Genomic DNA, 576,716 nt, shown 5'->3' with positions numbered 1-576,716 from the left:
GACTCCCAGGGTGTCGCCCCAGCTGCCCCCTCCCCCTTCATCTAGCAGATCATTCATTGGCAGCTGCCACCAACAATCCTGTCAGCTTCCTTCTGATTGACAGCCCAGGGCACTGCTTCTGATCCAGTAATTAATTTCCATTTCAGCCAGAATAGATGATGTGCCTAAGGAGAAAAATGATTCATTGTGTGTTTTGACATGTTTCAGATCTAGCGAGACATTGTATTCTTTAGGCTCATGGGACCAGGCACACATAGCTCTCCACCACCGAACTGGTGTGGACCTGAAATACTGAGTGGCAATCACTTTTTTTGTACATTGGATTTGATTTTTGTAAACATACATTTTGAATGTTAGATTTTGATTGACTTGACCACACCTTTGCTTTTCTTCCTTGCCTTTTTCTTCAGTAGAAGTGGTGTGATTTCATGGCTAGGGCCAAGACCCTGCATACACCCTGACTGTGTGATCTTGGGTAAGTCACTGCTCAAGGTTACTCTCTAAAATAAGTTTCAGAGAGTGGCATTTTGAATTGATGGAAAGAGTTTCCTCACCTGGGAGTTTCTCATGTCAGTGAAGTCCCAGGTCATGTTACTTATTCCTATTTCCTTTCCTCTTCAAAGGATCATAGGATTGAGAACTAGAAAAGATCTTTGAGATCCAGACCTTTTGATGCCTTTTGAATATGGCATCACCTCAGTTTTCTTATATGAATCATATTTGCTTTACCTCACAGAGTTGTTTTGAAGAAAGTAAGGTGTACAGAAATGTACTTTAGTTAGACTATCCTCTCGTCTAGCTGTCTTCATTTTAGAGATGATAAAACTGAGACCCAGAGGAGAGAAGTTACTTGTTCCAGTATTCCTTCAGATAATAGACAACAGATACAAAATTTAAACTGAAATTTTGAACTGAGGACCAAATGAGGGATGTGATATTTGTCTGGGATCATGCAGGTAATGAGCAATAGATATAAAATTTGAACCCTGGTCTGACGATACCAGATCTAGTCCTGGACATCACCTCTCAAGTTCCTTCCTTGTGATAATTCTCTAAACAGCCACTTTGTCCCAGCTGCAAGTATCCCCTAGTCACCAGTCCTTACTCACTCCCCTATCCAGCAGATAAAAATCTGCAAGGAAACACATTTCAATGTTCTATTCTATAAGGGAATACTTTAAGCAATATTTCAAATGAATTTTAAATCTGTCCTTCCAAGATTTCTTTTTTCTCTTATGTTTTGTGTTCTAAGGTCTCTTACAACTCCTTGATTCTATGCTCTAAGGTCACTAACAGTTCTGATTCTGGGATTTTAATAATAGTTGATGCTATAGTGTTTTAAGATTTATAACATGATCCACATATAATCTTGATCTTTACAACTCTGTAAAATAGATGTAATCTTTGGGGGGGGTTTTGTTCCCAACCTGTGATTTCATCAGGGTAGGGAATTTCCAGTGTGGAACTCCCTCCAATGATGCCAAATCACCAACTGTCAATAACTGAAATAGTCTCAGAGAGTTACTTAACACACACACCAGTATATTAGGAGGTCTTAAGCCTCGGTATTCCTGACTATCAGGATGACTCTATATTTACTCTGCCATGCTGTCTCCCCATTTTACAGATGAGGAAGCTGAGGTACAAAGAGGCTAAATGACTGGCGGGTAGTAAGCAGCATCGCAGAATATTGAATATAAGTTCAGTACAACTACTTCAATGTCTCATTCCCTCGAGCATTTATTAAAGGGTAATGACGAAGCTGATAATGGTTTTTAAAGCTTTGAGTCAGATACAAGGCTAGGGATTAGTAATGCTAACCACTATGGTATGATTCTTTTCTCACAACAAGTCTTTTCATAAGGAAAAAAAAATATCAGCACAACTTGTGATATCAGAAGGATGGTCTGTGATTTATTTTTAAATTGTCTTAAAAAGGAGATTCATTTTTTCAGCTAAGGTTTTTAAATATGGCTAAAGTTAAAAGGCAAAATGTATTACAACTACTACAATAGATAAAGTTTTCTTGTTGTCCCCAGAAAGGTAGTACCCAATAAGAAATTCCTATCCTTCCTTTGGGAAGAAGTTTGAAACCCTGGATAAACATGAGTATTTTGGAGCTGAACAAGGTCAATGGCAATAACTTTCCTGTTATCTTAAACATACCCTATTGAGTCTTATCCAAATAAACTAAGAAAATGCAGTAGCTCTCTCACACAACATGGCTCATTTTACACAGAAATAGAAGACTACAAGTTGAATCATGTCTCCTGGAACAGAGGGACTCTATAATAGAAACAGCCTAATACAACACTTTTAGCATATAAAAGAGGATGTTAGCTTTGTCTTTCTGCCACCACCATCTGCCTAGAATGTCCTCCCCATTCAAGGAATCAGAATGTTAGAGCTGGAAGAAACCTTTGAAATCATCTCTCTTCCAGTCTCATCATTTTACAGATGAGGAAATTGAGTCTCAAAGAACAAAAATTTCTAACTTTTTTCTACCTTTCTTTCCTTCTTGTATATGACTCCCTATCAAACACTGGTCTACTAGACTCATTCATAGTTCCTTTTATATCTCCGTGGCTTTGTACCAGCTGTCCCCCTTGCCTGTAAGGCTCTGCATCTTCATCTCTCTCTCTCTGAACTCACCTTAATTCCCAACATCTGCAGGAGGCCTTTCCTGGTCCTCCCAAGTACTGGTGCTATTCCTTTTCATCTTCTCTTTCATCTACCTAGTTATTTATGTGTTATCTTGCACTGACCTTGTTTTTTATGTATTATCTCTCCTAGTAGAACATAAGCCCCTTGACAGAAGTACCTGGGTTCCAACCTCAGCTGTTCTTATTAGTGTTTGGCTTTGGGCAAAACCTTTCCACTCTCTGGGCTGTATTTTCCTTATCTGTAAAATAAGGAATTAGATTAAATGATCACTCAATCAGACACCATACTTTTTTTGTTTGTTTTGTTTGTTTTTTAGGTTTTTGCAAGGCAATGGGGCCCAAGGCCACACAGCTAGGTAATTATCAAGTCTCTGAGGCCGGATTTGAACTCAGGTACTCCTGACTCCAGGGCTACCTAGCCGCCCCACATCATACTTTGGGGGGGGGGGCGGGGAATAGCCATACATTTTCTTTTTTTAAAAAAAAATATTTATTTATTTATTTTGGATTTTATAAATTTCCCCCTAATATTGCTTTCCCCCCCCACCCCCACAGAAGGCAGTCTGTTAGTCTTTATATTGTTTCCATGGTATACATGGATCTAAGTTGAACGTGATGAGAGAGAAATCATATCCTTAAGGAAAAAAATAAAGTATAAGAGATAGCAAAATTATATAATAACAGTTTTTTTAATTAAAGGTAGTAGTCTTTGGTCTTTTTTTAAACTCCATAATTCTTTCTCTGGATATAGATAGTATTCTCCATCACAGATAGCCCAAAATTGCAGACAACATAATTTTTAAGTATGTTTTTAAGTAAATTCTTTTGTATGCAGGAATGTCTAGGGATTAGGGACTATCAAAAAATCATAACAACAAAAGTTTTTAGCTCCATTGAAAAAAGAGCATAATCTCCTTGAGGACAAGGGTTGTCTTTTCCTTTTTTTGTATCCTCAGTGCTTAGTTTAATGCCTGGCACATAGTAGGCACTAAATAAATACTATTTGATTGACTAACTTGCCAAAGGTCACCCAGTGAGTTAATAATGATAACTGAAATATATCAATATCTAACACTTATTTAAGTTTGGCAGTGTTTGGCAGAATAGCAGAACTGAGTCTAGAGCTCATCTCCCCTCTTTTTTTCCTATCAAGACAATTCAACTCAATTGTATTAAATGTTAAGCTGCATTCAATGTTCTGTGACAGGAAATAGAAAGAGGAAAAGTAGCCCAAGCACCACTCTCAAGAGATTTAGAATCCAATAGTCTGATTACAAGCATTATACCATGGTTTTTCTCTGTACCAACATGGTACTCTGTACACAGTAGATATTTATAAACTATGAACATGTCAAGGGCTTATAGTCTACATCTTTAGGAATGATGTGCATGAAAAAGTTTTCCCAGCATTTCTGGAATTGGAGCCCATTTGTGTGAGAACCTAACATAGCCTAAAGGAGAGTGACAAGCCTCACCTCCTCCCTGAGGACTTGCTTACACTCTGCCTCCTTCATGTGTTTGCCACAGCAGTTGTGCTTTTCTATTTGGAAATCTCAGCGATCCTAATTGCTTTTCCTCTGAAGGAATAGGGATGACACATTCCCATGCCATCCTGAGAAGGTTTGATTCAGTAGGTAAACATTTATTAAGAGCCAACTTTGTGCAAGCCTGATACCCCGGGGCTGAGTGCCAGGGACTCAAAGATTAAAAACAATTCTGTGTCTTCCAAGAATTGCATAGGTTACAAGTCTCCCATCTTTGAAAGTATTCAAGTCGAGAGAGTACCAGTTGGTGCTGCCACAAGGGGAATTGATGCCTATCCCATCCTAGTGGTACTAGATGCTCTCTGAGGTCCCTCCTAGCCCTGAGATTCTATGAATGAGTTGTAACTTCATAAGCAAGTATCTTCCAATTAAATTTCTGTAAACTGTCAGAGCTTGGAGTATTATAAGCACTGTCCTGAGATGTTTGCAAAAAGACTGTTTTCCATATGGAAGATGGGGAGCTAGCACAGAATGGAAGAAAGGGAGTGGGGAAAGCAGATGACATAGACAAAGTATCCATTTCTTTCCTGTTTACCCTTAGGCAAATTTCTTCCCTTCTCTGAACCACAGCTCTTAAATTTAACACGAAGAGATTTATATCAAAGTTTTCTTCTCCCTCCAAGAGTCAGAAACTTCATGAATATAAAGGATGGGGAATCTTGAATATTTTCACATCTGGGAATTAGAATAAAGAGAGCATCTAAGGTAACCAAGTATCCATTCAAAAGAGACAGCAGTTTGCTTGAATAGTTACTAAGTCAGGAGACCTGGGATGGATTCTCAGCTCTGCCATTTTTATTATGTATATCATCTAGGGAAAGTCTTTCTAGATGTTAGCCTCCTTGTGTACCATCTACTTCCCAGAGTAATTCTAAGAAAAGTGCTTTGTAATCAGTAAAATTCTATATAAATGCAAGCTGTTATGATTTTGAAAGGATAGGGCAAAGCACAAAATACTTTCCTTTTGGACTCAGTCTCTCAATATCACCCAGGATAGAATTACAGCAGCCACTCACAGGCCTGACATCCCTACTGATCCATAATTTCCACCTGTTCTGTTTCCTACCCTTTTTGCAGTTTGGTGGTCACCCTACTCTCAGGGTCCACAGGATTGACACCAGATTTAACGTGGGCAACCAATCAGTTTGATATCTACTGTGGTTCAGGATTCGTTAAGTCAAGTGATCCACCAGCATAAATCACTGCCAGTAACCAGGATTGCAGAAATGTGCCACTATGCCCCACCACCCTTGGAAAAAACCTTTTTTTATTGCTGTATTTTGTTTATGCATCATCTTCATTCCTAAATATATCTTTCTTCTTCCCCTATTCAGCAAGTTATCTATTTTAACAAAGAAAGGGGACTTGAGGGGAGTCATTCAGCAAAACTAATCCACAAATCAATTGATTCTGATTATGTATGTAATACACATACACACACACAAACACACACACAGGTCCTCTTTGGAGCAAATGAATCAGGTCACTTCAATTGCATAGCAACAACCTGTTGTTATTATTACCTTCATTGTATTATAGACAGACATTTTAAGAAGACTACACAGTAGATCAGTTTCTCAGGAAATTTTTTTCTTCAGTCTAACAACAAGGCATTTCAGTACTGGGCCTGGAGTTAGGAAGGTCTGAATTCAAACCAGAGTCAAACACATCCTAGATGTGTGACCCTAGGCAAGTTATTTAACCTCTGTTTACCTTGATCCACTGAAGAAGGAAATTTCAAGTCACATCAGTACTTTTGCCAAGAAAATCCTGACATTCAATGGTACACAAATACAAAGAATCAATCAGAACTGAACAAAACAACAAAACTGTCTTGATTTTTCTATGCTTACCAAGGATGACAAACAGCTGGTCACCATTTCTTACCTGTCTGATAAACTGGAATAGTCCTGAAGATTATTATTATGTTATTTCCCAGCCTCTTCTTCTCCAAGCAAACTAACGCAAATCCTTTAACCTTGCTTCTTAGGTATTATTATCCAACCCTTTAATCAGCATTGTAGTTCTCCGCTGAGCTCAGGACAGCTAAGAAATTAGAAACATATTGAAATACCTCATGGTCCCTAGATATTAAAAATCAACTTCACTTGTTTATCCAAGCCAACCTGAGTTCAGGGTCATACTATGTATTTTCTTGAAATTGCTGTGGGTGTAACAAACCCTCAGAAATCCTGAAAGATTTCCTGAGTAGTTCTGTACTGGGAAGTTCTTTTCTATGACTGGGGTTGAAAAATAACCACCCATTTTAGAAACTAACAATGCACTATAAGGTGTTGCTCTCTGGGGCAGCTGTGTGTTAGAAGACACAATTAAATCTGTGAAATAGATTTGAATCCATTGTAAATGAACAAGTAGACAGGCATTTTATTAAGTATTTCCTATGTATCAAGTCCTGTACAAAGCAGTGGAGGTACAAGAAAGGCAAAAGATAACCCCTGCTCTCAAGGAGCTCATCCTGGGGAGACATCACATAAACAATTATATAGGAAAGGTATATACAGGATAAATTGGAGATAATCCTTAGAGGGATAGCACTGGCATTAAGTAGAATCAATAAAGGTTTTGCAAGAAGATGGGTTTTTAACTGAGATTTTAAAGGAAGCTGGAAGATGGAAAGGAGAATGCTAGACATGGGGGAACAGCCAGTGAAGATGCGCAAAGGTAAGGAACAAAAAGGAGGTCAGTCTTCACGAATCCAGAATATGTGGAGGGAAGTGAGGTATAAGAAAACTGGAAAGGTAGGATGGGGCAAGGAGCAATTTTATATTTAATGCTGTGGATAATAGGGAGCCAATGAAGTTCATTGATTGGAGGGTGACATGGTCAGACTTCAAGAAGATTATTTTGATATCTAAGTAGAAAATGAATTAGAGTTAGGAGAGGCAAGGTGTCAGACATGTCTCCATTTGCCTGGTGACAATATCAGAGGAAAGAAAGGGTATAGAGAAGCGAACTTATGAAGGTAGAATCAAGAGGTCTTGGCAACAGACTGGATATTAAGGGCAAGGGGAGGAGAGGTAGGAGAGAGTGAAGAGTTGAGGATGACACCTAGATCTAAGTCTGAGTAACAAGGAAGATGATACCTTGTACAGTATTAGAGACATTGCTATTCAATCATTTTGTTCATGCCTGACTCTGTGACCCCATTTGGGGTTTTCTAGGCAAAGATACTGTCATGGTTTGCCACTTCCTTCTTCACCTACTTTTACAGATGAGGAAACTGAGGCAAACAAGATTAAGTAAATTGTCCAGGGTCACACATTTAGTAAATGTCTGAGACTCATTTACACTTGGGAAGAGGAATCTGACTTCAGGAACTAGCTGGTACCCACAGTACCATCTAGCTGCCCTAACTGGGAAGTAGGAAAGAGGGAAAGGTAGTATCAAGGTATGTTTAGCAAGGCTACATAGAAACCAACATAAAAAAACCAGAAAGGGTGTGGTCCTTAGAATCAGAAGACCTTGGTTCAAGTCCTGATTCAAATTTAGGCAACTCACTTTATTCCATTCAATACAACAGATGTTTATTAAACACCCTTTAGTAGTGAAGTCGAGCAAAATACTCTGAAATATCTAAGAGAGGATCACCTATTTGAAGAAAGAAGTTAAAAACTTATGGAGGAGCTAGTGCCCAGACCGAAGAAGAAAGAGAAGACTTTCAGTAGGCTGAGATGAGGTATTCCTATCTAAACATGATTCAAGTGGGAGAGAATAAATCAAAATCTAAGGATTGTGAATGGTTCATTTTGCCTGAAACATGGCGCACCTGAAGGGGAATAGTGTGGCATAAGTGGGAAGGGTAAATTGATTCCAAGCTAAGCAGTTGGTATTAAATCTGGTCAGCAATGGGGAGCCACTGAAGGCTTTTGAACAAGAGAGTGATGTGATTTAATGCCTCTGAGATTTCATTTTCTAAACTGTCAAGTAAGCATGGTAATACTTTATAGACTACTTGTGAAGAAAGCTCTCTATCAAGCATATAACATTTTGTAGAAATAAATAGTATGTACAGTGGAAAGGGAGCTAGATTTGAAGTCAGAGACCCTGGACTCAAATCTCAGCTTACCTAGTTAGATAAGTCATTTAACCCCTCTGACTTCTCACTTTTCAAAGGGGAGATTGGGTCAGCTGACCATTTGGTTTCCATTCAGCTTTAAATCTTATGTTTCATAAATGTGAATCATTGATATTTTATTTTTCTTATTGTTATATCTGGCACTATAGCCACAGTTGTTCCTCAGCAACTTAATTACTGTGACTTCAGAACTCCTGAGGGGGAGAGGAGGAAACCAAAAGAGGCATCAACAGACACTCTGTAGATGTGGTTTTTGAGTAAGTTTATGATATGATTTGTGATCTGAGATCATTTGTTTTGATTTATACTTTTCAAACATGCCTTTCAAATCACTTTGTTTAAAAATACTACAGAGGATAGGGATCCACATAAATTGTTCCCAATAAAATAGAGTGTTCCTTCAAATACATCTCTTCCATCACTGGCAGACACCTCAGCTTAATGGTATGGAGTAGTGTGTGTTAGTGTGTAAGCTGGCTGGTTATAAATGTCCAGGCCTCTGAAGAGAATTTATGTTTCTGAAGATATTGGTTGGAGCAATATCAACATTTCACCATTCAGAAAAATTATGAAATTAGTCCCTGTCTTCTTTAAATTAAATTAAAACATTGCTTTCTTACACAACTCTCTATTTTCAGTAAAAAAAAAAGGTGAGTGTCTGCAAATACAGAATGGTGTATATCACATAATAATTTTTCTTTTTTATCTTGGGGGTGTTCATTTTGGTACAGCAATAGAAGTGAGGGGTGGTTTTTATCTAGTAATGAAACAGAAGGAACCAATAAAATGTATTTTCATTTCAAAAAAGATATTGTAGGATTGATTCTGATAGAGTACTTAATAAGTCAGAAACTCTGGAGGATACATGCTGTTCATTGAATTGAAGAGTATAGATTTAGACTGAGAAGAGACCTTAGCATTTCTTTATCCAATTTTCCATTTTATAATTAAGGAAACTGAGGATCAGAATAAGGAAGTGATTTGCCCAATCTATCCAAATCTAATAGTCAAATTTGAGTCCTCTGAACCTAAATTCAGTACAACAAATGACCTCTCTGCACAGAGGTAGAAAACAAAAAATCACATCTAGCTTATTAGGAAGAAGAAACAAGAAGGAGGAGGAGGAGAAGGAGGAGGACGAGGAAGAAGAAGGAGGAGGAGGAGAAGGAGAAGGAGAAAGAGAAGGAGGAGGAGAAGGAGGAGGAGAAGGAGAAGGAGAAGAAGGAGAAGAAGAAGAAGAAGAAGAAGGAGAGAAGGAGGAGGAGGAGGAGGAGGAGGAGGAGAAAGAGAATAAGGAGGAGGAGAAGAAGAAAGAGAATAAGAAGAAGGAGGAGAAGAAGAAAGAGAATAAGAAGAAGGAGAAGAAGAAGAAGAAAGAGAATAAGAAGAAGGAGGAGAAGAAGAAGAAGAAAGAGAATAAGAAGAAAGAGGAGAAGGAGAAGAAGAAGAAGAAGAGAGAAGGAGAGAAGAAGGAGGAGGAGGAGGAGAAGAAGAAAGAGAACAAGAAGAAGAAAGAGAATAAGAAGAAGGAGGAGAAGAAGAAAGAGAAAAAGAAGAAGGAGGAGAAGAAGAAGAAAGAGAATAAGAAGAAGGAGGAGAAGGAGGAGAAGGAGAAGAAGAAGGAGAAGGAGAAAGAAGGAGAAGAAGGAGGAGGAGGAGGAGAAGAAGAAGAAAGAGAACAAGAAGAAAGAGGAGAAGAAGGAGAATAAGAAGGAGAAAGAGAAGAAGAAGGAGAAGGAGGAGAAGAAGGAGAAGGAGAAGAAGAGAAAAAAGAAGGAAGGAGGAGGAGAAGAAGGAAGAAGAAAGGAAAAACAAGAAAGAAGAAGAAAAAAGAAGGAAGAAGGAGTAGGAGGAGGAGGAGAAGAAGGAAGAAGAAAGGAAAAACAAGAAAGAACAAGAAAAGAAGATCTCTGAAGCATTTCTTGTTTTAAAAAAGTATCCTCTCTCAAAGGGAATGTCTCATTTTTTTTTTCTATTGAGCCCATTCAAGTAAACAGATGTATAAAAGAGGGCTGTTTTTTTAATTGAGGTTTCTCTGCATCCATTTGATATTAGAGACAGTCTATATCTTTCATTTTATTAGGTTTAAAATTATCTTTAATGGGCCTCCCCCTCCCCCCAGATCATAATCTTGGAAATTCAGATGGGGTTTTCTCTCTGTTTACTATCAAGATCACATATATCTGATTGGGTGTGAGTCAAAGCAGAGGTTTAAATAAAGCCTGTTCCTCTGTGAGACTTCTGAGACAAAAGGGACTGATATCAGGATAGAGTTAGATTTAATTACCTCAATGGCAGCTTTAGAATTCTGATGCCCCAGAGCCTTCAGCTCTTAGCTTCAATGTATCTTGAATGGGCCCGACTCAGTGCTTAATGAAAATTTCAGTTTTCACCTGTATAGAACTGAGAGGAATTTTAGTCTGAAAATTTGTCATGTTAAATACAGTAAATGAAGAAGAGAACTCAAAAAGGAAGTTTGCTTTGTAAATGACATCCCATGGACAACATGAGGTGGTAGAGAGAGCCTTGGTTTTTGTAACCAAAGGGCATGGATTTAGATCCTGGTTCTGCTAGGCAACTGTCACAAACTTGTGACCTTAGACATGTCATCGCTCTCCTTAGTTTCTTCTTTCATCAAGTTGAGGTAATTGGATTTATAATTCCAAATCTGAGCATAGTTCTTTCGACAAGAAATAGGAAACTTTAGTCATTTTTTTTTACTTAGGAAATGTTTCTATTTTAAGATTTTTTTATTTTGCCATTTTACTTTTGAAGAGAGGTTTATGCAATAGACAACTGATAGGAAGAATTAGGAATAGCCCTAAAGTGTTCCAAAGTGCCAGCAAATTAGTTAGTTAGCCTAGTGGAAAATAGGACAGTATCTGGCATAAGATGACAATTTGTTGTTTTTTGCTGGTTTTTTGTTTTTATTAATATGGATATATTTTTACAAATAAATGTTATGAAATATTTTCAACAGTCACCAATATGCTTATGTATATTTTTAAGTTACAAGATTTCCTTCCATTCTCCCTTTCCACCCCACCTCCTCGGTGGCAAACAGTCAGTTTAACATTATACATACATATCTGTGATAAGCATGTTTACAGATTAGTAATTTTCAATATGAGGAAGTAGGATTAAGGGAAAGAGATACACAAAAAATTTTTTATAAAGTGTTCATCAGATTCTGAAGGGTTTTTTATTTTTATTTTTTGGTTTAGTTTAGTTTAGTTTTTCTTCCTTTGGATGGGGATAGAATTGCTCATAGCCAGTCTAAGATGGTTGTCCTAGCTCTCTGAACTTCTGAGAGATAAGATAACAATTTGAATAATTTATACAAATAAAATTTACAAGGTGCAATTTCACATCTTAGTTGCAGTCAACCTTACTTGTGTTAATAATGCATTGATTTCCAGAAAACTTCAAAAAATCCATTGACAGCAATTTGAGTAAAATAAGGCTCTGGTGGCTCCGAAGCCCTTTGGGAATTTTCACAACTCCCTGACCTAAGAGTATAAAAGAAAGCACATTTGCCTCAGTTTGGCAGAATATTGCCCTGTCACTAAAATGATCAGTTTTTGTTTTTACATCATTTATCAAGCACCTGTGATGTGCTAGACACTGAGAAAATAAACACAAAGAATGAAACAATTCCTACTTACAAGAAGCTTATATTCTAATGGGGGAAGGTTATATGTATGTATGAAAATAGCTAAAACATAAAATACACAATTAATAAATTATTAGATTAGTAACTTTTTGTAATAATATCTTAGAATGTTAGAGCTGGAAGGAAGAACAGAGTATGCAAAGGCTAAAAAAGATTTTAGCACTTAGAGTGTCAGAGCAGAAAGGGGACCTTAGAGCAGAGATCAGAGAAGAAAATAAGATTTATTAAGCATCTATATAATCCACAACCTGCTGAGAACTTTACAAGTATTATTTTATTTGAGCCTCACAGCAACCCTCAGAGATAGGTGCTATGATTCCTCCCATTTTACAGTTGAGGAAACTGAGGCAGACATAAGTTAAATGACTTGCTTAGAGTCACATAGATAGTATTTTAAACCAGATTTGAATTAGAGCCTTCTTGACTCTAACTTGTTGCTGCTTATTGATATAGGAATAAGAACCCTGGATTTGGGTTCATAATCTAACAATATTTATGTGGGGGAAGGGAGCAAGTAAGCTTCCCTGTGCCTCAGTTTCCTTCTGTGTAAAAGGAGAGATTGAGTCTAGATGATAGAAACTCAGACCCAAAGGGAGAAAATGGTTCACTCAAAGTTCCATAGCTGTGCAGCAGCAGAGTGGCATTAGACCAGATGTTCCCCTGTTCCCCTGGATTCCAGTGGTCTTTTCATGATACCATTTTAGCTGTCTTTAAATGCACCTTTACAGTCTTCAGTGCTCCTGATTTCTCACCCCATTATATATTATAGCTAGGATAGATATGAGCTCTCTCCCCACTTCATTCCACAATCCTAACTTGCACATACACACACACACACACACACACACACACACACACACAGAGAGAGAGAGAGAGAGAGAGAGAGAGAGAGAGAGAGAGAGCTACTCAGTAAACCAAATGTGTACCTGTAATGTGGCATGACTTTTACTTAAAGTTAATTGAAAAATCCACATCATGAAAGAGCAAAGATATTTAGGGTTCTCTACCACTATTGCCTCTTTTTTAACTTCACTGACCATTAATCTTTTAAAAATTTCTCTATAATGCCATTTGTAAATCTTCCTTCTCTGGAGAGGAAATGCTTATGAATAGGCTGGCCCTGAGATGTAGAGGATGTGTGAAAGTGAGATAGAGATGCCTCTTAGAAACATTCCATCTACTGCCCAAGTAAAGGGTACAGTGTTGGGTCCAGGCTGGGGCAGGTGACCAAGGCTTATGGCTGGCTTCTTTCAATAATCAACAGCTCTGGATAGTGCAAAATAATAGAAAGTGCATACAAAGTAGGCAGAAGGTCACTGAGCCTGGATTCAACTCTTAGCTCTCTGCCCTCTTGGTCCATGACCTTGAGCAAATCATTTCCCCTCTTGGGTCCTCTGTTTCTCAGATGTCAAGTGAGTGAATTGCCTAAGATGACCTCTGAGCTCCCTCACCGGCTCTGGTCTGGTGAAGGGAAGGGCCCCTGGAAAGCTCTATTAAATTCTTCCATGGTAAAAATAAAATACTTCCCAATGGAATGGGACTTTAAACACTCAATTCAGTTCAAGTCAATATGCTTTTCTTAATGCAATCAGAACAGCTTAGTTACTAAGAAAAGCTCTCATTCCTCACAATACCCTTATGAGGGAGGTACTATAGAAATTATTATCTCTAGTTTACAGATGAGGAAACTGCCCCCAAAAAGGTGTAAAATCCTTACCTGGGAAACACATTATTTAAAATATCATGGGTGGAATTGGAAGCTACTTCCTCCCTCCCAAAGCCAGCATTCTATCCACTGTGCCACATTGACTCTCAAAACGTAAAGTGATATGCCCATAGTCACACAGCTAGTATTGGAATAGGGATGTGAATCTAAGCCCTCTGACTTGATGAGGATTCTGACCACTGGACCAGATAGCTTTGGGGGAGAAAGTGAGGCTAGAGACAGCAGAGCACCCCTCACCCAACTCCAATTCATGTGCTTGTCATGACATCACCTCCTTAAGGTCATGGTCTTCTTCAAGAATGAAGGACAAAACATCATCATCAAACTAAGTCTCTCTATAGAGAGAATTTCCTTAGAATTAGGTAATAGGAGACTCAGATTCAGCGAGGTAAAAGGTATCACTAGAAAGGCTGCCCTGGGTTTCTCTTTCTATGGAACAGCCCAAAAAAGAGCTCCAAAACCACTTGGGTCTCCTTCTCCAGTTTTGAGTGTTGTCCAATAATGGTCCCTTTGTAGACCTCCTCATGTAACAGCTCATTCATTTGGGCAGACAGGGCTACCCTAATGAAACATAAGATGCAGCTTTCTAGAATGGTGTCCAAGGTCATCTCTTTGGATGGTTATCATATTTTAGGTTTGGCTCAAGTTCAGGCAGGCTCATACCTGTAAATCCATGGAGATCTCAGCTTCCTTAGATTCTCTTTCCCTTGTAAAGAAGTTAATCACAGATCATTAGAACTGGAAGGGACCTTAGATTGCAGCTAGTTCAACTCCATTAATTCTTTTTTCAGATGGTCTCCTGATCTGGCAGTCAAATAATGAATGCATAGAATGTGGGTCACAGTCTCTGCAGGGTCATCCTCAAAGAATTATTGAATACACAGAGTTCAGAGCTGAAATATCAACATATACAAGTCAGTATTTTTCAGAGAAACAAAGTCCAGTGAGAAAAAGTCATATTATTACCTAAAGAGGCAATGTGCTACATTGGAAAGGGTGGTTGACTCAGAAGTAAATAAATGGTTGACTGACTGATAGACACACTTAAAAAGATATATATAGATACAGTGGTATATAATGCAAATAAAGTATCCCCAGAAGTGGTTGCATTATTTGAATACATATTACATATTTCTATTGAACTGGAATCAACGACCATATTTTCCATTTTTAACTTGAAATAGTTTTAATTTTAATGCCTATGACCTCCACAGAGGATTTATTATTCATACCAATCAGAACCTGTCTGAACAAATTTTATTGTTGTTTCAGTCATGTCTAACTCTTCATGACCCAATTTGGATTTTCTTGGCAAAGATACTGGGATTGTTTGATTTTCCTTCTCCAGCTCATTTTATAGATGAGAAAACTGAGGCAAATAGAGTTAAGTGACTTGCCTAAGCTCACACATCTCATAATTGTTTGAGGCTAAATTTGAACTCAGATCTTCCTGACTCCAGGTCAGCACTCCAGTCTCTAAAGCATCCAGCTGTCCTGTCTAAATTTAAGTATTCCATGGAATATACTCTCCTCAAAGTCAGGGACTATTCCATTTTTTTCTTTGAATGTCCTAGTGTCTGGCACAATATCTTATCCTTTAATATGTTAGCTGAATTTAAGTGAATTTCCACTGCCTACCACATTTGTGAAAGATCGGATGAAATCATGCACATGAAAATAATGTTAACTGTAAAACCTTATGCACATGTGGATTATTATCATGTCAGTTATTTGCCAGATGCCGATGGCCACATGATATGTTGAGAACTCTTCCTGAAAAAAAAATCTCAGAAGAAATTCATTCAAACAATCCTTTCTGTTAACAAATCAGGAATAGTCTGTAACCAAATCTTAAGACTAAAGGAGATTTTAAGAGTGTCTCAAGTTCCTTCTTCCAGGATTCAAAAAAGGCCACATTTAAATTCTTTCAGTCAAAGGGGAATCCATCTTAATTCTGAAGACCTCCTGAGAAAAGCATTTCAGTTTCCCTCAGCAGTTCAATGATTCCAATGATGAATGAATTCAGTCCCAGGGAAACATGATTGTTGTCTTCAAATACATAAAGGTTTGTATGGAAGAGGGATTTAAGCTTTCTCTACTTGGCCCTGGAGGGCAAAACAGGGACCAATGGGGGGGAAGCTACAGGGAGGCAGATTATGGCTCCATATAAAGAAATATTGAAACATTGAAAATTAGCTAACCATGGAATGGATTGTTTGGGGAAAAGAGTGAGCTTCCTGGCTATCATGGGAAGCTTTTGTTGAAAAGACTGGTTGGTCTCTGATAAGTTATCTTATATTGAGCATTCATGGCTCAGATATGGGGCAGTGAGCTTGAAATCAGGAACTCATCTTCATAAGTTCAAATCTGACCTCAGAAACTTATTAGCTGTGTGACCTTGGGCAAGTTACTTAGCCAAATCTTTAGGTGGTGAATCAGATTAGATAGACCTCTAAAAGCCCTTCTTACTCTCAGTTGTTCTAAAATCATTCCAGAGAATCTTATCATGGGATTATGACTAACATAGCATAATGAATAGAGTGCTAGAACTATAACCAGAAGACCTACATACAAATCCTACTTCTAACATTAGTAGCTTTGTGACTATGAGCTAGTTACCTAAATTTCTCTGCCAATTTCTTCATCTACAAATTGGGGATAATGATACCCATAGTAACCTATCTCACAGTAAAGTTCAAAGGATATTATATGTATAAAACTATCTAGAAATTTTAGAGTGTCATCTATATGTTAGTTGTTATTGTTGTTATAATTGTTTTCATCTCCATCGTCAGAATGATTTGCAGCTTTTGCCATCATCAGGAATATGGGGCAATTAAAATGCCATGAAATGGGAAAATAATGAGCTTTTGTCAGTCACCTTAATAAATCACCAGCCTTGGGGCAGTTAGGTGGTGCAGTGTATAGAGCATGGGCCCTGGATTTGGAAGGATCTGAGTTTAAATCCAGCCTCAGATATTTAATAATTACTTAGCTGTGTGACCTTGGGCAAGTCCCTTAATCCCATTGCCTTACAAAAAGTCAAAAAAAGAAAAGAAATCACTAGCCTCTTTTTCTCTCTAAATCTCTCTCTCAAAGTGACCTAGAAAAACTGAGCTTCCCTTGGTCAGACTTGGCCTGGGTTTTTAGACTTGTCCAACAGTGGAGTTAACTGAGCTTTTAGGAGAGAAAGCAGGAAAACCAAGTAAGACCTCCAAGTGGTGGAATAGTGTGACATGGGAGATTGTGGTTGCCCCAATGGCTTTCCCTATGTATCTTCATTCTCCTAGGTTAAGTATAACTCAGGCAAGAGCCAGTAAGCCATACTACTAGAGGCCTTGTAACACAACCTTCCCAAATGGCTCAGACACTAATGACATTGTGTCACAAGACCAGTGAAGGTTATATGCACCATCTGAGTCCTACCTTTTTCTCTTGCCAGATGTCACAGGACCTTTAGGGTCACAGGATCCTAACAGCAACCATCTGTTGACCTTCTGGAAAAGGAAAAAGTCATTCTGGAGGACAAGACTCTCCACTCTACCACTCCCAATACACATACAATCTCCATTTCATTTTTTGTCAATGTTGTTTATTTTGACTCTAAAGTATTTTTTATAGAAAGGGAACAAAAGATACAGAAGTCAATATATGTGACTGCTAGAAGATCATTTTGACTGTACTAAATGATTGATTTATTTTATACATTCTAGCAGGAAATCGGGTATCTGAGATTGAACAGCTTTGCTGGGATGCCAGGCTCTAGGCAGTCAGCAGCTCTACATGTCAAAATGGTGGCTGATTGCTCTGCATGATGTGAGAGAGAGAGAGAGAGAGAGAGAGAGAGAGAGAGAGAGAGAGAGAGAGAGAGAGAGAGCTGCTCCAGCATCCAGAGGATGGGTAGACTTAGGAATGGAATGACTGGTCTATCAACTAATTAACAAACATTTATTGAGTTCATACTATTTGCTCAATTCTTAATTCCTATGGCAATGGGGATACAGAATCAATCCCTTGCCATTTGGCAGTTCAACCATGTTCTACCATGCTCATGAATAGTTTCCTTCAAGTCCCAGATAAAATTCTACCTTCTTAAAGAAACTTTCCCTGTTTCCCTTAAGGCTAATGCCTTCCCTCTGAGATTATCTCCAAATTATCCATTATATATCTTGTTTGAATATTGTTGCTTGTATGTTGTCTCCCATATTAGACTATGAACTCTTTGAGGGCAGGGGTTACTTTTTCTTTCTTTGTATCCCCAGCACTGGCACTTTAAGTTCTTTATAAATCTTTGCTGAGTTGACTTCACCTACATGCATTCAAGATAAACTGCCAGTCAGAAGGTGAGTTGACTATTGATCTCTGAGGCAGATGGGTCCAGTAATATGGGGTCTAAGACCCCAAATATCTAAAAATCAGTGTAGTACTGGTAGACAGGACAGGAAGGTATATAAAGAAAGCTAAACAAGGCAATCTGCCACTCCAGCTATAGTCATCTTTATCCCCAATCTGGCCCAGTAGGAACCAATCCCTAAGTAAGATCCACCAGGGCAGTTTTCAAGGGTAACCAAGAAGAAACAGCTTTCTCAAGTAATGGGCAAGGAATAGCTACTGGCCTGTGTTGGCAAGAAGCCCATGAATAAAGCCAAGAAAGTGAGGGAGAGGACTAGTGAAGTATTCTAAGTCAGCAGATTGTTGAGTAACTGGTCTGAGAGTTCATAAACACAGTCAAGAGTTCCCTAACTATGACCTCCCAGATCTCCTCTGGGAGCTGAGTAGGAGTATATCAGGATGAGGGAGGGCTTCAGGACACACCAAAGCTATCCAAAGCCTAAAAGGAGATTTCCATGGGGATCTCTTCCCTTTGGCTCTGTTCTAAGTGATTGCCAGGAATCATTTCTAAGGCAATGAGGACCCAAGTTCAAATATTGCCTTTACCTCATCTGACCTCTGTGTTTTGGGGCAAGTAATCTCACTTTTCCCAGCCTCAGTTTCATCATTTGTAAAAGGGAGTTGACCTTGATGGTCTCTAAGGTCTCTTTCCATGCTAGCTTTATGATAATCCTGGGAACATTCTGAGAGATACCCATAGGTTCCATCCTTGACTAAAGGATATGACTGAAAATAAAACAAGTTTCCAGTACAATTTTTTTGTATTCTCAAGAGCAAACTCAAGTGTGAGGAGTCTACAAGGAGTCATGAAGCGTTAGAGCTGAAAGTCACCTTCAGCAGAATCACAATTTTTTTTTACTTGAAAGGAACCTCAGAGGTCAGTTAGTCTACTCCATTACTTTCCCTCCAAGAATCTCTACCACAACTGACAAACAGTAAGTGGTCCTTTGTTTGAGGAACCGAGAAGAGGGGAAATCCACCTCCTCTAAAGCTGCCTTTTCTATTTTGACATAATTGGTAAGAAGTTTTCCCCAACCTCAAGTCTAAATTTGTCTCTTCCACTTCTAGGACTTTGCTTCTGCTTATGCCCTCTCAAGCCAAACTGAGCAAATCTAGTCCCTTCTTCTACAGGATATCCTTTCAGGTCCTTGAAGCCATCTTTTATGTATTCCTTCTTCCTCAAGACTTTCAGCCAAAAGAAAACTCTTCTTGAGTCCTTAAGTCTACAGGCTAAACATAACTAGGATCCTTTAAGTGAATCTCATATGACATGGACTTAAGATCCTTTTCCTTTATCGTTGTCCCCTGCTCTGGACATTCCAGTGTTTATCAATAACCTTCCTAATACTTGGGACCCAGAACTCCAGATACAGTTTGAGCAGGACAGAGCATAATGGGATATCCACCTTCTTATCCCTACAAGCTATTATTTTGACTGTCATTTCACACAGTTAAATAAAATTCAGTTTGTTGTCCACTAAACTATTTGTAATACTTATTGCTAATCTTATACTTATTGCTAAATATAAGATTTTCCATCTTATTGTGTTATTTTATTAGAATCAGCCTAATGTTTTAACTTGGAAAGATCTTCTGGATTCTTAGTTGATCATATAGTGTATTAGCTATCTCCCCTTGTTTTCATCACTTGTAAGTTAAAATATTCTTTTCAATTTACATCACAATGCATTTCACTTGATACCAAAACACTTAGTAATATTCTATTTCCTACCTATATCCATATATTCTTCAGGGATGTTGGGAATTTTGACTCTTCTAAGACTGCTCTTATTATAACTATTATAGCTAGTGGTATTCCCTGATCTCCAACCATATAGCATCAAAGAGATAATAATGATATTATAAGGATGACTTTGGCAGCAGTGAGCAATTAGAAATAGTTGCCCTATACAATTTCTCAAATGTAATCTTGCATTGATCTCCTCTTCCCATTCAGGAGAATGTAGAACAGAGAATAAGAGAGTCCAAAGGAAGTGTTCTGAACCTGTCTGTGAACTTGTTTTTTTTAATGTTTTGATAATAATACTTTGGTATAATTTGTTTCCTTTATTTATTATATATTTTACTTTGTATAGTTTTACAAATTGTATTTTTTTTTAGGTTTTTGCAAGGCATGTGGTTAAGTGGCTTGCCCAAGGCCACACGGCTAGGTAATTATTAAGTGTCTGAGACCGGATTTGAACTCAGGTACTCCTGACTCCAGGGCCAGTGCTTTATCCACTGAGCCACCTAGCTGCCCCAAATTGTATTCTTAAAAGGAATTCATGTGCTTCAGCTGGCTGCCCATGAAATCTAAGACACAAAAAAGTTAAGGCTTCCTGAAGGGACCTTAGAATGTAGACCACAAAATGCTAGAACTGGAAATGTTCTTAGAAACTAGAATTGAGAATAGCAGAGCTGGAAGGGACCTTAGAGATGTCAAGTTGCAACTTCACATTTAGATAAAGAATCCAATTCCCCAAAAAGAAAACTGACTTGCCTAACACTTGCATAAAGATACAACTAGCAATTGGTAGAGATAAAACTAGGAGCTGGCAATTCCAAATCCTAATCTAGTTTCGTTTCCAGTGTATCACGGTGTCTCCCAAGAATTAACTGCACAAGAGGACCATTCATTTGCATCTTCCTCTCTCGTTAGTGGCCATTCTGGCTACCTGAATGGAAGTAGAGAATTTTGGGATCTGCAACATCTTTGGTTTTTTAGTTATTTCAGTCATGTCCAATTCTTAATGATCTCAGTTGAGGCTTTCTTGGTCTCAAGATACTAGAGGAGTTTACCATTTCCTTCCTACAGATGAAAACACTGAGCCATAGAGAAGTTAAATGACAGGGTCACACAGCTTGGAAGTGTCTGAGATCAGATTCAGTCAGGTCCTCCTGACTTCTGGCCTTCCATCCCCTGCTCAGCTAATTGCCCTCAGCATCTATCTGGGGCTGAAATTCTGAATGCCACCATCATTATTATAATCTATGCAGTAATAATAATACTATGCAGTATTTTTTTAATTTGCACAGAGATTACATATCTATAATCTCAATGACCTTGAGAGTCATGATTATAACCCTTCTGCATATAAGGAAACTAAAACTCAGAGAAGAAAATTCATCTGCTCAAACAGCGAGTTAGATCTGCAGATGAGGAAATTGAGACCTAGAAAGGAAAATTGTCCAATATCACACAGTGAGACAAATAGATGGCACCATGAATATTGCAGGGGACTTTAAGTCAGAAAGATTTGAGTTCAAAGATGACTTCAGATGCTTAATAGCTGTAGGGCCTTGGGGAAATCACTTATACCCTGTTTCCCTCAATTTCCCCATCTATAAAATGAACTAGAGAAGGTAATGACAAACCACTCCAGGATTTTTGCCAAAAAAAAAAAAAGCAAATGAAATCACAAAGAGTCAGACATGACTGAAACAACTGAACAACAACAGAACTTCCAGCTCCTGATCTACACCAGGCTAGTCTGCAATGTTGAGGCCAGACTCCCTAAAAATCTCCTGTTATTCTCAAAACCCCAAGGACTAAGATTTTCAAGCACAAGTATACTATCAGCCCAACCCCAGTTCTCTCTTCACACATCTTCCTTCAGCACATCCAGGTCCTTTTCCAGTCACTCAGGGACCAACATCAAGCCTGAGACTAATTACTGACAGCCTATGGGAGAGGACCCAGGGAATGTCTGAGAGCTGCACACTCTGTTATCCTGAGTATAACTGTATTCGACCTTTCCTGCTAACTTCTGACAGCACTGCAAACAACCTTAGAACATGAAATGTTAAAATCTGGGAATTTCTTTAGAATAAAAAATGTCAGCCGGAAGTGTCCTTAGAACATTGAATATCAGAACTTGGATACACTTTAGAAGATAGAATGCCAGAGTTAGGAAAGACTTTAGAACAAAAATTGCCCAAATTAGGAGAGACTTTAGAACTTAGAGTGTCAGAGTTAAAAGTGTCCTTAGAACATAGAATTTCAAATCTAATGAGACTTTAGAGCACAGAATGTCAGAGCTGGGAGAGACTTTAGAACAAACAATGTCAGAACTGGGAGAGATTTTAGAACCTAAAATGTCAGAGCTGGAAGCATCCTTAGATCATAGAATGTCAGATCTAGGTGAAACTTCAAAACATAGAAGGTGAGAATGGGGAGAGACTTTAGAACTTGGAATGTTGGAACTGGGAAAGACTTTAGAACATAGAATGTCAGAGCAGAAGTGTCCCTAGAACACAAAATGTCAGAGTTGGAAAGGACTATTTCTTATGTTTTACAGAGGAGGAAAGTGAGGCCCAGAAATGTGATTCACCTAAAGCCATCAAAACTAGGGAGAAACTGAGTCAAGTTTATAAAGACTAGTTTTCCTGAGTGACAGACCTTTCTATTAACAAGGATCATAGATCTCAATGTGGAAGCAATCTCAGAGGTCATCTAGTCTCATCTTATTTTACAAATGAGGAGTTATTGTAAAAATTGCTCTATGAATTACTTACTTTGTGTCTTAACATTAAATTGAATGTTTATCAGCTTTCTTTCAATGTAAGCATTCAACTTATAGGGGTAATTTGCTATCACTTATAGCTGTTTCCTTAAAGCATTACCATTGTGAAATTAGTCTGAAATCCCCAATGGTATCTTTTCTTCAGGGAGAGATTGATTCTCCCAGGGGCCTCATATGACAGGGATATGGGCTACAGGATCTCTGTTTTAAAACTTCTGTGACTTGCCAATTGTTCATACCTGTACCAAGATTAAGCATGGTGCAGTCAGAGTGGCAAATGGTGAATTAGATGGGAATCACGCTGTTAGGGGCTACTTGTGTTGACTTGAGTCCCTTGTGAATTAAATCATTTAATACTCTGGATGGAAAAAGTCCTTCTAATCTTCCTTTTGAATGAGCCGTGAAATAGGATCTGTGAACTGCCTGAAATGTGAAGAGGTTACTGTGGCTTGGGTCCAAGATTTTCTGATGAGATATTAAAAGATGCTGTCCATAGAAGTGAGATGGGGAGGAGGAGTGGGGGAGAGATGGACTGAATTGCCAGGAAAATGCAGCCTGAATTTGCAGATTCCTCCACTCTTCTCTTTTCTTTCCTTTTTCTTTTTTTTCCCCAGAGAACAAATGGTAGCAAGAATAACAAGCAGCCCAGAACAGACCTAGAGCTTATAAAGCTGTAATCCTCTTGATTGCACAGACACTAGAGGGTCTTTCCTGCTCAATCCTGTGGGCAACTCTATCATTAATTTCAACTAATGTGTTGAAGGCTCTGGTTCAGAATAGTCAATTGGATGTGGTCATTCTTGGGTATACTTGAAGCCTGGTCCTTTTCAAAGTGAAACCTGAGAGAATCTTGTGTGCCCATTTGGAAACTCCCTGCCAAGCTATCAAGGACCCTATGTTACCCTAGAACAAGTATTAAGCTTTGAATCATTTGACAACAGGTCGCTATGTGTCTATGGTCAAATCATCTCCACTTTTTTAAAACTCAGTTTTCCTAAATGTAAATAGAAATAATGATTCTTGCATTTAAAACCCTAATATAACCTGACCCTGACCTAGCTTTCAAGTTTCAGTGGATGTAATTCACCCCCCCCCCCCATATTCTTCCATTCAATCTAACTGGCCTTCCCTCTGTTCTTCACACACAGCCCTTCATCTCCCATCTCCAGGTCTTTGAACTAGCCCAGAATTTGCTTCCTCCTTGCCTCCTCTTCACAGAGCCCCTCTTTCTTTAAGATTCATCTCAGATTGGAGCAGCTAGGTGGCACAGTGGATAGAGCACCGGCCCTGGAGTCAGGAGTACCTGGGTTCAAATCCAGCCTCAGACACTTAATAATTGCCTAGCTGTGTGGCCTTGGGTAAGCCACTTAACCCCATTGCCTTGCAAAAAACAAACAAAAAAAAAACAACAAAAAACATAAACACACACACACACACGCACAAAAAAATTCATCTCAGATTATAAGAGAACAAATTGAAGTGTAAAATGAAAAATTTTGATTATTTTAAATTAAAATTTTCTTGTATAAATAAATAGAACCAATGTAGGCAAAAATAGAAGGAATGTAGAAAAATTAGGAGAAACTTTTATAGACAATCTCTCAATATGTGAGTGGGCTGGCATGTTGCTGTCATGTAGTAAATAAGCTGGATGCTTTAGAAAAACATGGAAAGACTTGAACTTATGGAAGAAAATGCTATCCACCTTCAGAGAAATGAGGACAGGTGAAAATAAACATAGCATGGTCTTACATATTTGTGTATGAGTAAACATGTGTATATATATATATGTATGTTTATAGATATCTTTTGTGTGTATATTTATGTATATAAATATATATCTTCACACTTAATTGTAGCCTTCTTTAGAGAAGGGAAGGAGGGAAAAAATTAGGTGAAAAATGCATAGCAGAGAATAAAAAAAATCAACAAGGAAGCAAAGGAAATCTGGACAGCTTTAAAAACAATAGTAGTATTTATAATAAAGGCTTTCTTGAAATGGAAATTTGTTTTAAATTGAATTCTCTCATATTCTTCTGCATACATGGTATTTTTTTCTTTTCTCATTTTCTACTTATGTTTAAATAGAATAAATAAAAATTTAAAAAAAATTTTAGAAAAGATTCATCTTAGACATCACATTCCACATGAAACCTTTCACAATTGCCCATCCATAATGTCCTCTCTCCTAAATTATCTTGTATTTAACTCTTTCATTTAGTTTCTTGTTAGTCTCCTCCATTAGAATGGAAGCTCCTCTGTGGGGACTGTTTTATTCTTTCTACATGTATCCTCAGTATATAGTAATAATGATGTTTGTCCTTCATTCTTGAAGAAGATCATGCTATCAGGGAAGTGATGCCATGATCTGCATGTGAATTGGATTTGAGTGGATTGGATTCTTTATCTATAAAATGGGGAAGTTGGGCCTTTAATGCCTCTTACAGCTCTGAATCTTTTGATATTTGACTCATGGTAAAGAAAGTTGTTTTTTTTTTTAATCATCTGAAAGGTATATAATACAGTGTGTTGCAGAAGACTTAATCTAGTTTTTAGCTGTCTTAAAACTGCTTAGTCTTAACACTAAATCTCTTGGTATATCTTTTGTTTTTAAGTGTTTATCCCTTAACACCTTAATGAAGATTATTTGATTGATGGCTATCTAAGAACACTATTCTTCAGAGAAGAACTCAGAATAGTTGGGGTGGGGCAGGAGGGTGGGGCAAGGAAAGAAAGATAAAGATGGCAGCACCGAAGTAGAGAAGAAAGACCCAGAAAGGCAAAGGTTCCAAAGACTAATTGTGCAATTGTGTGCAGTGTAGTATATTATAGGGTCACTGTTTTCCAGTCAGAAGACCTTACTGGGAGTTCTGACCCTAGCTACATACCTAGGTGATCTCCCAGGTCCCTTCCCACATGTGTCATTCCAATTTCTGTATATGTTCCAATATTCCATGTTCAATATTCTTCAGCCCCTTCAAGCCCTAACATTCTCTGATTCTGACTCCTGAAGATGGAAAAACCTTAAGTGAATCTTTAATGGAAGAAAATCTGATAGTGGAAGGGGATGAGGCTGTAGGACAGGAAGGGAAGGGGGTTGGGGAGAAATAGACTTATCTGAGCAGAGCATTTCAGATGACATCATATTGATTGCCTTCTACTTTATTGGTTTGCAAAGGATGTCCCTAGTATAATGGAAAGTCAGAAAATCTGGATTCAAAACACACCTCTGATTGTATATAACCTCTCTGACTTAGGGCAAATCATTTACCTTCCCTGGACCACAGTTTCTTCATCTGTAAAATGGTGAGGCTGAGCCAGGTAACCTCTGAGGTCCTTTAGCATTCCAGATCTATGATAAAATAGCCATTCAACCAGCATTTACTAAGTGTGTCAGACACTGTACTAATGATTCCATATTCCTTTCTGCTATTTGAGCTCAGACAAAGCCAGCTGACTCTCAGAGAGAGCAAGGAGAGGATAAAACCCTGTAGAAGATGTTTTGTGTAGAGAGAAGGGTGAAGATGTGCGACCTCCCTGGAAGGTGTGCAGCCTCTCTGGAACACCCTATTTCTTTGTGTGAGAACTGGGATTTCTGGAGGCAAATCAATGTTTGGAGAGGGCATAATAGCTTTGACTATTGTGTCCACATTAATCCAGATCCTCTTGTGCCTCAGAATCCCTATTCAATGTCATCTGAAAAATCCCACCTCGATGACTCCGTGTATCTTCAGAAAACAAGGTGACAGACTCTTCAACTGGGCTGTGAATTAGTCATTTTCAGCTTCCTTGCCAAGAAATAAATATGGCTTTAGAGGTCATTTTAGCATCACAGACTGCTGGAGTCAGAAGGGATGTAAGAGAATATAAGCTCAAAGTCCTCAGTTTACAGAGAAAGAAAATGAAGTTCAAAAGGGAAGTGACTTGACCAAGGTCATACAATGAATTAGTTAGCCAGTCAAGTGCTGTAGCCTAGACTCCCAGACTTTCTACTCAGAGATCATTGTTCCACATCATACAGCCTAAATTGTAAAAGCCCCAGCTCCATCTCAAAAGAATATGCAGAAAATCAGAGATTCATCAAAGAATGTTTTTCTGCATCAATCAGGATTAAGTAATCTGTCCTTTATCTTCTTTATTGTCTAATTGACCAGGGACCATATTTCACCTGGGGGATTTAAGGGTTAATCACTCAGGGCAGTCATTTTTTCCCCCTTCTGGGGATTGTGTCATGCAATCTTAATATCCTTTTAATGAAACAGGCTTCTGAGGTCATTCCCAAGTTGCCAGGGAAGAAGAAATGCTAAATTCACCCATTGCTAAGTGGGACCTATGATAATTGGACATCTCATGGGAACATCTGAGGCATCTCTTTATAATTAGCAGACCACTTGTGAAGCAAGAGACATTAACAGTTTAATGGAAAGACAGCCTGCTATAATGGAAAGACTGAGGCTTTGAGTCGAAAGACTGGAGTTCAGATCTCATTTACTTAATGATCCTAGGCTTAACCAGCCTCAATTTCCTCATCTGTAAAACAGGCAACTGAACATAGACTACTTGCCTTGAAGTCATATTGGGAAGACAGTACTTCATAAATCTTAAGGAAATATGAGCTGTTACCATTGCTAAGTGCAATGGGGGACACAAAGAAGCAGGAGATGCTTTACCTTCCTGTTTTTCATTCAATATGATGAAGAGAGAAGCCTTTTATCCACTCTCTGTCTTATAGGTGTGACATAAAGAGTTAACTGTGAAACTGTCCAGGACAAGTGCCTCCTGAGCTGGGTCAAAGTCAAGGGCTTTTAGAATTCAGAAAAGATCTGTGTGAGACAGTGCAATCAGAAAAGTCTCCAATGAGCAGGGAAGAATGAGAACTTGGAGTCATGGGGGCTGAGCTTAAACCTTTGTTCAGCCATTTCCTGCTTGTAGATAGGATATTTAACTTCCCTGGGTCTCATTTCCTCATTTTAGAAAATGAGAAAATAGTAATAGTAGTAGTAGTAGTAGTAGTAGTAGCAGCAGCAGCAGCAGCAGCAGCAGCAGCAACAGCAACAGTAATAGTAGAAAAACATAATAATAGTTAGCATTTGTAGAGTAAAAACCACAAGGTTCACAAAGCACTTAATAAATATTATTTCATTTTATCCTCCAAATAACCCTGGAAAGTAAGTGCTATTATTATCCACATTTCTACAAATGAAGAAACTGAGGCACAAAATGAGATGGCTAGTCCAGAGTCATAGAGTCTGAGGCATCATTTGAACTCAGGTCTTCTTGACTCAGGTCCAGTGTTCTCTCCACTGTGCTCTCTCTAAGCTCAGAATGACAGGCTCTAAGATTTTATCTTCTACTAGTTCTGTGTGGATCTTCTGTATTGGCCCCAGAAAAATAGAATTCATTTAATTCATGAACATAATTTACTGAGCATGTACAACATTCAGAACCATGTATTAGGTATTAGAGGGAAGGCAGTATGAGAGTAATAATAGAGATAGGAATTGGGCTTGTTATTTCTTTGTATAGAGAACTCCAAGGTGAAGAAATAGCCTTTATCAAATCAGATTGATGCTTCCAAACATCCGCTCTCAGAGCATAGCCTAAAAAACACTTAAGGATTATGTGACTTGCCCAGGATCACATAGAGCTGGCAACAGATCTTCCTGACTTCAAAGATACCTCTCTGTTTATCACGTCACTGCTGCTTTTCTGAAGGTGATATCATAATGCTTATTATCATTACTGTTGTAACTGAGTCCCTGAAGGAATCTGTCCAGCTTTGGGTTCAACTATTCATGAAAATGCTCATAACTAAATCTTCTTCCTTTAGACCAGTTAAGATCCATCAAATAGTCTCCTAATGTAGTGAAACAATAACAACTGAAAGGAGAAAGGACTATGTATGTTACAGAGTTACCATCTTTCTCCTATTCCCAATTCCTAGCATGAAGGTAGATGGGATCTGACTTCCATTCTCCACCAAAGGCTTCCTGAGCCAGCTCTACCATGTTACTCAACCACATCAGTCTAGTGTTGGTCAAAACAGGAGGGACTCACTGCCATGTTATGCAGTGACTACATCATTTCTTGTCTATTCTCAGAGGAATAGAGAAACATCTCTTAACTACAACGCCCAGAAAGAATGCAACTGCTAAACTCTCCGCTCTTCTTACTTCTTGCTTTCTGTTCTAATCCTGCTGCCTCTCAAGCTCATGTCTCCTAGGGCAATTCCCTAGCAGCCAGATAGCCACTAAAGCTCTGTGGGAAGTACCTAGTAATATCACCTGGTAGAGTGGGGAGGGGAGATGGGACGAGGCAGAAGGAGAGAAATGCAGTTCAGAGAAACACAGGGTTTTGTTTCTTTGTACATTCTGCTTAAATTCACTTTGTTGTACCTTTGACCCAGAATTGAAGCAAATGAAGTTAAATCTGAGGGATTTTCCACAAAACATTCTCATTGGATCACTCCCTCATCCAAGTATTTCCTTTGGAAACATTAGAATGTAGTTTATGGATAGATCTCCACAGAAAAGGCAAAGGTAAGTGACCTTCACCTTCCACATAAATACTGAGGCTTACAATATACGCAGAATGTATAACCAGCTATATTTTTGTGGTTGTTCATTTATTTCAATTGTGTCCAATTCTTTGTGATCCCATTTCAGACCTTCTTGGCAAAAATATTGTAGTGGTTTGCCATTTTCTTCTCCAGCTTATTTTACAGTTGAAGAAACTAAGGCAAATAAGAGTTAAGTAACTTATTCAGGGTCACACAGCTAGGAATTATGATCAGATTTAAACCCAGGTCTTTCTCGCTACAAGTTTGACTCTCTATTGCGTCACATAGCTGCCTCAGTTTTATTTTATCTGAAAGAAGACGCAAGGGACTCTTACCTGAGTTATACTCAAGATAAGTCTCCTTCCTTCCTCAGGACTTAGTATCATAGATCTAAGCTAATAGAGATTTGAAGATAAAACTGTCTTGTCTCTCCCCTAAGTCTTCTCTTCTCTAAGTTTAATGACCAGTTTCTTTAACTGATCCTCACATGACATGATCTTGGGACACCTTGCCATTCTGGTCTTTCTCTTCTAGATAATCTCCAACTAATCCTGCCTAAAATGTAGCATCCCAAGGCAAATTCAACATTCTAGAATCCAGTTGTTGTCTAACTAAAGTAAAATAGTATTATCACTTCTCTCACCAGGGACTTTCTGCCCCTCTGAAAGTATTCTTAAATAGGATTGGGTTAGTTCAGTGAAATCCAAAAGTCCCTCACTGTCTCATTATATTATCCCCATTTTAGATTTGTCTAGGTGATTTTTTTAAATTGAAGTGTAAAACTTTATATTTATCCTTATTATATTTCATTTTCTTCAATATGACCCAGGATTTTAGCCTATCATTATCTTTTGAGATTTCTCTCTCTCTGTCATCCAATGTCTAAGCTATCTCTCTTAACATTATTTTAGCTGAAAATATAATAATCATGCCATCAATTCCTCTTTCCAAGTCATTGACAAAAGTATTGAGTAGCACAGGGCTAAGATCCCTAGGACTATCTGCTTGAAACCTCCTTCCAAGCTGACATTGGACCATACACTTTCAAATTCATTCAATTATGCTATTGTCTATACAAGTGGTCTACTATACATAATAAGGACCATCACTATGACCCCAAAGGATAGGTGATGGACCAATTGAAAGATAGGAAGTTGTTTCACAATGTGCTTTCTCCTAATAACAATCATAGAGCTTGTCTCAAATACAGTCTTATTCACCAATATTCCTGCCTTCTCCCACACCCTATACTCTGCAAGTTTCTACCCTTTTAAACCAGGCATTGACTGTCTCGTGCAATTATAATCTAATCACTCCTTTGGTACCCATAGCAGGAGCTGAGGAGGTTCCTTGTAGAAAATCCCATACCTCCTGGACAAAACAATTCTGATCACCTCTATTGTTTCATCAGGTATCCTGCTGGAAGGTAGCCTCAGGAATACAGGGCAGAATCTAGTTAAGTAAAACTACAGTTTGCTTTCTTTACATTTTGGGTGGGACAGAGTAAATCACACAAGGCAGACAGGCAACAGATCACAGTTTTCATGATGTTATCTTCCCCCCACCCCACCCCAAAACTGTCCTCTCCCAAACTTCCCTATTATTGTAAAGGTGCTACCATCCCTCCATTCAAGGAAGGTCACAACCTCAGTGTCATCCTCATTCTCCCTTACCCTTCCTATTCAATCTGTTGCCAAACATTATCATTTCTCTATATCATTTCTGCTTCTCTTTACTGATGCATCATGTCATTCATCACCACTCACCTGGACTATTGCAATAGATTCCTTATCTCTCCTCTAGTAAATCCTCCACATAGTTTTCCCAAGTTCATATCTGACCACACCATTCCCCTCTTTAGTAAATTCTTAGTGACTTCTGTTAACTCTAGGATCAAATATTATTTCATCCTTAATTGCTGCTTTTCAATAGAAATTTATTTTCTTTTGGAATCTTCTAAATCTATTTCTTCTTCTAGATGTATATAAGTATTAGAACAGTGTTTCATTTATATAGTTTATAAATAAATGAATATGCATATCTGGGGTGCTCAGAATTTTTTGACTCACTGTTGAGTCATTAAAAATAATTTGGCAACTTCTGGTGTAGACCACATCTGTCCTTCATTTTTAGAAGAATATCACAAGACACCTTGTCAAATGTTTTGCCAGAATCTAAGTAAAGTATATCTACAACAGTCCCTTGATCTACCAGTTTAGTAACTGTCAAAAAAGGAAATGAGGTTAGTCTGAAACAACCTATTCTTTTTTTAAGTATCTTCCATTTCCTTTTGTTTTTACACCAAAGTCAGTTCCCTTCAAATCATTACCATTGTGCCTTCCCTAGCAACAAAGGCAAACATTCAACATTTATTGTATTTAAAAATGTATAAACCATTCTTAACTTGCAGGCTATACAAAAACAGATTGCAGGATGGATTGGGTCTTCCGGCATTAGTTTGTGGACCCCTTGTTTAAGCTGAACCAGCTGACATAGCGGCTGAAAGCATATACCACACATGCCCTGTCCTTGACTATGCCATGCTTGCTTTATGTGATCACCTATTCCATTTCCAGATGTTCACTAATCATTCCTTTAATAATACATTCTAGACTGTTCCCAGGAATCAAAGTTGAATTCACCAGCCTGTAATATGTACAATATGTTTTGTTCCCTTTTTCTGGAAACTAGAACAGATGCTTTCCTTGGGTGTCTCTCCTGTTCTTTGTCCTGCAAATATTGGTGAGTGTGCTTCATCAGCGCTTTCTCTTCCTAAGGATATAGTTCATTGATGGCTGGTGACTTGAACTCATCAAGGACAACCAGGTACTCTCTAGCTCCTTTCTTACTTATCTTGGGTAGATATCCACTCCCTCTTAGCCTTTTTTATACTGTATCTCCTATCCAAAGGTCACCCTTCTCAGCAAAGAAGACAGAAGTAAAATCATAGTTCTTGCCTTCCCTCTATCACTGGTTATGACCATCCTGTCCACTTTAACAGCAGTCATAACCTTTTTTAATCTTCCACTGTAACCCCCCCCACAAACACATACCTCACTGTAGCTAAAAGTATTTTTTGTTCCTAGTTCTGCTTCCCAGTCCCAGTTCTTTCTAAATATTAGAACTCTGAACCATTCTTGCAGAGCAGTATCAAATTTTTGTATTTATCCTCTGTTGCATACCCATGATTCCAATTCTTTAATCATCTTACTCACATAGTCTACTTACATAGTCTTTTTCTCCCCTCAAAATTCATGGATGAGTTCAAGTATTTGCTAACTCCCTCCAGGTGCCAGACTCTGAGTTAAGTGCTAAGAATAAAATGACAATAGCAAGAATACTTGCCTACAGGGGCATCTAGATAGCACAGTGGTTAGAGCATGGGCCCTGGAGTTAGGAGGACATGAATTCAAATTTGACCTCAAATACTTAATAATTGCCTAAATGTGTGGCCTTAGGTAAGTCACTTAACGCTCTTGCCTTGCAAAAAAACAAAACAAAAAAAAAAGAATATTTGCTTTCAAAGAGTTTATATTCTATATTCAAAGAGTTTCTACAACATGTACATATAAAGTGTCCCATAAGACTTAGTGCAGTTTTTTTTAGGTTTGTGCAAGGCAAATGGGGTTAAGTGGCTTGCCCAAGGCCACACAGCTAGGTAATTATTAAGTGTCTGAGACCGCATTTGAACCCAGGTCCTCCTGACTCCAGGGCCAGTGCTCTATCCACTGCACCACCTAGCTGCCCCAACTTAGTGCAGTTTTAAGCCTTAATAGCTTAAAGATTTAATTAAATCCTTAATAGCATAAAACTTTACTAGGATTTGTGGAACATCCTATGTAGAAGTACATACAGAATATAATAATAATAAAAACAATAGCTAATAATAGCTAACATGTTAAGGTTTGTAAAGCCTTAGCCATATATTACCTCATTTTAATCTACTTAGAGAGCTCTCCCTATTCCTCTACATCAGAATTCTCTCTCTCTCTCTCTCTCTCTCTCTCTCTATCTCTCTCTCTCTCTTCATTATTTCATTCTTAAGAGCTTCCTGTCCTTCCTAGATTGATTTCCCCTGTAGAATTTTAAGACATGGGTTTATGCCTATCCTTTCTCTATTCTTTAGCTTTCCTCCTTCCAAAATTGAGGCTGTGTGCCAGCCTCTTCCTGACTTACACCAAAAGAGAAATAGAGAAGCATCAATTCCCTGAAAGGATTCCCATCGTTTCCTCCCCAGTGATCAGTTCCTCCTTCTAACCCTCCTCTGATGAGAATCAGATCTAGTATAGAAGTTCCTCTGTTGATTCATTCACCTTTTGAAGGATGGAAGTTTCAGGAAGGCAATGTCAAGGAATGATGAGCTGTTCTGCTTTGGGTGGAGAGAGATTGAACAGATGTTCCCCATCTCCACTTTATTATGCTTCAATGCCAGGCATATGATCATTTCCCAAACTTCTCATCTACTTCATCTTTCAGGAAGCCTTTTATGAGCTGCCTACAGAGTACACAATAATCTGTCCTATGTTCCTGAGGCACCTAGAACCTCTAGTGTTCAATGGTGATTTTTTTTATCCTGAGTCATCTTCTGTAGTAATATGTAAGTCTTATATGTAAGAAACTTGTGTTTCTAATGAAAATGTGAGGTATCTGAGGGCAAAGACCACATCATAGACCTTAGTATCCCTACAACATTGGGCACACAATGTAGACCCCAAAAATTCTTGAGTGAATGAAGTGCAATATTTCTGTGAATTGAAAGAATAAATGTTCAGAAGGCCTTTCCTTCACAAATCACGTAGAATCCTAGTTGTCACTTTCTAGGAGAGATAATGATTTACTGTGGCTCTAACAGGAATGCTCTCTACTTGTGTTCTGAGTCATTGACTTCCAGGAGAATGACTGTTGATACTGGGAGTACTGGAGCCCTCCTTAAACTCAGGATGTCCCTACTGTTTCTGACCCTTAATTGGCACCAGCATGTTGACACACAAAGGGTCTACTCAGTGGAAGTCAAAGCTTATTTACCAGTGAACTAGTCAGCAGCAGGGAAGACCAACTTCAAGGTTCATAACTTTTTTTTGTGAAAATTTGGTAACAAGTGCAGGCAGCAGATATATGCCCTTTCCACAGATAAATCAAAGTTTAGGATACCAAGTAAGTTCTGGGTCCAACCTTCAAGCTATAGGTTAGCAAGTTCTTGCCACCCCCTCTTCTACCTGGTACAGACCTGTGAACTGTTACCCTCATTAATAAAATATTAATTAATATTTGAATTGATTTTGAAGTCTCTATAACAATATTAATGATATTCTTTTCTTTTTTAATAAAGATTTTTTTTTTTTGAGTTTTACAATTTTTCCCCTGAGCTTACTTCCCTCCTCCCACCCCACCCCCACAGAAGGGAATCTGTCAGTCTTTACATTATTTCCATGGTATATATTGATCTAAATTGAGTATGATGAGGGAGAAATTATATCCTTAAGGAAGAAACATAAAGTATAAGAGATAGCAAGATCAGACAATAAGATAGTTTTTTTTTTCCTGAATTAAAAGTAATAGTCCTTGGTCTTTGTTCAAACTCCACAGTTCTTTCTCTGGATATAGATGGTATTCTCCATTGCAGAGAGCCCCAAATTGTCCCTGATTGTTGCACTGATGGAATAAGCAAGTCCATCAAGGTTGATCATCACCTCCATGTTGCTGTTAGGGTGCACAGTGTTTTTCTGGTTCTGCTCATCTCACTCCATATCAGTTCATGCAAATCCCTTCAGGCTTCCCTGAAATCCCATCCCTCCTGGTTTCTAATAGAACAATAGTGTTCTATGACATACATATACCACAGTTTGCCAAGTCATTTCCCAATTGAAGGACATTTACTTGATTTCCAATTCTTTGACACCACAAACAGGGCTGCTATGAATATTTTTGTACAAGTGACGTTTTTACCCTTTTTAATCAATTGATATTATTTTCAAGATCATCACCATCAAAGAGTAGAAAGAGGAATGAATTTGGAATCAGAGGAACTGGGTTCAAATCTTGACTTGGACACTAATTGAATGACTTTGAGCAAGTTACAATACTTCATCTGCCAAGCCTATTCCTTACTTTTTTAGCTAGCCTTTCCTTCAAGAATCCAAGTAATCTCCCCAAAAAGGAGTCCATAGATAATTTTGTAAGACATTCTATGCCTTCCTCATATCAGTCCTGTGCAAGAAGTAGTAATCCTAGGATCATAAAAACAGTGTTGTTATTTCTCTTTTGTTCTTGATCAGGACCACGACATCAGGGAGGTAATGCCATGAACTGGATTGAAGTGAGGAAGGGTTATGCAAAGTCCCTGGTTTCACTTTCTCCTCCAAAGCCATTTGGAGGAGATGGCCCTGTAGATGGCCCTGGATGTAGTGGAAGATCTTGGCCTTTTCAAGCTACAGCTTTATCTCAGGTAGACTGAGGAAACACCCATTCTTTGATTAAGGCAGTTTAGAAAGAAATGAAGCAAAGAATGTCTTCTTATACATAATCAAAAAAGCAATCAATATAGATTTAAAGCCAAAAATTATATTAGAAGATATACTAAGTTCTACACCCACCATTATTTTTATAGATCAGGAAATTGAGGCTCATTGAAGCAAAGTGGGCTTCTAACCAGTTACAAGGCTATCTGGGATTTGAACTCAAGGAGTCAGACTCTGAATACAGTGTCTTTTCTGTGATACTGTTCTTCCTCTTCCACTACAGAAACCAGTCAGAATGCTTCAGAGCACTTGGTATAGGAGACAACTGAGACAGACTTACCACATGGACTTCATTTGAGTTTCTGTCTCACTCTGTTCCTTCTCAGCATTTGGTGACAGCAAAGAGAAATTTGTGGGAAGCTAGTGAGAGTGTAAGACACATCAGAACAATCAGGATGTTTTTACATGGTTCCTTATGGCACAAATCTCTTTCCCCACCAACCTCTTCAACCTCTCCCCACTCCCATGACAACAAATGTGAGATAATAAAAAAAGCTTTGCTATTTGAACAGCAACACCAAATAAGGGAATAGTTCATATTTAATTAATATGATTCCAACTAAAAACATGCCCAGTCCCAAGAGTTGTGAGGGGGTTCACAAAATGGGCATCCTGAAATGTAACAGAATGTGGTAAAGGGAGCAAAGAACAAGCCCACATGTCTTCCCCCTCTACTGTTCATCTCTTGGTTTTATTCACCAGAAAAGCCAGGATTGCTTTCATTTGACACTGCTGCCTGAGAAATAATTGGAAACAGGGCCCAAATGGAAAATGTTGATAAATAGAAAACAATGTCTATTTTAAAACCTTCAATCATTTTAGGCATAGTGAAAAGTTCACCAGATAGAGGAACCTAGTCCCAATTCTGCTACTGACTGACTATGTGACATAGGATGAGTCCCTTCTCTACCACTCTGGGTCTCAGATTTCTCTATTATAAAAGAAGTATATTGAGTTAGATGATCATTAAGGTACCTCTGATCTGACAGTTGATGAGTCGAAGTAGTTTTCAAGGTATTTTATTTTATGATCCAAGGTCTCTTTCAGTTCTGATATCCTACAATGTAAGGTTGGAGTTTTGTTTTGTTTTGGTTTATTTTTTGAGCTCTCACATTCTGTCTTCTGAGGTCCCTTCTAATTTAGTATGGTACAGTGGAGAGAGTGATAGACCCTAGAGTAAGGAAGACCTAGTGGTCTGATACTTGCTAGATATGTGACCTTGGGCAAATTACTTCATCTAAGCTTCAGTTTCTTCATGGGTAACAGGAGGGACTTAGGGCAGATAGTCTTTTTGAGATTCCTTCTAAATCTAGGACCTCTGTTTTATATTATAAGTACTCTTTCAGAGTCCTTCCTGAACTAATATTTGATAATGGAGTAGAAATCCCTCTTTTTCTTCAAATTAATAAGTGACTCAAAAACATTTGAACCCTCTCTATTCTTTCCATATAGTAAATAGCCTTCATAGCCTGACATGTAAGGCTTTCCAAGCTCTGACTCTTATACCTTTTTAATCTTATTTCATTTCACTTCCCTAAGATTCAGCTAAACCACATTAATAGTTTTTCTGTGAATTTGATATTTGATCTCCATCTGCTTGCTTTCACACAGGCTCAAATCTGTGCCTTAAATACCTTCCTTCTATTGTCTCCATCATCTTCCATCATTTTCCATCAACTCCCATCATTTTCCATCATCTCCAGCAACTTTCATTATTTCCACATCTCAGAATACTTCACTTCCTTCAAATTCAACACAGCTCAGGTACTACCTCCTTCAGGAAACCTTCCTCCATCCTTCCAGTTTTCAGTACTCTCTTCCTCCTCAGTTTTCCTTATCTGTGCAGAAGAGAAGTGACCCATTTACTAACCTTAATTATGACACCCTCAACTTCTCTATTAAATTAAGCAATCAAACAGAGGTACAAACTAGGAATGAACAAGGCCTAGAAATATCTATTGAAACAAAGGTATAAACTAGGTTCACTGGGTGATTTTTTCACTAGGTGTGAACAATCAAAGGAAGATTGACATTCTTTGGAACCATTGGATAAAAACAAATGGTACCCGGGAAAGTGTCTTGTGATTGGTTGAGTAGAATCAGTCATTCTCTGTGGGGCTTAGTTCATAAAGTAAATCACTCTTTAGAGAGGAGATAATTTCTGTCCCCTTCTCCCCAACCCTTGAAAATCTAGGAAACCTCAAAAGTTCTGGGAGTGACATTTAGCAAGTCATTCAACCCCATTGCTTTAAATAAATAAAAAATCTAATTTAAAAAAAACCCTTTCTGGGAGTTCATTACCACAATGGTAAGAGTGTTGGTGGAACAGGGGTAACTAAAAGCATTATCTGTGTCAGGAGCTAAAAACAAACTAGACACAAGGTAGCTTCAGGGAAACTTCATGGGACCCTCAAAAAAGGAGAAAACTTACTCTTTAGCCATTTGTACTACTAAGGTTAAATCTACTTCCTTCTGGACTTCATTGATACTTGTGAGAAAGTGTGTCCCAAACTTTTAGGAGAGATGTTTTACAACTAACTGTTCTTAATATCTTAATAAACACTTCTAAATAAATGCCAATTCTGGCTAGCTAATTGCAATCAACTGGATAATGAATAGAGAGCTTAGAGGCTTATAAGTGATAATATTAAGAAAACACCTTGAACCCCTTGAGATTGCCCATAGAATCCGGAGGGGAAAACTAGACAGCCCCTGGAGCTCTGCACTGCCAATAAAAGTGGAATTTGGGTGGGTTAGCCTAAAGCCTGCAATATACATTTAAAAACACGCGCATATTTTTGTTTCTTCCCAGAAGCTTGTACAGTCCTCCCAGGATTATTTCATTTTTCTTTTGTATCCCAAGTGACTAGCATAGTGCTTTACACCTACTTGTTGTTTAATAAATGTTTATTGAATTCCCTGAATGGAAGGGACTAGACCCCTACCAAGGCAAGGTCAAACTACTTTTTCCATATGATGCTTTTTGGGGTCTACAGGGAAGACTTGGGTTCAAAAGAAATACAATCTTCTGCCACAAGGTGACTCAATTACCTAAAGTGGTTGCAGTTGTCCCTGCTCTAAAAGAGAAGGATTTGATATGGATGAGATTTTAGCTCTGGATGAATTTTTCATTGAAAATGTTACTTAATGCTGCCCTAATGGATTTTAAATGCTGTGGATGCATTGCTAAGTAGGTTTAAGTCTTCAGAATTCACATGAGCTACTTTGAGAAACTTCTGATTCATAAAGCTGGAACTACAGTACTTTCCTTAAGGTCTTTTAAAAAGGTTTGTTGATGACTTTTGTTTTTACATCGCAGTTATTTCCAGATATATCCTATTCCTACTACCCCCAAGATATCATCCCTTGTAGGAAAGTAAAAACAAGTGATATCTCATGGACACTGTATCTAACAGCACATATGACTTTCTATACCCATAGTCCACCACCTCGCCAAAGAAAGTAGGATGCTGCATTAACTCATTTTTTTTTCTCTTGGGCCAGATAACCATTAGTAATTCCATAGTGTTCAATGTTTTAAAATTATTTTAATTCATATTATTGTTGTCATTGTATGTAACATATAGTTTTGTATTTTTATTTTTAAGTGTATAATTTAAAATATATTGTTTGTTTTATACCTATATAGTTATAAATCATTTTACTGTTTACTTTCCTAAGATTTTAAAGAATTATTACTCATCTTTTGGACCAGAGTATCACAGATTTAGAGCTTAAAGAATCTTTGGAAGTTGTCTTGACAATTCCTTCATTTTACAGATGAAAAAAACTGAGACCCAGAGAGGATAGGTGACTTATCCCAAGTCACACAGATAATAAATAGTAAATTCATCATTTGAACCTTAATTGTGAGATGCAGGTATAGGTTTTAAAAAATGGTAGGTGGGGGGGAGGGAAGTAAGATTGGGGGGAAATTGTAAATTTTTGTAAAATTCAAAATAAAATCTTTCACAAAAAAAATGGTAGGGTTGGGGACAGCTAGGTAACATGGTGGATGGAACACTGGCCCTGGAGTCAGGAGGACCTGAGTACAAATCCAACTTCAGACATTTAGTGGTTACTTATTTATGTGACCTTGGGCAAGTCATTTAACCCCATTACCTTGCCAAAAAAAAAAAAGATGGGTGGGTCAGTGCAGAAGAAGCATAAGTCACAAAGGAAACTTTTTGTTAGACTCTGAGGTAGTTATCCCTTGGATCACATCTTCTTCTGTTCAGAAATAAAATTTCCTTATTCTTCAACTACCTGAGTTATTCTGCTTTGTTCTTTTTTTTTAGGCTTTTGCAAGGCAAATGGGGTTAAGTGACTTGCCCAAGGCCACACAGCTACGTAATTATTAAGTGTCTGAGACCGGATTTGAACCCAGGTACTCCTGATTTCAGGGCCGGTGCTTTGTCCACTTCACCACCTAGCTACCCCTTACCTGAGTTATTCTAGAAAGAACCCAGGACTCCAAATGAAGAAAACTGAATTCTTGGCCCACTGTTGGCACATTCTCTACTCTTTGACCTTTGGTGGATCACTTCTCTCCAGGTTTTAAATTCCTCATCTGTAACACGAAGAAAGCAGATTCTATATTCTCCAACTCTAAAGTATAGGATTCAAGGTTCAGCCAACTTGCAACATGTGAGATCTGGAACAATTTGCTTTTTCCATTAAATGAAAACTAGTTAAGGTGGGGGACTATTTTATGTTTGTCTTCCCCCCAAAACCTGGTAGAGTGTTGGTGAAATGTTAGATTAATAAATGTGTATTGATTGAATAAAATGAGATAAATAGCATCTGTCTTCACTATCTCATGGGCTATGTTATGAAAATCCAAAGGCATGTTAGATATAAAGTACTTTTTAAACCATAAACCATCATATAAATGCAGGCTATTGTTGTTTCAACAGAAAATGTACCAAATAATAGGAGCTATTTTGGAGTTACATGCTTTGATCTGGAAGTGAGGTTGATTCAAATTTTTTAAAGTCTCTTGCTTTGAAAAAGTAGTAGTGTACCCCTTTAATAATGGAGAGGTTTAGGGGTGGCTAGGTGGCGCAGTGGACAGAGCACCAGTCCTGGAGTCAGGAGTATTTGAGTTCAAATCTGGCCTCAGACACTTAATAATTACCTAGCTGTGTGGCCTTGGACAACAAGCCACTTAACCCCATTTGCCTTGCAAAAAAAAACCCTAAAAAAAAAAAAAGAATGCAGAGGTTCCAAAAATCATCACAGATGCTGTTATGTTGGTTCTTTAAAAAATGTCAAAAAAAAAAAGGAAAAACAACACCCACCACTGTCTATTTTTTTAGTTTAATTTTTAGTTTAATTGATGCATTATTTTTTTGTATCACAGTCATTTTCAGATATATTCTGAACCCCAACCCCACCTCAACTCCACCCCCCCCACACACACACACAAAACACAGGAGGAAAAACCCGTCCCTATCAAATAAAGTAGGCAATATTCTGTATCTGCTTCCTCTCTGAGGAAAGGAAGCAGAGAACTCACCAGTGTGTTTTTTCAAGGACACTTAAAATCTACATGCATGGATCTAATAGGATGCAGAGCCCTAAACTGGAAACCCAGAACATCTAACATACCACTAGGATACTGTTTGGCTTGGGAAATCTATGGAATCTCTTTATATCTCTATTTGTTCATCTGTTAAGTGGAAATAAATATTCATACATGGCATAGAAGAGTTGTAAAATGACCATCTAGTTTTGCACAACTGGCTGAAAACAGTTTGGTATTCAACAGCTCACATTGCTTTGATGTCCCTTTGTATATTTTACATTTTATCATCTGGAGTTGTTGTTCAGTCATTTCCAATTCTTTGTTGACCCTATTTAGAGTTGCCTTGGAAGAAATATGGAGTAGTCTGTCTTTTCCTTCTCCAGTTCAATTTACAGATGAGAAACTGAAGCACGCGGGATTAAATGACTTGTCTCTAGGAAATGTCTGAGGTCAGATTTGAACTCAGGAAGATGAGTCTTCCTGACTTTAGACCTGGCTCTCTGTCTTTCTGTGTTACCTAGCTGCTCTTGTCATCTAGAGATGACAGCTTAATTGAGAAATGATAGACTGTGCTAAAAACTCCCCACTCTGAAAAAGGGACATATAATGACCTCATTATATGTGGTGGAGGAACAAATAGAGTCTAATATTTAGTTTCTCCAAACACTTGGAGGAAGAATAAGGTCAGTGGAGGCTTTCTTTATTTTCCTCATCTGTAAAATAAGACAGTTATACAGGATGATACTTGAGATCCCTTCCCATTACAACAATCTGTTCTAAAGTCCCTGTTCAGCTCATCATTCTTCTTACTCTAACTAGAAAGGACTAATCACTTTCCAGGATTCTCCCTGAAAGTCCCAACCACTGACTCACAGCTCTGGGGCCCTTTGCCAGAGATGGGGAAAACTCTGGGACCCTTTGCCAGAGTTGGGGAAAACTCTGGATGTGGACCAAGAAGAATCAGGTTCTAAGTCAAAGATCAATACAACTAAGCTGTGTGACCTTTGGGAAGTCATTGTCCTTTCAGTTTCAGTACCTCATCTGTATAATGGAGATAACAAAACTCAAACTCCCTCCCTCCAAGAATTATTGTTAGACAAATGCATTTTAAATATTCAGAACCTAGATAAATGGTATTATTCTTCTCCATTGTACCTAATAACGTTTATACACTGACTTTTATGTAGAAAACAGAGGCCTTAAGGAGTGGTGAATGACTCAGCAATGAAAAAGAGGAGGCTTGAAAGACTAAGTCTCAATATACCTGGCTTATGGTACTTAGCAAGAACCTCTCTGAACCATAGATTTCTATAATTATCTATAACTAAGGAAGTTGAATGAAAAGAAGTCATTTATCACTCAAATATTCTATATTTAAAGAGAGACATATATCCATGTGCATGTTTACATATATGCACATATATGATATAGACATGCATGTGCAAATATCTTTATATATACTTACATATATACCTAGATGCATGCACATTGTGTGTATATAATATATTGTATGTGATATGATAATATATGTCTATATATCTATCTTTTATTGTAGTTAGCATTTACATTAAGTTTACAAAGTCCTTTACAACTCTCTTCCAGTCCTCTCATTCCTTCTCCTTTGTTTCCTTTGTTCTGAGGGCCTTTTGAACTCTGACAGTCTGAGAATCCAAAGTCCCTTCCTGTCCAGACATTTTAGGATGTTATAATAACAATGATGGCTAGCATTTAGCTTCACTGTTTGCAAAGCACTTTGCAAATGTTCTCTCACTGAATCCTTACAACAACTCTGATATTATTATCCCTATCATACAGATGGGGAAACTGAGTCTAAAAGAGTCTAAGCATCTTGTTCTAGATCAAATAGCTAGTAAGTTCTGAAAAGAATTGCTAACAGGTTAATGGAAACCATTAGCAGATATCAGGGTCTTGAGGGGAAACGTTTTCTGCAAATGAGCAACTGGTTATTGACCTAACAATTCCTGATATGGAATTTCCTCTCATTGCCTCCCCACTGACCTTACTTTTCCTTGAAGTTGGAGAAACTAAATATTAGATTCTCCTTGTTCCTCTGTCATATATAATGAGACTGAGGCTCGTTGCCTCTTTTTCAGAAGAAAAGCACTTTCGCATAGCTCTTCACTTTTCATTTAAGCTGTCATCTCTGGGTTTTGTCATGATGGACTTTGGGTCAGAGGACCTGAGTTCAAATCCTGATCTTGTCACTAATGTAAATGTCACCTAGAATAAGTCATTAAACTTCTCTAGACCTCCATTCTCCCATTTGTAAAAATGAGGAAAATTAAGCTGAAGGCCTCCGAGGTCCTTCCTTGCTCTAAGTCTATGATCTTAAAACTAAAAGCAGGTTCTGGCTCTACTCAGTTTGGCACTCAACAACTCACATTGGTCTGATATCCCTTTTGCATGTTTCTACTGCTTATAAACTATGTGATCATTCTCATTAGTTTCCTCATCTGTAAAATAAGACAATTAGGGATATTTGAGATTCCTTTCCATTCTAGCAGTCTGAGTTCTAAGGTCCCCATTCAGCTCTAGTTTTTTGCCCATTGTTCTAAGATGTAATCCTGGGTTCTAAGATCTGTGATTTGCAGATTTTCAAGGTGCCATTTAAAGCTATGGTTCTGTTATAAGCACACAGTCACACAGAGGAAGATGATAAAAGATACCCAATCACAAGCCTCAAGTTCCCATCCTGGTGTTAAGCTATACTTGGATATATGGAGATGCTTCAACTAAGAGATTATAAAATAGATAAGAGTTGAGAGAAATTTTCTCACATTAAAGAGGCACACAGGAAGAACTTTGACAGTGGAGGGGGAAAATGAAGGGGTGGACAATGTTTGAACCCCACTCTCATCAGAATCTATTCAAAGAGGGAAGAATGAACACATACATACTTATTTGTGTTTAGAAATGTAATTTACTCAATAGGAAAATAAGAGTGGAAGGGGATGATTAAGGAGAGAATAGATGAAAGGAGGCAATGATTAAAAGCAAAATAGACTTTTGAGGAGGAGAAGAAAAAAGAGAGAGAATAGATAGAAGAAAAAGAGAAAACACAATTAGTAATCATAACTGTGAATGGGAATGGGATAAGCACACCCTTAAAATGAAAGCAGATAGCAGGCTAGATTAGAAACTAGCATTCAACAATATGTTGTTTACAAAAGACACACTTGTAACAGAAAGAAACCAATAGAGTAAAGGTAAAGGACTGGAACAGAATCTATTAAGCTTTAACTGAAGTAAAAATTTTTAAAAAAAGGATAGGTAGTGATCTCAGACAAAGCAAAAGCAAAAATAGACTTAATTAAAAGGGATAAACCACATTTTGCTAAAAAGTACCATATATAATGAATTAATATCAAAAAAATTGGAGCAAGTTTCTCTAATTAAGGACTCACTTCTCAAATATATAATGAGCATAGAGCTGAGTCAAATTTATAAAAATAAAAGCCATTCCCCAATTGATATATGGTCAAAGCACATAAGCAGACAGTTTTCAGAAAAAGAAAAAAAGCTTTCTTCAGTCACATGAAAAAAAATTATCTAAATCACTATTGATTAGAGAAAGGCAAATTAAAACAACTCTAAGTTACCACCTCACACCTATCAGAAGTGACAAATACCAGAGGGTCTAAGAAGGAAAAAGTACACTAATGAAGTCTTGGCGGTGTAGATAACTGCTTCAACCATTCAGGATCACAATTTGGAACTATGCCCAAAGGGTTATTAAACTGTGCATACATTTTGATCTAGTGATGATCTGAATCCCAAAGAGATGAGAGGATAAGGAAAAGGATCCAAATTTAAAATATATATCATACATAGACACACACACACACACACACACACACATACATATAGCAGCCCTTTCTTGTTGGCAAATAATTGGAAATTTAGGAGGTGTTCATCAGTTGGGGAATGGCTGAAGAACTTGTGGTTTATGATTGTGATGGTATATTATTGTTCTGTAAGAAGTGATGAGGGTTGTGGTTTCAGGAAAACATGACAAAACCTATATACATTGATGCAAAGTAAAGTGAGAAGAACTAAATCATTGTGCACAGTAACAGCAATGTGGTAATATTGATTAACTATGAAAGACTTGGCTACTCTGATCAATAATGATCCAAGACAATTCCAAAAGTCTCATGATGAAAAAATGTCATCCACCTCCAGAGAGAGAACCAATGAATTCTAAGTGCAAGCTGAAATATAATTTCCTCATTTTATTTTTCTTGGGTTTTAGGGAATTTGACTAATATGGAAATATGTTTTATATGATTTCACATGTGTAATTGATATATTTCTTGCCTTCTCAATTGCTGTGAGATGATATAGGGAGGGATGAAAAGAATTTGGAACTCAAAGTTAAAATAGAAAATAATGTTAAAAATAAATAAATATTTTTTTTTTGAAAGAGAGCTCAAAATAGAGATAGGAACTGGGAACTTCCAAATGAGGAAATTCTCTCAACTAGTACAGTCTGAGAGAGTTGCCTGAGACATCAAGAGGTTGAGTAACCTTGGTCTAAGGTCATATTACCAGGTATGAGTCTAAAGTAAAATATAAACCCAGTTCTTCCTGCTTCTCAGGACAGTTCTCTGTCTACTATATCACATTTCATTTAGAACTGGGAGACTAGGAGAGAACATATAACCCTATTTCTTCCCCCCTCCCCATTTCTTATTCAAATAAGGAAACAATATATAACTTGCCTAAGATATTATATATATATATATATATATATATATATATATATATATATGTCAGAATCAAGAGTCATACATGGAACCTATGATTCCAATTAGTGCTTTTTCTACCATAATAGACTGAGAAGATAGTTTAGTTACAGACTAAATAAAAAATAAAAAGTTTAATTAATGCTCTTTTTATTAAAGGTCTAATCACTTCCTAGGTATTACTTAACTGCCCCCTGCAACATCCCAGAACCCTCCTTTGTAGTGTAGTTAAATAAAATAAATTGATATAATGACCAAGCAAAACTGTGAATTCTAATTCCAACCCTGCTAATCAATCAATCATCACATGACTGGGCATCTACTCTATAACAGAATATGTGCCCGGCAGGTGCTAGGGAAAGTCAATATCTCAAAACTGGGTTCCTGCCTTCAAGGAGCTCACAGTCTACTTGGGAAGATGAGGCATTATCCTTGAATAACAAAACTACCAACATTCTGGGCCATTTGATTTCATGAGAGTCAGGTAGCAAATTCTGTAATAAAATTCTTAGGAAAGAAAAATCCCTGTGGACTTTCTTAGTCAGAGAAGGCTCCCTGGAGGAAATGGGATTATACATATAATAATTGAACCTTCCAAATATTGAGACTCGGAGGCTCATCTCAGAAAGGATTCCCTAGACGGGTACAAAATACATGGGCAGCTAGGTGATGCAGACAATAGAGCACCTGGAGTAAGGAAGACCTGAGTTCAAATGTGACATCAGATACTTGACACTTACTAGCTGTGTTGAGGTGTAGGGTGTGTTCAAGAAAGACTAGGACCTCTGGTGTGAGGGCTGCTGAGCCTTTTGCAGGACTTCTTTCCACTTTTGATGTCCACCTGAGCCACTTGTGGCTCCAAGAAGCTGAAGCATGCACAGAGATCACACCTTGGTAAATTGTTTTGGCAGGCAGGCTAAACCAGATAGAAGGTAATTGAGAGGTCTAAAACCCTTTGGGGAGTCAGGGGAGTGCCTGCCCCAATTATGTGAAGTCTTCCACTGGTGGAATATGTAAATAAGATCAATTCACATACAGGGCTAACTCCAGTCATCCTGATCCATATCTGATGACTGGACCCAGATGGCCCTGGAGGAGAAACTGAGGCTGATTTCTTAGCATGGTACTCCTTCACTCAAATCCAATTCATGTGCAAGTCATGACATCACCTCCCTAATATCATGGTCTTCTTCAAGAATAAGGACAAACATCATCATCATCATCATCATCATCATCATCATCATCATCATCATCATCACAAGATATATAGGAAGACCAGTCAGAACTGTTACCAACTTCAGGAACACCACAGGATATGCAAACACATTTGGGGTGAGGGGTGGAGGGAACTGGAAGAGAGAGACAGAGAAATAAGAGACAAAGAGATAGAGGGAGAGGGAGAAAGGGAAAGGAGGAAAGAAACTATCAAAGAAACAAAGAAATTTAGGCACTCTCTTCTGCAAATTGTAAACAATTCACTTGGAAATCATTTATCAAAAAAGAACTGAGTTCCGCAAAATGTTCAGTGAGCAAGAGTTGTAATAAAAATATCTCTTCTGAGTGCAAATAGCATTCAGGGCCATATAATCAACTACAGTCCTTTCCTGCTTCCTGGCTCTATTGTTTCATACAATCACCACCATCAAAGACAAGTTTCTTAGGAAAATTCTAGCTGAACCTGGTGAGAAGGAATATAACATGAGAAAGAAGGATTTAAAATTGGAATGAATCTAACCTAATACCCTTATTTCTAAATGTTTTTCTAAGTTTTATTGCGTCCTTTTAACACCACAGTCATTTCTCTTAAATGCCTTTCTCCCTACCCCTCCAGTCCCAATGATCCTTTCCTTGTAACAAAGGCAAACTTTTAAGCAAAGTCAACTAACACAGCAACTGCATCCTAACTGATACATGGCATTGTCCCCCACTAAGCAAGGGCCCTCTCCATATACATTTTCCCTCAGGTATTTCCTCTCCCACAAAAGAAATATTTAAAACACCAGAGATGTAAGTCAATTAGTACTTATAATATGAGTCTGTAATTCATAGCCCCTATTATACTCACCTCCAGACTATCCGAGAAAACAGAGATCATTTGCCCTGAGCTTCCTTTTCTTCCAGTTGTTATTGTATTGTATGTTGTATATCTCCAAAAGTTAACCATCATCTCTCCAAAAGTTATGCACATAATTCTCTCTCTCTCTCTCTCTCTCTCTCTCTCTCTCTCTCTCTCTCTCTCTCTATCTCTATCTCTCTCTCTCTCTCCCCTTCTCAAAATACTCTCCCATGTCCCTCCTCCCTTTGAAAAGCTGTCTAAATTTCCTGCATTAACTTTCTTTCTATTTACTTCCCAAACTCTTGCTATCTGACTTCTGACCTCATTACTTACACTACTCTTTTCAAAATTATCAGAGACTTAATTCCCCTACCCAAAGATCTTTTCTCAGGATTCATCCTTCTTAACCTCTGCAGAATTTAATAATTTTAACCATCCTCTCTCCTCCTAAATACCCTTTCCTCTCCTGGTTTTCAAGACATTGCTTTCTCTTGTCTAGCCACTCCTCAGTGTCCTCTGCTTAATAATCATCTATATCCCACCCCCTTATTTGTTGATGCACCTGTAGCTTCTGACCCAGATTCTCTTTTCTTTATTTACTTTCTCACTTGACCTCATTAGCTCCATTGGTTTAATAATCATATTTATTCTTGTAATTCCCAGTTCTATATCTTTAGCTCTAGTTTCTCTCTTGAGCTGCAAACTTGCATTACCAACTCCCTATAAAACATTTCTTGCTAGACATGTAATAGGTATCTTAAACTTAGCACATCCAAAAAAGACAAATCTTTTGCCCCAAACCCCTCTTCTTAACTTCTTCATTTCTACTATGGGCACAACTATTTTTCTAGTGACTCAGCTAAACCACATCAGAATCATTCTCTACTTTTCCTACTTCCTTATACTATTGCTACCTTCCCCAACCAGTCAGGCACCAAATCTGATGACTTCTACTTCTCTAGCATCCCTTGTATTTTATTCCATCTGTCCACTCTCTCAGCCACCACTCACCACTCTTCTGGGCTATCACAATGTCTTCTTAATCAGTCTCCATGACTCCAGTCTTGCCCTTTTCCAGTCCATCCTTCACACAGATGCCAAAGTGATACTGCTAAAGCAGAGAATTGGCCTTGTCATTGTACTGCTCTAAAAGCTCCAGTGGGCACTTATTGTCCTAAGGATAAATTACAAAGCCTGCCTTTGTTTAATATTAAAGACCTCTACAATCTGATCACAACCTACCTACCTCACTTCCTTTCACACACACTCTGTTCCAGTCAAATTGGTCTACTTACTCTTCCTTGTATACAGCATTCTCTCCCTGGTCTCTAGTCTTTTTCATTAGCTGTCCAGCATGCCTGGGATGTACTTTCTCATTTTCTTAGAACCCCTAGACACTTCTGAAGCTCAGCTCAAGGGTCATCTCCATGAGGCCTTTCTGGATCATTAGCATCTCTACAAATATTTTGTATACTTGGTGTTCATATTTGTATTTACTTTTAGTTGAAAGTATTGTTTCCCCTGATACAATGTTAGGTCTTAGAGATAGATACTGTTTCATTCTTGTCATTTTTGTCCCCATTTCCCCTCAGAGTGCTTGGTATGTAGTTGATGCTTAATAAAAACTTGCTGGATGACTGATTCCAAACTTCTTGTCCTGATCTCTTTATGGAGAGGATAAATGTGTTTTGTAATCAGTTTCACAGGATCTTTAGGATTTTTAACATGTGTTTTGGGAAGATATTGTTTCTATTTCACCCTTTCTGTTTCAATGGAGAGAATAGCAAAGTAAAAGCATCAGAGGGTATAAGGAATGATACATTTTTAAAACCTAAAGTTACAGTACTCTAAATGAGAGATGACCTGGGAGTTGCCACTTGATGATCAGACTTGAGTTGATGTACTTTTGGAGAAATTGATATGTGTCCATCTTACTGTTTCTCACAATAATCAAAACAATAAGAAAGAATGAAGTTGGAATTAAACAGAAGACTAGTTCATCAGTTCTTTTTGGACAAAGCAATAAAGGAGTTGGCAGAATTGGTTTCATTGTGTACCTAAGGGCATTTTTGTTTCCTGGAATATATTGCTGTGCTCCTAAATATTTGCAAAGAGATCAGAATGAAAATAACTGCAGCTTATGTATCAGTATTTTATTCAGAGGATGATGAGGTAATGAATTCAATAAGACCCCTCCACCAAAAAATTAAACCAGCATTCCTTGATGTTCAGAGACTTAAATAAAAAAGTAGAAACTGGTAAGGACAGCAAGAAATATATTAGAAAATTAGCAAGAAATACTTTGAGAAATATAGATCAGGAATAAAGAAAAGAGGGTGCAAAAACTTGTCAGCTCCACAGAAGTTTCCTCCTACATATCATGAATGATTTATTTAAGAAAAGAATCAGACTTCTGGGGTGGAACCAAGATGACAATGCAAAGCTAGCATGCTCCCAGAGCTTTTCCCCACACAGCACTAAATGAAACCTCATACAGACGTGAAAGCTACAGATGACCCCTAAAAAAGAAAATCTTGAAACAAGTTTTCAACTATAGATGTCATGGAGTATCTTCAGTGAAGGTCTGTCTCTCATCTGGGAAAAAGGGGAAGTAAAGTTCAACTAGAGTAGAGAATAGGAAAGCCAGCTAGAGGCTTTTAGCCACAGTGCAGTACAGGTTCTGAAGGCTAAACAGTAGCACAAGTCCTGGAAGCTAGATAGCAAACCAGCAGGGAAGGTCCCAACCCAAGACAAAATCTGAACTCTGGGAATACTGGGGCAAAAGATAGGACTGAGTTCAGAACAAACCACTGCATAGGCAGGATCTGGACATAAAGGAGAAAACAAAAATCTGCATGAATACATTGGTCAGTGGTAAGCCAGGGATCAGACCCCAACCCAGTACAAAAAGCTTGAGTCTATGAGCAAAAAGACTAAAACAGCACTAATCATAGAAACCTACTAGACAGATAGAGATGGTAAAAATGCTACCTCAGAAGAAAAAAACAGATTCAAATTACCTACATGGGAAGTCTTAAAGGAGTCTATGAATTAGACTCAAATCTAAAACATCATAGAAGAGCTTTAAAAAGAATTTTAAAATCAAAGAAGAGAGGAAGAAGAAAAATGAAGAAAAGAAATGAGATCCATGCAAGAATATTATGAAAAATTGACCAAAGAAATCAACTCTTTTAAAAGTAAAAATAACCAACTGGAAAAAATGTAACTCTATAAAAGTAAAATCAATAAACTTGAACAGGAATGCAACTCAGCAAAAAAAGTAAAATTAACCAACTGGAAAAGCTAAGAAAGTAAAAATTAGATTTGGACAAATAGAAACTAATGAATCTATGAGACATCAACATTTCATCAAACAAAGTCCATTTGAAGAAAACTTAAAGTAACTTTTAGGAAAAACAAATGGCCTGCAAAATAGATCCAGGAGAGAGATAATTTATAAATTATTGGTCTACTAGAAAGCTTAGATCAAAAAAATAGAACCTGGAAAATATATTTTAGGAAATTATCAGGGAAAACTATCCAATTATACTAAACCAAAAAGACAAAATAACCCTTAAAAGAATATACAGGACACCTTCAAAAGAAACCACAGGATAAAAACTTCAAGGCCTATCATAGCCAAATTCCAGAATCCTCAAATAAAGGAGAAAATACTGCAAGCAGCCAAAAAGAAGCAATTTAAATACAAAGGAAGGACAATCAGAATTATACAGGACTTATCAGCTTCAACATTAAAGGATGGAAGGGCCTGGAATATAATATTTTGGAGGGCAAAGGACCTTGGATTAAAACTAGGAATTTACTACCCTGAAAAACTCAGCATATTCTATCAGGGGAAAAGATGGATGTTCAATGAAATAGAGGACTTCCAATATTTCCTGATAAAAAGACCAGAACTGAACAAAGAATTCAATACTCAAAAACAAGACTCAAGAGATACATAAAAAGGTAAATGGAAAGGGGGGTAAATGTTAGAAACAATAAATTATATACAGCCTTACAAGGAAAGTTGACACGTGTAACTCTTGAGAACTATATTTTTCATAGGATACTTGAAGGGTTGAAAATAATTGAAGAGATTATATTTAAAGGATATGAGTATGTTTGATCTTGTCCTTCATTATCAAAGAAGATCAAAATTACATTATTATGTTTGAGACAAATTACAGTGCATCCAACTGTGACTGATCAGACCAATATGATCTCACAATGATCTACCACAGGTTGGGCACAAGTAGTTCAGGTGAATTTATATAATTTCATGTTTCCTTTGAGTTATGTTAATTCTGCCTTGTTCATAGAGTTCAGCATATTCTCTGATGAAAGCACCCTATGCCCGGTGGTCCTGTGCCAGGGTCTCCCATGCCTTACAATCAGTGCTAAAGTTCTTAAGTTTTTCAGGGTGTCCCAGTACTTAGAGTACTTGAAGACTCTATACATAATTAAATCAGAAGTAACTTTACTAGATACTTAGAGTTTATAGTACAATAGGGGCAGAAGGTAGGAATTTACTTAGAAGAGTTGGACCTAATAAGATTAAGAAGTGATTTTATGTTGATCCATACTTTAGTTAAAGAGGGTTTTAGTACCATGGCTGGGGTAAAAAAGGGACAGTAGGAGAGAATGTACGGATACTTTGGTTGGGGAGGGCTGTAGAGTTATGGTTGGAGTACTATAGAGATGGAGAGATAGAGTATATTTAGAAGGACTGGAAATGTAAACATCATGAAGAGATTTTATTTGCTTGAAGCTTTGGCTACAATTGGAGGAAGCATGCTTGCTGGGGGAGAGGGGCATTGGTTAAAATGCTTCATGAAGTGATTTGGTTTTGCATGATGCTTTGACTCATGAGGATTGTGTGTCCATGGAGTGTACTTGAAAAGAGTGTAAGGTTTAAAGTGATTAGAATGTGATTTATGACTCTGGAGAAGTATATTACTAAAGAAACAAGGGAGAAAATACTTAGTGACTATGAAGCAATATTGCTTATCAATCAATCAATCAACCTTTGATTGATTGGACTCTGATAGTACAGAGCTTATCAAGCAAGCAAGCAATTTTTATCTGAATGCACTTTGATAGTACTTCTATCAGGTTGGATAAAAGGAGTATATTTTGACAAAGAGGATAAGTACAAGAAAGAATTAAAATAATAAAAACATAAAAAATGACTATACTAGGGGAAGACTAGGCATTAGTAGATAAATAACAGCAGGTGAAGAGGCACAAAGATCTATTATAGTAAAAGGAAAGAAAGGAGAGTATGAATACTGAGTAATCCTACTTAACAGATTTGGCCCAGAGAGGGAATCACATACATTCTCAATTGGGTTTAAAAATCTAGGGGCGGCTAGGTGGCACAGTGGATAAAGCACTGGCCCTGGAGTCAGGAATACCTGGGTTCAAATTTGGTCTCAGACACTTAATAATTACCTAGCTGTGTGGCCTTGGGCAAACCACTTAACCCCATTTGCCTTGCAAAAACCTAAAAAAAAATCTATTATACCAGGGCAGCTAGGTGGTGCCATGGATAGAGCACTGGCCCTGGAGTCAGGAGGACCTGAATTCAAATTCGACCTCATACATTTGACCCCATTACCTTAAATAAATTTTAAAAATCTATTGTACCAGGGCAGCTAGGTGGCACCATGGATAGAGCACCAGCCCTGGAGTCAGGAGGACCTGAGTTCAAATCCAGCCTCAGACAATAATTGCTTAGCTGTGTGACTGGGCAAGTCATTTAACCCCACTGCCTTAAAATAAAAAAAAATTTAGTATATTGTATCAGGGCAGCTAGATTGCACAGTGGTTAGAACACCTGTCCTAGAGTCAGGATGACCTGAGTCCAAATCCAGCCTCAGACATTTAATAGTTACCTAGCTGTTTGACCTTAGATAAGTCACTTAATCCCATTGCCTTGCAAAAATCTAATAATAATAATAATAGGAAAATAAATAATTTTTTAAAAATCTATTGTACCCTATAGGAAAGTTGGGGGGAAGGGAAGAAGGGACTGATAAAAGGGAAGATAAAGGTATAAGTGAAACTAAACTTGAAATTAAAATTTAAAACAAAAGTTAAAGAGAAAAGGGAGCAAAACATTGGTGGGGAGGGATGAGAGGAAAGGAAAAGGTACAAATGAAGAAAGATAACAAGGAGGTAAATAAAAATTTAGTGATCTAAACTGTAAATGTGAATGGAATGAACTCTCCCATAAAAGGGAAGTTGATAGCAGAATCGAATAAAAACCATAATCCTACAAAATGCTATTTATAAGAAACACATTGAAGCAGAGAGATACACACAGGTTAAAGATATGGAGTACTAATGTTCTATAAGAAACCATGAAAGGATGAACTCCAAAGAATCCTAGAATTATAGGAACTGATGCTAAGTGAAGGGAGCAGAACCAAGAGAACATTGTACACATTAACAATATTGTGAGTTGATCAACTTTGATGGATGCAGCCCCTGTCAGAGAGCTAGGACAACCCTGGGAGACCTGTTTGGGACAATGCTATTCAGATAAAGAAAACAAAACAAAATGAAACAAAAAAACCTATAGAATCTGAATGAACATTATGTTCACTTTTATAATTTTTTACTTATATTTTTCCTTTGTGTCCCATGGTTTTCTTTCTTTTCCCTTAGTCCTAATTCCTCATATAGAAAAAGACTAATATATAAACATGCTAGGCACAAATGGACCTGTAAAATGTTCACTAGACTGTTTGCTATTTTATCCTTTGCTCCGAAAGCTCCAGTGAGGGCTTATTGTCCTAAGGATAAATTACAAAGCCTTTGTTTAATATTTAAAGACCTCTACAATCTGATCACAACCTACCTACCTCACTTCCTTTCACACACACACACACACACACACACACACACACACACACACACACACACACACACACAGACTTTGTTCCAAATTGGTCTACTTACTCTTCCTTGTATACAGCATTCTCTCTCTGGTCTCTAGTCTTTTTCATTAGCTGTCCACCATGCCTGGGATGTACAGAGGGGAGGAGGGTGAAAGGGAGAGTGTAATTTATAAATATGCATGTGAATGAATGTTGGAAAGTTTTCATAACATGTAATTGGAAAAATAAAATAAAATATCAATTAGAAAAAAAAGAAAAGAAAAGAATAAGAAGATGTTGGTCCTTGTGAGCATAAATAACATCACAGAAATGAAATTGATTATATATTCATAGGAAGTGGCTCATTACTGCTGTAGAGGCATCCCTCAGTCAGCTATATATTAGTATATTCATATTATTATTATTATTATCAATTATCAATATTAGTACAATCAAACTAATATTTTATTATTACAAAGATCAAAATTAGCACAAAGCTATAAGGAAATAAAAGTGAGAAAAAGATAATGATGGGCAATTAAATCAACTTCAGCTTGACCTATTTAAATGAGTTATCAGGGTTAAAAGTAGGAAATAGATGAAAGAAAGGACATAGTTATCAACCAAATTAACTTCATAAAAAAATTTAACCAATGTAAATCAACTGCTATAATCAGATGCAAAAAAACTAAGAAGCCCCTTAGTAAGCAATCATTTACCTTTCTTAGCCAAGTGGAAAGATAAGGCCTCTGAGATCAATGTCATTTAACAATATGAACTCATTTATGAAATCTTATGAAGAAAGATTCTAGAAAAGTAGGGCAAATCCAATTTAAAGAAAGCTTGGTAAGAAATCCAACTAAGTAAAGTCACCCCGAAGGCACTTTAAAAATGAAAATGGATGCAAGGCAACCAAAATAGAAGAAACTGGAAAACAGTTTTAAACAAACTCTCTTTACCATCAAAGACAGCAGAGAAATTGTACTTCAACTCTAACATTACAATCCCAGAAATATTCATAGAAAAGCTAATCGTAGTGCTAAAAGAGAATAAAAAAATAGGAATAGTAGCAGAATTAGACAAAGAATAAATAAAAGAGACCCATGCAGTAGGCAGCACAATTGTGAAGACATTAAGGAAGTAATTCACAAGGAAGAAATGATACTAAAGATATGGAAAATTTCTCAAATCTTACTAATAAAAAAATCTAAACCTATCAGCCTATTTGACTATCTATCTATCTATATATCTATATATTTATATAACTACTTATGCATTTACATGTTTGTATATATATATACATGCACATATATACATACATATAATTTTATGAGTATAATCAATAGAGACAGAAAGGACATGTTCATAGAGGGTATAAGGAATAGGCAGGTTTTCACATGTGATATTCTATCCTAGCCCTTTCTTTATCATTACACAATTGCCTGAAAGATATATAGAATACAAGATCCCCACAGTTCTTTATGTTTGATTACAATAACAAATTTGATTCAACAGAGCAAACCACCACCTAAAAGTTATCTTCCAATAAGATAACACTATATACATCAGATATGCAAGAGACCTTGAAAAATATTTAGCAATAGATATATATTTGATGACCCTCTGCTCATTAATAACAGTTTCAGGAAAGGCATAAAAGATAGATGACTACTTATCAAAGTTATTCACTATTGTCACAGATGAGATCCAGTATAAATTTCTGACTGAAAAGGGATTTACTATGAAAAGTGTGATCCTCCAAGTACTCCTATTTGTGGGTGGAACCATGGTTATCTGCAACAGCAACAAAAAAAAAAAAACTAGGAAGAGATCCAAAAATATTCAAAATAATTGGGTCTTTTGTTAATTATTTGTTTCAGTCTTATCCAATAATTGGTGACCCCATTTGGAGTTTTCTTAGCAAATATACTGGAGTCTTTTATTATTTCCTTCTGCAATTCATTTTATAGATGAGGTAACTGAGGCAAACAGGATTAAGTGATTTATCCAGGGTTAGTAATTAGTAAATGTCTCAGGTCAGATTTGAACATGGGTCTGCATCTAACTGACCTGAGTTAGGTAGGTATAATCATCCACAAGGGAAAAATCAAATGGATGAAGAATGCCTATTGTCCAGATTATGATCAGAGATGAACTAAGGGGAGGATTTAGACTAGAAGAGATCTGAGAAGTCATCAAGTCCAACCCTCGTACTTTACAGATGAAGATCCTGAGGCTTAGAGAACTTAAATGGGCTAAGACCTTATAAGCTAAAAAATTTGAAATCAGGTCTTGCTGGCTCCAAATCCTATACTCTATCACTACACACCATGATGTGTTTAAAAGGCATATTTAAAGTTCAGGGATATCATTCAGATTTTACTTGTGATAAGAAAAAATTCTAAATCTGAACTGCTAGGAATAGAAATAGATGACTGAATGGCTAGACTGATGGAGGGATAGATAGATAAACAGATGGATGGAAGGATGGATGGATGGATGGATGGATGGATGGATGGATGGATGGATGGATGGATGGATAGGTGGGTGACTGGATGGATAGATAGATAGATGAATGGGTGGGTGAAGATGGATGGATGGGTGGACAGATAGGTAATTGTGTGCCAGGTACTGGGGAAAGTACTGAAGATAGATAGATAGATAGATAGATAGATAGATAGATAGATAGATAGATAGATATAGATAGATGATAGATAAAATTCAAGCAAGATATGAAGAATTCAAAGAGTTTATTATTCTAATATCTAATATGTTCTATTATTCTAAGATATCACATAAAAGGGAATTAGAATGGGGAATCAAGATGGTATGATTGTGGCTGTGGCTGAGAAGTGTCATAGAGGCCTGGTTCCATGCATACAAAAAAGAAGTTCACCTATCAGGGCCCAGTGTCCCAGAGGTAGAATCCAAGATTCCATTGGGAAGGGGACAGAGTGAGGGAGAGATGGGATGATGATCAAAGTGGAAGAAGCATGATTCAAAAATAATTAGGAAGTAGTCAAGAAAAAGTCAAAATGACTAGACTTACTTTTTCTCCCCTGAGTAACTTCTTATAAAGACTAGTTGTAAACAGAAATGAAAGTCAGACAATCTTATTTCCTTTTATCATCCTTCATTTTTAATGACAGTGCTGAGTTACTCAACACCCCTTACTAGCTCCCCATTGCCTAGTGAATAGTAGTTCAGATCTATCAACCTTCCATTTGAATCTCTTAACAATCTGGTGCCTTCATTACCTCATCTGCCACTGTTCCTATTCATCCATTGTGACTGAGTCAAACTGGATGACTCATTGTCTATGTCTTCTTGCTCTTCCCCAATTCCCAATCTTAGCCTATATATTTTTCTTCTGTTCCCTTGCCAGGAATACCCTGTTATTTGTTTCTACCTTTTGAGAGGCTACTTATCTCATTCAAGTACCATCTCCATCAGGAAGGCTTTCTTGATGTCAATAATCAATAAATAACACCCCTCCTCTAACTTTGACATATCTCTTGAATTTTACCTTTCTTTTGTATTGCCCAAAATTTCAGAGCTAGAAAGAACCTGTGAGATCATATAGTCCAACCTCATCATTTCACAGATGAGAAATCTGGGGCCTACAGAGGTAAAGGATTTTGTCCAAAGTAACTTGGTAGTAAGTAACAGAGATAAGATTTGAACCCAAGTCTTCTGACTACAAATCTGATGTTTTTCAAATTCACTTCACTATGCTTAAAGACTGGGAAATTTTAGTTGAATACTGATAGGTCCATTAGAGGGTCTAAAACAAAATACTATTCATTCAACAATCATTTCTTAAGGACCTACTGGGTATAATTCTCTATAATTTATGCAAAGTTCAGAGAGAACTGGTCCTTGCCCTCATGAAGTTCACAGTCTAGTATAAGGATAAGGCCCAAACATAAATAAGCTTAATATATAAAATTATATGAAAATGAATTGGAAAATGCATACAAAATTAGGATATGAGATCCAAAGAAAAAAGTCATTACTAACTAAGGGAATTGGGGAAGAATTCAATCAAAATGCCCCTTATTATATAAAGAGAGCTTTATTCATCCTCTCAGTTAACAGGTCTTAGAACTTTAATCTCTGAAGTCATCCATGCATCACTTTTTACCAACCCTGAAATTCAATGGGGGGAAAAAGACCTTGAAAAAACTTTCTTAAATTATTGAACATTAGCCAGATGTCCCACTTATGAAAACTCTTGATCAAAGTTGCATGACATTTGCCTGCTGGAAGAGAAGTCTTATTATTGGTTTGCAGGGGAAAATGCTTTTGATATTGCCACAGTTGCTATTCTTCCCACGAAGGCAAAATTAATGACCTATGACGGATATGACAAATCAGTTCTTATCTCAAAGAAAAACAGATACTCACCATGAGAATCAGAGCCCCTCTTGTCTCCCGGAGAACATGCCAAAGAATTCCATGTTCTTTTTTAATATTTTTTAGATTCCATAAGGACAGAAGGTTAGTCCATTCACTGTTGAGAACAGCCAGGTTTAAAAATGGTCATGACATTCCAGCTGTAGCCTGGTACAGTGAAGAGAGAGAGATGGATTTGGGATCAGAGGATCAGGGTTTGGGTATTCACTAACACTCGCTGATTTTAGACAAGTCTCTGAACCTCCTCTGTAAAAGAGATAATAATCCTTGCCCTCATTACCTTAGAGGGCGGTTTTAAAGAAAGTGCTTGATAAACAAACTTTAACATGACATAAAAGCTTGATTTACCATTATGATTTGTTCTTCTATAGCTCAAACCCCCAAAGGCCTAATAAAGATGCTGCAGAACTTAACATTAAAATAAAAAGTAAATATGGTGTGGTAGTCTATGGGGGTGTCCTGGGGCATTTCAGGTAATATATAATATTTAATATTATATGATTGACTTTGATCCCAGTCCTTTTCCTTGTGGCATAGGAAGGAGGGAAGAAAATACCCATTTGTTGAGAACCTAAAGCCAGGACCTATGCTAAATACTTTATAAATATTATCTTATTTGATCCTCACAACAACCTTGGGAAGAAAGTACTTATTATCCCCATTTTACAGTTGAGAAACTGAAGTAGACAACAGTTAAGTTCAAGATCTCTAACTAATAAGTGTGTAAGGCTGATTTTTGAACTCAGGCCTTTCTAACTCTAGGCTCATAATTCTATCTACTTTGCCGCCTACTAAACCTGTAAGATCAAGGAAAATGAGTATTTTCCTATAGAAAATCAAGAGTTACAGTTCATAAATCAGTTCGTTCACATCACAGAAATAGGCAGAATAACTGGATTTCAATATCTTGATCATGTAACATGGGTATACCATCCTACATAAGATGATCTAATGCAACCCATATATAATACACACATACACATACACACACACACACACACACACACACACACACATCTAATTTAAGTCCCTCAGTTTATTTTTGGGTAAAGTAAGGCACCAAGATATGTAGTATCTTCAAGGACTTTATAAATGATAAGCAGCAGAGCCAAGATTTGAACTCGCATTCCTTCATTTCAAACACAATGATCTTCAAGTCCACAGCAGCCTGCTAAACAGTCTAGAAAAATGTTCACAAAATCCTTGGAATCCTCAGAACTGGAAAGGATTTCAGTTGGCATTAATATTAATAATAACTGCCAAAGAAATGTTTCTAAAGTTTAGATCTGACTCCCAATTCCTCCCCAACTCAATAAACTCTACAGGCTCCCTATTACTTCCAAAGTAAAATATAAAATCCTCTGGCATTTAAAGACTTCAACCTTTCCAGTTCTTTTAACCCTTCACTCCCTTCTGCCTCCTCCATGATCTAGTTACATTGTCTGACTTGCTGTTTTATGTTCAAAATGCCCCAACTCTGTCTTCCTGCCTTCCTGCATGGAAATGCTCTACCTCCTCACATCTACCTCTTGGTTTCCCTGTGGTCCAAGACTCATTCAAATTCCACTTTCTGCAAGAGACTTTTCCTATTCCTCATACACATATACATACCTGCCCCCTGGGTGCTAGGACCTTCCTCTCTAAGTTTACCTGGATCTGTAAATCTGTAAGATGTGTGTGTATGTGTGTGTGTGTGTGTGTGTGTATACATATAGGTATGTATAAATATATGTATATATATATGTATATACATATGTGTGTGCATCTTGAATGTACTTTGTTATTTGCATGAGAATTTTAATTAGAGTTTAAACTCTGAATCTGGGGGTGGAGCCACTGTGACAGCACAAAGCTAGTTGTTTTTCCAAAATAACCTTAAATAAAGACCTTACACAAACCTTAAAGGGACAGAAAAAAAGCAGAGTGAAACAAGATCTCAAATCAATATACTGTGGAGTAGCTTCAGTAAAGGTCTGTAACACATAGGTAAAAGGGGAGTATAGTCCAGCATGCGGGAGAACTAGAAAGCCAGAAGGAAGTTCTTGATCAGAGAGCAGCTCAGGTCCAGGCTTGGCTGGCCAAGACCCAGTAAGGATCCCAATTCCAGCTCAGAGGACAAAGTTTAAGCCCCAGGAAAGCTGGCACAAAAGATAGGACTGGGTTGCGCTTCTGTAACCTAGGGAACAAACTACTAGCCCCTGAAACTCCACAAACAATTTCATAGGTAAGCAGTAAGCCAGGGATCAGACCCCCTGCTCCAGAATAAAAAGTTTAGGATTGTGCCATCTGTGCCCCAGGAGCAGAACTCAATTACCAAAATGAGCAAAAGAAAAGAAAAAAAACATGTACCACAAAAAGCTACTTTTCAGAAAAGGATAATTAAAAATGCCACTTCAGAAGAGGAAAACAGTGACAAAATGCCTTCATATGAAGCCCCAAAGGGGTTTTTAGAATGGGCCCCAAGAAGAAAAATGGAGAAAAGAAATGGGCATAATGCAAGAGACCTATGAAAAATTGAAGAAAATAATACCTTTAAAAGTAAAATTGGTCAATTGGAAAAAAAAATAAACTCCTTAAAAAGTAAAAATAGCCAGCTTGAAAAGTAATTAACTCATCAAAAAGTAAAATTAACCAACTGGAAAAGGAAAATAACTCATCAAAAAGTAAAAATTAATCAACTGGAAAAGGAAACATAAAAGCTAACTGAAGAAAATAAAGCCCTAAAAATTATAAATGGACAAGTAAAAACTAATAACTCTATGAGATGCAAAGATTCTATCAAACAAAACCAAAAGGCTGAAAAAAATCAAGAAAATATAAAGTACTCTTAGGAAAAACAAATGACTTGGAAAATAGATCCAGGAGAGAAAAATTTACAAATTTTTGGTCCACCTGAATGCCATGATCAGAGAAAGAGCCTGGACAATATCATGCAGGAAATTATCATGGAAAACTGCCCTAATATTCTAGAACAAGAAAATAAAACAATCCTTGAAAGAATCCATTGATCAGCCCAGAAAAAAATCCGGAAATAACATCTTCATGGAATATATTGTAGCCATATTCCAGAATTCTCAGCAAAAGGAGAAAATACAGCAAGCTGTTACAAATAAGCAATTTTAAATATCAGGGAGCTACAGTCAGGCTTACATAGAACTTGTCAGCTTTAACATTAAAGGATCAGAGTATGGAATATGATATTATGAGGTCAGAGGAGCTTGAATTACAACCAAGAATCAACTAGCCTACAATATTCAGCATATTCTTTCAGGGGAAAAGATGGATTTTCAAGAATTTAAACTCCTTGAAGACAGGAAATATCTTGGCCTTCTTGGTACCTCAGTTAGTTGATACAATGTCTGACATATAGTAATCACTTAATAAATACTTTTTTACTTATTATAATCTACATACACAGATAATATTATTTAGTGTTATAAATTATATGTGTTAAATAGTATATATATATATTACATATACTATATATATGTATATACTGATTTAAGGTTTATAAATTGCTTTATTACATTATTTCATCTGACCCTTGTAACAACCCTGTGAGGTATATAGGTATGATTATCTCAATCTTACAAATCAGGAAACTGAGGATTAGAGAAGTTAAATAATTTGCTTGACCCTTAGCCAATAAAAATCAGAAGTAGTATTTAAATTCAGTTCTTTCTGACTACAAGTCCAGAATTCTATCTCCTGCACATGCTATTTCTATTAATAATAATAATTCCTATCTATGTAACACTTTTATTTTTACTTTCTTCAAACCTAGATGATAAGGTAACCTCAGAGAGGTTAAATAACTTGCCTAGAATCACATAAAAAATAAGAGTCAGAGGTGGATTTTGAACCTATATCACCCAACTATGTTAAACATTGTATTTTCTCTCTCTAATAATCATAATTATAATTATTTGTATATATATATTACTTATAATTTTACAAAATATCTTCTTCACAATGATTTTGTGAAGAATACTGCAAGTAATATTCTCCCCATTTTACAGATAAGGAATCAGATTCATAGAGAATAAGTAACTTGTCCAAGATCACCAAGTTAGTGTCAGATTGGACTCAAGTCTTGGCACATTTCAAATCCATTACTCTTTTCCATTACCTTGCACTTCTTTATCTTCAGTATCAAGTGACAGTGATATTTCCCAAGCAAGTGAAACTTCTAGCCCTACCCTGGAGTAATATTTCCTAAAATCCTACTTTCAAACAACCAAACAATTGATTCACACATTTGTTAAAAAAGCATTGATCTTTTTTTAAAAAAAATATTATAGACTTTGTTTAAATACAAAAGATACTTCCCAACAAATAATCAAACAAAACCCCTTGCAAAGCACATTCCCCTCCAAAACAATTTTTAAAAGAAAGGGAGAATAGAACCATTAATTGATGATATTTGTCCTTCATTATCTAAGAAGACCATGACATCAAGGGAAGTGATACTATAACAAGCATGTGAATTTGATTTCAGTGAAGGGGTGCTGTGCTAAGTCACCAGCTCACTTTCTCCTCCAGATCCATCTGGGTCCAGTGACCATATGAATCAGGATGTCTGAAGATGGCCCTGGATGTGAGGCAATCAGGATTAAGTGACTTACCCAAGTTCACACAGCTAGTAAAGGGCAAGTGTCTGAGACTGGATTCGAACTCCCATCTCTTAAATCCAAAGCCAGTGCTCTATCCACTGAACCACCTAGGTGCCCTAGATCCATTAATTAGCCAGCATGGCACTAACATTGACTGCCATATTTGACCACAGTTTTTAAACAAGCATTTATTAAGTGTCTTCTACATACAAAGTACTGGGAGAAATAGTATACATAACACAACAACAGAGATAATATCACATGCTGAATATATTAGGTATAAAGAACAAAAACCTAAGAAAGATCCAGGAGGAACACTATTATCAGTTAAGTCAAATGGAAACTGAATCTTTCAGGAGTCTTGGAGAGGGCTTCCCCCTTACCATGCCAATCTATCCTAGGCTGGTTCTAAGCTGCATAAACTCTGCCTCCTTTCTGCCCCAGGGACTGAACAGACAGTTTGGAGATACATGGCCTTTCTGTTCTACACTCGGAAATTTATGAAGCATTTGAGCTTGGGTCTAGAGGGTAGCTGTGCAGGATATAGTTCACTAGAGACTAGTTATAGATGGGGACTATGTTAAAGCTTCATTAGGAGGCATTTGGAAATTGAATGATGATGGATGCCCTGTAAACCACAAGGAATATTGTTTTTCCTTCCTCTTTGCTTGTTTATTCTGCCCTATATCACCAAGAAGCAATGGCATCTTAAAGGAAAGCAGTCCACTAATTATATAGCTTAGAAGTACATTAAGCAAAAGGTGGTCAAGGTTGTCATTTCTTAGACTTGAACTGTATCCCTGTTCAAAAATAGGGAAATAAATTTTAAATGTGAAAATTGTTTTAGTCTTTGGAACCCTGCTTTAGGAGCAGAAAATCTGAGTTCTGGCCTAAGTTCTGCTGTTCTGAGTCTGAGAATTTTAAGACTGGAAAGATATCTTCTCATTTTATCTAGGAGAAAATTGAGACCCTCAGAAAAGTGACTTGCTCAAAGTCAACTAATTAATCAATCAGTAAACATTTTTAAAGAACCTACTATGTGCCAGACTCTATGGTAGGAGCCAGGTATACAAAGATAGTGTCTGACCTTAAGAAATTTGATTCTATTGGAAAGGACAATATAAACATATAAAAGTACATGCAATATATATATATATGTGTGTGTGTGTGTGTGTGTGTATGTGTGTACATATATATATATATAATATACATATACAATATTAATAAATACAAGGCAATTTGTGGTGAAGGCACTAGCCACCAGAAAGAGAAGCAAGGGCCTCATGTAGGAGATCTCACAATAGATAATAGCTGTGTTTTGATAGGTGAATTATTTTCCCTTCTCTGAGCTTCTAGAAAAGGGAGGTCATATTTGTTTCACCTCCCTCAAGCTATTTGCATATTAGTTTTGCATCCTTGCTCCTTATTGCCCTAGCAACATTGGACTAGTCACTTAACCTTCCAGTTCTACATCTGCAGTAGATCATCAGCTCCCTGAAGGCAGAGATTGTTTTTTCTTTGAGTCCCCAGTGGCTAGAGCCTGGGGGCAGACAATTACTATATGCTTGTTGAATTGAGAAGCTTTCTCTCTTGAAATAACTTATTTTTTTACCTTATATATGGCTTATAACCTGTCTATTTATATTTATTTTGTCTCCTCCATTAAAATGTAAGTTCCTTGAGGGCAGAGACTGTTTTTGCCTATCTGTATATATTTAGTTCTTAAAGAAATGCCTGGTGCATAGTGAATATTTAATACAATAGCTTTCAAACACTTTTGGGCTCATGGCCACTTTATATTCTTAAATATTATTGAAGATCTTTTGTTTATATAGATTATATCTATTTGCATTTACCATATTCAAAATTGAAAAAGATTTTTAAAATATTTTTGTGATTCATTTAAAAATAACAACTATAAATCTATTACTTATGAATATAAATAACACAAAATTATGATTTTCCAAAATAAAAAAAAATCAGTGAGAATAGTGACATCATTTTACATACTTTTCCAAATCTCCTTAGTGTACAACTAAGAAAAAACAGCTGGATTCTCATATCTACTTTTGCTTTCAATGTTATGATATGGTGATGTGGTTGAAACCAGTCAACCAGCAATTATTAAAAGTCTATTCTGTGACAGGAACTGGGATCAGCACTGAAGAATACAAAGAAAGGCAAAAAATTCCCTGCTCTCAAAAAATGCATATATAATCTATCTGGCCTCACACAGAAAAGTAGGTGGTAATGGTCAATTTGAGAAAGCAAATAACCTTTTCATATTACTCTGAAAATAATTTTGATTGAAAATAATTTTGCAGATCCCCTGAGAGGTTTTGGGGGACACCAAGGGGTCCACAGACTAAACTTTGAGAACCACTGGTTTAATAAATGTTTATTGATTGAAAGATTGAATTATTATACAAATATAAGCTGTAATTATTTTATTACTAGCAATAAGGATGTTGCTGTGCTACTTGTTACATGTATCATTAAAAACTAGATAAAATAAGACCCTCTTAAACAAGTGTCTCATTTCCTGTTTCAATAGAACTGCAGTTAGATAGACTTTAAAATATCCCTCCAAGTCATTTCCTACTATACTTCTCTCAATGACCACAAAGTCAATGGGAGGTGGGCCCATAATCTTTGAAAGGACATGTATTTATTCATAATTTTTTTCAAACAGATCCTTTATCTACTGTTCAGCAGGCCTCAAAAAAGCATTGGATTCAGGGGCAGAGCAAGAGTCAATAAACATTTATCAAGCGCCTACTACATGCCAAAAATACAAAGAAAACTATCAGAATGACCCTGCCTGTAGGATCTTCACAGTCTAATGGGGTAGGCAGCATATAAAAAGCTGAAAAGTGTTAAGGTTGGGGAGTTACCCTCTTGCAGCTGGGGTGAGAAATAATCTGAGAGATTGATGAATTTCTGAACATGACAAAATCCAGGAAAGTAGCTAGATTAAGGAATAAGAGATATTCTCTCCAATCAGAGAAAAGAAAAGTCTCCAGGGACAGGGAATTCTGAGGAGGTTTGAGTTTCAGAGTTTCTTTCATCTTACCAAATTACATGTTTATGGAGAAAATGAAGTCTTGTACTTTGAATAACTTAACAACTCTAAGTCACTGCCCATTTCAACTTGGCAAAGAAGTGGGAAAAATTCACCAGCTTTGGGGGATAGCTTGATTCCAGAGCTGACCAGTTCTCTTTCTTGATGGTCAGATATGTATTTAATTCAGTTTGTAGATCATAGGATGTGACAATTGGAGGGGTCTTTAGAACATACCATTTGCCTGGATTACTGTAATTGCCTCCTTACAATTTTCCCCTACTTTCCTACTTTCCCTAATCCAATACCTTGTCCTTCACATGCTGTCAGGCTAAAGTTCATTCTGCATCAGTTAGCTCATGTCTCTCCTGTTAAGGGTTTTTAATGGTTTCCCTATTACAAAATTTTGAAGTTGGAAGGGAACTGAGGCTATCTAATCCTTACCTGAGTAGGAGTCCCTTCTAAAAATTCCCATTAAAGTCAACATCCAGCTGCCACTTGAACACTTCTAATGAGGAAGAACTCACCACCTCATATAATACTTTAGGATAACTCTTGTTTGGAAGGTTTTCCTTTCATCAAGTCAAAATCTTACTCTACAGTTTCCACCTATTGCTACTTTTCCCCCTTGGGGTCAAAGCAAAATACATCTACTGTTTCTTCTATATAAGTGGTTTCAAAGACTTGAAGGCAAGTATAATGTCACCCTATGTCTGTTCTTCTTTAAGATGATTATCTCTTATTCCTTTAACTGCTTTCTTATAACCTAGTCTTCAGTCCTTGTGCCATTCTAGTTATTTTCCTTTGGACATATCCTTACTAAAAATATGACTTTCAAAAATGAATACAGTTTACTAGTTGTAGTCTTAAGTAGGACAGAATATAAGTGGAAATGTGTCCTTCCTTGAACTAAACACTATATATTTGATAACACATATCATAATAACTTTTTAACTTTTGCCCCATTTTGAATGTGAGGTTGATTTTTTGAATCCATGTGACTTTACATTTATCCCTGATATTTCAGATGTTAGATTTCTCAATGATCTATCTACCTATTCAAATTGTTTTTATATCCTATGTTTTATAGTTTCAGCTACTTCCCCACCACCACCCCCATCTTTATAAACATCATCTGAAAATTTGAAAAAGTGCGCCATCAAGGCCTTCATTGAAGTAACTGATAGAATAATTAAATAGTTTATAGCCAAAGACAGACTTTGGGGTGCTACAGAAGAAACTTCTCTCCAAATTAATATTGATCTGTTAAGGACTACTCCTTCAGACTGATAATTTAACTGGTTTCAAATTCACCTGACTCTAATGTTGCTTAGTCCACATGTCTTTTACCTTGTCCACATGATAGCATGAGAAATATTTTATATGCTTTTCTAAAATCCAAGAATGCTATGTCAACATCATTCCCCAGTCTACTTTTGGGTTTGGTTTGAGTTTTTTTGGTTTTGGTTTTGGTTTTAGTTTTTGGACAGGGGTAGTAATCCTTTCAGAAATGGAAACGAGGTTAGACTGGTATGATCTGTTCTTGACTAAACCATCATGACTTTTCTCCCTTTCTCTTTATAAGTCCCCAATAACCATTCTTTTAATCTGTCCCTATCTCAACATGGAGAGAGAGAGAGAGAGAGAGAGAGAGAGAGAGAGAGAGAGAGAGAGAGAGAGTGTTCAGGTCAGTCTTCTCTTTAGAAGGTAAAGAAACTAAGAGGAGAAATCATTTTCCAAAAGACTATACAAATTTGAAATGTCGCAGCTAGGAAGGAAAACCAATGCCTTTATCTGAATAGAATTCCCCTCTATATCCCTTCAACAGTTCACATTTATAGAACTCTTTAAACTTGCAAAGAATCTCACTCAATATTCATAGAAATCCTGTGGAGTAGACATTACTACTCTCCCCATTTTATTGTTAAGGAAATCGCAGCTAGTGAGTTTCATAGATGGAACTAAAGCCAATACTTCTTGATTACAAGTTCAGATCTCTACCTATGCCACTCTTCCATCTAATTTATCTTGGATTAGGAACCCAACTTTATAACTTGTTACCTGAATTACCTTAGACATGTCCCTCCCCCTTCTCCAAGCTTCAGTTTTCCCATCAACAAATTGGATATAATAATCTTTTTCCTCTCAACAGCCTTATGGGGTTGTTGAACCCATAAGAAATCAAAATAAGATAAATCAAAAGGAGAGAACCTTTATGAAAGTGTTATATTAAACTGTTCAGTACTATATAATTAATAATATTTTGCACATAAGATAATTGATGCCAAAAGAAGTTAAGTTAAAAATAAAAGCTAAGTAACTTATGCAGGGTCATATAGCTACTAAGTCTGAGGACAGATTTGAACTCAGATCTTCCTGAGTCCAAGTCCAGGGTTCTAATTACCTAGCTGCCTTAAAATTAAAGGTAAGAGATTATCATCAGCAGCAGCATCATTAGGTGTCCACTTGCCATTTTAGGTAATATGGGAAAGCTTCTTAGACCTTCCTGGATGGTAGATAACATTTATTTGGCTCTGGCTCCTTGTTGCTTGGGTCCCTTATCCTATTATTGCTAAATCATAGAGCAATCTGGGGCACCATAGCTCTCATACTTGTCTGGAAGAGCTATAGAGCAACTCATCACTAGATATGAGTTGCCCCCAAACTCCTTGGGCCATCAGAAAAATGCAGAGGTGAGAACAGTACCTTATTAAATAGTTTATGTCTCCAGGTACCTGCAGAAAACTGCTAAGAAAGCATACTGATTCTGTCTTCTCAAATGGAGACAAATGCTTTCTTCTAACATAGATGAGAAAACACAGGATATTTCCACCACTTTTGTAACCAGAAACTTGCTGCCCTCAGAACATGAAGAAAATACACAAACACCATGCCCTATTTTTCAAAGATGTATGTTAGTTTTTGGAAATCATTGGAAAAACCAAGTCTTCAGAATGAACTCTCCATGCTTTGACAGCTCTCCACTTCTTGATCTATTCTTTTCTAACCTTATAGCTTTGATCCTTCCCTCCTTGAGGCACAGACTTTCTGCCACAGGCCCCCTCTGAAGAACATATAACATTTTGTCCTTCATCACTAGCTGACTTGGGAGTCATGGTCATGTATGGCTAGGGTGACAGACATGTGAGAACCACATTGGCAGAGGGGGACAATAGCCTTCAGCAAAATGATCCACTTATTTCAGAAAAAAAAATATCCAGGAAAACACTTGAATTCACTAGATAATCCATTCAGATTTCTACTTCTGGAAGGGATGACAAAGTATAAAATGTCAGTGCTGGAAGGATCTTTAGAATGTAGAATGGCAGAACTGGGAGGGACCTTTGAAAATGGAACACAGACACCAGGAAAAGGTCTTAAACATAAGTTGGGGAACATGGAATATAAGAGATGAAATAACACAGTTCTTAGGGCATGGAACAGAATATCAAATTTGGGGAGAAGCTTAGAACATTTTCAGAGCAGGAAAAGACCTTAGAATATAGTATAGAAAGGGGGATATTCATGGAACACAGGATATCAAAACTGAAAGGGATCTTAGAATTCAACAAGTATGATTTCCCTATGTCTTCATTTCACAGATGAGGATACTGAAACTCAGAAAAGCAAATGACTTGCCCAAGGTCATATACTAATCAATGATAGAGCCCCTGTAAGAATTCAGGCCTCCTCATTCCTGGTACAATGCATATTCCATCACATCTCTGTGACCTTCTAATCAACAAAGTACCTTCCTATTCTATGAATCTCCAATCTAGGTTCCTTTACTAAGTCTTCAAGCATCTGATCAAAGGCATTGTTCCTTTTTTTTTAACAAGAGCATACTTGATATCAAATCAGTAGGAATGAGGCTGCCTGTATCCTCATGTAGAGTTGTAGGCACTCTCTTATTAATATGGATTAGAAAGTATGGATCTCAGTGACAAAGTCATAAATAATCTGCCACTTACCTATAGGACCATTGCTTGTTTGCTTGATGGGTAATTGATGTCGATAGTAGAGGATGTCCATGAGCTTGCAATTGTGTTGTTTACCTGCCAGGGACCTTGAATGTGCAATTCTCTAACTTAGTCACAGAGGTATAGATTACATGCACAGTATGAGTATTGTCAAGGGACATAAATTACAGCAATTAGAATTAGCTAGAGGAGAGAGAGTGATGCATTATTAATTGGTTTGGTCATTAAAGGACTACAGAGAACCTGAAAGAGATATAGTGTCAATACCAAAGGGCCACAAGTGACAAGCAGACTGTGAGCAAAGAGCAGTGATGGCATTCAAAGCTGGGGATCATTAACACGGACGATTATGCAGAGTTTAACAATGCCGTAGGTAGAGTGAAATTCACTCCAACATGGTAACAATATGCTAAAATGGAAATTTTATTATTTTTCGGAAGCAGTAATTTTCAGATGACTACTTCAGGGAAGAGAAGAGTATAAATGATTACCTTTGCAAGAACTTGTAGCATTTCCTTGGAAAGATGGAGGGGGGAAAAGCAACAACCCAGCAACCTGGTTAATTTGAATGGAAAATGAGTGTTTTATAGAGTAAACATTACAAAGATTATAATAATCGGGGCTGATGTAAAGATGAATAAATCTTACCATATTGACGAATAACATTTAATTAAGAGAATCTTTACGCTATGAAAACAAAGTGTTGCTGGTCTCATGCAGAGAAATATGGCTCTGTGAATAATAAGAGGCTCATTGTAATGCAGCTGTATATCAACCACTTAATTATTCATAAACTTGCCAGTGACTGGGCTTCACCTATTTTGAGCTAATTCTCTTTTCCTTTTTTTTAAACTCCAAATGCTACTTGTCTTATTTAATGAAACAGTTAATTCATTGTACTGTAAGTATAGATTAAAAAAAACAGAGAGAGGCATGTTTGTCCTCTCAAGGAATTTTAATAATTGATTTGCCCAGAATGTAAACGGTAAGTACTGAAGTTATTTGCACAGAGATGTGTGTGCATGTGTAGTTCAGCTTTTAACAAAAGTATTCCTCTATATAATGGCACACAGAGTGAATGTGAAATTACCAAATAGCTTCTCCACTAGAGCCCTGCACTCTGTAACTCAGGTCCTCAACTCCCAAATCACTTTTGCCCTTATCCCAAGGAGTTCTGGCTTTCTTAACATCTTCTGCATTTCTTTTTAGGTATTTCTGTGCTTTGGGTTTGGGGGCTTGGCCAATCTAACTTTGAAGATAGAAAAACAAGGTGAATACCGCCACAAACTTGGTTACTCATACCACAGAGTTCCTTGCTTAACATCCATTATCAATTGAAACAAATTAAAACTTCCTTCCCAGATTGTCCGAAAACAGGTCTTTGAGATGACCTCTGACCGCTAATCATCCCCTGAGTTCTGTATCACCAATTATCTCTTGGACATCCAAAAGCAAACTCGTTCTCTTTCTCCTTAAAACTTTGTCCTTCCTACCCATTTTTGTCAAAATGAATTTTCCAAAACATTATCTATCATATAACTCTTCTCAGTCAACTTCACTGACTTCTTGTTACCTCTAGATTAGAATAAAAATTCTTAAGTTAATTTTAAAAATCCTTTGCAACTTGGTCATTCATCTGTGGATGTTACTTTCTGTCCTGCACTGCAAATCAGTCAACTTTCCTTTCCTTCATTCCTCACACCGTCTTACATTTCTCATTTCTCATGCCTTTGCATTGATCCTCACATGTTGCTGGAATGCACTCCCCTCTCATCTCTACCCCATAGTATCCCTCTCTTTCTTTAAGACTCAAATAAAGTATCAACTTCTGCATAGACCTTTCCCTGATCCAACTAACTGCTAATACCCACCTTCTAAATTACTTTGAATTTTTGCACACATTTTTATATGTTTACTTCATGTGTTTTTAATAGTCTTTTGTCTCTTCCATTAGAAAGTGTTCCATAGGCAGAAAGATTGCATCATTCTTAGTATCTTTCCTATATGCTAACATATTGTCTGGTGTAGAGTAGGTACTTAATAAATGATTACTTGATTGTTCCAACCTTTGTTTGAAGTTGTCCTGTCAAAGGGAACGTCTTGCCTACCACAGTACTCCATTCTGCTTTTAAATATTTCTAATCATTAGCAAATTTCTCAGGCCATCAACTTTAAATCTGCTTCTCTTTAACTTGGACCTATTGTTTCTAGTTCTATCTTCTGGGTCCCCTGCTATTCATAGTCAGGCTGCAGCCTACCTTGATCATTTGATCTCACAATTCTCACTTTTCACTGTCCCTATAAATATACCTCTCTCCCACCTCCATCCATTTTCTTTCTCCATTCCTGAAACCTTGACTACTCTCCCTACTTCACCCATCTCTGCCTGTTAAAATTATTCTCATTTTTGAAAGCCCTGCCTCCACTGCAATGAGTTCCTTAATTATTCTTCCCTTGGACTTTGCATTGTCCTTAGTTTGCACCTATTTAATTCTCTTGCATTTTGATTTTTACTTAATTATATAATTATTGAGTCCCCTACTTGACTTGATGAAGGCAGGGGGCATGTTTTACTTAATCATTTTTTTCTCTCCTAAGGTGTAGCACAGGTGGTCTATAAACAGAAAGCATTTAAGAAATATTTTTATTGAATTTAAGTATTATCTTTAAAATAATCCCTCTTTTTCTCCTAAGAAAGGGACACCCTGGGGCAGTTAGGTGGTTCAGTGGATAAAGCAATGGTCCTTAAGTCAGGAGGACTTGGGTTCAAATCTGTTCTCAGACTCTTACTAGCTGTGTGACCCAGGCAAGTTCCTTAATCCCAATTGCAGGGCAGGGCAGGGCAGGGCAGGGCAGGGCAGGGCAGGGCAGGGCAGGGCAGGGCAGGGAAGGGAAGGGAAGGGAAGGGAAGGGAAGGGAAGGGAAGGGAAGGGAAGGGAAGGGAAGGGAAGGGAAGGAGAGGAGTCAAATAATAAAAAGAACTCTCAAGAAGGAGTCAGGAAACCCAGATTGAGCCCCTCACCAGCTGAGTGATTTGAGCAACTAATCTTTCAAAGACCTCAGTTTCCAAGCAAGAAAATCATGCAGTTGAACTAAATTCAATTCAACTAACTTTTATTACACACCTACTGTGAGCAGCTAGATGGCACAGTGGATATAAACTGGGTTTGGAGTCATGAGGACCTGAGTCAAGTCTGACCTCAGACACTTACTAGTTGTGTGACCCCTGGGCAAGTTACCCTGCTTGCCTCAGTTGTCTGTAAAATGAGCTGGAGAAGAAAATGGCAAATCACTGCAGTATCTTTGCTTTTCAAGACAACACCAAAACAAAGAATCTAACACAACTGAAAAATAGATTAAACAACATGAATGAGGCACAGTGCTTAGGTACTGTACAGACAAAAATGAAACCTCTGTTCCCTCATGGAACTTCTTTGCTACTGGGTGGTGGGGAGAGTGGTCTTCAAGGTCCCTTCTAGATCCCACACTAAACAGTCACACTACCAACCACTAAAGTATCTGATCTAATTAAGAGCTCATGTGTTTCTGAGCTGGTGCATCTTGTGGGTGGGAAATGAAAGTGATTTTTATTGATACTACAATTCACTGAAATCCCTGAGTTTAAGTGCAAAACTGCTGGTAATTTTGCTCAATCTATCTCATACAGTAACTGAGGGATAAGAATCATATGGGATATTGGTTCAAATTAAGCACACAAATTTGCATAGATATATATTATATATTTCTTACAGATTCTTGATATATTGCCTTTTATAGTCTCTTTGACCATGTGGGAAGTAAGAAGCAAACTGTCTGCATTAGGAATAGAGACAGCAGAGCTGCCTAAATTGGCAAATCTGTTCGTGGTGTTTAAAAAAACAGCATCATGAATACTTAGCCATTGGCATAAGTGAAGATTAATTACCACCCCACTGAATCATAGGATCATGGGAAGGACCTTGAAGATGATCTGGTCTAATGTCTTATTTACAGAAAAGGAAACTGAGGCACAAAGAGGAAATAGTTTGCTCAAGGTCACACAGGAAGTTCCTGCAAAGATAGAATTACAACCCAGGTCACTGTAACATTTTTACCTGCTTCCAGTTTAGAGATTCTCTTGTCCAATTCCTTCCCTATCTGAAAATGAGAGGGATCAAGCAATAATAATAATCTGCATTTAAATGTACCTCACACTTTAAGACATACTTTGTCTACCAAAGCCATGTAAGTTGGGTAGTATGAGTATTATTTTATCCATTTTATTGGTGAGGGAATTGAGATCCAAGGAGAGGTAACTCCTTGGATTGCACAGGTCATGCAATCAAGATTCAAACCCAAGACTCCTGATATGAGGTCCAAAGTCTTTATCATGCTCTATGATGCTTCAAATGACTTAGTCTAGGCCACTTAACCTCCCAAACTCCCATCTGTTCTAGAAAGAGGGTCTGTCTATTGTAGGCCACACTAATCTCATCATTCTCTGAAGTCCTAGGGCACATCAAGTCAGCATCCACATAAATTAATACTTTACTGTTTCCTAAGTATTCCTAATTCTGTCTTTCAAAGAATCTATTTCTTGTGGGTTTCTATCAATTACCCACTTCTCTCATCTCCCTAAGTTTCTATGACATTGCTCTCTGCTGGTCCTACTTTTCCCTGTCTGATCTTGCCTTCTCAGTCTCCTTTGCTGGATCCTCATCCAGGTCATGTTCACTCATTAACCATATCCCAGGCTCTATCCTAGGTCCTCTTCTCTTCTCCCTCTATACTATATTATTAGTTATCTCATCATTCCCATGGATTCAATTATCACTTTCATGCTAATGATTCTCAGATCCATTGGTCTAACCTTAACCTCTCTCTTGAGTCTACTAGACATCTTGAACAGGATGAACCATAGACATTTTTTTTAGGATTTTTTTTGGCAAGGCAAATGGGGTTAAGTGACCTGCCCAAGGCCACACAGCTAGGTAATTATTAAGTGTCTGAGACCGGATTTGAACCCAGGTACTCCTGACTCCAGGGCCGGTGCTTTATCCACTGCACCACCTAGCCACCGCCAACCATAGACATCTTAAAACCAACACATCCAAGAGTGACCTCATTATCTTTAAGCCCTAACTTTCTTCATAACTTCCAGTCACCCAGGCCCACAACCTACCTGTCATCATAGACTCCTCACTCTCACCCCTCATATCCAATATGTTGTCAAATCTTCCTGTTTCCATCTTCACATGACTCATATGTGTCCCCTACTCTTCTTTGGCCCTGCCACCAGAGGTCTTCATCACCTCACACCTGGTGTCCTGTCTTAAGTCTTTCCCCACTCCAATTCATCCTCCACTCATCTGTCAAACTGATCTTGTTTTTTTTTTTTTTAGGTTTTTGTAAGGCAAATGGGGCCAAGTAGCTATCCCAAGGCCACACATCAAACTGATCTTCTTTAAGCACAGGATTGATCATATTAGTCCTTTCCCCATTCAAGAATTCCAGTTCTCCCTATTGCCATCTGGATCAAGTAGAAAATCCAATGATTGGCTTTTAAAGCCCTTTATAACCTAGCCCCTTTCAGCCTTTCCCAGTCTTCTTATACTCCCTTCTCATAGTCTGCAATTCAGTGACACTGGTTTCCTTATTGCTCCTTACACAAGACACTCCATCTCCAACTCTGGACATTTTACTGGCTGTACCCCAAGCCTGGAATTCTTTACTCCTACTCTCTAGCTTCTGGTTTCTGTGACTTCCTTCAAATCTCAGATAAAAGTCCCACCTTCTGCCAGAAGTCTTTCTCAGGACAAAACCCACACCAAAAGACAGAGTGAAACAAGCTTTCAACTCAAGATATCATGGAGGAATTTCAATAAAGGTCTGTCTCTTGTGGATGAAAGTGTAGGAGGGAGAGCATTGCAATGGTATAGCAGCAGTGAGGAACACTGGTTCAACAGACAGGATTGTGTTGGCTACTCTAACACAGGGAACAAACCACCAGCACCCAAAATGCCATAGGCAAGTGATAAACCAGGGACCAGATCCCTGACCCCTGCACAAAACTTTGGGACTGTTTCCCCTTTGCCCAGGAGCAGAGCTCATCTAGCAAAAAGAGAAGGGGGGAAAAAAACCCCTAACCATAAAAAGTTCCTATTCTAATAGGGATACTAAAAATGCTATCTCAGAAGAGGAAAGCAGTATCCTTCATGGCAAACCTTTTAGGGGTTTATGAGTTGGTCTCAAATCCAAAAAGACCTCAAAAAGTATTTTAAAAATCAAATAAAAGAGGAAGAAGAAAAATGGAAAAAAGAAATGAGAATCAGGCAGAAGAATGATGAAAAATTTACTGAAGAAAACAATAATTTTAAAAGTAAAATTGGCCAAATGGAAAAAGAAATTAACTCCTGTGAAAATAAAATGAACCAACTGGAAAAAAATCAAAAAAGCTAACTGAAGAAAATAAAACCCTAAAAATTATAATTGGACAAATGAAAATTAATGATTCTATCAGATTCCAAGATTCCCTCAAACAAAACCAAAAGGCTGAAAAAAATAGAAGAAAATATAAAGTATCTCTTAGGAAAAGACCTTGAAAATAAGCCCTGAAGAGATAATTTACAAATTCTTAATCTACCTGAAAGTCATGGTCAGAAAAAAGCCTGGAGGCAGCTAGGTAGTGCAGTGGATAAATCAACAACTCTGGAGTCAGGAGGCTCTGAGTACAAATTTGAACTCAGATACTTAATAATTACCTAGCTTGTGACCTTGGGCAAGTCACTTAATCCCAATGTCTTGCAAAAATTAATTTTTAAAAAAGAACCTAGATGATATTATGCAGGAAATTATCATGGAAAATTGCTCTAATATCCTAGAACAAGAAAACAGTCCTTGAAAGAATTCACCAGTCATCCTCAGAAAGAGATCCCAAAATAAAAACTCTAAGGAATATTATAGACAAATTTTAGAATTCTCAGCTAAAAGAGATAATACTGCAAACTGCCAAAAAGAAGCAATTTAAATACCAGGGAGTCACAGTCAGTATTATACAGGATTTATCAGTTTCATCATTAAAAGATTGCAAGGTCTGAAATATGATATTCGGGAGGGCAAAGAAATCTGGATTACATCCAAGAATCAACTATTCTGCATAATTAAGCATACTTTTCAGGGGGAAAGATGAACTTTCCACAAAATTTTCAAACTTACCTGATAAAAAGATCAGAATTGAATAGAAAAATTTGATGTTCAAATACAACATTCAAGAGATACTTAAAAAGGTAACCAGAAAGAAAAAAATATTAGTTGATAAGCCTAAGAGAAAAAAAAAGTTAGTCAATAAGACTAAATGGGAACATGATACCTGAAACTCTTGAGAACTGTAATTATGAAAGAAATATACTTAGACAGAGTGTATAGGTATAAATTGATCTTGATGTGATGATTTACTTTAGCCCATAAGGATTCATTTCCTTTGGGACAATAGAAGGAAAGGTACTCAGACAAAGGATGTAAGTATAAATTGATCATGAAATGATGGTACTTTAAAAGCTCATGAGGGTTTTATTTCTATTGGGCAAGTTGAAGGGAATATACTTAAGCAGAGAGCATGGGTGCAAGTTGTTGATCATGATGGTGAAAATACCAATGACTTGAAAATTGTGCTTCTATTAAGATCGTTGAAAGGAGTATACTTTGACAGAGGATGAGAGTACAAGACAGGTCTAACTCAAATAAGACATGAAAAAAGGGCTTATATTTGGGGAAGAAGGTAGAGGCATTAAAGGATAATTAATACCACATGAAGAGGTACAAAGGACGTATTTTAATAGAGGGGGGATAGGGACAGTGTAAACACTGAATAAATCTTACTCTCAGAAGATTTGGCTCAAAGAGGGAATGATATACATTCCTAATTGAGTTTAAAAATTCATCCTGGGGCGGCTAGGTGGCGCAGTGGATAGAGCACAGGCCCTGGAGTCAGGAGTACCTGAGTTCAAATCCGGTCTCAAACACCTAGCTGTGTGGCCTTGGGCAAGCCACTTAACCCCATTTGCCTTGCAAAAACCTTAAAAAAAATTATCCTACTCTACAAGAAAGTAGGAGGGAAAAGGGAAAAGGACAGTGTGAGAGAGGCAGCAATCAGAAGAAAACAATGGTGAAAAGGGATGAGGGGAAAGGAAAAAAAGCACAAATAGGGGAAAGATAATATGGCAGGAAATAAAAAAGTTTTGATATTATTCACTCTCATGATGGTTTTCCCCCCTTCGTTCTAATTCTCCTTTCACAATATACCCAATTTGGAAATATGTTAAACACAATTGTACATGTACAAATTGTATCAGATGGTTCATTGTGATGGGGGAGGGACAGAAGGTAGGGTGGTTGAAAAATGTGCAACTCAAAAGCTTGCGAAAGAATGAATATTGAAAACTATCTTTGCATGTAATTAGAAAAAAGAAAACATGTGGAAAGACTAAACATGAACTGATGTAAAGTGAAATGAGTAGAACTAGAAGCACATTGTACATAGAAACATCGGTACTATAAGATGATCTCTTATGAATAACTATTCTCAGCAATACGATGATCAAAGAAAATTCTGAAGGATTTATGATGAAATGTACTACCCATCTCCAGAGAAAGAACTGATGGAGTCTGAATGCAGATGCTTTTATTTTCTTGGGATTTTTTTGGTCTGTGTTTTTTCACAGTATGACTTACATGAAAATGTGTTTTTTCACAACAACACATGTATAACCTCAAATTGTTTGCTTTCTCAACATGGGGAGGGGAGGAAGAGAGAATTTGGAACTCAAAATTTGAAAAAAAGATGTTAAAATTGTTTTTACATGTAATTTAGAAAAAATATTAAACTCTTTAAAAAGTAAGTCTTTTTCAGTCCTCCTGAATGTTGGTGGCTCCCCCTCTGCACTCAGATTGAAGATGAGAACTAGTTTTTTTTTTTCCTATTCCCATAGTTTACCACAGTGCTCAGCCTGTAGTAGCAAAGTCTTACTGACTGACTGGTCGATTAAGCTCTGTGAGAAAAAGGGCATTTCTCTCTCATTTTCTACACAACACTTAGCACAGGTCTGAGTCCTGAAGGTACCTAGTAAGCTCAATGGCCATAACTACTTGGTTGTTGGATAACCAGCTCTCTTCTGAAACTAACCTTTTGCCTTCAATAAGAGAGTTTATATTGGTTCCATTCTTTCAAAACATTAAAATAGTTGGGATAAAGAAGGCTTTCTTTAAAGGACAGCAAGGTTCCCTGAGAGAATCAAGAGTCCTTTGGTTTCCATTAAAAGCTAGATGACTCAATGTATCAAGTGCCAAGCCTGGAGTTAGAAAGATTGATGTTACTGAGTTCAAATCTGGCCTCAGACACTTATTAGTTGTGTGACTGGACAAGTCACTTAACTCTACTTGTTTCTCTTATCTGTAAAATGAGCTAGAGAAGGAAATGGTGAACCAAACCAGTATCTATGCCAAGAAAACCAAAATTGGAGTCCTGAAGAGTCAGAGATGACTGAAAGGACTGAATAACAACAAATTTATGATACAGAGAGGCATTTTATGATTGGGGCATGTTTCCTTCTTAAGAAACCAGAGAGAAATTCTGAGTCCCCCTCACTGAAGGGATTACAGGGAAATAGGACATATGGGTTCTGATCCAGGTTGCATCACAAACTCACTACGACTATAAGCAAGACATTTCACAGAATCTCAGAGGTAGAAGAGACCTTCAGACCCTCCAGGATCACCTGTACCTAAACAGCAATCATTTCTTCAAGATCCTTTGACAAATCGCCATCCACCCTAGGTTTGAAGACCTCCAGCAAGAAGGAGCCAAATGCTTTCCAAGGCAGCCCATTCTGCTTTTGGACAGGTCGAATCGTTAGGAAATTTTCCCTGACATCAATCTTTCTCTCTGCAACTTCCACCCATTATTTCTCGTTCTGCCTGCTGGGGCCAAGCAGCACAAATGTAATCCCTCTTCCACATGAAGGATTAGGTTCACTTCATTCTGTAGAACCAGCATCTATAAAATGAGCCTCTCTGGAGCTCAGTTTCTTCATGGAAAAAATAGAGGTGGGGGATGAAAAGAGGAGAGAGATCTAGGCAAAAATAATAGTAGCTGATATCTCTATAGTACTTTAAGATTTTTAAAGCATTTATATTAATAATTGTCTTACTTTAAAATGTATGTATCTTCTTGAATATAAATGAACATCACATGTGTATTAAAAATAAAACTACAGTCCTGTAAAATAGATATTCCAAATAATTTTACTCCTCTTTCACAGATGAGCAAACTGAGACCCTCCTCACATTAAGAATTTCAGTTCTTACCTCCTGTTCAGATAACAGCTCTTCCAACTCTTCCAGTGATTAAAAAACAAAGTTGTCTGGTTTAACAAGCAAGACAAAAGGGTTTTTGTTGCTTTCCACTCAGGAAAGAGTAGAGTAAGCAGGTTGCTCAGATTCTGTTGTGGGGAACATGGAACCACTGAGTGATTTCGTGCACTTAGTTGACTTATTAAATGTAATGGCAGGAGTAATTGCATGCTATTATTATCAGAGGCTGGAGCTTGCAATCCATGATTGCAACAAAAATCTAAGCTGCCTTATAATGGGAATGGATTTTTATCAAAGGGATTGGAGACCTGCTTCAGCTTAGCCTTTTCAAAGGCTGTGTTCACCACAAGTGGCAGCCGTCATCAAAGCCGGTCTGGGCTCTGAATGAGATTGGGAGGCATGTAATGACAGCCAAGCCATTTCTTTGTAGAAGTATTTAAATCTCCAGAAGTTGAGTGTGTGGCCCTATCAGAACTGCTAGACCCAAGAGGGTCATTTTGAACAGGATCCCCAGCTGTCTCCATTTGCATCTGCTGACAACCATCGATGAGGCCAACCTGTTTGGAAAGAAGGATCCATGCTATACAAGGGGAAGTGAGAAATTATTATTGCTAACAATAATAAGGCACTGTGGTAGGCACTGGGAATTCAAGTGAGACAGAAGCTTTCTTCAAGAAATATATGTACCCACAGTTATATGTATATACATATTCACATACATGTGTATCTATATGTGTGTGTCATATTATGTATATGAATGTATTCTATATATGATAAGTTAACATTTAAGTGTATTTAAATTTATATTTATATGAATTTTATGTCTAAATAAAATGTGCTTATGAGTATATGTGCATATATATAATATATACATACTCATAGATACATACACATGTATATTTTATCAAAAGAGACAATATATGGGGAATACAAGAATCTATAGAAAATGGCACCCAGAAGTTTACAATGAGCATTTCTCAGAGAGACCTTGTCAGATAGTCCCATTTTATGGATGAAGAAACTAAGGCTCCACTTGGTAGAAAGTAACATGGCCTTGATGACATAATTTGTTATAATGTTAAGGGTATTATCCATAGAATCAGGATTGCAGGGCAAGAAGCCCTGACTTTGTGATCTTCTCTGAGCGTTTATTTCATCCCTGTAAAATGGGAATAATAATCTTTATGCTATTGACCCCCAACAGGGGTATCCTATGGAATGTTCCACAGGACACTGTTTAAGAAATAGTTATCGAGGGCAGTTAGTGCAGTGGATCAAGTATTTTGCTCCAGAGTCAGAAAGATCTAAGTTCACATTCTCCTCAGACACTTGACACAAAGCTGTGTGACCTTGATTACCTCACCAAAAAAAAAAGAAAAAAGAAAAAAATAGCTATTGAGTGAAAGCCAGGATTCAGATCCCAATTCCTGACTCCCCTTCTAGTGTTCTCTCTAGTCCTCCACCTCCTTCTCATTTTCTTAGCCTTTACTCTGGTCTCAAACCCAGCAAATACTACATGAAGTTTTTAGACAAACTGACTAAATACATCCTATGGAAATGAGTAGGATAACCATGTTATCAGGAGGCACTGTCCATACTTTTAATAATCTTTCTTCAGATCTCAAATTATTAATGGCCATTTTCTTATGACACTTGGAAGGAAAGAAGTTAGAGATTCAGAGGGCAGGACTGAGACCTTTCTCTCCTAGGATAGTGTATAATCTTAATCCTCCTTAACCATTGCCCAAGTTTCAATCAGCTCCCACAGATGGTGGGTGGGGTGGATGTGGGTAGATTTGTATGTGTGTGTCTGTTGTGTGTGAACTTTGTGCCTCTGTCTTTGTGTATATGTTCGTGTATATTATGTCTATATGTGTGTGTGTCTAGTGTTTTGAATATAAGAAAGGATTGAAGCTGGAGCCAAGTTATTGTTTCTATCTCCTTTTGGTGAGCCAAAAAGCAAACCAAAAGGATTTGGAAACATAAATAAAACAAAACAAAACAAAACAAAAAACAGAAATCCTTCCAAACTGTAGGAAGGGAAACAGTCCACCAGGCCTGCTTTTCTAGTCCAGGGCAGTGGCAATAGTAAGTCCTCAACAGAATACTCTTCCACGAAGTAGAAGATTCTGTAGAATTAAATTTTCATTTACCTGGAAAATTAACTCCAAAATCTTTTAAAGGAAATCATAGGACTTAGAGCTTGAAAGGAATTTGGAGATCATCTAGGGACAAGTCCAACAGACAGCAAGAATTATGGAAATATAGCATATAAAAATAGAGAGCCCAAGAGCTGTGGGCTATAAATCCAGTGCTCTTGGACTCCAAGATTCATCAACACTCTGATCTATCTACTTTGTAGCTCTCCCTCCTCTTCCTGGGTCCTAATAGATTGTAAACTCCTTAAGGGCAAAACCTCTTGTTTTTACTTCTGTTTTCTCAGTTTTTAGTACAATACCTTATATAGAAGGAAGACTCAATAAATATTTGTTGAATCAGTGAATGAACCATGAAATTCTCTGAATGGCTTGTAAGTGGGTACAGTTCTGATAACTCTGACCATGAAAGTGAATGAAAAATCATATGGGTATTTAATAAGACCAATAGGGTTTTAACTAGTCCAATATGCACTAGTGAAGTAGAGGGCGATAGAATTTGGCATTAATGGAAGCCTTAGCATTCATCTAGTCGCTCTCTTTTTTTTTTTGGACAGATAGGCAAACTGAGGCCCAGAGAGGTTTAGTGATTTGTACAACTGTTTACAGAATCAGAATTTGAAACCAGGTCTGCTGACTTCAAACTCAGTGGGCAATTGATTCCATTGCATTTCTGGCTAAATTGTATTAGAAATCATATGGTAGTAAGCAGCTCTCCCTCTACTCTGTCTGGTTATTGGACCCGAAGCCTGACTATGGATTGTCAAACAAACTAAAAAATGGAAGCAATTGTTGCGGTTAAATAAACCAAAGAAAAGTCACAACCACCGAGAAGGTGAAGAGAGGTTTCTAGTCCACTTTATTGAGAATGTTGGTCTACACAGTAACTGAATGACATTTAAGGCCTTTACTTGACAGAGGCTGTAGAGACACACAAGCTAATAAAATTTTTAAATATGTTTGTAGGCCAAAAAAAAAGTCAAGCATTTATTCATTCCTTGCCCTTCTTCTATTTGGACCCAAAACCAAACCAAAAATTGTGGTTTACAAGGTTTACAATCTTTGCTTTACAAAGATGTTGGTTTCACATAAAACAGCCCCATTTAGCAAAATAAAACAATACAGACTACCTTAATTACCATGGCGGCAGAGAAAATGTTGCCATCGAAATACTGGCATGACAGACAAAACCTTTCATTGGAGAAGAAAATTAATTGTCCACGAACAAGCACACAGTTCATCTTGAATTCTATTGTTTGACATTCCCTTGGCACAAGATTCTTTGAAGTTTCCTCTTCCTTCTTTTCCAGTCTCTACCTCTGAAAGTCCTCTCTTTTTACACTGCCCCATTCCTCTCTCCAGAAGATTTTTGTTCATTAGATCAGTGGTAGTATTTGAGGTCATACCAAGGTTTGCAATTTAATGTCTAGCTTGTAGTCTAGCATTCAAGGTCTGTCACAGTCTGTCTCCAATTTGACCAAGTGTCAGAGTCCTATGACTCCTGGTAGGCACACATAAGTTAGCCATTGCTAACCTCTCTTTATGACCCAGACCTGTGGTGGATTCTTTGCCCAAGACCTCAAGAAGTTTATAGAACAAACCAATACATGAACCTTTCCCCAGAGACATACAAAACCTAGGGGACCATAAGCACACACATATGGAAAACCATCTATGGAAAACCATGCAGGGAAACCTATAGTTAATCTATTCTGTCATCTAGAGATTTTATCTGTCCTCCTTGCCTTTTCCATTAAAGTCAGAGTCTAAAGGCTGGTTTAAAGAATACCATGTCAAAAGCCTGAGCCGACTTTACTTTTATTAGCTCTCTTTCTATACTGATTACCTAATTGCCCTACCTCCCCAATTTTTGTAACATGGGTACATAGAGGTCCTAAGTTCTAATCCTATGTAACTTTAAGAAAGCTATGTCCCACCCCCATGTCTTTGCATGCAAAGACCCCTTTACCAAAGGCGTTTACCAAAGCATCTAGGCAGAAGTAGTTTCAGGATCATTTTGAGGGGGAAGTTGGTATGGGGGGGGTAGTTTCAGTTATTGAAGTATGAGTTCCTTGCCTGCTATCTCCACTTAAAATGTCTATGGGAACAGCCAAACTTGATTCATTTCCAGCTCTTCCCTGGGCACAAGTTTCTAATTAGCATTTAAGTATAGAATATTTATCCAGGACAATGATTAACAGAGAAGGGGCTAGTATCTTAGCTTCTTAAAAAGAAAGGAGTTCATATAGCTCCCCTCAAAGTAATTGTCATTTTTGATCCCATCCCTGTCCCCTAGAATAGCTCAATCTCAATCCTTCCCAATCTCTTAATGCCAGATGAAAGATCTAGGGAAAATCTTAGGAGTCTGAAAGCATTGAGGTTGCTGGTCCTGTGAATGTTCTGTCAATTTTGTCTCTTCCTACTCCTCTCCTTCTTCTACTCTAAGGCATTGTCCTCAGCAAGGTCTTTTTGCCTGTCAAATTAGTGATATATTATAGACTCCTTCCTTCTTCCTTCTTCCAAGCTACTGAGATTTTCCCAACAATCTTGGCATGCCCTTTCCCACTATCTTTGTCCTATCACATTCTAGGGCCACATCTCCTACAATACTTCCATGCATTCTTCAACCTCACAAAAGGAGAAAGGAGAAAAGGAGGCATATCTCAGAAGTGTGACAACTTTCATTCATACTTGCTACATGTAAAATGAGGAGAGTGAGCAAAATGATGAATTAGTTCCTTTCCAGCACTGATATTTTTCTTTATTCGAGTTTCTAAGACTCCTTTTAGTCTTATCTCTTTTAAGCTCAATTTGTATTGTTCCCCTTCAAATTTTCGATAGTTCTATCAGGATGACTTGCCATACTTTATTTCCCACCTCTATGACTTTGATCATACAGTCCCCTTTACCTGGAATGCCCTCACCCTCATTTTCACCTATAAATCCAACCCTAGCTTTCAAGACATAATTTAGACCTTACCTTTTTTCACAAATCTTTCTTCTATATCCTCAGCTATAATTGCTCTCTCTGCCCTCAGATCATAGGATCAGAGAGGCAAAATTAGATAGTGTCTTACAGATTATCTAGTCCAACCCTCTCATTTTAACAGAGGAAACTGAGACCCAGATCAATTAATAAGTATTTATTAAGTACCTACCATGTACTAGTCACAGGGCTAAGCATTAGGGATACAAAAAGAGACAAAAAACAATCCCTGCCTTCAAGGAGCTTACTATCTAATGTTCATAACTTACAGCTAGAAGACATCTCAGAGGCCATCTAGTCTAATTCTCTCATTAAACAGATATGAACATTGAGACCCAGAGAGGCTAAGTAACTTACCTGAGGTTACACAGGTTATATATAACAGAAACAGGATTTGAACCCATGCTCCCCAGTTGTATAGAGCTGCGTCCTCTAAAGTCAAAAGCCTTAGAATCAGATGCTACTGCTGTCACTTGTCAATTTGATGTGTGACCTTGAACCAATAACTTTCCTTCTCTCTGAACTTCAGATCTATTCAATAAAGGAGCTAGAATAAAAGGCTTTGAAGTCTCAGCTCTAAGCATCAAACTCATTACTCCAAATTCAGCATGCTGTTCCTAATAGTTTGGTTAGAAGTTCTTCCATGCATGGAGAATATTTTGTTTTGTGACATGAAAAAAAAAGAAAGAAATGAAAAGAAAAGAAAAAGGAAAGAAAGATTGAGCATGGTGATGGAGGTCTGTTGTCCCAGCTACCAAGGAGGTTGTCTGGTGGATCTCTTGAGCTAAATAGTTCTGAACTTTAGTAGGATAAGAAAATCAGATGGCTGTCCTAATTTCATTGCTGGGGCAGCTAGGTGGTGAAGTGAATAGAGCATCTGCCCTGGAGTCAGGAGGAACCAAGTTCAAAGCTGGCCTCTGACACTTAATAATTATCTAGCCGTATGGCCTTGGGCAAGTCACTTAACCCCACCACCTTAAATTTAAAAAAAAACCTAATTTCATTGCTATGGAGAGACTCCAGGAGCTGGGGACAGGAGAGGGAGGGGAGGGATATTACCAGATTTCCCTAGGAGAGTCAAACTCTAGATCAGAAATGGTGCAGATCAATGCTTTCATGCTAATCAGAGTGGGCCTAGACCTATGAGTGGCCTTCACTTCCAGTCTGAGGGAGCTAAGAATCTTTTTAAAAAATCATTGTAGTAGGTTTTGACTATGCCCCATTTGCCAAAAATGAAGAACTATGGCATCCCCTACAATGTGGGTGAGGTAATCTTTGATTGACCACCTGCATCTCCAAAACTGGTAAGATTGGTCCTTTTCTATTATCTTTTTAGGTTTCCCCATCTGCTGAGCTCAACAGAGACCAATATGAGAGAAGGGAAAAGTCTTCTCTTGTTCTCACTCTGACTCTGGGGATGTTTGATTCTGGGCTGCCTTATTTGCCCTCACTTCTAGGTACCAGAGGTTATTCCCATGAACCTAGGAGTTCAGGCCATGATGACCTTGGAGCCAGGATTGCTGGCAAGGTGATAAAGTCAACCAGGATAGTTTAGAAGTCCTTAGAAGTTGGGGAGTCTGGGACTCCAGCCCCAGAGGGATCTGGAATGTGGAACTAAGAATGTACTTTGCAGTAACTGAGCTTAATTATGAACCTAATGATTCCCTTTTCCTCCAAAGAGACTGATGTTATAGGGGTTATTGTTCATTCTTCATTCTCAAAGAAAACCATGACATCAAGAAGCTAAGAGAAAGGGAAGAATATGTCTCTCAAGTGTGGAGGGAATAAGTTTGTATATTTGTAATTATACCTTTTAAAGTAAATATTTCCTTTGGAAAAGTTCCATTGATAAACATGGAAGGAAGGGTAAAGGAATAAGCATTTATTAAGCACCTATTATTTGCCAATCACTGCTAAGGGCTTACAAATAGTACCTTGAGGTTTCCTTCTTAGTCAGTGGAGGAGATACTAGAGGAAGGGAGAGAATTTGGAGTTCAGAGGTTTTTATGCTTAAAAAATTAATTTTAGGACCTTTTTAAAAATAAAGAAGAAAAGAAGGAGGGGAAAAGAAGGAGGGAGGGAGGGGACAAAGCAAAGGAAACAGAGGAAGAAACAATTGTCAAATAATTACTATGGTTCAGGCTTTGTGTACATCTTATCCACCCTACTAGATTGTGAGCTTTATAAGGGAAGCAATTCTATCTACCGTAACCTTCTTCGCATAAAGTACAGGATACTGCAAAAAGTAGAGGATCCTGAATAAATAAGCATTTAATAAGTGTTTGTTTAATTGACTTGGGATAAATTGTATGCTTTCAGTTATATCATCAGCCCTCCACATTGTTTCAGTATAATATGACAGACTATTTAGCCTTCATCTCTCAAGCTCCATGCTCCTCCTTTCTGTATCAGCCACATCACTAGTGATGAAGCTCTCACAAAACCCTCTGCCCAGCCTTTAAAGGGTAAAAGTCAAAAATCAATAATGAGCTTCTTCTCTCCTACTGCTGCAGCCGTCAGAGGTAAATGAATGATTAAGCATGATGAATACCAGTGTAATGGAAGACGCAAAGTAGGGGAAAGTGCTCACTTTAGCCTAAACTCTGAGATTTATTGCTGAGAACCACAAATCATGGGCTCATCAATCTCCCAAGGACTCAGAAAGGCACCCACTGCAGTGAGTTTTAAAAGGCAGTGAATGAAATTCTACCTCCTTATCCTGGCTCTTTGTGGTCCAGTTACTTCAGAATCTCACGCTCCCTATCACATCGCTATTCAGCCTCTGGCAACTGTCTGCAAGATGGTTCCTGGACACCCTGACCCTGGTCAAACCATAGGTATCTAGTTCTTCCTTAAGATGCGGCTCATTGGCTGCTTTCTACACTCTCAAAGAACAGCTCAGCTGGGTGTCTGCCCTCTCAGCTGCTTTATTTGTAAGATATGTTCTTTCCATTATTCATTTTTTTTGCATGAGAGCATCTCTATAATGCTATCCTTAGCATTCATACTGTAAGATGGCCTTATGATGAAGTGCTTGGCATTTTGGTAACCTAATCACTGGCTCCCCCATTCTTGTTCTCAGAATTTCTCACTATCACAGTGGCCCTTTCAAGAGCTCACCTTATAGTTTCCAAATTTTAGCTGCATAGAAAACTACTCTGCCTAAACAATTAGTAGTCAAGAGTCCTGGTTCTAGATCCAACCGAACTAGACATGGACAAGTCACTTTCTCCATTTAGCTTCGGTTCCCTCATCTGTAAAATGAAAAAGGCTTGAACTAGATTAGAGAGTTTTAATAATGTTTTAAATGAATAAAATAAAACACACCAGATTACAAAGGAAACTAATTATAATGAAATACAGTTATCAGAAGATTTTTGAGAGTCCACAGACACCCAAAACAATAATCCCTGAACAAAGTAGAATACAGTTTATGCTCTAACATCTCTCCTAGCCGTATCTTTCTGTGTTCTGTGTTATAATGTATCTTCCAGCTCTAATATGTTCTCTCTTTCAGTTCTGACTTTCCTTTATTCTATATTCTAAGATTTCTTTAAGTTCTAACATTCTATGTTCTAAGTACAGCTCTAATATTTTGACTCCTATTTTCTAAGATCAATCAATCACAAGCATTTATTAGGTTCCTGCTAAGTCTCTGCAATGTGCTCGGTGCTGAGGATTTTTGTTTGTTGTCAAGTAGTGTCTTTGTAACCCTATCTGAGTTGGGATTTTTTAGCAAAGAAACTGGAGTGATTTACCATTTCTTTCTCCAGTTCAATTTATAGATGAGGAAACTGAGACAAATGGGGCTATATGTAAAGTCTTTTTCTTGTATTCTTACTGGTTAGGTTTTTGTTAACATAGTAGGAATATGTGTGTGTGTGTGTGTGTGTGTTGTGTTTATCACATGGGGGAACAAAGGGTCAGAAATAAGGGTCATACAACTAGGAAGTATCCGAGGCTGGATTTGAACTCAGATTTTTCCAGAATCCAGGTCCAGTGTTCTTTCTACTGTGCCACCTAGCTACAAAGCCAAAAATGAAAAACACTCTCCCTCAAGAAACTTATATTCTATCAGAATATAGAGTTGATAACATTAGCATATATGAGAGTATATTGTGTATTTGTTATGCAAAATAAATGCAACATAAGTCAACACAGAAATTAGGATTCAGACCTAACATTCTGTATGCTGATCTTTTATCTCTAATAATCTATGTCCAAACCTTACTTTAAGCTCTAGTCTTGCATGTTCTAAGATTCATTCTAGCCCTAAGGTCTTTTTCTTGTATTCTTGCTGGTTAGGTTTTTGTTAACCATTTACAGTATGGCCATATTTGTGTGTATGTGTTTGTGTGCATCAGCTTGTCATGGGGGAACAAAGGGTCAGAAATAAATATATTAGAAGAATTTACTGAATCTTCCAGAATGAAAAATTCTTGTGTGGCAACTGCAGTATCTTAATATAGAATTCCTTCTAACTTGATATGAAAAGATTTAATCTCCTTCCTTCATGTGTATTTACTAAACCACTGAGGAGACATGTATGTGATTCCCACCAGAGTCAGATGTAATTGTGTGTCCATATCAAAGAGATAAAAGTCTTTTTCTTGTGTGACTAAGCAATATATTAAGTGGTCTCCTATCCATTACCCAGCTGCATGGGTTTGGCAAGCCCTACTACCAGAAATATACACACACACACACATATATTTTTTTTTAAATGAAAAAGCATCAGGGAATAGCTTCCGATAAAGGGATGATGTTTAGCAAAATATTTCAGTTCATAATTGTGTGCTTGGGTAAGGTTTTTAGCCAGAGTATCAGACATGGCACCATCAGAGAACAAGGCAGAGCAAACAGTACTGGGAGATAAGAAAAGGGTTATTGGTGAGATAGAAAACAGCAGGTAGAGAAGAGGCAGGGGACATTGGGTGGGATAAAGTTTGGAGTGTGTAGTAACGATAAGAAAAGCTACAGCAGCGAATAAAATTAAGATTGCGTAAGCCGTAAGACACATGAGACATTTTTCAAGGATATAAGAAGCAAAAGATCATTAAAATAAGTTACTAGGGCTTCTAAGAGATAGTGGGAGTAATTTAATGATAGAAGCACCAGACATTGCCGAAAATCCAAATTAATTCTTTGCTTGACTGTTCATGGGGGAGAAGGAGGATGCTAGCAAGCAGAATCCATTTTTCTAAAAGAGACAAAAAGAGATGCAGGAATGGATGGGGAGAGGCAGAATGCACCCTGGTGATAAAGAAAGGTAGGTTCTTTTCCCCAGTGTTTACAGTGGAAGGAAGCAATGCCAACCTAGATAGATTTGAAAAATGCCACCTTCCCAGAACAAACCTTTCTGTGAGAAGTGGATTCCAGCCTAGAGTTCCCCAGTCTGATGATGCAGGCAGCAAGCTACTTACTATAGAAAGTTCCCATATGCCCTTCAGAAATATCAAACTCCCAAGTAGTTCTTTATCCTCTTGATGCCTATGAAGCTTTCCACTAGATAATTGTCCCATGAAGATGGAGGTTGTCAACCTCAATCAGATAAATCACAGACTCTGATATTTTTCATTTAGATACTTACTTTTTTTCAGTTCTCTGATATTACTTCTAGATTAGGGCTAAAAGTTGCAAGAATGGTACAGTGACTGCTTTGTTTTCTTCAAAATATAAGTGCAGGTTTCATTTCAAGAAAAATCTGCTGAATAATAACAGCTAACATTTATGTAGTCCTTATGATGGACCAGACATTGTGCTAGGAACTTTATAAGTATTATCACGTTTGATCCTCACAACAGTCTCTTGAAATAGGCACTGCTGTTATCCACATTTTATAGATGAAGAAACTGAGGGAAATAGGGTGAAGTGACTTGACTAGGGTCACACAGCAAGTAAGTGTCTGAGTTCAGATTGGAAGTCAGGTCTTCCTGACTGCAGGTCCAGGTTCTATACATGGTTATCACCTAGAATATTCAGATTGGAAGGGACATTCCAGATTCTCTAGTACAACCTTTCCATTTTGCTGAGGAGTAGAAAACTGAAGCTCAGAGATTGGAAGTGATTTCAATTCAATTCAGCTCCCATGCATGTGTGCCAAGCACTTTATTGGATGCTAGGGTTAAAGACATAGATGTCATGGAGTTTATGTTTTTCTGAGATTTGCTCAACCTTAAAATCTCTCAAGGAATGGAGAGTCATAACTTCTTTCAGTCACAAATGCTAGACAGTAGGAGAACCAAAGTTTCCTTGGCACAGGCAGTATGGGATATAGCAGAAAGGATTCTAGTGTTAGAGATGAAGGACCTGAATTCTTCCACTTAATTCCCATGTGACCTTTGACAAATCTCAGCCTCTGGGCCTCAAATTACTCATGTGTAAAATGAGAGCATTTAACTAGATGACTTCTAAGGTCTCTTCTCACTCTAAATCTATGATCCCAATTTCCAGATGAATGTTCTTTCTACTATTCTTTTCAAATTAATTTGATAATCATTTATTTGGTCTCCCCTATGCATAGAGTTCCATGTTATCCGTTCTTTATCCCATTTCTTCTCTGGTTATATGCTACAGCATATTTATATGTTTTTATCCTTTGGGTGACCTGTGATTTTAGAGAATGGAGAATGTTGTCTTTCCATGTTTTATAATCATGTATTATCACTACAAGATTGTTAGTTTCTAAAAATATCAGCCTTTGTTTAATGAAGAAGACTAGTATGATTAAAAGTAGTATTCTACTTCCCAAAATTAACTCAGCACACTTTCTTCCTTCTATTCAATTGTGGATCCAGTTTCTTATCTATCTTCACTATGAGCTCAAAGACCCTTCCTGGGTCACTTCCCTAACCCATACTTAGACTCACTTATTGAGGAGCCCAAGATTATTTGACTACTAGTCTCAGATGAGTTTCTGACACTGTTCCATTATCAATCAGTAATCTCACTTAACTTTAGTAAAGGTATTGAGTAAAAGTAGTTGGTAGAAATAAACCAGAAGTACCACTTTCTCCTTTATACACAAGACCCCTGGATAGAGTAGGCTCAAACTTAAAATACAAAAGTAGTGAGGCACCTGTGTAAAGAATGCATATAACAAAAGGAAAACTCAGAACTCCAGATTACTAGACATCCTTATCTGCCTTCACAGAGTTCTCTGGAACCCCTTACATATAACTCTCTGAACATTAGTGCCTCCATAGTAGTAATTCTTTTCTAGAATAAGATGTCACTCTCCTGAAAGTCAATTTCTTCCTTGGGTGGCCATACCTAGTCTATACTTGGGTTCAACAATTGACTTCACACATTTAAATTGATGGAAACATGGCCAAAGTTTAGGAATTCTTTTGAAAATGGTCTGGGGATTTTCATGGACTATAGACTTAATATGTGTCAAGGGTGCAATAAAAACTCTTTCTAAAAGTACAATCTTAACTTTCAAGCACTTAATAGATAGCTAATGGATTGCCTAAGGATTGAAGGTAGTGTGACTTTCCCAGAATCAATAGCTAATAAGTTTCAGAGGTGATATGCAACCCCAGGTCTTCTGAACTCTAAGCCCAATACTCTATTTACTGGGACAAACTGTCTCTCAAGACCCTTTTTGACTTTTATGATGCTGTAAGCTTGAGAGCATCCAGAAGAGGTCAGCCAGGATGGCAAAGGACTGAGGTGATGCCATAGGAGGATCAGTTTAAGGATTTACGAATTAGAAATGTTGACTTAATGGGTAATTGTCTCCCAAGTACTTAAAGATTGACAATCCTTGAAAGAGACAGTAGATTTGTTGGTGGAATGGACAGAAGTTTCAAAGAGCAAAAATGTCAATCCTAAGGCTTAGAATTATACGATAGTGAAAAAAGATGTTTCAGGAGACAGGGAACTCTACCTCACTGGATGTCTTCCTGTAAAGTCTGCAAGACTACTTGTTGAAGAAGATTCTTCTTCAAGTACAGGCTGGACTAGGTGCCCTTAGAGGTCCTTTCCAGTTCTGAGATTCCATGATTCTATATAAGAGATGATTTGCAAAGAATTCTTTGGTTTTGTTTTCTTTTTGATTTGCAGGAACTATTATTATATAAACTTTTTGTCTTCACCAATCTCAGTAGAATGCTCTGACTATAATTTGGGTAGCTAATAAATATCTGTTCAAGACTAGAGGAGTGTTAGTTGCTAAGATGCCTAGGGATGATTGGACAATATAGTATGTCCCAAAAGTCTTAGAGCAGTTTTAATCTTAAACTGCATCCAATACTATAATTCCAAATGAACTTGAAGGTAAGATCTGGAGAATCAAGACAGAGGAATCTTAAGCACTTAATGCCCAGTGAAACAGGGAATAAGAATTAGGAGGAGGTAGAGAGTGGGACAGAAACAAGTGTGAAATCCTTCTATCTCCCTTAGTACAGAAGTGGGGACTATAATTTTAGAAAGTCTTATAAATTGTCAGATATCCATAGTTTGTCAGATATCCATAGTTTGTAGATAGATTTAATTTAGTTCTATAATAAGAGGAAGGATCTAGAGAAATTATTGTGGTATTAAAAAAATCTTTAGCACTATATAATACACACATACATATGTGTGTAAATTTGTATATGTGTGTTTGGGTATAGAAAAAGGAAAAAAGGAATAATAAAAAACCCTTCCTCATCAATAAATTGAGAAAAGGAAGACTAGGTTTCTTAGGAAGCCAGGCAAGAGAAGGAACCCAACTCCAGCTTCTGAAATCTCCCTACTTTCTCATAGTTAGTTTCCTTACTCTAACACTCTGATTGACTATAAAATCTTTCTGTTATCCTTTTTGTTCTTCCAACTATGTGTGTTAGTGCATAATATTAAGAACATGGTTTAAGTAAGAAGGACTTCTTTAGAAATTTGACTCTAATTGAATGGCAGCCATGGCAACTGCATCACTCTCCTCATGTTGATACCAGCAGATGGAAAGAATCTGGTCATATGTTAAAAGAGGAAGGCAGAGATGGAGTGATACTATCAGAAATGGAGAAACACAAAGCAATAGGTAAAACTTGAGGTCAGAATCTAAAACTGGATATTGGAGTAAGCAGACAAGACATTCAAACTGAAGCCTTCTCTGATCGCTTTAATCAGGAATGGCCATAAGGATGTTGATTTGTAGTCAGAGAGATTAGGCTCAAATTCTGATTTCAATGCTTGCCATTTACCCACTGTGATATTGGGGAAGTCTCTTTAGTTTTGAAGACCTCAGATTCCTCATCTGTAGATATAAGAGGGCTACATAAGATAATAGTTGAAGTCCCTTCCAAACCCAAATCTATGATCCTTCTATGTTAAATAGGTTTTTTTTATTTTGTATTCTCTAATATACTTGCTATATGATCATGTGTTTAGCTTCCCCCTCCATTCTTTGTAGAGGTAGGAAACCATGTAAATAGAGTGTTTCATGTGTTGTCAGATCAGTAAACATGTTGATTAGTATAGATGAACTATTTTCTTTTTTATTAAAAAATTATTTGTTATAATGAATGACTCTCTGGGTATGGTTGGGGAAAATATATATATTTGGAATTGTTGTTCAGTCATTCTAGTCATGTCCAACTATTCATGACCCCATTTGAGATTTTCCAGCAAAGATACTGACATGATTTGCCATTTCCTTCTCCTGCTCCTTTTTCAGATGAAGAAACTGAGGCAAATATTGTTAAGTGACTTGCCCAGGTAGCAGAGCTATTAAGTGTCTAAGGTTGAATTTGGATTCACAAAGACTCACAAAAATCTTACTGACTCCAGATCTGGCACTCTATTCTCTCTGCCATCTAGCTGCCCCATTTGGAGGTAAGGATGATATAAAAATAAAAGATAGTAATAAAAAACTTAATTGATTAAAAAATCTATTTTTGAAAAAGATACAATCCAACATATTTTTTATGTTTGTGAATTATCTTCCTACTAAACTAGAACTCCTTGAAGGCAGGAACTATGTCCTAAGTTTTTTGTTTTCCCCAACACTCAGTACAATGTTCTGCTGCAGCTTAGGTATTTAATAACTATCTATTGAATTAATGGCAGCAAAATGAGAAACTTAGAGAGGCAGTCTAGATCCAATCCATGGGAATTAGAGTCCAGAGTAAAGCAGCTGGAAATGAGAAGAAAGTGTCAAGATTATTTGAATGGGTAAAGGAAGTCAATCTGACCAAAATCTGAATGCTTTCATAGATGATAGTTTGCTATGCTCAGCACATGCTCTGGTAAAACATCTTCCAAGCATATTTCTATATCTATAAAATAAGAAATATGGACACTTCAAGTTTTCATTCTTACCATCTTTTACCCTTTTACAGGGTCCTGAGAGTTAATAGTGCCAAATCTCAAGCCAAAAAGTGACATCTTTGTGAGTTCAAATCCAACTTCAGACATTTTCTAGCTGTGAGATTCTGTTTGCCTCAGTTTACTCAAAATAAAATGAGCTAGAGAAGAAAATAGCAAACCACTCTAGTATCTCTGACAAGAAAACTGCAAATGGAGTCATAAGAAGTTGACACAACTGCAAACAACTGAACAACAGTGAGATTGCCAAGTACATTCCCTTCTATTTCCTTTTTAAATTTTTGTTATTTCATTTTTTTCAGTGAACAAAAACTGTTTTCTCTCCTTCCAACTACTTACCCAATTTTTAAGAAAATAAAAAACAAAAACAAGAACTCTTGTCACAAATATACTGTCATGCAAAACAAATATCCACATTGACCATGTCTAAAATATAAATGGCTCACAATTCACCCTGAAACCATCCCCTCTCTGTTAGAAAGTATTTCCCTTCTATTTTTTTAAGGAGGTAATTCTGTCAGGCACCATGGTCTAAGACTTCTATAACAAGAATCTGCTAAATAAAACTATCTCCCTACACAGCTTCTACCTGGACAATTTCCTGGGGAGTAAGCACAGTGCTAGTGGGACCTTGTGGGCAAGAAGAACCTAGCACTTTCATTTCACAGAGTACCCTTCAACATGAGCCCCATTTATGTGAAGGTATTCCAAAATGTACTTTGGAGAATTTAAATAAATAAATAAATAAAAGAGATCATTTTTAATATAGACCTATAGACTCTCCTGCTGCTACCTAGTGACTTGAAATAAATAAATCATTAAAACCATCTTATCCTTCATGTTCAAGAGAAGGTACTGATGGATTGAGTACTAGTCAATTCACTTAAGGCAGTAGTGAACTGAGAAAGATCCATCAGCCTAGGGTACAAATACAAGTCCATATTAGTGATTCCTGCGAAGTAAAATCCAAATTCTTTTCAAAGGGCATGCAATAGATGCTCTCCAAGCTGTGGCAGTGGGAGAGGAGAAACTGACTCACTGGATCTGCTAGAGAGTAAAAACCACAATCTGGGGCTTATCCATACTCCTCTTTCTGATGGAAGCCTTATTGTTCTTCTGATGGAAGCCAAATATTTCTCTCTTCACAACATCTCTTTCACCCATCCTCTGCTCTCTACTCACACAGCCCCCACCCTAGTAAGACTCTCTTCATATCTCCTCAATATTGTTGCAGTACCCTCCTAATCAATCTTCCTGCCTTAAATATACCCCTGCTCTCCATCCTGCAGCTGACAAAATGATTCTCCCAAACTATAGCTATGACCCATGTCATTTCCCTCTTCAATAAACTCTATTGTTTCCTTATTGCTTCTAAGGTCAAACGCACATATTTCTCTGTTTACTATTTACTATTTACTAGTTTCAATCTTCCCTTCATACTCTTAGCCAAGATGGTCTTCTTACTGTACCTTACATGAAATATTCTATTTCCTATCTCTGTGTCTTTATATATTGTCTCTCTCCATGTCTGAAAGATACTTCCTTCCTCTTCATTTCCATCTCTTAGAATTCCCTAGTTTACTTCAAGACTCAGTCCAAGCACTAGGCTTGGGCAGGAAATCTTTCCTGATTTCAGTCTTCATTCCTCAGATGCTACAACCTCTTTCCCCTTCAAATTGACTTTCCGTTATTTTGTATTCATATATGTAATCTTGTTAAGTCTTTAATTATTTTTATTTATTTTTTAAAACATTTTTCAATTACATTTTTTTTAAAATGTATTTATTTTGCCTAAAGTCACACAGCTAGGTAATTATTAAGTGTCTAAGTTCAGATTTGAACTCAGGTTCTCCTGACTTGATGGCCAGTGCTCTACCCACTGCTCCACCTAACTGCTCCTTCCAATTACATTTTAATCTACCCTCTGGGGTGTTGAGAATAGTTCAGAGGCTGTATATTTGACTTGTTTGCTCTGATATGCTCCTCCATGGTCCTAGGGAGGCCAGTTCAATTTGTCTCCAAAGTTCCTTCCTACCTAGAATTATTCTATTTGATATTGCCAACTTCCCCAGGTCATTTTAGGCTGGGCTAGAAGCATAGTGCAAGCTCTTCATTTTATTGCACTTTGTTGCACTTTGCAGACATTGCACTTTTTTAAAGGATTGAACCCTACAACAAGCAAGTCTGTTGATGCCATTTTTCCACTGCAGGTGTTCACATCATGTTTCTGGGTCACATTTTGTTGATTCTCACAATATTTCAGACTATTTCATTATTATTATTATTATTATTATTATTATTATTATTATCTGTTATGGAAATCTATGATCAGTGATCATTGATGTTACTATTGTAACTATTGTTACTATGTTACTATAATAGTAATTATGTTACTACTGTTACTATTGTGGGGCACCACAAACCTTGTCCATGTAAGACATCAAACTTAATCCATGAATGTTGTGTGTGTTCTGACTTCTCCACCTACCAGCCATTCCCACATATCTCCCCCTCCCCAGGCCTCTCTGTTCCCCGACACACAATATTGAAGAATATCACATAAATGTAGTTGATAAAGCAGCAGCAGGTTTTGAGAAGACTGACTCCAATTCTATCATGGGTAGTAAAATGCAAATAAACATCATCACAGACTACAGAGAAATATTTTGTGAAATGAAGACTGACAAACCTCACTGTTGTCTAACTTTAAGAAACTGTCACAGCCACCCCAACCTTCAGCAACCACCACTCTGATCAGTCAACAGCCATCAACATAGAGGTAAGACCTCCCACCACCACCAGCAAAAAGTTTATAACTTGCTAAAAGCTCAAATGAGAATCAGCATTTTTAGCAATAAAGGATTTTTTAATTAAAGTATGGATAGTATTTGTTTGTAGACATAATATTATCACATACTTAATAGATATAGTGCAAGCATAACTTTCCTGTGCACTGAGAAACCAAAAAGTTCATATGACTTACTTTACTATGATAATCTGGAACAAAGCCTACAATATTTCTGAGGTATTGCTATACACTGAATGTCAGAGTAGGAAATGACCTCAGGATATCAAATGTTAGATCTGGAAGAAACTTTAGAACATAGAATCAAGAAAGGATCTTAGAGATCACATTATCCAGTTTAACTATTGGAACAAAGCAGGCTTCATGAGTAGACTTGTTCAGGATCACATATGAGGACTAAGTTGAGGCCATATAGAAATGGTAGGACTTGATCCTTAAAAACTAGTAAGTTCTTAATAAGTAATATGGAAGGGAGGAGACCACCTTTGAAAAGGAGAATAGCCCAAACAAAAACAGTCAGAAATGAACTGATCCTTTCAATCCCATTCAGAAATTTAGCCTAATTAGCCTCTTTACCAATCCCATACTAGTTACACAGCTCAGAACAGAGCTGCCAGGCCCAGAATGCTATGATCCTTTCAGTTCATGGCTAAATCTGACCATGACTTTCCTTTTAGCCCAACCACCCCAGCCATCATCTCCACAATCCATCCAGGGATAGTAGAGAAGGAGTCCACCATCCCCACCAGCTACCACTCAATTTGCTTGCTGGAAGGGTCTAACTGAAGTAGCAGAGCACCCTAAGGGGAGACAAGAGATGGCAGGTTCCAGGTTTCAAGTCACTTCCTTTCAGAACCTGATAGAGACAACACAGGATCCTGAGCCTAAAAGCCCAAGAAAAGTAGTGCCATCACCACCCCCTTCCCTGCCCAAAACATTGACCCTGCTTACAACTCAAACCTCTACCCACTAACCCTACATCATCCAGGAAATCAATCTTTCAACCACAGCTATGGAAGATCTGGAAAATCAAGTTCTGAACTTCTAAGTCATTGATTAGACAAATGGCTCAACTTCAGAAATAGATATGGCTTCATCATTGGAAAGAACATTGAATACATAGCAGGGAAACAACATAAAAGATTATCAGATTGCCTTCTGTGGGGTGGGGGTGGGGGGCAAGGAAGGGAGGATAGGGGAAAAAAGTGTAAAATTCTAAACCTTACCAAAAAAAGATATATAGAAATTACTATTGTATATAATTGGAAAACAAAATATTTATATGATTAAAAAAAGGAAATAACACAAGACAAACTGTTGTGTTTCTGTTACCCTAATGATCATGGGTTCTTTCCAAATGATTTACACCTGTAGCATCCTATGTGTTGTATTCTCCTATTAGAATATGAGCTCGCCACAGCAAGGGTCTTATTATTCCATTTTTGTATCCCCAGCTTTTAGCCCAGATCTTTCTTTATATACATTGGAAGCTTTTAAATGCTTTTTTTTATTCATTCATTCTTTCATTCATAACATTCCACTAGTTGAACCCTAAGGGCTGAGATTCCAAGTCAGTTGCCTTCACCAGAATACAAATGGTGCCATATGTATGAGTTTCTTAAGACTTATACTGTATCAAAGAGCATTAGGATGGCTTCTTGCCAGCCTCACTCTGACCTTAGAGGCACGTGGAACTGGGACCTGCATCCATCACAGTTGTTTACCATGATTTCATCTGCAAATTACACTCACACAAAGAGGAATACATATGGAGGTCTAGAATGGAAGGCACTTTATATGGTTATTAACTTGGCTTTATTGACCTCCTCCTTGTCCAACCCCCATCATCCATTGAAAGGTATAGCCCACTTTTCTTGCAGTAGTAAGAGTAGAAGGTAAACTTTCCCAGTGGCCTTATGGGATGAAGGGGCACAGGAAGGCTTGCCAGAGCTACATCTGAACTCCTCAGGGTATAGAACCTGAGCATGGGAAGAGAATTTGTTTCTCCCTTTAGGGGTCCAGGTCAGACCTGGTAAAGATGAAAGAAAAGGATTTGTGGGAGGACATTCTATGAGGTTTGAAAAGAGTAAAGAACAGTGTCTGCCCTTGGCAAAATTCTGAGGTGGGTGGCATATTATATTCATTATTCTTCTGCTTCCCTTTATAGGATCCTCTAGTCCTCCTTGCACCTTCCCTCACTGTCTGCTCAGTGTCCCGATACCTACTCCCCATGTACTTTCAGGACACTCCCTCCACTCCCACCCACTTCCTATCCAAATCTGTTTTTTATAGACTTTGAATTAGAAAGGATCTGATCAGCACCTGTTCCTATCCTTTCTTCTGGGTGGTTCCCCATACCTGGAATACACTCTTTCCTTACTCACCATCATTATCATCATCATCACCATCACCATCCTTATCTTCATTTTAATAGCACTGACTATATGCCAGGCACTGTGACGCTAAGCACTTTGAAGTTAGTATTTCACTTGATCCTCACAACAACCATAGGATAGAGGTGCTGTTATTAGCCCTATTTTACAAATGAAGAAACTGAGGCAAAGGAAAATTAAAATGACTGACCCAGGGTCACACAACTAGTAAATTTCTGAGGTTGGGTTTGAACAAAGTATCCTCATGCCTATGATCAATCAATCAAAAATTAAACATGTATTAAATTCCTATTTAACACTGTGCTAAACTCCAGGGATACAAAAAGAGGCAAAAGACAATCCCTGCCCTCAAGGTACTTACAATCTAATGGAAGAGATAACATATAAACAAATACACACGAAGCAAATTATATACAGGAAAAATAAGAAATTAACAAAGGGGAGGCACTGGAAATAAGAGGGGTTGGAAAATGCTTCCTGTAGATGGTGGAATTTTATTTGGGACTTTAAAAAGCCAGGGAAGTCAGTAGGTGGGATGGAGGAGAAAGACCATTGTGGACATGAGGAACAATAAAATAATAATCATTTCAGGGAGAACAAACAAATAGTCACAGCTCTTAGGCAGATGCTAAATAATGAAATCATAAATAGTAAGAGGATGAAAGAACAAATCATAGAAAAATTATGTGAAAGACAATGGTAATATGGGCCAAAATAATAGAATTTCTGAGATGCAGCTAAAGCATTCCTCAAAGGAAAAATTATATACTTCAAAACTTATATGACCAAGGTAGAAAAATAATATTAATAAATTGAATATCCATTTTAAAAAATCAGAAATTCAACAAATAAACAAATAGAATAAGCACAAAAAAGGAAATCTTGAAAATGTAAAGAGAGATAAATCTGGAACTAAGGAAGCTATAGAGCTGACAGAAATAAAAACTGGTTCTTTGAAAAGACAACAAAATTTATTTTTAAAAACCTTTAGCAAAAATTATTAAAAGGAAAGCAGAAATCAAATAAACAAAATAAAATCAGCAAATTTTATCACAACAAAACCATAAGAAATAAAAATAATTATCAAAGCCTATAATATACAGTTTTATTTGCCAGTAAAACTGAGAACACTAGAAAAAAATAAATATCTCAATAGAAGAAAAATCTTTTGTCAAAGCACCATTTTCATTTATGCTAAACTCTACAAAGTATATGCATAGAGGAAGAGTTTTAATATAATAAAAATTAAATAAAAGTAATATGCAAAGGAGATATATTAAAAACTTCTCCAGTAAATATAGGAGTAAAACAGGATATCAATTCTCCTGGTATTATTAGATATAGTTCTAGGATTGCTAGCAATTGCAATAACACAAGAGAAAGAAATCAACTATGTAAAACATCGAGAGGAGATAAAATTATCTGATTCACTAATGACTTGGTGGTTTATTTAGGAAATCACAGGGAATTTACAAATAAATTAAATGAGACAATATCTTTAATAACATTTCAAACTATAAAATAAACCCACAAAAATCAGTAGTGTTTTTTATGTACAATAACAAAATCCAAGAGGCAATATAGACAATTCTATTCAAATTACTAAAAAATGCATAAAATATTTGGAATTCATTCTACAAAAGCTTGTTCAATATTTGGATATTGCATAATGCTCCTTAAATATGAAGAACAGTTTAATAACCATAAAAATATTCAGTACACATGACTGGGCCATGTTAATATGATGAAAATTACAATACCAAAATTAAATTATAAATTCAATGCTGTCCCATATGCTTGGAATGCTCTTTTCCTTCCTTCTGCCTCTTAGAATCCCCAGTTTTCTTCAAAACTCAACTCCAGTGCCTCCTTTTTGCATGAAGTCTTTCCTGGCTTCCACAGTTCCTAGTGACTCTCTCTAAATTTGCATATATATATATATATATATATATATATATGTGTGTGTGTGTGTATATGTATATATATATATATATACATATACACACACACACATATATATATATACCTCCTTAAATCAAATGGTATAAGTTCTTATTTCTTTTTCTATCTCCAGTGCTTAGCATAGTGTCTGGAATGTAATAAGCAATTGATGAATGCTTAATTGCCTGAAGGACTGAATCACATCAATTACAATGATGGTCTCACAATAAATAAAACCAGAAGACAAAAGAAGTTGCAGTTAAAAGGCTCAATAGTTTCCTTAGAGAGGCAAATCAAGTCATTCAGAAAATGGGCTTCATCATGTACTCAAAGGCAATGAGAAATATCATTTCATGTGGTAGTTGATCTTGCAGAGCTCATGATGAGTATAATTAAAAAGACCACCATGAAGCTAATCATAGATTTTATTCTAACATCTGTTGCAGAGGATGGAGAGGTTAAAAAAAAATTCTACCAAGAACTTAACAAAATCCTTCCAACTTAGACAATGTATACTTTGATTCTTGATAACCTAGTGCAAATGTGGGAATGAACTGTGATGGTGAAAATTGTTAAAATATATACTCCAGAATTGATAAATAAATAAAGCCAAAGATTTGTAGAATATTCAGAAATCTTACATCTTTCTATCATGAAAGGAATGGAAAAGCATTGTTTAAGTATCATTATGAATAGAAACAAACAGAAAATTAAAACAGTCCCTGCTCTCAAGACGTTTATATTTTAATTGGAAGAGACAACAAATAAAAGAATTTTCATATTTATGTTCCATTCAGGTAAGATGGAAAGGACAGCAAATACTAACAGAGAAAGAGGTGCTGGTCAAATGGCAAATCCTCAAAGAAAAAAAGACAGTTGGAAGGAATTAAATACAATAAGCAACAAATGACATCCTATAAAATGAAATTAACTATATTTTGCTAGACAGGAAGTAACTGATTACTGATATAGGAATCATATAGCAACAGTTTTCAATTTGATCATCAGCTAGTTAAAGCAGAGGTCAAAATTAGCATTCTATCAGAATAAATTAATAACCAAAGCAGCCAGATCATACAATGGATACAGTGTTGGGCCTGTTATCAGGAAAACCTGAGTTCAAATATGATCTCTGATACTTAACAATGGGCTAGTCACTTAAACTCTGACTGCCTCAGTTTCCTCATCTGCAAATGTTGTAAGGCTCAAATAATAGAAGAATTGAAAAAAAAGTATCTGTACATGTATCTGGCACATGGTACTAAACAAATGTTAGCTTATTATCATTAACTGTGGGATTCCAGACAATTAACTTAACCTGTCTGCCTCAATTTCTTCAACAATAAAGCGTATATAATAATAGCACCTTCCTCTAAGAGTTGTTCTAAGGATAAAATAAGGCAGTATTTCTAAAACACTGCAAATCTTGAATCACTACCTGTATGCTAGTTATCATTATTGTTATTATCATTAATAATTATCAAAGGATAAAGATAAGAAGATATAAGAAGCAATTCATCAGCTTCAAACAACCTATTCAGATGACACAAAAATTGCAAAATGAACAAAGGTAAAGATTAAACTCAATTATCACAATTTTCTGGGGTAGAAATATAATTGATAAGAAAAATATATAGTGACATAGTCACTAGAATAAGGAATACAAAAAAGTCTAGAAAATACTAAAGCCAGCAGTACTTGATTTTATAAAACAGCAAAGTATGGTGATCAAGGGCAACAATGACTTGTGACTCATTGTAAAATATCAATAGATGATGGAATATTATAAACAGCTTCTGCTTATAAAACAGTGAAGAACAGTGGAAGTAAAGACAAATCTATCAAAACCAACAATATTGTGATATTTCATTTGGAAGATATTCATAGATGAACCTGGAAAATAGGCAACAAATATAGAATGGTTCACATTTCTATCATATATGACATTTGGATTTGGACTCTTAACACCTCAACCCCCAATATGCTATGCAAGAAATTTCAAATAACACTTAAAATGAAATCGGGAAGAACAGCTGGATCAGACCATATAAGCACTAAAGAAAATCTATGCTATAGACAACAATTCTGAAGGTGTTGAGGGATCATTTTACAAGATATCTTATGAAGAGAAAAGATATCAAAAAAATAAGGGATGGAAACAGAGACAAATGATCACCTCCTCAAAAACATCACATTCAACTCATATCTACTTTTTCATCATTGCACTATCTATAAGAATTATCTAAGTTGTCCAAAAAGGAAAATGAATAGTGTTAGACATAGTAGAAGAAAAGAGACACATTAATGCACTGTTGGTGGAACTATTAATTAGTTACTATAAAAAGCAGCACCAAAAAATTACTTAATTATGTATAACCTTTGATCTAAGACACTAATACTAGCCTGTACAGATCAAAGATCAAAGAAAGAGAAAAATGATCGATATGTACAAAAATATTTACAACAGCTCTTTTTTATGGTATCAAAAACTAGAAACTAAGGGAATGCTTATCACTTAGGAAGTAGTATGTAAATATAATGAAATCCTATTGTAAGATTTGAATGAAAGAATGGTCTTGGAGAAACTTAGAAAGACTTGTGTGAACTGATTCAGAATGAAGTAAGAAGAACCAGAAATGAAGAAAACCATAAAAACAAGCAACTTTAAAAGATTCAAGAACTTTGATCAACTCAATGACAAACCACAATTACAGAGGACTCATGATGAAACATATTGTCCACCTCCTGAGAGAGCTAATGGACTCAGTTTATAAAATAAGATATATTTGGGGTCATGTTCAATGGGGGAATTGTTTTTGTTTAACTATGCATATTTATTACAAGTGTTCTGAGGGGTTTTTCCCCTTCATTTTTTTTTCTTTTTTATGTAGGAGAGGTTGGAGGGGGAGAGAAAACAGATTTTTTGAAAAAATGAAAAAATTTTTTAAATGATCTACATATGTCCCCAGAGTATCCTTGATTAAAACATGAGAAATAAACAGTCTGTACTAAATACATTTTTCTCTTTTTCTCTTATTTTTTTTGTTAAGATTTGTAATTTCTCAAGATAGGCAACCATGGAGTGAAACTGTTCTACAAATGAAGAAAGACCTTTGTAGTACAACTTGGCACATTGTCTTGAGCATTGACACAATAAGAGACTTACTCAGGGTCATTCACCCTGTATGTGACAGAAGTGACTCTAATCTATTCACTATACCGTACTGCCTTTCAGGGGACATAAAATAAAAAAAAAAACAGCAAAACCACTACCTGCAGGGAAATTATTGCCTATATCTCCCTTAGGTTTCTAAACACAGCTGTCCTCACATGGTCCTTGGTTGACTGATTGAATGCTTGATCAAAGATTTGTGTTACTCCAGCTGACCTCAAACTACCCCAGTTATCTTGAAGACGCTCCTGTTTTTTGAAAAAGCAAGAGTTGTAGATGGAAGCTACCAACCAGAAGGCTAGCTCATAAAAGAGGAAAGACTTGGGAAGTAATCTGGGTTTCCACTGTTATATGAAGAAGGAAAGGAGAGAGAATTTTGTGGCTCTTCAGGACTAGGAGGTTGAATGACAAGCCTTCCCAAATGTTGGGTTTCTTTGGCTTCAGTTTCACTTCATATCCTAAATGTCCCTTTTGACTCAAAAATCATAAAGCTAGAAAATATGAGATAAATCTATTTGACATAGTAGAAAATTAAAGCCAAAGCAATATCCAAATAACACAGATAGTAAGTAACTGGCCAAATCCCAGGTCTTTTGACTATAAAATTTGTTTTAAACTTTTTTTATTACAAATTGAATAATAAGCAATAAAGACAAATCCTACAATGAAAATGCAAAGTATAGAATAAATAGGGTATACATAAATATAAAATACAGGGTAAGGAAGAAAAAAAAGGAAAAAAAGAAATTTATATGATAATTTTATTGTATATTTGAAAGGATTAGCAAGTTATACAAAGTAAATTTACACTTTCATGTTCAATCATCTTTTTTTATTGTACTACATTATGGAAATACTTGTTTTATTCCCTAAATTAAAAATAAAACAAGTTTTTTTTAAATGTTCTTTTTAAAAAATCAAATCAAATCTTCACAGCATGTCTATTATGGAAATTTTTTACATGACTTCACATGTATATCATATTTGAAATTGTTTGCCTTCTCAATGAGGAGTTGAGAAAGGAAAGGAAAGAATTTGAAACTCAAAGTTTTAAAAAAATTTTTACATGTAATTATGTAAAAATAAAATACCAAATAAACTATAAAAGGGGAAAATCTACATAAAGGCAGTCACATGTCACAAAATAGAAGCAGAAAAATTAACAAGGAAACAAACAAATTCATTGGCAGACCTGTACTCTTTTCCAAGTTCATTGAGTTCTACTATCTTGGATTTTGTTTTCTCTTTTTATATATGATCATCAATGCACAGGTTCTTTGATTGCTGCTAATCTTGCCTTATTAAGCCATTTTCTATGTTTTTCCTTTTTATTCATATTCTTTAGTCCCATAATATCTTATTACATTTTTTTTGTAATTTATTCAGCTGTTCTTCAATCCTTGGATGTATGGATTGCTTGTAGTTTTTTTTACTATTATATATATATAAATATAGGAAATGAATATTTTTGTATAACTATAGATGTATTTAACTCATATGAATATATAGGTCATTATTTTCTCCTTAAAACATTTCTTAAAATTTTTTTGAATAAAATCCCAGTCGTGAAAAAGCAGTGAGCAGTATGGCAGTGTAAGCCTCTGCCTCAGTAAAAGACCTGTACTCAAATTCTGCTTCAGACATATATTGATTGTGTGATCCTGGGCAAGCCCCTTACCCTGTGGTGCTCCCTTGCCATTTTCTAATTAGCAATGTTCAGAACAGGTACCTATTATATTGAGAGAGGGGAGTTTCCTCACTCAGTTTCCACATGAATGAAAACCAGGGAGCAAAACAAACAAACAAAAAAAACCTTTTAAATGTAATTGTCAATTCCTTGTGTAGTGTGATCCTTATTGTATTTTGTCATATTGTTCGCCAAAAATGTTTGCTCCCACCTTCACTCCCACCAAAAGATTCAAAATCAAGTATCCTTTCCTCTCTACCAAGCTTCATTAATGGAATTTTGTCCAAGTAAATTCTTCTTCTTTTAAGAAAAACGCTGAGGAAGGACCTAAATGACCTCCAATCTCTGTCACTTGGGTAACAGTATTATGACATTCATTCTGTCAACTGGGTAATAGTATTCTGACATCCATTCATTCATTCCTGCAGAGCCAGCACAGGGGCAATTGCTCACCTGTGGGACTCTTGAACCACGCTCCCTGTTTCATGGTAACCAAAGGCAAGGGAAATTCCAACTGTTTTTCTGTCTCTTTCCCTCTTTCCATCCTTCACAGTTCTCTGGTAGCAACTAGGCAAGATTAGAACAGAAACTAGAAGTGGTCACACCGTCTAATAACTCTTTGATATCATAGAGGTTAATAAATCACAAGTCTGGATTGATGATCACAGGCTTGGATTGAAGCCCAGGAACCTATCCTTTATTTCTTTGGTTCAAGGATCATAGAATTTAAAGCTAGAAGGAACCTCAAAGGCCATATAATCTAATTACATCATTTTATAGCTAGAAAAACTTGAGACCCAGAGAGGGAAAGTGATTTGCCCAAGTACATCCAGATAATAAGTAGAGACAACTAGATAGTATAGTATATACAAGTTGTGCTTGTAGTCAGGAATCTTAGTTCAAATCCTGCCTCAGACACAAAGTACAAGTCACTCAACCTATATGGGCCTCAATTTCCTAATCTGTAAAATAGGGACAATAATAGTACCTTACCTCCTATGCTTGTGAGCATCAAATGAGATAACTTTTATAAAGTACTTGGGAAATCTAAAAGTACTATTTAAATGTTGTTGTTGTCATTTTTCAATCATGTCCAACTCGGCAAGACCCCATTTGGGGTCTTGACAAAGATACTAGAGTGGTTTGCCATTTCCTTCTCCAGCTCATTTTATAGATGAAGAAACTGAAGTAGATAAAGTCAAGTGACTAACCCAAGGTCACATAGCTGGTTAGTCTCTGAGATCAGATTTGATCTCAGGAAGATGAGTCTTCCTGACTCCAGGTTTGACACTCTATCTACTATGCAATCTAGCTACTGACTCGTGAGAATGCTTAATAATTATAATAATAATTATTATTATTATTATTAAGCAAGACAGGTTTCAAATCCAGATCTTCTAAGCTTCAAATCCAATGTTCTTGCCACTATGGCAGGCTACCTAATTAGCTGTCAGTTTGGTAACCACCCCAAGATCTACTATAGCGGAAAGGGTACAGCCCCTTATCTTTGCTGCCACCTTTAGATGCCTTGTATTCTGTTCCTAGTCTCCTCCCTTCTTTGGATTTCAGCCAGAATCTAGTTCAAATGAGATAACATAGGCAAAGTGCTTTACGAACTTTGAGAAACAGTCTGGCATAATATCTAGAGTGCAAGATTTCAAGTCATAATGATTTTGATTCCAACCTCATCCCTGAGATTTTCAAGCTGACAGATGAGTCATTTCTCTGAACCTCAGTGTCTTCATCTGGAAATGGGGCTAAGTGATGATTACAGTACTCTCTTCACATGGTTTTTGTAAAGTTTAAATGAGTTCATGGCTGTAAAGATCTTTCCAGCGTTATATCTATGTCAGTTATTTAGGAAGGGTTTGATTGCCATGAAAGTCGTGTTAACCAGTTCTACAGGAGGTCCAATAAAATCATAGTGTTACAAAGGAATCTGACTATTGACAAAATCAGCTCTAAATATTCTCATTCCAAGCTGGTACTCACCTCCTTGAATCTCCCAAAGTAATACAAGCCTTGGATCCTGAGCAACAGTACAAAGCACAGCAGCCATCTGGCCAAGGAAAGTTCCAATGAGATCCAAACTTCCCACCAGGCTCTGTCTTAATCTCTCTGAACCCCAGTTTCCTTTTCCATTAAACAGAGGGAATAATTACATTTCCTATTCCATGGGATTCTTGTGGGAAAAGTACTTTGTAAACCTTAAAGAGCTGTAGAAATGTGAATTCTGGTAGGGGTGGAAGCAGAGCTATGATTATGTCAGGGTGGGAAGAGAATAATTATTTCTCTTCCTCTGCTTTATGTTAGAATAGGGTTAAGAGGGAAACTGACTTATTACTAATCTTTTTTTCAGTCAAGTACTTCCTGTGTGCTTAGTGCAACTGGTCCAGGGGCTAGAACACCAGTCAAGAGTCAGGAAGACCTGTGTTCAAATGCAGCCTCAATTACACATTGTGTACTGATTGTATGACTCTGGGCAAGTCACTTAACCCTGTTTGCCTCAGTTTCCTCATCTGTCAAATGAGCTGGAGAAGGGAAATGGCAAACCACTCAAGTATATCTTCCAAGAAAACCCCAAATGGGGACACAAAGAGTCAGACATGACTGAAATGCCTGAACACCAACAGAATCAGACACTGTGCTAAGTGTTGACAATGCAAAGAAAGGTATAAAGCAGTCCCTGCCCTCAAGGAACTTAAGTCTAAGGGAAGGGACAATGCAAGTGACCATGTACAAACACGATTATTTGCACAATCAACCAAGTCGGGGTAATTAACAGAGGGAAGGTACTAGACTGAAGAAGGATTTAGAAAAGCTGCTTGTAGAAGGTAGGATTTGGGGCCCTGGAAGCTGAGGCAGAGCTAAAGAAAGGAATTCCAGATTTGGGGGATTTTTGTTGAGCTACTTGCGCACATGAATAAAATTATCTTTATTTGTTATTATTATTAAGTATAGGGAGTAGACTTTTGATTTCATCCATAGAAAGAGTTCTTAGACAAGGAAATAGTAATAAATATATATCACTTTAAGGGTTGCAAAGCATTTTACCAATCTTATCTAATTTGTTCTTCACAACAACCCTGGGAGGTACATGGTATTATTACAGATGGGGAACTTGAGACAGAGATTAAGAGATTTGCCCAGTTAGTGTATGCCAGAGACCATATATAAAGTTGAATCCTTCTGACTTCAAGTCTAGATCTTTGTTTTTTGTACTCCCTAGTTGTCCCTACTCCCTCTACCAAAGCAGAGCAATGCCTTGGAGTCTTAGACAGGTCCCTAAGCCCTGTGTGTTACACAGAGCACCTTGTACCTAAGTCTTATAAGTTTCTAGGTTGTATCTCTGTTACACCATGCTGATTCTGTCATCTATTTGGGCTGCTTTGTTTATTCCTTGTATTTCCAAATTCTCACTTTATATGGTCTACCGGCTCCCTGCATAAGGTTTGAAAATATGATAGACATCCCTGGTCCAGCTGTTAAGGATCTGAGCTTTCACATCAAGTCCTTCTTCAATGTCTGTAATGAAAAAAAAACCCTCCCAAGGTTCTGATAAAGAGGGTGAACTTGGGGCAGCTGCAGGGGGAGGACCAGGAGGAAGAAAAGGACAATTATCTCTCAGTTTATAAAATTCAGCCTGTATAAGCAAGCAGCTACCCTCTATCTCCTTCCCACTACCTTGACTATCAGAGCTCACATTAAGACAGGGCTTGGTCAACTGATTTCTTCACTGCCCATCTGAGTGGCAGGGAAGTCATTCCCTAAGGCTACTTACTGTCTTTCCTCTCCAAGACACTTCCTCCTATTCCTCTGTCCAACAAAAAGGTCTGTACAGGTGGCTTGGTCACTATATTGAAGAGACTGTGAGTGTCGCTTAGTTTCACTTATGCTAGGGAGTTTTGTTCATTGACATGTGACTTTGTTCACAGCAGCTCCAGATAGGTAAATGTGGATGACTCAACATTATCCATCCCACCCCTGCTCCATTATTGCAAAAAACTGTTCAAAGTCCAGATCCCAGGATGTAATCTAATGAGAGAAAGTGTCAAACCCAAAGCCAAGTACCAGCCCAAGTTCCACTGCTGACCTGCCATGGACTAGTTCCAGGACTTTTGGCAAATCATTTCATTTTTTCCTGGCCTTTGTTTCCTACTCTATCAAATGATAATACTTCCTTTGCCTATCTCAAAGGGTTGTTGTGAAAATTAAATGAGATAATTTGTGTGAGGGCACTTTGAAAAGTTAAGAACATACCATGGATGTTAGAAATTATGTATGATTACTGTTGCCTAGCAAATGTCATCTTTTATGTGTGAAAAAATCAGAAATTGTAGGAATAGAGTGGTGCAGAAGACTCCATGTACATGAAGATAATATAATGTTGGATCTGAAATCAGGGAACTCACATTTAGATCCTGGCTCTATTTGTCTAGGTAACCTTTGGCAAGTCATTTACTTTCCCCTGGTTTCAGCTTTCTCATCTGTAAAAAGAGGAAGTCAGACCAAGACCCCTGGCTCTCTTTCAACTCTATGTCTATTCCTCATCCATAATATCTCTGACTGTAAGCCTTTAATACTTTCATTGACAGAGAACTCAACTCTCTTTTGAAGCTGCTCATTCCAACTGGGTCGGTTTCTTCCATCTGTCTTTCTAAAATTTCCATCCTTCTAACTTCCTTGCCTAGGTCCTTTTGGGCCAAGAAGAACAAATCTAACCTATTTTCCTAATGATCTTTTCCCCCTTAAACCTGACAGAACCCAAAAGAATGTAAACTTCTTGAAGGCAGGAACTATTTCCATTTTGTCTCTTTAATCCTAGCACAATGTCATTTAGTAGGCACTTAATAAATGCTTTTTCTATTGATTTTTCCATCTTTCTGTATGTATGTATATATATAATGAGTTACAATTGTCAGTATCTTATTCTTTTATTAAACTATTTACAAGGGTAGGGACTACATCTTATTTAGATTTTATATCTTCCCCCAATCCGGAGTCTAAAAAAATTCTACATAGAGTAGACATTTGTTGTTATATTTATAATCCCAGTGATGGATTCAACTATTTAATAAATTTTCATGGAACTAAATGTCCTTCAGACAGCTAAATTTGGCAGATCACGACCCATTCTTCACTATCACAATCAGAACAACCTGTTGATTCTATGAGGGCTATAAAGCATCTTCCAAATTGAAAGGACCCAGAAAAGACTAGTAGCAAATGAAAAATCATCAAGACCCTTACTGAAGGCCTGTGAGTCCTAGGAAAACACATGTGCTTTCTCCTGCACACCTGTCTTCTCCCTGTCCCAGGCGCCAGAAACAGATGCCACAGTGTGGGGTTGCTGTCGGCAGTCATTCTTTACATTTGAATCAAAATTTGAGTCACTGGAATGAGATGCTAATTATAGCCTTAGTGCATGCAATCTGTTACATCCTAAAAATATGTTGTCTTTCACTTGTACTGCCACAGGTGCAGCTGAGTTTGGAAAAAGGAATGCTTTTTTAGTCACCGTGCAAATAGGATAGGGCGGGATCCTGAATGCCCATGAGTAATGTTATCTGTTAGTGCCAAGGGTTGGTATTTCCAAGATGATCCAAAGCAGGAAATTGGCCAATAGGAAGCGGTTTTTTATGTCATCAACAACAACAACAAGACTGTCAGGAAAAAAAAAGACATTTTGTTCATTTTTGCCTAAAAAGGGTTGCCTCATGTGTGAAAATAGCCATCAGCCTAACACCCCAGAGCTTATGACTTAAAACTGTAGCTTGAAAGACTTTGAAATGAGGCAGCATTCAGCAAGAGTGATGGGAGTAACTCTATAGTTTTTAAGGTTTACAAAGGAATTTACCCACATTAAGCCTGTGAAGTAAAGAATTCTCACAGATGGAGACTACTGAGATTCAGTCAGAGGAATTAGTGACTTACCCAGAGACACACAGATAAGTAAATTTCAGAACTTGAACTCAAATCGAGGTCATCCAATTCCAAGATCAGAATTCATTCCATTGCACTCCACTCCTTACATTATTGCCAAGAGCAATGGAAAGAAGCCCAAATTTAACACCAGAAAATAGTCAAGTTATGGCTCTGCAACTTCAACTTACTAACTCTAAGACTCAATAAGTAAATGAAGTTTTCTGAATCTTGGTTGTCTCTTCTGTAAAATGGGATAATATTATTCACTTCTACCTCATGGAATCCCTAGCTTTCTTCAAAGTTCAACTCAAACACCACTTACTATATAAGACTTTCCCTGATTCTCCCAGCTACTTCTTGAGGGGAAGAACTGTTTCATTTTTTACTTTTTATTGTCATTTTATTCTGTCTTTTGTTATTGTCCATTTATTTTTATACCTAGCACATTGCCTGGAACAGTAGGCATTTAAGAAATGATTGGTGATTGATTTATTGCTTTTTAATTCATTATTTTAATCAAAGATTTTCATAATCAAGATGTAAGCTATTATTGAAATTCACTCAATATTAACTGTCATTTAAGTTCAAAGTACTGTGCAAGTTATCAAAGGGGAAGCAAAGAAAAATGAAACATTGTCCTTACCCTCAGGAAGCTGCCAATCTCAAAGGGAGAGATAGGGCGCGTTGGCAGATAACAATAATGCAAGATAAAATGTGAAAAAGCAGGCAGACGGGAAAAGACAATGTGATGGGAGAGTTCAGGGGAAAGAAGGAATCCCCTGTGGAGTCAGTCCTTTATCTTTTGCATTTGTGAAGTTGAATGTTTAACCCAAGTATAAGACTTTCCATTTATCTCTATAAAATTATAGCTTATTAAATACAATTTCAGGGTTCTAAGTTGCCAAGATCTTTTTTGAATCCTATCATCCAGTACATTAGCTATTCTTCCTAATTTTGTATCATCTATGAATTCAACTTTTTAAAAAACTGTCTTTATCTAAGTAATGAAAAGGTTAAACAACACAGGTCCCAAAATAGATACCTATCCTAGTACAACTACCGTGATAGATTAGGAAACCAGGCGCCACAATGAACTAGAGTCAGGAAGACCTGAGTTCAAATTCAACCTCAGCTCCTTACTAGCTATGTGATATTGGGCAAGTCATTTGCCCTCTTCTTGTCTTGATTTCCTCAACTGTAAAATCGGGATAAAAATAGTAACTACTTTCCAGTATTGTTGTCAATAAAATGAGATAATAATGGCAAAGTACTTAGCACTTTATATAAATGTTTCCTCCATTCCCTTTCCCTTGTAGTGTTTTATAGAATCACTGATTGTATGTTCAGAGATATCGAAAAAGTATTAGATTTGAAGTCAGAAGTCTTGAGTCCTGATCTCAGCTCTTCCCCTTACTGGGAAATTACTTAACCTCTCTGAGCCTCAGTTTCTTCATCTGTAAAATGAAATGGCTGTATTAGATGAGTTTAGGGCTCCTCCCAGATCTAATTCCATGATCAATGAGCCTTCAGGAAGAAGTTGAGTTTGGCAAGTATGAAGAGTCTCCCCCGTGCCAGACTCTGAGTCTTAAAAGGAAAAAATGCTAAGTCAGAATTTGAAGCTAAAACAGGCCTTGGAGATCAACTGGAGCAACACAAGTCCAAGCATAAGGTCCTAGGATTTAGAGTTATCAAGAACCTGAGAGATGATCTAATGAACCCTCTTGCTAAGTTTTTAGAGGAGGAGACCAAAGAGGAAGAGTAACTGTGACAAAGTCATACAGCTAGCACATAGCAGGGTCAGGATTTAGAACAATTTCTTCTGACTCCAAACCATTATTTTCCCCCCATTTTGTTACACTGAATTCAACATACATTAACTAAGCACCTGCTGCAAGCAGAACAATATGCTTGGCCCTGAGGGAGATACAAAGTTCAAAAGAAGATGGCCTCTGATCTCAAGCAAATTATCTTCTAGTAAGTGGATAAGGTATGGACACAAATTAACCCATAATGTTAAATGTCAAATACATCTTAAAAAGATAAACCAGGGCTCTTTAAGGTCTCATGGGAAAAGTAGAGCTATAAGATCATAGATGTGGTTTTTCAATCACTTTTCAGTCATATTTGATTCTTTGTAAGCCCTTTGGTAGATTTTCTTGACAGAGATACTAGAATGGTTTGCTATTTCCTTCTCCTGATCATTTTACAGATAAGGAAACTGAGGCAAAGGAGGTTAAGTGACTTGTCCAGGATTACACAATTACTAACTGTTTGAGATCAGAGATGAACTTAGGACTTCCTGACAGAGGGCCTGGCACTTTATCTTGCTTCATAGAAGAGATAGATATCCCTTAAATAGAGATTTAAAGCATAGGGAGAAATTCATCAATGGAAAAAGAAAGACCTCCCAGCTATATGAGCTGAAGTAGGAATTCTTTGCCCAGAATAGCTGCATAAAAGCCTGTGAAATTAATTTGTATAGTGGAATACATATATATATATGTATATATATACATATATATATATATATATATGGAAGTAAGAGAGTATAGTTTGGCTAAAGCAATTCTCAAACTTTTTCATCGCAAGACTCCTTTAAAATTTTAAAAAGATGATTGAAGACTCCAAAGAGCTTGGCTCATAAGGGTTTTCAATACTTATATTGGAAATTAATACTATGATAAAAATAATTGTGGAGCCCCTGAAAGAGTCCCAGGGGTCCCTAGAGTCCCTACACAACACTTTGAGAACCACTGGAAGAATGTGGAAGGAAGAAATAGAAGACAATGATAAGAAGGGAGAGTTAATGGAGGGGAGCAACCAAAAGAGTTTTTTGGGTCAGAGGTTTTGTTCTTGTCATTGTTGAGTTGTTAAGTCATTTCAATCATGTCTTACTCTTTGGGACCCCCATTTGGGGTTTTCTTGGTGAAAATGTGAGAGTAGTTTGCCATTTCCTTCTCCAACTTATTTTACAGATAAAGAAACTGAGACAAACAAGATTAAGTGACCTGCCTAGGGTCATAAAACTAGCAACCAGAGGAGCTGGATTCAAATTCTGATTCTGTCACTTGATCTCAGGTATATCACTTCATCTGTCTGACCCTCAGTAAAATGATAGGGTTGTATTCCTTGCTAAGTTTAAAATGGAGGAATCTATGATCCATTACTAAAAAAAGGCTAAAAATGCAGGATGTGGAGAGGGTGGGGAGGAAGGTATATGAAAAATCTAGAAAAGCTGCCTTTTAATAAAGACACCCCCTCCCAACTACTGACCCCAAACCTTCCATGCCCACCCTCTGAGGGAGGAGTTCCCTACACAAAATGCACTCCATAATCCACCTGACCTTTGCATGCATATTGATAAAATGTTTCCCATATGGATAATTATGACGAAGTCAATAACTGAACGTACTAATAAACTGAACAGATAGGAAAGGTGTCAGCACAGCACTTATAGCCCTTTGACAGTGCCTGCCTCTGGATTTATGAAACCATAAAAGAAAACCTAGCATGCGCTGAAGCTATAAATTCCTTACAAAGTTCAAGGAGGGGCCCAGATTTCCCCAGAGGTCAAGATTTCCAGGACTCCGATCCTGGGCCCTGCTCCCATCAGGAGAGGCTTGTCCAAGGATTCACATTTGTCATCCCCCTCCCCCCTCCAGGTGAGACTGGAACCTTAGGGGGAGGGGATGAGAAGGAAGTAGAACATAAAAGTTCACCTGACATGAATATTTCATTACACTCAGGGGATTCCAAGTAGAGCCTGTAATTTGTAAATTGTGTTTCCATCTTTATTACCTAGAAATTGAACCACCACTGTGATCTTCCTTTCACCTGGCATTTATTTTTAGTGCTGGGGGTCAGGAAGAGGACTTTAATTGCCTGCTCCAACCCAGTGAGGGGAATTATCTATTTCCATAGCCCAGAACATCCATCTCATATGCAGCTAATATTTGGAGCCCAGGAATGGAGATTGGACTGTCATCTCCAGGCTTTATGAGGCTGGACCAGAACGGGCAGCATCCTTCAGTGTCAACCTTATAGGCCGAATCACCTTTTTATCCACCCAGATGGAGTGTGATATGTAACTGGGCTATTGAGCCCAATTCATTTAGAGCCATAAAATTCCTAGTCCTGGTTATTTTCATTTGGAATTGTCCTGCCAGGCACCACCACCTGCTGATTCACAAAGCTAGCCTCCTGGGCAATTAGGAATATATTTTCATTTTCCTGTTGTTTGGCAGTGGTGAGGCTCAATGAAAGGTCACGGAGAAGGAAGGAAGGAGATTTGAGAAGAGGAAACACCTGGTTGGGTTCTTATGATTTTATATGGAAAGAAAGCTAATCTTGTAATGCGAAAACATGTTCTCATGAAAGGTAGGGGCCAGTCCCACGGTAGCAAAACCTTTAATGACATACTCTCTATTTATATGGGTTGAAAAGACAAAGATCTGAGTTCCAGTTCTAGCCTGGAATTAATCCTTGTATGTTTATGAAAATTCTTTCCAGTGTCTGGGCCCCATTTTCTTCTAATAAAATGAAGACACTGAACCACAAGATCCCTAAAGGTCCTCCCAGCTCTGGCACTCTGTGTTCAGTATTCTAAGATCTTTTTCAATATTATGAAGTCTGTGGTTTGCTGAGGGCCTACTTAGTTGCAGATGTCATTGAACCTCTGAAAATGAAGGACCAACAACAATAACTTATTTGCAGAGCCAACAGAAATTGGTTTACAATTACATTTATCAAGTCATTTATTAAGCCATTGTTTCTACTCCATCCATTTTGACAAATATTTCCTTAGTGCTGATCGTTGTTTCGGAAAAAGAAAGAATACAACAGGCTCTTAATTGGAATGTGAGGCAGGAGGGTTTAGAGTGGGAGGCAGATCTTTTCTGGCCTTAAGAAGCACATGGGTACTTCCTCACATATGGTTCTGCTTGACTCATTCATACTGATAGAAAAGCTATGACCTATTATACCATTCATTTCCTATGAACTTTAATTAGACTCAAACTAGTTTTTAAGAGAATTTCCAGCTAACTTCAACATAGGTACCATTGCCTATGTAATGCTTTGCCTCATGATGCCCTCCCTACTTGTGAGAGTTTTCTCTCTTGAAATTATCTTGCATTTTTTGAGTTAAAGACATACCACAAAAGAATTTAAGATCTTTGAGAGCAAACTGTTTTGTTTTTAGAGCTAAAAAGGACTCTTGTAGCCTAATGGCTAACAGGGCCTAACACATAATGGGACATCAATATTTGTTGATTTGAATTGAGATACAGTGATAAAAGAATTAGATTGCATTTGCATCCTAACTCCATGACCTTAGACAATTCACTTTCCCCAGTCTTTCTTTGTTCATCAATAAAATAGAGATAATAATCCTTGTACTTCCTATCTTTCTAGGAATGAAATCAGGTAAATGAACATAATTTTAAAGCGCTATGGACATATCAGCTATCATTATTTACAATGAGAAAAAACTCAAAAGCTTGAGGATTACCACTTTCTCATACATCATAGGATTTTGACTGCCCAGGGACCACCGAGATCATTTAGTCAGACCCTTTCCTTTTGTAGATTCATGAGATTGCAGGAGAGTTTTAGGGTGAGATTAGGGAGCAGACGATCAGTCTGGCAAGGGTATGGAGGGCTAGGGAATGATTTGTCTGAGGTCCCCTGGGTAAGAAGTTGCTAAATTGGTATTCAAAGTTCTTTTAGAGTTTCAGAACAGTGTTCTTTCTCTTGTACCACCTAGACTCTGGATAGATAGACACTGATCAGTAGCTAGAGGGGGTCTCTCTTTTCAAAAAGCTCATGGAAATCTCCAGCAGTTTGAATCCCTTTGGGTTTTCTGAGAGCTAGTTAGAAAGGCTATTTGAAAAGTCAAACTTTCAAGTATATATATTAGGTCTCAACAAGTATGTGGAATAGGACTCAAGAATTTCTCCTCAATACAGAGTCCCCAAAATACTGAGCATGAACCTCCAACTTCAATACTTACTGCCTCTTGGAATTGATGGTTTCTGGTATTGTCACTGCAGGGTTCTGGAGAAGTTTGTTCATTGATTAGTGTAACAAGAGCTTCTCTTAAGGCATAGACTTCACCCCAACTGTTAATCTTTTTTGTTTGTTTTGTGATTTGACCAAGGTCACAATGCTAGTTAAGTGTCTAAGGTCGGATTTAAACTCAGGTCCTCTTGACTCCAGGACCAGTGCTCTATCCACTATACTGTATAGCTGCCCCCCCATTGTTAATTTTTTCAGAGAAAAGATCTGTTCTATTATAAGAAGAGCCACAAAGGGGAATCCCTGATGGAGCCCAGAACTCTGATCTTTCTTTTTCTGAGATAATTGGGATTAAGGATTTACCCAGAGTCACACAGTTAGTAAGTATCTGAGACTAGGTTTGAACTCAGGCTCTCCTAACTTCAGGGCTTGTGCCACCTAGCTACCTCTGGTCCCCCCCCCTTTTTTAAGCTGTGGAATGAAACAAATATTTCCCTGATCCCTTTTTAAGGAGCTTTTGAAAACTGAGGAACAGAAATTAATGAAATCTTGGTGGGGGGAATTTTGAGTGGTTGCACATTTAAGGGAAGAAAGAAAAGAAAATGAGGACTTGTGTGACAGATCATTGAATAAGAATTTGGAAGGTTTGGTACTAGGCTAACATGATGGGACAAAATAAAGAATTGGATTTGAGATCAGACAGTCTGTTTTCATACCTAAGTCCTCCTGATGACTATCTCTGTGATCTCCTGCAAAGCACTTAACTATTGCAGGTCTCACTTTTTTTCATTTCTTATTGTAGAAAGAGGGATTTATACTAAATAAACTTCTAAAGTCTCTTCCAGAAGCAGTTAGTAAGGGGCAGCTAGGTGGCGCAGTGGATAGAGCACTAGACCTGAAGTCAGGAGTACCTGAGTTCAAATTTGACCTCAGATACTTAATAATTACCTAGCTGTGTGGCCTTGGGCAAGCCACTTAACCCCATTTGCCTTGCAAAAACCTAAAACAAACAAAAACAGTAAATCCAGAAGCAGTTGGTGACAAAGTGATTAGAGAGTCAGAGGCTGGAGTCAGGAGATCTGAAGGACTCAAACACTTCCTAACTGTGTGACCCTGGGTAAGTCACTGAACCTTTGTTGGCCTCAGATTCCTCAACTGTAAAGTGAGGATGATGACAGCACCCAACTCAAAAGGATGCGCTGAGGACTAATTGAAATATTATTTGAAAACAAAAACAAAAAAATCAAAAGCACAGAATATTCCTAAATAATGATTATTTTTTTTCTCTTTCTCCCTTCCATCCCTAAATCCCTTGAAAGTCCTGTCTCATTCATAAATTCATTCTATAATTTTTGGGCAATCCAGCACCTTTTCTTTACCTCAGATTCCTCTACTGACAAATGAGGATATTGGACTAGAAAATCTGTAACTTTTCTCTTCAAGTTAAAAAATGCTACAATGATTACATGACTCTCCTTTCTGTTGTGACTTGTTGGAAGGAAAGTAACCTGGTAAGTTATTCTTTTACCACAACTAGAGAATTTCCTGGCATGAGGTAAATTGAACATGCCAGCAAAGGTACGTGGGACCAGCTAACTATTAATTGTACTGACTTGCAAGTAAACCCCATGCTGGAGAGATTGGTGCTTTCAATAGGACTATTATAATGCTGAAAAAAATAATAAGAGCTACATCTATATTGCACTTTAAGGTTTCAAAAGTACTTTGCAAATATCAATTCATTTCTCTTCACAACCATTTTACAGTTGAGGAAACTGAGGCAGGCAGCAGTTCAATGATTTGTTTAGGGTCATATAGATAACTAATGCCTAAGCAGAATTTGAATTCAAATATTTCTGACTCTAAGATCAATACTCTATCCATGCAGGGCGGCTAGGTGGCACAGTGGATAGAGCACCGGCCTTGGAGTCAGGAGTACTTGAGTTCAAATCCAGCCTCAGACACTTAATAATTATCTAGCCATGTGGCCTTGGGCAAGCTACTTAACCCCATTGCCTTGAAAAATCTAAAAAAAAAAATACTCTATCCATGGGATTCCTTTAATTCCTTTCCAGACATCAAACTGAACCACTTCATTCATTCATTCATTCATGAAGCCTTAGGAACCTACTATTTGCAAAGTACTGTGCTTCACACCAAGCGGGATAATAAAGTAACATATTTCTGTAGCACTCTGAGGTTTACATAGCTTTTCCCTCCTAATAAATTCTTGCTTTTTTAAACTTTTTATTTGCATTTTATTATGAACCAAATTCTTAACAAACACAAATATTTCAATATGGAAAGAACAATAAAAAAGAATCTTACATCTGAAACTGTGAACTTCTACTAAAGTTAGTTTTTAATAAGTACATATTAAATATAACACAATCATAACATGCTATCCTTTTTTGTCCCCTTCAGAATTTTTTCATTTGTGATTTTAATGTTTTATTGATATTATTTTCCTAGGGCCTTTTTGTTTCTATATACAGAATCAGAGGTAATTATTATATTATTAACCTCATTTCACAGATGTGGAAATTGAGACCCATGGAACACTGTTGAAAGAACATTGAATTCAGATCTGGTAAATTTGGGTTCAAATCCCTGCTGTGATGTATATATAATCCATTTAAATTTCTCTGGGTCTCAGTTTATTCATCTTTAGTATAAGGAAGGAGTAAGAGGAGGGTGAGTTTGGGGGGGGGGGGTCCTGTTCTAAAATTCTGTGATTCTAGGTGACTTACCCAAGATCATATAAGTAAGAAGTACATGAGTTAAGATTCAAATCCAGGTGTCTTGCCACTAAATATACTATCTGTTTATATTATAATAATAATAGTTTATATTCTTTAGTGCTTTATAATCTATAGTCTTATATTTCTGTATTTTACATGTATTCTGACAATCATATTTATCTCCTCCATACTCTGGATTTTGCCACTGGGACCACCTTAGACTCTGGAACTTGTCCTTTTCTATCTCACCTAGTCCAGACCCAAGTTTCCAGCTTATTTCCTGGCCATACCTGATTACCCCACATGCTCCAACTCCCCTTTATGAGCTAATTCATTCTATTGGAGTGTAAGCTTCTTGAGGACATAGAGTGTCTTGCTTTGTAATATTTCTGTCCTGGGACCTCTGATACATAGTAAGTGCTCTGTCTATCCCTATCTTCTCACTCAGTCTTCACAACCACCCTATAAGGTGGGTAGTATAAATATTATCCTCATTTCATAGATAAGCATCTTACAGATGCTCAGAAGTCACTTATTCAATGTCACATCAGTACTAATGTCAGTGCTAGGATTTGAGTCCAGATTATCTAAATTCAAGTCCAGTGTTTTTTCCATTAGTGCAGGGTGTAGGAAAAAAATTATATATATATATATAATATATATATATATATGTATATATAATCCATCTGTTTTGTGATATATCTCTTTTTAATAATCAAAAAAATGGCTACTAATAGCTGTGAGCCATGCCCTCAGTCAGAACTGAAATTCTCTGATGTACTGCCAATAAAGATGAGTTTTCAGATATGTTTTACTTTATTGTGACGAGCGATTAGTGTCCATAAAAACCCCATTCCTCTTTTTCCACAGTTGATGGCATTTGGCAATTCAGTAATTTCCTTCCTGCAAATGACATCCTCTTTAAAATTCAAATGCCCTTCAATGGATGTGACTCTTTCAGGCAAATCCACGTGGGCAAGGGCCACCCAGGGCAATTTACTAGAAGACTGTTCAGAGTACAGTGTGCCGTTTACATGTTTTCTAGCCATCCTCTTCTCATTAACATTGAACATTGAAGATTGAATGTCCTCAGGAAGTGATATGGTATAGGTTGGGGAAACCTGGGCTTAGATAGCAGTCCTACTTCTTACAACATGATAAACCCCAGAAAGACCATTTCCCATTTAGGCTCTTTGAAAAAAGAGATTGTCTTTTGCTTTTCTTTGTATATTTACCACTTAGTCCCTGACCCATAGTAGGTGCTTAGTAAATTCTGAGTAAAACTGATCAAACAGGGTTTGGTTCCCTTCAATTTGATGATTTCTAAGGTGTTTTTCATATCTGGTATTCTGTCTTCATATCCTGGACAAAAACTAAAATAGAAGAAAATTAAATGTGAGACAGGGTCAGAAGTGATGTTTATTTTTTAATGTTTCATTTTCTTTCAATTACATGTTTAAACAATGTTTAGTATTTTTTACATTTTGAATTCCAAATCCTATCTATCCCTCTTTCCCTCACTTCTCTCCTCCCTGATATGGTAAAAAAAATCTGATATAGATTATACATATGGTATCATGTGAAATATTTCCTTATTAATCATTTTGTAAGAGAAGATTTGAATGAAAAAATAATGAAAGAAAGAAAAAAGTAAAAACTAATGTGCTTCAAACTGTATTCAGATAATATCAGTTCTTTCTCTAGAGGCAGATTGTATGCTTTATCATTCGTCCTTTGGGATTGTCTTAGTTCACTGTATTGTCGAGAATAACAAAGATGTTCACAATTCTTTATCAAATAAAATTACAGTTACTATGTATAACATTCTCCTGGTTCAGTTGCTCTTCACTTTGCATCAGTTCATGCAAATTTTTCCATTTTTTGAAGCCCCTTATAACACAATATTTCATCACAATCATATACCTCAATTTATTTAGTTGTTCCCCAACTGATGGACATCAGAGGGATGTCTAAATAATGAACTAGAGCTATCTTTTCTACTTCAACCATATTTGCTGGATGCCAACCAATTCGGGATCCTAGAGAAATTAGATGAGAATATGAAAGAATTTGTAAAGAATTGTTTGTTTTAATATAGATGTTAATTTAATGGGCACCATCTGCCTTGTCACCAAAAGTAGAAATCTTGGGGTCATCTGGGACTCCTGTACTTTCAATCTTTTATGTCTTTACTTTGGTTCCCACATATTCAGCGGCTCCCTGTTGACTTTAGAATGAGTTCAGGCTACTCGGCTTGTTCTTTTTTTTTTAATTTATTTTTATTAAAGATATTATTTGAGTTTTACAATTTTCCCCCCAATCTTGCTTCCCTCCCCCCACCCCCCCACCCCCATGGAAAGCACTCTGTTAGTCTTTACTTTGTTTCCATGTTGTACCTTGATCCAAATTGGGTGTGATGAGAGAGAAATCATATCCTTAAAGAAGAGAAGTCTAAGAGGTAACAAGATCAGACAATAAGATATCTGTTTTTTTTCTAAATTAAAGGGAATAGTCCTTGTACTTTGTTTAAACTCCACAGCTCCTTATCTGGATACAGATGGCACTCTCCTTTGCAGACAGCCCAAAATTGTTCCCGGTTGTTGCACTGATGGAATGAGCAAGTCCTTCAAGCTTGAACATCACTCCCATGTTGCTGTTAGGGTGTACAGTGGTTTTTCTGGATCTGCTCATCTCACTCAGCATCAGTTCATGCAAATCCCTCCAGGCTTCCCTGAAATCCCATCCCTCCCGGTTTCTAATAGAACAATAGTGTTCCATGACATACATATACCACAGTTTGCTAAGCCATTCCCCAATTGAAGGACATTTACTTGATTTCCAATTCTTTGCCACCACAAACAGGGCTGCTATAAATATTTTTGTACAAGTAATGTTTTTACCTCTTTTCCTCATCTTTTCAGGGTATAGACCCAGTAGTGGTATTGCTGGGTCAAAGGGTATGCACATTTTTGTTGCCCTTTGGGCATAGTTCCAAATAGCTCTCTAGAAGGGTTGGATGAGTTCACAGCTCCACCAACAGTGTAATAGTGTCCCAGATTTCCCACAACCTTTCCAACAATGATCATTATCCTTCCTGGTCATATTGGACAGTCTGAGAGGTGTGAGGTGGTACCTCAGAGAAGCTTTAATTTGCATTTCTCTAATAATGATTTAGAGCATTTTTTCATATGGCTATGGATTACTTTGATCTCCTCATCTGTAAATTGCCTTTGCATATCCTTTGACCATTTGTCAATTGGGGAATGGCTTTTTGTTTTAAAAATATGACTCAGTTCTCTGTATATTTTAGAAATGAGTCCTTTTTCAAAATCATTAGTTGTAAAGATTGTTTCCCAATTTACTACATTTCTTTTGATCTTGGTTACATTGGTTTTATCTGTGCAAAAGCTTTTTAATTTAATGTAATCGAAATCATCTAATTGGTTTTTGGTGATGTTCTCCAACTCTTCCTTAGTCATAAACTGCTCCCCTTTCCATAGATCTGACAGGTAGACTAGTCCTTGATCTTCTAATTTGCTTATAGTATTGTTTTTTATGTCTATGTCCTGTAACCATCTGGATCTTATCTTGGTAATGGGTGTGAGGTGTTGGTCTAATCTAAGTTTCTTACATACTAATTTCCAATTATCCCAGCAATTTTTATCAAAGAGGGAGTTTTTATCCCAATGGCCAGACTCTTAGGGTTTATCAAACAGCAGATTACTATAATTATCTCCTGCTTTTACACCTAGTCTATTCCACTGGTCCACCACTCTATTTCTTAGCCAATACCAAACTACTCTGCTTGTTCTTTAAGACATTCCCCAATCTGAACTCACCCTATGTCCCCACCTTATCCTCTATTACTCCATGAAGTAGTTAGTTATCCATATGTAAAGAATCTCCTTGGTGGGCAAGGTTCTCTCCTATCTTTAGGTGATTGACCCATTACTGTTCCTTGTAGAAGTAATTCTTGAGACTCTAAAGGTCACTGCATTCCCTTCAGATTCAGCTCTAGGAAAGACCATCATCTAAACAAATTGGACAATTCAGAATCACAGAATTCCAGCATTACAAGGAACCTGAATAATCATTCAGACCACCCCATCCTAGAAAAGAAATTCCTAGGAAAATATCCCCAAGTGGTCATCTAGTCTTTGCTTGAAGATCTCCAGTGAGGGTCAGCCTCTTCCCATGACAAGGAAGTGCATCTCATTTGTGAATGACTCTAATTGTTGGGAAATGCTTCCCTACATCACACCTATTGTTCCTTAATCTTATCCTCTGGGATCAAGAACTACTATCCCCTTTCCACAAGTTGAAGACAGTTACAATTTGATCAATTTATTTAGCACTTATATAATGCACCATGAACTTTCCTAAGCTCTGAAGAGTCAAAGAAAGGCAAAAATCCATTCCTGCTCTTAAGGGGCTTCCAATATAGTGAATGAGACAATGTGCAAACAAAATATGTTCAAACAAAATAGAGCCAGGATAATTGGGGTCAGGGGGCAGTTTCCAGGAAACCTAATTTCTGAGAAAAATCATTAAGACTGAGGAGTCCTTGGAGAGGTTTCTTGGGGAAGGTAGGTCTTGAAGAAAACTAGGAGAAGAAAATGAGGAAAGAAAGAATTTTAAGCATTAGGAAAAGCCAGAGGAAAAACAGACTTGGAAAGGGGAAAGACAGTGAGTGTCATTAGATAAAAGAGTCTGTGGAAAGGATTAATGTGGAAGAAGACTGGAAAAATAGGAAGGTCTCAGTTTATGTGGGGCTTTGAATGCCAGAGAATTTCATATTTGATTCTAGAGGTCATAGGGAGCCACTGGATTTTCTTATATAGGAAAGTGAAGTGGTCAATTCTGCTCCTTAAGAATATCAGTGGGGTGGCTAGGTTGCACAGTGGATAGAGCACCAGCCTTGGAGTCAGGAGTACCTGGGTTCAAATTTGACCTCAGACACTTAATAATTACCTAGCCATGTGGTCTTGGGCAAGCCACTTAACCCCATTGCCTTGAAAAAAATCTTAAAAAAAAAAAGAATATCGATACAACAGCTGGATGGAGGACAAATTAGATTGAGAAGAAACCTGAGACAAGGAAACCAATTAACAGTCTTTGAGAGACATATGCAGGGTCCAGAGAAGGGAAATGTATCTGAGAGATATTAGGATACAACAGGACTTCATCAATGATTGGATATGGGAGGGCATGAGGAGGGAGGCATCGAGGATTGATAACCAACTTTCAAGACTGGTTGACTGTCGTTTCCAGTTCAAGTCACTCTCCCTGACAAAGAAAGCAGAAACAAAATAATAAATAATTAAGTAATTCTGCTTTACCTCTGCTGTCAGTTTTCATATTGGTCATCTACAGGGTCCTTGATAATAACTAGACATTAAGAAAATAGAAATTTAGGGGACAGGAGAGCACAATGAGTTCGGTTTCTGATGCACGGAATTTAAGATGTCTGTGGCACATCAGTTCAAGATGTCTAAAAGGCAATCCACACCTATGAGCCTATGAGCCTACCATGAGCCCTCTCCATGAAGTAGTTAGTTATCCATAAGTAAAGAATCTCCTTGGTGGGCAAGGTTCTCTCCTTTCTTTAGGTGATTGGCCCATTACTATTCCTTGTAGAATAGAGCTCTACCTATGAGCCCTCTCTTCCTCAAACATCACCCTTTATTTGACTAGTTATTATATGGTATTAATTCAAGGACTTCCACCATTCTGTTTGCTCTCCTCAGTATGTGCTCTGTTATTGTTGTTTGTCCTTCATTCTCAAATGTCTTTGGTGATATTATTGGTCCATTGGATATGCTCTAGATAGAATAGTAATGAAGAACTTTAATGATTCAGACATTTGCTAGAACTCTCTTACTACCAAATAGCTGATTTCTTAACTTGCTTTAAAAATGACTTCATATTTCAAAAGGTAAAGAAATTCTATTCTAGATCTGATTCTTTCCAATAGCAATAGCATATAACAGTGGAAAGATCGTTGGTTCTATAGTCAAAAGACTTGGGTTTGAATCTCACCACCAATACTCATTACCTGTGTGACTTTAGGCAATTCACTTGACTTCCCTGGACCTTATCTATAAAATGAGGGGGTTAGGCTAGGTGGTCTCATGAGGTCCTTTTCAGCTCTATATTAATGTTCTTATAAACTAGTTACTGAGATATTGAAAGGATAGGGAATTTTGAGGGAATCACCATTCCAAGAGAAAGAAAGGAAAGTTGGGCACAGTCTAGCATGTCCCTTAGATCTTAGGGGAGAAGATCATATAAGGTTTCAGAGGAAGGACAGGTAGTATTAAAATCTTTCAACAATGACACTGGAAACACAAAGACAACCAATTTGGAGGAAAAAAGAAAAACAGGAAGTACTGACACACAGAAAACTCACACAAGATATATATACAGAAAATGAAATCAAGGGAAGACAATTTAGGATGAATACAAAAACACAGCACAATACTGTTGAAAATAGAATCAGGAAGGCTAATGCTCAGCTTGAGGGAGATCAGGAAAATTAAGAGGGGAGGAGAGTAAGGCTTAGCTTGATCAAGGAAGAGGAAGATAAAAGAAGGGATAACAAGGCATGGATGACACAATATGATTACTGACAGCCAAGGGAATACAGAGTTATTTAATAATTGTTTTGTTTATCAGGGAAAATGACTTTTGAACTGGAAAAATAGCTGGTAGGGAACTTTGGTGATGTCATTGGTCCATTGGACATGCTCTAGATAAAATAGTAATGAAGAACATAAGTCAAAAGATAATGAGAGAACCCCTTGTTGCCACTGATATACCCATCATTATGTATTCTGCATATTCTTTGCTCCCTAGTCACTCCCTATGCCTTCCTGCCTTTGTGTCTTTGATCACAACATACTCCATGACTGATGTGTTCTCCCTTCCCAACTCTGCCTGATGAATTCTTCTCCATCTTTTGAAACTCAACATGAAGGCTCTTCCATGAACTCACCCCAGATGGTAAAAGCCTTTCTCTTCAGATCTCACACAGCACTATATTTGTACTCCTCTGATGCACCACTCATACAAAATTGAGATTTATATTTGTCTTTATATATCAGACTCCAGTCTAAAGCAGTATGAAAACTCCATGAGAACCAGGGCCATATGTTATCTCAACTTGGCAAGGGCTAGAACTGATTCCAAGGTGCTGATTGAACCCTCCCTGGTTCAGGAAGCCAGGAAGGAAGTGAGCAAGAAGATCGAGTGGACCTGAAAGTTGAGAACACAGTGCAGACCAGATAAGGTCAAGGACCAGCCAGAGAAGCTGAGGAGTTGAAGGACCAGGGCCAGGTGTCAGGGTCTTATGTAGCAGCAGGGGCAAAGCCAAGAGCCAAACTAAGGGAAGTGAGGGCTGGAGTCCAGGCAACAATGTTCTTTGCCAGCAAGAAGCTGGAGAAAAAATTACCTGTTGGTGGCATTTGCTTTCCTCCAATACATGTGAATTTTTGACCCTGCTGGCTAACCTCTTGCATTTTTACTGTTAACCCACTTTCATTTCTATGGAATACTCAGTGTCCACATCTGACATCTATCATCGAGACTATTATAAGAGTCCCCTAACAAATCTCCTTGTCTTGTGTCTCATCAACCAAAGTAGCCTGAATCCACTACCATGTTAATCTTCCAAACAAACAACTTGGATCACATCTCTCCCCTGCTCAGCATTTTTTCAGTAGCTCCCCTTGGCCTACTAAACAGAGTCAAAATTGTTAAGGACCTAGAGTTCAAAGCCCTTCAAAAAATAATTGAGACCTACTTTCCCAAAAGGCCTCAACAGGATGAGATTTAAATTTTAGTAAATGCAAGGTCTATTACTTGGGTTCAAAAAATCAACTCAAATGTATAAAATATGGGAGGTATGATTCATTGACTGCTTATCTGAAATGGATTGGGGGAATGGAAGTTAATGAACTTTGTACTAAATAGAGACAGACAGAGGACTAGGTCTGGAGTCAGGATAACTCATCTTCCTGAGTTCAAATCTGACCCCAAACACTTACTAGTTAGCTGTGTGACCCTGGGCAAGTCACTTAATCCTGTTTGCCTCAGTTTCCTCCTTTGTAAAATGATCTGGAGAAGGAAATGACAAACTTCTACAATATCTTTGCCAAGAGAATGTCAAACAGAGCCATGAAGGGTCAACAGAACTGAAACAACTGAACAATAACAGGACTCCATATGAGTCATCAATATGAAATGATCATCAAAAAAGCTAATGTGGGTACAGTTAGCATAGTACAGTGGATAGAGCACCGACCCTGGAATCAGGAGGACTTCAGTTCAAATCCAGCTTCAGATACTTAATAATTACCTAGCTGTGTGACCTTGGGCAAATCACTTAACCCCATTGTCTTACAAAAACCAAAAAAATTAATTTTTTTAAAAAAAGCTAATGTGATTGGGGCAGCTAGGTGGCTCAGTGGATAGAGCACCTGCCCTGGAATCAGGAGGACTTCAGTTCAAATCCTGACTCAGGAACTTAATAATTACCTAGCTGTGTGACCTTGGGCAAGTCACTTAACCCTATTTGCCTTGCAAAAAAAAAAAAAGCTAATGCGACTTTGTGCTATGTTAATATAGTTACAATGCACACAATTCTTCTGTGATTTGACCTGATGAGAATATATGTGGAGTATGTTGTGTTCATTTCTGAACATCACCTTTTGAGAACAATGATAAACTGTGTAATGTCCATAAAAAGCCATCCAAGACAACAAGAGAGAATACCTCACTCCCACCAATGTGTCAGTCAATTAGGTAATCAAAGAGTATTTTTAAGTACCTATACTGTGCCACCCACAAAGAAAACAAAAAATAAAAGATGGTCCCTGACCTGAAGAACTCCAAATCTAGGGGCAGCTAGGTGATGTAGTGGATAAAGCACTGGCCCTGGAGTCAGGAGTACCTGGGTTCAAATCCCGTCTCAGACACTTAATAATTACCTAGCTGTGTGGCCTTGGGCAAGCCACTTAACCCCATTTGCCTTGCAAAAACCTAAAAAAAAAGAAAGAAAAAAGAACTCCCAATCTAATGGGAGTTAAATCATTGTTCAATAAGCCAACAAATATGTACAAACTCTAAATAGGCTAAAAAGGAAATAACATATAGAAGTAAGATGCTAGAATTAAGGGTGCTTAGGAAAGACAGACCAACCAGAAGGCTATTGCAGTAATTCAAGCATGAGGTGATGCATCCCTGCTCTAGGGTGGTGGTAAGAGGAGAGAAGGAGACAATTTGAGGAATGTTGCATAGATCATCCACAGATCTTGGCTATAGATTGGATATGGGGATGAGTGATAATGAGGAGTTAAGAATGACTCCTAGGTGTTGAGTCCCTTTCTGGACCCCATTAACCTTCCCCAGGTGAGCCTTGAAGGGGCGGGAGATGAGGACAAAAAGATGACAAGATCTCCCTGTACACCAAGATTTCCAAGATCTCCAAGATCTCCATTTATTTATCAAAATACAGTTAGTGTGGACTTCACGGCTTTCTGTGCCAGAGCAAGAATCCTGGCATGCTTTATTGTAGGCTGGAGAGTGAAATTCGTTGTCAGCATCAGGGTCTGCATCAGGGTCTGCATCAGGGTCTGCATCAGCGATGACAAGTCTCTGAAGTTGACCATAAATTTAAGGGTTTGGATCGCTTAATGCACATAGCACAATGAGCAGCAGCCAAAAGAATGACAAGCAGGTCCCCCACATCCTGTTCATGGCATTGGTACCAACTGCTGCTGAGGAAGTAGCTCCATCCCCTGAGGCACTGCCTTGGAGACTCCACTTCCCACTGACTCCTCAATACTGAAAACTATTTGTCTTCTCACTTTCGCTTTACACCTCCTTGTTCCAACTTAAAATCAGCCCCCTGGTAACAAATCAACCTGTTACTTTCTCCATAGTCCTCTGCTCCAGGATGTCCTCTGGTTCCTCTTGCTTGTGTCTTCTGGTCATTATCCCAGACTTCACCCAGATAACTCTGCCTTCGTGTCCCTGTATGGGTGTCATATGTTGAGTCTCTTTCCAGACTCCCTTAACCTTCCCCAGGTGAGCGTTGAAGGGTAGGAAGATGAGGAGATAAGGATGACAAGATTTCCCTGTACACCAAGATCTCCAAGATCTCTATTTGTCAAAATACAATATCCTCCCCAGTCCCCAGTCCACTCCCACTCCCGTGGCACTTAGTAAAATAATATTCTGGTGCTCAAGGACACCAGATGATGAAGGTTTTACAGTACTCCCACACCCAACAGTCCCTAACACCTAGTTGTGAACCTGAGAGACTGAGAAAATGGTGGAGCCTTGGATAGTAATGGAGAAGTTTGGAAGGATTGAACATATGGGGGAAAGGTATAGAGGGAAAGATAATTGGTTCTGTTTTGGACATGTTGCGTTTAAGATGTCTACCATACCTCCAGTTTGAAATGCCAGAAGAGCAGTTGGAGATGCAAGATTAGAGGTCAGTAGAGAGGCTAGGACTGGATAAATATATTTGATAACCATCATGATAGAGATGAAAATTTATCCACAGAAGCTCACTAAGTGGAATAATATAGAGGGGAAAAGAAGAGGGGATACTCATGGGGGGATATTCTCTTCAGTAAATGGAGATTGTTGAACTAGATCCATCTCTAAAGTCTTGGAGAGTTCTGATATCTCTGTTCTAAAGTTCCCTTCCATGTCTGGCATTCCATGATCTAATTGCTTTCCTAGATCTGACATATCCTAAATTCTGATATCTCCTAAGGTACCTTTCAGCTGAGTTTCCATGTTTTAAAATGTCTAACATTCTGTCTTCTAAGGTACTCTCCAGTCCTTATATCATATGTCCTAAATGTTCCTTCCAGCTCTTAAAAATATCCTATGATTCTGTGATTCCTATCCTCTGGGTGAACCTTATGTCCTCCCCGTTTCTCGCTTAATTTGCATGCAAGTCGGGCTTCTGAGAGGCCCAGTTCTGACTCTAAGCCAGCATTGCAAAACCCACATTTGGGATCAATTCAGTGCATTAGAACTTAGGGAGTGAAGGGTGAAGCTCCAGGAGCACAGTTCCTCCCCCAGTCTTTGCAAGATTGAGGGTTCATCTGTAGGCTGAGATTTGTTTTGGCTCATTCTATTGCTGAGGAAGCCAGAAGGTGGTGCAGCCTCTCCTACAGCATCTCTTTGCCACTTTCTCTCTACTCCCTTCACTTCAATATCATTCTTTATTCAGGATCTCCCACTCAAGTCTTATACTTATTGTGCTCGCTCAAACAAAATCAGACAACCTTCTATGTCCAAGACCTTGGATTGACTTGCATGTGCATCAGGAATTGTCATCAGGAAAGAATTTGACCTCCATCTGGAATTTCAAGGCTAACAGGGACCTCAGAGGAATCTACTCTTTCCTACTGCTCCCCTGCTTGTAGTGCCATTCACTCTAAGGATACCTTCTATCTATTCCATAGTTATCTTCTATGTTCTGATTTGTATATATGATCCCTATCTTTAGAATGTAAGTAAGCTCTTAGAGGGCAGAAATTGTCTTTGCTTTCCTTGGGACCTTCAGTGCTTCAAATAATACCTGGAACATAAGTACTTAATTAATACTTCTTGATTGTTATAGTTCAACACATGTAAATCCACTACAGGACTTACAAGTTGTCATCTAGATTCTGATTGAACACCTCCAGCAATAGGGGCTGAATTGTGAGAAAATTCTTCCTTATGTTGCTCTGAAATCTTAGTGAGTTGGACAGAAAGCAGCTACAGAGGTTCAGACTTTCAGCTTCTAGTGATTTGGGGTGAGGAAGGTTAGGTGGGGGGGTTACACAGGTCAGATGATAATTTTAAAAGCAAATCCTTCAAGAAAGAGAGAACAAGACCCAACAACATGGGGCCTGGAAAATGTGTTTTGGCAGGAGAATAAAACCAGTCAATCCATAATTAACTATTCATATCGGCAAAGAGCTCCCAGCACACCCAGAGTCATCAGGGGATCAGGGCACCTTATTCATTAAAAATTGACATTCCCAAGTGAAAAACTTGAGGCTTTTCAAATTCTTAAGCCCAGCTATCACTTCTGTCTTGACACTGAAATGTGACATGTGCAACCTGGTAGTAATAATAATAATAATAGTAATGACGATAATAGCTCACTTTTCTGGTGTCCTTTGTGGTCTTACTGACAGCACACTTGTGAAGTAGCTGTTACAAGTTCATTCTTATTGGGCATGGTTATAGCTTTCCACTCAGTCTCAAATTCTTTTTCATCTTAGTGATTCTTATTAAGATGGTTATTGCAAAAGTATAGAAAAACCACTAGAGTTGTAGTTAAAACATCTGAATTCACATTCTGGCTCTGACACTTAATCTAGTAGTCAGTCAATAAGCATTTATTATACTCCTACTGTACATCTAGTGCAATTGCCAAACTCTTAATTGTTGTTGGTACAGTGGATAAATCACTAGGCCTGGAATCAGGAAGATCTGAGATCAAATCTGGCCTCAGATATTTACTAGTTGTGTGACCCTGGGCAAGTCACTCAAGCTTGTTTGCCTAAGTTCCTCATCTGTAAAATGAATTGGAGAAGGAAATGGCAAACCATTCCAGTATCTTTGCCAGGAAAACCCCAAATGAGGTAAAAAATAGTCAGATATGAATGAAACAATTGAACAAGAAGAGTTCCTTCCCTCATTTCCCATTTCCCATTTCCTTCCTTTTCTTATTCTCCCTCTTTGCTTTGTTCTTTCCATGAATAACAACAAAAATCTGATAGAAAAGATTAGTTCACTTATATATGTAGAAGGATTTACCTTGGTTGGGAGAAGGATCACCTCTTCATACATAACAAGGGAAAAGGAGATAGTACTTACCTTGCTCCTAATGCAACCCAAGTTTAGGGTTTTTTAGCTGCCATGAATTCATCCTGGGCTTTCAGTCCACTAATATCCATAGCTGGAACTATATGGATGACAGTGGTTTAGCTTAATGGCTAGAATTGAGGTTGTTGAGATAGGGATGTCTGAGTAATCAAATTCACCATAACTGGAACATGGAGAAAAGGGAGGACTTTGGAATTGACTAGACACAGGAACATAATATTTGAAGAAATCCTTCTGTTTGGTGGCTCATATCATAGCCAAAAATGAATTTTCCCATGGCATTGATTGTTTGAGTATAAAATTGTAGTGGTGCTGAAATAGCTCCCAAGATGAATATGTGAGCCATGGTGCACTTAAGATTGAGGTCCATGAGAATAATTACAGAATTCCAGTCACTGCACAGGGAGGTACATACCAGAAATGTATGAATTCCCAATGTTCATGATGTGCCAAATGCTAATGATGCCCAGAAAAGACCCTTTGAAATTTGGCCAAGTCTGTGAACTAGTAGTTGGGTAGACAGCCATCAAAGATCTGGAAAATTCATACAATTCAATGAGAAAGGGTTTGGCTTTATTACTTCCAATGGCAATGCTCTGTGGGATGCAGATGTTCACCAATAAGTTGTTATCTGTTTTGTCTGAGGAAGAAAAATCTGGTAATATAAGAATTCCTGTTCCAGCTCATAGTAATCATATCTTTTCTGGGGAATCAGACAGACCCACGGGAGAGTGTTTCTTGTTTAAAAAACAAAACCTTTTCCCTAGATACCCTTTCTATTCTGACATACCATATTCCATGCTCTAAGTCCCTTTCAGCTCTTAAACTCAACATTCTACAGTCCCTAAGGTCCCTTTCAAAGCTTTAACTATGATATTATGTGATTCTATTGCTTAAGCAAAATTAAACTGTTTTTGACAGTCATTTCCCTAATTGGATCATTGTGGCTAGCTAACCCAGATAATTTGGATTTAGACAAGGTTTTGCCTGGAGTAGGGTTGAGGGGGCAAATTACATGATTTGACTTCTCCCATCATGGTAAATAAGTAATTGAAAATTCTTTGGTTTGTGCTTTAGAGATGAAAAACATTTCACTAACAGATGAATGAATAAAAAATAATGTATTAAGCACTTTTGAGTACTATGTTTACCACTGGAGATACAAATAAAAAGGCAAAGATCTTCCCAGTCCTCAAAGAGTTTATACTCTAAGGAAATGTGTATACATATATGTGTGTGTACACATGTGTGTGTAGTATTATAAGATATGTGTTTGTGTGTATAGGTGTGTGTATGTCTAGTGGTCAAAAAAGGAACTTTTTTCCCTAAGAATTAAGGAAATAATGAGATCAAACTCCTTTGGAATAGGTCATTCCCAATGAAGAATAATAACTCTGATTTAATTATACCTTTAAATGGTCCAAGACTGGAGAAGGAAAAGAAGGAAAGATAAGGTAGTATGATGGTAAGAATGTTACAAGAGCAGGAATTCTCAAACTTTATGGTTTCAACATCCTTTTATACTCTAATAAATTGTTGAGGATTCCCCCCAAAGAGCTTTTGTTTATGTGTTTACATTTATATTTATCTCTTGATATTTTGTTGTTTATTCAGTTGATTCAGTCATGTCTGACTTCTTCATGAGCCCATTTGGGGTTCTCATGGCAAAGATTCAGTAGTGGTTTTCCATTTCCTCCTCCAGTTCATTTTACAGATGAGGAATTGCTTTTAACAGGGTTAATTGATTTGCCCAGGGTCACACAGTGAGTAAATGTCTGAGACCAGATCTGTACTCGGATTGTCCTGACTCCAGGCCTGGCCCTCTAGCTATTGTGACACTAGCTGCCCTCTGTTGATATTTGCCATATTATAAATTAAAACCTCAGTATAGTTTTGATTTAACAGATCTTGTGAAAGATTCTTGGGATTTCCAGAGGTCCTGGAGAAAACGTTGAGACCCACTATTGTAAAGACAGAGGCGGAAGAGAAGGGAAATAAAATGGAATATGGCTGGGGTTTTCCCAAGTCTCTTTGTAGAGATCATCACCAATAAAAAGAATGAGAGCCCAAAGCAAAAATTCTGATGCAAATGAAATGTCTGATGTAAATAAAAATGAAATCCAAGTAGTGAGTAATGGCATATTGGTGCAAACATAATAACTATAACTTTCTTATAGGTTGGGAAAATATTTTTAGTTCTGTCTTTTTATTTCACTCAACTGAAAAATCTACACAGCAGGATCACTTTTCCAGGCTCATCATGACCAACTCCTGAAGAACACCTGGCAGTTCTCTTTGATATTAGCACATCATAGATTCTTGCACTATTCAATTCATTTCATAAAAAGTCAGAGTTAGAAGGGAACCTAAACCTTCACTTTATAGAAAAAGAAACTGAGGCCTAGAGATAAAGAGATTGCCAAAGATCACAGAGCAAGAAAGGAGTGGAATCAATTCAAACCCAGATTTACTGACTCCAAGGTCACAGCACTTTTTATCCCACTACTCTGGAATTCAGCCCAGTTTAGTTCAGTTCAGAAGAGTACAATTCCTAATAAATATTTTTATAATTATTTTGTTTTTACCTCGATTCTATAAAAAGAATTTGGCTAGAAATGAGCAAAAGGATTATGATTTAAAGACCTAATGGAGAGTCTCAATTTTCTCATCTATAAAATGAGGGGATTAGATGAAATAACCCTTCCTATCCCTTCCATCTCTAAATCTGTGATCCTAAGAGTAGAGCTTCATATGAATAGGGGCAGATTAATATATGAAATATACCCTCTGGTGTATCTCGTCAACTCATTATTCACAAGTTGTCAGGTTGGATCCCCAATGATACTACTATTATCAAGTTTCAAGATGCTCTTTGAGCCCCAACCAGTGGACTTAGCTTCAATAATCAAACAGTAGATAAAATTGGTTCAAAGGAAAGGTATTCACTGAAATGGAATACTGAGAACTACAAAAGAGTCACCCCCCCCCCCTTTAAATCTGGTGCACAACTTTACACAAGTACTCACAGCATCAGTAGGAAAAATTAGCACAAATATAAACTCTAATGATGATGAGGGATACATGTGGGAAAGGGTAGTTCATGCCAGTTCACTAAAGTGTCCAGAGGTTCTTTATCCCCTTTTTAGAATGCTCATGCTTGTTAAAGGCTAAAGCCACACAAGCTATATATACCTTCTTGTATTTAGCTCAATACCCTCTTATCTGCTTCTTATTGTGTGACTGTGTGACTGCCTCCTCAATTAGGGGTTAATCAAGGACCAATTCCTCTGTCCCCCATATACTGTAGTATACTATACTCTTGACAAATAGCACAAAAAGGATTTGCTTGGGCAAGAGAGTGTAAAGATGATAGATTATGGTCTCTAGTCTAAAAGAGGATGGGAGGGTAGTTTTGAGGATAGGTTGTTATATCTCAGAAGTTCAACAAAGAAGAACATGTAGCTCACAGTTCACTTTACATAGATTATCTCACTGATCCTAATAACACTGTGAGGTTGATGGTAGGAATATTATCATCCTCATTTTACTGAGGAGGAAACTGAGGCTTAGAGAGGCTGTAACTTGAATGATGTCACAAAATTCAGCCATTGATTTGTCCAGATTTTTTCTACTACACCAAGTTGTCTACTATGAAATAACATTTAGCTATGAATAAATTTGGTTTAATGCAGGAAAAGTACATCCACTTGAAAGTTCCTTAAGTCTAAATTCCTTGGTCTAAGAAACTTCCAATCAGGGAACCCCCCCAACCAGTATACTTTGGTACCTGCTCTATGGTTTACAGTCTTAGTTTCTGGGGAACTGAAAGATTTAAATTCTAGACCAAGGGTTATGCAACTAATATTGATAAGAAAACACTAAATCTATTAAATGGTGTTAGATCAACTCTAGGATGTGATGGAAAAAGTAATTTATTGAATATTCTAGCTTCCCTGATTTCCTTCAATTCTCAGGTAAAGTCCTGCCTTCTACAAGAAGCCATTTCCAGTATTGCTTAACCTTATTGCCTTCCCTCTGAGCATATCGCCAACTTATCTTATCATTTTCTTATTTGTATATAGCTGTTTGCAGGTTATCTCCACCATTAGACTATAAGCTCCTTGAAAACAGGTATTACTGATGCCTTTATGTCCACAGCACCAAACACAGAACCTTACATACAGTTGGTGCTTGTTGACTTGATAGCAATAAGAAAACCTGAATTTGGGTCCTGGTCCTATCATGAATTCATTGGGCAACTCCATTTCTTTCATTCTGTTTCCTTACTTATATAAACAAGAGCTCGACTAAGTGACCATAGTAGCTCACATTTCCTTAGAGTTTTCAAGTTTGCTTAACACTTTCTTCACAAGACCAGTTAACTGCCTGTACAGAAATAGGCAATAGGCTGTATTTGGCCCTCAGCCATAATTTCCTGGCCCTTAATGTAGATAGAATAAAATAATTGATTTCTCCCATTTTACAGATAAAGATACTGAGATTCAAAGCTATGTGACTCAACCAGGCTACACACAGTCTCAGTATCAGGATCAATCCCCAAACCTAAGTATCTGACTCCAAGTCCAGTATTTTCTCTTTTCTATTTGCCTTTCAGTTCTTAAATTCTATGTTCTTAAATTTAGGTAGTATGTATATTGGGTAGACCACCAGACTAAGAATCAAGTTCAGTGAAGGGATTGAACCTGATCCCTCAAAAAATAACTTTGAGTTCTAATATTCAGTGATTCTCAGATCCTAGAAAGAACCTGTGATTCTGTGGAGTAATAGTGCTTTAAGATTCAGAAGCGTTTTACAAATTTTATCTCATTTGATGATCACAAAAATCCTGATTGTTGTTATTATTCTTATCCCTATTTTACAAATAAGGAAGCCAAGGCAGATACAGGCTAAGTGAACTGCTCATTGTTACACAAGTAGTAACTCAAGTAAAATTTGAAAATTTGAAGCCCATGACCAGGGCTTCATCCACTGTGATTATTTTTCCTTTTTTTTAAAATGATATTTTATTTTTCCTGATTATATGTGAAGACAGATTTTAACATTCTTTCTCTGTAGGTGGATAGAATTTTTTATCTTTAGTCCTTTGAATTGTCAGTTCATGGTATTGCTGAGATTAGCTAAGTCATTCACAGTCAATCATTACACAATGTTGCTGTTATTGTGTACAATGTTCTACTTAATTCATTTTGCATCAGTTCATGTAAGTTTTTCCAGGTTTTTTTTTTTAAATCATCCTTATAGCACAATAGTATTCATTAACAATCTTATACCACAAAATGTTCAGGCATTCCTCAATTGAATATCCCTTCAATTTCCAATTCTTTACTACCACAAAAAAAGAGCTGATATAAATCTTTTTATACATATAAGTCCTTTTTTCCTTTTCAAAAATCTCTTTGGGATACAGTCCTAGTAGTAGTATTGCTATAACAAAGGGTTTGCACAATCTTATAGTCCTTTGTGCATAGTTCCTCTCTAGAAAGGTTGGATCAGTTCACAACTCCACCAATGGCCCACTAAAGTTCAAGTTTTCCCACATCTGCAATACTTAGAATTTTTCTTTTCTGTCTCATTAGCCAATCTAATAGGTATGAGGTAGTACCTCAGAGTTGTTTTAATATGCATTTCTCTAATCATAGTAACTTAAAGTATTTTTTCAAATAACTTTAGATAGCTTTGATTTTTTTCATCTGAAAACTACCTTTTCAGATCCTTTGACCATTTATCAATTAGGGAATGACTTGTATCCTTATAAACTTGATTCAGTTCTCTCTGTATTTGAGAAGTGATACATTTATTATAGACACTTACTATAATTGTTTCCTAGCTTTTTGTTTTCCTTTTAATATTGTTTGCAATTGGTTTTGTTTGTGCAAATATTCTTTAATTTGACAAAATTAAAATTATGCATTTTATGTTTTACAGTGCTCCCTATCTCGAGTTTAGTCCTATATTCTTCTCTTACCTATAGATATGAAGGTAAACTATTCCATGCTTTCTGGATTTATGGTACCATTTTTTTTATGTCTAAATCATGTACCTATTTTGATCTGGGATATACAGTATGAAATCTAGATCTATTCACACTTTCTGTCATATTGTTTTCTAGTTTTCCCAGTTTTTGTCAAATAATGAGTTCTTATCCTAAAAGCCTGAGTCTTTGGGTTTTTCAAACACTAGATTGTTATGGTCATTTACTACTGTGTATCATACACCTAATCTATCCACTGATCCATCATTCTATTTCTTAGTCAGTACCAGATTATTTTGATGATTATTGCTTTATATTATAGTTTGAGGTCTAGTATGGCTAAGGGCAGCTAGGTGGTGCAATGGATAGAGTACCTGAAGTCAGGAGGACTTGAGTTCAAATTTGAACTCAGCCACTTGATACTTACTAGCTACATGACCTTGGGCAAGTCACTTAACCCTAATTGCTTCTCATCTAGGACCATCTCCAGTTAGCCTAATTCATATCTGACTACTGGACTCAGATGACTCCAGAGGAGAAAGTAAGGCTGATAACTCTACATAGCATCTGCCTCACTCAGATCCAATTCATATGCAAGTCATAGTCTTCTTCCAGAACAAGGACAAACAACAACAAGAAATAGTATGGCTAAAGTACCTTCATTTTTTCCCATTAATTCCCTTGATATTTTTGACCTTTTGTTCTTTCACATGAATTTTATTTTTACAGTTTTATAAAAATAATTGTTAGTAGTTTGGCATGGCATTGAATAAGTAAATTAATTTAGATAGAATTGTCACTTATATTCTATTAGTTCTGTCTACCTGTGAACAACTGATATCTTTGCACTTGTGTAGATTTGACTTTATTTGTGTGAAAAGTGTTTTGTAGGGGAAGCTAGATGGGGCAATGAATAGAGCACTGGTCCTGGAGTCAGGAAGACCTGAGTTCAAATCGGGCCTCAAACACTTAACAAATTCCTAGCTATGTGACCTTGGGCAAGTCACTTAACCCCATTGCCTTAAATAAATAAAATAAAAAATAAATTAATTAAAAAGAAGTGTTTTGTAATCGTGTTCATATACTTCCTAGGTTTCTCTTGTCAAATAGACTTCCAAGTATTTTGCTTTGTCTACAGTTATTTTAAATGGAATTTCTCTTTCTCTTGCTGCTGGACTTTACCACTAATAAATAGAAATGCTGTTGATTTATGTGAGTTTATTTTATATCCTGCTATTTTGCTAATGTCATTTCTTCTAGGTTTGTTTTTTGATTCTCTAGGATTTTTTAAATATGACATCATATCATCAGTGAAGCAGAATAGTTTTGTTTCTTCATTGCCTATTCTAATGAATTCAGTTTTTTCTTTTATTACCATAGCTAATGTGTCCCTTACTTCACCCCTGATCTTAGTGGAAAGGTTTCTAGCTTATCTCTGTTAGAGATAATGCTTGCTGGTAGTTTTAGATAGATATTACTTATCATTTTAAGAAAAGCTTCATTTATTCTTATATTCTCTAGTATTTTTAATAGGAGTGGGTATGATATTTTGTCAAAAAAATTTTCTGTATCTATTGAGATAATCATATTATTTCAATTAGTTTTGTTAATGACTTGGTCAATTATGCTGATACTTTTTCTAATATTGAACCAACCCTAAATTCCTATTATAAATCCAAACTAGTCATAGTGTGTGAGCCTTATGATATATTGCTATAATAACCTTGCTTTTTATTTACAAATTATATCAATATTTATTAGGGAAAGTAGTCTATAGTTTTCTTTGTTTTTTGATCTTCCTGATTTATATATCAGTATCATATTTGTAAGAATTCACTTGTGAATCCATCTGGCTCTGTTTTTTTTTACCCTTAGGGATTTCATGGATGGCTTATTCAATTTCTTTTTCTAAGATAGGGTTATTTAAGTATTCTATTTTCTCTTCTGTTAATCTGGGAAATTTTTTATTTTTATAGATATTCATCCATTTCACTTCAGTTATCTAATTTATTGACATATAATTGGGCAAAATAGCTCCTAATAATTGCTTTTCATTTAGTGGTGAATACATCCTTTTCAGTTGCAATACTGGTAATTTGGTTTTCTTCTTCCTGTTTTTTTTTAAATTAAATTAACCAATGATTTATCTATTTTATTGGTTTTTCTTTTTTCTTTTTTCTTTTTTTGTCAAGGCAATGGGGTTAAAGTGACTTGCCCAAGGTCACATAGGTAAGTATCTAAGGTCTGTTTTGAACCCAGGACCTCTTGACTCCAGGGCCAGTGCTCTACCACCCAGCTGCCCCTTTTGTTGGTTTTTTCATAAAATCAGTTCTTAGTTTTATCTATTAGTTCAATGACTTTTTTACTTTTAAATTTAATAATTTTTACCTTTGATTTTCAAGATTTCCAATCTGGTGTTTGGGGGTTTTTAATGTGTTCTTTTCTAGGTATTTTTTAGTTGAATGCATTTAATTTTTCTGCTTTTCTACCTTTTGTTTTAACGTTTTTATGCCCTAATACGTGGTTAACTTTTATGTAGATGCCAAGTTGCATTGAAAAAAAGCTGTTCCTTTCTGTTCCTATTCAGTTATTTCCAAAATACTATCAGATATAACTTTTTCTAAAATTCTATTCACCTCTTTAACTTAATTCTTGTGTACTTTTGTACTTCTTGTGTACTAGATTTATCTAGTTTTGAGAGGGGAAAGTTCAGGTCAAATAGAGTTTTATTGTCTATTTCCTACTGTAACTCATTTAGCGTCTTTGAAAATTTGGATGCCATGCCATTTGGTACATATATGTTTACTGTTAATGTTAATTCATTGTCTGTGGTATCTTTTAGCATTATGGAATTTCCTTCCTTATCACTCAGCTTGATCAAATTTTGTTTTTGCTTTATCTGAGATCATGATTGGAACCCTGTTTTGTTTTGTTTTGTTTTACTTCTGAAGCATAATAGGTTCTGCTCCAGGCACTTACTTTTACACTGTGTGTCTTTCTGGTTCAAATGTGTTTCTTGTAAACAATCTATTATAGAATTCTTGTTTTTAATATATTTTGTAATTTGCTTCCATTTTATGGATAAGTTCATCCCAATCACATTCAAAAAATGGTTACTAACTGTATTTCCCTCCATCCTATTTTCCTTACTCTCTTCTCCCTTTCACCCTGTCTCCCCTCACAAGTGTTTTGCTTCTGACTACTTATCTAACCTCCTTTCTATTGCTCCCCCCATTCCTTCACTTCCATTTCCCTATAGATCAAAATAGATTTCTATACCCAACTAATCTTGTGTGTTATTATTTCTTTGAGCTAATTCTAATGAGAAGATGGTTCAAGCATTGTCCATCAACCCACCCCTCCATCTTTGCCTACATTCTAATAGCTCTTTCACACCCCTTCAGGTAACATAATTTATACCATTTTGCCACTACCTTCCATCTTCTTTTAATTCAATATTTTTCTCACCTCTAAATTTTTTAATATATTCCATCATAGTTAACTTATGCTTTCACCCTCTCTCTCTCCCTCTCTCTCTCTCTCTCTCTCTCTCTATATATATATATATATATATATATATATATATATATATTCATTCTAACTGCCTTAATAATGTTGAAGTTCTTAAGAATTACAGGTATCATCATCCTATGTAGGAATGTAAATAGCTTAATCTTACAGAATCCTTTATGTTTTCTCTTTCCTTTTTAGCTTTTTATATTTTTCATGAGTCTTTTATTTGAAAATCAAATGATCTGTTCAGCTCTGATTTTTTTCATCAGAAATGTTTGAAAGTCCTCTATTTCATTGAAGATTCATTTTTTCCCCTGAAGGATTATACTCAATTTCATTGGGTAGGTGATTCCTGGTTATAATCCTAGTTTCTTTGCCTTTCAGAATATTATATTCCAAGTCCTCTGACTCTCATTTAAAAACTCCTAAATCCTTACAGCAGGAAGAGCTAGAAAGAGAAATCCCATTCAAAGTAACCTCAGACAATATAAAATACCTGGGAGTCTATTTGCCAAGAGAGACTCAGAAACTTTTTGAAAACAATTACAAAACACTTCTCACACAAATTAAATCAGATTTAAATAACTGGGCAAACATCAACTGCTCATGGATAGGTAGCACGAATATAATAAAAATGACAATTCTACCAAAACTAAACTACCTGTTTAGTGCCATACCAATCAAAATTCCAAAAAAATACTTTAATGAGTTAGAAAAAAGTTGTAAGGGGCAGCTAGGTGGCGCAGTGGATAGAGCACTGGAGTCAGGAGTACCCGAGTTCAAATCCGACCTCAAACACTTAATAATTACCTAGCTGTGCAGCCTTGGGCAAGCCATTTAACCCTTAACACTTAGCCTTGCAAAAACAAACAAAAAAAAGTTGTAAGTAAATTCATATGAAGAAATAAAAAGTCAAGAATTTCCATGGATTCAATGAAAAAAGTACAAAAGAAGGGGGCTTAGCCCTACCTCATCTAAAATTATATTATAAAGTATCAGTCATCAAAACTGTCTGGTATTGGCTAAGAAATAGAGTGGTGGACCAGTGGAATAGACTAGGTGCAATAACAGGAAACAATTATAGTAATCTACTGTTTGATAAACCCAAAAAGTCCAGCTATTGGTATAAAAACTCTCTTTTTGATAAAAACTTCTGGGAAAATTGGAAGTTAGTATGGAAGAAACTTAGATTAGACCAACACCTCAAACCCTATACCAAGATAAGATCAAAATAGATATAGATTTTAGACAAAAAAAACTATACTATAACCAAACTAGAAGATCAAGGACTAGTTTACCTGTCAGATCTATGGAAAGGGAAGCAGTTTATGACTAAGGAAGAGATGGAGAACATCACTAAAAACACACTAGATGATTTCGATTACATTAAATTAAAAAAGCTTTTGCACAGACAAAACCACTGTAACCAAGATCAAAGGAAATGTAGTAAAACTGGGAAACAATCTTTACAGCTAATGTTTCTGACAAAGGACTCATTTCTAAAATATATAGAGAACTGAATCCTATTTTTTAAAAATAAAAAGCCATTCCCCAATTGACAAATGGTCAAAGGATATGCAAAGGCAATTTAAAGATGAGGAGATCAAAGCAATCCATAGTCATATAAAAAATTGTTCTAAATCATTACTTATTAGAGAAATGCAAATTAAAGCTTTTCTGAAGTACCACTTCACGCATCTCAGACTGGTCAATATGACCAGAAAGGGTAATGATCATTATTGGAAGGGTTGTGGGACATCTGGGGCACTATTACATTATTGGTGGAGTTGTGAACTCATCCAACCTTTCTGGAGAGAAATTTGGAACTACGCCCAAAGGGCAACAAAAATGTGCATATACCCTGAAGAGATGATGAAAAAGGGTAAAAACATCACTTGTACAAAAATATTCATAGCAGCCCTGTTTCTGGTGGCAAAGAATTGAAAATCAAGTAAGTGTCCTTCAATTGGGGAATGGCTTAGCAAACTGTGGTGTGTGTGTGTGTGTGTGTCATGGAACACTATTGTTCTATTAGAAACCAGGAGGGATGGGAATTCAGGGATTTGCATGAACTGATGCTGAGTGAGATGAGCAGAACCAGAAAAACACTGTATACCCTAAAAGGAACAAGGGGGTGATGATCAACCCTTAAGGACTGGCTCATTCCATCAGTGCAACAATCAGGGACAATTTGAGAATACCATCTATCCAGAGAAACAACTATGGAGTTTGAGCAAAGACCAAGGACTATTTCCTTAAATTTAGGGAAAAACTGCTATCTTATTGTATGATCTTGCTATCTCTTATACTTTATATTTCTTCCTTAAGGATATGATTTCCCGCTCATCACACTCAATTTGGATCAATATATACCATGGAAACAATGTAAAGACTGACAAATTGCCTTCTTTGGGGGGGAAGTAAGATTGGGGGAAAAATTGAAAACTCAAAATACATAAAATCTTTAATTTAAAAAAAACCCTGCTAAATCTTGTGTAATCCAGACGGTGACTCCATGATATTTGAATTGTTTCTTTTTAGGTGCAAAGAGTATTTTCTTCTTGACCTGGGATTTGGGGCATAATATTCTTGGGATTTTTCATTTTAGGCTCTCTTTCAGATTGGTTGATTCTTTAAATTTTTATTTTACCCTCTGATTCTAGAATATCAGGGCAGTTTTCCTTGATAATTTTTTGAAATATGATGTCCAGATTCTTTTACTGATTGTGTCTTTTAGGTAGTCCATTAATTCTTAAGTTGTCTTTCTTGAATTCATTTTCTAGGTGGGTTGTTTTTCCAATTTAATATTTCACATTTTCTTCCCTTTTTCTACTCTTGATTAAGTTTCTATTGTTTCTTAATATTTCATGGAGTCATCAGCTTCTACTTATTCAATTCTAATTTTTGAAGATTTTTTCCCCTCATTGAGCTTTTGTACCTCCTTTTTCATTAGACCAATTGTACTTTTTATCAGTGAATTTTCAGACATCTTTTCCCATTTTCTGAGCTTCCTTTACCAAACCTTTGACTCTTTTTTCAGTATTCTCTTATATCACTTTTGTTTTTCCCAAGTTTTCTTCTACTTCTCTTATTTTACTTAATAAAATTCTTTTTGAGCTACTCCAGATCGTTTGAGGCCTTCACATTATTCTTTGAAGCTTCACATATAGCTGTGATGACATTGTTGTCCTCTTCTGAGTTTGTATGTTAATCTTCCTTATCACTACAGTAACTCTCTATGGTCAGGTTCTTTTATTTTATTTTGCACATTTTCCATCATGATATTTATGTTAAAATTAGGCTCTACTCCTGTGTGGAACAGGGCACTGTTCCAAACTTCTTGTGTAGAAGCTGCAGTGCCTTGCCAGTGGTCTTACCAGGACTTATGTACTGGCTGCTGGTTTGTCCAGATGCTGCCTGTGTTGGGCAGTACTCCCGTTTTACTTTAGTAAGACAGCCTTAATTGACAATCCTCTAAGTTGTATTGGACAGGAAAAAAATTTTAACCCCATTTTGTTCATTTTTCACTTCAGAATTCATTTTGAGACATTATTTTATATCTGTTTAGAGGTTCCTTCCTTACTCCACCTTCTTGGTTCCCCTACCAGAAGCATTCTACTGAGATTTTTTTAAAGGTGAGAAAATGGAAGTTAAAGGAGGTAAATGGAATTATTATAGGTCTAGCTGCTTATTAGTGGCAAAGCAGAAAACCACCTTGTGGTTTTGCTGATTTAAACCAGTCAGGACCTAGTTAAGGGGATACTTTCTGTGGGTTAGCCAGGTGGATGGCTTTGCTCGATTAATCAATCAATGTGCCACATAGTGTGTTAAGCCCTAGGAATACAAAGGGGGGAAAAATCTGTCCTTGCCTTCAAAGAGCTTACATTCTAATAAAGGAATCAGCAGTCACTTAATTCAGTATTTAGATTTATTAAAGGTAGAAGGAAGGGAAGCTTGGAGAGAGGAAGACATTACTAGCTAGGGCTAGTGGTCATGGTATTGTGTGCAAAAAATCAGGGACAGTGGGGTGAATGTGGTGAGGGAGGAGTAGGTGAGACAGAGCGTCTTACCTCTGATTAGGAAGAGTTGAGTGCATTCATCTGGAGCCTACGCTACTACACTAAGGACCTGCCAGGTGTATGCACTCAGTCCTTCATAATCAGAAGTCAAGCATTTCCAGTAGGCCCTCTTACTTGAGGAAGCTGAGGCTGGTGGATCCTTTGAATTCTAGACTTTTCAGCGGAGGTAGGTCTTAAACTGATCTGATGTCCACATGTAGGCTAGACATGAGGAGTCCCCAGGAGGAGGAGTCTAGGGTAGGACACCAGGCTGCCTAAAGAGTGATGAAGTAGCCCAAAACAGAGATGCAGCAGGCTAAAGTTGCCCTGCTGATCAGCACGATTGGGTCTATAGGTGAAATAACTGTTACACTTCTAGCAGAGTTGAGAGGAGACTCAGCCTCAAAAGAAAAAAAATCTGGAGGATAGGGGGAATGGGATGGGAAAGAAGAAAGGTTCCCTGCCTTTCAGCAGTGGGTATGTTCATGACCTGCCCTCTGAGATGAAGGAGGTAGGGAGGGAGGGGTCTGACACTCAACCGAGAGGCCCTGGACAGGGCTTCTGTAGGGGGTTCCAGGAATAAGAGCCAGAAGCAGTCAGACACACAGGAGGCAACCCCAGTGAGTCACAATTACAGAATGAAGAAATGAAGGATGTCACTGCAAACAAGGATGCCAGAAGGAGAAGAATTCCCACCAAGTCACACTATGGGCACCTCATCCTGATTGACACAAAGCAACCTTGCAAGGCACATCCAGTCCTATCAGAGTGAGAGGGATGAGAACAAAAAGTTTCGACACTTCCATCCTAACAACATCTAGCCAGTCCTGGAGCCTGTGATGGACAGACTCCATCCATCTGGTCTTTTTTTCAGGATGCTTCTCCCTAGAGCAGAGGCAATTATATAATAATTTGGATTTGGGAGGGATTAGGGGAACTTGCATTCCAGAATAGTTGCCACCCCCACCCCTCCATCTATACCTTCTATACTGAAGGACTCTGGAGGAACTAGAAGAAAAGGCTCTAGATTATAAGGCAGTCTTAGGTTTCAATCCTGGAACTACCATTTTTCAATCTATGACTCAAAACAACTTTCTGCTACCTCTTTGGGTCCAGGAGGACAAAGAGCTTTGAGGCTTTGCATCTGCTATACCCAACCCAATGTTCCCACTGGCTCCTAGTCTCCACCCCACCACTTCAAATGAAACAAGTCTATGAGGGGTTGATGGCAAGGAAGGTGAAGGTAAGCAGGGAGACAGGGTGTTCTTTATTTCATTTATCAGTTTGATAAATAGATCATGGCTACATTGCAATAGCCACCCCCTTCTCTTTCTCTTATTGTTCACAACCTTTGTAGAACCAAGACTTGAAATTCCTAAGTTTTCTTGAGTCTCTGACCATTTTCCAATCCAAGTCATTTCCACATCATCTGTTTGACCTCCCTTTGCCTTCCCTTCTACCTTACAACCATCTGAAAAGGAGATTTAAATTTTAAAAAGATTTAGAAGAGGGCTGATTTCAGTTCAACATGAGAGGGAACTTTCTGATAATCAAAGTTTTCTAAAAGTAGAGTTTTATGCCTCAAAAAGGAATGAACTTGATGAGATATGGTTTGTAAATTTTTTCAAAGCATTAAGCACCTCATAAAGACTGCTATCAATGCTGTTACCATCACTAGAAGCATCTAAGCAGAGGATGCTAAGAGAGGATTCTTGGGTTACCTGGGACACTGGGTAACTAATGTTACCCAGAAAAGGATCTCTAGTTCTAGACTCACAAGAACTGGTTTCAGTCTTGGGTGAGTCTAACCCCAAAGAGAAGGGATCATTCGTTGGTGTTTTCCACACTCTGGCTCACTATCCTCCAGCCAAGAGTTCCAAGGGAGAAATCTCTTCAATACAGTTAATTATGACTCTAGGATGTCTCTGAAAAAAGGAGTAAGAGGGTCAGTGCCTTCCCCAAAAAAGCTATCTAATATAGAAAGTAGGGACTAGAGGTAAAGCATCTATGTATTTTCTCCACCACAAAAACAAACTTAAAACATAAAACCTATAAGCATGCATTAACACATATTTAAAATATAAAAATGCATCTTACCATTTATACACTCTGAAAGGAGAAATAATTCAGAATAATTCTGAGCAGATACTTCATTTTCATCTCAGACCTTCTAGTCTGAACAATTCTAAACATCCAGATCTTCTAACCAGTCAAGGACTTGCTTAGGCTTTCTTTTTCTTTCAGCTGCTGCATTTTCCTTACAGTGTTCATCTTCCCTTGTAAGAACTGGCAAAGTCACAGTAAATGCCCCCTGCTAAGCAACCAGCATTGACAGAGGAACCTAGGAATTCTTAAATATAGCATCTGCCAAAGATGTAAATGTCTATCTTTTAAGATCACTGTTCAACTACCTATGCTTAAAAAAAAAAAAAGAAACACAAACCAGAAAAAGGAACCAGGCTTTAGAGGTCCAGTCTCAGACTTGCCTGGAGAAGGGCATATTCTTACTGCTGCATGTTTAGGTTGTATCCACACTATAATTTGATGGTAAGGAGAGGTAGAATATCCACATTATAATTGTCTTTTCTGGAAATTCAAGTAAAAACTTGCAGAGTTTCAAGCAAGACAGAAACACATACACAGAAACAGAGAGATAGGTAAGCAGACAGAAACAGAGAGAAGGAGGAGAAGGAAGAGGAAGAAGAGAAGGAAGAACTGAAGAAGGAAGAGAAGCTAGAAAAGGAAATGAAGGAGAAGGAAAGAAGAGCTTTTTTCCCTCCACAAAGAAGGCTGATAGAATGGTGAGCTACAGCATAAGGCCTGGATTTAATAAGGACTGAACTCAAATTTGGCATCAGATGCTTACTAGATGTATGACCCTGAGCAATTCTCTAAAGCTAAGTTTCCTCATATGCAAAATTAGGAGAAAAAGAGCACCTACCTCTCAGGGGTTTTGAAGAATGAAATGAGATAATATTTATAAGAAGTAATTAGCTCAGCAAAAAGTAGCCACTACTTAAGTGTTTATTTCCTTTCCCAGTTACTCTTAAGGTCTACCAAACTGGCAGCTCCTCTTGGCTCACTAGAGAGTCCTTTGTGAGACACTCCAATCACAGAGAATATTGTACCAGTCAGAGTTGCTGATCACACACTTGTCCAATTCTCCAAGGAACCATTCTACACATCTAGTGTAGAGTCATGGTACTTGGATCATCCTGGCTATACTTGTATTGGGTCAAGATTGAATTAGATGATTTCTCAAGTCCCATCCAACTCTGGAAGTTCATATTCCCCTCTTGGGTTGAATTTTTAAAGAAGAAGTATGGTAAATGGAAAGTACTTTGGATGTGGAGTCAGAGAATCTCTCTTTGAATTTCACCTCTAGCTTTTTAGCTAGGTCAGGTGAGCAGTATGATGGCAGATTAGACATTTTCTCTGATCCCCATGTCCTCTCAAACCTTCCCAAAATAGAAAATTATGCACCAAAGAAAAACAATTTCAGCTGTTTCCATGGTTTAGGACACCCAGAATCCAAAAGGATGTTAAAAAAAAAAAACTTTAAAACCCATGAATTGATGTTTACTCAGTAAATTCCACTTTTTGATTCTATTGGCACTAGCAGACTCAAAGATCCAATACATGGATTCAAAACAAAATCTAGCACCACAACCTGATCTCCCCTCCCTTTTTTCAGAGCCATGAAGAAACCATCTAAAGGCAAGAAAGTTTTCCCAGGCCATGATAGATAACCAGTACAGCAGATGGTAGACAACAACCAGAAGGCAGAAGGCAGATACCAGCAGCTCTTCAGCAGCAAAAACTTGCTAGAAGTCACAACCCTGCAGCACCAGAGCTGCAAAGCTCTGCCAGAGCAGAAAGCTCTGTGGCATCAGCATGCCTGCTGGTGCCATACCAAAAAACTAGGAGAAGGAGCAAAACAAGGCACTAAAAGGGGGTGACAGTATGAGAAAAAAAATCAAAAAATCCCAAAAGCCTCTTGGAACAGCAATGTAGAACCATAGATTTCCCTGAATGGTAACAGACTGAAACACTCTGAGATCTAGCATGAGAGGACAGAGTCAGAAAGGGAATAAGGGAAAAATCAAAAGGAATAAAAAGAATGAAATTAACAAAATAGAAAAAGAAAAGTCAGGGGGTGGCTAGGTGGTACAGTGGATAGAGCACCCGTCCTGTTGTCAGGAGGACCTAAGTTCAAATCCTACCTCAGACATTTAATAATTACCTAGCTGTGTAGCCTTGGGCAAGCCACTTAACCCCATTTGCCTTGCAAAAACCTAAAACAAGGGCGGCTAGGTGGTGTAGTGGATAAAGCACTGGCCTTGGAGTCAGGAGTACCTGAGTTCAAATCCAGTCTCAGACACTTAATAATTACCTAGCTGTGTGGCCTTGGGCAAGCCACTTAACCCCATTTGCCTTGCAAAAACTTAAAAAAAAAACCTAAAACAAAAAAAAAAAAAGGAAACTCAAAGTCTTGAATACAAGGAGATAAATCAACCAGGAAAAACATTAACAGAAGGAATCATGACCTCTAAATTTAGTGAATGAGTTCAGACATGCATGAATGAATACTGCAAAACAAAGGGAAGTTATTAACATTAGATGAAACAGAAAGCCCTGTAGAATGTGAAGACAACACAAAACCACCATATACTGACCCTAAGTGATTCAAAAAAGAAATGAGAATTATGAGAGCATAGAATTTATAGAAATTATACAGAAAAATTATAGGATGGAATTGAAAAACTTGAATCCATGATGGCAAGTTAAAAGAGAGACAGACAGTCAGAGACAGAGAGAGCACAATAGTTATCCAGAAGAAGAAAAGTAAAAACCAATAATATTAAAAGAAAATATGCTTAGTATTCAAGCAAAAATCTCAAAAGATGCAATGCACAGGAACAACCTAAATATCATACTTCTCCACAAAAAACTTTAACACCTTAAAGCACAATGGAATAGAAGAGAACTGTCCAGATTTTTTTAATAGAAAAAAACGAAATACCAATTGAAAGAATCCACATATCACCTCCAGAAAAAAACCTAAGTACAAACTCCAAGGAACACAGTGGTTAAGTTTAACAATTCATTTAAGAAACAACAAGTTCTATAAATCAGAAGATCTTCAAATACAAAGTAAAGAAAATTTGAATAATGTAAGACGATTCTATACCCATCAAAAAACATAGGATAGACTAGAATAGTATGTTCTGAAGAGCAATAGAGCTCAGGATGCAACCCAAATGACCAATACTACAAATCTAAGTTTAGCCATATATGGGGGAAAAAAAGATGGTCCTTCAATAACAGACTTTTGAAACATTTTCTAGAAAGAAAAATAGAACTCAAACATGCCAAACAACAAAATACAGGGGAAGTGAGTAAATGCAGCAGTCAAAAATAACAATAGCGACAGAGCAACAGCAAAGAAACCAGTAAGAGCCTGATTTCCAAAATATACACAAAAAGGAAGAGATGAAGCCTGATGGAAGTAACAGTTAAGAGGAGGCCTTTGGGCATTATGAATGGAACATGCATTGTTTTGGGAGTGAAACACAATGAAAAAGGAAAAGTCATGGAACAAACTACCAGGGGAATGAATAAAAAGGGAATAGAGAATTATAGAAGTCATGAATCAGAGAATGAAGACTTGGAATAGACAGGATGAATGAGAGTGAAAAAAATCATTTTTGGAAAAGTACAAAAAAATATAATTAAAAAAACTAATGAACAGGACTAATTGAAGGAGAGGAAAGAAAGGTAAAATCTACTCAACTAACTGAAAAGAGAAAAGGGGAAAGAAGTATACATATATAGATATAATTATATATATATATATATATACATATGAATGTATAGTATATGTATATATATGCACTATAAAAACAGGAGAGCAAAAAGAACTAAAAAGCAAAAAAGCAAATCTGAAAAAGAAAAGGGTAACAAAAAAGAGGGGATCAGGGATAAGGGGTAGAAATCTTTGGATTTGGGGGTGGCGAGGTGATGTAGTGGATAAAGCACCGGCCCTGGAGTCAGGAGTACCTGGGTTCAAATCCGGTCTCAGACACTTAATAATTACCTAGCTGTGTGGCCTTGGGCAAGTCACTTAACCCCATTTGCCTTACCAAAAAAAAAAACCTAAAAAAAAAAGAAATCTTTGGATTTAAAAGATTAAGGTAAAGTAACTGAAAGGGCATTTTATTTACAGAAGAAGAGAAAAAAAGTATAGCTTAAAAAAAACTGATATTAGAGACAGGTAGAGATAAATATAGACCTAACTCTTGTAACTTAAGTGTAAATGGATTAAACAACCCTTAAAACAAAAAGTTGGATAAAAAAAAAACCTGCAATCTGTTGCTTACAAGAAACACGTTTTAAAAACAAAGATATATACACAAAATAAAACAGAGGAGATGAAAAAAATTTACTATGTACATTTAAATCCAAAAAGGATTGCTATCATGCTATATAACAAAACAAAATTAAAATTAAAAAATTAAAAAGGATAAACAAGGAAACTAAGTTATGCTGAAATGAACCATAGGCTACAAATCATTTTCAATAATCAATTTATATAATCCAAATACCTTGGCATCTAAATTCATAAAAGAAAATATCTGAGCTTTAAAAAATCATAGACAGTTGCACAACAGTGACAAAAGAATCCATTGTCCTTTTGACAGTTTTGGATAAGTCTAACAGAAAGTTAAGATAAAATATGAAACTTAAATTACTGAAGAAATCAGTGTTAAAATACTTATAACATCTTATAAATGGGGTGGCAAAAGAATATGTATATTTTTTTCAGTACCAAATAGAAATTTTACAAAAGGTGAACATGTCCTAAGGCACAGAGATATTTTAAACAAATGTAAAAAAAAAGGCATTAATCATAGCTCTACCTACATACATGATCTTGGGCAAGTCATTTAACCTCTCTTGGTCTCAGTTTCTTCATCTGTAAAATAGGGAGTTGAACAAGGTAAACTCTAGAACTTTTTAAATTTGTGATCCTCATTGTGTAGAAATAGATATTATTCAGTCCCCCAAGAAGTAACTTTCTTCAATTGCTTCTCTTCACAGTCAGTTGACTAGGTAGTATGTGAGGAAGCAGGGTGAGAAGGAGGCAGATGAGAAAAAAACTTGCTTAGATAGGGAGTGAGGTAGTCCAGTGGCCTGGGTATTTGAGGAAATTCTAGTCATGAAGAACAGTTCTCTGCTGCCTCATTGAGTAATTTCAAGCAAATATGATCATTAGTATCCAAACACACTTGGAAGTGTTTTCAGTTTCCTGAATTAAATAATTATTTATCACTTTTTTAGCTGAAAATATAGCAAGACCTCGCCTAAGAAAATATTTTCCATACTCAAGGACATTATAGAATACTATAATGTCACAAATGGGAAGGATCTTAGAATATGGTTTGTTCAAGTTGGGAGAGGCTCTAGAACATAGAATGTCAAGGCTAGGAGGGATCATCTGGTCCAGTTCTCTCGTGTTACAAATGAGTTCCTCAAATTTCACAGAGAATTGATTTACCCAAGGTAGCTCAATGACACAGTGGATGGAGCACTGGACCTGGAGTCATATGACCCTGTTCAAGTCATTTATCTTCCTCAGTTTTGTCATCTGTAAAGAGGGATAATTATAACCCCTTTCCTCCTAGGGTTGTTATAAGGATCAAATGAATTAATACTTATAAACATTAAGCACAATGTCTTGCAAATAGGAAGCTCTTACTAAATGCTTGCTCCTTTCCCTCCCTCCTGCCCCCAAGGTCACCAAGCTAGTTAGCAGCGAAGCTGGAATGAGAACCTTGGTCTCTTGACTTATAAGATTTCTTTCACATCATGCTGCTTCTCCATAAATAAATTAAAATGCATAACCCATTCCACTCCACAGTAGGGAGCTGGCTAAGATGCACATGCCAGTGGGTTCATTCCATCCAGAGGGCAACATCTTCCCTTCTAGCCTTTGCTCCTCTGAGCTCCCCTCCCACAGCCCCAGGTCAGGTTCTGCTAGAGCTCCATACTGTATGTAGCGTGTGCTGTATTAGCCAGATTTGGCAGCTGCAGTGAGACTTCTTTTAGGACATTCTCCAGGTGGCATCTGGTTTTGAAATGGCCTCCCTGGGAAACTGTTCTGCAGGGCAGCTATTACTTTAACTTTCAGCCTTTTGGCAAGAATACTTTATGATCAATTTTATTGAGAGAGGATGCATCCAAAAAGGTGAATTCAGTTAAAGTTTGGGGTATAATTGGGTGACCTTTCTAAAGGACAAATTCCTTCCACCTCTTCCCTTGCCTCTCTAACTCATTTATCTGCTCTTCCACACATTCTAACAGTTGACCAGGTGGAGATAACCTGCCTCATGCCGAGGAAGCTACAAAGTGCCAAAGGAAGAACATTGGATGAAGGGTCTGGTGACTTGAGTCTGAATCTGATTGAATTTGTATCAAGGTAAAACAAGGCATCTCCATTCCCAGGACCTTCCTTTCTTCCCATAGAAAATGAGGAAGTTAGATCGTGTGTGGATTTGAAAGAAAAAGTGACATAATAGAAACAGCCCAGAAAAGACAATCACAGAAAAAACCCTCAGTGTTTTGATTCAGAGAACCTGGGTTTGAATCCAGCCTCTCCTACATTTACTATTACTATCATCATAAATTATTATTACTAATACTACTATTACTTGCAATATAATAAGTGGAAAATCTCTTAAGCTTTCTGAGCTTTGACTTTCTTCCCTGTAAAATGAAGGGGATTCTTATAACCTTTTTTGTGTGTATCCTGGACTGCTCTGGCAGTCTCATGAAACCTATGGACCCCTTCTCAGGGTAATGTCTTTAAATGCATAAAATAAAATACATAGGTTACAAAGGAAACTAATCACATTGAAATTCAGTCATCAAAATATTTTTCTAAAAAATTCCTTGCCCCCAGGTTAAAAATCTCTGAGAGATGATGATAGAATAATAACAATATCTAACAGAGTCTTACAAATATTATCTTATCCTCACAACAACCCTGAGAGGCAAGTAGTATTATCCCCATTTTACAGTTGAGGAAACTGAGACAGACAGGTCACACAGCTAGGTCACATTTGAACTTCTATCTTCCTCCCTCCAGGTTCAGAGTTCCTTCCATTGCTCCACTTAGCTGCCTGCTCAAGTGTCTTCCGATTCAAAATCCCCTGAGTTGGCTAATTCTCCTGCTCTACTACCATATCAGTTTCAAGTACAGAAAAGGGAGGGGGAAAATGAGGAGGGTGGCAAGTCAAACATTTATCCAAGTCATCATCTTGCTTTTCCTAAATTATTACTAATATTAATAAGATGTAAGTGGTTTCCAGGAAGGTGTCCCTTTCTTCCCCCTACCTCCCACACACACACAAAAATTATATAGTCATGGAGAAAGACATATCAAATTATACTTCTTGTCCAACCAATCATGTTGTCCCCCTTAGAAAGCTATGGGACCACCCCATGTTCATTAAGCCTACTTTCTCTGTATGGATCTGCAGCTGTGCCTTCCTGAGACACATTAATCATTTTAATACTCAATTATACATGTATTAATCTTGCTTGTATGCCTCTGTTTCATCACAGCAATAAAATTCCACGTGTTTAATCTTCCCTGGCTAGGTCTCCAAAGGAGAACTATTGGTGGTTCGTTAAATGAGACAAATCACCATTTTTATCTGTGTTCTCCAACCAGTGTTTAGAAATGGAGATGTCCTTAAACCATAAAATTAGAGATCACAGGACCATAGATTTAAGAGCTGGTAAGGACCTTTGATTTCATTTGATCCAGCCCCCTTATTTTGAAGAGGAGGAAATGAGCCCAAAAAGGTTAAGGGAGTGCCCAGATAAACAAAGTTAACACGTAATAGAACAAGAATTTGAACTCAAGTCATCTGATTTTAAACCCCATTCTCTTTCCGTCATATTCTAGTTGGCAGATAGAAACAGCACTGAATTTGGAGCCAGAAGATATCAGATCCTAGAATCTTGGGGTGAGAGGCGACCTCAAAGATCATTTAATCTACTTGTTATCTAAAGCATGAGCTCCCTGTGTTTGAAGGCCTCAGTGAAAAGAACTCATCACTTATAGAGATAGCCTTTTCCATCTGAGGTCACTCTAACATGTTAGTAAGTTCTTTCTTTAATGGAGCCAAAATCCACTGTTGTATAATTTTTCCCAGTTGGTCCTATTTCTGTTCTCTGGGGCCAAGCAGAGTGAATTATGGGATCACAGGATTCAGACCCAGAAGAGACCTTTTACAGATAGATCATCAGCTAGTCCTAGTTGAACAAGCTAAAGTCAAGTTAAGAGCTTTCCTCAAAGTCACATAGGCATCCTTGGTCCCTCTAAATCTCAATTTTACCATCTGCAAAATGGGGATAATGAGACTTGAACTATTTACCTCTCATAATTGTTTTTTTTTAGGAAAGTGCTTTGTAAATTGTAACGCTCTATAGAAATGTCAGCATTTAATATTATTAATAATAATTCACTGCTCATTGAGGTCACCCATGCTGCAAGTTACCACAATTACACTGATTTGCTGTACCTTCCCCTTTCCAACAAGTCCTTTATTCATGAATATGCACTTTTGGGCGTCAGGCATTAGTGTAAATTGTACTATACAATTATTTGTAATTAAGAAAAAAAATATGTGTGCTGTGCTGAAGTGATTAGCCTTGTTCTGGAAAAGTTATTCCATCTCAGTGTCAGCTTGTTCCCTTAGTGAGAGGGCATGAAACACAATTAACTTTCTTCTGGGTTAGGGTGGTTAGGCTGCTGTTTTTCATTATCATAATATCTCAAGATATATAAACAGTTTTTCCTCTGACATAATTTCATTTCAACAGGCAGGGCAGCTTCAGTCTGAACAAAAACATGGGTGGGATGGACCACAAGACTCTCTTCTGTGAATGATGGCAGACTCCACAATGCAAAACACATGCAGGCTGGCCTCGCCCAGGAGTAGAGCGCTGCAGTCCTGTTTGGGTGACTCGCGCCTCCTGTAAATGTGTGTTTGTGCCAAGCCTTGGCATGCGATTAAAGCCACCTGCGCTCTAACAATCTACCCAAATGTTAGTCTTTCTCAAATGTTTAGAGGTCCCCAGGCTCACCAGATTTAGAACTGGAAGGGACCTTAGAGAGCTACTAATCTAAGCTCCTCATTTTACAGAAAAGGAAATTGAGTCCTGGAAAGGGGGAAACAGGGTTAAACTGACATACCCAAGGTAACAAGTACAAGATATTTTTTATGACCTCATGCTGTTCAGTTATTTCCATTTAGTGTAACACAAAGAATGCAAATTAGGAAGTCAGAAAACCTCAGAAAACCTGCTCTGTTCTGTGCTTATATAGGTAACCTTGGGAAAATCACTAGTATCATAGGATACAGAAATGAAGAGTCTTGGAGATTCTCTTGTCTAACCCTCCTTTCACAAAGGGGGAAACTGAGGCTCAGAGAAAGGTAAATGATTTTTCCCAAGGTCACCAGTGGTAAGGATTTAAACCCCAAATCTAGTTCTTATTCCTTTATATCACATTGCCTCTCAACCTTTCTGGGCCTCAGTTTCCTTATCCGTAAAAATGAATGGGTTAGATTAAATGATCTCTGAATACTCTTCCAACTCTGACATCCTATGATCTATGATGATTAAGACCTAGAGACATTCTTCATAATTGACTCATATTCCTTTGTCTGAAATATGTTAAAAAGCTAAACTTTTATGATGCTCATAAAATCTCATTCTGTTCAGATCCAAACTCAGCACAGACAGTGCATTGGCAAAAAAATAAAAATAAAAAGTGCTCAAATTGCATTTAAAGTCTGGATGAAGATAAAGAAACACCCATGGATATGAGATTTGTTGTATAGGACAGGAAAATGAAATCACAATCCTAGATTTGTACAGTTTGAAAAAGAAAACCCAGAAAGGAATTCTCCATAAAAGACCGATGATATGGGGAAGAGGCAGGAGCAGAAAATCAGACTTCTGGGGGTGAAGAGAAAGATTCTTGGGGGGGGGGAGTCAAAAAGGACTTGCAATGTTTACAGAAAGTCCAGTTGTGATATGATGAAATGGATAAGGTTATGGCTATCTGGCAAGGTATTACAGCACAAGAGACATGATGGAGATGTTTAGAATGATAAACAAAGAGAAAACCAATCAGTTCCCCTATCCCCTAGCATTTCAGATGAGATTTAGACACATTGGTATTAAAGGGTGTGGACGGTGAGTGAAAGCCAGGGTCTCCAATGGAATACTTATCACCAGAGTTCAGTCAACAAATGTCAGAGCTGCATGTGACCTTAGCGTATAGGATGGCAGCTCTGTTATGATTCTAGTCTACCATCCTCATTTTAGAGAAAACTGGGGTCCAGAGATGGCAAGTGAGTTGCCCAATGCAACATCACAAGCCAGAGCTACCACTAAAATTAAACCCCATATGTAGGGAGCACTTTTCTACCATGGCAAAATTTAAACAACTACCCCCTTCTTCCCATAGGAGGAGAAATTTTGAGTGTGACCTGGAAAGTAGATGATTATGATTCCCTTGTTTATTGAAAGCATCATGGTATGTTAGAAAAAAACAAAATCATAGGACCTCATTTTGAATCTTGGTTCTACTACATGACCTTAAGCAAATTATCAAACTTCTCTGGGTCTCAGTTTCTTCATCTAAAAATAAGGAATTGAACTGGATGACTTCTAATGTCCTTCCATGCTCTAAATCTATGATCCTATGAATAGGGGCTTAGGGGTAGAGAGGACAGAATTGAAGGCTTTGGGGGCTTGGCCAAATTTGAGTCATGAGAATATTAGTGATTCTAAAAACTCAAGAGCTGTTTTTAGGAGACAAGATAGAAGAGCTGTCATTCTTTTTTATTTTGAGAGGAGGTAGGATGGGGAAGTGAATCTGACATTCTTTTTCAAGAAGAGGCTAATGAAATCAGTGACATTAAATGGAAAAAGAAATCACCCAGAAACCTGATTTTGAATAATGTAAAGGGATGTGGGGATGTGAGACAACAAGCACCAAGTCATGAATAAGTAGCTTTCTCCTAAACTGGAATGAAGCCCAAGCTCTGTGGGAGACCAGGCCCAAGAATTTCAACAATTACTTCAACTCCTATATAAATTATATACATAATAATAGTGTGGTAAAAATATAAACAAATCCCAGATACATCTGGGCAATGTCCTGCATTACTGTGATAAGTGTCACAAGATGGTGACTGGTCTTGTGACTGGGAGACCATGTAGTAAAACTGGGGCCATTTGTAAAAACAGGAATCATTTGTAAAAAAGTAACTAAGGTACTACAGGGTCTCCTGGGTCCTCTCTCATTCTGTAATGGATAGCTAGATCTCTGAACCTGGAATCAGGAACCCTGGGTTTAAACCTTAGTGCTGAGATTCAATAACTGTTGTGATCATGGGCAAGACAGAGAATGTTAGAGTTGGAATGAACCTCAGAGATCATCCATCCCAACCCTCTTTTCTTTGCAGATGTGGAAAATGAAGACAAAGAGCAAAATGCTTTGCTCAAGGCTACACTGCTGGTAATTGGCAAAATATAGACATGATCCAAGGTCTTCTGGCATCAAGGACAGTAAGATTTCCACTACAGTGGTGATTCTCAAATTTTTTGGTCATGGGATCCCTGTACAATCTTTAAGAATCATTGAGGAGCCCAAAGAGCTTATGTCTATCTATAGTTACCTTTTTAGAAATTAAAATGCCTATTGTGATTATGAAAATAATAGTCTTATTATTTTCCCTGAAGGAGACCCCTGGACCAAACTTTGAGAATCACTGCATTATACTGTATTCCTCCTCATTTAATTTCCCTGTGCCTTAGCCTCCTGTTGTAGAATGGGGATGGTTATGTTTGCCCTATCTCATAGAACTGTTGTGAAGAAATTGCTCTGTAAACCATATAGTATTATAAAAATAAGTTATTATTATTAGAAACTGAGGTAACTATAGAGATAACCTCTAGTTTAAATGTTTATAACTGTTTATTAAGAAAACACTTGATAAATCTTAAAATTGAATATTCATTCATAGGATCACAGATTTAGACCTAGAAGGGACCTTAAGATGAAGTAAATGAGGCTGATTAAGGCTAAATTATTCACCTAGAGTCACACAACTATTAAGTATGAGCTGGAATTTGAATTCAGGTCTTCTTGATTGAAAACCTACTAGACCACCGAGCTCCTAACTAAATACCACTGCTATCGTATTCAGATAGCACTGTGATGGGGAATAAACAAGGTTTAAACCAGACAGTTCCTGCTTTAGGTATTTTACAGGTGAAGGAAAGAGGACGCACTTCATTATGCCATCATTCCTGTGCATCTTTAGAAAGAGTTGCTCGTCTAGCTTCCCTGGGCTCTCTACCATAACTAGGTCTGGATCTTATCATCCTATCATCCTTGCTGATGAAGAAGCAAAGGTCAGATGGGCAGAGCTGAAAAGGGCTTTGCGAATCATCTAGTCTAACTCTTGTTTCGTAGAGGCCCGGACCTAGGTCTGGAATCCGAATCTCCTGACTCCTCGGTCCAGGGATGCTCTTCTGGTCCATGCATTTCCAACGTCAATGACATTGTGTCTCCTCCGGTGGAAAATGGTTTTGTCTTTTCTTCCTTCTAACCCACTGGATGTCATTACAGGGTAAAGACTGAGATTTCTTCTTGGACCAGAGTTAGTTTCCAGGAGCATGTGTTGGTGACCTTGTGATCTCCCCGAAAAGCAGCTCTGGATAGTGTCTCTAATAGCAAATGACGCGTCCTTAGAGACCTACACTCCGCAAGGAAGGAGTTTCTTGCAGTAAAGGAAGAAATGTTTGCAGATGGTGAAGGGAGAAATAAATCTGCTTGGATAATGGTCGGATTTGGGAATCTTCTTGGGGTTTCTAGAAATTACTCCTCAATACTTTTCTTCCTGGAACTATCTTTTTAAAAAAATGCTTTTTTTTATTCTGCACAGAACTTTTCACGCCAGAGTGAACCTCATCAATAGGTTTCTTGTTTTAGCCCGTCTGATTGGTTGTAAATGGTTCGTTCGCCCAGGACAGCCAGGAGCCCCTCTCCAACATCTGTTCTCTTTCCTAGTCCGCCGGGTCTCCTGTCCTGCGGCCCGCGCCTCGGCCCGCGCCTCAGCCCCCGCCCCCGGCCTCCCCGGCGCCCCCCGCCCCGTTGGCTCTCCCGCGTCTCCAGCTCGGCTCCTGCCATTCCGATGAAGTCCACATCTGTTTCAACTCAGAGCAGGCTGTGCGGAGAGGGCCGAGGGGGTGTGAGCGAGTGCGAGTGTGGAGTGTGCGCGCGCCACGGAGAAGGAGCGGGCTGCGGGGCTGTGGGAGCGGCGACCCGAGCGCGGGCCACAGGCGGCCCCCCGCGCGGCGCTCTCGGCCGGCCCCTGAGCCCCGACTCCCGGCGCTGCGGCGCGGGCGCCGGACTTTGAACAAGAGCCGGGAGCCCGCGGCCGCCGTGCCCGCGCCCCCGCCCGCGGGGGTCCCCGAGGTAAACAAACTTATCGGGGGGCGGGGCGGGAGTGGGGGAGGGGACGCGGCTCGCCGCTTTCTCCAGGTTTTTGTTCTGAAACGCGAGCCGATGCCCCCCGCAGGGGACAGTCATAGCCTCCCGGCTCTCCTCCCTCTCTGCCCGCTCTCCTCCCTCTCTGCCCGCTCTCCTCCCTCTACTCCCACTCTGCCCGCTCTCCTCCCTCTCTCCTCCCTCTCTGCCGGCTCTCCTCCCTCTCTGCCCGCTCTCCTCCCACTCTGCCCGCTCTCCTCCCTCTACTCCCACTCTGCCCGCTCTCCTCCCTCTCTCCCGGCTCTCCTCCCTCTCTGCCCGCTCTCCTCCCTCTCTGCCCGCTCTCCTCCCCCTACTCCCACTCTGCCCGCTCTCCTCCCTCTCTGCCGGCTCTCCTCCCTCTCTGCCGGCTCTCCTCCCTCTCTGCCCGCTCTCCTCCCTCTCTGCCCGCTCTCCTCCCTCTCTGCTCGCTCTCCTCCCTCTCTGCCCGCTCTCCTCCCTCTGCCCGCTCTCCTTCCTCTCTGCCGGCTCTCCTCCCTCTCTGCCCGCTCTCCTCCCTCTCTGCCCGCTCTCCTCCCTCTCTGCCCGCTCTCCTCCCTCTCTGCCCGCTCTCCTCCCTCTCTCCCGCTCTCCTCCCTCTCTCCTCCCTCTCTGCCCGCTCTCCTCCCTCTCTGCCCGCTCTCCTCCCGCTCTCCTCCCTCTCTGCCCGCTCTCCTCCCTCTCCGCCGGCTCACCTCCCTCTCTGCCCGCTCTCCTCCCTCTCTGCCCGCTCTCCTCCCTCTCTGCCCGCTCTCCTCCCTCTCTCCTCCCTCTCTGCCCGCTCTCCTCCCTCTCTGCCCGCTCTCCTCCCTCTCTGCCCGCTCTCCTCCCTCTCTGCCCGCTCTCCTCCCTCTCTGCCGGCTCTCCTCCCTCTCTGCCGGCTCTCCTCCCTCTCTCCTCACTCTCTGCCCGCTCTCCTCCCTCTCCTCACTCTCTGCCCGCTCTCCTCCCTCTCCTCACTCTCTGCCCGCTCTCCTCCCTCTCTGCCGGCTCTCCTCCCTCTCTGCCCGCTCTCCTCCCTCTCTGCCCGCTCTCCTCCCTCTCTGCCCGCTCTCCTCCCTCTCCTCCCTCTCTCCTCTCTCTCTGCCCACTCTCCTCCCTCTCTCCTCCCTCTCTGCCGGCTCTCCTCCCTCTCTGCCCGCTCTCCTCCCTCTCCTCACTCTCTGCCCGCTCTCCTCCCTCTCTCCTCCCTCTCTGCCGGCTCTCCTCCCTCTCTGCCCGCTCTCCTCCCTCTCCTCCCTCTCTGCCCGCTCTCCTCCCTCTCTCCTCCCTCTCTGCCCGCTCTCCTCCCTCTCTCCTCCCTCTCTGCCGGCTCTCCTCCCTCTCTGCCCGCTCTCCTCCCTCTCTCCGCCTCCTCCTCCCCCCCGCGCAGGGCCGGCGGCTGGCGGGCTGCGCGGCGCGGCGGCGGCGGCTGGGGCTGCGCCGGGGCCGGGGCTGCCTGGGATCGGGCTATTTAAAGCCGCCGGCTGCGGCGGCCAGACTCGCCCGAGCGAGCCGAGCGCGCCAGGCTGGGAGGCGGCGGCCGAGCACGCCCCCCGCACCCGCGCCCGCACGGCGCAGCCACGCACTCACTCGCCCTCCCTGGCCGCGGAGGAGCGGCGGCGGCGGGAGGCGGCGGCCGGGGCCGCGAGGAGCCTCGGGCAGGGAAGGAGCCGGAGCCGCGCCGGAGCCGCGGCCGGAGCCGGGCGGCTCTGTCGGGATGGCCCCGCGGCCGGAGCGGGCTGCGGCACGGCCGGAGGCGGCGGCGCCCCGCGCGCGCTGAGGCTGAGGCGGTGCCGGCGGCGGCGGCGGCGTGCGGCGCCCGGTGAGTGGGGGCCCGGCCCCTGCCAGGCGGGAGCCCCGGACCTGCCCCGCGGGGGCAGCCTCCCCGGGGGCGGGGGAGCAGGTGCAAGAGTAGGGGCAACGGGAGGCGGGAGCGCCCGGCCGGGGAGGGGCTGCGCCGGCGGCACCGGGGGGCTCTTCCCCTTCTCTCCGCGCTGCCCGGAGCCCCGGGACTCGGCCGGCCCGCGGGGGCCCGGGGGCCGGGCTCCGGCGCTCAGACTGGGTAGGAGCCCGAGGGGAGAGCCCCGGACCCGGGGCCACAGCCCCTGCGGGGGTGCCGCCTGCCCCCCGCGGTGCAGAAAGACTCGGGGGCGGGGGTCAAGCCTCCCCCCAAAACCCCTGCTCCTGGCTCCTCGGAAGCGGAGCAGGGGCGCGGGGCCGGGGCCGGGGCTCCCCTCCTGTGAGACAGCCCGCAGCCCCGTCCGAGTCCTAACCCAGAGCGGCCGGTCCTGACCCCGGGTGCCCCGGCGGGCAGCCCCCCAGCTCGGTGCCCCCCTCCCTCTGTCTGTGTTTTAATCACTTTTCAGTTAAGGGTAAATATTTAATTAATGAAGTCATTAAATGCAGCTTATGTGCGAGTCTGGGTATTTGCACATCTGTGCGCACGGGCCGCCTCTCCGCGCCCCATCTGCCCTCCCTCCCCCTGCAGCCCCCACACCATCCTTCTCCCCTCCCCTCCTCTAGGGCCGGGGAGTGAAGAAAAGCGAGCGGTGCAGAGATTCTATGCACGTTCGCGGGGAACCCCAGGTAGGAGCAGCCCAAAAGCTCCCCGCGAAGCCTCCCGGCAGGTAAAGGGCTTCCTTTGGAGAGCCCCACCCCATGGACCTCCACCTCGAGAACTTGGCGTTCATTCTCATCTTGTTCATAGAAAAGGGAATTCCTTCTGCAACTGTTCTATCCATCGCAGAACATGGGAGAGTTTTAATTAAATTAAAGCCATTCATTAAATGGGGGGGGGGAATATAAGTGAAGGGCAGTTTCCCTCGATTCACTTACCCTGTTTAGTGGAAAAGAGAAAAATAATTCAAAACAACCTGTCCCAGTGTGTAATTTAATGTTCTAATAAGCAGCTGGAAGGATGGTGGTGCTGGGCTTGGCTAATGAAATGTTACACATTTACACATAAAGTATCTTCCTTCCCCGGATACTTTGTTGTGTATGAATTGATGTTACCTCAGGCCCAAAGGGTCAGCATGGATCTGGGGTCGTGACTCTAGGCATCTGGAGTGAATTTTAACATTTGAATTTAAAGGGGGCTTTTTTTGGTTTGTTTGGGTTTAAAAAAAAAACTGATGGTTTTTCGTATTCTATGAGTATTGTAGCAACTTGATGTTGAGGAAAGAAGGCTGGATTTGAAGAGGATGTGTAGTTGAATTCCAGTTCTGCTTCTTACTATATGGTCTGAGGCGAGTCATTTGAACCCTAACCACTTACCTCCGTCATAAAATGAGAGGCTTGGTCTCTTCCAGTATTCATTCCTAATTCCTAGGATGTTTGTTTTCTAAATCTTGTTTCCACAGAGTATTTCTCTTTCAAGGAATAGAAGTAGAGATAGCAGATTCTTCTTGATAGGCTAGCATCTTAATATAAAAGTAAGCACCAGGCTACTGTGCAGTGTAGCCTGAAACAACAAGGCTGTAAGATGCAGTGGAAAGGACACTGAACTGGGAGTCAGGAGACATTGATTCTAATCCTGCTTCTCTGCTGTTTCTTAACCATGTGACCCTGGACATTTCCCCTCTTCTGGCCTCAATATTATTAGCTGTACAATAGAGATATTGAATTAGACACAGGAATCTTGTAGCTCATGACCTTTTTTTTTGATGTCTTGATAACTGTTATTTCAGTGTAATTGGACTTTATAACTGTGCATTTTGTTGAATGCATTGAAAAAGTATTATTCTGATGAGAGATTCTTTGATTTTACTGTACTTCAGAGGGACCTGTGACACAAAAAAAATGGTTAATAAACTCTGGATTAAAACAGGGGTCTGCAAAGTAGAGCCCACAGAACCCAAATCCAGCCTGCCTTGTATTTGTACCACCTGCCAGCTACATTTTTTTTCATTTTTAAATATAAAACCTTATTTTTAAATGTAAAAACTATTCTTAGCTCATGGAAGGTGAGCCAGGGTTTAGCAACCCCAGGATGAGATGATGTCAGAGCTTTGTTCTAGCTCCATCATGGTTCCCTTCCCCATCCCACTTCCACCTAGTTTGAAATGCCCTTTGAGTTTTGGTCATATCTTCACATTACTTTCCCTTCACAATTCTAGCTCCATTTAAATCAAACCAGTTTCCAAAGTGGACATCTCCATGTCTTCATATAAGTTGTCTCCTATCCCTGGAAAGCACTCTCCTTCCTTCCCTCTGATTCTTAGAATCCCTGTCTTCAGTCAAGGCTCAGCTAGGGCTGAACTCCTACCTTTATCTCCACTATTAGTAGATCATAAGCTCCTTAAGGCAAGAACTGTCTTTCTTCTGTATTTTCAGTATCTGGAAGGAGATACTTATTCATTGATCTCTTCCTCAGATTATCCTGAATTTTCTCATTGTATACATGTCACATTATCAGATGATATATATTTGTTGTTATGGAATCTTTTTTTTTTCAGTCTTCTCTTTTTGACCCCATTTCGGGGTTTGTCAGCAAAGATACTAGAGTGGTTTGCCATTTCCTTCTCAGCTCATTTTACTGATGAGGAAACTGAGGTCGCATGACTTATACATGTCTAAGGCCAGATTAGAAATCAGGAACATGGATCTTCTTGATTCCAAGTGCAGTGTTCTAGCCCCCGTGCCACCCTAGCTACCCTTAGATATGTATATGTGGGTATCTATGTCATACTACACCTATAAACATACACACACATATATATAAATAGCACTTTGCAAGACTTATAACCATATCAACTATGTAAATAAGAGATCATATAAATAATACTTATGTGGCATGTCCCTCCCCCCACCCCTTTTCTTAGATTATAAGCTCTTTGAGGTCAGAGATGGTTTGACTTTTCTCTCTGTGTCCTCAGTGCTTCACTTACGTATTTATCAAACATTTGTCAGACTGAGTGAATCCAGCTGTTTTTCCTGGTGAGGGTGGGGTGACCACAGGGCAAGATTCTTTTGTGTTTTCAGTGAAAATGCAGAACATTAGCCAGCCTCTCAGGTGAATAATGCAGAACATACCATGCATTTGGTCAGTCTACCTTGTCACCATATAGTGAAAGCACTTCATAGTGGTGTGTTTAGCTCATTGTCTGTAGGCAAGAGAAAGGCAGGTTTTATTTTTCTGGTTTCTTTTCACCCAACAGCGTAGCACTGCATCTAGTCTTCTGCCCCTTCTTTACCTGCATTCACCCTTCCAGCCAGAACGTGAATAGGGAATGTGAGGGGTTAAAAAAAAAACTGGAAAAACCAGGGCTGCTATAAGCTCCGCTAGCTGGCTGTAGGAGGGTTAAGATCTCCACAGGAGCCAGGACCTCAAGTGGTTGGCTCTTGTGCTTCAAAGACTCTGATTACTGTGTCTGGTCGGTGTCTTGAAGCTGGCTTAGCCCTGCCCTGGAAGTGACCAAATTTGGGATGTGACTCTGGTGGCTCTCCCAGGTATGGAGGATGTACCATCTGAGAGAGGTCCCCTTGGAGGATGCAGGGCCTTACCTGGAAGAACTCCCTTGTTGCTGGTAGCCATGAGCAAAGTCTGTAGAAATTGTCCCCTGGATCTCTTTGAATGAAAGACTCTATCTAATTGCAAGATCATTAAGATCATTATAATTAATTGGCACCCTGATAAATGGCGTGATTGCCTAATTGGGACTGTTGCTAGGGAACCAGGGCTCATGCCACATTCTGCACCACTGCCAAAATTGAAACAGCACACCTAGCTTGCCGGAGTGGTATGTGACCCATTAGTTAACAGGTGGAAGCTAGAGAGGGGTTTTTGGCCAAGTCACATCCATTCCCCTTATCATCAGTAGCAGCACACATTTCTATGGAGCTCCTACTAGGTTCAAATGGCATATCCACCCTCGGGGATTATTGTCCTAGGAGCAGAGAGAATGGTGCAAAGGTAGAAAGTTACTTTGTTCTCCAGTTTGAACTTGAATTTAATGAAGCATCTCAGTGGGCTTAGTGACAAAAGACACAGCTGCTGGATGGGCTCATCCTTAAGCAGGAGATCGCGACATGTATTGGAAAGAGTCAGAAGACCTGTTTTTGAGCCTCGGCTGCCTCCCTTGCTTACTGGTTGTGTGACCTTGGACAAAGCATCTCCCTCCTCATGGCCTCATGAGTGGTTCCTCAGATGCTTATTGTGTGGAAAGGTGTTTTGTATGCCATGTGGAGATGGAGGAATGTCATTGATAATTATTGCAAGTAAAAAATGTCTATAATGTTCTTTGAATGCCTTTAGGCCATTGTCTGTATTATGAGGATGTGCCTTGTGATACGTGATTCTGTGTTGTCTAGAACTGGTGTTTGTGTGTGTATTTGTATGCATGCATGTTACATATACACATGAAAGTTCATCCACATATGTTCTATGAATATGTTTGTATTTTACACATATATGTACATAAATTTATTTAAATTTACATATACACAAACACACACAGAGGTATATTTTTCCCCTTCACGATTCAATTTGAAGTTCCTTGAGGTTAAGAACCCAGTCTTCTATTTCTGTCTAGATAACCAGCTCTATTGAGGAACCCTCAATCTCCTATTCCCTCAATGCCAGCACTCGTTGATCTAATAAACATCCATTGATTAGGACCCACTAGATGAAAATCTTTGGACTTTATCATCTAAGAGAGAAATAGAAGTAAAAGACAGGCTCTTGACCACTGGGAGCTTGCATTCTGTTCAGTTCAATTCCATAAACATTTATTAAAGATTTGCGAAGTCCGAGGCATTGGCTTAAAGGGCGTGGCTTCAGACTTTTACCACTAGGCTGGTCTGGTGCCTACATCTTGATTTGTCAGTAACTAGAATCTGTCCCCACCACCACCACCACCAGTTTGCCACATGGTAGAGACCGTAAGACCCCATTGCCTCAAGGTCCTGACCTGAGCCTCAGTTTCCCTTTCTAGATTCCCTGGTGCTTGACTGCTATGTGTAGAGCTTTGCATTCCACCTGAGAACTCTTGAGTTGACCCTGTTCCCAGACTCATTACAAGGAGCACTCCTATGCTTGAGTTGGTTGGCCTGGTCCATCCTCCTGGGACTGTGAGTAGAGTGGTACCCACCCCTCAAAATGTGTTTGGCCAGGTGGGAGGCCAGATGTTTGAGGAAAGGGCCTGCCAAGAATCCTGCTTGCTGACTGAAAATCAGTTGGGGTGGGGAGAGGAGGGAAGGGTGGAGCAGGGCCCACAGAGGGTTTGATTCATTAGACCCAAAAGAGAAAATGAGGAGACTTCAGAAGGATTTTCTCAGCTGAAGGAAGGAGACAAGAGCTCACAGCCAGCTGGGATATAGTGATCTCCTGTGCTCATGTTAATTCAGTTCAACAGCACATGTTTGTTTATGTGCCCTGTCCACCTAGGGCTTTTGTTCCAATGGGAGACATAGCATATGCAAAAAAAAAAAAAAAAGTAAAAATACACAGTCATTTGATGTGGGAGAAAGGATAGGGACCATCACTGAATTTCAAAGCATAAATTCATCCTCTTCATTCATTTTAAAACTGATCTGTTAAATGCCTAAGGCAAGTAGAGGACTATGCCATCAACCAACGAGATGCAAAGCTTAAATAAGAGGCCATCCCAGGGGCAGCTAGGTGGCACAGTGGATAGAGCACCAGCCCTGGAGTCAGGAGTACCTGGGTTCAAATGCAGCCTCAGACACAATAATTACCTAGCTGTGCAGCCTTGGGAAAGCCACTTAACCCCATTGCCTTGCAAAAAAAAAAAAAAAAGAGGCCATCCCAGCCTATGAGGCTGGTTACCTAGTGGCCAACCAAGTTCTAGAAAGAAGCAGCTAGAGGGCTTAAGAAAAAAATACTGAGCCCAAAGTCAGTAAGTCCTGAGTTCAAATTCTACTTCAGATACTACCATCTTTGTGACCTTGGACAAGTCCAATGCTTAACTTCTGTCTGCCTCAGTTTCTTCCCTTATAAAATGATATAATCACATCTACAGCCCAGAGTTCAAATGACATAATATTTGTACCATGCTTCACATAAGTTATTGTTTATACTATATAAACACTATTACTATCATCATTATTATTAGGTGGCCCACAGTTATCTAACTGACCCCAGACTGTGCCTCACATAGTCTTCACACGTCCAGCCCAGTAGCATACTTTATCTTGCTTATGTGATTTTCACCTGCATTTTCTACCTCTTGCTCATTCTTATCACTGCTTCTGGAGAGGCCAGAGTATTGGGAATACTGGGTTCAAATCTTGCTTCTAATGCAGTCCTGCCTGGGACCCTGGGTAGGTCATTCAATCTCTCAAGCCTTTTTGGGAGGAGTCTCTCCATTTGCCATCAGCTTGGCAGATAAAGAACTGGGTCCATAGTCAGGAAGATCTGAATTCAAATATGACCTTAGACACTTACTAGCTGGGCAAGTCACTTCATCTATAACTCAGTTTCCCCATCTATAAAATGGGGGTAATGATAGCATCTTCCTCCCAGGATGGTTGTGAGGATTGAATGAGATAATATTAATAAAGTGCTTAGCCTAGTGCCTGGCGCCAAATAGAGATAATAAATACTTAAGCAGCTGCTAGGTAGAGCAGTGGATAGAACTCCAGACCTGGAATCAGCAAGACCTGTGTTCGAATTCAGACTCAGATGCATGCAAACTCTCTGACCCTGAGCAAGTCATTTTTCCCTGCTTGACTCAGTTTCCTCATCTGTAAAAATAAGCAGATAAAGGGAATGGCAAACTGCTCTGTTATCTTTGCCAAGAAAACCCTAGATAGTTCAGATAGGAGTGAAACTTTCAGAACAATAAAACTACAAAAACACTTATTCTCTCTTTTCTTCCTTCGCTCTTTCCATCCTTTTCCCTTCCTTCCCCCCCTTTTGCTTTGTTCTTTGTCTTCCTCACTAAAGAAATTACAAATATAACTCCCACTCATTTAATGCCTGGGTATTCTAGTTAATTTAACTTCTAATTAATCACAGTCTTCTCTTTTTCCTCCTTACTCCAAACCTTGGTATTGAAAATTTCCCTCAAATATCTACCTTAGTTATTTATTCAGTGGAAGCATGTGAATGTGTCTCTTCTTGGGTCATCATCTCCTGGATCTTGGGATCATCACTGTGAGGATTAGGGAACATCCTTCAGGGTCAGGGATAAAAGTAGAGGACTTGGGGAAGATTTGCCAGATTTGAACAGAGCTCAAGTCAGACTTGGGAAATGGTTTTGTTGGAGTTTTTTGTTTGGTTTTTTAACAAAGTTCCTGATTTTAACAATGTTCCTCATTTTCTTATGATACGCCTCTTTCTCTTAAGACAGGGCCAAAAAACCTATCTCAGGACCCTATTCAGGGACTCCCTTCTCTATGACAGCTTCCAGAATTCCCTCTCCTACTTTCCTAATAGGAAACCATTTCTACTCAGGACTTCCCCTCTGGGATTGTACTTTCCTTTTTTTTTAATGTGATTTTCCAGGTCTTGTTTTCCCTATTATACTATGAACTCTGGAGTAATAGTTGCTTCCATTTAAATGGCACTTTAAGGTTTATGTCATTTATCTCATTTGGTACAACCTTGTAGGAGAGGTACTTTAGGCATTATCTGCCCCCCTTTCCCAACCATTTGACAGATTAAAAAAAAATCAAGGCTCAGAGATGATCAATCAAGGCTCGCTGTCATATAACTGATAAAGATCAGAATCATTATTTGAATTCAGATCTCTTCTTGATCTAAATCCAACAGTCTTTTCCTATATGATTCTGTCTCTAAGAAGACTGAGAACCTATTGTAATATTCTTTAACATTCAACAATTATTTAATAAGCATCTGTTGTTGTTGACCTTAATTCTCAAAGAAAGCCATGCTATCAGGGGGTCATGATGCCATGTCAAGAATATGAATTGGATTTGAGTCAGGGGGTGCTGTGCTAAGCCACCACCTCACTCTCTCCTCTAGAACCATCTGGGTCCAGTGTCCAGATATGAATCGGGATGACTGGAGATGGCCCTGGATGTGAAGCAGTCAGGATTAAGTGACTTGCTCAAGGTCACACAGCTAGAAAGTGTGGATTTGAACCCAGGTTCTTTAGATTCCAGGGTCAGTAATCTAAACACTGCCACTTAGCTGCCCCTAAGTATCTATTTGGGGGCTTGAAGGAAGTAGCTAGTTGATTCAGTGGATGGAGCAGTGAACCTGGAGTCCGGAAGACCTGAGTTCTACAAACTATTATTAGCTGTGCAACCTTGGGTAAGTCACTTCACCCTGTTTGCCTCAGTTTCCTCCTCCTTAAAATGAGCTGGAGAAGGAGATGACAAATCACTGCAGTGTCTTTTCTAAGAAACCCCAGATGGGATCACAAATAGTCAGACAATAACACTGTGCTTGAGGGGAGTACAAGGGTGAGTAATACCTTATATCTGTATATTGGATATAAAATTCTAAGATGCTTTCATGCTTATTAACTCATTTTATCTCCTTAATAAGTCCAGCAGGTGGGCAGGGGAGGAGCATTGATATTCTCTTCCCCATTCTTCAGCAAAGAACATCAACCAACACACAGAGAGATTCTATCATTTGTTTAAGGACACAAAGTAAATTAGTCAACTTTTGAGGATCCCCTGTGAGATATGGAGTTAGTGGGATAAATCTTGTACACTTAGTATATGTGTAACCTTAACCAAGTCCCTTGAGTTCTTTGAAACTCAGGTTCCTCAACTGTAAAAACGAAAAACTGAACAAGATGAAGTTTAAGGTTCCTTTTGACTCCAAATCCTATGATCTTTTGATTCCCTGTGGGAATTAATTGACATTCAGGGAAGATCTGCAGGAAAAGGAATAAGAAAAGTGCCTCCCACTGCGAATTCCAAGAAAAGTAGAGGACAATCTAGATTTCCTGTTATATATATATATACACATATATATATGTATATACATATATATATATATATATGAATCCTCGCTGACATTTACATAACTCTTTACAGTTGACATAACACTTTACAGTGTATGGAAGATACTTCAGCAGAGTAGAAAATGCACTAGATGATTTAGAATTAGAAAGCACGCTCTAAACTTGGGGGACTCCCTGGACCTTATTCTAGGTGAACATTAAATTCTAAACTTTAAATTCACTCCTAGCTCTGAATTCTGTGATTTGTGGTCCTTATCATAACTTTATAAGGCAGGTAGCACAAGTATAATTCCCACCTTTCAGAAAAAAACCCAACCTAGCATAAATTTAAGGAACTTATCCAAGATCATACAACTAATAAGTGAGGGAGAAGGAATAGGAAGCATACAATTATTAAGTACCCACTATGTACTAGGTATGGTGCTTCAAGATTTACAAGTAGAATAGGTGGTTCTGGAGTCAGAGAACCTGGGTTCAAGTTCCATTTCATTTATTTATTATTTTTTATTTAAAGCAATGGGACTAAGCCATTTGCCCAAGGTCACGCAGTTAGGCAATTATTGTCTGAGGCCATATTTGAACTCAGATCCTCCTGACTCCAGGGCCAGTGCTCTATCCACTGTGCCACCTAGCCTCCCCCTCAAGTTCCATTTCAAATGCTTGCTCCTTCTATGACTTGGATAAAATAACACCTCAAGGCCTCCCATTCCTCATTCTTGAAAGGAGAGTATTGTGCTATATGACCTCAGAGATCCCTTTGATTCTTAATCTATGAAAAATCTAAATCTAGGTGATGGTGCACCAGACTTGGAGTCAAGAAGACTCATCCTCCTGAGTTCAAATGTGACCTCAGATGTCATTAGCTGTGTGACCCTGAGCAAGTCATTTTAACCCCGTTTGCCTCATCAGTAAAATGAGCTGGAGAAGATAATGACTAACTACTCCAGTATCTTTCCCAAGAAAACCTCAACTAGGGTCATGAAGGAGTGGACACAATTGAAAAATGACTCATCAACAACAGATTATTTTGCATATATGTATGTATATACACAAATATACATAGAGGTGTGTGTATGTGTGCATATACCTATTTGTATAAATGGACATCTAGGAGGCACAGTGGGTAGCTTACCAGACCTGGAGTCAAGAAGATTACGCTTCCTAAATTCAAATCCACCCTTAGACACTTCCAAATTATGTTACCATGGCCTCGTGGGCAAGTCACTTATTCCTGTGTGCCTCAGTTTCCTCATCTGTAAAATGAGCTGGAGAAGACAATAGCAAGCAAACTGCTCCAGTATCTTTGAAGAAAATCCCAAATAGGATCATGAAAAAGTGGACGCAACTGAAAAATGACTCAACAACAGACATACACACACACACACACACACACAGGCATATATTATATTTATAGATATATAGATATATATATATGTGTGTGTGTGTGTGTGTATATATATATACATAGACACACACAAACATAGAGATGTGTGTTGTATGTATATACATACCTATATGTATAAGTAGACCTCTAGGAGGCAAAGTGAGTAGATTACCAGATCTGGAGTCAAGAAGACTATTCCTCCTAAGTTCAGATCCAGCCTTAAATACTTCCTGATAACTTCCTGGTTACCATGGTCAATTCACTTAATTGTGTTTGCTTTAGTTTCCTCATCTGTAAAGTGAACTGGAGAAAGAAATGACAAAATTGCTCCAGTTTCTTTGCCAAGAAACCCCAAATGGGGTCAGACATAATTAAAATAACTATGTAACAACAGGATTATGTGTATATATGAACTATATATTCATATATATATATAATATATATGTATAGGAGATATATATATAGCTTAAATTAATTGGTTTCTTTGAATAATCCTACATATATTTTATCCTAAATGTTTATTTACATGTTTTATGTATTTTAAAACATTATTCAGAGCAAGGTTCCATAGGCTTCATCAGACTACCAAAGGGGGTCCATGATGTCAAAAAAAAAAAAAGGAGAAAAGAACTACTGCCATAGACCATAGAGGGACCTTTAAAGAATCCCTAATTCATTCCCTCATTTTACAGAAAAGGAATTTGAGGCCCAGAAACTAAATGATCTGCCCAATGTAGCACACTCAGATTATAAATTCCCTGAGGGCAGGGACTATCTCTTGCCTTTTTTTTATATAACCAGCACTTAATACAGTGTTTGGAACATAGTAGGTGGTTAAGAAATATTGAATGATTGATTGATTGAGATAATAAATAACCCCTGGTGGGGGGGGGTTCATTGGACAGAGCATTGGACATGGAATCAGAAAGACCCGAATTCAGATGTGGCCTCAGATACTTACTAGTTATATGACCCTAACAAGGGGAATGGGTGCCCCCAGGCAGGAGGTGCCCATTCCCTCTCCCTGGCTTACTCCACTTTGGTCTTACTGCCGTCATGGTCTTAGTTTGCACTTCTTCTTCCAATGAAGCCATTAGTGTATCTGGTGATGCGGTGAATTCCTAATAGTGGAGAGGTTCTCGTCGTGACACTCTACGGAAAATTGGTCACAGCTCCAGGACTACTTCTGACCTATCAGACGGCAGGAGTTTCTTCTACCACTTTACAGTCTATTTCAGGCTGCTAATTAGATTTCACGGCAAACACCGGGTTAGGAATGGACCTGTCATTCTAATTCTCTTGACTCACATTTCTAAATTTAGCCAGTTATTTGGTAAAATTGCTTCAAATGTTCTCACCCAGCTAGCTACCAGTACATGTTTCCCAAATAATTGTGAGCTTCAAGCTGTCTCCAAGGAGTACTAATAAGGAGTTCTTCACCTACTAATAACAGGGATGTAACATGTGGAAATCGTTTATATGTCTGAATGGGAGGGGTAGCAGGGTAGGGGGAGCCTAAGTCAAAAGTAATTACCAAGGTAGAAAAGAAGCTGGTCATCATAATTTCTTTTTTATAATCTTTGTGGAAGGTAATGGTAATTTCTCTAAGTGTAAGTATTCATTCCATGTGGATAAACACACACCTGCACAAGATACCTTCTAGGAAGGAATGAAACCCTGGGACAAAAATATCTATCACTCACCTAGGAGTCGGTAGAATGGTAGAACTGAAAGGGATCTTAGAGCTGAAAATCTATTCCCCCCATTTTATAGATGAGGAAACTGGGGCACAGTACCTAAAAGCTCACATACAGCTAGGAAATCATGGAATGGGGAATAGAACTCCAGACCCTTGACTCTGCCTATGGAACAGAATGTGAGAACTGAAAAGAAACCTTTGGAGAAATCATCAGATCCTACCACTTTTATTTTCTTAGAGTTGTTCAGTTCAGTTGTTTTTCAGTTGTGTCCTAACTCTTTGTGACCCCATTTGGGATTTTCATGGCAAAAATACTGAGGTAATTTGCCATTTCCTTCTCCAGTTCATTTTGCAGATGTGGAAATTGAGACAAACAGAGCTAAGTGAATTGCCCAGGGTCATAAAGCCCATAAAGTCACATTTGAACTCATATCTTCTTAACTCCAGGCCCCATGTTCTATCTACTGTGCCACCTGGCTGCTCCAAACACTTAGAGCATCACTTCTCAAAGTGTGGTCCACAGTCCCCTGGTCAGCTGGTCTAAACTGTTTGTTGAGGTCAAAACTATTCTCACAATATGACTTAAAAACATTTTTAATTTCTATCATCAATAGCTCTTTGGGATTCTCAATAGTTTTTAAGGAAATCAAAACTATTTCTACAATATAGCTAAATCATGTTTAATTTTTAATACATTAAATATCATTAGCCCTTTGGTATCCTTAAAATTTTTTTAAGATCATAAATAAATCTAAAGACAAAAAGTTTAAGAGTCACTAGCATAAAGGATAGTGTTTTACTGGAAATCAGAAAGACCTGAATTCAAATTCTACCTTTGATACTTAAATACCTGTGTGACTTAACACTTAATCTCTTTCATCCTCAGTTTCCTTATCCATAAAATGAGACTAGTAATACAGAATTACAGAATTGTTATTTGGCTCAAATGAGATTTTCTATCTAATGCACTTTGAAAACGTGTAATAAATACAAAAATCTAAGGCATAGTGTACATAATTGATAGAAGGCTGAACTTGAAGGCCAGAAGGTCTGGATTCAAGATCTATCACAAACTAGATCTATGACCATGAGCAAGTCACTAAATCTCTCTATCCAACTAACTCAACATTACAAATGAGTGACCAGTATGCATCACTTTGGGAGTAGAGTGGGGGAATGATTTCCACAGTGTCTATTCCTTATACCAACAAAATCACAGGTTTAGACAGAGGAGTCAGATCATTTTCTTTGTTTTCTTATTCTCAATATAAAATCAGATTCAAATAGAAATGATCTAGAGGCAAGTTGCTGTTCTGTTATTTTTTAAAATGCTCAGACTGTTGCATAGGTATATAAGATACACTGCTTTTTTGTAGTCATTTAAAAGTATTGGTTCATGAGTTTATCCTCTGAAGGCTCACCAAAGCTTCTTCAGGAAAACTCCAGTAATAGACAGATGATGAGGATGGTATATATTTCAACTTTATGCCTGTACAACTTGAATTTCTTCTTTTAGGGTCTTTATGCTTTGAGAGCTCTTCATACCATGTATTTCAGTGATAAGTATTTGGTATTACAATAGCTCTTAAGTAGCTTGTTCTTAAGATTTAATGGGTTAAAATAATATCTAGGTGATGCTGAACAACAATTTTGTCTACAATAATCAACAAATATTTATCAAGAAAGTATTAGGTAGCATAGTAGACATTGAGAACACCAAAAGAAAAGGGAAGCAGCTACTTACCATTCTCAAGAAGTTTAATATCTAATCAGGGAAGACTGTATGTCTATGTGTATAATGTATTTGTGGGTGTGTGCTGTTGTTTGTATGTTTTAGTTGTGTTCAATTTTTCATGACCCCATTTGGAGATTTCTTGGCAAAGATATTGGAATGGTTTGCCATTTTCTTCTTCAGCTCATTTTACAGTTGGAGAAACTGGGGCAAATAGGTTTAAGTGTTTTGTTTTGCCTGGGATCATCCAAATAATAAGTGACTGAGGCTAGATTTGAACTCAGGAGGGAGTCTTCTTGATTCCATGCCTAGCACTCTATCCACTGTGCTACCTAGCTGACAGAGAAGGAGATAGATATATAGGTATGTACAAAAATAGGGCTAAATGTCCCCTATAGATGGCATATATATGTGCCTATATATTTTAAATACACCAAAAATGAGACATATAGGTGGCTAAGGGGATAGCGTGCTGGCCTGGAGTCAGGAAGACTTATTTCCTGAGTTCAGATCCAGCCTCAGATACTTATTTAACTGTGTGACACAGGGTAATTCATTTCACCTTGTGAATGCCTCAGTTTCCTATCCTGTCAAATGATCTGGAGAAGGAAATGTCTATCACTCCGGTATCTGCCAAAAAAAAGACCAAAAAGAGGTCATGAAGAATCAGACATGACTGAAATTGAGTGAATAGCCACAAAATGCAAAACAGTTACAAACTGATTTGGGGGGAAAGCACTAGCAGCTAAGGGTATCAGGAAAGGTTTCTTGTAGAAGGTAGCACTTGCTTTGAGACCTAGAGGAAAGTAGGGTTTCTGAGCAGCAGGATTGGGGAGAGAAAATATGTTCTAGATGTGGGGCAACACAGCCAATATAAAGACATAGAGGCAAGAGATGAATTTTGTGTGTGAAGAACAGAGAAAACACTACTTTGGCTGAATCATAGCATCATTGAAAAGAAGTGCTTTGTATCCAAGGCTAGAAAGATTCCAGTGCAGTTTATATATTGAATTCTCAAGGAAAATGGAGAGAAGAGGTCTATATTTGTAATATGGGGATTGTCTGTTAGTTTATAGACAGGGAGCTTTGGCAGTTATAATTGTTATCATATTCTTATGTTTTGTCATCAGGTTCAATTTATTAATAAATATTTATTAAGCACCTACTTAAATTAAATGACAGGGATACCAAAAAAAAAAAAGCAAAAGACTGTCCCTGCCCTCAAGGAGTTTATAGTCTAATAAGAAAGACAATATACAAACAAATTTATATAAAGCAAGTTTTAAACAAGATAAATAGGAAATAATTAATAGGAGGGTACTAGAGTTGAGGGGTTGGGGAAGGGTTCCTAGAAAAGGTGGCATTTTAGTTGGGATTTAGAGGAAGCCAGGGAGGTTAGTAGGTGAAGCTGATGGAGAGCATTCCAGGCAAGGGAGATAGCCAGAAAAATGCCCAGAACTGAGAGATGCTGTGTCTTGTTCATGGAATAGCCCAGGAGACCAGTGTCCCTGGATCATAGAGTGTACATAAGCAGGTACGCTCAGATGGAAATGGTCCTGGGACAAGTTTCCATCCTGCCTTTACCCCCTTTGTATTCGATGTTCTATGGTCTGTTGCACAGGTGGACAAATAAATTGCTTTTTTTGTAGCTGTGAATAAATGTGTTAGGATGCTTGCTTCTCCTCAGCAGACTCACTGAATGTATCCTCGGTACAACTGTTTCACATTTTCTTGCATATTATGGACTGTCCCAGAAGTCTTCCCACAATTGTTCTCTTTTATAGCTTTGAATTACACCAATATTTTCAGGATACCCATATAATCGGGATCATCAGCATCAGACAGGTCAATAGGGATGCTATGTATCTCATTCTGTCCCCTTCTGAGTCTGTCTACCTTGAAATATTTTTGTTATATTACTATTACTCTTTCTGTTATTTTTCCTGATATTAGTATTGTTGTTGCTGTTTTTGTTCAGGAGAGGTCAGGCCAAATCACACCCCTAGCCAGAGTGTCTGACATCAAGTTGGTGGTCTCCTGATTTCTGTCTTAGTCTTCGGAAATTTCCCTTTTTCCCACCCACTGCCTAGAAAGGAAAGCATTGTGAAGCTCTACAATTAGAAGAGAAGAATGACTCTGTAAATTGATTGCTTTTGGCCACAGAGAGGCTCTGGGGAGTCATGACTTTGTTCCGGGGCTGCAGGAGCTGCTTTTGTCCACAAGTGGGTCGGCCAGCAGAGCGTGACACTGAACGCAAGGAGCAGAGGTGGACATTTCTATTTGTAATTTCACTCTCCCCCACCTTCCTCCCCCAATGCTCATAGGACCTGTCAAATGACTTTATGCCTATGCATTGGACTAGTTAAATGTAATTTTCGAGGTGAAGAGAGCAGACTACATTGCAAACATCTATAAAACTCAGAATCCTCTGGGTGTTTTCTCCTGCAGATAAGCTCATAAGGAGATTAGGTGAAGAGTATTCCTTCCAGGTATAGAATTTTTAAAATAAGCCATTGTAGGTCAGTGTCTCCCAAAGTAGCTATGATAGTTTTCCAAGTGCTAAGATATACTAGGCCAGGGACAAGACCTCTGGCATCCACTAGCCACCTGCCCTAACTATAGGCATTGATATATACCATCTAGGAAGGAACCTACCATTTTCCTGAACTTCCAAGGTCTTTGCCATTCAAATACCCCAAGACATTGAATAAGTCACTATCTAGCAGGAGACAGGGCCAGACCAACATGATAACTCACCATGAGATGACCCAAACCAGTCTGGGTCAAGAGAGGAGGTCACCCTAGCCCAGAGCCCAGGCAAGCCTAGGCACCCCATCCAACACAGGAGACAAGAACAGAGCAGTGCCCAGTGCGAGGTGATCCAGGAATCCTATTTCCATGCAAACAAGAGACAGAACCATACCAATATCCAGGCAGCCACTGTCAGAACCACAGCAGGAGATAAGGCCACAGAATTCTTGCAAAAGATGAAGCCTGTTGTTTGCCATGAAACTCAAGATTGGGCAGTCTACCCATGGCAAGTTACTTGCCCAAGATTGGAAGAGGATGTGATGAACAGGACCATTTTACTATTACCAGTTAAATTAAGATGGAAGTTCACAGTTTCATATACAGACCTTTTTTCTGTCCTTTGTTAAAATTTTTGTCTATATTTATGTTGAAATGTCTATGAGACAGGTGGCACATGTAGAATGCTAGATCTGTGATCAGGAAGACCTAAGTTCAAATCAGACTTCAGTCACTTTTGACCCTAGGCAAATCACTTAACCTCTGTTTGCCTCAGTTCCCTTGACTGTAAAATGTAAATGATAATAGCATCTACCTCTCAGGGTTATTCTTTATTCTTTGAATAATGTTCTCTATAGAATCAAATCTCTTGAGCCAGAAAGGACCTCAGAGGCCAACTAGTCCAACCCCAATGGAGAAACTGAAGTTTAAGGAAATAGTGACTTGCCCAGTATCACACAAGTAGTAAAACTCAAATGTTTTGAACCAACAATTTAAACCTATGTCTTCTAACCTATGCTAGATGATGTTAGATGGCTAGGGAACCATCTCTAATCATCCTAATTTATCTCTTGCCATTGGACCTAGATGACTCCAGAGGAGAGAGTGAAGCTGATGACTTTGCACATCCTTCCCTCATTTAAATCCAGTTCACTTGCAAATCATGTCATCACTTCCTGGTGTCATGGTCCTCTTTGAGAACACAAGACAAGCATATCTTATAGTAATGTAATGAAGCAGCAAGGTGGCACAGTGGATAGAATATTGGACCAGGACTAAAAGGAAGACTCATTTTCCTGAGTTCAAATCTGACCTCAGGAACTTCCCACAACTGTGTGATTCTAGGCAAGTCATTTACTCCTTATTTGTAAAATGAACTAGAGAAGAAAATGGCAAACCACTCCAGTGTCCCTGCCAAGAGAACCCCAAATGGGAGTGACAAAGAGTCAGATGTGATTAAAAACAATTGAACAAAAACCTCTGATTCAATGTTCTTTATCTTTCTATTGTTCCTCATTGAAAAAAGTTTGCAAGCAATAAAGTTTAATGGCAATAATGAGCTATAGAGAATGTGATGCAAGTGTACTCTCTTCTCCTTTAACAAGTGAGGGAATTGACTTGTCCAAGGCCCCACAATCAGAATTCAAACCCTCAAGTCACCTAAGCTCTTTCTGCTATCCCTTCTAGCTCTTGGTTTTCTGTGATTGCCTGGCAGGAGAAGTTTATGTTAGACAAAGATGGAGCTTGGAAGTAGCTAGAGGATGCAGTAGATAGAATATTGAGCTTAAAATCAGAAATACCTTAGTTCCAATTCGACCTCTGATACTTACCAACTTTGTGACCCTGGGCAAATCACTTAACTTCTTTGCCTCAGTTTCCTCATCTGTAAAATGGAATTGATATGGTAGTGGTTGTTCTTTATGCTTGAAGAGGACCAAAATGGCATCACTCTGATGGCATCAGGGTACAGTGTGTCCAGTTGTTACTGATCAGACCAATAGGAGACTGGAAGGCTCTACCCCAAGTCCACATGAACAAAAAATGGGAATAATAATAGCACCTGACTCCCCCTCCCCCTACCAAGATTGTTGAAAGGATCAAATGAGATAACTGGGAAAAAATAGGTGTTATATACATGTTATTATTTTTATTATTATCATCATGAGGTGTTTCTTAACCTTTTAAGCACTCTTTCATATCTGTTTTTTTATACAAGGCCAGGAAAGAAATAAATTTATCTTGGGATCCCCAAACTGCCCTTCTGCTACCTCCCTTCCCATCAAAAAACAGCTTTCAAACCTTTCATTTGCATTGTGATATCAATGACTTATAACCTATGACCCTCCTAGACTCCCCCTTCCCAGGAGACTTTGCATTTTGGCAAAGTTCAAAGCCTTAGCTAGAGGGAGAGATGCTCTGATGTTGAAATGGCAGGTGTCAGCTGATGGATGGTTCTGGAAGAGAGATAAGCAACCCCCCCCCCCGAGATCTCACCAGTGGGGTGTTGTTTGGATCTTAGTCCCTTCCTGTTTAATTGAATAGATATGTGCTGATTACAAAAGTGGAGAAGAGGGTTAGTTACTGTACTCTAAATGCTAGGACTAGCTTGTCTCCTGAACTTTGCCTTTCCCATTTCCCCAGAGCACTCTGGTCATTTCTGGGGAAGGAAGAGACTTTCCAACTCCTCCAGTCCCTATAGAATGGGTGTGAGAGGGGCCAAGCAGGTCAGCAATGTGGTGCAGACCCCCTCAGAGTCCCACCCACTCAAGATTCAGTGGGGCTCAGTGGGTGCACAGATAAAGATGCAAAGACTTCCAAAACCTGGCAGCCAATTTTTCTCAACAAGATTATAGAATTTGTAGCTGGAAGGACCCTAGAGAGAACTAAGCCCCTCTTAGTGAAGGAAACACATGCACCACAGGGGAAGGTGACTTGTCCAAGGTCACACAAAGCCTGGATTCCTGTCCAGATCCTTTAGTGTTGATTCTGCTATTCCAGGCTTCCTGGATCTGTTTTCAATTGCACTTCATTGAATTCTCTGGTGTGGAGTAGAAATATGCTCAGAATCATAGACTTCAGAACTAAAAGATTCCTTAGATCTTCTAAACTAACCTTCTCATTTTTACAAGTCCAGATTGATTAGGGGACTTGACAAATATTATAGAGGCAGTTCCTATTTGAATCATCATGAGAACTCAACCATCCACTGACAAATCCAGGGTTCTTTAACATTTTATTTGTATTTCTGAATAGAGAAATGGAATGTTTGCTCCTGAGCAGGTGGTGAGTCTTTGGCAACATTCTTGGGCAGGGAACTCAGGTTTCTCTGGTCACTGGCAAGCAGCTGCAGAAAACCCAAGTTTGTATTCAGGCCCTAATGAGTACATACATGCATGACTTTGGACTAGTCAGTTTTATTCTCTGGACTTCCATTTCCCTATCTATGAGATGGGGGTGGGGGAGAGTCTAAAGCAAGAATTTTTAACTTGGGGTCATCAGGGTGTCTATGAACTTAGATGGAAAAGAAAAGTGCATCTTTATTTTCACTAACCTGCAAATGAAATTTAGCATCACATTTAGTTATGAATTTTTTTAAAAAATAGTTCTGAGAAGGGGTCAATGGGCATCACTAGAGTGACAGGGGGACCAAGATACCCCAAAAGGTTAAAAACGTCTGGTCTCTCTAAAGTCACTTCCAGCTTGAAATCCCTTGAGTTGGAGTTGATTTAAGGGTTAGCTATCCCAGTAGAGGAGAGGGGCACTCAGAGATAAGCAAGGAAAGCTTGGCTACCAAATGCCAACTAGCATTTTCTTAAAAGTGCCTCAAAAAGCAGAGAATCCTTGAGAAAACCTTCCCAAAAGGGGCTGTGGTCATCTGTGGCTGTCCACTCTGGAGCTCAGAGAGCAGGCGGATCCATTACTTCAGAAGGGACACCTTCTCCCCCTTGCCAAGCTCTGCCTGGCAAGACCTCCCTAAGGCAGAGTAACCCAGTAACCTGGGCCTGGCCCCTGCTAATCTTGCCAGTCTGACCTTTTCCCCACCTATGACTTCATATATTTAAATATATCTCTTCATCTGTAAAATGGGATAATGATTTCCCTCCCCCTCTCCACCTCCCACCTACAGCTCATGAGATCATGGAAGGGCTTTGTAACCATACAATATTTGACAGATGGAAGGTGGCATTTGTGGTTCCCTCTGCTTTCCCTTGGGTATGACTCTTCAGCTGGTTCAACCCATGTGTTGAACCACAGCACCCCCTTTGCCCCCAGGGTCCTATCCTTGACTATTGCCTTTGCAGTCACCCACATCTTTAGCCTGAGCAGTTGCTCACTCCATCTCCCTCTTTAGGACTAGTTTCTCACTTAAAATACCTCTCCTCTCCATCTCTCCCTATTAATATTATATTCATCCTTCAGGTCCCTGACCTATCTAGTCAGGAAAACCTGGGTTCAAATTCTGCCTCAGATACTTACTAGTTAAATGAGCCTGGACAAGTCACTCGGTCTCTCTTCCTCAGTTTCCTTATATGTGCAATGTAAAGATTGGATTTGATGACCTCTAGAGTGTTTTTCAATTCTAAATCTGGCAATTTGCTGAAGCCTAGAGACCCTTCTCAGATTATTTTTAAACGTATAAAATAAAATGCATGAAAGTACAAAGGAAGCCATTTAGATTGAAACTTTATTAGAATGTTAAAAAAAAAGTTGAGTCCACAAACTCCCTCCACTCCCACCCCATCTAATGCTCCCAAGCTGGAAATTATTTTTCCTTCATTGAAACTTATAAAACTTTTTATTTGGGGTGGGGGAGGGGCTGAGGTGGGCCGGGGGAGTCCAGACCTATTATTTCATCATTATAAAGACTTCCAGTGAGGAAACTCCCTTTACCAATACAAATCATTAACTGTTCCTGAAAACATTTTTTTATTTTTGTTATATTTATATGTTCATGTCTTGTTGCCTTCATCATCCAAAGATATGATGCCATGCCATTTGATGCCAACTCACTAGGTGATCAAGCATGATATTTTGCCCTTAGTGGATGCTCCATAGATAGATGTTTGCTGAATGAGTGAGTGAGTTTGACTTGGTGATATGCTATCGGACTGCCTCAGTCGTCCAGCTGGACTGGGAGAAATCACTCCTGAGAGACCTCCCTTTGGGGATGAACATTTGGCTTCTGTGCTGAGTCTGGGTGGGTAGGAGTTAGGAAAAGACTATATGCGTACAGGGCTTCTGTTTTTCTGTTCCTTGCTCCCTGGTTGGGTTTTGTTTTGTTCTTTATTCTCCCAGACTGTGGTCCAGAGCCAGGGAAGTCATGGCCCTGCCAGATAGAAAGAGCCACTGCCTTCAGCAGAGGGAGGATCCGGGAAGCAGAGGCTTGACAGATGTGGATGTGTCATCCTGAGTCTAGACAGGATTCTGGATGGGAGAGGTCTTAGATCACACATCCCCCTTCTTCCTCTGCCTCTCCCTGCTCCCTCCTGCTAGTTCATCCAAGCTGTATCTCTTCCCTGAAACACCCTCCCCCTCTGCCCATTAAAATCCTGGCTGGCCCTTCAAGGCCTTTCTCACCTGGTTCTTGGATCTTGTTCTCATTCTTGCTTTAGCTCACCGGAGGGACCTTACTTTCCCACTCTGGGTCTTCATTACAGCCTATGTAAAATGAAGTGGTAGAGCTGTAATGATCTCTAAAATCTTTTTTCTAACGGTGATATTTTCTGATAACCTGTAATCATAATCAGCCAGAAAGCATCTAAGTGCTTATTATCATTCCCTGTGGCAAGCCCTGCAGCTACCAAAACAACAACAAAGCAGTCCCTGCTCCCAGGTAGCTTACATTCTACCAGAGAAGGTTATTCTAGGTAAGGATGGCTGACCTGCCTTACCCATCCCAGCTTTTTTTGCTCTGGGTAATTCCTTCAAGGAAGTCATGACATGTTGGGTTTGGGATCATGGTTTCTGTGGCCCCTTTGATTGTGCTACTCTGCCTTCCTTAGATCCAATTCACTGGCAAGTCAAGGCATTATTCAGTGATCTCGAGGATGAACAAGATTTCCTTAGACCAGGAATTCTTAACCTTTTTTTGCATCATGGGCTCCCTTTGGCAGTCTGGTGAAGCCTAGAGACTCCTCAGAATGTTTTTAAATACATGAAATAAAATGCACAGGATTACAGAGTTAGACTGAAATGTGGTTATTAGAATGTTTAAAAAAAAAAAAAAAGCAAAGTCCAAAGACCTGAGGTTAAGAATCCCTGCCCTCAAGAACCATAGAAATATTCCTGTGCCCCCTAAGATGCAAAGTACCTAAGACCAAATGCAGCCTCAGAAGTCTATTATCCACAGGACAGCTAGGTGGCACAGTAGATAGAGTAACAGTCCTGGAGTCAGGAGGACTTGAGTTCAAATTCAGCCTCAGAAACTCGTTACTAAGTCTGTGACCTTGGGCAAGTCATTTAATCCCATTGCCTTGAAATAACCAAGAAGAAGAAGGGGAAAGAGGAGAAGAGGAAGAAGAAGAAGGAAGAAGGAAATAGTAGTAGTAGTAGTAGTAGTAGTAGTAGTAGTAGTAGTGGTAGTAGTAGTAGTGGTAGTAGTGGTGGTAGTGGTGGTAGTGGTGGTGGTAGTGGTAGTAGTGGTGGTGGTAGTATTAGTAGTGGTAGTAGTAGTAATGGTAGTGGTGGTAGTAGTAGTGGTAGCAGTGGTAGTGCTAGTAGTAGTAGTAGTAGTATCTAGATTAAGGAAGGGGCATGTATTCATCAGCCTACATCCTCAGAATTGTGTTCAGTTCTGGACACCACTTTTTAAGAGAGGATGTTAACCAAGCCAGGACAGTGAGGGGCTTATGCCTCCCAATAATGTAAGAATCAGTGAAAGGAGGAGAGGAGAAAAAGTGCGGTGAAAAGGAGGGGATGGAGCATTATCTTTAGTTATCTGAAGGATTGTCATTGGAAAGACAAGAGTGTGTGTGTGTATACACATATGTGTATGTATATATATATACACATACATAGACACAAACACACATATAAATTATATATATATATATAATATATATATATATATATAAAAATATATATGGTTCCAATGGGGAATAAGCATTTATATTTGCCCACTATGTGCTACTATAAAACTTTATAAATATCTCATTTGATCCTTATAAGAGAACACCAAAGTTGATGCTATTATTCTCATCCTCATTTTTCAGTTGAAGAAACTGAGGCAAACAGGTTGAGTGACTTGCCTGGTGTTCCATAGCTAGTAAGTATCTGAAGCAGTGTTTGAACTCAGGTCTCCCTGACACCAGGCTAGGCATTCAATCTGCTGCCTAGAGCCCCAACTGGAGCAATAAAAGGAAGACTGGGCAAAGTGATGGTAGCGAGAAGCTACTGGAGTATGGATTTCAACTCAATAATAGGAAGAGCTTTGTGAGATAGTGAGCTGCTGTCATCAGAGATGTTTAAGCACGTGTGAGATAACCACTTTCCAAGGCTTCTACAGAAGGGATTCTTGTACTGGGTGTGAAGTTGTTCTACACTACCTGAAATCCTTGAATGTGTCTTTCCAGTGCTGAGGTTCTGTGACTTTCCCTGCTTCCTGTTCAGTGTAGCAACCAACTCCTCCTATTTCAGCAACAAATTTAATCAATATTTATTGAGTGTTTATAGTGAGGCAATGTGGTGCAATGCAGAGAGCACAGGAGTTGGAGTCAGAGGATTCAGTTCAAATCCTGTCCCTGTCATTTACTCTTGTGTGATCTTGGGCAGGTCACTTCCCCATCCTCTTAGATCCTCAATTTCCTCATCTGTAAAATGGAGGGAAAGGGGGCCTAGCAGGTAGACTAGAATATCTGTAAAATTATTCACTCCTGTGAGTGTAGAGCACACACTATTCTGGATACAAATATAGGGTTCCAATCTCATAGGGAAATTTGTTGGGTACACAGACAACTATAAATTTCAAAAATGTACTTGATAGCAAGTATTGGCTGCAAATAGTGTCACATGAAGCTGGGGCCAGAGGATCAAGGTGGGGAGGGGGACAGCCAGAGCCAAAGCTGCCTTCCTGGGAGGAAGGTTCCTCCTTTATCTCATCTTCCCCTTATTTTCCTTTTCCATACTAGTCTGCATTTTCCAAAATTAATCTCTCCATTTTTAATTTTAAGGAATTTATTAGTAAGTGTTTTGGGTTCTTTCTGTACTCTGCTTCCTAAAAGAAAAAAAAAATTACAGTATAAACAGGGCTGGAAATCAAAAGGTCAGGGTTCTAGTCTTGCTGAGAGGCCTAAGGCAAATTACTTCCCCTTCTTGTCCTCAATTCATCTATAAAATTCAGAGGGTTAGACCAACTGAGCTCTGAGGGTCCTTCCAGAACCTTCTGTGTTATAATTTTGCCTTCTGAGATGTCCCCACCATCCCAGCCAGGTCTACATTCTTTGTTCTAAGGTCATTCCAACCTCTGACATTGTGTTTTAAGGGCTCTTTATGCTCTGCCATTCCATGTTCCCTCTAAGGACCTTTCCCCCTCTGACATTCCCTTGTTCTAAGGGTCCCTCTCTCCTAACAGTTGAGGAATCAATCATGAATTTCTGCATAAAAATGTCAAAAACCTATTTAGAAGGATGGGCTCTGTAAATATTAACTCATGTCCATTTTGACATTTCTCCAGGTTAAATACAGATGCAGGAGCTAATTTTTATGTAAATATCGGGAATTAGCTGTTTCCAAAGGTCTTTACTGGGATAGGAAGCCTTGGGCTTGAAAGAAGATGCCAGTGCTCAGAGAGGAGACTGATTGTGTGGTTCTGAAATTGGCTCATGGGAACAAAGCTGTGCTATTTGCTTTTTGGATGGAATATCAAGTTGGTTTTGCTGAATGGGGTTCAGTGTAGGCCCTTTTAGTTCAGCCACTTTGAATCTCACAAAAAGTAGGCAGCTTCCCTTGTGTCCTTTTTTAAATTGATTTCCACCACATTATTACAGCGCACTGGCCCTAGGCCAGGGAAAGTCATCACTTGGGAAATTCATCAAAAATTGACTCATTGATCACTTGATCTGACATGATAATTAGCACTTGTTAATCTTTATCTCACTGCTTCTGGTTCTTCTGGCGAAAGTTAGGGGAAGGAAATCCCATTGATTCTGAAGAATCCCAACGGAAATTTTTATCACTTCCCTGGAGGACCATCTCTCTCCATCAGGATCAGTCAGGTGACAGGCTTATACTTTGAGTACAACTCAGCCCTTCTCTGCATCAGCCACCAGCCACTGAGGCTGGAAAATTCAGTCTCCAGGGTCTGTCCCAGCCCAGAATCTTGGTGTCTTGGGGACCAAAAGGGACCTTAGAAAGAATCTATTGCAAATTACTCTTTCCACAAAGGAGGGATCAGAGAAACAGAGTGAGGAGGGGCTTGCCAAAAGCAATGCCGGCCAAATGTGGACAGTAGGTCATTCCAGCTGATTTGCATTGCTTAAGGTTTACAGGGATCTGATAAGCTAAGAAAAAGTTTGTCCTCAAATGCCAAAGGGGTCTGTTTCTCATCCTAATTGTCAAGTTCATTTCAGGAAGGATGTTGTCATCTCATGGACCTGTCCTATGCTATAATTCTTTGCTAATAATAAAATCACTTATGTAGAGCACCTTCCCTCTGGAGAACATGAAGCAATTGCACATCTCTGCTCTCTTGTCCTCACTGGGGCCTATGAATGATAGGCAGGGATAGGTATTTCACAGATGGACAGTAGAGAGGTTGTCACTTGCCCAAGGTCACACAGTAAACCAGTTGTAAAACCTTGACTCCTTGACCCTTGGGGGAGGAAGGGGGGAGGGTTGTGCTTTATTTCCTTTAGATAAAAGATAGAACCATACATTTACTCCTGGGAAGATACTTGAAAGTTCATTTTGATAAGAAGCAGAATATCACATGAAAGAACAAGCAGGCTCTGTTAGCATGAAGAAATTCTCCAGATATAATCCCTTTGCATGATCCTATTCTTGCTGCTACAGCTTTGGACCTGAATTTGGAGGTAGGACAGCCAAGTGGTTGGACAACATGGCTATAATCATGTTAGAGGCTTATGTAGTACTTGTGTTTTTTAACAAATATTGATATTTTGGTTTTTATATTCCTTCATTTCCCAATGTGTGCCTTTCTTGATATACATTTCTTTTTTATTTTTTTTATTTTTTTTTTTAGGTTTTTGCAAGGCAGTGAGGTTAAGTGGCTTGCCCAAGACCACACAGTTAGGTAATTATTAAGTGTCCTGAGGCTGGATTTGAACTCAGGTACTCCTGACTTCAGGGCCAGTGCTCTATCCACTGCGTCACCTGATATCCATTTCTTTTAATAAAAGAAATGAAGCAAAGTTATCTTTTTTAAGCTTAACAACAAACACATAGAATACAACATATGCAGTCTTCCACCCCCATTTTCTTTTGCCTTTACAAAGAAGGGAGAGAAGAGGTTGTTCACTATTTTCAGCATCCTCAAAGCACACACACACACACACGCGCGCGCGCGCACATATATATATATATTTGAATAGCATTTTCTTTTTATTTTTAATTTAATAGTATTTTATTTTTTCCAATTATATGCAAAGACAATTTTCAGCATTCAGTTTTTTAAAGATTTTGAGTTTCAAATTTTTCTCCCTTGTTCCTTTGCCTTCTCCCTCCCTAAGACATCGAGCAATGTGATATGTTAGATATACTAAAGCAAACTCTTTACAACAAACCTATGAAATAGGTATTGCCTGTGTTATATTATCCCCTGCAAAAACCAAGGCTCCCAGAGGTTGGGGCTTACCAGGGTTGCCCAATTAGAAAATGTCAAAGTCTTGATTTGAACAATTTCTCTGGCTTCAACTCCAGTGTTCTTTCCATCACAGCCATGCCAAGACCTTGATTTGTTCTTTCCTCTGTTTTTTGAAGAGTATGTCTCAAGAGTCTAGTTGTCTAGAGACAAGTAGCTTCTCAGGTTGGAAAGTTAGGGCATCGTCAGACCCTCCAGATGATTGCCGGACTCCGGAAGGGAGGGGTCCCAGGAGGCCATATGCGTTGTCTTAGGAAACATTATATTTTGTTCCTGCCTTTTGTGGACTTGAGACTCGAGTTGGCTGTGGCTTACTTATCCTTTTCAAAGAATTTCTCAGTCTGTATGAAAAGATTTACTGAAAATTATTTTTTGGTCTATCTTTACCCACAGATCTGAAATAAGAGAAGATAAAGAAAGCAACTTCAATCTTCTGGGCTTTACAGGATCCAAATCGGTGAAATAATGGCCCCCTATACCCTTCTCCTCGGTTTATTCACTGTGACTGTACTCTCCCTTCTGGACAGCAGCTCAGCCTTCCTGTCAAGCCAGCGCCTCAAAGGGAGATTCCAGAGGGACCGGAGAAACATCCGTCCAAATATCATCCTTGTCCTGACAGATGACCAGGATGTAGAACTTGGTAAGAGACCCCAGACGTGAGAGTGAGTCTGCTAAGGAAAAAAATTGCAAATCATCTTTGATATGGTTTTGAGGCCAAAGCTGCACAGCACTCCCAGGTGAAGTTGGAAAGAATGATCTGGTTCCAAAGCAACTTGACAGGGGTTTGTCTTACAAATAGATCTGGATGGTTTTTGGAAACTTTATTGCACTGTAGTAATTCTGACTGTAATAACAGCATCTCTCCCAGTTTGTTGTGAGGAACAGTTGAGACGATATTTATTCGTGAGGTTATGTGACATGCCCAAGGTCACTCAACTTAAAAGCATCAGGTGTCTGAAACCAGGTCCTCCTAATTCCAGGGCCAGTGCAATTTTCACTGTGCCACTGGGCTGTCCCATGAGATGATATTTGTAAAGCACTTGTCTGAAAACACATGTCTAAAAGGTAGATTTTCCAGTTGTTCTCCCTCTTCCCAACCCGCCCCCCCCCAGCCCTCTCCTGATGAAACTGTTCTTTAGTCCTCAGGGATTGAGGGGCTCCAGACTGGAAGGGGGAGGTGTTGACACTGGCAAGCATTGGCCCCTGTGACTGACTAGCTTCACATCCTTTGCTTGCTTTTTGCCTCCCCTCGGAGACAGTGTTATGCCAGCTCACTTGAGATCAACCAGGTAAGACTTGGAAACTGACTGGTAGTTATCAATCAACCTATTGAAGACCCCCCTGCTTGAGAGGGTGCCTCTGCAGAAAGGATGACAGACAATCCAAATGAAAATCCACTTGATCACACTTCTTTAGAGCAGATTTCCTTAGTTATGGAATGAAATAGAATTAAGCATGTATTAAGTACATACTATAAGCTATGTACTGTGCTAAGGGCTTTTATAAATACTATTGCATTTGGTCCTCACAACTACCCTAGGACTGTTAATTATCTCCACTTTACAGATGAAAAAACTGAGGCAGGCAGACATCAAAAGATCTGCCTAGAGTCATATGACTAGAACATGTCTGAAGCTGGATTTGAACTTGGGTCTTTCAGTCTCCAGGCCCAGCATTCTTATCCACTGTGCCATCTGGCTGTTGTTGGCTAAAAACCCACTTCTTTCTATATCCCTTATCCAGTAGAAAAAAACAGACATTGATATTTTAGCTGCTGAGAAAAGGTGATTTCTATGAAACTAGCTCACTTTGTGTAACAACTTGTCTTAATGATCATAAGAATAGATTTTCCCAGAAGTTATATGAAGAAAGAGAACTTACCAAAAGGAAGCAGGCAACTCCCAGAGGATGTTATTGATAATCTTGTTGTATAAGAGGCAGATCTGCCAGCCAGTTGTGTTTAAGATTACTTATATTCTATAATTATGAGGAGTATTTGTGGTGGAGGAAGTTTCATATTTCTGAGCAAAATTTTGACAAGAACACTTCCAAATTACTCTTAGTCCCCAGAAACATTGCCCGTTTTTATGTATTTAATAAATGCAATGTGAGTCCCATAGAATGGCAACCAGGGCCAAACTCCCTTTGGAGTGTATTGATTTGGGAGTTGAGGGGGTGATATGATCAGACCTGAGTTTTAGGAATATTATTTTTACAGCTGAGTGGGGAGAGACCTGAGGCAGAGAGACCTATCAGGAGCCTATTACTATAGTCCAGACATGAGGAAATGAGGGCCAGCACCACGGTGTTCAGGAATCATACCTGGGAGATACAGGTTTGAAAACTGACTAGCTGTGTGACCATGAATAAGCCACTTCAACCTGTTGAAGACCCCCGGCCCTGGCTTGAGAGGGTGCCTCTGCGGAAAGGGTGACAGACAATCCAAATGAATGGGTCTCCATTATAATAATAAATAATGGGTCTCCATTTCCTCATCTGTAAAATGGCAACAAAGAATACTTCTGCCACTCATCTTCACAAGGTTGTTTGGAGCATATGGTTTTTGGAAACTTTATTGCACTGTCGTAATTCTGACTGCAATAACAGCATCTCTCTCCCAGTTTGTTGCTAGGAACAATTGAGATGATATTTATTGGTGAGGTTATGTGACTTGCCCAAGGTCACTCAACTTAAAAGCATCTGGTGTCTGAAACCAGGTCCTCCTAATTCCAGGGCCGGTGCAACTTTCACTGTGCCACTGGGCTGTCCCATGAGATGATATTTGTAAAGCACTTAGCACATTTAAGCATACAGTAGGTGCTTAATAAATACTTGTGTTTGATTTTAGCAGATTACTGCCAGGATCAAATATAAAATCCCTTGTTTGGCTTTTTAAAAGTCCTTCCTAACCTGCATTCCCTTGCCTCCTTACCTTCTGTCCACATAATCTGTGATTCTTTAACACCTATCATCTTAGACACACCGTCTCCTAATGCTGTGTGTTTTTTCCCAGCTGCCCCCATTCCTCAGCTCCTCCTCCCAAATTCCCTGGCTTCCTTTTCATCCCAGCTAAAATTTCATCTTCTCTGAGAAGCCTTTTGCAATCCCTCATAAGGCTACAGCTTCCTTCTAACATTATCTTTCATTTGCCCTCCACCTATTTTGGTGGCATGCTGTCGCTCCCCATTAGACTGTAAGCTGCTTGAGGACAAGGTCCTTTGCCTTTCTTTACAGACAGGGCCCTATGTAGTCAGCTGTTATGACTGTGGCCCGATTGAAGTGGGATATCAACTTGAAGCCCATCACCTGGGAGAGCAAATCAGGCTTGAGCCAGTCAGCCCCTGGGTGGTTTTGCCGGCAGCCGTTGTCCAGTATCAGCTGGCTCTGCTTGTAAAAGGAAGGGAGTTGTGGGCGTGCTTTGGACAAAGGAGTCAGAGAAAAACCACAGTAGGTTTTTGATCCAGCAAAGGTTCTCTTCCTCTTGTAAGTTCTCAGTATCCCAGGCTTCAGATCAGTGGCCTAAAGTGTTTCTTCTTAACAGATAAGCCAAAGCTTTGTAGCAGTTGAGCTGACTTTGAAGATGGGTTGAGTTCCTTCTAGGAGGTGGGGAAATGACAATGCTTTTGAAACCACAAGACAGACTCAGTTCAATAATGCATGTCCCAAAAAGCTGAACCCATTAGCTCACAGTCTGGTGCAACTTGCAGTCCAGAGGGTGGTCCTAAAAAATTTATCGTCTGCTATTTTCTGCTCCTCTGTGATGCGGCTGTACTACTCTTCTGGGTTAGAGCCTTCTTTTCTAAGATAATCCAAGGCCTCTTTCCAATTTCAAGCACAGTGAACAGCTGTCCACACCAATTAAGGTCTGGCTAGAGCAGTGGTACCTGATAAAGCTAAGATTAGAGATCCATCCTGTTCCCTTAATTGACGTGGGTGATTTTTTTTTTTGCACAGTGTTTTTTATTCTTTTGCTTCAAGTGGTGGACAGGCCCCCAGGTAGCTAATTGAGATTGTCACAGGGGTTAATTCTGAGCATGTCAGAATCACTCAGCTATCTGCTTGTTGATCAGTAAGCTGCATGGGGCTAGATTTCCAGAAAGGTTAGGAAAAGTCCATGTTTGAATAATCCATGGAGACTTTTTCTATTTCAGACAATTCTCTATTTTAGAGATTAAGGAAGAAAGACAACACTGGAGCCATCACTGGGAGGGGCTTTGTAAAGGTGTAGGCATTGTCACAGACTTAATTTCCAGGAATAATAACAATAGCAACAATAGCTAACTATATTTAGTGACTTAAAATTTACCAGGCATTTAACTCGAGATATCTATGATTTGATTCTCACAATAACCTTGTAATGTTGGTATTATTAATATTCCCAAATCATAGATGAAGAAACTGAGACTGAGAGAAGCTCAGCCTAGAATCACAGAGCTAGCAAGTATATGAAGAATTCATACTCAGGTCTTCTCGACTCCATATCCAATGCTTTATCCACTACACCATGGGCATGGGCGTCCAACCTTTTAGCTCTTCAGAATTGCACCACCCAACAAAATCTTGTCAAGAACTGCATATAGAATGTAATATTTATTTCTGATTATTATGCAAAAACATTACCAATGAGTATAATAATAAAATGCAATAATACCTCATGAATGGACTTTTTCTGCAAGTTGGACACCCCTGCACCATGCCATACAGCCTCAGAGAAACCAGATGTTACTGGTTTAATTGGTGCCGAGAACAATGTTGGGAAACAAGTGGGAGGTGGAGGAACAGTGTCCCCTCCAGAGACTCAAGCTTCTGAATTATGGTACTGCTGTTAGTGCCCTAAGCCTGGGGAGAAGGCTGTACTTTTGAGAGGTGTTCCAACTCTCAATTTGATTCAGCAAACAATTATTGAGCACCCACTATGAGCATGCAGAGCTAATTAAAAGGCATCTGTGTCCTTAGAGAACCTAAGAGTAGGAGAGAGATGGGCTCTGTCCTACCCAATGTTCTGTGAGAATTCATCCAAAGAAGAGATCAGTCAAATCAATTAGAAATTTCTATTTTACAAGAATTACTTGCTTTGGGGAAAATTTTGTATATTCTTACCTGTTAAGTGCATTATCTATTTACAAAAATATTTGATTGATTGGTCTAGTTTTGAGAATGTTAAGAGGTGATTAGAAGGTGCAACTAGGTGGTGGAGTAGATAAAGCACTGGCCCTGGAGTCAGAAGGACCTGAGTTCAATTCCAGCCTCAGACACTTAATAATTACCCAGCTATATGACCTTGGGCCAGTCTTTTAACCCCATTGCCTTGCAAAAAAAAAAAAGATGTGAGTCTAGGCCCAATGACTCTCTCAGGTTACCAGGGTACAGATTTGCCCCTCCTTAGAGCAAGTCACTACCCTTTCTGGATTCAGTTTCCTCATCTGTAAAATTGAGGTCTAGATTATCTCTAATATTCTGTCACTGACAGCCTTGTTTAAGTCACTGCCAACTAAGATTCATTAAAAAGAATGCTGAAGTATCTCTGAAATACAGGTAACAGAAAACTTATATATAAATAGGTCCTTTACCTCCATGTATTATTGTTCAATTGTGTCTGGTTCTTCATGACCCCTTGGCAAAGGTACTGGAGTGGTTTGCCATTTCTTTCTCTAGCTCATTTACAGATGAGGAAGCAAGTGGTGTTGTGACTTGCCCAGGGTCACCCAGCTAGTGTCTGAGGTCAGATTCTCCCTAACTTTATACCCAGTCCTCTATCCTTTGAGACACCCAGCTGCTGCCTCCTTCCCTAGGATGTTGCATAAAATAAGGTATATCTATATTGTTAAGTGCTTCATTCCAACTATAGAAATGCAGTCATAGTTCTGAATTCAGTTTAAATCAGCAAGCATTTATTAATCTTCTGTGGTGCTGTGGTAGGGAGGAAGAGGTACAAATACAAAACAAAGCAATCTGTGTCTTCACGGAATTTGTCATCTCCTAAGAATTAATCCAATGATAATCACTTATTAAGGGCTTACTGTATGATGGAGATAATAAGGAAAAACTGAATCTACCCCTGCCCTCAAGGAGCTTACATTTGAACACAGCAAATACCTTGTATATTTTGAGTGTGTACAGAATAGACACTAAATGCAGACAAGGTAGTTTTGAGAGGGTCTGCACCTGCTGCTGGGACAAGGTGGGGATGTCATCAAAGATTTTGTGAAGGAGACTCTTAAGCTGAAGAGATTCCAAGAAGTGGAAATGACAGGGGAGAGTATTCCAAGCATGGAGGAGAGCAGGTGTAAAGGCCAGAGATGGGAGATGAAGCACATGGGCAGGATGCCAAGAAGGCCAGTATGACAAAGATGCAGAGTGTATAGGAAGGCAAATAAAAATCTAAGAACTCTGAGACTAGGTTATAGAGCCTGCAATGCTTCTGGAAGTCTAGCAAAGGAGAAACAGAATCCTCACACCTGGGCTTGGGGACAGTCAATGTGGCAGCCAAGTGGAGGATGGATTGGAGAAAGGAGGTAGGAAGACCAAATAGGAGGTTTTTGCAATAGTACAAAGGAGAGAGATGATGAGGCTTTACTGAAGGTGGTGCCCATGGGAGTAAAGAGAGAACATATTCAAGAAACACCTGGTGAATTATACTCATAATCTATACAGGCACATATACATGCACATTTGTATACATAAACACATGGAGTCAGCTAGTGGTAGAGTGAATAGAGTGCTGGGCCTGGAGTCAGAAAGTCTCATCTTCATGAGTTCAAATCTGGGCTCAGGTACTCAAAAGCTGGGTAATCCTGAGCAAATCACTTAATTCTGTTGGTCTTAGTTTCTTCATCTGTAAGATGAACTGGGCAAACCATTCAGTATCTTTACCAAATAAAATCCCAAATGGGGATCACGAAGAGTCAGGCATGACTGAAAAATAGCCAAACAACAAAATATGTGTATGTGTATATATAGATCTGTGTATGTATGTGCCTATATACATATGTGTATATGTGTATTTGTAATCATATGTGTAAATGTGTGCATGTAGTAGATGTATATAAAATATAATTTTATTTCAATATAGGTTTTCTTGGAAATCTTCTGTATTTCATTTTAAGCATTTAGAAACATCATTCTCAGAAGGGATCCATAGGCTTCAGCAGATTGCCCTTGGGACAATGAAACTGACTTGAGCAAGGAAGGATCTGGTCAGATATGTATTTAAGATTATCACGGGGCGGCTAGGTGGCGCAGCACCAGTCCTGGAGTCAGAGGACCTGAGTTCAAATGTGACCTCAAACACTTAATAATTACCTAGCTGTGTGGCCTTGGGCAAGCCACTTAACCCCATTTGCCTTGCAAAAACCTTAAAAAAGAAAAAGACTATCAAGGTAGCCACAGTTTGGAGCATGGATTCCAGAAGGGGGATTTTTTTCATAACAAGGAGACCAATAATTATGTTTGCAGTGATCCTGGTGAGAGATGGCAATTCTCTGAGCTCAGGTGTGTGGAAAGAAAAAATGAAGGAAAAAAAATGAAGAGAAAGAGTTTCAAACAACCTTAACTGTCAAAAATTTCATTGCCATTGGGTAGAAATAGAATTGGTTAGTCATATACCTTAAAGCAAGTGAGTCCCTTGTGGCAAGTCTGCCTTGGACACTAGGAAGATCCTCTGTTCAGCCCTACAGAAATCAAAGTTCATCTCAGTTTATGTGGTACCCTTCCCTGTTCCAAGCAGATCAGAATACAGGGCTTCTTAGTATACTCAGTACTTCCCAGATTAGTCCATAGTGATTTTTTTTTGTTAACCAGTCATCAATACTTTAGTCCTTAATTCTTAAAATCCACAAACTTAGAAAACAAACAGAACCCTTCCACTTATGTCCTACCCCTTTATATCTAATTTCAGTCTTCTTTCCAGCAAATTTGATGCCACTTTATAGTAATGGAAAGGATAACAAAAGTCATCTCATCTAAACCCTACACAGATGTACATTTCTCCAAGGAGCAATATCTCCTCAGAGCTTCTATTTAAGCAACTCCAAGAGACAGAGATCTCACTACCTCTCATTGTTAAGACATTTTCCCTCAAATTAAAGAGAGAGTTCACCTTCACAAAGGTACAGAGAAAATGAGACTTCTAATCAGTGAGTGGGACCTTGGCTGAGATCATAGGTTTAGTTGATTCAGTGTAACAGACTCTTCCTAAGTACCTGTTGAGTGCAGGTTCCCATGGTATCTCCTAGAGGAGATCTAGAGATAAACAATATGTGATCCCAGCTTTTAAGGCAGCTATCAGGGAGAGAGATGACATGATACTAATAAATATAATACAAAATAGAGCAACTAACAAGCATTAACTACTATGCTAAATGCTGAGAAGTATCCCCTAATCTCAAAGAGTTTATGTTCTATCAGAGTAGACATATACTTTTACATGTACATATTATATTCAGGACAAATACAAAATTAGGGAGATGGGGAACTGGTAGTTTAGAGGGATAGGAAAACCTTCATGTAGAAGTTAGTTCTTAAGGGATGAGGCAGAGGGTGTGTGTGTGCGTGTGTGTGTGTATGTTTCAGGTATTGGGGGGGACAACCAATGTAAAGATGTGGAGATGGGAGAAGGGGTGTTGTGTTTAAGGGGCAAAGAGAAAGCCAGTCTGGAGGAATCATACAATTTGAGAAAGAGAATAAAGTAGGATGAGGCAAAAATGATAGTTTGAAGCCAATTTGTGAAGGCCTTTAAAAATAAGAGTAGAATTTGAGTTGCAAAGTGCTGCGTAAGATAGAAGGAAGGAATTATCCTTACCGACTGGGAGGATGAGAAAGGCCTCCTAGAGTAGCAGGATAACTTTGATCTGGCCTTGAGGGCGGGTAGGATTTCAACAGACTGAGAGAGCAGGGAGGACCTTCCGGGATATGGAGGTGAGACAACACAATCTGCATCTTTCTCCCACTTTCATCATTGACTTCCTCTCTTTGTGGTCAAACTATAAAAGGTTGATTTGTGGAAAGGAGGTATAGGGGCTTTCCATCTGAGATCAACTTCTCCCTTCCCCATCTGCTAGCAAAGGGAAGCCACACCCTGTCTTATGGACTGGATTTCCAAGGGAGTGACTCTGAATCCCATGTCCTGTGAATCTTGGGGCCAGATGGCTTAAAGCCTGGCTTGATAATGCCCAGGTCCTAAACACCACGGAGGAAATGTGGGCAGCCAGTTCAACTCTTTCTTGTTACCACCTCCTGGCACCCACACTGACCCACAGAGGAAAAAAAGAACAAGAAGGGAAAAAATATATCTGGGTGTTGTCATGCCAGAGCTGAGGAAAAGCTAATTGTGACCTACCCTGGAGATTAGCTTTCAAAACACATTCTTCTAAATTTTCAGTCTGGCAATAATCAAAATCATTCCAGTTCTTGATGCCAGCTCACCATGGGGAAAACTTTGGGGGTAGGAGGGAGGAGGGGAACAGAGAACAGAACTGTAGGCTGGGCTTGGCCTCAGAAGATTGCTCTTCCCCTTATAGGCACTAATGAAGAAAAGGACCTTTGCTCATCTAGGATATTTTCCTTACTCCTAGATCAGAGCATCTCCCCTCCATCCATTCCAATTAATCTAAGATGTGGACCTGTCACTTTTATTTGGCTATAACTGTGGGGGGGGGGGTGGGGATTTTGAGGAACTGCTGAGAAAGTCAGTCCAATTACAGTTTCCTCCTCTGTTGGAATAGTAGGAAAATGACTTACCATAAAACTGCTGACCTTGATTTGTATACCCTACTTCTGACTTTGGACAAATCACTTCCCCTCTATCAGCCTCAACTTTTCCAATATTTAAAATGGAAATAATGGTGACTTGTACTACCTGCTTCACAGAAGGGCAATGGTTCTGTAAATCTTAAAGGACTGTAGCAGTAGAAGTAGCTCTGTGGGGTAGTTGCTTTCCCTTTGACCATAGTACCAAAGGTGAGCCAGTTGACTTTAAGAAAGTAACTATAAGTTACTATATAGTTGCTTATAGTAACTATAAGTTACTCTGAGTTCTATAGCATTTTACTATTTATAAATCAAGCACTTTTCAGATTCCATACTACCATGCATCTATTCATGATAACTCCCTGGGGTAGAAAACATGAATTATTATCCTTATTTTAGAGATGGAGGTAAGTTCTGGCATGGAGACAAGAGGACTGTGGTCTTTCTCTTTTTTAATAATCTATTTTATTGATATCTTTTTTCTTTCGATCAAAGTCATTCCCCAATAACTATCCCTAATCACTATTCTCTTATAATAAAGAAAAGCTAAGCAAAAATATCCCCTACAAAAAAACCTGTCTGACAAGTTATACCATATTCTTTCCCAGTCGTCCCCAACCTCTTTGCCTGGAGGAAGGAGGTCTGTTTTCATTTTCTTTTCATCAAGGATTTTTCCACCATTCAGCATCCTCCCATGGACGTCTTCTCTTGGTTACAATTATTTAGCTCTTTACTTGTTCATTCAAATTTTCTTGTGGTTCTCTAATCTCATATTTGTCCATTCTTACTGCAAAATGACTTTCCATTCCATTTCTATACCATTGTTTCTTCCAACTGTTCTCCATTTTGTTTCCCATTGCTATCACAGTGAGTAGTAGTGTTGTGGATATTTTAATATGAGACCTTTGTTTTTGACTTTGACTTCCTTGTATGTGTGATATCTTTTGCAACTGCATATTATCTATTACATTCTATACCTTTCTTCCTTAACTCCTCCTCACATTTAATAGATATTTGTTAAAACTGAAGTAGAGAGTGGAATATGTTGGCACTCACCTATGATCACATTAGGTGAGCTATCCAGACCATGGAGGATAGTGGAAAGTTCTCCAGGATCACATAGCTAGTAAATGGTAGGATTTGAACCCAGCCCTGCTTGACTCCTAAGCCATCACTGTCCACAGTGACTCAAGATAGTGATAGCCAAGTTTTCATTCAGATGCTGTTGTCATCAGAGCTGGCAGAATGGAGGAGAAAAATTAATCACATAATCTCTCAGACAATAAAATGTTCGTTAATGAAAAATCCAATATTGCTCCTTCACACATCTGCTTAATTGATTTCAGGTTCAAGAGCAAGTTTTCCTTGATGGCCATACCATGCTAAGTCCTCAACAAATCCTTCCTAGTCATTTACACCCTGCTTCAAACAGGGTTTTAATATCCCCCACTGTAGTAGATGCCTCATTTAAAAAACAGATAGGAGGAAATCCAATATCATTATTTTGTATTGAGTTACACACACACACACACACACACACACACAGAGTGTAATTATTGCTAGCTGACAGACGTGAGCAGATTCCAGCACGAGGGTGGAAATCAAATATAATTGGAAAACAAAAGGATTTCCTCTCCTCCGATACTGGCCCCAGATTCCTGTGTTGCCCTTCAGGCTCCCTTCCTATTGTAGACAGAGCCCTTCTTAAGAAGCCAGTTCCTCCAGCTTGGATTTGGCCACAGAACAGGTATTATAACTGGACAGGCTTTTCAGAAGCTGATCCAGCTACATTGCAAGCATTCCAGAAACCCTTGAGGAACGGATGAGAGCAGGCAAACAAATATGAAGCCTGTGGTTACAAGAAAACAGTCCCAAAGATTGGGGAGCATGCTTTGAGTTTTGTTTTCTACCTTTACTCATTTTTGTCCCATTTCCCACCCACCCAAAACTGGAAATCCCTTCCTCCACCTAACTAAACCTTAGCTGCTCTTCAAGGAAGGCCCAGTCCTAGACTTCAATTGGAGGATCATAGATTTACAGTTAGAAGGGAAGCTAAGTATCTTATCTGAGGTTACACAGGTAATACAAGCCAGGAATTCAGCCTTACTCTCAAGTAACTTACCCTCTAAAGGGATGGAGAAAGAGTAATGGAGTGGGAAGAGCTATACAAATGTGTTATATCCTTTGTAAAAAAAAATAAATTTTAATGCCATATTTCTACATTTTGTGTCCCACTTTCTTTTTAAAGAGGTGAGGGAGAAAAAAAGGCCAAAGGAGAAAAGTGTCTGATCTGAGGTTATATCGGTATTAAGTAGTAGCAGTAGGATTTGAACCTAGCTCTCCTAGTTCAAAATCCATTTCACTTTCCATAATTCCATGTTGCCTTGTCAGTCAACAAATTAATGGCAGAGTAAGACCTGGAACCCAGGTATCCCAGCTCCCCGTTCAGGGCTCCATCCACTAGATCATGCCATTTGTGATCAGTTTCCCCAGGGGACACTTCAGGCTCATGGAGGCCTCCTTTTATCAGGTTCCCCAAATTAAATCAAGGCTGCTTCCTGAAATCAAAGTCCCCGGGTCTGCATGTGACAAGAGAGAGGCTGGGGAGTTGGGGGTGACTTTACCCAGAGCCCAGCACAGCAGGGAGGTTCCATCACAGGAAAGAAAACAGTTTTCTGTTGTTCTCTCGACATTTCCAGGCTGGTTTGGCTTGTTTAAAATATTTAAGGCTGGCCTCTTGAGCTCAGCACGGAAGGGTATTCCAGAGCCTTACCTGCCATCAGAGCTGTCAGTCTGCATTAGTTCTAGCTCTTGGGCTGTGGAAGGCGATTAGATCATATGTTTTTGTATTAAAGATGGTTGATTTATAGAGCTGTGTCATTACAGCAGTTTTATTAAACCAGGTTACTGTCCCCAAGGGGAGGCTTAACATGGAGTGCTATTTATGCACAGATGCCTCTGTCATTTAAGGGGATTGTTAAAACTGTACTTTAATAGCAGAATAACAAAATCCTCCTTCAACCAGCCTGTTTGTTCAGGGGTGAGCTCACTCGGCAAGCAGACTGTGCTTAGAGCTGGCACACCAATGCAACATCCTCTTGATTGCCACAAAAATTAGAGGGATAACAATATAAGCATGAAAGGTTTTTTTTTTAAGGGAATAAAAAAAAACTCCACAAGCAAGAACCGGCCTTGCATGTTCTGGCTACTTCCTTTTAACTAATGTTATGTTTCAAGCTAGTTACTGCCAGAGAACCCATCCACCAGGTAGCTATTGTCCTCTTTCCAGCTAAAGGTCAAGGATGACCTTGAACTATCAGCCATTTTTCATTCCTCCACTACTAAGGAAATGTGCCTGCATAGGCACAGAAGGAAACATTGGGTATGCTTCTGTTATCTCTTCTGATCATCATCAGCAAGTGTTCATTGAATGTGTCATGAATGTGTGCAACCATAGTGACCAGTCCAAGATTCACTGAGTAGAGGGTACAGTTGCTAACTCCAAGGAGCTTTTTTTCCAGGTTCCTTCTATTGCTGCTTTCATTCATTTATTCATCAAACATTTTATGAAACACCCAAATATGTCCATAGTACTATGCTTTTGAGAAGGTGGGCCTTCTAATTACCTAGCTGTGTGACCTTGAGCAAGTCACTTAACTGCCTTACAAAAATACAAACAAAAAAAAAAAGAAAAGGAAGCATAGAGTCGCTGCTCTCAAGATGTTTGTTTTAGGTAAAGATTATCTAGTTCAGGGGTCCTTAAACCAGGTCCCAAGGTCCATGGATAGATTTCAGAGGATCCAAGAATTTAGGGCGAAATTACATCTTTTATTTTCACTCAACTCTTTTTTTACAGATTGTGTCTCTCTGTTTTACCCAGGATGAAAATTCAGTGGCACCACTCATGGGCCTGATCCTAATTGGCACTGCCACCAAAGGGTAAACTGCTCAGTTTTTCCTCCCCAAGCAAATTATCCCCTTCTTAGGCAACCTGATAGTGTTCTGTTTCCCTATTTTTGTGTCACCTGTTGTAGCTCAAAACTCCTGAATTCAATGGATCTACCAGCTTCAACCTCCCCCAGGAACAGGGATTATGAAAGTGTCCTCCCTCATATGGTTTTCACTCATTTCTAATTGAAATTTAAAAAAAAAAATTTTAAAGATATATTGAGAAAGGACCCCATAGTTTCTCCCAGACTACCACAAGGGTCCATAATATAAACTCAAGATAGTGCTTCAGAACCCATAGACTAGCCCAATCCCCTAATATTACTTAGAAGAAAACAGACTTGGGTATATACCATGTAATATCTGTCTCATTGTACACAAGGAACAATTATCAATCACTTAGTTAAACTGTGAATCAGATGGTCCATCTGGAAAAGCAGCTCTTTCTCCCCCCACCCCCAACATTGGCATTTCAGTAAGTCTTCTAGAAGTTGGGCACAGTCCTGCCTTGGCAAAGTGCTCATTCAGAGTTTGACTAACTTTATTAATGCCCAAGATAATATATAATTTGTGCCAGCTGATGGCAGGAGGAGTTGATTAAAGTTGAGCTCTACATCCAATTTAATAAGGGGGGGACTGCATATCATCCTCGAGCCCTGGCATTGTCTAGACCCTCCCTCCACTCCCATGACTTTTTAAAAGGAGTGTGTGGCCTTGATGCCAGATATCTCACTGATATTTCTGAAACCTTACAATTGCTATCCAACCAAATAAGCTGTTTGGCTTTTACTTCTCCCTTCCCTGAAGGGCTCCCACAAGGCTTGGATGACTTCAGAGAAACCTAGCAGAGGAGGGTGCCATTGAAAGGGTGCATGCTGCAAAGAGGGAGGAGGCATGGTAGAGTGGAAACCTCATGGTTTTGGAGTCAGATGTCTTGGATTCTGTTAGGAGCCTTGCTACTGGCAGTGAATGACCACAACAAATCACCTCCCTCCTCGGGTGTCTCATCTATAAAATGAGGAGGTTGGAGCAGGTCATCTTTCAAGTTTGTCCTTTCTCTGAAGCCTGTCCCACTCTGAGAGGAAGCTTCCTAGCTTTCCTCTTACTTCCTTCTGGAGACTGTTTCTCACACTATTTGAGAGAAGTTTAGATATTAGAGAATGATGCTCTTTGATTCTTTGCTCTTGGGAACTAGAGATTGAAAACCAGAGCATCTAAATGGTTATTTTCAAAGTACAGAATCATGGTAAAGGATTCTCAGAATCCAATCAGGATGAATCTCTTTCTGAATTTGAAGCCCCTCCACATCTCACCCAAAAAACAGCCACCCACTACAGTCTCTAGAGGCTTGCTATCAGATAGTCAACAAGCATTTATTAAGCCCCTTTCAGACCAAACATTGGGCTACAAAGGCAAACAAACAAAAAAGAAACAATCTCTGTTCTTACCTTCTCTCCAAGAAGAAAATTTTCATGTATAGAATGTGAGTATGTGCAGAATAAATCCAGGTAAGAGAGGAAAAGGGCACTAGCATTTGGGGATTCAAGTCAAATGTTTGAGTACATTTTGAAGTTTTGAGTGCCTATTTGAACTACATTTCCTGCTTTGCCATCTCACTTATCACAAATAAGATTCCATCACTTCATCCAAAAGGGAGAATTCTTCTAAATGATTATAATATAAATGTGACTTCAAGTGCAAATGAGAGTAGTATCAAGTCTATACTGTTAGATAAATGAAGAACCAAAAAAAAAAAAAAAACGTCCATTGGAAGAGGAGAAATCAGGGAAGACTTCCTGTAGGAGAGGGCATTTGAGATGGGCCATAAAGAATAGAGAAACCATTCCAGCATGGAAGAGCAATATGACTGATAGCATGGATGTGTGTGTGTGTGTGTGTGTGTGTGTGTGTGTTGGTAAGGGAGGCTTGAAAAGACCAGCCTGAATACAGAGTGTTTCTTAACTTCCCTGACTTTCATCAAAGCTCAGTTCAAATACCACCTTCTTCCAAAGGTCTTTCCTGGCCCCACCAGTGACCAGTGCTTTCATCTTTCAGATTATCTTCCATCTTATTTGTATGTAATATACCTAGTGATGTATGTGTTGTCCTTCCCTATTAGAGTATATACTTCTTGAGGGTAGGGACTGTTTTTGCCTTTGTTTATGCCCACATTGCACACTAAGTGTTTAATAATTGTTTATTGTTGGGTCGGCTAGGTGGCGCAGTGGACAAAGCACCGGCCCTGGAGTCAGGAGTACCTGGGTTCAAATCCGGTCTCAGACACTTAATAATTACCTACTTAATAATTACCTAGCTGTGTGGCCTCAGGCAAGCCATTTAACCACATTTGCCTTGCAAAAACCTAAAAAAATAATAATTGTTTATTGTTGTGGAAGAGAAGGAGTAGAAGACAAAGTTTTGTCCAGAAAGGTGGCACAGTGGAAACAGCTAGGTGGTGCAGTGGCTAGAACTCCCTGGCTGAAGGGGTGGAGGGCCTGAGTTCAAAGCCAGCCTCAGACAATAGCTGTGTGACCCTGGGCAAGTCACTTAACTCTATTTGCCTCAGTTTCCTCATCTGTAAAGTGAGCTGGAGAAGGAGATGGCAAACCACTCCAGTTGGGGGACAGCTTGGTGCCACACTGGACCTGGAATCAGGAGGACTTGAGTTCAAATCCAGCTTCAACTACTTGATACAAACTGTGTGACCCTAGTCACTTAATCCCAATTGCCTTTCCAAAACAACAACAACAAAACACACATAAAAGGAAGAATATTCTGCTATGGTGGGACTTAATGACCAAGATTATCAATTTGGATTATAAAACCCTAGAATAGCTAAATGAAGTTGAGAGTGAGAGAGGACTTCTCCAGATCATCTCATCTTACAAATACTAAAGAACAACAAAATAAAAAACCCAGAGAAAGGAAATTGCTTGCCTGTCATCACCTTTCAAATTAGTGATGGAGCCAACATTAGACTCCAGATCTCTAGATTCCCACATGTATATGTTCTTGAGGATTTAGAAGAACAAGTGAACCTGTATCAGCTCTGAATGGGGTCATCCTGGTAGTTGTTCTATAGAATCATAGGGTTCCTTTATGTCTGTGATCATTGGTGGGGTTTGTTGTTCCAGGTTCAATGCAGGTGATGAACAAGACACGGAGGATCATGGAGCAAGGAGGGGCTCACTTCATCAATGCCTTTGTGACTACACCCATGTGTTGCCCTTCCCGGTCCTCCATCCTGACTGGAAAATATGCCCACAACCACAATACCTACACCAATAACGAGAATTGCTCCTCACCTTCCTGGCAAGCCCAGCATGAGATCCGTACCTTTGCTGTGTATCTCAACAACACTGGCTACCGGACAGGTAAGATTGAACCTACTAGTTTGGGGTAGCGTTCTGTAAAAGGAACTTGTCTGAAATTATTTCGAAATCTTCTCTTATTTAAAGTGGAAGTTGCCACATCTTGTGTGATCCTAACTGTGATTTAAGACTCGTTCCAGCTCTAAGACCCATAATCCTGGGAGAGGAATCTACCTCACTTTCTTACTGTTTGCCTTTTATTCATTCTAATACTCCTCTAGGCAAAAAGAGTCTGAAGAAAGAGTGGACCAGTTTTAAATTTTATTTTTTATTCTAAACAATGCTCCCCCCAAAAGATAATTTCAGTATATACAACACAATACAAAAAGAGAATTGTATATGAAACTGTGAATCTTCATTTCATATGACTTAGGCCTTGTACCATATATACATTTAAAAATATATAGTAATTCCACATAACACTTTCAAAATTTTCCTACTTGTCTGTGCTTTCTTCTATTCCTGTATGTGCATTTAAAAAAATGTTTGGTTTTTTCCTTTGGTATCACTGTTACTAACCCAAAAATCTCCTCTCAAAACTTCCCCCTTCCTGAAAGACAACAAAAACCCTCATAACAAAAAAAGTAAAAACAAACAAAAAGCATCCACATGATGCCTATGCATGCCCAATGACATAAAAATGTATTTTTTTTTGTACCTTGAGTCTAACATATTTCATCACCAGCCCTGTGAGGCATGGTTAACCCTAGTTCTTAAGTCTTTCATAGTTGTTTTTCTGTACTTTTTTGTTGTCCTTGTTCTCCAGGTTTTGCCTACTACATTCATCATTTTATACTTTACAAAGTCTCTAAAATTGTTTCATCATTTCTTATAGTTCTATAATATTCTATTACATTCATATACCAAAATTTGTTCAGCCATTCCCCAATTGATAAGGACTACTTTATGTCCTAGTTCTTTACTTTGCTTTTTCTCCCTTTTAATTGTTAATTAATAATCATTATTAATTAATCATAAAGATAAATAATTATTAATAGATAAATAATTTCAGGATTAGGAAATTTGCTTTGCTTGTAGCTATTTTCTCCTCAGTATTATTCTCTCTTTTATAACCCTCTTTGTCCTTTCTTTGTACTATTTTATATATTTTGTATATACAAATATATATATATATATATGTATATATATATATATATATATATATATATATAAGATTATGTATAATCAGCCCTCCTTTCTTTATCAGATGAGAGTGAGGTTTATCTGATGCCCCAGTTCTTCGGTTCCATCCTTCATTTTTGCACACTCTTCTTCTCACATACCCCAATTAGAGAAATGAAATTCCATTCTTTCTGCTGCCCCATTTCTTCCTTCTTTTATACTAATGTATTGCTTTTACTCTGTTCAAACTCTCAAACCAACCAGTCCATTCCTGAGGACTTCTATCTTTCTTCTTTGTTTCTTTCAATACCTTTGAAGACATTGAAATTCTGAAGAGCTCTGCTTCTTCTCTCCCCCTTAAAAGGTTAGATTTATATAATCAGATACCTCTCTCCAGATACTCAAATCAATTTACATTTCTGGGTTTCTCTATGGTTTCATATTTGTATTTCAACATTCCTAATTAGTTATGGTCTTTTCATCAGAAATACTCAAAATTCCTCTATTCTATTAAAAAGGTCAAATTTTTTCCTCTGTAAAATTTTTGTAGGACAAATATTCTTAATTTTAAGTTTATATGTTTTGCCTATCAGAATATCTTATTCCAAGATCTCCTCTCATATTAGTAGAAGTTGGCAGATCTTGTGTGATCTTGTGTGATCTATATGTTTGCAGTATTTTTCCTTTGACCTAGACGCTCTGTATTTTGCCTAATGCAGTGGTTCCTAATGTTTTTTGTTCTCCAAATCCCTTTCAACAACAGCAAAAAAGTGCTTTGAACCCCAGGGATAATTTAATATACTACTAAGGATATTCTTTACAATCATTTACTGCTCAATGGTCCATTAAAGAATTTTTAGTGTGAACCCCTTGAATCATTGTCATGAACTTCTAAATGGGAACCACTGGATTGTATCATCCCTGAAACTTTATCTTTTGGGATTTCTTGCAAGAGGTCATTAGTAGCTTCTTTCTATTTTAATTTTGCCCTCTGGTTCTAATAGACATGGGAAATTTTCATTTATGATTTCTTAAACTAAAGTATGTAGGCTTTTTTTAATCATGATTTTCAGGGAATCCAAATGATTCTTAAATTATCTCATTTTGACCTGTTTTTGGAATAGCTTTTAAAAAAATACCAGTGATTTGGCCTGTTTCTAGTGTTAATCTGCCAGACTCATTTTCTGTAGCATATTAGCTCAGTTGCATTGCATTAAAAAACCTTGGAATGGGATTCAGGAAACCTAAGCTTTCTTCTTGACTTAGTTAATGATTGTCTGTGGCAAGTCGTTCACTATATGTGCAGCCCCTGTGAAATATTCCATTTTGTGCGTTTTTTCCCTGAATCTGTTCATCCTGCTCTACTTTCTACTCTAACCTAAGAGTTTATGAGGCTTTTCATCCATTCATCTGAATTTCATAGAGATAGAGACTGGACCTGGGATTTCACTGATGCTCTCGGATGAGGAAACATCCTCCATACATTCTCTGCAACCTAGTCTTAGTTAAAGTACTGAGAGCTTAAACGACTTGTCCTGGGTCACACAGCCAATATGTACCAGAAGTCAAACTTGAACTCAGGTCTTCCTGGTTCCAAGTAAAAGTTCTTATCACCGTACCCCTCTATTGTCTTTCAAATATAATATCCTTATTTTAGAGATTTAGGAAAACTCAGACTCATAGGAATAAAGCGAGTTTTCTGATGTCAGTCCACATCTCTTAACTCCCAGTTTCCACTTCATCTGACAATACAACACATTGGTCTTTGTACAAAAGGGCAGTGCTGCTACCCACAGGCAGTAGGATGTGTGAATTTGAGTTGGTTTCTCAGCCATGAGGACAGGTTTATATTGAGCCAGCTTCACAATTTTCTGCTCAGTTTCCTCACTGTACAGAAGAAAGAACACTTTGGAATTTTAGTACCTATGTGAACCACTTTGTGCCTCAGTTTCCTCATCTGTCAAGTGAGAGAGATGGAAGAGAAAGCATCTAAAATCCTTTCTGGTTCTAAATTCCTTCAAGAGTTATCCTGCGGGGGCAGCTAGGTGGCAAAGTGGATAGAGCACTGGCCCTGGAGTCAGGAGTACCTGGGTTCAAATCCGGTCTCAGACACTTAATAATTACCTAGCTTGTGTGGCCTTGGGCAAGCCACTTAACCCCATTGCCTTGCAAAAACTAAAAAAAAAGAGTCATCCTGTGAATAGCCACCACCCACAGGGTTATGGTCAGGAAGCACTTTAGAACTGTGGGCTATCTGAAGTAGTTGACTAGGGCCAAGCATCGTTGGCAGCCACAGACCAGAGAAAAGTTAATTGACCTTTACAAAGAGAGAACCCCTGACCCTCACAGCTTATTGTCCCAGACAACAGTCCCCAAACTCTTACGTTGCAGCGTCCTGCCATCTTTATGGGTATTCTCATACTGTGGCATCTCATCAAGGCAATATTCTAATTTAGGGGCAGCTTGGTGAGGCAGTGGATAGAGTGCTGGCTTGGAATCAGACTCATCTTTGTGACTTCAAATTCAGCCTCAGAAACTGGCAGCTGTGTGATACTGGGCAAGTCACTTAACCCAGTTTGCCTCAGTTTCCTCATCTGTCAAATTAACTGGAGAAGGAAATGGTAGACATTATTTCATTTAGGATCATAGACTTAGAAATCACCTAATCCTGCCCCTCATTCGACAGATGAGGAAACTGAGGCCCAAAGAAGTCACACAGGGAATTAGTGAAAGAGTCAGAATTTGAACTTAGTGTAAGGGCTGTTATCACTGTACCACAGTAGTTGCCATGATAGCCCCATCAGTCAGGGACTTAAATTCATTTTTATTATCCTCCCCATTTCACAGATGGGGTCAAAGGAAAACAAACAAGAGTTTATATCATGCCTTCTGTATACCAGTCATTGTACAAGGCTTCATAATTATTATCTCATTTGAGATATATCACACCAACCCTGGGAGGTGGATGCTATTATTATCTGTTTCACAACTGAGGAAACTGAGGCAGGCAGGCTGTGAGTTGTCCACAGTCATACAACCAGTAAGTGTCTAGGGCTGGATTTTAACTCAGGTCTTCCTGACTCTAGGCCTGAGCATCCTAATTGCCTCTATATCACCTCCCTCTGTGACCTCCCCTATGGACAGACTGCAAAAGCTCCATCTATGATGCTCATTTGTCAGGTGTCTGCTGTTTTAGGAGCCAAACACTACAAAAGACCAAATTGCTTGTAAACATCTCTCAGGAAGCTGCAACTTGTATTGAGAACACCCCTTGCCCATGCCCCACCATCTTACTCTGGATTACTCTAGTCAAATTTTTATGTTTCTCTCCTCTAGTAAATACCAGAGCCTTCACTAGCTCTGGGCTCCATTTACCCAGATAAATTTATCTTGAAAGGGATAAATAAAGGTGAATGGACCCATCTCTTAGCCCTATGGATGTATTCCCTGTATTTGTGGTTTCAAATTGTGGTAGATTGACTGATCTTCTAGATCCAAGGGAGACTGCTCAAGGTCAGAGTTGACTATCTCTCTTTACCATTAAGTTTGTAACTTGCACAAGAGGGAAGTTTATCCCCCAGTTATAATTTTCTTATGCAGAGTTTAGAGAATGCCATTTTTAGCTATGACCTTAAGTAAGTTAGTTCCTCTTTTGGGGTCTGAGTTTCTCTTTAACAATCAGTCAGTTAAATGATAAATATTAACTAAATAAGCCAGAAATTATACTAAGTGTCCTGGAATCCTCAGTGAGAATCCCCAAGAATTGGAAGGCTTTTAAAATTTATTTATTTATTTATTTGTTTGTTTGTTTATTTATTTATTTATTTAAGGCAGTGGGGTTAAGTGATTTGCCTTGTCACACAACTAGGCCATTATTAAGTGTCTGAGGTCACATTTGAACTCAGGTCCTCCTGACTCCAGGGCCTGTGCTCTATTTACTGTAACATCTAGCTGCCCCTAGAAGGGACTTTGACAATCATCTCATCCCACCTCTCCCCAGGAGACGCTAGAATTCATTCTAGAATCATCTCAACAAGCAATCATCCACCTCTAGAGATAAAGACCCTCACTACCCCATAAGGCATGATCCACACATACACAGCACTAGGAATTTGAAAGTGGCACCTAAAGGAGCTCAAATAGGTCAGGACATTCCCATCCCAGAGCCTCTGAGACAGAGGAGATTTTTTGCAACGTACATGCAAGTCATCAGTTGAGAATTAGGATCTCAGGGTCCATGGATTCTCCCACATGAGAAGGAGAAAAGCATCCAACAAGGTCTTGAAACTGTGGCAGTCAATTGGTTGTAGTCTGTGAAGGCAGACACTTCAAAAAGATAAGATTGGATTCTTCATGGATCATTTCATCATCATCTTCTCCTTCATTTTTCCCCCTCTGCCCTTCCTTCCTTCCCTAGAGTAAGAGTCACACTAACTTTGTACTTGTACTTTATTGAGTAATTACTCTCTTGAGCAAGTGTATACACACACACACACACACACACACACACAAGTGTCTGTCTGCCTGCCTCTCTCTCTCTCTCTCTCTCTCTCTCTCTCTCTCTCTCTCTCTCTCTCTCTCTCTCTCTTTCTTCCACCCCTAGTTTTCTCTACCCTCTGGCTCCAGCCACCATCCCCCCTGCCAATGTAGCAGAAGGGGTCTTTCTCTTGTTGGCGTGGAACCCTGGTTTCTTGCCTGCCTGATGGCCCAGTCCCAGATTCAGTAGCGGCTCTGATTTGAAACCCCTCAGGATCCCTTGGGCTTTTTGGAAAGCCTGCCCAAAAAACACAAGTGTGTCAGCAGGAGGCTAGGCGCCGACCCAAGCTCTACAACTCTGTTCCAAAACCCAACTCAGCCAGGCAGACCTTCAAGAGCCTGGTATGGACGTGAGTGAAGACTAGGGGTGGATAGGGACCTCCAGGAGTCACTTCTCTCATCTTCTGCCTCAAATTTAAAACAACCACTTTGAAACATGTAATTTCCCTGTGATACTTCCAAACTTTTCATATCTCCAGGAGTCACTAGTGGAACAGTTAGAGGGCATTTGGATACACATCCTGTCTCGGATGCTTACAAAGCTCTTTGAACATGGAAAAGTCATTTAACCTCTGCCTGCCTTAGTTTCCTCAACTGTAAAAAGGAGAGAATAATAAGCTGACATTAGCTATTATATATTATCATATTAACTCTTCTATTAGGTATTACATATTATATGTGCTATTATAAACTTATTATATAAATAATGGGGATATTAATAAGCTACCTGACAACAGGACTGTTTTGAGGACTAAATGAGATATGACATTATCTGTGTGATCTTTGGTGAGTCATCTTTTCCTCTGAATCTTCTCTTCTCCAACATAATTAGGCTAACTTAGGTGATTTCTAGATTTAATATTATTCTGGTATAATGGATAGAGGGTTGGATTTTGAATTCAGATCCTGCTTCAACACTCACTAGCTGGATGACCCTGGATAAGACCTTTTCCATCTCTGGGCCCTGGTTTCTTCCTCTTGTAAATGGGACTTTCAAGGTCCCTTGGAATGGGTTCAGCTCTAAATCTGCTGAGCTACTATGGTTTCTAATATCAAGTCAAGTCCAGAGGCACCTACAATGTATCTGACCCTGGGGACACAAAAAAAGAACAAAAAAAAATATGGACAGACTAACTCTAGATAGGAAAACTTGGAAATAATCTTGAGGGAAAAAATACCTCTTATTGGTTTACAGGATTCTCCTTAATGTGGCCCTACTCTGCTCAGTCCACCTCTACCCTCAGGCCATTCTCCCTGCCATTGCAGCCTAGAGCTCAACAGTACTTCCAGATTTCTAGCCCTCCTTTTGTTTGGTCAGTCTGACCCACCCTGTGAGAAAGGGGGTTTGAAGATTGAAATTCCACTTTACAGATGTTCTCTCAGAAATAGCATCATCTGTTTGTAGAGCACTACCATGAAACACTGTCCTCATGAAGCTTATATTCTTAGCAGTGATGCCCCATTGTATTCATTCATTCTATGAACATTGGTGAAATGCCTTTGCTAGATCCTAGGGAAGGAGGAGTACCCTTTAGATGAGACTCATGAGGCTTACTATCAAGTAGGAGGATAAGATAAAAACCCAGATAATTAAAAACACAGTGCTAATACTGCATGCGAAGTCTGAAGGGGAAGGTTATGTTACAGCTTGGGGAAATCAAGGAAGCCTTGGTTGGGTGTCCTATTTTTCTTTCCATCAAATATGTCCTATATCTGTAGGCCTTCACAAGAGAACCCTAAAGAATCCCCCAAGCCAGATACCCAAAATATGCCAGTAGGACTTTCAAGGCAGTTTCCAAGTCTACCAACTAAGAATTATAAAATGTTGGCACTGAAAGAGAATTCAGAATGTAGAATGTCATAGCCGAAGGGAATGTCATCCCTCAGGTCATGGGATGTGAGAGCCAAGAAGGATCTTAGAGAACCTTTAATCCAACTCCTTCAAGAGAGCCTGAATGGGGCAGGTTGTGACTTAACCAAGACCACCCCAAGATGGATAATGACAGAATAAAAGCCAAATCTGGTTCCTAGTCTAGTCCTCTCCACCACAACTCATTGCCTCTATTCTCCATACCAACTGTGTGATCTTGGACAAGTTGTTCCTCCTGTCAGGACCTCAGTTTTTTCCTCCATAAAATGGGAGTAGGGGATGGACTATCTGGCCTCTAAGGTCTTTGCTAGCTCTGGTGTGCTTTGTTCTAAGTCCCCCAGTCACTTTAATATTCTCTGTTATATGGGGCCGCTAGGTGGTGCAGGGGATAGAACACTGACCCTGGAATCAGGAGGACATGAGTTCAAATCCACCCTCAGACACTTAATGATTACCTAGTCTTTACTTTGTTTCCATGTTGTACCTTGATCCAAATTGGGTGTGATGAGAGAGAAATCATATCCTTAAAGAGAAGTCTAAGAGGTAACAAGATCAGACAATAAGCTGTTGTTTTTTTTTTTCTAAATTAAAGGGAATAGTCCTTGCACTTTGTTCAAACTCCACAGCTCCTTATCTGGATACAGATGGCACTCTCCTTTGCAGACAGCCCCAAATTGTTCCCGATTGTTGCACTGATGGAATGAGCAAGTCCTTCAAGCTTGAACATCACTCCCATGTTGCTGTTAGGGTGTACAGTGTTTTTCTGGTTCTGCTCATCTCACTCAGCATCAGTTCATGCAAATCCCTCCAGGTTTCCCTGAAATCCCGTCCCTCCTGGTTTCTAATAGAACAATAGTGTTCCATGACGTACATATACCACAGTTTGCTAAGCCATTCCCCAATTGAAGGACATTTACTGGATTTCCAATTCTTTGCCACTACAAACAGGGCTGCTATAAATATTTTTGTCTGTTATATGTTCTAAGATCCCTTTCCATCCATAGCATCCTGTATTATAAGATCTTTCCCCACTTTAATATCCCCTGTTGTATGTTCCAAGGTTCTTTCCCTCTGACATCCCATGTTCTAAGATCTTTCCCCATTTTAATATTCTCTGTTGTATGTTCTAAGACCCCTTTCAGTTCTAAGCCTATATGATTTGAGGTGGGGTCCATGTGCCCGTGGGTATGTCTCCATCTAGACACAGACTCAAGATTCTTGATGTCCACATTTAATCACAGCACTTGTCCCACCTACGCTCTCTCCCCCACCACCACCACTGCCACACACTGCGTTACACATCACCAAGAGCTGTGCCAAGGGGCAGTCACCAGCAAACTTGCTAGCTAGATCCAGCTGTAGGTTCCTGGCTGCCAGTGACGTCAGTGAATGGGCTGTGGGTACAAGGAACCAGAACAGAGAGCAGGGTGATTTCAGTAAACTGAAGGAGAAGGTCAGAGACGAACATTAATCACCACCTCTCTAAATGTGGATTGGGGAGGTGGCTTTTTCCAAGCCTGTGTAAACACTTCCTAGAAGAATGTTGTTTCTCCAGAGCTTGATTGAGTTGGAGAGGAGGGTAAGGGAAAGAAGGGGGAAAAGTTTAATTAAAACATTAGCCATAACTTACTTTCTGACTTGGAAAGAGTTCTTTCCTCTTCATTGTTAGCTTCTTTTGTTTAAAAAAAAAAGTTAAAAATTTTTTAAAAGCCCTCTAATCTTAAGAGAAGACTCAGGAAATAAAGCTTACCATTAACACTCAGGGGGCCATAACTAACAGAGTAATTTCTTTTTCAGGAAACGGATGGACCTGATTCCTTATCAGCTCCAATCTGGGTAGGAGCTTGGCAGCCCTTTCATGGGAAGGGGCAGTAGTAGCACTCGCTTCACCAGTAGGTGAGGCACATCCCCATAGAGTTAGAGGGAGTTCAGAATGTAGACCCTGGCCTGCCTGTACTGGAAGAGATCCTAAATAACAAATGTCCAACTCCTTGATTTTACAGGCGGGAAACTAAGGTCCATAGATATCACATCCCTTAACCCATGATCACACAGCTCGTTAGGAGCAGAGCTGGGACTTGCAGCTCCAATCTAGGGATCTTTCTGTTACAACATACTTGCCGCCTGTTTAATTAACTCCCTCAACCCCTTAAGGAATTGGCACAAAGGTTTGTCTTCATCAGCACTACCACTGATGACTCCAGTCCAGCCCCAAGAGGACCTGTGGTCAACAATGGACCTCAGAAGATGTTTCATTCACCCCTTATCCACATAAGGATCTCTTCTATAGCATTCCCAAATGGTCAGCCATGTTTTTGCCCATGAACTTCCTGTCTGAAAGAGTACCCACTGTTAGACTTACCTCTGAGATTTTCACTCATTGCTTGTGGGTTTTTTTAGGGTCAAATCTTTCTCCAAAAGATAGCAGCTAAGTGGTGCAGTGGATAGAGCTCAGGACCTGGAGTCAGGAAGACCTGAGTTCAAATGCATCCTCAGACACTAGCCATGTAAATCTAGGCAATCACTTAATCTGTGTCTGCTTCAATTCTCTCATCTACAAAATGAAGATAATAGCACCTACTTCCCAGGGTGGTTGTGAGAATTAAATTAGGTAATATTTGTAAAGTGTTTAACACTTTACCAGCATGATCTGATCTAGATAAAGCAATGCTGGTTCTCTGTAAATATGTAGAAAAAACAAAATTCCCTCCTTTTTTTCCTTTCTTCCCTCCCTTTTCCCTTTTCTTCCCTCTTTCCTTCCTTCCAAGAAGTGCAACAGCTACTCACTGAATCAATCCTACCTAATACTGATTGACAATAGAAACTAATTTGCCCCTTTTTTCCAACTGTAGCCAATTTGATTCTCCTTGGGCATCCCAGTGACTTCTACTCCTGGGAGTTCACTCTGTGGGTACTAGATTTAGCACTTTGACCCATTGCAGCCCCCCATGACCCTCAAAATCAAGGGATCTATCTGCCACAGAGATTGTAGACATGTGCCACAATATCTAGAACAAACCATTTCTTCCTAGAATTTTGTCAAGAAATAAAGTCATGCTCATTTGCCTATAGTTTGCCAAATTCTACCCTCTTCCATTTAAAAATATTTTAAAAAACAGGACATTTGTCCTGTTTCAACTCCATGGAACTTCTCCAATTCTCTGTGATTCATACCTTAATAGCAGTGGTTCTCTAATCACATCCTTTTCAACACCCAGTATATAGTTCATCTGGGCTTAATGACTAGAATTCATCATTTGTCACTTACTATCTCTCCCTACTTACCTTGGATTTCAACTCCCTAGGAGCTATTTGGGAGGTCTTTCTTGCCTCCCAAATCATTCTCCTTGACAGAGGAAACAAAATCAAAATAAAAGGCAAACAACTGTACCTTCTCTCTTCTCTATCAGCATTGTCCATCCACCATAAGCAAGGATCCTATCACTTTCTTCATGCTCCATTTTTCCACTAGAGCTAAAAATGACTCAAAATACTTATTGTGTTCCTTAACTTTTCCCATGAGCTGCAGTTCATTCAGAATTTTAGTTATTTTGACATTTTCCCTTTTTTATTGATAAATCGTGTTCAAAATATTCACAATCCCAGGGTATTCACAACTGACTCCCCCACAATATATCATCCTTGAAAACAATAAAGCAAAACAGTATGAAAGAGTGCTAACAACTGAGAATACTTGCAGCCTTATATTTTAGCAATTTATTGTTTGTTAAAAGAAGGAATAGATTTTTTTATCAATGTCTTTGATATATGTTTAGTTGATATATGCAGTAGTCTTCATTTAGTTAATTATAGTGATCGTGTCTACTGTTCTTTTGGTTCTGCTTTGTTCATTCTGAATCACTTTATATAAGTTCCCATATTTCTTTGAATTTTTCTTATTTGTCATTTCTTATCATCTAGTAATATAACACTATGTTCACAGACCCCAATTTATTTTGCTATTCTTTAATCACTGGGAATGATTTGTTTCTGATTTTTTGCTCTTACAGATAGTGCTGCCATGACTTTTTGCACAGATAGCTCTTTTATTCAACCTCTCTGAGACATAAGTCAAATAGTAGAATCAAAGGGCATGAGCAATTTTGTAACTCTTCTGAATTCCAAATTGTCTTCCAGAACTATTGAGCCAGTTCAGTTCATCCATTCATGAGCATTCATGTTTTTCCACATCCCCACCAGCATTACACCTTGCTGTCTTTAACAATTTGAATGAATCTCTCAGATTTGTTTCAGTTTGCATTTCCTTGATTAGTATCAATTTTGAGCATTTTGTTAGATAGTTTTTAATAATTTGCATTTCTCCTTCTGAGGTTTCTTCAAATCCTCTGACACTTTACCATTGAAAAATGATTGCCTTCCATATAAGTTTGTGTCACTTCTTAGAGATTTCAGAAATCAGAGATCCATCAGATGTTTCATTCAAAGTTTTTTCCCCAAGTCCATATCTTCTCATTCCCATTGCATTTTCTTTAATTGTACAAAATCTTTGTGCAGAGTCATACAGCTAGGTAATTATTAAGTGTCTGAGATCAGATTTGAACTCAGGTCCTCCTGACTCCACGGCTGGCGCTCTAGTTACAATACCACGCCTAAGCAGCCCACAAAAGCTATTTTCACATCATTGTCTTTCATAACATCTCTGGTGCAGCTAATTATGAGTTCATCTACCATTTACAGTTGTGAGAAAGGGACTCTTTTGTTCTTTTACTGATGCAACTTTTTATACTTAGATCATTTATCCTTTTGTAATTTTTTATGATATATGTTGTAAGATGCTGAGCCAAGCCTCTCTTTCTAATAATCTACATCCAGTGTTCTCAGCAATTCTTTAGATTTAAGAGGCTTCTTTCCCCATGTACTTTGCATTCTGGAACTTGACAAAATCTATTCATTTGGACTTTTCTGGTATATTTCACTTCAAAAATTTCTTACTTTTTGTCTCGTATCAGACAGTTGGGGTAATTATCACTTTATAATAAAGTTTGATATCTAGTTATACAAAATTCTTTTCAGTCTTTTTTCTTTTATTTTCATTTTTCCCTAAATTGTTTTCTACTTTGTATTCCTTTACATAAATTTTTTTGCCTAATTCTATAATGTATTTTCTTGGTTGATCAACATTAAATTTCTAGATTTACTGGTATACATTGACAGTAGGCCTAATTGGATCTTACTTGGAAAGTTTCCATTGTTTCTCCATTAGGCATAATGTTAATTCTTGCTTTAAATATACCCTTTAGAATAGATTCTATTAAGGAAAGGCCCTTTTCTTCCTAGATTTTTCTAGTTTTAACATAAATGAGAACTATATTCTATTATATGCTTTTTCTGAGTATATGCTATTTTGGTTTTATTTTTATCTAAAATACTTCATAGTTGCTAACAGTTTTCCTGATGTTGAACCACCCTTTGCATTCCTGTATTCAGTTCAAGTCAGCAAGTGTTTATTAAATACCCTCAATATGTAAGATGCTGAAGATATTTAAAACAATACATACTTTAGTCCCAAAGAGCTTGAATTTTAAATATATGCATAGTAATTTGGTTGGGGGTAGGAGAGTACCTTGAATACCTGATGGATTCAGAAAAGACTTTGTTTATGAGGAAGCATTTGCAGTGAGCCCTATATGTGAAGAAGAGGAGTATTCTAGGCAACAGATAAAGAAGAAAAATGGGAGCTATCTAAAGGACCAATGTGAATTCACTAAATTAAATTTAGAAAAAAAATGTGCAGAAGAATGAAGGAAGGCTAGGTCACAATAAATGGATACAAAATTATGATATCTTTCCTTTAGTCTTGTATGCAATATAATAATTTATGAATATTATTGAGTTCTAAAAGACCAGAAAGACTGAAGCAGATAAGGGAAGCTAAGGATGACAAAATGTATCTGGTTTTGTTTTTAGCCATATTGGGGGAAGTCTCCAAGATTGGGTTGTACAGAAGGTGCCAACCTACATTGGTAGGAGGAGCTTTCTCAATGAAATCATAAATTGGGAAAAGGAGGAGAGTCAAAGAAGGGTTAGGGATTCTTGCTTGGGGTGTAGAAGATGATATTAATTGACAGTAGGGGATGAAGAACTTGGATGAAAAAATAAAGATTTGGAACTATGATTTCATTGATGTAGGGAACTCTGATGAGTAAACTCCCTTTACCAGTGTAGATTGGCACCTTCTCAGCAACTTAGGGTCTTGGAGTGCTGCCTAGGGCAGGGAGAAACTTGATAAATTCAGGTCAGATAAACTACAGCCTTAAAACTTAAAATACTAACAAATGTGAACAAATTTCACTGGTATTTAAAGGGTCATGGAGGATGGGAAAGATATAAAAGAAAAGGCAAATGGACCATTTTTTCCCAAAAAAAGGAAACAAATAGAGTCTATATCTTATAGGCAGGTCATTGAGCATGACTTCAGTTCCTGGGATTTGTATATATTAAAGAAATTATTAACAAAGATCTAGAAGAGAGGGGCAGCTAGGTGGCACAGTGGATAAAGCACTGGCCCTGGAGTCAGGAGTACCTGGGTTCAAATCCAGCCTCAGACACTTAATAATTACCTAGCTGTGTGGCCTTGGGTAATCCATTTAACCCCATTTGCCTTGAAAAAAAAATATCTAGAAGAGAAACTGGTGATCACAAAGAATTGACCAGATGTAGCAATAGTTTATTGAAATTGAGATAAAAGGCAGTTAATGAGGGTGAGAAATGGCTCCTCTTTGGGCTCTGAAATCACAACTCTGAATATAAATCTGAGTGACAGGAAGAATGATGGTATCTTCAACAGAAATAGAGAATTTTGGAGGAGGAATGAGTTTAAGAGAAATGAACACTTGTTTTGGCAAGATTCAGTTTGAGATGCCTATGGGTCATCTAGATATAGAAATCTAGCAGGGTGCTGGTGATGCAAGATAGAAATAGAATCATCAAACAAATAAAATCATCAAGGGGGAACCAAACTAACATAAATGAGGGCTGCAATATGTATGCTTGGAAGTTATTTGAATAGAGATAACCACAACTAGAACTTACAGTGCACCAGGTACTATTCTAATTATTGAATTAGTGGGAACTGAGTAAAATGTAGATGGGAAGGGAGATATAATGCAGTAGATGGACTTGGAATTGGGAAGTCCTTAATTTAAATCTAGCCTCAAAAACTAACTAGCTATGTGACCTGGGTAAGTTGCATAACTTCTCTATACCTCTGTTTTCTTATCTATAAAATGGAATTAATGATGGAACCCACTTCTCAGGGTGGGGTGTGAGTATAAAATGAGTTAATATCTGTAAGGCACTTTGCATACATTAAAACAGTGTATTATATCCTGTTATCATTATGTTCATGCTTCAGGCCCAAGGGAGAAATACTGATGTCTTACTGGGAGGTTTTGAACTATAGAACTGGGGAGGAAAAAGAAGCTGATGACTGTCTCTATTTTCTCATCAAAGTAGAAAGTATCATTGTCTTAAGTAAAATAAGAAGATAGGTGGTAATATAAATTTGAGAAGAAAAGAGATTCAGAATGACTACTGTGGGGAGTGAAATGGAAGGATAAAAGAATTGTCATGAAGCAGCAAGAGTCAGATTATCTAAGGACCTGGTACATCTATAGTAGACCTAGTTAGCACAAGACTACTTTTATTATCACCTGTATAGGAATGGGATTTGACAAGACCTAAGGGTTGACATCTAATAGATAAGAGTAGTGAGAATCTGATTAAGGTAAATCTCAAAAGAAGAACTGTTATTGGAGGTTGGCAGCAAAAAGAAGAAATGTTATTGGAGGTTGGCAGCAGAGGGAGGCTATAGAGTGACACTGAGGAGTTAGGATATTGTATCCATGAAAGAAAGTGTATCTTATATTGGAGAGGGTGGACAGGGATACAGTGATTTCTAGGGAGGATCAATTATAAATCCAACTTTTTCATAGTAAATAATTATCTAATATAATGCTCTGGTTTCTTTGTCACCTTATTGTATTTAATATTTTTGCACTGATATTCCTTGATAATTATTGGTTGATAGTTTTCTTTGTAAGCTTTATCCCTCACTAGTTTATGAATGAAAACCATGTTTATGTCATAGAAAAAAATATTAGTAGAGTTCCTTTTTTTGAAACCAGTTGATATAGTACAAAAATTATGTTTTTAAATGTCTGTTATAATGCATTTCAAAATAGTTCAGGTCTTGGAGTTCATTTCTGGCTCGCTTAATTTCTCCTTCTGAGATAGCATTTTTTGGGTTATCTGTTTTCTTTGTTTAGGTTTTCATTTTTGTTATCACATAATTCAACAGCACTTTCTCATCAGTTTCTTAATTTTCTCTTCATAATGTTTTATCCATTTTGTTCAGTTTTTTAAATAGTCTTTTGTTTTATCCAGCTTTTTATTTTAAATTCTTTTTATTCCATCTAAAATTTCAGAATCCCTTGTATTTGGAAGAATTATTGATCTCTTATTTTTCAAGGTTCTTACTTGCATGATTAATTAATTGATCTTCTCTTTTTTTGGTTACTCTAAGTGTTGAGGGTTATAAATTTTTCTAGGGGCTATTTTAGCTGAATTCCAAATTTGAAAATGTAAGCTCTCTGGTATCATTCTCTTTAATATAGTTTTTATTGTTTTTTGATTTGGTCTTTGATCTACTGATTTGGGTATTATTTTTAATCTCAAAGTCTGCATATTTTCTCTAGTGATCATAGTTTTATTATATTGTGATTTTTAAAGAGTTTTTAAGACTTTTTGCCTTTCACATTTGAATTCTTTGTGTGCTAATACTGAACTTTTTATAAATTCCAAGAAAGTCTAGGAAATATATTTGTTCTCTAAGGTTCCTATTCAGTAGTCTCTAAATCTGTCAAATTTCATTTTCTTAACATTTTGCTCATTTGAAATTTTTTTTTTACTTGGTAAAGTCTGATAAAGGAATAGTAAAGTTTCCTAGAATTAGTGTCTTACTACTTTAGGTCTTTTCTCATTTTGGTTGACTTCTCCTCAGGAATATAGATACTATGATGGGGGGCAGGGAGGTAGAAAGGTAGTGCACATATGTATATGTTAACTAATTGATAGTTTCATTTCCTATGAAATGTGTTATTTCATTGTGTTATTAATCAAAATTTAGTTTTCCCATCTGTCTCTCTTAATATTTTCTTCTGTTATCCAAAATCATGATTACAAGCCTTGAATTTTTTTTGACTTCACTAAAACTAAATTTGTATGATTATCCATGTTTTAGGTATATTTCTTATGAGCAGCAAATTAATTTGTTTTATTTTCTTATTGATTTTTCAGTGTATTTCTCTTCTATTGGTGGATTTATTAACCCATTCAAATTTGTAATTGTTAAATTTTATTTTCTTTCTCATTATATTTCATATTTCCCTTCTTTCTATTAAAGTATTGTAAACAGAATTAGAGGAAAAATTTATACAGTAACCACATTAATATAAAGAAAAAACATTGAAAAATTTCAGAACTCAGATCAATGCATTGATTTCAGATTATTGGCAAAACTGACCCTACAGAGATAGAGGCGATGTTCTGTAGGTATGTAACAAGGCATAGATTTTTCAGACATTAATAATTTTTATTTATTTTGTATAAACACACTCCTTTTTTCATAGGGAAACTTCTGTTGGGGAGCTAGGGAGGAGTCATTAGAAGTGAAAGGAGTGTGAAAAAGGATGTATCTATAGCATATTTGTTTTTCATTTAATTCACTCAACCACTGAAGCAATGAAACATGGTAACTACAGTTCTGGAGAGGGAGGGTTTAAATGTAGGGTTTCTTTCTTTTCAGCAGCTGTTAGATTTTATAAATTTATCAATTTAATCAATTTATGTCTCCAATATTTCTGGGCAATTTTCTTTTATGATTACATGGAATGTTGAATTCATACTTTGGTTGGATTTTTTCTGGGAGGTCAATAATTCTCAGAGCTTGCAGAGCTCAGGCCTGTAGCTCTTTTGGTTTGGTTTGTCTAGACCTGTGGTAATCTTCAGTTTAGCCTTTAAATTTTTTTTTTACTCTATTGCTTGATCTTCCATTACTGGATTGTTGTTGGGGTTTTTTTTTTAATTCTGCCTGAACATCTGTTCCTCAGAGAATCAATTCCTTAAATGAGAATTTCCATCATCTTTTCCCAAGTTGTCAATTCTCATATTCATCTTCTTGAATTTTTCCACCAGTCATCTTATTTTCAATTTTAGTGATGTCATATCTTCCTTCATATGTAATATGATTCTAAACTAGCCTGAAAGTTCTTTTAGCATATCCATTTTCTCTTCAAAAACATAAGTGATTTTGTCAAAGATTCTTGTTTTTTCCTCACTTTATTTTACTTTGTGGTATTTATTCATTGTATCAGCACTGAGTTTCTGGAACACTCATTTCTTCTGTCTGTCAGTTTCTTTCCAATGAAGATTTCTTTCCACTTCTCTTTTGCTCTTCTTTGATTTCATTTGGCTCTTTTGTCATTGTAAAGTGGTATAGCTTTTGCTAGGTCTCTTTATCCTGACACTGTTATAATAACCTTTTGTTTTTATGTCACAATTGTTTATAAGTATACCTTTCTATTCCATCCCCATCTCTGAAATCAAGCACTCTCTCTTTTAAAAAAAAATAAATACAGTTAAACAAAAGCAGCAAATACAGTGACCATACCCCACAGTATATGTAATTTTCTTTTTTGTTGTCACCTGCCTCTCTGCCAGGAGTATGCTTCATTATTTGTTCTCCAAAGCCAACATTAGCTGTTAAGATTACTGAGAGCTTCATTTCAGCATTCATTTAATTGTTATTATTGTAGTCATTGTGTATATTATTCTAATGCATTTGCTCACTTAATCCTTCCCATATTTCTCTGGATTTCTAGTATTAGTAATTTCTTATTATGCAATAATATTTTGTTTCATTCATCTGCCATGGTTTTTCAGCTATTTATAGACTCTCACTTCTTTTCAGTCATCCATGAAATATTTTAAGCACCTACTATGTGCTAAGTGTTGACAATACAGCATAATACTCCCTATTCTCAAGGAGTCCACCATTTAGTTGGGGAGACAACATACAAACAACCATGGACAAACTCACTATGTGTAGAAAGTATTGGAGATGATGCTAGAATTCAGGGGGATCAGGAAGGGCTTCCTATAGAAGGCAGGGTATTAGCCAAGACTTTACAGGTACACCTTCCAAAGAATCTTTATATCCATTATCTTAGAATGTCATTGATAAGCAGGCTAGGGAGATGATGAATAAAGAAGCCTCTGGGCAGTTGTGATCAAAGTTGTACAACTAGTTAGTGATGGACCTGGGTCACCCAACTCCTATTGCATTTCTCTTGAGAAGCATTGTATTGTAGTAGAAAAATTGCTGGCCTTGGAGTTAGTAAAGACAGATCCAGATCTGATTCCTACCTCTCTGGTTACAAACAAGTCACTGAGCTAAGTCTTCTTCCCTCATCTGTAGAGTAGGAATAATGCCAACTCTATGCTTTTCTCTGCCATTAAAACTAAACATGGTAATGTATGGAAAGTGCTTTCTAAATTTTAAACCTTTCTATACATGCCAACTGTAATATTATTATATCTTGAAAGAGAAGTAAGGATGAGTTAGGGTTCCAAGACAACTTAAGAATCATTCACCCCTTGGAGGAAAACAGTCTTGGAGCTACCATGAATATCATGAGAAAAAGAACTTGAAAGGGCAGATTAAAAACTTGATTCACACTTTAGCAAGGGAATGGTGATATAGGCGTCCTTATTCAACAAGCCCATCATATGTATCCAGCCTTTTAGCTCTTCTGAGCTGCACAACCCAACAAAAACTTGTCACAGTCCTAACATAGAATTTAATATTTATTTATGACTATAATATAACCCATATTACCAATATGTATGAAGCCACCTGGCCATACCTACATTTATTACTATTATTTTTTTATTTTAATTTTTTTCTCTCCCCTTTACTTTATTGCTCAAGCAAGTCTATATTTGTGGGGGGAGGGGGTATTTCATTTACTCTTAAACAAGAATATTTTATTAATGTAAAAAAACATTATTTGTACAAAATGAGAATAAATATTAAATAAAAAATAAAGGAAAAAAATATACTAAAGCTGCGTGAGTAGTCATTGAGGGCCACAATTGGATATACCTGCCTTAAGTAAAGTGATAGCTAGTAGTAGTCCTTCCTTATACCAGTGCTTTGAAATTACAGAGAGGAAGTATACATAGTTCATTTTCCCTACTGATGGCATTGGGCAGGTGGGAATTTCTTGACTTCCACCTCTCTGTCAGTTGCAAGTCTCCCTGGGATTCAGATTCCTCCCCTATGAATTAGTGAGGTTGGACTAGATATTCCCTAGAAGGAAGAAAATAATGATTTATTAAGCACCTACTATATACTGGGGATTAAGCTGATCACTTTATATCTCGTTTGATTCTCATAGCAACCCTGGGAGGTAGATACTATTAATATTTCCATTTTACAGCTGAGGAAACCAAAGCAGACAAAGATTATATAATTTTTGTTGGGTTACACAGATATAAGTGTCTGAGGGTAGATTTAAATTCAGGTCCTCCTGACTTCAGGCCCAGTGTACTATCCGCTACACCACCTAGGTCCCTTTCATCCTTGAAATTGTTCACTCTTGAGACCCCTTCTAGTTCTGATAGCTTATGTTGTATGTTCTGAGATTTCCCTCTGTCCCCACATCATCCTGTTGTTATAGGATTCTAGAAGATACTTAGAATCACTTCTGTGGACTCTTGGGGCACTGATTACCTTATTTTCTCCCTAATCTACCTTCTAAATCCCTTTGCCAATTTTATTAACTTCATCCCAAGAAGCAATTTTTAGTTTGATGCCCTTTCAAAAAAGAAAGGGATTCATGTTACAACCTTGCAAGTAGCAAAAAGTTAAAAGCATCAAGTTACAGGGCCTCAAAAATGCTTCAGGTGCTGGAGGTTAAGGACTTTCCTTTTTTATTGCAAAGTCTGCATTTTCCTGGGGGGATTGTGCCAAAAAAAAAAAAATGAAGACCGCAGTCCTGTGGTATTTGGCATTTAATATTGATGGGACTTAGGAGGCTTTATAAAAACACCCTTATCATAAGTTTATCTGTTGTTCCACATTAGAGACCCTCTGGAAAATTAAGTTTATCATCCTCTATTTTCCAAAAGAGGAAGATGAAGGGAAGAGAGGCCATATGACTTCATGTTCACAAAGAACTCAGTATAGTAATAGCAAATAATAATAGGCAGGATAGATTTTAACTACAATCCTGTGGATGAATTATCATTATATCCTATTTGTAGGTGAGGAAACTGAGGCAGAGAGAGTTGTAATTATCTGATTGATACTCAGATCTTCCTGACTCTTGAGTCTAGCACTGAATCCACTATGTCATCTCTAGATTCTTGTGGTATAGAGTGGGAAAATTTGGGAATTGGTTTTGCTGAGTACACCTGAGAAGCAAAGTTTCCCAAGGCCAGTGGTCTCAAGGTTGAAATTAGTCTAGTCAGAATCATGTAGATGGTGTCAGGGGTAAGAGTGATAAACATGGAGTCATCTGCCGACTTGGGTTCCTGCTCATTAAAGAATAATGTCAAGGGTCCAGAAGTATGGCCTATATGTGGATATCTTATATGGAACACACTCATAGATTTGAGTATTTCTTGGTAATACCCAGAAAGAACTCAATTCAATCCTTTCAATGAACTCCAAAACTTTAGAGGGAGAAGGTATCTTGGACTCGGACACAGGTAATTTTTTATATTCTTTTTCTAACTATTTTGTTAACTCGATTTAAATATAACTTGTTTCCTTTGCACTTTTGTATATTTTATTTTATGCATTTAAAAGCATAATTAATTCAGATAAGGTTTCACCAGACTTCCAGAGAACGCACACACACAAAAAAAAAAAGTTTATACACTTGCTTTAGTCCAAACTCTGTCATTTTTACACATAAGCTGAGACTCAGAAGGAACCAACCAAGTTACCCAGTCATTAGCAGGACAGGAATCAGAATCCAAGCCTCCCAATTCTCATCAGGCTTGAATGAGTGAATAAATGAACAAATAATGCTTATTAAGCACATGTACTATGCTTATATATACCGTGGGAAGACAAAATTAGTGAGCAAGACAATCCCAGTCCTCAAGGAGGGTATGGTCTGATGAGTGAAGACAGGACCCTAAAGGGAGACAGACTTGGAATGTGGAGAAAGGGAGGAAAAGGTGTATATGTGGGGTCGTGGTCTGGAAAAGGCCAGAGAGGGCATGGTGGCCTGGCTCCACATAAGGTAAGGTGAAAGTTTGCCTAGCCAGGACTCCAAGTTCTAATCGAAGTTGTCTGTCCAAATGAACACTCAGCTCCTGGGTTTTCCAGACTTCTGTTGAATGGGAGATCAGACCTATGGGGCACCCCACAATATTCACTGTAGTATATACTATAATTGCCCAACCTTCAGGTGAAGCTGTCTTATAATAAGATCTTAGTCCTTAGTACTGGCCCAGCATCCCGAGGGTGAATCCACCCTCACAGTTCAGCCATGACAAGCTCACTAACACCCACACTCATTCTCACACACATGCATTGTATTTTCAGGCTCTCACACTCTAATACACACTCACATTTACTGTCACAATATCTCACAGTCCCTTACAAACACACACACACATACACACACACATATTCTCTCTTTACACTTTCTCACACTTACATATAGATACATACACTCATCCTTACCCTCATATTCCCACACAACTCTCACATTCCCACTCTCTCAACTCATATTTACTCTCACACATATAGACACTATATCTCACGTTCATACTCTCCCTCCCTTAACAAACACAGACACATTCTCTGTTCACTCTTACATATAGACACATACATACATCCTTACCCTCATATGTCTTCCCACACACATTCACACTCTCTTTCATACACACATACACACACACAAACTCTGCCTTCACCACCTCCCTTCCACCACCTCCCAAGCTTGGCTGATGTCTCAGATCTATCTCATACCATTTATTTTTGCAAAGCCAAGAGTCAAGAAATCCTTTCAGTTCATATATTAGGGGATGCAGCTTTTTCCTGCCTTTAAAGTTCCTCCCACGTGAAGAGGGGATGGTTTATTTTGGGAATGAGGGATTGTTCAACAGTTTTCTACTTCATTCCTCACTGACCTTTCTGAATTGTTTTGGCAAGAGCTGTTTATTTTAATTGACTCTAGCTACACCCCTCCAGCCTGTCTTTGCTAATAGATACATATAATGTACAACAGATTTCTTGGTGCAAACATAAACATTCCTCATCTCCTCTCAGCACTGATTACTGGAAGTCTTGGAGTAACCTTGACATTTTCCAATGCTATGTCACAGTTGCTTGCCACGTCTGGCTTCCAGTAATCACTCACTGTTTTCCCCCACACATGTCTTACCATCTAATTCTCTCCCTTATCCTGAAAAAAAAAAGTCTTCATTCACAGAATACCACAATCAGTATATTTATTCAGTCAGCTTTCAGCTATGGCCTTTTCAACCTGATCCACTCATTCAATAAACATTTACTAAGCCTCGGGCATACCCATGGTTAAGAAGTGGGAGATGGATGGATGATCTTGCAAATAAGAATGAAAAGGAGTAGTTAGGAGCAGGAGAACAGCAATGTCATAGAATCTGACAGCAGGAGAGATATCCAGGAGTATCAAGGGAAATAAGGATTCAGGAAAAAAAACCCATTGGGTTTTGTGGTAAATCATTGGTAGCATTGGAGAAAAATTGACTGGTTGAGTCAGAAGTGTGACTGAAAGGAGTTGGGAAGTGAGTAAAAGGTGAGGAAGTACAAGAAATGAGTGCAGGCAATTCTAATAGTTAGACTGAGAACATATACCATACAGAGGTCAGAGAGTTTGGGCTCCTGGAGTTTCCTCAGAACTCTTAGTTCTTAGCAACCTTTTGATGAGACCACTTTTTCAGGTTGAATCATAACTTTTTCCTTTGAGATTTTCCTTTGAGAAGATAAACAGCAAAGGAGCCCAGATGTGAAAGGGAGACTCACTGGATTTTAGAGTTATATAACATCTCCATGGCCACCTAATCCAACTCATACCCAAAAGAGAATCCTTATTAAAACATACTCAACAAATGATCATCTACCTTCTGCTTGAAGGTCTCCAAGGAAGGATAATCCATCTCCTCTTAAAGAGACTCATTTTGAGGAAGTTCTAGCTGTTTGGGAAGTTTTTCTTGATTTCTAGCCTAAATTTCCCTCTTTGCACTTGTGCCCATTGTTTCTGATTTTTTTCCTCTTGGGTCAAATGCAGCAATTCTTACAATTACATGCAAAGACAATTTTCAGCATTCATTTTTTGAAAGCTTTTGAGTTCTAAATTTTTCTCCCTCCCTTTCCCCTCCCCAAGACAGTAAGCAATGTGATATTGGTCATATGTGTGTGATCATATAAAACACATTTCCACATCAGTCATATTGTGAAAGAAAAAAAATGGAACAAAAGGGAAAATTCACAAAAAAAAACCAAAAAGTGGAATAGTTTGCTTTGTTCTGCATTCAGACTCTTACCAGTTCCTTCTCAAGATGTGAATATCATTTTTCCATCATGAGTCTTGGAATTGTTTTAGTTCATTGTATGGCTGAAAAAGAGTCAAATCAATCACAGTTGCTCATTGCACATTTTTACTGTTACTATGTACAATCTTCTGGTTCTTCTCACTTCACTCAGAATCAGTTCATGTAAGTCTTCCCAGGTTTTACTGAGTGTCCTGCTCATCATTTCTTGTAGCACAATTGTATTCCATTACATTCACACACAATGACTTGTTTAGCCATTGCCTCAATTGGGCATCCCCTCAAATTCCAACCCCCCCCAAAAGAACTGCTATAAATTTTTTTGTTCATGTAGGTCCTTTTCCTTTTTTTTTTAACAATCTATTTGGGATACAGACCTACTATTAGTGTTGCTTCATCAAAAGGATACGCAGTTTTATTTCCCTTTTGCTTTCCATAATGGTTGGGTCAGTATACAACTCTACCAGTAGTTCATTCAAATCTCAATTTTCCTATGTCTTCTCCAATATTTGTCATTTTCCTTGTCTGTCATATTAGCCAATTTGATAAATGTGAGGTTCTACTTCCGAGTTGTTTTAATCTGCATTTCTCTTACCAATAGTGGTTTAGAGCATCAATTGGAATAATTCTAAGCTTCCACAGCCCATTAGATACTTACAGACTGCTGTCCTGTACCCTCTGAGTCTTCCCTTCTATGGGCTAAGCATTCTCATTCCTTCACCTATCCTCCTTTGACATGGTTCTCTCCATTCCAATTGCCCTTCTCTCAACAGTTCATCAACCAAATCTTAACTGATAATGCCTAGAACTGAATTTCATTCTTCAGATTTGGGTGGGCCAGGACGAGGTGCTGTGGGACTAAATTACATTCTCTCTGTTTGACTCATCTTGAATTTGTTGTTTACTGAAACCCCTAGTTCTTTTTCAGGCAGATGGCTTTTAGATCATGCCTCCCCCATCCTGTACATGTGATGGGTTGATCTTTTGCATCCAAGTATAAGATTTACATTTAGCCTTACAGAATGATCTGATTCAGCCAAATGTTCTATCTAGCCTGTCATGATCTTTTTGGATCCAAACGCTGGCATCCACTGGGTTAGCTATTCCTTCCAACTTTGAATCATGCTTAATGTTGACAAGAATGTGCCTTTCTCCAAGTCACTGATAAAAATGTTAAATAGCCCAAATTCAGGCAGAAATTCCTTTGATTCAAAATGAAAAACCTTTTCCAGGTCTACTAAGTGAAGGTTGTGAAGGTTATTATAGAATGAGGAAGTCCTAGGAATGTCTCTAGGCTGTAGAGGAGTCAGTAGACTAAAATGGGAAAGAACAGGAAGAGGAAAAGAGAAAAAATAAGGATGAAGGGGAGAAGAGAAAATGGCAAAAAGGACAAGATTCTAGAGAATATGAATAAGAATAGCTTGCAATTCTGGGGTGTTTTCAGGTTTACAAAGCACTTTACAGGTATCTTATTTTATACTTATAATACTTAAAATACTTAAATTATCTTATTTAACACCACAACTCATAGAAGTTGGTCCTATTATTGTACCCATTTCACAGAAGAGGAAACAAAGGCTAAGGGAGGTTGTGAATTGCCCAGGATCACATACCTAGTTAATCTAAGGTTGGGTTTGAACTAAGATTTTTCTGACATCAGAACCAGTTCCCTCTTCCCTTCTCACCCTCCCCACTATCTCAGAAGGCTGAGAAGAGATGACATAAAAGGCATTTATCACCTACTCTGTTTTCTCAAACATGCAGCCTAAAGGTCACAAGAGCTCCACAAAGGAAAAGACTTTTACATCAGACCACTTAGTGTTAGATCATAGAACACATTATCAGATATCGGAGTGTCTTTAAGAACATACAATGTCAAAAGTTGGATGGGACAACTTTTTTTTAAAACAACTCCAAGTATCACAAATAGAATAAACCTTAGAATGCAGACTGTCAGAATTGAATAGGAACTTACAATGTAGAGCTAGAGAGAATCTTTTTTTAAAAAAATTTGAGACAGTGGGACTAAATGACTTCCAGGGTCTAGTGTTTCAGACCAGATTTAAACTCAGATTCTACTGACTCCAGGGCTAATGCTCCATCTACTGTGTCACCAACCTCTTCCAAAGGGAATCTTGAGTCAACCAACCCTCCACAAAGGAATAAACTGAAGGCTACTGAGCATGCAGCTTGTTGGTGGAGGACCAGACTGCAAGCTGAGAAATTTGGGCCTTGGAATCACTACCTGTCCTTGTTGAATCTGGATGAAAACTATTTCTAGGGACGGCTAGGTGGTGCAGTGGATAGAGCACCAGCCCTGGAGTCAGGAGTACCTGAGTTCAGGTCTGGCCTCAGACACTTAATTACCTAGCTGTGGCCTTGGGTGGGCCACTTAACCCCATTGCCTAGCAAAAAACTTAAATAAAAAAAAAAGAAAGAAAAGAAATTATTTCTACCTGCAGCTCCAAAAAAAAACTCCCAAGGATGTTGTGAACCAACAAGAAAACTAATGCTTTTCCCCGCCCCCATGATCATAGTTTTGTACTTTGCCCCAAAGTAGGAGTAGTCAGTCAACAATCATTTATTAAGCAACTATAATGCTAATTTCTGGGGATACAAAAAAAAATAAAAGATAGTCTCTGCCCTCCAGGAGCTCACAGTCTATTGGAAGAGACAACATGCAAAAGCAGGAGACAATTAAAACAGATTCAAATAACAAAACTATAACTTTAGGTTGACTCATGTCAAAGCTTTGCATTAATTAACACCCAGAGTTGGCTGCAGACATTTCTTTCTATGCCCAATGACCATAGTATCATCACCAAAACACAGACATTAGTCAGAAAAATCTGAATTTTAATCCAGTCTCAGATACATATTAGATGTGAGGACAATTAATTCTCTATCTTCCTCAATTTCTCAATTGAAAAATGAAGATATGAATAGTACCTATCTCCCAGGGTTGTTATGAGGATAAAATGGGATGTAATATTTGTAAAAAACTTTGTAAACCTGTAATAGTCACTCTTATGATCATCTTATGTCTACATGGTAGTTACAAAATGTTTGTCTCGGGGCAGCTAGGTGACGCAGTGGATAGAGTACAGTCCTGGAGTCAGGAGGATCTGAGTTCAAATCTAGTCTCAGACATTTAATAATTTCTAGCTGTGTGATCTTGGGCAAGTCACTTAACCCTTACAAACAAAACAAAACAAAAAAAGTTAGTCTCTTCATAAACTCAAATTTATTGCCATGTTTTATTTTGTCATCACCAATAATAATAATAGCTATATTTTAGATATGTAAATAATATGTATATATTGAAAAATATAATGATATAACAATAGATATGTAATAATATATCACCAATTATATAATAGCTAAATTTTAGATATATCTAAATAGATAATATAAATATCTAATTTTATATGTATAACAATAATATAGCTATTATTTACATAACAGTTTATGGTTGCAAAGTAATTTACATACTCCTTTCATTTGATCCTCACAATGGCCTGATGAGGTAGGGGCTGCTATTCACCCCCATTTTACAGTTGAGGAAACTGAGGCTAGGAGAGGTTAAGTGATTTACCAAGGATCATACGTCTAAGGCAGAATTCAAACCCAATTCTTCCCAATCCCAAGCTCCCCCCGAGCCATCTTGCTGCCTAGACCCCAAGAAACAGCACTTTTTTAGTCCAGCAAAGACAACTGTTAGGAAATAATTTCAATGAGGATCCATGGCTTGGAAAGATAACCAGAAGAGCTTGGTTCACCTTTCTGACTGAATGATTCAGCCACATCATTTAACATGGGGAAAAATTGGTCACAGGGATGAAAAATAGAGCAGCTAAAAGTCATAAACTTGCCAGCAGGAAGCATTTTAAAATCATGGTCTGACCCATGAGGGAATCACAGGCACCATTCTGCCATAATATGGAAAAGTATTTTATATCAAGTCCTTGTCAGTTAATTTCCCTTATAACAAGAGGGTGACTGGCTTCCATGGGCAGGTTCTGAAGCCACCCAGGTGCTCAGTTCTACAAGGTGCTAATTAGCCAGAAGTGATCTTAGCCCAGGGGCTCAGTGGGTGATGGAGGAAGAGGACCAAGGATGGGAAATGATGAGTTTCTGAAGTGGGGAGGATTAAAAAAAATTCAGTTGTAATACAGAGGAAACCACAATCCCCAGTTAGCAATTATTGTTCCACTAATTGGGAGACATGACTTTTGGTTCTCTTTCTGCAGCTCACACACTGTGTGGTCTTGGGCAAGTCTTTTCCCAGCTCTGACTTCAGTTTCTATGTCTGTCAAAGAAAAGAATCAGGTTGTCCATAAGATCCCTCCTGGCTTGAGCCATCTATGATTGCATGCTCTGTGGCCAATATCATTCAGCACCTTTGTTTAGATTGCAGATGCTGTGGGTCTGTGTGAATGGGGTCTGTGAAAGAAAATAGATGAACCTGGGACTGTGTGATAATTGCATCTTGGCAGGATTTCATCCATATGGAAACTGCACTTTGAACTAGAAAGACAAACAACAGCCCATGAAGGGGAATTAGATGAAATAAGGAGTTAGATGAAAGACTGGAGTCTTTCCTTCCCCCACCCTATTCTTTATATAGGTCATAGAGTTTGGGCCCTGAAGGTTAGTTTATAATATTATATATGTCACATGTTATTTATTAATATATTAACATATAATATACAATATATTAACATTATTAACACATTACTATAGTAATATATTAAATGTATATTAAAGACCCTTGAATTAAACTTTTCAAGGCTTATTCATAGCTTTGAGGATTTTCCTTTAAAAAAAGATGAAGAGGAAGGGAAGCTGGATGTAAATAATATCTTAGATTAATATAGGAGTTGATGTCTTTCAAAGTCATATTCTCATTAAGTCCTCATAACTGTCTGTATGTAGAATGTGAACTTTAACCCCCATTTTCACAAGGTTAAGTAGCAGTTCAGATTATCTATGGGTAAATTGGTATCAAACCAAGGACTAGAACTTGGGTCTCCGGACTCATAATTCGCTGGACCGTGATGTTTCTACCAACTATATGATCTGAGCAAGTCACTTAAATTCCATTTACCTCAGTTTCCCCATCTGACAAAACAAATACTAATAATACCATCCTCCCAAGATTGTTGTGAGGATAAAATGGGATATGGTAAGGATCCAAAAGTAGAGTAGTTGACACTTAATATTTACCTGTGAGTCATTTTAAGAACTTTGTGAACCCTAACTAGGAGCCAATAATATAAGAAAGGGAGGCCTTCTACTGCCACAAAATACTTCAGTAATAATTTGTCTGTAATCACACAACTAATAATGAGTTTTGGATTAGTCATGTCCAATTCTACATGGCCCCATTTGGGGTTTTCTTGGCAGAGATACTAGAGTGGTTTACCATTTCCTTCTCCAACTCATTTTACAGATGAGGAACTAAGGAAACTAGGGTTAATTGACTTGCTCAGGGTCACACAGCTAGGAAGTGACTGAGCTCAGATCCTCCTGTCTTCAGGACCAGCATTCTAACCTACTTCAATATTTTCTAGTTATTATGCAGGGCTCCACAGAGGTCATGGTATCCACCTTGTCTTCAGGTAGGCCAGACATAGCTCATACTAATGAGTAATATGCTGATAGATGGAGTCAGGGAAAAGGTCAAGAAACTTTTTTTCTATTTCTGGCTTTACCACTGACTTCCTATGTGTTTCTTCTCTGATCTGAGCCTCCATTTCTGACTCTGTAAAACAAGGTGGTTGGACTAGATTGTAGGATCTCAGATTTAGAATTGGAAGAAATTTTAGAGATCATCTACTCCAATCTCTTCATTTTTACAGAGCAGGAAACTGAGCAACATGCCCAAGGTCACAGAGTTAGAAAGTGGCTGGAACAGGATTCAAGCCTGTGTCTTTCTATTACAAACTGCTGCTTCTATCAGATGATCTCTGAGGCTCCCTTCAGCTCTAACATTTTATGTTCTAAGTGTCTTTCCATCCCTAATGCTAATGTCCTAAGATAGGGGTTGGCAGACTACAGCCCACAGGCCAAACATCTTTCTGTGTAACCTGTGAGGTAGATTTGACCTGTTCTATACTCTCAGGTAGGTCAGAATTTATGTTCCAAGTTTGAATGAATGCTATATAAACATATATAAATACGCAGTGTTTGGGAGGATTGGCACTTCCAGTGCACAGGCTGCTCATCCACCTTTGGTGTCCACCTGTCACCTAACCCTCAGCTGTGGCTCCAAGAAGCTGTAGCTTATATACCCACACGCCAGTAAAACTGCCTTGGCAACAGGATGAAGGTAACCAACAGACTCCAAAACCAGTTGGTGAGCTAAGGGGATGTCCACGCTAAGCAAGTGAAGACTTCTCTTGGTGGAATGAATGAAGAGAGCAATTTGTTCCAAAAGCCATGAAGGTAGTCAATGTAGAGCTTGATCAGACATTGAAGATGCCAGGGTCACCCACTGCATCCTAGACCATTGCCAGGCAGCATGACTTTTGTCTTACCACTGGACTTTAGTGACTTGGGAAGAAAGAGTGAGGCCTAAGATTTGTGCAACTCTGCCTCACTTAAATCCAATTCATGAACAAGTCAAGACATTCCCCATGATGTCATTGGTCCTCCTTGAAAACAAAGCATAAACAAAAAAAAACTCTTATTATTTATATCTTCTAGTTCTGACAATTTATGATTATAGGAAATTAGGTCACCCTACACAATAAAATTTGCAGAAACTTAAGACTAGAGACCAGTGAATCCAATCCACTCATCCGCAGATGGGGAGAATGACTCTGAGAGAAGGAAAATGGGTACTCCAAGTTCCCAGAGGGAGTGATGAGAGACATCTGCAGGTCTAAAGCCTAGCATCCCTGAGTCTCACACCTCAGGGGTTTTCCATGATGCTGGCTGCCCATTACTAAAATGTATATTTGTCAGGCAAAGACCTGCCCGGAGACAGGGAAATGGAACAAGGACACAATGCTACCTCATCGTGTCTCACAGCAGGCTCCTATCCAACCAAGAAGGTGGAGAATTTTGTTCAAGTCCATTCATTGTTCCCTGTGAGTGAATATGCAATATGGAATCTATGCTTTTCTGGACCCACAACGGCTCACTGGGCCCATCTGTCTCAATGGCCAATGTGAGCTATTCATAAGAGACAGGGAGCCCATCCCAGAACCTGATGAACCAAAATGATTTGGACATAGGAGTTTGCGGGCCTGTTTCATCATGAGTCAGTCTGACTGAACATGGCCCAGGTTGATGAGTAGCTTCCAAACTACTGAAAGGAAAAATTGAACTGAGTTGGGAAAACAAATGAAGGCCCTATGCCTGGCCCATTTTCCAAATTCTGACAGCCAAAAAGAGTCAAACTTCACTTCCAGGAAGTCAGCTCCTCCTGCAACAAGAAGCTGCTCTGCCACCATTTATCCTTGAGCTCATGTACTAGACTAGAGCAAGTTCCCTTTCCCTAGGGCTTTTCAGGTGGAGCTAAATGAATAACTGTAGGGGATATTGGATTGGATTGAATGAACTCGGAGGTCCCTTTTAGCTCTGATTGCATCATTTTGTGGGGGACCCCTAATTCAACCACCTTTTATGTGTGTCTTTGCATATTGTCACCCATACTTTATCCCCATACTATACTCCATTTCATTCTTCCTTTGTAATAAAGAAAAACATTTAAGCAAAATCAGCAGACATAGGGACCAATCATATCTTGTAGTATACATCACATTCTGCATTCATAGCCCCTCTCCAATCTTTTGAGAGGAGACATGTTTCATCAGTTATCAGAGGGAAAGAGAAGCAGAGACAGAGATAGACAGAACAGAGAGAGAGAGAGAGAGAGAGAGAGAGAGAGAGAGAGAGAGAGAGAGAGAGAGAGAGAGAGAGAAGAAAGGGAAGAAAAATGGGGAAAGAGAAGAGAGAACACTTGGAGAGGGAAAAAACGAAGAAAAGGAGTGATTGTTTGAGGGAGAGGAAGAGAGTGTGAACTTGGGCAAATCACTTAACCTTGTGATTGCCTCACATTCAGGGTCATCTCTAGTCATCCTGATTCATATCAGGCCACTGGACCCAGATGATTCTGGAGGAAAAAGTAAGACTGGTGACTTAGCACAGCATCCCTCACGCAAATATAATTCACATGTTTGTCATGGCATCACCTCCCTGATGTCATGGTCTTCTTCAAAAATGAAGGACAGGGGTTGGCTAGATGGCACAGGGGATAGAGCACCAGCTCTGTAGTCAGGAGTACCTGAGTTTAAATATGGCTTCAGACACTTAATAATTACCTAGCTGTGTGGCCTTGGGCAAGCCACTTAACCCCATTTGCCTTGCAAAAACTAAAAAAATAAATAAAGGACAAACATCATTACCAGCCACCACCATAATTCTTCTCAAAGAGCCTTCTAAGAAATCCCTCCCTAATAGCAAAAAGAAAAAGAGAAGTCCGAGACAAGATGGTTCCTGAAACCCAGTAAAGAATATTGTTCATCTAATTGCGTTCTTGACCCTTACTTAGAGACAACATGAAACAGTGTAGAGAGCACAGGACATGGAGGCAAGAAGACATGAGTTCAAGTCTTGCCTCAATCTTTTACTAATAGTGGGATCCTGGGCAACCTTTTTGTACCTTAATTTCTTCATCTGTAAAATGAGAGTATGGACTCAACGGCCTTCTAGACCCCTTCCAACTCTAAATATATGACTCTGACCTTCCTCATTAAACACATCTGGCTTGTCTTTTCATTCCCTTCCTTGTATTTTAAAGTTCCATCTGCACTTAGACCAGCCCTGAGCCTTGATCTTAGCTGTGTGAACGAGTGGTATGTCACCTCTCTTTGAATTTAGATTAGATTCAAATTCAGATTCAAAATTTGGGAATCAATATATCTTCATGGACAACTTAGATCATAAGCCACAGAGAATCTTTTGTGAATGGTTTCTTAGTATTAAAAATATTAACAGCTCACCTTTACTTGGCATCAAAAGGTCTGCAAAGAATTTTATAAATATGATCTCATTTGGTTCTCATAATAACCCTGGGAAATAGGTGCCATTATAATTCCCGTTTTACCAGTTAAGGAAACTCAGATTGAGAAAGGTTCAGTGACTAGATCAGGATCATAGATATCTGGTAGGTATCTGAGGAAGGATTTCAACTTGGATCTTCCTGACTGTCCAATACTCCCTCCTCTACCCCTTTAAGCTGCCTGCATCATTCCAATGAAGATGCTAGAGATCTCAATTAATTTTTCTGCCATTGCTCAACCAGCAAATATTCATGTTACCAGTGGATCCAAATATGGAGGAATGAAAATCCTTACTTTCAAGGAGCTTAGCTTCTGGAGGTTTGTAGTAGTTGTCCTTGACTTGTACATAAGATTGATTACAGTAAGGTAACATGGTGCAAAGATGCCATTCTCACTATCCCCAGTGAGCCCACAGGATGATTGGTAATCAATGGAAGTTCTTGACCTTTTAAAAGTCAGATCTTTGGAGGCGGCTAGGTGGCACAGTGGATAGAGCGAGGGCCCTGGAGTCAGGAGTACCTGAGTTCAAATCCAGCCTCAGACACTTAATAATTACCTAGCTGTGTGGCCTTGGGCAAGCCACTTAACCCCGTCTGCCTTGCAAAAACCTAAAAAGAAAATTTTTTTAAGTCAGATCTCTTCCATATAATCAAGGCTCCTCAGAGGTACAGTATCATCAGGCAACAAACTAAACAGTATAGTAAAAGCTTACCTGTCTCTCAATGGTCTAATTTTATGGGTACAGACTTTCGACAGTATGAGTGAAGAGTAGGATACAGACAACATGGACCTGTCTAAATTATGCTAAATCAATGGACTAAAGAAATGCAAGAAATACAAGAAGAAGAAATACAAAATAAAGACATGGTAATTAGGGAAAAGGCTCAGGGAAAGGTGAATTAGAAGGTAGTGGTGCTTAGAGTGAGATTGATTTTGTGAGGCAGCAGTGAGGAGGTAACCAGACCAACCATGGGGGGAGAGGGAGAGTCAGAGCCTGGAAGAGAAGTGGGAGAAGAGGGTTGTTACGATGTCTGACAAGCCAGGAGAAGACTCTCTTGGCCAAATCTTATATAATATATAAAGAAGCCAGAAAGATAGGTTCAGACTGAATTGTGAAAGTCTTTAGAAGCCAACGGATTTTTCTCTTTCCTCCTCAAGGCATGTGATGCTCATTTTCAAGGAGTCCTAGAATATCAGAACAGGAGGTTATCTTGGAAAGCATCTAATAACCTCCTCACTGGACATATGCAGGCAGAGGATTCACCCAGAGTCACACAGGGCCCACATTATTCCATTCATTATACCAACCTGACCTCCTTGATGAATTTCACCTACAGGGAATATTTTTTTTTCCTCTTCTGACCTCTGCCTCCTTAATTCCTCCAGGTCTGGGCCAAAATTCCACCTTCTGCTGAAAGTCTTCTGAGTCCTTTTTTCTTTTTTTGGGGGGGAGGGGAGGCAATCAGAGTTAAGTGATTTACTCAGGATCACAGAGCTAGGAAATGTCTGAGGCTATATTTGAACTCTGGTCCTCCTGGTTCTCTATCCACTGTGCCACCTAGCTGCACTTTCCCTCTGCGATGACTCTTGATTTAGTCTCGTTTTTATCTTGTCTATGTGTTGTTTGCATGTTGCTTGCCCACCCCTTGGATTATGAACTCTTTGAAGGCAAGGTTGGTTTTTTGCTGTACTTTGCATGTTAGTACTTAGTACAGAACGTGACTTAATAAATGCTTATTAACTTAACTCTCTCACACACATACACACAAAATAAATATATACACATTATCAACATATGCATTAAACAAAAAAATATAAGTGTATTTTATACACACTAAATATATATAATTATATATCATAAATTTTATATATATATATTAAATAAATTATGTATATGCATTTTTACACACACACACAAAATGCAGTTTTCTCACAGCCCAGTAGCCCCTGGGGTAGGCCTTGCCTTTCCCCATTTATACTAGTCTTGCATTTAGTATTTCCAGATCAGTCTCCCAACAAGCTGTGGTACTTGCAAAAAGACCGCCCACCCCCACCCCGGCCTGGCCCCCCACCCACACTCACTCTCATTGGCATTCCCCATCCCTCTTCCCCTTTCTGCTGTCCTAGCAACAGAGGCTTAGCTAAAGGAGCCCAAAGAAATACTTGATCTGCACCCTGAGTTCTGTTTTAAGCTCTAGTCCCCTCTTCTGCCTAGCCCTTAGTCCAAGTCTCCTGGGTTCTGCAAAGGCTTGGGGGGGGGGGCTTTACTTTTTTGCCCCTCCTTATGTGATGCCTCAATGGTCATTTTAAAAATCATATTAATATAGCCTAATTAGACGAGCTCAAAATTATTTTTTGTTATTGGGGGAGTGTTTGGGTGTCTACTGGGGAGCCAGGGTGTAAGGGATGATGTAAGGGACTTTAAACATTGGATTTTAAGTCAGATTACTCAGGTTCTATTTCTTAACCATCTATATGTCCTTGAGCAATATCTTTCTGGGCCTCAGTGTTGTCATTCGTAAAATAATGGAGTTGAACTGGTGATGAATCATAGTAATATGTATATATGTAGTATATTAATATAGGTAATACTTAAACAACATCTATTATTTTATAGGCACTGTGCCATGCACTTTAAAAATATCATCTCACTTCATTCTCACACCACTCTGAAAAGTAGATGTTGTTATTATCCCCATTTTACAGATGAGGAAACTGAAGCAAACAGAGGTTAAGGGACTTGCCTGGATCACATCACTAATGAGGGCCTGAGGTGGGATTTGAACTTGGATCTTCTTGACTCCAACACTATCCCTGGCACTATCTGACTTCCCCTTCTGACTGTTGATGGCCTTGAAGAAATAAGTTCTTCTGACTCTCTAGGCCAAGGGTAGAAGGAGAGAGAGAGAGGATTTCTTGGAGGAAGAAATGGCTTAAACTAGATTAACACTGATACAATTAGATAGGATAATATAGGCTCCTAAAGGTTTGAGATCGCTCTCCTCCACATCCCCTGACCACTAGAATTGACACTTCAAAGAAGGAACGCTTCTTCCCCAGGGCTGGCTCACACATGGGAAGCCACTACTAATCCCATTTTATAGATGAAGAAGTGGAGGCTTAGATTAAGATGAGGAATGAGGAATTTCCCTTCAGCTGCTAGGTTGCTTCAAGTCAAACCAGCTGAGTCAAAAGGCAAGTGAGTCTGGAAAGAAAGTGAAACATGGTCAATAAGACCCAAGCCTATAATTTTCTTGGTCCACCACTCCCCGGGTGAAAAGTGATAATTAGTCCCTGATGCCCTGTTTAATTAGACACCTGTTGTCAGATTGCATTTCACTCTTTAAATTTTGGGTGTTACTCAAGAAGCAGGGTTGCCGGCTGGTTCTCCACACTCTGTGGACACCTGACCTCTCTCTGGCAGCTCCCCTGAATAAAGCTGAGTCTCTCCAACCACCTTTTCTCATATTCCCCATTCCCCTCATCCTGACTTGGTTATTCTGGGCTGGAAAGTTAGCAGTGCAAGCCCTTTTCTTCAGAAGAGCAGAAATGCTTCATTTTCAAGGATGTACTGAATTTGGTTTCTGTCCTTAAGGTGGCCTTAATTCCCAACCAGCCTCTGCCTCCCCAGGTCTAACCTTGCCAATTAGCATGTCAGCTTGGGATGCCACCCCTCCATTGGCCCCACTTACTCTTGTATGTTTTGGACCTAGCTTTTCTGTTTTGGGGGGTAACACCCATTTAAGAAGGCTGTGTTCTTTCCACAATAGCGACACTGTGTAGTTAAAGTTCAAGGCTGAAACCCTGAAATAGCCCCACCACATCCAGTCCTTTTCTTCTTTTTCTCTAATTCCTCTTTTATTTTTCCCTCCTTCCTCTTGGTCCTGATTGAAAGAATTAGGAACATTTAGCCTGGAGAAAATAATGCTAAGAGAGCCAAGATAGCTATCTTCAGATAACTTTAAGGACTATTTATTCAGAAGAATTAAGCTTATTCCTACAGAAAGTAGAACTGAGTGGAAGATAAAGAATTTCAGACTTGGACAGAGGATATTCATACAGCTGGAATGCTCACAGTAGAGTGGGCCACCCTGGGGATAGAGAGTTCCCCATCACTGGAGGTGTATTTGACAAAAACTATTAGAAATATGCTGTGGGAGATTATAACAGTTGGACTAGACAACTTCCAAGCTCCGTTCCAACCCTGAAATTTCATGGTTCTGTAATATATAAAATCATAAATTATGAACTGGAGAGGACCATAGATACCATCCAGTTCAAACTTCTCCATTTTACAGATGAGGAGACTGAGGCCCAAGGAAGTTAAGTGACTTATTCAATGAGGTTACAAGATAATTTTTTTTCCTCTTTCTCTCCCTTTCCCCACCTCTCCCTGGTTTCTCTGACTGTGTCCCATGTCCTTTGTGAGATTATAGCCAAATAACCTGAGAAAAGGTATATAATAATATCATCACTTTGGGTAATGATAGATTTCATTTTTGTAGGGACCCCTTGGGGGAATTTCCCACTGTGACCCAGAGCTAGACCAAAGAGGATTATTTAGAAGTAAGAGACTATTTCTCCAGGGAACTGGCAACCAAAAGGTTCCTATGCTCCTTCAGTCTTCTTAGGTGTCTCCAGGGCTTCTGACACAGTCTTTTCCTACTTGGCTGAAGCCTTAGTGGATTTGAAACTTCACCACCTCCTCTCCTCAGCCCTGTAGGTGGTAATGGTCCCTGCTGGCTCCAGCTGCTTTGATTCCAGCTAATGAGAGTCTCCTCAGCTCTAGTGGCCGGCTGTCTCTCTGACATACAGCTCAGAAAGGTGGCTTGGGTAGAGGGAGAACAAATACAGCTGCTTGGCACATGTTGCCGTGATGTCTCAGTAAAACCGAATGTGTCACTTGCTAGGATGGGTATAAAAATAGTTATTTTTATACAGGTCTAAAAGAGACCTCAGAACATAGAATGTCAGAGCCAGAAAGGGACCTTAGGGTAAACCTCAACCTTCAGGCCATGAACTTAAAACAAAAATCTTTGGAGAGCCATATTTCAATGCAATGAGTTTCTTTTGTAATTCTATGTGCTTTAGTTTATGCATTTAAAAAAAGATATTGAAAATGGGGCCATATTGGCAAAGTGGTCCATGTCACACAAAAGGTTAAAAAAAACCTTTACCTTTATGGACTTAGCCAAACATTTCATTCCACTGAGAACAAAACGAGTCTCCAAGAAGGAAACAAACATCTCACACATCAAGTTAGTGGTAGAGATAGCATTAGTACCCAGGCCTCCTGGCACCCACTCCAGGGATCTGACAATTCCGCAATGTTTTCTGACATGTTTCTTGAGAAAGTTCTTCTTTTTCCCATTTAGGGAATCAAGACACATGATTAGCTGGCGGCGAGTCCCCAAGAAAGGGTAGGCCATCCTTAAGTCCATCCCAGACCTACCATGGCTCTCTATTACTGCTTATGATGCCCTCCACTTGTAGGACACTTCCTGGGGTGAAGTTATGGCAAAGTCCTATTATAACCCAACCTCATCAGAGGAATTCCAGCTGAAATACAACTTTATAAGTTTCATTTTACTGGTTCCATGGATGCAAGAATAATATAACAGAGTTTTTCCCAAGGTAGAAGTTTAGTTTATTTGAAGGAGATATTAGTGATCATCTAAGGAGATATCTCAAGATGGAAGGATCTTAGAGGCCATCTCATCCAACTGCCTCTTTTGACAGATGAGGAAACTTTGACCCAGAAAAGCTAAGGAAAGTCACATAGGTGGTAAGCTTCAGAGGCAGAATTTGAACCCAAGTTTCTGATTCCCAAGTCTAGAGGCTTTTCATTCTCATCCTATCTCTCCACACCACACACACACACACACACACACACACACACACACACACACACACCCCAGATAGTAAAGTTCTATTGAAATCCAACTTGAAAAATAACAATTTGCTATAGACTCCTCAAATACAGTTGAGATTAAAGAAGGTGTCTTGTTCAGCTCTCTCCCCTGTCTTAACCTAAGACTGCCCACATGCTATCCCTGTCTGTCTTTTGCTCCCAAGAGATCATAAGCTCATGAAGAGAAAGATCATAGACTTTTAAGCTGGAAAAGGACCTCAGAGATCAAAAACTCCCAAGAGATTACATGTTTAACTAAATGCCTCCGGTGAAGGAGAGTTTAATAAATACAATTGGAGAGGACAGCAGAGGAATCTTAATTAGTGATGCAAGAGTGTCAGCTGTTTTGAGACCGTCTCTTCACCTGATCTTTTTATTTCTTCATCCCCAGCCTTCTTTGGAAAGTACCTCAATGAATACAACGGTTCCTATGTGCCACCCGGTTGGAAAGAGTGGGTTGGGCTCCTGAAAAACTCGCGATTTTATAACTACACACTCTGTAGAAATGGGGTGAAGGAGAAGCATGGATTTGACTACTCAAAGGTAGGTTCTGCCAAAAGGTCTCACAGCCCTCATATCTCTTACAACCAAAGAGCTTCTGAGGCTAGTGGATTATTTTCCCCAGCTAAAACTTCAAACTTCTATGACTCTTTTCTTGTCTTCATTGCTTGCCTCAAGCCATTCATCAGGGTTTTTTTTTAAAATATAAATATTTTATTTGTTTTTAAGTTATATACAATAGTAGTTTCTACATATCATTTTTGTAATGTTTTGAAATTTACAATTTTCCCCCGAACCTCCCTTCCCCCCCACCCCACAGAAGGCAGTCTGATAATCTTTACATTGTTTCCATGCTATGCATTGATCAAAATTGTATGTGTTGAGAGAAAAATCATATCCTTGAAGAAAAAATAGTATATTAGAGATAGGAAAATTATATAGTACATAAGACCTTTTTTTTAAATTTAAGGTAATAGGGCAGCTAGGTAGCATAGTGGATAAAGCACCAGCCCTGGAGTCAGGGGTACCTGGGTTCAAATCCGGTCTCAGACATTTAATAATTACCTAGCTGTGTGGCCTTGGGCAAGCCACTTAACCCCATTTGCCTTGCAAATAAATAAATAAACAAACAAATAAATAAATAAATAAATTTCTGGTAATAGGCTTTGGTCCTTGTTTAAACTCCACAGTTCTTTCTTTGGATATAGACGGTATTCTCCATCTCAGATACCCTAAAATTGTCTCCAATTATTGCACTGATAGAATGAGCAAGTCCATTAAGGTTGATCATCACCCCCATGTTACTGTTAGAGTGTACAGTGTTCTGCTTCTGCTCATCCCACTCAGCATCAGTTCATGCAAATCCTTCCAGGTTTCTCTGAAATCACATCCCTCCTGGTTTCTAATAGAACAATAGTTTTCCATAGCATACATTTACCACAGTTTGTTCAGCCATTCTCCAACTGATGGACATCCCCTTCACTTCCAATTCTTTGCCACTACAAACAGAGTTGCCATGAATGTTTTTGTATAAGTGATGTTTTTTATCCTTTTTCATGATCTCTTTAGGGTATAGACTCAGATCAAAGGGTATGCACATTTTTGTTGCTCTTTGGGCATAATTCCAAATTGCGCTCCAGAAAGGTTGGATCAGTTCACAACTCTACCAACAATGTGTTAGTGTCTCATCAGGGTCTTTTAAAAATGTTTATTTGCAATTCCTTCTTAATATCTCTCACCTCTTTTCCTCTTCCCCATTACCACCTAGTCACAAAATCACTGAATTCTTAAGTTGGAAGGGACTTCTGTGGCTATCCAGCCAAATCCATATACCCAATAGTATCCCCCCCTTGAGGGAAGGTGAAGAATGAGGGTCTTGCCCCTCATCATCAGAGAGAGCACCCTCTCACTATTTAACAAGTCTTATTCTCCCTCTGGTCCATCCTGCAGTGGGCTACCCTTCCCTTCAGCTGCTGCCCCAAAGCATTTAGAGGCTAAGTGAGTTCCCTGGGTCACTCAAATAGTTGGTGTCAAAGCCTGGATTTAAACCCAGATGGATGTTCCTAAAACACTTATGAATCCTTTCTGCTCAGAAACCTTCCATGCCTCCCCCCATGTGTAGCCTGGCTGTCAAGGCCTCCCACCATCCAGCTGCACCCTAACCAGCCAACTATATCTCCTGTTATCATCCTGTTGATTTCTCATTATCTCCTGGTGAGAACCCTTTACTCTAGTCCAGAGGTTATAAGCCAGGGGTCTATGAACTTTTTTTTAGCATTTTGATAACTGTATTACTATAATTATATATTTTATTCATAGTATTCTGAAAGATCCCTAGTCTTCAACAGACTGCTAAAGGGGGTTTAAGAACTTGAGCTCTTGTCAGATTATCCTCTTCCTAACCCTGGTAGACCCCAAGCTCTTTCTTGATACCAGGTCTCTGTTCATGGTGGTCACACTGCCCTAGCCTTGTCTGAAATGACCTTCCTTCTTCCTTCTGTCTATCTAAACCCTTCTTGTCAAATGGAAGCTTCTTGAGGTTAAGGGCCGTTTTATATCTCTAAGGTCTAACCAAGTGCCCTGTAAATAGAAGGCCTTTACTAAGTGCTTTGGGTAGAGCACTGGAGTCCCAAGAAGCAATCCCTGCTTTTTGCTCCAGTACACAGTGGTCTTCCCTTTTTCTAAACCTTTTGTCATCAGTCCTTATCATAGACTGCCTTGACCTTATTGTCAGCCAACTTCTTTGTGATTATGTGTCACCTCCCTAACTTTACTCTGAGTTTCAGAAGTCCAAAGACTTCTGAAATGAATCCTCATTTTTTTTGGTCTTCTAGTTATAATCTAGTGCCATCCTCCCACCAGCTATGTGAATGTCTTCTACTTCCTCTTCTAAAAGATGGGAATAATGAGTTTTTCTCTATAAAAAGAACCTTCCCGGGGTCATTCCTCTCTAGAAGATTCCTTCTGAGACAGACCAGAATTCTGTGGGACACCACAGCCGGCTGGGCAGCATTGAACTCCAGTGGATAGCATGCCTATACCAAGGAATCCCAAGTGCCCCCAGACTATGAAAGTTGAATGCCTTCCCTGCCTACTTCACTTATAATAACCGCCTCCTTCCCTCAAAAAAGCCCAGAATTTCATCCCTATCCATTACTCATATGCTGACAGGTGTTCTCCCAACAGTCACCTAATGTAGGTAGGGCAGCTATTATTTTACTCCCATTCTACAGATGGGGAAACTTCAGCTCAAGGCTTTTCTGGGACTTGCCACAGGGTTAATAAGACAAAATTCATTCATATCCAGGTCTCTACTCCTTCTACAATAGCCCAACAGCTCCTTCACCTGAGAGAGTCCAGCCCCTTGACCCCTCACTAAATGGCCAGGCTTTTTTCTGGTGAGGGGCTACCCTGCCTGTAAGTTCTTCCCACAACAAATTTATAGCCTATTGCTGGGATATTCCTTAGATTCTTTCCAGCTTGTTCTCACCCTTCAGCTCTGTTGCTGTTACCTTTGAGAGTGAGCCCAATACTGCTTCCGAGTCCTGGGGAAGCATTGAAGGAGTAGAGGTTTTTAACATTAACAATAATGGAGAGGAAGCCCAATGTAGTGGCTGGAGAGCTGATCTCAGAGTTAGAAAGATCTGGGTTCCAACTCTAGCCACTGACACACACTGGCTATGTGACCCTGGGCAAGTCATTCTCTGAGTACCCGGGAATCCCTCCAAGTCTTCAAATCACAAAGCAGAGGCCATTTGGCCTTATTCTCTGACTGGGGATTTCCTACACCAATGAAACATAGGTCCAGGCTAAAAGAGAAAGATGCTAGCAATGATAATAGCTGGCAGAAAGTTCCCAAAAGGTTAATGCCAGCAGAATGTTGAGTTCATTAAGCCTGGGGAGCTGGTCACTGATATCCATGAGAATGGTTAAAAAAAGCAGAGAGCCCATACTTCCATTGCTTAGGGGGACTGGCTAACCAGGAAGGGAAAATCCCAGGCTTCTGAAGTTAAGATTACCAATCTAATGTACTAATTTTTTTCTTTTCTTTTTGAACCAAGAGGTGGATGGTGGAGGGCAGAGAATGTGTTCCATTGCTAGAATAGTGAAAAAGATGCTCTGACTTCCCAAACAGAATCATCACTTGAACCCAGGATTAGGAGTCTGTCGGAGACCCTGAGAATCAAGCCCCTTCCCCAGTAGTTAGGAGAGCATAGGCTAGCCTGTCTTAGGGGTCCAGTCCAGTTTCCAGAGATGAGAAAGAATAGAGAGACCCTGGGAGCAGCACTGCTGTTTTGGAGAAGCTGGTGATATTTATTTCTGAACCCAAGGCCCAAACTCCCTCAGCAGCTGGTTTATTCATTGCCTAAGAAATGGCTTGGCAGCCCAGGGCAGGAGGGGCTCTAGAGGGCCACTCCCCAGGCTCTGCAGCCAGGAGATCCAGGAAAGATACAGCCCAGCTTTGATGTCACTGGCTCCATTTCTGGCCCACTCTTTGCCCTCCTTCCTGAGAGCTCTTAGCCTCTCCCCGCTGGCAGCACTCCTTAGCAAGGACCACATTTACTCAGAACAAAATGCATTCACATGCTTACAGCCACAAGCTAGCAATTTCCTCAAACGGGTTGTAGCGCCTCTTGATTTATTGATGTAGTTAAATTATTGATAGGGGATGCTCATTAGGGGGAAGGGGGCACAGCAGGAAGGCAGCAAGGCTCTGCTCATGGACCTGAAGGAGCTGAGATTGTGCTTATCCACTTTAACATTGGGGCATAATTTCAAACCAGTGCCTTCCATCCCCTTGAATTTTTCTCTGATTGCTTCATGTCTGGGTCCGAGGCCAGTTAGTCCAGTAAGTGAGAGCCCTGGGCTCATGAAGCCAAGTTTTAAGGCCTGAGGCGACTGACCTCTGATGCCACCTGAATGACTTTAAACAATGTACTCAGCCTGCCCATAACTGTTTCTTCCTCTATAAAAATGAGATTAGATAAGCTGGTCTCCCAGGTCCCTCCTGGCCTCAGGTCTCTGCTCCTAATATCCCAGGCTTCAGTGGCCATGGGCACCAGTCACCTTTCTTATTTGATGTACCAGCTAAGTAGATGTTGTTGATTTGTTTTCAAGCTCTGGGTTCTAGAGACTGGCCGTATGACCTAGTGACCTTGAGTCAGTCACTTCCTACTCTCTAGAACTCTCTTTTTTTTATCTATAAAGTGAGAAAATTAATTCTAAGGGCTTTTCTGACTTGAGCTCCCTCTATTCTAAGGTCCCTTTCAGCTTTGGCATTCTGTGTTCTTTGTTAAAAAATCCCTACAGCTCTAGCATTATTTATCCTATCAATCAATAAGCATTTATTAAAGCACTTCCCATGGTCAACCACTGTGCCTAGGCACTGGAGGGACAACCACGAAAGATGAAGCAGTGACCCCTCTCTGGGTGATTGCTTCCATTTTCAGCAGCATTGCCGGCATCTCTGGCATTTCTGTCCAGGCTCCCTTCTCTCTAAGTCTGACTTCTGTCTGGCTTCGTGCTTTCTGATTGGCTCCACAGCCAGCAATTTTGCCTTCTTCCCTCCACCAGGCAAAAGTTCAGAGTTATCCTCAATAAAATAATGAGCTTCTCACGTCGGAATCCCATTTTTATTCTCCATGGCAAGTACTGTATCCCCCCAGAGAAAAACAAATTAAAATAAATTCACTTTGCCAACAACAGCCCAGGAGCAGAAGTAAATAATTCACCTTGATCATATCCCTTCCATGCCCAAGGATTCCTTCAGTTTGACTGTAAATGAGACCTTAGACTAGTGAGGACAGGGTTATGTAACTCCAAGTGCAGGATAGAGAGAGTCCACTCCATAGGAAGCTAGGTGGCACAGTTCTGAGGGTAGGAAGACCTGAGTTCAAGTCCAGCCTCAGACACTTTCAAGCTGTATAACTGGACTAGACCCTTCACCGCTGCTTGCCTCAGTTTCCCCAAATGTAGAATAGAGATAATAACAGCATCTGTAATATATAAAATGGAGATAATAGCACCTCTATAAATGCTTACTCCCTCCTTACCTTCCCTGTCCTAGAACTGAGTTGGCCCAGCAAAATTGACTCTGTCGTAATTTCCCAGTGGGTCTTCAGGGAAGCCACTCCCCACTCTCTGAGTTTCTGTGAAAGGAGGTTTGTTCACTTTCCAGCTCTCAGTGGCTTCAATTCCATATGCCTCAGGGAGAGAGACCATGCCTAGAACCCCAGATGACCATCCTGCAAGGGACAGTCATAAGGAACTCAGGAAGAAGTTCTACTGGTGGACATCTCCATCTCCCTGTGGACCTTAAAGGCCTCAGCCCGATGGTGTGCAAGCAGCATTACCTTAAGGTTGACAAAGTACCTCCGTTCCTCCAACTGCCTGTGAAGGCGTGAGGTGCATGGGGCTCATTCCCTTTTCACAGATGAGGATCCCAAGGCTAGCACTCCAGGGATTCTGGCCACGTAGCTGTTATGGAGCCAGTCCCAGGTCTCTGCTGACTCCAGGTGCCTGTTCTTCATCCTTCAGTCAGGTGTCTGTTCTAACTCTTGTCTCTCTCAATAAAGATAAGCTCCTTTATCTTTTTATTTTTGTACTGTATACACAGTGGGTCCCCCTTCCATATATAAATGAGCTAAAATCAAGACTACATATTTTTTAACTTGACCAATCCTTGGTCTGGACCACCATTTTGACCAGAATTCCTCTGCCCCATTTGCCACACCCTCTAAAGAGCTTAGCGTCTCTGGCCCAGCAGCAGCCACGCATGTTCATCATTGACTTGTGTGGCAGATTCCCTTCCTTCCCCTGAGAGTTCACCTGCCTGCACTATTGTACAAGCTCCATCCCTCACCGCCCATATTACATTGGCTGCCGTTGTCCAAGTCTCATCAATCTGGACCTTTCCCTAATTACCATAGCGGCCCTCGGCTGGCACCTTGCAGACAGTTAACGATCCCAGAGATAATGAGCCTCAGAGTCAGTGGGTAAACCTGTCTGTAACCGGGGAAACATCCCTCGCTGCTATGCAAAGGGAAAGGAGGGTTGAAGTAGGGTGGGTAGGGCTGTCTCAGAGAGCTTCCCAGTGCCAACAGTGAAGATTCAATGCAAGGTCCCCCTTCCTCTAATGTGGGATCCCAAACGTAGTACTCCAAAGGAATCTTGAGGTCATCTAGTCCATCCTCATTTTACAGACAAGGAAACTGAGGCCCCAAGAGAGGAAATGACTTGCCCAAAATCACAAAGGTGGTAGATATCATAGTGGTTGATTAAAATCAAAGGAAAAAAAACAAGAAATTGAGTATGTCTTTCTGCAAATCTACCCCATCTTGGAGAGATACTTCTCCAAAAATTTTCATAAGGGTACATAGAATAGCTCTTCTTCATTTTCACACCAGAATTCTAACTCACATTTCTATAGTACTTTTTTATTCAAATTTCCCTCTGAGTCTCAATTTCCACATCTGCAAAATGGGAAGAACATCACAATCCCAGTTTCATAGAGTCATTGGAGTATTCATCTCCCCTTTTATAGTAGGCCATCCCCTTCTCACAGATAAAGAAATTAGCTTAGAGAGAGAGATGAAGTTATTTAGGCCCAGGATAACAGAATCTAATTCACTCCCCCCCCCACCCCCAAAGAGTTTATACTCCAAATTAATCTGTTGCATTTGCTGCTTTCTTGTGATTCAGAAGAGACAGGAAACAGCACAAGACTTGACCTTGTAGTAAGTATCCACTTGTCTTCAAGTTAATATGCTATTTTGGAGATTTTGGAGGAAGAGAATTTAGAGATCACCAGCCCAACCCCTTCATTTCACAGATGAAGAAACCAAAGCCCTGAGACGAAGACAGGATTTACCTGATTATCAGAAGAAATTCTAGATTTGAACCCAGGTCCTTTCCCCTCTACCTGTGTTCTAGCTGAGATCCTGTTCCTCCTTTAAAGCCTTATCTGATACCCCATCACCCTCCAAACAATCTCCTCTTTCTCTTTCTCTTGGAGGATCCAACCTTCTAGGTTCAGCTTATAGCAACAGTCTTTCCCTCTCGACTGTAGCCCAGAATAGCATGGCTCCCATTTCTAGCCCATGGCATTGCTCGCTTTAATTGTTTTCCCCAATCTCCCTGTGGCTTAGTCACATCAGTTCTGAATTCTTCAGTTGCTTGGTGGGGGTCTCCTGACAGCAGCAGAGGAGGCTGTCAATACAGTGAGCCATTGATAGGCCTCCCTGATTACCATTCAGATTGAATGGGAACTGATCCACTGGTTGTTGAAACATCAGCTTATCTTTCCCTCCAGCCCTTCATTCCTAGGCAGCTGAATCCTCCAGTGGAGCATGAAGCAGGTTTTCCATCACACCGTTAGGAAGCCTTTGGGTTTTGTGTCACATTTCTCTCACATCAAGAGAGAAGAAAATCCCTTTTATAAAATCCTGATGCAAAGGAGGCCATCTTTCTACCTCTGACCTCACCTACAGAGAAGACCAGTTACCCTATGTCCTTACAGAATGGAAGCATCTGCAACCTCCTAATAATCCCTTCTGCTGTCCCTGTCCTCCCAGATCTCCCACCTATTTCTTCATTTCCTCTCAATTCTGTAAATAAACAAACTGTCTAGGTTAAGTTCATAGTGTAAGAGGCTTAGAACAGGAAGAGACCTTAGAGGTCACCCAATTCAACTCCCATCATTTTCAGATCAGGAAACTGAGACTCAAAATATTAAATGCCCAAGATCACATTGTAGGGGGTCCAAGGCCAGATTCAAAATTGTGTCTACCTGACTCCAAGTGCAGAATTCTTCAGCTCCACGGTGGCATGGTGCAGTATGTAATCAGTTCCAGAAACCAGGAGGGAAAGCTTAGGGGGAAGGAAAGAAACAGCTTTTATTAAGTGCCTACTGTATACCAGACACTAAGTATACTAAGAGATACTTACAAGAATATTTCATCTTCACAACAACCCTGTGATGCCGGTGCTGTTATTATCCCCTTTTAACATTTCAGGAAACTGAGGCAAATGGAGGCTAAATGATTTGCCCAGGTTACAAAGCTACTAAAATGTCTGAGGCTGGATTTGACTTCAGGTCTTCCCTAATTCCAGGTTACCAATCTGTTGAAGGGGAAAACATGATGATTGATTGCCTTTGGATCAATGTGGAGTGGAATTTGGAGAGGCAAATTTCACTTCAGTCTAAGGATAAAATTTCAAGCATTGGAGCCCTCCCAAAGTGGATTGGGTTATTTCAGGAGGTGGTGAGTTCCCCCTCATTGAAAATCTCCAGATGAAAGCTCTGTGGTCACTTGTTGGGTTGTTGTGGAGAGAATTCCTCTTCTAGGGCAAATTGGACCAGATTCCCTCTTGCATCAACTCCGAGAATCTATGCTGAGGACCCTTTGCCTCCCCAATACCTCTCTTGTTTGAAGTGACCTCACAAATGTTTTTTTCTTCTTTTGTTTCTGGTGTCAATCAGGATTAAATGACTTACCCACGTCACACAGCTAAAAAATGTCTGAAGGCAAATTCAAACTCAGCTTACTATGCCACCTTGCTGGCCCCTTTATTTTCTTCCCTTTCCCCCTAACTCCTGCTTTGTCTCCCCTGCAGGATTACCTCACAGATCTGATCACCAATGATAGTGTGAGCTTCTTTCGGACCTCCAAGAAAATGTATCCACACAGGCCAGTCCTGATGGTCATCAGCCATGCTGCTCCCCATGGGCCTGAGGACTCAGCCCCACAGTACTCTCAGCTCTTCCCCAATGCCTCACAGCACATGTAAGATCGAACTCCCCTTGAGCCAGAGGACAATCAGGGATCTAATCCTCATGGGAAGCCAGTCTAGGATTTGTTTTGTGTTTCTGGGTTGTTGTTGTTGGTTTTTTTTTTTTTTTTAGAAAGACCAAATTGTGCAACATTTGCTTAACTGATTGAGTGTGGCAAGGACAGGGCAATTTGGAGATGGCATGAATATTCAGGGAGTTTAATTTTCATTAAAATCAGAATGTATTTCCCCTTTTCCGTAATTGCTTTTAGATGAAGCTCAGAGTGGTGTTGAGCTGATAAGTGCTGTGTGTTAACCTCCTGATCCCCTGGTCTTTGGGGAGCTGTATTTGAGAGAGGAAGAAAAATCAGCCCCCAGTGCAGCAGTTGTCCTGGCTCAGCCTTGGATGCTGTCCCATCGTCTCCACGCACCAGGCCAAATCTTCCAGACTTGCCAGCCAGACTCTTGCCTCACTCCCAAAATGCACCGCACCAATATGGACTCAGTAGCCAAAGCAGGGAGTCCAAGCTCAGCCTGGTTTCTAGATAATCACTACAGGAGCTCCCAGTTCTATAGTATTGTAAAGATGACAGAGTGTTTATTCTAGAACAACCTGACAAGGCAGGATCATTAAAGTAACAGGATCAGGATTCAAACCCAGGTCTTCCACCCTGCTATACCATCTGTGCTATACAAATCCAAGAAAGCATTTGTTCATTCCATGGCTTTCTTTTCTGCTTTAAAGAGGGTACTGTTCTCACCCCAATGTAGCCTGGTATTTCATGTTTAAATTGTTTGACATCTCCTGCTCATTTATTTCCCCCTTTGAAATGAAAATTACAGAAATTCAAAATGAGCAGTGCCTGATATTACTTACACATACAATCAACCTTCGCCTTATTAGGAGTGTATTTGGAAGACACTCTTATCTCTAAGGTATAATCATCTGCAAAACAAAAAAAAAAGTCCTACAGCTGGGCCATTTCAGGATGACAGTCAGAGGTGGGGAGGAGGGAGTGGGAAGAATGCGATTGCCTGCATCTTCTTTAATGTCCATCAAACCTTCCTGCAGCAACATCTCAGCATGCTCAGGATTCCGAGTGGACTGGTGGTGGGTGTGCTCCTCCAAAACTGAATTGGGCAAATATTATGCACCAGCTGAGAGCAAAGCACTATGCCGAATAAGTGTTGGTGGAGAAGAGGAAATAACATATAGATCATTGTTCTAGCTAACCCTAGAGTCCAGAACCTAATGATATAGATGAGGAATCTGAAAGAAGGGACAATTATTAAGTACCTACTGTGTAACTACTGTGCTTAGAACTTTGCAGATATTATTTGATCCTCACAACAATCCTGGGAGGTAGATGCAATTATTATTCCCATTTTTGCAGTTGAGGAAACTGAGGCAGACAAAAGTGAAGTGACTTACCAGGTTCGCATAATTAGCAGGTGCCTGAAATCAGATTTAAATTCGGGTCTGCCTGACTCCAAGCCATCTGGCTGCCTCTAAGAAGTATCAAAGACAGTGGCTTTCCCATTATCGCACAGGTAATGTCAAAGCCATGATTTTGAACCCAAGCTAGTCCCTCTTGACTCCAAAATCTGTGTTCTTGCCAATGTGCCATTTGTTGATGTCTAGGTCTCAACCTTCAACATAATAACAGTCTAGTGGGGAAATCTCTTTCATAAATATACATATATGTGCACATACACACACACCTCAAAAACAAAACAGAATATAAAGAATATTCAAATAGAGTTCCTGAGGAATTCAGAGATGAGGGAGATTACTTCTACCTGGGGCAATCAGGAAAGGCTCTATGAAGAAAGTGACTTTTAGAGAAGAATCTGGAAGAAAGAGATGGATTTCAATAGATTGGTGTAAGGGATAGGCTGAGAGAGAAATGGTATTGCAAGCATAGGAAACAGTACAGACAGAGATTGTCAAGTATTACATTTTAACCAAAGGATTAGTTATGGAAAGGAAGAGTATTGGATCAGTTTAGAACAGTCAGGTAGGCTCACATTATAAGAGTCCTTGAACACCAGGCTAAGAAATTTGGACTTCATTTCAGCAGCAATGGGAAGATATTGAATGGTGATGAGCAGAAGAGAGATGATCAGAGCTCTACTCTAGAAAGATTAGTCTGGCAGTAGAAGGTGATTTGGAACTCAGGAGAGAATAGAGGCAGGAAACAGGGAAGAGGTGATGAGGGTATGGAATAGGGAGAAGTCAGTAGGAATGAAGATACAGATATGAAGAGATATCAATGTGGCAAAATCAGCAGGCAATGACCTTCCTTGTCATACACCATTACTCATTCACCTGCTTCAGTTTCCTCTGAAATGTGCCCAGAATAGAGAAGTATAGTGATATTTTTTAGTGGAAAGACTATTGGATCTGTCACTTGAATTGTATAACATTCTGCAAGTCATCTGGTCTTCCTAGGAAAATGAAAAGATGGGAACTCTGTGATCTCTTAAATCCCTCCCAAGGATAGATTCTGCATTTCAGGTGAGTTTCATTAGACTCAGTCCTCACACAGACCTTACCCCTTTTTCAGGAGCCCAACCCTGAGATTGGCCCTAGAGTCTAAAGTGCTGCTCCTCGGACAGGCATTGGTGAAGGTGACTTCATGGTGCTCTGGCAGCATGGAATACATAACTGTTTGTGGTAACAGGCCACCCTCTACTATCTGCCAACACACCTGGAAGAGGCCTTTATTGGCTTCCATCAGGGGAGACTTTGAGATCAACATTCTAAAACCTGTGAAATTTGTTAACAGTGATGGTAAGAATAGTGAACATTTGTATAGTTTTAAAGATTGCGAAGCACTTTACAGCTCTCTTCTGCCTCGGTCCTCACATCAACCCTGTGAGATAGGTAGTACTATTCTCCCCCTTTCTCAGAGGGGGAAACTGAGGTAGAGTATTGAAACAATTTTCACAGAATCATATAGCTTGGTAAGTGTCTGAGGCAGAATTTGAATTCGGAACTTCCTGACCTAGCAGTCATGAATAAACCAGACATTCATCTGCTTGATACTTAAGAAGGCAGTGATTCCTTAGTTCTCTGTTAGAAGACCCTCACTTCAAGGCCATCTAGCTTCAAGATCATGCCTTTCCTTCAAATCTTTGTCCCAGATAAAGAAAGTAGGTAGGGCAACAAAAATCCAAAAGGGAACCTATTTTGTTTTTATATCTTTTTCCTCTCTCTGACCCCCAAACTCAGAACACATAGCCAGCCTGGATCCATCCTCATCCCCTCCCTCCAGTTCCTAATCAATCCATATTGCTAATGCAGTGGGCAGTAGCTGCTCAAAAATGGCAAGGAGGGAAAAGGGGAGGGGCGGGGAGAGAGGAAGGGAGAGAGAAAGAAAGAAAAAGAAGAGAGAGAGGGTGGTATCCCATTAGAACCACATGGTGGTTTTCCCCTTTCTTCCAAACTTTGCTTTAAAAGATTTTCCTGGGTATGGGGGAGGGCAGGGGCCACTCACACTTTCCTCCACCTAGGAGTGATCGATAAGAGATGAATCCGTTATCTGTAGGGCAGGAGAGGGGGTTGTTTCCAGCGATCAGAGAGAACCCGTGGGCTGAGGTTGGATTTAGCGGCAGGAGCCTCCAATCCATGGAGAAGTCACAAAGCAAAGTCCAAAAGGAGTCTGCCTGGTATTGTGATTCATTACATAGCAACAGTCTCCATAACCGTTAGCGTGTTCAGAGCTGTAATGTGATTATTCCAGCCATGAGAACGTTCTGATATTCAAGAGGCTATTAAGGTATCAGAGAAGAAAAGAAGGCATTTCTTCCTCTGAACAAGGCCTTGCCCCCTCCCCCTTCCTCTTCCCCCTTCCTCCCCCCACTCCCTTTGGCCACCTAGGTCTGTTCAAGGTTGACTTTGAAAAGCCTTCCCTCTCCAGGTTGCTGAAATCCAATCACTATTTTCCTATTGACTGAGAATATATGGGAGACCCAAGAGGGTGGCAGGACCTGGGCATCCTTATACCTAGCTCATGTTGTAGGATTTCTCATGAAAAGCTTTCCCTCTGTAGGTCAGAGTTAAAAAAAAATAATAAAATGAAAGGAGCCCTAATGTGGATTCAGGAGATCAGTTTGCAATAGCTATATGACTATCAATGGGTCAGTTTTTCCATCTGAGCCTCAGTTTCCCCACCAGTAAGATGAAGAAACTGAAAGCAAACTACTTTGATGTAGGATTTTACCTAGGGCTGGCCCTGCGTTCAAAGACTGAGTGGAAATAGCACTGTTTCTGGAGTCATAGGCTCTAGGTTCAAATCTCACCTCGGATGCTTACTATTTGTGTGATCTTGGAGAAGATGCCTAATATTCCTGGGCCTGTTTTCTTATCTGTAAAATAAAGGGGTTGGACTTGAGTGGGCTCTGAGATTCCCTTCCTGCTCTAGGTGTTATGTCATGGTCCCAATAATGTCTTCTATTCCTCTAACATTTTTTCAATTTAAATATTTTTATTTATTTGTTTCTCCAATGACATGCAGTAGTAGTTTTCACCAATCTTTTTTTGTAAAAGTTTTAAATTTTACATTTTTCTTCCTCCCCCCTGATAGAAAGAAATCTAATATAGTTTCTACATGTATAATTATGCTAAACATAGATCCATATTAATCATAACATTTTTAAAATTTCTATATTTTAAAGCACCTTCTTTTCTTCACTATAGCAATCATGTGGTAAATAGGTAGGATAAATATTATCTCGCTTTTACATATGAGGAAACTGAGGATGCAAGAAATGAAGTGACTTTACCTACTGGAGTCCTGGTTTCAGCCAAACCCAACTTTCCTTCTGCCAAATGGACTGTTTCCAAATCTAGTACTCTCCAGTAGTATAGTGGTCAATTGGATCAAGAAACTGGAAGAGCAAGCTTAGGGGAAAAGAAGGAAGGGAACCAGCATTTATTAAATGCCTATTGTTTACCAAACAACTTTAATGAGATTTGAAGATTCTGAGACCTGGTGGATACCACTTCCTATAGTTAGAACAAAGTCATCCAGAAAAGTGCTAAAAGGCTCACTCATTGGGGAGATGCCCAAATCATAAACATAGAGTAATGTGGAGTTTTAAAAAAAAGTGAGATATAAAACAAAAGACTGGGAGGATAAAGGAGAGGAGAGATTTCTTGAGAGAGATTTCTTACCATTTTACAGATGAGGAAACTGAGTCACAGAGTTAGTAAATATCTGAGACCATATTTAAAGATAAATTTGTCACTCTATCCGCTGCACCACCTAGCTGCCACTTCTTCGGGTATGAAGGGCAGATGAACCAGAGTTCTAAGGGAATCAGGGCAGGCTTTTTGGAAAGGATGGCACTTAAGGCAGGTCTTGAACAGGGTGGATAGATCACTGGACATGGACTCAGGAACACCTCATTTCAAATCTAACCTCACTTACTAGCTCTGTGACCCCAGAAAGATCCTTTAGCCTCAGTTTCCTCATCAGAAATGAGAATAATAGAACCTACCTTCCAGGATTGCTATGAGGATTAAATGAAATGGTATTTGTAAAGAACTTTGAAAACCTTAAAATCCTATGTAAATGCTGAATTATTATTATTATTGAAGGTTGGGTTGGCTTTCAGCTGGTATTGGTGAAAATTGTAGGGAATTACATTATAACAGCAATGCTTTTGGGCGTTGACTTGGAGATAGTAGGTTCAGAATAGACTGGAGAGGGAAGACATTGAAAAAGAATCCTCTAATAACTTCAACAGCCATTTATTAAATACCTGCTGTGTGCTTAGCATTGGGAAAATATAGAAATAAATAACAAGGCTCCCAGGCTGCCAGAGCTCTGGCTCTGGTGGGAAGGCTTAATAAATGCTCATTGATCAATCGGCCAGCAAGTACACAAATACTGATAATACAGAAGGATTTGGTAGTGATTAAGGGAGATGTAAACAAAGTGCCCAGGTCCAATTCAGATCTACATGGCCTCACCCCTGGGGTTATCATAAAAGTTCCTCAACCAGGCTAAAACAAAAATCATCAGAATAGAATAGCCTAGGTTTATAGTAACATTATAAGGTTTACAAAGCATTTTCCTTACAACAACCCTCTAGGGAAGGTGATATGATATTTGTGCTTTCTTCACTAAGAAGACCATGACATCAGGAAGGTGATACCATGACAGGCACATTAATTGGATTGGGGAGCCGGGGCGGTGCTGCTATACTAAATCACAAGGGTCCAGTGGTCATATATGGCTCAGGAGGACTGGAGATGGCCAAGGGTGTGAGGCAATCAGGGTTAAGTGACTTGCCCAAGGTCATGCAGCTAGCGTCAAGTGTCTGATCCTGGATTCAAACTTGGGTCCTCCTGATCTCAGGACTGGTGCTCTATCCATTGCACCACCTGACTTAAGTGATTTGAGCTCCCATTTTCTAGATGAGGAAACTGAGACTCAGAAATGGGAAGTCATATAGTTTGTTGTTTGGTCTATGTGACTGTGACTGTACCTTTAGTTGTAGAACAAATATTTATTTTAAAAAACTTACCCTGTGCTAAGGACTGTGCTAAGTATTAGTGATACATAAAAAAAAAGGCAAAAACTTTGATTCCTGCCCTCAAGGAGCTCACATTCTAATGAGAGAAATGACATACAAAAAAGTCACCTATGCAAGATATTATACATAGTTTTTATTTTGGGCAGCTGGGTGATGTGGTAGATAGAACCCCAGCCCTGAAGTCAGCTGGACCAGAGTTCAAATATGACCTCAGACACTGACTAGCTGTATGACCTTGGGCAAGTCACCTAACCCTGCCTGCCTCACATCCAGGGCCACCTCCAGTCATTCTGATTCATATCTGGCCACTGTACCCAGATGGTTCCAGAGAAGAAAGTGAGGCTGGTGACTTAGCACAGCACCCCTCACTCAAATCCAATTCACTTGCTTGTCATGACATCACCTTTTGTCATGGTCTTCGAGAACAAAAAACAAACATCATCATCATCATCATCATCATCATCAATCAATAGAGTACAATTGCAAGGCAAACTCAGAGGGAAGGTGCAAGAAGAAGGAAAGGGGAGGAAGGGCAGCAACAGGAAAGGTCTGCAGAAGGCAGGATCTGAGCTGAGTCCTAGGAGGAAGAGAGGAAGCAGGAAGCTGAGGTGAGGAGGGGGAGCAACCGGCACGGAGGCATGGCCAACAAAAAAGCAGAGTCCGAGGCAGGAGGTGGAGGGTCCTCTAAGAGAATGTGTAGTAAATGGCAAAACTGGAAAGGTATTAAGGGGCCAGAGGGGATCCCCTCTCATGAAGGGGGCCAGGAAAGGCCTCCTTTGGAGGGGATATTTGAGTTGAGACTTGATGGAAACCAGGGGGTGGTGTCGAGGAGGGAGAGAATGCAAGACCAAAGTCAGAAGATGGAACGTCTGGTGCAGAATCAGCAGAGTCCAGGGTCATTGAATTTCAAAGTGTATGGGGGTGAGGCGGTATAAGAAGACTGGAAATGAAGGAAGATAGCAGGTTGTGAAGGGCTTCAGCAGCCAAACAGAGAATTTTATATGTGATTTTGTGATGTGAGAATGTGATCCTGGAGGTGCTGGAGTTTATTGAATAGGGAAAGCGCCACTGCACTTTAGGAATATAAATTTGGCAACTAGGTGAAAGAGGGAGGGAACACATTTATTAAACCTACTATGTATAGGCACTGTGAAAAGATACAAATATCCTGATAGATCCCACAACAAGCCTAGGAGGCAGGTCCCATTATTATTTCCATTGTGCAGTCAAAGAAACTAAAGCAGAAGTTAAATGACTTGCCCAGGGTCACAAAGCTAGTAGTAAATTCCTGAGGTCAGATATGAACCTGGGTGTTCCACCATGGTATCACCTAGCTAGGGAGAGAAGAGTCAGGGAAACCAACCATCAGGCTTATAATGTCCAAGCAGGAGATAATGATGATATTGCCTGCAGTAGTGTCAGGGGAGGAAAGGTCCTGAAGGACTTTAGGAGCCAACGAGAGGGTTTTATTTTTTATCCTAGAGATATTAGAGAGCCAATGAAGTTTACTGAGTAGGGGATGACATGGTTAGACCTACCAGGGGAGTATAAGCCAGGGCTATGATGGGCATGGAGGAGAGTGGAGGGGAGAGGGTAGTAGAAATTCAGTGTCTGTTGAACATTGAAAAATTGGATGATACTGTCTGCTAAGATAGGAGTCATTTCATTCTAGGCTACAGAGAATAAAATTAGCCCAACAATGAATATGTGTGGACCATGATCCAGGGTAGCTTAATATAATGGGAAGAGTTTGGGATCCAGAATCAAGACCCTCATAATCTAGTACCAGAACTAAGCCATTAACTAACAATATAATTTTAGCAAGTCTTCTCTGAGCCTTGGTTTTTCTCATATATAAAATGAGGGGCTGATCTCTATTAGGGATTCTTAACCTGGGGTATGTGACTTTAGACCTTTTAATATCTGGGTAACTGTATATCAATGGAATTGGTTTTCTTTGTATTTTATGCATTTAAAAACATTCTTGCCCCAGCTAGAAGGTTCAGTGGATACAGCACCAGCCCTGGAGTCAGGAGGATCTAAGTTCAAATCTGGCCTCTCAGACACTTAATAAATGCCTAGCTGTATGAACTTGGGCAAGTCACTTAACCCCATTGCCTTAAATAAATTAAAAAATAAAAAGCATTCTGAAAAGGGATCCATGGGCTTCCCCAAACTGCCTGGGGGGAGGGATCTCCCCAAAAATAAAAAAGTTAAGAAACCTAGATCTAGATGATTTCGAGAGGCAGCTAAGTGGTACAGTGGTTAGAACACTGAACTCAAAGTTAATAGCAAGACAAGAATTAAAATCCAGAGTCAGGAATTTCAGTTGATGCAAGAAGACTTAAGTCCATATCTAGCCTCAAGATGTTCTAGGCAAGGCCAGCCTCTCTAGGCCTCAATGTCTTCATCTGTAAAGGAATGGTGTTGGCCTCATCCAAGGTCCCTCCAGCTCTCAATCTGTGATTGTGTGACTTCTGAGGCCTCTTCCAGCTCTCATGTTATGTTCTAAGGTCCCTCCCAACTCTGACATTCAAACATGATCCTTCCTCCCTCTTATTTTTATAAATGAGGAAAATGAGTCTTAGGAAGGTTAAGAGGCTTGTCCATGTAAATGATATGGATAATAAGCATTCAGGTAATAATAAAGTAGAAGTCGGAGATTCAAACTCAGGTCTCCTGACTGCCTCCCCTTCTTGGAGGCCTCTTTCCTTCCTCTCTTACCTTCCATGTTCTAAGGCAGACGTCTCTCAGCTCTGGCATTCTACATAGACTTGGTCTGGGTGACTAGTCCATCACCATGATCTGCTGACTTGACTATCATTCTCTGTTTCTCATCCCCCAGCACTCCAAGCTATAATTATGCACCTAACCCTGACAAGCATTGGATCATGAGGTACACGGGACCAATGAAGCCCATCCATATGCAGTTTACCAACATGCTGCAGAGGAAGCGCCTGCAAACCCTCATGTCTGTGGATGACTCAATGGAAACGGTAAGCAGGCCCTGCCACCCCCACCACCCTTCACCCTTGCCTCCTCAGCACAGGATGCCCTCTTAGAGACCCTTTTCCTTTCCTCTCTTGAGATGAGCATATGACCAAGCCAAACACTTCTGCCTTTCTCTGGCTTCCCAAGCCCTGGCCTGGGGTGTCATTGGTTAGACAAGAAAGAAAATAGAATGGAGGGTGAATAAAAATAATACCCTCAGTAGACACAGTCCAACACCTGCTGTCATCTTCTCCAAGGATTTAAAGCAAGCTTGGCAAGGTTGTTGTTAAGTCTCTTCAAACTCTTCATGACCCCTTTTTGGGGTTTGTCATTTCTTTCTCTGGCTCATTATACAGAGGGGAAAACTGAGGTGAGCAGGGTGAAGTCTTGCCCAGGGTCACACAGCTAGTAAGTGTCTGCCACCAGATGCAAACTCAGAAAGATGAGTCTTCCTGGCACTCTATCAACTGTGCCACCTAGATGCAAGATTCCAAATGAAAGAAGGAAAACCCATGGGGACAGAGGCAAGGACATCCTCACTCACACTTACCTGAGCCCAAAACAGTTTCGAAGTCAACTGAGGGTTGTTTTTAAGATCCCAAAGTAGCCAGACCAGGTTTGGAGAATTCAACCTGTAGCTATTTAACAATAGGATTACTTGAGGCCTATGCTTTTTTTGCTCCCACCATATAAAATGATAGTCAGAAATTCTAGGAATTCCTGCAGCCAGTACCAACTGGAGTTCTTGGAACTGGCTTGGCTTTCAGGGCTCCCAATGTAAGCCTCTTACCTTTACTGTTACCTGTCTTCTACCATTGACTTCCTCTGTGTCTATACAAATGAGAAAGAGTGAATGAGAATATTAACAGAAGAACACAATATGAGGAGAGAGAGAGAGTAAGAGAGAATGGAAGATGGAGGAAAGGAGAAAGGGAGGGAGAGAAGGCAAAGAAAAGAGAGGAAAAAAAGAATGACAGAGAGAAGCACTTAGGGAAGAAGAGACAAACAAATCTCAATATAAAGGTCCAACATGAGAGGACAGAAGTAAGACAGACCCTCTAAGAACTAAGGAGTTCTTATTCTGGCACAGTTAGCTGTGTGATATTAGAAGCTTGCCCTTTCAAGCTTCTAAAAAATGAGGTGATTGGGATCTCTGGTTGTACCACATGCCCAAGAGTAGAGAGTCACTCTACTGTGGTAGCTGTCCAGTTGAGAAGACTCAACCCATTGGAGTCTATCAACTTTCTGTGACTCCTTACTTTCCCTGTCTCAAGGTCAATATCTCATCCTATCCTATCAGGAAAACCAATGACATGGAAGAGAAAAGAGAATTTTAGAACTAACTATGGGGTTCCAGGCACCTTGAATACAAGCTGGGAAGTCCTCCAGTTCAACCCCCCTCATTGTACTCTTCAGTACAGTGTGTGAGATCCCACATTATCTATCGGCTGAGAGAGCTGCAGAAATGACAAAGAGGTCTGGCCCTCAAGGAGGTTACAGTCTAGTCAGGAAGTGAGATATGAACACAGATACTGAATAGAATAGAAAAGCATGTCAGAGAGGGCCAGACAAGGACTAGAAGACAGATCACTTCAGAAACCCAGAAGGAAAAATAGTTTGTGTCTTTGGAGGCAAAGGTCTCATTAGCCAAATAGCTGACTGTGGGCAAGTCCATTCCCTTTCTTGAGTCTCACAGAGTTTGCATGAGAAGATCTGGTTTGAATCCCGTTTCTCCTTTTGATTACTACTTAGTTGCTGAGTCTCCCTGGGCCTCTGGGTCTCCAATTCTTCATTTTTCACTTCCTGCCTCACAGCCTGGTGGTACAGTGGATAGAGCACCAATCCTGAGGACATGAGGACCGGAGTTCAAATCCAGCCTCAGACACTTGACTCTTACTGTGTGACCTTGGGCAAGTCACTTAACCCTGACTGCTTCTCATCTAGGACCACCTCCAGTCTTTCTAATCCATATCTGTTTTGTTTTTTTGTTTTGTTATCAGTCACTCCCTTTCTGTGTGATTGTGGACAAGGCACTTAACCTCTCTGGGCCTAAATTTCCCCATCTGTACAATGAGGTTAATAATAGAACCTAGCTCCCAAGGTTGTTGTGAAGAACAAATGAATTAACATCTTAACTCTAGAATGCTTATATAAGTGCCAGTTATTCTTAATATTGGTCATTGAATAAGGTGCCTATGTCCTAGTAGAGAATTGGTCAGAAGTGCATTCTGCGCAGTTCCTAACACTAGACCACATGGCCTCATTCATTTCTGTTGTTTCAGATTTACAACATGCTGGTGGAGACAGGCGAGCTGGACAACACCTACATCGTTTACACCGCTGACCACGGCTACCACATTGGCCAGTTTGGTCTGGTGAAAGGGAAATCCATGCCCTATGAGTTTGACATCAGAGTCCCTTTCTACATACGAGGCCCCAATGTGGAAGCAGGATCTCTGTAAGTCCCCTCCTTTGGTGCTCTGGGGAAGGAGAGGGACACTCTCTAGGGACAGTGATAACCCCAGTCTGATGTAGGTGAGGCATTCGTGGCTGGGATGCCAGACTTCTTTCTTCCCAGATGCTTTGGGGACTCCGGTCCATTGAAGAGAGTGTGTGTCCCAGGCCCAAGTCTAAGATTCTATTCCCCTCCCTCAGAGTTAACACCTGGCCTCCCAAGGACATCTATCCAGTGCTCATGGATGGAGAGTCCTGCTGACTTCTCTGCTCCATCAGACAATTATTTAGGGCCTGGCCATTATCAAATTATAGTTTTGCCACCTTGGAAGACATAGCCAGTCATCTACAGAGATCAAGATAAAGAAAGCTCTCTCCTCTCTGCATTTTCTCTTGGAGGGATCTTTGGGCAGCAGGGCCCCCCTGGCCCACAGTGAACAGCTCTCCTTAAGTTAACCTTTGAGGTCACACATTCCTCCTAGGAAGTGCTCTGTCTGGGATGGGGGTAATGTAAAAGGACTTATAATGATCAGAGTGACTTTGATCATCTGAGAAATTATGTAGCTGGACTCCTGGGATTTTTGATATGCAAATATTCACCATTAAGCAGTGCTTTGGGACTTAGATCTATAATGAGCTGAACACACACACATGCACAACTAAGGTTCTCTCTAAATGAGTGCTGAATATAGGATGCAGAAACAGAGAACTAGGAATCTCCTAAAGATACAACTAGATTAAATTATGAAAATAAAAAAAATGCAGTGCAGGACAGTATCACAAGACTAAAAATCAGGATACCAGCTTTTGATCTCAGCCTTGCCACTAGTGAGTTAGGAGATCTTAGACCAGTCATTTCCTAGCTTGATGTCACAGAAAGATCATGGCTTGGATTTAGAATCAGAGGAAGTAGGTTTGAATGGCTGCCTCTGTCACCTGTGTGACCTGTGTGACATTAGGTGAGTCCCCTCCTTTTTCTGGACCTGTGTCCTCTGTAAAAAATAAAAAATCACCTAAAGTATTTGCCTATGTCATTGAGAATACCTTGAACAAAGGATGGATATGAGAAAGCCTCCCTGTCGGTGGTGAATTTATCTAGCTGCGTCTATTTTCAGATCATACTTATGACACTAATCTCTGAAGTCTTACTCCACCACCTCAGTGAAAAATATACTCAGTTAAAAATGCTCCTGACCATCCACATGTGAAAGCCAGAATGTATGAAAATCATATTAGCCAGATAACAATATGCAGTTAGACAGAAAACCTACCACAAAGTATATCCATAGATACTCAGTATCTACACCTATGCTGCAGATTAACAGTAAAGAGGATTCAGAACTGATTGGGAGAGAATTGAGCTGTATCATATTTGGAGAATCAGTGATCCTAAGATTCCCTTGCAGGAACATTTTTTTCTTTTTAACATCAAAACTCTCTGTGAGTGCTATATGGCTGTACCTCATGGAACACAAGGACCCAAAAAGAGGAAAGACTGAACAACAGTGGCCCATAGGGCAGAGGAAGAATTGTAAAACCTCATCAAGGATATGTTTGCTTGCACAAGGAGATGGGTTCTCAGGCCATGTATTAGGAATGAGGAATAAAAGCATGAATGTGGTGAGAAGACCCCACTAAAATAGTAAGATTGAATTAAGCCAAAACCTCCCATTGATGTGTTTGGCTAGTTTCATATGTCATCCTAGAAGCAAAATTCTAAAACATGCTTCCCCAAAGATATCCCCCTCTTCCCCACTTATTTCTTCTCATAAATCATGCCCCTTTAGATTGTCCTGTTGGTGATTGAAGTCCAGTCACTGCTGTCCACTCTCTGCCCCATTACTCTAGTCACCAGTAGCAAGGACACTGGATTTGGCATCAGTCTGGAGGTCATTTCCCAGCTCTGCTAATTATTACTGCAAGTCACATACTTTGGTGTAAAAAGAGGGGATTCACTGAACTAAGATCTAGAGAGGCAGCATAGCATGGATAGGACTTGGTGCTAATCCTGAATCAGACATTTTCTAGTTGTGTGACCCTGGAAAAATCATCTAATTTTTCTGACTCCATTTCATTATGTGTAAAATGTAAGTAGAGGGAGAGGCTGGATTCTCTAAGGTCCCTTCTAACAGTACATCTTTAATCCTGTGATCTTTGGGATCTTTTTTCAGTTCCAAAGCTTGTGGTTCTGAATCAATTTCTCCTTTCAGAGATGTAGTTTTGTTATCTGTAAAATAAGGGACCTGGACTAAGGTTTCTTTCAATTCTAAGATCAATTGCTCCATGATTTATTTGAATGTATACAAATGCCAAGGCTCATGGGAGAAACTTCATGGCCCTTTTGCAGGAGAGGGAATTCAAATCTGCAAGTAAAGCCTCAATGACAAGTCAATGAGGTTTGAATCTTCCCCACTGAGTCATAAACTACCCTTTCTCTTGAAACCCCCCCAAGATAGGTGGTCTTCATTAAGTGTTTACTATGTGCTAAGTATTAGAGATGAAAATATAAGAAAACAAGATAGTCCCTGCCCTCAAGAAGCTTATACTCTAATGGATGAAGGCAGCAAAGCATGAGGTAGGAAGGGTTAGGGAGGGGCTATCACAAGGAGACTGCAAGAAATGGTGAGGCCAGTGGCAACATAAGGGCTTCATTCTCTAAATTTCTTCCTTCACCCCTGAAACTCTAACAGGAGCCATGGTGAGGAGAGTGTGGGTGGAAGTGACCTGTGGGGCTTCTCAGGAGCTGGGTTCCCACAGGCAGGACTCAACAGAAACTGAGATGAATTCTCTCCCCCATTCTTTTCTTTTCTGTAGAAATCCCCACATTGTCCTGAACATTGACCTGGCACCAACTATCCTGGACATTGCAGGCCTGGACATCCCTCCTGACATGGATGGCAAGTCCATTCTCAAACTTCTGGATACTGAGAGACCAGTCAATAGGTGAGAATATCCAGAAGCTGACAGAAAGGGGAGAAAAAAGAGGGTATGTTTTTCCTCAATCCTAAGCACTTGATTTGTGCCTACCTGCTGATTCAATTCAGGAGAGGGAACATAACACACACTGCCCTTGCAAAGTTTGTAAGATGGCAGGTGAGACAGTGCACATCCAAAATGAAATAATCTTCCCAAACAGCAGCTAAGCAAATCCCCAGATGCATGGTACAGATTAGCTAGGAACTATGAAGAAATCTTTGTATTCCACATAAAGTCCAAGAAAGACATGGGTCTTAAGTTGAGTCTAGAAGGATGGTCAGGCTTTGGCCAGAGAGGAGAAAGGGAAAACTGGAAAGATTCCAGCCTGGAGAGAGGATAGCCTGGCCATTAGGCAAAAGTGATTTAAGGCAGGTTGGACTTCTCTCCTGGCCATGTACCTGGGGTTAACACAGTACAAGTGCAAAGACAATGGTCTTGAAGTTAAACAAGTTTGAGCCCCAGCTCTGACCCCCTTTGGAGACCCTGACCATCTGACATTTCTGAGCCTCAATTTTCATCATGTTTAAAATGGGGATACTAAAGAAGTAGTGGAGAATAGTGGAAAGAGATCTGGTTGTGAATCAAAAGAACAACCTGGGTTTAAATTCCAGAGCTTTCATTTCACTAGCTTTCTGACCTTGGGCAAGCAGTCCAGCCAAAACTATAGGGTTTGGAATCAGTGGACCTGACTTCAACACCCAGTCTTACTATTCACAATGCATGTCCTCAGTTTCTTCATCTGTGAAAAGGACTAAATGGATAAAGACTCTCCAGCTCTGATCTATGTATGACCCAGTGAGCCATGATCCTGTAGGTCAGACCACCTCAAATGACCTCAGGTTTCCTGATGGAGAAGGCGGGTTGAACTAGCTCACTTTGGGGTCCAAGAATTTATCTGGGGTGGAGGAGGAAATTGCATCTTTATTTTTTTCTAACCTCTAAAATTAGCATTTCTTTTCAATTCTTTAAAAACATTCTGAGAAAGGATACAGAAGGTTCATTAGACTGTTACAGGGATCCATGACACAAACAAGGTGGAGAACTCCTAGATGCTCTCTAGCATCTCTTCCAGTTTATGAGTTCTCTGATCCTGCTTGTTTTGTCTCTACATCAAGCTATAAAAATACTAGATTCTCTGCAAGACCATAGTGACCTCTGATGGACTATTCGGTAACTGCAGCCTTAACTCAACTCGTGCTGCCTAGCTGGTCAACCCTCACCCTCCTCCCCCTGCCCCCCACCCAGGACTGTGAGCTGTCCAAATCCTCTAGACACAAAGGGAGAAAATTTGAAGGATACCAACAGATCCCAGCATCCCTTTTGGCATCTTCTCTTTGCTCCATTTAACAGAAAGTTGTCAACCTCTAATATCTCTGGAGTAGATGCTGCTCCATGTTGCATCTTTCCTCAACCTCCTTGGAAATGATTCTAAGTAGAAGTAATGGGAGAAAAGTTCACTCTAGAAGGGAATTGAATTTTGCAGAAAATGTAGAGGCTGGGTTTTAATCCTGGCTCCAATATTGGCTCATTTTGTGTCCTTGGGCAAATTGCTTTCCTTGGAGAATTCAGTTTCCTTTCTCATATGGGAATGAAAATGTTTAAGCATTTACCATGAACCAAGCATTGGAAATGCAAGAACAGTGGGTTCCCTTAAGAAGCTTGCAGTCTGGCTGGAAAAGACAACCCATAAAGGAGAACTGGAAAGCAGGGGCTAGGGTTACTTTATTTAGATAAAATTCAGGTCAAAGACCAATCTGAACAACAAAAAGACATCAGAAGCTACAGTGCATTTATCACATCATAAAAACCATTATCCTCAAAGGCCCCTGGGGTTATAGAGTAAGCTGAGATTGGAGTTGGGGGGACCCAAGTCTCATACCTCTTACTACCTGTGGGACCCTGAACAAGTTTTCTTTAGTTTCCCCAGCCACAAAATGAAGGTTTTTGTACTAGATTATTTCAAATATCCCTTCCAGATAAGATTTCAGTAGGTCCCTTTGCCCTGCAGATTCCACTTTCCCATTCTGTACAAGGGTTAACTCCAGTGGCTTGGCAAATCCAAGCCCAGCTAACACATCAGCCCTGGGGGAGAAAGGCTCTGTGCTTGGGTTGAGAACTAAGCTGTGTATTTTCCCTAGGTTCCACTTGAAGAAGAAGATAAAGGTCTGGAGAGACTCATTCCTGGTGGAGAGAGGGTAAGAAGCAAGACTTTTAAAGAAACAACTATAGATAGTCATTCAAGTATTAAGGGCACCATGTGTTCTCTGAAATGGGAATTATAAAGTTGAGATAAAACATAGTCTCAGTATAGAAGAATATATTACACAATATTACATAAGTGCATTGAGGACTGAATCATTCTAAGCAAGTTCATTATTGACCAGGAGGTTCAAGGGCAGCTTCCTAGAGAGGATGGCATTAAAGAGGAGGAGTGAGGAGATGCCCTCTTAGTCCTCCTTTTTCTCTAATGCATCTTCAATCTCTTAGCTTCTCTAAGGAATAAAGGCACCTTTTCTTTTGTGACTGGAGAGAAAACAATCAGCAAGCATTAATTGAATACCTACTATGTGCCAAACACCGTATTGGATGTTAGAGTCAAATTCAAAAGTAAGATAGCCCCAAGCTTTGCAGTGCTTCCATTCTACACCACAAGCAAAATAAATGCACAGTAATTGGTGCGAGGTGTGTTACTAGGAAATAGCCAAAGACCTGTTGAAGGTGACTGTACTTGAAGTGAGCTAGGATTTTCAGAAGAAATGGAGGTAAAGAGGAATGGCATGGGGGGGGGGGGGGCTGTACAAAGGCCCGAAGGCAGGAGACATAATGTGGTGTGGGTGGAATAGCAATTTGACCTGTTTTGAAAGACAAGCAGCCAGATTATAAATAACTATAAAGAGCAAACAGAGAAATTTGTATTTAGTTATAAAGGCAATGGAATTGACCATGATATGGCACAACCAGACCTATGATTTAAGAATATCAATTTGGCTGAAGCTGTGGCTTGGTCTTGTAGCCCATGCTGCTGAGGAAGCTGAGGCTGGTGATCACCTGAGTTCCAGTTCCAAACTGCAGCAGGGCCAATAACAATCATGTCTCTGTATAGAGTCTGGCCCCAAGATGGTGTGACCCTGGAACAAGGGGCAAACTGGCCCAGGTCAGAAAAATGGAGACAGTTAAAGGTTTAGGATCAGGTCCCTGAGAGAGTGCTGCACAGGTAGCCTGGCCAAGGTAGGGAGACTGAGTCTGCAAAAAAATAAACTCAATTTGACTATGTGGAAGATGGATTGAAGAAAAATCCAGGGAGACCAGTTAGGAGACTTTTCAGTAGTCCAGGTGAGAGGTGAAGAAACCTAAACTAAAGTGTTAAGAGTGCAAGAGGTGGGTTTATAGGAGAGATATTGAGGTGGAATGGCAAATGATTAAACTGAGGAGTGAGAAGAATGAATGAATGAATGGTGTATTAAGTGCTTAGGATGTGTCAGACACTCTGATAACTACCAGGATACAAATAACAAAAAGCATGACACTCCTCACCTTCAAGAAGCTTTTATTCTAAAGGGAAGACAACACAGAGGAGTGGTAGCCAAAGGAAGGGTATCATGGTCAAGGGGAAAAGGAGCCTTTCCACCATGAGGGTACATTGTGGGGCTGGGAGGCCTCGCAGAGTAACTGATTGACATGCACCCTCTGCCAATGTTTGCATCAGCTCGATTACTGTTCCCAGAGCTAGTCAGAAATTGAGATTAATGAGAGGGACAGATGTCATCCTTTATGGAATTAAAGTAGACATAGAGAAACAACCATCATAGCAATGATAGTGAGCTAATTATATGAAATACTCAGAAAAAAAGGATGTTGCCCTTGAAAGGTGGCACTGTGGTTAGAGCACTGGCCCTGGAGTCAGGAAGACTTAGGTTCAAATCCAACCTCCTGGCAGTGTGACCCTGGCCAAGTCACTTAACCTTCAGTATCTTCAGTTGTAGTATGGGGATAATAGTAGCTCTGAGCTCACAGGGTTGAGGTGAGGATTATATGAGATAATATTTGTAAAGTGCTTAGCACAGTGCTTGTTGTTTAATAAATACTCGTTCATCTCCCCTGCAAAAGTCAAGAAAATAGGAAGAATGGTGGGATTAGGGTAGCAGGGGCAGTCTGATGATGCTGAGACATTTGAAGGACCATGCTGACACTCCTCAGGCTCAGAGGAGTTCTGCAAAAACTTGGGACATCAGTGATGGCCAAGGGAGGTGCAAAGACCATATGTGGGGAGAGAAGGGAAGAAGATGGATCATGTTTTCCTTCTTCCAGTGATGATTTTCACAGACTTCACTGACAAAGGGCAATTTACTCTCTACTTCACCAGTGGCAACAAGGGCTGAAATGAGCCCAAAGCTCCCAAAAAAAGAGGGATGTTGCATACTCAGTAGTCAGTTAGCTAAGCATTTATTAAGCTAAGTGCGAGTGACCAAGCTGAGAAACTAGGAGAGGAAAATGAGGAAGAGAATTCTAGGATCGGCAAAGGACAACAGCCAATAAAACTGCAAGAAGTCAGTAAGGAAGAGTAAGGAGGCTCCAGCCTGAGACTCTTTGCTGGCGAGTATAGTGTTAGAAAACCAGAAAGTTAGGAGAGAGCCAGGTGATGAAGTGAAGAAGACCAGAGAGGGCCAGGTAATGAAGAGAAGAAGGCTGGAGAGTGCCAGGTAATGAAGAGAAGAAGGCTGGAGAGTGCCAGGTAATGAAGGGAAGAAGACTGGAGAGGGCTGGGTGATGAAGGGCTTTTAAAACTAAACAGAGTTTTATTTTTTGATCCTGGTGAGAAGCTACTTTCACTTTTGGAAGACCAATTTGACAAAATGGAAGATGGGCTGGAGCCAGATCAACCAGCTGGCTACTGTAGTGGTCTGGATGTAGAAGGATGAGGGTTTGCATCAGGGTATCAGCACAGTGTCAGAGAAGAGAAGGAGACATAGGTGAGGGATGTTACAAAGATTTGACAAATGATTGGATATTGGTGGAGGGTGGTGAGAGCCAGTGAGAAATTGAGGATGATACCTAAGTTGCAAGCCTGGATAACATGGAAGAGGAAAATTAGAAAGCGGGAGGGTTTAAGGGGAAAAATAATTCCGTATTGGACATGTTGAGTTTAAGATAACTGGGACATTCAGTTTAAGATGTCTGGAAACGTTTTTGGCAGTCAAGACACAGGAAAACAGCCCTTGGGAATAGAAGGATCAAGTGAGAGATTTTTGAGAATGAGGAGACATAGTCAACATTGTAGGCAGTAAGAAGAGGCCAGAAGATGGGCAGTGATTATGACATTCGTAGAAGAGTAGGGATAATATCAGTCTGCTGGAAGCAATGGTATAGAATGTGATCATTTGGAGAGATGTTTTAGCAAGGAGTTGGATTGCCACTTCATGTGAAGCATGGGTGTTATGGGTGAATTAAGAAATTATGGCAGAAGGCATCTCAGAAATGAGATGAGGAACAAGGAAAAAGAGCTTTCAATGAATGGTCTGTTCTTCAATGAAATATTAAGCAATGTTCTCACCTGAGAGGGTGAAAGGAGCGAGAACTGGAAGGGAGAATTGAGGAGGGATGAAAGATCTGGAAAAGTCACTATGGGATAGTCCCTTGTTTGGGGAGATGGAAGAGGGCTGTGTTTGTTTCCACAATGAAGGTCCAGGTAACAGAAATTTGCTTGACTTTTTTTAAGCTTTATTCAGCAGCATGTAAGAAGGATTGAAAGCTATAGATGATGGGAGGGATTGGATGCTGGGGTTTGGCAGAGCAAGATCTTCTAGTGGGAATTCCAGAGAAGTCAGTGCAAGGGATCCAGATGGGAAAGAAAGAGAATATGCTCAGTGGAGGGGTAATGATGACCTGGGCCAGAATTGAGGGTTGGAGGGAGTGAAGGTCCTGATGTGACTGAAGAACAAGATTTGGAGTTCAAGATAGAAAGAAGAGCCAGAGTGACAACAGTCTATGATCAGAAAAAGATTTTCAAAGTTCAGGAACATGAAAGGAGACTTTTGTGAGGCAAGAACAAGAGGATGACCACCTCCATGTGTAGTTGTGATGGAGTGGAGGAGTAGGTCATAGGAAATGGGTTTGTTGAGGAATGAGGAGGGCAGGGTATATAGTGGATATTGGAGTTCCCCTAGGAGTTGGGGAGGAGACTCATAGAGGTCTGCAGCTAGTTTTAGGAATCTTGATTGGGTGATGAGTAGGAATTAAATGAACTTAAAAAGGAGAAGAGGTTACTGGGTGCTGAAGATAGAAGGACTGCAAGAAGAATGGAGAACAAAAAGAGAAGGTCTAAGATGACCTCAGGGAAGGGATGGGTAACTTTGTGGGGAGGGACATGGAAATAAGGGAGTGGCCAGTCAGTGATAGAGAATTGGGTCTGAACAAAGCAAGCAGGGGATTGAGATCAGAATCAGTGAGATGGGGTGAGTAGAAAGGAGTGGATATATACTAAAGGTTGCAGAATGAATTCTGGTAGTTATCATTGTCCGCAACTTATTTTTTCCCCTAACAAATCAAAATGACAGTTTTCCCTTGGGCTTGAGATGCAGAGGAAGATCTGTATTATGGGGTTGATGCAAGAGATGGTTGGAGAGAACTAAATTACTGTGTGAGTTTGGGCTGGCTTCCCTGTTTTGGTTTCCTCTTCTATGAAATGAAGAGGTTGCACTAACTAGTCTTTAAGATCCCTTCTAGTTCCGAGACTCTGTGTTCTAGGGTCCTTGCCAGTTCTGACTCTGTGATTTCTCTTCTCTAAAGAAAACTACTTCATAAAAGAGAGAATGAGAAGGTGGATGCCCAAGAGGAAAACTTCCTGCCCAAACACCAGCGTGTGAAGGACTTGTGCCAGCGAGCTGAGTACCAGACAGCTTGTGAGCAACTGGGACAGGTGAGGCACAGGTGTGGGCAGCTGGGATAGGTGATGTGCAGGTGTGGGTAGCTGGCCCCCTGAGGGGCCTTCAAGAGGAGAGGAGAATCTTGGAGCAGCTTCCCTTCCCATGGAGAGCTAATGAGGGCTGACGCTATGGTGGTTACAAATTACTTTATATCCATTATCTCCATTGAGTCTAGTCAAATGGCAAAGAAGAGATGAGAGGAGGAAACTGAGTCCCAGAGACAGAAAGCGCTGACCCAGAGTCAAGATTCTTGTCCATTGACTCCAAATTCAGGGTTCTTTGTTCCACTCTATTGGTGGCCTACAAAAAGTCTGAACACAAAGGACTTATGTCCAGTCTAGTGCTAAACCCTTCAAGGGACTTTCAAAGCCTCTTTACCTGATCTTTGATAATCTTGAGCATTTACCCCTGTTGTAGCCAGGCTCATCTCACATGCACATAGACACACACACATGCGCACAAGCACACACATGCAGACATGTGTACACACATGCACACATACACACAGATATGCATGCACACACAAGCACACACACACACACACACACACACACACACACACACCTGTCTCCTGGTACTGAGAAGAGACCCCATGTTTTGCAGAAGTGGCAATGTGTGGAGGATGCCTCGGGGAAACTCAAGCTTCACAAGTGCAAAGGACCCCTGAGGCTGGGGACCATCAGTGGCAGCAGCACCAAAGGCTTTTCCAACCTCATGCCCAAATACTACAAGGGTGGCACCGAGGGCTGCACCTGTGAGGACAATGAGTACAAGCTCAGCCCAGTTGGGCGAAGGAAAAAACTCTTCTCCAAGAAAAGTAAGTGTCAGGACCACCCATTGGAAGGAAAGCAGGCGGGGGGGGGGGGGGGAAGATGCGGGGGGGGGGGGGGGGGGGCTGGACACTAACACCATGAGAGTTTGGCCAATTAGCCCACCTACTACCAGCAAAAGATGGTGCCCCAGAAGGAAAGAGCAAGGGCGTTGAGACTCAGAGGACAAGGTGGTACAGATCACTAAACCTGTGGGGTCACAGCTGGGTTCCAAGCCCTTATGGGATTCTCTGCTTTCCAGGTCTACTATATTTCAATAGCTCAGCTACTTCAGAACCACAGAAACCCCAAGTATATGAGTTGGGAGAGAGTTTAAAACAATGAATGTCAGAGCTGGGGGGCTTTAGAACAAGAGCACAGAATCTGAGCTGGAAGATATCAAGACCGAGGGGACCTTGAGTATGTAGTGTCGTGGCTGAGAAGTGCCTTAGATCCAATTTCCTCCTTTCCAGAGGAGTACAGTAAGATCCAGAAGGATTCAATACCTTGCCCAAATCTATGTGCAATCTGTGAACTCACTGAGCTAGGACTCTCACTCAGGTTCCTTGACTCTGGCATGTTGGGGTCGGGATGAAGTCATTGGTGATGTGTGCTACACCGGGATATGTGTGCTGGGCTTTTTAGAAGAAAATACCTCCGGGGAAGCTTGGTCTTGGTAAAGATGGAGATGGAGCAAACTTGAAAAGTTAGTTTCTTGGGGAATGTGAAGACTTGAGTTCAAATGCATTCTCCTCCTAGTTACTGCTATATAATCTTAGACAACTTATTTAATATCCCAAGCCCTTAGTTTTCTCCTTTACAAAATAAAGGGTCTGGGACTGGATAATCTATAAGGTCATTCCATCTACATCTTATGTTCCTCCTCTAATCCAGCTCTTCTTCAGAACAGACATCCTATCCACCCAGAGAGCTCCTTATGATGCAAGACCTTACATGTGTTCTATTTAAGCATTATATCTTCAGGCACCTAGGTGGCCCTAGGATAGAGCACTGGGTATAGAATCGGGAAGACCCCTTTTCATGAGTTCAAATTTGGCCTCAGACACTTACTAGCTATATGACCCTGGAGAAGTCACTTAACCTGATTTGCCTCAGTTTCCTCATCTATAAAATGAGCTAGAGAAGGTAATAGCAAACCACTCCAGTATCTTTGCTGAGAAAATCTCAAATGAGGTCACAGGGGTGGGTCCAAACCCTCTAGGGCAGTTGGCCTGCTCTGCAGGTTATTTCCTTCCAAAACCCAGGCTCTTTCCTAGGCCTGGCGCTGGCTCCAAGCTCCCCGACTCAGATAAATGTGTTCGTTTGAAGGATGGAATGCGATTAGAATAGAAGTGGCAGCTACCAGCCATCACTTCTCAACTCTGTTTCTTGCCTCTCATCCACCAACGCAGATCCTCAATTATTTAGCAGATTAGTCTTTCTCCATAATGGCCTGGCACATGCTTCAAGACAGAGGCTTCAAATTGATTTCCCCCCATTATATTTCCTCGCAGGCTGATTACTAACTACTAAGCTAATTTTTTTAGGTGAATAAAATTATTGGTTCCAAGATTGAATTACACAGCGACTCTCTCTTCTAAGTATGCAGTATGGTAGATAATCTTTAAATAATACGAGAACTAGGGACTCAATTAAGCTTTTTTTTTTCCCTCCTTAAAAAAACTGCAAAGAAATGAAAACTCATAGTAACTCAGGTTGATTTACTAGGCAGGGCTCCCACCCAGCCCTCAATAAATGAAGCTTTGAGGACTGGTTGTAGACATGTTCAGGAGGTGGCAGCTGATCCAATTTGACTGATAATGTAAGCATTTAAGGGGGAATAATGTGAGGTAGGCTGGAGGCCAGAATCTGGAGGGAAGATCATGGGATCTACAATGAGAAAGAACCCTTATCTAATTAATTCAATGAAGAGGAAAGTTGTTGAGTGTTTAAGTAGTAGGTTAATAATAGAGTAGACTGTTGGAATTGAAGTCAGGAAGACCCAGAGTTCAAATCCTGCCTCAGATAATTTCTAGCCATGACCCTGGGATGAGTCACTTAAAAATCTGTGTGCCTCAGTTTCCTCATCTATAAAATGAAATGATGGGCTTTGTGGGCTCCAAGATCCCCTCCAGCTCTGAATTTATGATTTTGAGAAGGAGGGAGGAACCTGAGACTCTTCCCCATCCCCAGTACACCAACCCCAAATTTGTTAAACTATTGTGAGGCACAACCCTTTTCCTTTGGGTTTATAAGATTTAGAGCAGAGTATGTTCTTGAAGCCCTTGCCCACTGCCACACTGAAGAAAAGCCAGGATTCCAACCCAGGACCTGTGCCTTTCCTCTGCCACATTGGCAATGACAGTCTCTTAAGCAGTGGACTGATATGATCAAACTTGTCCCTAGTCTGAGTAAATCTAATAAATACAAAAGGAACATAGATCAGATCCCAATTTTGTATGGCTGTGCAAAGAAACTTCACTAAAACTTCACTCAAGTCCCTCTGTTTTCATCTTAAGAATTTAGTCCATGAATGAAAAGGCATTTTGTGAACCTTCCTGGGGCCTATTGTTGTTGGAGGCCATGCACCAGGCTTGAGGCCATGCATCCCAGCAGAGCATGGATGGTTCCAAGCATACCATCCCCACTCCTGTGAAGAAGACTCTCATTGTCCCATAACAGAGTTCAGGGTAATTAATTGATTCAGCATTTACAAAATATGCTACATATAGACAAACACAAAAATAATCCTTGTCCTTTTGAGATAGACACATTGGGGATGGAGGTGAGTAGGGGAGTAGAGATAATATGGAAATAACTAGGTACCTACAAGATGTGTGTATGTGAAAAGTAATCTCAGAAAAAAAAGCTTACTAGCTACTGGGAAAAACCAGGAAATGTCTCCTGCCTGAAGGTCAAATTTGAGCTAAATCTTTTTGTTTAGTTTTGTTTTCCAAGGCAATGGGGTTAAGTGACTTGTCCAAGGTCACACAGCTAGGGAATTAAGTGTCTGAGGTCATATTTGAACTCAAGTTCTCAGACCCCATGGTTGGTGCTCCATCCACTATACCACCCAGCTGCCCACCTTGAGTTAAATCTTGAAGGAAGCCAATAAGTGGAACCATGGATAGAACACTGGAGTTAGGAGGACCTGAGTTCAAATGTGCTTGACCTTAGCAAGACACTTAGCCCTGTTTGCTTCTGTTTCCCCATCTGTAAACTGAACCAGAGAAGGAAATGGCAAACTACTCGAGGGAGGGAAGGAAGGAAGGAAGGAAGGAAGGAAGGAAGGAAGGAAGGCAAAGAAAAGAGGAAGGGAGGGAGAAGAGGGAAAGAGGGAGGGAGGAAGGGAAGAAGGGAGAAAGGGAGGGAGGAAGAAAAGGAAGAAAAGGAAGCAGTGAGGTTTCAGTGAGACTCAGAAGTGAGGCAAGAAAATAATTACACAACATAGCAAATAGTCTCACAAGGATCAGAGCGTGAGGAGAGGATGGAATGAGACAGCAGTCATTTCTGCAAGGGCGTACTGAGTTCTAGTCACATGGTGAGCACTTAAAATGTCTGTGGATAAGATATCTATGACCATGTGACTAGAAATGCCACCTGAAATGAGATTAATTGACATTAGGATAAGGGAGATGCTAATAAAACTGCATGACCTTGGGCCCAATTGCTTCACCTCTAATATGAGGACCTGGAAGTTCTCTAACAACTCATCTATTTCTGGGCAGTCAACCAAAACATGTCATTAAGTGTCTATTGTGTGTCAGTCAACACCCTGCTAGAAATGGGGGTACAAAAGCAATATAACGGGGGGGGGTGTCTTTCCTTTAAGGAACTTACATTCTATCAGGAGAAAAACTTATCACACCAAGCCTACTTCAGTCACAAGCCCAGAGTTTATGTCACCTACCAGCTGGAAGCCAGAGAGAAAATTGGGGTTCAACTACCCCACAAAGAACCAAAGCAGGGACCCTAAGGAGCAGCACAGGCTGAGTGACAGGAGCTCTCAGAGTTAGTGAAACGTAGAGCTCTGGTCTTTGTTCCTGTCAGAGCCAGGGTTTATGGGTTCACAATAAGCCATTAACTTTTTTAGGTGTATTAGGAATCGTCATCACCAGCTCCCCCCCCCCCCAACAGCAGCTTCACTGGGAATGAGCACTCCTTTGGGGACTTGGGAGCAGGGGACAGCTAAGTAAAAGAACTGTGGGGTGAGCAGAGGGAAGCATCTCAGAGGCTGGAAAATTCTGGGTCTAAATTCTTTGAATTCCACCTTCTCAACCAACTTCTTCCCTGGGGCTGTGCTGCACAGTCATTGAGAGCTCACTTTATTTATCTGGCCCTGGCTTAACCATGCCATCTTCTTGCAATACTCATTCTTCCTTCCCACATTTCCATCTCTTGGTAGCTCTGGAAATAGTAACTAAATCTATCCTACCATTATTTCTGGAAAGAGTGTACCAATTGACTGCCCTAGGGATCCACTTACCACCTATATCCATGATTTTCCAAACCAAAATGTCTTTCCCAGGCCACCATCCCTTATCCCTCTCTCAAAATATTTGATCCTTAAAGAAAGGATCAATAATTTGTAAGTGTTGAACATAAAAAGTGTCTAATTTATTTACTGTTCACTTATCTCACTTGTCATTAACCCCTACAGAGAAAACACAAAACTCCCTGGATAGTTCCCATCCTGGGTGAGAAGAATGGGGAGAAGGGGGTGTGGGAAGATAACAGGACACAGATTTTTTTTTCTTTCTAATTCTCCTGGGTTTTCTTTCTAAATAGTTCTCAAGCCTTCCCTTCCCCCCACCTCCTATAGGTCAACTACATTTAAAAAGAAAGAGATGGTCACTGTCCTTCAGAAATTTAGAGAAATAAGGGTCAAAAAAGTAACCTGAAAGCTGAGGCGTCTTGTGAACTGAACACTGAGGCATTCTACTATCTGGACTCCAGGTGTTTTTATTGCAATACAGGAACACTGAACTAAATAATTCTCAAGATTCCCCCCAAATTCTCTATGGTTGTGGAATTTGATTTCTAGTTTTGTGGTCGCTATCTTTAAAGACAAGTCTATTTTCTAAGGGGAAAGGAGAGAATCTGTCTGTTAGCATTTGGAAGGAAGGCTACCTCACCTAATTTTGTTGGACCCAGGATGCAGTAGGTTTGGAGGGAAGAAGAGTAAGCTAGAAGATGTGTAGTGGTGGAATGACCCAAAAGACAACAAAGAAAGCACTGGATTAGCCCAAGTTTTAATTCCAGCTGCTGATAATTAGTAATTTCTCTGGACTTCAGTTTCCTTCTCTGGACTTTGGTTTCCTTCACTGGACTTCGGTTTCCTTCTCTGTAAAATGTAAGAAGGAGATGACAGAGAAGCCTGAAGTTTTCAGGCAGAGGAAGGAAGAGGATGAACAGACTAGTCCTGAGAAAAACTACAAAGACTCCTTTACTTTGCAGAATACAAGACCAGCTATATCCGGAACCGCTCAATCCGGTCTGTGTCTATACAGTTGGATGGGGAGCTTTACAGCATGGGACTCCAGCCAAGGAACATCACCAAACGGCACAGGCTAGAGACTGGAGGGGCCCCTGTGGACCAGGAGGAGAAGGATGGTGGCCTTGAGTTCAGCGGTACTGGGGACCTTCAGGAGTACATGGCCCCCAACCTCATCAAAGTAACCCACAGGTGAGCTTGGTTCTGGAAGCTTCTCTGGAATAGGGAGTGATGGGAAGGAAGATGAGCCCTCCTAGAACTGGGGCTAGGTGAGGGTCTGAGGGCGGGTTCTGGGCACACTGAACCTGCATCAAAAGCCTTAAAATGCACAATCCCAGGTAGAAAGAAGCTTCTCTTCTCCATTCAGTGATACAATCTCTTTCCTTCCTCCAACTTGGACAGGTGCTACATCCTGGAAAATGACACAGTCCAATGTGACCTAGACCTGTACAAGTCCCTGCAGGCCTGGAAAGACCACAAGCTACACATTGACCATGAGGTGAGCAGTCCCTAGGCCACAGAGCCATCTGTGGACAACAGAGAATGGGTAGATGGAAGGGTCGCTGTTGGAGGAGTGACAGACCTAAAAAGGAAGTGACTGCAATTTTCCCAGTTACTGGTTAGAGGGGGTTTTGGAAGGAGAATTGAGGTTTTTAGAGAATAAGATTGGGAGTGGGCAGGAAGGGAAGAGGACAAGCAATGGACCTGCTCTGTACTGAGCACATTACAATATTACCTCATTTAATACTCACAATAAGTGATGGAGGTGCAGTTATTTCCATTTTACAAAGCAAAAAATGCATACAAGGTAAATTGGAAGTAGTCTCAGAGGCAAGACACTACCTTAAGGAGGATCAGGAAATGTAAGGGACTGTTATGTGTGGGAGTACCGTAAACTTTCATCACCTGGTGTCCTCGAGCACCAGAGCTTTATTTTACTGGTTGATTGGAGAGTGCCACAGGAGTGTAAGTGGCACCCTGGGGAGGATATTTAAGTACTTGTATTTGGTTTAATAAATGGAGATCTTGGAGAAATAGAACTTTTGTCACCCTTGTCTCCCGCCCCTTCAGTGTTCAACTGGGTAAGGATAAGCTAGCCAGCAGGAACCTAACACATCCTGAGCAGCTAGTCTAAAAGGAACTTAACAAGTAAAGCCTTCTTGCAAAAGGTAGCTGAAAGAAGGGTGGAACATTCCAGAAATGGATGATACTCAATGAAAATGTCCAGAGCAGGGAGATGGAGTCTCTGAGAATGGAAAGGAGGCCACTGGTCTGCATAGTATGGGGGGTGGGGGAAAGGGGGAGAGAGAGAGAGAAAAGGAGAAGGGAAGGTGTAAGAAAGGTTGAGTGGGGCTGGATTATAGAAAATTTTGAGTCAAACAGGATTTTTGTATTTTTATCATGGAAGCAATAGTGCTGATATTGGTTGAACAGGGAAATAGCAATGGTCAGATTTACACATTAGGAAAATGAGTTTGACAACTGAGTTGGAGGATGGATGGATTGGAGTGGGAAGAGATCAAGTGGGAAGAGATCAAGCATATTACAATATGGGAAGGGAATGAGACCGGAAATATACAGTGGGATAAAGCTAGGGAAAAGATTTTAAAGGCATAGTAGTGTATTTTTTTTTATCCCAGAAGCAATAGGGAGCCACTGACATTTATTGAATAAGAGAGTAAGATTGATTTGCACTTAAGAAAACTCATTTCAACAGTGAGAAGAAAATTCAAATCTCAGTCCCAACACTTGCTAGGTATATGAACTTAGGTAGGTAACTTCCTCCTCTCTGGACTTTAGTTTCTTCCTCTCTAAGATGACTCCTTCCAGCTTTGACATTTTTTAACTGTGATTAGAAGAGGAGACAGCTTACCATCTTTAAGAATTCTTGAATTCTAAGGGGCAGCTAGGTGATGCAGTGGATAGAGTAGTAGCCCTGGAATCAGGAGGACCTGAGTTCAAATGTGGCCTCAGACACTTAATAATTACCTAGCTGTGTGGCCTTGGGCAAGCCTTGCAAAAGCCTTTTGCCTTGCAAAAAAAAATAATTCTTAAATTCTCACCTCTGGTGAATGGGGCTAAGTCCTTTTTAAAGTCAGGAAGAAGGACAAAGTACCTCTGAAGATGCCCAGTGTATTTCACAGTTGTGAACAAGGATAGCCTTATCAAAAGAAAAGGAAGAAACAAACACCCCCCTCTCCATTCACATTTGAGACTTAGAGAGGTAACCCTTTTTGCCTAACCCTGTGCAGAAACCTGACTTTGAAAACTATCATTTAAATAATGTCCATTTCTGTGTGCTACAGGGGAGGGGTGGCTACAGGGCTAAGGAGTTCTGTGTAGGAGGCTTCAGCCTCAGGTTTACAGGTCTCTGATTTCCAATGGTCTTTCTTTTCCTCAGATTGAAACACTCCAAAACAAGATTAAGAACCTTCGGGAAGTCCGAGGTCATCTGAAAAAGAAGAGACCTGAAGAATGTGACTGCAGTAAGATGAGGTATGAGGCAGCCAGAAAGTCTGGAGACATCATGGGCTTTGAAGCTATTGGACATTTCAGAGGGATGTCAAAGAAAGGGCAGACATCCCTGTATGGAAAGAAGGGGAACCAGGTTTTTGAGTGACCACACTGAGGACCCTTCTCCCTTTTAGTTAGGGGTTGGTCCCTCAACTCTCACTTGATGGGATAGGGTAAGGACCAAGGTAATAAATAGCCCTCAACACATGGGTTCCTCTCCTACCAGATTTTTATGATGTCTTCCAAGTAGCTTTAACACCACTCCCAAATAACACCCTAGGTTCCACCTGATAAGAAGCAGATTACCTAAGGAAGAACACCTTTGGGGACAGTCAGATCTAGGATATCTCTTTCATAGAAGTTGGTGTCAGAGCTTCTAGATTAAGAAAATTCGAATTTTTTTTAATTGGCCCCCAGAGCCTCGGATGTGAGCTTGGGAAGAGGCCTGGAAAAAAAATCCTCTCTGCACATCTTTTCCAAAGTGCCTTTGCATTCATAGGATAGCCATTTATCTTGGGGTTAAAATTCACACTGACTGACCTGGCACCCCGGTTTCACTGGCTTGACTGCCACAACACCTTGGCTTAGGCTACCACTGTCATCACCCAGACTCCTCAAGAGGACAACACTCAAATTTGGGGTCTTTGTCCTAGATGAACCCTATCTAGGCCCCAGACTAATCTGTGCATGGTAGCAGCCAAACCAGATTGCAACAAGTTCCAAGAAATAACACCTCCGAGTGGTTTTGAGAAAAGTGCAGTGTAAGTTATAAAACATGATTATCAATACCTGAGTTATTGGCTATTTGGGCCTAAGTGATCTTTCAACTGTTTCCATGATCCTTTTTCCTTCCATCCAGAAGCTGGCGGTGATTTTGCGATATATGATCAGCACCACCAGAGGTCACTATCACCTCAGTTCTATCATAGGAAAATCTACAATACTCAGGAACTGAAAGGAATCTTTGAATTTGAAGGCTGAGGTCAGCCAGGGGAATTGACTCCTCTTAGCTAAAAGAGTTCAGTCTAAACGTCCCTCTTCTGATTACTGGGCTAGTGTATCTTCCACTTCTGCCAAGGCTTGCTTTTACCTTTTAAAGACCTAGAAGTTCCCCATGCAAAGAACCCTGATTCTAGAGAACTGGAGCTGAAATTTACTATTATTTCTGTGAAAACTGAACAGGAATGGGTTTTTTAAAATATGATTTAGGAAAACTCACTGCTTGAGTCCTGAGGCCAATATACTAGTCAAGTTTAAACAAAAATAAATAAATAAATAAATAAATAAATAAAACTGGGGATAATAGAATTGCCATTTAATGAATATCTGTAACCATGTATTACTATACTAGTGAGTGGCTGGATACAAAAGGGAATCATTAATGGTTTCATATCACAGCTTATCCTCAAAGGAGGTTTCAAATAGAAGGCCCCCAGGGGTCTGCAGTTGACCAATACCATCTCACTGTCTACTCAATGATTTGGATCAAAGCAGATGGCTTGCTTATCAAACTTACAAATAACACAAAGCTAGGAGAGGGATAGCTAGGGTGCTAGGTAACAGAAATCAGGACTCAAAAAGCTATATTGGGCTAGATTATAAGGCTGAATCTAATTAGATGAAATTTAATAATTTTGGGTCCAAGATGGGGGGGTAGGAAAGAAAAAGAAGTTTGGCTCTAAAACTTCTGTGCAAACTCAGTATTATAAGTCAAATGAAAATTAAAGAGTTATAGTGTCCAAACAAAGTTGTGTTAGTCCAGTCCCCATACAGACTCTGGCATAGTCAGACAATATTCAAAGTATTAGAAAATATCCAGAAGGCAAATAAGATAATGAAGGGTTACAAGTACAACACATAAGGATCAATTTGATGAAAAGGTTGCTGTAGTCTGGAGAAAGGAAGTCTCTGAGAGCATTTGATAGCAGCCTTTTGGAGGGCTTTTTATCATATAGAATAGACTTGTTTTTCTGGGAACCTATTAGGCTTGCCTTGAGATAAAGAAAAACTTCCTAATATTTGAGCTCCCCCAAAATACTTTAGTGTTATGCATTCCCTTTCACTAAAGGGCTTTAATAAAATGCTTGCTATTGATTTGTTGGTCTGGGTTAGACTGAGATGATACTCCCTTGTATACTTGATACATAGGAATTGGGTACAAAGACCCAACCCAGCCTAGGATAAACCATGGGGTGTGGGCAATGGGACATGAGGAGCCTCTGTTAAGTGTAGCAGCTTCTAAGTACAAATTCTGTTTTCCAGCTACCAGGCTAAACTCAAGGGCAGAGTCAAGCACAAAAGCTCCATGCTGCATCCTTTCAAGTAAGTGGCAGCTGACTCAGAAAGACCCTTCAGGACCCAGACCTTCCCCATCTCAGAGATAGGGCCCATTCCAAATTGGTTTCCTTGGCAGAGGAGTCTAAAGGGGACGGGGAGAACTGCAATGGAAGACACCCATTCTAACCCAGCTTATTTCTTTAAAAAGAGAGATGGTCATAACCCAAGGTTAACTTGTTCCTTCTTAAATAGAAGCCTATGTTTCCTACCCTACATTCCACTGGGATACAAGGAAAGACTGGATGTTCTCTAACCTCCCTTTCAACTTAAGTTTAGGATTTCTTTCAAAGGCCCATAAAAGGGGTCTGGGGTAGGTTGCCTTTTAGCTGACTGAAAAACAGTTCCAAAATGGCAACACTGGAAAGAAAGAAAAGGTAAAAAAAGGCAGAATACTTATCTGGAATGTGTTGATATAAATCTGAGGATAGGAATGAGTTGGGAAAGAGAAGTATTCTCCTCAAGATTCTTTTTTTTTTGCAAGGCATTGGCTTTAAGTGACTTGTCCAAGGTCACACAGTTAGGTAATTATCAAGTGTTTGATGCAAACTAGTAATCAGAACTGTGTAATTCCAATCCTGGTTCTTTTATATCAGTTTAAGCCAGTCCCTCTCTAGAACTCAGCTTCCGCTTCTGTTAGAAGGAGGCCAGATATTTCCCACGAAGACTTTCACCTCTGATCTCCGATGGAAGCTAATCCAGAAAATGGGATAGGCCACCTGGGCTGAAACCTAATTGGTTGGGTTTACATGGGCAAAGTGTCTAACTTCTCTGAACTTGAACTTCTTCAAATGCACAATAGGGATTTCTTCGTATAATCCCTTCCTTGCAGAATTAGCTGGTTCCCAGTTCAGAAAGGTCTCTGAATGACCACTTGTCAGATGTTAAGAAGAGGTGTCAAGGCATCAAAGCTTCAATACTCCCAAGTGCAGCCAGAAACCAGATTAAAATGGAATTGGGAAATATTTAATAAAAATGTAATAGAACATAGTAGCCTCAGGGATAGTCATGTCTGCCCCTCCCTGCTTTCTATTTGAGTTTGACCACTCAAAAGAAATCCATTTCAGTTGGCGAGTGTATTAAATGATTCCTTCTAGCCCTGAGATTCTATGGTAGCAAGTTTCCCAAGACACAAGACAATTACAGGCAGGGATCCAGGTCTGTTCTGTGTGGTCACCAATGCTGCCTCAGCACCCAAAGGGGGCCTTTTGCGGGGAGATTGGATTACTCCAAACAGAGGGCATTGCATTGCTTGGCTTTCTCTCTCATCCTTTCCCTCCTCCCCACCTTTCCTGTACCCAGGAAAGCCATGCAGGAGAAAGACAAGGTGTGGTTGCTGAGAGAACAGAAAAGAAAAAAGAAACTCCGCAAGCTATTGAAAAGGCTGAAGAACAACGATACCTGCAGCATGCCTGGCCTTACGTGCTTCACCCACGACAACCAGCACTGGCAGACAGCTCCACTGTGGACATGTGAGTGAGGCCAGAGGGTGGAACTCCCAGCTCCTGGTAGCACCCAGTGTTCCCAATCCTATGGAGCTTACTCCAGATCAAAGCTCACACCTTCTAACTGTGGGAAGTAGCCCCAAACATCTGGATTTAGAGTCCAAGACCCAGTTTCCAGGCCTCACTTGGTCTTTTACTATATCATCTTGGCAAAGCAGCTTCTTTCCACTTGGGGGAGAAGATGAGGATCAAAAGAAATAAAGGAAAGTGGTACAGAGAAGGGGGGAATGACTAGGGCCAAAGGCTGAATCTTCAGACTTCTTCCCTTTCCCCCCACAAATCCCAGGCCATCTAAAAGAGCATCAACAAAGAGGGGGAGAGCATTTTAGTGTATTTACATCTGCAGTTGTCAGTGTAGGTTCAATACCTTAGTGATCTCTAGGCTGGTCAGATCCCCAGGGACAAAAACTAAAGGCAACATGCTAGTCCATAGCAGGGGTAAGGGTTAGCTCACCAAGCTGCCATTTCTGCATCAGATTGCTAGAGGAACTATCTTCCTGACCTTTGGTTTCTTGCAGAAGGGCTCATACTGCTTCCTATTGTTGTTGTTGCAGTGGGACCTTTCTGTGCCTGTACCAGTGCCAACAACAACACATACTGGTGCATGAGGACAATCAATGAGACACACAATTTTCTATTCTGTGAATTTGCTACAGGCTTCCTGGAATATTTTGATCTCAACACTGATCCCTACCAGGTATGGGATTCACTTTTTTAAGTTCTTTCTATTCATCTGTTTCAATTAAGTACTTTTCCGGTGGAAGCATTGTGGTGCTACAGAGGGAGGTTCACTGGACTTCAGCATTCCTCTGAAGGGTCCAAACAATCGAATAAGAGGTAATGAAATCTATGTTGTAGAGCTGACCCAAGTAGCTAAGGAACTCATACCCAAAGGAGTCATACCAGTGGTTGATGGTCATTCCAGAGGGTCCCGAGACATCTGTTTAAACATTTTTATCAGTGACTTGGATAGGTATGAATTTGTTTATTAAATTGCTGGATTTGATTCAGCAAATACTTATTAAAAAACAGCTATAATGGGCAAGGTGTGCTATCAATAGAGAACTATCTCATCCCTCAGGGGACATATTCTACTCCGGATATGACTTTCAACAGAGAAATTGAATTCAATTTGAGGAGGGAAAGCATACTTTCAACTAGGTGAGATCAGGCAAAGTTTCTCTTAGGAGATCGTCCTTGAAATAACACTGTGAGCTAAGAAGCAAAGATGAGTGTGTTGGTTTTATTACTGTTTTCAGAGATAGAGTTGGTGAGATGGAAAGAAGAGGACTGGTGAGACTGAATCTGGGTTAGTGAAGACTTACCAATCTGAAGCCCGGTGTTGCTGAATGCTCACAGAGCAGAAACTCAAGATTCTTTGATAGAATAGGACATTAAGCCAACTCTGATAAGGACATTTATCACTATCTTGGACTTGGGTTCAGAAATTAATCTCACAAACTTGGAAGGTAAATAGTGGGGAGAAATAGCACTTGAATATCCAGAGGGCAGTTCATAGTTAATATGGAAAGATCTGAGAGTTTTACTGTATTGTAGTCTTGATCATCAGTGTCCTAAGTTTCATTAACACAAATAACTAGGTAGTCTGTAGTCCCACTGTAAACTACCCTGGTACAATCACAGCTTTGATATGTTTGGTTCTGAGCACCACTTATTAGAAAGATTACTAATAATCTGGAGTGTGTCCAAAGAAAGGGAAACAAAGTGGTGAAGGGTTTCAAGTCTATATCATTTGGAAACAGCATTTATCAGGATAAAGAGCTTTGAAAGGAAAAGTTTCCTAATCTTTAGAGTAACCTAAAAGTGGAATGGATTAATACTGCTCTCAGCAGGTAAGTAACCTGTTTCTTACACCTACCAGATAGGTGAGTGACCAGGAGAGAAGTGAGGAGTTATCTATAACCATGACTGTTTTCAAGGGCTTGAGGGACTGTCTCATGGAAGAGGGAAATTCACTTTCCTGACAGCTCAAGAAAAAACTAGGTAGGCACAATGGATGGAAGTCACAAAAACCAATTTAGCTTTGCTGTGAGGAAAAATTTTCTAAGAATTATCAATCCCCAGAAGTTAATGAGTTGCCTTGGGAAGTTGTAGGTTTCCCTCCTAGGAGGGCTGAAAACCAGGAGTACTTGTCAGAGATGTCTACAAGTTCAAGTTGGATTAGACGCCCTCTGTGGTACTTCAGAACCAGGGGAGTCTGATTCCAACTTAACACATTGGGTGACCTGAATGAGCTAAGTCACAATCTCTGGGCCTCAGAGGTTCAGATTACCAGGAAGAGATCTATGCTCCTCTGATTTGAGTTAATAAGTTCTGGTCAAGTGTGTGTTTGGGGTCCTAGGGTCCAGGGAATTCCCAAGGAGAGACTCTACAGGACCACAGCTGTCCTTGGTCAGACACAGCTAGGCAGTGTCAAAGGGTAGGATTGAAGCTAGCTTTCCCAACTCTGAGGCCAGCTCTCTTTCCATCCACTATGCCATGCTTCCTCTGCTCACTGAGTCCATACAGCTGCCTTCCATGGAATGACAAATTAAAAGGTATGATGAAAGGTTAAACAACAGTACTCACAAGGGAGCTTCTAGTATTTGAAACTCAATCTGGTCATGTGGATTCAGTGAATAATGTATTAATAATACTAATGTTCATATTACTGCAATTATTTAAAGGTTCAAAATTTTCCCCTTCTAACATCCTTTTAAAATAAGAAGAGCAAGTATTATTTTCCCCCAAACAGTTATTGGCACGATCCAGATTCAAACCCAGCACCTGCTTCCATTTATACCACAATGATAGCCAAGCAAAGATTTCCAGAACACTATTTAACCAATTTACATTGCTGAGGGTTGGCAGGGAACAATGGAAGAAATTGCTGCCACAATATGCAGCTGGAGAACCTTAAAATGTTCTTCTAACTACTTGCTTTTCTTATAATCACCAGTTGATTAATGCAGTGAATACACTGGATCGAGATATTCTCAATCAACTGCATGTACAGTTAATGGAGCTCCGCAGCTGCAAGGGATACAAACAGTGCAACCCCAGGACTCGAAACATGGACCTTGGTTAGTATTCTGCCTCATCTTCTCCCTCCACTTCCATATCCTGAACTTGTCCCCCAGAGACACAGAGAACCTGGGGAACCTCAATATATGGCTTAAGGTGACATATTTGAGTGATCAGATTCATGCTTTTAAATTGTAGTAGCAGAGTAGTAAAGAGACAAGACTAGTTAAATAAAACCAATTTAATTTTCAGATCATCCTTAATCAACCTTTCTTCAAGATGCAATTCATGAACAAGGAAACAAAGACACTGACAGATGTCTGTTTCCCCACTGCAAATAAAAGAGCAGAGTGAGGGGAAAAAAAAACCAAACTTAAATTTATAGATTTGAGGATAACATTCTACTGTTCCTTCATCAGTTTAAGAAAAATTAGACAGTGAACAGCTCTGATGCAGTGAGAACTCTAACCAGAGATAAAATCACGAAACCTCTGTCTGAGGCAAAGTCTGTTCTCTAAAACTTGCATTAGAATGGGAAGGTAGTCTTACCTGGTCTTTGGTCTAACCTAACAGTAGTAAGGGAATTTTTGTCAGGGATTTTTATAATTCTTATTAGGGCTCAACAATTTCTCTCCCAGGAGAATCCTTTTGCCTCCCCAAATGAGTTGAATGGATGACCATACTATTAGAATTCCATGATTTTTAAAATTAACTACTAACCCTGGAACCAAGAAAAATGGATAAATAACTGCAATAGGAAATTTCTACTCATATTTGGGAAAATTGTAAGATGTACCAGATCCGGCTGAAGTTTTGTGTGTCTAAATCTTGTGTTGGCCAGCTGGGGCAATGGCACAGAATCCTGCCTAGAGAGATTTATTCTTCTCTGTAAAATGAGAGATTTCACCTAGATTATTGCTACAGTCCTTTTAAATTCTAAATCCTGGGATGAGTTTCCATCTGAACCAGCAAATACAAGTGCCACCACTTATCAGTAGAAGAGAGAGGAAATCCTTTGATAGCAGTTGGATGGTTATCTCTAATCTGTTAACCTTCTTTACCTTTCCAGGCTATCCACTGATAACCTCTTTATTTTCCCCTCTTATAGGACTTAAAGATGGGGGAAGTTATGAGCAGTACAGGTACTTTCACTTTTTCTGTACATGTTAAAGAAATGTAAAAGTCCTTTCTTCTTATTATGTTCCCCCAATTCCATTTTGAAATTATCTAATCATCTCTTCCTTCCTCTGTGGGATTTTTCATGTCTCTGCCATAACCCTAAATTAGGCATGATTCATTTCTAATTGTCACCTTTTATTCCTTTTGGGGTTGGTTTGGACTTGTTTCTTCTTGGTGATTGTTGACTCTTCTTTTTTCCTCCCCATTCTTTTTGACTTCTTAAATACCTAGGCAGTTTCAGCGTCGAAAATGGCCAGACATGAAGAGACCTTCTAAATCACTGTGAGTTGAGAAGCCATTTTACAAATACAACAGTAATTTCACTTGTTTCATTTTTTGCAAACCCTCCTGGTTTTCACACCATTTTTCAGCTTCCAGGAGCACTAGTCTTGCCCCTACATGACAAGAGAAAGACTATACCTTTTGTTTTATTTACTCACAGTAGCTCCATCCCAGCTCTCTTAGGAACTATGTTAAGCAAAACAAGAGATGTAACATTCTGTGACTCACCCTTCTTAAAAGAAGTTGCTTTGAAGCAGTCATCCTGTGTCCCCAGTCCCCCAAGCAGAGTACAAAGAAGGGCAGGTCCTGTAATCATTTTGGAAGGCTTCAGGTATGGTCTAGGCCTGGATCTTTTGATTCAAAGAATAACTGCCCAAATTTCAGAGAAATGGGTGAGTTCAGGGTGAATGTTTTAAAGATAGCTTGCCAACTTATGGATGCAGAACTTGCATCAAGAAATCAGGGAGGGGCACAGGGAGGTGGCACAGTGGATCAAGATGCAGTCCTGGAGTCAAGAGGACCTGAGTTCAAATCTGGCCTCAGACACTTAATAATTACCTAGTTGTATGGCCTTGGACAAGCCACTTAACCTCATTTCCTTGCCAAAAAAATCAGGGATCCTGTAGGATCACAGTATTTCCTAAAAATCGGGGTTAAATGTAATCACCTCCTTCCTCTTGTAGAAAATGCATTTGAATACTCCCTTACTAAGGGTTGGGAAGGGTAGAAGTAGTCTAAGACAAGGAAGGGTCGCATTAGGGCAAGGCTTAGAAGAGATCTAATGGTGTCTACTGCCCCACCTGCCACAGCAGCTTTAAGCTTTATCTTCCCTCCCCCAATTTAGACAGTTTCAATGTGAGGATTTAAATAAATCCTTTAGGCAATTAATGGCTGGACAATAATGCTAATGACTTCACATACTTGCTCTGACCAGAATCACACAAAATGTTTAGATGTGAGATTTTGAGTATCCATAGTGATGATCCTTTTGATTTTAATAGCTTAATGATAATTAGTCTGCTATAATGCTTGGTTCTAAAGCATGAGTTTCTTCCAAAATGTTACAGAACATTTTGAATGTAACTGCAGTGATCACTGTGTTTCTTTTCCTCTCTGAGAAAACTATTTTAGACCTCTTTATTTTGAGTTTCTGCTTGGTTTCTTCTATAAGAAACAGGAAGAAAACAGAAAATTGTATCACTTCACAATAACTCACAAGTTGCAACCTTTCCAACCCCCAAATCCACAAGCAGACTTCATGTCAAGTGTCCTATTTATGTCTATCTTATCTTATGGTGCAGTAGGAGCTGTGAGCTGAGGAGGGCTAATTCACCTTCCAACCTGGGAGCCCACATGCTATGGACACTGTTGTTATTTACTGTATACTTTTGGAGTTCTTAACTATTTAATGGCTATAAAACTGTGCTACTTTTATTAGATTCCAGTCTTTTTTATGAGCCACCAACAAAATTCCTGAGCCTTTTGCCTTAACCCTATTTTTATCATAAACCCCATTGTTTTAAATTGCACAATTCTGTAATACTGAGGTGCTTTGGGGAAACTCATACATCACAGCAGGATTGACCATAGTTACTAAAAAGTATTAACTGACTGACTAAAAGTTAGGATGGAATTAAAAACATTTGGTAATGTTGATAATCTTTTTTCTAGGAGCATATTTATAAAGAAAGGCCCCATCTATATCTTTGGTGCATAATGAATACCCTGTTTCCCAAATTTAGAAAAATCCAGGTTTATTAGTTGGGGTAACATGACATCTACTAAAAATAGAGCATCCTAATATTGATACTTTTTTTTTTGGTTTAACAGAGGACAACTCTGGGAAGGATGGGAGGGCTAAGTTCCAAAAGCTGGTTCTCAAAGAAGAATGATGTCCACTGGCCAGAAAGCCAAACTTTTTACAGAAACTGTGTATGATTTCAGTAAGACTTCCACTGTTGTACTGGAGAAACTTTGGGGCTGAGGTAGGTAGACTAAGCCACTGTTAACATGCTATAAAGAGATCTAGTGGATTCTAGAGGACATCCAGAAAGAACAGGGATCCTTTTAGAATTCCACTGGTCACACCTGCTTTTGCTTTGGACTATATACCTCACCAGCTGCACAAAAAAAGCATTTTTATTCCAAGAAGTCACCACTAACACTGAGTCACTAAAGGGAAAAAAGAACCTAGAACTGTCATATGGTCTCCAACATTGGAAACCCCCCCAAGGGCAAAATCCACGAGATTTTTTTAAACTACAGTAAAACCCCATTTCAAACACTTTACTTCATAAAGTATCTTAACAATCAGAGACAGAAGGCACTAGCAAGTCAAGTGAAACAGAAACACTGCACCTAGAAAAATGGACTTTTTTTTCCCTTTTTGCTTATAATCAGAGTAAGCACTAAGTAGAAGACAACCAATATAAAGATGTCACAAGAGACTCAAGAGCATTGGGACAGAAGTGGACATGCCATCACCGTGTTTCTTGGTTTTCTCTTTCCTCTGGGGAATCTGTTTTAGCTCATTGTATATAATGTATGGCCAACCTATTACACATCAGTTACCAATTTCAAGATGGGCAGTGTAAATAAATATTCAATAACCATTCAAAAGGAAATTCCTTAAAGTTGTGAAGATTTTTGTCAATAAACTGTGGAATGCCCATATACAGTTTCTCTAAATGTTGCCTTGTTATCACAATAATTGACCATTTTTAAAGCAGTGCAAAGAAAATCCAGTTAATGTATGTCCTGAGTTTTAATGAAATCCTATTTGTACAGAAACTTTTTTAGTGTGAGTATTGTATTGTTCACAAACCCAAACTATTGTATTAGGTGTTTATGGGAGAAGGAGGGATCCATCCTTGTGTTTTGTTTTTGTTTGGAATGGGGGGGGGGGGGGAAGGAGGTGGGGGAAGAGAAGAGAAAGATTTCATACATATGCTTTTGTGAAAATACAGTGAGCAGCATGGAGGGATTTTTCTGATGGGGAAATCTTACCTTGAAACTTCTTTTGATGCATGGGGAACAGATTCAGTGGAAAAAAATTCCAGTCAACAATTGTAAAGCTTTTCCCCAGTTGTGAAGATAGTAAACATAATCCAATCTGAGATTGTAAGGTCTCTACCCCACCCCTCCTTTGTAAAAGGTACCAGTACTATCTCTTAAAAGTCTGACTTAGCACCTGCAGTCAAAGAGTTTTCTTATGAGTTAAATGCTATACTTTTAACTTACACTTTAGAGTCCTTAAATGCCATAACTAAAAGGGGATGCAAAGACCAATACAGCTTTTCTTGAGTTAATTATCTTATCAGATGTGTGAATTTCATGTGTTCTTAATAAGCCAATATGGATGAAAAATGCTGAGTAAACTTGTCAGGGTCCAGCTTTAAATAGAAACCTTTATTTACATTGACATTAACATCCAAAAAAAACAATCAGAAAAGCAGTCATAGCTTACAACCCAGCCATCTTATAAATCATCCCATGGGGTTTGGATTTTTTTGCAGTATAAAGAAAGATACAGATATTTCAAGCAATACTTAATGTAAACTACATTTAAATTTAATTCATTCTCAATACTGTAAGCCTTCTCCTGAGAATTTTTAAATATTGCTCTCAGAATTACATACAATTTTATGATTGCTGTATCATTTCCACCATCATTAAAATTTCACATATTAACAACAAAAAACTTAAAAAGAAAAAACCCCTGCACATTACAAAATGTAACATTCAAAAGGTTTGCCTTATAGCAGAAGAAAAAAAAAAGCTCTCATTCCCTTGTTCAAAGCAAATATCTGTGATACTATTAATTCTTTAACTAGCTCACACATGTGCAGCTTCTGTTACTAAAAGGAGACCAGACAAGACAGGTATTGAAAGTGACTTCCCTGCAGCAGGTTTAAGTGGCCACTGCTAGCATTTAAATGGCCTCCCTTTCCAAATCAAAGAATTTTCCTAACAAGTATTTGGGGGAAAAAAAAAATCCCACCCCAATCCATCTTTTAGATAGTTAAAACACTGAAGTACTAAGCAGTGCTGTTTGTATTCTACACTTTTCTTCCTATCCAGATAAATGATTCATAAATGGCATTGTCATGAGAACATCATTAACAATGCAATTTCAGTTTTTTTTTAAAGGAAGGAACATGTATTTCTTTTAAATCACATTTTGAGCTTTATAAAAAAAATATATCTTTGGATTCAGCAAAAAGTAAATACTGGTAATATCCAACATTCTAAAATCAGATGAAGTTAGGAGTTCTTGTATATCTTTCAAGTACCACGTTTTAGAAAAGGGATATAGGTAAGTAAAGGGAGGGTCAGAAAAATATCAAGAGAATTTTTCAAAAAAAGTAAAAAGGGTAGGATGTACAAAGCCATAGACATTGGCAAGTTTCACCGGCATAACGAACAAGTATAAAATGTTTAAAGAATCTGGCAGGTTTCATACTGAATATAAAAAGTAGGGAGAAGAGAGCTGCCTTCCTTCCAGTGCCTGACCATGTAAAGTCTACCCTTGGAATCATTTCTTAAGAGGCATCAAAAGGGTGAGGGTGTGGTATTTAGAGAAAAAAGGTAAGAGCACCATTCTCTAACTTGTTCAAGACAAAGATAAATCAAATTAGGGAACTTTACACACCCAAGAATAGAATTCATGACTTAAGGGATGGTAAGAAAGTAATTGATTTCCATAGAGAGGCAGCTGGTGGCACAGGGGGATAGAGAACTGGGCCTGGAATCAGAAAAACCTGAGTTCAAATCCAGCCCTCAGACTAGCTTTGTGACCCTGGGAAAGTCATTTAGTCTCTATCTGCCTTAGTTTACTCCTATATAATAACCTTGGGATACTAATGGCACCTACCCAAGAGAATATTGGTAAAAAGCGCTCAACACCAGTGGTCAGAGCAAAGGAAGTACACTACAAAAACTTCTCCAAAAGAGGCAAGGCGATGGTCTTGAAAGAGCAGTCCTCTCTTCTAAAGTTCATAAATCCACTGTCAGAGTTTGGGGGAGAGAGGGAGTTCATGAGGGAATAATAAAATAGAACCGACATATTACTCCCACATATATTAGCCTAAGGAGAAAGTGGTGGTTGTCACTAAGTTTAAGTCAGAGCTTCTAAAAAATTTTTAGCCATATATTAACATTCCACTTGCTTCCACCCCACCCCCATTTTAATAACAGTTTTGAAAATTCATGTTTGCACTGCTAGAGACTTGCTTTCAGGAACTTTTAAAAAATTAACTCATTGCCAACTCCCACATAAATATGTCCAACGAGAGTGTCAGGAATATTATGATAAATCCACTGACAATACCAAAACTCAAGTTGAAATTTAGGACTAAAATAACAGGTGACCTGCATTTTAATTTGTAGCTTTCCTTCCCTTTTAGTGACTGCCAACTAGTATTGTTATCAATAGTCAAAAACAAGACCCAGTGTGCACTTGTCATATCTGATGCATGGACAATCAAGAGTTGACATTTGAGACCCAAGTTGTAACTCACTAAAGGGTTAGAGCTGACCAGAAAAGTCAGCTTTGTTCACCAGGGCATAGAGAAAACAACAATCCTAGCTACAGTGTTAACAAAAAATGGCTAAGACAATGTTGAAAATTAACACAAACTCAATGTAACAAACAGGCTGCTGTTTACATCAGTTTGAAGCAATGACAAAGTATATGTCATTCATTCACTCCCTGACTGAAAAGGCAACGTGTTCAACTTTAAAAAAAAAATACCCTGAATTGCTGTCATACAATTCATGGAGAGCTGAAAAAGACAGAGAGCTCTTTTTCTTGTCGGATCATACTGTATTTTAAAAAACAAATAATACCCTCCCCCCACCAAAAAAAAAAATTAACAAAGTGCTTAGTTCAGGTGGAGAAAGCAATTATACAACTATCTAACCCTAAACAAATCATCTTTTTAGAAAGCTATTTTTTTTAAGATGGAAATGAGTGAGGTGTCCAAGCCCAAAAGAGAAGGGAAGGTAAAGGCTGCCACCATACCCCGCCCTAACCCCTCCCAAGTCATTAAATTAAGAATGTCTTCTATTTTTTTACCTCACTATGCTGAGCTTACAGAAATCAACACTGTTAAATATTTAGCTTCACAAACTCTGCAAAAATGAGTTCTTGTGATCTACAAAAGTCATATATATGTACACATAATAATCTTAACGATTGTATTTACAAAAACCTATTCACAGAAACAGACTGCAAATTTCTGATTCAGACTGCAGTACCCAGCCTTGGGATTTCTGAAGTTGATTTTCAAAAAGGATTATTGCTCTACCATATAGGCAAAGTGTGACATTATCCAGTCCTTTCGAATAAGTTTACAGTTCCTGTCCGATGGATTAGCTCGGACGGAGAACATGATACAGCTCGCCATTAGACCTCAAAAATATTGCATTAATCCATTACTTTCTATATAAAGTGCACTCAGCTGCACATTAGCATGTAAATATTAGCCACTATTGCAATTAAATACTGTAATTTCCATTTTCCTTTCTGCAAAGCTATTTGCCATCAGTCATAATCTGGAATATTAGATGCTAGTGGTAATCCTAAAGGAATTAGAGGGCATAACCATCAATGGTGGTGGGGAGTCCAAAGCCCATATCAAGTTGATGACATGACCTCAAGCATTCTGATTTATTGGGGACAAGAGATTTAAGAGAGGACTGTTCACCAATGGAAAAAAAAGGCCTCAAGGCTGGGAACTACATTCTGTGTCAGACATTGCTACTAGAGAAACCAGACTTTTCTATCCCACAACTTCTCCACTTTCTTTGGCCTGCCTATTTATAGGGCTTTGGATAGCAAGGCAGAAAGAAATAATAACACACAGGGAGTCTACCATATTTACTAAAATGCCATTGCCAGATTCACATCTCTAGAGGCAGAATGCCAAAAATATTTATGTTCATTGCTTAATATACCACAATATACAGAAAAACAGGTAGACAATGTTTAGCTCATGACTCAGTTCGGTTCAAACAAAGTTACGAGGGATACCTTGATGAAGATTTGGGGGAAGTAGGTCCTTTCATAAGTGAGATGTCACTAACAATGTGTAACCCCTTATTTTACCTCCTGAAAATGCTAGTGCAGAAACTTTTGTACAGTGATTTTCGGTGGGAGGTTCTGGATTTCATGTGTCAGCAGTATTTCTGCAAATAACCACAGGGAAGAAAAAAAAGTTAAAACATCAATTTTGCAAAATCAGAATACCTATATTTATATTTGTAACCAGTTTATGTTCAACACTGTTGAATACTGTTATGTTCATCCATTTATGTTCAATTTGTCCACCAATGATTCTTTGCTTTTACTAAATTTAGTTTATTGGTTCAAATCAATGAATGGAAGTCAGCAAAATGATTATGCCCTCTAATGCAAAACACTGACTATCAAAAATGGGAGAGCCCTCAGCACAGATGTTTAAAGGTGGAACTGACCTTGTTGACCATGACAGTAGAGGCACTAAAAAGTAGATGGATTCCAAAGACCAACTACAACCCTCTTATATTACAAGAAGAAATAATGACCAAAGAAAGGAAATGACTGACTACAATAACAAATTAATAAGGGATAGAACCAACATAATGCTACACAGATCTCTATAGCAGCATTTTTTTTCCTAGCAGCATTTTAAAATAAGTTAATATCACCAAAGAGGGATTAAAGAAAAAGGATTAAGATTTCTGTACCTGATCTGGACCCATGGGCATCCCAGACATGGGCATAGAATTCATGTTCATTTGTCCAATGTGGCCACTGTTACCATTCATGTGCATCATACTATAGGGAGCAGGGTTAGCCTGGGGGGGAAACTGCTGCTGTGGAAATGAACTGAAAATCAAAAAGGACCATTACCTTCTATATTATTTTATGTGGTCACAAACATAATACAGAAAAGAAAATGTTAAAAAGCCTGGGCAGTGAAGTCACTTTATCCCTAAATCTGCACTTAGAAAAGAAATATTTAAAGTCAGATATCCAGAAAGCCTGTTGAATCTTCAAGTCCAGAAGAGCACTAATTTATTTACCATGTCTATTAATACTTTCACAAAAAAAGGGTAACTAGGTGGTGCAGTGGATAGAGCACCAGCTCTGGGGGATCTGAGTTCAAGTCTGGCCTCAGACACTTAGTAATTCCCTAGGTATGTGACCTTGGGCAAGTCACTTAACTCCATTGCCTTGTTAAAAAAACTACTTTCAAAAAGTTTTTAAAATAAGTCCAAACACATTATTATGGCGTTCTTTGAGGTAAAAATCCAAGATCAGCATTGAAAACTTTATTGCTCAGGGCAAAATATATCCCTAAGTACAAAGAATACTTTATTGGTTCTCAGAGCTTAAGTGTGAAAGATTTTTAAAGTCACTTAACATTACTGACAAAACACAACTTGATTAAAATAATGGTAGCAGAGGGTATGGGAAGTTCACTACAACACATCAAACCATGGTGTTCACCTGTTCCTGGACAAGGTTCCTGATGGCCAGCCCTTCATTTCTGGGGACTGATACATTGGTGCAGTCTGAGGGTGCTGCATCATGGGGTTCTGGGAGGCACCAATTCTTGATGACATCATTGCACTGGGAGGACTGGATACTCTGCTAAAGGCAGGATCTGACTGTTGGTTCATTCCTTATAAAGAAAAATAAAACTATTGGTTTGGGTTATAGAGTCTTTTTTTTTTAATGACAACTAATGATTAAAATGCTAATCCATAAAATGACCACAATAATTTCTCTAAAAAATAATACAAAGTTAGAAGAGATGACAGACTATAGCTACAGCTCCTCTATATCCTTATGTTGCACAACAATATTCTTGCATGCCAAAAGAGCCAAAATAAGTAACATAACAGTAAGATAGTCACTTTCCTTAAAACAAAATTAGTTTACTTTCCTTTCTGAACACTATTACTGAACATACTTATAAAATAGACAATTTACTGCTTGAGGTAAGTGGATATACCAAGAAGATACATTTCCTATTAGGTGAATATCAATAATCTTTCCCCCAAATTTTCCCATTTATACCCCTTCCCTCCATGGCACCCACTTCCAGATCACTGAGCCTCCCTACACCCAAAGGTTGATAAGAAGCACTCATTGCAGTCAGCTTATAACTCAAGGCAAAGGCTGCCACCATTTCCCACCCTAACCCTTCCCAGGTTATTAAATTAAGGATAGCTTCTATTTTTTATCTCACTATGCTGAGCTTACAGCAGGCAGTTTTTAACTACACTTTACATTTCTAAGAGACTCTACTAAAAGTTAAGCTTTTAGCACAGTATGAAACTAATTTTGTCCCTGAGGGTACAAAGAAAACAACTGTATATCTTTTCCTTAAACTTAAGTTGAGGGAAGAAAAAAATATGTAGTGAAAATATGTCAAGTAAATGTGGTAACAATTTGCCCACAGCCAATGGTTAAAGTATTGGTTCAGTTTTCTTGGGGAGAATTTACCATAATTTGGTGGGTATGAAAACTGCTGTGGAGGAGCTGGTGGCATTGAGGTCCCAGCCAAAGCCCCCTCCATGCTGGCTGAAGCAGTCACATTAGGGGGAGGGCTGAAGGTCTGCGCCTGTGCCTGTGCCTGTGTCTGCTGCTGCTGCATCATCATGGCCATCCGGTGCTGTCGGATGTGGTGACTGATCAGTTCTCTGCTTCGCTGGGCCACCATCTGAGCATTGAGAAAACCTTGCTGCTAACCAAGGGAAAAATTAAAGAAACATTTGAAGAACAAACTGATTTCATCCTGATCGAGAGCCCAAAAGGCATTATAGATACAAATGATATGGTGGGCAAAAGCCCTGAGAGGGTTTCAATATAATTGTTTATTACGGTAAGCTGAGCAGAGAAAATCTGACCAAAACTTTCAAGTTCCTTGGGAACACTCTGGAATAGGCCATGGAAAGCTGTTAACTGTTAAAAGCAAAGGAAAACTTTAAACTGAAGCAAAGACAACACAGAATCTCACAAGGCAGCTGATGCTCCTAGGCCACCAAGAATTCATCCAGCCCCCCTACCTATTGGGGTACCCTATTCCAATGTTGTAAGAGTGGAACTTTAGATTAATGGATTAATTTAATGTTCTTCTTTGGTGATCAAACCATTATTTATCATAAATATGCTCTAAGTCCCTCCACAATTTATATAAAGTGTTCCACAGGAAAATTTTAAGATATATCTTCAAGCAATCATAAAAATAAAAAGACAAGCAGATTGGGGATACCAAACTCATTCCTTAAAAATAAAATATAGCATTGTATTTTCTTTGCAACCATTTTTTGTATAATATGTAGATGCTATTTCTACATGTGGAAAAAGATAAAGATAGGAAGAAATGGTATTTCCATCATTGCTTAATTATTACTAATAAACAAGACCCAACAGATAGACAAAAGAAAGAACAAGGTATCAAAAGAATTAGAAACACATTAAAAATGTTTTAAATTACTACTAATAAGAAAAGTACAACTCAGATAACTTTAAGATTTTAACTATACACAAATTGGCAAAGATGACAAAAAGTGGAAAGAGGAATAACAAAAATAACAAAAACAAGCATCCTGACATTGTTGGTGATGCTATGGAAAGCAATCTGCAATAATGTTGAGAAACTAATTTCTTAATCTTTGACCTACAGACGTCACTGATAGGCATATACTTCCACAACATCAAAGAAAAAATGGAAGTACATAATATTTACAGCAATATTTTTTCTTATAACAAAAGAGCTATAAACTAAGTAGATGCATTTTCATTGAGGAATGCCTAATAGATCAGGTACAGTAATATTACTGTGATTTAAGAAACAATGAATATGATGAATACCAAATAGTATGGAAAGACATATGAATGGATGAATCTGATATAAGCAGACAAGGAAAGCAATGCACACTGACAGCAAATTAGATGGAAAGAACACAAAATGAATGATACAAAATTATGATGACCCAGTTTGACCCCAAATCAGATATTTAACACTATTTTCTATGCAGAAACAGAGGACTGTGGATGTCAGACACTTGGTTAAGGGATGGCTTCTGGAGGAAGGTTAATGGAGGGAAACCATGAGAAATGTCATGATGTAAAAACAAAAGTTATCAAACACTTATTTTTTTAAATTATATAAAATAACAGTTCATTCAAAAGAACACTGGATTCAAAAAGATCCATGTTCAATTATGCTAAAACAGAATTACTAAAAATATGGGGAAAAAGTAGAAGCCCCAGAAGGCATACCTAAGAACAATGAGTGAAAACTGCAAAGAGGGATATTTGGGTAGCAGATAAACTAAAACTATCTTCAAGTAGAACAGGCTGACTCAAAAGAAACTGCATTTCCGGGGGTGGAGCCAAGATGGTGACAAGAGAGGATCATGTCTTAGGCACTCTCTCATAAATCTTCAAAACTAAGGACTCTAAATTTTCGAGAGACAGAACCCACAGAGGGACCCAGGGAGGCAGTTCTCCTACTCAAGGTAACCTGGAAAAGAGAAGACAGGCTCTGCTCCCCAGGGTTGGCGGGTGAGGGAAAGAACTTCAGCCTCCTGGAGGCAGACCTATGCCTCGGGAGCGTTCCCGGGCACAAATTTGGGGAGGGGGGGGGATCTCTGACAGAGGGAATACATGAAGCCCAGCCCTCAGGGCACACAGCAAGCAGCTTGGCTGCAGCAACCCAGATCCAGGAACCAGAAGCAGGTGGAACTGGTAAGCAGGAGCTCCCAGGGCATGAGCCCATTAAACCTAAGGAGGGTAGTGAAGAGAGACTGCTGAGCTCTACCCCTGGAACAGGATGCTGGGGTTCTGACCACATTCAGATCCTGATCACAGCCTAGGCCCCCCCATAGAACAGCAGGACCCACCCCCCACCTCAGCCCCAAGGCAGAGGGGAGTACTTATGGTCATTCACAGACCGGGAGGGAGGACAGAGCCTCACACACTGAGACCCTTGTGGGAGTGTCCCAAAAGCTCAGGAAGCACCCCCAAAACAGGCTAAGGCTGGGGAAAATGAGCAAGCAGAGAAAAAAGAGGAACACCATTGAGAAATATTTTGCCTGTGAGCCCAAGAAGGATCAAAACACTCAGTCTGAAGATGAGGAAGCACAAGCTCCTGCATCTAAAGACTCCAAGAAAAACAGAAATTGGGCTCAGGCTATGACAGAGCTCAAAAAAAGACTGAAAATCAAATGAGGGAGTTAGAAGAAAAACTGGGAAAAGAAATGAGAGAGATGCAGGAAAAACAAGAAAATGAAGTCAGCAGCTTAGTCAAGGAAATCCAAAAAAGTGCTGAAGAAAATAGCATGTTAAAAACCAGCTTAGGTCAAATGGATAAAACAGTTCAAAAAATTATTGAGGAGAAGAATGCTTTAAAAAGCAGAATGGGCCAGATGGAAAAAGAGATAAGAAAGCTCTCTGAGGAAAACAAATCCTTCAGACAAAGAATAGAACTCAGGGAGATTGATGAATTTACTAAAAATCAGGACTCAATATTTCAAAACCAAAAGAATGAAAAATTAGAAGAAAATGTGAAACATCCCATTGAAAAAAACTCACATGGAAAACAGATTTATGAAAGATAATTTAAAAATTATTGGAATATCTGAAAGTCATGATTAGGAAAATAGCCTTGACATCATTTTCAAAGAATTACTACAGGAAAATTGGCCTGATATCCTAGAAGAGAATCCACTGATTCCCCCTGAGAAAGAGATCCCAAAAATCAACCTCCAGGAATATTATAGCCAAGTTCCAGAACTCCCAAGTCAAAGAGAAAATATTACAAGCAGCCAGAAGGACACAATTCAAATACCATGAAGCTGCAATCAGGATCTCACAGGACTTAGCAGCAACTACATTGGAAGCTCGTAGGGCTTGGAATATAATATACCAGAAGACAAAAGAGCTTAGAATGCAACAGAGAATCAACTACCCGACAAGGCTGAATGTCCTCTTCCAGGGAAAAAGATGGATTTTCAATGAACCAGGGGAATTTCAAATGTTCCTGTTGGAATGGCCAGAGCTGAACAGAAGGTTTGATCTTCAAATACAGGACTCAGGTGAAGCATAGAGATTGGAGAAGGGGAAAATATGAGGGACTTAATGATGATGAACTGCATATATTCCTGTATAGAAAAATGACACTGATAATACTCATATGAACCTTCTCAATTAACAGGGCAGGTAGAAGGAGATTTTATAGATGAAGCACAGGAGAAAGCTTAATTTGAAGATAAAATATGGTGTAAAAATAGAGTCAATAGAAAAAAGGGAAACATAATGGGAGAAAGAAAAAAGGAGAGGGGGAATAGGCCAAGATATTTTATATAATAAGATTTTTCTTTATTACAATGAGCTATTGCAATGATATGGAGGGGGGGGGAAGGCAAGGGGGAATGAAGGAGTCTTTGCTCTCATCAGAGGTGGTTAGGAGAAGAAACAGCATATATACTCAAAGGGGTACAGACATCTGGAGTAAGGGGGGGGGGGGGACATGGGGAAGAGAGGGATGTGAATGAAGGAGGAGAGGATGGACCATGGGGGGAGAGTGGTCAGATATAACACATTTTCTTTTTTACTTCTTGCAAGGGGCTGGGATTGGATGGCTTGTCCGGGACCATAGGGCCAGGTGGATGCTGGGCCTAAAGGGTGATATGTGGGGCCTCTTGGCCCCAGAGCCAGGGATCTGTCTGCTTTACCACTCAGCTACCCTACAGCAGAGTCAGAGTGAAAGGAGAGAGAAAATATAGTATATGTTAGTGGAGAAATACAAAAGGAGGGAGTTGCAATCAGTAATGGCAATGGTAGAAAAATATGGAAGTAACTTTTGTGATGGACTTATCATAAAGAATGTGATATACCCACAACAGAGTTGGTGGTGTTGGAACACAGACTGAAGCACATTTTTTATTATTATTATTTTTTTGGGGGGGTGCAGGGCAAATGGGGCTGGGTGGCCTGCCTGGGGCCAAATAGCAGGGTGATTGTTGGGTGTCTGAGGCCAGATTCGGACCCTGGTGCTCCTGGCTCAAGGGCCAGCGCTCTGTCCACCACCCAGCTGCCTCTACTATTATTACTATTTTATTTTATGTCTTTTTTTTTTCTTTTTTTGGTTTATGCAGGGCAGTGAGGTTGAGGTGGCTTGCATGTCACACAGCTGGGTGATTGTTGGGTGTACGGGGCCAGATATGGGCTTAGGTGCTCCTGGCTCCAGGGCTGGTGCTCCGTCTACTGCGCCACCTGTCCATACCTACAATTATTACTATTATTTTTTTAATTTTAATTTTTTTCTCTCCCCTTTACTTTATCGCTCAAGTGATTCTATATTTTTTGGGGGGAGGAGGTATTTTGTTTACTCTTAAACAAGAATATTTTATTAATGTATAAAAAATTGTACAAAATGATAATAAATAAATATTAAATTAAAAAAATAAAAGTCCGTAAGAACTCATATACCAGATCTCAAAAGTCTTACTACAGCTGACAAGCATTATCAGCTTTAAACTTCACTAAGACTTTTGTGACATCCTGTATCTAGGCTGGAGTTATATTATAAAGGATTCTTGCTCACTTTTTCACTGGATGACCCTCAAGGTTCCCTCCAACTCTGATGTGTTACAATAAAAGGATACAATGCATTTATTTAACAATTTTTGTGCTCTTTGACCTGGGGAGATCCCAAGTCTTCTCACCTGAGAGTTTACTTGGGCCTGCATTACTGGCCTCATCACTGTAGCAGCATTAACAGGAGGGGTTTCCATTTTCATTTCAAGGGCTTGACGGCTCTGGTTCAAAAACTGAAGAAAAAGAAAAACAAGTATGAATGCACATGGAGTATACTTACAAACATGTCTTCAAAACCGAATGAAGCAACATGCTGAGATTTCCTCTATTCAACTTGTTAAATTACTTAACTTAAAAGCTATAAACAAAACTCGCAAATTACTCAGGCTCAATTTCTTTAAGCTTGAAAAATTGCAGGTCAGCAAGAAATAAGAGAACCTTAGAAAAATAAATGAAAGAAGGAAGTAAAACTACACCTTAAAGGGCAACATCAAAGAGTATAAAAAAAATTTTATTGAGGCAGAGTATCCCTACAATTGTATTTTTGTAAATTAGGCACTTGGCAAAGCTGCATTAACTTTTTCAAATATACATTTAATGCACTACTGTTAAAGGGACATTCTTCTAGGTAATATTTCATAACAATGAATCTTAAATGACACCTCCACAAGTGAACAAATTACCAAAATGCTGAATACTGTCTGCCTGGGAATATTCAAAGGAAATAAGAGTTCTTTGGATTATAAATTAATTACAGGAAACTTAATTCATGTCAATTAAACAAGTATATCACATTCTTCAAGGTGATATTTAGTAACATTTAGTTACAATGTGTTTAAAAGATAACCTTAATGAGTGTATACAACTTTCCAACATGCCCAACTGTCTGCATGAAAGCTGTTAATACACAGTAATATAAAGTTCTCCGGAATATAGATTTGCATATCAATTCAACTTGGTTCAGTTCAAGTACTTATCACCTGTATGCATGAAACTCTGGTAGATGCTGGGAATAGAAAGAAAAAAAAAAACAAAAGTTACTTCCCCAAAAGAACACAGTACATAAATATATAATACGAGGAAAAACTGAGGAAGAGAAAAATAAATAAAATAAAACACTGTGTATCAGGGAAAGATTCATGAAGGAGGTGGTATCTGACTTAAGTCTTAAAGGAAGAACAAGTTTGTTGGGTGGATAAAGGAAAGAAGGTTGAGAAGGAAGTGCACTCTAGGCATAGAAGACAGTTTGGATGAATGAGATTAAGAAAAAAGGAAGTATCAAACATAACTGAAATAAAAAGTAATGAAAAGCAAGAAACTGTTGAGATCTATGGATAGACAATTTTAGGGATAGAGACAATCACAGAAAATAAAATGGATAATTTTTGTTATATAAAATTTAAACATTTTTGCATAAAAACCCAACGTAGTTAAAATTTAAAAAGAAGTGGGTATACCTGGGGGAAAAAAATCTTTGCAGCAAATCTCTCTAATAAAGGTTTCATATCCTTTATCTTCACTTATCTATATAAGGCACTGGTTCAAATGTATAATTATAATGTATAAGATAAAGGGTGAAAGACAATTTTGAAATAAAGTCAGATTATCAACAACAATGTAAAAAATAATGCATTAAAAATTGCAAAACTGCAAAGAGAAGTTGAAGTTCCATCTTACACCCATCAGATTATCAAAGAGAAAAATAGCAAATACTGGAGAAGTTGCAAAAAAAATCCACACTAGTGTACTGTTGATGGAGCTTTGAATTGGTCCAGCTTTTTGGAAAACAATTAGGAATTATGCCCACCAAAAGTTGTGAAATTGAACTTTGAGCAATAAACCCCATTGAGAGATCAAATAAAGGAAAAAAGCACTGTTACAATGAGGTCCCAGGAGTAAGGAGACACTAGGTTTGCTTGAAAAGAGATGAACCAGCCTGGATCAAAATTAGGGTATGTCAAAGCTTCCATGTCAGTCATGAGTGACTACTACATTCCAGCCCGGATAAGATAGGGAGACAAAGGGAAGGGGAGAAAGACAAAGAAAAAAAGAAAGAAAAGCGAGAGAAAGAAAGACAGGAATAAAGGAAGGAAGACATAGGAGCTGGGAAGAGAGGGAATATCAATTTAAAGAACTTAACTAGTAGTACAGTTTGGCTAAAATGTGGCAGACTGAGAAATTATAAAATGAAGCTAAAGAATTTACAAGAGTCATACTATGGAAGATTTTAAATAACTGGCTAAGGATCTTGTATTTTATTCTATAGTCAATGGAAAGTCATGGAAGGTTTTTGAGCAGGAGAGTTATGGTCAAATCTGTACCTTATTATTAATTAAGATTATTTTGGCAGCTTTGTATAGAATGGATTAGAGGGAAGATAAAAGAAACAGTGAGACCATTTTGGAGGCTCCTAAAATAATTCAGGTAAGAAATGTTTAAGGTATGAATTAGAATTGTGGAGAGAAGAAATTTTACTTAGGTACGGAACTACATGCAATCTGAGATTCATTCAAATTATGGAGTTCTGTGATTTTATAACATATTAAAGAGATATTATGGAAGTAGAGTACACATGATTTGTGATGTATTTAAAGGTAAAGGATGAGAGAGGGAAGAGTTAAGCATGTCTCTGAGGTTACAAACCTCAAATAGAAGAAAAAGAACAGGAGAGAATAGACATTAGGCTCAAGAGAAGGAAATGGTCATCAGTATCAAAGTCTGAAGAGATGTCAAGGAATAAAATAAGGACTGAGCAAAAAACATCAACAAACATTCCCCGAGCACTTTCTATGCTATGTCAGGAACATACGAGGCACCAGGGACAGACACTAAGAGAGTTGAAATGGTCCCTCCCTTAAGCACATTCTGGGAGACAAAATGCATTTTATAAGTATATGCAAAATAAAATCAAGGTAATTTTTGGTGGAAGGCACTAGAAACTGAGGGGAAATCAGGAAATCAAGAAGAGAGCACTTAAGCAGAACTCTGAAGAAAACAAAAGAATCCAAGAGTAGTTGAAATAAAAATGCATTCTCAGGTTGAACAAGGAAATGAAAACAGATTCATCATGTCATGAATCAAAAACTAAATCAAAACTTCCAAACTGCCAATCTGTCTAAATCCTTGCTGTCCCCATCAGATATATGGTCCATTTCAACCACTGTATTTTGACATTTCAATGCCAAGCACATAGAAAGCTGATGTCATAGACTGACTGATGCAGTGGGGATATGAGGAAGAAGAAGAGGGCAAAGGGAGGACCCTTGAGAACATCGACAGTTAGGAGAGTCAGTATTGATGATGATCCAGCTAAAGAGACTGGACTGTCAGCCTCAGATATCTAGGAGGAAATGAGACAGAAAAAATAAGAGACTATCTAGAAGATCAGTTTGCCAAATGCTGAGAGGTAAAGGAAAATGAAGTTTGAGAAAAACCATGAGATTTGCCAATTAAAAGATTACTGGTAACTGAAAAGATCAATTTGTGATAAGGAGATTCTGGTGCTAAATAGTAAGGAGACTGAAAGAGCAGTCAATGAATGTAGGAAGCTTTTTTCCTAGCACTATGAGAAAAGAAACTTATAGGAGAGTATTTTATAGTATTTTTTTTTAGGATTTTTGCAAGGCAATTGGGGTTAAGTGGCTTGCCCAAGGTCACACAGCTAGGTAGTCAGATTTTAACTCAAGTACTCCTAACTCCAGGGCCAGTGCTCTATTCACTGCACCACCTAGCTGCCCCCTGGAGAGTATTTGAAAGGAATTCAAGTGAAGGATTATTACAGATTAAATAAGAGTTATATGTGTTTGTAAGAAGCAAAAAAGAGATGAGAATGTCTGAGAAAGATGATAGGGTAAATCCTTGTAGGATATAAGAGGGCATGGGATCCAGGGCCCCAAGGTGGACCTAGGAGGAAAGTCCACTCTATCCTTATACATAGAAGTAAAGAAAGAAAGGTTGGGTAAAGATGTTAAGGAGTTTTAAAATATTCAGAAAGGGAGTGCATTGTAAATGATTTATGTTCCCAGTAAAGTAGAAGGCAAAGGACTTTTGGAAGGTGAGGAAGGAGTTCAATCTTGAGAGAAAAGCTGTTGTCTTTTTGTCCTCTAAGAGAACTTAAATGACATTACTATGTCAGGGACAATGTACAGTGTGTCCAACTGTGGCTGCTCAACCAGAGGTAGGATACAAATAGGCCATATGAATATGGGATGGAGATGTCTCTAAATTTGCACACCTCACATTCCTTTTGAGCAACTGCAAAAACTGATTAAGATGAAAATGAAAAACAAAATCAGAAAAGATCTTTTTTTAAGAGAAAAAGATGATGTGGAACAATGCCTAGGAGGTGAATGAAATAATTAAATATATTTAAAGGTTTATTGTGTAACAATAAAGGCCAACTTGAGATCAGATGAAATTAATCCATAATGGTTATCAGTTATATAAGCACTTGTCAGGTATATAAGCAAAAAATTAAGAAGGTAGTTTAGCAAGGGAGAAGTCAAATGGAGATGATGATGATGATGATGATGTCAGATTGAGAATTGCAGTGGGTGAATGGTGGTAGAGCAGTTTAGAATATACAATGATGGAGAAAAGTATAAAGCTGAGCTGATGAAATATAGGATATAAGAAAAAATTATATAGTCTATATGAAGAAAATAAAGGCAAGGTGAATAGTGACAGACTATAGGAACAAAGAGAGATAGCCAAGAATGGATATTTCAATGAAGATAAAGAAAAAACTTAAAAAGAGTAAAGCAGAGAAAGATGGAAAAGCAGGAGATTATAACAAGAAAAAGGAAGTTCAGAATTCAAGATGGTATTAATTAAGTAATATCTAAGGAAAAGACATCTCTATATGCAGATGAAGTAGAGTAAAGGTATTTGAGGTAGTTGATGTATTGCAGAGTCACCAATGTGTACACTGGAGCCCAAAAAAATATGAATACAAGATCTAGATTAGAAAGGACAATGAAGTTACTATTGAACTCCATAAGAAATCTAAGTCTACAACTAAGCCAACAACTAAAATATAATCATTAACTAAGACAAAGTGACCTAGAGCCCAGTAGAACACAGCAGCAAGTAACTGGACCAGCTGATATTCAAAAAACCAAAAATACTGTAGTCAAAAAAGAACAAGACTCAATTTCAAAAAAACCTGAGTTCAAATGTTAACTCTACCTCTTAATATCTGTGCCATGTCATTTAACCTCTCTGGGTCCAAGAGCACACATTTATAAAAAGTTAATTTGATGGATTTCTAATGACTTTGCTAGTTCTAAATCCTAGGATCTAACTAAATTATTTACACCTATTAAACAGACACATGAACAGTTCATTAATACTGCCTTCATAGGTTTGTGTCATCCTCAGTGATCAGTCATTTAATCATGTATATATCAAGATCAGTTTTTGAGTACAAAACAACCATAATAAATAGTCAAACAATTCTATCACTTTGCAAAGGAGAAAACTGAGTGATCCAGAGGTCAAGCAACTTGACTTTTAGGTAAAAGCTGCAAAAACAAAATATATACCTGGGACCTCCAACTTCAGGGTTCTTCCCACTGTACTACAAAACCTTACAAACTAGGAAATGATGGGGTTAAAGTAACAATGATTAATTTTGCAGTATTAAAATTAAACTAAGATTATTATAAGATAATGAATTTATAAAATAGAGATATAGCCTATTCTGATATAAAAGAGACCACTGGACTTGGAGCTAAGAGTCCATTTAAGTCTCAACTTCAGTTCTCTCATGAATAAAATCGGAATCATTCCTCCCTTACTTATTTAACAAATGGAAGCATTTATTTAAATACTACAAAAATGCTTTAAAAATAAGGAACTTTCTATTCAGAGCAACATCTCTACATTCAGCTTGCTGGACTCTCTGTTTGGGTCCCTCATATCTTGGCAGGCCCCAGTCTCTACAACCATTCACAGCCTGACTATTTGCATGCCCCACCACCTCCTGACTTTCTAGCTCCCCATTATGTGTTGTCTTCACTCAACAGAAGGTAAACACTCTAAGGGCAAATAAAAGACACTCCTTGGCACATAGTTGGCACTTAATAAATTTCTATTATAATTATACTCCATTCAGATTATATGAAAGAATCAAAACATTCAATTCTGGATCCTATGAAGCTAGGATTCTCTCCCTATTCCACCCTCCCCCACCTCTGAGTCTTCAGCCGTAACAGCCCATCACTTACCTGCTGGCCCTGGAGTCTCTGTTGGAGTTGCATTCTAAGCTGTTTGGGTGTATTTGTTCGGGGTCTCATCATGTTAGCTCTGGGATGCATTCCCTGTAGTGGAAAATTACCCTGCTGACTCATTTGATTCATCACTGAATTAAATGACTGCTGTTGTCCCTGAAGATTACTGAAACCTCCTTGAATAACTGCAGACTGGGCTTGATAGGACTGTCCATATAGAGCAGACTTTTGGTCAATCATTACTGCAGATTCTTGACTTTGAAAAGACTCCTGTTTAGCTTCCAAAGCTTGTCCCTTTAACAGCAAACAAATAAATGAACACCAATGTATCATTAAAAATATCAGTTATGACAGGGAAAGCATAACAATTTTATAAATATTAGGCATTTAAGTTTTCATTTTTAAATTCCAGCATGAAATTCCAAAAACAAAATAATTCCTGTCATGTCAAATTGTCTGAAATAATAGTTTTTAGAGCAAGTCTTTAAGTTTTTATAGCAATCTTATGGACAAAGATCTAAATTCTAAAATATACTTTTTAGCCAAGTGAATAATAGTTAATGTCTCAACCAAGAGATAAGTAACTCATTATGAAGAACAGTAACCCTACAACTAGAAATTCTTATCATTGCCTAACAACAATACAAAGGATACAAAAAAGTCATTTACCATAAGAGAAATCTAAGAAGACTTTTATGAATTGATATAAAGGAGAATCAACAGAACCAAGAGAACAATGTGCCCAGTTAATATAATCCTAAAACTGAATGCAACACTAAAAATAATCCAAATTCAGATTACATGCAGTGACTAATCTAGGGCATGCACAACAGAAATAAAACACTTTCCTTGCTCTCATGGGTGGTACAAGATCAAAGAAATATTGTATATATTCTTCTACTATATGATTACTTAATTTTATTGAACTCATATCATTTGTGATATGAGAGAATTCAATGGGGGTGTGGTTGTATATCAGAAAATAAATGTAATATTAAAAGTGAAAGATTAAATAATGATAAAATGTTTTATTTTGCAAACTGAGAATCTATCCATAATGCAAAACAGTCCTTAATAATTTTTTCTGTTTTGGAAATCTGAAGCTTTGTATAACTGCTTGAAGGAAAAGTATGAAACATAATGACGGAGTGAAAATGATGTAAAAAGATAGTCATGGCAGATTTACCTAGTTAGTTTCATTTTGTTGAAGTGAATGAAAAAATTAACTTTCATTCTAATTGAAGCAGTTGGTAGTATACTAGATTATTATGTGTTTAGGATCAAAAAATCCTGACAGTAAATTAATACAAGTATACATGATAATGGTTAAAATTTTTCATATAATTTGAATCAAGCAATAATGTCTGATATTTAGTCATACTGGTAAGATTATGAACATAAATAACAGGGGAAAAATAAAGTGAATATAGATATGAGCTTGAGTTTTGTCATTTGTAAAATGAGATTATTCTTTCAAGTCAAGATCAAGTTAAGCATTATTAGAAATTAGTTTAATTGAGACATAATTATCAAATAATAAATGATTCTTTTATTACTCATAAGAATAATATTGTAGTTTTGCAAATTATTCTTCCCTTTGCAAAAACATAAAAATATGAAAACAGATGTATATCCATTAGTCTGGTTAATAATACTTACTTGATTTACAAGATCAGGGATTCCTAAAGCTTTATCAATTTCTTCAAGTCCTGTGACATCTGTGTTACTCAAGAGAGTATGTAGTTGATCCAAAAGAGCTCTTTCATCACTTTGACCTTCCATGTTAGGAGGACACAAGAGATCATCTAAGGAATTCCTAACAAGGGTTCTTAAAAAAAAAAAAAGACAAAATTCAAAGCATTTGACAATATAATGATAACTTTAGACACTTCTAACTAATAAAGTACAACTAATGAATAAATTCTATCCACACTATTCACAAAAAGTCTTTCATAGTCATCTATGCAGTTCTATTATACATGATTGGTCCTATTGGATAAAGTCAAAAGATTTTAGTTCTAGTTGTAACAGATACCTCCAGGGCTCTTGATTTTGGTTAAGATACATAACCCTTCCCTATAAAAATGGAATTAATACCTCTTGGATCACTCCTAGTGCTTCTGACCATATCATTCTAAGACAAAGTCACAACAATGATCATATATCCATATGAAAATTGCTTTTCTATTTTGTTCAATTTGATTCAAAAGATATGCCAAGAGTACCCTAATCACTGTGGTAGGTCCTTGGAATCAAAATGTTCTTGCCCAGCCCCACCTAATCAAGAAAAATCCTGAATTTGCAATATGGAATAGTCAATAGAATTGGCCTCAAAATCAGGAAGATTTAGATTCAAGACCAACTTCTGACACACCCTGGCTGTCCAACCTTGGGCCAAACACAAAACCCTTTAAAGCCCTAAGCAATTAAAGACTATAAGTTGCAGAAAAAAATGCCAAAATGCATTGGTAGAATAAATTCTACACTGGAATAAATAAAAAATGATCTTGACCTCAAACCATAATCATTCTGGAACAGAGAAGAAAGGATAATAATGTCACATTCAACAGCATCCAAAAAGTTCTTTCTAATATAAGAAACCAGAGTATTCTCTCACCTGGCATCAAAAAATAAGCTACTTCAAAAAATTTGGTTTCCCAGTTACCTATAAATCATACTTCTTTGTCTTCTGAAGCATAGTAAACTATTAGGCATCAAATATAGTTATAATCTTAAGGGATATTTAAAATATGTGATTATTTGCCTTTATGGTAAGTAATGCCAGAAAGTTGTGGTTTTAAAAAATATTTTATTCTTTCTCCACCTTTCACTGTAAGCACAGCTTATTAGTGCTGTAAATGTATCCTCCAAGATGTTAATCCAGTTTCTTATTCTTTCCATATAATAGGCTAGGTAACAGATTCAAAATATTTTAATTCTCCTAGTCAAGTATTCCTTCAGTTCTATCATATGTAGGCCATTTCTCCTTTACTTTAAATGATACTACCATGTTCATAATGGATGGGAATAATGGTAAGTCTAAATGTACAGATAGTTGTGGTTACTATATTTGTTCAAATAATCTCATTATAACTACATCCTTACAAGTTTGGTTATAATTCTTTCCTAAAATAAACACAATGACATCTTCTACTTGAATCTTACCTATTTTGTGTGCCACGAGGACCCTGCTCTACGGATAGCATATTATCAGGCCAAGATCCAGGTTGATTAGAGGGTCCTGTCTGGCCATAGGCATTTACTCCCATGCCCATAGGAATTTCACTAGGCCCTGGAAAATAAAAATCAGGATCTATTTAGAAATATACCAAAAAAATGCCTTAAAAATGTTAGGTAGCAATTACAAATTTATATGTTACTATTTTTTTTCAAGAGAGAAACTTACTCATAGGAATCATCTGCTGCTGAAGCATTGGCCTTGTCCCAGGTATACTATTGGATCTAACAGGAAGGCCAGGCAAAGTACCACCCATTGCAGGTCTGGGTAAGGAATTACCATAGTCAGTTCCAGGTCTCACCAATGGACCTGCATTTTGTTCCATTCTGCTAACTTTAGAATTTGGCAAACCCCACTCTCCCGATGGATGATGGTTCATTGTCATATTTCTATTTGGTCCACCTAAGTGGAAAGAGAAAAGATTAGTTCTTCAGCATTTTATAATACTGAAATTTTTTAAAATAAATAACCACAATTATATGAAATAATTGCCCTAAAGAAAATCTCCAAATAGTAAGCTTCTGAAGCTACCACAAACAGCATTGTTTTACCACTTCTGAAGGCCAAAACTAATCAAATTTAAAATAATTTGATCATCACTAAGATGGCATAGAAATGTATAAATATAATCTGTAAGCAATTATGCCAATCCTCTGATTAAAAATTAGGAAAGTTATTAATAAAAACTTTGAACTAAAAGAGCTTGTACACATTAAGTAAAACCTTGAGGCAGATAAATTATGAAACTTGGACAGCTTCAATGAAAAGTGGCAGAGTTGGAGTCAGAAATGTTCCAGTCTTGCATCAGACTTTTTATTAGCTGTGTGACCCCTAGCCAAATGTCTTGATCTCTGTAAGTCTGTTTGCTTATCTGCAAAATGCAAGTGGGCTTCATGTTCTCTCAGATGCTTTCTCATTCTAAATAGATGATCTTATAATCTAGTTTGCAAAACATGATTCCCCAGGGAGAAAAGTATGGAGGGGAAGAGTGGAGGGGAAACAAATTATTTAATAGGATAGTTTCATGTAGGTCTTTAAAAGGTTGCTTTCGAAAATGCTTGACAGTAACTCCCAAGAAGGCAACATACCCATGTTAGAGCCAAAATTGTCCTGTGTATCCATCATCCTTGTATTCCCGCTTACCACAGGCTGCTTTGGTAACATGGGAAATGCATTAACATTTCTTATAGGAGGGCTTGAACCAACAGGGATAGGGCTATCCAAGGATACAGCTCGATTAAAAGGAGGACGAGCAGATGGCAGAGACTGTGGGCTTCTCAAACCTAAAAAGGAACCAAATATGTATTTTTATAAATAATATTGTATCTACCTCAAATAGCTAGAAATTAAATAGACTCACATTATATTTCTGCCAATATCTATACCCTGTCCCTCAAATGCTAAAATACAGTTTCTTCTCTACGTAATAAACACCAGAAGATATAATTCAAATTGAAAGTAAATTAGCATTACAGTCATTGTAGATGAAAAATTTCAACAGTAGAGCAAGGAGGAATGCTGCCCTAGAAAAGTGAAATTTTATATAAGAGTTTGTTTCACATTGCTCCTTATTCTAATTTCCAGACTGAGTCAACCTTTCTGATGCACTATGACCTCTATATACTGTGGTCCATGAATCAAGATATGGAGATGCTTTTCTATGATTTAAGACTGAAATGTAAAAATGTTCATTAAATGCTTTATTTTGCTTTTATTATTCTAAGTGCTCATTTTAGTCAAAAAATAAAGTTCTTTAAAATGCCTATAGTACCATTCTTAATAATCATCATTATAGATAAAAGAATTAATGGAAGTAACAAGATTGGGAACTTTGAAACATCCAACACCACAACAAAAGGAAGCATAACAACCAATTAGAGGTATATATTTCAAAACTGAAACCATGAAGACACCAGATATTTATGACAGTCTTTCCTGAGAATGAAAAGAATGAGAAAAATAATGTGGCTTTTAAATTTTCTGCCTTTTTTATTCTGATTTAATTTTCTTTTATATGTAACCTAACATTCCAGATTTTGTGTCCAAATGGCCTTGGGGAATATAGTAAGCATCGATTTTTAGCATAGTTCTCACGTTTATAATATAATTTAAATTATATTCATAACTCAATTTATAGGTTTTACAAGACAGTGAGAGGCTACAGTCTACCATTATCATCTGCTTTTGAAATCATAGCTAGTACAGTTTTAAATCTGTACTAGAATCATTAAATTTTTCTGTATAGCTTATTGCAAACTAGGTGACTTTTCAATTAAAAAAAAAGAATTTGATTACCCAATTCTAATTGCTAGACAAGGCTACAATGGATCTGAAATAAACTTCTCTAAAGGCAGTATTTTAAACTGATTCACAGGAATCAATTGATAAGTCCTGATATTTCTACCTTTGCAACATTTTTCATATACTCCCTTTCTCTCCTCTGACACTGCCTCCAGTCTGGTGCAGGCCTCAGTACCTTGTCCTAGTAACAGCCTGTCAGGTTGTTCTCCATACCAAGAATCTCCCTCCACTATAATCCATAGCTCCAATCAAATGTCAAATTGATCTTCCTTCAGTGGAGGTCTAATCAAATTACCCTCTTATTCAATCAGCTTGAGTGGATCTGTTCCTGTAACCTCCAAGATCAAATATAAAAATCTTGTTTGGCTTTTAAAGCCTTCTTAACCTCACTCTTTAGAATCTTTCCAGTCCTCTTAAAAAGCTCACTCCCCTCCACATGCTATGAAATCCAGCAACCCTGGCTTTCTTCCCTGTTATTTCTCAAACATGACCCAGCACATTTTCACAGGCTTCCCACATCCTGGAAGGCTCTCCCTGTCATTTCTGCCTCCTTCAGAATCTCAGCTAAAGTCCTACTTTATGCAAGAAACTTCCATAACCTTAGTGCTTTCCCTAGGAGATGAGCCCCAATTGTTCTTGAATTCATCTTGTTTGTGGCATTTTTTGCATGTCTCCCCTCTAAACTCCTAGATTACAGGGCTGGGTATTTGTGCCTTTCTTTCCTTCTCCATCCCTTAGCACAGAACTGAGCATTTAGAAAGTGTCCCAAATGCTAGTTTAATTTGGCTTGAAAGCTAACTGCAATTTATGAACTTCCAGCTTAACAATATATCTAGAAATTCATTGTAGACCCTCACAAATTGACATTAATAAGTATGGCTTCATAAATGGGGGGGCATAATCTGCTGAAATAGACAAGACATAAGGAAAATTCTCTGGCATTTATTTCTCCAGCAAGCCATTTTTATTCACTCATTTTGTTGTTCCATGATTTTGAGTCATGTCCGATTCTTTATGAACCCAGTTGGAGTGTTCCTTTGGAAAAGCTACTAAGGGGGTTTTCTATTCCCTTCTCTGGCTCATTTTACAGATGAAGAAACTGAGATAAATAGGGTTAAGTGGCTTGCCTAGAATCACACAACTAGTAAGCATCTGAAGTTATACTTGAACTCAGGCCTTCCTGACACCAGAACTGGTACTGTATTCACTCTGCCATCTAGCTGCCCCCATTATCTTATAGGCCCTCTAAAATGTAATAGCGAAATGTCATCTATAACATCTTATTCTCAGTTGGGGAGGAGGGGGAAGTTCAGACAGAAAATGATGCAGAGGTTGCTACCAGATGTGTTTTTTATTATTATGATGATGATTATGATTACTATTAAGTTTTGATCTCATTTTCCAGCAAAACTACTGCTAACAACTAGCAGGATACATTGGTCTGAAAGAAGGCTTTAAATTACAAAGACAGAGAGTCAAATCCTCCTCTGAAACTTCTTGACTACATGACCTTGGACAAATCATTTTAACTTCCCTATGCCCCAAATCACTAAGACTATAAATTCATAAGGAAATTCTATCTGCATTTGTAAGGAGGAGTAACTAATTTTTAAAAAACCTATTCATGAATTTTTTACTCTGAATTTTATACCATTTTCATGACAGTTATATAAAATGAAATACAGCTTTTTTTATTCACTGTATCAAACCAATTAATAAGCATTTATTAAGTGCCTAATACATATTAGGCATTGTACAATATGCAATTGATGTGAAAATAAGGAATGAAATAATCCCTTCTTAGAAAAAACTCACATTCAAATGGGAATTGAACTGTAAATTAATATGCATATAGGAGGGAGGAGAGTGTAACTGGTTTATTACTAATAAGATACAGTTTAAAATAACTATATCTAGCAGGAACAAAGTGCCATTAAACACATTTTTTCTTATGAAAAAAATTACAGACCAGTAAAAATTAGAGATGAAATAGAAGGATAACATTTATAAACTGTTCCCATCAAAAAGTGTATGCACTGGGGCAGCTAGGTGGTGTAGTAGGATAGAGAACCAACCCTGGAGACAGGAGGACCTAGATTCAAATCTGGCTTCAGTTTTTAATAATTACCTAGCTGTGTGACCTAGGGCAATTAACTTAGCCCCACTGCCTTGCAAAAACCAAAAACCAAAAAAAAAAAAAAAAAAAAAAAAAAAAAAGGTATGCACAAAGTTTAAGTGAAATAAAATCATTTATCAATACAACTATAGATGAAAATCTTAACACCTAAAAATATGTAAATTCCAACTACCACACAAGAGAAAATATAGTTTTAACAGCAATATAGATCAAAACAATTTTTAAAGGAACATAATTAGAGAAAACTGGTAAACAGAAAAATAAAAAGATAACAGCTTGAACTGCAAATAGAAGCATCTGTATCTAATATCTTAGAACTGCTTTGTCTAAAAACACATTCTAACATAAGATCCTTGTAGGCATGGTCTGAGACTTATTTTTGTTTTATTGTCCTTTGCATGCAATAGATACTTTACATATAGGCCTTTAATAAATATCTGCTATTGGACTGAAATAGGAATACCTAAAGGTATGAGTTCACTTCTTGGTTCTAGGTAGCATCCCATAAATATAGCAGATGTAATCTGTCTATATATTCCTAGTCATCATTTCACAGTGTTAAGATTTAGAAGACCAAAGTTTTGTTTTTAAAAAAAAGTAACTTACCTAGAGGGGGATTTCCTTGAAACATCTGTTGTTTACTGGCCAGGTTACTGCCATTTGTGGGCATGGCATTGTTATAAAAGTCAGAACTTGTCAGGTCACCAAGAATAGCATCTAAATTATCCAAGTCTCCACTCACCTAAAGATCAATTTTTACAAATAGATTGAATGTATGCCTTTGTATTTGAACCCACACATGGGTGTACATTGTAGTAAGAAACAAAATGAATAAAGAAATAAAATGAAACAAATGTCTGAAAATAATTATAAGGGTAAGTATGTGGCACTTATAAGAAGTAAAATAATTAAGTAAAATAATTAATGACAAATATTCCTGAAAATACTTTTATCTAAATGAAGGCTGTTCCTCTTCATAAACATAAAGATATTTATATAAATCTGTAAACTCAAACTAAGCACATATATCATTGTTAATATTCATCTAATATATGATTAACTTTCTTACAAAGATTATCTATCTTAATATTCAATATAAGACATAGAAAATCTTTCCGTTTAAAGTGAGATCAATTTACCCAGCTGTGGCAAACACAGAAACACAGGTATTTGGCCCTGGCATTAGGACTAATACTTCACATTATCATCAAGAATAAATACACTCTATTCAAAAATATGCCATAAATAATATAAAAAACTAGTATAAGCATATAATGTGAATATAATTTAATTTCTAAATGACAAAAAATATGTATTGATTTTTGTGTTATTCTAACCTGTTTTACTGAAAATAAGCATCTTATATGAGATTTTCCACTCCTTTCAAACCATGCAAATCAACAAACTTAGCTAAGAGTATATGATATCATGCATTATTTCCTGTTTTTCAAACAACATGATTCAATTTAAGAACAATATTGATCTTACAAATTTAAATATAAGATAATAGCCTATTAGATTTATAAAGGATCTTACAAATATAATCTTAGCCATTCATTTTACAGATGCAGATGATTCAAAAGACATTTATAAATCAAGAGAAAGTGAAATGCCCTTCCTTTGGTCATATAGATAGCAAATGAACATTTGTTTAGTTATAACAATAACTGAATTTTAAATTTCTTCATTAAGTTACAGTTGCAAGATTATGCAATAATAAAATGCTGAACTTGGAGTCAAGAAAATCCAGGTTCAAATATGCTTCTCACATTTACTGTGTGGTTAGGTAACAACCTTACTGAGCCTCAATGCCCCCCTCTATAAAATAGGGATATTGATATTATCCACATCATAGAGCTATTTTTGACTCAAATGAGATTATCCTTCTAAAGCTTTTTGCAAATTTAAAAGCTTAGAGGTAATTTTTAAATTATTTTTATAACTATTAATATTGTTATTTTTGTTGTTAATTATATTACCTTGTTTTCTGTTCACAATATAGGATAGAAATAACAAAAAACAAATGAATGAAATTCATAAACTACTAAATATGTTACCTCTTCATTTTGTTCAGTCTTAACTTTAACCTCTTTTTCTTGACTTGAAGTAGGAATAGAAGAGGTGCTACATGGCCCCATTTTATTATCTCCACCTTCCACTTTGGGCTTCATGTCTTTAGAAAGTGAATCATTAGGATCATCTCTATCAAGCAGATATCGAAGAAGTGCATTGTTTTCCTTCTTCTTAGGACTGAGCTGCTCCTGCTTAACTATTCCTTCACTAGAAGCTATACTGCTTGTGTCCTTCCCTGTAGCTTCAGCTGTAATCTTGGCTACTTCATCAGGAGAATTCCCATTCTGTAGCAATTTGTGCAAAATTCTGTGCTTCTCTTGCAGCAGGGAGCCATGCATGTTTGAGGTGGAAGAAACTCCCCCAGATGTAGAAGAGGAAACTCCAGAAGGGCTAGTGACACTGGCAGCAGAATCTTTACCCCCTGGATCTAAGGGAGAATTTGTCAAGGTAGAATGTCCCCGGTCATCTGAAGAGCACGTTAGTAATTGAAGTAATTTTTTATGGCCTTTGCTTTCTGGAGGTCCCCTCTGATTCTCTGACCCTTCCAAACCAGTTTCTTTATTTTCTTTATCACTGGGGTGGTCCCTGCTATTGGCTTGGCATATGGAACTTTCCACCTGATTCTGTTCACAATACAAGCCAGCAGGACTCTTAGAATCCTGGCTCCCTATTTTACTTTGTTGGTTCATGTTCATATTTGGAGAATTATCCAATTTGGGGCCTGGTGAAGAAAGTGTAGACAAAAGAGAAGTCCCAACGCCTTCACTGATGGCTTGAAGGGCACTGAGAGAGCTGCTGGAGAAACTGTTGCCCCCAGTGTTGCTGGCAGATCCCATTGGGGAATGCACACCTATGGAAGCAAGAAAACCAAAAGAACTAGCTAAGTCATTGAACACTGGCAAACATTACTTAAACATTTGCTATATATCAGGTACTATGCTAGGTGCCAAAATGAAACAGTTTTTTTCTTCAAGAAGCTTATACTGTATGGAGGGAGACAGAAAACATATATCTAAATGTAGACAAACTAAACATGAGATATTGGTAGGGTAGCATTAACAGAAAAGGCTTCATGCAGAAGGTGGTACTTGGGCTGAGCTATTTTGTTTTGGTTTTTTTTTGCTTTTTACAAGGCAATGAGGTTATGTGATATGCCCAAGTCACATAGCTAAGTAATTATTAAGTGTCTGAGGCTGAATTTGAACTCAGGTCCTCCTGACTCCAGGGCCAGTACTCTGTCCACTACACCACCTAGCTGCTGCTTGGGTTGAGATTTCAAGGAAAAAAGGAATTCAGAGAAATAAAGATGAATAAATAATAGATTCCTGACCTAGGGGACAGCGAGTGAGCATTGAGGAAATGGAAGTGCAGCATCAAGTATAAGGAATTGCAAGAAGGCCAGTTAGGCTGGATCCTAGAGTGTGGGAAGTAGAATAATGGATAAGACAACTAAAAGAGACTTCAACAAGGTATTTAGTCATTTTCAGTCATGAGCAACTGTTGGCAAATATACTAGAGTGATTTGCAATTTCCTTCTCCAGATCATTTCACAGATGAGGACACTGAGGCAAACAGGGTAAAAGTCTGGGATCAAGGACCTGAATTGCCAACAAAGTAGTTTATGTTTTATCTTCATAGGCAAAAATCTAAGGAGGAAAAAAACAGGGTACCACTACAATTTATTAAGTAGGGGAGTAATATAGTCATCTCTGCATTTTAGGAAAAGTGCTTTGGCAGTTTGTCCTTATTTATCCTTATTATGGAGGATAAATTACAGAGAAGAGAGGATTGCAGCAGGGAGATAAACTAAAACAACTATTACAATAGTGCATGCAAGAGATGATGAGGGACTGAACTAAGTGGATAAGTGAACAGAGATAAAAGGAGTCAGATGCAAAAGATGCAGGGAAAGGAATAATAACATGGTAAATGAATGGATATGGGAGATCCACTGGGAGGATACAACTCATTAAGCTTTATTATTATTTGTCAAAATAATGGAGCGTGGAAAAATTTAATCACATGTCTTCCAAAAACTACTAACCATTATTAGAGTATTAGAGTAAGCTTCTAAGAGTATGACAAAGGAGTGCAAGACTTGATCAGACCTAACACACTGGGATATCATCATCCATATATGAGTTCAGCAACAATACAGTATTATCTTCTGTCTAAAAATGATATTAAACTTTTCTTTGCCTAAGGGTCAAGTCATACTCTGAAAACTGGTTTCCATGAAATGTAAAGTTAAGCTACACATATGTGTTGGCCATAGTCTAAGAAGTGAAAAGATTATTATATACCTCAACAGCAAGAATGCCAACATAGATAAAATTCTAGATCTTTGCAATATATTTAAACACTAACATGAATAATGAAAAATAAACAAAAAGGTCAAGTAAAATACCTGGAACAGGAGAAAACTGATGTGAAGGCATCTTTGGACTACCTCTGTTACGAGGAGAAATCATTATGTTCTGCTGACTGGAGCCCAGACCAGGGCTACCATGTGGAGGACTGTTCATATTTAGCCCATAATTATTATTCTGATAGGGAGAGGATTGCATTCCTGGTCCAAGATTTATAGAGCTTATGTTATTAGGTCCTCCATATCTAATGCCACTCATTTGTCCCACTGTGTTAGGATCTCCCAAGGAGTAAGACCTATTTTGTGCTGGCAGGCTTTGATTTGGCGACATATTCATTCCTCCAACAGAACTGGCACATCCAACTGTAGGAGCACGTATATTTTGTCCCACTGGGTTTGGTGTTGGTCTGTAGCCATTCTGCTCTCTGAAAATAACACACAGAAAAACCCACAAGATTTTACATAACTGCAAAGTTCATTAAGATCTTAAATTAAGAGCTGAAATATAGCAAAACAACTCTTCGTGGATACTATCACTATGCCTTCAATAACTACGCCAACATAAATGCTAATCTGCTTCTAATGAGACTGAATTAATTTCCTCTCTACTAGGCAACTACAAATACTACCTCATAATTGACATCAAGTGTGTGGCTCTTTACAAAATTAAGAAGGTTCCAACAAACAAAGCTACAAATTCTTCAAAACAAGATTTTTTCCATGAGGCAGAGAAAGATGCAAGGATTTTCTATTTAATATTTTGTATATGCTGACTAATTTCACTGGGATGTCACGTGGAATTTATGAAAAGCATATGTTCTGAATTGATATCTGAATTTTTAAAACTAATCTCAGTATTATTATATATTAATATCATGGGGGGAAATGGGAGATGAAAAGAAAAGTAAAAACATTTTTTATACAAGGTAGCTATGCCACATAAGTTTATACTTTTTCCACAGACCATAATAACAATTTATCTGATCTACCACTAAAACTTCAGATAGGGTCTTCTCTCCTCCACTCCTGAAAATAGTCAAAAATCGAAATGTGCATTCCTATTCTCAACTCCTAACATTTCAAATTCTCAACCAAAACATTAGAATCAAATTCACTACCATAGGATAATTTTTCTCCCCTAATTTTGACTTCTTTTCCTATTCCTATTCCAAATATTTGACAGTTTGATATTTTTGAAGTTTAAAAATAACAAATCTGAAAAACACAACAGAAAGACATTACCTCTGTAAAAAATGAGTAGAAAGAAAGCCATGGCGATCATTAGTTACTGGATTCCGAAAAAGTTTGCTCTTTGTTTGGGCACTTACTATAGTCCCATCAGCTAAGGAGAACCGATACACAGGGGTTTCAGCATGTCCTTGAATATAAGCTGTATGAAAAAAATTAACATTGTAGACTAAATCAATGGAACACATCTAGCAAAGACTAGAAAGAAAATATATTTGACAATTTGATTCCACCAAGACTATTGCATTAGGTTCTATATAAAAATTATAATCAAGCTAAGATGAAAATTCTGAAAATCAACTAGACAGTACTTAGTGTACACATGCATAAAAAACAAAAGTGACTATTCTAAATGTAACAATTGATTCTTTTAAAAACTTCCTTACCTTCTTGATAGTGCCGTTTTTGGGACCAAGACTGTCCATCATTTAGGCTAAAAAATCTCTGGATACACCTTCTGATTATATCTTCAAATCCAGGTCTCATAGAAGACCTCAGTGAGTTTGTATCTATAGTGACAACTTTGCCTATTTTTAAAGTATGAAAGAAATAAAATATTTATGAGGTTTCCACTATGTGGAAGCACTGTAGAAGATAATGAAAAAGAAATTAAATTGAATCAACAAAAACTATAGAACAAGTTCATCTCTTAATCATTTCGTGTCATGATTATGAATTTCAGATACTGTCCATTTCATCTTTTGCACAAGGCCCTAACAAAGAAGAATGACACATATCTAAATATTTTTAGAATACCCAAAAACTTCTTATAATTTCCTTTTACTTCTGGATAGTTTCAGTGGTATGAATGCTGCCTTTATGATTCCCTAAATCTTCATAAAACACTTTCTGTATAAACAGTAACCATATTTTTATCTAAATTTGAAGGAATACACAACCCCTCTGTTAAAAAAAATTCATTAAATATTTTTTTGAGGATCTGTATGATATGCTAGAAATTTTAGAGAAGCTAAAGACATTCAGCAAATCCTCCAAAGTATAACTGCAGAACTTATCAGAGTTTTCTCTAAATGTATTACTACTTTCAACAAAACTCTTCATCTTTCAGGATGCACCAGGCGAAGAATGTTTTTATATTGATAAGGAAAAGTCTCAAGATATCCCGTAAATTATGAGTATTTTGCTGATTTTTAAAATAGCCACTTACTGCAGATTATTAAAACAGTCACAATTTGACAAATCATTAAACCCAAAAAGAGCTCTTTCCAAACTGGATAAAAATCTCCCTTCCATTGTTTCTTATATGTCAGTACATCTATTTGGTTGAATTAGGTAGTTGCTCTCTTGAAATCATTAAATAAATCAAGAAAACAAAAGCACAACCCTCCAAATGAGATGAATGCAAAGGTGGGTGGTATCTATCTCTGACATAAATCTATTTCTCACTTTAACATCACTGGAACAAAGTCAGTCTTACAACTTTGATCCATCTATGGGAATGAAGGTCTCTTATCCCTGAATGACATCTGCCCTAATTTAGAACACCAAAGCTCTCTTCAAAAGGTAAGGGTACAGGTGGTGTTGAAGTTCCTTCCCTAGTCTCTTTCCACATTTTGGTTCAGAGACCTCCTTGCATCTACTATTATACTGATCCCTGTGATTGTACTGTTGCAAACATTAAATCATTGTCCCTCCTGTCTCTGTCACTCTGTCTCTCTCTCTCCATGCTCATTGTATTTCAGCCATCTCCAGGGAATATGTGCATAGAGCACTGGGTCTGGACTCAGGAAGAACTGAGTTCAAATCCAGCCTACAATGCTTTGGAGAAGTGTGATCTTGGACAAGTCACTTAACCTGTCTGCCTCAGTTACTTCGACTATAAAATGGGTATAATAATACCAGCTCCTTGTCAGGAGAGACTCCAAAAGCATTATTTATAAAATATTTCACATGGTGTCTGGCATTTATTAAATACCCATCTTCTTTCCTTCCTTCCTTCCTTCCTTCCTTCCTTCCTTCCTTCCTTCCTTCCTTCCTTCCTAGTTCTAACTCATGTCTATAATTACCCATGATTTTGAAATTCCCATTTTCTTATCTGACTCTGACTTCCTACTCTCAATCCTTTCTTTGACAACCCTATGAAAACCAATGCCTTTATTCTGCCATGTTTTCTTAGGCTTCTTATGGGTTACTTTCCCACCTTTGGAGCCTCAAATCATTCTCACCACATGCCAGCCCCGGCGAAATATTAGAGATAAAAATAATGCTTGAAAGTCCCCTAACCATAAAGGAGCTTAAAGTCCAACAAGTGAAGATAGTACAAAGAGAAGAGAGATCTTTGCATAAATGGTAGGACTGATGTAATTCTACTTCTGAGCAAGAGGTTGGGGTGGGGGGAGAAGAACAATAGATTACAGTGATAAAAATTTAGTCAGATAAGAGAAAAAAAACTAAAGACTTGCCTATTAGGACAAGTTCATAAATGAGTAATCAACACTGATGCCATTTATTAAATCAATATATAAAAATATTTCTGCAGGAAGCCTGAATTCAGAGCAATTTGGAGAAAAAAATTCTCTTAATACTGCACATACCTTAACAATGTTCAGAGCAGATAACCCCTACATTCTGACATCTATGCTAATATGCATATGTTCCTGAGTACTGCTGGTGGAAGTCAAGGTGAAAATGTACCAGTTTGGCCCACTACAAAATCATGTTATAATCTCAGAATCTTGACAGTTTTTATACCACAATCCTTTTATGTTTCCAAAATCAACTATCATTCTCAACAATATAAATGTTCCAAACTTCCTCCCTCCTCAAATCAACTGTATCATTCCTTCCCTCACAATGGGGGCTTTTGCATCTTACTTTACAAAGAAAAATGAAGGCCATCATCTTGACCTACAATTTTTTTTTCCTATTCTATACCTTAAACTTCTGGTAATTATTTTCTTTTCTCTATTCCTCTTCTCTAATCTCTGTGAAAGGGGAAGTACTGCTTTATTCTAATACAAAAATTGTTATTTAATTTTTTTTCCAATTAATACCCTAGTAGCACATGCATATGCATAGCCAAACAAAATATGCTTACTGCAAAATTTGAAAATGTAGCCATGGCCAAAAAGTATGTGTATGCAAGTGCACATGTGCATGAGTATCTGTCTGTGTCAGATTTTATAGCTCAAATCCATCACACTTCTGTCATTAAATGGTAAAAATGGCACATGAATAATCTTTCTGAATAATAGTTGATGCAATTATTCAAGTTCTTAAGTTCCAAATATTATTTTGACTTTTACAAACATTATTATTTAAACTGTCCTCCTGCTGCTTTATTCTTTACTCTGCAGCAGTTCATACAAATCATTCCAGATTTCTCTAAAATCCATATCATTTCTTGTAGTATAGTAGCATTTTATTAAATTCATAAACTATAACTGGTTCAGTTATTTGTCAGTTATTGGAATCATCTCAATTTCCTGTTAGTTTGGTGCTGGGTAGTAGTGTTGGTGTTACTGCTTTGCTACAGTTGCTATCAATATTTTTGCACATACAGTCATGGGGGGGGGGGGGGGCACAGTGAATAGAGCACAGGCCGGCCCTGCAAGTAGAAGGGCCTAAGTTCAAATCCTACCTCAGACACTTAATAATTACATAGCTGTGTAACCTTGGATAAGTCACTTAACCCTAACACCTTGCCAAAAAAAAAAAGTCATGGGAACAGAGTGACATAAAAGTCATTTACTCTTTATTCTTTTGGCTTATATCAATCTCACAGTGGTATTCTAGGTCAAAGGTTATGCACAGTAACTTTGGGGACAGAGTTTCAAACTGTTTTCCAGAATGACCAGAACCGGGGACATCTAGGTGGCGCAGTGGATAGAGCACCAGTCCTGGAGTTAGGAGAACCTGAGTTCAAATCTGACCTCATACACTTAACAATTACCTAGCTGTATGATCTTGGGCAAGTCACTTAATCTCATTGCCTTACAAAAAACAACAACAACAACAACAAAAACAAACAGAATAACCAGACTAATTCCTTCATAATGCCATCAACAGGATGTTAAGTACTTGTTTTGGCAGTCCCCTCCAGCATATCCCTCATTTTCTTGCTATGTCCAGTTTGCTACTCTTATCAGTGTGAGGTCGAATTCATATGAACTCTAAAGTTCTTAACTCACAGTATCTTCTCATTTGTCTTCCCCACTAGATCCTACTAGGTACTCAGTGTTCCAAACATTCTTCATACATAAGACCATTCCCCATCTCCATGCTTGCTCAAGACAGGGCTGCAAACCTGGAATGCCATCACCTCAACCTTTTAAATCCCGAGCTTTCTTCTATAATCAGTTTAAAGTTACTCTTTGCATAAGGCAATTTTTGCTTCCTTAATATCTTCCCTTATAAGATTACTTTCCATCTATTGAACATCTATCTTTAATTTACATATTTCTATAAAGAAGGTATATACCTTCACTTAAAGCACACAAAATATTTGGATAGATTCAATTACAAAGTATCCCTAAAAGAAACAGAGAACAATCTAAAATAACTGGAGAAATATTTAGAACTTATTGGTCATGCCAATTTAATAAAAGTAAACATGATATTACCGAAGTTAATTTATAGTTTTAATGCTCTACCAAACTATCAAAAGGATATTTAATAAAACTCAATAGTATACCTCTCAGCAGTTCAAAGAACTAGGACAACTGTATTAGACCAACTATGGACAATGTCATCTCCATCCAGAGTAAGAAAATCAAATCAAATCAAAACAAAACACACACACACACACACACCCATCAACCCTTCAGAATCTGATGAACACTTTATAAAAATTATCTCTTATGTATCACTTTCCTTTAATCCTAATTCCTCATACCAAAAATCACTAATCTGTAAACATGTTTATCAAAAATATGTATGTACAATGGCAAGCTGACTGTTTGCTGTTGAAGGAAGTGGGGTGGGAAGGGAGGTTGGAAGGAAAATTTGTAAATTAAAAATATACATGTGCATATGGATTGAAAAAAATAAAAAAGAAAAAACTGAATGGGATAATAACAATAAAATCATCTGAAAATCCAAAATATCTAAAATACCAAGGGAAATAATGAAAAAAAGAGGCAATAGCACTTCTAGACCCCAAACTATTCTATAAAGCATCAGCCACTAAAACCATTTGATTTCGATATTGGTTAAAAATTAAAGAAGAGGGGTGGCTAGGTGGTGAGTGGATAGAGCGCTGGCCCTGGAATCAGGAGTACCTGAGTTCAAATCCAGTCTCAGACACTTAATAATAACCTAGTTGTGTGGCCTTGGGCAAGCCACTTAACCCCATTGCCTTGCAAAAACTAAAAAAAAAAAAAAAAAAAAAAAAATTAAAGAGGAAAAGAGGGGAGGAGCATAAAGAAAGGAGAAAGAAGGTGAAAGAAAGTAAGTGCCTAAAAGATAAGTGGCTCCCCCAATTGATAACTGATGAAACAATACAAACAAAAAGTTCTCAAAAGAAGAACTGCAAACCAGTAACAATAAAAAATGGGTCAAATCACTAATAATAAAGAGTACTGACAACAAAGCTTAGATGTATTAAACAGATAAGTAAGACATGATTCTGGATTATGGCAAATGATCTTAGAGCCCAGGAAACAAAAGAGCCTTGACTTTCATGTAGGATTACATTAAAAAATAGAGGAGAGGGAGCCCTAAGGGAGTCCACAATTCTAATTAGTATAGACTACAGTAGAATTGTGCCTATATCAGGTTACAGATTCATCAGGGTTAATGCTAACAAACACTCACCACAAAGAAAAGTGAAGAGGAAAAAAAGCAACCTCTGAATCATTACTATAGAAAGGAAGGTCTCTTCTCTTCTTATAGAAAAGTTAGCAATTCACTACAAATTAGCTAAAATGTCCACAGTAATAATCATCTGCTTCTCTAGCAAACAGAAAATTTAAACTGTGACTTTCTGGTCATCTTCATGGTAAATGGGTTAAATATAATTTTTTTTTCATTTCTTAAATATAAATGCAAGTGCAAGACTGTCCTATTAAAAAGACAATTGAGACTACCAAATCATTAGACAGGAATTAAGTCATTTGACTGTGAGAGGCTTTTCTTTGTCCTTCAATCTTACACATATACATATATATATATATATATATATATACACACACACACACAGACATGAAAAGATTTGAATGAGAAATAATAAATACAAAGAGTCAAAGGGCATAAACTAATGATAATTTACAAAGTGAAAAGTTTCATTGTCAAATAATTTCAAGACAGAATTGGGGTGGGGGGCAGCTAGGTAGCACAGTGGATAGAGCACCAGACCTGGAATCAGGAGTACCTGAGTTCAATTCAGCCTCAGACACTTAATAATTACCTAGCTGTGTGGCCTTGGGCAAGCCACTTAACCCTACTTGCCTTGCAAAAAAAAAAAAAAAATAGTACGGGGCAGAAGGAAATGATGAGCTGATGCAAATGGAAGTGAGCAGAACCAGGATAACATGGTACCCAGTAATGGCAATATTATAACAATGATCAGCTGAAAATACTTAGCTACTCTGATCAATACAATGATGCCAGACAATTCCAAATGACTCATGATTAAAAATACTATCTACTTCTAGGAAGAGAACTGATGAACTGAGAGTGCAGATTTAAGTATACTTTTTACTTTATTTTTCTTTAATGGGAGAGTGGGGGGGCAGAGAGAACATGACTAATATAGAAATATTTTGTATAATTTCACATGTATAATGGGCATCATACTACTTGCTTCATAATGGAGAGAAATTTGGAAAATGGAGACAATTCAAAATTCAAATTTTTTATAATGAATGTTAAGAATAAGAATAAAGTATGAAGCATAAAAGTCAACATTAAAATAAAAATATAGATAGAAACACTACTCCCACAGATAAAGTAATTCTATGTAGTTAGCTTTTTTCTTAAATTCACTTTATTGACATTTATTAAGAAGTTGTGCTAGGTACTTTTTTTTAAAATGGAAGTGGGGAAAAGAAACCAGGCATACTTGTAGCACTAATTAGTCTTACCAGAAAGGTCATGTTTAGTAATAAAGCTTTCAGGGTTTGAAGGGAATACTGTAGTGATGCGACGTGCCACGCAGATCATACAAGATTGTAAATCTGTAAATAAAAATTTAATCTATTTCAGATTTGCATTTTATTTGGTTAAGTTCTTCAAAAACTGAATAAATAAATGTAGAAACATAGAAACACAATGACTTCATTATATTTTGTCTTTCCTTTTATTTTACATATTTGAAACATAACACTTACCATCTCCTTCTTCCATCATAGCTCGTGGCTGAGACAAAGCAAAACACTGCATTGTCTCATACCTCTGGCGCATATCAGGACTGCTACCCACATCATCAAGTATATCATGCACTGTTTTCACCAACATGCGGCAATTGAATGTATGACTTTTTTGTCTAGGTGCTTCACTTGTCCATGGATCTCCATTAACTTTAGAAAACAAATCAATCATAGAGGAAAGGAACAGGAAACAAAATGTCACTTCTATGTACAGGGAATCTAAATGTTAGCATACTAAAAACATGAATTATTTTCCACACTTCAGTAGAGGAGTTGGATATAATAAATATTTTACAAAGCATCAATGGAATATTATACTACAAGATTAATACACTCTCACCAGGAATTGTAGTCATAGAAAATGTTTGTTGTTTAAGAAGCTTGTGCATGTGAAAACACAAATGAGCACTGCTTCTAAAAACTATTTGAATGACTTTCATCAAGCTTTCCAAAACTGAGTTAGAAAGCTAAATAAAAGAATGCTTTTGTTTGGCTTTTTTTTTTAAGCAAAAATGTAATTACCTGCTGACTTGGGCAAATTTTTTAGAAAATCCTTCCTGTCATCTTCATGCAAGATACTATAGACACTGGTGTTAACCAAGTCTTCTTGTTTATACTGTAGGTACTGTGTGACATTTTCTGATACAAACACAATGGTCCCATCACGATTAACCACAAAAAGAAAACCATCCAAGGCCTAAAACATGATTGGACAAATAAACATTAATATCTAACTCAAATGGATTTAGTTAAAAAGACATTTTATTTTAGTACCAAATCCTCCTCCCAAAATAAAATCTATATTTTAAGAAAGTACATAAACCTAAATTAACACTTTTCCATTATTTCTATTAATATTAATTATGCAGGCGAAACCTTATAGTCATAAAATATAATTTCCAAAACAATATGCAAAAGTTAGCCTTATTCAAATAGAAATATATATAAAATGATGGGAAAAAATATTTGCATTCAGCATTTTTGAAAAACATGTTAAGTACAAAATTAGCTGACTCCTTGAAGTCAATGGCAGTATGTCTCAGCTTTGGTACCAATACTGCTTTAGTATCATCAATTTCAGTCCCTTTGATTGGAGAAAAAAAACTTCTTCCAAAGCCTTTGTTCAAAGAGGGCTCTCAATTCAGTTATTTTCTACCAACCATCCTTGTAAAAATTGACTCCATCATCATCAACCCCAAACCACCCCAACTGTAGCTTATTTCCCTCATTAAATTATAAGTCTTTAGGATGAGGGCTGTCTTCTTCTCACCTATATGCCCAGCAATTAGCAGTTCCTGGCTATAAACACAGGTGTTTAATATTGAAAGGATATTGAAGAGAAATTCTGACAAAATCTATATGAAATTGATACATATAAGATTAAATATATGGGATCAAAATTACATAGAACTGGGGCAGCTAGGTGGCACAGTGGATAAAGCACCAGCCCTGGAGTCAGGAGTACCTGGGTTCAAATCTGCCCTCAGGCACTTAATAATTAACCTAGCTGTGTGGCCTTGGGCAAGCCACTTAACCCCATTTGCCTTGCAAAAAAAAAATTATATAGAACTTTCAAAAGAAATTGAAACTATTACCTTGAAAACTGTTTAGAATTATTTATTAACACTCAGTTAAAACTGCAGTAATACTCACCCAGTTTAAATAGAAAAAAATGATTGACAGGTATGCTAATTCATGGCTGGTCAAAATATAAACATATTCAACCATTTGGGAAAAATTTTGGAATTATGCAAGTAAAGTTAGTAAATATAGTTCATATCCTTTAGCCAAGAGACTTTACAGTTGAAATTATATCTAAAGGAGATTAATGATTAGAAAAGACCCATGTGGACAAACATATTCACAGAAGCATTTCTTGGGATGATAAAAACCTAAAATATGCATCCAATAATTGAGAAATAGTAAAATTATGGGATACAAAAGTATGGTAAACATTATACATGAAATTGTGAGAAATCAAGAAAACAAATTCAAAAATGAACTGTTTGGATTTGTTTCTATATCTTAAAAATGTGAAATATTGTTTCTTTGATATTTAAAGAATACATTTAAAACACTGAACTTCAAAACGAAGAGAGCTAGATTGAGTAGAATGTGGTCTAGGTTAGAGTCTCAGCTTTTCTCCCTACCTGTGTGAAAGAAAACAAATCTCTTAAACTTTCTGGGCCTCAGTTTCTTATTACATAACAGTCAGCCTAGAAGTTAGGAAGACCTAGGTCTCTCACACATACTGGCTAAGTGACTCAGAGAGCAAGTCACTTAACCTCCAAAGGGTAAAGACAGCTCTCTTACAACCAAGTTGCAGAGAAGGTACCAATCTCTATCGGCACAGAGTTTTCTCATGTGAGAGTTCCCTTTACCAATGAAATCATAAGTGTCATATCTATGTACATATTCCTATACCTATTCCATCAATTAGGTAATCTTCAACCAAAAATTAAACATGTTTTTGATACTTAAAAACAATCTACCAGATTGTTTACTTTTACTATCATATTAAAATATTAATACTTTTAACTACCAGTCCTAAAAAGAAAAATGTTTCTAAAAATCTTTTCAATGTCATTCATAAATGTATCATTTTCAACAATCTAAGACTGACAATTATTCCATAATATAGGGTACATAAGTGGAAAGTAAAGAGTAACTAGCAATTCATAAATGAGTGAAATAAATATTCTATGTGAATATAATGAAATATTTTTGTGTGATAAAAAATAATGAAGGACATGGTTTCAGAGAAACCTGGAAGATGTGTATGAACAGATGCAAAGTGACAAAATCTGGAAAACAATTTATACTGTAATATTAATATTATAAAAAAATTCTGAAAGATTTAAGGACTTCATGAATGCAATGACCAACATGATTTCAGAACCAATGATGATACAAAACCCATCTCTTAAGAGACAGCTGAGGGACTCAAGATACAAAGAATGAAACATATTTTAGGTGGTACCAATATGACAATGATTTGTCTCAGTATGCACATTTGTTTAAAGGGGTTTGGTCTGCTTTTTTCCATTCCAATGAGAGGAGAAAGTATATAAAATCAAGTTTTATTAATTGAAAAGAAAAAGTTAAAATTGTAAAAATAAATGTATGGCATAACTGTCATTTGGTTCAATCTTTATATACTTGCCTGCAGCAAAAGTGGTCCTAAGGAATCTTTATCAATAACCCCCTGCCCTGTAGAAGATACGTCAGCTTTCTGAACATCATCATCAATGGAAGTTGCCTTTCCTAAAGAGACAAAAGAAACTTCTTCAGATGACTCTAGTTATGCTGGATAATAATTATAACATGATCCAGAACAGATACATAGCATACATTCTGCTTCCTTGATGAGAGAATTATTTGATCGTATAAACATAAAACTTTTATAGAACTCAAAAGGGATGGCCTCAATTTTGTTTAAAAAAAATTAGACAAGTTCAACTGTTGGGGAAGGGCAGGAAGGACAGGTGACAGAGGTGATTAATGAGAAAGTGGACTGGAACAGTCACTTCATGAAGCTTGATAAAGATTCAGTCAAGTAATATTTTTGATAAATTCATCATGAAGTAGTGAGGGTATAAACACATTCTTATAGGTGTGATCAGGTCTATGGATAGCTAGCACTGAGAGGAGGCTACATGTGAATGCTGAAACAGAAGGAAAAGCTGCTTTCTGCACTGTTCTTTTTATTTCTTCATTGTGATTTGTTTAGTAACTTTAAAATTAAAATATAATTTTAAATAATGTTTGGACTTGTCTGTTAAAAAAAAAGAAAGAAAAAGAAAGATATAGCAATGAGGGCAGGTATTAGGACAGAAAACCTAGTTATTCAGGTATTGAATTCTATGAAAAAGAAGGTAGAAGCCCTAGACTCTGGTATGAGAAATATGACTGAAATTAACATCAAAAGAAAAGCCTGTAGAAGGAAGACCTGGAAGAAGGATGGAGAACCAAGGACTTTGTTACAACCTTCTCCTAGCCCAGTGAACTGAGGCCATGACAGAAGGCACAATGTGTACAAAGAGAGTATGTTCAAAAATAAAAAATATCTTGGAAGAAAAAACAGCTTTCCATTAATACAATAAGATTGAGAGAAGGGAAATCAAGAATGAGAGGAATGTGTTAACAGTAGGTTAGAGAGACCAGAGAAAAGGGAAGAAAAAATGAATCTGAGAAGTAAGTCAACAACTGGCTAAGAAAATAAAACTTAGATTTCTGGACTGTGGCTTACTATATTAGAGATCACAGGTTTCTGGCTAGAGATGAAGTATGCCTAAGCAAAACTGATAAGAATGTACTTTATAGGTGCCTGGCAAATCTAATCAAAAGGGCTTCAAACCGAAAAGGTCAAGAGAAGAAGAAAACCTATGTGATAAACCCAAAATGATATAGCTAGATAGTATAAAGACATTATAGCTATTAAAAAAGGAAGAATAATAACAGTTGTAAAATCCATAAATCTACCAGTCAAGAGCCAAGAAAGGAATCAGTATTAGAACCTATGACCTCAACTAACTTCCAAAGTTTTAAAAAACAAACTAAAAAATTAATGATTCAAATATAAGAAGGCAATCTGATTGCAAAAGTACTCCTTCATCTTTGTGGGATAAAATTCATCCAGACACAGTTCTGGATAAGCATACTTTATTTAAAAGGAAAACAATATATAACAGGGGAGAAAAGAGTGGCATCAGAAAGTAAGAATGTTTGCTATTATATAAAAATCCTAATGATTTTCATGGATTTACTTTGTAGCCTGAAACTTTGTTGCAGCTATTAACAATATAAATTGATTACTTCAATGATTCTCTGATTTTCAATTAACCATCATGACATTAGCAAACAGAGATAATTTTGTTTCCTCTTTGCTGATCTGAATTCCTTCTTTTGTCTTATTGCTATTGCTATCATTTCAAGGAATCTAGCAAATAATACTGGGCAAAATGAGCATCAATGTCTTACTCCCACATTTATTAGGAAAAACTTCTGGTGAATTTATACTGTATAGAATTGCCTGAATTTAGCTTTAGATATCTCTATGCATATACATAGTATAATTTTAGTTTAAATAAATTTAAATAAATTTAGTTTAAATAAATTTTATTTAAAAATTTTAATCAAAGTTCATTTAATTATATTGGTTTATAGTTCTCCTCTTTTAGCCTTCCCTATAGAGAAGATATTATTAGATCTATATCTGTTTCATAAAAGGCATTTGATAGAGCCTTTTTCTCAGTAGTATTGGTATTAATTGTTCTTTAAAAGTTTAATTCTTTATAGCTAATTCTATTTCTTTTCCTGAGATTGGGTTAAGACCTAAATTTTGTTCCACTAATTTGAGTATTTTAATATTCTTGAAGTTAAGTTGAAGTTAAGTTTGAAGCTAAAGCCTTTCTTTTCTGGTGGTTTAAAATCTGATAATTCATTTTATTTCTTTAAATTTTGTTATGATTCCACTTTTTTTCATTTGTTATTTTGCCAATCTGATTCTCTTGGATTTGATTAAGAAAAATATAGCTTCTAAGTATAGAGAGAAAATAGCCCTGGTGTAATTTGACTTCATTTGAAATATTATGCTCAATTTTGGACACTACTGTTTAAGAAGAGCATTGATAAGTTGGAGAGCAGGACAATCAGCATGATGAAAGTCTAAAGTTCATGACAGGGGTGGCTAGGTGGCGAAGTGAATAGAACACCGGCCTTGGAGTCAGGAGTACCTGGGTTCAAATCCGACCTCAGACACTTAATAATTACTGAGCCGTGTGGCCGTGGGTGAGCCACTTAACCCCATTGCCTTGAAAAATCTAAAAAAAATAAAAATAAAAAAATAAAGTTCATGACATATAGAGGTTCAAGCTGAAAGAGCAGGACAAATTTAACCTGGGAAAAGAAAAGATTCAGAGGGGACATGGAGCAATTAAATTTGTTCTCTTCATGGGGCGGCTAGGTGGCGCAGTGGATAGAGCACTGGCCTTGGAGTCAGGAGTACCTGAGTTCAAATCCGGTCTCAGACACTTAATAATTACCTAGCTGTGTGGCCTTGGGCAAGCCACTTAACCCCATTGCCTTGAAAAAACTTTAAAAAAAAGTTCTCTTCAAATCAAAAGCAAAGGGAAGAAGTTGCACCTCATCACTTGTTGGATATGTGATAATGGGTACTGCTTTAGTGTATGGGTGGTACTAAAAGGTCATTGAGGTCCTTTTCAACTCTCAAAATTTGTGATTCTGACTGGAAATATATAAAACTGAGCCAGAAGGGAATAAGAGTAACAAGAGAGAAGAAAAGAGGAAAGAGCTTGTGAGCTATGTCAAGATATGCATCAACTAATCACAGTAGAAGACTGTTGAATCAATGGTAATAATACATGGAAAGGTCATGGGGTAAAGGCAAGAAGTGAGTCCTTTAAAGTTAAGAGCATCATTTGATCACAGGGACCCAGAAGCTATTAATAGTAACAGCAGCCAGGAAGCTCATAAACTTAAAAAAAAAAAGCCTATCATCCCAAAAAAGTACATGATCATTTCACTCCATTCCTCTTATTCACAATCAAAAATTAAAAACCAAGGCAGAGGTGCTGAAAAAAAGAGATACAAATACCTTCTCCATCCTGAACAGCAGCATTCCTAATGCTTCATTCTTGAGAATGAAGACTGAAGAGAAATCAATTTCTAGATGGTAACAATGGAAAATACATAGAGATAACAGATAGAAAAATAGACATTCCTACTGATGCCACTCAAAATAACTAAATGGAGTGGGAATGCCTTTAACTCCAATTCAGGTGAAGTCTATACCTAGGTCCTTAATTCATGAGAGGAAAGAAGATTTTTAAGGTTAAACACTTGAAATCAGTGTCTAAATTCTTTCAATATTATCTTTCTTTCTGAGTCAGCAGTCATCATGAATGAAAGGTGATAGAAAAGAACTTATTAATGGGGGTGGGAGAAGTGGGTGTCAGGAAAAGTTTCCTGGAAAAAGATGCATTTGAATTGGTCTTGAACAAGAGATTCAAAGCATAAAGGCTCTATTAGCAAAGGCACATAGATATAAAAGTTTACAGCATGTAGTAAGAATGGATATCAAGTAGATTGGCTAAAGTAGATAGTTAAAAAAAACAATAATGAGCTAAGTTAGAAACGTATTGAGATGTCCGATGGCCTTGAATGCCCACAGAAAAGACTTAAATTTTGTCCAATATGAAGAAGAAAAATGTCAATTTCTCTATCTTTTCCTCCCATTCAAGAGAGAAGGATATAATCATTAACTGTCAGTTTGGCATAGAGATCAATGTTAGCTTGGAAAGAAAAGAAGGGAGACTCATTAGGAAACTAATTTAAGGAAACGGAAGAATATTATCAAATATACACATAAAAAAGATTAATCTGGTAATGGCATTTGTAATCAACCAACCTTTGAACAAATATTTATTAAGTGCCAAACATTGTAAAAACAAATTCCTTCCCTGAAGAAATTTTAATTTTAATTTTAATGAGGGAAACAACATACACAAGTATAAATATATAAAAGTTTATGTAAGTAAAAGGCAAGATCAGAATCTGAGGTATATAGGTAAGGTCTCATGCACAAGATGGCATTTGAGTCTCAAAGGAAACCAGGGATTACAAGAAACAGGAATAGAGGGAAAGCATTTTAAACACAGGAGACAGTCAAGATAAAAGTAGAGAGATGGGAGGTGGAGCATCATGAGTTGTACAGTAAGGAAGCCATCATGACTCAACCACAGAGGGATTGTCAGGAAACAAAATATAAGAAACTATAAAAGTAGAAAGTAACCAAGCTATAAGGCACTTTGGATACCAAAGAGAACTTTATATGCAATCCTAAAAGTAACAAGAAACTGTCTGAGTCTGTTGAAAAAGAGGATTTGGTTAAGATCCGTACTTTAGGAAAATTACTTTGGTTTTTAAGTGAAAAGTGGATTGAAGCGGGAAGAGACTTGAGGCAAAGAGTCCAAATAGGAAGCACTGCAATTTTAGAGGGGGAAAGTAATGAGGGTCTGAAAGTCAGGAAGGTACTGTCTATGTGCATGGAAAGAATGGTATATATGTGAGAGAGATTGTGGAGATAGAAATGACGAGACCTGATGAATCAGAAATGATTTTCTGAGTTGCATCTCCCACATAGACTCATTTGCACTCTATCAGCAGTTCTTAAAATGTATTCCAGGGACCAATGAGGATCCCCAAGATCATTTCAGGAAGTGAAGTATATAAAGGAGTGCTGAGACAAAAATATTTGAGAATGACTAGGATGGGACAAAACTTCAGCTGTTTCCCCCATTCAGAAAGGGCTTTTTATAAATTCAGTGCTTCATAAATGCTTAGGGATTGCTGAGTGACACATGCAGTTTGTAAACCTAGAGGATATTCAATTCAAAAAATGTACAGATCAGATTTTCTTTCTAAGAAGAGTAGACCTGGTTGAGAATAGAGTAGCAACATATACAGCTACTACAAAACAAAATCAAATAAAGAGCCTCAATATAGCTCCTTCTCTACCTCATCTCATTCTGCTCAATCTAACTTTACTCAGATACCTGGCTATCTGAAGGTTCAGAGACTAGCAAGAGGAATAAAACCTAACAAAAGGGATTAAAAAAAAATTCTAAAAGAGTTCTATGTTTGAATTAACAATGAGAATCATCATTAATTGGATAATGCTGGTGACTCAGCAATTATTTTATTTAAAGTTCTACATTACCTTGTTCCTTTATCTGTCGGATCTGTCTCACTGTTTCCTTTAAAATTGCACATTTATCTGGCTTGACATTGAAACTGTCAATATCACTGAAATTAGCAGATATCAACTCGGCCAGTTCCTCGAGGTATTTACTCTCTTGCTCCCGTCGCCACTTCTCACCATTGCCTGTTAGTCTAGGGGAAAGAATAGTCATGTGATAAAGATTCTGAAAACAGCAAGGCAAGACAGTGGTACCCAGAGCTGCTGACCTTGGAGGCAGGAGAAACATAGTCCAAATGACCATCCAAACATTCGTTAGTGACACAACCTTGGTCAAGCCATTTAGCATCTAGATTCCCATTTCTCCATCTGTAAAATGAGGCCAGCAGTATAAGGTCTACCTGCCTTCTAGGGCTACAGAGATATAAAACGGTTTGTAAACTTTGAAACTCCCATCATTATTAGTTCTTACACCAATGAAACTATGGTTTTGTCAATACATATTTACACTCCAAGGATAGAGATGATGACCAAGGAGAGATGATGGCCCATCCATGCACTCCCAAAGTTTACCACAAGAGTTTCATCCAATATGCTGGAGTTTTTCCTCTACTTCCTCCACATCTTCCTCCATCACAAGGTACCAAGTGTTCATGTGACCTATTGTTCATTTCAGAAACTGATCAACCTCTCTCTTCATTACATCATACAAATCTTGATGGTATCCTTTACTCTTCCAAGTCCCTCAACAGATATATATTGTTGCCTGCTCATACTAAAACTCAAGTTTCTATTGCCATCTCTGTGATGCTCATTTGTAATTCTTCAGAGGCAATAGTGTTCCCGATGTTGTTAACACATACTTCAAAACTGGTAAAATATTTGTATTGTTTTGGGAAATTTAGGATGAGTAAAAATGCTTTACAATCTTTTCAAAGTGATCTAGCACATTCTTTTTCTCCTTTTCAACTCTGGGTCCATCAATATTTGGGGGCAGGAGGTTGTCTATATTTGTTGGGAGGGGGTTGTCTGTATTTGTGCAACTGTTGGAACTACAGGGCATATTAGCTACTGGTGAAAGAAAATTTATGATCAATAAAAAGATTTTGCAGAACTAAGAATACATGACATTTCTGAGAAACTGTCCTTCCATGGCAGTTGTGCTTAAGCTTACACTTTAACATTAAACAATGGTATTAAAAAGCAGAGTATATGTTACTACTACAAAGATGGTGACCTCTCAATAGAAGTTGAAACAAATCTTATAATTCTTGTTACTCTAACTATAAATACCAAATATCATTAAGTTATATCATGAAATAATTTCATAAGACCAAGAAAAACAAAACTGATATGTCTAAAGTTCTATTTAATAATGGCAATCTGTCAATAGCATTCTTAAGAATTCTTAAGGCCTTATTTGCCCAAGTGATACTTAATTTATGGGACAGCCTATTCTAATACTGGTCTGCTATAATTGCTATAAAGACATTTCATATCTAAAATATAATGTCCTAATGACAAGAACAACAACCAAATAATCAAAATTTAATGCTGCAAAATTATCATGAATAAGCATGGGAAAAAATGTGAAAAAATTTTTTAATGAAACAATTTTTTTTAGGAAAGGTAGGAAATTAGACATGGAACTCTCTCTCTCTCTCTGTGTATGTATGTATGTATGTATATATATATATATATATATATATATACACACACACATACATATATATAATGTCTTTCATATTAGTTGGTTTGCTTTGTTGACATTTTTTCTTTTATTTTTTTGTTAAGATATACTAGGAAATATAGGTGATATATAAAAAGAATACTAATCATACTAATCATTACATCAGTGCAACAATCAGTGACAATTTGCTGTCTGCTATGGAAAATAACAACTGTATCCAGAGAAAGAACTGTGGAGTTTGAACAAAGACCAAGAACTATTACCTTTATTTTAGAAAAAAAAATACTGATGTCTTATTGTCTGATCTTGCTATCTCATATACTTTAATGCTTCTTCCTTAAGGATATAATTTCTCTCTCAGCACGTCCAATTTGGATCAATATACCATGGAAACAATGTAAAGACTGACAAATTGTCTTCTGGGGGGGGGGAGTAAGATTAGGGGAAAAATTGTAAATCTCAAAATAAATAAAATCTTTATAATAAAAAAATAGCAACAAAAATTTTTTAAAGAAGTAGATATTGCCTTTTGTGTTTATTTCTTTCCCTTGTTTGGTTAAAGATGCTTCCCTTAATCCTAAAACTGTGAACGTGTAACCTTTACTATTCAGATTACATATTCATTTTATTAGTAGTACATTATATATATAAAATAGTCATCTAAACCTATTTTCTTCCTAATTGCTTTCCAGTTTCCCTATATATAACACCATTTCAGTCATGTCCAATTCTTTGGGATCCTACTAAGGATGTTCTTTATAAAGATACTGGAGTAGTTTGTCATTTTCTTCTACAATGCATCCATTTCATCAGGTGATCAGAGGTTAAATGGCTTGTCTGGGGGGGTTACACAGCTAGGAAGTACCTGAGACAGAATTTGGACTCAGGTCTTCTGTCTCCAGAACCAATGCTCAATCCACTGAGCAACTAGCTGGGCCTTAATGTTTTCCAATGAGTCTTTATCAAATAGGGAATTAATCCCAAATAATTTATATTCTCAGACTTATCAAACATTGTGTTGTTGAGCCCAACAGTTTCTAATTCTTCTTTAGACATTCTGATTTAATTTCATAATTTTTAGCCATTACAAAACTACCTTTTATGATTACTGCTTTCAAATATAATTTGAAATCTGGAAATGCTCTCTCTATTCTTACCCTTTTGAAGTTTCCCTTCAGATACTTTTAAATATATAAAACTGAAAAGCTTTTATTTGAAGGAAAAAATATTGCTACTGGGATTAAAGGGAAAGCTATGAATCAACTTGGGGAAAACAACCATCTATGATTAAGTATTAATTTCCAAGAAATATTGTTAAGTGTTACAAATACCATTCTCCAGTGGACAAATAATAAAAGGAAATGAACACTTCTTAGCAGATGGCCCACTGACTATGGAACAATGAAATTGTATTACATGATTATGATGTCATACGAAATCATGAATATCTAAGCTAGAGTAAAAAATAAGATAAACCTAGTAATAAAAAAATAAGTAAATAACAACACTATAAATAGAAAGAACAATCAAAGCTGAATGCTATACAATTATAATGACCATAGCTGGCCCAAGGAAAAGATATGGGAATGGATTTTTTCCTATTTCTTTTTGGAGGTAGAAAATTATCGCTACATAATAGCAAATATACTATTAGACTGGTTAATATATTGGTTGGCTTTATTCAACTGACTTTACCCCTCTTTCTTTTTAGTATTTTTATTATATGGGATGGCTCTCTGTATTAAGAAAGGGAAGTAGTACATTGGAGGAGGGGATGGTAACATTAAAAACAAAGCTCTTAAAAAATTTTTTAATGAATCCTGAAAAGTTTAAATTAAGAGATATTCATAAAAAAGCTATGAATTATTAAGTTCATACACAAAAAAACCCTTTCTTACCCTTGTACTGGAGTATCACATGGCAATTTACGTTTTCGGGAATCAGCAGTCAGTGGATCTAAGGAGTTTTCTCCTAATCCGCTCATTTTGACTATACATCAGCAACTAAAAATAGAAAGAAAAAAATGCTAATCAACAAAATACTATCTATTGATAAAAACTGTCAAGCAACATAATGACCACATGTAACAAAACAAAATGTTTTTATCTTAATAGGATAATGGAAAAGCTGCCATTACTAACTGAATATATAAATTTTGAACACACTTTTCCTGTTAGATCTTACCTGATAACCAATTTTCTCAAATCATCTCAAAAACATACATTATATGCATTATATGATTTGTTTAGCCTGTCAAAGTATGGCAGCTAAACTTGAATGGCCAGCATTGAGATCCTCAGAAATAGTAGTGGTTTTGGAAATATCACCTTAAGAAGGCACAGAATGCTCTGAAGTTCCAGGTCAGGTGAAAGAACTCAATATATAATCATAAGGAAAAATAAAACAAACACTACCTTGTTTGAAAGCTGTTTCCCCTAAGAAATTGAAAGGTTTTTATTTTTCATTAATTTGTGTATGAGGGGGAAGGAGATACATGTTAAGTGTGAAATTAACTAAACTCCTTATACTCCAGACACTGGAATTTTTTAAACAAATATCTTTTTTAAAGAATATCATTAAGGGATAACATTTTGGATATGGGAGAGGAGAGAGTTTTAACCATAAAAAAATTATATGAGCAAGGCACAGGTATGGGAAAGTATGAAACATATTTGAGAGATAGTCTAGAATTGGGTGAAATAAGGATATAGGTCAGAGTCCTATTACCATTTTGAATCCAGAACAAAAATGGCCTTTATTTGGTAGGCAACTGAGAAAAACTAGTGGTTTTTAGTTCATCAGTAAAATTATAAAAGCTATGATATTAGGAGATTATTATGACAGAAGTATGCAGATAGAATTGGGAGAAAGAGTCTGGAAGAAAAGCCAATCAAGTATTTATCATAATAGTAGTAGCTAACATTTATGACACCTCAGGCCTTTCTGAACACCCATACACAGCACTTTATTCACCACACCACCTATCTGACTCATAATAACCTGAATGGAAAGGAAAGATTTAATGTGCAATTAAGGGAACATAACTGACAGGACAAAGTATTTGACTAGAAATGGAAAATGGAAAGGAAAAATCAAAAGAGTAACTAAAAAGAAGTGGCAGAAAAAATAGCCCTAAGACAGGTAACCAGGAGACACTTATACACAGAAGCCAAAGGACAAGAATATAATCTCAACAAAAGAACAAAATCATACAAAACAGTCAAGGGAAACACATACTGGAAAAATGCCAGTTTTGGCAATATTGTTGACTTCATGCAATATTAGATTAAGGATGTGGTAGTATTTAAGTGTGAGTTTATACAGTTCAAAAAGCTTATTTAAGCAGGAAAAGATTTTAGGAAGAAAAAAAATACCCTGCTCAATCTAATTAAAAATATTTACAATGACTCACTTATAAAATGTTAGTTGGCTTCTAAAGGCACTTCTACAAAACCAGTATAAGATTCATTTTACAGATAAGGAAAATAAGGCCTAGACTTACATGTCACGTGATTTCTAACTGTCTAGCTGCAAGTATCTAAATATTTTGGGGGGGAATAAATTAATGTAAGTTATGAAACAAAGAATGAATTTTGCTCCATGAGGAGACTGTTTTTGCTTTTTCTTTTCATCCTTAGTATTTATGGACAATGCATATAGTAACTTCTGAACAAACGCTTTCTGACCAATGGAAAATTTTCATTCTATTAGTATACAAAGTAAATAAAGAATGTTTTTCTTCGATAAAATAAGACATTACAGTTTACCCCAATGCTAAGAAAAGGCATACTGAATAATGCTGAACTTTCCACTAGATGGCAGAATTCTACCAAGTACTACTTTTCTAAATTCCCACAAACTCCATTCCCAAAAGGCTAAAACTAAATTACCATCACATTTTTTAAGACTAAATAAATCACCATTTTTTAAAAGATATAGATTTTCCTGTAAGGAACTAGGAAGCGTGCAGCAAGGAGCACAAAGAACCATAAAAAAACTGAACCCATCCTAAAATTCTGGCAGTATAAATCTCTAGCCATTCACAAGTATAGTGAAGAAACAAAGGGTGAGAAAGAATTTAAGTAACAGATAAGATGAAAGACAGCTCAAGGCTAGGGTTGAATAAATGCTGTGTGGTTTTTTTAAATTCTCCATATATATGGAGAAGGAATTCTTTCTATACTACTGAACTAATTTTGGCAGACACCAGAACTTTCCTCTTCTCTTCACTATTACTATTCCCCCTTTCCCCACTCCTGAAAGGGGGTGGAGGGATGGCAGGGGGATGAAGTTATCCATCCAAGTAGTATAGAGATGGGAATTAAATCTGTTATTTCATTGACATAAGGAAAATCTCAAATGAGGAAGCACCCCCCCACACACACACACACAAAGTAATAAAGGGCTCTTTAAAAGCTTAAGCTTTAAACCTATTTCACATTCTAAATGTATTCCTTTACATTAATATTAATCACATAAAACTAAAAATTTATTCCTCTAGTATGTTATCTGAAATAAAAATTTTCTTGAAATTGTACATAAATGAAAAAAAATCAGTGTTTTACAATTAAGCACTTATCATGACAAAGTTAATTATTCTCTACATAATATTTATAAAAACATATGTATATAGTCCTAAATGTTTACAAGGCATTTCTGTTCACAATTTCCTCCATGGAACAGATGAGAAAATTGAGGCCATGTCTGATAAGTTAAATCACTAGCTCATGATCATACAGCTAGCAAATGTTTAATGAGGCAAGATTTCAGTCCAGGCCTCTTGACCAACCTGTTTATAATTCTAACCATGAAGTCACAAACACCACCTCTCATACACTGGAAATTTTAGATTTTATCAATGTTATTATTTATATTTAAGTGCATGTTTAACACTATGGTAAAGTTGTTCAATTATCACTGAACCCTCATCATAAAGAAATGCCATGTTCTTAGAAGAAATTATCTTCATATCTGATATATAACCTTATAGGTAAAATGAAGGCGAGAAAACATCAGTCATACTGCAATCTAAACCAAGACGATATAATAAAATGAACATCTGGATTATGTTAAATATAAGGATATAACTTGAGATGGAAGAGACTACTCATAAGGAGACTAGTTGGGAAACTATTAGAATATAATAAGCAAGTGATAGATGATAAAAATTGAATTAATGTGAGAGGTGGTAATAAAGAAGAAAGTGCTAATTAAAGAGAAGTCCTTAGCAACTAACTGAATTAGTCAGAGGGAATAGGAAAAGGGAAAAGTCAACAACACCCTGAAGCTTGGGCTGAGTGGTTCAAAAGATGTGGCAGTCATCAAGAGAAATGGTTAAAAGGTAGCTAGGTGGCACAGTGGATAGAGCACCAGCCCTGGAGTCAGTAAGACCTGAGTTCAAATCCAACCTTATAGACACTCCATAATTACCAAGCTGTGTGACCTTAGGCAAGTCACCTAACCTCATTCACTGCCTTGCTGAGAGAGAGAGAGAGAGAGAGAGAGAGAGAGAGAGAGAGAGAGAGAGATGGTTAAATTATGAGAAATGTCACAATTTGAGGAAAGAAACTCTGTTATGGAAAAGTTAAGCTCCATGTGGAGAGGGATTGTTTTTGCAATCCAGAGATGCAAATGGAAGTGTAAGATTTGTATTCAAGGGAAAGTTAAGAATTAGAAATATAGATTAGGAATCAGATGAATAAAATTAAAGATCATAGAAGCACTAGAGCTGGAAAAGGCCATCTAAGCCCAACTCCCTTTTTATAAATATGGAAACTGAGGCCCAAGGAGATAATGTTAATGTTTGTCCTTCATTCTTGAAGAAGACCACATCAGGGAGGTGATGTCACAACAAGTAAGTGAATTGGATTTTTGTGAGGAGATGCTGTACTAAGTGTCATCACCACACTTTCTCCTCCAAGGCCATCTGGGTCCAGTGGCCATATATGAATCAGGATAATTGGAGATAGCCCTGGAAGTAAGGCAATCAGGGTTAAGTGGCCTGCCCAAGATCACACAGCTGGTAAGTATCAAGTGACTGGATCTGAACTCCTGTCCTCCTGACTCCAAGGTCAGTTCTCCACTAAACCAACCTAGCTGCCTAGAGAGATGATAAACCATGGAAGTAGTACTGAGACTCTCAAAGGAGAGGGTAGAATTAAAAGACTTGAGGACAGAACAAAAAATAATAAAATTTAGGAGGCAGTAGCTAATAAAGCCAGAGAAGGGCACTAAGAAAGATCAAAAGAATAGTAACAAAAACATGAAGAGCAATGTTTCAGAAGTAAAAAGGCAAGACAGTATTAAGAAGGAAGTAGTCAACAATATCAAAATCGAGGACTAAAAGGCTTCTGGATTTAGTCATCAGAGTATCATTGGTAGAAGATTCTATAAAGGGGTTGTGATGAAAATTAAATCTGCTCAGGGTTGAGATATGATGGATGCTGTAGCAGCAGAGGAAGCAAGTACAAATTATTCTGTATAACAATTTAATGATGAAGAGGAGAAAAGAACTATGACAATAGCTTTTAGAGAATAAGCAGAATCAAGGGAAGGTCTCACTAGGTTACCTTGCTTTGTTTTACACAGAAGTGATTGAGATCCAAGAAACATGAAGAAAATGAAGATTGGCATACATGGAAATATGATAAAATGAATGAAGTCCTCAAGAAAACTGGAAGTAATCAGAACATAGTAACAGCAAGAACTAGCATAACATCTGTCAAAGAGGAAGTCATCATTTGAGACAAAGGGTAGGGACATAAAATAGAATAAGAAGGGAGAGACAGACTCTTGCTGCCTAAGAGAAGTGAGATTGGTGAACAGATGGAGGAGAAGCAAAGATGGTAAGGGATAGAATTGGAGGTCTGAGGAAAGGGGAGCAAGCTTTGAATGGTGACAATGGAGGTGATAGTAAAATACAAAATGAATTAAAAAGAAATTGAGAGGGGGCAGTGAGCTGGCACAGTGGATAGAGCAACTGCCCTGGAGTCAGGAGGACCTGAGTTCAAATCCAACCTCAGACATTTAATAATTACCTAGTTGTGTGACCTTGGGCAAGTCATCTAACCCACTGCCCTACAAAAACCAAAAAAGAAGTAACAGGGAAGGCTGAAGACTTAGTTCAGATTAAAAATTATAAATGACAGTTTATGATCTCCTCTAAGAAAGCCATATCTACTTAAAATAACAAATTTATACTTTTCCTTAGACCCAATACATCAAATTCAACAAGAAGAGTACCATTTTTCAAATGGTAGAAATTTTTAATTCCAGAGGTAATTACACAGTTATTATTGCAAGATCACTAATTAAAAATAATGATAATGGGGTGGCTAGGTGGCGCAGTGGATAGAGCACCAGCCCTGGAGTCAGGAGTACCTGAGTTCAAATCCAGCCTCACTTAATAATTACCTAACTGTGTGGCATTGGGCAAGCCACTTAACCCCACTGCTTTGCAAAAACTATAATAATGATAATAATAATAATAATAATAATAGTAATAATAATAGTAGTAGTAGTAGTAGTAGTAGTAGTAGTAGTAATGATGTTTACCCATCATATACGAAGGTATAATGACAACAGGAGCTCAATATTTCTGAAACAAAAAAAATTCAAGTAGTTTTCTTTCAATTTTTCAATAAATTTTTCTTTCAATACCAGATATAATAGCTTTTTCCTAACTTATCAATAGATATGGATTAAGATCTTTAAATTAATTTGACAAGATTTCCTTATACATAAAAATATTATACAAAAAATACATAACATCTATATAAATGAAATGAGCAAAATTCATTATTTTTCATCTTCCATATATTAAAAATATCATAATAAAACAAATATTCTACTTTTTTTCAAATTTTGATTACAAGTCATCTGGGTCAAATTGTTCAACAAAAGCTGACTGCCTGATGTGCTAGTGTCAAACTTTTAACAGAAATAGGTCTCTGTTAGATACATATTGACTTAGAAAACAAAAAATTAACATGTTATTTTATTACATTTTTACTTATTTGTTATAAAGTCCCCAATTACATTTTATTTCCAGCCACACTTTAGAATTTTATAGCCAAATGGCAATAATTGGACACCTCTGGTCTTATTAATTATAATTTTTATGTGAAAAACATTGGGGTTTTTAAAAATCAACATTATAATATAGAATGGAGAAAATGTAATTTGATAGTAGTTAACCTGAAAAAGATCAGGTGAGACATTTGGTAAACTGCTGTTGTTTTTCATCCATCTCCAAAAAGGGATAATGACATCGCAGAGTGATGTCTTGACTTATGTGTAAACTGGAATTTAGTGCAGCAGAGTTGCGGTTGTTGGCTTCACTCTCTCTTCCAGAGTCTTTGAAGCCCAGTGGCACAAAAGAAGTCAGGGTGACTGGTGATAGCCTAGGAAGCAGTAGATAGAATCTTGGCATCCTCAAAATCTAATCAAGCTCTAAGTGCTCCACAGCACCTGCTTCAGTCACTTTCACAGATGCTGGAAAAACTGTTCTCTACTGCCCATTCTACTGGAGAAAGTCTTCACAAGCTTTGGGCAGACATCACTCCAACTCACTAATGGGTTTGAGGTCCATTAGGTTTCTCTTAACTTGGTTTAGCTCATCTGTCAAGACAGTTTTACTAGGTAGTATGACCACTATTCATGCATAATGGAGCTAACTCAGAGAAGGAAGCCTATTTGACAGAAGTGCTGCAAAGGGAAATCAACAGAACTTTTTAATAGATTAGATATTGGTGGGGTGAGAAATAGTGGAGTCCAGGATGACTCCTAGGTGAAGAGCCTGAAGACTGGAAGAATAGTGTTGCCCCTATAGTAATGGGGAACAGTGAAGAGAGAGGGAATAGTTTAGGGGCAAACATAAATAAGTTCCATTTGTACAAATGGATTTTAAGATATCTATTGAGTGGGGCAGCTAGGTGGCACAGTGGATAGAGCACCAGCCCTGGAGTCAGGAGTACCTGGGTTCAAATCTGGTCTCAGACACTTAATAATTATCTAGCTGTGTGGCCTTGGGCAAACCACTTAACCCCACTGCCTTGCAAAAATAAAAATAAAAAAGATATATATTGAGCATCCAATGTGAGATGTCCGAAAGGCAGTTGGAGATTTAGAGACAGGAGGAAAGCAGAACTTAGCAGCCTTTCCCAGATCAAGTCGATACTACTGCAAATCAGAACAGTGCCTCACACCTACACTGGTTAAGACTTATGCTCTTTAGGCATCCTAGCAGAACACCCCTCCCCGACCCCCAGGGGCTCACCATATCAGTGCTGAACTTGGCCCAGATGTATCTCAGAGCCTGTTAAATTCAAGTGCTCTGCTCATCCCAATTCTATTTTTTCCATATTCTTTGTTTATCATTCAACATGGCACAAAATGCAGTCCTTAGCCTTAAGAGAAGTAGACTACAAGGAAGAAACAACCACTATGTAGACCATAATTTCAAAGGGGAGAGAGGATTAACAAGTCATAAAACAATTTTATAAAAGAGATGGCCTATAGAAAGTCTACACTGAATGACACTGAACTCCTCTCTCCCCTAAAAAATTCTCCTCTTCTTAACTTCTCTATTACAGCGCCAACATTTCCCCAGGCTAACAACTCTCCTGCATCACTCTCAAGATCACTTCCCAAATCCAATCAGTTGCTAGTCCTATTGATTCTATTTCTATAACATCTCTTACATGCCTCTTCTGTCCTCTGATACAAATAATCCCAATATAGCCCAATCCCCTCACATTTCAACTAATTGCAACAGTGTTCTGGTTGGTCTCCCTATCTCAAATCTCTCTCCTTCCATCCTCCACTAAACAGCCCAAAGGATCTTCCTAAAGCACAGGTTTGAACATGCTACCTACCACCCTATTCAATAAATTCCACTGGCTTCCTATTATCTCCAGAATCAAATATCAAATCTTCTACTTAGCTTTTCTTTTTACTTTTCTTCTACTTATTTTCATAACCTAGCTCCTTTGACTTTTTCAGACTTCTTCCTGCTTATTCCCATTCATGTATTCTACAATCCAGTGATATTGCCCTTATTGTGCATTTTCACTGACTGTTCCCAGTTTAGAATGTTCTTTTTCATCCTTTACCTTTCTGCATCCCTCATATTATTGAAGTCCCAGGTAAAATCTCAACTTCTACAAGAAGCCTTTCCTGATCCCCTTCACATCAATGTCTTACACACATACATACACACACACACACACACACACATACATTTTCTCTCTCAAAGGGATGGAGAACCACATATACACATCTCAGCTTTGGAGATTTTCTCTGGTTGTCTCCCATGTCAAGAATACTTTCTCTTTGTGTCCTTACTATCCTGGCTTCCTTCAAGTCCCATCTCAAACCTGACCTTCCACAGGAAGCTTTCCCCTCCCTACCTAATTCTAATGCCTTCTCAGGTAGAGTTATTTCCTCTTTATCCATTATGTGGCTTGTCTGTAATGTAATTGTCTATGAGGTCCTTGAGAGAAGGGCTGTTTTGTCTTTCTTGGTCTCCCAACCATTTTGCAAAGGACCCTACACAAAATCAATGCATAATGAATACTTATTGACCTATTCTCCACTCTTTGGGAACATAGGTTTTCAGTATTTGGCTATTACAAACAGAATTTCGAGGAACAGGGCAAATAGTTTATAAACAGGTGTGTTTCATTTGTAAATAATTTCCTTCTCATTGGTGACTTCAGATACATGTTCTGAGTAGCATTGTAGGTCCTTAAAAAAAAATCAGATGAATCATTGATTGAAGTCTATTTTCTAACTCTGCAGAACTCTCTTTGAAACAAATTGTTTAGAATTACAATTAAGAAACTCTTAACGGGGCGGCTAGGTGGCGTAGTGGATAAAGCACAGGCCTTGGAGTCAGGAGTACCTGGGTTCAAATCCAGTCTCAGACACTTAATAATTACCTAGCTGTATGGCCTTGGGCAAGCCACTTTAACCCCATTTGCCTTGCAAAAACCTAAAAAAAAAAAAACCCAAAAAAAGAAACTCTTAAGTCATTCATAGAACCTCAAACCTCCAATCCAGATACCCAAAATGAAGATTCAGACTTTAAAAATATACATATGTGAATATACTCAACATAAAAGTTTCTATCAAACTGAATCCTATTCAAACTGGGTATATGAAAAACTATCCTAGCTTGTAAATGCACTAAGACTTTTTGGACACCTAGAACATATGCTATTATTGTGGACAGGAATATAAAAAGACAACATTTATATAGAGTTTATAAGGTTTCCAAAGGGCTTTGCAAATGTTACCTTCTTTGATACTCACAAACACACTCTGAAGCAAATGCTAATAATACCCCCCTTTTAAAGAGAAAAATACTGAGATTCCAAAACATGTCATGATTTTCCCAGAGTAATGCAAATGCCTAAGTGGTTAACCAGGATTTGAATTCAGGGCATCTTGAAATAAAGTCCAGGGACAGCTAGGTGGTGTAGTGGATAAAGCACCGGCCCTGGAGTCAGGAGAACCTGGGTTCAAATCCAGTCTCACACACTTAATAATTACCTAGCTGTGTGGCCTTGGGCAAGGCACTTAACCCCGTTTGCCTTGCAAAAAAAAAAAAGAAAGAAAAAGAAAAAGAAAGAAAGCCCAGTGCTCTTTCATCCACCAAGTTAACTAGTTATGATATGTTTAATTTTAGCTAAATACTAGGTATAGATATTTAAAGTAACACCAATCATCCCTAGGCAACCCTAAGATTCTAAGTACAGAGAATATATTGTATTGCAAGAGTAGAGAATAGTCTTCATCCTGAGTTCCCTCCAGGTGATAAGTATAGGAGAAGAACAAAATACTGAGTTATATACAAAATAAATATGATGTGAAAATAAATTGGACAAATACTAGGGGAAAATCTTAAGATTTTATGGAAGAAATGGCATTTGAATCAGGTTTTAAAGGACAAATAGGAAGGGATTCAATAGGTAGAGAGGGATGATGACATAATCTAGGCTTGGAAGAAAATGTGACTAACAAGAAGAAAGGGGATGGAATTGAATATCGTATCTATGGAAGAAACCAATATAAGACAAGACAGTAAAGGTGAATTACCAGCATATTGTTTAAGTCACTGAACACTATTCAGAGATGATATGTACTCCCCAAGAAAGAGGCACTAAAAAAACTGAAAAACTGTCCAACAGAAAAATTATATCTAAATGGATATATGTGTGTGTATATGTGTGTGTGTGTATAAACATATATAATTCTATATAAAGCATATTTAAACTGAATACTATAATGTCTGCAATACTCAGATACACTTTCCTAGACAGATTACACAGGGGTCTGTGAGTATGTATGGATGAGGGAAAGGAAAAAAAAATCCAGTCTTTTATTTCAATATAATTGGTTTCCTTTGTAATCTTATATATTCTATTATATGAATTTAAAACTGCAAATATTGATAGACTTCACCAAATTGCCAAAGGTGTTCAAAAAGACACAAAAAAATTTTAAGAATTCCTGCAACAATGGAATATCTAAGGAAATTTTCATATGGTATAAGTTGGCTCAAGTAGAAAATGGTAACAAAAAAATCCAACTAGCCTACAGGGAAAAAAAATAGGGAAACTAGGTGGCACTGGGGATAGAGTATCAGGTCTGGAGTCATGATGACTAATCTTCCTGAGGTCAAAAAAAATCTGGCTTCAGACATTTACCAGGTATGTGACCCTAGACAAGGCCCTATTTCTCTCAGTTTCCCCATCTATAAAATGAGCAGAAGAAAATATCAATTCACTCCAATATCTCTGTCAAGAAAACCTCAAAGGGATCATGCACAGTCAGACACAACTGAACAACAACAATACAGAGAAAATAATAAGGAATGCCATAAGCTTATTCTACCTTGTGGATCTACAGGGTTAATTATATATTACAGAGCATGCAACTGGACAAGGATAAAGGAACCACTATTTGCCCAAAAAGGAAAATCATCAATCAACAACAGTTGCTTCCATCAGACATGGAGAAAGCAAGGAGAAAGGAGTTTTTTTTTTAATTAAAGATTTCATTTATTTTGAGTTTTACAATTTTTCCCCCAATCTTACTTCTCTCCCACAGAAAGCCATTTGTCGGTCTTTACATTGTTTCCATGTTGTACATTAATCCAAACTGAGTGTGATGGGAGAGAAATCATATCCTTAAAGAAGAAACATAAAGTATAAGAGACAGCAAGATCAGACAATAAGATAACAGTTTTTTTTCCTAAATTAAAGGGAATTGTCCTTGAACTTTGCTCAAACTCCACGGTTCTTTATCTGGATACAGATGGTATTTTCCATTGCAGACAGCCCCAAATTGACCCTGATTGTTGCACTCATGAAATAAGCATGTCCATCAAAGTTAATTATCACCCCCATGGTGCTGTTAGGGTGTACAATGTTTTTCTGGTTCTGCTCATCTCACTCAGCATCAGTTCATGCAAATCCCTCCAGGTTTCCCTGAATTCCCCTCCCTCCTGGTTTCTAATAGAACAATAGTGTTCCATGACATACATATACCACAGTTTGCTAAGTCATTCCCCAATCAAAGGACATTTACTCGAATTCCAATTCTTTGCCACCACAAACAGGGCTGCTGTGAATATTTTTGTACAAGTGATGTTTTTACCCTTTTTCATCCTCTCTTCAGGATATACACCCAGTAGTGGTATTGCTAGATCAAAGGGTATAGACATTTTTGTTGTCCTTTGGGTGTAGTTCCAAATTTCTCTCCAGAAAGGTTGGATGAGTTCGCAGCTCCACCAATAATGTAATAGTGTCCCAGATTTCCCACAATCCTTCCAGCAACGATCGTTATCCTTTCTGGTCATATTGGCCAGTCTGAGAGGTGTGAGATGGTACCTCAGAGAAGCTTTAATTTGCATTTCTCTAATAAGTAATGATTTAGAGTAGTTTTTCCATATGGTTGCTTTGATCTCCTCATCTGTAAATTGCCTTTGTATATCCTTTGACCATTTGTCAACTGGGGAATGTTTTTTTTTTTAAATGACTCAGTTCTCTGTATGTTTTAGAAATGAGTCCTTTGTCAGAAACATTAGTTGTAAAGATTGTTTCCCAGTTTACTACACTTCTTTTGATCTTGGTTACAGTGGTTTTATCTGTGCAAAAGCTTTTTAATTTAATGTAACTGAAATCATCTAGTTTGTTTTTAGTGATGTTCTCTCCATCTCTTTCTTAGTCATAAACTGCTCCCCTTTCCATAGATCTGACAGGTAAACTAGTCCTTGGTCTTCTAATTTGCTTATAGTGTTTTTATGTCTAAATCCTGTATCCATTTGGATCTTATCTTGGTAAAGGGTGTGAGGTGTTGGTCTAAGGTAAAGGGTGTGAGGTGTTGGTCTAATCTAAGTTTCTTCCATACTAACTTCCAATTTTCCCAGCAGTTTTTATCAAAGAGAGAGTTTTTATCCCAATAGCTAGACTCTTTGGGTTTATCAAACAGCAGATTACTATAATTGCTTATGACATTCCTTATTTTCTCTGTATTATTGTTGTTCAGTTGTGTCTCACTGTGCATGATCCCTTTGAGGTTTTCTTGGTAGAGATACTGGAGTGATTTGATAATTTCTTCTGCTCATTTTATAGATGGGGAAACTGAGACAAATAGGACCTTGTCTAGGGTCACCTATTGTACCTAGTCTATTCCACTGGTCTACCACTCTATTTCTTAGCCAATACCAGACAGTTTTGATGACTGATGCTTTATAATATAATTTAAGATTGGGTAGGGCTAAGCCCCCTTCTTTTGCACTAAATAAGGGAGGAGTTCTTAAGGAAAACCTTAACAATAGTAAAACTGGTCAACTCAGTAATTTAAATTTAGCACATACCACAATTCTTCTTAATCAAATTTGCTTTTTAATGTTTCCTAAAGGAAGGAAAAACTAAGAAAAATATCAAGAGGGTATTTAATTTCCAAAAAGCATATTTTTAAATTGTAATCACTAAAAATCAAATGCCAAATTATAGGTGGTAGGGATTTAACTCAGTAGTGAATGGAGTAACTGGGAAAGAGAACAGATAAAAAGGTCAATTACATATGTTTCTTCTCTTTGAGATAGGATGTGAGAAAGGCATAGAACCAGGATCCCAACTAAGCCCATCTCAGAAGTTATTCCTTCTCCTCTCCACAAGGAAATGGAATGCCCTGGAATGACTTCTCTTTTACCTTACCCACAGTCACTTCTCAAGAGCCAAAACACTGCCTCCTACCTCAGATGCTCCTTCCCAGGCCTTCCTAGTTCTGGCATCTTAATCAAAACAATACTGCTAGAACTAAGAGAAAGGATTTCTCAATCTACTTCCCTAAGACTCCATCCAGCTTTCCAGGATCCTCCCCAAACAAAACACCCTCTTCCCCCACCCCAACCAGCTTCTGCAATCAGAAGATAAACTCCTTGAGGTCAAAGAAGGCCTTTACTTGGCACTCGGAAAGTACTGAATCAATGTTTTTTCAACTGAAATATCTGTACAGTGCTTAGTCAAGTGTCTGGAACAAAGTAAGCATTTAATAAATTATTATTTCTTCTCTTCCCTCATCCATTTTACAGAATTATCAGTTCCCTGAGAAGTCAACAAAGCAAGTCTTCTAGAGAGTTGTACTGTTTTGGAGAGAGGTTAAAGGCAAGTACAGATGGTTTGATGGAGGGGAAAGATAAAATAGGACTATAAAGCCAGTAGTATCAAACTCAAAGAGAAACAGGATTCATGACATCTAACATGAAGATTCCTGAAGGTCACATATTGACTTAGAAAAACCACAAATTAACATTATCTGTTTTTTATTTATTTTATTAAATATTTCCCAATTCAATTTTAATTTGGCTCAGGTTACACTTTTGAGTGTTGTGGAAAGGGCAACTAGATGGCATAGTGGATAAAGCCCTGGCCCCAGAGTCAGGAGTACCTGAATTCAAATTTGACCTCAGACATTTAATAAATACCTAGATATGACCTTGGGCAAGTCACTTAGCCCCACTGCCTTGCCACAAAACAAACAAACAAAAGAGTGCTTGTGTACTGAGCTTCTTGACAATTCTATTGGAGAGCATTAGAACAAAATGTAACCCCAAAATGATACTGGAAATAGTATAGTGGGGGCGGCTAGGTGGCAGTGGATAGAGCACCAGCCCTGAAGTCAGGAATACCTGAGTTCAAATCCAGCCTCAAACACTTAATAATTACCTAGCTGTGTGGCCTTTGCAAGCCACTTAACTCCATTTGCCTTGCAAAAACCTAAAATACAAAAACAAAAACAAAAAGCTCCAGGAAATTGTACAGTCAAAAGCATTAGCATACTGAACCAGTGCCTACATCAGCACTCACCTATCAAATTCTCCTTTCTTTAATTTTGTCTAATACAATATAGTTCAAGGAATTTTTTTTAAAAAGTCTACTTATATTGCCAAAAAAGAGAATAGCACTTTTTATTCTCAACAAAAAAGTCTTAAGTAAGGTGTCTATCAATTGAGGAGATAATTAAACTGTAGTACATGAATATAAAGAAATAGCAAAGTAAAATAAGAACTGGGAAAGTTGATAACTGCAACAATATAAACAGAAAAATACCAAAATTATAAAATAATCAAAATATTGTCATAAAATTACACTAGTTAAAAATGGTTCCAATGAGAACACATGGATCCAATGAGAATACATATGTCTTCTATTTACAGAGGTTGAGGACTACCAATATAGAAAGATGTCAGTGGAAAAGGTGCTATTAGTACTTATATTGAAAGTAAAAGTGTTGGGGGAGGAAGAGGTATATGGTGGGAAACCTGTTTCAGGATTAAGGACTAACAAACCATGTTCCTTAGTTTACCTGTAAGATCTATGGAAGGGGAAGCAGTTTATGACCAAGGAAGAGATGGAGAACATCATTAAAAACAAACTGGTTAATTTTGATTAAATTAAATTAAAAAGCTTTTGTACAGAAAAACCACAATAACCAAGATCAAAAGAAATATAGTAAATTGGGAAGCAATTTTTACAACAGTATTTCTGACAAAGGACTTTTATATAGAGAACTGAGTCAAATTTATAAAAAACAAGCCATTTCCCAATTGACCAATGGTCAAAGTATATGCAGAGACAACTGACAGATGAGGAAATCAAAGCAATCCATAGTCATATGAAAAATTGCTCTAAATCATTACTTATTAGAGAAATATAAATTAAAGCATCTCTGAGGTACCACCTCTCACACTGGCCAATATGACCAGAAAGGACAATGATCAACATTGGAAGAGATGTGGGAAATCTGGGACACTAACACATTATAGGTGGAGCTGTGAACTCATCCAAACTTTCTGGAGAGCAATTTGGAATAATCTGCCCAAAGGGCAATAAAAACGTGCATACCCTTTGATCCAGCAATACCACTACTGGATCTATACCCTGAAGAGATCATGAAAAAAGGTAAAAACATCACTTGTACAAAAATATTCATAGCAGCTCTGTTTGTGATGGCAAAGAATTAGAATTTGAATGAATGTCCATCAACTGGGGAATGGCTAAATCAACTGTGGTATATGTATGTGATGGAACACTATTGTTCTATTAGAAACCAGGAGGGATGGGAATTCAGGGAAGCCTGGAAGGATTTGCTTGAACTGATGCTGAGCGAGATAAGCAGAACCAGAAGAACACTGTATACCCTAACAGCAACATGGGGGTGATGATCAATCTTAATGGACTTGCTCATTCTATCAGCACAACAATCAGGGACAATGTTGGGGTATCTGCAATAGAGAATACTATCTGTATCCAGAGAAAGAATTGTGGAGTTTGAACAACGATCAAAGATTATTACCTTTAATTTTTTTTTTAGGTTTTTACTAGGCAAATAGGGTTAAGTGACTTGCCCAAGACCACACAGCTAGGTAATTATTAAGTGTCTGAGGTCGGATTTTAACTCAGGTACTCCTGACTCCAGGGCCAGTATTCTATCCACTGTGCCACTGAGCCACCCCTACCTTTAATTTTTTTAAAAAATCATTATCTTATTATGTAATTCTGCTCTTATATTTTATTTTTTTTCTTAAGGATATGATTTCTCTCTCAACATATTCAATTTAGATCAATGTATAGCATGGAAACAATGCAAAGACTATCACACTGCCTTCTGTGGGGAGATAGGGGAAGGGAAGCAAGATTGGGAGGAAAATTGCAAAATTCAAAAATAAATAAATAAAGAACAATCCATGTTTCTTCTTTGTTTTGTTTAATTATTGGGGTTTTTCATTGTGGTTCTTGGTTATGTATGAGTTTTTCCTTCTGATTTTTATTATTTGCAAGACAAGTTGACCTTCTGAGAAATACAGATTGGAAAATATAGGTAATATAAAAATAACATCAATAAAAATAATTTAAACATAAAGATATCCATACAAACCAATAAAAACAAGAGGTATGGGGTGGCTAGGTGGCGCAGTGGATAAAGTACTGGCCCTGGAGTGAGGAGTACCTGCATTCAAATCCGGTCTCAGACACTTAATAATTACCTAGCTGTGTGGCCTTGGGCAAGCCATTTAACCCCATTTGCCTTGCAAAAACCTAAAAAAAAAAAGAATGAATGAATCCTGAAAAAAGAAGAAGATATGAGATGAAATGATCTGTGTGGCTATTTTGATTTCTGTTATCCCTGCCCTACCCAATAATTGATGGTGTGACTTTAAGCAAATCACTTTTCTCTAGGGTTCAGTTTCCTAAAATGATAAGGCTAAATAAATTGATCTAATTTCCCTATAAGCTCAAATTATATTATTTGAATCTACCTTTTCTAGTCAGGAGTTAACAGAGTAATGGACTTCAGACAAGAACTAGGATATATGACTGAAAATGTCTTCAAAATTAGATGATATCCAGACCATGAAAATTCCCAATGGAGTAGATTAAAAAGTTTCTAGAAAAAAGGTTTAGAGAGAAACTCAACATTCTTTGTGATTAGGGGACTAGTGAAATGATAGAGATTTGGTTGTTTCAACTAAGTCCTGGAAAGCATAGCCTACTCTAGACAATGAGCAATGAGCATATAGATGCATGCATTCTGAGGTAATCCAACACAATGCTAGTTGTGTTGCCTTCCAAAAGAAGGATGACCATCTAGCTGGTGAACCTCGTGGAGTTCATTTAAGCAGCTTCTGAAATTCCCCAATATTTTCATCAAACCAGTCTTTAAGCTTTGTAAGTGTCCTGGCCCAGGTGAGCAAAGGCAATGCTGTTCAAGTCTCCAGAGGCTGCCCACTCCTTTTCTAGTCCACTGTGTACTGACTCCGTTTCTCTCCAGGTCAACAAAAGTTATCCTGATAGCCTTCTTGCCTTGGGGTTGCTACTTTTTATGAATGCAAATGTTTAGCTTGGAGAGCATAAGTCCATGTTCAATCAAGCACTCCATGCCAAACATCACCTTCATCATTCCCATCTGTCTCTTCTCTCTACAAGGAAGTCAGTGCTTGATTCAAGGTTGCAACTACAACATTGCATTTAGGTAAATGAAAGACAGTGCTGGTATTGAGAAGGTTGTAAGATGCACAAGTTTTCAGCAGTAAGTAATCACTGCTGCTATCATGTCCAACTTCTTTCCTCCTAAAGATTGCCTGCCATGTATAATAAGCACATGCCTATGCTTATTTTGGCATTGAAATTATCCAGAATTACAAGTGTGTCCTCTTTTAGCACACTGATGATGAAGGTTTCCAGGTCTTCATAAATTTTTTCTTTCACCTCATCAAGCTTTATCATGGTGGGAGCATAAACACTGATGACTAGTGGTATGGCACTTTCCTGCAAGCATCAGAACTAGTTGTTCACTTCTTTTAGGAGCTATATAAGATTGCTGACAAAATCAGATCTGATTGTAAAACCTAAGCCAGCATAACAGTACTCTTCATTACAGTGACCATTCCAGAAAAATATGTATCCAGTTCTTTAGTAAGTTAGTCTTCATTTGCCAGTCTTGTTTCACTTAGGGCTGCTATTAGAATACTGTCTTATCTCCTGAATTCTCTCTTACAGATCTACTGGATTACTTTTAAATGTTGTGGAACCTCTTACTCCAGTAGTATACTTTCCAAGGATGTACAAAGAGATGATAAGATTGATGTGTCTTTTGCTGAGCTAGCTCAGCATTTGGGAAACTGAAAGTGTGGGAAGGAAGAAGTACTAGGCTGCCTACAAACTGAAGATCTACAGAGCCATTGTGCTGACTTTATTGCTGTATGTTTGGAAACCTGGAAAATCTAACTGTCCTGAAACTGAACTGCTTCCATTTGAAATGTGCAAGGAAGATTCTGAAGATCCCCAGTTAAGATAAGAAATAGCATCAATCTTCTCTGTAGCTAAACTGTCAAGCATTGGAACTCTACTGGAGAGGAACATTCCAATAGATCACACAGTTGGAATGCCAAACAAACATTTATCTAAATGACTATTTTACAGATAATGAACAGAAGGTCAGAAGAAACAATACAAGGACGCTCTCAGGGTCTGTCTGAAGAACTTAGTATATCCATCACACATTTATGAAGTGACTGATCAATTTTCTATTCAGATCTTCCTTATGGCAGGCCCAGTCATTGAACTACATCACAGGAAATCACAAGTGAAAAACTTAAAAGTATAAAAATAAAGCATGTGTCAACTTTATCAAGGATTTAAAGATTATCTAGGGATTTCAATCTTCTAGACAAGTTTTCTTTGAGAAAAATAGTCTGGATTTGTATTTTGCTTCCTTTAGTTTTATCAACAAAGTATATGGTATCTGTCACCTTTTTTTTTTTGGTATGGTCATTCTTGACCTCTTTTCCTCATCTTTTTCTTACCTAACCTTAATCACCGGTTGGGAATTGTCTCTTTCAAACGGTGACCTGGAAAAGACCTAGCTTTAAAAGCTCACAGTCTCCCACAATATTGTGGGCAATGGGCAATTCTGCGAGTTATCCTGATGTCTATCTGGTCATTGGACCAAGACGGCTCCTAAACAGAAAGTGAGGCTGGTGACTACACCACACCCTCTCATTTTGATCCAACTTATTTGCACCTCATGGCATCACCTCCTTGATGTCATGGTCTTCTTCAAGAACAAAAGACAAATAATCAATTAATCCACTGCATTCAAATGGGGACTGACCATTATTACAATCTGACTAAATACTACTACAACAGCCTGCTAATAAGTCTTCACTCTTCCTCCCTAAAATTATTCATGGGGTAGAATAATCTTTCTTATACTCACAAACAGTATTCCATCTTATATCTTCATACCTCAACAATAAATACCTATTCAGGGGCAGCTAGGTGATGCAGTGGAAAGAGCAGCAGCTCTGAAGTCAGGAAGACTTGAGTTCAAATCCGACCTTAGACACTTAATAATTACCTAGCTGTGTGATCTTGAGCAAGTCACTTAATTACATTTGCCTTGCAAAAAAACAAAAACAAAAAGTATATAATAAATAACTGTTCCCAAAGGTCTGGAAAAGTCTCTTCCTCATCTCTCCCACTTGGTACCCAAAGATTCCTCAGACACTAAGCTAAAGAGCCACTCTCCTCCAAGAGGCCATTCCCAGGACCCACAAAGATTAAGGCTGTCCCTCCAAAGCTACTTCATATCTACTCTAGATTTCTGATAGACATTAATTTGCATTATGTTGCCTCCCTAATTAAAATGTAAGGTCCATGGGTGAAGGGGGCTATTGTCACAGTCTCCTTGGATCTTCAGAGCTTTGCCACATTTCCAGGCAAAGAATAAGAATTTAATGTTTAATGCACAATAGTCATGACAGTTTTCTGCTTTAAAAAAAAACTCCCCACTGCCTAATGAATTTAAAACTCCTCCCTATCATTGAAAAAGGTTTTATAAAAGTCATCTTTTCAGTCCAGGAAAAGGAAGCACAGAAAGAATGACTTGCCAGGGTAAGTAATGCCATAGAAGTGATGTGGACTCATATCTTCTGATATCAAAACTATCACTTTTTTAAAAATTTTAGTTAATAAGCACTTTTTTCTCTTCTCCAACCAAAACAAAAAACAAACAAAAACACCTAACATTTATATGAGAACCATGTAATCAAGCAAAACAAATTCCTACATTGGTAAAACCCAGAATTTTATTCTGCATCAAATCCATTACCCTTACGACAGGTAATAGTCAGAATGCCCATCATGGGTTCTCTTAAAACATAATTTTATACTATCCTAACTAGAAATTATGCCATTCAAATTTTGGAATTACAATGCCCTTTTTATCATATAAGATGATTCTCTTGGTTGTGCTCAGTTCACTCCCCTACTAGTTTATAACAGTTCTTTCAGGTTTCCCTGAAAACATTCATTTTATCATTCACTACAGCAAAAAAAGTATTTGATCATACTCATACAGCACATTTTTTTCAGCTATTCACCAACTAATCAATATCCCTTTTAGTTTTCAATTTATAGTAAACATTTCCGTATTTTTCTTATTGTGAACTTTGGCATATATGCCAAAACAATGATAACTAAGGATCAAAAGATATAGTTATTGTGTTGACTTTCTAGGAATAGACCAAAAGACAGTTAAGGACTCTAAGAAACCACAAAAAATATTAAAATTAAGTCAACAAAATGAAACTATTAGGAAAAAAAATAAATTAAAGGTCTCATAGCAAAAAAACCAACTGACCAAGAAAACAGACTGAGGAGAAATAATCTAAGAATTATTAAGGATTCAGAAGTTATAACATGGGGGCAGCTAGGTGGTGCAGTGGAAAGAGTACCACAACTTTTAGTCAAGAGAACAAAAATCCAGCCTCAGACACCTAATAATTACCTAGCTGTGTGACTGTAGACAAGTCACTTAACCCCATTGCCCTGCAAAAAACAAAAGCAATAAACAGATAATTAAAATAAAAGCAATAACATCCCCCAACCCTCAAAAGAAGAAATTTGTCATCTTATTTCAGGAAAGAAAAACCTGAATAAAAAAATTGCCTAGACAACTTATATGCAGAAAACAAAATAGAAATAAAAATAATCCACAAGTCACTTCCTGAAATGAAAATTCCCAGAAATTTCAGATTCAAAATCCAGAACTTCTAAGTTTGAAGAAAAAATATCACAGGCAGACTGAGAATACCATCTGTATCCAGAGAAAGAACTGTGCAGTTTGTGTAGAGACTAAAGACTATTACCTCCATTTTTAAAAAAAAGTTGTCTTATGTATTATATAATTCTGCTATCTTTAATATTTTTTCCTCAAGGATATGATTTTTCTCTCAACACAATCAATGCATAGCATGGAAACAATGTAAAGATTATCAGACTGCCTTCTGAGAGGGGTTTAGGGAGGGAAGGAAGGATGGGGGAAAAATTGTAAAACTCAAAACCTTACAAAAAAAAAGATAGGCAGAAAAATATAACAGGAAGACAAAAAGAAAGATCGCATATGACTAACAAGTTTGGTATACAATATTCCAAAGATAACATTTCAGGATTACAATTAAGAGTAATACACACACACACACACACACACACACACACACACACACACCAAAGACTAATAGTAATATACACAGCAAATTGGGGGGGTGATAAAGGAGGGGAGGCACAGGAAGGTACTGAGGAGAGAAAATGAACCTTTAAATGAAATAGAAGAGTTAGGGGCAAACATACATTTCAGAAAAAAAAAGAATGAAAGGAAATAGTGAAAGGAAAGAAGAGATAGTGAGATTAGAGGAGGAATTAGTGTTAAATATAGCAAACCAAGAATCCTTTTCTAATAAGAAAGAATTGGAAACTGGAAGGAGGTCAAATAAATTGGCAAATGACTTAACAAATTATAGCAAATGAATGTGATTGAATATTATGCCATAAGAAATCAAAGAAGTTTCAGAAAACTTGATTAATGAAGAGTGAATTGAATAGAAGCAGGAAAACAATTTATACCCTAATAATAATAATACTGAAAGACAAACAATTTTTAAAGACTCAAGAACTCTGGATCAATGTAATGACCAAATAAAATTCCTGATCATAAGCCATCTGATAAAGAGATGATAGATTCAGCACACAGACTGATGCATATTTCTTTCTTGGACATGGTCACTGGAGGAAATACGTAAGTATATATTTGTTTATAATATGTTTATTTAGATAAAATAAAATATTGTAGCATTTTACTTTCTCAAATTGAAGGGGAGAAGAAACATAAATTTTATTGATTGAAAATATCTAAAATTTAATTTTTAAAATGCTTTTTTTAAAAAAAGAGAAAACAAAATTCATCTACTCTCAAGTTAGTCTCCCCTTTCAAAGGCTGTAGTTGTTCAGGATGGATAAATAAAGAAGAGCTAAAGAGCTTTGTATAAGCTATCTAAATATATACGAGAAAACTAAGCAACAAAAATTGAAACTCGTCATGATTTTTTTCTTTCTTAAAATTTAAACAAAAACCATTGTTTCAATGATTCTAAAACTGGGCAAAATAGTCCTAACATCAAAACTATAACAATATTAAACAGAGCCATTATTACAGTGTCTCCTAAAAGTCATTAGTTCAAGAAGAGATTAATTTCCCCATTTAAAGACAAATACAAAAGTCATACTTTTTAACAGATTAACTCAGAGTAATTTTTTTAACAAAGAAAACAAGCGATTTGGGCCAGTTTTCAGTCTTATTGAGTATCATTTGATTTTATGAAACAATAATAGAGCATCTGGTATTTTTTAAAAAATGAAAACATTCATACTTGAGTGATGATAACTTGATTTTTTGTGTGTGTGAAAATAGTAATAACAGCCAAATTTTTCATTTCAGGTCATTTCACTGAATCCATGTGATCACTGCACAGTCAGCAGGAAAGTTCATTTTACTAAAGGCAACATTCCTATTGCTATGCATATTTTTCTAATGGAGTTCATTCTCCCGGGATACAAAAAGATCAAAGATATTTTGACTGAATCTGTGATTTCCATATTATTTTTAAATAGAAAAAAAATTACTCTAAAGAACAGTTCCTACACTATGGGCCATTGGCCATTGGAGGTATCCAAAGTGAAATTACTGCTTTTCAACCTAGTTCAAAATTGAGACAACAAAAGGGCAGTACAGCTGGTCCCAGCTCTTTACCTGAACTGGACATCAGGTCAGCCCAGATGACTAGATATCAGATGCCTGATGGCTCTCAAAGTTCTAAAAGGTTGGAGAATGCCATGATGGCCTGAGACCCTGGTACCTAAAACAAGAGGCTGAAGGACCCCAGAAAATGAACAACAGGACTGCATAAGGCCCCACACTTCCCTCCAGAAGTACACAGAGGCAGGCTTTAAAAAAGGTCCCATTTCAAAAACTAAGCCTTGAAAAATGAGTTAACAAAAAGAAATCTCTAATACAAAGGGTAGTTTTTCTTAAAAGATTTTAATACTTTTGTTTGTTAGTCTTTGTTATATAGAATGGCTTCTCTTTTTTTCCTTAGGTTTTTTTTTTTTTGCAAGGCAAATGGGGTTAAGTGGCTTGTCCAAGGCCACACAGCTAGGTAATTATTAAGTGTCTGAGACCGGACTTGAACCCAGGTACTGCTGACTCCAGGGCCAGTGCTTTATCCACTGCGCCACCTAGCTGCCCCTAGAATGGCTTCTCAAGAGAGTAATGGGATAGAGACTTTGGGAAACATAAAATTAAAAAAATAACAAACTAAATATTTTTTAGGAGAAAGGGTTCTTCATATGAAAAAATTAGAAATAATGCTTTTAATATGCAGAGACAGAAAAAAATAGAAAGGAAGAAAATGAATATCTATTAAGTGACAACTATGGGTCAAGTGCTTTAGAAATAGTCTCTCATTTGCTCCTCACAATAACACTGAGAAGGACATGCTAATATTACCCTCATTTTACAGCTAAAGAAACTGAAAGCAGTAAAGTATCTGAGATCAAAACTGAATTCCAGGTCCATCCCTCCAAGAGAGTCAGTCTGCTCCTAGAATGGAAGCATGAGAAGGGAAGGCGGCAAGTCGGAGCCAGAAGGAAAGTGATCATTATCTGCTTTGGTGCAATTTCTACTGATAAAAGAATAGAGATTTCTGACTCTGAACTATTAGAGCCAAGGATTCCATCACAAGGACCTTCTCTGGTGGATCTGAGATCACCGTGGCTCCCCTGGGATCACAGGCTAAGAGTGCCAGGGCAAGTTTCCCCAAGAGCTGCAGCCCAGGCCAAGCCAGAAGGGCCAGACCAAGGAAGACTCTGGGGCAGAGGGCCATGGGACCTCTCCAGCACCACTGTTTGAACCACCAGGCAAGCGGCTCCTCTCATTTTTCCCTCGGGACTTCCTGATGATGTGTCTAGGTTAGATTGTTTGACCACTGGCTGGTTTACTGTCAGTGCTGGTGAGAACAGCAGGCCTCACCCTAGGAAAGTGGTGAGCAAGCTCTGGGATAGGCTTCTAATTCTGTTCTTCTCCATTCATTTTGCTTGTGCAAAAGCATTTAAATTTCACAGAACTTAAACTGTCTGTTTTATCTTCTACAATCCCCTCAATTTTTTGTTAAGAAATTTTTTCCCCAGTCACAGTTATAAAAAACATCTAATTCCCCTTTTCTCTAATTTTATCATGTAACTACTGTTATATTTATGGTCATACAAGAATTTGGAGCTTACTGTGCTGTGTAAACAAAGTTTCTGCCAGACTTTGTGTTGAACCATGTTCTCCGAAGAAGGCTGTCTTCTCATGAAGACCGTTCTCCAGTCTTCTCAGTAGTATCTCTCAAGGAGTCTTCATTCCTGTAGCTCTGCTTAGATTTATTTAGCACTATTCTACACTTAACAGCTTCTGCAAATTACTAACCTAATCTGTTTCACTGAACAAATTTTCTATTTCTTCTTTAATCAGTACTGAATACATTTTACAATTGTGATAATGCTAATTTCTAACTATCAGCTTTTCTTCCATTATTTGGGGTTACATGCCTTCCATTCCTATAGATAAATTTTGTTTTCTCTAGTTCAAAATTATTTTTAGCAATCCCTTAGGAGTTTGATTAGCATTGCAATTGAAACCATAAATTAAGTAGCATCAACATTACAATATTAGCATGACCTGACCATAAAAAAATTGAAATCAAGTTGTCTCTCTATTCCTTTTTTCACCCTAAATACTTATTATGCCTAGAAAGAATGATTATGCGGGGTGGCTAGGTGGTGTAGTGGATAAAGCACCGGCCCTGGAGTCAGGAGTACCTGGGTTCAAATCTGGTCTCAGATACTTAATAATTACCTAGCTGGATGGCCTTGGGCAAGCCATTTAACCCCATCTGCCTTGCAAAAACTTAAAAAAAAAGAATGATTATAAAAAATAGACTCCAAAAATTCTATTTTGAATAGAATATTAGCATCCTATACTGAATTGCCAAATAATACACAGAAAGACTGATGATTTTTTTAAAACATCCTGTTTTATCAACAGAAAATATTTCCATTTTTTACTTGAATGTCTGGAGTTTGTTAACTAAATCATATCATCTATAAAGAATAATTAGCTCCTACCCACTTTGATTATGCTTATTATTGTATTACAACCACTCCATACAGCATTTTTAAAACCTATCTCAAATGAAAAAGATAATAATCTGTCATAAGCTCATAGCTCCAGAGATGAAAGGAATATATTTTGCCCCTGATCTTAATGGAAATCTCTCTAGCATTTCTCCAATACAAAAAGTTAACTCAGTGTGTAAGTATTATTTACTATTTTATTCCTAGATTCTTTAGTGTGTTAACATAAATGAGTGCTGCATTTTATCACAAACTTTTTCCTGTGTATCAATAAAATTAAGAGTTTTTATAATTAACATATCATTATTAGATTTTTCTAATGTTGAAAAACGGCCTTCAAGAATTAAGATCCCCTAGTGAGAGAATACATTTCATAATATTACAGTACCCACTTTCTTAATGTTTTGGTCAATATTTTTCCACATATTTATTTGAGAATCGGTCTACAGTTTTTCTCTGCTTTTTCTCTCTCAGCTTAATGTATCAGGATTCGATTTGTTTTATGTAATAAAAAGGTAAAATGTCATGCCTTAATTCTGACTTGAAAGTTCAAAGAATTCACTTACCAGTCTATCTGGGCCTATCTTGTTTTTGTTTACCCCGTTGAAACATCTTTTTGGCTTTATGTTCATTGTGATCTTTTATTTTTCTGCATGCTCATTTGAGTAAAATAATTTCCAACAATTCATTTGTTTCATCTTATCTATTGTGAATTTTTTTCATTTTTATACAGGCAATTGGGTTTGCCTTTCCTATACATTTTATCAAACTAGTAGCTTTTCTATTTTATTAATCTTCAAAATAAATATGTCCTAGCTTTATGTCTCCTGACAGCAAGTCACCAGATGTAAAGTCAATTGGCTCCAAACCACATCCATATCTGTGGATAATTTGCTGATAATTTGCTGCTCTTCTTCAATTGTCCTGAAGTGGGTTGGGAAGATGGGCTTACATAGTACCTTCCAGAGAATCATCTTGATCCTAACCCAATATTCCTAAACATTCTTCTCTTCAATTAGCTTATGGGACATTGAGGAAGGTCAAAATTTCTTGAAGGAAAACCATCACTATTCCATTATCCTCATGAGTGTTATAGCCTAAACTGCTAGTCTGAGTAAATTATCAGTTTGAATAGGTTCAGTTATTAATTCTATATAAATAATGGTAAAATACATATAAATATTCTATGTAAAGAGATAGCTATATAGATATATACAATCTGTACTAATAATTTCCTACTGGATATATTTACCTAAATATCATGTGTAACATGCTAAATATATCTAAAACTGAGCTCATATTATTACCCCACCAAAAAATATGCTAGCTCTGAATCTCTCCAATTCTAAGGAAATCACATCATGCTCACATCTCCATATTCAAATCAATTCCCAAAGCTTGTCAATTCTACATCTATATCTCAAATTTCAACCATTTTCACTCACACACTAATAACACCAATAATTAAGTTGTCATCACCCTTTACCTACACAATATTTTATCAGCTTACTGATTGGTCATCTTGTCTCTTCTCTCACCAAAACCTCCCTTCACAAAGTTGTCAAAGTTGATATTCCCAAAATCTTTAACTGATGATTTCACTCCCCTACTACAAAATATAAATACATTAATGTGTGTGTGCATACACACCCATGCACAACAGCAACTTCCAACTGCCTCTATGATAAAACAAAAAATTCTGAACATGACCTTTAAAATGATCCCCTACAGGGCTCTCAATCACCTATCTAGACTTAGTTCACATTATTATTTCATGCATTCTCTGTTTCAGTCAAAATGACTTAGCTAATCTCCACACATAGCATTTCAATACCTACCTACATAACTTTACCCCTTGATTGGGTACTCCATTTCTTAGAATCTTTAGTTTTCATGTTAGCTAAAGTACAACTTCCCACATAAAGCATTTCCAGAGTCCCATTTCCACTCATTATTGTTCAGCCTTCATAAAATTATTTTGTATACTTTTTTATATATACATTCTCTATCTCCTAAGAAGAATGTAAGAAAGCTCCTTAGGGACAGGAGGTGATTTGTTTTTAATCTCTAAACTCCCAGAACTTAGCCCAGTCTGTATGTGCGTATACATATCTACACACATACACGTAAATATTAGGTATTTAAAATATTTGATGAATTGAAAAATTACATGCATTCATAATTATTCATTATAATGATTTGGTCTGTAGAAAGAATTATAACATACATAGTTTTTGAATAATACAACCTTTTTCCCATGGTAAGAACTATAAAATAAGCAACACATGGGTCATTTTATTAATAATCTCAAAGTTATGAGTTACAGAAAAGCCCATATTTCAAGAGTTATAGCCTGACCTCAGAACAATTACCATTCAGATACATAATAGTAGGAAAAAAAACATTTTTTAATCTTTGAATATTGCTCTCCTACCACTGTCAGTTAAAAATGCATTGCACACTCACTTACAAATACATCCTTTTTTTGAAATTTGTGGTAATGATAGATTTTTATAAAACCTGTATTTGACTATACATGCACAAATACCATTTGATTTCAGAAAAACCAACTCAAAATTTCAAACACACACACACAAATATATTTGTATTGATGTGCTATTTTTATATTATAAAAATTTATAAGATTACTATCATTAGGGGCATCTAGTTGGCAAAGTGGATACAGCACTAGCCCTGGAGTCAGGAGGATCATCGGAGTTCAAACCCATCCTCAGACACTTAATTACCTCACTGTGTGACCTTGGGCAAGTCACTTAAACCTAATGTCTTGTCAAAAAAAAAAGATTACTATCATTCCTTGTGAGCTCCGATAACTAAAAAACTAGTAATACAATCACCTCATCTAAAAATATGTGCAAAACTCCACATATTTAATACCCCTGATCACTCTTTGTTTTAAATTAACAAAAACTGATCCAAATCCTCCCACCCTCCATTTCACAGGATGGGAAAAAAACTTAACAAATTTCTGATAACAAACATGTATAATCAAGCAAAACAAAGTCTGTAATAGGTGTCTGCAAAAATTTTTAGCTTCATTTTATAATCTAATTCTATCACTTCTCTGTCAGAAAGTATGCTTTTTCATCTGTCCTCCAGGTGGTGTTTACACATTATAATTTTTAGAACTTTCAAAGTTATCTTTATAACGTGGTCTTTGTTGTATACATTTTTTCCTGGTTCTGCTCATTTCATTCATATCAGTTTATAAAAGTCCTCAAAATTATTTATTTTTATAATGTTCATGATATGGTATGAATTATTATATGGGTTACTTCATTCGGCATCACTTCATATAACTCTTTCCATGTCTCTGAAATCATCTTATTACAGCACAACAGTATTCCATCAAATTCAAATAATTGATGGGATCCTTTTAATTTATAGCTTGTTGCCACCACAAAAATATAGTGATATTGGTGGGAGTTCCTCCCATTTTTCTTTTATCTTTTAGATAGGCCTACCAGTGGTATAACCAGATTAAAAAGCACATATTTAGTAATTTGTGTATAGTTCTAAATTATCTCTGAAAATAGTTTCACTAACTTACAAGTCAACTAACAATGCATCAGTGTACCTGTTCTCCAAAAAGTCATTACAATTAAGTTAAATATAATTTAAGATATAAGAAATTAAATTGAAGTCATCCATCCAAACCCAAGGTCTAATCTATACTGCACAGTGAAAACTTGTCTGATGAACTGAATTCAAGAGTCTTCACTTTTAGCAGGAGGGATATCCCCTTAAAAAAAGTTGAAGTCGAACTCCTTTATGCCATTAGAGATAGTCCTTTTGAGTCATCTAATCAGAAATGCTGATATGGTAAATAATCTGGAGAAGACTTAAGCAGCTAGGGCATGCCTGGAGCAAACTCAAGGGACCTGCCACAACTCGTGCTCTGGAGCATCAGGGATCACCTCCACATTATGGATTACTGTTTACTGGAAAACTATAAAATTAAGCCATGTAGTTTAATATATTGAGTTTACAATAAAATTAACATAAAACAGATATATATATATGTATGTATGTATTTGTCAGGAGGTTATGTGCTTTGAAAAAATGCTATAAATGATAATTTTTAATCAGTTTGTCAAAATGCTTTAGAATAAATAGAAACTATATCCTTGGAATTTCCTGAGTTTCCTTTTCTCTTACACCAATTTTTGACTTGAAGATAAGAAAAGGCTGGAATCCATGGTAAAGTAAAAAGAGGACCATTTATGATATGTGGTCTGTTCTATGTTTAATATGGCTATAAACACAGCATGTAACTTGTAAATAGAAAGAAAGATAAAACAAACAAATATTTCAATTAGAAAAAGGTGATGAGAAAGCTGTATTTTAAAAGTTAATGGTTTTGGGTCAGTTGTAGAGTACAGCACCAGCCCTGAAGTCAGGAGAACTCAAGTTCAAATATGGCATCAGGTACTTAATATTCTTATTTAGCACTTAGAACACTGGTTAAGTCACTTGATCCCACTGCCTTGCAAAAGCCAAACATAAAAAAAAAGTTAATGGTTTCATAGAAACTGGGAAAAGTTGGGGAACAGTGATGAAAAACACAACAACCTCATAACAGTATGTTATAGATAATTATATAAGAAAAAACTAATTTAGGCACTAAATGTGCAATATCAATAAACAAGAAGGGCTAACTGTGTACTCCATAATTCAGTTCATGGAATTAGTACAACTACTTGATGAAAGACTAAGATTTCAGAGCATACTTGACTAAACAATATACTCATTACCTAATGAAAAATTACTTCTTACTCCAATTCTCTCACATTTGTCTATATGTTCCTACAATTTTAAAACTTTAAAAGTTACTATAAAAGAATATATGAAATATATGCTATGATTCAATGTCATTCATTCTAAAAACTTTTGCACCTGCTTGGGAAACATGCATTTGCATTGTAAGAATTAAATTACTAACCCTTATTTCCAAGGAAATAATAATTATTTGAGTTTTGGGAATTAAACAGAAATTAAAATATTACAAAAAAAGATAAGATTCCAACGATTCATTGTAATTAGACACATCAGAAAAACATAGCATTAACAGAAAAAAAGATAAATTGTCTCTACTATATAATGATACCTTTCCTACTCCCTTGAATACTGTCCAAGTCTTCCTCATTTTAAAAAAACAAAACTATACCATAATATCCTAAAGTCACTGTACTATATCTCTCCTCTTTTTCCCAACCAAATAAAAGCTTTAAATCCTTCTTGTTCCTTAGGCCTTTAACAACATGACTTCCAGCCTCATCATTCAATTGAAATTGCTCTCCCTAAAGTTACCAGTGGTCTTTTAAGAGCCAAATCAGATGGTCTTTTCTGTCTTCAACAGAATAAACCTCTCTGCTACAACTAAAACAGTTAACCACCCTATCCTCCAGCAGTTAGAACATTGAGCTTGGAATCAGAAGACTCATTTTCATGACTTCAAATTCAACTGCAGAAACTCCTTGGGCAAGTTACTGATCCTTTTTTGCTTCAATTCCTCAGCTTTAAACAAGCTGGAGAAGGAAATGGCAAACCATTCCAGTATCTTTGTCAAGAAAACTCCATAAGGTCATGAAAAGTCAGACAGGACTGAAACAACTGAACAACAAATTCCTGCAGATATTCTCACCCCTACATTTTCTTGACACATACTCTTCCATCCAACAGACTAATTCTTCTCCAGCTCCTTTGCTGACTAATCATCTAAATCACACCTCCTAACTTTGGATGTTACCCAAAGTTCTGATCAAAACCATTTCTCTTCTCCATTTTACATTCGTAATAAACTACATCAGCTCCCACAGGTTTAATTATCTAATTCAAATGGCTCACAGTTCTAGATAGCTAAGTGGCACACTGGACCAGAGTAGTCAGGAAAACAAGTTCAAATCTGGTCTCAACCTTAACTACCCATGACCATAGGAAAATCATTTAATTTCTCCCAACTGCAGTCTCCTCATCTATAAAGCAGTGATAACAAAAGCATATAACTCACAGGGTTGTTATGAGAATCAAACAAAATAATATCAGTAAAGCACTTTAAAAATCTAAAGTCACAATGACTATAGCAATCTCCTATTTGACAAACCCAAAGATATCAGCCTCTCAGATAAGAACTCAATACTAGACAAAAATTGTTGGGAAAACTGGAAAATGATATGACAAAAACTAGGCACAGATCCACATCTCACACCCTATACCAAAATAAGGTCAAATTGGACACAGGAAGGGGTGGCTAGATGGCACAGTGAATAGAGCACTGGCCTTGGAGTCAGGAGTACCTGGGTTCAAATCCAACCTCAGACACTTAATAATTACCTAGCCATGTGACCTTGGGCAAGCCACTTAACCCCACTGCCTTGAAAAAAATCTAAAAAAAATGGATACAGGATTTAGCCATAAAGAGTGGTACTATAGATAAATTAAATAAACCAAAAAATAGTCTCCCTGATCTATGGAAAAGAGATAAATTTATGACCAAACAAGAATTAGAACACATTATAAACTGCAAAATGAATGATTTTGAATATATTAAATTAAAAAGGGGTTGCACTAATAAAATCAACGCTGCCAAAATTATAAGAAAAGCAGAAAGCTGGAAAACAATCTTCATAGATAGGAGTTCTGATAAAGGTCTCATTTCTAAAATATATGGAGAATTGCATCAAATTTATATGGTCACAACTCATTCTCCAATTGATAAATGATCAAAGGATATGACCAGACAGTTTTCAAATGAAGAAATTAAAGCTATATATAAAATCATATAAAAAATGCTCCAAATCACTATTATTTAGAGAAATGTAAATTAAAGCAAGAATGAGGTATTATCTCACACCTATAAAATTACCAAATTGAGAAAAAGGGAAGATGATCAATGTTGGAGAGGTTGTAGGAGGACTGGGACATTGATGATTGCTAGTGGAGTTGTGAACAGATCTAGCCTTTCTTGAGAGTAATATGAAACTATGCCCAAAGAACAATAAAACTGTTCATACCCAGAAAAAAACTAATTTAGGCACTTCCAATTCCAGAAGAAATTGTAAAAAATGAGAAAAGTCCCACATATTCCAAAATATTCATAGCAGCTCATTTTGTAGTGGCAAAGAATTGGAAGTTGAGGGGATGGCCATCAATTGGGGAATGGTTAAACAACTTATGATATGTGAATACAATGGAATACTACTGTTCTATAAGAAACCACAAATGGTTGAATTCTAGAGAAGCATGGAATGACTTATGGGATCTGATGCTGAGCAAAAGGAGTAGAGTCAAGAGAACACATCAACAACATTATGAGATGAATAACCTTGATGGAAGAATCTCCTCTCAACAGAGAGCTAGTACAATTTTATGTGACTAGTTATGGACTATATTACTCCAATCAGAAGAAGAAAAACAAAACACTCAGAAAAAAAAAGACCCTTCCAAATCTGATGAACACTTTATAAAAATTATCTCTTATGTATCTCTTTCCCTTAATCCTAATTCCTCATGCCAAAAATTACTAATTTGTAAATATGTTTAACAAAACATATATACGAAATGCTACCCTGACTATTCCCTGCTTGAGGGGACGGGGGTGGTAAGGGAGGGTGACAGGAAATTGTGTAACTTGGAAATATGCATGTGTAAATGGATGAAAATTAATCAATTAATTTTTTTAAAAAAAAAGAAAATCTAAAACACTATATAAATATTAGCTATTATTATATAAATATAGACCCAGTTCTCCCTTAAGATTCAGTCCCAGATTAACATCTATTAGTCATGTTAAACTGAAAGTTCCATAGACATCTAAATTCAATGTGTAAAACAGAACTCTGTGTATTATACAATTTCCCCCCCCAAACTTTACCCTATCAAATGTCCCAAGTTCTGTTGAAGGTCTAGCCATCCTTCTAGACTCTCAGGTTCAAAACCTAGGAACATATATGCTGTCCTCTCTTTCTTTTCATAAATTACCACACAAAAATGCTTGTGCTGCTCGCCCTCCAAAGAATAAAATACTATAGCATGTGAGATTTGTACTATTTAACAATTTTATCATTTCCTTAAATAAAGATGTAGATGGTTTGCTCAACAAACTTGCAGAAAATATTAAGTTTGGAAAAATAAGTAAAACACTGAGCTATAGAGTCAGGCTTTGAAAGTTTTCTTGGAACATTGGAAGAGACACCAGATGATATACAATAAGGAAAGAAGCGAATTTTTATTCCTAGGTATTAAAAAAACTTACAAGTGCAAGATTGAATGGGATGGTTAGATTTCAATATTTCTCAAAAATATCTAGGCATTTATAATTCTGCAAGGTCAGTGATTCAGTAGTATGGTATGTGAGGGAAAAAAGCTTACTGCAATCTACTGCTAATGCATTAAGAAGGACATAGTTCTAGGAATGTCGAGGTCACACTGTACCTTGCTCCACTCAGATCTTTCTGGAGTACTGAATTCTGTCCTAAGTCTCTAACATTTGAGCAAGTGATAAGCTGCAGAATGTCCAGAGGAGAGTAACCATTAATGTTGAGGGGCTTTAAGTGTATGAGGAGCACTGAAATTGGTCATGTTTGGCCTGGAAAAGAGAAGACTGAAATATAAAAACAAATTTAATCTCTTCTACATGACAGTCATTCATATCCTTGGAAATCAACAATCATATCACTAATGAAGACAAAACTAGGAATCATAGATGGGAAGTTACAAAGAGAGTAAATTAGGGTTGATATCAGGAAAAATTTTTTAAAGAATGAAAGCTGTACAAAAGTAAAATGGGCTTCCTGAAGAGACAATGAATTCTCAATCTATGGAGGTCTTCATGTAGAGGTTGGACAATCTTTTGGGGGGGCCTGTTATGGTGGGGATTCCTTTTAAATATAGATATTGTTGATGAATTTTCTTTCAAAGTTTGAATTTTGGGATTCTGCATGTATCTTACAAGGAAATCAAAATAATTCAAAAACTTTCAGGCACAATTTTTTTCCCTAGAAAATAATATAAAGAGATATGTATCTCTACAGATAAGGAAACAATGAATAAAATGAATCAAAAGAGAAAAAACTGGTAAAGCTGTAATTCTTTATAAGCCCTTTTTAAAATAACATCACAAATTTTCAAATATTTGATTGCCTTTAAAATTAAAGATAATTCTCCACTCAAGTTTTTACCTAGTATCATATCATGGCACTAATGTAGAACACATCCTGTAACATGCCAACAAAATAAAAAATCTTCAAAGTACAGAAATATAACAGGGTTGTGTGTGTGTGTGTGTGTGTGTGTGTGTGTGAGAATCAAAGAATAACCCGAGTTTACAGAGGTTTATAACTATAAGGAGTTATTTTTTGTAGTCCCAGAATTCATCAAATGAGGAGAGAGAGAGAGAAAAAAAAAAGGAAGAGAGAAGAAAAAAAGGAAAGAAGAAAGTTATAATCAATAATTGAGACTCTCTCAGCTCTAATTATTAAGTTTTGCTTTATCTTGTCAAAACCCAGTCAGACCTCCAAGGCACTCCAGCTGCTCCACACTATATAATTGTTTACTTCCAATCCCAATTTTCCAGCTTTGATTTATAAGTTGTCTTTCTCAATGAGAATGTAAATTTCTTGAGGGCAAGGTAGATCCTTTGTTCCTATTTGTACTCCAGTCTAACTTAGCACAGTGTTTGGAGTATATGAAACAATTAATAAGAGCATTGTGCATTTTTTATGCACAATAAAAATACAAGAGATAAGTAAAATTTTTGAAATAAAAACATGTAAGTCAAAATAAACCTATGGTAAAATACCATGAGGGAACTGGAAGTAGAAGCTAAATGCTGATGAAGTACTGGCATCCTAAAAAGAGGGGGGAAAGAGTAATATCCCTTCAGAAACTTAATGTCTTCAAGGTTTACAAAGAGAATTGCATTTCACAGAGAGGGCCTCAGGCAGTTTTGTCTTTTTTACAACAGACATAAGAAAAAACAGGGAAGAGGAATACCAGAGGGAGGAAATGAAGAAAAACTGTGTAATTTCTTACTTTTCATAATGAGAGAAGAATAAGCAAATATGGAAGGGGGGAGGGGTAGTATGCAACCTCATTTTTTATTTAAACCAAAACAGGATTAAAAAGTTACCCAAGTGTGTGCACACATGCATATGCACAAACACACACACACACACACACACACACACGTCCTCATATGCTGAACTTAACAAGAAAAATACAGGGAAGATGATAAGGGGCTTTACTCTTTATGTGAGCCACTCAATCTCCACATTCTAATCCTAATAAAATGATTGCAGAGGCCATTCCTTGACAGGTTTGCTTCTCTCAGTACTCTCTCTCTCCACTAGTCAGCACAAGATGACACATGAAATGGCTAAAGAATTCAACTCTGTTCCCCACTCTTCATTCGGGCCCTGCAAAAAAGCCAAAAGTCAAAGCTTCCTGGGTCCAGACATCAGAGGGAACTGGGGCAGGATGCCAGAATGTGGATGGCATTTCACTGAGACTTTAGGAAAAGGGTCTGACGTCCATTTATGACCAGTTCTATTTCCTCCAGAAGTCACTCAGAGAAGTTAGTAAAAAGTAAATTTCCCCAGATAGAAAGAGACTGAGACAACGGTGAGGTCCAAACTTTAGAGAAACCCCTCTCCCCCCAAGTAGAAAGAGTCAAAAAGTGAGCAATAGGGGAACATGTCATTGTGGAGAAGCAAGGAAACTAAAATTAAAGATCTTAGCAGTAAGAAAACTCAGTTAAAGACCTTGAACATAACAGATAAACCAACAAGGAAGAGATTAAGAACAAAGATTATGGCATCCAATTAATACTTTTCAAGGCAAAAATGAATCAATACCTGATAAGGAATTTGCGAATTCCAAAGATAGGATGGAAGCACAGCAGAATGTTCCCTAAATGGCTTCAAAGAGAAAGAATTGTGAAAGCAGAACTTACAGCTTGCAAAGCAGAAATATTTGGCAGAACACAAAATCTTGGTACCATGGTAACAAACTTAACCAAAAAACAAAAGAGAGACTAACTGATTGAATATGCAAATATAGAAAAGTAAAGAACAATCTAGCAAAATAGCAATGATAGTATTAAAAGATAACATTATCTCTATATAAGGAAAAATGTTATGTATAAAAAAAATACAGACTGGCAATTTGAGGATTACAGATCTTCCAGAAGAACATGACAAGTCAAAAAATATCAACATTACAAAAATACAAGAAAACTGTCCAGAACTTTTGAACAAAGAAAAAATGTCAATCAAATGAATCCAAAGCCTGCTTTAAAAAAATAGACATTGGCATGGAAGGGAATATATAGATTATAGTAGAAATAGCCCTCCCAAAATAAATAAATAATTTTAAAAACTGCTTCAACTATCAGGTAGAGTTTAAAAGGAAAGAAAGTAATTTTAGTAAGTAGTGATAAAACCTGAATAAAGGGGGGAAAGTTCTTAGGAAAAGGGATAGACATTCATTTTTGAACAGTTCTGTCTACTACAGAAGTCACTAAGAAAAGTTAGTAAAAATAGAGTAGAAGCAGATTACTTCAAGGAGAAGAAAAAGTACAAAAGGATACAGCAACATTAAATATGCAATAAGCAGTCAGAACCATTAACAAAGTCTTATAAATAAAAATATTTATAGAATCACATCTTGTTGGAGCAAAAACCTCGAAACTAAGGGTGTTGTCCATTAGCTGGTCAGCAAACACTCATTTATTAAAAACTCACTAGATGTCAGACGCTGTACTAAGAGATGGATAGACAGAAAGGTCAAATCAGTTCCCAGTCTTCAAGAAGTACACAGCTGCACTGAGCAGATAACGGGCAAACAACTAAATAAATAGCAAAGAATTTCAAAAGGAAATTGCTAGCATTAAGAGGAAACAGAAAAGGGTTTGTTGCTTTTTTTTTTAATAGAAAACTGGTCCAACCATTCCGGAGAGCAATTTGGAACTACACCCAAAGGGCAATGAAACTGTTTATACCTTTGATCAAGCAATACCACTACTAGGTATGTATCCCAAAGAGATCGTATGAAATGGAAAAAAAGACTCACATATACAAAAATATTTATAGCAATGGCAAAGAACTGGAAACTGTGGGGATGCCTATCAATTGGGGAATGGCTGAACAGGTTATGGTAAATGAATGTTATGGCGTACTACTTTCCTTTAAGAAACCATGAGCAAGCAGACTTGGAAAGTCTAAAAAGACTTGCAAGAACTGATGCTAAGTAAAGTGAGCAGAACCAGGAGAATATTGTACACATTAAAAGCAACACTGTATGATGATCAACTGTGATGGTTGCAGCCTCCTCTCAGCAGTTCAGTGATCAAGGACAATATTGAAAGATCTGCTATGGAAAATGCTAGTAATATCCAGGGAAAATACTGTAAACTTTGAATGCAGAGCAAAGTTTATTATGTTCAATTATCTAGAACTTTTATGATGTTTTTTCTTTCTTTATCATGGCTTTTTTCCCCTTCTAATTCTTCACAACATGACTATTACAGAAATATGTTAAATATGATAGTACATGTACAACCTCTATCAGATTGGTTGCCATGGGGAGGGTGATAAAAAACTGTGGAACTCAAGAGCTTGCAAAAAGAAGAATGTTAAAAATTATTGTTGCACATAATTGGAAAAAATAAAAAATACCTTTTTTACAAAATGGAATTTAACTGAGACTTAAAGGATAAAAGGTAATGTCTGAGGCAAAAACTAGAAGGAGGAGCATTCTAGGCTTGCGGGCATAGGCTGTAATAATACACAGAGTAAAAAGACAACAGGTCTTATAGAAGGTACAGCAAGAAGGCCAGTGTCACTAAATCATAAAATATATAGACAGGCTTTTGATATAGGAAAACTGGAAAGATAGGAAAAAGTCAATTTGTCAAAAGGCTTTAAAAACCAAAGGGATAAATGTTATATTTGCTCAAAGAGGTAAAACATCTGAAGAAAACTGAATGGGCTCAGAATTTACTTTAGGAAGACTTTATGAAACTTTGATGTCAAATGACTGGAGAAGAGAGAGACTTAGTATAGGGTAGTATAATAGGCATGAAGTAATAGGGACCTTCACCTGGGTGGCAGCAATGGTGGGTAAGTATACAGAGATGTTGTGAAGGTAGAATCCACATAACTTGGCAAAAGAATAAATATGGTAAATAAGAAAGGAAGTCAAGGTTAACACTTCTGTTTCAAACCTGGAAGACTGGAAGGATAGTGATAACCTCAAAAATAAGAGTAAAGTTCCAGAAAACAGAAGAGTATAAAGAGTAAAGCTTAACTAATCAGTTTTGGTCATGTTCATGTTTTTTCTATCAGAAAATTCTTGATTTACATTGTCCTAAGATATTTATACTGGTCCCAATATGCTATGTTCTGGAAGTAAAAAGAAAAGTAAAATAGTCAATAAAAATAAAGATGATGACTTCTTTCAGAATTGAAGGAGCCATCAAGCAGAAAATCTTAATTTCTATTTGATTTTCAGTAACAGAGGAGAGTAATTTTAAGATATGTAGAGGATATTCAGTTTGAAATGTCCAAGAAGCTACTGGAGATAGAAGACTAGAGGTTGGGAGAGAGAGGTTAAACAAACAGCTGACAGTAACCTGAATACAGATGATAACTGAAACCACAGGAGCTAATGAGATCACCAAGTGAAATGATATAACAAAGAAAAGGTCCAGGCCAGAGCTTTGGGATTCAACCTTCTGTAAGACAATTAAGCTGACTTGACATGGATGCAGATCCAGCAAGGGAAACTGAGAAGAACACCAGATAAATAAGAGAAAACATAGCAACACTGGCCCTGGAGTCAGGAGTACCTGAGTTCAAATCCAGCCTCAGACACTTAATAATTACCTAGCTGTGTGGCCTTGGGCAAGCCACTTTTAACTCCATTTGCCTTGCAAAAACCTAAAAAAAAAGGGGGGGTCACTTTGCTTCTGCAAATTGAGATGGGTGAAGGAGAAGATAGTGATAGAAGGCATCTGAGTAATGCTAAAAAGGAAGGAAGGGGAAAAGAGGGAACTCTTAATAAGTGGCCTCAATTTTAGGCAAGATTCTCAGAGAAGATGGTAGAACAACCATGTAAGGTCAGAGGAGAACTGAAAAAGTTTTAAAATGTTGCTGTCTGGGATAGTGAATCAATAAGTAAAGTGTAAAAGGAGGGGACGAATTAAGAGTATTTAACACAAAATGGAACTGGATCCAGTCTGCATGACTTCATCATTTTTTCCAGTTCTTCTCAACAGCAGATGGTGGGAGTAATCCCAAATTAGAGCTTGGCAGAGCCTGATTAGCAAGCAGCAAGGAGGGCAAGCACCTGAAGACTAAAGTATAGTGCAGCCAGTTCAGGGTTGATAGCCAGGGGGAAAAAATGATAGCCCAAGGGGAAATTCAGAAAAAAAGCAATTAGCAGAGGTGATAAAATACATAAGAAATCAATGTTGGGGCAGCTAGGTGGCACAATGGATAGAGCACTTGCCCTGGAGTCAGGAGTACCTGAGTTCAAATCCCGACTCAGACACTTAATAATTATCTAGCTGTATGGCCTTGGGCAAGCCACTTAACCCTATTTGCCAGGCAAAAAAAAAAACTAAAAAAACAAAACTAGAAATCAATGTTGAAAGGATATAGAAAGAAAGGCACACTTAATTATACATGGTTGGCACACTTTTGAGATGGTCTAACCCCTGTGAAAAGTAATTTGGAATTAGATTTTTTTTTAAATGTTCAGAGATTTACTGAAATACAGAAAGATTACTATATAAACTAAATTATTCATTATTACACATTTTGTTGTAATAAAAAACTAGAAATAAACTAAGTACCCATTAAAAGAAAAACAGCTAAAAAAACTGGTATACCATAAAAAATGATAAATTCAGAGAAACATGAGAAGATTTATATGAAGTGATAGTTAAATAAGCAACACCAGGAGGAAAATATATACGATTACAAGATAAATAAAAAGAACAAAACTAAATACAATATAATTATAATGACTATAATTAGGTCAACGGCAAAAATTGATAAAATACACTTCTCTCCATAGACGGGAGAAGTGGGGACAACAGGTCTGAAATGTTACACGTGACTAATGACAAGATCAGTGTGTTAATTTACTTTACTAAACTTTATTTTTCCTTTAAAAAAAAATCAGGAGGGGGCAGCTAGGTGGTGTAGTGGATGGAACACTGGCCTTGGAGTACCTGAGTTCAAATCCAGCCTCAGACACTTAATAATTACCTAGCTGTGTGGCCTTGGGCAAGCCACTTAACCCCACTGTCTTGCAAAAATGGGGGGGGGGGGGCGCACAAGCCAAGATGGCAACAGAAGACACTCTCCTAGGTGTTCTCTCCATAATATTTCAAAAATCTTAAAATTATGACTCTAAATCTTTGAGAGACAGAACCCACAGAAAGATCCAGAGAGGCAATCCTCCAGACCAAGGTAACCTGGAAAATAGTAGAAAAACTTCAGTCCAATGGATTAGAGTGGTGGCCCAGCCAGAGTGAAGAAATTTCATCCTCCCAGAAAGAGCCCCAGGGTACCTGGGATCCACAACAGAAGCAGTTTCCTGACCTGCACCCTGGGGAGCACCAAGCACAACTTGGAGGATCAGTGTGGGGACCTCTGCCAGAGCAAGCCCAAAACACAGGTTCTCGGGGCACTCAGTGGAGCAGCTGCGGCCCTGGCAGTCCAGATCCAGGAAATGGAAGCAGGCATGGAGATGGTAGGCAGGAGCCTCCAGGCAGCTAAGCCCTGACTGCTCAGCCCATCAAATGTAGGGGAGAGAGACTTCCAAGGTCTGTCCTCTGTACCTGGAACAGGACTCTGGGACTCTGACCACATTCAGATCCTGACTGCAGTTTAGGCCCCCATAGAACAAGAACCCCCCCATCTAAGCCCCATGGCAGAGGGATGCACTTGTGGTCACTCACAGGCAAGGAGAGCAATCAAAGCTTCACATACACTGACATCCTTGTGAGGGCGTATCCCAAAAATACTGAAAAGCTCAGGAAGCAACCCAAAACCAGGCATAGGCTGGAGACATGAGTAAACAGAAAAAAAAGAGGAACACCATTGAGAAATACTTTGTCTTTGATCCCAAGAAGGGATCAAAATACTCAATCTGAAGATGAGGAAGTACAAGCTCCTGCATCTAAAAACTGAGAAAAACAGAAGTTGAGCTCAGGTTATGACAGAGCTCAAAAAAGATTTTGAAAATCAAATAAGGGAGATAGAATGAAAATTAGGAAAAGAAATGACAGAGATGCAGGAAAAACATGAAAAAGCATTCAGCAGCTTAGTCAAGGAGATCCAAAAAAAAATGCTGAAGAAAATAACATGTTAAAAATCAGCATAGTGTCAAATGGACAAAACAGTTCAAAAAGTGACTGAGAAGAATGCTTTAAAAAGCAGAATTAGCCAGATGGAAAAGGAGATAAGAAAGCTCTCTGAGGAAAACAAATCCATCAGATGCAGAATGGAACTAAAGGAAGCTGATGACTTTACAAGAAGTCAAGACACAATACTTTAACACCAAAAGAATGAAAAATTAGAAGAAATGTGAAACGTCTCAATGAAAAAAAACTGATCTGGAAAACAAATTCAGGAAAGATAATTTAAAAATTATTGGGATACCTGAAAGTCATGATCAGGAAAAGTTTTGACCTCATTTTTTTTCTTTTTTTTAGGTTTTTGCAAAGCAAATGGGGTTAACTGGCTTGCCCAAGGCCACACAACTAGGTAGTTATTATTAACTATCTGAGGCCAGATTTGAACCCAGGTACTCCTGACTCCAAGGTTGGTGCTCTATCCATTAAGCCACCTAGCCACTCCTTGACCTCATTTCTAAAGAATTCCTACAGGAAAATTGTCCAGATATCCTAGAAGCTGATGGCAAAATAGAAATTGAGAGAATACACTGATCTTCCCCAGAAAGAGATTAAAAAAAAAACCCTCAGGAATATTATAACCAAGTTCCAGAACTTCCAAGTCAAAGAGAAACCATTATAAGCAGCCAGAAGGACACAGTTCAAATATTGTGGAGCTACAGTCAGGATCACACAGGACTTAGCAGCAACTACATTAAGGGCTGGTAGGGCTTGGAATATAACATTCTGGAAGCTGAAAGAGCTTGGAATGCAACTGAGAATCAACTACCCAGCAAAACTGAACATCCACTTCCAGGGGAAGAGATGAACTTCCAATGAACCAGGGGAATTTCAAATGTTCCTGTTGAAACAACCAGAGCTGAACAGAAAGTTTGACCTTCAAATATAGGACTCAGGTAATGCATAGAGAGTGGAGGAGAAGGGTAAAATACGAGGGACTTAATGATGAGGAACTGCATGTATTACTGCACAGAAAAATGATACTGATAATACTCATATGAAACCTCTCATTTAATAGAGCAGGTAGAAGGAGCTTTTATAGATGAAGCACAGGAGAGAGCTGAATTTGAAGTTATAATATATTGTAAAAATGGAGTCAATGGCTAAAAGGGAAATGTACTGGGAGTAAGAGAAAGGAGAGGTGGAATAAGCTAAGATATTTCATATAAAAGATTTTTTTTTATTTCAATGATATGAAGTGGGGAAGGCAAGGGGGAATGAGGGAAGGTTTGCTCTCATCAGTGGTAACTTGAAGAGGAAACAGCATATACACTCAATGGGGTATAATCTAGAATAAAAAGGAGAGAAGGGGGACAGGGGAAGGGGGGAGATGTGGATGATAGAGGAGAGGGTAGATCATAGGAGAGAATAGTCAGATATAACACATTTTCTTTTTTACTTCTTGCAAAGGGCTAGGATTGGGTGGCCTGTCCAGAACCACAGGGCCAGGTGGTTTCTGGGTCCCAGGGGTGGTATGTGGACTTGGGGCCTCTTGGCCCCAGGGCTGGTGATCAGTCTGCTGCGCCACTCAGCTACCCTTCAGCACATTTTAGAAGAGTGACAGAGTGAAAGGAGAGAGAAAATATAGTATATGGTAGTGGGGAGGTATGGATGGAGGGAGGTGCAATCAGCAATGGCAATGATGGAAAAATATGGAAGTAGATTTTGTGATAGACTTATTAAAAAGAAGGTGATCCACCCGAGACAGAGCTGGTAGTGTAGGAACACAGACTGAAGCACATTTTTTTTCTCTTTTACTTTATTTCTCATGAGGGTCTATATTGGGGGGGGGGGTATTATGTTTACTCTTAAACAAGAATATTTTAATGATGTATAAAAAAATCACTTGTACAAAAATTAAAAATAAAAACTTTTTTTAAAAGGAGAACTAAAGTAGGAAATATTCAGAAAAGAATAATTTAAAACAAAAATGATCAATAAACAAATAATCAACAAATGTCTTCATAGATTATTACATTTTAAAAGTAACTTCCAAACAGTAAAGCACTTCTTTTATTCTAACAAAAATATAGCTCCAAAAATCACTTTAAGAAATACATGGCCTTAACTCAAGCTCTATGTGGTTTTAAACATCTCTTACTCAACTAGGACGGGCTTCAGAATCATAGGACTTAAGCTTTCAAAGCTTTTTGAAGAGTCTTTCAGCTAGGCCTGGGAAGAGATTTTTTTTTTTAGTTCCATTGTAGTCAAGTGGGAAAGAAAAGAATTCTGAAGAGCATACACATCTGTGGCATCTCAATATGAATAGCAACAATGGACCCCTATAAGGATATTCTTTGGGATAGAGGGAGGTGGTAACCCTTTTTTGCCTGTTAAAATGATGGAGTCTAATAATGGTCATGAATATAATTAAGAACCATGAAGAAGGGGAATTATAAAATCAGTTTCCTTTAATTGTGTACATGTTAGTGAATAGAGAGGTTAAATAAATTCCATGAGACACTGGGAGGAAAGTCAAAGAAGAGACAAAAAAAGAAGAAAAGTTAGGGCATTTTTAAACAGTTTTCTTTGCCTAAACCCTTTCCTAAGGAGGAAACTGAGGCAGACAAATGTGATGAATTAATGTAACCAAATATCAAACAATGCATCTATGGCAGAGGAGAACTAGACTCTATCTCCACTAAATATTCCATCTCTATTAACTCAGGAATTGAGGCTGTCTAAAAGAGACAAAACTAGTAAAGGATTTTTAAATGGCTAAGGAGATGACTAAATTGATCCAACTTGTTTATCTCAAAGGGTCTTAGCAATTTAAAGTAAAGAGTTTAGTACTTACCACTTAAACTCATGCATTCCACTGGTCAGTTTCAGGAGTCTATAGTATTTTACTTCAATAAAAGAACACTCCTAGAAAGGAGGGAAAAAAGGCAAAAAGACCTTTGTCAACACACATCTCTTATTTTCATTCAATTTTTTCCAAGTTGCAAAACTAAAGCCAAATATTTTTCATAAAGGAAAAGATACCATCTTCTTTGTTAGGATCACAGAATTTGACAATTACATTGTAGCTTGAAATTCACTCATCCAACCTTCATCTGAAGCTTGAATTTATTCTTATATTCCTGAGTTGAAAACACTTCGGTGAGAGAAGACTCATCACAACACTGTCCCTTTTTAGGCTGCTTAAAATAAAATCAAAATCTATTTTTATGAACTATATTAGGTACTAAGAGGAATAAAAAAGTTTAAATTATTATACATATAAAGGAGCTCCTAATCAAATAAGACAAATAAAATATACATAGATTATGTCCTATTCTTGGTTCTTTCATCCTAGTCAAGTCCCTTTCCTTCCTTTCTAGGACATTGGTTCCTTTCTCTGTAAAACATCAGATCATTCCCATGAGGTTTCTCACTCAAATGTTCTAACTTCCATGACTAAAATAGTATATACTTTAACATGACATTGTTTTCTACAGATTATATATGTTGCAGTTTAGTGAACAAGAAGGTTGATGGGTGTGAGAATTGAATGCAGTCCCAAAGAGACATACCACTTTCTTTTGGACAGACTGTTGTTCATATCCCTGGAATGTACTCCCTCCTCAAATGAGATATTTGTACAAGTGTCTGAGATTAATGATAGCATTCATTGCAGAATAAGTAGATATAATTCACTTAATGGTCACTCACCAGTTACTGGTTTTTAAAAATTCTAACAAGGAATCTCTATGGGCATATCTTCCAAACAATTCAAAGTCTCTGTGTTTTTCTTTTTCTCTAGCTACATAATTTTATGCTAACAAAGGATCTCAGCAGAGGACCTTCCTTCATATTTGAGCAAGGAGACCTAAGTTCTTTCCCTGGAGCTCCCTTTGAATAGGAAAAAGCCAGATGAAGCTGAATAGTAAACATTCAAAACTTTTCACCGAGTACATAAATACTTTCTATTAAACAACAAATAGGCACTTGGGGAAAAAAAATACTGGGGCTGAGGGAGAGGTGTACTCCAAATGCAGTCAACAAAAGATGCAAGCAAAGACAAGAAATGACAAAGCAAGAATTAAGGATAGGGAATAGGCTAATAAGCTAAAAAAAAAGAATATATAAAGTATTAGATAAGGTTGGAAAGATAAAATTGATGTCATTCTGTAGAGGACTTTGAAAGCCAAAACCAGGAGTGTATATTTCATTCTACAAGCAATGAAGACCACTGAAAGTTTCTAAGTAGAGAACAAATGACTTGATTAAAGTAGTCCATTACTAAGATTGATTGGGCAGTGCTCTTAAGGACAAACTGGAGATAGACAGAAATTATAAGTGAGCTTGAATGGAAAAGACATGTGTGTGAGGTTTTCAAAGAAAAGGATTAATAATATCTGTTCACAGCTGGGGTGAGGAAAAAGAGAAAGAAGATGATAAATAACATTTATACAACATTAAGGTTTGTAAAGTCTCAAAACTCTTTGGAAATACTCACTACAGGTAATATTGTCCCCATTTTACAGATGAGACAGAGGGGAAAACAGTCTTGCCTAGTGTCACACGGCTACTAAATGTGAGAAATGAGATTTAAATCTAACTCTTCCTAATTCCAAGTCCAATACACTAAACACAATGAAAGAAAAAAAGAATTAAACATTACACTCAGGTTTCTGGGTGGTGACCATAAAGATGGTGAGGGTACCATGAAGAGGGAGCTCTAGGGAAGGAAAGTTTTTGTCCTTTGTTGGGTGTTTTTGTTTTGTTGTTGGGTTTGTTTATTAGGCAGAGAAGAAAGGCTTGTAGAGAGGGAAGAGTGATTTGACATGCTGATTTTGAGATGCTATACAGATATAACTACATCAGGCAGCAAAAAATGCAGTATGAAGGATCTGCTCTACCATCAGGGAAGGAGGGGCAGCTAGGTGGCGCAATGAATAGAGCACTGGCCCTGGAGTCAGGAGTACCTGAGTTCAAATCCAGCCTCCAATACTTAATAATTACCTAGCTGTGTAGCCTTGGGCAAGCCACTTAACCCCATTGCCTTGCAAAAAAAAAAAAAAAACCTAAAAAAACAAATAAAAAATAAAGTCAGGGAAGGAGATATTTCACAACCATGATCTAATCCAACAAGGTTCAAATATACTCTAAATTCCTAGTACCTTTATAATAAACATATACTTGTTCACAATTCAATGCCAGTATAACTAAGAACCAGACTTCTAGAAGATTTCTCTAAACACCTATAAGAGAAATCAGAATTGAAGCTTTTAGAAATATGCAAAAGAGAGGGAATTAATCATGTCCCATTCAAATGAAATTACTCTTTCCAAGACATAATGCTTACAGGTCAAGAAGAAATGGACAGGGACAAAACTGAAATATAAAAGCACATGAATTAAGTTTATTCTAAGCTGATCTAAGGATATTTGTAAATCTGCCTAACCATTTCTTGCCCCAAACAGCTGTTTCCAAAAGGAGCCACAGTATTTCAGGTTTCAACTAAAATGCCAAAGGCTGTAAAGCCATCCACCCACACTGGATAGATTCTATGCTGCTGATTCAAAGGATGTCACAAATTCTAAGCTAGAGCTTCTCTGCACAAACTGCTTTCACATGGCAACAAAATCATTCTAGTCACTGCACAACACAGCAATTCCATCCTTTAGTCAATGTTTATTAATTTGTCATTTTAATGTTAGATTAAAGCTCATATCTATATTTAAGGCCATTCTTCACTGATGCTTATTAGTTGCATTTTACAATACAAGAAAATATAGCTATAGATGAATATACTTTTCAAAATATATACATATAGGTAAATCAATAAAAACTCACTCTGTGTAAACAAAAATAGTTTATAATTTTATTGTCCCCTTTCACTTGATCCATTAATTCCCTTTAATATATTTTTGTAGTTCCGCGAGATTGTTTTCTTTTCCATTACTGACTGTTTTTTCACTTTCTTTTGTTTTGTTTTGTATTCTCCTAGAGCAGAGATCAGAAAACTCTAGACCCATGGTCTAGAAATTATTTTTACATTTTTAAAGGGTTCAAAAAAATCAAAAGAACATTTCTTGACATGTGACAATAATATGAAATTCAAGGATTAATGTCAATAAAGTTTTATTGGAACCAGTAATGCTCATAACTTAACATACAGTACACAGATGATTCAACAGGGGCAGTATGGCATTATCACTTCACCAGAAATCACTGTGATACCATTTTGCAACTTAATAGTGAATGCTACAAAATACATTACATGCCTATCATGTCAAAACAAGAAGTGAGGGGGAGAAATGTAAAGTCTTTGAGCTCAAGTCTGAGATTGAATCAATTACTTTTATCAAACACTCAGGAGCTTTGGAAATTAGCTGTTTAGGAGTCAGCTAGGTAGCGCAGTGGATAGAGCACCAGCCCTGGAGTCAAGAGTACCTGAGTTCAAATCTGGCCTCAGACACTTAATAATTACCTAGCTGTGTGGCTTTAGGCAAGTCACTTAACCCCATTGCCTTGTAAAAAAACTAAAAAAAAAGAAATTAGCTCTTTACTGAAGACTTGCTAAAGTTTCCTAATTAATTTAGTCTAAAATCACAAGGTAAAACAGAGCTTATACACAAAACTTATATAACAGTTAAGTCAATTAGATATTTGAATAAAAAGTAATGTCAAGCTGCCTTGATCAATTTCCATCTTGTTAATAGTGCAGTAGATTTTCTAAGGTCAAACTACAGTTCCAGGAGAATTTTTCTACCTCAATGGCAAAAGATTTCCATATTTCAAAATCCATTTGACAGTATAATTGAAGACCCTCCAACTAACATTAAATTGGAAGTGAATGATCTACAATGTAATGACATGATAAAAGGTAAGCTAAAGAGAGGAGTCTAAAAGAATTCTATAAATGTTGTTCAAAGGATTAATATGCTCAATTAAAATTCTATACACAGGAGACAACTAGGTAACCTGTGAATAGAGCATCAGCCTGGAAGTCAGGAGGACCTGAGTTCAAATCTGAACTCAGATACTTAATAATTACCCAGCTGTATGATCTTGGGCAAGTCATTTAAACACCCCCCCCCCACTGCCTTCCAAAAAAAAAAAGTCCCATGCTCTTGGACTGATTTGGTCAACATGAAAAGATATTTTCAAAGAAATTTGTAAAGTTTCAATATTGATCAGCACTTTTTAAAATATGAACATTTGCAATCTATTGTGATGATACTGAATACTAATTATAAAACCCAATTGAGGCAAATGTATAACCCCCCCCCAAAAAAATTCCCTTCTCATTAGACCAATGATGCAATAAATTGCACTTAAATATCATTGTATTTAATATTATATAATTGAATTCTGCCAAAAAAATCTGTGAAAATTTGTTTTCTTCCATTATAATAAGTAACTATATAATAGTCTCAATTTTAACTCTTGGACCACAAATTTAAACCATTTAATACTGTTATAGAGTTTACATTTTCTACTTCATCATTCCTATTTTTCACTTCCATTATGATAATTTTCACCACTGTTGTCATTCCCCTGCACAAGAATAGCATCTTCTAGTTCTCTCATTTAAATTTCTTCAATCTGAGACCTTCCAGCAGCATCTTCTCACTCCCACTTATCTCCCAATTATGACTGTAATGAGTCATTACTTCAATCAAGTTAATATGTTTATTCTTCCCATAGAAACATGAGATTACACATGGTCTCTGTCTGGAATTATTTATTCAATGCACTCCCATCAATTTCTGACCCACATACCTTCAAATTTTAGCTGAAACTTACCCTCTCTAGACAGCAATTTTCATAACTGATTTTGCACATGAACCTTACCAAAAGAACCTCAGCCCTCCATTTCAACTGAACTGCATCAGTGTTTGGAGAGAGGGAACAAACACAAACGTACTGTAACCCTTTTGAGGTCAGTTATCAATTCTTCTGAGAAATATACACACATGTACATACAAAAATATCTTTCAAATGTCCAAAGTTGCTGATTTCCTATTCTAATTGACATTACATGAGGAGCAAAACAGCCTAACACATGCCCACAAAACAGTTCATAGCAGATTCATATTACAAAGTATCATATTTCCTAAAAAGTTATATAAATAATATATGAATATATAAACATAATATATAAATTTTTACAAGCATAGTGCCTAACTTACAAACTATTTTCAAATCAAAAACTGTTTGGATCATTCATTCTATTTCAATTACAACAGTTCAGTAAATATTTATTGAGTATCTACTGTTGTTTGTCCTTTCTCTTCAATGACATTTGGGGCAATACCTTGATTCTCCTGTGAACTTGAATTAAGAAAGGCAGAGTTAAACAAAGTCGCCAGTTTCACTCTCTCTCTTTCAAAGTCATCAAAGTCCAGGGTCAGGTCAAAAGAGGCCTGGGGATGACCCAGGATGATCTTGGTGTCTTTGATGTCTGACCATGCCAAGCTCTGAACACTCCATGGCACCCACTTCAGTCTACCAAAAGGAGTTAAATGACAGGCTCATGACAATGAGATTACCACTTGCAGGAAAACACCATGCCACCATCATCAGTGCCTATGCTCCCACCATGATGAACCCTGATAAAGTCAAAGAAAAATTTTATGAAGAGCTGGAGAGTTTTATCATCAATGTACTAAAAGAGGGCAAGCTTATAATTCTGGGTGACTTTAATGCTAGAGTAGGCTCAGACAGCAACAGTAACAACAATGGTCACCTATTACTGAAGGCTTGTGTATCTCATGACCTCATCACAAACACTGTCTTCTGTTTACCTAAATTCAATAAAACTTCCTGGATGCATCCTGGTATTGGCATCTAACAGATTATGTAATTGTAAGAAGAGACAGACAGAATGTGAGAGTGACAAAGGCAATGTGTAGTACAGAGCGCTGGACTGATCACAGATTCATCCTCTCTTCACATTCAACTAAAGCAGCAGCCCAAAGGCAAAATGACTTCTAGAAGAATTAATGTCAAGAGTTTAGAATGTCTCTCTGGGAAAGTTTGTTGTTGACTTGAAGGAAAAACAGTTGGCAACAATGGAGCAGAAAAGGAGTGGGTAGTTTTCAGAGATCTGGTATACAGCACTACATTTGCTCATCTGGGCCTTGTAACACAACTACCAAGACTGGTTTGATGAAAGTGATGAGGAAATTCAGAAGCTGCTAAATGAAAAATGAGAACTCCATAGTGTTTACCAGCAGGTTAACTGATCCATTTCTAAGAAGGCAGCATTTAATTCCATCAAAAGTAAAGTCCAAGCAAAGTTTAGAGAGATACAGGACTCTTGACTCAGTAAGAAGACAGGTGAAATTCGATTTTATATAGACAGTAGCAAACCAAAGCTCTTTTATGATACCCTGAAGGCTATTTATGGGCCAAAGGCATATGGTGCACCTCAACTACTCAGTGCTAATGGAGCCACATTGATTAAGGATATAGACATGGTCCTAAAGAGATGGGCTGAACATTTTTATAGTATTTTTTTTAATTTATTAAGGCAATGGGGTTAACAGTAACTTGCCCAGGGTCACACAGCTAGGCAATTATTAAGTGTCTGAGGCCAGATTTAAACTCAGGTCCTCCTGACTCCAGGGCTGGTACTCTAGCCACTGCACCACCTAGCTGCCCCCTTTCCATAGTGTAGTTAACAGACCATCATCAACCAATGTAGAAGCCAATGGCTGCTACCACTGACCATTTACTTCAAGTTGAAGTCAATCAGTCCCTAGCTTAAGTTTCCCCTGAAGAAGAGGTTTTGAATGTCATTAGGCTCATTTCAAGTGGCAAAGCAGCTGATGATGATTCTATTTCAGCTGACATCTACAAGGTGGGGGAATCCAGTACTCTTCCAAAAACTGTCTGAAATTTTCCAGGCTATATAGTATGAAGAGGTTATCCCCAGAGAATTCACAAATGCCTCCACTATCCATCTCTATAAAGGTAAAGGGAATAGTTAGTAACAAACTATGACAACCACAAGGATAGTTCTCTTTTAGTCACTCCTGGTGAGATTCATGCCAGAGTCCTCAATAGGCTAATCCTTCACCTGAAAGATGGTCAACTACCTGAAAGCCAGTGTGACTTCAGAAAGGATCAAGGAACAGTCCATACGGTTTTTGTTGCCCAACATCTCCAGGAAAAATGCCAGGAACAGAGCAAAGGTCTGTATACAACATTTATATAGATCTGACCAAGGCCTTCGATACTGTCAGTCATGTAGGTATTTGGAAAATTATGTCAAAATGTGGTTGCCTGGAGAAGTTCATCTGTAATGTATATCAATTTCATGACAGCATGCAAGCCTGGGTTCTGGATAGTGGACAATGCTCTCGAGATTTCCCAGTCACCAATGGAGTAAAACAAGGATGTGTCCTTGCTCCCATGCTCATTAGCATGATGTTTTCAGCCATATTATCAAACACCTTCACTGAAGATGAAGATGGCATCAAAGTCATCTACCACACTGATGGCAAATTCTTGGCTACAAGCCAAGAACAAAGTGGAGGGAGGAGTACTGGTACATGATCTTCTGTTTACAGATGAATATGCACTCAATGCAGCCTCTGAAGCTGAGACACAATAATTTATGGATAGATTCTCTGCCACTTGTACTAATTTTGGACTAACAATTAACACCAAGAAAACCCAGGTTCTTCATCAGTCAGTACCACACCATCTATATGTAGAACCATTGATTACTACAAATGGAGAAGTTTAGAGTACTGTGGACAAGTTCATTTACATTGGTAGTGTCCTTTCCAAGGAGGTACACATTGACACTGAGGGTGACACTTAATTGCAGATTCAGCTTAGTAGTTCAGAGACTCCAAAGGAAAGTGTAGAAGAGAAGAGGTATTAGACTGACTACCAAACTGAAGGTCTACAGAGCCATTTTGCTGATTTCATTGCTATATGCCTGTGAAACCCAGACAGTCTACTAAGCTCCATATCAGGAAACCGAATTGCTTCCATTTAAATTGTCTTAGGAAGATTCTGAAGATCACCTGGCAGGAGAAGATACCAGACACTGAGGTCCTTTCTTGAGCTAAACTGCCCAGCATTACAGCATTACTACAGAGAGTGTAACTATGATGGGCGGGGCACATTGTTAGAATGCCAGATGTACACTTGCAAAAAAACTATTTTATAGGGAACTCACACAGGGCACGTGCTCACAAAGGAGTCAGAAGAAGTGATGCAGAGACACCCTGAGGGTCTCTTTGAAGAACTTTAGAAGTGATTGTACAGCATGGGAGACACTGGCATACCCAGCATGGTATGCCCTCATCAGTGAGAGTGCTAAACTCTATGAGGAAAGCAGAATTGAAGCAGTTCAAAGGAAATGTGGCATATGTAAGTTTAGAGTACCTGCCCCAGATGTTCACATGGACTATTTGTGCCTGACCTGTGGAAGAGCATTTCAAGCTCCTATTGGTCTGATCAGTCACAGTCAAACACACTGTAATTTGTCCCAAACATAGTGATGTCATTGTGGTCTTTTTCAATAACAAAGGACAAGAACCAACCAATTCCCCAGTAAATATTGGTAGCCTTCTTGTCTTTGTACACAGGAAATCTGATTTTCCTCCTAGGTTTATTCTTATGCTTTCTGACAATGAAATCCTGGGGACCAGTTAAGTGGAGCAGTGGAAAGAGCACTGGCTCTGGAGTCAGAAGGGCCTGAGTTCAAATCCAATCTCATACATTTATTACTTAGTTGTGATACCTTGGGTAAGTCATTTAACCCCATTTTCTTGTGAAAAAATTTTTAAATGATCTTGGATAAAATCACTCCACCTAATAAATAATCTTTAAGTTTTCTTCTAGCTAAAACATTTTAGAAGACTAGGTCTAGCACAACTCTCAGGCTCTTGTTTGTAAGGTTCATAAATTAAGGGTGGAAGCAGAGTTTAACAAGGCAACTGGGTTTTCAATCATTCCTTAAATTAAATTAAATTAGCTCCCAAGTCTTGTGGACATACCCTCTAAACAGCTATTTAATCTGTTTCCCCCCCCCCCACTTCAATGTCTATTCACTAATTTCTGCTCAATCACCTCTCCCGAAAAGTCACTCACTTTCTCTCACTTTCTCTTTCTCTCTCTCTCTCTCTCTCTCTCTCTCTCTCTCTCTCTCTCTCTCTCTCTCTCTCCCTCCCTCCCTCCCTCCCTCCCTCTCTCTGTCTCACATACACACACAGCAACCAAAATAATCTTTCCAAAGAAAGTATTTGACTATGCTAGTCCCCTAGCAACAATCTTCAATAACTAGATATTGCCTCTAAAATAAAACACAAGTTCCTCAACCTGGCACCTAAAACATTAGTTCTCTGACTTCAGGATATGCTCATTTTATGCCCGACAAACACCCTCCCCCCCCCCATTATGTTTCCTTCGGACATGAGGAGCCTTTGTCTCCTCTAAGGATCAGTTAGTAGAGAGAACAAGTGTAGCAGACACAATATAGAAAGCAAGAAAAAATGAGAATTGAGAAAAGATTATGTAATTAGGCAATTAAGAGATCACTGATAAAACTTTGGAAAGGAATAGTGTATTTTTGAATGATGATGCCAGATTCAAAGGGACTAAAGAATAAAAAGTGTGAATAGAGAAAGTAGAAGCAAGTGTACATAATCTTTCCTAAGAAGCTAGCTGTAAAAAGGTGAAAAGTGCTAAGATAACAAGATGAGGTCTAGTAGCACTGTTGTTTTTTTAAAGAATGGGGGCTAGGTGGTGCAGTAGATAAAGCACCAGCCTTGGAGTCAGGAGTAGCTGGGTTCAAACACGGTCTCAAACACTTAATAATTACCTAGCTGTGTGGCCTTGGGCAAGCCACTTAACCCCATTTGCCTTGCAAAAAAAAAAACCCCTAAAAAAATAATAATAATAAAATAAAGAATGGGAGAGATCTAATATATTTAGGCAATGGGGAATGAGTGGATAGATAGGGAAAGACAAAATTAATTGGGAAATGACAATAGAACAAATTGTTGGAAAAGATGATGAAATCAATGACAGAAGAAGCAAGGCTGACCCTGGAGGAGGAGTCTGTAAAAGAAGAATGGGAAAAGTATGGGGAATGCTGTCAATGAAGTATAAAATGAGAGTACTGGAGAAGCAGGAACTCAAAGTAAATGAGTTATCTTTTCTTTGGAAAGTGTAAGGCAAGGTCCTCTGCTAAGAAGGTGGGGAGGGTAAGATGGGAGGGAAAAAAGTACTCCAGAAAGAAAAAATGAGGACTACTCTGCAAAAAAAAAGACCCAACAACAACAAAAACCAAGCAGTGAAATCCCAGGTAAGATTAAAGAACATAAATTACTGTTGGGACACAGGCAACAAGGTTGTTGACTTCCTCAAACATCTTTCAGTTCACAGAGCTGATTAGTGACAAAGATGATTCTAAAAGTCAGCTTTCAAAAATTTAGAAGTTTTTTCCTATTATGGACAGCTATGTGAACTCTGAAGGAATAGTCCTGGTACACCAAATCTAAGGTTTTTTTTTCCTTCTATTTTGAACATCCTCTCTGGACAGTCTTGTCTATTAAGAGTTCCAAATCTGTTCTCTTCTAACAACTCATTTTAGCTGTTTGGAGTTATTTCCCAACACCAAATAGTCCTAATAGAAGTCTTCTTTTGATCTGAGGTTCAGAAATAAGCTATGAGGTAGAATGGAACATACTTTTTTTGGAGGGAGCTTCTGACTTTTCTTCAGGTAACTCCTCTTTTAGATAAAAGTATTAATGGGACTAATGAGAATTTGGAATTTTTTTTAGAATTCAAGGGCCCACCCTCCCTTCATCCAATGTTCATCCACTACACCAAATTGTTTCTTCTTTTGTAGAATTGTTTATATATAAACTCTGTGAAAATAAGGCTCTATGTTTGTACATTAAAACAAATTTATATAAAACCACATAAAAATGTTCCATTCCCCTATATTCTTTGTTATCAGCAAATAACATGAGCATATATAGTTCCAAGAGGTCAAGTCAACAAACATTTTTAAGTGTCTTTTATTTAAGAGGCACAGAAGATACAAAGAAAAGTAACAGACAAATCCTGCTTTTAAGAGGCTTACAGTCTAATAGGGAAGCCATCCTGCAAATAACTTTGTGCAAACAATATAAACAGGAGATAATCAGAGAGGGAAAAGATTATCATTAAGGGGATCAGAAAAGCTTTTTATAGAAGGCAGAATTCTATCTTGAACTTTAAAGAAGTCAAGAAGTGGAGAAGAGTTTGAGTCAGCATTCCAGGCATGGGAGTCAAGCAATGAAAAGACTTTGTCAAGAAATGGATCATCCTATGCAAGAGAAATGAAAACATGAGACCAAAATACTAAAAATCAGGAGTAAGAAATGGAAAGCATCTAAAATCATTAAGTCCAACTCATCACTTTAAAAAATGAGACAATAAAGATGACTTGCCCAAGGATATATGCATTGTAGCATCTTAGTAATCAAAGCAAGATAATCTGATTATAAATCCAATAAGTATAATAAAATATTCAATTTCTCTTTCAACATTTAAATATTTATTCCTGGGGCAACTAGGTTGCAGTGGATAGATCAACCTCCCTGGAGTAAGGAGTACCTGAGTTCAAATCCAGACTCGGACACTTAATAATTACCTAGCTGTGTGGCCTTGGGCAAACCACTTAACCCCACTGCCTTGCAAAAAAAACTAAATAAATATTTATTCCTGTCAAAAGTATGAAGAGAAAATTAGATCTTGTATACAAGGGGTCAATTTTTCCAAACCATATTCAAGTCATAATTTCATAAGAAAATTTAATAAAATGCAGATTTTCTAACATTTTGAATTGAAATGCTAGTTACTGCTTTTGTTAATATTAGAGTAGAACATAATGTTAAGAAGGTCTTACCATGTTGAACAGGTTTCAGTTATGATCCAGCTCAAAGATCAAGTCTACTTTCCAAAGACAAAGCCTAGCTAAGTATAGTGTCTTTATTTCATCAGCAAAAGAGAGGTGATAGTAATTAATTTTTTGACAAAAGTAAAAGAAGAACAAATTCAAAATGAGCCTCCATTTGCTGTAGCCCCTTCTTCTGCAAGAAGGTGCAGTATGGCAGCAGAGAAGAGGGGAGAGGGTGCTAAGAATTAGTTTTTTAAGCCATCTATAAAAAAGCTTAGTAATCTAAAAGTTTGATCCATGTTCAAAGACCCATTGAAGTGATATATAGTACTTGAAAAAATAAATTTCAACATAACCTATTCTCCCTCTTTACTACTTCACTTGATCACTTCAGTTTGCAAGAATTTAATTACCCTTTCCATTTTATGATTCACAAATCTACCTGTCAGGCCCAATTCTCTACACTGACCTCCAAAGCCTTTCAGTCATAACAAACTAGAGGACCATTAAAATATCTAAAAGTCAATTATGTACAAAATTGAATTCATGATCTCTCCTCTTTCAAATTTCCCTATTATTTTTGAGGGCACCACAAATTTTCCTGTCCCTCAGACACAAAAATTCAATTCCAGACTATTTCTCACCACCCCAAAACACATACATACACATACACAACACACAACACACTCTCTCTCTCAATCTCTATCACTCACTTTGATGTCAACGCCTATTTCACTTTTGCAACATCTCCCATATGCTCCTTTCTCTCACCTGATATTGTCACCACCTTGGTACAGTCCTCAACCCCATCCCTTCATGCTTGGACTACTGAAATAAGCTACCACAAGTTCCTCCACACTTCAGTCCATCTTCCACTCAGCTGTCAAACTGATTTCCCTATAGGGAAGAATGACCATATCATTCCCCACCTCAGAATCCAAGGATTCTCTACTTTGTTTTCAATTTTTGGCTTCCATCAAAAAAAAATGCTATTGTGAACATATGGTATATGTGGGTGCTTCCTTTTTGTCACTCACCTCCCTATGGTATATGCCATTGGAAATCGGGTCAAGGGAATATAGACATCATAACAATTCTCTTCATTTAATTCAATATTGTGAGAATACATTTCTAAACTTCTATATAAAATGTACTGCTATGAAAGGGTTGATCACAAAACCTAATAGTGATAAAATGTAGTCAAGGGGTTTGTGGGTAACAACAGCATACCTCACTCCCAAACTCTCTTCCTAATAAATAAGACCAACAACAGGTGCCATGAAAAAGGCACTTACCCACTTCCACTCCAGCAGTAAATCACCTAGTAACTATTACAAGCACCTCTCAAAAGTTGGGAAGGGTGGGTTCTATGCTCTAGGGCAGTAACCAAAGAATAAGAGTCCACTTCCCTGTTTTGTTTTGGAAAACCAGAGTGAGTGGCACACAATGAGGAGACACAGAAGAGTCTGAGAAAGCAGGTTTCATTATATCATCTTTATCTTCAAAACTACCCCTCTTCCAAAATTCTCAGGAATACCACCATTCTTAACCATTCAAATTCAAAATCTTACTATCATCTTCTTCACTCTCCCTTATAAACATATCCAATTCATTGCCACAATTTCCACATATATTCTATTCTTTTTATTCATACAGAGACAACCTCAAGTTTAAGCCCATATCACTTCTAATTCAGAATATTGAATTGGCTTCCTAAGTAGTAACCTTATGTCAAGTCTCTTCAAAGTCCAATACATACTCAATATAGCTGCTAAAGCAATATTCCTAAAGTGCATGTCTGACCAACCCCTATTCAATAAAATCCAATAACTTATCATGACTATTCACTGTCATGTTTTTTCATAAATTTTATGGGGTTTTTTATATTTCGAGCATTTACAAATAATTACCATTTCATTAAGATTCTCTTGTATCAAAATCAGTTAAGCAAAATTAGTAATGAGTGACTTCATCTGAAATTGCACGCAACATTCCACATCTATAACAACCACACTTCTAATTTTATTTAATAAAAAAACTATTTTCACTCCCTCTCTCTCCTCATCTCATTGGGAAAAACAAATTTTAAAAAACAATTCCTTGTAATCAAAACACAAAATCAAGCAAAACAAATTCACATATGGGCTGTTTAATACGTATGTTCCATTCAACATACTAAATTACCTTTTTCTAATGGATATTTTGTTACACTATCAGTCCTCTGCAATTATGAATGGGTATAATACTGATCATAAGTCTTATCACTTTCAAAGATATTTGTAGTTACAATATTGTAGTTACTGTATGAATTATTATCCTTGTTAAACTCACTTTATTTTGTAGCAATTTCTAAAAGTCTTCAAAATTTTCAAAGTATTGATGGTATATCCCAAGTCAAAACTTAACTCAGCCTCAAATTCAAAAGGTTTTTCAATGACCTTCCAACATTTATCATTTTCCTTTTATATCATTTTTACAACTCTGATATATAACCCATAAATAAGTAAATTTACATAGACTAGAGGGATTTGATCAATTTTTCTTTTTACTGATACAGTGTAGAAATAGATTATTTCTGTATGGGAATTCAGGCACATCTAACAAATGAAAACTAAAATTAAAATGTTTTTTATATTTGTTATGATTTAACTGTAAAAAGTGAAATTAGAGATAATATAGTATATGATCCAAGTCAAACATGATCCAAAAGCCCTTTTAATTCCCTGAATGGCTTTCATAAGTTCAATAATTCCTAGTAATTTCATAATTATATTAAGACATTATTTACCTTTAAAATATTCTTCCCTTTTCCAATTACATATCTGTGTGAGGCTGCATAGTCATATATTCAATCAAGATAATAAATCACAATAGACTAAGAAATAACTATGAGAATCTAATTGTTTTTTGAGCAAGACATTAGATTTTCAAAAATATTTAAAATAATGGCACTCTTCATTTTTTGTTTTGAAAAATATTCTCATTAAAATATTCATGTGAATAAAAATATTATTAAAATAAAATTTTACATTTCTAATAGGATAAATTATCAATAGCTATAAACTACATAAACAAGAGGTCTTTGGGGTCCTTAAAAATTTTTAAGAGTATAAAAGGATATTGAAATCAAAAATGTGAATCAAAAAAAGCTAAAACCCAAGGAAGTTAAATGACTTGCACCAATCCACAATTTATTCAGAATCATAAATGAAATTCAAATTCAAGGCCTCTAACTTTAAATGACCTCATTTTTCTACAGCATACTATACTCCAAGATTTAGTAGCCATTCCTTTGGTTGGAAGATCAATTGGAAACTTAATACGTGATGTCAAGAATACATTCAATTTTCAAAACGTCTGGAACTGATCTGAAAATTACTAAGCAACAAGCGTTCACAACAGGCTATACCTATATGGCCTAAGAATTTTTCTGCTTTTTAGCAGGATATCTGATTGGAGAGTTATTTTTGTCTCCATAGCAGACCTTCCATATCAATCCAAATCAGAATACAGCTAGTTATAGGTGAGCTGGATATGACTTTCTAAAAAAAGAAATGAATTGAAAATTTATCCCTGTGACTGATACAAATTCCTACACTCTAGAGGGGCTTGTCCTAGAGCAAAATTCTCAAGTTTTAGACACAAGTGCCTCAAGACAAGGCAATTCAATGCATCTCTCTCTCTCTCTCTCTCTCTCTCTCTCTCTCTCTCTCTCTCTCTCTCACACACACACACACACACACACACACACACAATCTACTTAACATAAAAAAAGGTTTTGAGCACTGCATACTTAATAAGTGAAAGGCACTCTGAGTAATTTAAAAATGAAATAACTTACAATTACTCAGTATATATATATATATATATATATATATATATATATATATATATATGTACAGATATACACACACTCATATAGTTTGAAGGAAACTAAGTGGTGCTGAGGATAGGGCACTGGGCTTTCAATAAGGAGGACACATCTCAATGAGCCTTGAGCCACTTACCAGCTGTTTGACCTAAACAAATCTTTTAACCCAGTTCACCTCAATTCCTCAACTGTAAAATGAGCTGGAGAAAGAAATGGCAACTACTCCAGTACCTTTGCTTTTGCTTGAAGACTAAGAATAAGAACTACTTTGTAACTTTTGAAACCTCTCTTCCCACATTACTCTCCCACATGCCTCTCCCATGTAAACTAGCTTTTGATGGATGCAAGAATTGAGCTTACAAGCATCAGAAAATCACCAAGGAAGATAGCTTTGAGGAAAACGAACTCTGTTAATTGAGAAAGACTATGATCTTTTTTAAAACCATGTAGGGTTACCCAAGACAGACAGATTATAGTGGAGAGTTTGGACAAAAGATGATCCATTGGAGAAAGAATTAGCAAACCACTCCATTATCTCTACCAAGAAAACCCTATGCACATTACTAAAATAATAAAAGAGATGACATCAGAAGATTAGACCCTCAGGTCTGCTGATGTACAAAAGGATTACTGGGAAAGACTGGAGGACAACTACAGGTAGCTATGGTTCTATTGAAGTGACTGGGTCAAAGCTCAAAGGAAGCTCAGTCATGGAGGTGTGTGACAAAAAGGAAGACCAAATGCTGTAAAGATTCATTTTGCATATGAACCTGGCATGAAAGACTTATGAGGTAAATTGGATGTGATAAACTAGGAAATGAAAAGATTCAACATTGACATCCTAGGTATCAGTGGACTTGAATGGACAGTATCATTACATATACTAATTTGTAGAAGAATTCTTTGGGAGAAATGAAATAGCCCTCACAATAAAAAGATGAGAAAAGTAGGATTTCGGTTTTATTTCAAAAATAAGAGAACACTAGCTATTCAAATATAAATCAAACCATTCACCACATTAATAAAAATATAAGCTACAATCAATGATGTACAGAAGCTTAAGTTGATCAGTTCTATGAAGACTTACAACATCTTCTGGAAACAACACCAACACATTCACCATAGGGGATCAGAAGGCTAAAGTAGGAAAACAAAGGATAACTGGAATAACAAGGAAGTTGGGCCTTACAGTACAAAATGAATCACGGCAGTGAATATTAACAATTTTGTCAAAACAACTCACTGGTCATAACAAACATTTTTTTTCAACAATCCAAAAAGGAACCAGGCAATCAAAAAAAGAAATCAGATTTGACTATATGCTTTGCAGCCAAAAGTGGAGACAATTTATGCAGTCAGTTAGAACAAGACCTGAAGATGATTGTGGATCAAATCAGGAGTTTCTTACTACAAAACTCAAATTTAAGAAAGTAAGGAGAACTATCAGTCCATTTAGGTATGACCTAAACAACATCCCTTAAGAAGTGATGAGTATGCACCCAGTGGGACAGCACCCAAATTCTTAGAGGAGAAAATGAAAGAACTACAGGAAGACATAGACAGCAAAACTCTACTAGTGGGAGACATCAACCTCCCACTCTCAGATCTAGATAAATCGAATCATAAAATAAATAAGAAGTTAAGGAGGTAAATAGATTGTTAGAAAAAATAGATATGGTAGACTTATGGAGGAAACTGAACAGGGATAGAAAGGAATATACCTTTTTCTCTGCAGTACATGGAACTTATACAAAAATTGACCATGTACTAGGACATAAAAACCTAATGATCAATGGCAGAAATACTGAATACATCTTTCTCAGATCACAATGAAATAAAAGTCATATGCAATACTGGGCCAAGGAGATATAGACCCAGAACAAATTGGAAACTGAATAACCTCATTTTAAAAAATGAGTGAACCAAAAAACAAATTATAGAAAGAATTAACCATTTTATCCTAGATAATGATAATAATGAAACAACATACCAAAACCTATGGGATTCATTCAAAGCAACTCTCAGGGGATATATTATAGCTCTAAATGCTTACATGAATAAGTTGGAGAAAGAGAAAAATCAATGAACTAAACATGCAACTAAAAAAATTAGAGAAAGAACAAATCAAAAATCCCCAATTAAATATAAATTAGAAATTCTAAAATTTAAAGGAAAAATTAATAAAATCAAAAGCAAAAAACTATTGAATTAATAAATAAAACCAAAAGTTGGCATTATAGAAAAACCAATAAAATTGATAAACCTCTGGTCAATTTGATAAAAAAAAGAAAGAAGAAAACCAAATTGCTAGTAACATAAATGAAAAAGGTGAACTCACCACCAATGAGGAGGAAATTAAAGTAATAATTCGAAATTATTTTGCCCACCTCTATGCCAATAAACTTGATAATCTAAATGAAATGGATGAATATTTACAAAAATGTAAGTTGCCCAGGTTAAATGAAGGAGAGATTAAATACCTAAAGAACCCTATCTCAGAAAAAGAAATTCAACAAGCCATCATTGAACTCCCTAAAAAAAAAATCTCCAGGGCCTGATGGATTCACAAGTGAATTCTACCAAACATTTAAGGAAGAATTGGTTCCAATTCTATATAAACTCTTTGGAAAAATAGGAAAAGATGGAACTCTGCCTAACTCTTTCTATGAAACCAATATGGTGCTGTTACCTAAACCAGGAAGAGTTAAAACAGAGGAAGAAAATTATAGACCTATTTCCCTGATGAATAAAGATGCAAAAATCTTAAATAAAATCTTAGCAAAACAATTACAGCAAGTTATCACTAGGATAATACATTATGATCAAGTAGGATTTATTCCAGGAATGAAGGGTTGGTTCAATATTAGGAAAACTGTTAGTATACTCAATTATATCAACAACAAATCTATCAGAAATCATATGATCATATCAATAAATGCTGAAAAAGCTTTTGACAAAATACAGCATCCATTCCTAATAAAAACACTAGAGAGTGTAGGAATGAATGGAGTGTTCCTTAAAATAATTAGCAGTATCTATCTGAAACAATCAACAAGCATTATACTCAATGGGGAGAGGCTAGAGGCATTCCCAATAAGATCAAGGGTGAAACAAGGGTGCCCATTATCACCACTACTACTATTCAATATTGTATTAGAAATGTTAGCATCAGCAATTAGAAAAGAAAAAGAAATTGAAGGAATTGGAATTGGGAAGGAAGAGACAAAACTCTCACTCTTTGCAGATGACATGATGGTCTACCTAGAGAATCCCAAGAAATCATCCAAAAAACTATTGGAAACAATTAGCAATTTTAGCAAAGTTGCAGGTTATAAAATAAACCCTCATAAATCCTCAACTTTTCTATATATGTCTAGCAAGATACAGCAGGAAGAGCTAGAAAGAGAAATCCCATTCAAAGTAACCTCAGACAATATGAAATACTTGGGAGTCTATTTGCCAAGACAGACTCAGAATCTTTTTGAAAACAATTATAAAAACACTCCTCACACAAATTAAATCAGATTTAAATAACTGGGCAAATATCAACTGTCATGGATAGGTAGAGCTAATATAATAAAAATGACAATTCTACCAAAACTAAACTATCTGTTTAGTGCCCTACCAATCAAAATTCCCAAAAATTACTTTAATGAGTTAGAAAAAATTGTAAGTAAATTCATATGGAGAAATAAAAAGTCAAGAATTGCCAGGAGCTTAATGAAAAAAAGTGCAAAAGAAGGTGGCTTAGCCCTACCTGATCTAAAATTATATTATAAAGCATCAGTCATCAAAACTGTTTAGTATTGGCTAAGAAATAGAGTGGTGGACCAGTGGAATAGACTAGGTGTAAAAGCAGGAGATGATTATAGTAATCTGCTGTACAATAAACCCCAAAAGTCCAGCCACTGGAATAAAAACTCCCTCTTTGATGATAAAAACTGCTGGGATAATTGGAAGTTAGCATGGAAGAAACTTAGATTAGACCAACACCTCACACCCTTTACCAAGATAAGATCCAAATGGTTACAGGACTTAGACATAAAAAACAATACTATAAGCAAATTAGAAGATCAAGGACTAGTTTACCTGTCAGATCTATGGAAAGGGGAGCTGTTTATGACTAAGGAAGAGTTGGAGAACATCACCAAAAACCAATTAGATGTTTTCGATTACATTAAATTAAAAAGCTTTTGCACAGATAAAACCACTGTAACCAAGATCAAAAGAAATGTAGCAAATTGGGAATCAATCTTTACAACTAATGATTCTGACAAAGGACTCATTTCTAAAATATACAAAGAACTGAGTCATATTTTTAAAACAAAAAGCCATTCCCCAATTGACAAATGGTCAAAGGATATGCAAAGGCAATTTACAGATGAGGAGATCAAAGCAATTCATAGCCATATGAAAAAAATGCTCTAAATCATTAATTATTAGAGAAATGCAAATTAAAGCTTCTCTGAGGTAGCACCTCATACATACCTCTCAGATTTGCCAATATGACCAGAAAGGATAATGATCATTGTTGGAAGGGATGTGGGAAATCTGGGACACTATTACACTGTTGGTGGAGCTGTGAACTCATCCAACCCTTCTAGAGAGCTATTTGGAACTATGCCCAAAGGGCAACAAAAATGAGCATACCCTTTGACCCAGCAATACCACTACTTGGTTTATATCCTGAAGAGATGAAGAAAAAGGGTAAAAACATTACTTGTACAAAAATATTCATAGCAGCCCTGTTTGTGGTGGCAAAGAACTGGAAATCAAGTTAATGTCCTTCAATTGGGGAATGGCTTAGCAAACTGTGGTATATGTATGTCATGGAATACTACTGTTCTATTAGAAACCAGGAGGGACGGGATTTCAGGGAAGCCTGGAGGGATTTGCATGAACTGATGCTGAGTGAGATGAGCAGAACCAGAAAAACACCATACACCCTAACAGCAACATGGGAGTGATGATCAACCTTGATGGACTCACTCATTCCATCAGAGCAATAATTGGGAGCAATTTTGGGCTGTCTGCAAAGGAGTGTGCCATCTGTATCCAGTTAAGGAGCTGTGGAGTTTAAACAAAGTTCAAGGACTATTCCCTTTAATTTAGAAAAAAACAGATATCTTATTGTCTGATCTTGATAACTCTTAGAATTCTTGTCTCTTCTCTAAGGATATGATTTCTCTCTCATCACACCCAATTTGGATCAAGGTACAACATGGAAACAAGGTAAAGACTGACAGATTGCTTTCCGTGGGGGGATCGGGGGAGGGAAGTAAGATTGGGGGGAAAATTGTAAAACTCAAATAATATCTTAAATAAAAATTAATTTAAAAAAAGGAAAAAAAGTGATGAGTAGGGGCAGCTAGGTGGCGCAGTGGATAAAGCACTGTCCCTGGAGTCAGGAGTACCTGGGTTCAAATCCAGTCTCAGACACTTAATAATTACCTAGCTGTGTGGCCTTGGGCAAGCCACTTAACCCCATTTGCCTTGCAAAAACCTAAAAAAAAAGTGATGAGTAGATTTAAGTTATTAGATCTAGTAGAGTATCTGAAGAACTATGGACAGAAATAAGACACTTTATAGGAGGCAGAAATAAACTTAAACAAAAAGAGCAAAAAAACACGGGCTGCCCTATAAAGCTTTATAAATAACTGAGGAAAAAAAGGAAAGCAAAAGAGAAATCAGAAAGGGAAAGATATAACCAACTGAATGAAAAATTCCAATAACAAGGAGGAATAAGAATTTCTTCAATGAGCAATGCAAGTTAAAGAAAACAACAGAATAAGACAAAAAGGAATCTCTTCAAGAAAAGTGAAGATATCTTCATAAAAATTCACAAAAGATTCATGAAAAAATGGGCATAAAAAAGACAAAAATGGTAGGGCTTAACAGAAGCAGAAGAGGTTAAGAAGAGGCATCAAGAAAAAAAACAAAAGAACTATACAAGAAAGAGCTTAGGTTAAGAAGAGGCATCAAGAAAAAAACCAAAAGAACTATACAAGAAAGAGCTTAACATGAAAGATAACCACAATAGTGTTGGTTATTGATCTAGAACCAGGCATCCTAGAAAATTAAGTCAAGCAGGCCTTAGGAAGTATTGGCGAACAATGAGGTTAGTGAAGATGATGGAATTCCATCCATTCCAATTGAGTTATTTAAAATCCTAAAAGATGATGCTGTTAAAGTGCTGTATTCACCTTGCTTGAACCATTATGCTCCTTTTCACATGCCAGCAAGGTTATGCTTAATTTTCTGCAAACTAGACTTCAGCAATTTATGAATGGAAAATTAACAGAAAGGCAAGCTGGTTTTCAAAGAGGTGGAGGAACGAAAGACCAAATTGCCAACTTTTGCTGGATTCCAAAGAAAGCAAGAGTTCCAGAAAAACATCTATAGTTTCACTGTCTACACTATAGCCTTTGACTATGGAACACCAAAAAAATGTAGCAAGTTCTCAAACAATTGGGAGTAGGGAAATCACCTTACTTCTTTCCTAAGGAACTTATAAAGCAGGACTAGAATACTCCATTAGAACCAAACATGGAACTGATTTGAAAAGGAGTACAACATGATTACATATTCCCCTTACTTAACTTGCATGTAGAGTATATTATGTGAAACTCTAGGCTGGATGAAGCAAAAGCAGAAATTAAGGTTGTGAGGAAAAATATCAACAATTTCAGATATGTAGCCAATACCACTTTGATGACAGAAAGTGAAGAATTAAGAAGTCTCTTGATGAGGGTAAAGGAAGAGAACATACTGCCTTGAAGCTTAACATCAAAAAAACCAAGATCTTAGCAACCCTGTCCCATCACTTCCTGATAACCTAGAGGAAGAAGAAATGAAAGCAATGTCAGATTTTATATTCCTAGACTCAAAGATCACTGAAGACTGTGACTGCACTGATGAAACTAAAAATCAATTGCTCTTTGGAAGGAAAACTGTGACAAATCTGGACAATATATTAAAAAGCAGAGACAGTAAACCTTGCCAACAAAAGTCTATACAGTCAAACTATGATTTTTCCAGGAGCAATGTATGAAAGCTGGGTTATAAAAAAAAAAAAAAAAAAAAGCTGAGCACCACAGAAACTGACACTTTCAAATTGTGGTTCTGGAGAAGACTTTTGAGAGTTCCCTGGATAGCAAGGAAGTCAAATTAGTCAATATTTAAAGAAATTCATTCAGGCTATTCACTGGAAGGCCAAATACCAAAACTGAAACTTAAATGTTTTGGCCACATCATGAGAAGACGGGGCTCATTAGAAAAGACTGATACTGGAAAAGACTGAAGGCAAAACGAAAAAGGAAGCACAGAGGATTAGATGGCTGAAAAGTATCACAGAAACAACAAATATGAACTTGAACAGACTTCAAGAGATAGTGAAGGATAGGAGGGTCTGACACTATAATCCATGGCATTATGAAGAGTTGGATGCCAAAATGCAACAAATGTATCATTTGATTGTTATATAACCCTGAGAGAGGGGAAGTTCAAGTTTTTATTTCACATACAATGGAGTAAATTAGGCCATGGAGAAGTTAAGTCCAAAAATAAAAATAATAAACAGCAAATGGCTCTATATATACATTATCTCATTTGAAGCTCACAAGACCCAGCGAAGTAGGTATAATATGAGTCATATTACTCTGAAAGTATTATCAGTCAGTCCTTCTTATTCCAAGTTGAAAATCTCTTCCCCAATTTATCATGCCTCTTCCTTTTGTGGTCAATTGTAAAAATATAAAACCTTAAGCAACCTTAGTGTTTCAGTCAATGATTCATTAACAGTTACAGCATCCATGTTCTTCCTTTGGTTGATTTAGTATATGCTGAGTAATTAAATCTGACTACATAAATGCCCATGTAAATTCTGAAAAAAACTATGACTTTATTCAGCTTTTCAAATTGTCAAAACTGATCAACCATGGCTCCAAACCAAATGTTGCTAAACTCTTGACACTTAATAATCAGAAGCTATGGGATTATATAAATTCCAGAAATACATTGTAAGAAGTGACTATTTAAAAAGAAATTGTGCTCTATGTTGAAAAATTTAGTCAGTAATAATTTTTAAATTCTGGTTTCTTATACATATGAATTTTAATTTACTGCTTAAAAAAGTGATAAGTCAAAGTAGGTGTTTAATAAATGTCACAATGAATTCCTCATAAAGCAGAACCCATGAAAACTGTGTACTGTAGTTAGCATTTATGTAGAATTTAAAAGTTTTGCAAGCATTTTACATACATTTCATTTGATTAAAAGGACAAATTAAAAACATAATGCATAAAACATGAAAAGTAATAAAGTAATAGTAAATGAATAATTTAAAAGACAATTTTCTAATAAATAATTTTAGATAGAAATATATAGTTCTCTAAAAGGTTTGCAGAATATTTTATAGATTTTTACTTATTTGATTGTCACAACAATCCTATGAAACAGATACCAGTAAAATTTTCATTGTTATATATGAGGAAATTGAGACAGGTTAAGTGATTTCCTCTGAGTCACACAGTTAGGAAGCTTCTAAACTCAGGTCATTTCTGACTACAAGTAAGAACTGTACCCAAGGTTTGTTTGTCTTTTAAAGAATTTATAACTTCATATTTTAAAATCTTTTTCCTACTCATAGTACTTGTTCATCAAGCTAAAAGTTTTTCTTTTTACTTCACACCTTTAATTGCCAAAAGAAAAATGCCAAGAGAAGAACTGAGATTTCTGTTATCTCAAAAGAAAATTCAAGATAAGATATTTATACAACAAACAGTAATAATCTGCATACTACCTTAACACACCAAAACTTGATGAAGGTCCTAGGAAATGAACACTTTTCTTTTAAATACAATCTCAGGAATATAAACACATGTACCCACTTCCTCCCATTCCTCTCCTCCAGCCCCTACTCTTCCCAACATATAGATATACAGACACACACCCTTTCTCAAGGACTAGAAATCAAAGACTTACAATACTGAATTAGACAATCATGTCTAGCACTGAAAAGACAGTAGGATTACAATGTGAGGTCAATTTATCTTCCCAAATTACTGAATTTTGCCTCTTACCTAGCTGGAAAAATGCAATGTGATCTGCATTTTAATATATTGAATTCCTTCTATAATAATGGGGGGCTAACAGAACTAGGAAAAAATATAAAGATCATCTATCTTCATTCAAGTATTCACTGATAATTCATTGTTTATACATGTTTATATATGTAAATATATGTATATGTGTAAACAAACACAAATTTTAATACATTAACCACTAAAGATAAAGAAAAGATTTTTCAGGGGCAGCTAGGTGGCATAGTAGATAAAGAACCGGCCTTGGAGTCAGGAGTACCTGAGTTCAAATCCAGTCTCAGACACTTAATAATTACCTAGCTGTGTGGCCTTGGGCAAGCCACTTAACCCCGTTTGCCTTGCAAAAACCTTAAAAAAAAAATTTTTTTTCAGTTACAACTTTGGCAAGTTTATTTTTCTTTCAGCTAAAGTTAAATTCACCAAGAGATAACTAGCTTTATAATGTCTTTTTTAGGGGTTGGGTTAGTGGGATGAAGAAGGGAAGCAATTCCTGTCTTTACTTTCTATTCTTAGTGAACACTGTAAAATAAAATAGAAAATAAAATCCACATGCAAAATAACAAGAGATTGTTTATAATATACTATATAGTAGCATACAGACATTCTATTTAAATAGTTGGAATTATTATTTCATGATAAAGTTTCATTGAAATTAAATGGTTTCTACAGTTAATCTTTGAGGATTTGGGTTTTACATCAATTTACTTGAAAGTAAGGCAGTTTGAAGTATGAAGTTCATTAAAATTTTATACTTGGACTTCTGTGTTAATGACAGGCAAAACACAATGGGGAAAAAGATCAGTTAAAGCTCAGAAATATATCCTGAGCATGTGTATACATGCAAAGCTTTCCAAAGTTACTTTAAAATGTGAAAATGAGAAAAGCTCCTGTTATCCTTGATAAATGTCAGCTGTCATGAAACCAAGTCTAATACATGCTATTTTTCACAATGCACAGCCCCAGAAAATGGCAATTTTGAATCGACCAGCTACATGAAATGTATCATATATAGCAATTTCTATTCAAGGTCAGAAGTTTAGAGGTTTTCAAATATTAACTTCTAAATGATGTAGGCTACAATGTTAAATATTCCACATGCTCAAAAACATATTCTATTATTAAAGCAGTCCTTGGACAAAAACATGGGAGGGTGAAAAAACAGGCCACTCACCACTGTGATAAAGTAACTACTTATCTGCCCTCTCCTAACTACATTAGTCATTTGGTTTGCTATGTTATTGTTGCTGTTGTTTTATTACTTTTGTTTGGAGGAAGGAAGAAGATTGAACCTAAATATACAGCTCAATCATACCTATCACATTTGTCTCTCCTTTTAGCCTTTCAAAATTAAATTTTTAAAAATTTATTTCCTTTTTCTAGAAGCTTAAAGGTGAATAATTATTGAGGTTTTATCTCTGCCAAGTTTAAACAACAGCAGAACAAATGGGTGCCCAATTCACATCCAATAGGATCATAAATTTTGATGATAAAGATACCTTTGTGGTCACTAAATCCAACACTCCCACCACCAATGAAAACTATAAACTATAAAGAAGTGATCTGCCCAAGGTCATACAGGCAAGCAAGCCCATAAGAGGGCCAAAATTTGAATCCATGTCTTTTGACTCCAAAATCAAAGCTATTTTTATAATATTTTACTTTTTATAATACTTTACTTTTTACTATTGGAATACTTCATAGAAAAAACCCTATTTTCCTCTTTCAAAGCTTTCTGAGTTTTTACTATTCATGAGTAAAAGGAATAGTTTAAAACTTTGAGATCAGAATTTATCATTAAAGTACAATTGTCAATAAAAATTAAAACAACTCTTCCCAGTAAGTAACAAAAGGCAAACATAGTTCCCCCTTTTGAATTGTCTATAATAATGACCTGCATTAAATCTGAACAACTCTAATCTGAAACAGACTCTAAAGGCATAATCATTCTTCCCAAAAAAAATTATCAGGAAAAGTCCAAGTATCAGTTGAATAATATCACCCCCACATCAAATTCACAAGGGATATTTTACATCCAATAAGATCATAAATTTTGATGATAAAAAAAATAATTCATTTAGAAAAGTAAAAGAAAAAGTAGATCAGCAAATTACCTTAGAACTTCCCATTTGATAAGAATCACTGGAAAAACTAAAAAAAGTTTAACAAAAATTAGGTTTAAATGACCATATAACACCATATACCACAATAATGGAATGAATATTCAAGATATCACTTTTTGTTAAAACCAGAAGAGAAGCAGATCTTTTTCTTTTAATTTTATATTTATTTATTTGTTTGTTTGGGGGGGGGGGGTTAAGTGACTTGTCCAAAGAATTGCTAGGCAATTATTAAATGTCTGGGCCAATTTGACCTCAGGTCCTCCTGACTCCAGGGCCAGTGCTCTATCCATTGTACCATTTAGCTGATCCAAGAGAAGCATATCTTTCGGAGATTCCAATCTCTAAACTCAGGTGAGAAGAAAAGTAAACATTACTCTGAATATAGCATGTTCCCTGATGGAAAGCAGCAAGGGGCCAGACACCAGAGAAGCATTTTTTATTTGCCCCAAAGAGATTACACACTTACAACCACACAACACATACAGAACACACACACACACACACACACACACACACACACACACACACACACACAAATATTCTCTATCTTCCTTCTGCTACCTAATCTATAACTTCAGGTAAGAAAAGAAATCAAACTTTCATCTGATCCATACTTAAGTTTTCTCCCTGAGGGAAGGTGGCAAGGGGCTTTTCTGTGCAAATTTAATCTTCCCCAAAGGAATGAATTCCCTCCGTGCCAACAGAAATTCTACCTCCTCCTGCCAGTCCAATTTCCAAACTAAAATGTAGAAAACTCCCTGTGTAAAGAAGAGAAACATTCCCTCAGATCTTAAGTCTTCCATCTCCTGCTAAAGCCTGTTCCTTGATGTCAGATGAAATTGGTGGGAAACAGAACCCTCTCTCGCCAAGCACTTTCTACTTTCATTTCATGCTGTGTCCTTTCCTACTTAATTTCCAGCCTCAAATGAGAAGATGAATAATGAAGCAGGGTTTCCAAGGTTCCTTCCACTATGCTATGTGGCATACCTGTTTCACAGAAAAATTTTTAATCCTAAATCTTTTCTCCTCTCATGTCTTTCAGCTACAAGCTATTACTGAAATCTAGTTCCCCATTGGCCAAAACCTTGCTTAGTCACCTTTTCTAGTATTAGCTGCAGCTTGATTTAGTCCCTTCAGTTTATTTATCAAGGTGAGAGAGTTAGCTAACTCCTTACTCTGCCATTTCCAGGTTATTCCCTTATTTCCATCATATAGAAACCTCTCCTCCTATGGGGTTCATACTATTCATATGTACCATGAAGTCAAAATTCCAGTAGCTATTGCCTCAGACTTCCAGATCACTCCCCTTCCTTCCTCAATTAGTTTGATTCCTGGCTCACAATTTTTTTCTTCCCCAACTCTTGCCTTCATACTAGGGAACTTCAAAATATGTTTCCCATGAGCCTCCTCATATGAAAAAATAACCGTAGGGGCGGCTAGGTGGCACAGTGGATAGAGCACCGGCCCTGGAATCAGGAGTATCTGAGTTCAAATCTGACCTCAGACACTTAATAATTAATTACCTAGCTGTGTGGCCTTGGGCAAGCCACTTAACCCCATTGCCTTGCAAAAAAAAACAAAAAACAAAACAAACAAACTAAACTAAACTAAAAAAAAGATAACATTCTCTTGATCTTCACATCAACCACAAATTGATGACCTCCACAATCAAATAATAAAATTCCCTTATCTGACTATAATACATTGGCCATCCAACTGTCTGATTTCCCTCAACAAATCCTAGTTTTCATCTGCACCATCACCTCCAATCCCTTGATCCCTCAATTCTCTGTCACATCTCTCTCCTGCACTATTTATTCTTCCTCTTTTCACCATCCATCTCTCTTGAATCTCTAACCCCTTTATATAACCGTAACCAATTGTTATTCAGTCATATTTTTAGTCTTATCTGACATTTCTTGTCCCCTTTTGGGGTTTTCTTGGCAAAAATACTGGAGAAGTTTGCCATTTCCTTCTCTTGCTCATTTTATGGATGAGGAATCTGAGGCAAACAGTGTTCAGTGACTTGCCCAGGGTCAAAAAACTAATAAATGTCCAAGGCCAGATCACTCCCCTTCCTTCTTCAATAAGTGATTTCTGGCTCATAATTTTTCTCTCCTCTCTCACAATGCTTCCCCTCCCCTTAAAAATTCCTTCAAAAAAAAAAACAAAAGCCTTTCAAAATCTAGCTTTCTCATATATGTCCAATCTCCTTACACCTTATCCCCCCCCCACACACACACACATATACAACATATACTATTTGATCCAGTGACACTGATCTCTTGGCAATTCCATGAACAAGAAATTCTTTCTCCTCAGCTCCCAGCTTAACATTTTCTCTTGTTGTCCCCTGCATTTATAATACTCTGACTCCTCATCTCTGCTTCCTGGCTAACGTGGCTTCATTTAAGTCCCAACTAAAATCTTATCTTTTACAAGAAGTCTTTCCCAACCCTTCATAATCTCTAAATTATCCTTATATAGCTTGTTTCTACCTATCTGTTTACGTGTCTCCCCCATTAGCCTGTGAACTCTGTGGGACAGGGACTGTCTTCTGCTTCCTTTAGTAGTCTGAGAACTTTGTGAACTGTCTGGCACACAGCAGGCATTTAATAAACGTTTATTAGCTGATATAGCTTTCATAGCTACAGATAGGGAATGAATTATCAACCAAATAAGAAATAGAAGCAATTAGAAAAAATCAAATAGATTTTGATTACATAAATGAAAAGCTTTTGAACAAAATTAATGCAACTAGGATAAAATGGAAAACCACATATTTCTCTTATAAATGTGTTATTTAAGATATATAAATTATTAACAGAAATATAAAACCAAAATTTTTTCTTCAATATATAAGGTGTCTATTATTCTCAAAGGAACAGTTGTAAACTATTATGAAACATTCAAAAAGCTCAAAACCACTAGGAGTAAAATATGCAAATATTAAAACAATCCCAAGGTTTCACCTCATACTTAGCAAAGAAGAAAAGGAAACTAAATATTTATCGCATATAGTAAACTAGGAATTTTACAAATAGATTTTATTTAATCCTTACAACAACCCTGAGGAGGTAGGTGCCATTATTGTCATCTGTATTTCACAAATGAGGATACTGAGGCAGGCAGAGATCACACAGCTAATATTTGATATTGAAACGTGGTAAAAATGACAAAAGTCTAAATTAGTCAATATTAAAGAAACTGCAAAAAGACAGACACGCTAAGGCACTGTACAGAGCACTGTAGATATAAAAAAAATAGCCAAAAAAAAAAAAGAGTGCCTCTTTCAAAAATATGCAAACTATAAACAAACAAGATACAGTAATCTCAGAGAGAAGGCAAGGTGGGATTTCAACTAAGACCTAAAGAAAACCAAGAGACAGAGATGACTAGAGAGAGAATTCCAGGGGCAGGGGGATAACCAATGAAAACAACAAATGGCTCTTGAGGAGAACAGATAGGAAGCTGATGGTAAAGTATCTAAAAGTGTATGGACAAGAAGAATAAGAAGACTAAAAAAGGCAGGAAGGAGTCAGATTTATTGTAATATGGTCAAAATTACATTTTAAAGTAAGTTCAGTTTGGTAGATGAGTAAAAGATGAATTTGGAACTGAAGAGAAATGAAGATGTGAGACCAGCCAACAGGGTATTGAAATAGTTTAGAAGTGAGGTGATAAGGACCTATACCCAGTGGTTACAAGGTCAGAGTCCACTGTTGGTGAAGCTGCAAATTGGAATTATGCACACACACGATATTACACTCTGATCCAGAGACTCCCTTTCTACTGAGATTCTGAGGGGCTCCATAGTTGTACCAAAATCTTTAAAGCAGCACCTTTTGTAATTGCAAAGAAATTTAAACAAAGAAACCTATTGACTGAAAAAAGTGCTAAACAAACTGTGGTAAATTAATATAATAAACTGTTACTGTACCATAACAAATGTCAGAATGAATAAAGACTAGCACTGAAAGATTTATATAAACTGACTGATGCAAGGTGAAGTAAACAGAACCAAGAAAATTTATGTATATAACAACAGTTACAGGGTAAATGGAAAAACCAGAGAACAATCTACTGATCATTGCAAAATTTTAATGAGCAAGCTTGGTCCCAAGAAGAAGTAAGAAAGAACACCTTCCCAAACTATTTTGGAGAAATTGAAATTTATGAATGTGGAACATTACATATGATAAGAGATTTTTTTTTAAATATTGAGTGGTTTTCCTAAAAAAATATTTCTTCCTCTTTTTATTCTTATATAGGATAATTCTCTTTGGGAAGAGGATATGAGCCATCAAAGAATAAGAGCTTTCAATAAAAATTTATTTCAAAAAATATTATTACCTCTTTCCTCAAAATCCTGATAAAAGTACAAGTTTACCAAAGTTTGAAGTCAAATGATAAAAATCAAAATTAGACTAAAAAATTAGTGGTTGTTCTCAAATACGATTATTAGAATTTTTAAGTTGTATTCTTATATTTCATAAATAACAAGGTCAACATTTTAATGATTACTGAGTACATTTTAAAATAACACCAAGTATGTTGGGGACAAAGGCTTCCAGATACACTGTCCTGTTGACATCATCTTACCTTTAAAGCAGGTCTGTCCAATCCACAGCCCTGGAGGACCATTCATAGGGTTTCCTGTACCATTTATGGTTGTACTAGTGGTAGTGTGGGTTGCATTGTAGCCATGAATGGGTATATAATATGCCACCCTTGAGAAATTTTTGTTGGACAAAGTAGCCCAGAAGATCTAAAAGTTTAGACACCCCTGCTTTAAAATGTTCAATAAATATCAAGTGAAGATCAGAATAGTTATATTATGTGACTACAGCTCATATACACTAAACAACTCAAAAAAAGATTGAGATACATTCATAAATTCATAAAGGCCAGGTTATTAAAGGGAACTAGAAATGGGAATAGTGAGGAATCATAATAAGTGCCATCACAAAAGTTTCTTAATGGTATTACCATAAGGCATCAAGGTCTACAACTACATCAATTGTTTTCAGCATGAGTGAGAAACTAAAAAAAGACTAATTAATAAAACAAATTACTGATAAAATAGACCCAAAATTTTATTTTTTAAAACATCTTCTATAATTTTAAACTGGCTTTCCTGATACTAATGTGACTAGAGGACATGATACTAGATTTTCAAGGAATAGACTGATTTAGATTTAGAAATGTATAAAACATTAGAGTTACAAAGATCGCTAGAGATCATCTCCTTCATCCTCCTTATTTTAGAAAAAAAGACACTTAAGTTACCCCTGGTAAATGGCTAGAGAGTAATAAATAGGGCTTGGTCCAAATCCAGATCTCTTGTCTCTATTATGCAATCTACAACAATGAGAAACAGCAAAGGAAAAGTTATTCAATAACATAACTAAATAGAAAATAACATTTCTTCATTATCATGCTGGCCCAAAAAAAGTCTTGACTCTTGTCACAATATTTCTACATCCATTGAAAGCACTACCTAATAAGTCATATAGGTTCATACCCTTGAATTCATGTCACTCTTCCACATCTCTGAAATCCAATCATGTATAAGCCTTTTATCATTTTAATTACCACAATATTTGCTATACTTGCTCCTTTCTAATCACTCTTTATCACTATATGTAAACTATTAGAAGAGCTGTTCATTAAGTGGTTTACATATTAATAATTTTATCTAGGTATAGAGAATAGTGTCTGAAGTAAAAAACAACTGAGTTCAAATCAAGCCTCAAGGACTCACTAGCTGTATGACCATTTGCCTCAATTTTCTCAACTGCAAAATGGAGATAATAATAGTACCTACCCTGCAAGGGTATTGAGAAGATTAAATGAGATAATACTTTTAAAGTGCTGAGCATAGTAATGTTAGCAAAGAGATGCTTAGAACATGGATGTCATAGAAATACTTATTCTCCTCTCCATTGCCTCCTAATTCCAAACAAAACATTTTTTACAAAATGTCCAGAATATTTTTCCTACTTCACATAACTAACTAGGTCACTCCCTTACTCAAAAGTTTATGATGCCAAGGATGTGCAAAACATTAAACCCAAAAGAAGAGGAAAAACTCCAGGACATTTACAAGCAAAAATCCCAAATAACAAAAGCAAGAATTGGATGGCAAAGAACCAAATATTGAAGGGATTCCCATCAATTCAGGAATGACGAACAAATTATGATATATGAAAGAAATAATGTAATGGAATACTATTGTGCTATAATATATGATAAGCAGGATGATTTTTAAAAAACCTGCCAGGATTTACATGAACTGATAACAAAGTGAAATGAATAGAGCCATGAGAGTATTGTATAGCAACACCATGTGAATATATCAACTATGAATGACTTAGCTCTTCTCAACAATAAATGATTTAAGACAATTCTACAAGACTCATGATGGAAAATGCTACTAACTCCAAAGAAAGAACCAATGGAGTCTGAATGCAGATCAAAACACACTATTTTCACTTTCTATATTTTTCCATAGTTTTTTCCCTTTTGATCTGTTTTGTCTTTCACAAGCTGGCTAATATCGAAATATGATTGCACATATATAATCTACCCCAAACTATTTACTGTTGGGGGGGGAATAGAGAAAAATTTCAAAACTCATAAACAATTTTTTTAATGAATGTTTAAAATTGTCTTTACATGTAAATGGAAAAAAAAGAAAAAATAACATTTTAAAAAAGAAAATAACCCTTAAAATAAAATAAAAATGAAATGTTTGAAAATTTTTAAAAGTCCAAAGGTATGAGAAGACACCTGAGTTCCTTTGCAGAGGTATAGGCATGTACCAATGCAAAACATTGTATGTCATGTCTGGACTTGTTTGGGTTTTTTAATGCGCTCGTTGGCTTTGTGATTTTATTCTCTTCTTTTTATAAAGAAGTCTTAGTTATGAGGGAAAACTCAAGAGTAGAGGGGAAGAAGAAATAGGGAAGGGGTAGTATGTATTAGAGAATAAAAACCTTTTTAAGAAAATGCAGAAATACATCACATTCCAATGACCATAATGCCATAATTAATGAAGGTCCAATGTAAAAAGGACTAAACATCAACTAAACATAAACTTAATCTTAAGTAAGGAGAAAAAGAAATTATTTTCATTCATTTATCAAAGAAAATACACAAATTTCACTTAAGATAATGATAATAATAAGACAACAAATGAAAATTTTCAGCCAAATAAGTCTTTATAGGAAATTTTGTTACTCTAAACACTTTCTCATCCATGAGAAAAAAATAAGATCAACTAACTGATCTAATAAATCACCAAAAGAAACCTAGAAAATCAAGAAATTTTAAAACCCCAATTAAACACCAATATGGAAATCCTGAAAACCAAGTAAGAAATTGACAAAAGTGAAAGCAAGGGGGCAGCTAGGTGGTGCAGTGGATAGAGCACTGGCCCTGGAGTCAGGAGAACCTGAGTTCAAATCCGACCTAAGGCACTTAATAATTACCTAGCTGTGTGACCTTGGACAAGACACTTAACCCAATTTGCCTTGCAAAAACCTAAAAAAAAAAAGAAAAACAAAAGTGAAAGCAAAAACAAAAAAATGAATAAAACTAGGGGTGTATTCTTTTTAAATTCACAAGATGACAAAGCTTTAGGAACTATTTTCCCAATTATATACCAATAAAACCAACAATTTAAATGAAATGTAAAATTCTATAAAAACAGAAAACATGATTAGCAAAAAATCCAATCAAAAAAGAAATTCAAAAAGTCATATATGAATTCCCAAAAAAGAAAAATAAAGGATCAGAAGAATTTACTGGCAAATCCTATACAGCACTCCAAGAAAGATAAATTCCAAAAATATACCAACTACTTAAAAATTATAAAAAATAGGAATGCTACAAATTCTTGGATACCTACATCCAGGGAGAGTCAAAAGAGAGAGAAAACTGTAGCCCAATATCCCTAATAAACACTGTTTGCTTCTACAGAAAAAATTAAATACTGGTAGAGGCTACAGCAGTAACACAAAGACTTTGTACCATACAAATTTAGACCAGAGGGGCGGCTAGGTGGCGCAGTGAATAGAGCACCAGCCCTGGAGTCAGGAGTACCTGAGTTCAAATCCAGTCTCAGACACTTAATAATTACCTAGCTGGGTGGCCTTGGGCAAGCCACTTAACCCCATTGCCTTGCAAAAAAAAAAATTTAAACCAGAAAAAGTAACTGATCAGCTTATAGATACAATACTAATTTGCTTTTTTATAAATTGGAAACATTCATGAATGAACTTGTCGTTAATATGGTAAAAATTATGTCTAAAAGCCAGCATTATATGCAATGGGAACAGAATTCTTTCCAATAAAAGCAGTTGTAGAACAAAGACATATATTTCTATTCAATAGTATTAGAAATGCTCCATAAAGGAGTAAGACTAGAAAAGAAATTGAGGGAACATGCACAAACAAGGCATCAATAACTTTTTACAGATGATATTCTCATGTATTTCAAGAATCCTAGAGTCAACTAAAATCCAGGGAAAACAATAGCTTAATCAAAATTGTAGGATATAAAAATAAATCCTTTCAAATCATCAAGATGTATATATATTATCCATAAAACAAAGCACAAAAAAGAGAGAAATTCCACTTACTTGAAATATCTACAAAATGTACAACATAATGCAGATTCTTTCTACTAAGACATAAACAAGAGCTATATGAATACAGCCTTACAACACTATTTATGGAAATAAAGACATATAAATAATGGGAAATATATAGGCTAAAGCCAATATACTAATAGTGACAATGCTAATTAAATTAATCTACTTATTCAGTGCCATAGTAAATTACAGAAGGATAATGGTATAGAGGAAGAGGGGGGAAAAATGAAATTTAGTTGGAAGAATAAAAGATCAAAACCCTCAGGAGAGATAAAGTAAAAAGAAAAATAGTAAAGAAAGAAAATGTAATAGTACAAGATCACAAGCTACTGCAGTACTCACTGAAGTAAATTAAAATAAAATATAATTAGGATATATTTAACCAAATAAATAATAATAGGGGCGGCTAGGTGGCGCAGTGGATAAAGCACCGTCCCTGGAGTCAGGAATACCTGGATTCAAATCCAGTCTCAGACACTTAATAATTGCCTAGCTGTGTGGCCTTGGGCAAGCCACTTAACCCCATTTGCCTTGCAAAAACCTAAAAAAAGAAATAATACTAATAACAATAATAATAAATATAAAAAATAAGATGTTACATTTTAAAATTAAGTCAATATGTTGACCACAGGGATTTTTATATATGGCTTGGTAGGTTCCATTTTTGTTTGATAACTAAGCATCCATTAGCATTCTAAATCACTAAAAACCAGAGAAATGCACATTAAAACAACTCTGAGATTCTATTTCTATCTCAATGGCAAAATGAAAAAGAAAAAAAAAAGAAAATGACAAACTCTGGAATAAGAAACACTGATTCACTAAATTGGTCAAAACTATAAATTGGTCCAGACATGGAAAGAGAAAGAAGAAAAATGTATAATTCAAAATCTTAGGAAAATATGAATGTTAAAAACTACTATTGGGGCAGCTAGGTGGCGTAATGGATAAAGCACCAGCCTTGGAGTCAGGAGTACCTGGGTTCAAATCTGGTCTCAGACACTTAATAATTACCTAACTGTGTGGCCTTGGGCAAGCCACTTAACCCCATTTGCCTTGCCAAAATCTAAAAAAAAAAAAAAAAAACAAAAAAAAACTATTACATATAATTAGGGGAAAAATTAAATAACAATTTTAAAAAGAGAGAGAATGTAAATTCCTTGAGGGCAGGACTATCTTTTTGTTTTTATTTATTTTCCAACACTAGCATAGTGTCTAACCCATTGTAAGCCTTTAATAAATGCTTCTTGACTAACTGCTAATACTATGAGTGACATGGTTTCTTTCTGTTATCTTCAACCAAAACATTTCCATTAATGACTGCCCACTGGCACCTATGTATCCATGTCTTCACGTAAAGTTCACCATAGGAAATGCGAAGTTGTCTTTGCTTTATATTCTTCGGACAACAAAAAGATAGAAGGGGATTACATGCGCTTGGTGCATTGTTATTGTTTTCAGTTGTTTCAGTCAAGTCCAGCACTGCATGACCTTAACTTGAGGTTTCTTTGCAAAGATACCAGAGTGGCTTGTCATTTCCTTCTCAGGTTCACTTTACAGATGAGGAAACAGACAAACAAGATTAAGGGATCTGCCTATATAGGGGCGGCTAGGTGGTGCAGTGGATAGAGCACCGGCTCTGGAGTCAGGAGTACCTGAGTTCAAATCCAGCCTCAGACACTTAATAATTACCTATCTGTGTGGCCTTGGATAAGCCACTTAACCCCATTGACTTACAGAGAGAGAGAGAGAGAGAGAGAGAGAGAGAGAGAGAGAGAGATCTGCCTATGTTCACACAGGTAGTGAGTATCTGAGGTATATTTGAATTCAGGCATGTGAACTTTCCTGACTTAATGCCCAGCCCTCTCTCCACTGGACCATCTCCCTGCCCTCTAGCTGGCTCTAGTAAGTACTTAACAAATACTTGATAGATTAATTTAGAGACACAAAGATGAAAATAAAATCTTTTTGCTTGACTCAATCACCTAGCACTTATTGAATCAATTCTACAACTCAAAGTAACTAAATATTAATTGGACAATCTTAATTTTACTATTTTTATAAAATTTGAGTGTTGAAAATCACTACTTTAAGAGTAAAAAATATTACTACTATTATTTCAGATGTAAAACCAAGTAGACAAGTTTTAATTTAAGAGAAGTTTCATAGGTAACAAATATTAAGATGGAGATCATCATTCATTTGCATCACAGAAAGGATCATCCACAACAATGAGATCATAGATTCATGATGACAGGTGGATTCACTTCTATTTTGAGTTTTTTAAAGATTGAAGAAAATTTATAACCAAATAATTAAGCTACACTTTGTTACATCATTCTATTTGAATTATACAAACCAAAAGTCTTATTCTTATAGTTGTAAAACATAAAATAGTTCAGGGATTCACAACTTAAAGAGTCCCTGAACTCGCATTTTTTGATAACTACATTTTAGGATAATTGGTTTCCATTGTAAATCTATTTAAATATTTAAAAGCATTATTCTAGAAAGCTGCCAGAGGTGTTCTTGATATAAAAAAAAACTTCTTCCCTAGTAGTTCCTTAGAGATCTATGGTGATGCATTAAAATCTAGCACTACAGGGGCAGCTAGTTGTTAGTGGATAGAGCACTGACCCTGGAATTAGGAGGACTTGAGTTCAAATCTGGCCTCAGACACTTAATAATTACCTAGCTGGGTGACCTTGAGCAAGTCACTTAACCCCACTGCCTTACAAAAACTAAAAAAATAAAATAAAATAAAAATCTAGCACTACAATCAGATGTCTAACAAAGTTATTTCCCGATGATCTCTGCACTGCCTCTCAAGACTTCCATTTCCTAAGTCACAGTGCAGATTAAAACATTATTTAATAAGGGCAGGTAGGTGGTCTAGTGGATAGATCACTGGCCCTAGAGTAAGAAGAACCTGAGTTCAAATTTACCCTCAAGTCCTTAATAGTTACTTAGTTGTGTGACCTTGGACAAGCCACTAATATATTTATCATTTCAATTCAGGCAATATGAAAGTTGAAGTTTAATTTTATTAGTCATTTTTATAAAGCTAGTCAAGTGGTTCAAGTGACTGTAGTCAGGGACTATAAATTATATCTTGGGATTCTCAAAAGTCAATGTTCTATACTTCAAGTTGGTGTGAAATTCTGTTGAATAACTACAGATAATATTTTTATTGTTTTAACAGTTCCAAATTCTTCTAAACCATTAAATAATAATTAATTTGCAAAAATACAGCATAAACATTGCAACAAAAAAGGTATTATTTCTCCATTCTCCTAACATGCAAATTTACACTCAGCTAAAGTAAACACATACCTCCCTTAAAAATTGATACCAAAGAAATTTTATGAGACCTCTCAACTTCAATGGAAAGAGTACTGTCCAATGAAGCTGGAAAGACAAGTTGGGAACATAATCAGTTGCAAAGTCCTATTGATTCTCTCAACAACTTATCAGTTTTATTCTCTTTGTTCTCAAGGCTACCATCCTATTACGAGCCTTTATTATCTAACAACTGGATCTGATACCCTTTTGGCCAAATAGCATTCTCTCTCCTTTCTCCAATCCATTCCCAAACAGCAAGCAAAATAAATCTTCATAAATGGAGAAATGATCTGACTATCACTCCCTCATCTCCCTAAGTACTTTCCCTCATTGAATTATCTACTACTTATTTCTCTGTGTAAATGTTGTTTATTCCAATGAACCCTACAACACCAAATAAAATATAAATTCCTTGAAGGAAAGTTATTTCTATCTTATGTTATAATATATAGATTGGCAAAGTGGCTTACACAGGATGATGATCATGATGATGGAGTTTGTTCTTCATTCTCAAACATGACAAAGACATGTGGGAGGTAATGCCAAGATAAGCAAGTGAACTGGGCTTGAGGGGGAGGGGAGAAAGAAGTGGGTATTGTACTCAATCAGCAGCCTCACTTTCTCCTCCAGAACCATATGGATCAGTGGTCAGTATGCAGATGGCCCTGGATGCAAGGCAATCAGGGTTAAGTGACTTGCCCAAGGTCACACAGTTGGTTAGTGTCAAGTTCCTGATGATGGTTTCAAACTTCCATCCTCCTGACTCCAAGGCCAGTGCTCTATCCACTGCACCACCCTCACCCCCCAGGTTAAAATGAGCAAATTGTTGCAAAAACTGGTTATCAATTGACTCACTTTTGATCAAGTGTAGCTCAGGCATTTTTCTTTTATCTTTTTGCCCAGTTAAGTCTTTTTCCTGTGTGGCATAATTTAAATTATCAATTCTTTCTGCTGAGGTGAAGTTCCACAGGATAGAAGTGCATTCTGTAACATATTAAGATTTCCCTGAATGTTAATCTCCTCTTTCAAATTTCAACCAGATTAGTACTACCTCTTAACTTATTAGAAATTCTTATTGAGGACATCAAAGTCAATGTTTGATAAATGCTTATTTCCCCAGATCTGAACCTTTCATTGGTCAAGACAAAATCTTGTAAAAAGAAAACAATCATAAAATGTGTCATATTTTTAGGTGGTGACAAATTTCTTTGATAATTTCTTCAAGTCTTTTTCAAGGAATGGAAAATAAGTAAAAAGTTTATAATTACTAGGTCAGCTGTTTTGACATTTTAAAGAGATGTTATAAATTCAACTTGAGGGTCTTTGGAAAAGTCTGCATTCTCTAAGTTCTCTTATATCACTTCAGTAACATTTCTTTTAAGAACCCTAGAAAGCATTCTGTCAGGCCCCGATGTTATTAAGATATTTTGCCATTCCTTTCTTTCTCTTATAATTTTCTACTTTCCCAACATAGATGAATTTCTTATTAAATTAGTTTATTAGAAAGTTATACTCTATTAAAATTGCTGCCTTTTCATAACCATACTTCATCAGTTTTATTTCCTTTATCAATATAATCATTCCTTAGCAGGAATATTTTTGCTTAATCTTGCCTGTCTTAATTGATATTTTATTTCTTGCTTCTTCAAAATTAATATCTTATAAATACTTAGCCTCCTCATTTTTTCTCTAAATAACTCTATTTTGTCACTTCCAATAATTAATTTTTGTATCTACTCTCTATTTTTCCAATTTCTTAAAAAGTGCTAGGTTTGATGCATTTCCCACTAACGTTCCTATTGGGAAAAAAACTGAAAATTTAACTAAAAAATTAAACTAATTTTCCAGGAATTTTTAATGTCAGAGCAACCTATTTATACAGTCTTTCACTTAAGTTCATTCTCACAGGTTACATTCCACTCAAACTTAATGTACCTCCCTCATTTTAGAAATTGCCACCCTTCTGCCTCCGTTTTAGTCTTTCTAATTTCTGTTCATTTGGGGGGAGGGGGAGAGAGAGAGCTTAATTCCATGTCATCATCTCCTGATTCTAATATCCATATCTAAGAGTAATTCCTTCCCTTTTCTGAATCAACATAGCACTTTTCCCACTTCTTACTTCATACGGTGAAATTATATCTTACATTTTAAGCTCCCTATGGACACCTTTCCTCCCAAACCCAAAGACAAGGACTATCTTTCAAGCAGCTTTGTTTGGAGAAAAAGGAATATTTTTTTATACCTCCTAGAGCTCTCATACATAACAGGACTTAAATAAATACTGATTATATATACCAAGAATCTGAAGAACTTTTCAAAGTTATAAAACAAACCATCTGTGGAAATAGCTGTCACTTTACTTGTCATCTAATAATGTATTATTTATTGAGTTTCAATGTCAACCTCTCTGAATCATTCTTAACAAGGTGTTCATGGATGGATTTCAAGAACTTTAAAAACTAGAATGGAAAGAAATTACATCCAAATAAAATTTAGCATTTCCTTTGATTGTGAATGTAGGCAACAACCTTCATACTGTCTTTAAAAAATTTTAATTTAAAAGTATTTTCTTGTTACTATATTATGATTTTTTAAATATATATATAACGGGGGCAGCCAGGAGAAGCAGTGGCTGGAGCACCAGCCCTGTAGTCAGGGGTATCTTGAGTTCAAATCCAGCCTCAGATACTTAATAATTACCTAGCTGTGTGGCCTTGGGCAAGCCACTTAATCCCATTGCCTGGCAAAAACTAAAAAAAAAAAAAAAATCGGGGTGGGAGGCATACAAGCCAAGATGGCAACAGAAGACCCTCTCCTAGGTGTTCTCTCCACAAAATTTCAAAAATCTTAAAATTATGACTCTAAATCTTTGAGAGACAGAACCCACAGAAAGATCCAGAGAGGCAATCCTCCAAACCAAGGTAACAAGGAAAATAGTAGAAAAATTGCAGTCCAAGGGATTAGAGTGGTGGCCCAGCCAGAGTGAAGAAACTTCATCCTCCCAGAAAGAGCCCCAGGGTGCCTGGGAGCCACAACAGAAGCAGTTTCCTGACCTGCACCCTGGGGAGCACCAAGCACAACTTGGAGGATCAGTGCGGGGACGTCTGCCCGAGCAAACCCAAAACACAGGCTCTCAGGGCACTCAGTGGAGCAGCTGTGACCCTGGCAGCCCAGATCCAGGAAATGGAAGCATGCATGGAGCTGGCAAGCAGGAGCCTCCAGGCAGCTGAACCCTGACTGCTCAGCAAACCAAAGGTAGGGGAGGAAGACTTCTGAGGTCTGTCCTCTGTACCTGGAAAAGGACTCTGGGGTTCTGATCACATTCACATCCTGATTGCAGTCTAGGCCCCCCATAGAACAGCAGGGCTCCCCCCCCATCTCAGCCCCATGGCAGAAGGGTGTGCTTGTGGTCATTCACAGACCAGGAGGGAAGACAGAGCCTCACACACTAAGATCCTTGTGGGAGGTGTCCCAATAATACTCAAAAGCTCAGGAAGCACCCCCAAACCAGGAACAGGCTGGAGAAATGAGTAAGCAGAGAAAAAAGAGGAACACCATTGAGAAATACTTTGCCTATGATACCAAGAAGGATCAAAACACTCAAACTGAAGATGAGGAAGTACAAGGTCCTGCATCTAAAGACTCCAAGAAAAACAAAATTGGGCTCAGGCTATGACAGAGCTCAAAAAGGACTTTGAAAATCAAGTAAGGGAGATAGAAGAAAAATTGGGAAAAGAAATGAGCGAGATGCAGGAAAAACATGAAAAAGAAGTCAACAGCTTAGTCAAAGAGATCCAAAAAAATGCTGAAGAAAATAACAGCATAGGTCAAATGGATAAAACAGTTCAAAAAGTTATTGAGGAGAAGAATGCTTTAAAAAGCAGAATTGGCCAGATGGAAAAAGAGATAAGAAAGCTCTCTGAGGAAAACAAATCCCTCAGGTGTAGAATGGAGCTAAAGGAAGCTGATGACTTTACAAAAAGTCAAGACACAATACTTCAACACCAAAAGAATGAAAAATTAGAAGAAAATGTGAAACATCTCATTGGGAAAAAAACAACTGATCTAGAAAACAAATTCAGGAAAGATAATCTGAAAATTATTGGGATACCTGAAAGTCACAATGAGGAAAAGAGTCTTGACCTCATTTTTAAAGAATTCCTACAGGAAAATTTCCTTGATATCCTAGAAGCTGAGGGCAAAATAGAAATTGAGAGAATCCACTGATCTCCCCCCAGAAAAAGATCCAAAAAAACAACCCTCAGGAATATTATAGCCAAGCTCCAGAACTCACAAGTCAAAAAAAAAAAAAAACAAAACTATTACAAGCAGTCAGAAGGACACAATTCAAATATCATGGAGCTGTAGTCAGGATCACACAAGACTTAGCAGCAACTACATTAAGGGCTCATAGGGCTTGTAATATAATATTCTGAAAGCCAAAAGAGCTGGGAATACAACCAAGAATCAACAAGCCAGCAAAACTGGACATCCTCTTCCAGGGGAAGAGATGAACTTTCAGTGAACCAGGAGAATTTCAAAAGTTCCTGTTCAAACAACGAGAGCTAAAAGAAAGTCTGACCTTCAAATATAGGACTCAGGTGAAGCATAGGGAGAGGAAGAGAAGGGTAAAATATAAAAGACTTTGGAGTGGCTAGGTGGCATAGTGGATAAAGCACCAGCCCTGGAGTCAGGAGTATCTGGGTTCAAATCCGGTCTCAGACACTTAATAATTACCTAGATGTGTGGCCTTGGGCAAGCCACTTAACCCCATTTGCCTTGCAAAAACATAACCCCCCCCCCAAACAAAAAGACTTAATGATGAGGAAATGCATGTATTCCTGCATAGAAAAATGATACTGATAATATTCATATGAAACCTCTCATTTAATAGAGCAGGTAGAAGGAGCTTTTATAGATGAAGCACAGGAGAGTGCTGAATTTGAAGTTATAAATATTGTAAAAATGGAGTCAATGGCTAAAAGGGAAATGTACTGGGAGTAAGAGAAAGGAGAGGTGGAACAGACTAAGATATTTTGTATAAAAGATTTTTTTTTTGCAATGAGCTATTGCAATGATATGGAAAAGGGCAAGCGAGAGGGAATGAGGGAACCTTCACTCTCATCAGAAATGGCTCAGAGAGGAAACAACATACACACTTAATAGGGAATAGACATCTAGAGTAAAAAGGAAAGAAGGGAGATGGGGAAGGGGGGCAGATGTGGATGATAGAGGAGAGGGCAGATCATAGGAGAGAATAGTCAGATATAACACATTTTCTTTCTTTTTTACTTCTTTCAAGGGGCTAAGATTGGGTGGCCTGCCCAGGACCATGGGGCTGGGTGGTTGCTGGGTCTCAAGGGTGATATGTGGGCTCGGGGCCTCTTGGCCCCAGGGCCAGTGATCAGTCCACTGTACCACTCAGCTACCCTACAGCACATTTTAGAAGAGAGACAGAGTGAAAGGAGAGAGAAAATATAATATATGGTAGTGGGGAGTTATGGATGGAGGGAATTACAATCAGCAACAGCAACAGTGGAAAAATATGGAATTAACTTTTGTGATGGACTTTTAAACAATGTGATACCATCAGACAGAGCTGATGGTATCAGAACAGAGACTGAAACATTTTTTCTCTTTCTTTTACTTTATTTCTCATGAAGGTCTATATTTTTTGGGGGGAGGGGGTATTATGTTTACTCTTAAACAGTAATATTTTAGTAATGTATAAAAAAATCACTTGTACAGAAATTAAATAAATATTATCCTAAGATACTGCCACTGTCAAAGGAGTCAGAGACAAAAAAGGGAAGGGGGATAAGAAACCCTGCTCTATACCATAACTTGCTCTGAAACCCTATGCTCACATATGCCTTCAAAACTGCATGTTTTGAAAGGAATAAACAAATCCTGACAAGGGAAGGGAAGAAATTAAGTATTTATACTGCACCTATTGTCTACCAGGTATGCAAGTAAGCACTTTTACAAATATTTTCTTATTTAAGTCTTCGCAACAACCCTGCAAGGTAGGGAATTATTCCTACTTTATAGTTGAGGAAACTAAGGCAAATGGTGGTTAAATGACTTGTCCATGGTCAGATCTTCCCAAACTTGACCCAGTTCTCTATCTACCGCACCATCAGCTGCCTCTAAGACCATCTGTGCTGTTCAATTTTTTTTTAAGGTTTTTGCAAGGCAAACGGGGTTAAGTGGCTTGCCCAAGGCCACACAGCTAGGTAATTACTAAGTGTCTGAGACCGGATTTGAACCCAGGTACTCCTGACTCCAGGGCCGGTGCTTTATCCACTATGCCACCTAGCTTCCCCTTCAATTATTTTAAAATATAACATATAATATACAGTTTATATTGAACATCTTGAAATAATTATGCTATTATTTTGCAAGGTTTCCTTAGAACATCTGCCAGGTCCATTATTTCTATCTTGTAAATGTGCTAAAATAAAACTTTCAAGATGTTTAAAAAAAATTAATGGTCTTCAAGAGTCTGCTTTAGCCTTGACCACAGATATTTCTACTGCATCCTGTTTTATCAGGATAGGAAAAAATCAAGCTTATATTAGTAGATATTGTTGGGGAAAATAGGGGGCTTAGAGGGAGAAGTAGGGAAGGTGAGAAACCACAGGCCAGCTGCCTGTGCATGCATACACATGCACACACACATAAATGTGTGCAAAGAAGCACACACACACACACACACACACAAGAATTAATATATTTTGCTTTAGGCCTATTGTCTGATTTTCAAGACTCTGATTACACTATTACACTAACTGTACAGAAAATCAAATTGATTCCATCTTTTATTTATTTTTATTTTTTGTCCTGGTTAAATTACACTTTGATCTTTAATTTTTAAATTTAAACAATCTTTAATTTCCCCACTCAACTTTATTAGTACCTCATAGGTAACAATTTTTAATAAAATATAGTCAAATGAGAAAAAGGAAAATGAAAGGAACCTATATATCCTTTCAAAACAAATAAATTCTTTACTTAAGCTAAAAGCTACCTAAATAAGATAACAAACAAAACTGCCTTTATTCATTCAAAAATGTATTTAATCCCTTGAATATGATTAACACTATCTAGTATCTGAGCAAGCTATAAAGCAATCAGCCCAAGGAGCTTATAGTCTAATTAGGGAGAGTAGAAAAAATAAAACTCTTCTACAATTCTTTATTTAAGGTTTATAAAGAGCTTTCATGAACATCTCTATGAAATTAATATTGCAAGTAGTATTATTCTCATTATGCAGATAAGAAAATGGAGGTTCACAGAAGAGAACTAAGCACAAGAACTCATCTCTTGATCTCCTAGACTGCAAAACTTCTTTTCACCACATTAGGTTATATGTTGTACAATAAAACAGATGAAAAATGAATGCAAACAAGCCACACAAGTAATAAGTGATACAAGACCTCAAAAGTAGAAGAAATCACTGGAGGTCAGAATGGTATCAACAAGACTTCTTTTAACAAAAAACTGCATTTATACAACGTTAAAGTTTTCAAAGCACTGTACAAGTATTATTTCATTTTATATTTCAACTCAACTCTTAGGAGGAAGATGCTATTATAATGCATATTTAACAGATGAGAAAATATGAGGTGGACAGAGGTGAAATGACCAATCCAAGGTCACATGGCTATGAATTGTCTGATCCTGGATACATACTCAGATCTGCTTGATTTCAAACCCAGCACCCATTCACTGCAGCACCTAGCTGCCTAAGAGAGGCATGAGTTAGGCCTTGAAAAGAAAAGCAGAGATTTCCACTAAGAGAACTATGAGCAGAGACAAAGGAAAAAAAATGAACATGGAGGCATTTTTTTACTAGGAAAGGTAAAAAAGAGTATTCTCCTCTGATAGAGGTCTAGAGGGAAAATTGATCAAAATCAAAGTTTAAATAGAAGGCTGGAATTAGACTGCAGAAAATCTAAAGTGAGGCCTAAGGAAAATCATGATATCCAAAGCAGTGTTCAGTATACTAGTCTGGCGACCATGTGTTGCATAAACTGAAGATGCTAAAAGAGTAGTTATGTTAAATAACAATGTTTTTTTGCTTTTTAAACTTTGTTACCAAGGATGGCTCACTATGTGAGGGAAGGAGAAGTATTATATTTAGAAATTAAGGTGATGATGGGGCAGCCAGTTGGCTCAGTGGATAGAGCACCAACCTTGGAATCAGGAGGACCTGAGTTCAAATTCAGCCTCAAACACTTAACATTTACCTAGCTGTGTGACCTTGGGCAAGTCAATTAACCCCATTACCTTGCAAAAAAAAAACAAAAAACAAAGAAATAAAGGTGATGCAAAAGTCAAAACATTATTAATAAATATTTCAAAAATTAGCCACAAAAGAAAGTTACTACACTAATTCTAGCATGAGGCTATGAAGGCATAGAACAGTGTAGTTGAAATAAGATTTTGTTTGAGCTTTTTTTGTATAGCAAAACATAAATAGTATCAACAAATGGCTAAAAGGGCTATAATGGCTAACTACAATGGAGCAGCTAGACAGAGTAAATCACTGTTCTTTTAAACTGTTTCAATATAAAAATTTATTTTTAATAATTATAAAACCTGGGGCAGCTAGGTGGCACAGTGGATAGAGCACTGGCTCTGGAATCAGGAGTACCTGAGTTCAAATCTGACCTCAGATACTTAACAATTACCTAGCTGTGTGACCTTGGTCAAGCCACTTAACCCCATTGCCTTACAAAAACCTAAAAAAAAATTTTAAAAAATTACAAAACCTAACTTAAAAATAAAAGTCAGGGCGGCTAGGTGGCATAGTGGATAAAGCACCAGCCTTGGAGTCAGGAGTACCTGGGTTCAAATCCGGTCTCAGACACTTAATAATTACCTAGCTGTGTGGCCTTGGGCAAGCCACTTAACCCCATTTGCCTTGCAAAAACCTAAAAAGTAAAAAATAAAAAATAAAATAAAAGTCAGATATGCCACCATGCCTACATATTTCCCCTTATAGAAAATCATAAGAAAAGAAGTTTTTTCCCTTGACATTACAGCTCAGAATTCTGTAGTCCTTTGAGTTACAAAGGTTAAACAAAAGCAAAATTCAATTATCTAGTCAACCAAACAAGTGATGTTCAGCTAAGAATTTATTTTGTTCATCTCTGACTGTGACCAAATGATTCTTCTTTGTATAGTATATTGTGACCTTGAAACAGGATGATGAAATTTTACTACTTCTGTGTAAAAAAGCGATTTTATCAATCATTGAGAATAACTCTGCCCATTCTGCCTTTCATCTACCACACAAATAGAGCCCTGATTACTGGACGGAACAGTTACCCTTAGGAGTTCTGAAAGATGCTTTCAGAAGGATATATTCCCACTCTCTCCCTCACTATTTTACTGTTAGCTAGCTGCTACTTAAAAGGTCCTGTATAGCACATTAGGTCATGGTTTTTAAGTATGGGTGTTCTTTTTCCAACAGCTCTGAGCCCTTGAAAGTGCTCAGAACAGATGGATGATCTGAACCTGTGGATGTCCCCACCTGTCTGAGAGAACTGAAGCTCAGTGGAGAGCAATTACAAGAAATATTAATGCCTTGGCTAAGTTACTGTGGCTTCTATAGTTAGTTCAATGCAGGACAAGAGCTAAATGAATAGCAAATTAGCCGTAACAGATACTTCTTACCCCTTCCCTCAAAGAAGTTTGGTTTTCCCCCTAGGCAAAAAAAAAAAAAAAAAAAAAACTCAGTTACCTGAAAATAATTTTAAAGGGGTGAGGAAAAGCAAGGTAGCGATCAATACAGTCTGTCTCCAACAAACTTCTAAAAATATATAATTTAACAGATTTTACACATGAGATCAGAGAAAAGGAGAAAGTTAATATAAACATACTTCTTCAATCTAAATTTCTAAACCAACTAATTTAAATGGCATCCGAACCAAGTTAGAGTCTACTGTTAAATGGCTGGAGTTGTTAGGGTTAATGAAATTCATGCTGGAATTGGCAAGCTGAGGAAAAAGAGGACATTTTCTCAAAATCCACATGACAGAAACATACCATAGCAATGGCCAATCAGCATGGGATGGGTGTGGCAGGAGAAGGCAAGAACAGAAACAGAAGCCAGCTGCAAGATGTGAGGAGTGTGTTTGCCTCTGAAAGAAAAGGAGGGGGGTAGTGTAGGATACAATCTTGCATATACCAAAGAAAAAAGGGTGAATATCTAACTAATACCATATAACCAAGTGAGAAGAGCTAATAAACGTATCACCATATTAAAAACATATAATCTTTGTACAGGCATTTCCCTTAAGTTATTTGTGTTACAAAAGTTTACTTTGTTAAATCAATTGCCTAGAACGTGGGGGGGGGGGGGTGCTATAAGTGGTGAATACTTTCCCAAGATAGCTCACACATTAGTCTATTTAATCCATAATGCAGCTGAAACACTGTACCTTTGATAAAAAAAAATAGGAAACATTCTAACATTAATAAACAAAGCAGCACAGGACAAAATAGAAACAATACTAGATTTAAGCAGAGGACTTGAGTTTAAATCCTGACTGCTTTGGGACTACGTCTGCACTCTTTGGGACTCCATCAATGCTCATCAGAATCTTATCATCCTTCAAGATCACATTAACCCTGAACTCAGAGCTCCTCAGTACCCCCAGACCCTGGGGCCCCCTCCCTCCCTTCTAAATAGAAGGTAATAAATAGGGTTGACAGTTGGGGAGGGGGCATTCAGAGTATCCCCTCTTCATTTCCTACCCTTGGATTGGATTCCATCATGCCCACTGCTATGACTCCTCCCCATCCCTCACAATGAGGCTCCTTTTATGTGTTTTGCATCGCCCTCTTTAGATTATAAATTTTGGAGGCTGGATGTATCTTTCTTTTTTATATTTGTATCCCTGGCATTCAGGACAGTGCTGCCACATAGCAGAAGGTATATAATAAATGTGCTTTGACTAGCTGGCTCTTTCTGTCCCTTCACTAGCTATGTGAACTTGGACTCAATGTCCTCATTTGTAAAAATTTTTTCATTCAGGTTTCATCAGATCTTAGGACTTAAAGCTGGATTCCAGCAAACCAATATAGGACAAAAATAGATTCAGAGTTAACCCTGAAGGTCTTTTACACTCCATTTACTTTGATAGTTTAAGTCTACTACAAGGAAGAGGACCACAGTGATAGTCACAAAGAGAGAGGAACTAAGTAAGAATCTGAAGAGAGCTCTCAGAGAGGGAAAAAAAGGATACAAGAAGATGGCTCTCAATGTCATCACCACGACAAAAATAACAATAATGAAGAATAGCATTCTGTAGAGCCAGGCACTGCACTCACTACAAGTGCTTTCTCCCTCCCTTACAGTAGAGAAAACTAAGGCAAAAGCATTAAATGGCTTGCCCCAGGACATACAGTTAATAAGTATCTGAGGCTACATTTGAACTTAGCTCTTCCCAACTCCAGGTCCAGCACTCTCTCTTTCCTTTACTATGTCATCCAGTTGACTTTAAAAACTTTAGAAAATAAAACTTCTGAAAAGCCAACTCTGAAATGTGAATACTCAAACCATAAAAATGGGAAAAAGCATGTTGTTAGTCATAAGGTCCTTCTTGCCAAAGCACCAACCCTGGAATCCCATGGATTCAGAGAAGACTCAGGGAACTGCCTGAGACATACACAGGTCAAGGGACATTCCATGGTCTCAGGTCAGACGACAACCCAAATCAATCTTCTTGAATTCAAAGCCAAATTTATGATTGGAAAAAGAAAAGACTAGTTGAGAGCAGGGATAATAACATTTTCTTTCTCTTTGCTCCTGGCGTTATGTGCTTTAAAAAAATTTGCAGATTAATTTAAGTACTTGGTATAATTTAATTTAAACACCTGAGAATTATACAGTAAATAGAGTGGGAGTTCTAAAAGGGACTTCATAATACTTTCAAAATAGTTTACATATAGATATCTATATGTATGTACATATATAATATAGGTTCTTTATTACCTATAACTTCTCTTCAAGGGATATACTTTTACTTTTTTCTTTGATATGGACATAAATCTAGTAATACTCTTCTACTTCTTAATCAAGATTAGGATAAATTTTTTTAGCTCACAAATAAAAAAAGGGAGAGAAGAGATTGAAGATGGCTGTTTTTAGGAACATGTTATTCTCAAGTTAAATCATTCACTACTCAAGGAATGTCTGTATTAATTCTTATGCATTTATTGATATCCCATAAAGATGATTCTCTGTCAAGAATTTTAAATATACATAATTATCATGGGCCTGGGGGAAGAAAGGAGTTGCAGAACCTTAAGTAAAACAATTATCCCTTCTGTACATCTCAATTTTCTCATCTATTTAAAAAAAGTAGATCGTACTATATACATCAGTGAATCCACAAGGTCATATCTATTTTCACAACTATATTAAGATGTTTTAATTTCCAACATGCAAATATCAATAAATGTAACCCATATAAACAAAAGCTCTTTGAGAAGTCCTCTATAATTTTTAAGAGTAAAAAAATTAATGAATTAAAAAACCCAAGAGTTTAAATAAGTTCTGAGACTAAAGAGTCTGAGAACCACTATACACATGAATACTAATATCCACTCTGTCCATCAAATTCTGGGTCAACAATCCCTCAAAGGAGTAATCTTGGTAGAGTGACAAGAACACTGGAGTAAGATAGAGCGAAAATACTTGGATTTAAATCACAATTCTGCTACTCATACACTTTGGCTATAGGCAAGTCACTTTACCTTTCTGGACTTTGGAGTTTTTTCATTTGTAAAAGGAACGACTTCTAAAATTCCTTCCAGCTCTAAGTCTATGATCCAGAATTATTTTGTTTACATAATGCACTTCAATTAAAAAGCTTCACTCCCTTAAATCATTCTCCCCTCAGAGCAGGAATCTGGTTTATTCTCAAGAAGTCACAAGTTGGGAAGTCTACCCATAGTAGGAAAATGAACTAGACTTCCTACTCAACTATAATCAGAATTTGCCAATTAGATTAAAGTCATACAAATATCACACTAGATTTTGTATGATAACACTTATGCCTCGGGAGAAAAAAAAATTCATTTCTTTATTCCTTTCATGCAATTCAAGTTATTGTTACCAAACAGTGTTTGCAATCACACCAATGCCAGACTGTCAAATAAGTAGAACATTCTCTTAAGACATTAGGCACATTTCAGTCTTCAGAACACATCCTGAAATCATAGAATTTTCACCAGAATCAAAATGTATAAATCTGTTTCTGCATACAAATGCTAGGTTCTGATATGACACTTTCACAATGATAGTCTATTAAGATCAAATAACATTGCTTGATTGTTCAGCATAAGCAAAAGCTACAAGGACAATACTAAAATTTACAACACCAAACTATATAATTGCTAGTGCATGAGAATATCAACAGTTGATAAAGACTGAAGAATATTATGAATTCCTTTTACATTTGTAGAGCCAAATAAAAAGGAACAGAGAATCTACTATTAATCACATTAAATTCTTTGTTTCTTCAATCTTACTACAGGTATTGAAGAATATTCCCACCCTCCAAAGTACTCAACTAAAATTAGAAAGATAAGGGAACAACAGTCTTCAGGAGCAGTAAACTGAGCCAAATAACTAATGGCCAACATATCTGAAATGGTAACACTATCAAACAAGTTCCTAAAGCAACTAAATTTCAGATCATTTAAGAACTGTAGAAAAGCTTCATAAAATTTTTTAAACACATATGCTAATAACCAACTTCAAGATTACCCAGTATGTCCTTTGCCAAAACTTAAGGAAAAAGACAGGATACTAGAACAATTAACTACAAGTTTCTAAGAAGTCTAATTTGAAAGAGCATGAGGAAAGAATAATTACCAAAACAGAAGAAAAAGTAACACTATTACTAAGATCCATATTAACTTTACACTTTATAAAGGCAAGGTCCAAGTCTATAATTAAGTAGCCAACAACTGCTGAAAAGCAATGTGACCTGGTATATAAGGCGCTCGGCCTTTTAAAAGTCAAGAGAATCTCAATTCAAGAACCACTTCTGACATAAAGTAGATGTGTGCTCCTGGGCAAATCACTTAGCTTCTCCATATTCTAGGTAACTCTCACCAGAAGCCTTCAAATTACAAATGAAAATAACACTTTCTTTTAACATATACATCAGAGGAAAGGGGGGGAGAAGAACTCAGGGTGAAAAAAAGAAACCAAAGATGGTGAAATTTCTGACTTAAAGTGTTAATGCTGATTCTTAATCTAATTAATCATTGCTTAAATCAGAACACACTTAAAACAAATAAATGCTTCTGATTTCTTTAAGTGATCAACCATAAAGAGCATTAGATTTAAAAAGTAGGACTGGATGTATTGAGTTTCAGTAACATCATTTACCAAACTCTGCTAAAGCTTTCTGAATCTAGACTACCTTATTTGAAAAATAGGAATAATTAAAGCTTAAGTCAGAACACTTTTTAATCTATATACAAGTAAGGTAGAAGTACAACTTGAGTTATAAACAAAAAAGTTGAGCACAGATCAAACTGGATTATTAATGAAATGACAATGTGGATGTAATGACTGCAAATCATCTTTTTTCCTAAAATACTCTTCCACAAAATGCATTTTTATTTTTGACAAAAAAAAAAGGTGTTAGAGTGACACCAAACATAAATTTCTCCTAATGGCAAATAAGCATGAATTTTTCATTCTATTTCTCTATCCTCTCCATAATATACTATCTGTAAACATAAACATTGTCCTGCTAACTATGCAATACATTTTGCTGACAAGGTTAAAGTGTTTTGGTGGTCAATAAATAACGTAAGATTCTGAAAAAAAAAACTAAAATATCCAGTTTGCAGACCAGAATGTAAGAGGTATACATGTCTGCCCCGCCTTATTTATGACATCGTTGTTAAAAAACGCATGTAAGTCACTTGCTGGTGCTTGTCCCGACTCTTTCCCCCTCAAAAAAAAACGGCATGGAACACTACCAGTTCACACAAAATGAGTACAGGAAAGGGGGGGAGGAAAGGAAGAAAGAAAGAAAAAAAAACAACCTAAGACTGGGCTCCACCAGTGGAAGGCGTTCCACAAGAACTGCTACAGGGTCAAAAGTTTACAGTGGTTTCAATTTCACCTTTTAGCAGCCAATCAGAGAACAGAGGCTGCACGCTGACCCTCCGGCAGCAAATGAACATTAACTCCTTGGGTACCAGGGTTCTTTTCCTTTCTAGATTGTCTTTTGCTTCTCAAATCTCAAATGCCATACACCTTTTGGAGAAGGAAGGGAGAAAAATAGGCTAAAGTCACATTTTTCTCCAAGGCCGTATTTTGTAAAGTTGTGTATTTTCAAAAAATACACAGGGTTTCGAGGAGTAAAAAGTGTTTCTCCTTGAAAGTTCAAATCAAAATCAAACATTTATTAAGCACCACATACTTTATAGGATAGTTTCTGCCATTTCAAAGAGATGGAACATTACAAACAATAGCTTCAAGACAAATAACATACTTGGGGACAACAAAAAAGATTTACAAAAAAGTTCTAATTCTAAGAACTGAGAACTGACACATTAAGAAAATACTCCACTGTATAGTTTGGCTGCATTTTTAGCATAAACTCTATTAACAAGGCAGACACTAAGGGTCTGGGGGCAATTTCTTAAAAACCAGTTTGATTTCCCATGAAAAATTTCAATATAAACAAGTAAACTGGCTTGGTATTTTCATGTTGCATATGGACAAAAAAAAAATTACCTAAAATTTAGGGATAACTCTGGAAAATGCTTTCACAGCTTTAAAAAAAAAAAAAACACCAACAAGTGTACTTCATCTCCTACAGAAATTTTTAGTCAACTACATTTGTGGGAAAAAAGACTAGAAACAAAGATGGCAATAAAGCCTGGAGATTACAGGCTTTGTTTGTCCCAGGGCACCATTGTGGTGATGAGAAGGGTCTTCCTTAGAACAATCCAAAAATACACCATCCCTAGTTGTACAGAACTTCTCCCCACTCCCTCCTGCACACTCGCTCCCTTAGGTAGGATTCATCATTACTTCTCCCACTGATGGAAGATTTTATCCCTTACTACTGCTCCCATATCTCCTTGCCATAATCTGAGCCAATGACCACTGATTCTTCAGTGTCCTTACCCCAAAAGTTTTTCCTAATTCCTGATGACAGTTCTGATCTGAAGTAAGAAAAACTGGGCTTAAGTACCCAGAATGAGGGCATCTAAATGCAAGGCCTCCATTTCTTCATAAACTCCCACAAAATCCCTCCATTTCCTATTAACTGTCTGATTTAGTTCCTAGCCTTATCCTAAATTGCTCTCAAAGGGATCTTAAAAATTATTTTGTCCATTCACCCTCATTTTACAGATGCAGAGAAATGAAGACCAAAGAATAAAGTGACCTGCCCCAGTCCACAAAGACAGTAAGTAAGCAATAGGGTCAGGACTGAAACATAAATTTTCTCCCTAATTTCAGGGTTCTCTCCACTACACAGTCTAATCACAGAGTGGGTCACTTCCTCTCCTGGGGCCACAATTTCCACTGCTATAAAAAAAGATTAGACACAATTTTCTCTAAAATCCTATGATAGTAATTTTTATGCACTATGATCACAATTTGTGATTGATTTCCATTACTTTTCCCTCCCTCTAACTTTTGATTTTAGACCTTTACTTCAAAGAAGCTAAGACTTCAAAAGTACTAAGAGAACTCCCCATTTTAAAGAAAGTCTGAGATGAATACTTTGTTAATGGAAACCACTCCTAATTTTTCCACTACTTAGGTTTTCTATAGACTTAAAGTTGGACATAGCCATCCATAATCCAATGTCTTGGCTATGACTACACTCAAAACTGAATTAACTGCTGATAATTAAGCAAAAGAAAACAACTATGCACAACGTAAAAAGTCTGTTCTCAAAAATTTGATTGCTTTCAAAGGCAACTGTGGGCGCAGTGGATACTAACAAGTGTCTTAACCTGGGCAAAGTCACTTAATCCATTTGCCTCAGTTTTTTTTGCACTGCAAAATGGGGATAATAAAGCACTTATATCACAGGGTTGTTGTAGAATCACATGAGATATCTGTAATTAATGTTTAGCACAGTGGTACATAGCAACACATACCCTTCCCTTCACCTCTCCATATGAAATATTTACATTAAAAATATATTCACATCAATCAAAATGATTTAAATTTTAGATAAGCAAAAGAATAAAAGTCTCAATAATCTGCACTCAACATTTTCCAAAATTAATACAATTAAGGCCAAATTCTAGGAAATCATATTAATATATTGCTTGTAAAAGACATTTTAAGTATCTGGGGAGTGGGAGGAGGGAACAAGGATCTTAACCTTTACTGTGCCATGGGGACCCTCCTTCCCTTCAAAGTCTACTGAAGCCTATGGACTCCCAAGAATAAAGTCTTTAAATGCATAAAATAAAACACATATTTTTAAAAATGTAATTGTACTAAAATACAGTTATCAAAATATTTTTTAAACTTCCCTGATTCCAAATTAAGTCACATAGGACTTCCTCTATACAATTAAGCTTGCCATAGAAATTTAATTTCACATGATCCAGACAAAACTTCTAAATATATTAATGTGTATAAGAACACATCAATTAACACAAATGGGAGCTGTGGAATTTTTTTTAAAAACCTATAACACTAATTAGAATAATGTTTATGTAGCAATTTCATTCTTACTAACAGTATCCTATTATATCAATAATACAACAAAATTAATGACAGAACTATTTTTCTAATTTTTTCAAATTTCCTAGTAATTATCAAGATTTCATTACTAACATGATTTAAAATTATGTATGTTATCCAAAACAATGGCTACACTTTTGAAAAGATTTTTGGTATTTTAACAAGCCTTCCTGATGCTTTCCTTTTATACTAAAGTTAGAGAATCATTCAATATATCTTCTTTTTACAAGATGGCCTCATTTTGAAAGAAAATGGATGCGATAAAATTTTACATCAAGTCAGCATGTTACCAAGAAGGTTTTTTTGTGTGTTCTGAATTTGATTAATACAAGCCAAGGTCACTTCCTGAAAGATGCCTACCGCTGCAGCTGCAGGCAAACTAGGCTTCGATGTGTTCTCAGGCTGGGGGAAGGGAATGGGTGTTGGCATTTACTAACACTGAAAGGGGTCCTATGAATTCTGGTTATTCTATAATGAAAAAGCAAAATACTCTCCAGGACATTAGAAACATAAAAATGAAAAGATTTCCATTCTTCAAATGTTTAAAAATTTTAAATTATTAAAACATACCTACACTAGTTATATGGTGAAATCATTTCAAAGACATTCTTGATGTGACATTAAATTATTTTAGTTAATACTGCACAAATTACCAAATACTATCTGCAAAAAAAAAGCTTATCATTCAATGCTCCTACCAACCCTAGCCAATATAGTATATCTATTTAAAGGAAAATCTCTAAAATAAGTGGAATCACAAGAAAGCCACAAAATTAATTTTCTTTAGTACTTAGAAAAGTAGAACAGCCACCAACAAGCCAAAGTTCAATACACAAAACTAACCTTTCATAAGACTTAAATGTCCTCTTCTAGATATAAAAAGTCTATACAATACAAACTTTATTTCATTGTGCTCAAATGAGAATACATTTAAATAAATAGGATATTTAGCCAACAAGAAAATTTTCACAAAGATATTCACCAAGGCACCTATTTAGTTCAAACTTCAAGAACAGGAAACCTCTGTGCTTTTATTAATCCTCCATGCTCAATTCTTGAGTAAAGTGGGGGTTGTCTATCTATTATTACATTTTTTTCTACCCACAAATGCTTCCTGCTCCAATTCATGTCTGTAGAGATTCTCTTTATATTTATATAGAATACTTCCACTAAAATGTTTTGGAATTCCATGGAAATGCTGTCAATGGGGCATTTTTGCTGGCTAGTTAGTACAGCATCTAGGAAAATAGTTCCCAAGCTATTAAAATCTGTAGCACATATAACACAAAGCCTTAAGATTTCTTATCTTTTCAGGATGTTCAAAAAACCATTATCTTTTCCTCAAATAGCTTTTCAGGATATAATTTGGTCCCTCCCTGGTGCTCCCCACCCTCTTCTCCTCATGCAGGTCTGTCCAGTTATTTAAAGAGACAGGAACATTAGATATGAGATATTTAGAAATTAGGTTGCTTTAGTTTGATACTTCTTGCAGAGTCTTCTATTGCAATGATTGACAAGAATTACTATCTAATTATTTGTACAATTATTTATTTTGTAAACTGCTTCTAATTTATTTTACAGAATATAAAACCACACTCAGAAGGATTTTCTGGGGCCTAAAAACAAATATACAAACAAAAAAACCTAACCTCTCTACCCCCCAAGAACTTGCAAATGACCTAGTGAGTATCTAGTAGGCAAATTAAATTAGACTCTAACTCAAAAGCCAGTGGCATAACCTATCAAAGGAATAAGGTTAGAAAGGGAGCTTACTTAAGGGAGCTGACTAAGAAGAAAAGCTACAATTCCTCTGCAATTTCACACATTTCGTGAAAAGTAAATAGTTATTTTTCAGGCTTTTTTTTTTCAATTTTTCCCCCTTAATTTTTTCCTAATTTTTTTGAGATTTTAAACTCTAAACCACTGTTGTTACCAGAGAAGTGATTTCATACGACAATCTTTGCTTTTTTTTGAGGAAAACCAAGAGTTACATGAATTATCTGCATGCCCACGGAATTCAAAGATACAGAAAAGAAAGAGGAATATGTATTTAAGTTCCAGTTCCCCACCCAGCTTCCTTGCATCCTCGATCTGGGTACAGAACCTGTTAGTGCATTGTCTCAAGAGGAAAGGAGAGAACTAAAAACTCTTGCTTGGTCCAAGGTCCTGCTTAAATCTCAAACCTAAAACTTGAAAGCAAATTAAATTCTAAATTCAACCTGATAAAGCTGGGAGAAACCTTCAAGGTCAACTAATTCAACCTCCTTGTCCTAGAGATAAGGAAACTGAGAACCAGAGAGGGCAAGAGACTATTATAGAGGCAGCCAATATAATGAAAAGGCCTATCTCCTCATACAGTTCTTTTCCCATTCACCTGGCATCATTAATGAAAGAGATATGGTACCCAAAATAAAATGGGTTGAAAGATGAAAGCCTAGGGGAAGATTTTAAGCAAGCAAAAGCCAAGTAGATATAGCACCTGACAAGCTAGTCTAAAAAAGACTAAAACTTTGGAGAATCACTGGTTTAGAAAAGAAAAAGTCTTTTTTTTAAAGATTCAAAAATGCTTTAAATAATATTTTTAAAAGATCATTAAGCATTTTCTGTCATATCAAGCTAGATATTGGATAAGTATTGTTAAGAATATCAAAAATTAAGATAATTTATTGTAAAAAGTTTTTTTTTAATTTTAATGTCATTAAAAAGTCCAAATCTTAAGTTTTCCATGTACATAATTTTTAAAGAGAACATTAGATTGGGGCAGCTAGGTGGCACAGTGGATAGAGCTCCATCCCTGGCGTCAGGAGGACCTGAGTTCAAATCCAGTCCCAGACACTTAATACTTAGCTGTGTGACCTTGGGCAAGTCACTTAACCCCATTGCCTTGCCAAAAAAAAAAAGGAACACTAGATCTAGATTGGGTCCATGTGGGGTTTTCTGAATGAAACACCCATTTCCTGATCAGAAGTGAACTTTGCAACACCAAAGTGCCTTCTAATACAAAAATTTCTTGACAAAAAGAATAAAACATTCTCCTCCATGAGTCTGAAGAACAAAAAATTGGTCAGAGACTAGATTCCGAAGCCACTGTTTCTAGCCTTAAAAACAATTTTAGTATAGCTTGTAAAAGAACCATTTTTAAAGCCAGCTAAGCATCATTAAAAACAAAAAGGTTTAATTACTATAAGTCTTGAATACCATCAATTCAACATCGTATTTCATTTTTGTGTCAACTTGCTGATAAGACATTTACAACTGCTGATAAGGCACTTAGGGTTTGAATCACATTTCCTCATGCCATATACTTCAAGTATTTCAAAATAAGTATTAATTGCACATGTTTTTTCAGTAACTCTTTAGATATGCCTATGTGATGAACCTCACAGCACTTTGGACTCATGCACCAATCATATCATAATTCATATTATACTAACTAGCTAATTATCATAGACTTAATCACATTATCAAATTGTAAAATCCTATAGGAAAAGGACTTATTTTATCTTTGTATATCCTTCAGTTCTAGAAACACTATTAATAACCAAGGGAAAGCAACTGACCTAAAAATAAAACAAACCAAGACACTCACTAGACAAGAAAATATTATAGCATGTTAGGTTCCTGGACAAGGTACTATAAGTTCAAGGATCTTTAAATTTAGTTTTGACATATTATACAGCTAGTCTTTTTTTTGTGAACTGACTTTAAGATGGCAAAATGGTCATATTCATGAAGTGAAACAATTCATTTATTACCATACCACATTTCCATAGTACTACAGAATGCATTCATTACTATCTCTGATATCAGCCAATAACTTTTTAAAGGAAATAATTTTACTTGTAGACTTTCTCAGTCCTCTGTGCTTTAAACACATTTTCCCTCAAAAATAAATCAGCTAGCATGCCTACTTTTTAAACCTAATTTAATGAACTGTTTCATGAAATTGTTCAGTGTCTACTAGATAGTCCACACAACAAATCAAATGAAAAATTTAAGAATTTAAGATACCCATTGAAAATCTAGTCTGGGGGTGGCTAGGTGGTGCAGTGGATAAAGCACCAGCCCTGGAGTCAGGAGTACCTGGGTTCAAATCCGGTCTCAGACACTTAATAATTACCTAGCTGTGTGGCCTTGGACAAGCCACTTAACCCCATTTGCCTTGCAAACCCCCCCCCAAAAAAAGGAAATCTAGTCTGCTCATGCTAAACAACACAGTGTTGCAAACTGAACACATAACAAAGTAAAGAAATTAAAGAGAGAGGAAGGAAATACCTTTTAAAAATAGTAAAGGTGGAAAGAGAAAGTGAACTGTTTTGGTAACATAAAATTGAAATGATTTGGGATGGCTAGGTGGCACAGTGGATAGAGCAACAGACCTGAAGTCAGGAGTACCTGAATTCAAATCCAGCCTCAGAAACCTATCTGTGTGGCCTTGGGCCATATTAACCCCACTGCCTTTCAAAAAAGACTAAAATAAAAATTGAAATGTTTCTAAATAAAATAAATACAGTGAAAGTAAAATCAAACATTTGATCTGGGGAAAAAATATTTTCCAGCAACTTTCCCTGATAAAGGTTTGATTTATCCAGGATGAATATAGGGAATTGACACAAAGATGTAAGAACAATTGCTATTCTCCAATAGATGGAGAATGGATATGACCGGGTAGTTTTCAAAAGCATAAACACAAGCTTTCAACAACAATGTGGGGAAAAAAATGCTTCAAATCACTAATAAGAGAAATGCAAATTAAAACAACCCTGAAGTTTCTCCTGGTACTCAGCATAGTGACAAAGGCAACAAAACAGAGCAGTCAATGTTGGAAGAATTGTGCAAAAACAAGGATCTAAGTATACGGTTGGTATAGTTGAATCATTCTTTTTATTTTTAAGGTTTTTTGCAAGGCAATGGGGTTAAGTGGCTTGCCCAAGGCCACACAGCTAGGTAATTATTAAGTGTCTGAGGCCGGATTTGAACTCAGGTACTCTTGACTCCAGGGCCGGTGCTGTATCCACTGCGCCACCTAGCCCACCCCAGTTCAATTATTCTTAAAAGCAATTAGGAATAATGGGGGAAAAAAGGAATAAAATGCCCAAATTCTCTAACTCTGAAATCCCACTGCTAAGCACATAATTCAAAGAAGGTCACTGGTAGGGAAGCTAGGTGGTGCAGTGGATAAAGCACCGGCCCTGGAGTCAAGAGTACCTGGGTTCAAATCCGGCCTCAGACACTTAATAATTACCTAGCTGTGTGGCCTTGGGCAAGCCACTTAACCCCAGTACCTAGCAAAAAAACCTTAAAAAAAGGTCAATGGCAATAAAGATCTAAATACACCAAAATATTTATATCAGCATTTTTCTGTAAGACAAGAGAATTGGAAACAGAGGATCACTGAATAGGTAAGAGTAAACATGAATGTGTTTGAACTGCAGAGAAGCATGAAAAGATTTCTAAGAACTTCTAAACAGTGAAATAAGCAGAACCAGAAAACAGTATTCACAATAATGATGATAAAATAAAGGTAATAACAAGAACAAAACAACTGAAACTGAATGCTGTGAAATTATAATGACCCAGGATAGCCCCAAATAAAAGACAAAAGAAGTCAAATACTTTCTTGTTGCTTTGAAGAGGTCAAGGACATATGCTACCAGGTTATTTCAATATGATGCTTAGTTTTGGTAAATTACTTTATTTAACTCTTTGGGATTCTCTGCTATAGGGGATGGCTCTTTAAGGGGAAAGAATGGAGGATTATGCTGCAAAATGTAAATGACATAAAAATGAAAGTATCCAAGAAATGTACTTTTTAAAATTGTGAGGTTTCACCTCATTCCAAATACTTGTGCAAAAATAACAGAAAAGTAATGACAAAGTTGGAAAAGTTTTGAGATAACAGGATCACTAATGCACTGTTGGTGCTTATAGAGTAGCTCAACTTCCTCTAGAATGCAATTTAACATTACACTCAAAAAAGTCACTAAATCATGCATACCTTTTGACTCAATAATACAAATTGCTCCCCAAAGAGAACAAAGACAAAGGGAAAGGATCCTTGTGTGGAAAAAATATTTATGTCAGCACTTTGCTGCAGCAAAGAAAAGGAAATAAATCAATGACTCAATCAACAAGCACTTATGAAGTACCTCCTATGTGCCAGACAGTTATCCCTATTCATAAAGATCTTATATTCTAATGGGACAGATAAGTGTATTTACATATATGTGCCTATATTAATATATATGTATGTACATACACATATGCATTGTATGTGTGTAGGTGATTATGTACATATGTAAAAATAAATCCAACCTACTAATGAGGGAGCACCAGCAGTTGGGGAGAATCCAGAAAGACTTCATGTAAAAGTGGTATCTTAGATTATTCTTTACATTTTAGTCCTGGAAGACTTCAAAGACACACAAATAGGATATGGAGAATTATATGTGAGAAATTTGAATATTTTTGCTAGAAGAAATAAGACAGCAATAGAATTGATAAAGTAAGAGAGTAACAGGTTCAAAGTATTACTTAAAAGAAAAATACTTTTGCAGCATTATGTAAGATATACCGGAGTGGGGAAGAACTTGTGACTGGGAGTCCATTTCGGAAGTCACTTCAATAAAGCTAGATGAAAAGGGATTAAAATGTCTGTATAAGTAGAGAGAAGTTGGCTATGAGATATTATAAAGGTGAAAATCACAACTGGTGAAGAAAAGTGAAGAGTAGATGATGAAAGGTCTGAGCCTGGTAGAGTAAAAAATGGTGGGGGGTTTCAATAGAAATGAAGGAGTTCAATAGAGGGTTTGAAAGAGGGAAGAGATAATAAGTTCAATTTTGGATATCTCCTGTTTGAGATGCTTCTAGGACATAATTTTGGACTTAAGCTCATGAGTGAAAAGCTGAGCCTTGATATGCAGATATGGGAGTCATCCCCATAAAGATGGTAAGTGATAGAGATCAGTTCCCATGGAAACAAAGAGAAAGAGAGAGAGAGAGAGAGAGAGAGAGAGAGAGAGAGAGAGAGAGAGAGAATTTTAAAGACTAGGGAATCTAGGATAGAGCCTTGGAAAATAGTCAGGAGTCTAATATAAATTATGAAATAACAAACAAGACTGAAAAAAGCAGTTAAGTAATAACAATAGTAACCAAAACAAATTTATATAGTCTGTTAAGGTTTTTGGTGCAATGCAATGCAATGAATGCTTGAACCTAGAGTCAAGAAAACCTAAGTTCAAACCTGCTGCTGCTCCACTTCAGTTTCCTCATCTGTAAAATGAGGATAAGAGCACCTACCTTGCTAGGGTTACTGTGAGGATAAAATGAGTTAACATTTTTAAAGTGCCTTATGAATTTTAAAGTAACTGCTAGTTATTAATATTTTTACTAAGTCATGTTAATTGATCTACACAACCCTATGAGGTATAATTGCTACTTTTTGCTCATTTTACAGATGAAGAAACCAAGACCAAAGATTATAAAGGGACTTGCCCATGTTTCATAGCTAATTAAGTGTCTGAGGCAGGATGTGAATTCAATAACTAGGAGATAATAAAGCCATCAAAATCCAAGGAGGAAAGAGGGTCCATTATGCAAAAGAATAGTCAAAAAGAATAAAGACAGAGAAAAAGAGCAATTAGCTTTGGCAACTATGAGATCATTGGTTAACTTTGGAGTGATTGGTTTTAATCAAAAAATGAGGTCAAAAACCTGTCATAAGGAATTACAAAAAGGAAAGATTTAGAAAAACTTATGAAGACATATATGAAAGGATACAGATTAAGTAAGCAGAAACAAGAAAACAATTTATACAACATCTACAATATCATATCCAAAAAGAAAAAAGCTGAGAAAGACTTTTAAGATTCATGATTAGGGCAGTTAGGTGGCACAGTGGACAGAGCACCCGCCCTGGAGTCAGGAGTACCTGAGTTCAAATGGAACCTCAAACACTTAATAATTACCTAGCTGTATGGCCTTGGGCAAGCCACTTAACCCCAGTGCCTTGCAAAAAACCAAAAAAAAAAAAACAACACACAGAAGAATCCAGACTCAAATAAGCAGTAGTATTGTTACTATTATGTTTGATTTAATATATATAAAGGTTCATGTATGGATTTATGTTTCTATAGTCCTTTATATTTTTCTATGTGTTGAAATATTTATGACAAAAAAAATTTCAAAGAGAAAATCTGATCAACTTGCTGTGAAGATATCTGAGTAAGAGCACATTTGATAATATCAACTATCAAATCATAAAGAATTCCTATTGAATACAAATCCTATAAAGGAATATGTCAGGGAAAAATTGCTTCAGTATTAATTTGTTTTGGTATGATTCAATGTTTCTATTTATTGAACTGATTGGATGGTTAACTTAAAACACCATCTTCCACAAACTAACCCTTGTTTTTAATAGTTTATGGCTGTAAAAGAACCTAGACTAGAGTACAGTGCCTGAACCAGATAATTCCAAATGAGGATAAAGAATTCAAAGTGGGGCAGCTGGTGGCACAGAGGACAGAGCAAGACCCTGGAATCAGGAGGACCTGAGTTCAAATGTGATCTCAGACACTTAATAATTACCTAGCTGTATGACCTTGGACAAGTCACTTAACCCCATTGCCTTGCAAAAAACAAAAAAAAATTCAAAGGACTGAATTAATGAATATTCAAAGGAATGTAATTGCCACTTAGCCAATGACATTTTCAACCACATTCACAGAGAGGCTAAAAAAAACAAAAGGCACCTTCTGAAACACATGAGTGAAGAGGGAAAAGTCTTCCCTGAGTCACCAGTTCTCAAAGTAAAGTATAAATGCCAAATCTGAGCTCTTTTGTGCCTAGTATGAGATATCAAGATTATCTACTGAAATGACCTTAATTGTTCTACTTTCCTGTCTCCCCACTCCAATTCATCCTCCATGCAAGTAATCTTATTTAATTACAACTGTTATCTTGTCAGGTCCCACTCAGTACTTAAAGCTAACTACTTCTAAGATAAAATAACAACTTCTCTGATTTTTAAAACCTTCACAACTTGATCAGAACCAAACTTTCTAATCCCACTGCTCTCTGTGCCATACTCAACTGATTAACTTATTAATAATAATGTATAACAAAAGTAAGGATCCAAATATACCTTTAATGCCTGACTATTCAATCCTGAGTGTAAACAGGGAGAAGAGAAGTAAAACTACTTAGTATCAACTAGCATTTTTATAGCACTATAAAGCAGTTAATTACAGTAATAATTCACAGAAACTTATCTGGGAGGCAACAATACCAGCCCATTTTACAGATAAGACTACAGAAATACAAGCAGTTAAGTACTTTGCCTCTAAAACTAGTCTCAAATAAGAATAAGATTTATGGTTCAAGAAAGCCCTACTAACAGCCTTAGGAAGTCAGCCCTATCAATTTTCTATAAGGTTAAGAAATTCAACAAGCAAAGGAGTAAAAAGAATTTCCTCTACTGTTCATGTCATGTCTTAAAATACATCTTTCTAAAACTTGTAAAAAGGAGAAAATACATTCAAATAGAAAGTATCTATTTAGGGCCACATAATAGCCAATTGGATTCATATATTAAAATCTCCATTGTGTAACAAAAGCTAGAGTTTGAAATGGAAATAGTGTTATCATTCAAAGATTGATAATGATGACTCATCATAAGGTTCTTACCTAAGAAGGAATGAAGAAAAGAAAAATAAAGAATACCATTCAAAATCAAAAGAAGAGTTCAATGATGTGGAACAAAGCATCTTCAAAAAAGCAATTGTTAAAATGCTTGCAACATTTCCCCTCCGAAGATGAACCTAAGATGAACTTGCAGCTTTTCAAATCGCCCAATTAATAATACTCATTTTTTTCTCATATGCTCTGCCTTCTTAATGATATTTAATGGAACATTGATGGAAATCTTTCTTCCTCCACCACAAACCACATCATTTACATAAGCTAGTTTAAGACTTTTTTAAAAACTGATTTGATTAGAAAATTTCTTGCAGTTCCTTTTAACCATGTCTTTTGATTACTTTTAAAATTTCTTAACTTGTTTGATAAACAAATCAGAAATCAGTGTTCATAAAAATTTAGGAGAGTCAATATTATAAAAATTAATTCATAGATTCTGAACCAAAAAACTAACAAAGGGTTTTATTTAATGAACTAAAAAACAACTCATCCAGAAGAACAAAAGGTCAATAATCCCAAGGGAAATAATGAAAATTTGAAAAACTATTTGGTGCTGGTTAAAAAAATAGAAAAATCTATAAATGGCACACAATTTTCCAGAAGCAATTGAACATTGCAGCATAGTATTCAATATATGTACAATCATGTTCCAAATAATATGGAACATACTATATTATGGTAAGAACTATGGTAAAAACACACGATTCAATAAATATTTCTGAGAGATCAAAATCAGTCTGTCAAAAATTAGGATTAGATCAACTCTTTTCACAAGATATATCACAATATACATGTGTATGTGTTGGAACACTGTTGTTCTATTAAGAAATAAGAAAGGGCAGCTAGGTGGTGCAGTGGGCAGCTAGGTGGCACAGTGGATAGAGCACCGGCCCTGGAATCAGGAGTCCCTAAGTTCAAATCCAGCCTCAGACACTTAATAATTACCTAGCTGTGTGGCCTTGGGCAAGCCACTTAACCCCATTGCCTAGCAAAATAAAATAAAATAAAATAAAATAAGAAAAACCTGAAAAGACTTGCATGAATTGATAATGAGTGAAATGAGCAGAACCAGAAGAACATTTTACACACTAGCCACAAGGAGAGATAATCAACCATGATGGACTTGTTCCAAATTTTAAAAGATTTGAAATGGAAAATATCATCCATGTCCAGAGAAGGAACTATGGAGTTGAAATGGAGATCAAGAGGTTTTTCCCCCTAGTCAACCAAGGGAACTCCACTCCCTAATAGCCTTGAATGGCTCCCCAAAATGAGTTACTGGCAAGAAAGATATTTAAAGGAATTTTAGCAGTTGAAATTCTAGGAATCACTGGAGCCTATTTGCTGGTTAATAAAATGAACACAAATCAAGATTTCAGGCACACGATGAGTAAGAAATTTCCGTTAATCTTAGAAGTTTATTACAAATTCAATGAATGGTCTGGACTCTATGGAATCAAGGGAACATGATCAAGAAGAATGGTTAAAATGCAAAAATTAGAACCTCTTCAGTTTAAAGTTTTCTTCACACTGAATCATGAAACTTGGTCACCTCATTTAGCCTACTGTTGAATTGTTTTTATACTTTTGAAGAAAAATGCATCAAATAAAATCTTTGACTAAGAAAGCATAAAAAAAAGAAGATCAAAGCTTATTGTCTTCATTTGAATCTTATTCTTTTCTCACATCATGATCAATATGGATCTATGTTTAACATAGTTATAAATGTAGAACCTGTATCAGATTGCTTTCTGTCAGGAGAGGGTGGAGGAAGAGAGAGTGAGAGAGACGAAGAAAAATGTAGAACTTAAAACCCTGCAAAAAAAATGATTAGTTAAAAACTAACCTTGCATGTAGTTGGAAAAACAAATAAATAAAATATTTTTTAAAAATAAAAATAAGATTATAAAAAACATAATAATAATAGCATCCAAATGAACATTTTATATATATATATATATATATATACATGTATATATTTATAGAGAGACAGATTTGAAGTTAAATCATAAACAAGTTAGAGAAATAGGGAAGGAGATACTTTTTACAACTAATGGGGAAGAATTCTTGACTAATCAAGGAATAGGGTATGACAAGTGAGAAAATAGATAATTTTACAAAGTCATCATTTATTTTTTCCAAGATTTCTAATGCTGTTTAGCAACCATATGTAGAAGTTCTTTCAGTAACCTCATACATCATTTCAATGACTTGAACTCATGGAGAACATTGAGGTGTGCGCTCTCATCACCTGTCCACTTATATCAGATTTCAATTTCATTTTAAACTATTTTGTTCTATCCTGTCCACTGTAAAGATAACTATCATTAATCAAGGAAATAAATAAAATAGGAGTTAAACATTTTGAGAAAATAAGGATGGATAAAAGGATAGTGTCTATCAGATCACTTTTGACAACAGCAGCAGATAAACTGCAAGGAAAGAACACCAGAAAAACACCTTTGATTGTATGATTAGACAGTGCCAGAGCAGAAATGAAATGTAAAATGGCTAATTGTCTGTCTTGCAAACCCAGTTGTATTCCAAAGAGTATTAGAGTCTCAAAAGACTATTAGTTTAAAAAAAAAAAAGACTATTAGTAGAGAAAAGTTTGGTAACTGAGCTGGTCTGTAAAGTACCCCAGGATCTCTAAGGCTATGTTGGTTATGTATGGAAATAAAGAGGTATTCTATATCCAAAAAAAGAAAAGAAAAAGAAAAAAGTGATAGTATAGCAGACTGGGAGGCAAAAGAAATGAGCATCAGACCTAGACTAGACATCTGCCTATGTTCTTACCTCTATGAATCTCAGTTTTCTCAACCATAAAATCAAGGATCACATATATCTTTAATTCTATGAGTAGTCATCAAATATTAGACCTGGAATAAACACTGTAGTTCAACCTAGTGACCAGCCCCCTCATTTCACAGATAGAGATGGGTTCCCTAACTGATATTATTAAAATGAAATTAAAATACTACAAACATGATAATATAGACCTAGAAAACTTAAGAACTCAAAAAGTAAAAATTGGTTATCCCACAAAGTATAACCAGTATGATCAGCAAATATTGTCAGTTTCTCAGGAATTTCATATTTTCAAATAAACTTTTTTAAACCCTAACTGGTGAATCAGGTACTGTATTTGACACTGGGGTTACATTCTAAATGAATAGTTAAATACATAAACAAATACATACAACATGAATATAAAATATACAATTATGAAAGGCAGCAAGATTTGATTTTTAAAAAAGGATACTGAGTTTAGAGAGAGAAATATATTGTAACACAAGTTCTTATGCTAACTAGCTATATGGCTTGGACAAAGTCTCAAAACTTTGCTAAGCCTCAGTTTTTTTTTTTCATATAACATATAAAAAGGGTAGCATGACATAATGGCCAGGGAATCAACTTAAGAGCCAGGAAGGGCTGGCACAGTGGCATACTAAAATCCTTATTCTACCTTCCTAGAAAAATACAGGGTATTAAGAAAAAGCAGGAGTATATCCATGCATAAAAGAAATATTAATATAATTACTAAGTATCAGTAAAAACACTTTATAATTCCTTCTAAATGCTCTAAATTATGACACAAACTCCTACCAATGTTCAATGTAAAGGTGAGCCTAGGTTTTCCGACAATATATCAGCAGAGGATATGAGTTCTGGTAGGTTCTCCCAAACCAGAAAAGTTTCTTATGACATCTAAAGATAAGCCTTACTAGTCTTATGTCATCTAAAAATCAGTCTTGCTAATTAATCAGCAAACATTTATTCAAGTGATAAGACATTGTGCTAAGTCTGGGAGGATACAAGACCATGGTGATTTAGACTCTGCCCTCAAGGGGCTTACATTCTTAACCAAGGAAAGACAATGTGAATATACATAATCATTACACATAAGAAGAGTGTTCTCTATAAATCTGGGGGGAAGATGGATTAGTAAAGCAGAATGGGGAAATCTAAAGGGTCCCTCCTCAGAATAACACTTTAAAATGCCTAAAATAAAACACACAAAATTAATTACAAAGGCACCAATTACATTCAAATACAGTTACCAAACTATCACACACTTCTGGGTTCATGGTTCATTTAGAAAAAGTCATGAAGTTGGTTCTTGAAGGAAATCAAAAATTCCAAGAGGTAGAGGTCAAAAAAGAGTACATTTCAGATATAGCACGTAATTAATGAGGACAAATGTTCTCCCAAAAAGTCTCATTCAGCCTACCTGTTAGCCTTTCTTTGAGCATTTGTGTGTAGACATTTGAAATCATGGATTTCTATTATTGGTTCTTTTTCTTGTATTTTTATTTCCCATGGTTTTCTAAGTGTTTCAACTACTACACTGGAAGTAACTCATCTCACCCCAGTAATCTAACTTTTCAAGAAGAAAAAAATATATACAAACTCTATCATACAGACTCTCTTCTTTCTCTGCCATAGAAGAGAAAATAGAACCCATAGGTTCAGGGTAGTGGGGGGGGTGAAAGGAGGGAGAAAATAAAATGGGAAGATGTCAGTGACAAGGGCTGAAACCAAGAACACTACTGTAACCTCTACTAACAACTCTTTGATGAGCCTAGGAGAAATCCATATACATAGTAAGCACTTCATAATTTTGGCTTAATTGAATTTGAGGAAAGGAATTTCATGGAAGAATTATGATAATAAATAATAAATGATAATAAATAAATAATAGGTGCCAATCATAGCCTAACTTCTTCTTTGCCACCAAAATTCAGCACTATACAGTTCCCACATATGGTGATCCCAAGAATGAAACTAACTGAGGATCCAATGCACTTAGCAGAAAGCAGAAGTTCACAATCACAGATAACAATTTGGCTCATTTTTCCATCTGAATTATATACCAAGACTGAAAAAGTGATATACTCTATTGAATGTTCTATCAAAAATCATTTAATCCTGCTATTTATGGTTTTTCTAAGATCAACTTATCTACATCCCTTCAAGCATGCCAAATTGTTATCATTCTAATATAGTTTTTGAAGTCTCAACTATGATATTATTCTAATATTAAGATGTGTTAAAATTTAAGGGAATGAGAATTTCTTCTCTTCCCTATTCTCCATATTTTAAGAACTTTATGATTTGAAGTAAGGTAGAGTTACTAAGAGAGCTAGGTTCAAGTCCTACCTCTGACACCTTTTAGTTGTGTGACCCCGGAAAAGTCACTGAAGCTCTCTGGGTGTTTGTTCCAAGTAGACAAAGTGTTGACCTGATTGATAAAGGGGGTTTCCTCACCTAGCAGTTCTCTTATACCAATGAAAAGCACAGGTCCAGTACCAATTGTTAGCCTTTCTGATAAACTATGAAAATAAATTTCTTAGAATAACATAGCACTTAAAGTAATATAAAACCCTGCTTCCCTATAATAATAGAACAAAAAATAATTTCAATTCCTATTTCCTAAAAGATTGGTTGTGTGGTCCTCAATTGTAAGAATCAAATACACCCCCCTCATCTCCTGAAAGCATTATCATTTTAGCAAAAGGAAAGTACCCTCTCTGATCCTTCTACTTAGGAACTTTCTATTGCTGACTTTTGATCTAGAGATTGGTGTGTTTATTTCCGTCAAAGGACAGCTAGTAAACTATATAGGAGTCACTCATTCCTTCAAAGATTAAGACCAAGATCTGACCAGCAGATGAAAGATTTAAGCTTTACAGGTTTAAATGAAAAGAGGTTAAATGACTAGTCCAAGGTTATACTATTTCATTTCAAAGACAGGACTTTAACTCAGTTTTCCTGATTTTTGTGCCTCTATGCTCCTCTTAATCTGGTAGAGACATTAGTTTTCAGAAATCTGAACATTAAAATGAATCATCAAAAAAGCAGAAGCCACTCAGTAATAGCTCAGAAAAATTAAACTCTAAAGTTACATATGGTAAAAAGTTTTATTCACTAAGACTTCCCTCAACCCTCAGCTTCTGTTAAAATAAGTGCTAGCTAATACCTGCTTAAAACTACAATAGTAAAGAAACTAAAATAAATATTATTTAATTTTGAGATAACTTTTTTCTGTTCTCAAATTTTTGCATACTAAATTATCCAACACAAGATGTTCCTAAGTACCTTAATCCAATTATGAGAATGTAAAAAAAATTTTAATAAACAAATGTGTACATATTAAATAAGATATACTTTTAAATGCATCCTACCAAATGATTTAATTATACAGGTAAACAATCTGAAATGTATTTTCACAAATCCCAACATAATGAAATATATTGAATGATTAACACATACACATCTCAAATTTTAGCTAAAATGTCTCCCATTTAAAAAGCTTTCTTTCCCTGCCCCACAAAAAACTCTCAAAAATTCTAAGATTTACTTCCAATTATATTAAATGCTCAAAAAATATTATGAATTTGGAATAAAGTATTATTTTTATATAATTCAAAAATCTGGGATTTCATCAGTCTAGTTACTCTCTCCACTGATGCAGACAAATTCTCTTTACTTCAATAACTGGCCTATGAGACCTGTTTTCAAAAAATTACTCTCCGGCTAATAATTTTATGATGATAAATACTCTTACCATAAAAGCAAATGAAATATAGCCTGTTCTTTCAAAATGATAATAGCTTGCAGATCTAGCAGTGTTTTTCCAGATCTTTTCATTAGTCCTCTCAGTTAATTTCAACACCAATTGAAATTAGATACATTCTCCAGGGCTGATAAATCAAACAGATATCTATTCAAAGTCAAGGGTGAGACAGTATATATCATACCTTTCATAAAAAAGCATCTTCTGTATTGTATTACTGACTGATCTAAGGAAAGTACACAAATTGTCCTAAAATTTTGTCTGTCACATTTGTAATGGAAGGAATTTCAAAATAAATATACTTTGTACTCCTAATAAAACATCTTTAAAAAATGAAGCCTAAATCAAAAAAGATCGTTAAAAGAGTATATTTTGTCATTTATAAAAAAGTACATTACAGAAAGTGATATCAAAAATAATGTGCCATTTGTCCATTATCTACATTGAAAAAATTTGCCAACTAAACTAACCCCAGGTTTAAACATATTTTTTGCCATTTACCTTCAAAGTTTCCTCTCTAAAAATATCTTATTAAAAAAAAAACTAAAAGGAAAATTCAAGACTGAATTTGGGATTGGCCACAATATATTTTAAATTTCAAGAACACTTTTCCATACTTCCCAGATTCCCCTTCAGCTAGCACGTATATACAGAGGGAATAAGAATCCATTAACATTAGCCTAAGGATATATAACCAAAGAGACAAATCAGTTATAAAAACAAATTATTTTTTAATCAGTTACCATTTTTCATTATCTAAACTATTTCTACTAATGTATAAGGGGGAATTCAAGGGAACAATTCAGGAAGAATCCATATTCCTTGATATTAAACCTTACAATTTAAAATGGAATTAGCAAAAACATAAGTTAACATATTTAGTTTAATCAATATGTTTATATGAAACATAGACTCTAGTTACTCTATATGAAACATAGACTCTAGGCACATTAACCAAAGCTCTCTAGATTCATTGAAATTTCAAGCATGTAAAATTTCTTTAACAGACAATGCAAAGGTGTCTGCTCTGCAGGAACAGAGATGAACCAGCTTTGCTTTATGAAAGAACCAATTCTTTCCTTCCCTCCAGGGAAAAGAAAACTAGTTAGATTCTCATTAGCTAAAAGACCAAATTTTCTAGAATAATATATGTAACAAGCTCTGAACAAGGATAAATTATTTTTGTTTCACTATTACTACCCTTCTGAAATGGTACAGAATTTCTGCCTCTTTCAAATTCACCTGCTATCTACCTACAGGTGCATACATTTGATTTCTTTTCTCTCCGGAATGAAAACTGTAAAGCAGACTGCCACAAAGAAATCTGTTCCCATGCCTTACTAGACTGCAAACTAGTTTATGGCCAAGCATGTTAAATAGCAAACTAAAACCTTTGTTTAGCCACCAGGTCTTTTCTAATCATCTACATGTGAAAAACAGAATTTCAAAAGGTGGAGAAAAGATATTGTAGAAAACAATTCACATAAAGAAAAAATTTAAAACAATTAGATAATTCAATTCAACAAATATTATTAAGAGGTTACAGTATGTAAAGCACCCTAGAAACTAGATTATGGAACATACAGAGTGCTATTATATATGCAATGAGTAATCCAAGTAGTAATATGTAGATATACTTCCTAAAAAAGAAATCAAAAATCAAAAGTTTTTCCTTATACTTAAATAGCAATATAAAAAGGCTGAGAATTTGGATGTCAATAGATGCACAAGAAAATAAAATAACTTTCATTAAAATAGGAAAAATTGCCATAATATCTAAAATCTATCGATATGAAATGTTTCATATAACATAAAAGTGCCTAAGTACTATACAAAATTTCTGTATTCAAATAGTAACAATAAATACATTAAACTTAAGTAGTTTATTCATTTTGAGTGCCATTTCACTGGAATTAACTAACACAACAAAATGGTCATTAATTGCATTTTATCTGTTGGGTGTTGATATTTTTTTAACAAAATCCAAGCACTCTAGGCTATGACTGATGAGTGACCTTGAGGCAGCACTTGGAAGGCTGTTACCATGGTAACACAACCACAAAAGTGGCTCATCCTCAGCAAAAGGACCAACCTGGTGCATAAGGATGCAAGATCCTAGGAAAATAAAGCTTTATTAGAAAAGGGGGTGTTTGTGTTTGGTTTGTTTTTGTTCCAGGTTGGGGGGGGGGGGCTACAATATATTTTTCTTTTTGTTAAGTGAAATAAAATTTCATAGTTTCACTATTTTTCCAGCAAAAGACATAGTATATTTTTAGAAGTTATTTCTGTTGTGCAACCTACAATTTATACTTTTTCCTTCCTGTTTTCTACTGTACTTTCTTAATTAGCAAAATAATTTCTTAAACAAATATGAATTTAAGATTTTTTTCAAAGAAAAAGTTTCCAAAATATATTTCTAAATTGGTTATATCAAGTTTTAGATTTGACTTTTTTGGTTTTCTTCCTCAACTAGACAGTTTCCTAAAGGTTTGAGTGTTTTTATCTAAATTTTCAAGCAATTAATGTTGGTTGAATTAATTCATCATGAACCAAGAAATTCTTTAAAATGTAAATTTTCCAAAATAATTGCAAATTATCTATTTCTCCTGGCTCCTTTTTGTTCCATAATGAAACAACTAAAGCACCTCTAGAAGTTAAACATAGTGTTTAATAGAAGCACAGCAAGAACATGGCTAATATGGAACTATATTTTGTATGACTGCACATGTATTATCCATAGCATATAGCTTGCCTTCTCAAGGAAGTGGGAGAGGAAAGAAGGAAGGAGAGAGTCTAAAACTCAAAATTTTTAAGAATAAATGTTAAAAAATTGTTTTTACATGTTATTGAGAACAAAACAAAATAAAATTTACCCTACGAAAGTAAAGAAACTAATGTAAGTTTACCAGACTCACAGTCTAAGCTTAACAGGTAAAGATGCAGCCTGAAAATCTGAATTTTCTAACTATTCCTCAATAAGTTCTAGTCTGTCTCTCCCCTGAACTTCACTTCCATACCACCATTTCAAAAGGGATAATGTACAAAATAAAACTTATTAGCTTTTCCCTACAACTCAAGTTTCTCTCAAAGGTATCTCCTTTTCTTTTTAAGTTTCCCTGAATCATAACTGTTAGATCATCATATCCACCTCACTCTCATTCATCCTACTTGGTCAATCAGTTGTCAAATCTTGACTGCACTCAAAACAGCATATTTCCTTTTTTACTCCTCAAATAACCACTCTTATGGTCACTCACTGAACTACTGCAATGTCCTCCTAAATTGTCTCTTTCCCTCTCTTTCTCCCTATTCCAATCTATCCTGTAAAAACTTACTTTCCTGACACCATCAACTACTATATCTCTCTATTGTGCAAAATGGACCTTTCTAGATCATGCCTGTGAGGAGCTAAACCTCTATTCCACTGAGACTATGTAAACTTCTCATCATCCAGCTAATCAAATCACTACTATTACTAACAAGACTTCCCTGAAGTGCCACTCAACATCTTTATGTCTTCACAATACATCACTTCTTTTTCAATATGTATTGTCTTCATCCTTCCTAACCCCAATGTGGAATGATATTTCCTTGAAATAAGGGCAGAAACTGTCTTTGTTATCTCCATACCCAAGCACAATGTTTGGCACAAATTCAATGCAAAATAAATTCTTTTCATTCACTCATGAAAACTTTGGGTTCTTGAGGTTTTCAAACCTATTATCAACAATGCTGTGATTCTCTAAGTTGTTATTATGGTTCTGTTCAACAGATCAACATCACTCCATATAATCAATTCTTCCTCCCATGTTTTCTAAAACTGTCCCTATCATCATATCTTCTAACAGCTTGGGAGTATTCCATTACATTCATATATATCATAATCTGTTCAGTTATTCCTTAACTGATGGGCATCCCCTCATTTTCCCTTTCTTTGCCAATACAAAAATTGGTACCATAAATCTTTTATAACATACATACATACACATATGTATATATTTGTATGCATCTATATTTGTTTGGGAGGAGAAGAGTCTTCTGTTTTTTTGATCCTTTTAGGTTATAGGCCTTGTATAGATTACCACTGAGTCAAAGATATGCATTCTTGGTGACTCTGGGTAGCTTAGTTTCTAATGGGAAAATGTAACACACAAAAAGGGACTAAAAGATGAGGAGGGCTAAGCATGGTTTGGAAATGATCAGGAAGCTTATCCAGATAGTCACTCAGATTCCAACAAAAGAAGGAAAAATTACAGATTAATATGGAAATATGTTTAACAGTTATATATGTATAACTTATATTAGACTGCTCATTGTCAAGGGAGAGGAAAGGGGAGGGAAGGAAGAAAAATGTGAAACAAAAATCTTACAAAAAAAAAAGGAATGTTGAAAACTATCTTTACATGGAATTGGAAAACTAAATACATTTTTAAAAAATCAAAAATTTCACTAATCAGAATCCAGAGTTTTTCCAGGACCAGAATCTAAGCTTTCATTAAGGAAATAGGATCATGGGCCAGAGATAAAACAGCAGTTTGGAAGTGGCAGAAATAAACACAAGTGACTGATCTGAGACTGAAAAAGTATTTAATATTGCTAGAGTCCAAGGCTGTCCAACCTTACATTTAAAAGTTTTTATTGAAACAATAGACAATATAATCTGATTTGCCATTTTAATGAGAGCTCTGTGGTAGTTCAGTTTTGTTTAATACAGCATTCATTAAACCCACAGGGGACCACAAAAAAATTGCACTGGGGGTCCATTTGGGACAGCCCTGTGCTAGACCATCAGAAACTTGAGGAACAGATATAATTATCTTGTTCATCAATGAATCCTATTCTTAATGATATAAAAGGCAAAGTGATTCAGCTGTCAAAATGATCATTTCACTGTCCTATTCAATAAATTTCAACAGTCCCCTATTGCCTCCAGAATCAAATATAAAATGCTCTGTTTAGCATCCAAAGCCCTTAATAACCTGATCTTCTACCTTTCTAGTAGTCTTATACCTTACTCCCCCTGCCCCAAGTATTCTGCACTCCAATGACACAGACCTCCTTGCTGTTTCTTGAACTAGAAACTCCATCTTCAGATTCTGTTTTTTCTCACTCTCAAGGAATGTTCTTCCTCCCCACCTCCAGATTCAGGCTTTCCTGGCTTTCTTCAAGTTCCCGTTAAAATTCCATATTCTATAAGAAACCATTCCTAGTCTTCCTTAATACTAATGATTATCTTCATTTTCTCCTAAAAAATATCTTACTTGCACAAAATTGTTTGCATATCCATTAGGATCAAGGCCTTTGAGTAAAATGAACTGTTTTGTTGCCTATCTTTGATAGACACTTAGTAAGTGTCTATCACATCATAGATGAATAATAAATGCTTTGTTAACTTGATTTGACTTAAACAGAGGGCCTAGAAGCTAAAAAGAAATTATAGGCTAAAGATCTGTTTGACACACACTGGCTTGAGTAACCTGGGAAAGTCACTTAGAGACAACTCTCTAAGGCTTCAAGTTAGAGATGTGAAACCCATTAGAACCCGGGATCAACTGCTGGAAGTTACAGAGAAGGTGCCAATCTGAAATGATTGAGAGTGGACTCATCAGAGAATTTCCTAGATCACTGAAACCACCGGTTCTGTCTCTAGGTGGTGCAGTGGAGGGAATGCTGGTTCCAGTCCAGCTTCAGATACACACTAACTGCAAGTCACTTAACCTCTTAATCAGTTTCCTCAATTGTGAAATGAAAATCACATCAGCACCCACCAAACCAGGTTATGAAGATCAAATGAAGTATCTGTAGAAGCACTGAACACAATGTCTGTCACAGATTAATGTATGTTGTTCCCTATGACCTTTCCTTCCCTTCCCTATCCTAACATTTCAGAAACACAACCAATTTCTAACTGTATCTCAATGACTGACTAGCCCAATTTCCTTAAAGTTAGCTGATACTGGTGAAACAATAAGGGAAAGAAAGGTCTATATATCATTTTAACATTTGGGAGAGAAGGAAATGAGTGCTGAGAAACTGCTGCAAGGTTGTTTATCATTCCTTCTTTACCACATGGCTTCCCCATGCACTCCAGCTTCCCTTCATCTAGTCTCAGAGACAAAATGAATCTTTCCATCTACCCATCCGACCTATTTAACCTAGTCAGCTCTGGAACTCCTGCTCCGGACTCTGGATTATCTGCTGAGTTCATGAGAATTCACATGACCAGAAAGTCCACCACATTCACCTAACCCAGGTATGCTTCCAATTCTATCCTAGTCATCTAGGTGCCACCCATTCTACTGTTTCCTTTTTGCTCTGTGAACAATAAACAAAGCAATATTATCAATACTACTGGGGAGAGCACTTTAATCCTTTTGGCTCCACTCACCATCACTGTTTTGCAAAGTACAGCATCCCTCCCTGACAAACTTTATATCTGTTGTCTTCCCTAATACAATGCAAGTTCATTGAGGGTAGAGAATTCACACTCTGGAAGTTTAGCAGCTGCTAAGCACAAAGAAAGTACTACATAAGCACTTTTTCATTCATTTATTCCTGCTGTCAACATAAGTTTGAGGCCAACCTACAGTAGAGGTAACTTTGTGAAAAAAAAGTCAAAATTTTCAAGATTCTTTCAATCCCCCTATGGCTGACTGAAGGAAGGTAAAAATCTCACTATGAGTTTTATAGGTTTGTTAGTAGCTCTTAAACCAGTATTTCACCAATATTCACATCATTTTGGTTTTTTAATTTGTTTTTGAGAGGTAAAATTGTGGTTAAGTGATTTTCCTAGGGTCATTTATTAGCTGAATGTGTCTGAGGCAGGATTTGTACTCAGATCTTTCTGACTCAGCTCTATCATTGTGTGACTTAGCTACCTGGATTCACATCACTGTTAAACTGTAAAGGAAAGATTTCCCCAAACCTTGGAAAAACAAGAAATGGGGGCTAAAAGAGGATAGTGAACAAGGGAGGGGTAATGGCTTCCCATACAGATAAAACTGATTCCTGTTCTTGAGACTAAGCAAAAATTGTTGAAGAAAGATTATGGCCTAACTCAACAGCTGTATCCAATTTTCTAAATGTGGAAGGAGGTTGAGAAGTCCAAGCAAAGCAATTAAAAAAAGAAGAAGCAGAGACCACAAGGTTTAGATGCAGAAGAGAGTAGAGGTGGGCAATGAAACAAAACCTTTGGAAGTAGTTCAACTGGTTAATGAATGAAAGGAATAAAGCCTAGTGTGCCCACTTAAGAAGCACAGAGGTCCTTCTCTGCCAAGTTAACCACTGAATCACTATAGTCCTAGGTCCTCAAAAAGACAGCCTCATGACCACTTAAAGTTATAAAAATGCTACCTGAAAAAAAAAGGAATGATTCTGCACACAAATGAAGATGGGAATGATTGCAAAGGAGGTAAAAACCAACAAGTGAAACAATGGTTCAAGGAACCCACAGTCAATTTGTGGAAGGTCCATCTCCTGACAAGGTGGACCAAGTCTTCCTAACACAGGATGGTATCTCCAGAATTTATCCAATGGAAAACTAGATCTGTCATTTATTCCAAACCTCTCCATTTAAAGAATGCTTAAATGACTTAACCAAGGTCAAAAGATACTGTATGCTAAACCTTGAACCCAGTTACCCCAATTCCAGAGTCAATGCTTCTCCTATAGACAACATAGATATTAGGTCTGGGAATATTCTTTTGCTATGTATTTGTATATAACACATTCTAATTCATCTTTGTCATCACCTATTCTAATTTATTCAAACTTCCAAGAATTAGTCATGCTCATAAACACATTAAATCAAGAAAGAGATATTTGTCTGTTCAAATTATCAGAAGTCTAAGAAAATATCTTTAAATGAAGTATTCATGAACTTAGAAAAGAAAGCTAATACTTAAATTAAGTTTCCATGAGATAAAAATTGTATTGAATAAAAAAAGAAAATTCCTTCTTTCCTAATTCCTCATTTTCTTTACAAAAAAAATAGTAGCAGACAATATTTCTAAAATATTAAAAAATATTGGTAACTAATAGATATTGGTAAATAATTGGTAAATAATAGAAATTAAAGTCCCAAAAAAAGACTTCTTTTGATTTTACATAATATTTTTGTTCAAGTTTCCTGCAAGTTTTTCACTAATTTGTAAATATCAGATTCCTTAAATAGCTTATAAAATATCTGTACCAAATTAATGTTCAAAATTATTTTCTATATATACATAGTAGGTGATTTAATATTTGCTGAATTGAATACTGAAGTTTCCCCAACTTGATTTTCCTAAAATGGTTTGATTTTCCAAAATGATTTTCCTAAAGTTCAGGTTTATGCACTTGACCCTTCTCCCCCCTATCCCTATACCCCCCATTCCATAAACTCCATATTATAGCTTCATATTATAACTAGAACCAAGTATTAATTCCTCTGTTTAGCATTTAAGGCTCTTCATAATCTGGAACCTTTCCTATCTTTTTCACTCCTAACCTATTGTCTTTATCCAAGACATCTAAGATCCAGCCATAGTCATAGTGTCCTATTTACTGGTGTTCATACCCAAGGCTCAATCTTCCACTTTGGTCTTTTGCCTTTGTACTTACTGGCAGATCCCTAAATTAGTAACACTTTCCAGAACTTCTAGCTCTTAGAATCCAAAATTCAATGCCAGGGCCACTTTCTTCATCCTACTCCTCACCCCATCTTCCAATTGTTTTTTTCTTCCTCTCTAAGGTTTGTATCTATCCTTTATAAAGAATATACCCATAAGGGGCAGTTAGGTGGCGCAGTGGATAGAGCACCAGCTTTGGAGTCAGGAGTACCTGGGTTCAAATCCGACCTCAGACACTTAATAATTACCTAGCCGTGTGGCCTTGGGCAAGCCACTTAACCCCATTGCCTTGAAAAATCTTAAATATATATATATATATATATACATATATATATATATATATATATGCATATGTGTGTTCACACACATGTATTCACTCTCCTCAATCAAATGTAAGCTCTAGTGGAAAAAAACTTTTTTGCTTTTCCTCTGGAACACAACAATCTCTTAATAAATGCATTGTGATTTTTTTTTCTTAACTGACTTAATCTAAAATGATCTAAGTAAGAAAGACCACAGTGCCATGAACAGAACTAGATTCTTGATTCTGGAAGACTTGGACTAAAGTCTCTGGGACATAAACTGCAAGGTAACACAGCAGTTAACTTCTAAGTGGTAGCTGAGACTCTCTATTTTGAACAACTGCTAATCTGTGTCTCAATTGGAAGTAGAAATTTCTTATAAAATTCCCTCCAATTAACAGAACAAAAACTTACCACATAGTACCAGAAGACAGGGATAAAAAGACAAAAACAGAATTGCTCTGACCCTCTAGGACCTTACATTCTATTGAAAGTGAACAAAATTAATATAGAAAGAAGTAATTACAAAATACATAAAAGTAAATAAAAATAATGGTAGCTAAGCTAGCACAGTGGCCAGGGCTGGAATCAAAATCTGAACTCTAATATGATCTCAATCACTTACTAGCTGGGAGACCCTGGTCAAGTCACTTAATACTGTTATGTCTCAATTTCCTCATCTATAAGATGAGCTGGAGAAGAAAATGACAAACCACTCTTTTGCCAAGAAAACCCCAAATGGGGTCTCAAAGAGTATCAATACAACTGAAATAACTGAACAATGAAATAAAAGTAATTTCCAGGGAGGAATTTACTATTAAGTGAAGATATAAGAGCAGGTGGAGGGTGAGGGTTTCATCATCAGACCTGCACTTTAGGAAGAGGAAGATTACTTCCAAAGCTAAAAGGAAGGTGGATCAGAGTGGCAAGAGACTTGAGGCAGAGGATCCACCAAAAGACAATTTCAATAGTCTAGGCATGAGTCAATACAGGCCTGTAGTAGGATGGTGCTGGTGTCAGGAGAAAGAGATATATTAATATGAAAGATAATAAGATTAAAAAAAATCAACAGATCTTGTTAACAGATTGGAAGGGAGAGAAAATGAAGAGACAAGGATTACACCTAGATTTTGCTGACTTGGAAGGGAGGAGGTACCCTAAACAAGTAATAAAGAATTCAGGAAGAGAGGAGAAAGGGTTTGGAGGAAAAGATATTGAAATCAATTTTGGACAATTTGAGTTTAAGACATCTATCTACAACACATCCAGTTTGACAAATCTAGCAGGCAATTGTGGATACAAAACTGGAGGTCAGCATAGTTAAAGCTAAAAAAGTAAATTGGAGAATCAACAGCATAGAGAAGATTAAATCCATGGAAGCTCAGGAGACCAAAAGAAAAGAGTATAGAGGGATATAGGGTAAAAGGAACCAAGATAGGAAATAACAGGAAGACATAGTTAGCTCCTCCCTTAAAAAAAAAAATTCTCTGAACAGATCTAGAAAGTACAACAGATCAATTCAAGGAAAAAAATTACAGTAAGTCACTTTTTTTCAGGCCAGGTCTGTACAGGGAGACATACTGAGAGGATAAGGAATATGTGTTGTGGCAATAGAAAGACCTGAACCCATACTGAAGAATAGTGAAGAGAGTAGATATCAACTAGTAGTTTTATCACCCACTATTCAATTCCAGGTCATAGATCCAGGGCAGAATGAATAGAGGACCTACACCCAAAGGTGGTTGGTGATCAAGGGAAGAAACAATCTCTGGTCCTAGACTATGTAACAGGAGTTCAAACAAGCAAGCAGCAGCAGTGTGGCTCAGTGGCTACAAGTAGAGCAAACCTCAGTTCCAGGTTACAGCCCTTTGTGAAGCCTGAAGAGGAGAATGACCCAGGAAACAATCCCAGACCAAAGGGAAATCTGAAGTTCTGTCACCCTTAACCAAAAGAACTTTACTGCTGAATGATAATGACTTAAGTCCAGCAGACAGTCTACTCTTGTTCAGCCTCAAACCCAGGTTGGGGACTTTCAAAGCTCAGATCAGGTGGGACAATGATCAAACTTTACCCCTCATGGATCAGACTAGTTTGGGTGCATTGAAAGTTTGCAGGTCCCCAATCTGACCTATCCCTGAGATCCTGGAAAAACACAATGCTCAATGCATTGAAAAAAAAGCAGCAGCAAGACCAGACTAAACAACATTAGACTTTTCCTCTATAAGTCAGAACCCCACCCTAAAATCAGGAAGTTGGCTAGAAGAGTAAGCAATCAAAAATAATCATATTAACAAATCACTATCAAAAGCTATTATGGCACAGATGCTAAAGATCAGTAAGAAATGACTATTAGGGGCAGCTAGGTGGCGCAGTAAATAGAGCACCGGCCTTGGAGTCAGGAGTACCTGGGTTCAAATCCGACCTCAGACACTTAATAATTACCTAGCTGTGTGGCCTTGGGCAAGCCACTTAACCCCATTGCCTTGAAAAATCTAAAAAAAAAAATGACTATTAAATACCATTGTTAATATGGGGAAGACACCAGATTTATCACCCTCTGAAACCTATATTATTAGGCCAAACCAGATCTGAAGGGTATTACTGAAAACAGGATTGGATTAACTTTCTCCTCACTCTCCTATAGCTCCCAACCAGGTGGGGAAGCTCATTGCATTCTACTCAGCTTTGGGTGCTGCCCATAATTTGAAATTAAATGACATGATCAGAAGTCATGTTCCCAGTTTCCCATTAGAAAAGGTCTTCCTCTCATTATAATATTCTCATTACTGTTAACCAATCAAGAGTTAATTGCCACCTTCAGGAATACTCACTCATGCAAGGCATATAAGCCTTGAGTGGGTTCCATGAGATGTCTTTGGCATTCAAGAGTCATTGACTCTTTAATTAATTATTGCTAGCATGATTAATAAAATGACCAATTATCCAAAAGTATATCTCTTAAACTGTTTAAAACATCTACAAAGTTTCAAAAGAACATAATCTAGAGACAAATTTGACTATGCACGAATTAAAAAAAAGTTTTGAAATGTTTTATAAATAAAATGAGAGTACACTGTGGGAAGAATATTAGAAAAAAGTGAAAAAGGACTAAACAGTTTATTACAAGAGGTAAAACCATGTCCAAGCCATAAACTTGCTCAAAACTAAGAGTGGAACAAATATAAGCCAATGAGACAAGAAATACTAAAACAAAATCAAGACTGGAAGAAAAAAAAATACAAGAAAAATGTAAGGTAGAAAAAAACAAGTGACCTGGAAAACATAAGGAAGAAAAAACTTCAAGAATCTTTAAGCTACCTAAATGTCATGATCAACTAAGGCTTAAACATATTTCAAGAGATCATAAGAGATATATAAGACTTTTCATTTTAAGTCAGATCTAAACAACTGTCCAAATATCAATTGCTCATATGTAGGCTGAGTCATTATAATAAAAAGAACAATTCTACCTAAATTTACTTATTCAGCGCCATATTAAATTACCAAAAAATTATTTTACAGAGCTAGGAAAAAATAAAATTCACCTGGAACAACAAAAGGTCAAGAATACCAAGGGAATTAATGGGAAAAATGTGAAGTAAGTTGGCCTCAATGTACCAATTCTCAAACTGTATTATAAAGTGGTAATCAACAAAACAATCTAGTACTGACTAAAAAGCAGAATGGTAGATCGGTGAAAAAAATTAGGCACCACAAGATAAATAATTATAGTAATCTAGTACTTGACAAACCCAAAGACCCAAGCCTCTGGGGTCAAGAACTCACTAACAAAAACTTCAGAAAAACCTGGAAAATGGCATAGCAGAACCATAGATCAATATATTAGATGGTTAAAATGGGTACATAAACAAGTTAGGAGGGTAAGAAACAATCTGCCTGAATTTATGGCCAAAGAAGAAACAGTATTATGAGATATAAAATGGAGAATTCTGATAAAAAAGGTTTTGTACAAACAAAACCAATGCAACCAAGATTAAAAAGAAAACAGAAAACTAGGAAACAACTTTTCTAGCAAGCATTTCTGATCAAGGCCTCATTTCTCAAATAAGAGAGAAAACTGAGTGAAATTTATTTGAATCCAAGTCTTTCACCAGTTGATAAATGTTCAAGGGATATGAACTGTTTTCAGACAAAGGCATCAAAGCTATCTGAATATTAACTAAAAAAAAGATAAACTAGTCACATTCTAATATGGGGGAATGATAAATGTGCCCCCTTTAAACTATCATCAGGTTTCATAAGGGAGTCTAATTAGACAAGCCCTGGGGGTGGTTCTATTATGCTTTGATCTTAAGAGAAGAATGGTAAGAGAAGGGAAGAGAATGCAAGGGGGGGGGGGGGGAGTGGGGTAAGGGAATGCAAGGAGTGATAGTGAAGGAAAGAAAAGAGTAAGGAAAATTACATCACATAATCAAAATGCAAAAGTAGAAGTCTATACAAAAAAGGAGGAAAGGGGCTAAAGGAAGAATAATTGACATTTGAACCTCATTCACACCTACACTGAACAAAAGAGGGAAGAATGAATATATACACAAATACATACACACACACACACACACACACACACACAAACACACAGATGGGTAAAAACACATCTCACCCGACAAAAAAATAAGGAGAAAAGGGGAAGGAAAATTAAGAGAGGGATTAGTTCTAAGGAAAACTAACTAAATTTAGATAAAAATCACAAATGGGAATCTGATGGATGTCCGTAAGTTGGGGAAAAAACAAAGTATGATGTATAAATGTAATAGAATACTATTGTCAGTAAGAAATGATGAAGATACAGGAGCAGCTAGGTAGCATAGTGGTGTCAGATACTTGATTCTGGGCAAGTCACTTAACTCCATTGTCCCAGATGCCCCCCCCCAAAAAAAAATAAAGGAGATGTTTTTAATGAGACTTAGAGGGCAGCTAGGTGATGCAAGTGGATAGAACACCTGCCCTGGAGTCAGGAGGACCTCAGTTCAAATCCAACTTCAGACACTTAATAATTTACCTGCGTGACCTTGGGCAAGTCATTAATCCCACTGCCTCGCAAAAAAACAAAAGAAAAAGGAAACTTAGAAAGACTTTTATGAACTGATAAAAGTGAAGTATTTGAACAAGGAGAACAATCGATACCAAGAAAATAATAAAGACAAAAACATTACAAGAATTAGGGACTCTAATCAGAGTAATGATCACCACAGTTACAGAGAGCTCATGGTGACAAACTCCAATCCAAAATTGTCAATTGAAAAATCAATAAGGATTAAGAGAAGAGATAATGAAGAGAGGAAGGGGGAATTACTAGGGTAGACTACTGTATTCATTTTCAGATGTGGTGAAAGCATTGAATACTTCTGCTTAATTATTCTTCTTTCTTACAAAGAGCTCTCCTCCAATTAGGAAAGGGGAAAGTAATGACTGATATATAAAAAGGCTTCAGTAAAACTTGTTTAAGGGGAAAAGACAAAAGTGAGATAAAGATTGTGATCTTCCTCATTTTGAAGGCTATTAAAATCTATTAATGTGGTTACTGGAGAACAGTCTTCACTGTAAAAGCATCAAGTACAAAATCATAGAAAAATGTACATATATATATATTTTTTTTCAACAAAATAGCTAATCTTTGCATAAAAAATAAGTCCTCATTTCTACCAGATACATTTACTTGACTCAAAAAAAAAATTCATCACAATAGCCAAAAAGGAAGACTTCCTACTTAACAGAAAAAAAAAAATTAAACCATATTCCTTAACCACACAAGAATACCCTGGTTGACCACTGTAAAAGAGCTAACCAAAAAGCCAACAGCAATCTGAAATTCTAAATCAATATTCAGAAAGGGATGAAAATACAGAGGGCAGAGTATATAGGAGTCAAAAGTTCAGGACTATGGATTTTTTTAAGTAAAAGACTCAATCCATTTCTTTTTTTTTTTTTTTTTTTTTTTTTTTAGTTTTGCAAGGCAATGGGCTTAAGTGGCTTGCCCAAGCCCACACAACTAGGTAATTATTAAGTGTCTCAGGCCAGATTTGAACTCAGGTACTCCTGACTCTCCAGGGCCAGTGCTCTATCTTCTGTGCCACCTAGCCACCCTCCCTCAATCCATTTCTAAAGTGGAGTCTATTTTAATATTGGTGTTTACTTACCAAACCATTTTTTTCTAACATGCTTTAAAAGGCAACCCATTTTCCCAATGCCTTTTATAATTTTAGATAAATATATACACTAAAAGCTAAATATAGACCATAAAAGTTAAAATTTACAAATTATCTCTAACACAAATAAATTACTAAAACTATGTTTTCCAATTTTCTAATGTAAAATATTTTAAAATCTTGTCATAATTTACTGTAGAATTCCACCATCCATAGTTTACAAAATTTACCATAGGTCGGCTTGAACATGATAGTCATTTTAACCTTCTTGGTTAATTGTGTATTGAAATAACTAATTGAGAATACTGCAAAAAATATGCTATCAATTACATGTATAAGGTCAAAGCTGAGAAAATCCATTGCTTTCTGAAATATTTCTACAGGGAAATAATTCTGTTACTAGGGTGAGGCATAATAACATTGTGATGAGAACCATGGACAAAACCAAGTTGTCATAACTAAAGAAAAGCAATTAGATAAAAAGTAGCACACTTTCTCTTCCCTCAGATTTACAATAATGCTGAATTTGGAGCTAAAGACCCAGTCAGAATTCCAATTTAGCCTCTTCTGTGTAACCTGGGGCAAGTCATTTCTCTCTGAGCCTGTTTCCTCTTCTGTGAAATAAGGGTGATTTAATGACTTCAAGTCCTGTTCAGTTCTAAATCTATGATCCTCACCATCCATCAGGAAATTATCTGAGCAATTGGATTCAAAGTGGCTCAGAAGCCTAACCCAAACTTATAGTTCACAAATCTGCTTAAAGTGATAGGAGAGCAATTCTTTGTATGACAGGTAATGTGAGATTCCAGATTTCAAAAAACGTGGAGGGGGAAAAAATTATTTAATCCTAGGAAAGATGAATTAAGAACAAAAGAGCTTCTTCTGAGAGAAAGGAAAGGACAGAAGATAACTGAAAGCAAGCAAGGCAGTTAAAAATAAGACTGTATGGTATAAGAGGAAATATAGTCTTTTATATCCATTTCTATCAATGAAATTGTAGGCTCCTAAGAGAATTCCTTAGCAAAAAAAAAAAAAATTAAGTTGTAGCTGTGGGCAGATTTCCTCTATTTCCATTATATTGGGAGGGGCCTCCATTTGACCCCATGGCTTTAACAAATTTCCGTACACATTTACCAACACATAACAGATTAGAGAACAAATAGGAAGAGGGCAAAGAGGATACCACAGGCATATTACACTGAAAACAACAAGAAATCAGAGCTGATATACAAAAGCAAGCCAAAAAACAAACAAAAACAAAAATATTTTGTGTTTCAGTTTTCATTTTCAAGATTTTACTTTCAAAGTTTCATTTTCTCTTAGGAACAAACAGAATTTTTTCAGTAGCCCTAAAGGAAAAACAAAAACAATACAATAAAATATAACTAAAGAAAAAGTACCTTTTAACCCTATTGGTCTCAACACAGCCCATGCCTTTGTCTCAAAATGTAGTTCAGAGAAAACTTATCAGCAGTACTTTTTTTTTTCAGTACAGTATACACACTTAGGCATTTTTTTCTGTACACGAGGATCTTCTCAATACAATGCTCTAGGAAAATAGGGTGGTAATAAGATACATTTTAGAATCCTTCTCCCTTCCCCCCCCAAAAAAACTATCCAAAGTAGTTCTGTGTTTTGTGCTTAAAGGATATATACCCATATGAAAAATTCAACTATCTAGAATTCATTCCCTAGTGACATCAAATATGTAAATGAACCTTTGATTTTATTCATGACATCTCCTTCAAGCTTTTCTGTCTCCCTTAATGTTTGTGCCTTCCCTCAAAGACTATTTCCAAATTACCCTATTTAAATCTTGTTCATACATTGTTGTTAACATACTGCCTCTCCTTTAGATTGTGAGTTCTTTGAGGGCAGGGGCTCTTTTCACCTTTTTTTTTTTAATATCACCGGAGCTTAGCATAATGCTTGGTCCAAAGACTGTAATCATCTAATGCCAGCCCTTTCTGTTTATCCTCCCAAGAGTTCATGGAAAGTGCATGGGACTTCTCACAGTCTCTTTACATTGTGTGCATATCAAAAAAGGAAGTTAAAAGGAATTCAATTCAACTCAGATTAGCTGTCCCATTGGTTATTTGAAGTTCAGGCCAAGTGGCCAATCCATTTGTTTCCTTCTTTTTATATGGACACCAAGCTGAATCTCTGAAGGCTGAAATACTGTCACCTCATTTTCAATTCTAAATTACTGACAGTCACTAAACAAATATTTATTGAAAAACATTTTATTTTAGTTAAGCATTATGGTAAATATGATAAAGTTATTTATAAAGAAATATAAAAATTTATAAAAATTATGAAAGCTCTTTACTGATATCATGAGATGTAACAAACACAGAAAAACTGAAAAAATTACAATAGATAACAGTGTAAAATTGATTGGTAATGTTTTCATAGGAAAGTATATTTGAAGTTTCAAGAAAGTAAAATTTAAACATGAAGGTTAGATTTGAATAGTTGAAGAAAAAAATTCAGACAAAGGAAGCATAGGCAAGGAGAAGTGAATTGATGTAGCCTTATTTGTGGAGCATTACAATACCAGTGTAGCTGCAACCTAACCATGTCTGTTAAGTAACATGAAAAAAATCATAATACCTGCCAAAGATATAATGGCAAAAGCATACACAAAAAAGTTCCTGATCTCAAGGAGCTTATTATATTCTCCAGGTAAATGCAAAATAATCTGATATTAGAGAAAACTTTTAAGTACAGTACTATGAAAGGATTCCCCTAAGAAATGGTACTAGAACCATAACTTGAAGTTAAGGATTCAAAGAGATGTAGAGAAGGAGAGAAGACATTCTAGGGATACAAGTAAGAAAATTACAGAAAATAAGTTGAGAGAGAAGGAATATTGATGGAAAATTTATCAACTTAAGATTTCAAGGGTTCAAGCAAACATGAGAATTCATTTAAGAGGTCAACTCTGACTCAGAAGAATTGAGGGACAAAAAAAGTTTATCTAAGTATTGCTGTGGAAAGCAGAAGCTAAGAGACAGAAAGAGTACAGGCATTTGGGGCAGTTAGAAATCAGGGATCCACTAAGGGTATTTAGCAGTAGTACAGGAATAAGTAGCCTAAAGAAAGGTATGGGAGGAGGGAGAGTTTATTTGGGGGGAGAAGCTCTGCCCAAGAGTAAGCTAGTTTCCCAAAGAAGACAAGCAACTCAAGGAAGGAGAGATGAGCTTTTAGAGGGTCAGGAAGATGAAACAAGGTAGCTCAAAGATATAATCTAGTCTGATTTGGCCAGGAATTCATTGTTTTGTGGATGGGAGCTCACCTTTTGCCTGGGGGCAGGGATTTACCCTAAGTTCAAGTCAAGGAGGGGCAAGGTGTTTTATTAAAAAATTCACTGGGAGCAGCTGGGTGGCACAGTGGATAAAGCTAGGCCCTGGAGTCAGGAGTACCTGGGTTCCAATCTGGTCTCAGACACTTAATAATTACCTAGCTGTGTGACCTTGGTCAAGCCACTTAACTCCATTTGCCTTGGGAAAAAAAAAATTCACTGAACTTAACTGGATAGCTTGGACAATGGATTGGGGGAAGGGGGCGTCATGTTAATGTAAGGTACTTGGTCAGTGCAGAGGGAACAGATTACTTATAGAATCTATTTCCTTTAACATTTCCTCTAGTTCACTACTATGGGGAAACATATGCTCCCTCTAAACCCTATCAAATTTCAGTCATCATAGAGGAACTCAAGATGCACAAAAAACCTGAGAGTGATTCTGTTATTCTTGAAGACCTTAGGGGAAGAATAGAAAGAGAAAGAAATCAGGCAGGGGGAAGGGAAAAGCAAAATTAGGGAAAATTATTTCATTTAGTATGAATCAAGGTCCACAAGTAGAAGTCTATCCAAACAAAGAGGATAAAAGGGGGTGGGAGGGGGGAGAATCAGATATTCAAACCTCACTTTATTCAGAATGAGTCAAGACAGGGAAGAACATAGACATACATAAACAAGTTGGCTACAGAAACACATTTCATTCAACAAAGAAATAAGAGGAAGAGGGAAGAAGGGAAAAGAAAATTAATTAAGGGAAGATTAAGCCCCCACGGAAAACAAATTCTAAGAAAGTACAAAAACATTTATATCTCTCTTTTTTGAGGTGGCAAAGAAATCCAATCTGATGTGTTGACCATCAATTGGGAAATTGTTAAGCTATATGGATTTCATGGACCACTCCTGCTAGAAGAAATGAAGGGGATTGCGTTAGATATATCTAGGGAGACTTGCAACAATGAACTGATAGAGTCATTCAGAACTAGAACAGTAAGAACAACAGTAACATGATTTTAAAGATAAACCAACCATGAAAGATTTAGAAACTCTGATTAATATAAATAATAACTATAGGTTCAAAAGACTAATGATTAAATGTGCCACAAATATGCCACAATATGCATGTGTATGTCTTTATGGTTGTGTGTATAAATTTTAAGTTTACCTTTTTCTACTAGAAATGGCCAATAAGAAATTTATTTTGCTTAGCCCAGGGGCCTACCCCACATGTGTTTGTATCAAGGATGTTTTTCTTTCATTCTCAGTTGAAGAGAGATAGAATGGGAGGCATACTGGCAGTTTTTACTGATTTTTTAAAAATTTAATTTATAAGATATAAGAAAAAAAAAGGCAATGCCCAGTCAATAGATGAATGTCTAGTTCAAGGAACAGCAAGGAGGTCAGTGTTTCTGGATTGCAGAGAATATAATGAGCTTTTAAGGAAAAAGAAAACTTGAAAGGTAGGAAGGGGTCAGGTTACATAACCTTTAAAAGTCAGATCAATGATTTTATATTTGATTCAGGAATAATAGGGAAACATTGGATTTGATTGAATAGAAGGATGACATAATCAAACTCATGCTTCAGAAAGATTAATTTGATAGCTGAATGAAGAACAGACTGGAGTGAGGTGAGGCTTGGATCAGGGAAATCAACCAACAAACAATTGTCAGAGACCAGGAGTGAGGTGATAAGGGCCTGAACCAGGGAAATAGCAGCATCAAAGCAGAGGAGACTTGGCAATTAATTAGAAATGGAGAGGAAGAGTAAGGAGTTGAAGTGAGTAGTGGTATCCTCCACAGGAATACCGAAGTAAAGAGGAGGGGAGGACTGGAGAAAATATGAGTTCAGTTTTTGATATGTTGAGTTTAATATATTTATAGAATTTCCATTATGAATGGTCCAAAAGGCATTTAGAGATAAGAGCCTGAAGGTCTGCAGATAGGTTAGGACTAGACAAATAAATCTAAGCAGCATCTGCATAAAGATAATACTCGAAAGGATGAGAACGGAAACTAGGAAAAGGAAAATTATTCCTACTGGCTGGTGAAATGGTGATTTAGTAGAAAATCTTGGGGAATAAGCAAAAACAGTAAACTTCAAAGCAGTAACACAAAAATCAAAAGCATGTCTATAAAATAAAATCCAAGAAGCAATAATAGAAAGGAATGTCCATACACAATAATTATAAAATATATAAAATAAAAAAAGGATCAATCTAGCAAAGTACCTAAATTTCTTGCATAGATCCAATTACAAAATGCTCCTTAAAGAAATAAAGGATAACATACGGAGCTAGAGGAACAGTCGATGTTCATGGCTGAGTCAAGTCAATAATAAAAGATTATAATGCTACCAAAGTTATTTTTACAATCTTAATGTCATACCAATCAAACTATCAAAAGGATATTTTACAAAACTTGATCAAATAGTAACAATTTATTTTGAGAAACAAAAAATCTAGAATATCAAATGAAATAATGATAAAAGGAGGATATGGAAGGAGAATATTTCCAGACATCAGATTATGTTATTAAAGGCAATCATCAAAACAATTTATTGGTTGAAAAATAAAGAAGCAGATCAGTGGAACAGACTAGATAGTGAAAACCAGAAACACTGTAACTCAATAATACAATGTTCAATAAACCAGAAAATAAATTACTTAATAAAGAACTCCTCATTTCATAAAAATTTCCAGAAAAAAAGCAGTTTAGCAAAAATTAGGTTTAGACCAACATCTAACATATTCCACAATAGATTCAAAGTGAATGTGACCCTCCTAATAAGAATCATGTTATTAAAAAATTAGAAAAGAAGCAAAAATATGTTTTTCATTACAGGAATAGGTAGATACTTTCTTTTTTTGTTTGTCTTTGCAAGGCAATGGGGTTAAGTGGCTTGCCCAAGGCCACACAGCTAGGTAATTATTAAGTGTCTGAGGTCGGATTTGAACTCAGGTACTCCTGACTCCAGGGCCAGCGCTCTATCCAGTGCACCACCTCAATGCCTGCCCTAGATACCTCCTTAGCAAAACAAAGGCTACAAATAGATTGCAAGATAACTTCTGATAACTTTGATTATATGACACTGAAAAACTTCTGCACAAATAAATTTAATGCACCTAGGATAAAAAGGGAAGGATAATGGAAGACAAGAGAATTAAGTATCCAAGATATACAGACAATTAACAGATATTCAAAAGACTCAAGTGGTCAAAAAATATGAAGTTATACACAAAAGAAAATTGCTAAACATTCATAACCATATTAATGAATCCTCAAATAACTAATAAGAAAAAATGCACTGATCAACACTACCCTGAGGTTTTACTTCACCCCCAAAATTGGAAATGATGACAAAGTAAATAGTAAATGTTGGAAGACAGAGGTTCACTAGTAGCTTGTTGGTAAAGTTATGAAATAGTTCAACCATTCTGAAAAGTAATTTAAAATAATGGCAAGAAAGGATTAAAATGTCCATATTCTTTAAACTTATAAATTCCACTGCTAATCTCATAGAAATCACTAATAAAAGTTCCCATATACACCAAAATATTTATAACTGCAACTTTTGTGACAGAAAACAATTGAAAACAAAGTACTGTAAATGTTCACTGACTGGGACATAAACTAAACAAACTGTAATATATGAATGGAATGAAATAAGAAATGACAAATATGAAAAACACAGAGAAGCATGGAAGATACTATCTGATGCAAACTGAAGCAAACAGAGCTTAAGAAGGGGAAAGTGAGACAGAATTTACATAATGACTACAGTGCAGTCAGTAAAAACTACAATAAAACATTTAAGAGAAAATGTTCCAAGTTACAAAGAATAAGCACTGCTCCAAAAAAAGATATAAAACATCACCTCACTCTTTTGCAAAAATAATATATTGTACTATTTTTAAGGCTTTTTCCTTCACTGATCAGTTTTGTTGATTTCCCTAAAAATATTTGTTATAGGGAATGACTCTTGGGGGGAGACACTGAGAGAAATTTTGATAATTTATAAAAAGATATCAATGATCATACCTGTTTATAATATAACTTGTTTTTCTTTGGTTCTCAATGAGGGTGGGGGGGCATGGAAGGGTGAGAAAACAAACCTTCGCTGATTGAAAATGAGAAAATGTAATTTTAAATAAACAAAAATAAAATTCTGTAAAAATTTATATTAAAAAACTTTTCCTAAACTGAATCAAATGTATAAACAGAACTAAGAAAACATACACAATTGTTATTCAGTCCTTTTTTCCCTGTCTTCACAACCCTATTTTGGGGTTTTCTTGGCAAAGTTATTGGAATGCTTTGCCATTTTTTTCTCTAGGTCATTTTACATATAAGAAAACTCCAGCAAAGGTGAAGTGACTTGTCTAGTATCACGCAGCTGGTGGAGGTCAAATTTGAACTCAGGAAGCTAAATGTTCCTGACTTCAAACTTGACACTCTATTCACTGAGCCATCGAGCTGCATATATACATATACATATACACATACATACACACATACACAAGTACAATAATGTAAATGCAAAAGAATCACCCCCCCAAAAAAGTGACTTTATATTACATATATTAATCAAATTGATCTTTCCAATAACCCTCTTGAGAAAGATGGTAACATAATCCCCATTCCTTATTTGAGAATCATAGGACTCAGAATTTAAGTGGCTTGCTTAAGGAAACAATTCTAACACATGACAAAGATGAGTTGATTTCTCCTAACTTTAAGTCCAATGATTTTCCCCAACTATAGTTGAATTATAAAACTAGATTAAATATTTTCAGTCTCTACTATATAACAGGTTGCTGCAGATACTACTACTAAAATATTGATATTTTAACAACTAAGATGCTTAAAATAATGCATTTTTAGAAATTTCATGATTTCACTATTATATATATGGCCATACAGTCCAGAGATCAAATTATGCACAAGGAAACAAATTTATCTACAGTTTTGTTAAAAAGCTGGCCAGAAGTCATTTTACCACTGATAGAATAGCTTCAAATTCCACTCAAGAGTGCAACTGCTTGACCGAAATAACAGCAGCATAAGCATGCCTGCATGTTATTAAAGGAAATAGTGGAAAATTTCACAGGCTGACATCCAGAACGTCTGCGGTTCTTTTTCATATTTCTTTCTTCCTGCAAAGCCGTTATTAGAACTGGACCAATTTTTTTTTTTAAGCTTGGAAATTTCCACTGTGTATGTGTCTTTTTTTTTAAACTAAGTCTTTAAAAATGTAAGCTGCAACAAGTTTTATGATTCTGGCATAATAAAATCAAGCATTAAAGCAACAAATGAATAAAAGGACACCCATAATCAAGACTATGAATAGTCAAAGTCAAGTTTGGAAGTCATTTCTTGCTTTATTTGGAGATATTTAGTTTTAAGCAAAGAAAGTAGCCAGAGAGGTATTTAGACTATTTGAGAATTTAATCATTTAAGTTCCAGATATGAAGAACATATTGTATAACAGATCTCAGTTTCTTTTCAGGGTACAGTGTAGCCATTCAAAATATCCACAATAGTATAACTACAAGGGGGGGGCACAAAAAGGGCAATATAAGGGCAAAAATTGTGCAATATAATATTGTGATCAAAGAGTAAATTCTATAATAATGAAGGTGAATTATAATACTATGGTTATTCAGTCTGAAATCAAGACAAAGTATTTATGAATGCTTCACACATAAGATTTAATATACTAGATGGTGAAGTTCTATATGCTTTTCATTAAGATTAGACCAAACAAATGATATTGGTTAATTTTTGCTCTTCATTTATACGAATACATGAGAAACCAGATAAGGCTTATTGATCCCTTTTTATTAAAGGGATAAAAAGGGAAGTTCCAGAGAACGAATTTTAATTAAAAAACAAAGACTTTAAAAAAGCCTAAATAATTGAATATCAATGCTCTACACATAGAGGGTTGGGGGGAGGTGAGAAGGAAGAGGAAAGCATCAATGCCAAAATACAAACCATTTCCAGATTCTAAAAATCTTTAAGAGAATTTTTTAAATTATTTTTTTGGTTGTCTTAATACTCCTTTTAAAATCACACTCCAAATTCAGTTGACAGCAAAAGAATTTACTTTATATGGAGTCTGAAAACATAAAATGCCTCACAGCTAGTAGAACTGTTAAGTAGAGGACTGCTTCAGATTTCAATTTATATTTATAGAAGAAAAGTAACTGCCCTACTCTAGCCCAACAATTCCACCTCAAAACAAGTATTCCAAAGAAATCAAAAATAGAAACAAAAGTCTAGTATATATTCATGCTCAAAACAGCATTCTTTTTGGAAGCAAAGAACTCAAAGTAAACAACCAATGATTGTGGAAAGACTTAAATAGGCTTTTAATAAATTATTATGCAGCAAAAAATGAAAAATGACAAATTCAAAGAAGCACAGAAAATATGTATAAACTGATACACAATAAAGTAAGCAAAATAAGGAGAATTTGCATAATGACTATTGCAATGAAAACAAAAAAGATCATTTAAAAAGTTGAACTCTAAATAATGAGAAACTAAAGGATTAGAGGAAAAAAAAAAACACCAATCTCTTTCCTGAGCAAAGATGGATGAAATCTCACAACCCTGCTTTTTGGGTAAATTATACCTATAAGTTTATACAGTTTCAACTTGGCCCTTTTATTCCCTAATCAATTCTCTTCTCCAGGACCCTGAAGCTTCAAAAACTATCTCCTTCTCAGGTCTGTTAGCTAACAGTCTTGTCCCTTTATTAAAAAATTTGAAGTCGGGCGGCTATGTGGCATAGTGGATAAAGCACTGGCCTTAGAGTCAGGAGTACCTGGGTTCAAAACCAGTCTCAGACACTTGATAATTACCTAGCTGTGTGGCCTTGGGCATGCCACTTAACCCCATTGCCTTGCAAAATCTTGAAAAAAAATTTTTTTTGAAGTCATCTAAAACAAATTCCCTCTTTTCCTGTTCTCTTCATCTCAGAACTCCTTGTCAATTTTTCCCTTCTCTCCTTATTTCAAGTCTGACAAAAGATGGCCTCTCACCTAAATCCTATCTCCCTCCTCTCTAGTTCAGCAGATGGTATCCCCAGTCACTCCTTTAGCCCCCCAATCTTCAACCTCTATGCAATGGTTCCTTGGGAGGTCTTTGAAGTCCATTTGATAGGGCTACTGGATGCTATTGTAGGGATTCTTGCAAATAGAAGGAAACTAGGCCAGACTTCTAAGGTTCCTTCTATAAGTAATTGTGATTTGGATGTAAGAGGTCAAGAACAAGGGACTCTGTCTTGGGGGGGAGGGAGGGAGGACAGGTGGAGGAGTTGCTGGGAAAGAGCAGAAGTAAGTAAGGCATAAAGAAATCTGACAGGTTGTGGGGCCCTTGAAGCCAGCAGGCATCCTGAAGGAGGGGACCAGGGAAGGAGTAGTGGAAAAGCATGTAATGACTCCTGCACAACTCTAATACTAACTTTTGTCATTCATCTGCTCTCTTTTTTTATGGGGGGAGAAGGGAGTCAATCAAGATTAAGTTGATTTGTTCAGGGTCACTGATCTAGTATCTGAGACCAGATTTGATCCCAGGTTCTCGTAACTTCAGGTCTGGTACTCTCTAGCTGTCCCTTAAACTGAGGCAAACAGGGTTAAGTAACTTGCTCAGGGCCACACAGCTAATGTCTCAGGCCAGATTTGAACTCTCCAACATGAATCTCCCTGACTTCAGGCCCAGCATTCTATCCATTGGGTCACATACCTGTCCTCTCTCTTGGTGTGTGACTCCTCTATGATGACTGCTCAACCTCCTAGCTTACCATCCATTACTATTAATACTCCCAAGGTTCTCTCTTGGGTCTTCTCCCTTTAATCTCTGAGTAACAGAATTCATCTTTATGTAGATGATTCCTGCCTCTATATATTCTGTCCCAGTCTCTAACTTGAGCTCCATTTCCACATCATCAATTGCCTATTTGACATTTCAAACTCTGATATGTCTCAAACACTTGTTTAAAATTTGATTATCTTCCCCTCTTCCAAATTTCTCCATTTCTCCCATAGGCACCACCATCCTTGCAATGTCTCAGGTTGGTAATCTCAGAACCTAGACTCCTCTATTCACATATCAAATTAGCTGCCAAATCTCAACATTTATATCTGCAACATCCTTCCAAAAGATCCCTTTCTCTCCATTCATTTAACCACAATACTAGCTCAGGTTCTCATTCCCTCTCTTTACTATTACAATCACCTCAGTCTTCTTGCCACAGTTCTCCTCTATACCGCTCAACTTTCAGTGATTTTTTCCTCTATACCACCCAACATTCAGTGATTTTCCTAAATCAAAGCAGGGTCAGCTTTCAACCCCAAACTCCAGTGGTTCCTTATTACCCTCCAGGATCAAATAAATTTTCATTTGAGATTTTAAAACTCTTATTACCTAGGTCCATCCGACCTCTATTACATACAATCTAACAAACATAACAATTTATTTCATATTCCTCACACAGGAGGCTCCATCTTCTCTGTCCATGTCTTTGTGTAGATCCCCATGTCTAGAATGCCTTTGTCCCCATGTTCAACTCTTTAGTTTTCCATGCTTCCTTCAAGTCTCAATTAGCATTTACCACTTTCTAACCTCCCAACCATCTACACTCACAATGGATGTTCCATTCATAGTTTTGTAATATGTGATATGTTCAAAACAATTTATTGTCTTTCTCCAAAAAACACTCCCCACTTCTAAACTTTTCTATTACAGATGAGGGCACATCCACAGCTCCTAACTCACTTGAATTTCTTCTCCCCTCCCCCATATTCAATCTGCTGCCAAGGTTTGCCCAGTCTTACCATCATAACATCTCTTGCATATGCCCCTTTCTATCCTCTTTTGCTGCCAAAGTGAAGGTCCTTAACACATAATCTCAGACTACTGCAATAGCCTGCTGCTTGATCTTCCTGCCTTGTTTCTCTCCACTTTATTCAATCCTTCAGTCAATTATCTAATTAATCTTCCTAAAATACAGGTCAAACCATGTCACCCTCCCTACTCAAACTCCAGTGACTACCTATCCCTTCCAGTTGCACATAACATGCTCTGTTTGGCTTTTAAAGCCCTCCAAAACCTGGCCCCTTTCCATCTTCCTAGTCTTCTAACTCATTTCTCTTTCCCTAACCCACCTACTCTGTAATTCAGTGACACTGCCCTCTTGGCTGTGGCTTGACCTAAACATTCCATCTCCAGTCTTCAGACATTTTCTCTAGCTACCCTCCATTCCTGGAATACTCTCCCTCCTCTCTTGCCTCCCTCTCAGTTCCAGCTAACATCCTACCTTCTACAAGAAGTCTTTCTGGATCCCCCCTAATGCTACTTCCATCCCTAGATTAATTACTTCCAATTTCTCCTGGACATAGCTGGCTTGTACATAGACGCTTTTATCTTATTACTCTCAATTAGACTGTTAATTCCTTGAGAACATGGGAGGTTTTTTTGTGCTTTTGACTCTCCAGCATTTAACAGTGTATGGTTCATGGCTGGTGTTCAATAAATGTTAAATGACCAATTGACAACCCAACTTTTTCTACTACCCACCTATTGCACTTACCTTTCTGCATCACTCAACAGAAAATAACATATTAAAAAATAAGTATCTTGTGGACAAGCACAAGGCATTTTATATATTCTAGTGTCTTGCACACAAAAGCCCTTATTTCTGTTACTTGAAATAAACTGAAGTAATTGCCTTTCTTTTAGCTGTGAGAAAAATATAGAAATCATGTCTCTCTACTTTTCCCACAACTCACCCAAGAGAAGTATTTAATAAACTTGCTGAGTGGCAACTAAATGAATTTGGTAGTGGGGGGGGATTCAAATATGATGCCAAGAACAAGAATAGGATACTCAAATAAGGAACTGCTTTTGAAGAGGCAGATGAAGAACAATGAATTCAGATCTTATTCTGAACCTATAACTTGCCCCAAACAGACCAAGTATGTGAGGGTGATGACAAAGTACATGGAACAGCAATTTACCTAATTGAATTCTCCTTATATTCCATGTCATCTAACACAGCCTTAACTCCTGGTAAAATTATTAGTCTAACTGACATCCTTTACCCTCCATATTATATGAAGATGACACACCTGAACTACCCCACATTCCCAATGGAAAGGACATGCATTTGAGCTGTTTTTCCCATTAATGACTACCCATTCCCCCACATTCACTTAGACATACTTGCTCAAACATTCAACCCTGGGACTGCATGGAGTTAGTTTAAGTTAAGGTTTACCTTAAAACAAAATGAAGGTGTCCAGTTTCTTTCCTCCCTTTATTAAGGAAATCTAATCAGACAGAAAAAGTAAAAAAACTTAAATATGATTTTCTACTAAAAAAAGTTTATGAATTTTGTAAATCTTTCAAATAAAATTTTGTAAATGCAATCTATAAAATAAATTGGGAATAATTCACTTTAATGAATAATTCTAATAATGACAACAAATTTACCCAAGTTTTTAAAGGACATCTTGCTCTGATTTTCCTTGAACCAAATACAAGAGAACATTAATATACTAGGCCCATAAAAGTTGATTACAAACAGTACTTTTAAGAGTTAATTCATAGGCTTTCTTGTTACCAAACTTTTTATGCTGAATCAGCATGGGAACTAGCACACAGCATCATCCCATTGTCTAGTGAAAACAACTCGGCTCACTCAGTATTTGGCTAACAGAACTACAATAAAAAGAACTACACTCACAGATCCTTTTAGGTACAAACAATTTTAGGGTTTAGAAGAGCCTTAGAGGTCACATATTTTACAAATGGAAAACAGGAGGTCCTAAGAAGTGATTCTGTCCAAAGTCACACACCAAATCAGGAACCAAATCAGAACCAGAACCCACTAATTCTGTTTTCACTATACCTTCAGTTACCTGAATCACAATCCCCTGAAGATGATATGATCTTCATTTAACTAGAAGAATTCAGAGCAAAATGATTTGAGCAAAACTAACAAGTTATTCCAGATTTTTGTTAAAAGATTTGCCTGGACATGGTTGAAATTTGGAAATACTAAAAAGATAAGATAAAGAAGCCAGTTTAGCACATCCATAAACCTATATGATATGTGATTATTTGTTCTGAAATGGTAGAGGCATGGAGATTATGTGCTTTCTCATGAATGACACTTTTAATTATTCAAAAATTTCACTGTATGAAATAAACATCATTTATTAAATAAGCTATTCCGATGCCCCAAAGCAAAAATTAAGTTTTATATCAATTAAGAGTTTTTAAAATATTTGCTCACTTTTCTCTCTCTTTTTGCTAAAATTTCTTTTTTCTTCTTCACTTCTCTGACTCTTTGTTCTAATGTTCTCAAATGCATGAGATGGAGGAACAATACCACAATACAACTGCAGGCTTCCTGCCTACTGCTTAGCCATTATTCTTCAGGACTTGAGAACTTTCAAAACAGTCTTGGGCTGCTTTGAAATTCCCTCTTTCAGATTTTCCCTCCTTCATGGAACATCTATTTAAAAGAATGACTTCTAAAATAGCCTGTCAAAATGCTGTGTCCAATCACAATTGCCAAGGCAAACTAAAATGTCAACCTTAAAGATGGAGGCCTCATTCTAAAGTTGGGAGTCCAGAAGAAAGTCTAACTACAGCCATCCAAGCAGGGGAATAGTGTTTTTCTCATCTGCTTAATATAAATGAAGGACATTTATAAAATGCCTATATGGTTAAGCTAAGCAAATTGTCATTACTTTTATTTTTACATATAACCATGCTAAGATCTAAGGAGATAAAGTTTCAAACTATACAGAACTGCAATAATAAATGTAAGACTATATAGTTTCTTTATACTTTTTAAACAAATGTTAGCTTTAGGACAAGCCTCTTCACAAACAAGTAGGTCAAAAGAGTGGGGAAAGATATCTAAATGGTTCAAAAATAAGAAATCAGCAGTAAATGGAAAGTCCTCAGGAAGATTCCCTTTACCTTTAAAGTGGTAGTTTAAAATCACACTTGCTAATTAACTTGCTGGCAACAAAGTTAAACCAATAAACCAAACAAGGCACTAACAAAAATAAGCAGTAAGAATAAAGAAATGTTGGCCCAACATAGAACTCCAGGTCATTTAAAAGACTGAAGCAATATTGTTTCTTTTTTTTAATACACAGAAGAAGTTAAAAACCTCACAGTTAACTCAAATATTTCATATATCTTTAAAATATCATTTAAAAAATCTCAATGTTTTGTAACAATAATTTTAACCATTAACCTACTTATGTCAAGTAATATTAAAATAAAGTCAAACAAAAATATTTGAATTGTCCAGTGAACTTTGCTACAAGGAGGATTTAACTTGTATTATCAACTTTCAATTACTTCATTGAAGTTTACCCTCAAATCTGAGCATTTTCACCTACCCAACCCACCAATCCAGCACAATTATTCAATCTATCAATAATAAAACCCAGGGGAAGAGTAGAGTATACATTGTTTTATTAATGTTGCCTCACTTCATTAATATGAGCAATCAAAAGTTAACTTCAGCGTTCTGGGAATATTTTCCAAAGTGTTTGCAAAAACTCAGACTTCCAAATACTCTTCCAAAGTCTCTAAGTAATGAAAATAAAACATTCCATAATGTAGACAATAGTGATTACCTTCCAAGATCATAGATAATGGTAGTTTAATCCCTTCACATTCTCTATAAAGAATTTTCAAAATACCTGCTTCAAACCTCAGCAATGTTAAATGAAGAAAATATCCACTTATCTTTTTCCAGAAGAAAATCCTGGGACTTGGAAAAACTGACCAGTCCAAGATCACAACTAGTATGTGTTTTCTCTGATTTTAGGAAGGAGGAGAAAGCTTTTATAAGGAGTAATATGTAACATCAAGATGCAAGGTGGTTGGGAGGAAAGTTATGTAAATACTGATAGAAAAAATTAGAAGCTTTGCTTATGGTTTTATTTTTGGTGTGTTGTTTTGTTTTGTTTTTTGGTAAGACCTACTTAATGGCCAGCTCACTACACTACTTCTATTGCCTCTAGGCTACAAAGTTGGCACTATTGAGAATGAAACAAACCTTTATTACTGACCCATCATAAACTGGGAGTGGCAGAAAGATAGTTATGGAACTGAGTTAGTGCTGAGAAAGATCAAATAGGGTCACAACTCTCAATTATCTGGAATCAGATTATCTAGTTTGTGGATAAGCCGGCCTCTTAGCCACTGCCTGTTCTCTCCACTCCTGCTGGGAATCTTTTGGCCCTTTCACTGCTCATTTAACATCTCCACCAGAAGGAAGAGAAAGGGGAATAAATTAAAGTCAATTCTATCATTTGTTAGTAGACTGAAATTAAAGTTAGATTACAAATCCTATTTATTGAAAATTTAAGAAAGAACTTCTAGGAGAGTTATGTTAAATAAAAGTCATCAATTATTTCCAGAGAGGCAATGAGGCACAATAAAAACTGTAGGAAAGATTTACAACAAACAATACTATAGCCAATCACAAGATTGTTCCTTGACTCTAAGAATGATAAACAAAGTAATATAAATTAGCTATTGCATATCAAATACAATGATTTTTTTAAACCATTTTATAAAATAGAAAATGAGCAAACTTTCAAACTTCAACATAGTTTTTCCCTTCTCCTAAGAATCAGGATTATTATTTGTAGCTTTTTCTTTCACCTATTGCACTCTAACAGGAAAAAAAAAAAGAATCACTCATACTCTGGAGTCATATCTGCTCAAAACACTGACCTTTTTTAACATCACAGAAAACATAGGAAACATTGGATAGCACACTACAAAAGTAAGTTCAAACCCAAAATAGGTAACAGTAGACCTAATGTTAAAGCCTATTAAATCTAGAGTTCAACTTCAAAGTTGTTCAACAACTCTTGCTTTTCCAGTCCCAGGAAGCTTATTAACAAACTAACAATTGTATTGAATTGTGGTAGCTTTGCTATGCAGACAAACAGCCATTGGAAGCTATATTTAGTTTAAATTTGCAACAACTTAAAGTTCTCAAAATGACTGTAAATGCTCTAAGCAAAGTTTAAAATCATTCAATTCTAACAGCATTGCAAATACTAAATAAAGGCATCACTTTCACAACTAATTATGGTTAAGGCAATAGAATTTTTATCTTTAGACTGAAAATTAACAAGTGAGGAGATCTTCTCAAAAGACTTATCCAAACTGTAATGGTCATAAATCAAAGGGGAAAGATTCTACAAATAAATGGATAAATTTTTAAACCCTTGGCTTTAGACTAACCCAAATTCTTGACATTTCATTTTGCAGGTGAATCTATTTTCAAATCTCTGATTAAGTATACACCCTGGTTTTTTTCAAAGGGGAGTCTGTAAATGGTCATTTCAGTAATTAACTTTTACATCAAAACTCACATAAGAAAAAGTGATCAGCATCACATTTCTTATTTCAAACACAATTCTACCTGTGGTATTTTTTGGGGGGGTAGGGAAGAGGTTGAATGGAATTTGGATTTGTTTTTGTCCTTGAGGAAGAATGGAGGAAGAGGCAACCATCTAAAATCTTATAGCAGCATTAAAGAGTACAGTCATCTCCTACATGGAAACATTCTTGATATACTTATTTACAAACTCCTGGGAATGGTTATCACATAATTTTTGTTTATGTGAGTATGTTCCAATCTGTATCAGATTTAAAATGCAACAGTTTCAGAATTTGAAGGTTTCTGTATCAGAACTCAGCAGGCTATTGTAACAAAATTTCATATATATATATATACACACACACACACACACACACACACACACACACGTAAACTATTCTGCATTTCAAAGACTGTAGTTAGGGAATGCCTGACATGAGTTATTTCCTAACAGATCTATCCCAGAAATCTTATCTACACTCTATAGTCTTCATCGCCTTCCTTTCTTGTGATTTGGTAAGTTGGAAGCTGTATTAATTTTTTATATTATAGACAATTAAGTCATTTCTTTCCTCAACATTATACAAAATACTTGATCACTTAGGATCAGGGCAACCTAGATTACTGCTCATTTAAATGCAGGACCTGAGGCAGCCGGCAGTGTCAGAGAGAGTATAGTGTTCAATATCATTTTACATGTTACCAACAGAGGGTTCATCTTACACACAAACAATGGGCACTGGCAGGGTGTCTTCACCCTCCTGAAGCCCCACAAATTGTATTTCTCCCTAAAATGATTACAAGATAAGAGGGCTATGGATTATTCAAAAGTTCTTTTGTAGCTTACGGGCAATTTTTAAAAAATCATTCAAAATGCAAGATTCCTAATTATGTTTTTCTCCCTCTTCGATTTATTTTTCTGCCCTACCTACTTACTGAATAGGATATACACAGAAAGATTTTAAATGAGCAGTTCAAGATAACAGATTAAATATTTCTAAAGCCAACAATGTACAAAAACTTACAGGTTTTTTTTGCCAAAAAATATATTTTGTGCCTGTGTATATGTGCAAGGATGGTTTCTTAAAAAGGGATAATTTCTTCAAATTTTAATTTCTAATCTAGTGAAGTTCTTCAATGAACACGTAATCTTTGCAGTATTAGGTGGAGTATTCTAAACTGGGTATATCTTTCTCTTAATGAAAGAGAAACTCAGGAATCTTGCTCAATACTACCTCTGCCCTCATCTCATTCAACCCCATTTGAAACCAAAGCAGCGAGACAGCTGGTATTTTGCCTTCCCATTTTCTTACAGTACGATGTTGGTCACAAAAACAGGTTGGTCTAAAGTACAGGGCAAAAATGCAAAATAATTCCACACAGGAAAGGGGGGGAGAGAGCGAGAATGCGAGAGAGAGGATTTCACTAAGGAAAGAATCCCTGGTTAACTTCATGGCTATTCTATCATAAACTCAATACTTTTTTTTTCCTCCACCCTCTTCATCTTGAACAACTTCGTCACTCTCCAATATCTTCTTTAGAGTGGATTAGAAATAGCTACTTGAAAGACCACATTTTAGGAACATTGGGTAAACGAAAGAAGCCCCAGTGTGTTTAATCATTAAAACAAAACTTTTAACCTTAGTGAGCCCGAGAAGAGGAAGAATTACGGCCAAAGCCCAAATTTTACTCGGACTTATCTGGCCGCTTCTTTGCCTTCCCTTGTTAGCCAGGGACCCACCTTTCCAGGGATGACTTGACGGGTAGAAAATTGTCGTAGGGGCCACTTGGGAACAAAAATGGTCCCTATTTTTTTTTGGGGGGGGGGAAGTACAGCAAAGCAACCCCAACAGGTTTGTTGGGATTTTCCTCGCCTTTCCCTTCGGGGGAAACTGCTGCTTTCTAAGTAGCCAAGCCCGGGAAAGGCAGCGGCAAAATAAACTTTAGGGAAAGGGGAGGGAGCGTCCGCCACGAGCCCCGCTGCCCCTCGCACCACTCCCGGGCGCCCCCCGCCCGCGACACCCCCTACCTCCGCTCCCGCGGGTCCGGGCGTCCGTGTGTCAGCCGGCGGCGCCTCTGCCTCTGCTCCGAGCCGCGGTCCGCCCGCCTCAGCCGCCCTGGCAGCGCGGGCGCCCCCCCACAAGACCCCCCCTCTCCCTGCCCAGGCTTGGGGCGCTCCGAGGGGTAAGGACGCGGGGACGCTAGCGACGGGGCTGGCCGCCCTCCTCCTCCTCCTCCTCGCCCTCCTCCTCCTCCTCCCTCAACCCTTCGCCCCCGCCCCGTTTTCCGTCTCCTCCTCCTCCTCCTCCTCCTCCCCCCCTCCCCCTTCTTCTCCTCCTCCTCCTCCTCCTCCTCCTCCTCCTCCCCCCCTCCTCCCCTCCTCCTCCTCCTCCTCCTCCACCACCTCCACCTCCTCCACCTCCTCCTTTATCTCCACTCACCTCCCGCCGCCATCTTCTTCGCTGGTCGGATTTAAATAGGAAACTCGCCCCCCGAGCGGCGCCAGCACCTCCGAGGAATAGGCGGCTGAAGCTGGTGCTCCAGGAGCGGCGCGCGGACCGCTGGGAGATGTAGTCCCGAGGCCCCGCCCCGCACTACAGATCCCAGAGGACCCTGCGCCCAGGGAACCAGCCTTGAGATCTCTTTAGCCCCAGGTTGCCTTTTCCGAAGCATCTCAGCGAAGCGCTTGGAGAGAAGATCAGAAAAGGTCAGAACTGGAAGGATCATGGGATCCTGGGATTTAGAAATAGGAGGGAACTTAGAAATCCACAGGATCTCCAGACTGGAAGAACCATTATAGGTTATGTAGGCCAACTTGTTCTTCATTAGGTATTCCTTCTACAATATTCCCAACAGGTAGAGTCTGACACTTCTAGCTACTGAGGTAACCCGTTCCACCTTTGAGTCTAATCTTTGAGGTTCCTAGATGGATCAGTGAAAAGTATGATTGGGGGGGGGGGGGGGGCTAGGTGGCGCAGTGGATAGAGCACCGGCCCTGAAGTCAGGAGTACCTGAGTTCAAATCCGGCCTCAGACACCTAATAATCACCTAGTTGTGTGGGCCTGGGCCAGCCACTTAACCCCATTGCCTTGCAAAAAAATAAAAAAGTGTGCTGGGCTTGAGACGAAGAAGACCTGAGTTCAATCAGGCCTCAGACATTTGTGTGACTTTGGTCAAATCTCTTAAACTCTATTTCTTTACTGAAGAAGAAAATGGCAAACCACATCAGACTCCCTTGCCAAGAAAACCCCCTAAATTGTATGGTCCACGGGGTCACAAGAGGTCCGTTGGAACTGAAGAAGTCGTGGGAAGTCGTGAGTGTGAAGTCAAATCTGCCTATGCAACTTTTCTGCTGCTTTTAATCTTACTTGACTAGAAGAGTGGAACAAATCTAAACTCTTTCATATCAGAGGGGCTGTTTTATCTTTTAAGTGTTCTCTTCTTTTAAATGATATCTTTTTGTTGTTTCATCTAATTCATTTTTTTTAAGATTCTATGAATCCGGGGCAGCTAGGTGGCAGTGGATAAAGCACCGGTCCTGGAGTCAGGAGTACCTGGGTTCAAATCCGGTCTCAGACACTTAATAATTACCTAGCTGTGTGGCCTTGGGCAAGCCACTTAACCCCGTTTGCCTTGCAAAAATATAAAAAATAAAATAAAGATTCTATGAATCCATCAATACCATTTCTATGCCTATATCCAGGAGAAATCATAAAAAATGGGAAAAGTCCCACATGTTCCAAAATATTCAGAGCAACTTTTTTTTGTAGTAGCAAATAATTGGAAATTTTGAAGGAATGTCCATCATGAATGGTTAGACTCTAGAGTAGCATGGAAAGAATGAGAGGAACTGAGTGAAGGGAGCAGAACCAAAAGAACATCCTATAGATTACCAACAATGTGAGTTGATCAACTTTGATGGATGCAGCTCCTCAGCAGTTTGGAAAGCTAGGACAATCCTAGGAGATCCGTTAGGGACAATGCTATACAAATCCTGAGAAAGAAAAACAAAACAAAACAAACAAAAACCACAGAATCTGAATTAGAGTTTTTTTGCTTTTTTTAAAAATTTCTCTTATGGGTTTCCTTACTATCTTATGGTTTTCTTTTTTTCCCCTTAGTCCTAATTCCACATACAGAAACTGACTGTAATCTGTAAACCTGCAAAACACAAATGTATATGTATATATTGTTTACCAGATTGTTCATCACTGAAGGGAGGGGGTTGGGAAATGAGGGTAGAAGGAAATTATGTAACATAAATATGCATAAGCATGTGAATGAATGTTGAAAAACTTTCATAACATGTAGTTGGAAAAATAAAATAAAATATAAATTAAAAAAAAGATTCGATGAATCCCCTCTCCTCTACCATCTCTCCTATTGGAAGTGCAAGGGCTATTCACAAGACATTAGCTTTGACCAGCTCCATTTCTACCCTGGACCAGCTCAACCCTCCTTAGGCAAACTGGTGCCCCATTTCCAGGAGATCACCACATCAAAGTTGTTCTATTTGACACCAGATATGCTTAGCCCACTGCAGTTTAGAACTCTGAAGTGTAAGAGCTCCCCAGCTTCAATGTCATTGCAGCTGGGAAAATAAACAATACAACACTATGCTCATGTCTGTGCTTATTCTTGACTGATTCCCCTCCCCAAAGAACATTTCTTGTAACAAAAACTTTAAAAGAGAAGTAGGATGAGAAGGAAACAGTTGAGATTTTGAAATCTAGGAGATTAGGCATGTGGAAAATAAAGAGAGATTTTACCTGGGTGTCAGCCTCAAAGGATCTGCACCACTAGTTGACCCCTGCATTGATAAGAATCCTTAAATCTTTCAAAGTTGTTTTTCTTTATACTGTAATCACTGTACAACTTTTTCTCCCACCTCTGCTTATTGTCCTATGTTTCTCTGAATTCATGCTTTTCATCATTTTTTATAGAAAGCAATGATATTTTAGCACTGATCCCCTGGACCCTTAGGTAACCACTACATTAAGAATCCTTCAGACTTTCAATAAATAAATTTTTTTAAAAGGGGGGCATCTGGGTGGCACGGTGACTAGAGCACTGACCCTGGAATCAGGAGGACCTGAGTTCAAACCTAGCCTCAGACACTTAATAATTGTCTAACTGTGTGACAATGGGCAAGTCATTTAGCCCCATTGCCTTAAATAAATAAATAAAATTTTAAAAAAGACTCCTTCAAACTCAGACTTTGAAAGACATTACTTACTATGTTATAATTACTATGTAACATTCTATTTCTGCTCATTTCACTGTATCAATTAATGTTTTTCCATGTTTCTCTGAAGTCTTTTTTTTATCATTTCTTTCAGAAGATTCTATTTTTATATTAATTTACTGTCATTTAATCAGCCATTTTCAATAGATGGGCAGCACCTTATTTTCAAGTTCTCTGCTACAAGTGCTATTATCAATAGTCTTGAACATATTATTACTTTGTCTTTGATCTCTTTGAAGTGCCTTCTTTCTCATGGCTCTTTCTTTTATGGTTCACAGTTTTTCTCTCCTCCTCAACTACTGCTTTCATATTAGGAAATTTCAACATACTCTACAAATTTATGTTATACAAACCTCAACTAAGTGATAGGTAATCCTACTATATACCTCCCTTATCAACTCATGTCTCTGTCCACAACTGCTTTTCTAAACTTTTTCACCTCTCCTCAAACCATCCCTTAGCTTCCTCCTCCCATCAATCTCTCAGCTGTGATCCATACCTCATATTTTACAGAAAAAATTAAGGCCATTCATCAGGAGCTCCGTCTTCCCTCTTCTTCATCTCCTATCACTCAAATGTCTTCTGCCACTATCTCTTCCTTCACCAGTCTCACATGATGAAATGATCTTGCTTCTTATCAAGGTTAAACTCCTCAGTTCAAACAATTCCATTCCAAACCATCTTCTCTAACAGATTGCCTCCTCTGTCATCCCCATTCTGTCACTTATATTCAATCTCTCCCTTTCAACTGACTCAGTCCCTACTGACTAAAATATGTCTGTGTCTTTCCCAACCTAAAAAACCCTTATTGATCTTTCTATTTCTATTATCATTCTATATCTTTCTGCTCTTTCTAGCTAAGCTTCCCAAAAAGACTGTCCTCTTACTCTCTTTTTAAATAATTTACCATTTGGTTTATGACCTTATCATTCCACTGAAACTGCTCTCTCCAAAGTTACAAATGACTTCTTGGTTGCCAGATTCAAAGACTTTTTCTCAGTCTTCATTCTCCTTGACCTCTTGACTTTGCAGTCTTTGACACTTTCACCCTATTGTTCACCCTTTCCTAGATATTCTCTTCTGTTTAGGTTTTTGGAATAACACACTCTCCTTGTTCTCCTACTACTACTACCATTATGGTTGCTCTTTCTTAGTCTTCTTTGCTGGATTGTCATCTGGAACATGTTCTCTAACCATAGGTGTCCTGCAAAGTTCTGTTGTGGGTCCTTCTTTTCTCCCTCTATACTACTTCCCTTGATAATCTCATCAACTCCCATGGATTTAATTACCATCTCTATACTGATTGAGTTTCAAATCTCTCTGCTGACCTCCATTCCCACATCTCCAACTTCCTCTCAGACAGCTCAAACATGATATCAAGTAGACTTTCTCTATCAGATTGTGTCCAAAACAAATCTTTCTCCTAAACCTTTTCCCCTCCTACCTTTCCTATTACTGTAGAGGGCAATTCCAGAAAGAAATGAAGTCTGCAGTTCATCATGCTTGCAGCCTAGGTATAATCCTTGATTCCTCACTATCTCTCACCCATCCTATAACCAAGCTGTTGCCACAACCTGTCAAATTTCAACCTCTCTCAAATATATCACACTCCTCTCCTCTAACACTTTCATCACTCTAGCATAAGTCCTCATTACCTCATTTTTGAAATATTGCAACAGCCTGCCTCAAGTCTCACTACACTCCAATCCATCCTCCAAGGAGCTACTAAAATGAATTTCTTAGAGCACAGGTCTCACCAGGTCACCCACCATGCCCACCCCAATAAACTCCAGAAGTTCCCTATTACCTTAAGGCAACTAATGGCACAGTGGAAAGATCACCCTCCCTGGAGTCAGGAGGACCTAAGTTCAAATTTGACCTCAGACACTTCTACTTAACTGTGTGACCTTGGGCAAGTCACTTAAACCTCCTTGCCTTGCATCCTGGACTGACTCTGGTAGTTCTGATTCATATCTGGTCACTGAACCAGATGGTTGCAGATGAGAAAATGGTACCAGTGTCTTATCACAGCACCCCCTCACTCAAATCTCTCCAGTATTATGCATTACTCACCATCATGAACTCTTTGATCCAAGATACTAGCTATCAGGCTGTTCCACAAACAAGACACTCCTTGGTTCCAGGAATTTTCTCTGGTTGTTGTTTCTGTTTGTCTCTCTCTGTCTCTGGCTCTGGCTCTTTGTCTCTCTCTCTCTCTCTGTCACTCTGTCTCTCTGTCTCTCTCTCTGTCTCTCTCTCTCTCTCTCTCTCTCTCTCTCTCTCTCTCTCTCTCTCTCTCTCTCTCCCCCATCTTTCTAACTACTGACTTCCCTGGTTTCTTTTAAGTCTTCCATCTTTTACATGAAGCCTTTCCCCATCCCCTCTTAACTGTTACTGTTTTCCTTTTGCTAATTATTTACTATTTATCCTATATATAGCTTGTTTGTACATATTGGTTTGTTTACTGTCTTCCCCATTGAATTATGAGCTTCTTGAGGGTAGGAATTGTCTTTTGCCCCTTTTTGTATCCTCCAGCATTTAACACAGTTCCTGGCACTTTGTAGGTGTTTAATAAATATTTATTGACTGAGAGAAGTAAATTTTATAACAAAAGAGATAATTCTTTTTGGGGGGGTTAAATTCATTTTATTTTAGACAATCTACATGACATGTTTTTAAAAACAATGTCTCCACTCCAAATAAATCAAGGTCAAAAATAAAGGAATAAAGCTCAACATGACATCAGTCCAAGTTTGTCCAAGTCCTGGTGGTTGTGTAGATGACAAAAAGCAGCAGCCGGCTATGATGACAGGTGATTCAAAGTAATCAGCTGAATTTGTTAACATTTCTCCATTTCTAAACCATCCTTAAAGAAAATCAAATATGAGGTCACACTATCCTCACAGAAGTCCAGAAGAAGCAACATGCCATCTGGATTCATGTTTTCACCTATGAAGAACTGATAGTTTTTAAAATTAGCAAGGATATGTTTGATTTGTTCTGCAGCTCCCATCATAAAAGGTTTTACTCTATATGGTTTGTTTTCTTCAAGTCTGCCTTTGAATGATTTCATGTAGTCTTTGATGTACTTTTTGTAGGACTCTTTTGTGAAACTAGTTTCTTGCAGATGATGGTTTATTACTATATCAACTCCAGTGATTACAGTGGCATCTGTTCCTTCACCCTCAGGACCTTCAGCAGAGGCATTTCCACTGATGAGTGAATCATCAATGGTACCCTCTGTCCTACTGACCATCTTCCTCTCCACCTCCAGGCACAGCCTGTTCTCGATTGCCCAGATCTTGTAATGTCAGAGAACATCTCATCAAGACTGATGAGGTCCTGGTAGATGATCGTGGCAGCAGCAAGAGGGAAGCAGCGGGGGCCCAGAGCTCAAAAAGAGATAATTCTTTTTTATTTTAGGTTTTTGCAAGGCAAACAGGGTAAAGTGGCTTGCCCAAGGCCACACAGCTAGGTAATTATTAAGTGTCTGAGACCGGATTTGAACCCAGGTACTCCTGACTCCAGGGCCAGTGCTTTATCCACTACACCACCTAGCCGCCCAAAAAGAGATAATCCTTGACCTCAGAAAGAGTTTTGTATTATATATTATATTGTGTTACCCTATATTATAAAGTATTTGGAAGTGAATGGAAGGCAAGAAACATTTCCTAGGAGTTTGGCTGTGAAGATCAAGTGAATTTTTTTTTAAATGCTGAAAAGGGAAGAAGGAAGGGGAAAAAAAAGAAAGAGTGGAAGGAAGGAAAGAAGAAAAAGACAGAGAAAGGAAGGAAGGAAACTATTTGGAGTGAGGGAACTGGGCTTAAATTCCATGTCTACTGTATGACCTTAAATTAGTCAATTAACCTCTCTAGTCCTCAGTTTTCTCACATGTAAAATAAATGAAGTCATTCCTTTTGTATTTTCTTATGGCCCAATCATATTTCATTCCATTTACATACCATAATTTGTTCAACAAGAGCAAAGTAAACAAAATCAGAAGAACACTTTAAACATATAACAACAAAATTATTAAAAAGGAACAATTTTGAAAGATTGTAAAACTATCTCAGCAGACAAGCTAAACTGAGGGTAACCTACAGGCCTCAAACTTATCTGTGGGTTAGGGTGTCTTTCCAAGCACATGAAGTAGAATAGGCAGATGAGAACAATTTGTTCCAACAACAGCTGAAGTAGACCTTGTAGAATGCTTAGAGCTTGGTCAGACATCAAAGATGACAAGATCATCCACTGCATGCCAGGTCATTGCCATTTGTCTTGACTTTTATCCTGCTACTGGACTTCAACAACTCTGCACCATTTCCTCACTTAAATCTAATTCACTCCAAAGTCAAGACATTACCTCTGATGTCTATGGGTCCTCTTCAAAATGAAAGAAAAATAATACTAAAATTTAAGAACTCTGCTCCATATAAAACCAATCATGATTTCAAAGAACAGAAGTTGAAAAAGAATGTTGCCTGTCTTCAACAAGAGGTGATAGACTCAAAATGTAGAATAGGACATAAATTTTTTAGACATGAACAGTATGGACAGTTGTTTTGCTTGACTTTGCATATTTGATAAAAAAAGGTTTTGTTCTTTTTTTAAATGAGAGGTGAAGAAGGAAAATAAATGCTTATTATTGAAAAAAATTTAATTTTTAAAAGAAGAAAAAAGGTGATTTGAACTAGATGGTCTCTGAGGTTTCTCCCATTCTAAATCTATGATATATGATTTAGTCATGTTTGAAGAGAGCAGGAAAGGAGTCAGTAGATAATGAGAGATTTTAAATTAGGAAGGGCATAATTTTTTCCCAATTACTTTTTTATTTTGAATATTCTTTTCTTCCAATCACATATAAAAATAATTAACATTTTTTAAAATTCTGAGCTAAAGATTCTTTTCTTCCCACTTTGCCCTTCCTTCTCCCTGAGACAAAAAAGCAATTTGATATAGGTTATACATGTCCAATCATGCAAGGCATATTTACATATTAGTCATGTAGTGAAAGGAAAAATACAGGAAAAAAAAAAACCATGAAAAAAAGTAAAGTGAATAACAGTATCCTTTGATCTACACCCAGGTTCCATTAGTTCTTTATCTGGAGATGGATACTATTTTTCATCATAAATCCCTTGGAATTGTCTTGAGTCATTGTATAGCTGTGAATAGCTAAGTCATTCACAGTTAATCATTGTATAATTTTGTTGTTACTGTGTACAATGTTCTCCTGGTTCTGCTCACTTCACTCTGCAACATTTTATGTAAGTCTTTCCAGTTTTTTCTGAAAGCATCCTGCTTTTTAGTTCTTAATCACAATAGTATTTTATTACAATCTATATGCCACAACTTCTTTAGCTATTACCCAATTGATGGGGATCCTGTTAATTTCCAATCCTTGGCAACTACCAAAAGAGCTGCTAAAAAATTTTTTGAACAAATAAGTCCTTTTGCACTTGTTTCTTTTTTAAATCTCTTTGGGATACAGATCTTAGTAGTGGTATTGCTGGATCAAAGGGAATGCAAAGTTTGATTTACCTTTGGGTATGTTTCCAAGTTGCTTTCTAGAATGGTTAGATTTGTTCACAGTTCCAGCAACAGTACATCAGTGTCCTAATTTCCTCATAATATTTCCCTCAGTCATTTGTCATTTTCCTTTTCTATCATATTAACCAATCTGATATATGTGAAATAGTACCTCAATTGTTTTATATTGCATTTCTCTGATTAATAGTGATTTAAACATTTTTTCATTTTACTATACAAAGCTTTGATTTATTCTTCTGAAAACTGCCTATCCATAGTCTTTGACCCTTTGTCAATTGAGGAATGACTTATATTTTATACATTTCACTCAATTCTCTATTTATTAGAAAAATTAGACCTTGTAAAAAAATTTCCCCCAACCTTCTGTTTTCCTTCTAATTTTTTTTAGGGTTTTTTTTTGCAAGGCAATGGGGTTAAGTGACTTGCCCAAGGCCACACAGCTAAGTAATTATTAAGTGTCTGAGGTCAAATTTGAAATCAGGTCCTCCTGACTCCAGGACCAATGCTCTATCCACTGCTCCACCTAGCCACCCCCTTTCCTTCCAATCTTAACTGCATTGGTTTTGTTTGTGCAAAACCTTTTATTTAATTAAAACAATCCATTTTACAGCTTATAATGTTCTCCATCTCTTATTTAGTCATCAATTCTTCTCTTATCTGTAGATCTGACAGGCAAACTATTCTATGCTCTTCTAATATGCTAATGGTATCACCTTTTATATCTAAGTCATATACTCATTTTGACATCATGTTAGTATACAGTATTGGATGTTGGTCTATACCTAGTTTCTGCCAAAATGTTTTCCAGTTTTTAGGGACAGTGTAATTGGAAGGGGCAAGCTACTTGGTCAAGAGAGGGAATGGGACTAAAGACAAGAGTTATAAAAGGTCAATGTTTGGGGTGGCTAGGAGTCAGGAGGACCTGAGTTCAAATTTGACCTCAGACACTAAATTACCTAGCTGTGTGGCCTTGGGCAAGCCACTTAACCCCATTGCCTTGCAAAAAACCTAAAAAAATAAAAGTTAATGTTTCCCTAATGATGAAAAATGCTATTGAACTATAGACAAAGAACTGATGCACTCAGACTGCAGATTTAATCATATTTTTCCTTATTTTTCTTGTCCCCCCTCCCCCAGAATATGGCCAATGGAAAAATTTTTGCCTAATTAATATGTATGTTTTTCAGATTTCTCTCCTTGGTGGGTGGAGGGAGGGTGAAGGGAAAGAGAGAATTTGGAATTGAAAATAAATTATCTTTTAAAATAATTTAGGGGCGGCTAGGTGGCATAGTGGATAAAGCACCGGCCCTAGAGTCAGGAGTACCTGAGTTCAAATCTGATCTCAGACATTTAATAATACCTAGCTGTGTAGCCTTGGGCAAACCATTTAACCCCATTTGCCTTGCAAAAACCTAAAAAAAATGTAAAAATAATTTTAAATAGTTTAGTGTTGGGGGCAGCTATGTGGCACAGCCCTAGAGCCTTAAATCCAGCCTTAAACACTTTATAATAACCTAGCTGTGTGACCTTGGGAAAGTCACTTAATCACATTGTCTTACAAAAAACAAAAACAAAAAGCTAAGTGTTAACTAAGACTGAGACCTCCTTTTTCTGGAATAAAGAAGATGATGAGTGATCATGCTGAGGTGACATGGCATGCAATTAGAGAGGAGAAAAAATCTGAGGTATGTGGTCTCACTCTTCTAGGTTATATATGGAAATTAAAAATCATTTTAAGTCAATAAGAACAATAGATCAGAGAGGGAAATAGAGAGGTAATAGGAAAAGTAAAAGGATATTGTTTCCATAATTCTTGTGGACCACATAAGTGCAGATGTGGGTGTGGAGAGGAGAAAAGGGATCAGGAAGATGCAGAACTGAAGTAATCATCTAGATAGAGGCAGTATCTAGAGTTGTGGTGATAAATGAAATAACCAAGAGAGAAAATGTTGAGGGAAAAGAGGTCCAAGGACAGATCTTTGGGTAATACCTCCAGAATAAGTTAATTAAAGATATATATATATATATATATATATATATATATATATATATATATATATATATATATATAAACAGGCAGTTAGGTGACAATAAATAGAGCTCTAGGTGTGAAGTTAGAGGACATCAAAGGTCATATTTAGTCTCAGGCATTTATGAATTGTGTGGCCCTTTAAGGAATCATTTAATCCAGTTTGCCTCAGTCTCCACATTTGCAAAATGAGTTGAAGAAAGAAATAACAAACCACTTAAGTAACCTAACCAAGAAAATCCCAAATGGCATAACAAAGAGTCTGAAACCATAGCAGCAACCAATAGCAGCAAACCAATAGCAGCAGCAACAACAGGCACCATCCTAAATTTGCAGATAAGACGACAAAATGAACAGCATTTGCCTTCAAAGAATTTACATTAATGGAGAAGATAAATACATATAAAATATTTATAGCATAATATAAATATATCCATAATAGTTTTAAAAAATTAGACAGCTTAGGAAATCCTTCTCTTTGATCCAAACCTCCACCTTATTACTCCTAATCTTTTTCTTTCTCTTTTTCTATACCTTGACTTCAAGTCTTTCCATCTCTCCCTGTTCTTCCACTCTATCATTCCTATTCCTATCTTACCTTCTTACCTTTGGGTCACTTGCTACATGAGCCCTTTCCTGACATCTGCTACAGTCACCAGTACTCCCCCACTAAAATTACCTTGTATCAAGCTTGAATTTACTGGCATACTGGTTTCCTCGATTAAAAAAAATGAAAATAAATAAAAAGCTTGAGGGCAAAAGTGTTTGATTTCTGCCTTTACATCTTCAGTGCCTAGCAAAATACCTAATATATAGTCACTTAATATTTATCTATTGGATCAATTTAAAGTTCTCACTAACCAAAGTCCAACAGCTAAAACTGGGTAAATTTATTCTCATTGAGGGGTGAATAACTATGTTGTATTGTCATTATTGTTGTTGTTGTTGTTTTAATAGAATATTTTAATTTTAATTACAGATCAAAGTCAAATGAATGAGTTAAGTTCTATTAAACAAGTAGGTGAGATTTGGGGCAGAAGGAGGTGGGTTTTTTTCCCTCCTCATCTGCTCTAGTATATAGGATAATGGAATGGAGGCTATTTCTAGTCATCCTGATCTCTCTCTCTTGCCACTGGACCCAGATGACTCTGGAGAACAGAGTGACTCTGATTACTTTTGCAGTCATAGCATCACCTTCTCTTCAAGAAAAAAGAATAATGGAATTAAGGAGACCAAAGAAGGCATCTAGTTCAACCTAACCAGTGCAATAACTACCTTTTGTATAATATTGTCCCTAACAAAAGTTCATGCAGTTACTACTTGTATCCCTAAGAACAGCAAACTGGTTATCATTCGAAACAGCGGAATGAAACACTCTATTCAGGGGCCACCATGGAGGGAGTCCTGGATCTGAAGTCAGGAAGATTCAATGCTTGAGTGCAAATATGATTTCAGCTATTTGGTAGCTGTGGAACTTGTGGGCAAGTCACTTAACCTGTCTGTCCGAGTTTCTTCATCTATTAAATGAAGATAATATCACTTACCTCCCAGGATTATTGCAAGATCAAATTAGACTTTTGTAAAGTGTTACGTACTAATTGTTAATTATTATGAATACAAAAATGATAATAATAATTTTATCATTGTTCTCAAGAGGAGCCCTCAAGTTTTTTATTTATTATTTATTTTTAGAAATGTTAACTCAGTTTCTGACTCTTTGCAACTTCTTTCTATCCTATTTCTACCCTGAGAAGTTAAGGAAAAGTCTGTTCTATTTTCCACATGACACCCCTTGAGATATCTGAAGAGAGTTCTCATGATTCCTTCATTTCCAGTTCTTCTTTCTCCAAGATGTATAGGTCCAGGGCCCTCTACAACTCTGTCATGCAAGTGATCATAGATTTCTCACCTCCTAAAAGCCCTCCAGTTTCTGCTGAGTTAAATGATATTCACCAATTCTGTAGCCCTTTCTAGGGCCTCCACTCTGTCCTTGGACACCATTTTCCTTTCCCCTTTTTTCTTTGCTAGTTCTTCACATTGAGTAAAAGACTTTGCTTTTACAAGGATTTACGACCATGGGACAATTTTTTTCCTGTAACAAATCATTTTATTCTTATTGACTTTCATTTTAATCATATTTTCCCTAAATATATGCAAATATATCACAAACACCTGGTCATTGATCCGTCTCTTGTAACAAAGATTTTTTTTTAGAGTTTTGTAAGGCAAATGGGGTTAAGTGGCTTGCCCAAGGCCCCCCAGCTAGGTAATTATTAAGCATCTGAAGCTGGATATAGATTTTTTTTAAAAAGCAGTTTAGCAAAGCAAACAATCATAAATGACATATGAAATATTATACTCCCAAATTTCTTCTGCCTCTGCAATATGTCAAGTCTTCTCTGAGGTCAAATTTGGTCAGTATGATTGTAGAGGATTTTAATTTCTTTTTAAAATTCTTTCCTTGATATTGTTATAGTAATGTGTATGTAGTGTTCTTGATTCTCCTTGCTTTACTCTAAATCAGCTAATAACACATCATGATTCTCTGACTTCTTCATTGTCATTCTCTTATGATGCAGTAATATTCCATTATATTCATATATTACAATTGATTTAGATATTTCGAATCTAAAGGCATCAACTTTGTTTTTTGCTATCATAAAAAAGGCTGCTATAAATATTTTATTGTTTAATGTTGTGGTGTTTATAGGTTTAATGTTGTCTTAGTCTTCTTGGGGCATATACCTAGCAGTTGCATCTCTGGGTCAAAGGCATGGACAAATTAGTCACTTGATTAGAATAATCCCAAATTGTTTTCCAGAATAACAGCATATTAGTATACTTATATGACCTCAGCTCATTCACCAGTAACTGTTTCATATTTTGTCACCTTTGCCAGTTTGCTGGGTAAAAATTAAAACCTTGGAGTTTCTTTGTTTTATACAACTCTTATTAATGACTCTGAACAACTTTTATGTAATTGATAACAGTCTGCAATTCTCTTGAGAAATATTGTTCAATTATTTTATGACAATAAACATTTTTTAAACAGCTTCCAAACCTTATCATTATTTTTGATTAAAGTCACCTTTGAAGAAGAAAAACTTCTCCTGGATCACATGATCAGCAAAATGGAAGACTAAACATTTTATTTGATCCTCATAACTCTCAAATCTCTCTAAAATAGAAATTATGAGGGGCAGCTAGGTGGCGCAGTGGATAAAGCACTGGCCCTAGAGTCAGTTGTACCTGGGTTCAAATCCGATCTCAGACACTTAATAATTGTGTGGCCTTGGGCAAAGCCACTTAACCCCATTTGCCTTGAAAAAACCTAAAAAAAAAATAGAAATTATGTATCAGACATAAGGCAATTTCAGCTATTTATACAGCCTAGGACACCAAGAACCCTAATGAAGCAACAATTTAATGAACTAAGCTCTAGTAAAATCACTCAGCATCCCTTCCCCCATCCTTCATGCTTGAGGAAGGTTTCAAAAGTGGATCTATAAGATTGCAGTAAACTCAACTCTACTACCTCATCTCTCCTCCCAGTGCAATGGAAAACCAAAAGACAGTAGTTTGTCCTCCCTAGTGAAGAGAATATAGGCTCCATATCAACTAAAAAAAGTCCAGACCTCTATGATTATATATTGGAACCCAAAGCAAAACGAATCATCACCTAATGAATTGGATTCTCAAGAAGTTATGGACACAACTATTTATTTCTGAATGGAATAAGAATTATAAGAATAAAAGAGAAATAAGAATTATAGAAGGAGAATTTGTGGCCTGCATAGTACAAATAATTGGCGAGATAGAAAAACTTGAATCCATGGTGGCAAATCTCACCAAAGAAACAAAATACAATAGCTGACTAGAGATAAGAAAGTTGCTGAGCTGAAAACCTAAACCATTTTTGAGACAAAAATTTTATATAAACATGAGTTTGCATACTGGGTGAACTCTGTATTCCTCCTCTCCAGAAAGATCATATAGGTCTGTTGAGAATGGCAGGAGTAGAGGGTAGGGAAGAGAATATAGGAGATTAAAGATCATGAAACCTTTGTTTTTCTTAATATATAGGGAAAATATATTCATATTATATATTTATTAATATATTTAGGGAAAATTTACAGAGTGAAAGGGCAACATAATAGCAGAAAGAATACTATACCAAGAGTCAGAATAACTGTCATATTTTACCCAGATGGTCTAGAAAACTACAAACTGGCAGGCTGCAAATGCCACTTCTGGCTAAGCTACTCCCTAATACACTGACTTGGGTAAATCATTTCTCTTTAAGAGTCTTGGTTTTCTCATCTATAAAATGGGAATTGGGGATTATATGATTCCCTAAATCCATTCTAACTCCAACCTAAAATTCACAATAAACTTATCAACTAGTTAATTAACTTGGGACAAATTATTTAATTTTTATCAGTTTCAGTTGCTGCATCAGATAAACTTAGCAATGCTAACTTGAGCTGCCTTGTAAGTTATTGAAGTAGGCCAGGAATTGTTTCTTCTTTTTGACTTTCTGTATCTGTAATCTAGCAGAGTATCTAGCACACAGTAGGAAGAAATGCTTGGTAAATTGAATCAAATGCTATATAATAAAGATCACTGAGATGGGAGTTAAAAAGACTGTGCTTTCTCTGTATCCAGAGAAAGAAATATGAACTTTAACAAAGACCAAAGACTATTACCATCAAATTAGAAAAAAAAAAGTTATATTATTATGTAATTTTACTATCTCATACTTTATTTTTCTTCCTTAAGTATTTGATTTCTCTGTCATCACATTCAGCTGAGATCAATGTATAACATGGAACCAATGTGAACACTAACAAAATGCCTTCTGTGGGGGGTGGGGGGAGGGAAGCAAGAATAGGGGAAAAAACTGTAAACTCAAAATAAATAAAATATTTCTTAAAAAAAAAAAAGATTCAGGGGCGGCTAGGTGGTGCAATGGATAAAGCACCAGCCCTAGAGTCAGGAGTACCTGGGTTCAAATCCGGTCTGACACTTAATAATTACCTAGCTGTGTGGCCTTGGGCAAGCCACTTAACTTCATTGCCTTGCAAAAACCTAAAAAAAAAAAAGATAAAAAAAAAGAGACTGTGCTGTAATGCCCACTGTGTTCTTAAATCTCCCTATCTGAAAAATGGAGATAACATACTTGAACTAATTCATAGAGTTGATGGAAGAAAAAAAATCTATTTTTTTGGTGTAATTATTTGAAAATATACTCAACCTTGTCCATAATCAAAGAAATGCAAACAAAAATAACTTTAAAATACCATTTTACTTATCAAACTGATACATATAATTTAAAATGACAGAGCTCGGAGCAGCTAGGTGGCATAGTGGATAGAGCACCGGCCCTGGAGTCAGGAGTACCTGAGTTCAAATCCGACCTCAGACACTTAATAATTGCCTAGCTGTGTGGCCTTGGGCAAGCCACTTAACTCCATTGCCTTGCAAAAACTAAAAAAAATTAAAAAAATAAAATGACAGAGCTCAAAGCCATCGGTACATATACTACAAAATTACAAAAATAATAGTTCCCTTTGAGTTAATAATTTAATTTTGGGGAATATATCCTGAGAGTATTAACCTATTCAAATATATTTAGAGTATTATTTATGTAGAGTGTGTGAACAGGAAGAGCTGGTCTTTTTCTGACTTGGAATATAACTTTTTGCTTAATGTATGGATATGCCCATTTACACTACATTTGGAACTCTGATCACATCTGCTTGACAAGTTATAAGAACTGGCCTTGTCTGTCATCCATTGGGCCACTGGCCTGCCTGATTGATTGATTCCTGGAATTTAAGAGTAGAATGCCATAGTTATTTACTTTAATACTTAAACTTTAATATCTTTAAACTGCACTAAGAATTTGGGACATCATGTTCTTATCAGACACTGTTGAAGATAAATTCTTTTTTTTTGAAATTTTATTTATTTAAGGCAATGGGGTTAAGTGACTTGCCCAAGGTCACACAGCTAGGCAATTATTAAGTGTCTGAGATTGGATTTGAACTCAGTATTTCCTGACTCTAGAACTGGTGTCCTATTCACTGTGTTACCTAGATGCCCCCAAGATAAATTCTTTTATATTTGTGTGTGTATAGATAGATAGATAGATAGATAGATAGATAGATAGATAGATAGATTTCCAATTATATACGATAGTAGTTTCTTTTTGTCATTTTTTTGGTAAGATTTTGAATTTTGCACATTCCCCCCCCCTTCCCTCCCTTCCCCCCCAAAAAAAACCAGTCTGATAATCTTTACATTGTTTCCATTGATCAAAATTGAATGTTTTGAGAGAAAAATCATATCCTTGAGGAAAAAATAAAATATTAGAGTTAGCAAAATTATGTGGTACATAACACAACTTTTTTAAAAAAATGAAACATAATAATCTTTGGCCTTTGTTTAAACCCCACAGTTCTTTCTCTGGATACAGATGGTATTCTCTGTCTCATATATCCTAAAATTGTTCCTGATTATTGCACTGATGGAATGAGCAAGTTCATTAAGGTTGATCATCACCCCCATATTGCTGTTAGGGTATACAATGTTCTTCTGGTTCTCTTCACCAAGATACCGTTTTTTTATCAAAGCTATTGATAGATATGAGTTTCACCCTTCAATGTGGCTTTTAAAATGAAATAGACAGATAGCAAAGTAGGAACAGATGATGGAGTTAAGAGATCCAGATATAGGGAAGGATACAGATAGATCTGGGTCCCTTTGGGCTGGAGGAAGGGGGTTGCCTGGCTATCTGAGATGCCCTCTCCTAAGGAACCTCTAGTTCTAAAGATGATTCCAGGGGAGAGATATTGACAGAGCAATGAAAGGAAGAGAAAACCCTATGTTCCCAAGCAAGGATAAAGCCATAGGGCCTGAAAGATGTAGCTATGGAGGCATGAACATTCTTGAACCAGAGAGAGAGAAAGGGGAGTCATTGGATAATAATAAGTTCTTGAACCCAATCTTCTGGAAAGTTCTTAGACATTACCAAGTTCTAAGACTAAGCAGAACCTGGGACTGAGAAACAGTAAAGAACTAAGTCATGATGTGAAGGAACAAGAATGGAACTTGTCACCCACTATTATTTAAATTATGAAGACTACAAGATTGAGGGGGAAAGGACTCTTTAGCACCCCCCCCAATTTCTTTTCCTCTGGGAAGAATCTCAAACACAAGAGAATACTATAAAACTGTAGGACTCTATGGGTACACGGACCCCTGAAAAGCTAGGGGAAGAGAGTCATTTTGAGTGTTTAGGGACTTCAAGGTAAATACTTTGGGTTTTTCATTTTCTGCCAGATGAAATAAAGTCTGTCTGCATCCCAGCAAGGTCATTACTAGTTTCTCTTGCATTACTAAAAAAATGAAGGCCATTCACCTTCTTCACTTCTCTTCATCTCAAAATTCTTCCACATAGAGGGAGGAGAGGAGTAGCAAATGAACCTTATTCTCATTGGAATTGATTGAGAAAAGGAATAGCATACATATTAAATTAGGTATAGAAATTTATCTTGCCTTTGAGAAAAGTAGGAAGGGAAGGGGATAGGAGAAAGGAGGGGCTGATAGAATTGAAGGCAGATTGTGGCAGGGAGGGTAGTCAGAAAACATTTTTGAGAAGGGATAGGGTGAAAGGAGGGAGAGTAAATAGAATAAATGGGGGGAAGGAATAGGATGGAGAGAAATACAGCTGAGGCAAAAAAATTATTGAAACAAGTTTCTCTGATAAAGTTCTCATTTCTCAAAATAGAGAACTGAATCAAATTTATAAAAAAAAAAATAAGAGCCATTCCCCAATTGATAAATGACCAAAAGATAAGAATAATTTTCAGATGATGCTATCAGTGCAAGCTATGCCATATTAAAAAAAAGTTCTAATTCACTATTGATTGGAGAAATGCAAATTAGAATAATACCGGGGTACTACCTTATACCTTTTGGATTGGCTAATGGGACAGAAAACTAACATGACAAATGTTGAAGGGAGATATACGGAAAATGAGATGAGAAATGCAGTATTGGTGGGACTATGCCTATAAAACATCTATAAAACCATGAATACTTTTTGACCTAACAATGCCACTATTAGGTCTGTATTTTGGAAGAAATAAAAAAAATACTGAAAGGAAAAAGACCTTTATGTATAAGGATATTTATAATAGTTCTTTTCTGGTGGCAAAGATTGAAATTTGGGGGGAGGGGGGATGTCCATCAGGTGGGAAATGGCTGAACAGATTGTGGTATGTGATTACGATGGAATACTATTCCGCTATAAGAAATGATGAGCAGGATGCTCTAAGGAAAACCTGGAAAGCCTTGCATGGCCAGATGCAAAGTGAAATATATTGCAAAGTAAAAGCAATATTGTAACAGAATCAGCTGTGAAAGACACAGCAGTGCCAAAGACAACTCTGAAGGGTTTGGGTTTAAGAATCCTATCCATCCCCAGAGAGGGAGCTGATGGTGTCTGAACATGAATTGAAGCATACTCTTTTTTTTTTAACTTTATTTTTCTTGAGGTTTCTTTTTTTGAGGGGAAGAGGGGAGGGTCTGTGTTTTCTTTCACAACATGACTATTATGGAAATGTTTTGTATGACTATACATTTTTAACCTAAATCAAATTATTTGCTTTCTCAGTGGAAGACAGGGGAGGGGAGTGGTGGAAAGAAGGGAGAGAATTCAACGTTTTAAAAACAAATGTTAAAACTTGTTTATACATGTAACCTGGGGATAATAAAATAGAATTTTAAAAAATCCTTCCACATCATTTTCATATTCTCTCCTTTCCTCCAATCATTTTGGATTCAAAGTGAGTGTACATAACAATTATTACTGTTCTGGCCAGAAATTCTAAGGATCATCCTTTCCTAGGCTGATTCTTTTGTGAAGGCAAACTAAGCCATCTTTTGCCTCATTTTTTTTTTACCTAGTCTTTAATTACTGAATGGGTGTTTCTTCAGACAACCTGAGACCTAGGAAAGACCTTAGTTTAAAAAGGCCAAGATCTCCATCTGCAACCAAGGTCATTGTCAGTCATCTTCACTTGTATCCTGTCACTGGAATCTGATGACTGGAGGAGAATGAGGCTGATGACTCTGCAAGCTCTGCCTCACTTAAATCCAATTTACTTATAAGTCATGATATCACCCTCCCCATGTAGTTGGTCCTCTTGGTGAATGAAGGAAGAATAACAATATCCCTAGCACTTAGCACAGTGCCTGGCACATAATTAGCAATAAATAAATATGAATTGACTGACTGACTATAGCAGTGACCTCTTGATTAGTTTTCCTGACTCAAGTTTCTCCCTATGATGCCGTCTATCCTCACACTGCCAAAGTGATTTTTCTTAGGCATAGATCTGAACATATCATACTCCTATTCAGTAAATTTTAGTGGCTCATTATTATTTCTAAGTTTGTATAGAAACTCCTTGTTTGGACTTTTAAAGCCCTTTACAACCTGGCCTCTGCCTATGTGACTAGCCTTATTATATATTATTAGTTTTACCACAACCTTCACTTCAGCCAAATTGGCCTTTTCTTTGTTCCTTACATTTGGCATTCCTCCCATCTCTGGGCCTTTGTACTAGCTACCCACCACATCTGGAAAATATTCTCTCTTACCTCCACTTCATAGAATCCCTCTCTTCCTTTTAGATGCAACTCAAACACCACATTCTATTGGATGCCTTTCCTAACCGTCCTAACCCCTAGTGCCCTCCATCCTTAAATATGTACTTAACAAACTTGTATTTCTTTTATGTCATTGTGTATAAGCTTACAAATATGTGTGTGTGTTTGTATGTGTGTTTATGTGTATGTGTGTTATCACTCATAAAAATCTTTAAAATGAGTATGAATTAGGGGCGGCTAGGTGGTACAGTGGATAGAGCACCAGCTCTGGAGTCAGGAGTACCTGAGTTCAAATCCAGCCTCAGACACTTAGTAATTACCTAGCTGTGTGGCCTTGGGCAAGCCACTTAACCCCATTTGCCTTGCAAAAACCTAAAAAAAAATGAAGGGTACACCATAATACCCAGCGTCTAAGACAATCCCTGTCAAACTGAGGACATCTAATAAATATTTACAGATTGCTTGATCCATATTATTCTATATCATGGCCACAAATGTATTCTGAGTCCATTTATATTGTTAAAAAGTGTAAAATTCCACATATAAAGCTCAAAATGGATTTATAGCTTGAATATAAAAAGGTCATATCGTAAGAAAAATTAGAAGTGATCTATTCCTCATACCTTTCACAGTTAAGACTGGGGGGGGAAGTACTTAACTAAGCAGGGGATAGAGGTATCTCAAATAAATAAAAAATAAAATAGATAACTTTGATTATAAAAATTTAACCAATCAACAAAGATTGATACAGTGCATAGAGTCCTCAGACTGAACACATGAATTCAAATCTAGCCTCAAATATTTATTAGCTGTATGACCCTGGGCAAGTCACTTAATCCTGTTTAACCTCAGTTTCCTCATCTATAAAACGGGGATAATATCAACAATAATTTCCCAGGATCATATGAAAAAATATTAGTGAAGTATTTAGCAAAGAACTTGGCACATAGTAGGTGCTCTATGAATGTTATCTATCAATGACAATCCTTCATTCTTTTTTCTTTTTTTTTTTTTTTTAGATTTTTCAAGGCAATGGGATTAAGTGGCTTGCCCAAGGCCACACAGCTAGGTAATTATTAAGTGTCTGAGGTTGGATTTGAACCCAGGTACTCCTGACTCCAAGGCCACTGCTCTATTCACTGCACCACCTAGCCACCCCAGTGTGCCACCTAGCTGCCCGAGTGAGCCACCTAGCCGCCCCTGTCCTTCATTCTTAAAGAAGACCTTAATAACAGGGAGGTGATGTCATGACAAGTATATGAACTGGATTTCAGTGAGGGGATACTGTGCTAAGTAATCAGTCTCACTTTCTTCCCCCCAAGTCATCTGGATCCAGTGGCCAGATATGAATCAGAATGACAGGAGATGGCCTTAGATGTGAGGCAATCAGGATTAAATGACTTGCCCAAGGTTGCATAGCTAGTGTCGAGTGTCCTGTCCTCCTGCTCTATCCACTGTACTACCTAGCTGCCCCTAAATTATTGTATTAAGAATCTGTTATATACCAGTCCCTAGGTTAATCAGTGGAGATGCAAAGAAAAAAGTTAAATGTCCCTGCCATCAAAAAACTTACATCCTGGAACACCCTGTGTGTCTGTGTGCATATATGTATATATAATATATTTATATATATATATATGGACATACATATGTATATACATATCTATATGTGTTTACATGATTTATGCCCCCAAAATACAATGTAATTTGGAGAGGAATACAAGAGCTGAAGATCATTTAAACTTCATTTAGAAGGTGGCAATAAGTTGAATCTTGAAGAAACCATGGATTCTGCAAGAAGTTAGATGCTGGGCATGCAGAATAAGTAGGCCACTATAGCCAGATGGTAGAGAGTAGAGGGAGAGGAATGGAGTAATATGTAAGACTTCAAAAGCAAGAAAAGGGGGGGAAATTGTGAAGTTATTTAAATCCAATGATCAATAGGGACTTTATTAGGGAATGGTCTAGAAATATGGAAAATTTGGTGTTCAAATAGAGAATGGATTGACATTGTGATAGGAAACCCAAATGGGAAGTTATCACAATAGTCAAGTTAGGAGGTAAGACAGTCTGAAAATAGAATAGTGGTTACGTGAATGGAGATGAGAGACTTGTGTGAGAAATGTTGTGGAGGAAGAAATGAATAGATTTGGCAATTAACTGGGTCTGAGTGTGAGAATGAGAACAACATTGCAGCTTGTAGTAAAGGAAAGCAACTCAACAATCAAAGGGATATTGTGATTAGGAGTTGATTTTGAGGGGGAAAGAGACTGCATTGCATTTGGGCATCATGACATTTACAGGCCATCCAAAAATATTCAATGGGCAGAATCAGAACTGGAGTTCAGGATTGGGAGCAGGGCTAGATACTGAATAATCTGGATAGAGATGCCAACTGTATTCATGGGAGCTCATAAGCTTGTCAAATTTGAGGAAAAAAGAAGAGGATCCAGGACATAGTATTGTGCTAGTGTTAAAGTTAATGGATATAGCATGGGTAATGAATAAGCAAAACAGGCTGAGACGAAATTTTTCAGGCAAATAAAAGAACCAGGAGAGAATTGTGTCATGTAAACCTATAGAAAAACTGAGTATTTAAGCGAAGATGATGATGATCTGTGTCAAATGCTGCAGAAAAGTTAAAATGAAAAAGGATTAAGAGACAATTGATTCAGAAAATTAGATTGAGGGGCAGCTAGGCAGCACAGTGTAGAATACAGAGCCTGGAGTCAGGAAGACTAGTATTCCTCAATTCAAATCCAGTCTCAGACACTTACTAGCTATGTAACCCTGTTTGCCTCAGTTCCTCATCTGTAAAACAAGCTGGAGAAGGAAATGACAAACCATTCCAGTTTCTCTGACAAGAAAACCTCAAGTGGTGAAGAATCAGATATGACTGAAAAAAACAACAACAAAGGTTTAAGAAAAACATGGGAAGATTTATTGAAACTAATGCAAAGTGAATTGAGCAGAGTCAGAGGAATAATCTATACATTATCTAAACAGTTAATACACAATCTTTACAGTATCTACAATATTATCAGGAAAAACAATTTAGAAAGATTTAAGAACTTTGATTATAGCAAATTATTCCAAAGGACTCATAATGAAGACTCAAGGTACAGATTGAGACATATATTTGGACATTACCAATCTCTGGTTTTGTTTCAATTATCTACATTTATCTGAGGGGAGAGATCTACAAAGAAGGGGAGACCTAGTGCTAGGGAGAAAAAAAGGATAGAATCATTGTAGCATTTTTTTCTGTATAGAAAGAATAAGGAGGCTCAGAAGAAGACAAGCAAGTCAGCTTTAAAGCAAACAAATCAAATTTATTATATAATTTTTAAACACACAAACTGTAATAATAATAATAATAATAATAATATCTGACCTTTATATAATATTTTAAGATTTCCAGGGAACTTTACAAGTTTCTAATTTATTTTTATAAAAACCTTGGGAAGTAGGTGCTATAATTATATCATATCCATTTTGCAGAATAGGAAACTACAGGGGTTAAGTGATTTGCCCAGGGTCACAGAGCCAGTAAGCATCAAAAGCTAGATTTGAATGGGGTTCTTCCTGATTCCAAGTCTTCTGTATATGTGGCAAAGCTCTTGTTTGATCAACTCTATCAGATAAAGAATAGCAAAATAGAAAAGTTTTCAAAGAAAATGAAATTTGTCATTAGATTTGGCAATAAAGAAATCATTAGTAACTTAAGAGAGAAAAACATTAATAACTATAATGATAGCTAGGATTCATATAACTTTAAGTCTTACAAAGTGCTTTATTTTTATTATCTTATTTGAACCTCACAATAATGTTGTGAGGTAGGTACTATTATTATTCCCATTCTACAAATGAGAAAACTGAGGCAGACAGAAACAGATTTGCCTGGGGTCACATAGCTAGTAAGTATTTTATCTCATTTATCTCATAAAATAAGTATATTCTCATTTTATCCTCATAAGGACCCATAGAAATAGGTATTATTAATTTCTCAATTTTACAGATGAGAAAATTGAGGTAGAGATAGGTTAAGAGACTTAGAATCACATAGTTGTAACTATCTAAAGTTGTATTTGAACTGACTCTACGTAAAGAACTCTTATCTCCTGGACCACAAGTTATCTATATGCATGACCTTGCTACCAGAGTGAGTTTAGGCCTTAGATTCCTCATGGTAAAATGAGGACACTGGAGTAGATTACTGCTTAGGTTCCAAGCAAGGAGAAATCACAGATCTAAATAGCTGATCAAAAATTGGGGAAATGTCTAAATTAATTGTAGTTTATAAATATAATGGAACACTATAGTGTGATTAAGAATAAAAAGACTACAAAAAATCTGAGAAGACATGAAGAAAAACAAAACCAGAATACAAACTAATTATTGCTATATAAAAGCAAAAAATGTATAGAGATAAATGAAAAAAGCTGAAAGGAACTGACTAACAAGTTACTGTGCATGCAAATTCATTTATTCAAGTGTAAATATTTTGAAAATTAGTTTAATTCATGTTGAGGCTTAAAGTTAATTTTCTAATAAATCATTTCATAATTTTTTTAAAAGTGCTTTGTAAAATAAGTACCATATAAATGATATGAAAACCCCCCCTTAGGGTTACAAATGGAATGATGAACTTGAAAGTTTCTATGAACCATTATATAAATAAAACTAGACATGATGTAAATATAAGGTATTCTAAAAACAGAAATGACCTTGAATATCCTTGTCATTTCTAATCCAAGCTTAGAAGTTGTCCACCTACAGTTCTTGGCATGTCAGCCAATTTTAACTGGGCTCTGGTTTAGCCACACCTCCTCTTGCCAGTTAGGAAAAGCTGTTGCCAGCTGGGAAAGATGGGTCAAGCTTGTGGTTTCCCTTCATTTTGCCTATCTGAGGCTGGAGGCTCTCTTTGGCCTTACATTGAGCAGATATATGGGAATTGGCTTAATGGTTTGCATTGTTCTACTTTTCCCTCCATGTTTAAAGATAGGATCATAACATTTATAGAGAGAATGGACCTTAGGGATCATCTTGTTAAACCAGTCATTCTACTGGTGAGAAAGACTGAGACTGAGAATGACTTGCTCAATATGAGACAAATAGAAAATAGCAAGATTTGAGATTTGAACCCTTTGAAAATTGATTCCAAGTTTGAAGTCAATAGAATTTTTTCCATAATGCCCTTAAAAGCTTATTTAACCCTAACCTGAATTTAAACCATTTTTTCCTAGGAGTTTGGTTTTTATAGTTTATTCAAGAAGAATATTCTCCTTGATAAATATGAAATTGAAGAAATTATATTGGAAGAATTGGTATTGGACAAGGTTTTGGAGCTAGAAGTCTTGAGTTTTTTCTACTTAATATCTGTGTGACCTAGGTAAATCACTTAATCTCCCAGAGACTCAGTTTTTTATCTGTAAAGGATGAGACTAAGCTAATCTCTAAAGGGTTTTAAACTCTCCATCTGTAATCACATCTATGTTGAACTCTAAAGTACTAATTGAAAATTCAGATACTTCTAACTTTCATAAAACCCTGAGATTCATAAATTTAGAACTGGAATAGAGCTCAGAGGTCATCTAGTGGTAATTTTAGCAGTACTGAAATTCACTTAATCCAAGTCTTCTGAATCTAAATCCATATTACTGTCCTGTTCTTCTTCTCCTTTTTTAATTCAAGGAAATGGGGTTAAGTGACTTGGCCAAGGTCACACAGCTAGGCAATTATTAAATGACTGGGTTTGAACTCAGGTCCTCCTGATTCCAGGGCCAGTGCTCAACCCACTGTACCACTTAGCTGCCCCATCCTGTTCTTCTTAATATTTACCAAACTCCTGCAAAATCATGAAAGGTACTATAAATTTATAGTGTTTTATATATTTATATATATTATGTATTATATGTTATATTATAGATAATGGTGTATTATGTTTTTATATTTATTTTCTAAGCTATTTAGTGGTTTTTTATTATAATGGAAAGAACATTGGATTTATAACAAAAAGAAGTGCTTTAACCCCAGATTTAATACTAATGATGGGTCAATCATTTGATACCTCTAAAATTTACTTTTTCTCATCTATAAAATTGGCATAGTAATAAATATACTTAACTAATATTGTGGCTGTGAGGAAAGGGTTTTGGAAACTTCCAAACTATTATTATTTTTATAAGTTTTCCCTGCTTTTCAGGACAATTTACAATCTAGATAAGGAGATCAGACATAAAGTGAAAAATTAACTAGCAAAAGAGAGTTGACAGGAGATAGAGACTGGACTTGTGATTTCATTGATTTCTACTTAGATGAGGAGATTACCTCAACCAATATAGGTCAGTACCTTCACCTTCACTGCAACATTAGAGTCTTAAAAAGTTAATCAGAACACTGAGAGGTTAAGTCATTTGCCCAGGGTCCTATAAGTCAGAGATGAAACTAGAGAGACAGATCCTTTGTTTGAGTTCTTACAATACTCCAGGGGACTGTGTTAAGCCCCAGACATACAAATAAAACCATATAAGAGTTAAATGACAGGTTTTTGTTTTGTTCTGTTTAGGTTTTTGCAAGGCAAATGGGGTTAAGTGGCTTGTCCAAGGCCACACAGCTAGGTAATTAAGTGTCTGAGATCAGATTTGAACCCAGGTACTCCTGACTCCAAGGCCGGTGCTTTATCCACTACACCACCTAGCCGCCCCAAAATGACAGTTTTTCACAACAAAATGATATCATACAACATTATATAATTAATTGCCAAATGAATGTGAGTACTTTAGATAATGATTCCAAAGCAGGCATCATAGAATTTAGGGCTAGAATAGACGTTTTGCTATAGCTATTGGTAACTCATTTCAGTTATATCCAATTCTCCATGACTCGATTTGGATTTTTCTAGGCAAAGTATAGAATGGTTTGCCATTTCCTTATCCAACTCATTTTACAGATTAAAAAAATGAGGCAAACAGGGTTAAGTAACTTGCCCAGAGTTACACAGTAAGTATCTAAGGTCAGATTTGAACACATGTCCTCCTGATACTAGTCAGCAGTCTATATATACACCATACTACCTAGCTGACCTTAGAATAGACCTTAGACAATATCAAGTCCAACCCACAGCTTTATAGATGAAGAAACTAAAGCCCAGAGAATGTTTCTAAGTTCGTTGTTCTTACTATGTGAGATAAGATTGAGGAGTAGCAAAGTCATTAAAGGACATTTGTCCAACACATAGCTTTATAAATGATGACATTAAAGACCAAAGAGAGTTTCCAAGTCTATTGCTCTAACTACTAAACCATGATAAGTAGGGACAACAGATAGTTTTAGAGGACCTGAACTAAGCATAAACTCTTTGGGGGGCAGAGAGCAAGGCTTTTCATTCTTAAATATCCTGCCTGCAACACATAACACAAATAACTGTCATAAAGCTCATGTACTTCATATTCACTTCATAGCCCACTGGTTAAGAATTGAGCATATAATTAAGGTTCCAATTCAGTAGGCTTAGTTATCTGGTTTCCCCTGACAACCTTCATTCCTTAGAGTTAAACAACAGAGTCTTAAGGAGCAAGAGGGCTTTTGCTAGCAGACACATTGACAACAACAGAAATGACAGCTGACAGCAAGGTAGGAGATGGCATTAAAGATGAAGAAGAATTGCACAGTACCATTGAACTATTCAATATTGAAGCCAACAGACTTTATAATCCTCTCAAACTCCTGTGGTCACAAGTGCTGAATAGAACTGTGATGTACTTGATGTCATCAAAGAGCAGTGAATAATATTCCATATACTCTATTTACAATGTGGGGGAGGTATATGATGCATTATAGAGATCTCAATCAAAAAATCATTCTGATTAAAAAATAAAAAGTACAGAAACCTTAAAGGAGTAAGCTTCAGTTATTTGAACATCTCATGTCTGTTAAAGAAATGGCACTGTGCTATTATATATTCAAAACCTGTTTATTGAATGTTGGTTATGAGTGCATGAGACTGGTGTCTCCAATTCCATATGTTCTCTCTATAAAGCTTCAATATATACAATTTGTATATAGCTAGGTGAATAAAACTTGCTTTTTTTAAACAGTAGCAAAATGAAACAATTATTTTTTTTTGTTTTTTTTCAAGGCAAATGGGGTTAAGTGGCTTGCCCAAGGCCACACAGCTAAGTAATTATTAAGTGTCTGAGGCCAGAATTGAACTCAGGTACTCCTGACTCCAGGACTGGTGCTATATCCACTGTGCCACCTAGCTGCGCCAATTATTTTTTTACAGGAAATATCCTAGTTTATTGACTTGGCATTGAGATATCTTGGTGAAAAGAGCTTTAATTCTAATAGTCATCCAGGTACCCACCAGGGTCTCATTCACTTGAACAGAGTTCTTGGATCAGATTTGAAAGGCTTCATCAAGCTGCTACCCTTTAAAATATACTTTAGCTTCTATTCCCTTAAGAAAAATTCCTGTGGGTATCATACCATGTAATTCAGGAAGACTAGTCACACCCAACATATAGCTCATAATCTAGCAAATAATTCCTTTGACCAAAAAAAGGGAATACAAAGACTCCCCCCCAACCTCACTTCCACTCTCTCCCATTTTTTTCATAACAACCAAAAAAAAAAACCCTCTTAGCTTTATATCATCTAAGTTGAATGAGTCAATTAGGGGACAGTTATTTAAATTCCTCTACAATATAAGTTAAAATGAAGACTTTCACTTCCTCTAATTAAATAAGGTTCAAAAGTTGACCAAAGGAATTTCCCTAAATTCCCTGAAGGCTAAAATCCCAATTGTTTCACTTGGAATTTTAAAAAACTCCACAATCTGGTCACAATCTACCTTTCTATCTACTACCACTCATCTGTAGGAACACTCCACTACAGATTTACTCCTTCTCTAAATAGATTATATTCAACAGCACCTCAAAGACTTTTCTCCTCATGCTTCCTTCAAGTGCTACCTTGCTCCATGAAGGATTCCTGAGAATTCCCATCCCTAGTGATCTTTTCCCCTCCATTGAATTCATAGAGATTCTACCAATTATCTTTTGAATGGTTGCTAATTATGATATGGTTGTTGATTCAGTCTGGTGTTGTCATTCAGGTTGGCCAATTCTTCTGGACCCCATTTGGAGCTTTCAAGGCAAAGATACTGGAAAGGTTTGTTATTTATTGTTATTTATTGTTATTTATTTCTCCATCTCATTTTACAGATGATGAACTGCTTGCCCCTGATCACAGAGGTCACATAGGAAGATGAGTATTCCTGAATAGAGCCCAGGGCTCTACCAGGCTGCCCTGAGTTGATTCAGTACAATCAATCAATCAATCATTTATTACAAACCTAATTATGTCAAGTGCTAGAGATGCAAATCAAAAATAAAATGGTCTTTGTCTTCATGGAGTTTATGTTCTATCAGGAGAGATAATGATCTGATGAAAGAGATGTAGGAAGAAAACTGTCAGTAATACTTTGAGCTCAATTTTATTGATTTGAGGTTCTTCTCGAGATGATATAAATAAGTGGAAGCAGAATGATCCAGCTCTACTGTAAATTATTGCAATAAGGATTTTTCTAAAGCAATGAACCAAGAAAGACTGGAGAATTTACAGTAAATACATCTTGCCAGCCTAAATATACACAGAAAGAGAGTCAGAAAAAAGCTTGAAGTAACTAGGGAAGGGATCTGGACAGAAAAACTTACCCCAGGGGTTATATCACTCTGACAAAGAACCTAGACTTAGAAGTTTATGGGTCTCAGCATGGCAACCATCAAGGGATGTTATAGATCATATTCCCCCCACAAGTCAAGGTAAATCCAAAATGCTCAGATAGGCTAAACCTTGAATACCATTGTAGGCAAAACAACTGGTTAAGTATAGTACTCTACAACCTTTGGTAATGTGAATTCCTCTCTTCTAGATATACTTTTCTCTCTAGATTTTCAGGGCATTGCTCTCTCATGGTTCTCCTCTTACCTATCTGAATACTAAATTTCATCCAGGGCATACCCACAAAGAGTAGGTGCCCCCCCAAAGCTCTGTCATGGGTCCTCTTCTCTCTTTATATTATTTCCCTTGATGATATTATCAGGTCCCCAAAGATTTAATTATCATTTCTATGCAGATGATTCCCACTTCTATAAATTCCCCACATCTAAATTTCCCCCGAGCTCCACAATCTCCCATCATTGGCTGCTTTTTGGACATCTTGATTAAGATGTCCCAAAGACATATCAAGCTTAACATGTGCAAAACTGAACTTAATGTCTTTCTCACCAAACCCTCCCTTCTTCCTAACTTTCCTATTACTATGCAGAGTACCATCATCCTCCCAGTTTGCCAGGTTCACAAACTTGGTGTCATCTTCTACTTTTTAATTACAATCCCTCCACATATACAATCCATTGTCCTTTCTTTTCATTTCTACTACATACATACCTACCATATATACCATATATGTATGGATATATACATATCTGTTTGTGTTCTTCAGTCATGTCCAACTTTTTATGACTCTATGGATCATATTTTCCATGGGATTTTCTTAGCAATGATACTGGAGGGTTTTGCATTTTCTTCTCCAGTAGATTTAGGCAAAGAGAGGTTAAGTATCTTGCCCATGGTCACACAGTTAGTAATTGTCTGAGTCCAGATTTGAATTCAAGTCTTCCTGACTTCAGGTCCAGCACTCTAATCACTGAGTCACCTAGCTGTCTCCTGTGTTCATACATAAATACATAGATCTTATATGTATGTTGTCTCCCCCATTAGAATATGAATACCTTAAAGGCAAGAATCATTTTTTTCCTTTCTTTGTACTTTATATATACAGTAATACACATAAAGTATTAATGTTTAAGATTATTTCAAATAATGGTAATCTCAGTCATATAATTATCTTATAAAATGCAGAAGACTATACAACCATGGAAGAATGGGTGGGGGAAGTAGATTACACAGGAACCTCACTTTCATCTGAACATTACAGAGGAGGGTTGAACACACAAACACAGAGTTGGTTTTAAGAAAAAATACATTAAACTCAACAGGAAATCAAGCAATGATGGGGAGAAGGGAGGTGGGGATATATAGGTAGAATACTTTGAGTGGGGATTAGTCATAAGCAAAATGAAATCTATTTTGAGAAAGCAGAAAAGGAAAGGAAGAATAAAAGGAAGGAAATGTTAAAAAAAAACTGTGAGAGGGGACTGGGTAAGGGAAAGAGTAGTACTGTAGAGGAATGGAAGCAGATGAGTATAGATGAGTAAAATTGAACAAATTCATCTCCCCACATCTTTATCTAAAAAAAAAAGAGGTGTGAGGGTAAATAAAAGGAAATTATACAAAAAGATAGGATGGAAAGAAATATATCATTAACAATTATAACTGTGAACATGAATGGAATGAACTCACCCATAAGAGAGGTAAGTAGCAGAACAGCTTAGAGAGCAAATTAAAATAATGTGATACTTACAAGAAACATACTTAAAACAGAAATTCACACATTTAAAATAAGTGGTTAAAATAAATCTATTATACTTCAGATGGATTCAGAAAAGCAAGGTTACCAGTTGTGAGCTCAAACAAGGAAACAATGAAAAAATTATAAAAACTTCTTAATTTTTAAGGTAAAGTCAAAGCTGGGTTATTGCTGCCCATGGTACACAAAAGAAGATTCTAAATCAAAGAATGATGGAGTTGGTAAAATGAGGGGGCACAAGAGGGAATTATCAAGCAGAAAAGAAGTATTTATCATGGCCAAATCTTCCGCTATTTACCAGGAAACAGTCCATACAGAGAAGAGGATAATATGAGAGAAATACCAATAAAAGATCAACGCAGGAATGGCAACTAATTAATTGGGGTCTAGTAAAATAATGAACTGAGAATCTTTGGAGGTACAAGAAAAAGAATTCTGCTTTGTGGGTTCAAAGATTTTTAGGAAATTGAACTTTAAGTCCCCTAACCTATACAAGGCTAAGAAGCCACAACTGACACTGAGAGTGATAGCCCTTAAGATCTGACCCCCAAAGTCAGAACAGGTATGAGGCAAGTCATTTGCCTCAGGTGGCAAAGAACAGTGAAGGATGTAGAAAATATTTCAAATAAACACCTACTATCTCAAACAAACCATGCTATCAGTATGGGTGGGGAGGGGCATGGAGGCAGAAGGATTGTGAGAAATGAAATAAGAGAAATGTCATGATCTTTTATATTCTTGCCTTTAGTTTGAAATTAGTTTAATTGTGTGGCTATCTGACCCATTGGACCATGTGCAACTTTTATATTCTCTTTGCCTCTATGTAGATGATCTAAAGGTCATTTGGAATCTGCAGTTAGCATTCTTGGTTACTATCTGATTTTGGAACCAAATTTTCCATATCACACATAAAGAATTGAAACTTGGAAATTAAAGACAAAACTTAGTAGAAATAAAACTCAAAATGATCTAGGAATAAAAGACAAGAGGATATTTTAAAGCATAAAGCCTTATCAGTTAGAAAAACAAGGTAAAGATTTGCTACCAGTAGCTTCCTGTCCTAGGTTAAACTTCAGTGTTACTAGTTTGAACTTAAAACAAACAAACAAACATTCTTTTGTCTAACAAGAGAAGCAGATGGATACAAGAAACTTTGAAAACAACCAGTATAATTTAGTCTTTTTATGAGATAATACTCAATTTTGGGAAAGGTAAAGATGATTTTTAACAAAATCAGTATCTGACTAGTCTAGGAAATTAAAAAAATCAATTCTAAGAGGATATTTTGATAATAATAAATAATCAGGAGAAATCATAAAATCAACAACAACAAAAGTTCTACTAGGAAAAATATAGGGTCCAATTTCTCCCTTTTTTGCAAGGATTGGGGTGAAGGGTGATCTTTCTGTTGTTTTAAAGTTACCTTGAAATGACTAAATCAAACCGAGTCAGTAAACAACTCTTCTCATTGATACCCCAGGCTAGATAACCTCCACAAACCAGGCCAGGCACATTCCCAGGATACTAAACCACTGGGCAGCCTGTGTACTGAGTGACCCAGTCATGAGCTAAGTACCCACCTCATTAAGTTATTTTTCTCAGCAGTTTGGTGTAATTCTCATCCACTCTAACACAGTGATCACAAGCAGAAAAATATTTTTCTAATCATTTTAGTTTTAATTTCATCAAACTCTGCCCCTCAAATATCTGTTAGGAAGACTAAATTATTTCCTATATAGTCTAGTTTTTGAGAGCTCCAGAGTCTAAGGACAGAGCCTTAGGGAACAAAGAGTTTAAATGACAATTATCGAGTCTCTATAGTACACTCCTCAAAATAAGTAAAAAAAAAAAAACCCTTGCAGATACAATCTACTCTAATTATCTGAACATCCCTATGAGATAGGCAAAAAACAACTATTACCAGCTAATTTTACAGATGTGAACCCAGGTGACCTGGCTCCCAGCCCAATATTTTGTCCTAATAATAACAATATAACAGGCTGATTGTGGGGAGGTAAGAATTGTAAAAGGAGAACCTGAGGAAAAGGCTGAAGAGTTTAAGAAAATGCATCTTTAGTTGTTAGGTACAAATCAAAGAAAAAATCTTAGCTTTGTTCTGAATTTCATTTCCATAAGAAAAGAAAATGATCATAGTTCCAATCTCCACAGTTAAAATAACCTAACCCCTCAGGGCTTGCAGCAAAATCTTGGGTTCTTCTGCCATGAACAGCTCAGTTTTCTTTTCTCTAGTTAATTAATGAACGTTTTTTTACCTCTCCAAGAGCTTGGGAATTGATTCCTCAGGCTGGACTAGAATTGTGACCTATCCTCAGATTTTAAATTACCCTCTAAAAAACATTGTAAAGGATGAATAAAAAAGCATACCACACCCCACACCCCAAACCCAAAAAATCAATCCTCCATTGGTACAGATCTCAAGATAAGAAGCACTAGGGTGGTGCAGTGGATAGACCATTAGCCTGGAGTCAGGAGGACCTGAGTTCAAATTCTATTTCAGATACTTGATACTTATTAGCTGTGACCTTGGGCAAATCACTTAACTCCATTGCCTTGAAAAATTAAAGGAAAAAAATAGATTTCAAAGTAAGAAGAAAAAAAGCCATTAATTTTTGAATATTATGGTACAACCTAATTATACCCCCCAAAACAAGATATCTAGTTTGGATAAAGGAATCAAGGAAAAGAGTTGTACTTGCATTTCCCTTATAGAAGTTATAGATATAGAAGAAGATGTAATAGAAAAGAAGTCATAACACTCAAAAGGATTCATTAAAGAAGGGGTAGTGTCACAACTGAAAGAGAATAGGCACTGAGCTAAAGGACATGGATTCACATCCTATCCCAGATGTTTCATATCCTTGAACAAATCACAACATCCAAGTGTGGGGTTATATTTGCTATAAAATGCAGCAGAGATTGGATTAGATGATTCTTCAACTCCTGAGGAATCCTGTGACTTTAGATGTGAATTTGTAATTTCTTTTGTAAGTTTCTTTTGTAATCCTATATTTCAATTTAGGCATTTGAAAAACTACTTTGAGAGGGGTCCACAGGCTACCAAAGGATAGACAGAGCCATAGGTAGACAGAACATTTATTGAGAGTTTACTATGGACCAGGATATGACAGGATGTGATATGATATGATACAAAAAAAGATTAAGAACCCTTATTTTAAATCTATGTTCCAACTTGACAAGCAGAATGTGGATTTTATATATAACCCAAAATTAAAATTACCTCCTCAATTCATAGGAAATGATATGCTTTCTCTAGATCAGTGGTAACAAACTCAAATAGAAACAGGATTATCAAACAATATATAAGGATTCTGGAGGGCACATATCAACTTAGAAAACAACACAGTCACATTATCTGTGTTGTATTGTATTTTTATTTATTTTATTGACTATTTTCCTTTCCATTTTAATCTTGATTCTGTCCTATTCCTTCATATTTCTGGGAGGCTTGCTGCCCTGGGGCCATGTGTTTCACATCTCTAATCTAAACCATCCCTGAAGATTCAGTTTCTCCAGTATTTTGAAATGTGAACACCCACAAGGGATCAGAAAAGTGTTTGTTTTAGTGGAGTGGTCACTTGGGGTTCCTTTGTCCTAGCAGGACTCTCCTAAATACTCAAACAATATTCTAGTAAAATATTCAAGATCATTTCAAGGTGTCATTTGCTTTCAGTTTAAGTAAGTGTTTATAGTTTCCTTAAGTACCTAAGGAAAAGGAAAGGGCCAGAGAGGACTATTGGGGAAAGATAAAGAATGCCTTTTCTTTTGCTCAGCAGAATTGAGAGTTTATATAAATAAATGAGCTCAGAGTTTTTAAGTTTTTGGTTTTTGGTTTTTGTTGGATGCCATATTTAAAACTCCTTCCTTCCCTATGTCTGCTGTTGGGCAGGCATCAACATTTCTATGAGTTGTTTCAACGAGCTTTTCCCCAAAATGCTGACAATATTGAAAGAATGAACAAGTATGCGGTGACACTTATGCATATGTGTATATGTATACTCAAGGTCAACACCTCAAAGTAAGAGGAAGACTTTGAAAATAAAAGTCAGAGAATTGAACTAGAGCTGTAAACAGTCTGAATTCACTTCTTAATTCCATCTGATGGCTTCTAATTTTTGCCACATTCAAGATTCTAAGAATCATGGAATTCCATGAACCTCCTAACAATGATCTCAGGGCCCCAAAGAGGGATGATCTAGAGAGAATGAACTGCCTCTTCACTTGAGATCTCTAATTTGGTGACTAGATGACCACTTGTCATAGATATGACAATGTGCCTTCATTAAAAGTTCTTTGCTAGCAGGGACTATTTTATTTTCTTAATGTTCTATTTGGCACAGTATCTTAATAAATACTCAGAGTAAATTAACAATTTATTAATAAATGGATGTTTCTTTTTTTGAAGCATTAGGGGTTAAGCCACAGCTAGTAAGTGTCTGACTTGGTATTTGAACTCAGAATGAAGTCTTCTTGATTCCAGGCCCAGCACTGTGCTACCTACCCACACTGTAGCTATCTAGTTACCCAAAGTTACAAAAACTAAGAAAATAGAACCCTTACCTTCAAGTAGCTTTCACTATACCATGAGAGATGAGATATTACATAAATATAAATGACTAATGATCACATCTATGATTTAATTAGTTTCCTAGTGAGTATATTTCCCTCTATCAATGTAGATTAGCAACATGACCCTATTGGCAAGGAGAGGCAGGAAATACTCTTCTCAGAGTAATGCTTTTAAATGTACAAAGTAAAATAGGATTACAAAGGAAATTAAAGGTTAGTATCAGCAGAGATGTCATTTTTTTTCCCATTCAAATGCATAGATGCCTTAACAATCTATCTCCAGGGGCGGCTAGGTGGCGCAGTGGATAAAGCACCGGCCCTGGAGTCAGGAGTACCTGAGTTCAAATCTGTCCTCAGATACTTAATAATTACCTAGCTGTGTGGCCTTGGGCAAGTCACTTAACCCCATTTGCCTTGCAAAAAACCCTAAAAAAACAAAACAATCTATCTCCAATTCCCTTGGGGCACAGTGGAACAACATTTAGAGCCCTTATCCTAGAGAAATCAAGAGCACTCAGTAGATAAATTTCTTTCTTGGGATCACACTGCCAGCCACAGACCAGACTTGAACCTAGATTTCTCTTACTCTATATACATATAACTATAATTCAATTATAGTCACCAGGTACTAGTCCTATACAGGTACTAGTAGAGATGTGAGGAAGCAGAAATCACTTCCTAGATGAAGTTAACAGAGAAGGCTTGAAGTATGAAGGATGAAGTCTAGATTCAAAAGCTAAAAAGGGCTTTACATAGCATCTGGGTGGTATCTGAATTGGACCTGAAGGAAGGAAATAATTTCAATAGGTAGAGACTGGTGGGATTTGGGGAAGTTTCCACAGCATAGGGATAGGTGCAGAAATGGGAGAGGGCTACATGAGAATGAAAGACAGTGAATAATCCAATTTGCCAGGGGCAAGATTAGAAGAGTATGATTTGTTGATGGAATTTCTTCAAAGGCAACTATGGCAAGAAAGAGAGAAAATAAGAAAGAAAAAGAGAAAGAAACAAAAAAAAAAGAAAAAAGAAAGTGAAGCATGAACTCGTATTGTAGCCTATTTAAGGATGACAAGGCATAATGGAAAGAAGTGGAGTCAAACAACATGGGTTTGAATCTCCACTCTATGACTTACTACCTATAGAGTAGTAATGATATCTATGTAATGGGGGGTAAGGGATGTTCAGGGAGAGCTAGTACCTCTAGTGTGAAGGTTTTGCCAAGGCTTTTTCAGGGCTACTCATCCACCTTTGTTGTCTACCTTCACCCAGCTCTCACCTGCTGCTCCAAGAAGCTATAGCATGAACAGAGGATGCACCTCAGTAAAACAGTCTTGACAGTCAGCCTAAATCAGTTGAAGGTAGCCAATGGCCTGAAACCCATCAGTAAATTAGGAGATGTCTACTCCAAGCATGTTAAAATTTCCCCCAGAAAAATGGGTGAATGGGAATAACATCTGAAGCAGGCACCTGTGGAGGACTACATTGAAAATCCCAAGGTCATCCACTGCATCCTGGATCATCTCTCCATTCTTGACTTTTTTCTTGCCACTGGACTTCAATGACTCTAGAGAAGAGTGAGGAGGTTGACAACTCCTGGCTCATTTAGCTCCAATTCATACAAAAGTTAACATATCAACTTTTTGAAAAGAAGGTCAAAAAACACCCATGTAATACTTTGGGCAAATTATTTCTATTCTCTAGTCCTAAACTATAGTGGGAGGGGTTTGGTTTAGGAGACCTCTAAAGTTTTGTCTAGCCCCAAATCTTATTGTCCTAAGGATTAAAGGATAGATCTATGAATGTTTACAATAAAGGGAAAACCTGGGTAGGGCAGAGGAATGAGTTGGGGTGGGAAAAAATTTTTTCCCTTTCCATATGTCTGAAGAACTATCCTAGAGAAAAGGGATTAAACTTATTTCATTTGAATCCCATTGGAATGAACTACGACAAATGGGCAGAAGTTAGAGGATTCATATGATGAAAAATTATAAGAAATAGAACTGTCTATAAGTTCAGTGAATTGTTTTTTTTTAGGTATTTTTCAAGGCAAATGGGGTTAAGTGGCTTGCTCAAGGCCACACAGCTAGGTAATTATTAAGTGTCTGAGACCAGATTTGAACCCAGGTACTCCTGACTCTAGGGCCGGTGTTTTATCCACTATGCTACCTAGCCGCCCCCCAGTGAGTTGTTTTGAAAGATAGAGTTCTCTATTATTGAAGATGTTTAAGAGAAGACTTAATGACCACTTATTAGAGATGTATTAAACTATATGACTTCTATGGTCTCTTCCAATATTCTTTCTTTTCTTTTAATCAGACTTAGTTCTCTTTTCCCTTTCTAGTGTTTTCCCATGTTTAACTATGGCAGTCAGAAACAGTGAAATCGATGATAAATTGATGCATTCATATCCAAATTCAAGGAACAGGCTGTGCAAAAAGGAATCAGCCTAGCCTAAGTATACATACTCAATTCATCACTGAAACATAATAGATTTCCCCCAAAACTGAACACAAGAGATTAACTCCACAAGAGAGTCCAGGAACAATTATAGAATGAAGCCATTTAACTGGAAGGTATATTTGTGGTGGCCTAGTGGGAAGAGCAGTGAACTTGGAATGAGTCGAGTTGTGGAGACAGTAAGCCCTGAAGCTTAACTGCTGTATAACTGTAGTCAAAGTATGTCACCTTTTGGAGCCATCCCATTAGTTATGCTCATAATATATAAATTTTTATATGTTATAAGCATAACAATTCTTATACTTCCTTCATAGTGAAGTGAAAGAAATTGCTTCATAATTAATTTTTTTTGTTGTTCAATTATGTCCAACTCTTGGTGACCCTATTTGAGATTTTCTTGGCAAAGATACTACAATACTTTGCCATTTTCTTCTCTACCTCATTTTACAGATGTAGAAACTGAGGCAAACAAGTAAGTGCCTAGGTTCTCAGAACTAGTAAGTATCTTAAGTCTCATTTGAACTTAGATCTTCTGAATCCAGGTTTAGAGTTCCATCTATTGTGCCACCTATTATCTCTCATAAACCATAGAATGCTATAAAAATAAAAAAAAAATACGTGAGCTACTTAGAAGGTTGAAGTGCTGGGAGACAGAGAGGTTATATGACTGCTGCTGGTGATGATGTGAGAAACTTCCACCTAAATTCCTGAGCAGGTCCTGGGATCATAGAATTTGAGGCTGTAAAGATGTAGTCGAGTTCCTTTAATAGAGATGAAGAAGCTGAAAGCTCAGAGAGTTGGAATGATTTTTCTTAGGTAATAAGTAGCACTCAGAATTTGTATCCATATCTTATAACTCTAACTCTCCTGCTCCTGCTACAGTACAGCAATGAAAACTTTCCTTCTGTGCAAGTAACTGATGAAACAAAAAGTTACTTTCCCTGTTTTTTCCTTAGGAACATTTGTGAATTGTTAACCTTTTTTTTTAAAGGAGAGAGAGAGAGAGAGAGAGAGAGAGAGAGAGAGAGAGAGAGAGAGAGAGAGAGAGAGAGAGATTGAGAATGATTGTCGGGAAAGGGGTAGAGTTTGGGAGGGAGTAAGGCATTGACTGAGCATCCTTCCACCTTGTTGTCTTCCAGCTGCCTGGTCTTGAGTATTCATGGTATTTGTGCCAATTTCATTTAGTTGCTTGGTTGCCTCGGTAATATCAAACAATGTATTTTGGGACACGACTGACTCAGGCCAGTTTAGATAGTTTAAATTCAGTATTGGAACAAAATGAGATGCATAAAGGTCATTCAACAGTTATCAAAAGATTTACTTAGCCATTATAGGATAAGGATATTCAATAAGTACATGACATTTCAAACACCACCAGTTTATTCACCAAAGGAAAACTCTACTGCCTCCAAGTTACCTATTGTGATTTGCCAGCCAAGTCTCAGAGTCAGGTTAAAGCTTTCATGCTTGTTTAATTCAGGTATCCTGGAAATGATGTTCCCTGCCCATTCAGCACAACCTAAATAGATAAAGGTTATAGGCTGGTTTCAATTCCTTTTTTTTTTTTAAGGTTTTTTTTGCAAGGCAAATGGGGTTAAGTGGCTTGCCCAAGGCCACACAGCTAGGTAATTATTAAGTGTCTGAGATCGGATTTGAACCCAGGTACTCCTGACTCCAAGGACGGTGCTTTATCCACTATGCCACCTAGCCGCCCCTCCATTTTTTTATGGAAAAACTAGCCTAACTTTCATAGGATTTGCTCTACCACACAGCTTTTATGTAAGAGGAAAATAAGTGATGAGGAAGTCATAAAATAATAAAATCTAGTATCTGAAGTAAATTAGCTTAACTTACTTCTAGTTTCTATCCTCAGAGAAGGATGCTAACCATATTTACCACTTACTGTTAACTAAATGAATTAAAATATTTCAACACAAGCAGCAGTATGTCTTGCCACAGTGGCTAGATGGATGGATTCAAAATCAAGGAAACCTGAGTTCAAATTCTCATTTGTCACTTATAAGCTATATGACCATAGGCAAGTCAATTAGCTTTTCAATTAAATACCTAAGACTTATCAGCTAAATCATAAACAGATTGCCATCTCCAATATCTATAGGGGGTTTCCATATTGGGAGTGCCCAGGGCAGATGAAATCAAAGATCCTTTAAATATTTGCCTATATCAAGTCAAGTCATCAAGCACATATATTATATATACACATAATATAAAATCACTACTGCACCATAAGAAATTACAAATTGCCTAGAAAAAGCAATTGACAGAATGCCAATAACTAATAATTTATATGCACATATAAAACATTTTATATAAACTTATTTTTATAAAACTTTTTTATATAAATAAAAAACTTTTTATTATATAAATATTTTATTTGTTTTCCAATTATATACAATAGTATTTTTACCTATCATTTTTTGGTAAGGTTTTGGATTTTACACTCTTTCCCTGCCCCTGCCTTCCCCCCCCCAGAAGGCAATCTGATAATCTTTATATTGTTTTCATGTTAGATAAATTGATTGAAATTGAATGTGTTGAGAGAAAAAACATATACTTGAGGAAAAGATAAAATAATAGAGAAAGCAAAATTATGTAGTACATAAGCCCATTTATAGCCTTTGGTCTTTGTTTAAACTCCACAGTTCTTTCTCTGGGTATGGATGGTATTCTCCATTGCAGATACCCTAAAATTGTCCCTGAGCAAATCCATTAAGGTTGCGCTTTCTCAGAATCAGTACAATATATGCATACTTTTATTTATTTTTTTTATTTTTAGAAAGGTCTTATCTATTTTGAGTTTTAGAATTTTTCCTCCAATCTTGCTTCCCTCCCCCCACCCCACCCCCACAGAAGGCAGTTTGTTACATCATTTGTTATATCATTCTCATGGTATGCATTGATCTAAGTTGAATGTGATAAGGAATCATATCCTTAAGGAAGAAACATATATATTTTTTATATTTAATATTTGTTTATTCTCATTTTGTACAAATAATGTTTTTATACATTAATAAAATATTCTTGTTTAAGAGTAAACAAAATACCCCTCCCCCCAAAATATGGACTTGCTTGAGCGATAAAGTAAAGGGGAGAGAAAAAAATTAAAATTAAAAAATAAATAATAGTAATAATTATAGGTATGGCCAGGTGGCACAATGGACGGAGCACCAGCCCTGGAGCCAGGAGCACCCAAGCCCATATCTGGCCCTGTACACCCTACAATCACCCAGCCGTGTGACATGCAAGCCACCCCAATCCCACTGCCCTGCAAAAACCAAAAAAAGGAAAAAAAAGACTCAAAATAAAATAAAATAAAATACTAATAATAGTAGGTGCAGCTTGGTGGCGGACAGAGCACTGGCCCTTGAGCCAGAAGCACCCAGGTCCAAATCCAGCCTCAGAGACCCAACAATCACCCTGCTATGTGGCCCCAGGAAGGCTACCCAGTCCCATTTGCCCTGCACCCCCCCAAAATAATAATAATAATAATAATAAATATGCTTCAGTCTTTGTTCCAACATCAACAACTCTGTTGTGGGTGGATCACATTCTTTATGATAAGTCCATCAAAAAAGTTACTTCCATATTTTTCCACCATTGCCATTGCTGATCACAACTCCCTCCTTTTGTATTTCTCCACTACCATGTACTGTATTTTCTCTCTTCTTTCACTCTGACTCTGCTGTAGGGTAGCTGAGTGGTGCAGCAGACAGATCCCTGGCCCTGGGACCAAGAGGCCCTGAAACCCCATACCACCCCTTAGACCCAGCATCTACCTGGCCCTATGGTCCCAGACAAGCCATCCAATCCCAGCCCCTTGCAAGAAGTAAAAAAGAAAATGTGTTATATCTGACCACTCTCCCCCCATGGTCTATCCTCTCCTCCATCACTCACATCCCCCCTTCCCCCTGTCCTATAGATGCCTATACCCCATTGAGCATATAGGCTGTTTCCTCTCCTAGCCACCTCTGATGAGAGCAAAGATTCCCTCATTCCCCCTTGCCTTCCCCCGTTCCATATCATTGCAATAGCTCATTGTAATAAAGAAAAATCTTATTATATGAAATATCTTGTCCTATTTTTCTTTCTCCCTTTACATTTCCTTTTTTTCTATTGACTCCATTTTTACACTATATTTTATCTCCAAATTCAGCTTTCTCTTGTGCTTCAACTATAAAAGCTCCTTCTACCTGCTCTATTAACTGAGAAGGTTCATAAGAGTATTATCAGTGTCATTTTTCTATGCAGGAATACATGCAATTCATCATCATTAAGTCTCTCATATTTTTGCCTTCTCCTCCAATCTCTATGCTTCACCTGAGTCCTGTATTTGAAGATCAAACCTTCTGTTCAGCTCTGGCCGTTCTAACAGGAACATTTGAAATTCCCCTGGTTCATTGAAAGTCCATCTTTTTTCCCTGGAAGAGGACATTCAATTTGGCTGGGTAGTTAATTCTCAGTTGTATTCTAAGCTCTTTTGCCTTACAGAATATTATATTCCAAGCCCTATGAGCTTTTAATGTAGTTGCTGCTAAGTCCTGTGTGATCCTGACTGCAGCTCCACAATATTTGAATTGTGTCCTTCTGGCTGCTTGTAATATTTTCTCTTTGACTTGGGAGTTCTGGAACTTGGCTATAATATTCCTAGGGGTTGGTTTTTAGGGATCTCTTTCTTGGGGGGAATCAGTGGATTCTCTCCATTTCTATTTTGCCCTCCACTTCTAGAATATCAGGCCAATTTTCCTGTAGTAATTATTTGAAAATGATGTCAAGGCTCTTTTCCTGATCATGACTTTCAGGTATTTCAATAATTTTTAAATTATCTTTCCTAGGGGCGGCTAGGTGGCATAGTGGATAAAGCACTGGCCTTGCAGTCACACTTAATAATTACCTAGCTGTGTGGCCTTGGGCAAGCCACTTAACCCCATTTGCCTTGAAAAAACCTAAAAAAAAATTATCTTTCCTAAATCTGTTTTCCATATCATGTTTTTTCAATGAGATGTTTCACATTTTCTTCTAATTTTTCATTTTTTGGGGTTTTGAAGTATTGAGTCCTGATTTCTCATAAATTCCTCATTCTCCCTGAGTTCTATTTTTTGTCTGAAGGATTTGTTTTCCTCAGAGAGCTTTCTTATCTCTTTTTTTATCTGGCCAATTTTGCTTTTTAAAGCATTCTTCTCTTCAATAACTTTTTGAACTGTTTTATCCATTTGACCTAAGCTGGTTTTTAGCATGCTATTTTCTTCAGCATTTTTTTTTGTATTTCCTTGACTAAGCTGCTGACTTCATTTTCATCTCTCTCATTTCTTTTCTCAGTTTTTTGTCTAACTCCCTCATTTGGTTTTCAAAGTCTTTTTTGAGTTCTGTCATAGCCTGAGCCCAATTTCTGTTTTTCTTGGAGTCTTTAGATGCAGGAGTTTGTGCTTCTTTATCTTCAGACTGAGTGTATTGATCCTTTTTGGGCTCATACGCAAAATATTTCTCAATGGTGTTCCTCTTGTTTCTCGCTTGCTTATTTTCCCAGCCTAAGCCTGTTTTGGGGGTGCTTCCTTAGCTTTTGGGACACTTCCACAAGGATCTCAGTGTGTGAGGCTCTGTCCTCCCTCCTGGTCTGTGAATGACCATATGTGCCCCCCTCTGCCACGGGGCTGAGGTGGGGGGGAGTAGGCTGCAATTAGGATCTGAATGTGGTCAGAGCCCCAGAGTCCTGTTCCAGGGGCAGAGCTGGCAGTCTTTTTCTTCACTCCCCTCCCTAGGTTCAATGGGCTCATGCCCTGGGAGCTCCTGCTTATCTGCTCCGCAGGCTTCTGGTTCCTGGATCTGGGCTGCTGCAGCCAAGCTGCTTGCTGTGTGCCCTGAGGGCCAGGCTCCATGTATTCACTCTGGCAGAGTTTCCCCCATTCCCCCAATTTGTGCCCGGTGCTCTCCGAGGAGTAGGTCAGGAAACTCCCCACTGCTGTGCGCCTCAGCTCCCAGCGCCCTGGGACTGCCTCCAGGAGGTTGAAGTTCTTTGCTCTGGCGGGCTGCCCTTCCAACCCTGGGGAGCAGAGCCTTTCTGCTCTTTTCCAGGTTACCTTGAGTAGGAGAGCTGCCTCACTGGGTCCTTCTGTGGGTTCTGTCTCTTGAAAATTTAGAGTCCTTAGTTTCGAAGATTTATGAGAGAGCGCCTAAGATATGATCCTCTCTTGTCACTATCTTGGCTCCATCCCTAGGAAGAAACATATATTATAAGCAGAATATGTATCAGAATTACATAATAAGAATATTTTTTTTAAAAATTAAAGGTAATAGTCTTGGGTCTTTGTTCAAACTCCACAATTCTTTCTCAGGATACAGATGGCATTCTCCATCACAGATATCCCAAAATTGTGCCTGATTGTTGCCCTGTTGATATGAGCAAGTCTATTAAGGTTACATATGCATACTTTTTAAGAAATCTTAATCATATTTTTATGGGTTTGATCTATATATGTACTGAGGATGTGCTTGATGAAAATTTAAGACTGGAATAGGAAGACATTGGCATGCAATTCTATTCAGCAGAAATATTTCTATAGTCATAAAATTGACTGAAAGGGACAGAGAATGCAGGGACATGTTGTATTTATATTCATTGACTACCAACCAAATTTGTTGACCAGGTTGAGCAAAATGCAACTTTGAAGGTTCTCCACAAAATCACTCATGCATATGTAAAAATCATGCAATATTTCTTTTTTTTTTTAGGTTTTTTCAAGGCAAATGGGGTTAAGTGGCTTGACCAAGGCTACACAGCTAGGTAATTATTAAGTGTCTGAGACCGGATTTGAACCCAGGTACTCCTGACTCCAGGGCCGGTGCTTTATGAACCATGCTACCTAGCCGCCCCTCATGCAATATTTCTTAACAAAACCATCCACAGACATAAATCTTCAATGAAACTATGATTCATAATTTCAAGCAAGGACTTCAAGCTCACTATATAAGTCAATGGCATGATATGGCAGCCAAAACAATTCTTTGAGGTTTGCTGCCTTTATAGAGATATCAAGAGCTAGAGAGCTGCCAATCCCCCTTCTCCTCAACTCTGATCAGACCCACAGTTGGTAACCATGTTTTAGAGAAGACATTGATAAGCAAAAGTGTGTCCAAAGGAGAATGAGCAATATGGAGAAGGGACAGAAGATTATTCTATACAAAAATGATTGAAGAGCATCTAGAGATGCCTAGCTTGACGAAAAGATTTTGATAACATAAAGAGATGAATTTCTTTCCTATCTGTTAACACAGGTAGTAAATGCCATAACTGAGGTCTTCATCCAAGTCCTTCCCTCCCAATCCAGTTCTCTATCCATTGCACATCCTGCCTGAGCCATTATGTGCCATAGTCAGAATTTGAGGCCATATGTCTCCTGATTCCAAGTCCCTTTCTACTTCACCATTCTACTTTTCAAAAAAAAAAAATGAAAGGATATAGAACTTAACAAATTAACAACAAAACCCATATTGTTTTCATGAGCATCTCCTATCCCTTTTCCTTCCATACATTGCTTAAAGATCATCATGCATCCTAATATTATTATAGTTATTATTTTAAAAATATTTTGATAATAATAACTGGCATTTTATAGCATGTTTAAAAAATTTGTAAAGTTCTCTACACACTTATCACATTTGACCCTCACAATAGCCCTGGGAGATAGGTACTGTGGGTATTATCCTTTCTTTTGTAGATGAGGAAATTGAAGCTCTGAGATTTTAAGCAACTTATCTAGGATCAATTACTTCATTTGGGAATATCAGAGGGGATAATCTAAATACAAGACTTTAACTTCAAGTTACTGCTACTCTATGAATTTCTAACCAAAAGGGTCTCAAAATGTTACTATTTCCTTTGCTTCTACCCCTGTTGCTACTGTAAATGATGTGAACACTCCTCTTCTTTTCCAAGGTAAGACTTTTCCCTGATTTAGCAATTTCTATAACTGAAAAATTCCATATACTGAGCAATATACAATGAGGAGTACCTACATGTACAAGCACTTACTTTGTTCTCTTAGTTCCTTTTCCTTCAGCAGCAGTTTCAATGAATGGCTAAAAACCTTAGTTAATAGAGAATTGGAGTTAAATCCAGGCTCTATTATCTACTATGTTCCATTTTATAAGATGCTAGTCACAGGCTTTAATTATATGTGGGGGAGGCATCTAAGCATTAGTTTACAGTACACAGTGGTTACAGAGAAGACCAGATCTTTGCTGAAGTTTAATTTTCTATTTAAAAATACTTCCCTGAAAAACTAGCTGAATGTGTTTTGCCACAAAAGCTCTCTTTCTGTTCATACAGAATGACAGAACACCACAACAAGAAATCTAAAAGCTATACATAAAATTAGAAAGTGGAGAATTAAAGTTACCCAACCATGAAAAGTATGAGATTGCTTTCAATCTTTTTCAAACCTCGTCTAGATGCATTCCTGATTTCACCAACTGTGTTGGATTGTCAGAAAATCAAATTGCCTGAAAGTGTATGTGGTTTTTGAAGACTAGCCTGGTAAAACCCAGACAGTCCTCTAACTTCAGATAGAAACCTGGACAGTGGAGCCAGTAGATATGCAGTTTGCTCTGGGTTCTACTATTGACTCACCTCATGATCTCTCCTTCCATGTTAAAGGTACCATTTATCTGTTAAATGAGGGAACAGGACCCAAAGATGCCAAAGGTCTCTCCCAACTCTGATATTCTATATTGTAAGATTCCTTTCAACTGAGACATTCTCCTCTTAGTTCTAAGATTCCTTCTACCACTAACATTTTCTTTCTAATATGCTTTCTTCATCTAATACTCTAGGTTCTCAGGTCCCTTTCATTTCTGACTTCTAAGATTCCTTCCTGTTCTCATGATTTAGGGTCACTTTCAGGTCTAACATTCTGTGATTCTCGATATCACAATCCAATGCAATAGAATGAACTTTTCTCAGTCAAAACAAAGTACAATGTTTTACATAAATCTAAAATTAGAACTATGTTTCTCCTATTAAAGTTTAGGCTTTTTTCTTTTTTGAATTGAAATTTTAAAAAAATCAATTTTACAGTCATAAAAATCAATAAGAAAAACTGTTTAGATCATATAGGATGAGTTTAAGAAGTGATAGATGAAATAATGTTTTATCCTTCATTTTTGAAGAAACCCATGAGATCAGGGAGGTGATGCCATGATAAGCCATGAATTGGATTTGAGTGAGAGGGTACCATGCTAAGTCACTAGCCTCACTTTCTCCCTCGGAGTCATTCAGATATGAACCAGGATTACTAGAGAAGGTCCTGGATGAGAAGCAATTAGGGTTAAATGATTTGCTCGAGTTCTCACAACTATTAGCAATCAAGTGTCTGAGGTTGGATTTGAACTCCCATCCTCCTGACTCGAAGACCAGTGCTTCATCCACTGTGCCACCTAACTGCCCTAATAGATGCAATATCATTCAAATGACAAATGAGGCAATTAAGGTTGTATGCTGAATCCAGTGCTGATCTTGGAGTTAGGATGATTCAAGTTTGAATTCTCCCTCCAACACTTACTAGTTGGTGTGACTCTGAGAAAGTCATTTAACTTCTCTCAGCCTTGGTTTCCCTATCTGTAAAATGGAGATAACAGTAGTCACCTATTTCTCAGAGATGTTGAAAGGATCAAATAAGATAATGCATACAAGCCACTTTGCAAACCTTAAATTACTATACAAATATCAGCCACAATGTTTTTCCCTATGCTTGAGAAAAAGAAATGGAATTCTTTTCAGCTTTCTGGTGGTTTAAGAGGAAGGGGATGGATGAGTCAACAAATGTAATGGGAAGCTGGATTCTCTTAACTGAGGACCACTCTTCTTCTGTGTACTTTGTTAACTTGAAAGCAGAGTCAATCTTGCAGAAGAATTTTATTTGATGATTGTAAAAAATGTTTAAGTATACCATTACAGTGTGTAAACAGAACTTTATCTTTTTCCTACTCATCACAAACCCTAGTTTTGTTTAAACTGCTGAGGCTTCAAAGGAGTACCAATAAATAAGGGAGAGAGATGATGGTAAGAGTTGGAAAGGACCTTGGAATATAGGATGTCAGAGTGGGAAAGAACCTTATGGGACAGCTACTAACAAAAACCTTTCATTTTAAAAATACCTAAACCAAGGCCAAGAGAGTTAAGGTGACTTGTCTACGGTCACACAGTAAAGGATAGAGTCTCTGTTAGAACCCAGTCCTCCTGATTCCTAATCTTTCCCTGAATCTAGGGGGACTAATTACTTACTCTTTTCATTTTAAAAATTTTTAAATGTATATCCAAGAATAAAAAAAGAGAGGAAACAAGCAGTTTGGCAACTATATCCAACATATCAACCAAATCTGTTAATATATACAATATTTAATGCCAATAGTCCCCTATCTCTGCTAAAAAGGGAGAGAGTGCATGCTAACTAGTTGCAATGGTGTATTTTTAGTATACTTAGAAAAACCTTTCTTAAGATTGAGAGATAATGGCAGGAAGTAAAGCTGTACAGAAATAAGTTCTCTACCTATCAGCCTATATATACTGTTATCCTTCAGTTTGAAAAACAACAAACAATAAACCTTCTGGATCTGACTAAGCTAAGAGTTAGAAGACATCAATTTACTACAAAAGAAACTTGTATTTTGTTTCAACAGTTAACCAAAAAAAAATGGTTCTCTTGATTTTAAAAGATCTTTTGTTCAGTTACAACATTTTCATATTTATACATACAATTGACTTTATGCCCACAAGAGAGTAAGCATAAGTAGCTTCCAGTGTGGTCTTTTTTTATTTTTTCTTTTAAGTGATTACCCAATGTTAGTAGGTAATTAAAACAAAACTTAGAAATATATTACTCAAAGCTGGAAAAGAGTAGAGGGACTTGGCAATGAAGTAGATGGGCTTCTTAAACTCCTTTCCCATTAAGTGCCAATTCTTTGAAATGGCAATGATTCTGAAGAATTGAGGCCATATTAATTAGGTAGTTCGTAATTTAATTTTGACATGGCGTCATAAGCAAAAAAGTCTTGTAATTGCTTTGAATGTCTTTCATTCAACAAATAATAGAATTTTAAAACTAATAGGATTCTCCTCTGAGCTATTAGGAAGCTGTGCAGTTGATTTTCATCAAGTGACATATCTAGTCACTTAATCATTTCAGGAAAAAATGAAACTCATTATGGTCATAAAGAATCTTCTTATATTCCTGAAGAATCTCAAAGTCCTAAGACATCATATAGTCCAACCTTCTCATTTTACGGGTGGAGAAACTGAGGGTGAAATGTGTGAAGTGGTTTGCCCAAAGTTAGATATAAAGGAAGAGGCAGAACTAGGAATAAAACTCAACTGTCCTGAGACTTGGTCCAATACTTGTTCCACTTCAACATGATGCCCATCTAGTCAACAGAAAAGTAGTCAGTTGGCTGCCCAGAATCAGTTTAGGTTTTGGTCCAGGTTCTGTATAACTGTATAACCTTGGATAAGTCACTTAATCCCACTGTCTTGCCAAAAATAATTTTTTCTTTTACCCATTGCCAAGCACAATGTCTGGGCTTTTGGTAAGGTTTACTGATTGAATGATTCTAGTAGAAGCTCACATTTCTATAGTACTTTTATTTTTTAAAATCAGTTTCCTCATAATATCCTTGTGCATGTAATTACAAATTTTGTATCCCCAGTTTAAAGATGACAGAAAGTTGTCATTTCTTTAAAAAAAAAATTGAGGCTTAGATAAATAACTTATGGCCTAAGTTGTCCACTTATATGGGTCAGAACTAGGATGTGAACTCACATCTACTTATTCCAATGCTCCTGTTCTTGTCAAGCCTCTCTCTCTCTCTCTCTCTCTCTCTCTCTCTCTCTCTCTCTCTCTCTCTCTCTCTCTCTCTCTATCTCTCATATATATATATATATATATATATATATGAATTGTTCTGGGCTACAAGCTCTAAATTGGGAAAACTCCCAGATTTGGAAAGAAGTTTGGGAAAATGTCATTCCCATAAATAGAATTAACAGAATAGAAGAGTGTGACCAGCTGCAGAAATAACCTAGTCTGAGAGATGATGTGTTTGTGAATGGGTTGTTATCCATCAATCAATGAGGCCAGTCTCTCCTAGAAAAGCATGGCTGGAATGTAACTGATTGTAAAGAAAGCTGTGATTGCATTGTACCATATCCAAGATAATGTCTAAACAAAAGCATTCTGATCTGAACATCCCCTAGGAAAGGGAGAGCCAGGATTGGAGTTTGTCCATAATGAGTCCTCTATCCATTGTCTGTAGAAAAGAATTCTCTAAGTCTAGAGACCATCCCAGACTCCTAGTAAGGACAGCAACACACATATACATATATGTGTCTATATATGTTTTTACATCTTGTTTAGTGATTTTTCCATCTTATCTGACTCTGTGACCCCATTTGAGGTTTTTCTTGCAATAATACTGGATTGGTTTGTCATTTCCTTCTCCAGTTCATTTTACAGATGAGGAAACTACATAACTAGTAAATGTCTAAGGTAAAATTTGAACTCAGGAGGAGGAATCCTCATATCTCCAAGTCCAGGACTTTATTTGCTGTGCCATCTAGTTGCCCACACACACACACACACACACACACACACACACACACACACACACATAGAGTTGAATATATGTCTGTGTATATACACATACACACATGTACACACATATACACACCTCCATATATATGCATATATAAAAAAACACACATGAGAAAGAATTGACTTCCAAAAGTGGTTGAAGTTCCTTTTCTGACCCTTACTAGGTGGCCTTGCTACTTAATATCTCATTGCTCTAGGCAACCCACTAAAGTATAAATTGTTGATCTGTTCTCATTCTTGATTGATAGAAGGCATTCCCTCACTGGGAGGTCCCTCCACCAATGAAATCAGAGGACTTGTCCAAACCAAAGGCCCACTCCAACAGATACAACAGTCCAAGCTTGTGAGATAACTGAGTGAATAAGTGACACTCTCATTGGTCACAGAGCTAGGAAGTTGAAAGCTTTGAACTTGGACATATCCTGACTTTGGATCTAGCTTATTTTCTACTCTAATTGCTTCTATGTAGGCATAAATCTCCCTGGGGTTACCAGAGATTATCACTACTCAATGAAAGAATCCCTAGCTTTCTTTTGCTCTGATTCTAAGGCCACCAAGCAATCTTCTGATCTGTTATTTTGTCCTCTGAGTAGACTCATTCTTTAAGGGGAAGATGCCTTTTAATTTATTGTAACAAAAATTACATATTTGACACCTAACTTTGCTCTCTACCCCTGTTTATTGATAAATCTTTTGTCTATCCATAAGTCTGATAAGTATTTTCTTTCATGTTCCAAATTTCTTGTAGCATCTCTCTTTATATCTAGGCCATATATTCATTTAAAAAATTTTTTTTTTTATTTAAGGCACCAGGATTAAGTGACTTGTGCAAGGTCACACTAGGTTAACTCTTAAGTGTCTGTGGCCACATTTGAACTCAGGTCCTCCTGACTCCAGGGCCAGTATTCTATCCACTCCACCACAATATATTCATTGTGATATTATCTTGGTAAATGGTATAAGATGTTGATTTTTTCCATTCCAAAAATAAAATAGTTTTTAGGAAAAAGAAAGGTGGAGAATGGTACTATGGGATTTTCTTGTTAGGAATATTTCCGATGATAAACGATCAGCTGACATTATAAAGTTTCTTGTGAGTTTGAATATTAAGAATCTATTGTCGGGGCGGCTAGGTGGCGTAGTGGATAAAACACCAGCCCTGGAGTCAGGAGTACCTGAGTTCAAATCCTGTCTCAGACACTTAATAATTACCTAGCTGTGTGGCCTTGGACAAGCCACTTAACCCCATTTGCCTTGCAAAAAAAAAAAAAACCCTAAAAAAAAAAAGAATCTATTGTCCAAAGTCTGATCACCTGAAGTTGACCTAATACAATCAGAAAGAGCACTGGATTAGGAGTCAGGAGACCCAGCTCTTCTTCCTAGCTCTGCCACTAAACTCCCTGTGTGACTTAAATCAAGTCATCAGAGTCTCACAAATTCAAGGCATTGGACTAGATCATGGTGTCCAACCTTTCAACTTCTCTGGGTCATATCACTCAACAAAATCTTGTCAAGGGCTGCAAATAGAATTTAATATTTATTTGTGACTACAGTGTAACCCATATTACCAATTACTAACCAATATTGCCAATAATAATAATAAAATGACGCCATGTCAAAAAATAATAATAAAGTTTGGGCTGTGAAGGCTGCATGCTGTCCATGGGATGCAAGTTGGATAGATCTAGAATGATCTCCATTATTATTAAGTGTCTGAGGTCAAATTTGAACTTAGGTCCTCCTGAGTCCAGGGTCAATTCTCTATTCACTGTTACCACCTAGGTGCCCCAAGGAAACTATTTCTTTTTTTTTTTTTAGATTTTTTTCAAGGCAGTGGGGTTAAGTGGCTTGCCCAAGGCCACACAGCTAGGTAATTATTAAGTGTCTGAGACCGGATTTGAACCCAGGTACTCCTGACTCCAGGGCCGGTGCTCTATCCACTACGCCACCTAGCTGCCCCAAAGAAACTATTTCTAACAGATCTAACCTCTGTTCTCATGCACCATATGGAGACATAACTATAATGCATAAGAGTTTATGCTACATGAATTAGAATTGGAGGAAAAACTTCATTATGTGAGGTCTGAGGAGAAAGATGATTTACCAATCAGGGAATTAGAGAATGAATTAGAGAATGAAGAAATTAGAGAATGAAGAAATATATGAATTTAGTAATTTTAGTAATTTAGTAATATGAATTTAGCAATTTTAAAAGTATTTGTTAATAGGGGCAGTTAGGTGGCACAGTGGATAGAGTACCGGCCCTGGAGTCAGGAGTACCTGGGTTCAAATCCGGCTCAGACACTTAATAATTATCTAGCTGTGTGGCCTTGGGCAAGCCACTTAACCTCACTGCCTTGCAAAAAAAAAGTATTTGTTAAATGCTTATATACTATACAAGCATTATGTTAAGTACTAGGGATCCAAAAGCAAAAGCAGATAATATTTCTTGCCCTTGCCCTCATGAAGCTTATATTGCTTTTTTAAAATAAATTTTTATTTATATCTGTTTTTACATTACCAAAATTTATTCCAGAATCCTTTTCCCTTTTCACCTCCTAGAAGGTCATTCCATATAACAAATAATATTTTTAAAGAGAAAAGAAGAAGAAAAGGGGGAAAAAATCAGCAAAAAGAAATGCACCAGGGCAGCTAGATAGAGTGCCAGCCCTGGAGTCAGGAGGACCTGAGTTCAAATTTGGTCTCAGACACTTAATAATTGCCTAGCTGTGTGACTTTGGGTCAGTCACTTAAACCCATTGTCTTGAATAAATACAATTTTTTAAAAAAGAAAAATAATTAACTCTTTTTTTTAGGTTTTTGCAAGGCAAACAGGGTTTGCCTTGTCTGAGGCCAGATTTGAACTCAGGTACTCCTGGCTCCAGGGCCCATGCTCTTTCCACTGTGCCACCTAGCCATGCCAAATCAAGTATTTATTAAGTATTTACTATGTGCCAGGTGGTGGTGGTGCCGTGGCACAGTGCTCCTATTACTCACAGAGGTTGATGTTTATCCTCTGTTCAGTAAGTTATAGTCTTCTTTGAGAATGAAGGCCATACATACATCATCAACAGGAGTAGCCCCAGTGATAGCAAGTTGGGCAACCCAGCTCCTCTCTTTCTGTCAATTGAATTGAGTCTTCAAGGAAGCCAGGAATTCCAAGAGGCAGGGATAAGGAGGAACAACATTACAGCTGAGGGATAGCCAGGGCTTAGACGTGGAGCCTGGACAATAAAGTATTATATAGGAGAATGATTAAGTAGGCCAGCATGGCTAGGCCATGGAGTACACAGAGGGGAATAGTATATAATAAACTTGGGAAAGGAAGATCAGACTGGGGGGAAGAACTTTAAATGACAGTAGAAGAGTTTATATTTAGTTGATCCTAGGCCACAGGAGTGTATTGGGTAGGGTGGTGACATGGATAGGTCTGTACTATTTTAGGAAAATCACTTTGGCAACTAATTGGAGGAAAGATTGAAGTGGGGAAGATTTGAGTTAGGGAGACCTATTAGAAAGCTGTTGCAATAGCCTAGTTAAAAGGAAATAACAGACTGGTCTAGGGTGAAAGTGAGTGGAGAGCAGGTTATGACTGTGAGAAATGCTGTGAAGATAGAAACAGAAAGGATAGCATTTGGCAACTGATAAAATCTTGCCTTCTACAGAAAAGCTTCTCTAACACTTCTTAATTCCAGCATGATTACTCCTTTAATTATTTCCTATATATTTTGTTTATAACTTCCTTTGTATTGTTTGTATATCATTTCCCTCATTAGATTGTAAACTCCTTGAAAGCAAAGACAATTTCTTGCCTCTTTTTGAATTCTTGGTGTTTAACATAGAGCCTTGCTGGCATATAGTAAATGCTTAATAAATATTTATTGACTTGAACCAAATATGTAGGAGTCTTCTTGAACCTTGAACACCCTCTTTGAGTCCCTGAACACTTACAGGTGAGCTTTTACCTTATTTTGTTTGGAACTAGGCTTCAAATCTACTTTCTAACCATCTTTAAGACAATGCCACCTCTTTATGTGTTATCTTTTTCTATTAAAATGTGAGGACTGTTTTTCCTATCTTTATATCCCCAACACTTAACACAGTGACTGACATTTAGTAAGAACTTACTAATAAATACTTGTTGATTGTCTTCTTTGCTTTCATTCATGTCTCTATAGTGTCTGCCACATAGTAGATGCTTAATTAATAGTGTTTCATTTATTTTTCTATCTTGTATTCCCCACATTCTCATTTAAATATAAGTACTGTGTGTAGCAAAGATCAGGCTACATAGAAAGTGCTAAATAATTTTTTTAATTTGAATTTAAATATTAGAAAAAACTTCCCTCATTGGAACAAATGGATGTATGAATTAACTTTTGGCAGCCACACCTGAAGGAGACACAGGAAACTTTTAGCTTCCGGCCTAAGAAAAAAGAAGTTTCCTCTTGCTGCTAGATATTAAAATATCTTATTTTGAGTAAACTAAACTACCTGGTCTGGGAGTTTTAAATATTTTCTTATAAGTACTATATATAAAATGGTATATCTATCTCTCTATATAGCTAGATAGATATATTACATGTGTAGTATATATATATGATTTAAGCATATAAAATATACACACATATCTATGCATGCATACATATATGAATATATATGCATTTGTATTTTATATACATATATGTGTGTGTGTGTGTGTGTGTGTGTGTGTGTGTGTGTATGATAAGCATTGGCCCAGGATTTTAGCCTGCCTTGTGTCCATGCTTGACTTCCTCAACACCCTTCCTTTGCCCTGCATTGTTAGTTCATTTCACCCCAACCCAGGAAGATGAAGAAACCATAAATTACTGTTCTGAGAATTAATCTACAGGAAATTCTGACTGATAGGATATAGCTTAATCACTTGTTGAAAAAAATCCCCAGCATCACGAGGTTTTCTGAACACACAGATGTGTACATAGCAGCAGAGCCATGTAATGGAAAAGACCCTGGGCCTGCAGAAACAAAACCGGAGTTCCCTTCTCAGTTCCAGCACTTACTAGTTATATTATCTTGGGCAAGCTCTTTGTCTTCTGAGACTCAATTTTTTCCTCTGAAAAACCAAAATAATAATATAAGCATTACTTACTTCACAGGATTGTTGTAAGGAAATGGTTTTGTAATCTCTGATATACTAGAACAGTAGGAGCAAATAAGTATTATGATGAATAGGAGGGGGAATTTCATCACTCCTTCAACCATCCTTATAATTTAAAAAAAAAGACTAGCAACCTTTCTGAACAGCTTTCTAAAACTTTTTTTTGTGTGTAAGCTAAGTACCTGACCTGGAAATAACTTTCTCATTTACATAAAATATTAGCTAAAGATATTAGCCAGTCCCACTTCATTTACCTCATGTGTTTTAAATAATATTTTACGTTTTTCTAAAAATAAACACTAATTAAAAACATTCTAGGCATAGAAAAAGCTCTGTAGTTTTCTATAAAATTTAGGTTAAGACTCAGTTCCTGCAGTCATAGAGCTTATAATCTAGTAAAGGGATTAAACATCAGCATAGATCATTATAATATCCTCTATTATAAAAATGCATTATTGAGTTATAAAAAAAGTTCCATGAGAGGTCTGAAGGAGGTCATTAACAGTGGAGGAGGTGCACAATATAGATAGGAACATACTTTTTGGGTTGTTTTGTGCAATATAATTAGGAATCTTCAAAAACTTTAATTTTTTTATTAGGAAAAATCTTTTTCTCGCTAATACCTCTTTACCATTAGAAAAAAAAGGAAAGAAAAGAAAAACAAAGCCCTTGAAACAAATATGCTTAGTCAGGCAAAAAAAATTCTCAAATTGTCCATATCAAAAAAAATTGTATCTCAGTATTTTCTGGACATTAGCAATGAAGGAAATGTGTTGCTTGACTTTGAATATTTGTTGCAATGATTTGTTTTTCTTTTTTTCCCTAGTGGAAGGAAGGGTAAGAGGGAGAGAAAGTCTATTTTTATTCATTGGAAAAAAAAATTTAATTTAAAATTCCAAAACAAGTATGTTTCAGTTTTCACCCTGAGTCCATTACTTTTCTTTGAAGAGGTGGGTCATATGCTTCAGCTCTGGGCCTCTGGAATCTTTGCTGGACATTTCATTGATTAGAGTTGGGGATTTTAAGTCTTTCAAAGTTGTTTGTATTGGTAATATTGTTTATGTGCATACAGGTCTTATCAGATTTCTCTGAAGCTGTCCCCTTCATTACTTTTAAAAAAAAATTTCATTTGTTTTAATCAGACTTTCCTTTTTTGCATTCTCATGCAAATCCCTGCCCCCTATTAAGAGCACAAAATTAGCATAATCTATTATGAAAATGTATAGTCAATCAAAACAAATTTCTGTATTATTTGTATCTATAAATTTTTTTTCTAATTCTTCATTCTGAGTACTTCATCTCTCTATGAGGAGGTGAACAGTATGTTTCATTGTTAGTGCTTTGGATTTCTGGTTAGTCATTAAGTAGGGGAAGCCAATGGGCTCTGAAATCAGTAGGACTTGAGTTCAAATCCAGTCTTAGACACTTACTAGCTGTGTGACCTTGGACAAGTAACTTGCCCTAGATTGCCTCCCATCCAAGGCATTCTCTAATCATTCTGATTAGAAATCTGGTCACTGGACCCAGATTGCTCTGGAGGAGAAAGTGAGGCTGGTGATCAACCTCCTTCACTCAAATCCAAATCATGTGCATGCCATGGTATCACTTCTCTAATGTCATGATCTTCTAGAACAAAGGACAAACATCAATCAATCAATCATGATTTTAACACAATATTTTGTCACATTTATACCATAGCTTGTTCATATATTCCCTAATTTATAGGTACCTCCTCAAATTCTATTCTTGACCACTTCAAAAAGAGTTATAAATATTTTTGCACATCCCAAAAGTTTGCTATGCTAGGACTAATCCCTTTCTTAATTTACTCTCTCAGGACAGCTAGGTAGCTCAGTGGATAGAGGACTGGCCCAGGAGTCAGGAAGACTTGAGTTCAAATTCATCCCCAGACACTTAATAATTACCTAGCTATGTAACCTTAGACAATTTACTTAATCCCACTGCCTTGTAAAAAAACAAAAAAGAATCTCTCTCTCTCAAATTTCCCCCCCTTCTCTCTTTCTCCTTCTATTTCCCTGTTAAATAAAATGTATTTCTATATCCATTTTTGTGTTTGTGTATTCTTCCTTTGACCAGTTAAGAGTGAGCAATTTGGAACCAGGCCTCCAAAAATTATTAAACTGTGTATATCCTTTGAACTAATATCACTAGTAAGCCTATAACCCAAAGACAAAAAGGATTAATATGAGTGAAATATTTATAATGGTTCATTTGGTAATGACAAAGAACTGAAAACTAAGGAGGTAGCCAGCAATAGGGGAAAGGCTGAACAATTATGGCAAATGAATATAATGGAAAAGTATTATGCTATATAAAAGGGAAGGGAATCAAGATGGTGGAGTGATAGGAAGCAGCATAGAGAGCTACTTTACACAAATTTTTTCCAAACATATCTAGAAAAAAAAACACCAGATAGGATCCTGATCCTGTGAAAATCCAGAAAAGGTCACAGTGAGTTATTTGTCTAGTTCAGATCAGCATAGGGAGACAGAGAGGTCTGCAGACATTGGGATGGGTCTGGAACCAGAGACAGAACACCTGAGGTACCAGGGCAAGAAGCCATCTCAGACTTGAACCAAGATACTCTGTACTGCGGACAGGTGCAATCTAGGAGCTTTGTTGCCCATTCCTTGGTTTCAGGTCATGGTTCCACAGTGAACTGAAAAGGAGATCTGGGAAGGAAGTGGGTAGAGTTACAGAATTCCAAGATAGGGAGGCATTGGGCTGTTTATAGAGAAAGGAGTAAGTTGAGAAGTAATCAGCAATGGAACCCAATCTCATAACCCAATCTCAGATCAGATTTCACTTCCAGTCTCCAGCATAGCTTGCATAAGAATGTCCAGGTTAGGAATCCCAGAGCAACAGAAGCCTACAATTCTGTCATTTTAAATTAGCCGTATTTTATAGCTGACTAAGAGAGTCAAAGTCCAACAGCAGTCTGTACTTACACAGAAGAACCAAGCTCACTTAAGGAATTTGCAGTGCTGGGAGGGGAGGGCAGTATAGCAATCAGATCACTTATCCTTGGATCAGATAATCTAAGCCTGAGGATTCCAAGACTGGTTGTGAGATCTTGGCAAAACCCAACAGTCACTATCCCAAGAAAGTACCAAAAAGATGACTGCAGACCTTCCCTCCAAAAATGTGAAGAGTCCAGCCACATTCAATGCAATGTCAGGAAGAAGGCTGCAAGACTGGGCAAAGGAGGGAGGCTAGGTGATACAGTGAATAGAGCACCGGCCTTGGAGTCAGGAGTACCTGGGTTCAAATCCGACCTCAGACACTTAATAATTACCTAGCTGTGTGGCCTTGGGCAAGCCACTTAACCCCATTGCCTTGAAAAATTAAAAAAAAAAAAAAGACTGGGCAAAGGAAAAAAAAGAACCTTTCCATAATGAGCTATCTTGGTGGCAGAGATGCTTAAGACAAAAATGCAGAAGAATAGCATAACTCCAAATCATAAGCATTGCCTGAGAGCAATGTCTCATAATAAGGCACAAAATCAACTCAAATTCCTGGAAGAGAATAAATAATAAGAGGGTTTTTTCTAAATTGTCTTAAAATGCTTTTATTATTGGAATGAGAACTCAAGGAAAAAAGTTGGAAAAGAAATGAGAAGTAAGGAATAAATATTTGGAAAGGGAATTAACAGTTTGTCACAAGAGGTACAAGACCTTGCCCAAGAAAACTGTGAAAATTAGAATGGACCAAATAGAAATCAATGACTTCATGAGGCAATAAGAAGTATTAAAGTCAAAAGACTAAAAAAAAAAATAGGATAAGGAACCTCAACTGACCTGAAAACCAGATAAAGAAGAACTTTAAGAATCACTGGACTATAGCCAGAGGGTAGGTACTGGGACAGAGGGGATGGGTATAAATTTATTATGATGTAATGCTGTTTATGGTTCTTACTCTTGAGAATTATATTTCCACCAGGACAGTTGGAGTATACTTTGACAGAGGGTGTGGGTACAAAGCAGTTATAAAATAATTAAGATTTGGAAAAAGGATTATATTGTGAAAAGAAGGTGGAGCCATTAGAAGATAATTAGTACCTCTTCAAGAGGCGCAAAGGATCTATTATAATAGAGGGGAAATTAGGGAAAGTGTAAACCCTAAACAAATCTTAATCTCCACAAATTAGATTCCAAGAGGGAATGAAAAACATTCCCAATTGGGTTTAGAAATTTATCCTCCTCTACAGGAAAGTTATAGGGAATGGGAAAGGACAGTGTGAGGCAAGCAGCAATCAAAAGAAAAACTTGGGGGTGGGGTGGATAGAGCACTGGCCCTGGAGTCAGGAGTACCTCAGTTCAAATTCGGCCTCAGACATTTAATAATTACCTAGCTGTGTGGCCTTGGGCAAGCCACTTAACCCCACTGCCTTGCAAAAATCTAAAAAAAAAATTGGTGAGGAAGGGGAAGAGGGAAGGAAAAAGAAAAGTACAAATAGGGGAAGATAGGATTGAGGGAAAGAAAAAAAATTTTGCACAAATAAAACAAATGCAATCAAAATTAGAAGGAAGCAGAGAGCTGGGGAACAATTCTCACAGCTAATGTTTCTGTAAGAAATGATGAGTAGGGGTGGCTAGGTGGCACAGTGGATAAAGCACCAGCCCTGGAGTCAGGAGTACCTGAGTTCAAATCCAGTCTCAGACACTTAATAATTACCTAACTGTGTGGCCTTGGGCAAGCTACTTAACCCCGTTTGCCTTGCAAAAACCTAAAAAAAGAAAAAAAGAAAAAGTAATAATGAGTAACCAGACTTTGGAAAACCTGGAAAGACTTATATGAACTGATTCTGAGTGAAGTGAGTAGAAGCAAGAGAACACTGTATACTCTAACAGCAAAATTGTGAGATGATCCTTTCAGCAATTCAGTGATCAAGGATAATCTTGAGAGAATTTTTGTGAAAGATGCCATCCACCCTCAGAGGGAAAAAACTATGGAGTCTGAAATCAGAAAAAAGCAAACTATGCTCACACTTTAAAACTTCTTTTAGGTTGTTTAAAAAAAAAAACAATCACGGATCTGAATGCCATGACAAAGGAAAAAAAGAACCTAAGCATTACATTTCAAGAAATCTTAAAAGAAACTACCTAGATCTCTTAGAACCAGAGGGCATAGTGGAAATAGAAAAAATTCATCAATCATCTTCTGAAAGAAACCCCAAAATAAAAACTCCCAGGAACATTATAACCAAATTCTGAATTTTTGAGGTCAAAGAAAAATACCGAAAGCATCCAGAAAGAAACAATTCAAGGAGGAATCATAGTCAGGATTACATATAATTTTTAGCAAGTCATTCCAATATCTCTGCCAAGAAAGTGAAAAATTTAAATATGATATCCAAAAGTCAAAGGACATGAGCTTACAGTAAAAAAAAAAAATTACTGAGAAAAACTGAATATAATGCTACTGGGAGAAAATGGATCTTTAGTGAAATAGAGACCTTCAAAGCATTCCTTTAAAATTTTTTGTTTCAATTTGTTAGTTATTTATTAGAATTATTTTCTTTTTAAATTTAGAGTTTTGATTTTTCTCCCTTCCTTCCACCATCTCTCCCACAAAGAAGGCAAGCAATATATCAATTAAATATGGAAATAATAAAGAACATTTTCATACTAGCCATATTTCAAAAAAAACAAGAAAAATAAAGTGAGAAAACTATATTTCAGTTTTTCATTCAGAGTTCATCAGTTCTCTTTCTGAAAATGGATGAAATGTTTTCATCATGAGTTTTTTGGAATTGTCTTAGTTCATCATTTTGATTACAGTACCTAGATCATCTTTGCAACATTATTTTTTACTGTCCACAATGAGTTCCTATTTCTTCTCATTTTAATTTGCTTCAGTTTATATAGATCTTGCAATATTTTTCTGAAATCACTCCTCTTGTTGTTTCTTATAGCACAATAATATTCCATCACAATCCTTTGGCACAACTTGTTTAATCTTTCCCTAAATGATGAACATTCCCTTGCTTTGTAATTCTTTTCCCCACAAAAAGAGCTACTATAAATAATTTTGTACATATAGGTCTTTTTTCCTTTTGTTTTGATCTCTTTGGGATACAGATTCTACTAGTAATATTCTGGGTCAAAGGATATGCAGAGTTTTATTTCTGTGTCACTGTACATTGTTCTCCAGAATGGTTGGATTTGTTCACTACTTCAGCAGTCATTCCTTATTGTATCTACTTAGCATTTGTCATTTCCGGTAGGTGTGGGGGGTAGTATCTCAGAATTGTTTTAATTTGCATTTCTGTAATCAGTATGATTACATATGACTATATTCAGTATGATTACATATGACTATATTCTTCTGAAAATTTTCTTCATATTTTTTGATGTGGCAAGGTGGAGCAGTGGATAGAACATTGACCTCAGAATTAGAAGGATGGAAGTTCAAATCCAGCTTCAGATACTTGACACTCACTAATTGTTTGACCTTGGGCAAATCACTGAACTCTGATTGTCTTGTATCTAGGGCCATCTCTAGTTGTCCTGATTCATATCTGACCATTGGTTCCAGAAAGACTTTGGAGGGAAAAGCAATTCTGGTGACTTAGCACAGCACCCCATCACTCAAATTCAAATCATGTGCTTGTCGTGACATCATCTCCTGAATGTCATGATGTTCTTTGATAATGGACAAACATCATTATGGGCAAACCTGTTTACCCCAGTTTCCTCATCTGTAAAATGAATTAGAGAAGGAAATGACAAGTCATTCCAGTATCTCTACCAAGAAAACTCCAAATGGGATCATGAAGAGTCAAAACAACTAAAAATTGATTGAATGACAACTCCAATTGGTAAATGGTTCCTATTTTTATAATTTTGGCTCAATTTCCTATATTTGAAGAATTAAGTCTTTATTGGAGAAACTTGCTGTAAATTTTTTATTTTACTTTATTTACTATGATGCCTTTTAGCAATAAGTGGTTTCTCTTATTATCTCTTTTAATTAGGTCGATTTTTGCTATTTTTTTTGTCTGAGATCATGATTATTGCTCCCCTTCCTCCCTCCTCCCCAATCTTTTTTTAATTTCAGTTGAAGCATATTAAATTCTCCTTCAGTCCCATATTTTAACTCTGTGTATGATTTTCTGTTTTAAATCTGTCTCTTGCAAATAATCCATTATTGGATTATGATTTCTAATCCATTCATCTATCTGCTTCTGTTTTATAGGTAAACTCATATCATTCACATCCAAATTTATGATTACTGTTCCCTTCATCCCATTATCTTCTGTTCCTTTCTCTCTTTCTCTCTTTGCAATCTATCCCTCAAAAGTCAATTTTGCTTCTAACTACTACTGCCTCACTTAATCTAGTCTCCCTTTTATTATCCCTGTTCTACCCCTTCTTTCCCCCTTCTCCCAATGGATCTCTTTTCTCATCCCTTTTTTTTGGGGGGGGGGAGATAATTTCAGCATAATCAACTAAAGCCCATTCTCTGTATAAACTGTTTTTTTTTACTGCCCTAATAATTAGAAAGTTCTTAGGAGTTATATGTATCATCTTCTCATATAAGAATGTAAACAGTTTAACATTGTAGAATTCTTTATGATTACTCTTTTGGGTTTACTTTATTATGCTTCTCTTGAGTTTTGTGTTTGAATGTCAAATTTTCTATTCAACTACGGTCCTTTTTATTAGGAATACTTAAAAATCCTCTATTTCATTGAATACATTATTCTTGATGGTAATTCTAACTCCTTTGCCTTCCCGGATATCATATTCCAAGTCTCCCCTCCTTTAATATTGTTATTGTTCAGTCATTTTCATTATGCCCTATCCTTTGTGACTCCATTTGGAGTTTTCTCAGTAAAGATCCTGGAGTGCTTTGCCATTTCTTTCTCCAATTCATTTTACAGATGAAAAAACTAAGGCAAAACAGGATTAAATGATTTGTCCAAAGTCACACAGTAAGTTTCTGAGAAATTATCGAGTGTTCTTTATGATGGAATCCGGTAAGTCTTGTATGATCCTGATTGTGATTCCACAATATTTGTAATGATTCTTTCTGGCTGCTTGTAGTGTTTACTCCTTAATCTAATAGGTCTGGAATTTGGCTATAATAGTCTTGGAAGTTTTCATTTTGGGATCTCTTTCAAGAAATGATTGGTAGGAGCAGCTAGGTGGCAAAGTGGATAGAGCACCAGCCCTGGAGTCAGGAGTATGTGAATTCAAATCTGGCCTCAGACACTAGCTGTGTGGCCTTCGGCAAACCACTTAACCTCATTGCCTTGAAAAAAAACCTAAAAAAAAAAGAAATGATTGGTAAATTCTTTTCATTTTCTACCCTTTTGCCTTCCAAAATATTATATTCCAAGCCCTATAAGCCTTTAATGTAATTGCTGCTAAGTCCTGTGTGATCCTGACTGCAGCTCCACAATATTTGAATTGTGTCCTTCTGGCTGCTTGTAATATTTTCTCTTTGACTTGGGAGTTCTGGAACTTGGCTATAATATTCCTAAGGGTTGGTTTTTTGGGATCTCTTTCTTGGGGGGAATCAGTGGATTCTCTCCATTTCTATTTTGCCCTCTGCATCTAGTATATCAGGCCAATTTTCCTGTAGTAATTCTTTGAAAATGATGTCAAGGCTCTTTTCCTGATCATGACTTTCAGGTATTCCAATAATTTTTAAATTATCTTTCCTAAATCTGCTTTCCATATCAGTTGTTTTTTCAATGAGATGTTTCACATTTTCTTCTAATTTTTCATTCTTTTGGTGTTGAAGTATTGTGTCCTGATTTCTCTTAAAATCAGCAACCTCCCTCAGTTCCATTCTTTGTCTGAAGGATTTGTTTTCTTCAGAGAGCTTTCTTATCTCTTTTTCCATCTGGCCAATTCTGCTTTTTAAAGCATTCTTCTCCTCAATAACTTTTTGAACTGTTTTATCCATTTGACCTATGCTGTTATTTTCTTCAGCATTTTTTTGGATCTCTTTGACTAAGCTGTTGACTTCTTTTTCATGTTTTTCCTGCATCTCTCTCATTTCTTTTCCCAATTTTTCTTCTATCTCCCTTACTTGATTTTCAAAGTCCTTTTTGAGCTCTGTCATAGCCTGAGCCCAATTTTGTTTTTCTTGGAGTCTTTAGATGCAGGAACTTGTACTTCCTCATCTTCAGATTGAGTGTTTTGATCCTTCTTGGTATCATAGGCAAAGTATTTCTCAATGGTGTTCCTCTTTTTTCTCTGCTTACTCATTTCTCCAGCCTGTTCCTGGTTTGGGGGGTGTTTCCTGAGCTTTTGAGTATTATTGGGACACCTCCCACAAGGATCTTAGTGTGTGAGGCTCTGTCTTCCCTCCTGGTCTGTGAATGATCATAAGCACACCCTTCTGCCACGGGGCTGAGATGTGGGGGGAGCCCTGCTGTTCTATGGGGGGGCTTAGACTGCAATCAGGATCTGAATGTGGTCAGAACCCCAGAGTCCTATTCCAGGGACAGAGGTCAGAGCTCGGCAGTCCCTCTCCACTCCCCTCCCTAGGCTCAGCAATCATGCCCTGGGGGCTCCTGCTTACCAACTCTGCCTGCTTCCTGTTCCTGAATCTGGGCTGCCACGGCCATGCTGCTCACTGAGTGCCCTGAGGGCTGGGCTCCACATGCTTACTCTGGCAGAGGTCTCCTCACTGATCCTCCAAGATGTGCCTGATGCTCCCCAGGGTGTAGATCAGGAAACTGCCCTCGCGGCTGGGAGCCATGGTTCCCAGCACCCTGGGGCTGCCTCAGGGAGGCTGAAGTTTCTTTGTTCTGGCAGGCTACCCCTCCAACCCCCTGGAGTGGAGCCTTTTCTGCTCTTTTCCAGGTTATCTTGGGTTGGAGAACTGCCTCACTGGATCCCTCTGTGGGTTCTGTCTCCTGAAAATTTAGAGTCCTTAGCTTTTAAGTTTTGAGTGAGAGCACCTAAGAGATGGTCCTCTCCTGTTGCCATCTTGGTTCCGCTCCCCATTCTTGTTTCTTTATTCAATACTACCTGGTTGGGTATGGATTCAATTGGCATTATATTTTGAGAATTTTTTGGTAGCTATTTTCGCATTGTTATCTTCTTCTGAGTTTTTGTCTTGGTCTTCCCTGACACATAGTGACTTTTTGTGGTCAGATTTTTTTTGTTTGCTCATTTTTTCCAACCTATTTTTGACTTTGAACTTCATGTTAAAGTTGGATTCTACTCACCCACATCTGAGGAGGCATTGTCCCAAACTTCAGGCTTTTTTGTGCTGTTGTTTTCAGAGTTAGTTCTGGGGTCTGAAACTTTTTGGTGCTTCCAAGGTGATATGATCCTGGGAGAGGTGTGGTTATTGCTCCTGTACTCTGATCTTTATCCAGGAAGGGTTTGTGATCCCCTGCAGCTGCAAGTTCTAGAACTTCTCTTTGGTTTGATACTGTGAACAGGGTTGTACTCCTTTGTGACAAATCACCAGTTCTCCTCTCCTCCCCAGAACTGTGACTCAGAACTACCTATGGGCAATAGAGCTGTCAATCAGTGCCAGTATAATCTTTTTTCTTTTCTTTTCTATTTTTTGGAGGCATTTGGGATTAAATGACTTGCCCAAGGTCACATAACTCATAATTATCTGAGATCAGATTTGAACTTGGGTCCTCCTGACTCCTGATGCTCTATCTATTGTGCCACCTAACTGCCCCCACCAACATAATCTCTTTCTGACCAGTTGCCTGACCTTCTTACCTTCACTGGACTGAAAGCTCAAGGAAGTTGCTGCTGCTGCAGCTCTGTGGAGGCTACAGTTGGCCTCTACCTCAGTACCACAGATTTCGCCTCCAGAGTTCTTAAGTTTTCCTAGGCCAGAAAAAATTCTCACCCTGTTGTTTTGTTGGCTCTGGAACTCCCATAATGACGTGAAGCATAATTTTAAATTCTTTGGATGGGAATGCTGGGAGAGTTCAGCTGGGTGTCTATCTCTCATCTACTAGCTTCACTCCATGTCTCTTCAAAATATTCCTGATGAAAAGATCAGAACTGTGAAGAAACTCTGAAATTCAAATACAACTATGAGATGAAACATAAAGAGGCAAACATTAATGAATAATGATAAATGACTAAAGAAAAATAAACTTCTTAAATTAAAATATGGAGAGATGATCAGCATGTCCACTCTGAACTCTATCATCATTGGGTTTCATAGAGGGAGACCAATTAGAGAAGGTCTGGAAGTGGGGTTCTGTTACATCTGAATGATTTGGGAAAGAAAATGGAAAGAGGGAAAGAGGAGTATGATGTGGGGGGGGGAGAAAAAGAAAGGTAGGAAAATTTATCTCACATAATCAGAGTATACAAGAAGACCTCTAAATAAATAAGGAAGAGGATGTGGAAGGGAGCAGCTGACTCTTTGGAACTATGTGGAGCAATTCATAAGCCCACCAACATTTGTCATTTGTCATTTTTCTCAATTTTGATGGTCTGAAGAGTATTAGGTAAAATGTTAGAGCACTTTTAATTTGCATTTTGCTAATTATTAGTGATTTGGAGTATTTTTTTACAAGGTTATTGATAGGAATTCAGCAAGTGAAGAGAGAAGGAGAGTACTGCAGATATCCAGTAGAGATAGGCTAAGGCAAGCAGTCATGAGAATTCAATGCATCTATGACTGGAGTATGGAAAGGATGGTGAATGAATGATACGAAAGAGAAAACTGAAAAGATAAAGTGATGACAGATGGAAAAGGGCTTGAGTGTCCATCAGAAGAGTTTCTATAGACCCTTATTTCTGAGTGTAACAATGACAAACCAACCAGAAAGATAATTCTGGCAGTGGAATGAAAGATGAACTGGTGGGGCTGAAAAGAGGAAATGGAAAGCCTCTCAAGAAGCCATTACAATAATAGCCACTGCATGGGTGGTTATGAGGACCTGTCTGTACTAGGATGGTGGGTGTAGTCATAAAAAGCAGACTGATACAAGGATAGTCCAGAGTCAGAACTGGCAGGGCTTCATAAAACCAATGGCATATGCAATATGAGGGGGAGGAATAAGTCAAAAGGTTATGAATATGGGATGCAGGTGAATGGTATTGCTTTTAAAAGAGGGGAAGAAAGAAGACTACAGATTTGTGGGGGAAAATAATAAACTCTATTTGGAACTTATTCAGTTTGCAGGAGGGATGTGTTATCAGGGGAGACAGAGGAGGCAGCGCATTCTCTGACATTAAAAGTAAAAAAAAATAATAATGATAAAATAAATATTAATTCTTGATCACTGCTTTCATATATGTAATATCTATATGATTCCAGACATTTTCATAGCCCAAAACAGTAGAATTTGAGTATTTTAGCCTTAAATATGGTAAAGATCCAAGTTGAGACATAGAAACTGGGTTGAATGTGAACAATAGTTGCATGCCTTATTTCTCTGTATGTTACCAGTGTAATGTTTGTAGACCCTTTTATTATAAATGCTCTTTTTCCTGAGTCTAGATGATACATTTCACACATGTGTATAAGATATTTAGTATAGCTGATCTTGATTTTAACCACCTGAAAAACCACAGGGTAAGGCAGTCAGTACATCTGCCTCACTGAATGGGGGGGGGGGGGGCATGTGTGTACTTACCTCTATTAGGTTCATATAGTACAAATCCTGATTCCAGTGCTGTTAGTGCCTCTGAAAGCATGGACCCCACTGCACAACACTGGTTTGAAGTGGCCAATGGGGCATCCAGATAGAAATAACCTGAAGACTTTCAGAGATGTTAACATGTATTGATGAAGTATGCTTGGGAATCATCTTCATCACAATGGTAAATGATGCCATAGAAATGAATGAAATTGTTCAGAGAGAAGAGGGCCAAGGATAGATTTTCTCTCACTCTGTGTAGACAATTAGTTGCCAAGTTTATCAATTCTCCTACAACATGGGATAGGAAGGAAATATATAAGAAAAGTTTTTAAAAAATGAACATAGTATCCTTTCAGATTCTATGTTGGTTTTTTGGTTGTTGTTTGTTTGTTTTTCCCTCTGGATGTGGATGGCATTGTCCATAACAGGTCTCCCAGGGTTGTCCTAGATCTTTGAACTGCTTATAGTAGCTGCATCCATCAAAGCTGATAAACTCACAATGTTGTTGTTACTGTGTACAATATTCTCTTGGTTCTATTCCCTTTGCTCAGCATCAGTTCATGTAATTCTTTCCATGTTTCTCTAAAGTTCAAACATTCAAGGTTCCTTATAGAACAATAATACTCCATAATATTCATATACTATAACTTGTTCAATTATTCCCCAATTGACAGGCATCCCCCCCCGCTTCTAATTCTTTGCCACTACTAAAAGAACTGCAATAAATATTTTTGAACATGTGGGACTTCCCCATTTTTTATGATTTCTTTTGGATATAGACCTAGTATTGGTATTGTTGGGTCAAAGAGTATGATCAGTTTTATTGCTCTTTGGGCATACTTCCAGATCTACCTATCTTTCCATCTTTATTATACATTACTTTTC

The 576,716-nt window shown here is 37.4% G+C and overlaps 2 protein-coding genes, 2 long non-coding RNA genes and 1 pseudogene across 13 annotated transcripts; 1 reads left to right on the top strand and 4 right to left on the bottom strand.

Moving 5' to 3' along the window:
* Positions 1-165,493: 165,493 nt before the first annotated feature.
* Positions 165,494-302,288, top strand: SULF2 (sulfatase 2). Of its 3 annotated transcripts, none has more exons than XM_074210194.1 (21): positions 165,494-165,511; positions 194,999-195,245; positions 211,435-211,674; positions 251,205-251,356; positions 260,429-260,598; positions 269,976-270,126; positions 272,404-272,579; positions 275,390-275,518; positions 277,690-277,746; positions 282,338-282,467; positions 283,078-283,291; positions 288,741-288,969; positions 289,180-289,276; positions 291,179-291,273; positions 293,554-293,613; positions 294,928-295,097; positions 295,685-295,827; positions 298,090-298,213; positions 299,263-299,296; positions 299,565-299,615; positions 301,446-302,288. In XM_074210194.1, the coding sequence occupies exons 2-21, from the start codon at positions 195,071-195,073 to the stop codon at positions 301,474-301,476; spliced, it is 2,628 nt and encodes an 875-aa protein (XP_074066295.1). In that variant the 5' UTR covers positions 165,494-165,511; positions 194,999-195,070; the 3' UTR covers positions 301,477-302,288. The 3 variants fall into 3 exon arrangements, with proteins under 3 accessions (XP_074066295.1, XP_074066294.1, XP_074066296.1); XM_074210193.1 differs by lacking the exon at positions 165,494-165,511 and adding an exon at positions 167,301-167,366; XM_074210195.1 differs by lacking the exons at positions 165,494-165,511; positions 293,554-293,613 and adding an exon at positions 167,301-167,366.
* LOC141504851 (uncharacterized) lies at positions 240,547-264,295 on the bottom strand. Of its 2 annotated transcripts, none has more exons than XR_012473484.1 (3): positions 264,085-264,295; positions 259,602-259,681; positions 240,547-242,487 (listed from the first exon to the last, which is right to left on the bottom strand). It is a non-coding gene; the product is annotated as an uncharacterized LOC141504851 (long non-coding RNA). The 2 variants fall into 2 exon arrangements; XR_012473485.1 differs by lacking the exon at positions 240,547-242,487 and adding an exon at positions 251,699-256,809.
* Positions 302,289-303,002: 714 nt separating the features above from the next.
* On the bottom strand, positions 303,003-506,901 carry NCOA3 (nuclear receptor coactivator 3). 7 transcript variants are annotated; one of them, XM_074210191.1, is made up of 23 exons: positions 506,800-506,901; positions 398,372-398,442; positions 353,445-353,549; positions 349,878-350,050; positions 344,301-344,401; positions 341,660-341,834; positions 341,099-341,287; positions 340,853-340,945; positions 334,196-334,336; positions 333,804-333,951; positions 332,601-332,986; positions 330,178-331,043; positions 328,727-328,862; positions 324,771-324,965; positions 323,851-324,084; positions 323,610-323,736; positions 322,104-322,272; positions 320,442-320,738; positions 314,343-314,447; positions 309,112-309,352; positions 308,110-308,284; positions 307,344-307,485; positions 303,003-306,803 (listed from the first exon to the last, which is right to left on the bottom strand). In XM_074210191.1, exons 3-23 carry the CDS (start codon positions 353,528-353,530, stop codon positions 306,792-306,794), a joined length of 4,191 nt encoding a protein of 1,396 aa, XP_074066292.1. In that variant the 5' UTR covers positions 353,531-353,549; positions 398,372-398,442; positions 506,800-506,901; the 3' UTR covers positions 303,003-306,791. The 7 variants fall into 7 exon arrangements, with proteins under 7 accessions (XP_074066292.1, XP_074066293.1, XP_074066287.1 ...); XM_074210192.1 differs by having other exon boundaries at positions 309,112-309,349; XM_074210186.1 differs by lacking the exon at positions 303,003-306,803 and having other exon boundaries at positions 306,816-307,485.
* A 5,396-nt stretch (positions 506,902-512,297) lies between these two features.
* On the bottom strand, positions 512,298-512,951 carry LOC141515777 (translationally-controlled tumor protein homolog pseudogene; annotated as a pseudogene).
* Positions 512,952-548,495: 35,544 nt separating this feature from the next.
* Positions 548,496-576,511, bottom strand: LOC141504847 (uncharacterized). Its single transcript, XR_012473483.1, has 3 exons — positions 575,826-576,511; positions 574,079-574,218; positions 548,496-551,651 (listed from the first exon to the last, which is right to left on the bottom strand). It is a non-coding gene; the product is annotated as an uncharacterized LOC141504847 (long non-coding RNA).
* Positions 576,512-576,716: the final 205 nt, after the last annotated feature.

The sequence above is a fragment of the Macrotis lagotis genome, chromosome 1, assembly GCF_037893015.1.
Source record: "Macrotis lagotis isolate mMagLag1 chromosome 1, bilby.v1.9.chrom.fasta, whole genome shotgun sequence".
NCBI classification, from domain to species: domain Eukaryota; kingdom Metazoa; phylum Chordata; class Mammalia; order Peramelemorphia; family Peramelidae; genus Macrotis; species Macrotis lagotis.
The sequence above is the reverse complement of the archived record's forward strand: the minus strand, read 5'-3'. Positions and strand labels throughout refer to the sequence as shown.

Bases quoted from the DNA above. Each gene is read 5' to 3' on its own strand.
- SULF2 (XM_074210194.1), top strand. From the start codon at position 195,071: ATGGCCCCCTATACCCTTCTCCTCGGTTTATTCACTGTGACTGTACTC. The intron at 291,274-293,553 runs GTATGAGGCAGC...TCTGTTTTCCAG, and splicing joins TGTGACTGCAGTAAGATGAG to CTACCAGGCTAAACTCAAGG. The intron at 295,828-298,089 runs GTATGGGATTCA...TATAATCACCAG, and splicing joins TCAACACTGATCCCTACCAG to TTGATTAATGCAGTGAATAC.
- NCOA3 (XM_074210186.1), bottom strand. From the start codon at position 353,530: ATGAGCGGATTAGGAGAAAACTCCTTAGATCCACTGACTGCTGATTCC. The intron at 322,273-323,609 runs GTAAGATTCAAG...TTTTTTTTTAAG, and splicing joins CCTCGTGGCACACAAAATAG to AACCCTTGTTAGGAATTCCT. The intron at 314,448-320,441 runs GTAAGTGATGGG...CTTTTTCTTCAG, and splicing joins AGAGACTCCAGGGCCAGCAG to TTTTTGAACCAGAGCCGTCA.